The sequence below is a fragment of the Pan troglodytes genome, chromosome 6, assembly GCF_028858775.2.
Source record: "Pan troglodytes isolate AG18354 chromosome 6, NHGRI_mPanTro3-v2.0_pri, whole genome shotgun sequence".
Classification (NCBI taxonomy): Eukaryota; Metazoa; Chordata; class Mammalia; order Primates; family Hominidae; genus Pan; species Pan troglodytes.
The window spans coordinates 86,255,636-86,832,351 of record NC_072404.2 but is presented as its reverse complement, the minus strand read 5'-3'; the positions used below and the strand labels follow the sequence as shown (position 1 = coordinate 86,832,351).

Here is a 576,716-nt window from a genome sequence, read left to right as displayed (position 1 = left end):
TAATTCTTAAACATAGCTTCATGGTCACAGGAAGTAATTTCAACATATATACTTTTATTGTGATAATTAAGATAATTGATAAAAAGACTTTTAGGAATAAAAATATCATACTAGGATACAATTTTTTGGTGGAAGCAGAATAGAAATATGAGTTCAAGGAGAAAAAGGAAAAATACAAAATTTCTGATTATTAAAGAACAGCTTGTTCATGTATTTTTAAAAAAGGGATGATGTGGTATTTAGATTATATTAGATATATTTTTTAAAGTGCTATAATATTTTTATTTTAAAATGACAATATTTACAGAACATTGGAAGTTACATCCTTTGCAACTATTTTAACATGGGATGAAGAATTTTAGATGTCAGCTTAAAAATGTGCAAGACGACACAAGCTTTACAAAATTCTTTTAGAAGTGTTTGCAAGTAAAAAGTTGGAAGATCATGTTTTAGGAAACCCAGTCCAGAGATTGGTGTGTAGAATGGACTAGAATGGGGAAGAATGGGGATAAATTGGGCAAGGTACCAGTTAGGAGACAATTGATTTTTTCCAGACTTAAGGAATTTCAACTGTATTAAGTTCATCAGCATGGAAATGAAGAGAAACAGACTAAAAGCAAACACTACTAGGAAAGAAGAATTATTAGTGTCCATCCCTGCTTCATTTCATTTTAGGTTTTAAATACCATCAAAACTGAGTTTCCTGTTTTCTGCCTGTAGACTCTGCCCTGACCTAATCTTGAACTTCTTTCCTTCCTTGCTTCCTTCTTTCCTTCTTCACCCCCACAATACTCCAACTATTCATCAGACACTCTGTGAACTACTGGGGCCCCCAAAATGGTAAACAATAGGTCCCTGGCTTCTGATAACTTTCATTCTAGTGGAGAAACTTATAGCTGACTAGATGCCTAGAGAGATATCATATATGGCCTGTACAACTCTACCCCTCTTTCCTTTGTAGCGTGCTACAGGACAGAGAGTTGCAGCCTTCATTTCTCAGACTCTGTCAGATTCCATATGTGACCCAGCCTCTGCCAAACAAACGTATGAATATGATATTTGGACAAGAGAAGTGGTACAAGGGTGACATTGTCAGAGTTGTTTGAACCAGAGTGACTCCATCTTGAAGAGAGGCTGGGTAAAATAAGGCTGAGACCTACAGGGCTGCATTCCCAGGAGGTTAGGCATTCTTTTTTTTTTTTTTTTTTTTTGAAATGGAGTCTTGCTCTTGTCGCCAGGCTGAAGTGCTTTCTGATCAGTCCTCAGTTTTCTGAGGATGGCACAGGAAATAGCTACCTTGGTAGGCACTTCTGGCAATTATTCTTGGAAGCTCAGCCTGGAGCCTGTTTCCCCAGCCTTTCCAGTAATTTTGAAAACTCCTAGTTCATTATATTAAATCTCTATAAGTTTAACGTAGCTAAAATGGTTTATTTTATTGGCAACCAAATCCTGGCTGATACAGATGAAACCCTCAATGATTCCTTCTAGCCCTCTGCTTCCTGTATTGTTCCCTAAGTCTCTTTCTTGTCTAAGAGAGCTGGGATCCAACCAGCCAGTGATAACCCTGGAATGCCACATCGTTACCTGAGTTGCTACTATTCCTCCCCTGTGTGCTTTAATGCTCAGAACTAGGCTCTGGCATGACTTGTTCTGATTGGTCAACTTTTGGGGAACTAGAGTCTCTCCTGCCCTACCCTGGTGAAGGCTATTCACAAACAGATGTAAATGTGAGCTTAGAAGTACTGACCCCAGCTAGTCGTGGTGGCTCACACCTGTAATCCCAGCACTTAGGGAGGCTGAGGCGGGTGGGATCACCTAAGGTCAGGAGTTTGAGACCAGCCTGGCCAACATGATGAACCCCTGTCTCTACAAAAAATAAAAAATTAGCTGGGTGTGGTGACACGTGCCTGTAGTCCCAGCTACTTGGGAGGTTGAGGCAGGAGAATCACTTGAACCTGGGAGGCGAAGGTTGCAGTGAGCCGAGATCATGCCACTGCACTCCAGCCTGGGCGACAGAAAAAAAAAAAAAAGAAGAAGGGCTGACCCCTTAACTACCAATTTTCTGCTTCTATGTTTCATCCACCTGCTTGGGACATGAGGGCTTCCCCTCGAATCTTTATTGTGCCCTTTGGACAGGGTGCCTTACTGACCTTGCTGCTCCTCCACATGTGTCTCTCTATAACTGGGTCATTTCCTGTAGAGTACTGCTTCCCTTTAGTTGGCCTTAAAAGCTTCCTGGGAATCTAATTTAAAATGTCAGTTCCCCAACCCAACGCTGATTGAGTAGGTTTGAAGTGTGGTGGGAAGTCTGCATTTTTAACAAGAGCCACAAGGCATTCTGACCCACAAGGACCTTGGTCTACACCTTGACAACTCTCTGATGTCAGTGTCTAGCCCATGTTAGTGGGTAGAACAGACAGCAGGTCCTAATTCCTTCCCTCTTCTCTGTACTGTGAGAATGGGAAAAGAGAGAGGTTAAAGATAGCCGCTAGGTTGTAAGCTCGCCTGACGGGGATTATGACTTTAGCACTAGCTCACACAGGGAAATTAAGAAGTGAAACCAATCTGTGGAGTAAGATAACGAGTTCCATTTGAGACACGTTGGATTTGATATCCAAGTGAAGTTGTTACATTGTTGGTAGCTAGTAATAGATTTGATGACTCAGGTCTGGAAGTTGATTAGTAATGGATTCTCTGTTGAGACTTCAGAGAATCACTGCTGTAGCTAAATTATTTCATTAATGTGATTCGAACCACGGTCATCCTGAAGATGACATAAATACTAGTATCATGGCTGGATGTGGTGGCTCACGCTTGTAATCCCAGCACTTTGGGAGGCCAAGGCGGGCGGATCACGAGGTCAGGAGTTCCAGACCAGCCTGTGCAACATGGTAAAACCCTGTCTCTACTAAAAATACAAAAATTAGCAAGGCGTGGTGGCACGTGCCTGTAATCCCAGCTACTCGGGAGGCTGAGGCAGGAGAATTGCTTGAACCTGGGAGGCAGAGGTTGCAGCGACCCAAGATCACTCCAGCCTGGGTGACAGAGCGATACTCGGTAAAACAACAACAACAACAACAGAAAACAAACCTAGTATCATTTCCAGTATGACATGGAGTCTAATATACTTTATATTGCTTACTGGGTTGTAAAGCAGAAAAGTGAAAAGATTTGTGGCAGGGAAGTCCATGTTATAGGTTGCCTAGGAGATGCTTGAGGCCCAGCTCTTTCCCTTAGGGCTCTCCTTCCCCCTCCCTTAATCCTTCCTCTCCTTTTCTCCAGCCCATTGAGAAATGTATCTTGGTTGTGTAAATTGGAGAAGGAAAGATTATGTAGGATAAGGGTAATAGAGAAAAATAACAACTAAGACTAGGAGTATTATTGTAAATGTTTCAGGTGGCCACAAAACAGCTCAGATAAAAATAATGATGCTCCCGCAGATGTCTCACAGGTCTTTGTGTAAAGGAGAACTCTAGATTCTTCTTCCAACCTTACTGTAAAAGTCCTGTTTCTGCTTTCTCTAGGAGTTAAAGCCACTGTTTAAAGTAGCTTTCAAGCTCTCTTTTCAAGTGAAATCTTATGCAGAAATAGTATTTCATTACTGTACCTGTACTTGATCAAGTTCAAATATATACCATTTATTTATTCTAAAGTTGTTGCCTGAGTTCCATGAGAACAAGGAGACTATTTTGACGGAGATGAAAGTGTAAAACTACGGTATATGGGCAATGATTATATGTAAGCAAACAAGTTTATTCCCGATTTGTACTGGTTGCATAATATTGATAAAATTCTGATCCATTCAGGATACCTTGCATTTGCAACTTTTTTTTAACAACATATTTTGCAATCTTAGGATACTGCAGATAAACAGATGTGGTATGAGAACCCTAATTCTGAAATCTACACAAAAATAATTTAACCTTGGTGTCAGTCACAGATACTCACTGAACACTTAGTATGTTTTAGACACCGAGATTATTTTAGAGAACAAAACAGACACATGGAATTTATAGCTTAAGTTCCATTAGACATAGACAGATAGATATTAAACAAATAATTGTAAGTAATAATAAATATATAAATTACAGGTTGAAAGAAATTCTGAGTATGCTGGGAATGTTTGACAGGGAAACTAATCTTGTATAAATGTGGTCGAAGATGTTCTTCCTAAGGAAATGATATTTAGATGGAGACATGGAGAGTGAACAGGCAGAGGTAAGGGGAAAAAAAAGTATTCCAGGTAGATGGGTCAGTATGTGTGAAGGCCGAAAGGTGGGAGAGAGCACAGTCTATTCGAGGAACTAAAATTCCACATGGCTTTCCCCCAATAAAGCTGAAGAGAGTGGTGAGCTGTACATAGAGGCCAAATAGTATAGGGCATTTTAGCCAATGCATTAAGGTAATTTGTAGAGTACTAACTGATGGGTTTTTTTTAGAGACAGTCTCACTCTCTTGCCCAGGCTAAAGTGCAGTGGCTCATTGCATAGCTCATTGCGGCCTCAAACTTCTAGGCTCAAGCAAGCCTCTTACCTCAGCCTCTCGAGTAACTAGGACTGTGGGCTGCCACCATGGCCAGCTAATTTTTTTTAACTTTTTTTTTTTTTTTAACAACTTTTATTTTAAATTCAAGGGGTGCATGTGCAGGTTTGTTACAAGAGTATATGGCCTGATGCTGAAGTCTGGGGTATGATTGAACCCATCACCTAGGTAGTGAGCATAGTACCCAACAGGTAGTTTTTCAGCCCTTGCCACCCTCCCTCCCCACTCCTGTAGTCCCCAGTGTCTGTTGTTTCTGTCTTTATGTCCATATACATCCGATGTTTAGCTCTCACATATGAGTGAGAACATAGGGTATTTAGTTTTCTGTTTCTGCATTAATTTGCTTAGGATAATGGCCCTCCAACTGAATCCATGTTGTTGCAAAGAACATGATTTTTTTTTTTTTTTTTTCTTTTGAGACAGAGTCTCGCCCTGTCACCCAGGCTGAAGTGCAGTGGCACGATCTTGCTTCACTGCAACCTCTGCCTCCTGGGTTCAAGTGATTCTTCTGCCTCAGCCTCCCAAGTAGCTGAGATTACAGGCGTGTACCACCACACCAGGGTAATTTTTGTGTTTTTAGTAGAGATGGGGTTTCACCATGTTGACCAGGCTGGTCTTGAACTCGTGATCTCAAGTGATCCGCCTGCCTTGGCCTCCCAAAGTGCTGGGATTACAGGTGCAAGCCACCGTGCCCAGCCGATTTTGTGTGTGTGTGTGTGTGGTTTTTTTTTATATGGCTGTGTAGTACTCCATAGTATACATGTACCATATTTTTTATCCTCCAGTCCACTATGGATGGGTACCAAGGTTGATTCCCTGTCTTTGCTACTATGAATAGTTAATTTTTAAATTTTTTGTAGATATAGTGTCTTGTTATGTTGCTCAGGCTGGTCTTGAACTCCTGGCCTCAAGTGATCCTCCTGCCTCAGCCTCCCAAAGCACTGGTATTACAGGGTATTACAGGCATGGGTCACTGTGCCCAGCCCTAACTGATGTCTTTTTAATCCCAGAACTTTGTAAACCTTAAACCCTCCACCACTTGGGCTGTAAGCCAAGGGGTATTTTTCCCTAAGAGGCAAAGGAAGTATCCCAAAGAAAGCCAAGAACAGAAACTTAAATTTTTTGGCTGTTAAGTTTAAAACAAAAAATTAACAAGTAGACATTGGAAAAATTTGGACAGTATACTCACTGAGTAAGATTATAGTACAGGGCCTTCATGGGGTGCCTGAGAGTTGGACCCAAGCACAGTCTCACAGTTAAAGATGATCCCAAGTGGACTGGGGAGAGGAGCCATATATTTTCCAAGTTAGAGCAGGCTGACCAGGACCCTGCTGGTGAAATGATGCAAATACCAAGGGCAGCAAGTGTTTAGAGGAGGAGAGATAAGGGATCAGTGTAATAGAGTGGGGTTGGGGACACCACTTACTATTTCTTGTAGCATCCTGACATATCTATGTTAAGTATTTGGGCCGTATTTGAAAGACAATGGAAAGCCATTGGAGGATTTTAAACAGAAACCTGACTTGATGATATCCCTCTAGCTTGGTATAGAGAATGATTTGAAGAGTGTGAGACTGATCTAGAGGGAAACTGTGGAGTTTCCATCTATAGGATGGTAGCAGTGGAGGTGAACAGAAATGGACAGCTTATAGATATCTGTCTTAGTCTTCTTAAGTAGCCATAATAAATACCATAGACTGGTGGCAAAACTATAGACATTTATTTTCTCCCAGTTTGGAAGTCCCAGATTAACATCTGGCAGGGTAGGTCAAGCTCTCTTCTTGGCTTTCAGATATCTTCTTGCTGTGGCCCCATATGGCAGGGAGAAAGCAAAACAGAGAAATCTCTTTCTCTTCTTATAAGGTCACAGTCCCATGGGATTAGGGCCCCACCTTTTGCCTTATTATATAATCTCCTAAAGACCCCAGACAGAGTTATTTTAGGAGTTAGGGCTTCAATATATGAATTTTGGGAGAACACAATTCGATGCATAGTAATATCTTAACCTTTAGGAGACTGTGCTTGATTGGATATAGGGATGAGGTGGAAGAAAGTGAGAGGAGTCAAGGATAACACTGAGGTTTCTGACTTGAGCAGAATTGATAGTGCCATTTCTGGAGATTGGGATCATTGGAGGTAGAGAAGATTTTAAGGAGAAATGTCTGAACTTAATCTTGAAAATGTTTATTTTGAAGTATTTATGACATATAAAATGGAAATATCAAGTGGAAAGTTGGTTATTTGGGCCTGGAATTCAGAAAAAATATGTGGGGTACAGATGTTGATTTAGGATCCATCGGCCTAGAGATGGTATCTTAGTCTGTTCATGCTGCCATAAGAAAATATCATAGACTGGCTGGCTTATAATCAACAGAAATCTATTTCTTGCAGTTCTGGAGACTGGGAAGTCCAAGATCAAGGCACCAGCAGATTTGGTGTCTAGTGAGAGCCCGCCTCTTGGTTCGTAGACTGTGCCTTTTCACTGTAACCTCACATCATGGAAGGGGTAAAGGAGCTCTCTGAGGTTCCTTTTATAACAGATTAGTGCCATGAGTGCTCCACCATGATGACCTAATCACCTCCCTAAGTCCCCACATCTAAATAACATCACATTTGGGATTAGGTTTCAATATATAAATTCTGGGGGGACATAAACATTCAATCTAGCAGATAGCCATTAAGCCATGGGACTGGGTGAGAGTCCCTAGGGCAGTGGTTCTCAAACCTAAGTGTGCATCAAAATCACTTGGATAGTTTGTTAAAACACCGGTGGATTGGACCCGCCCCAGAGTTTCTAATACCGTTGTACTTTCAGAGGCAGTATGAACATTTTAAGGCTTTTGAAATATACTGGTAAATTTCTTTCTGGAGAGCTCATAGCAATTTATATTTTTACCAGCTGAATACAAGAAAGTCTATCCTCAGCGTACCCTTTCCTGCATTGAATACTGTAATTTTTTAAATATTAGAAGCAAAAAAAAAATGATCTCATTGCAATTTTGTTTTGCACATCTTTTTTCTTATCAGTGTGATGGTGAACATTTTTTTCCCCCATCTAAAAATGCTGTTTGCACGTCCTTTGGTTTTTGGTAAGACTTCTCAGTTTTTACATATTTATATTTTAACACATTCATTTGGAAGACCCTTTAATACACAACTGTATTTTATAATAGGCATATTTTGGAGATAATTCCCACTGAATGTATCTAATGTGTATGAATCTTCACAATTAGGCAGGTCTATAATATTTACCTTTGTGAATGTGATGAAAAAATACCCTACTACTATTATTCCAAGTTTAGTAACATAAAAATGTGGCCTATGGGCTGGGTGCGGTGGCTCACGCCTGTAATCCCAGCACTTTGAGAGGCAGAGGTGGGTGGATCACCTGAGGTCAGGAGTTCGAGACCAGCCTGGCCCACATGGTGTAGCCCCGTCTCTACTAAAAATACAAAAAATTAGCCGGGCATGGTGGTGGGTGCCTGTAATCCCAGCTACTCGGGAGGCTGAGGCAGGAGAATCGCTTGAACCTGGGAGGCAGAGGTTGCAGTGAGCCGAGTTCGCGCCATTGCACTCCAGCCTGGGCAACAAGAGCAAAACTCTGTCTCAAAAAAAAAAAAAAAAAATGTGGCCTATGTAGTGCCAGAGACGTTTCCTGGTGTATGTGGGGTAAACAAAAACAAGACATGGTCATTCTAATTGACCCTAGGCTGGCTGTTCTGTGGCCTAGTAAGGGGGTGGGGGCCCAGAGATTCTTCCTCTTTTTCTAAATGTAGAACACACTTGACTGGCTCTGGTAAACTGGACATGACCTAATGTTCCGTCTTACATGATCCCATTGCATGGGAAAGCCAGCCCAAACGCTTAGCCAGACAGCAGTGAAGCTACTGATGATAAAGCCAGATACTGCTGGGAGCTCAGCTGTCTTGTCTCTGTGGCTCTTTACTTTCTGACAGCCTTTTTTAGTCAACAAGGTTAGATGACTTGAACGTATGCCTCAAACACTTACAACTCTCCCCTGGCCTGCAGCATCCCTTGTTAATTTGTTGTAACATCTGCCTTGGCCCCTTGTCTTCACTACTTTTGGCATCTGACAATCTCAAAACAATGAAGCTGGGATTAGGTCTGGTTGGATAGCTGTGAAACAAATGTTCCCAGCATCATCAAATTGCAATTCTTTTCTTTCCTTTTTTTGAGACAGAGTCTCGCTGTGTTGCTCAGGCAGGAGTGCAGTGGCGTGATCTCGGCTCACTGCAGCCTCCTCCTCCCAGGTTCAAGTGATTCTCCTGCCTCAGCCTCCTGAGTAGCTGGGATTGCAGGCACGTGCCATCACACCCAGCTGATTTTTGTATTTTTAGTAGAGATGGGGTTTCACTATGTTGGTCAGGCTGGTCTCCAACTCATGGCCTCGTGATCTGCCTGCCTCAGCCTCCCAAAGTGCTGGGATTACAGGCGTGAGCCACCGCCCCTGGCAATCAAATTGCATTTCTTAGTTAAGCACCCACCCTAGAGTTAATCATAGCTGGAGATATTTTCTGGCCGTTTGGTATAGCCAGCAGATTTTGCAGATAAAATGCACAGGGCATAATATGGCATCATAGCAAGGCCAACTGTCTTCACACCCAAAGGATATGGGATTTTACAATATATTTTCACTCTGAATGGAGGTTTTCGGATCCTCTGGCTCTTCTTATATCAGGTAAAGAGCAGAGTATGGTGGAATGGACTTGAACTCTGAGTTCAGACAGCTCATCTGGAGTTCAGACAGATCAGTCTTCTGAAAGTGACCTGGAGTCACTTTCTTCCTTTCTTAGAATTTGTTCCTTCATTTGTGAAGTGCAGTAATACATGTCTGACAGAGCTATTGTGAAAATGAGGAAACATGCAAAACATATTGCAGGTGCACAAATGTCAGTTCCCTTCCCTTATTGACGAGGAGTTGCCACCACTTTAATGAAAGGGATTTTTAGTGTGACTAGGACTCAAAAGGTAAGTTTTTCTTTAATGAATAGCCTGATTCTTGGACAATAATGGCTCAGCCACAAGAGCTTGAGTAACTGTTTTATAGCTTAGACTTCCCTTGGCATGAGGACCCCACCCAGCCCATATGAAAATGAATACCATTAAGCAGCCAAATCTTTCTCCATTTTAATTGAATATTGTGTGTGGAGACCAAGACTCTCAATAAGTCCAAGGACTCTTGTATGTCATGTCCTTAGCATGATAATCTCCCCACTTCTTTTTACAGTCCATACTGATGGAAGAAGATGAGACAGGGAATGTTCCTATTTGGGGCTCCACTGAAAGCCTCTGGTGCAATTTCCTGTAAGGCCTCCACTTTCCCTTTGCTGGAAATTTTTAATAATTAAAGTAATATCATAATTAGAACTTCCAAAATCACAGATTAGAAGTGGCTGGGCTTTAGACTCCCTTGAGTCAAGGCAAGATAGAACAACTCAGCTTAGACATCTGATTGATTACCCATTACCCCCATTCAGTTATTAAAATGGGATCTCTAAGTCTATGAGCAACAAGACATGGTCAGCTTAGTCTCATTGCTATTTACAAAAAAAAAAAAAAATCTTCCAAATTATTTTTGGTTTAACTCTTTTGATCAATTCAGGTTACGTCCTCACACAACCTCCAAACTCTTTTAATTCAAACTTGATGGATGAATTGCTTGAATATATTTTCCCATGGGTATACTAAATAGAGGTATTATTGTCAAAATTCATAGAAAATACAGTATAATTTTTATATTTTTTATAGTACAATTTTATAAAGTTAGTATGATTACTAACTTTATATAAAAAAAGAATTCCTTCTCTAGGAGGAATTCTCTGCCTTAACTAAATTGGTTATAAGATCCTGGAAAAGAAGGCAGGGATGCTTGGGAAGACCTCTGTCCCAGATTCTAGGGCAGTTACCAATAAGTTTTGTCACACTGGTTGCATCAGAAAATTCTCTAGTCTTCACTTTCTCAATGTTAGGGAGTTGAGCAAAGTAATCTCCAGGAGTTCTCCTGTAAATGTAAATTACAGGAACTCATCTATTATATAAACCAAGGCCCAAATTTCTGTCTTGGAAATTCTGAATCTCTCCTTATGAAGTTGTTAGTGGAGTGAGGAATTTCCCAAACTCTATTTCTCATCATTTCTTAGTTTTACCATTAAGTGCCACTGGTAATAGACTTATAAATATTTATTATGACAACAGTAATTTAGCATTAAAGTCAAGGCATATGGAGAAAACAAAAGGTTCAAGTTAAAAGCATGCCTAAATATGTCTCATTTAATGAACTTAATAGACTTGCAGAAGTTTCCCACTAATGCAGTATTGTTTACAACTTATCTCCATAACGTCTATTGAGTTATGCCTTTCCCATTTGATTCAAACTTAGGCAAATTGACATTTGTGAGTACATTTTACTTCCAATCACACCTATCATAGTACATAACTCAAGTCCTAAATTTGAATTAATATTGCGTTAAAATTCCTTGCCTTCTTCTGATACGCTTAAGAAAGATGATGATACTACTCAACTACATTTTTGGACACTTAGGATAACTCTTACTATTTAAAAACAAAACTGAGAACTGAAATTCTACTAACCAGAAGAATTGACTGTAAAAGTGACTCACCCAATTTGGTGGTCACCCTAGTTTTTAAAAATGAGGTTTGAATGGAAAATTGTAAAAGCAAAAGACTATTAATAATGGCAGGAGGCGGGTGTATGAACAGGTGTAGTAGATTATGGTGCAGATATGTGAAATTGCTGTAATTTTAAAGAACCACATCCCCATTTTTTTGTTACCTTCTTAACAAATGGTGGTTTTATGATTCAGAAAAAGATATGCTAAATATTGAGACGAGACTATCAGAATATTTTGCTTTCAAGAGGGTGGGAAGAGTTCAACTTGAAATGTTAGGACTCAAAAATAAGAATGAGTATTATTTGTTTGAATCTGAATTTTACTGCAGTGAAGGAGATTAAACATTTTCACAAGCATTTATAATGACCATGACCAGAAAGACCTGGCCATTGTGATTTCTTACCTGAGTTTCTGCACCAGCTTGCTAACTGGTTTCCCTGTTTCCAATATTGATTCTCTATTCTGCCAACAAATTGACCTTCTAAAACACAAATCTGATCATGACCTTCTTCTGTTAAAACACCTTTAGTGAATTCACACTGCCTTCAGAACAAAATTCAAATCTTTAGCATGACATAAAAGGTTCTTCATCATCTGACATCTGCCCTTCTGTTTAGCCTTATCTGCCAGCATGCTTCCTCGCTTCAATATAACTTTTTTTTTTTTTGAGACGGAGTCTTACTCTGTTGCCCAGGCTGGAGGGCAATGGCGTGATCTCGGCTCACTGCAACCTCCTGGGTTCAAGCGAGTCTTGTGCCTTAGCCTCCCAAGTAGCTGAGACTACAGGCATTCACCACCATGCCTGGCTAATTTTTGTATTTTTTAGTAGAGACAAGGTTTCACTATGTTGTCCAGGCTGGTCTCAAACTTCTGACCTTAGGTGATCCGCCTGCCTTGGCCTCCCAAAGTGCTGGGATTACAGGCGTGAGTCATTGTGCCAGCCCAATATAAGTTCTTGGTCATGCTGAACCAATTTTACTTCCCCATACTCACCTCGCTTTGTCATCACACTTTCATAACTCTGCAGATGCTGCCCCTCTTTCTTGGACCGACTTTCCTCACTTCATGTGGGAAACTCTTATTCATCCTTTACTCAGCGACCATCTCCTTTCTTGATTTGTACCCACTCCTCCGGTTTGGTGTTAGGCCATTATGCCTGTTGCGTATTCTGAGGCATACACCATTGCATACTTCGTCTTACTCTAAATCTTAACTTCTTCACTGCTCTGTAATGCAATTGTCTGTCTTTCTCTAGACTGAGACCTTCTAGAGGAAAGATCTGCGTCTTCTTTATCTTTTTCCCTCAGCACTTATTATAATGCCTGGCACACAGTAGGCATTCTGTAAATGTATGCTAAAATAATCAATGCATAAATAGTCCAGAAAAGTTCAACATGGACTAACTTTAAAATGAGATTAATTATGACAATTGTTAGTTCAAATTTTTTTAATTAAAAAATTCTTTACTATTAAATCAAGCCAATTTTAAGCTTTCTGAGATGATATACAGAGACACACTACACAGCACAATGGTATAGCAGAAAAGAAATTATTTACAAGGATCGTTTAGAGTAAAATCAAATCTCTATTTTAACAAATATATGAGATAAACTATATCTTTATGATTATTTGTTGCTGTAAATGTATTCATACCAGGACAATTGTCACATTTAAAATTCTCTAAATAATTTTGGCACAGGTGAAATCTTCTAACGTTAAGTCCCTAAGCTCTTTTTCTTTCTTTTCTTTTCTTTTTTTTTGGAGACAGAGTTTTTGCTCTTGTTGCCCAGGCTGGAGTGCAATGGTGCAATCCTGGCTCACCACAACCTCCACCTCCTGGGTTCAAGCGATTCTCCTGCCTCAGCCTCCTGAGTAGCTGGGATTACAGGCATGCGCCTCCACGCCCGGCTAATTTTGTATTTTTTGTTGAGATGGGGTTTCTCCATGTTGGTCAGGCTGGTCTTGAACTCCCAAACTCAGGTGATCTGCCCACCTCAGCCTCCCAAAGTGGTAGGATTACAGGCGTGAGCCACTGCACCTGGCGTTTTCTTTTTTTAGACAGGGTCTCTGTCACCCAGGCTGGAGTGCCATGGCATGATTACTGCTCACTGGGGGCTCAACCTGCTGGTCTCAAGCAATCCTCCCATCTCAGCCTCCCGAGTAGCTGGGACTACAGGCACACATCACCATGCCCAGTTAATTTTTTACAATTTTTTTTGTAGACACAGGGTTTCCCTGTGTTGCCCAGGCTGGCAACTAGAACTCCTGGGCTCAAGCAATCCTCCTGCCTCAGCCTTCCAAAGTTCTGGGATTACCAGGGTGAGACACTGCATCCAGCCCCTGAGCTCTTTCGACAGGCTGATTGTTTTGTGTCAGCCTCTTCTCCAGCCGCCTCAGCCCATTCTCTTCAGAATGACTTGCTACCGGCCCTGGCTTCACAGCTACTTTTATTATACTTCCCCCTCACTTTAACTCTAGATGAAAGTTTAATGCTCCAACCTTTCTAGCCAACTGTGCTCTGCAGAAACCAGGCAGCTTCTCTGACACGAAGACTTAGAGTCCTTGCTCCAAAGAGGGCCCTGTACAATTTTCCTGGTGCTTATTGACAAATAAGAGGAACCAGATAGTGTCAATTTTGCGCATTCTTCTTCTTATTACTAAAATTGCCTATAGTGGCCAGTGTTTTAAAGTCTCCAAAGTATGTCTCAGATGCTCATCTAAACACTGGATGGCAAAGAGGTCACCGCCCGTGTCAGGCTTATTGGCAAACAAATGGTGCTTGCACAGCGTCCAGTTCAAGGTGCCAGCTCCGAAAAGGCACACTGAGCGCACATGGGCCCTACTGCAGGTGGGTAAAGAGTGCTTCAAAGTGCTGCCACCTGACAAACCTAGAAGCTGCATGCATGTCAGAAGAGTCATACTCATGGCTTAAGGAGAGTGAGCTGGGGACTTCAGGAATCCTTTGAACAGTGGCCTAGAGATACTTGCTGTATGTGTCTTGGGCCTACTCCATAAACTTTTAAATTTTTTTCATTCTCTAGCATATACCCCACGTCCTCCCTACTGACCACAAAATAGGCACTGCCTGAAAAAAGAGATGTTTCGAGTGGAGGACACATTTTGACAGTCCCCATGTTTGTCAGCTTTCCACTAATAACTGCATGCCCTCTTTTCCACCTTTCTTCCTTATTGACTAGCATCGTCTCAGTTTCCAGGTTGTTTCCACCCATTAGTGACTTGAGCTTCCTGAAAATTTCCAGGTTGGTTTGAATAGCAAGATCCATACCACAAAGATTTATCAAGTACCCTAGTCTGTACTCATTGTGTAGAGGTCCTTCATGCAGTTGAGGTCAGCCTGAACCACTCCACAGGAATGCAAAAACCACACCCTCAGCCCCTCAAGGCTTCTGTCAGGCAGAAGCAACACAGTAGGGCACCTTCTTGCACCTCCAGGGCCAGACTTTCACTCTAGCACTTTCTCTCCATGCAGAGTAAAGCACAGGTACCGTAATGGGTGCCAGATGTCACCTGGAATCAGAGCACTAAATGATCCAGACTTTCCTTAATTCTAAATGTGCTGTTCTTTATTTTAATATACCTTTGCACTTCTGATACATGCAAACTGACAACCTTCAAGGCCATGAAGGAGGAACATCTGTTGGTGCTTGAAGCCTAGAAGACTGCCCTTAACAACAACAACAACAAAAGTTCCTGATTGTTGTTTGAAATGCTGAGGAAGTTGCTGTGGAGGAGACTTTTTTTCTTTTTTCTTTTCTTTTTTTTTTTTTTTTTTGAGACGAAGTCTCACTCTGTCGTCCAGGCTGGAGTGCAGTGGTGCGATCTTGGCTCACTGCAACCTCTGCCTCTCTGGTTCAAGCGCCACGCTTGGCTAATTTTTGTGTTTTTAGTAGAGACGGGGTTTCACTATGTTGACCAGGCTGGTCTCGAACTTCTGACCTCAGGTGATCCACTTGCCTCAGCCTCCCCAAATGTTGGGATGACAGGTGTGAGCCACCATGCTCGGCCAGGATAGATTTTATTTTCTAAGCTCCGGAGCATTTGATATGCCTTTGGAGAAGTTCACACCAATTCCAAACAAGTTAAAAATGTTATACAAAGTTAGTGCATGTAATAAGTTCTAAATAAATTTAAATGTTATATAAGGTTCAATATATGTAATATTGTATTGAACAATACAATTAGAAGTAGATGATTTTTATTTATAGGAAATCATTTTACTGCATTGATTATTGTAGATTTATCTAGGAGAATGTTGGCAAAGGTCACACTAGTAACTGAAATCTAGAAAGACTCCAAAGCCTAAATTAAGATAATGACTTAAGTTTTCTTATTGCAACTTTTTGATCAAACCGGTTGCAATGCTTCTCTTCCTGTTCTTCCTGCCCTCTGGTGGAGGTGCTAACCAGCAGGCCAGGAGATAAGCAAGAGCCATAAAAGAGAATACTGAAAAAGATCAAGGGAAGCCTAAATGGCAAGCCACTCCTGAATAATTGAAGAGTCACCGTTTACCTAGAACAAACCTCTGTTCCTTGTTTTTTTCCAACGTTAAATAGGGACAACAATATTTACCATAATTCCCAATATTTACTATTATTCCCAAGCTGGTACCTTTCCATAGGTACTGCTTTCTACCTTTGGTCTTGCAGACCTGGCTAATTCCCACACAAAGGAAATCATTCTCCTACTGTGGCCTCTTCTATGCCTGGAAAAGAATGCAGGTTGGTACAGTATAAAAAGCAGTGGACTCCATTGTGTTGGGTGTTTAGGTCGCCATTCCATCACTTGACTCTTCAGAGTCCTTTCGATCCTATTCCTTAGATCAACAATGTACTTTTATTTTGTGACAAATCCTTCCTAAGCTGGAACTTGGCATAGGAAGCTTTGTTTCATTGAAGGAGATAATGAATTTGAAAGAATACTACAATTTTATTGGGTTTGTATATGATTTAATGCATTAATGACATTTGTTTTATTTATGTTGTTAATTGCTAAATAGTAGCAATCTTAAATATTTCTGAAATGCCTTTTATCTTGATCCTGAAAGATAGTTGCTATAGCATTAAAATACACTTACTTAAGAAAAAAAAAAAAAAAAGCAGTGGACTAGGAAGTGAGGGTTCTGTTTCCAGCTCTGGCTCTTGCTAGTGGCTTGGATGCCCTTGGGTAAGTCTCTTAACCTCCCTGAGACTGGGTTTCTTCATCTGTAAGTTAAGAATTATGATATTAATGGGTCTATTGTGAGGTTCAAATGAAGTAATGGTAGTTAAAGTGCTTTGTAAACAATAAAGCACCCTACAGAACTAGGTAATGTTAATGCAGTGTTGACAACTCTTCTCTGAATCAACATTTAACTTGACTTGGTTGTCTGTGTACTTTAAAATGAGAAATAATGGTTTATCCTTTTAATCTTTAGCGAATAAACGAAGCCTTTGGTCTCGGATCCATAGAAAAAGCAAATTCTATGTCCTGATGTGATCCAAGTCTGTGTGTGGACTCTCTAGATTCTGCTTCATTTTTGTTTTAATTATAGCATTGAAAGAGTGGAAGGTTTAAAATTACACCTTTCAGAACTACTCATTATTTAGTGACTCTACATTTCAAATATATCGCTCATGTCTTTAAAATACATGATCGGGTTCTTTTATTGTTACCTTGGCCTAACTATACGTTTATTGACGTAGTGATGATAATGGTTTTTAGTTTTTGTTTTTAGCATTTCCTTGAAGCTGTGATAATTTAGAAGATTTAAATATTTAGACGTATTAAATGTTTAAGTTGCTTACACATTTTATTCTGTGTGGCTGAGGATGATTGCGAAATACCTAGAATTATGTAACTAGAAGAGTTGAGAGTTCTGCACTTCTTTCTCTGCTACACACACAATCTCTCATCCCTCTTCCCATCCCACTTTCTTAGGATATACTAGAAGAAAAACAAAAAAGGTGCTTATCTGAAAAAGATAAAACTGTCAAAGGTACCTGGTCCAAGTCACCATTATTCTTGGCTAGGTATTTACAATAGCCTCCTATCTGGTTTTCCCACTTCAATCTGTTCTTAAAATAGCAACCAGTGGGCACGGTGGCTCACACCTGAAAGCCCAGCACTTTGGGAGGCTGAGGTGGGAGGATCACTTGAGTCCAGGAGTTTGAGACCAGTCTGGGCAACACAGCAAGACCAAGTCTCTACAAGAGAAAAAAAAATTAGCTGACTGTGATGGTATGTGCCTGTAATACCAGCTACTTGGGAGGCTGAGGTGGGAGGATTGCTTGAGCCTGGGAGGTTGAGGCTGCAGTGAGCCAAGACTACCCTACTGCACTCAGCCTGGGCAACAGAGTAAGACCCTGTCTCAAAAAAATACATCTATATCTATATAAATACAGGTATAGATATATCATTCATAGATAGATAGTTACGTAGATAGATAGATGAATAGATTCAGCCAGAATGATAAAATCCACATCAGATAATGTCACTTATCTGCTCGAAAACCTCCGAAGGCCTTTACTCCTCTGTCTTCTTTTCCTCCCCACTCCTGACTCCCTCAGCACAGCCATACTGGCCTCCTTGACCGCACCAGGGCCATGTCAGCCTCAGAGCCTTGCTGTGAAATGCGCTTTCCTCAGATACTTGAATAAGTGGCTTCTTCACCTCCTTCAGGTCTAATTATCTCCCCAGTGGTCTTCTCTGTCCCATCTTTTAAAACGGCAGCTCTCACCCCACCTTTTATCCCTTCCTCTATAGTGCTTATCACCATCTGACACACAATATGTTTACTTACTTCTTTTGTTTATTGCCTGTCTGCCTTTCTAGAATGTAAGGCCATGAGGGCAAGGGTCTTGTCTGTTTTGTTAACTGCTGTATCCTCAACACCCCGAAGAGTTCCTCGCTTGTAGCAAGTGCTCCATAAATGTTAGCTGAATGAATGAATGAAACAAAGATAAGTCATGGTCTTATTTGATTTGCAACACTATAAAAATTGTGAAATTTTCATCAAAACAAAAAAAAGCTATGAACTTTTTGATATCTTCCAATAATGAGACCTATTATAACATCCAAGACATTAGTGTCCTTCTCTTTCATATCCTCCCCCTCCCAAACATTTTGACCATTCTATGTTTCTAGAATTGAGATCTATTTTAATCCATTACTGTTCCTTTAAGTATAATTGTGTAAACCACTCACAATTTGTCACGAAAGGAGGAAAGAATTGAATAATAATGAAATACTTGTCGTTCGTTTTTCTTTGACACTTTAATCTCTTGATGATGTTAGTTTTGGCCATTCATTTTCTGACTTCTCTTTCTCCCCCATCTCCAAAATATACATATTACCAAAGGATCTTGCTTGGATTTCTTATCTTGCTTTGCATGTTCTCCGTTAGAAGTAGTATCAACTGTTATGGCTTCCGTTGTCTCCTTGTCTTAGATTATGCTCATATTTATAAGCCTAATTTTGACATTTCTTATTGGCCCTAATTTTATGTTTCCCTTGCTGGGCCATCTTTCAAGTTCTCAAACCTTTTGTGTCTAAACCAACCGGGCACAGTGGTTCACGCCTATAATCCCAGCGCTTTGGGAGAATCATTTGAGCTCAGGAGTTCGAGACCAGCCTGGGCAATAAAGGGAGACCCCCGTCTCTACAAAAAATTGAAAAATTAGCTGGGCGTGGTGGTGTGTGCCTGTGGTCTCAGCTACTTGGGAGGCTGAGGTGGGAGGGTCACTTGAGCCCAGGAGGTTGAGGCTGCAGTGAGCTGTGATCATGCCACGACACTCAAGACTGGGAGATAGACTGAGACCTTGTCTCAAAAACAACAACAAAAAACTGGCTCCTGTTCCAGTAATTCGTTTCTGTTAATGACCCTGCTTACTTCTAAATTTGGAAATGTTTTTAAGGCTTGTAATCTTTTATGAGTTTCTTCATATTGTCAAGCCTTGTTGCTTATACTTCTCGAATATCAGCTGATTCATTTCCTTTTTTGCTTTCATTAGATTTGGGACGGGGCCTGAGATTCTGTATTTCTAATATGTTTCTGTGTCAAGCTAATGTTTCTGGTCCATTGACTACACTTGGAGTAGCAAGGTCCTGCTCTAAGATAATGATGTCCATCTGAACCTAGTCTTCCACTTTCTATTCCATAGCTATATCTAAGAAAGACTCAATTCTTTCAAAAATAGAGATCTGATATTGCTCAGTCTTGTTTTTTTCTATGTCACAAAAGATTTGGAAAGTTATAGACAGAAGATGAAACACTCAAATCAGCCATAATGGTCAATTCAGAATCAATCATGAACAGTTTGATGTGTATCCTTTTACTCCTTTCTTTATTTGAGTGAAAATACACACTCATGTTGTATCTGTATTTTTAAAACCAAAAAGGATCCTTTATCTTCTTTAAATTACCTAATGTATAAATTTGCTTTCTAAGTTTGTTGACTCCCCCATCTTATAAAGTAAAATCTACCTTTTCTTTCTTTCTTTTTTTTTTTAAAGAGAGGGTCTCACTCTGTTTCCCAGGCTGGTGTGCAATGGTGCAATCATGATTCACTGCAGCCTCAACCTCCCAGGCTCAAGCAATTCCCCACCTCAGCCTCCTGAGTAGCTTGAGACTACATGTGTATATCAGCACGCCCAGCTAATATTTATTTATTTATTTATTTATTTATTTATTTTTTGAGACCAAGTCTCGCACTGTCATCTGCACCGGAGTGAAGTGGCCCGTGATCTTGGCTCACTGCAACCTCCGCCTCCTGGGTTCAAGCGATTCTCCTGCCTCAGCCTCCTGGGTAGCTGGGATTACAGGCACGCCCCACCACACCCTGCTAATTTTTGTATTTTTAGTAGAGACGAGGTTTCACCGTGTTGGCCAGGATGGTCTCAATCTCTTGACCTCATGATCTGCCCACTTTGGCCTCCCAAAGTGCTGGGATTACAGGCATGAGCCACCGCGCCCAGCCAATTTTTGTATTTTGTAAAATATATAATTTTTGTATATTTTAGAGTTTCGCCATGTTGCCCAGGCTGTCTTGAACTCCTGAGCTCAAGCCTGCCTCAGCCTCCCAATGTGCTAGGATTTCAGGCATGAACCACTATGTCCGGCCAAAATTTGCCTTTTCTATGGAATAAAAACACCCAATGCTGTTTTTTTCTCAACCTCTTTAGCTGCTTTTGGGGACTTGGTGCAGCCAAGCAGATGAATCCTCTGTTGACTTTGGTTCAGGGGCTGGTGACTCAAAGCAGCAGGGATGATGCAGAATCCGCTCTGGCCAGGGCCACAGCAGCAATAGCAGCTGCATCTGGTTTCCAGTGGCAGCAGACACAGCTGTTCTGAGGCAATATGCAGTGTCCAGCTCCCAAAGACTTGGCAGTGCAAGCCATGGGGTCAGTGCTTGGCAGCTGGAGTGGTGACTTCATGGACTAGCTCTGCAGAAGGCTTTGGGTATGGTTCTTGCCTGGATAGTTCTCTTCCCACCTTTGTTTCTTAAATTAGCCTCAAAGTTGACTTCATACACAGGTAACAAATACTAATGATATTAACAATAACTGACTCTTAGGTAGTGCTTACTATGTGCCGGGCAAATTTCTAAGGACTTTATGTGTATTAACTCATTTAATCTTTTACAAAACTCTAATGAGTTACGGACTGGTGTTATCCCCATTTTATAGATAAAACAGCTACAGGGAGATTAGGTTACTTGTCCAAGGTCCAATGACTATAAATGGTAGCTCTGAAACTCAAACCTAGTCAGTCTGATCTAGTTCTTAAGAGCCTTGACTGATACGCGTACTGTTTTGCAACCTAATTTTTTCATGTAACAAAATTTCATGAGCATTTCCATGTCATTAAATATTTATTTAAGCATTTAAAGTAGCTGTGTAATGTTCAATTATAAGGATGATTCATGTTTTATTTACACAACTCTCTACTGTAGAACATCAAGGAAATCCTGGTGGCTAAACTTTTTTTTTTTTTTTGAGATGGAGTCTTGCTCTGTCGCTCAGGCTGGAGTGCAATGGTGTGATTTCAGCTCACTGCAACCTCTGCTTCCCGGATTCAAGCAAGTCTTCTGCCACAGCCTCCCGAGTAGCTGAGACTACCGGTGCATGCCACCACACCCGGCTAACTTTTGTACTTTTAGTGGTGATAGGGTTTTGCCATTTTGGGCAGGCTGGTCTTGAACTCCTGGCCTCAAGCGATCCACCCACCTCGGCCTCCAAGTTGTTTTGTTTGTTTTTAATATCCATGAGTTTTTCCTTGGGATAAAGTCTTCAAAGTGGAATGCTAGGTCACGGTGTATTCAAATCGCCTTCCTGAAAGTTTATTCCAATTTACACACCCAGCCACGGAGGGAAACATCCTGTTTTCTTGAGTCCTTATTGACATTGAATGTTAACATTAAATTGTTTTCCTTTGTGGCACTGAAAATGATACATAGTTTTCTTTAAACTTGAAATTATTTAAACATTTAAACATACGTTTATTGGTTATTTGTTCAAAGTTATTTTATGAATTGCCTTTTCCATCACCTATAGAATAAAGCTGAAACTACTTCAGTTCAAAGCTCTTCCAACTCTGACTCAAACTACTTTTCTAACTAATTCTCCTACAGTTTCTAAACATTCATTTGGGACACTCAAGGGGATTATTTTGTTTTCGATTGGACCATATGAATATATATTTTTCTAGGCCAAAAAATTGTTGAGTATTGATAGTTTGATATGGTGAAAACGTATAAATCTCCAAAACCTTTGCTGTGACACTACAGTACTTTCCACAAATGCCTGTTGCCCGTCTCTGCTTGGTGGAATCCTGCTAGTTCTTTACAAGGTGGAGTTCATGAATCAGGTCCTCTCCCTCCAATTCCCTTGCCACCCCTCTCCAGGTTCTCCTCTCACCCCCAGCTTAGGCAACTGTAGATCATTTCTTTTCACAATTTCAACTCTCATTCTTTCCTCTCATAGCTGTAGAATGATCTCAGGGTATTGCAGCTGAATAACAAGTTTTCATTTGCCTAGCAGAGGGTGAGCCCTCTGTTCCTCTTCTCTGGCAGAGGCTGTCTTATTTATTTTGGCAGCCTCAGAGACAAGCAAAGTTCCCAGCTTATAGTGGGTGCACAAAAATATCTGTTGAATTGAAGAACTAGTAACTTTAGGGATGAGGAAGTGCCTTATTAGTGCAATACTACTTGCAGTTTCCTTCCATGTTAAATAGGAAGAGCATGTGTAACACCTTCTAATATCTTCTAATTTGGTTGCTTGGTATTTTGTTTGGAATTGGTCCTCCTTATTTTGAATCCTCCATCTTTCTAATTCATCTTTTCCTGTATTTTCAGATGTTGTAATTATATTGCAGTTCAACAAAATTATTTTATTCCATGGTACAATTCCCAAGATCAAAACAGCACAATTCTCTAACTGGCTAAATAACAAATCAGTATACTTTCCAAGGACTATATTCTGTGTTTTTTCCTTTTAATCAAATCCATCTTTTCTGTCAGTTGGACTTTCAGGAGCTTTTAGTGACTTCTGGGAAATACCAGTGCTATAGCCAGTGTAGCTTCAGGAAACATTAAAAGTAAAATTATTTTAAAAAATTCATTCAAAACATTTAAAAGGAATCTTACTGAGACAGTCTTCTGTTTATATAAGGGATACACTGTATAATTAACTTAAGGTATACTTACAGGAAGAAAATCATGAAATTATAGAACTTTAAAGGTAGAAGAGACCCCCAAGGCGTTTCAGTATGTGCTCTTTGGTGAAAAAATACCAAATAGGAGTTGGGGAGAGAATAGTTTGAGCTTAACTTTGGCTCCATATTCCCTCTCCAGTTAATTTGAGTGAAGTTCCAACTCTTGCTCATCTTTTCTTACCTGCATATCCTGCCCTAGTCATTCCTGGAATGAGTTCAGGTAGAAGCAGCTGCAATGCCAGGCCTCTTTTGTGTTTATATTCGGGGAGACTGGGCGTTGCTTTATGTATTCTTCATCCCCTCTTTTCCCCTAGACATTTTGCCAGCTCTGGCCTTTTCTTTCCTGCTTGCCCATTAGGCAAGAATGTGCTCAGTATTTTGCCTTTTCTAAGTGGGCTTCTCTAACTAGGAAACTAGTTCAATGAACAGGTCCAAAGAGCCAGAAGAACTGCGTAAGATTTTGTAAAATGTGAATGGGGTATTATAATTTAAAAGACAGATTATAACAAGTGTTGATGAGAATGTGGAGAAACTGGGACCCTCATACACTGCTGGTGGGTTGAAAAATGGTGCAGCCACTTTGGAAAACAGTCTGGCAGTTCTTCAAATAGTTAAGCATAGAGTTGCCATATGATCAAGCAATTCTACTCTTAGGTGTACTCAAGAGAAATTAAAACATATGTCCAGGCCGGGCATGGTGGCTTATGCCTGTAATCCCAGCACTTTGGGAGGCTGTGGCGGGCAGATCATGAGGTCAAGAGATCGAGACCATCCTGGCTAACATGGTGAAACCCTGTCTCTACTAAAAATACAAAAAAAATTAGCTAGGCATGGTGGCATACACCTGTAGTCCCAGCTACTTGGGAAGCTGAGTCAGGAGAATCACTTGAACCCAGGAGACAGAGGTTGCAGTGAGCCGAGATCGCACTACTGCACTCCAGCCTGGCGACAGAGCGAGACTCCGTCTCAAAACAAAACCAAAACCAAACAAACAAAAAATACGTCCATAGAAGAGTTTATACATGAATGCTCATAGTAGTGATATTCATAATAATCAAAGAGTAGAAGCAATCTAAATTTCCATCAACTGATGGATGGATGTTGTATGTCTATAAAATAGAATACTATTCATGAATTAAAAGAAATGAAATACTGATACATGCTGCAATATGGATGAACCTTGAAAACAAGTTAAGTAAAAGAAGCGAGTCACAAAGGACCATATGTTGTGTGATTCTGTTTATATGAAATGCCCAGATAGGTAACTCTATAAAGACAGAAAATAGATTAGCAGTTGCCTGCAATGATGGTGGGAGGAGTGGAGCTTCTTTTTCGGGTAATGAAAATGTTCTAAAATTGATTGTGGTGGTAGATGTGTAAATCTGTGAATATACTAAAAGCCATCAGATTGTACACTTGAAGTGGGTGCATTGTACAGTCTGTGAATTATATCGCAATAAAGCTGTAAACAAATTAAAAGAATGGGTATTTTTTTTTATATGTAATTTTGTCTGCTGGTACTTTTCTGGCTAGCTGGAGATTCCCATGCCAAATTTCAGACTTACTTTGTTCTTTGATTCTACTTGAAGTCCAGCCAATAGCTCATTAGCTATTAGCAGGGTGGGAATTTGACTCACAATGCAACTTAGACATGAAGATAAAATATAAGTTCTTTATTTAGTTTATAACCAATCTGGCTTTCCTCCTGAGTCCTTAACTGTGGATAGTGGGAAAAATAAATGACATATGTAATTCCCAGTGTCTGGGAAAACCACTATGATGGAAGGAATGGCTGGGACTAATTTATCTGCAGCTAACACACACTATTCCTGCTGCAGCTATATTCACTCAAATGACTAACGCACAGGACAGTCAGCGTGGGGCTTCATATGCATGGTTCTGAATTCTTGTCTTTTTTTTTTTTTTTGAAACAGAGTCTCTCACTGTCGCCTGGGCTGGAGTGCAGTGGCGCGATCTCGGCTCACTGCAACCTAGGCCTGTTCAAGCAATTCTCTTGCCTCAGCATCCTGAGCAGCTGGGATTACAGGTACCCGCCACCACATCCAGCTAATTTTTTGTATTTTTAGTAGAGACGGGGTTTCACCATTTTGGCCAGGCTGGCCTCGAACTCCTGACCTTGTGATTCACCCGTCTCGGCCTCCCAAAGTGCTGGGATTACAGGCTTGAGCCACCGCGCCCAGCCCTTCTTGTCTTGATTCTATGCTTTCTTTTGGCCTTCGTTATCCATGTGATTCAAGGCTTGCTTTGAACTCCTGGATGTGTGTGCTCCATAACTCATGAAAGCTCTTTTGACTTCTAACTATTGGCTCTGTCTTGACCACTGGTTTCCAGGCAATGTCAGTGTCTCTGGGTTTGCTGCAGTCCTGTAGCTGGTCACAAAGCTTCATTGTTTTGGTCTCTATCATGGCATCTGATCCCATGTCTGTGATCAGTAGCTAGCTAGGGTGATAAAATAACTGTTTTGTGGGTTCCTGAAGCATTAGATCTTAGCAGAATACATACGCTTATTTCCTTCTTCTGAAACAATATTTAAAAGCACTGTAAAATGTTTGAAATAAAATTTGCCCTGTTTTTATAATTTTTTATTGATGATGCTATGAGTATTTATTTTACTTTTTAAGCTGCATTTGTTTGTATGTTTGTTCTTTTGGAAAGAGGACTCTCTGGCTATTGGTGCTTTGAATGGAGGGAGGTACAAAATCATATTATATTGTTGGCTAAGGGATGAGATAAATTGAGATGTGTATTTGTTTCTCAAATTGTTTTATTCTTGGTCTAACTAAATCAGTGATGTGACACTTCAGAAAGGAATTCGGAGCACTTACTGGTGACTTATATTCTGAAGGACTGTGACTTCTACAGTGAAAAATACTTCAAAATTGGCATTCATTCAGGACTGAATCTTAGCTTTGATATAGTATCTGATATAGCCCCAATGTCTAGGAGGTAATTTTTATTACAAAAAATACTTTATTTTGGAAAAAATAGAAATTTTAAGAATATTTAACATAATCTGAATGCATATTGAGTCTACAAAGGAACCAACTTGATTTAAAAATATTTGACTATTAAATGTGTAAGAATGTGAGCCTGTATCTATTATATGAGTTTTTATTCAATAAAAATCATCTGTGTCTATTGTATACATATGTATACAAATATAAAATTTCAGGGAAACACACACGCATACACAAATATATTTATTTATTTATTCTTAGGTATGTTGGCCCAGGATTCTACTGGATATAATTTTTGCATTATTACCTTAATCAAATCACACCTGTTAATTCATAAATGTTAACCTTAGAAGTGAAAGGTTGATAATGAAAATCTTTCAAAAGTGTACGATTTTGGCCAGGCACAGTGGCTCATGCCTGTAATCCTAGCACTTTAGGAGGCCGAGGTGGATAGATCACAAGGTCAGGAGATCGAGACCATCCTGGCTAACATGGTTAAACCCCATCTCTACTAAAAATACAAAAAATTAACCAGGCGTGGTGGCCTGAAGCCCACGCGCCTGTAGTCCCAGCTACTTGGGAGGCTGAGGTGGGAGGATGGTGTGAACCCGGGAGGTGGAAGTTGCAGTAAGCCAAAATCGTGCCACTGCACTCCAGCCTGGGTGACAGAGCGAGACTCCGTTTCAAAAAAAAAAAGTGTAGTATTTTGATTATTTATTGACTTATTCCGACATTTCAAAGTATTAACAGCTGTAAAAAAATGTGTAAGTTGTTTGTAACAACTCTCAAGGCAGTTGTAGAAGAAATGCTACTAAAACATGAGGTAAAATTACACAGATCACTAGACCCGAGAAAATGCAATGATATAGACAAACAATAGTCAAGAAAGAAAAGGAAGAATAATTGGAAATGAGAAGAAAAGTGAAACATCAAAGGATTAATCTAGCCGAAGCCCTGGAGAGATCACTGACCATCAGTCAATAAGAGTATGACATAGGAAGGCCGGGTGCGGCAGTCACACCTGTAAATCCCAGTATCTTGGGAGGTCAAGGTGGGCAGATTACCTGAGGTCAGGAGTTCAAGACCAGCCTGGCCAACATGGTAAAACCCTGTCTCCACTAAAAATACAAAAATTAGCCAGGTGTGGTGGTGCATGCCTGTACTCCCAGCTACTCAGGAGGCTGAGGCAGGAGAATCGCTTCAACCCGGGAGGCAGAGGCTGCAGTGAGCTGAGCTGGTGCCACTGCACTCCAGCCTGCGTGACAGAGTGAGACTCCATCTCAAAAAAAAAAAAAAAAAAAAAAAAAAAAGAGTATAACATAGAAAAAGGATGTTATAATTGTAAGCACTGCAATGACTTCATATATTAGTCTCACATCACTTATGCCTCTCATTCCATTTGATCTGACTGAGATATAGATTAGACTGTTGTATCAAATGGGGCCAACATACAATGACAAACAAGTAAAAGTCCAAGGTCTGTAAGGTGGCTTGGCAGTGTCTAGACCCAAGGCTGCTTCCAATTTGTGGTGTTACCATTTGGAAGGTGTTGTCTTCATCATCCACACTACTGAAGATGGCTCACTGCCATGTCAACTGGGTTTGTCAGAGGCATTTGAACTGGAGCAACTCCATCTTGAGTAGGAACTGGGTAAAATAAGGCTGAAACCTACTGGGCTGCATTTCTAGATGGTCAGGCATTCTAAGTCATAGGATGAGATAGGAGGTTGGCACAAGATTCAGGTCATAAAGACCTTTCTGATAAAACAGGTTGCAGTAAAGAAGCCGGCTAAAACCCACCAAAACCAAGATGGCCATGAGAGTGATCTCTGGTTGTCCTCACTGCTACACTCCCATCAGCACCACGACAGTTTACAAATGCCATGGCAACATCAGGAAGTTACCCTATATGGTCTGAAAAGGGGAAGCATGAATAATCCACCCCTTGTTTAGCATATAATCAAGAAATAACCATAAAAATGGACAACCAGCAGCCTCGAGGAATAGCCATTCTTTTATTCCTTTACTTTCTGAATAAACTCGCTTTCCCTTTACTCTATGGACTTGCCCTGAATTATTTCTTGCGCAAGATCCAAGAACCCTCTCTTGGGGTCTGGATTCGGACCCTTTTCCTGTAACAGGTTCACATTGCAGTCTGTGAGAAAGAGAAGAGGGAATCAGAAGGCCTTATGAAACCTGACACAGGGAATGAAAGGGAAAGAAACTTGACCAGCTGTCCAATGTTTTAAGAGTCATTAGATTTTGGGACTGAAACAGTCTCCTAAGGAATGCTGTGTCTTTCTAGGAAAAAAATAATCAGTCTCTGAGATGCCCTCACCCATCCTGTTTCTGTCCCTAAGAAGATGCCCTGGTGTGAAGGGAAGAGGGTTGTGGTTTATGTACCCACTGATGTGGGATGAGTTGGGGAGATTTGGCTGCTCACCAGGTTTGATGATGTCTTTCCTGAGCACTACATGAAAATCAAGGAGGGAAAAAAAAGAAAAAATCAAGGACAAGAGACTCCTTTAACCTTGGCATTATTTGGATTTCTTCAACACAGTGGTTCTCAAAGCATAGTCCCTGGGTCAGCAGCATTAGCAACATCTGGGAACTTGTGAGATATGCAAGTCCTACTTCAGATTTAATGAATCAAGAATTCTGGAGGTGGGGTTCTGACAACTGTGTTTTAAAAGGCACTCTAGGTGATTTGAGGCCCATTAAAGTTTGAGAACCACAGATTTAATCCAATTCACAGAGAGGCGAAATCAGAATATATGTCTGACTAACTCTTCTTTTCTTTTGCTCTCTTGCTACTTCTCTTTCTTCTTTTCACAATTTCCTGGGATGTGAGAGAAGCAAACTTTTCTTTTGCTTCCCCTAACGTAGCATCCTACTTCCATAAAGCATGAACCCTTATATCAACACATGTAAAACAAGCCAACAAACAAAAAGGCAGTGAGAATGAGCCTTGTGGGTTTGGTCAGGGAGAGGGGAGGAAATAAGGTATTTGGAAGATAACCTAGATTGTTACATGATCCTATTTTGAATGCAAGAAGCTGAGTATTTCTTTTGTCTTTGTATTTCTTAAGATATGCTTATTTTCAGCCCTCTCCCCTGAAACGAATAGCATGAAATAACATGTCAAGGAACTTGTTCTCAGAGCGGTAAGAGAAGACCGTATTATTTTCAAAGTATTGGAGGCCAGGAGGTGGCTCATGCCTGTAATTCCAGCTTTTAGGGAGGCAGAAGTGGGAGGATAGCTTAAGCCCAGGAGTTCGAGACCTGCCTGGGCAATATAGGGTTACCCCGTTCTCCACAAAAAGGAAAAAAAAGTATTGTATTACCCAGTTACACACATACTCACTTTTGCCAGGAGCCTACCTTCAAATTTGATGAGAACGATGAAAAGGACTGGCTGCTGCTCTTATATGCTCCACAGGAAGAAACGGTACTAGGCAACAAAAACAGAATAAAGTCAAGAATGCAGAATATCTATTTCTGGCTGTTTCTGTCCCAGCAACTTCAATGAAATGCAGAGTTTCCTCTGATTATAAAATAGAGATAATATTCTGAATGCCATGTCACATAAAAAGACATTTATTTTTACCCCTTCCTCTGTCTTGAATGGTAATTTATCTTCATTCTCAATGAATATTGGAATTTATATTGCCCGAATAGAAAAGATTGCAGTTTTCACTCATTTAGTGGTAGTATATTTTCTTGGGAGAGAGTTGCCTAGTAAGCAAAAAATGTGTGGGATGTTAAACTTTTTTTTTTTTTTTCTGAGATGGAGTCTCACTGTGTCACCCAGGCTGGAGTGCAGTGGTGTTATCTCAGCTCACTGCAAGCTCTGCCTCCCGGGTTCATGCCATTCTCCTGCCTCAGCCTCCCAAGTAGCTGGGACTACAGGCACCCGTCACCACGCCCAGCTAACTTTTTGTATTTTTAGTAGAGATGGGGTTTCACATATTCGCCAGGATGGTCTCGATCTCCTGACCTCATGATCCGCCAGCCTCGGCCTCCCAAAGTGTTGGTATTACAGGCGTGAGCCACTGCGCCTGGCCGGGATGTTAAGTTTTTATAATTATTTAAAAGAAATAACTTTAAGTATGCTACATTAACATGGTTGTAAATTGGAAGTTGTCATTTTTCTGAATGGGGAGCTTACAGAGAAAGAGACATGACTCTTGCTTCCATTTAATCCATTCTCCACGTCCGGCCTTTTGAAAGATGGTTTTAAGAGTGTAAATGGCATCACTCCCTCTTTTTGGGCTCCCCATCGCATTTATTAGAACCTACAGTTTCCTTAACACGTTCTCCAAAGCTCTGTAGAGTCTGCTCCTGCCTTTTCCCCCAACATCATCTTGGGCTTCTCCCCTTTGCTCAGATTGGCTTTCTTTCAACTCTTTTTTTTTTTTTTTTTTTTGAGATGAAGTTTCGCTCTTGTTGCCCAGGCTGGAGTGCAATGGCGCGATCTCCGCTCAGTGCACCTCCACCTCCTGGGTTCAAGAGATTCTCCTGCCTCAGCCTCCCAAGTAGCTGGGATCACAGGCGTGCGCTACCACGCCCAGCTAATTTTTGTATTTTTAGTAGAGACAGGGTTTCTCCATGTTGGTCAGGCTGGTCTTGGACTCCCGACCTCAGGTGATCCGCCCGCCTTGGCCTCCTAAAGTGCTGGGATTACAGGCATGAGTCACCGTGCCGGGCCTTTCAACTCTTGAAGGAACGACATGCTTTCCCACTCCAAGGCTTTGGGAAACGTTCCTTTGTCAGGAACGTCTTTTCCCTAACCCTTCCTGAGGTTAATTCTCACTTACTCTTAATTTCTCAGCTAAATGTCTCCTCAGAAAAGCCTGCTATGATTTTAGGAGTCTCTCTTATTGACCCTTTCCCTTCATTATCAGTTGTCATAATTTCTAATTATGTATTAATTTGGTGCTTATTTTTATCTAGATTAGATAATAAATCCTATAACATTAGAGATCATGTCCATTTTGTTTACTTCCCTATACCTAGTGCCTAGCATAGTGCTTGACACATAGTAAATGCTCAACAAACATTTAATGATTAGATTATCAAATATCATACAGCAAAATGGACACTGGTTTGAAATATAAATGATAATCTATCCTGTAATTTTAACATTACAATTTATCGAATTAGAGTGTTCACAAATGAGTTGTATTCCAAAATTTGCAAACTGGTTATTTGACAGTCAGATTATATTTCTCCATAGAAAAAACTGTCATTGTTGGTTCAGGCCTGCACCTGCTAAATGTAACAATTTTTAGATCTTGTGCAAGCTCACCTCCATCCAAATATTGGCAACGTTGGACCTCAGTTTCCAGATCAGGATTCCTAGTTTTCAGCCTCCACATAATTTTTGAGGCTTTTGTTTTTGTGAGTTTAAGATAAAAAGGCGATTTTTAGTTTCTTCTCTTTCAATGTATTTTTGGTTATCGGACTTTTTGTATGAGGAGAGAGAAATACTGCTAGAAAGTTGTGCTCAGCGTAAGGGGTAGCCTTCAGTAGCTGGGAAAAGGGACAGCTTTCACTTGCAGTATGGAAGGAGATCTTTCAGCACACACTGAGATCTCAGCACACAGCAGGAGCTCCCAGTGTACAAATGTGTTTGTGTTTATGTGTACTTCAGATTGGCTGGGGGGGTGGGAATGGGAAAGATTCTGCTTGGAGGAGGGGGAGTGACCCTGAAATTGCTCCCTTGTACGTTGGAGTGTTCTCTGCTGTTTAGTCACAGTGGCAGCTGCACAGCCCTAACTCCATTGGAATGCTGCCTCTCAAAGACCTCAACAACAGGCACAGAAGTGGACACTCACAAATGCAGGCATATTTTTAAAGAGCCCAGTGTTAGTTGGACATCATAAGAACAATTATTCATTGCAGCTCTCTCTCCATGAGGTCACTTCAAATCAAATTAAATTTTGCTTTCAAGTCCCTCCCAGACCTAGAGAAGCCTATTAGGCTTGGAAAGGCTTACATGGCTAACAATTTCCTGATCAGAACAGGAGTTTTCTCCTGCCTCAGCCTCCCTGGTAGCTGGGATTACAGGTGCATGCCACCACTCCCGGCAAATTTCTGTATTTTAGTACAGACAAGTTTTCACCATGTGGCCAGGCTGGTCTTGAACTCCTGACCTCAAGCAATCTGCCCGCCTCAGCCTCCCAAAGTGCTGGGATTATAGGTGTGAGCCACCGTGCCTGGCCTTTAACTAGATTTTTGTATTGCTCTTTTTTCTCTTCAAGTAATATGATCTGTATAAATATTAAGCTTACCAGTCACAGAGCTGGTTGTTTTTTTTTTTTTGAGATGGGGTTTCACTCTGTCTCCCAGGCCGGAGTGCAGTGGCACGATCACAGCTCACTGCAGCCTCAACCTTCTGGGCTCAAGTGATCCTTCCCAGCTCAGCCTCCTGAGTAGCTGGGACTGAAGGCATGTGCCATCACCTCTGGCTAATTTTTTATTTTTTGTAGAGTAGAGGTCTCACTATGTTGCCCAGGCTGGTCTCAAACTCCTGGGCTCAAGTGATCCTCCCACCTCGGCCTCCCAAAGTGCTAAGATTATAGGCATGAGCTACTGTGCCTGGCCAAGTTTTGATAAATGTATACATCTGTGTATCCTAATGCCCTCTCAAGACAGAATGTTACTATCACCCCAGAAAGTTTCCCCTGACCCTTTGCAGTCAATCCTCTCTTACCTTCCCCTAGCCCCAGGCAAACAGTGTTCTAATTTTTTCCCATGATAGATTAGCTGTGCCTGTTCTAGAACTTATATAAATTGAGTCATAAAGTATGTGCTTTTATGGGTAAGACTGTTCATTCAGCATAATGTTTTTGCAATTCATCCATGTTTTTGTGTGCATCAATAGTTCCTTTTTGTTGTTGAGTAATATTCTGTTACCTGACTGCACCACAGTTGGTTTATCCACCTTCCTATTGGTGAACACCTGAATGGTTTCTGGATTTCGGCAATGATGAATAAAGCTTCTGAGAGCATTTCCATACAAGTGTTTTTGAGGACATTATGTTTTTATTTCTTTTGAATATTTAGGAGTGAAATTGCCAGGTCATAGAATATGTGTGTGCTTCATATTATAAGAAGCTACCAGGCCTGTCTCCAAAATGAGTATGCCACTTTATACTTCTGCCAGCAATGTCTGAATGTTCTGGTTGCTTCACATTCTTGCCAACATTTGGGGCTGTCAGTCTTTTGAATTTTCACTGTTTTGGTGGATGCATAATGGTGTCTCATTGTGGTATTAACTGGCATTTCCTGATGACTAATGATGTTCAGCACTTTTCACATGCTTATCGACCATTCTTTGTGAAGTGTCTGTTCAAAATATTTGCCCACTTTTTAGTGGATGCTTTATGTTTTTGTTATTGAGTTATAGAAGTTATTTATATACCCTAGATACCAGTCTCTTGTCCGATATATGTTTGTGAATCAATTTCTTCTTTGATTTCATCCATCTTGGTCTTCATTCTGTAGTATAATCGAACCCATGTCTAGCACTGTCTATATAGCTTGCCTAAAGATCCTTATAAGTTTGTGAAATACATACTGGCTAGGTGGTATCTTTCTTTGATACATAGCAAGGCAATGCTGGAGTACCAGAAAACTACTGAGTGTCAGAGACTGTACTTTCTATTTGCCCTTATTAGTTGTTATTTTCAGGATGGAAAGTAGTGCTCACTTTCTTAGTTTACTAACAGTTTCATCTAGGGGTCTGTTTATAAAGTAATACAAAATGAAACAAGCCTAAGAGTAATTGTAAAACAGAAAACTAAAGTTTTTTTTTTTTTTTTGAGACAGGGTCTTGCTGTCACCCAGGCTGAAGTGCAGTGGTGTGATCTCAGCCCACTGCAGCCTCAACCTCCTGGGGTCAAGCGATCCTCCCACTTCAGCCTTCTGAGTAGCTGGGACTACAGGTGCATGCCACCATGCTCGCCTAATTTGTGCTTTTTTTTTTTTTTTTTTTTTTCGGTGGAGACAGAGTTTTGGTATGTTGTACAGGCTGGTCTCAAACTCATGGGCTCAAGCGATCCACTTGCCTCGGCCTCCAAATGTGCTGGGATTATAGGAATGAGCCACTGTGCCCACCCCAAAACACATTTTAATGCTACTTTATACATAGTTATCTAGGGAAAAAAGTAGCCAGTGTTACCTGTGCTTGATGGTAATAACAAAGTTGATGTTAATACTTTATATTTGCAAAGTCTTCATTTTTCCCCCAAATACTTTCACATTTTTAAATCTTTATAATTAGGAAATAAACTTTAGTTATCTTCATCTCTAAGAGGGAATTAATACTGCATCTAGTGTAACTGTTGTGGCAAGTTATCATATTCGGGGTTTAGTTTTTAGTTTTAGTTTTAATTTTTGTTTTGAGACAGGGTCTCACTCTGTCACCCACAGATCACAGTTCACTGCAGCCTCGACTTCCCAGGGTCAGGTGATCCTTCCATCTCAGCCTGCCGGGTAGCTGGGGCTACAGGCACATGCCACAATGCCTGGCCAATTTTTTGTGTTTTTTGTAGAGATGGGGTCTCACTGTATTAACCAAGCTGGCCTCTTAACTCCTGGGCTCAAGCAATCTTCTTGCCTTGGTCTCCCAAAGTGCTAGGATTACACGTGTGAGCCACCTTGCACAGCCCAGGACTTAGTTCTTAAAACCAGGTGTAATTGAAAATCTAGGAAAGTTAAAGTACTTTCCCATCATTCATTGCTACATTGTTTGTAATACAAAAGATTAGTAACAATTCAAACATCCAGTATAGAGGACCAGTTCTAGTTCAAATAGAGTATGTTTCAGTCATACATTAGTATACTCCCCCTTCTTTGCCTCCTCCTACTGAATATGTCATTTACTTTTTTTTTTTTTTTTAACTCATGACTTTACAGCCATAGACTTTCACAGGTGAAAAGAACTTTTGGGTCATTTGGTTCTTTCCTCTCATTTGACAGAAGACACAAACTCAATGAGATTAAATAATACCCCAAATAATAGAACTCACAATTTTGAGTGTTAGAACTAGACATACTTCTGGTTTAATAAATGTTTGAGTTCATGTTTTTTTCTCTGCTGTCAATCCCTGTGGATTTGTTCTTTAAGATGATGATTACATTCACCCTTCCTTTCTACTGAGTTTGCCAATGTGGTCTCTAATTATATCAGAACTGGATTGTTGCGACATCCTCTTAGCTAGTCATGTAGCCTAATCTTTTTTCTCTCCGGTCCATCTCCTTTATTTTGTCTCACTGATTTTGCTAATACAGACCTTTCATAAATCATCCTTTTACTCCAGAAGCTTCATCCTTTTAATTCAGAAGTGGTCGTCATTGAATCAGATCCTGAATTATCAAGGATCTCCATGCTCTGATTCCATCCTGCCTCTTCATCCTTATTTCCCTTGTTCCCCAACTGCATCTACTCATCAAGATGGTCTCACTCTCCTCTAGCTGCATGTGAATTAGTGCTGTGGTTCTTATGTTGGTTCCTTATCCTGGTACCCACTCACTCCCCATCCTCTCCATTTAGTCACTTTCAACTCATTGTTCAAAATCCAGCTCAAGGCCAGGGGTGCCAGCTCATGCCTGTAATCCCAGCACTTTGGGAGGCTGAGGTGGGCAGATCACTTGAGGTCTGAAGTTTGAGACCGGCCTGGGCAACATGGCGAAACCCAGTCTCTACTAAAAATACAAAACTTAGCTGAGCATGGTGGTGCACGCCTGTAGTCCCAGCTACTCAGGAGGCTGAGGCATGAGAATCGCTTGAACCCGGAAGGCAGAGGCTGCAGTGAGCTGAGCCAAGTTTGCACCACTGCACTCCAGCCTGGGTGACAGAGCAAGACCCTGTCTCAAAAAAAAAAAAAAAAAATTCCGGCTCAAGCTCCACCTTCCCCCTGAAACATTTTGTGATTACAGTGATTTCTTAATCTCCAAATATACACTGTAACATCCCACTTAGCAATTGATACATGAACTAACCTCTATAAGAGATAAAACCCCAAAATTTCAGTGGCCTAACACCGTAGAAGTTATACTTGCTGATCACAGGTGAGAGTGTATAATTCATGATGCTTTGGGGGCAGGGATGGGGAAAAGGAGCGCTGTGCTTTTTGCAGCCGTTTAGAGACTCAGGGTGATGGAGGCTTTGCCATCTTCAACACAAAGCTCCCAGAGTTGCCTTAGGCATTGGTATTTGCTGAATGTTGGAAAGAAGGGACAGTCTATCTGCTTCTTTGCCACCTCCGTCCAGAAGTGGCATGTCATAACACTTCCGCTGGTGAGAACTAGGCACAGGGCTCCACCTTGTGCTGGGAAATGTACCCCTTGGCTGGGTGTCTATATCCCTGGAACTACTCTTCTCTATGGAAGAGAAGCACAAATCTGGGGAGTAGCTAGCTTTGTTACAATGTTGTCCTGTTCTGATTTCTAATTGCTTTGTGGGTGTTGTCTTGGCATCTCCAGCTGGATTTCACACTGTAACTAAAATTCCTCAAATATATACAGTAAGACAAGAGTCTGGCATTTAGTGTGTGCTCAGGAAATGTCTTTGTTAAATAGTAGATTTATGTAGACTTTTTAAAAAAATTCTTAATTCCTAAATTAAACACAGAAAGGGAAACAAAGTTGACAAATCCCTAATGGTTCTGTCTTTTTTAAAACAGTACTTTGCAATGCAATTTCTCACTTCACCTACAGAAAGTGAAATTTAGCTGGAGTATCTTCAATTTCAAAATAATAATATTATTTTCTGCTTCTATGGACTATTTTTAACCATTTCATCTTGTTTGTCTTTATATTCTTGTCTTTTTATTATAGAAAAATTAACATATATATGAAAATGGACAGGGTATTATAATGAAATCTCATGTACATATTACCTAGCTTTAACAATAATTGGCCCATGCCCAGTCTTTTAAAATCTATATACTCACTTCCCTCCCACACTAAATTTCTTGAAGCTTAACACAAATATATTATTTCATATGTAAATATGTCTGTAACACCAGACCTTTGGACAAGGTAAGGCCTTGTCCAAAAATACCCCACAATGCTATATCTCATTTTAAAATAACAATAATTCCTTAGTATCACTAAATAATCCAGTTAGCACTTAAATTTCCCATAGTTTTTAAAACAATTGGTTTGTTCAAATCAAGATCCAAACAAGGTCTACGTGTTTTTATCACACACACACACACTCACACACTCTAAATAAAAAAATAAAGAAGGCAGGAGGAAACTTTTGGAGGTGATGGATATATGTATGGCATAGGTTGTGGTGATGGTTTCACAGATGTGTACTTATCTCCAGGCTCATCAAGGTATATACGTTAATTATGTACAGCGTTTCATATGCCAGTCATACCCCCAATAAAGTGGCTTACAATACTCAGAAAACACCATTAAGAAACTTAAAAATGAAAAGATACAAACAAGGGATACACACAATACATTTTAGACATTCCTCTTAAATATTTTTAAAACAACAAGTCTTTTCTCTGCTCCTTTTTTCCCCCTTGGAATTTATCTGTTGAAGAAACAAGGACATTTGTCCTATAATGATTCTCATTCTCTGGATTTGGCTGATTCTTTTCTTCTGGTTTGTGCAACAGTTTCATGTACTTCTGTCCCCAGTATTTCCTGCAAACTAGAGATAGGTCTAGGATCTTGATCAGATTCAGGTTTTGGTTTTTCATCAAAGGGTGGGGTTGCGTATCTCCACCAGAAGGCATAATGTCTGGTTATCTCTCTTTTTGATGTTAACATTTATTAGTGGGTTTAAGAGTTTTTACCAGATGCATTCATTATAAAGTTTGCCTTTGGCTTTTCGCCTAGTTGCCTTGGCTGCCACTGATGATCATTGCCTAGTCTATTATTTCATTAGGCATGTCTTGTCTCTTTTTGCAATGAGATTTTCCAATGTTTTAAAAATATTTTATTTTTTCTTCTTACATTATTAAACATATTTAAAACATTTAATCTTCCCTCTAATTCTAATAATGCTAATTAACACGTTTGGCATTTAACACTTTACAAAGCATTTTTTTTTAAGGGACATGGTCTTGCTATGTTGCCTAGGCTGGACTGCAGTGGCCATTCACAGATTCGATCATAGCTCATGACGGCCTCAAACTCCTGGCCTCAAGTGATCCTCCTGCCTTAGCCTCCCAAGAAGCTGGGACTACAGGCACGTGCCACCATGTCCAGCTTACAAAGCATTTTCATATACACTATTTCACAAATATTATCTGATACTCACAGAACACCCTGCAGGTAAACCGACTCTATAACTTTGGGCAAGGGTCGTCACTTTAGAGATGAGGAAAATAATAATAACCACTCCTAAGATCGTTATGAAAATTAAACAAGTTGAATGTATGCAAACTGCTTAAAATAGTGCTTACTATATTACAGCAAGAGTGAAATAAAAATTTGCTACCACAATTATTAATATTGTTAATGCTGCTATCATCATTTCTTTCAGTTTTAACCATTATGTTGTTAGTTTATTTTAAAAAATGTTTCCTTGAACTTTTTCTAGTGTTTATGGATATTAATAAGAGTAATTTAATTTCTATGTTCCCATATAATTTCACAGTCTTGAAACCCTAGTCATAACCCTGATTAGCTTACAATGTGATATGAACTTAACTTTTATTGTCATTTGCTGTTAAATATTATTTATTCTGTTTTCTTTATTTATAGAAGACTAAGAATCACTTTCTACCAAAACAAAAACAAAAAAAGAATATATTTAACTTATGCTGTTCAGGCTATCTATCTATCTATATGTATATACCATGCTCTCCTTTATGAGCAAAAAAGCAATATATTTTATATGATAAGCTTTTATAATATTCTGTAATAAAATTTAATGAATCATGGAGTACTGGAGCCTAAAGCACCTTGGAGAGCAGGCTCAGCACTTTATTTACAGGTAAAGAAACTGAGAACTAACCAAGTTAAAGGAGCTGTCCAACTTGCACCTTCCCATGACCGACCAATGGCTGAGCCAGGACTAATAACAGATCTTGAACAAGCCCTAGTCCCTAACATCCTTCTATTATACTGCATAATGCTAAACTATTTTAAATGTTCCATCACCAGTTCTCCCAATACCACCCTAAAAGCAACAACGTCACCATTTGGAGTTCAAAGTGAGAAACATGAACTACATGCTTGAAGACACACAAATATGGAAGCAGCAAAGTGGAACCCAGGAACCTAGGTCCGTTGAATGACACTGGACTGATGACAGGCAGTAAGTGTATGTAAGACTAAATGCAAATGTGTGTATATATTAATACACAGTCATAAAGAAGAATGACAACTATTTTCCACTGACACACTGTGCCTGGTGGTACTTGTCTGTTCACATAGTCATGTATGAAGAGGAGAATTACAAGGCAGATTTTATTTTTGTTTCTTTCGTTTTTTAATTTTTAATTGTGGTGGATTTTAAATACACAGAAAAGTAGATAGAATAGCACAATTAATTCCTATGTAGCCACCACTCAGCCCCAATATCCATCAACCTGAGGCCAATCCTCTCCTGTCCATCCCCTCATCCACTCTGTCATTGGTATTATGTTGATGCAACTTACAGACATCATATCATTTCCTGTTTACATATTTGAAGCATATTCTCTCTCTCTCTCTCTTTTTTTTTTTTTTTTTTTTTTGAGACAGAGTCTTGCTCTGTCGCCCAGGCAGGAGTGCAGTGGTGTGATCTCGGCCGATCTCCGCTCAGGGCAACCTCCGCCTCCCAGGTTCAAGCGATTCTCTTGCTTCAGCCTGCTGAGTAGCTGGGATTACAGGCGCCCGCCACAGTGAAGGCTAATATTTGTAATTTTTTTTTTTTTTTTTTTTTTTTTTTTTTTTTTTGAGACGGAGTCTCGCTCTGTCGCCCAGGCTGCAGTGTAGTGGCATGATCTTGGCTCACTGCAACCTCCGTCTCCTGGTTTGAAGTGATTCTCCTGCCTCAGCCTCCCGAGTAGCTGGGACTCCAGGCGCACGCCGCCAGGCCTGGCTAATTTTTTGTATTTTAGGAGAGAGAGGGTTTCACCGTTGTTGCCCAGGCTGGTCTCAAACTCCTGTGCTCAGGCAATCCGCCCACCTTGGCCTCCCAAAGTGCTAGGATTACAGGCGTGAGCCACCGCACCCGGCCTAATATTTGTTTTTTTTGTTGTTGTTGTTTGTTTGTTTGTTTGTTTTGAGACAGAGTCTGGCTCTGTTGCCCGAGTGCAGTGGCGGGATCTCGGCTCACTGCAAGCTCCGCCTCCCGGGTTCACGCCATTCTCCTGCCTCAGCCTCCTGAGTAGCTGGGACTACAGGCGCCCGCCACCACACCCGGCTAATTTTGTATTTTTAGTAGAGACGGGGTTTCACCATGTTGGCCAGGCTGGTCTCGAACTCTGAGCTCAAGCGATCCGCCCACCTTAGCCTCTCAAAGTGCTAGGATTACAGGCGTGAGGCACCGTGCCTTGTCGTTGAAGCATATTTGTCTAGAAGATTTAAAAAACTTTCAGAAAAAACCACGAGATTAATTATCATACCCAAAATTGTAATGCAAATTCCATACAATCATCAAATAGGCCATCAGTATTCAATTTTCCCATTGTTTTAAAAACACCAACTTTTAAAGTTACTTTAAAGAAAATCAGCCTCCAGTGCCACACATTGTGATGATTTCTCCTTGATCTACATGTTACTTCTCTCTCTGTATTCTCCTTGTAATTTATTTGTTGAAGAAAACAGATTTTTGAGCTGTAGCTTTCTTTGCAGTCTGGATTTTGCTGCTTTCATGCCCATGGTGTAGTTACAAGCCAGCTTGAAACATTAAAGGAAATGTTCATGCATATTATTATCAGATTTCATTTAATTTTGCTGGTTAATTTTGGACACTAATGATAACAACTGGAAGTCAGAGAAACCAGCATTTCTGGTGGATCCCAGCTGCCTGTGGGCGCTGTGACTGGGTTAGCTGCTATCAGGCTGAGAAAGTTTGTCTCTCTTGCCCCAATCCCTTCCTGTTCTCTAATCTAAATTGGACCTCTTGCTGTATCTTTTCAGAATACCCGCTACTTTTCCTTCCCAGCAATTGTCAGGATGAAACTGTAGCAGACTTTGACATTTTTATAGTTAGAAAAGTCAGGAGTGCATGAATGTAACTTTGAGCACAAGGGAGTTCTGTATAAAACCACAAGCATGGTTTCCAGCTGGGAATAGGAAAATATACATTTGACAATTTGTGATATTCATTTCCAGATGGGAACTTTTTCTCTTGTGACTAAGCACCAAGTCAAATTCAATTCTTCCTTCCCCTTTTCTCCTCCCCTGGGAAGAAGAACTAGGTTCCTGGGCAAAGGTTATCCCATATGTATGCCGTTCTTTACTTGATTCTCACCCTTAACTGAGGTTTGGGCTATTTCTTCATTTCATAGGCTTGTTGTATTAACAGTGTGGTCAGTCCTCCAAATAGATAGGAAGAAGAGATTCAGAAAAGGTGAGAGTACAGATGCTAGTAGATACTGAAGAGAAGCCCCCAGCACCCTGTTTCCTGTTGGGGCAAAACCAAAGGAGGTAACTGTAATAACCGCACTTATTTAGGAACATCTCAAGTTTGAAATGCAGATGGGCCGAGGACAGCGTTACAGAACCCTGCACATTCCAGGATAGTGTGGGGAAATTGTTGAAAGGTTCTGAGTCCTGAGGGATTTGAGGGTAGTGGAAAAATGCCAAGGTGTCCATGGAACGAGGAAAGATGGCGTGTGTGGACTTTGGGGCTGGAAGCAATGGCAGGGACCATGAACACCAGCAGTGAATGCCAGATACCACTTGTGATAAACTGCACCTCAGCTGATGCACGTATGTGACCCAGCAAGGGCCATGTGGACAACCACACCATAGACGCCCCTTGTGCCCTGACGCTGGAGGATAGTTAAGGCTTTCTAGAGGAAATTGGGCCATCCTCCCGAAAAAGGGAAACAGAAGAAGGAAGAGGAGAACTTTGAATACTTACTCATTTTATACTGAAAGAGGCTAAGTTATCTTCAAATGACAAGACTGAGTTAATTTTCCTTTCATTAGCAGAAAGGGGATGCAAGAGTTAAGTTGAATGCCATCAGAAAAGTTAAAAGTATATTCCAGCACATCTGGGATATGGCTATACATTTTAAACCCACCACACCACTCACATTTATGTGTTTATGTTAGTTATTTTTATTTTTTATTGCCGCTTGAGATCTCATATATGTTTATTTTAAATGTCTGTCTTCCCTAGATTGTAAGTTTCATGAAGGCACAGACCATCCTTTTTTTGTTCTATATTCTTAGCTCCTAATCCAGTGCTTAGCACCCGACAGATCCTTGAGAAGAATTTGTGGAATGAATATCAGACCCACACATCAGAGTACCTTCCACAGTATTTAACATAGAACAAGTACATAATAAATAATACTTTCTTCCTTCCTAGGGGAATGTATATTTCTTTGGGCATAGTCCATCTTGCTGTTTTTACAGCCAATTATATCTTAGGTGACTTTAAAAATAAATCTTCTTTGGTTGTTTTTAGGGAAGGGACTTAAGAAACTGAAGACATGGTGTTTGTCTTCTCTAACCCTATTTTGTATCCAAAGGGTATACTGGATAAACGACAGTAGTCACAGCTTCAGAGTGTATATTCTGTGGAAGGTGGTGAATACCTAGTGGTGATTGCAGCACCACCAACACAGTCTTAGCCCCTTCCTTAATTTTGACATGTTTTATCCCTTTCCCTCTCAGATGTCTGGGATCCAATCTGTTTTTATTCTCCTTTCCTTTTTTCTGTGCCACCGTTTTGGCCTGCTCTTCCCCGTCACGCTCCCCGCCCCGCACCCCCTTGCTCAGGATTGACTGTCTCACCTACTAGTACCCAGCTCCCCTGGGGAGTTCTGAGCATTGATCCCCGCCACTTCAGAACTCCTGGCCAGAAAGGGGCTATACATTCAAGATGGTTCTCATTTCAGGTAAAGCCATCTTCTTCTTTTGGGAAAAAAAAGAAGTTTTATAAAATATGCCAAAATGCAATTTAATATCTATCATCTTTAAACCATTTATTTGTATTCCATCTTATTTATAAAAGTATTTGAGGTAAGTATATCTTAGGAGACTGTTTTGTAAATAAGTTCACTAACTAGTTTAAAAAAATACGCGAGCTCTGATTTTGACTCAGAAAATACGGACCCTATAGTACAGTATTGCCTGAACTCACTTAATAAGAATTACCTGTGCTGCTTGTTAAATATACAGATTCTCTAAGCTTTTCCCTTGGATATTCTGATTTAGCTAATTGAATGGCCCTGAAAGTTTTTTGTTTGTTTTTTCTTTACTTTTTTTTTTGAGACGGTGTCCCACTCTGTCGCCAGGCTGGAGTGCAGTGGCATGATCTCGGCTCACTGCAACCTCCACCTCCCAGATTCAAGTGATTCTCCTGCCTCAGCCTCCCGAGTGGCTGGGACTACAGGCGCATGCCACCACGCCCAGCTAATTTTTGTATTTTTAGTAGAGACGGGGTTTCACCATATTGGCCAGGCTGGTCTCAATCTCTTCACCTCGTGATCTGCCCGCCTGGGCCTCCCAAAGTGTTGGAATTACAGGCGTGAGCCACCGTGCCCAGCCTGTTTTTTCTTTAGATGATTTTTTTTGACCTGACAACTTTAAGAAAAATTGCTAATGTACATAGTGAGAGCTGGCAGAATGAAGACCCATGAGGTACATGGGCAGAAGTTGTGGGGGAGGAACAAGGAAATCTCTGGGTAAGAAGAAATTGGATTCAGCCCTGTTTTCTTCCCCCTCAATGTGAATATATCTGTGTGAATGATGATCATCAAAAAAATTTATGGTATTATGGAAAGCTGGTAATATTGATTGATGGACTAATAATATTGCTGGTGTAAAGATTCTCAACTATCAAGGTAACAACAACAACAAAACTCCTGAAAAAACCTAAGGCAGTGTAAAATAGCCCTAATTCCAGTCATTTCAGTGATCTCCTTACTGCTGTATCTTCTTACCATGTAACACAACAACTAAGTATAACATCAGATGTGTCTGATTAAGCTGTAAGTTTTATTTTATTAGAACTGTAACTCTCCCTTTAAATACCTATTTATATCTTTACATAATCAGTCTTCGTAGGTAGTTGTATATGTATTATGTTACCTTATCCACCTCAAAATATTAGAAGGAACTGTATAGATAAGACCCTTCCTTTATTTTTATTGTTTGAATTTTAAGGGTAATACTTTTGATTATTTTTTAATTTTTAATTTTTGAGACAGGGTCTCACTCTTTTGCCCAGGCTGGAGTGCAGTGGCATGATCTGGGCTCACTGCCACCTCTGTCTCCCAGGCTCAAGCGATCCTCCCACCTCAGCCTCCCGAGTAGCTGGGACTACGGGTGTGCACCACCCGGCTAGGCTCATTTATTGTAGTTTTATAGAGATGGGGTTTCACCATATTGCCCAGGCTGGTCTCAAACTCCTGGATTCAAGTGATCCACCCACCTCGGCCTCCCAAAGTGTTGGGATTACAGGCATGAGCCACCATGCCTGGACCCTAGTACCTTTTAGAATGGCAGTTTACCCATATTATAATCTCTGGCTCTCTCGAGAACTTTGTGTATTTCTGTTCTATCCTTGAATTGAATTCTGCACTTCAAAATGTACTCCACTTGGTAAAGAACAGTATTATAGAAAAGGAAAACCCCAAACCATTGTAGTTTGAGGCCTCTCCCTGCTGCAGCCTTTCATTTCCTGCAGTCTCACGACCTCTGGGATGGAGGCATCTGGGCAGGAGAGCTTTCATGGAGGTCGCTGGCCTTGAGGAGGTAACTGTGTCTGAGGGACAGGAATAATGAGGTCTCTGGTAAGCTGGGGATTTTGCTGCCAGATGACCTCAGATGCTGGGGTATGCGGAGGGGCCACGCGGAAGGCAGCAGTGTGGAGACTCTTCCAGGCCTTCTGGTTGATGATCCTGTCAATGTGTCCATTGCTTAAAAGGTGAGATCATTAAAATGTATAATTCCTAAACGACCCTGTTTTTGTAGTATGAATTTCTTCTTAACAAAACAGCATAATATGAAACAGGGTTAGTAGTGCCAGTTTTGGGGCTACTGTTATTCTCCTCTCCCTGGGGTCTGTGGCTCTGCTGTTTTGTGTCAGCAATCTGGCTTCTGGCCAGAGACAGTAGATTTCTAAGCCTGTTGCACTGAAAACTATTGTCATTGAAAAAATTTCCAGTTGCTTAGTACTTCCCAAATGTTGAATACTTTTAGAGGTTTGTAGCCATACGATAATGTCTATTAGTTTAATATTACCCCTTCTCTGTGTGCTTTTATGTAAATAGCAGCATGCTACTGGCTGATCAGATGCTGATGGAATCCAGCATTGAAGGGCCTTGATCATATTATCCAGCAAAATTAAATTTGATTTTTATAGACTTGCCCTGCTGCCACCCATATTTACCAGTCCCATCACTTCCTCTCTTTAGGTGTCTGTGTGGAGTTTTGTTTCTTACATCACTAAAGAATACAAAAACAATACCTTCAGAGTTTCCCACAATACAGATTTTCATGCATCGAAGGAAAGCAGCACTGACAAGACAGGCAGATTGTATTAGAATTATTTAGGTCCTTAGCTTGATTCCCTTCCTGGCTGATTCAGTCCATTCCTTTGTGTCTGCCTGTCCATCTGTGAAGAGAAGATAATTACACCTGCTCCTCATTTACCTCAGAGGGATGTTACAGGCATTCATTTTGAAAGCCTATAAAGCTTTTTGAGCAAGGAGAAGTATAGTTGCAAGAATATATATTGTCGTTGCAGTGGTCCTTGCAAATCTTAATTCCAGTTATCGATATATTGATGAATACGCATTATTCAGTTTCATTAAATAAAAGCTGGTTCTGCCGGGCGCGGTGGCTCAGGCCCGTAATCCCAGCATTTTGGGAGGCCGAGGCAGGCAGATCACTTGAAGCCAGGAGTTTGAGATCAGCCTGGCCAACATGGCAAAACCCCATCTCTACTAAAAATACAAAAATTAGCCGGGCCTGGTGGGGTGCGCCCGTAATCCCAGCTACTGGGGAGACTGAGGCACAAGAATCATTTGAACCTCAGAGGCAGATGTTGCCATGAGCTGAGATCCCGCCACTGCACTGCACTCCAGCCTGGGTGACAGAGCAAGACTGTTTTCAAAAACAAAACAAAACAAAACAAAAAGAGCTGGCTCTTCATGCTCTGTGAGGTTTTCCCAAAGTGTGTATGTCTAAGAGGAAGGAGGAGAGAGTTTGGTGAATGGAAAATGAGCCACAAATGTAGGTTTTAAGTAATCCATTTCCTTTTAACTCATTTGTGTTCAGCCTTGAAGCTAAAGGAGATGAGCTGAAGAAATGGCATGAAGTAAGCAGCAATCCTAAACCCCACATTGCCCCAATATTTTTCTGACTCAAGATCAAAATTGATCACTTGAGTTAGAAAAAAAAATTTTCAGGTGAGAAATGTTTGTTTATGACCAAAAAAAAGTTTTTGTGTAAAGCTTGGCAAGTCACTTAGACTTCTTTAATTGATAAGTCTTCCTAAAGATTTAAAAGAAAATGAAGTCAATTTACATAATCCCTACAAGGTCTACCGTTAATTATGTAAGAGGCGAGGCTGTCCCAGATATATAAGGTACATCAGTTTCTTCCAAAATGTCGTTTTACCTATTATTAAGTTTTCATTGTCTTTCAAGGTGGAAAGCAGCAGCTGTTTCCTGAAAATTGCTAAAATTGCATGAACAGTGTGGGAAGCAGGAAACATGCAACAAATACTTATAAACTCAGAGATCCAGAATGAGATGATTCCTATTTTCTTCAGTTCCACAGCACTCATCCTTGACTTCCCATTGTGAAATGAATGACAAATGTTGGTTAAATGCCTACTATGTGCTGGGCTAGTGGTTCTCAAGTGTGGTTCAGCATCGTCAACATCAGCATCACGTGGGAACTTGTTAGAGACGCAAATCAGAAGCTGTGGGGTGGAGCCTAGCAATCAGTGTTTTAACAAGCCCTCTATACAAGTGCCTCTTAGAATTGCCATTCCACAGGGTGATAGCAAGGTTGGGACGGGCGGGCCAGCCTGTGGGCAGTATGGGGAGTGGCTGATCACAAACAGCGCAAAGCTTATCCCACCAACTCATTAGAGGGTGCTTCTCTTTCTGAGCCAGTTCAGGACTTGTATCTTGGAGGAGAAACTCCTCCTCTGGGATTCAGAGCTCATCCCAGATAAATGCTCAAATAGGAGATATTCTAACTTGTGGTTCATATTTTGTGCCAGCCATGAAAGCAAAGCTTCTCTCTATTGCTCTTGTAGCCCTCAATTTCGGAGCTTGAGCCTATCTCCAAGATGGAAAAACAAGGGACAGGAGGCCTAAAAAGGATTTGCTCTCTATCATTACCATCTCTCATCTCACTTACCCTTCCCACTACTTTCCCCCATTTTCCTCTTGACCTCCCTGTGCCCAGAATGCTCACTCGAGAACTTGGGAGAGGTGAACAAGGGAGGGTGAGACGTGAGCTAGAGATGGCCGAGAGACAAGATGCTCCAGGGCAGTCCCCACATCCCCCGTTAACCTGCGTGCTTCCCATTCCAAGGGATGACATGCACCTTAGCTACCCTTAACTACACCCCAATCACTCCCTCTCCTCAGATAAAAAGCAATTCCAGGAAATAGAAGTTAGTTTTCACTTAAACAGGATGTGACTATGATGTATGTTTCAATTTCAGCTGGTGGTGACCTGGCTTCTAATAGGAACCCACATCCCCCAGTCTTTGGCGGAGAATGCCTGACAGTGTGGCCAGATTCCTGAGGTTGATGACCTTGTGACCCACAGAGCATTTCAGTCCTCTTCACTCAGTCTAGCAGGCAGATTTGGGGACTAATCATACTGGGAGTCACTATTTCCTGCAAGAAACCTTCCCTTAGGAAGCTTTGTAACATTTCTTTGCAATATCAAAGAGAGACTGAGAGACAGCAAGCTTTAATTTTCACCTGTGACTTAAAATTAACATGTAAATATAGGAAGGAGAAAGAGGAAACTGCGTGGATGGAATGACCTGAGACATCTGGGTCTTTATTCATTCCAATATTATTTTATGAGATTACTATTCAGCTACATACATGAAAGAGACTTCTGAATGGCAGACAGGGCAGAAGGCTTGGCTTACCTAGATTGCATATAATCAGTATGTAAGGAGTTAGGATTTTTCTAACAGTAAAAGCAATCTTGACTAAGGCATTTGAAGCAAAAGTTAACACTACCTGAATCTTAGATCAAATAGAAGAGTTTACCCCAGAGAACTGTCAAGCATTTTTTTCCAGAGATCTGTGGGGAAACCTACAATTTGATTTTTGAGGGTAAGTTGGGGAGTAGAAGAGAGTTTCTGAAAACTCTCCCTACTATTTCCTGTTTTATTTTTTGAGACGGAGTCTTGCTCTGTCACCAGGCTGGAGTGCAGTTGCACAATCTTGGCTCACTGTAACCTCCGTCTCCCGGGTTCAAGCAATTCTCCTGCCTCAGCCTCCCAAGTAGCTGGGACTACAGGCACGTGCCAAAACACCCAGCTAATTTTTGTATTTTTAGTAGAGACAGAGTTTCACCACGTTGGCCAGGATGGTCTCGATCTCTTGACCTTGTGAGCCACCTGTCTCAGCCTCCCAAAGCGCTGGGATTACAGGCGTGAGCCACCGCGCCCAGCCTATTTCTTCATCCTTAATTCTATTTTCCTGGTTCACTTTGTAGAATTTGCTACACAGGATGTCTTTCACTGTTAAAATTTTCATGTTTCCTTGGTTACTAGGTTGCAGTTTTCTCCTAAGCCCCTCTGTCTCTCTGCATATGAACTTGGTGACAGGGATTGGGAAGTGAATTTTTTTGATGATCTTATTGCTACTATAGTTAAGAATCAGCACTGTTGATAAGCAAATGGGGCCTTGGGGATCATAGTTCAACTTCTTTTATTTTACAAATGAGAAAACCAAGTTCAGAAAAGTTAAGCAACTTGCCTAAGGTCACAGAGCCTGTTCATGCCAGGGCTGCCTCAAGAATCCAGGCCTGTTAACTCTGAGTCAAGTACTAAATACATGACTCTATTGCTGGCCTTTTTCTTTTCTTTTTTTTAAAATGCCTGAAATTCTTTACCCTCTTGAGACTCAGCTGAGCATTTGGCCAACCTGGTGTAAATATCAGGCTTTTTCTTAAGTGACAAAGTTTTGGTACTATCAAGACACAGATTAGATGGACATTTGGAAAGCTGGAGGCCCTGAAGAGAAAGGTGACACATTACAGGGTTCAGTTTGCGATTAATACTAAGCATTCTGATGGCATGCTGCTTCCACGCAGGGGACAGAGATATCGCTTTCCCATGGACTCTAATTTGTCTCCATAGTCTCTCTTCTAGCAGATCCAGAGATGGATCTTGACTAAAAAGATAGACGTGCTGATTGTCTTCTTAAAGAAAAATTCTGTGGTGGAGGAGGTAGCCTCTTTTAAAATCTGGGAAAGATGTAGATTTTTGAGAATGAAGAGGGTTTAAATTAAACATAGTTCAAAAAATTAAACATAAGAGGGAAACTAATGGAATCCTTCATAAAATGTTTAAAATATTACCTACGAATCTCAATACTTCTACAGATTATTTTCAGAAAATAACGGGTTTTAAGAGAGCTGAGCTGTGGCCGTTTTGGTGATGAACTGCTTGGATCCCCTTTCGAACAGGCTGGGCTAGTTTCAATTTCTCTAAAGTCGTCTGTATTATTAGCATTCATGTAAAGAAAGGTTCAGAGGTTTGCTTTTTTTTCTTTTTTGCACAGTAAAATCTTTTTCAAAACAATTTTCTATGATATGGTAATTCTTTTATACCCCATGTTAAGTCAGGTTTCTTTTGTATATTGTGATTCATGCTAAGATAAATAAAAAATAAACCACGATTGAAATTTTAAAAAAGAAGCTGCTTAACGAAGATCTTTAAGTAGCTAATGAGTCAGTGTGTATTCACAGAAGTTTGATCAATGCTAGCAGGGACTATTTTGTGTTGAGAACAAAGACACCAAAGAGATAGCCACTGGGAGGAGACCGGAGGGAGGCAAGAGGCTCCTGTGGAGCACTGGAATCAGAAAAAATTTCCCAGCCCTCATTATCAAAACCGGCTGGAGGGAACAGCAGTGAAAAAAACAACATGCAAAGCCACAAACAGGTGAAAAATGCAGAAAAATGTAATGTTCTTAGCAAGGAGGCACATCCTTCATTTATGATCACCTACAACATATTTTCAAAGTAAAATCCTATCAAAGAAAATAAGCTCTTGTGATTCAACAGCCATAGGACAGCTGGCATTTCCCTCCTCCCCCCACAACTGACACTGTCCAGAGGGACACCAGAATCCCCTGAATTTGAGCATTACATCGTACAACAAAATATTTAATTTTAATCAAATTTATTTTCCTACGGGGCATTCAAAAGAGCACACTAACCCATCACTTTCGAGATGGTAATTTATTTACTTAGTTTTTGCTTATTCAGGACCTTCAATTGGCTGACTTGGTTCCTCCAGGAATTGCCCCTCCAGAGGTGGTGACAGTAGGTCTTCTGTGGAGGGAATTGCTGGGACAGCGTTCAGCTTCATTAAAGGGAGCTTTCAGGGAAAGTGGGAGCTGGGGTCTGGCTGCCAAGATTTTAATGAATTGCTTCAGATATTCTCTCTGGTGGCTTCCACTGTGTTTAGAAATTTGAGAAAAAAAAATCTATGTACAGAACACATGGCAGTTGGACATTAAAAATCTGCCACACACGCAAGTATCTGTCATACATTTCTTTTAAAATGGCTAAGTGCTACTCATGAAATTCACAAAGGATTTCAGGAAGTCAATGTGTATATTTTAATGAAAATATTTCTGTAATAGATATTATTTATTCCTTGTCATGAATTTGCCTGTGCAATTAAGTCATATGATTATTTTGCAAAAAAAGTTTGATTTTAGTAATTTTTTTCCTGAGACCAGTTAATGGAAGTTTCTTATTATAGAGGAAAGGACAGTCATTTAAAAGGTAAAAATAACACTTTTCATTAAGCTTCTTCTGTTATTTGACTATGGCTTATTTCAGCCAGTTTTGGAGAATTAAATTCATACAGCACAAGGCCAATAAATGCGGTTAATTTCATTAGGGGTTTGCAGTACAGTGGGGGGAAAATGCAATCTAATGTAAAGCCCTTGCATCTTTTAATTCAGTGTTTTAAATCAAACTTACCCATGTCACTCAAGTTTGCCTACAGCACAATAGGAGATGATAGTTCCTTACGTGGGGGAAAAAGAAAAAAACTTTATGAGACTTCAGAAATACCAGTCCTTCTGATAACATTTATGATTTTAAAAAATATTTTTCGGCTGGGCGCAGTGGCTCATGCCTATAATCCCAGCAATCTGGGAGGCCGAGGCAGGCAGATTGCGAGGTCAGGAGATCGAGACCATCCTGGCTAACACGGTGAAACCCTGTCTCTACTAAAAACACAAAAAATTAGCCAGGCACGATGGCATGTGCCTGTAGTCCCAGCTACTCAGGAGGCTGAGGCAGAAGAATTGCTTGAACCCGGGAGGCGGAGGTTGCAGTGAGCCGAGATTGCGCCACTGCACTCCAGCCTGGGCGACAGGGTGAGACTCCATCTCAAAAAAAAAAAAAAGTATATATGTTTATTTCAGGCCAGGCATGGTGGCTCTTGCCTGTAATTCCAACACTTTGGGAGGATCAGTTGAGCCCAGGAGTTTAAGACTAGCCTGTCAAGATAGTGAGACCCTGTCTCTACAAAAAAAATTAAAAAATTATCCGAGTATGGTGGTACACACTTGTAGTCCCAACTACTCTGGAGGCTGAGGTGGGAGAATTGCTTGAGCCCAGGAGGTGGAGGTTGCAGTTAGCTGTGATCATGTCACTGCACTCCAGCCTGGGTGACAGAGAGAGCCCCTGTCTCAAAAAAAAAATTTTTTTTTCCATTTTGAAACAATCACAAACTTACAGAAAAGTTGGGAGTTTAATACAGGAAACATGTTTTTTTGAGCTATTTGAGAATAACTGCTGATCTGATGTCCCATTACTCCCAGATACTTTAGGATGTATTTTGTACAAACAGGAATATTCTCTGATCCTTTCGTAGTTCATAAGCGTGATGATCGGGTGTTCACATGCTCATATGTGACATGTGCCACCCTCGAATCTTGGTACAATGTTGGGACATTACCCATCTGACATGAAAAAACTATTAAAAAAAAAAAAGAACATTCTCCTATATAACCACAGTACAAACATCAAAATCAGGGAACTAACCTTGATTCAGTACTACCACCTAATCCTCAGACCCCTTCCTTTGTAGGAAAAGAATCCAGGACAGGATTATGTGGAGCATTTGGCTGCCATGTCTCTCTAGTCTCCTTTCTGGAACAGTTCTCAGTCTTTCAGTGGCTTTCATGACCTTGACACTTCAAAAGATTACAGTTCAGTTATTATGTAGAATGTCCTTCCATTGGTTTTGTCTGCTGTTTCCTAGTGATTAGATTAAGGTTATTCATTTCTGGAAGAGGTTGTATCCTATGATTTCCATTTGTCCTATTACTGATGATGTTCACTTAATTAAAGTGATGTATAGCAGGCTTAATAAGTATTTTGTGGGATAGTATTTGGAAAGTAGATGTCCTGTTCCTCAAACTTTCAATGTATATATATATGTATTTTTAATACATATATTACATGTATTTTAATATATGTATATATTTTAATACATATATATCTGTATATATACAGATATCATATGCATATACATATATATGTATCTATATTCCTATGGACTTATGGTTTCTTGTTTTAATAAGTTATACTTCTTTACTGCCATTGTGTATTTTGATGTTCAAATTGTCCCAGATCTGGCCAGTTGGAAGCTCCTTCATGTAACTGCGCAATGGGTTCATTTTGCCCTGCCCAGATAGAGTCAATTTATCAAGACACAGGAATTGCAATAAAGAGTTCAACTCATGCAGAGCTGGCTGAACAGGAAACCAAAGTTTTATTATTACTCAAATCAGTCTCCCTGAAAATTCAGGGACTTGGGCTTTTAGGGATAATTTGGCGGGTTGGGGAACAGGGAGTGGGGAGTGCTGATTGGTCAGGTTGGATGAAATCATAAGGAGTCCTCTTGTGCAGAGTCAGTTCCTGGGTGGGGGCCGCAAGACCAGATGAGCCAGTTTATTGATCTGGGTGGGACCAGCTGATCCATGGAGTACAAGGTCTGAAAAAGACCTCAAACACCAATATTGGGTTTTACAATACTGAAGTTATTATAGGAGCAATTGGGGGGGTTAGTGATCTTGGGGTTTCTGGCTGCATGACTCTTAAACCATAATTTCTGATCTTGTATCTAACTTGTTAGTCCTACAAAGGCAGTCTGGTCCCCAGGCAAGAAGGGGGTATGTTTTGGGAAAAGGCTGTTATCATCTTTGTTTCAAAGTTAAAGTTAAGTTCCTCTCAAAGTTAGTTTGGCCTACATCCAGGAATGAACAAGGACAGCTTGGAGATTTGAAGCAAGTTGGAGTCAATTAGGTCAGATCTCTTTCACTGTCATAATTTTCTCACTGTTATAATTTTTGCGACAGGGGTTTCATTCACACTGGCTGCTGTGTCCTTCTGACATGTCCTCATGGTTCTTTGAGCATGTTCTTGCTTTCTGGCACTACAAGGTGTTCCAGGTTCATCTTTCTTTATGCCAGATGTGTTGATTGATATAGGGGCATTGCTGCTCCCCGATGTTCAGTGGACAGAACTAAAGAATATATGTGTGTATGTGCATACATGCATATGCATATTTATTATGATATCTACCCCTCTATCTCCCTATCATCATCTGTGTATTAAAAACTATGTTGGCTGGGCACGGTGGTTCACGCCTGTAATCCCAGCACTTTGGGAGGCGGAGGTGGGTGGATCATGAGGTCAAGAGATCGAGACCATCCTGGCCAACATGGTGAAACCCTGTCTCTACTAGAAATACAAAAATTAGCCAGGCATGGTGGCACGTACCTGTAGTCCTGGCTACTCGGGAGGCTGAGGCAGGAGAATCGCTTGAACTCAGGAGGTAGAAGTTGTAGTGAGCCGAGATCGCACCACTGCACTCTAGCCTGGAGACAGGGCAAGACACCATCTCAAAAATAAATAAATAAATAAGAATAAATAAATAAATAAAAACTATGTTTACCCCAATATTTATAATTCCAATCCAACACTACAGCTATTTTTTTTCTTTTTTGTGACTCTTTTGCCTGCCAGTGAGAGACATGGGTCACATTATTCTTAACACATTCACTTAAATAATTCAACCTCGTCTCAGCTCCCACTCCCATCCTTGGCAGATGCCCTCTCTAAGCCACGTGAAATCTGACACCCCAGGCTGGACAACCACTCCTTGCCCACTCATCCACCCACATGGCCCACATGGACACCCTTCTCACCCTACTTAGTTAGACTCTGACATCTCATGCTGGGTGACCATTCCCTAGTCCCCACACCATCCCCCAGGGATAACCTCTTCTCCCTGCTTGAGTTCTGACATCCAAATTTTGGTCAACACCTTGCTCCAAACCCCTGTGCAGAGGCTTGCTTTTCTTTGTCTAATCTGGTAGTTTTAGGATGGAATTGTTTAGAAGTGGAAGGGGAAGGAATAAAGCGTGAAAAGTAGGAAGGAAAAGGAGGAAAGGGGAAGAACATTTATGTGGAAGTCACGAGATTAAGTTTCTGTTTGAAAATGATACAGTTTTAATAAGAGAAGAATCAAGCCACTTAAAATGGAGTGTTTTCTGACTGATATAGAATATAACATCCTTTCTTTCTTGGTCATTACAAATGATACTAAAACCATACAGTTAATATTTGTTCATCAACAAAACTTTAAAAGGAACTTAGTGAAGCATTCTTGCTCTCAGAAATGTTTAGTACTCTATTTTCACCTCAGTTCTTCCTTGTTCCTTTGATTAAATCAGATATAGTTCCTTTAGAATATTTGAATTGTTGTCTAGCCCATCTTGTCAAATGGCAGTTCTTTATTTCCTGCCAAGTCATAGGGCTATCATTCCATAGAAAATTTCCGTAAAAAAGTCTGTGTCAGTCTTCTTTTCAACAAATTTCAGGATGAGTGCTTTCACTCTAACATCATAAATAATAACGAAGCAGATTTAAAGAGTTATTCTATTAATCATTGCTAAACTCAGTGTCAGCTTTCTAAGAAAACAAATAAAAACAATATGAGTTCGTGACCAGCCTGACCAACATGGCGAAACCCTGTCTCTACTAAAAATACAAAAATTAATTGGGTGTGGTGGCGCGTGCCTGTAATCCCAGCTACTCAGGTGGCTAAGGCAGGAGAATCGTTTGAACCCGGGAGGCGGAGGTTACAGTGAGCCGAGATCGCGCCACTATGCTCAAGCCTGGGCAACTGAGTGAGACCCTGTCTCAAAAAAAAAAAAAAAACCAAAAACAAAAAACAACAATATATGATGACCCTGAGCATGTAGCCATCTATGTAACTACACAGGACAAAAATTAGCAGAAGTTGTCAGGAAGATGGTCCCTTAAAGGCTGAACAATAATTTTATAGTCAAAATCTGAGTGAAGATACATTTTTAAAAATTAAGCTAGTTTTTAAAATTGAAAAGCTAACATGTGCCTAACGTTAAACAAAAACAAAAACAAAAAACAACCTTCACTGAGTTACGTTCCCCACAGAAAACTATTGTTAACAGTTAGGAGTTGGGAAAGTCCTTGGAATTCCACTTGTAACTGTTAAGAAATAGGACTATATCTTCTATTTTAAAACATATCTAAATAAAACTGTTAGATGAAGAAAATATGTAGGGTGTCAATGTGCTTCATTTTTAGGACAGAATAAAAAACTGCTATGAAATGACTGCAAAGACATCTTTATTATAACAGCACTTGGAATTGGCAATTCAGGAATTATTCATCTTGAACATCTTATGTAGTTTTAAAAATTCTCTAGAAAAACCACAACTGTTTTCATCTTCTCTTGTATAAATCTTTAATAGTATTCTTGAAATTATACTAAGAAGAACACTGAAAAGTTAGTGAACATATGTAAAGTAGATCACCTTGATTTAGGATGCCTATTTATTTTATTAGGATCACTGTGTTGTGCTGTGCACAGAGTGTGTGTTTCGGAGGACTCATGTTCCTCTCCCCTCTTGCCTACTGCATCTTGGTGAGGTCTCTGCTCTGCAACAAATCAACACAGGCTTGAAACTCAGTAATCCAGTCACGAAGAGAAGGAAAGAAAACCACCTCCATTTAAAGCACCAGATAGCTAGACCAGTGCTTCCCAAACTTCGGTGTGCACAAGAATCATAATTTTGAAGATTCTGATTCACTGCATTGCTTCATCTCTTTTCTTGCCTTGTGCTTGCATCTCTACTATAGTGTAAGCACCTTTATCTCCTCCCTTTAGCTGATTCTCTGTGGCTTGCTACTAAAACTTGTGACTCATGGCGTGGTTCAAACTTCTGGAATCAATATTTACCTCCATTTTAGATTTCTCCTCACATACCGACCTTTAGCTCTGGTATATCTTAAAAGCTAGCCATTTCATGCATTTCCTCACCTGGCCCTCTCTATGGTGGACAGTAAGGCAGCAATACAGAGGTGGAAAGCTCCTCACATTAAGTAGCAGAATGTTGCTATTCAAAATGTCATCTGTGGACCAGCAGCTTTGGCATGACCTGGAAACTCGTTAAAATGTAGACTCTTCAGCACCACCTCACCCTGCTGAATCAGAATCTGCCTTTTATCAAGATCCTTAGGTGATTTGAATGCTCATTAAAGTTTGAAAATCGCTGATTTAAGATGCTTTTGGCACAAGTAACAGAAAACCCAACTCAAACTGGCTTGCATGATACGTAGAATGACTTTCAGGTGATCTAATCTAGAGGCCCTTAGGTTTTCAGGGCTTTGCAACAAACTCTTTTTGCTTATCTGAGCTGTTTCCTGTAAGCCTACTCCCTCAACATAACTTCATTTTATGTTAACAATACAAAATATAGAATGTGTTCTAATAAGTGTTCAAACACAAACCTATTATTATAGTGCTCTTTGGCCTGTGCCCTAAATTTTGAAATGATCACTCCTTAAAATTGAAACCCTTGGTTGCAAGTAAAATAAAAGTCTGACTCAGTATCATTTAAACAATAGGAAATTCAACATCTCTAATATCAGAAAGGGCAGAGGATGGCTCCAAAAATAATTTACCAAGGTTTCTCTTCTCTGCAGTTCTCAGGACTCTCCTGACTCCAATGACTCCATTTTCAGTGTGCTAGATGGCTGAAATTCCAGCAATCATATCTAGATCCCGAAATAGTTAAAGACTGAAAGGGACCATCTTTTCCCATGTCTCTTGTTTTAAGAATAGAGAAATCTGTCATAGCAGAGGTTTCCTTACAACTCAGTGGCCAGAATTGGGTATCATACTCTGACAGAGATCTCTAATTGCTTCTGAATATCTACTTTCCCCACCTTCTTCAGTAATACCGTCCTGATTTTTATCTGGGCACAGCAATGGCCAGGTATATTTCCTTGCCTCCCTTGAAAGCTACATTTGGCCATGTGACTAAATTCTGGTGAGTGAAACATACGTAGAAATGTTGTGTCGAACTTCTGGGAAGTATCCTTAAAAGAGAGGTAGCATCCTCTTTTTATTCCTCTTCTTCCATTCTGATTTCTGGAATGCAGACGTGAAGGCTGAAGCTTCTGCAACCCTCTTTGATCATGAGGACAAGGGTACACTCAGGATCAGGTGGAGCAAAGAACTGGAAGGAGCCTGGGTCCCTGATAAATTCAGGAACCTGCCCTAAGAGCTTTATTCTGCCTACCTCCAGCTAGGTGACAGAATAAAACTTGTGTGTTTAATTTACTGTTAATCTGAGTTCTTATTAACTTCTGGAGAATCTAATCCTAACTGATACACATGCCTTCATATAGCACCCTCATGATTTTGGCCACATCTTTCTATCATTATCTTATTATTTCTCACCTTCTTTACATTGGCTTTTTCACTTAATTTGAAGAGATTTTTTTATATCATCACTGCTTGACTATAAAATCAGTCCTGCCTGGCAAAAATAGAAGTTAACTGCAAAAATAAAAACAATGGAAATGTACTGACTTTAAAAAATTGGCCAACAGTGTTTCTGTATGACAAAGGCAACAAGCTTATTTGATATGAAATAGTTGCATTAGCTCCTTGGGGGCTCCAGTGGCCTTCCTTTTATTCACTGATAATATTAGCAGCTTCATTAGGCATTTATCTTGAATTTGCATGCACTTCCCGGGTGGGAGGACTTTCCTCTGTATATGGTGGTGAGTAATGGAGTTCTACCTGAAATCATCCACTACCTCAGCTGGAGAAACATGTCTCTAGGAGGGAAAAAAATTCAAGACTTTCTTTTACATTTGGTTGGAGTAGTTTTCAAACTTAGTAAGCCTAAGAATCACCCGAGGCTCTGGGTAAAATGCACGTTTCTGGTCTTGTCCAGGTGTAGAGATCAGGAGTCTGCATTGTAAAATAGTGCCCCAGATGACGTCAATACAAGTAGTTTTCAGACCTTAATTTCGGAAACATGTGAAAAAGCATTCTTTATTACTGTATTCACTCATTCTTCAGAAATTGTCGAGCACCTTCCAGAGTGCTCTGTTAGACCCTGGTGGGAGGCAGAGGGTTTGCGTGGAGACTTAAGATTCAGTTTTCCTGTCTCAAGGCATCAAATGAGATGTACTAGAGTTAAAAGGCAAAAAGGACGCTGTTTGTATCAAGCGCATTAACCCCTTTTAGCGTTTCTCTTACAATGGGATCATCACCTTCGTCATACGCTCCCAGTTGCTACTCATTACCTTAATAACACTAATAAAGCACCACCACCTCGAAGCTGGGGCGAATAGGCCCAAGAGACGGCCTACTTCTGTGGTGACCCTGAACTGCTCCAGAGGACCCAGCTCTCTCAAGCCAAGTGGTTTCCACACTTTGCTGCACTGTGGAGGCACTTGTAGAATAAAGAAAATAGGCCGACCCTCCAGGTTTGGAAGCCACTGGGCTAGCGGCCTCGCCAAGGCCCTGAAGCGCCCACGTCCTTGCGCCCTCTATCTTCAGCCCCGAAGGTGCGCGCGGAGGCCTCCCGCCCCGGCGGGCCTGGTCCTGGCGCCTGGTCCTCCCCGCCCCACCGCTACCCGCCGTGCCCGGCTCCGGCTCCGGCTCCGGCTCAGGCTCAGGCTCAGGTGCGGGCCGCCGGCCGGGAGGAGGTGGTGCCGGAGCTTCTCAGGCCAGGGCGCTGCAGAACCGAAAGCAGCAGGGGGCGGGGGAGAGGAAAGAGGGGGCGGGAGCGGGGACGCGAGGGCGAGGCGGCCACGCGGGGCCGGGAATGCCCGCGGTGCGGGGCCCCAGAGCCGCCCGGTGGTCGTGTCCGGGCGATGGCTCTTCGCCTGGTCGCCGACTTCGACCTCGGGAAGGACGTGCTCCCGTGGTTGCGGGCGCAGCGGGCAGTGTCCGAGGCCAGCGGGGCCGGAAGCGGCGGCGCAGGTGCGGGAGGCGCGCTTCGGAGAGGGGTGGGGGCGGGGAGTGGGAGTCCCTCATATCCCCCGGACTCCGACCCGGTGGGGAGCAACCCGGGGCGTCGCCGCCCTGGGAAGGCTGGTGCGAGGGCGCCGCTCCCCTCCTCAGAGGGCTGTTTTGGCTTTGCCACCCTCACCCAGCCACGGCGGAAGGTCTGGGGGCAGAGCCCGGGCCAGGTCGCGGTGGGGCCTGAGGCGCCTGGCTCGCTGCCGGCCCGCGGAAATTCGCCCTTGGCAGAGGGGCCAGGCCGCTGGCAGTTCCCTCAGCATCACCTCACGGCGAGGGCAGAGGGTCGTGCTCAGCTCAGCGGCCGCATCCCACCTCCCGGGGGGTTCATCGGCAGCGCAGGGGCTTTGTCAAGACAGGAGTGCTCCTGGAAGCTTCACGTTTTGAGAAAGAATCCGTGACCACCAAGCGAACCACCCTATACCTAACGGTGGAACAGTTTGTCCCCACATTTGCGAGACGTGTTTATGTGTCTGTTGAACCGTGTCCGTGGCTCAGGGGACATGGGCCTCGGCGGTGAGGCGCAAGAGGGCAGGGGCCGCCTCCAGGCTGCGCGCGGCGGGGCGAGAGCCCCCAGCCGCCCCCGAGCTCCGCACCTGTGCAGGCTGGGGCTGCGCGCGAGATGCTCGGCTCCGGGCCCTGCCACTCCGGGCTTTTTGATGATTTGGTAAGGGAGTGAAAGTGACTTTTGAGCCTTCCCAGCACTGATCTGTTTTAAAGAAGGGGAACTTTGTGATTTCTTACAAAGTTTTAAAGGTCTTCTATAAATATTGGAGCTTCAGAGCTTAAATGCAGCTTCAAAGCAATGATGCCTGTAGGTCTCACCTTGTGTGTAGGGCGCTGTCCACTTCAGTGAATTTGGAAGTGGGTATTAAATGACCCACATCTACAACTCCTTTCCCTTAAACGCTGGTGAAAGTTTTCTTGATGTGAGTTATATATCAAGTTGCTATCTTGTATCTTCACACTCTCCTATGACTATAGCGAAATTATTTGTAGGTTTCCTTGGCTTGGAATATTATTAGCTCCAAATAAGGAGTTATATGTTTGTGTAGCGTATGCATTGAGTTTGCATTAGTGTCATGCTTAGTAAGGCTTTACTTTTTTTCGAGGTGGAGAGGGTGGTCAAGGAAGAATTTTATACAAAAATTAGCTGGGCGTGGTGACACGCGCCTGTAATCCCAGCTACTCGGGAGGCTGAGGCAGGAGAATCGCTTGAACCTGGGAGGCAGAGGTTGCAGTGAGCCGAGATCTCGCCACTGCACTCCAGCCTGGGCAACAGAGTAAGTCTCCATCTCAAAAAAAAAAAAAAAAAAAAAAAAAAAAAAAAATGTCGCCCAAATGTCTGAAAAGTTTTTGAAGGCTTAACTTTTTGAAATACAACAGGCAGCTCTGTCTTCTACTACCAAGTACTCCTTTTTCTGGACTCCCACTTTATTTTGCTAAATGGCAGGTGTCTACAAATGAGAAGTTAGATGAGTGTGAAATGCCACAGTCTTATGTTTCCGTAATGTGTGTCGTGCTTGAAAAGCTGTGTGTGACCCACTGGGACCTGGCTTCCTTGTATCTTTCGCTCATCTCTGAAGAAATATAAACTTGTGTATTGACCTTCCACTAAACAACAGATAGCCCTAGGTCCTCAGAAGGTACTTTCTGGAAATACTAGCTTTTCTGATACTGGTAGTATTTTGCTCTTTCAGAGCAAATATCTTGGTAAGATATTAGCCCTGTTATAGTAAGAGAATTATCACCTCTGATAATCACCAGTGGGTGGTAGCTCAAAAATACCCCCACACAAATTAATTCCTGTTCTGTAATTTATAGCAGTGGCAGGGAAATCTGGGATTCTGTCTCATTTCTAGCACAGCAGTTACTACACACATTTGTGGAAATCATTATCCTTTCAAAGTTCTGGCTTTTCAAATGTAAATTATGAATTACTATACCATTGTAATGCCTCCTCTATGCATACTTGCTTTCTAAATTTGAAGCCTTAATGTTTTTACATCAACAAATACAATTGAAGTTTTCTTAGAGGTGCTAAGTAATTCTCACGAGATATGTATGATATATTCCTGGCAAAACAGAGAGCTGGGCTCAGTCAGCCATGGAAATTCTGTGCCTGTAAGCATTTTGGTCAACAAGGGGTCAAGGAGGAAGGAGAACAGATTTGGTTACTGCATTTGCTCCTGGTTCTGGGTTGAACTTTTGAGAAAACAGTTTCTCCTGAAATAAAAGAAGATATTTGTTAAAAATCAAAACAACTACATAAAAGAATATTTTAACAGGTAGCTGTAAATGATAAAAGAAAAAAAAAAACCACCGAAGTAAAACCGTGTATCCACTACCCAGCTTAAAAATAGAGCAATGTCAAGACTCTTGAAGTCTCTTATGTGCTCCTTTCTGATTCTATTTCTTTCTCTCATCCTCACCTCCTAGGTTAGCAACCATTTACATTTTTATATTTTAACATTACTTTGACTTTATTTGTAGTTTTAGCCTATATGTATGGGCAAAATATTTCATTTTGCTTGCCTGTGAACTTTAAAGCATACTGTATGCATTCCTTTTGCTTATTTTCCGTCTCAATATTGTGAGATTTACCCATATTGACTGGCTAGCTGCAGGTTATTAATTTGTATTAATTAATGCTATATAGTGTTCCATAGTGTGAATTCAACACGATGGTGGACATGGAGATGCACCCCTTAGATTTTCCTTTCAAAGAACAGCTTGTCTCAGGTGCTGTGAGTATAGTCAGCAGGCAGTCTTCAGCTGTCAGCCCCTTCAGGGATTGCCTGCCAAGAGGGCTGCCCTACCCAACTTCACTTCCTTTTGGGTATGGACCACGTGAAACTGAGTGGGCTTTAAAGGCCTGGCCATTTTGACTGAACATGGGACAACTCCATTTCAGTTCCGAAGCTTCCTCTTTGGGGGACCCAAGGTCACCTGAGGATATTGGGCCTGCGTTGCTACTGGACTTCTCACCTACCAGGACTTGCTTCCTTCTCCTTCCTCTTAAGGGTGTTAATCCCACTTTCCTGAGCACTCCCTGATGAACATACTGGGTACTAAACTCTGTCTCAGAGTGCATCCTGGGGAACCCAACTTATTTTTCCAGTGGGTGGCTTTTGGGGGGTTTCTGGGGTTTGCTGTATGGTCAGTACTCTTACTAACCACCTGGTGCACACAGGCATATGTTTCTCTAGAATGTACGTCTAAAAGTAGAGTTGCTAAGTCATAGGCTGTGCACATCTTCGTCTTTCCTGGGCAGTGCCAAATTGTTTTCCAGAGTGTTGTACTTATTAACACTCTGATTTGTGGTGTGGAAATGTTTCTGATACTCACTATCCTCACAAGCCCGTGACAGCTCAAAATTTAATTTTTTTTTTTTTTTTTTTTTGTCAAACTGGTAGGATTAATTATTTCATTGTGCTCCAAGGTTGAGCATCTCTATGTATTTACTGGCCACTTGAATCTCCCTGCCTGTGAAATGTCTATTCATCCTTTTGTCCACTTTCCTATTTTTTTAATTGATTATTTTAGGGGTTATGTTTTTGGGATTACAGTTCTTTATCACGTGTTGCAAATATTTTTCTCTCAATCTGTCACTTCTGTTTCGGTTTGTGATGGTGCCTTTGATAAACAGGAGTTCTTAATTTTAATGTAGTCTAAATTAGGAGTTTTTCTTTATAGTTTGTTCCTTTTGGATCTCTTAAATCCTCCCTGTTTTGAAGTCGTGAAGACATTTTTAGTATTAACTTTTGGAAGCTTTATGACTTTTTCACCTTTTGATTTTAATCCACCTAGAATTTATTTTTATGTGATTTATAGGAGTCCAATTTTTTTTTAAAAAAATTAATAGCTAATTGATTCAATATTATCAATCAAACAGTCCTTTTAGTTCTCACAACAAAACCACTTCTGTCACATCAAGCTTCCTTATGTAGGTCTCCTTTTCTGAGTTCATTTTGTTTCATTATCTCAACTTGACAACTTTCTTTTGAGAGTCAAGCTCTGTCACCCAGCTGGAGTGCAGTGGCACAATCTCAGCTCACTGCAACCTCCACCTCCTGGGTTCAAGCGATTCTCCTGCCTCAGCCTCCCAAGTAGCTGGGATTACGGGCATATGCTGCCACGCCCAGCTAATTTTTATATTTTTAGTAGAGACAGAGTTTCACCATATTGGTCAGGCTGCTATTGAACTCCTGACCTCAGGTGATCCGCCTACCTCGGCCTCCCAAAGTGCTGGGATTACAGTTGTGAGCCACCATGCCCGGCCATGACAACATCTTAATAACTGTGCTTTATGGTAGGTATTGATAACTGGTAGGGTAAGTCCCCTCACCTTAGTATTCTTCACGAGTGTCTTAACTATTGTATGCCCTTTGCTTTTTCATATATATATTTTTGAATCTGCTTGTCAGATTTTACAAAAAAAGTTGATTTGGATTTCCTTTAGTTGTATTGCCTCTATAGATCAGCTTGGGGAGAATTGGCATCTTTACAATATTGGATCTTTCCAACTATGAACAAAATACAGCTCATTATTTATTTAGATCTTTTTAAATGACTCTTAATAAGTCTTAGAATTTTCTCCATGAAGGTTCTGCACATGTTTTGCTAGATTTCATCCTAGGTTATTTTTTTGTTGCTCTCATAACTAGCACACTTAAAAACATGACAAGTTGTAACTATTGCTGGTATATAGCACTATAATAGATAGATCTTATATGTTGACTTTTGTATCCCGTGCTTAATCCCTTGTTGGGATTGATCACATCTTCAAGAAAATAAGATCTGCAATATGTAAGTTTTCTAACATTTAAATGTCAATATTTAAGACTGGAAAGGATGTAGATTTTCTTGCCTGCTTTTATTAGTCTTGGATTTATGATACACCAGATTGACTTGTCTTTCAAATATTGTAATCTTTGCCAGGGAAGTGGTATATTTTACCAAGTGACTGATTCAAGAATAATACTTTTTTTGGTTGCCTCCTGTGTATTCCTAGATTGATTTGGGGGGCAGAGGGTTACCTTAATCACATTGTTTTCACTTTTTTTTTTTTTTTTTTTTACTATTTTCTTGCCACTATCTGTCCTTTTTACTTTTCTTTCCGCTAATTCTTTCCTAGTCTCCTTTTCTAATTCTCATCTCTCTCTTAACTTCATTTTACTCAGAATATGAAATATAAATCACATAATGTTTACTGCATAGGTTTAGGAATTATAATAACTGGTCATCTTGAGCCTGAGGATTTATATGAATTATTTACAGAATAGGAATGTTATAGGTGTAATCATATTTTGTCACCTCTTGATGTATGTATTAGGAACTAGTTCAAAATTTTATATGAGGCTGAATGACGTTTTTCTCCTTAAATATGGTCATTGGAAAGACAAATACTTTAATTTTTGTCTCATAGCAGTTTGGGATAAAATGTACACATTTGAGAACCCCTATTCCTGTAAAGTGAAATCACTTTTGTTTGACAAAGAATAGATTGAAACGAATGAGAATATCTGGCCAACCAGCTTTTGTTTTACAAGAGCTATGCCTTGCCAATATCTTTAATATCTAGGTACTCTCCTTTCTTTTATAGGTTTACCTATGCAAGTATCTGTCAAAATGCTACATTGTTTTATTCATGAGAACTGAATATACTAAACTGTGAAATTAAGCCACATTTCCTCATTTGAAATTGCAAAACTTCTTCCTCTGGACTTTCCAGTGATGAACTACTGGGAGAAGAGTCAGAATGAATAAGCAAAGAGGTTACTGAATACTTCTTTTAAAAGGGTGTGTTAAGACATGGGCAACTCGTCCAGGGAGGAAGAGCCGATGGCTTAATAGTATGTGGTGAGACATTGGTCTCTGGATTTGCAACATTACCAAATTTGTCTATTTCACATGTCCTTGAAATGTGAACTGTGTACTTAACTGCAGGGTATTCAGCCCTGCAGTTATTACCTAATGTTCCCATGAAAACATTATTTTTATTTCTTTCAACTCTCTGTCTACCATGGTTATATTATAAGATGGTCCAAGTTATGCCCTCTAACAAATATTGCTTAATATGTAATGTACATTTGTAGTTCAATGGTTCTTAACCCTGGCTGTACATTAGAATCACCCAGGGAATCTAAAACACATACATATACACCAGAGAGTGGGCTCCACACCAGCTCAATAAAATCAGAATATCCTGGGTATGGCTTGGGGCATCAGTGTTCTTTTAAAAGCTCCCTTAATGATTTTAAGACAGCCAGAGTTGAGAACCACTAGTTTAATGGGATAAAAATGTGCCATTTATTGTAATCTGCGTTTGTTGGAGAATTTTTTCTCTTAGTATTATAGTAATCTGAAAATAGATATGCTTTTGCAAGTAAATTGGATTTAACAAGATTTCTTGTGAAGGAGTTCTTATCTTAGCCGAAACCTTTTAACTGTACTTTTGCGACGATCTCTCCTCGCATACTTATAATCTTGAAAGAAAAAAAATACTTCTCAAAATATTGACACATTGCATTCCAGAAGTTTTGAGTCATGTACAGGATGAACAAACTCACTGAAATTCTCTTTAGATGTCTACAATATCTGCCTTTCAAAGGACTTTTGAGTAATTACCCATTTTCTCATTGTAAGCTTGATACAGAACACTCAGTCCATTGTTCTGTTTACCTTTTTCTAGGTTTGAGTTCAGTCTACGCCACCTTTTCACTGTATATTGGTCAAGTATCATTATCTCATTGAAAAGTATAGTAGGCCTGGAATACCTTATACAATGCAGATGAGATAGAAATGAGAACTCTCTAAATTGTGAAGGCCTACTTAGCCATAAGCTTATTATTATTATTAAGAGACAGGGTTTTGCTGTGTTGCCCAGGTTGGTCTTGAACTCCTGAGCTCAAGCCATCCTCCCACCTTGGCCTCCCAGAGTGCTGAGATTACAGGCATGAGTCATCATGCTTGGCCCATGAACTGATTATTTAAATCCTAGTCTCCTAAGAGACCAAATTATTATCCTTATTATCCTTCAGTGTGAAGTGAGTCTGACAGCTGCATATACATGTCAATATACTGACAAACGTTTATACCCATGTATAGAAAACACTTTGCCCTATCCCTTTGCCCTGCCCCTAGGAGACCCACGAAGCTGCTGCATGTGAGGGGTGGGGAAGAGAGATCTCAGGATGATGTCTAAGTTCTCAGTGAAACCTGGTCTTCCTCTCTCTAAATGTTTCCCACCTCCAGCTCCAGTGCAGGTGTCCAGCTCACCAATTATCCTTATTTTTTATCTTGTCTTTTCCTTTTAGGAATACAGATAGAAATTTGCTGAGTTACAGATAGTTTGCATATGTTTTGTCTGAATATTAGAATTTGTCATAATCAATGTAATTAACATGGAAAAACTATTCCTGTATGGGAAAAATGAGTCAAATTTAAGCAATTTATCTTTTCTTTTCTTTTTTTTTTTTTTTTTTTTGGAGACAGAGTCTTGGTCTGAAGTGCAATGGCTCAATCCCGGCTCATTGCAACCTCCACCTCCTGGGTTCAAGTGATTCTCCTGTCTCAGCCTCCTGAGTAGCTGGGATTACAGGTGTGCACCACCGTGCCCAGCTAATTTTCTGTATTTTTTAGTAGAGATTGGGTTTCACCATGTTGACCAGGCTGCTCTTGAATTCCTGGCCTCAAGTGATCCATCCACCTCAGCCTTCCAAAGTGCTGGGATTACAGGCGTGAGCCACTGTGCCGGCCATAATTTTGGATAACTTTTGAGGAAATTGGGAAAGTACACACTTCTGCCCAATTAGTGATAATTACAATGGTGAATCTACCAGTGTTTAAATCCTTTAACTGTAGAATTAGGAGAAATATCCTAAAATTTTAGAAGAAAGATGGTCAGTTAACTTATAGGTTAAATGTTTTGTGTAAAGAGTCTGTATATCCTTCAGCAAAATAGGGCTTTCATATAGACAAGGACACAAGTTATAAGTTCACAGCTTAGTTAATTTTCACCAAGTGAAACACACTTATGCAACTAAGACTCAGAACAGGAAGGAAAACATTAATGGAACCTCAGAAGTCCTTCATGCTCCTTTCTAACAGTCACTTATCTAACACTGTAGATTAGTTGTGCCCATTATTGAAAACTTGTGTATGAATTGAAACATACAATTTGTACCTTCTTTTGGTGGTGGGGAAGGTTCTTTTGCTCAGTTTCACATGTGTTATTGCAGTATATTAATTCATTGTTTTGTACTATTCCACTGTTTGGATATAACACAATTTATTCATTCTTCACTTAATGGATAGTTTGGATTTCTGGTTTGGGCAATAATGTACCACAGTACTATATACATTCTTATGTGTCCCTTGCTAAATATATGTATATATTTCTTTTGAAGATATATGTACAAGTGCAGTTGCTGAGTCATGTGTTCAGCTTCACTAGATACTGCCAGTTTTCCAATTTATACTCCCATTAACAATGTATGAGAATTTCAGTTGCTTCAGATTTTTTTTTGCATCACATGATACTAAAACATAAGTCAAGGATGCATGTTATAACTTTTAGTATAACTAATAAAAGAATAGCAAAAACATATAACTGACAAGTTAATAGGTAATAGAATGAAATAATAAACTTAGTCCAGAAGAGTAGTAAAACAGGTGAGACACATAGAAAACAAATAGTAATATGATAAATATCAACCCAATATGTTAGTAATTACATTGAATGCAAATGGACTACATATCCCAATTAAAAGATTAAGAATGTCAGATTGGAGGAAAAAATCTCAAGTGGATACTGCTTATAAAACATACCTTCAATATAAGGACACAGGAAGATTAATAACAGAAAGTTATGCAAGCACTAACCAAGCTGATGTAGTTATACTAATATCAGACAAAGTAGACCTTAAAGTAAAAATAATTATTAGAAATAAAGGACATTGTATAATGAATAAAGGGTTGCTAATCCAGCTCCTATTTTAAAAACTTATGTGTAATTTTTCAGACCCAACTATGTGCAGTTACAAAGACTTTATCTGACAGGCCTTAGGGGAGAAAGCTGCCCTCCCCAAATCCGACTTGGTGTGTGGTCAATGCCCTGTAGTCCCTGAAATGTGCCTGTGATTCAGGCCCCGCTGGCCAGCCATACTCTTATAGATAGCTGCATCCCTAGCCCGGGTTCTTCATTTAGAGGCCTCTTTATCAGAGGCCTTTAGCAGACATCTTTCTCAGGTGCCTCTAAACCACTAAAACCGCCTTAGCAGCGGGGAGAGGGGAGCTTCAAAGACTGTTTTTTCTCTACTCCAGTGAAATACTTTTCCATTCCTAGCTCTTCTCCCTCTCCCTACCCTCGGCTCCTGTATCCGTGATCCTGCAGAAACCTTTTTGGGAGGGTCCCTCGATAGTGAAGAGAGCTCCATATCTGTGCTGATTCACCTGACCCTTGTCTAACGGCACCATTCCATGGGGAGAAAATAGACCAGGGACATTAGCACTTTCTCTTGTTTAGCCTCTTGCTTTATAGCATCACTGTAAGTGATTAAAAGCTTGACTGTTAAAAAGTTAATATTAACTTTTTAATCTTGTTTTAATTGAGTACTCAGACACCTGGCAGCTCAGCTTAGAGCCTAACAGTGGTTAATCTACCAGGAGGCTATAATTCCAAATTCGTATGCCCTTAATGATATATCCTCAAAATGCATAAAGCAAAAACTAATAGGTACTTGAAATTTATTGTATAACATTCACACAGAAAAGAGTGTACAGCTCAGTGAGTTATTGCTGAGTATATCAGTATACCCAAAACATTTAACATTACCAACACGTAACAAGGCTCACTTGAGATACCTCTCAATGACTATGGCTTTCTCCTTCCTTAAAGGTCACTACTGTTTGTACTTCTAATAAAAGAGATTCGTTTTGCCTGTTTTTAAGTTTTATATAATAGAATTATTAGCATATATTTATATTTGGCTTCCTTCACTAATATATTGGTTAGATATGTTTCTAACCATCTTCTGCTGAGTATTAACCTCCTATTATCATTTCAGGTGTTTTAGAAAACGATTATGAGAGCTTACATGTATTAAATGTTGAAAGAAATGGAAATATTATTTATACCTATAAGGTATGTCTATATTCTTTTTTATTGTGGTAAGATGTAAAATTTACTGTTTTTAATCATTTATATTCTCTTTTTACAGAATTCTGTACTGTATCGTATTGAAGGGTAATGAATAAACTTGTTGGCATTTAATCTTAACATATGACTTTGTGTGTGTGAGACTGAATAAAGTGATTGAAATTTAGTAGTATTAGGCTGGGCATGGTGGCTCACAATTGTAATTCTAGCACTTTGGAAGGCTGCAACGGGCAGATCACTTGAGGTCACGAGATCGAGACCAGCCTTGCCAACATGGCAAAAACCCCGTTTGTACCAAAAAATACAAAAATGAGCTGGGTGTTGTGGCGCACACCTGTAGTTCCAGCTACTCAGGAGGCTGAGGCAGGAGAATCGCTTGAACCCAGGAGGAGGAGGTTGCAGTGAGCTGAGATTGTGCCACTGTACTCCAGCCTGGGTGACAGAGCGAAACCCTGTCTCAAAAAGAAAAAAAAATTTTTTTAAATATTAAATGTTTCTTCATTTTAAAATAAAACTAAACAGGCATATCTGACATAATACTCAAATTTTGAATCAATGAACAATTTCATTTTCTAGACAAAAAATGCCAAGTAAAAATGTTTAAACCTAATTAATATGTTAACATTTTATCATTGGAGAAAATATTAAATATAATTACTCTCTTCAGACGTAGATATGTTAGGACTTTTGAAGCATTATTATTATTTTGTTTTTAGAAACAGAGTCTTGCCCTGTCACCCAGGCTGGGGTGTGGTAGCACAATCATAGCTCACTGCAGCCTCAAACTCATGGGCTCAAGTAGGTTCCTTGAGCTCCTGCCTCAGCCTCCCCAGTAGCTAGGACTATAGGCATGTGAAGCATGTTATTTAACAATGTGTTTTCAATGTCAAGTGTTCTAAGGAAAATTTAACTTTACTATAATAAGCACACATGAATAATTCAAATGGCCAGTTTGCTTTGCACAGTTATATCACTGTACTTTTTAAAGTAAAAATAATTATTTTAAGTTGTGTCTTAGAATGGTACCTTTAAGGAATTGTGTGATTCACAATGTTTTACTTATAAGAATGTTATGGACTTGTCCTAGTCATCCCTATTATCTATCATATGTGTATATTTTCAAAGACATAAGTGGAAGTATAAAAAGATTTACGCCCACCATGCTCAGTCCTACTAGACAGTTCCCCAAACTCACCGAGCTCTACACTGTTGATCCATTTCATTCTTTGAGCCCAAATGACTAGCTGAACTGGATTCAGTCCCCCTCTGACAGGCATAGAAAGCTTCTTTTAGAGTGCTTACTGCTAAGATTGAGTTATTGCAGGTTGGTTTTAAAACTAGTAACATTCTAACTTCCTAAACAATGACATTTAATAAACATCTGGTTAATTTTTTTTAGGATGATAAGGGAAATGTCATCTTTGGATTATATGATTGTCAAACCAGACAAAATGAGGTAAAAATCATAGATTACTCATTGGTTACTTAACTGCCTTTAGAGTTTTCTTTGTCTCCTCCTTTTTCTAGATATAAATTCCAACTTTATTTTCTCTTTTTCTGTAAACATTTTATTTGAAAAAACAGAATTGCAATTTGAGGCATACACACAGACCAGGGTAGTCTTTGGTATGTCCAAAGAACTAAGAAAGGTTGGGGGTTTTATCAGAAAGAGAAATGTTACACATGGCTTTGAAAGAAAACTCATTGGCAATAGGAAAGTTTCCAGGAGCTGGCAGATCTCATCGGTGTGTGAAAGCAGTAGGTAAAACTAGTTTTAGAGCCATGGCAGTTTGTTTCAGCAGCTACTAGGTGAAACTGTTCTTAAGTTTATGGCATTTGGTCATTTTGGCAGCTGGCTTGCACAATACCTGGGCAGGCCCTTGTGCCCTGTGTGCTTCTCTTTTCCTCTCCTGATCTCTTGATTTAACCCAATTGAGTATGACAGAATAACTCTAGTTCTTGTAATCAGTTATCACAGTACATGCAACAGTTTTATTCATTTATTTGTTGATGGACACCTGTTTCTAATATTTGCCTATTATGAACACTATTGTATACATAGCTATTTTTAAATTCTTTTGTGTGTGTATCTAGGAGTGGGAATACCAACTTTATTTTCTAAAAAATTATATTTCTTTGCTTTCCTTCTCTTCTCCCTTAACGATCTCTTGGTCCTGTTATCTTAAACAAAAAATGCAAGGACTATTGGACCACAAAGTGAGGTGAAGTCTCTTAGACCTTTGAGATTTAAGTAAAATTGGCTCAAATTATTCAATATCCTCTAAGAAAGTAGGAGGTCCAATGTCCTCCTTGAGATTTGTGTACTCCCAGGTCATCTTATAATGACCTCTGACTCTTTCTGCTTCTGCTTAACCTTCACGTGTCTTGTTTCTCATTATTTCTTAGTGATCCAGACAAGGAACCCCTTTCCTTATTTTTTTCCCCAAATTACTCACATAAGGCATTGGTTGATGTGACAGGCTTTGTCTAATTCTGGGAGCAAATGGGAGGGAGTAATTTTGTACCTATGTAAAAACAATTTAGAATTGAATGTTAGACATCTTTGAACTTAAATGTCCTTTATCCATTACAAATTTTTTACAGGTCACCTTACTCTTCAGGGTTCCAATACGCTGCTTGGTTAATTCTCTCTTCCCTTCTTCCACCCCTTTCACCTTTATTCATTAATTCATTCACCCATTCACTGATCCAACAAATAATCATTGAGTGTTTTCCCTGTCAGGTGCTGGAGACACAGTGATGATCAACATAAACTCACAATACACAGTCTAGGGAAAGAGAATAAAATCTCAAGTTTTCAGTGCAATCGTTAGCTTAATTTCTGTGTGGCATGTATTCTAAAAAGGTGGGTTGAGAGGAGACATCATAGTCTGTCTTCTGTCAATCCAGTTGTGGTGACTGCTGCTATCTTTTGTGGTCATATTCCTCTCTCCCAAGACTGTGAGCACTTGATAGTAGGAGCGCTTTGCATACCAATGTGTTTTATCCCCGTTACCTTTAGCTTACTGCCTGTGAGTGGTAGGAGTACAGTGAATGTTTTTCAATGGATTGATAGTGATAGGTTCCCTCCAGAGTGGCTGTTTTTCAAAAATTTTCCAGTGACAAAGCTGCTTTGAATTCCAAAATGTGAAAGTTAGTCCAGAAAATAAATTGGCCAAAGGATAAATTAATAGGAAATTTAAACTAGCTTTGTAAATGGCAAATTTTTCTTCTGAACCGTAGTCGCTAAACAAACCCTCCCCTTCTCCCATCTCTTCTCCACGTAGGCACAACCCTTACAGCCCATATATATTTTTTTTTTTACAGACCTTTTGATGGTTTTATTGAAGGAATGGATTTGTATACCAAATCTAGATGGGCTTTAAAATTCTTTTTTTTTTTTTTTTTCCGAGACAGTCTCACTCTATTGCCAGGCTGGAGTGCAGTGGCGCCATCTCAGCTCACTGCAACCTCCGCCTCCTGGGTTCAAGCAAATCTCCTGCCTCAGCGTCCCAAGTAGCTGGAACTACAGGTGTGTGCCACCACGCCCAGCTAATCTTTTTGTGTGTGTGTGTATATATATATTTTTTTTGTTTTTTCTTTTTTTTTTTTTTTTTAGTAGAGATGGGGTTTCCCATGTTGGCCAGGATGGTCTCAATCTCTTGACCTCGTGATCTGCCTGCCTCAGCCCCAAAGTGCTGAGATTACAGGTGTGAGCCACCGTGCCCGGCCTAAGATTCTTTTCAAGTACTATATTTTTCCTTGGAAAGGTGCCACCCTGAGGAAAGATGGTGCCATCAAGAGAAAAAAAAAATCTTTCTCTTGGTAATTGAGCTTCAGGGTGGGATAACAGTGTCTGAGTCTTAATGCTTACCCATCCTTCTCTAAAAGTTTTTATTTTTAAAATTTGATAAAACTAGTACAGTAATGTCCTGTGTACTCTTCACTCAGTTTCTCTCAATTGTTAAATCTTGTGTAACTATAGGATAATATATTAAAACCAATAAATTAATGTCGGTAGAATGTGTGCATATGGTTCTATGCCATTTCATTACTTGTGTAGATTCTTGTAATTACCACTGCAATCGAGAGTTATTCCATTTCTACAAGATCTATTGGTGTTGAAATTTTACCAGTTCGAATGAAGTGTGGAACTATTATCTCCTTTTGAGTCTCTTTACCTTTCCGTGTTTTTGATTGTCTTCGATATTTCCTATACATTCTTTAAGATCCACATCAGGCAATGTTATACTTTTTGCCCTGATTGTCGAACATAATTTAGAAAACATAGGAGAAGGAAAGTCTATTGTGTTTACCTATGTATTTGCTCTTTCCATGGTTCTTTCTGATGTTCTAAGGTTCCTCTTTTATCATTTCCTTTCTCTTTCAAGAACTTTTTTTAACCATTTTTTTTAGGGTAGCTATGCTGATGACAAATTTTCATAGTTTTCTTCATCTGAGAATGTGTTTGTTTCCTTTCATTCCTGAAGGATAGTTTTGCCAAGTATAGAATTCAGGATTCATAGTTCTTTTTGTTCCTCTGTTGAAAAACATGCCACTTCCTTCTGGGTTCTCTGGTTTCTCATGAGAAATCTGCTGTCTTTTGAATTTTTCTCCCCCCCATATAGATGTCACTTTTTTCTTTACTGTTTTTGAAAAAATTTTTTCCTTTCTCCTTAGTTTTCTGAAGTTTGATTGTGCTGTGTCTTGGTGTGGATTTGTTTGGATTTTGCCTGTTTGGGGTTTACTCCGCTTATTGAATCTGTAGTCTCTTGCCAAATTTGGGACATTTTTAGTCATTAGCCAATATTTCTTCAAGTATTTTTTCTTAAAGTTCCAATCTGTTTCTCTTCTCTTTTTATGGACTCTGATTACAGGAATGGTAGATCTTTTGTTACAGTCACACGGATCTCTGAGGTTCTGTTTCTTTTATTTTTTGATTTTCTGTGTTTAAATTAGGTAACTTCTATTGTTTTCAAGTTCACTGATTGTTCTGTCCTCTCCACTATGTTGTTGAGCCTACCCATGGAGGTTTTGTTAAAAAAAAAAAAAAAATTGGTAATTGTATTTTTCAGTTGTGAAATTTCCATTTGTATTTTTCTTTATATATTCTATTTCTTGCTGAGACTTTTTTTCATTTGCTTCAAGCATGCTTGTAATTACTTATTGAAGCATTTTTATGACCGTTTTAAAATCTTTGTCAGAAAATTCCAATATCTTTGTTATCTCAGTGTTTGTGCCTATTGTTTCCTCATTCAGTTTGAGATCTTCCTGGTTTTTGGTATGACATGAGGTTTTCTATTGTATGTTAGACATTTCGAGTACTGCATTATGAAACTCTGGATGTTTTTTAAGTCTTCTCTTTAGCATACCTCCTGTGATAATTTACCTGTTGGGGAATTAGCGGGGTTGGTGGTACAACCTACTACTGCTAGGTTGTGCCAGGGGAAGGTCCAGGTTCCCCACTTGCCCTACTTGGACACCCCAGTGGAGAGAAGTGTCTTGTTATGGCTAGACAGAGGTGGGATTTCAGTCTCCCCACTTGGCCTCCACTGATACCACAGCAGAGGAGCAGGATAGGGGAAAGGTAGGTGAAGGCCTCATTATCATTAGATGGTAGCGAAAGTTTTGGTTTCCCATTCAGCCACCTTGGACACAATCCCAGTGAGGAGGTGGAAAGGGAACTCTTTACTACTGGGTCTGGGTGGGAGTCCAGGATCCACGTGGATTTGCTGGCACTCTTGGTGGGGGAAAGCTTGTTTACCACTGGGAATGGTTGAAAGTCCTGATTTCCTACTTGGTCTTCTTTGATACTCTTCTTGCAGAAGGGGGAAGGCTGCCTTGTTAACAGCTGGGCAAAGGTGGGAGTCTAAGCTCCCCATGCAGCCTTTGCTGGTAGAGATGGGAGTGGGGTTGCATTTTCTTTTGTGGTGTTTGGCTGGAGTTAGGGTGGTTATAGTAAAAAAGTTTCTCTCTTGCTATGTTTCCTCTTTCCAGTTCCTTTGGCTAGAGAGCATGGGTGTGTGTTTGTTTTTGTCCGCTCCCATCAGTATTTCTGTTGTTTTCACCTCTTTAGCTCTGAGTCTAGGCTATATGACACAAAAGGAAAACCCAGGGAACTCACCACTATGTCATTCATCAGGATCTGAGGTCCCTAAAGAGTCTGCTGCCTTCTCTCTGCATTTCAGAGTCGTCATTGAAACTTAAAAAATATATGTCCAGGGTTTTAAAACTGTACTTGGTGGGAGCAATAGGGACAAGTGGGTTGACTCCACTTTGCCCTGCCCCCCCACCACCTCAAGTTTTGAGTTAATGGTCTCACCCTGCAATATGCAAATGGGAAGCAGTGTATTACTTATGCTTCCCATTAGCATAAGTAATGGGATAAGCATAAGCACGGTCCCAATAGCTTTCCTTCCTCACCCTCTTCCACCTCTTTCTCCCACCTTCTGTCATGTAGGACTTCCCTGGTAGTGCATACAAGAGTGAACATGACCTAAACTGGTTGGATACAAGAGAATGCTTTGCTGGTAATTTGGGACATGGATTCTTCTCTTTTCCACTGGGTTTGGTGATAAGTGAATTCACCGGGTTGGAATTGCTGTGGCTTTGGGGAATAGAACTTGGTTCTACAGAAATATCTGCACAAATTCACACAGGTTTATGTAAAAGGTTCATTGGATTATTATATTACCTAAATGTAGGAGGCAAACTAAATGCCCATCAGTAAGTTTTTGGAAATTGATACAGCTATTAAAGGATTAAGAAGTCTATAAATGTACTGGTACAGAAGTCTCTCCAAAACATGTTGTTACATGAAAAAAGCAAGTTGTCAGAATAATACATTCCATTTATGTTTTTAAAAAACTTGCAATGTAACTGTGTAATATAAGTGCATAAATATAGAAAATTTATAAACATGCTTCCTTTTGGAAGAGAGTTGGGATTGGCTGAGTATAAAGGACTGTCATTTCTTTTGACCTTTTTTTTTTGTTTGAGACAGGGTGTCACTCTGTCACTTGGGCTGGAGTGCAGTGGCACAATCACGGCTCACAGCAGTCTTGACCTCCTGGGCTCAAGTAATCCTCCTATCTCAGCCTCCCAAGTAGCTAGGACTACAGGCATGCCACCATGCCTGGCATATTTTTTTAAAAACTTTTGTAGAGATAGCATTTTGTCGTGGTGTCCAGGCTGGCTTTGACTTTTTATTTGATAGTGTTTGAATCTTTTAAACATTGAGACTATACTTATGTTATCTTTGTAATTAAAAGATAACAAACTAAAAATTAAGTGTATATACCCATTCTTCTTAGTAATAATTTAGAATTAGTTTCTTCTTAGTAATAATTTAGAATCCCTCAGTTAGAGCAAGAGTCAAAGGAAACCGACAATTCTCACATGAATGCAGTATCTGATTAACTGAAAGTTCACTTTCTGTAATCAATTGTTCCCTAACTTTCCCAGCTTTTCCCATCAACTTCTAGCTATAGGGGTCTGGTGTGTTTTCGATACTTTTTTAGTGTGCAGATACTAGTAACCTTCTTAATACTTACACTATTTACTGTTTCTCTTAGTCGGTTCTCTTCTGAGGTGGAAGACTGTCTCTTTCCCTTATCCTCTGGGTGTTCTTTAAGAGAGCCTGCCTAATAGAACTGGTGTTCTCTAGTTCCTCAATCTCTACATCACATCCTCCTGCATGGGCATTTTTATTTTCTTTAATATTCAAGAAAATGGAATCTTGCAATATTTTGAACATTTTAAACAACAACAAGGAAAAAAAATTAAAGAAGTCTACCTTCCCAGTCCTCTAAATGAAAGGCCTATGGGAGATGCACTTGTGACAGTGGGTAAGAAAACTAATGATTACTGAGGTAATTAATTACCTCAGCAATTACAATAGCTAATATTTGAGTGCTTATTGCACTAAGTGCTTCATGTAGATTATCTCACTTGATCCTCCTAACAACCCCATGAGTAGATGTTATGATTCCTATTTTACCAATGAGGGGATAGAGAAGCTGAATAATTTATCCAAGGTCACGCAGCTAGCAAGTGACAGAGTCAGGATTTGAACCTGGATCTAGCTGGGCTCCAATGTCTATGCTGTTAACCACTATACTTGGTTGTCTCATGGCTAAATATCGGTGCCAACATGGCTTACAATAGCAAACTTTTTTTTGGTAAAGAGTAGTCTGGAATGTGTCAGCATAGCTAAACTAGTTTGATTCTTTACTGAAATATTTTGCCCCAGTAATACTTAGCACAGAGCTTAATGGGAATTTATGTTCATACAATTGTTATTTAATGTATGAAACTTCAAATTAAAAAATATTTTTGTTTTAATAGCTTCTATATACCTTTGAGAAAGACTTGCAAGTTTTCAGTTGCTCTGTCAACAGTGAAAGGACTTTGCTTGGTAAGTTGAGCTCTTATTGCTACATGTCAAGAACTGAACTACATCTTTCAAGAGTTTCAAAGTATTAGATTTTTGCAGTATTAAATTATTCTATAACAATAATTTCCTAGGAAAGAAATGTTCTTGAGAAGTTAAGTTTGAAATAAAGAATGTAGAGGGTATACCTACAAAAAAGAATGCTTTGTGTTCTGCCCTTATCTTCCGTTGACATATCCTTTGAGCCCTCATCTATTTCAGGTTTAAACTGGTAAACTTTAACAAGCTACCATATGGATCAATTGCTAATGGATTTTTTTTCTTTTTCCATTAGCTGCAAGTTTAGTTCAGTCTACTAAAGAAGGAAAAAGGAACGAACTTCAACCAGGTAATGAAATTACACTTTTTAGTACCTATGGGTAGATGAAGGTTATTGGTAGATGATTTATTATACTACCAAATCAAATTTCAAGCATCTTTAGAAATAGCCTTATCACATCTCAGAATAAAAGGCAAAGGTCATGTCAAGCATGAAAAAGACTTAAAAAAAATTTTTTTTCAAGCAAACAGAAAAGGACAGACAATGTTCTAACAGTGATTCAGCAGAAGTATTAAGATGGTAATTAGTACCTGCAGGCTAAATAAATGCTGAAGTAGAAACCTATGGTCAGATGTTGGTATAAAAGATAGGGAAAGTCAAGAATGCATCTTTTCTTATATCTGGTTAGGTATTGATTAGTACCTAACACATTGTAAGTACTACACCAATACTAAAGACTAATTCTGCTCATTTGCCAAGGCCCACTTTATAGTTTTGTAGCTATGTGATGCTCCCTGGCCCCTCCCCACCACCTTTTAAAAACTGCTGTAAGTCATCCCTCTGTCTATAACTCAACAGTATTGAGTGCCTCCTGGGGGTCAGGCATTATGCATGGTGCTGGGGATACAATGGTGTGTAAGAGAGGTATAGGCATCTACCCTCATGGGGCTTTCAGTCTAGTCTGGGGTTTCAATTGCAAATGCATACATTGGCCAGAGAGACCATGTAAATATGTGAAGCAGATTGAATGTAAGAAAAAAATCAAGTGACCAGCAGAATGTCTTTGTTTTTTTTTTTTTTTTTTTTTCCATTTTTAACATAGAAACCAAGAAATATTTTTTTTCTTTAATGAAAAAAAAAAAAGTTCAAGAGATATAGGGACTAGTAGTAGGGTGGGGATGCCCCATGGGGGACTTTCAAGAAGGGGAGCCACTACTCAGCTCTAGCTTTTTGTTGTCACTAGCAAGTCCAGTGGAACTGGCTTTTCAATTTATCAAGGGAAGTCTGGAGCTTCTTGTAAAGATCGAATTTGTAAATGTTGGCTTGAATCTATTTAAAAATCGTACTTGGGACAATAATAACCACCTGTGGGCTGGAGCCAGCCTGTGATTACCATTGGTCAACTTCTGGCCTAGTGGGTCTCCTATCAATCTCTTACTATTCTGCTCCCAGGTGCTTTCCATCTGTTCTGTTTATTTGACACTTAAATTCCTTCTTAAATTACTTCTTTTGTTAGCATAGTTCCCACTCAGATGTATTTTCCTGCCATTGCATGTGATGGAAAAACCCTTTGTACTTACTTTCCACATGAGGCTTGTGAGGCACTCCCAGGCTTCTCATGACACACATTTCCCCAGAGCCTAGTCTGCAAGGGACCTTCTTGGGGGCCTCAGTAAAATTGTTCATGGGAGATTTGGTGGGCAGGAGGCTCACCTGAAATCTCATCATTTGTATTGCTCATCCTTACCCTCCCCCTGCCATGATATACTGAGAACAACCCCTTCCGTCTTTGGTGCCATGTCCTCCTTTTCCCAGTACTGTCAGAACTCTCTGCTCCTTTTAGAATTAAGTGCAGGGCTTGCTTCAGAGGAGATAGAACTGGAATAGCTTAAGTGAAATACGATCTGGGACATTAGTGTTCTGACCCTTAAAACAAGGGTATGGGCAAAACCCCAGGATATGGCTGCGACCTTTGGGCTAATAGACCCATTTCTCCAAGAAGAGGAAAGGCCTAGCTGCTGTGTTCCTGGAGGTGGTGAGGGTGGGCATCTGTGTAGAAACTTGGGTTGGCTCCTGTGCCTCCCAGTTCTTCTTGAGCCTTATTTTTTTAGCCTTAAAAATTCTTTATTGTGTTGGGAAACTGAGTAGTAACTACATTTTTTACATCTGTCTATTGTTCACCATCTATGCCTGACTGTCACACAGAACAGTAGTAGTCCTTTATGATTATGTAGATTATAAAATTTACTTTTAGGCCAATTTTAAACTTTACCTGATTACAACATTAAAGTCTATTCAGGGATGCTTGCTCAGTCTTGTAAGTTTGATGCACTTATAGTGAGATGATCTGCTTGCATCTTTAAAAACAGTGCAATGAACGTTATTAGTTATTGTGTTGGATACCTCACAACTTTATCATGTTGGCCAGCTCTGCCTAGGTGTAGTGAGACAGTGCCTCGCCTCAGCTGCCCTACCTGTGTCTTGCTTTCTGCCAAGGGCGCTTGGGAAAATCTATTTACTGCCTACACATGTACAGCTTGGAAGTATGGTTGGGCATGATGCTCAGGAGAATAACCCATGACCAATGGTGGCAAGGAGCTGAAAGATAAATGGTCTTCCTTTCCATCTCTAAAGTGGGTAATTGTGAGGTGTACTCCAAGCAGCTTAAAATCCAAGGTGGTCACTAATTTGATAATGCCCCATTTACTGGTATACTTTTCTTCCCTGTTTCATTTTTCCCAGTCTCTTATGCCAATGCTGGCTAGAGTGATCCTAGAGTTATATTGCTCCCTGAGATAAGTTCTTATCTTAGTGTGAATTTCCCCATAACTGTGCCTGAAGCAGAGATTTGAGTCCAATTAATTTATCTGGGGAATGATACTAGGAAAGGCCATTAGGGGAATGTTTAAACAGAGACCTGAAGGTGGGGATGGAACAAGCACGAGGCTATGGAGAAAGCACATTTCTGGCAGATCAAACAGTCATCACAGGACTATACTTGGTAGACTCGCTGTTCAAGGATAGTGAGGAGGTCAGTGAGATGAGTGGAGTGAACAAGGGACAGAGTGGTAGGAACTGAGGGCAAAGGAAAAAAGAGGTGAGGTGCAGACGGATCACATAGACCCAAGGAGGCCATTGTAAAGGTGTGGCCCTCATTCCTAGTAAAATGGGAAGAGATACGCATACTGAGCAGGGACATGATCTGACTTGCTTCATAAAAGGATTGCTGTAGCTGCTGCGTGGAAGATGGACTGCAGCAGGGCAAGGAGAGAACTATTACAGTCTAATGGCTTGGACTGGTGAAGTGGAGCAAGGGCTAAGTGGCTGTGTTTGGATGTATTCAAAAGATCGACTTGTCAAGATTGGCTGCTTGGCCGGGCACAGTGGCTCACGCCTGTAATCCTAGCACTTTGGGAGGCTGAGGCAGGTGGATCACCTGAGGTCAGGAGTTTGAGACCAGCCTGGTCAATGTGGTGAAACCCTGTCTTTACTAAAAATAGAAAAATTAGCCGGGTGTGGTGGCACACGCCTGTAATCCCAGCTACTTGGGAAGCTGAGGCAGGAGAATTGCTTGATCCCAGGAAATAAAGGTTGCCGTGAGCAGAGATCGTGCCACTGTACTCCAGCCTGGGTGACACAGTGAGACTCTGTCTCCAAAAAAAAAAAAAAAAAAAAAGTGTTTATATATATATGCATGCATGCCACCAGATTTGATGGGAACATAAGAAAAAGAGACAAGTCAAGCGTGACTCACTTTAAGGTTTTTGGCTAGAACAGGTAGAAGGGCATGTGGGTGTGTATGTGTGTATGGGAGGGTCAGGAAGGAAGAGTTTCATTTTGGACTTGCTCAGTTTGACATGCCTAATAGACATCCCAGTGGAGATGTGAGGTGGAGTTTGGAGTTGAGTCAGAAGGCCAGGTAAGAGGTCACGGCTGGAGAGGCACATTTAGGAGTCATCAGTATATGAAAGGTATTGCTCATCATGGGAAGGTTTCATTTCGTTCAGTAAAGATTTCAGATGATGTAACCAGAAAGCACTATAGGATTTATTAGAATGTTTTATTTGAACGAATATTTTGGAAACGTTTATTTTGCCTGTCCATCAAATGGCCTTACAAGCCATTTGATTGTAAGATGTGGTTTGTCTCAGGTGGGGTTTAACACTGTTGCTTAAAATAAGATTTTTCCACTGTAGATGAGACAAATTGTACCATTTTTTTGTAAACAGGGTTCTTTGATCCACATACTTTACAATGCAGTTTTTTTTCTTTTTTTAATCAGTAATGCTCCTTTTCTTGGCTGTAGAGATGGCAGAGTGAATATTTTACCGAGAAAATGGACTTCCATAGGAAACCAGGCTCTGGCTGTCCCCTTCATCCTCCCCTGTGGAGTTGCATTTGCCACAAGTCACAGCAGATTCCCACTGGGCAGCAATTGGGGTGACCATATGGGTCAGGGGCCCCATTGCCACTGAAATTTTCCAGAACTCCCTCTCACCATTATAGACAGTCAAGTGTCACAGATGCTCTGTGAAACTGTGATTCGGTTCAAGAGCTTGAATAACCAGAGCTCCTTCAGAACCAGGCCATATTGAACTCTCCCATCCTTGTCACCATTTCACAGCATGTGCCTGGATCACACCACGGTCTTTTGCTCACCTCCGTTCTCCTCATGTCATGTCTATCCCTCTGCCTGATCCTGCTGTCTCTCCTTGTGGTATCCAGATATTGCCTGGTCTTGTCTTCCCCTTCAGTGATGGTCTCCCAGTCTCCACTGATAATCTTTTTTTTTTTTTTTTTGAGACAGTGCCTTGCTCTGTCACCCAGGCTGGAGTGCAGTGGTGTGATCTCAGCTCACTGCAACCTCCAACTTACGGGTTCAAGCGATACTCCTGCCTCAGTCTCCCGAGTAGCTGGGATTACAAGTGTGCGCCACCACACCTGGCTAATTTTTTGTGTTTTTAGCAGAGAGGGGATTAGTCATGTTGCCCAGGCTGGTCTTGAACTCCTGAGCTCAGGGAATCCGCCCACCTCAGCCACCCAATATGTTAGGATTACAGGCATGAGCCACTGTGTCCAGTCTCCACTGATATCTTGATTCTCAAAATTCTTTTTTTTTTTTTTTTTCCTGAGATGGAGTCTTGCTCTGTCACCCAGGCTGGAGTGCAATGGTGCGGTCTCGGCTCACTGTAACCTCTGCCTCCCAGGTTCAGATTCTCCTGCCTCAGCCTCCTGAGTAGCTAGCACCGCAGGCATCCACCACCACTTCCGGCTAATTTTTGTATTTTTAGTAGAGATGGGGTTTCCCCGTGTTGGCCAGGCTGGTCTCGAACTTCTGACCTCAGGTGATCCACCCGCCTTGGCTTCCCAAAGTGCTGGGATTACAGGTGTGAGCCACCACTCCCGGCCATCAAAATTCTCAATTTAGCACCTCATAGAATAATGGGATTTTATGGCTGAAAGGGATTGTAGAAGTAATCTGGTTCTTTGGTCTTTCATTTTATTCTGATTATTTTTGAGACAGGGTCTTGCTCTGTTGCCCAAGCTGGGGTGCACTGACATTCTTATGGCTCACTACAGCCTCGACCTCCCTGGCCCAGGTGATCTTCCCACCTCAACCTTCTGAGTAACTGGGACTATAGGCACACACCACCATGTCCAGCTTGTTATTAATATTTTTTTCATTTTTTTGTAGAGATGGGGTTTCACTATGTTGCCCAGGCTGGTCTCAAATTCCTGGCCTCAAGTGATCTTCCTGCCTTGGCCTCCAAAAGTGTTGGGATTACAGGTGTGAGCACCTTGCCCTGCATGTTTTATTATGTTTAATAATGAGGCATTGAGGCCTAGGAAAGCTTGGTGATTTGCTGTGAAGTAAATACCAGGATAATGGCAGAACTGAAACTAGAACTGATGTCTCTAGAATCTTAATTCACGATGCTTCCTTTTTCACTGTGAAAGCACATGTTATGTTATTGAGAGAAATTACTATTTGCAAAGGTTTACTCTTATTAAGCTAGTAATATTAGTCAAATGTCTGGGTTGTACTCCAGAAGGGAAAAATTAGTGTAGAAAGGTGTTTTCTGCCTTCAAAGATCTTCCCATTTTAAAGGTAAGAAAATCTTGCTGATAGCTGGCTATCTCCTTTGGGTACAAATTCCTGCTTAAAAAAAAAAAAAGCCAAATATATGGTGATTCTTTTTCTTTTTCTTTTTTTTTTTTTTTTTGAGACGGAGCCTCATCTGTTGCCCACGCTGGAGTGCAGTGGTGTGATCTCAGCTCACTGCAACCTCCGCTTCCTGGGTTCAAGTGATTGTCCTGCCTCAGCCTCCCGAGTAGCTACAGATGAGTGCCACCACACCCGGCTAATTTTTTTTTTTTTTTTAGACGGAGTCTCGCTCTGTCACCAGGCTGGAGTGCAGTGGCGCAACCTTGGCTCACTGCAACTTCTGCCTCCTGGTTTCAAGTGAGTCTCCTGCCTTAGCCTCCCGGGTAGCTGGGACTACAGGCGTGTGCTACCATGCCCAGCTATTTTTTTTTGTAATTGTATTTGTATTTGTATTTTTTTATTTTTTATTTTTATTATTATACTTTAAGTTTTAGGGTACATGTGCACAACGTGCAGGTTTGTTACATATGTATACATGTGCCATGATGGTGTGCTGCACCCATTAACTCGTCATTTAGCTTAGGTATATACCAATGGAACAGAACAGAGCCCTCAGATATAATGCCCCATATCTACAACTATCTGATCTTTGACAAACCTGACAAAAAGAAGAAATGGGTAAAGGATTCCCTATTTAATAAATGGTGCTGGGAAAACTGGCTAGCCATATGTAGAAAGCTGAAACTGGATCCCTTCCTTACACCTTATACAAAAATTAATTCAAGATGGATTAAAGAGTTAAATGTAAGACCTAAAACCATAAAAACCCTAGAAGAAAACCTAGGCAATACCATTCAGGACATAGGCATGGGCAAGGACTTCATGTCTAAAACACCAAAAGCAATGGCAACAAAAGCCAAAATTGACAAATGGGATCTAATTAAACTAAAGAGCTTCTGCACAGCAAAAGAAACCACCATCAGAGTGAACAGGCAGCCTATAGAATGGGAGAAAATTTTTGCAACCTACTCATCTGACAAAGGGCTAATATCCAGAATCTACAATGAACTCAAACAAATTTACAAGAAAAAACAAACAACCCCATCAAAAAGTGGGCAAAGGATATGAACAGACACTTCTCAAAAGAAGACATTTATGCAGCCAAAAAACGAAGAAATGCTCATGATCACTGGCCATCAGAGAAATGCAAATCAAAACCACAATGAGATACTATCTCACACCAGTTAGAATGGCAATCATTAAAAAGTCAGGAAACAACAGGTGCTGGAGAGGAGGTGGAGAAATAGGAACACTTTTACACTGTTGGTGGGACTGTAAACTAGTTCAACCATTGTGGAAAACAGTGTGGCGATTCCTCAGGGATCTAGAACTAGAAATACCATTTGACCCAGCCATCCCATTACTGGGTATATACCCAAAGGATTATAAATCATGCTGCTATAAAGACACATGCACACGTATATTTATTGCGGCACTATTCACAATAGCAAAGACTTGGAACCAACCCAAATGTCCAACAATGATAGACTGGATTAAGAAAATGTGGCACATACACACCATAGAATACTATGCAGCCATAAAAAAGGGTGAGTTCATGTCCTTCGTAGGGACATGGATGAAGCTGGAAACCATCATTCTCAGCAAACTATCGCAAGGACAAAAAACCAAACACCGCATATTCTCACTCATAGGTGGGAATCGAACAATGAGAACACATGGACACAGGAAGGGGAACATCACACATCGGGGACTGTCGTGGGGTGGGGAGAGGGGGGAGTGATAGCATTAGGAGATATACCTAATGCTAAATGATGTGTTTTTTTTGTATTTTTAGTAGAGACGGCATTTCACTATGTTAACCAGGATGGTCTCAATATTCTGAGCTCATGATCCGCCAGCCTCAGCCTCCCAAAGTGCTGGGATTACAGGTGTGAGCCACCATGCCTGGCTGTGATTATTTTTCTAATGAGAAAATTTCCTCTATCTCCCCCAAAAAGGCTTTTCTCCCCCCTCCAAGTTAAAATACATAAACTTTTGGCCTGGCACATGGTGAAACCCCATCTCTACTAAAAATGCAAAAAAAATTAGCCTAGTGTGGTGGCGGGTGCCTATAACCCCAGCTACTCAGGAGGCTGAAGCAGGAGAATTGCTTGAACCCAGGAGGCGGAGGTTACAGTGAGCCGAGATTGTGCCACTGCACTCTAGCCTGGGTGACATAGTGAGACTCAGTCTTGTAAAAAACAAAACAAAACAAAAAAAATATATACACACACACACATACTTTAAGGTCAAAAATATATATATATACACACACACATACACACATACTTTTAGGTCAAAAAAAGTCAGTTCGTGCTATTTAATATACTAATTTAGTCATACACATTTAAGATAACAATAAGAAAAATTCATTTTCCCCCCCACATACTCACCTCTCAACAGAGCATTTCTATTCTATTTTTCTTCACAAATATCTTTGACACCAATGTCTTTCGTATTCCTGGAGCCATTTTTTGAGTCATCAAGCAGATTCCCAAAGTAACTCATCCATACCCTTGGTTGTAAGATCCTGTCACTAAGATTTTCATCCTAAGCCACAAGCACCCATTTACCAAACATTGGATTTCCATTTGTTCTGTAGTATGTATATTATATGATTCAGTATAATAACTCACTTACTGTCTTTTTCAAGTAATATTTAAAAGGCATGTTTATAGATAGATCCAGACCTTCCAGTTGTTAGGACATAGCTCAGAAATTGTTTTACGTTCTTTGCTTTTTTTCAAAAAATAAAGCAGTGCTCTCAGGTTGCTTTCTTAAATATTGAAAACTAACACTGATTAAATTCCACGCTTCTGTGCCATCCCCAAATTTTGTATATTATTTTTCACAGTGAAGTCACTGAGAGACACTGGATCATATTAGAGTCTCAATAAAAGCTCAAATACAAGGCCAGTCCTTCTTTTCTACGGTGTAATCTTGGGGGAAGGGGAACCTTGACCTAAATTTAGATATCTTTGGTAACTCCATGCGAGGAAGCCCGTGTCCATGGACTTCCTCTTGATTGCTGTATTTTATGGCGTTTGCTCAGATATGACACTGAAGAAGTGGGTCATTATCAGTGCTATACCACTGTCCCCGAGGGAAACCCAGCCTGTGTCCTAATGATAGATACTGTCAGCCTTAACATGTTCATGTATCAGAAATCTTTTTATTTTCTTACACAAACAATATTTGCCATTGTGCTGCCGAATTGGAGTGACAGAGAATCGCACTGTGTTTGTTTAGACTTAAAAGCCTCGAGGGCTTGTGGAGCTATGCTAAAAATGGCATGGAGTGAGTACAAACAACTTCTTCACTCCGTGTACATTGATTTCTCCCTTGAGATCTTTTCTGTGTCTCTGTTGAATTTGTAGAAGTGTCAAAGTCAAACTTTAAAGTCAAACTTTAAGAAAATCACCTTTTTTTCCCCCGGTAGAATAGCTAATACAATAGTTAGCATATTTATATTTTCAGAAAGTTCAGACATGTCTGCTTTTGCAAATCATAGAATTGTGATAATTGGGAAAAATGATATCCATTAGAAACCTCTTATATGTTGCTGGTGAGAGTGCAAAGTAATATACAGTGATCTTTGAATTCAGAAGCCACTCGTGTTTTAAATGTGACGCTTTTCTGTAAATGCAGAATTCTTATAACCTGAAATTTGTCTCCCTTGTATCTACTGTTGTTTCCAGGGCTGTTCAAAGACTTCCCTTTTCACATTTGCATTTCTTGAGTATCCTGTGGTTTTCATAATAAAATGCAGCTTCTTCAGGGCTCCTGAGGGTGTGGAAGGCAGGTCCTTTGCTGGGCTGATTGCTCTTTTGGGGTCCTGGAGCCACCACACATCCTAGAGAGTAGAACTGGGAACAGATTTACAGTTTCAGTCTCCTCACAGGACTTTAGGATGGTGGTAGAATTGTTTTATTAGTTTATAGTCACTGTAGTAGGATTTACCGGAAATTGTTCTTACTCCTTGTTTTGGAAAAAATAATGTGTGATATTATAATCTTCGTTACTAAAAGCCTTCTTTTCTCTGTAGGATCAAAGTGCTTGACTTTGTTGGTTGAAATCCACCCTGTTAACAATGTGAAGGTTCTAAAGGCTGTGGATAGCTATATTTGGGTTCAGGTAAGTAAGCATGCCATTTATCACTTACCTCATTAATCAAAAGGTGTGCAGCCTAGAAGAATTGGGGTTTACAAAGTACTTTCACTCTATCATATTTAATCCTCAGAACAGTCTTGTAGACTACTATGGCTGGAAGTATCTACTCTTTCTTTGCAAGCATGGAAATTAACAACTCGAAGCTAGCTCCACCAACTCTGTTTGTTTCTTAGTAATGTAATATTTTCTCATGATAAAATATCAAATATTAAAACACATTTAAGGTAAGCTTTAAAATGGTCAATATAATGTATTTGCATGGTTGACAGATTAAGTATGTATGATTAAATGGCTTAATCCCTGAATTTATCAACTTCATGAGTTGATGCAGAAACTGCATGTATAATGTAGGTGGCATAGATACAGTCATTCCTCATTATTTGCAGATTCCATATTTGCATATTCTGCTACTCCTAAAATTTATTTGTAAACCCTAAATTAAACACTTATAGTACTTGGTCAGTTATTTGCAGATACATGCTGAGTGGTGAAAGAATTTGTCACCCAACATGGACATTCGCAATTGAGGTTGAACACGGCGATGCCCTGCCTTTTTTGCTTTAGCTCTCATACTAAAATGACAGTTGTTTTCATGGCCTAGTTCCATCTTTCAATTTTTGTGCTTTTTCCTGGCAATTTCACAGTTTAAACGGCTTCCAGGAATAGCGCTGAGGCACCGTCTAGTGTTCTAAGTGCAAGAAGGCTGTCAGATGCCTTAGGGAGAAAATATGTGTTTCAGATAAGCTTCATTCAGGCATGAGTTACTATGCTGTTGGCCGTGAGGTTAAGGAGTGTCTTTAAATAGAAACACACAAAACAAAGTTATATACTGATCTGTTGACAAACATGCTGTGACTAGAGGCTTCCAAGAATTTATCCTTGTTTGGGTTTGGATCATAATCCCAAAAGACAATCCTGAACACCATAATCCTGAATGTTGAAATCCTGAAAGGTCAAAAGTCTAAAGTCCCAAAAGCCATGATCACAGGATAGTTAGTATACACGAGTGTCTATACTTTCAAAACTGTGTATGTTATTATTGCCTATTTTATTGTATAAAGTGGACTATGAAGTGTTCTTTTGTGTTTTGCTTCTCAGATAAGTCTTCTTTTAAAAATGTCAATACATCTTTTAAATAACTTTTAAAATTATTTTCTTCCAGAATTATATTTTTGGGATTTTGATCTTTTGGGATTTCAATATTTAGGATTATGGCATTTGGGATTGTGTCTTTCAGGGGTTATGATCAACTCCCTTTGTATTTTCCCTAGAAACAATGGTTCAGTATTCAGTATACGACATATGTGGTGACTTTACAGAACATAACTACTGCAAATAATTTGAATCAACTGTGTGTGTTCACACAGTGCTACAGCATAATTTCCTTTCGCCTAATTTCACATTTTGTTACAGGGTCAAAATATCATTTCTTTTGGTCTAGCCAGAGTCAATTTGCACCACTCAAAGTATCTGCCTTTTTGTCCCCCAAGCTACTACCAGCCTCCACCCTATGGGCCTCCCTATTCCAGTGGGTTAGGGGAGAGGGTTGTCTCTCTCCTCCCAGGGTCCTCCCCTGTCAGCCAGTCCTTTCAGCTGCGCATTTCCCCGCCACTCCTGACAGCACTGTGGTCGCTCCTCAATTCCACATATGGCCTGGCCTGAAGCTCCCAAGCTGCATTCTCCTACCCTCAGGAAGCTACTCCGTCTACACTGTCATCAGTGTGGGGAGGCTGGGGACAGAGCACACTTCCCTTTTCTGGTCTGTTCTTTGGCTTCCTTAGCATCTTGTTAGGGCCATATAGATGGTAGAGACATGACTGAAGGATTGGGGTAACTAAAGGGAATTGGAGCATAGAAAGGGGAAAAGTTTTTAAAAGCAAGTGGTTGTATACATTGCGAATATATTAAAATCTACCAAAAATTGTATATATTAAAGTGGTTAAAATGGTAAATTTTATGTTATGTGAACTCAGTTTAAAAAAGTTAAAAGTGGCTGGGCGCAGTGGCTCATGCCTATAATCCTAGCACTTTAGGAGGCCAAGGAGGGCAGATTGCCTGAGCTCAGGAGTTTGAGACCAGCCTGGCCAACGTGGCAAAACCCCATCTCTACTAAAAATATAAAAATTAGCTGGGCGTGGTGGTGTGCTACTGTAATCCCATCTACTCGGGTGGCTGAGGTGGGAGAATTGCTTGAACCTGGGAGGCAGAGGTTGCAGTGAGCCAAGATCGTGCCATTGCACTCCAGCCTGGGCAACAGAGCGAAACTCCATCTCAAAAAAAAAAAAAAAAAAAAAAAGTTAGAAGTACGTGGAACAGGACAGCATCTATAGGCCAAAGGAAAAGTCCCAACCCAAATAAAGTAAAACTTGTACTAATTCTGTGGACCCCTCTCAGTCCCTAGCCCTGCCTTCTGCCCCCATGTCTCTGCCTCTGGAGAGAGAAACTCCTCCAAACCCCAGTGGCAAATCCCCGCCTTCTCCCTCCTGCCTCTAGAGAAATGACATCTACTGTCCATTGAGTTGGTCTTGCCCTGGGATCAATTTCCTTTTTCTTACAAAAACATCCATGGTGATCTCCAGCAGCACATTTCCCTAACTCTGCATGTGTAGTCTTGACAACCTACACAGAGGAGCTTCAGCAGGACAGTGGCAGGTGGGGCTTGGATCCCAATCCGGGACCCTTTGAGTGTTTCCTTCCAGCACAAGGTGTGTCTTCAAGATAGTTCCAGTGGGTAATTACACTCCCTCTACACACCGAGACTACAGACCTCCAAAGACCAATATTCATTCTAAGTCTAGCTCCATATTTGTGAAGATAAATTTTTCAAAGTAAATATAATCTGCATAGAATCCTACTTACAATACAAAAAAAATAACCTTGAGTGCTTTTGCAGAGCTGTGTCTGAATCCTGTCTACTTTTGGCTTCCAGGCCTTACTCTAGGACCACCTTATAATAGAAAGAAAAACAACACCTACCTGAACGGGACTTTTAAAATAACATTCTCCCTGATTGTCACAGGAAGACCAGGCAGAGGTTTAGAGGTTGGCAGTTATACCTCTTCAGCACCTCAGTCCATGTCACATTCCTAAGCAGGCATGCCCTGGCCACCTCTGTAGACCGGGAGGCCATACCATCTTCCATAGCAGCAGATATCTCCATATTTTGAGGCACTGAACATTTGTTCTCCCATCCTATATGTGGTGTCATTCATCTCTGCTTTTCCTCAACTCTGGTATACAAAGTATCTTGTTTGATGTGTGACATTTTACAAATTATGAGACAATTAGTTCTGTATTATTTTTGTAGCTGAATTCTGCATTGCTATTTTATAATTTTGACTTTATTGCTGTGAAGCATATGTTTTGCTTTTCATTTCTAAAAGGGAACTCAACTATAAATGTTCCAAAATTTGACTAGTACTATTTTTAATCTGATGTTATGCAAAGGTAGGACACTAGGAAATAATAAAAAATTGTCCTAAGTTTAGTGAGACTAATGACTCGGAGATTGGGACATAAAAGTTGTGCCCTTTTATATTACTTTCAAGTTTTGGGTGAGGAAAAGGACAAAATTCACGGGTCTTTCATGCTGCAAAATGAAATGGCTGGTTTACAATTGCCCTTTTGAGTCATCCTGTGACCAATTTTTCCTCATTATCACAGCTGACAGGGTCAGGACTTGTGTTGCTGGCAGCCTACTTTGTCCTGCAAACAGACACATAGTGGTGGGCTTATATGGGAGAGCACAGAGAAGGAGGAATGGGGTGGATTTAAGCCTTTTCTTCCTGGTGACAGTCGTTCTATGCTTTCAGACTTGTAAATCCTCAACTCATGTGACACCATGACTCACTGTTCTTTCTTGACAAGTTCTGGTTATGTTGTGCTTTGTCTCTTGGATGTGGAACTTTGGAAGTTGTCGTGGGGAATATATTTACTTGGCTCTCAAATTATATACTAGGTTTAGTTGCACGACTATATCGACCTCTGTGTGTGTGTGTGTGTGTGTGTGTGTGTGTGTGAAATAGAACATTTTGTATAAATGTTGTTTGCATTGTTTCTGATTGGTTTCAGAATCAAATATTCCAAATAGGAAGTACCATCCATAGAATTAGCTTCAACCTTAACATTTACTCTTTATTTTACTTTATTTTTAGACAGAGTCTTGCTCTATCACCCAGGCTAGAGTATTGTGGCATGATCTTGGCTCACTCCAACTTCAACCTCCTGGGTTCAAGTGATCCTCCCACTTCAACTTCCTGAGTAGCTGGGACTACAGGCACGTGCCACCACACTTGGCTAATCTTTTGTATTTTTTGTAGAGATGCGGTCTTGCCATGTTGCCCAGGCTGGTCTTGAACTCCTGAGGTCAAGTGATCTGCCTGTCTTGGCTTCCCAAAGTGCTGGGGATACAGGTGTGAGCCACTGTGCCCAGCCAGAAGCCTTACTGTTTAAATAAGTGAAGATAGTGTTGTATTTGAGATCAGTTCCCCTCTGGAAAACTGAGGTTCTGAAAGTGTTCTGTTTTCTTGCTTGTTTGACCTGCAATGTGTGTGTGCAGGTGATTCCCCTAAACTCTTCTGTGATTCCCAGTTTCTTCAATGGTATGTAATAGTACAGTCATCAAACACAACTTTGGAAATACTTGTTCAAGCAAGATAGTTGCTTACAATTATGATTAATTTCTTTTTTACAGTTTCTCTACCCACATATTGAAAGTCATCCTCTTCCAGAGAACCATCTGTTACTGATTTCAGAAGAGAAATGTAAGTGTATCTTTAGGTGGAATATGGGAATTTCATGAATGGCATATCGTCTCCTAGTGTGGTACATGATTGAATCTTCTAGATACCCACCTGCCATTGCCAAGGGTCTGCTAAGCTTTGATGTCCTTATGAGACCTGGAATTCCTTGGGAAGGGCTTTTCCTTTGGCCCCCAAGTGTTGTTCCCTTTGGCTCTGTTCAGCTTTCTCATCCTGGGAATGATGGGCTCTTGCATACATGGATCTGCAATTTTGTCCCATGGTAGAATGTTTGTAGAAAGTTGCATAGGTCATTTTTGTCATTTTTAGTTCATCTGTCTTTTGGATGTCTGTCATAGTGGATAACTATAATATGGAGATGCTTGGATGGAGAGAGGGGAAGATTTTATTAGCTAGAAGAATCCCATGGCAGAACTTGAGAAGACCTACTAACTTAGACAAGTTCAGGTAGAGGCAAATAAGTTTAGGACGTAAAAGGTTATGTCCTTCCATGATGATTTCAAGTTAGAGAGGGAGAGGAAGGACAGAATTTACTGGTGGAGCTTATCTAGGTAAGCTGTCTTTTGCATTACAAGATGAAACTGCTAGTTTATAGTTGGAAGGACAGGCTTGAGGGATAAGGCTTTGTTCAGTCTCTAAGCTCTTGCTCAGTTTTGTAACTAGGACCAGCAGAAGGTAAATATGGCTGAATTCAAATTGTTACTGATAGAAAGAGACCATCTACACAGATTGTCTTTAGTGTTCAGGGTTTTGTTCATGTGAAATTGACCTCTATTAAAATGCTTCCCCAAAATGTCTTGTATAATGAGTTTTTTATCTGGTATGTTCAAACAAACAAGTGTTTGGTATTTGGGAATTGAAGAATAAACTCTAAGTAAGCCCTTGTTAGCCCTATATAACGCTGATGGTATAGGGGAGTCAAGTACTTGCTGAGGGAACCCAGGGAAGCAGGAGGGCTAAATACTTCATGTATTGTTGATATTGAGGAGCAGAATAAATGCAGGACTTGAAATTAACTGTAAAGGGAGGATGGAGAAAAATGGGTTTTAAAAAGTTTTTGAACCTCTGTTGTGAGATTACAGTTTGTGATAGGGTTGTTTTTCTGGCCAGTTGTTCAATCTGCATTGCTTTTATAACAATGTTTTTACAAGAGTTAGGCAAAAATAGTACTCATATATTTCCTTAAGGTTAAATTATCTTTCTTTGTTTTTCTTTTAAAGATATTGAACAATTTCGTATCCATGTTGCCCAGGAAGATGGAAATAGAGTGGTAAAGATTTGAAATTCTTTTCGCTTCATAGTTTTTTTCCCAAAAAGAAGTACATTACTAGACTGCTAAAGATAAATTAATGTTATTGATATGTAATGTTTTCTTTATTTGATGACTTTTGAAGTATAGACTTGCTGTTTTAATGTGTGAAATGATACAAATATGTATGAAGTTAATTATCCCCTTTTTCTCTACCTCAACCCTTAACCTCAGTATCCTGAGGTAGCTAATAACAGCCTGTGTGTCTTTCCACAGCTTTTACCTTGCTCGTGCAAACCTATGCAAGGTTAGATGCACATATGTGGGGATTCAATTGTTTTTACCAAAGTAGAATCATGATACATATATTTACCTGCTGCTTTTGTGTTTACTTTTTGCTTAGCAGGTAAAAAGATCAGGAGTATCCCTATGGGTTACTAAAATAGAGATATAACTAATTGGTTATTTACTCTAATTTTTATATGTATCTATATGCATATCATGGGATCATACCATATATTTATACCATATATACAATCATACTATGTATCATGCCATATATGGGTTTCATAGAGTATAATTTTTTTTGCTTGTTTTCCACATGTACCTTTTTTTAAAATCTCTTTTGTTCACAACCTGGTATGTATCATACTTTTTTCCACACTAATACTAATCTCCTACCCCCACCTCTTACCCACCCAGGGGTTTATTATTCATTTTTTACTCATTCAGCTTTGTGGAATTACCTACAAGTAAACTAGAATAGCTCCAATTCAGTCTCTTTAGAAGTAGATAATAGTCCCTGGTGTGGATAGACATTCACTAAATTGCTAGTTTTTTGTTTTTGCTTTTGAATTATAAATCATCTTAAACCTTTTTTTCCTATAGCCTTATGTATTGGTACATATATTTCTTTGAGCTAAATCCTCAGGGATGGATTGTTTGATGGGTACATGCATTTAATAAATTCCAACAGATTTTTCCAGATTGCTTTCCAAAAAAACTTCTAACAATTGACAGTTTTAGAAGCAAAATGTAAGAGTACATGTTCCCTCAATTCATATCATGAAAAGGTATGTTTACCTTTTAAAAAATTTCCAATTGGATGAGTCTAAGTTGATAGCATATTATCTTAGTCTGTGTTTCCCTTAATATTAATGCATTTCAGCATCTTCTCCTAAGCCTACTGGCTATTTGATTTGCTTTTTTGAAAATTGTTTAGTTACATCCTTATCTGTTTTTCTACTGGCTTGTCTTTTTCTTGATAATTTGTATAGGATCTTAATATGTTATTGATATTAAAAATGATTTTCTTCAATATTTAGTCTGCATCAAAATTGTCTCTGAAGATTTTAACATTTCTCTGAAGATTTTAAAGTTAAATGAACAAATTGAAACAGAAAATGGAATTTATCAATTGTGTATCAGCTATTGAAAGCCTCAAATCAAGAAGCCTGGCTGGAAAATTGCCAGGAGAAAGTATGTCACTGGAGCTCTGGGCTACCATTGTCCCGCAGGGGCTAAGTGGATGGGAGCACAAGGACAGACGGATGGGAGCACAAGGACAGAGAGGGCCAGGAGTCAGAAGAGGGTCAAGCCCAAGAGGAAAGATCAAGGCTGAATCCCAAAGCCAGTGATGAGAATTTAGGAGAGAAATAAACAAGCAAGTTGGGGTCAGGAACTGGGAGTGAGCATAGACAGGGGACTGGCTGGTTAGAAGAGGGCTTGAGAGCAAAAAGAGAGAGAGAGGCAGACAGACACACACTGGGAAGAGTGATGGAGGGGACACCTGTCAGCAGCCCAGAAAAGATTCTGCCATTCAGGATGGTGCAGCTTCAGCATTCCTTAATTCACATGTGTTCTTCCAAGAAGTACTTCTGCCTTCATTCTTAAAGGCTTAGATGACAGCTTCACACAGCATAATACCATCTCTATCATGCAGGGATGTTGCAAAGAATATGCAATTCCACATATTCTTTGCAACATCCCTGCATGATAGAGATGGTATTAGGCTTATCCCTATTTTTACAGAGAAGACAGCAACCAAGACTCACAGAGGTGAGGTGACTCTAGAGAGGAACAAAACTGAGATTTGAACCTGGGTATGCCACAATCTGACATTCATTTTCTTGTTAGTACATACCTTTACCTGGAACGGTTCTCAGATCTACTCCAACTCAACAAATTTCAGAAAAATGATTGTCCAAGGTTTAGAGACAGACAGGTCCTCTTGGATCTTTTCTCTGGCATCACTTTCCTCTTGTCTAAATATAATGGACACGGTAAGCGGAAATAGTGGTTTACAACTCTTTATGCCACATGGCCCCCCTCAAGTTGCAAGTTACCATCGGTGGAGAAATCCCTATTAGGATTAGGGAGGGTTTAGGCATGAATATGGACCATTCTGGTGTTTCCTTTTTTCCTCATTTCTTCTACCCCAACCTGTCTTTATTCTTTACTCATCTATCTCAATGTAGATTACTTTTGCTTGATAAGCATTTTGAGGAAAGTTAATTCTTAACTGCTTCTGTTAAATTATTTCGAGGTCAGCTGATGCACTGAAAGGGCACTGGGAGGATTCCAGGACGTGGATTCCAGACCTTGCAGAACTAACTATGCAGCCTAATCTAACTGCTCAGGACCTCAGTTTTCTTACCTGTTAAGGGGTTGAATTGCATGGTTTCTAGAATCTCCTGATTTTAATGTTCCATAGTTCTGACTTTGTTACTTAGTAAACAAATATTTCAAATTTACTCTTGCACACCTTATTTCATTTTCTGCCTTTGTTTTTTTTTGTTGTTTTTTGTTTTGTTTTGTTTTTTATTTTTATTTTTTTTGAGATGGACTCTTGCTCTGTCACCCAGGCTGGAGTGCAGTGGTGGGATCTCGGCTCACTGTAACCTCCGCCTCTTGGATTCAAGCGATTCTCCTGCCTCAGCCTCCCGATTAGCTGGGATTACAGGCATGCACCACCATGCCTGGCTAATTTTTGTATTTTTTTAGTAGAGATGGGGTTTCACCATGTTAGCCAGGCTGGTCTTGAACTCCTGACCTCAGGTAATCCACCTACCTCGGCCTCCCAAAGTGCTGGGATTACAGGCATGAGCCACCGTGCCCGGCCCATTTTCCGCCTTCCAAACAAACATTCCTTGAGCACTGTTACATGCTATAAACAGTCAATGCATTGATAATAGAAACGTGTTGTAGAAGAGTGCGTACTCACTGGGGGAGGCTTATAGCATTAATTAAAATGTAGTTGTCAAAGCAGCATGCCAATGCACCATAGGAAAACAGGTGAGGATTATACTACATCTTGGGGATGTGAGGGAAGGCTTTGTGTAGAACACAATGTGTAAGTCAGGTCTTGAAGAATGAGTAGTTAAGTATTGCTGAGAGATGGGCAATATCATCATACTCATCATGGAAGACATAAAGGTGAGAGGCATGCCCAAAGCTGCATGGTTGGTTTATGGCCAAATTGGGGTCATTGCCTACTACTTTCCACTGTCAGGCCTGAGTTTTTCCTTGGCATCACAGCCTCTGTCTTTGGTAGTGGAGGGCTCTTGTCTGCAGAGGCTTGACTTAAGAGAGTTAGGTACAGAACAGTAAGTTCCGAATCTTCTATTAATGCAGCTATTGATTTGTGGGAGGTGTGGTGTTGTCTTCAACAGCCTCAGCCTGTCTGCTAAACTAAGAGCAAGAATAAAATCATATATTATACGTGGGAAGAAGAGGAGGCAATGAAATGATGTCTTAAAACATTTCTGGAAAGACTGTGTATACTAGGGGTGGGGAGCTTCTAACAGTGAACTGTGGAAATATTTACATGTATCATAAAGATAGACATGGAAAATAATTATGAATTCCAGATATGTTCTCCTTTAAAAGTTATTCATACTTTTTTTTTTTTTTTTTGCATTTTTAGGTGATTAAAAATTCTGGCCATCTCCCAAGAGACAGAATAGCTGAGGATTTCGTTTGGGCTCAGTGGGATATGTCAGAACAGAGATTATATTACATTGACCTGAAGGTAAAAAACTAGTTCATGGGCACTCCTTTTTTTTTTTTTTTTTTTTTTTTTACAAAAATATTAATTGTCTTGCTCTCTTGCTGAGGCTGGAGTGCAGTGGTGTGATCATAGCTCACTGCAGCCTTGAACTCCTGGGCTCAAGTGATGCACCTGCCTCAGGCTCTTAAAACATGGATTACAGGCATGAGCCATAGTGCTTGGCCCCAGCACTCTTTTTTATAAGAACAATTTGATTTTGACATTATTATTACTGCAGTTCACTAATCATTACATTTTCATTGATGGAAATAGTGAAGTTTTATTAAACATAATGAAAATATTTTCATTATTGTTTGCTTCTTGACTGCTTCCTTTTCTTTTTTTCCTGGTTTTTTAATATGCCATTCTGTTTTCTCTTTTAGAAATCAAGGAGTATCTTAAAATGTATCCAATTTTATGCTGATGAGAGGTATAACTTAATGGTAAGTCCAGAAAATGATCACACTACAGGAAAGTTTATGATACATTACTCTCTTTTTTCTTTTCTTTTTTTTTTTTTTTGAGATGGAGTCTCACTCTGTCGCACACGCTGGTGTGCAGTGGCGCGATCTCGGCTCACTGCAAGCTCTGCCTCCTGGGTTCACGCCATTCTCCTGCCTCAGCCTCCTGAGTAGCTAGGACTACAGGCACCCGCCACCACGACCAGCTAATTTTTTTTGTATTTTTTTGTAGAGACAGCGCTTCACTGTATTAGCCAGGATGGTCTTGATCTCCTTACCTCGTGATCCACCTGCCTCGGCCTCCCAAAGTGCTGGGATTACAGGCATGAGCCACTGCGCCCAGCCTATAGATTACTCTCTTTTAAGAGAATTGTTATCATAAGCAGCGCTTTAGCATTCCTGATGGTTGTGTTAGTTACTCGTATGAGCAAGTAAAATTAGTTCTTGCCACCTCCAGGCTTCCACTCTATAACAAATCCAGTTAATGTAGGTCATTAGAAGAACACACACCAGAAATGTCCAGTAACTGAATGCTTCACATCAAAGAAAAATGTGTAAGTGGGGATTAGTAGAAGGTGTCAGGTTGGCGCAAAAGTAATTGCGGTTTCTAATCATTTAAAAGTAATGGCAAGAACTGCAGTTACTTTTGCACCAACCTAATAATTGATGGGGTCTGTAAGAGATAGCTTTAAGGGGTTATAAGTTATTTGACCCAAAGGACTTGTGAGGATGGTGGATTTGAGAATAAAGAGACAAGTCAATGAGAGGGTATAGTTTAACCAAAATCTAGCGTTACCCCTGAAAAAGCTATTGGGAACGTTAGCATTGTGTTCTATCAGTGGAAAAAAAACTTCTAAAAATAGGAAAATTTCAATTTAAGAACTTGAATTTTTTAAAAAAAGATTAAAAAAATTAGAATTGTGGTGAAGGGTTCTTAATATCTTTGTGATGAACAATATGGTGTTTTTTTTGTTTGTTTGTTTTTTTGTTTTTTAAGACGGAGTGTCACTCTGTTGCCCTGGCTGGAGTGCAGTGGCATGTTGTCTATTCACTGCAACCTCTGCCTCCTGGATTCAAGCAATTCTCCTGCCTCAGCCTCCCTAGTAGCTGGGATTACAGGCACCTGTCACCATGACCAGCTAATTTTTATATTTTAGTAGAGATGGGATTTCACCATGTTGGCCAGGCTGGTCTTGAACTTCTGGCCTCAAGCAATCCACCTGCCTTGGCCTCCCAAAGTTCTGGAATTACAGGCGTGAGCCACCATGCCAGCCTATTCTTCTTGAGTAGGACTAATGTTGCTATCTAATACAGATTGTTATGCCATTGCAAGAATTGCACTTACCCCTCCTGCCCTCTGCTCTCCTTCTAAAGACACCCAGTCCTTCCTTCCTTCCTTACTCAGTCATCTATGTCTTGTAAAAGATGGTTGCTTCCAATTGGCCTATTGTACAACCTGTTTTTGATATTCAAATCTAAGACAAAGTTTGTCAAGCATTAGCCCTTTAAGAAATAAACAAACATCAAGCTCATGATTGTATGTAAATTCCAGAGTATTTTCAGTGGACTTTCTATGCAATGGATTTGGAGTATAATAACCTCTGAAGACAATGATGGCTAAATATCATTATTAGGCAAGCATAATATTTTTCTGGTTTACTTGGGCTTGCTCTGGTTTACAGAACTGTCATCACTTTCTGTCATTTTGGGTTCATTTTCTTTGATTTTTTTGACAGTTTGAAGTACCCTTGGACATATCATTAAGCAACTCAGGATTTAAGTAAGTTATTCATAGGTTGTTACTAATTTTTATAGATACTTGTGGGCAAAATGATTATATTTATTCATACATTATATTATGCAGATAAAAAGAGAGTTTGATATTCTGTGTGCATCTTTTTTTGTATTCCCATTCTCCATAGCAAATATAAACAACTTTATCAAACATGAACCCAGGATTTTACATATAAGGTCAATTGTATTGATTTTCTTAGCCATTTATTTCTGTAGTGCATCTCCATTTATTTTGGTATAAGGATATACCCTTCTCCCTGCGATTAAATAGAGGGATTCGATGGGTCAGAGAGCTACATTGAGAATCAAACATCAAAACCCTTTTTGTTGCCATCAAAGAGGATGTCACAGGTCAATCCACTTGTAGCTCAGCTGAATTAATTGTTTTTTTTTTTTCTGTTTTCCTTTTTACACAAAAGACAAGGTTTTTTTCCTTTTCCCACTCTATTTTACATGTAGCGGGAACATGAGATGCTTCTAAAAAAATAAGCATAAGGCCATCAATCTGTAGAAGACATGAAAATCTTCCTAAATTAGAGTAATGATAATCCTGAACCGTTAAGTATTTCACTAGCTTTATTTCATCATATATGAACATTTAGCTGTGCTTACTTTGAAACTAGTGTGTGCATTACTCTATATCAGAAAAGTTATAAAAATGTAAGATGAAAGTAATATTTTTTCCTTGTTATCAGGCTGATGCCATTTATATACCATGTATTTTGAAAAAACTACAGAATTTATTAACCAAAAAAAAGTTATCTACTTAAATTTCTCAGGAATGTGTTTCTACTTCTGTGGGTATATTATTTAGTGGTTACTCACATCCTTTATGAAGGGATGTATTTTTAAATGCATTCAATAATTTCTCATTCTTTATGTTCTTAGACTTGTCAACTTTGGATGTGATTATCATCAAGACCGAGATAAATTTTCCAAACACCTGACTCTGTGTGTTTTTACCAACCATACAGGTAAACTAGGGTTGTATCTATCAATTTATTCAACCGTATTTGAGTTCTAGACAAAATTTACTCATTGTTTAGCTATATGGAGTCTGAAAATAGAACAGAGCTACATTTTTATGTTGGTGATCATATGGATTGTCATATATCAAATCTTCATTAATTTTAAATATACACTGTCTGTATTGAGGAAGCCACAGTTATTCTTAACAGCAGAGTTATTCTTCTAGTAGTTATTATTTGTATGGTTCTAACAGAGAAAATGGATTGTATTTAACCAATCTACATTTTCTCACCTGCTTCATCTTTTAACAAATGACAAACAGCGATGGCTATGCTTTCTGTGTCAGGCTTACTGATGTGTTTGGTTCTAAACTTATGTACCTGGCTTTAAGAGCCATGCTGCAGCCCACCAATGTAACAATCAGAGCTTGACATAAAGTTATTAATGTGAAATATTTTGTTCCTTAATACCAGTTTTTATAGATAGAAAAAATGGAGAGGGTAAAGAAAATACCTAAAGATGAGAGAAGCTGAATATGATTACATTCAATAAATCTGGTGAAAAACTGCTCATTAACCTTAATAATCATCTAAACAATCAGCTCTGATAACTACATGTAATAGCCATTTTTAATATCCCAACTTTAATGGACATTTACTACTTGAGTTAAGTAGCATTTGGACTAAAATTGTATTCCTTTAAAGCCAAATTATTGTGGGATATTCACCCATTAGGCCAACATTTATTGAGGACTTACTGTTTGCTAGGTGTTGGGGATATGATAAGTAAAACTGCTCTGATCTTTATTAGCGTAAAGGTTACTATTTGGCACAGATTTTAGACATTACATAAGTGCACACTTAGTATTTAAATAGAATCATATTATGAATGAGCATTATAGGAATTCATGAAAACTTATGGAGGTTTAATAGAAGATATTAGTATCTTCAACCATGTTCTAGTTCAGCCAGTCTATCCTCATTTCTGCCTCCCTCCAAGATATCCCATCCCATTCCATTCTTAGTCCTGAAAATGGCCCCCTTTCCCACTTCACTCCTGCATAATCCATCCCCCTTTTTCCTGTCCATCCCAGGTATCCCTCAGCTGTACTCATCCCTTCATACACCAGTCCTAGGGAGCTCAAGGAGGTGGTATTTCAGTAGAGACTTGAAGGATATGTATGAACTAAGACCATGTCACTGAAGTAGAGTGAGTGAGAGAGAGAAAGCTGGAGAGGTAGGCAGGGGCCAGGCTGTGTGGGACCTTGTGGATCATGGGAGGATTTTAGACTTTATCCTAAGAGTGATGAGAAGTCATTGAAGGGTATTTTTTGTTACTATACAATTTATTTTGAGAATGCGCAAGCTCACTGTAAAGTTCAAAAATATAATGAACATCCATTTACCTTTTACTTATACAATTATATCATTTACAGTATTTGCTTTATCATTCTCACTATATATATATATAATTTTATTTTTTGACCAAGTCCATTCAAAAATAGGTTGCAGACATCATAACACCTAACCACTAGATAATTCAGTACACACCTCTTTTGATTAAGGACACTCTTCTACATAATCTGTTCCCTTATTACTGAAATAAATTAATCACATTAATCAATAAACTTTATTTTCTATTCAAATTTTCATAATTTCTTGAAAAATGTCATGTGTGTATATATAAATAAATATGTATGTATATAACTTTTAAAGTCAGGATTCCATCAAGATTCATGCATTACATTTGGCCGTTTAAATCTTCATAGTCTTGCATTAACATGTGCAACAATTCTCATGTCCTACTCCCTGCCTTTCTTTTCTTTTCATTGACATATTGAAAAGTCCAGGCCATTTGTCTTGTAGAATGATCCACATTCTGGATTTATCCAATTGTTTACTTACATAGGCATTTAACTTTTTCCTCTATACATTATTTGTAAATTGGAAGCTACACACAACTGAGTAAAGGCACAGTTAGACATAAGTTAAGCATTTTTAGTGAGAGTACTTCACAGGTGATGTTGTGAACCTCATTTGTATCAGATCAGGAGGCCTATAATGTCAGAATATCCTACTGTTAGTGATGCTAAGTCTGGTCATTTGGTTAAGTGGTAACCACTGTATGTCTCCCTTGTGAGGGCACATTTTAACCTCTGAATTAGTAATTTATAGGATGGTACTTTGTCACCACGTGACTATTCTATTCTCAGCTTTTCACCTGTCAGTTTTAGGATTCACTGATACTCCTTCACTGAAGCGTCTGTGCAGGCAGTAACATGATTAGATACATATTTTCAAAAGATCACTGTGGCTGCTGTATGGAGGATGGATTGGGCCGGGTACGGTGGCTCACGCCTGTAATCCCAGAACTTCGGGAGGCCGAGGCGGGCAGATCACCTGAAGTCAGGAGTTTGAGAGCAGCCTGGCCAACATGGCGAAACCCCGCCTCTAGTAAAAACACAAAAAAATTAGCTGGGTGTGGTGGCACGTGCCTGTAGTTGCAGCTACTCAGGAGGCTGAGGCAGGAGAATCGCTTGAACCCAAGAGGCAGAGGTTGCAGTGAGCTGAGGTCACACCACTGCACTCCAGCATGGGCAACAGAGCAAGACTCTGTCTTAAAAAAAAAAAAAAAAAAGATGGAGGATGGATTGGAGAAGGCAAGAGAAAAAGTGGGAAGATGAGCAGTTAAGTCTAGTCCTATGTTTGAAATAAGGGTGAACTAGGATGGGCAGTACAGGTGGAAGGAACTAGATGGGTTTGGGATGCATTTTGGAGATGAAATTAAGATAATTTGCTATAAATTAGAGGAATGGTTCTCAGGTTTCTGGCATCAGCAAATGAGTGAACAGTAGTGTCGTTTACTGAGGTTTTAGGGGTTTTGGTGGAGTTTAGGAAGATTATGAGTTTTGTTTTAGACATGTTGACTAAAAGATCTGGAGCTTAGAAGAGGGGTCAAGACTGGCAATGAATAAATGTGGAAGTTTTTAGAATATAGCTGGCATTTGAAGGCATAGGAGGGAGTATTTGGTCAGGAGGGAGGACACTTACGAATGAGATCTGGGAACATAAATATATAAAGGTTAGGTGGAACATCCAAACGAAAAGGAAAAAAGAATGTCTGGAGAGAGAGAAAGGGAAAACCAAAACAAGTATGGTATTGTAATAGCTGAAGGCACAGGGTAGTTTCACAAAGAAATGACTGAATAGGTAGTGAGAGGTGGAGTCCACTGTGTCTAGTAGCATGAAGATTACTGTTTGTGTTGTGGAATTGAGGTGAAATCTTGACTATGCTGGGTTAAGTGGCATATGGGAATTGAAAAAAGTCATAGCAGCATGTGTAGACATGACAGAGGCAGCAGCTGGAAAGGGAAATAGGATTTAGGGAATATTTTAAGACAGTACAGACTCTAGGATGTTTGAATGCTCACAGCATATATTGAGTGGAGAGGAAACAGGACAATACATAGCAGAGAGGATAACTGGTATAGTGAATTTGCTTAGAAGGTGGGATGGGATCCGGAGCTCACATGGAGGGAGCAGTGTGGGTTCTTCCCTGGTGCTTTGCTTTATTTATTTATTTATGAATGAGATGGAGTCCTGCTCTGCTCTGTTGCCTAGGCTGGAGTGCAATGGAACGATCTCAGCTCACTGCAACCTCCGCCTCCCGGGTTCAAGAGATTCTCTTGCCTCAGCCTTCCGAGTAGCTGGGATTACAGGCACACATCACCATGCCTGGCTAATTTTTTTTGTATTTTTAGTGGAGACGGGGTTTCGCCATGTTGACCACGCTGGTCTCGAACTCCTGACCTCAGATGATCCACACATCTTGGCTTCCCAAAGTGCTAGGATTACAGGCGTGAGCCACCGCGCCTGGCCCCTGGTACTTTGCTTTAAATCTATTGGATATGAACAATCATTTTGGCTTTAATCCAGTGCGGCTTTTTATTCCTTTTTCTATTTCCACAGGAATTTCTCGTGACCATTACTAGCTGTAAGTTATAAATGGGGCTAGTTATGACATATTTAATAAAATGTTAGGTTTATCTGACATAAATTGTGGAAGAGTCTGTTTTTCCCCTTCTCGGCAGTGTGTGGAAGGGTAGAAAATAAGCTTCACTCTTCACAATCAGCTTTGAAAAAATAAAAAAAAAAAACCTGTTTCAAATGAGATGCTTCCAGATTTAAGATGAAACAAGCCAGAAAAGCAACCTTTTGTTTTTTGACTACGAAATTGTTCATGTGTTTCCTATATTACTCTTCAAAAGTGTTTTTTTTTTTACCTTTGTTGTTAAACAAAATCTATTCCAGCAAAATAGGATAGGAGAAGGAAGCAAAGAGTCTAATCTAAATGTGACTCCCTCTATAGTAGAAAGCTGAATTCTTCACTGGCATAGAGGCCAGAAACTGTGGTTCACGAAAGGAATGCTGATGGACTTAGGCCCTTATACAAACTTATTTCAACTATTTACATTAATGATGATGATATAATAATATTTGACATTTTGCTATCACATTTTGGTCTTCAGAAGCTATTTTGTCCTTTCAGCATTACTTTTTATATTCTTGAAAACATTCGTCCTGAATTTCCCAGCACTAAGAAATAAAGACGGCTGTCTTCCAAGGAACTAGAGGTTACAATCTAGGTGATGGGCGTGCTCATGAGATTGGTGGTGGGCAAAAGTGCTGCTGCCACTGCTGCTGTCAGGCCACTTGTGTATTATTTAACATGAGTTTATATATTTTTCTAATAAAAAGGATAAATCAGACTTTCTAAGCATTGAAAGCATATCTTACTATTTCCCTACCTAATAGTCAACTCTGAAGCTGTAGTGCTCTTGTGTGTTCTAAGTCAGTGGCTGTAATTCTTTCTTGTGCACCACCTACTGGGAGGGTAGTGAGTAGGGAAGTGTGTAAATTCTCCTTCCTATTCATATAACTGCAAGAGTTGCTCTTCACAAGTTCCCGATTAGGCCTATGTTTTAGCACTTTATAGAGCCTTTTAATAATTGCTCCAATAACATAATTTCCCTTGGAAAACTGTCCACAGTAGTTTTCATTGTCCAAATGGTTTCCCCAAGGCTAGCCAACGTTGAGATACTATCTTCATCATTGATGAATTTCATTAAACATCTCGGGATACACCCTTAAGAACATGCTTCCCCAGCTTGTAAATAGCAGCAAGACTGTTACGGAATAACACCAGCTAACCTTTATAGCCAGATATAACTTCTTTGCAACTAACAATCTAACAATAACAATCTCTTTATACACACTATCTTATTTAATTATCTCACAAGAACCCTGTGAAATAAGTTCTATATTTTCTTTATTTACAGATGAGGAAACTGAGGCTTAGATAATTTAATTAACTCACCTGAGGCAATAGACTTAGTAAGCCAAAAGCAGGATTCACATCCAAATCTGCTGATTTCAAAAGTTGTTCTCAATCTGGGTTCACGTTAGAATCATTTAGTGAGCTTTAAAAAATACAAATGCCTGAGTCTCACCCCCCAGAGATTCTGACTTAATTCTTCTGATGTGGAACCTGGGCATCTGTGATCCCAAGTAAGTTTAATGTGCTGTCAGGGTTAAGAACCAGTGCTCTAGAGCTGTGTTGTCCAGTATGGTAGCCAATAGCCACATGTGGTTATTTGAATTTACATTAATTAAAATTAAAGAAAAAAATCCAGGGCTGACTAGAAGCAGCTAATGTGAGCCACTCTCACAGGGAAGCGTAAATGCCACTCTCACAGGGAAGGGGCGAGTAAATGCAGCACCTTCAACTGAATCATCCAGATGTTCACATTGGGACTAATCCAGGAAACAACTTGACCCATGGAGAATGGCGAAAAGCAAGGCAGGATGACAGCCCACCTAGGAGTGACACAGAGCCAGGGGAACTTCCACCACCCAGGGAAGTGGTGAGTAAATGTACAACTCCAGGAACCCATGCTGGACTAAGAAGACAAGAGAGAAGATCCAAATAAACACAATTAGAAATGACAAATGGGATGTTACCACTGACCTCACAGAAATAAAAATAATCATCAGAAACTACTAAGAACACCTCTAAGTACACAAACTAGAAAACCTAGAAGAGACAGATAAATTCTTGGACACATACAGCCTCCCAAGGCTGAACCAGGAAGATATTGATTCCCTGAACAGACCAATAATAAGCTCCCAAATTGAATCAGTAATACATAACCTACCAACCAAAAAAAGCTCAGGATCTGATGGATTCACAACTGAATTCTACCAGATGTACAAAGAAAAGCTGGTACCATTCCTACTGAAACCCTTTCAAAAAATTGAGGAGGATGGACTCTTCCCCAGTTCATTCTATGAGGCCAGCATCATCCTGATACTGAAAACCTGTCAGACATAAGAACAAAAGAAAACTTCAGGCCAATATCCTTGATGAACGCTGATGCAAAAATCATCAAAATACATGGAAACCAAATCCAATAACATGTCAAAAAGCTAATCTAACACAGTCAAGTAGGTTTCATCCCTGGGAGGCAAGGTTGGCTCAACATAGCAATTCAATAAATGTGATTCATCACATAAACAGAATTAAAGACAAAAACCACGTTTATCTCAATAGATGCAGAAAAGGCTTTCGATAAAACTCAATACCCCTTCATGTTAAAAACTCTCAATAAACTAGGTATTGAAGGAAAACCTCAAAATAATAGCCATCTATGACAAACCCATAGCCAACATCATACTGAATGGGCAAAAGCTGGTAGCATTTCCCTTGAAAACTGGCACAGGACAAGGATGTCCTCTCTCACCACTCCTATCCAACATGGTATTGGAAGTCATAGCTAGAGCAATCAGGCAAGAGAGCATCCCAAATAGGAAGAGAGGAAGTCAGGCTATCCCTGTTTGCATATGGCATGATTCTGTAGAAAACCCCATAGTCTCAGCCCAAAAGCTCCTTCAACTGATAAACAACTTCAGCAAACTTTCAGGATACAAAATCAATGTACAGAAATCTCTCACATTTCTTTATTCCAACAAGAGCAAAGTCAAGAGCCAAATCAGAAAGGCAATCCCATTCACAATTGCCACAGAAAGAATAAAATACCTAGGAATACAGCTAACCAGGGAGGGGAAGTTAAAGATGTCTACAATGAGAATTACAAAACACTGCTCAAAGAAATCAGAAGTTACAAAGAAATGGAAAAACATGCTCATGGATAGGAAGAATCAATATCATTAAAATGACCATACTGCCCAAAACAGTGTACAGATTCAATGCTATTCCTATCAAACTATCAATATTCTTCACAGAACTGGAAAAAACTGTCTTAAAATTCATATGGAACCAAAAAAGCCTGAGTAGCTAAGGTACACCTAAGCAAAAAGAACAAAGCTGGAGTTATCATGTTACCCAACTTCAAACTATACTACAGGGCTACAGTAACCAAAACAGTATGGTACTGTTACCAAAACAGGCACATAGACCAATAGAATGGAATAGCGAACCTAGAAATAAGGCTGCACACCTATGACTACCTGATCTTCAACAAAGCTGACAAAAGCAATGGGGAAAAGACTCCCTACTCAATAAATGGTGTTGGGATAACTGGCTAGCCATATATAGAAATTGAAACTGGAACCCTTCCTTACAACATACACAAAAATCAACTCAAGATGCATTAAAGACTTAAATGTAAAACCCAAAATTTATAAAAATTGTGAAAGAAAACGTAGGCAATACCATCCTAGTCATAGGAATGGGCAAATATTTCATAACAAAGACATCAAAAGTAATCACAAAAGAAGCAAAAATTGACAAATCGGATCTAATTAAACTTAAGAGCTTCTGCACAGCAAAAGAAACTAATAGAGTAAACCAAACGACCTACAGAATTGGGAGAAAATATTTGCAAACTATGCATCTGACAAAGGCCTAGTATCCACATCTACAAGGTACTTAAATTTATAAGACAAAAACAACTCCATTAAAAAGTGGGCAAAGGACATGAACAGATACTTTACAAAAGAAGACATGTGGCCAGCAAGCATATGAAAAACTCAGTATCACTGAGGATTAGAGAAATGCAGATAGAGGTTACAATGAGATACCATCTCATACCAGTCAGAATGGCTATTATTAAAAAGTAAAACAAAAACAAAAACAAAAAAACCCACAGTTGCTGGCAAGGTTGCAGAGAAAAGGGAAGACTTACACACTGTTGATGAGAGTGTAAATTAGTTCTACCATTGTGGAAAGCAGTATGGTGATTACTCAAAGGCTAACAGCAGAACTACCATTGGACCCAGCAATCTGATTACTGGGTATATACTTAGAGGAATAAAAATCATTCTACCATAAAGATATACGTCTGCAAATGTCAATTGCAGCGTGATTCATGATAGCAAAGACATGGAATCAACCTAAATGCCCATCAGTGACAGATTGGATAAAGAAAATGTGGTACATACATACCATGGAATACTGTGCAGCTATAAAAAAGAATGAGATCATGTCTTTTGTGGGAACATGGATGGAGATAGAGGCTATTATCCTTAGCAAACTAACGCAGGAACAGTAAAACGAAATACCTAATGTTCTCACTTATAGGTAGGAGCTAAATGATGAGAACTCCTGAACACAAGGGAACAACAGACACTGGGGTCTTCTTGAGGGTGGAGGGTGGGAGGAGGGAGCGGAGCAGAAAAAGTAACTATTGAGTACCAGGCTTAATAGCTGGGTGATGAAATTATCTGTAAAAATAAACCCCTGTGATATGAGTTTACCTATATAACAAACCTTCACATGTACCCCTGAACTGAAAATAGAAGTTAAAAATTCCTGTAGTCCCAGCTCTTTGGGAGGCCAAAGTAGGAAGATCACATGAGCCCAGGAGTTCAAGACCACCCTGGGTAACATAGACTCCATCTCTTAAAAAAGTAAAATAATTAGCCAGGCACACATGTAGTCCTAGCTATTTGGAAGGCTGAAGTGGGAGGATTGTTTGAGCCTGGGAGGTTAAGGCTACAGTGAGCCACGTTTGCGCCACTGCACTCCAGCCTGGGCAACAGAGTGAGACTTTGTCTCAAATAAATAGTGCTTCAGTCATATTATCCACATTTTGAGTGTTCAATGACTACATGTGGCTAGTTGCCACCATATTGGACTATACAGGTATATAACATTTCCATTGTCAAAGACAGTTCTGTTGGATAGCTTCACAGAGCCTGTGTACATACCATTTCAACTTGCTGTGTCTTTTTTTCCCTTTGGGATTGGGTGGGGCAACTAAGCATGACCTAACAATTTGGAAATATTTGCTTATAAGTTCTGGATATGGTTCTTAGAATATGTAATTAGGTACATTTATTCTACATCTCACTTATTTTATTTTATTATTATACTTTAAGTTTTAGGGTACATGTGCGCAATGTGCAGGTTAGTTACATATGTATAAATGTGCAATGCCGGTGTGCTGCACCCATTAACTCATCATTTAGCATTAGGTATATCTCCTAATGCTATCCCTCCCCCCTCCCCCCACCCCACAACAGTCCCCAGAGTGGAATGTTCCCCTTCCTGTGTCCATGTGTTCTCGTTGTTCAGTTCCCACCTATGAGTGAGAATATGCGGTGTTTGGTTTTTTGTTCTTGTGATAGTTTACTGAGAATGTACATCTTACTTGTTTTCAAAATGAGAAAAAAACTTTCATTCTCTAAAGGATGGAGTGCAGATAGTTTGCTAGAATGGAGGTTATGATCTATGTTGCCATCATGTTCATTTCCCAGGATAGAATCCTAAAAGAATTACTGGGTGAACAGGTATGAATATATTTAACCCTCTGTGAAAGAATTTTTCTGAGATATTGTGTTAGTTGACTCATTCACTACTATTTGAGAATTGTGTAAGAAGCACGTGCTCCCTTGACAGTATTTCATTATCATTTAAAAAACTACTTCTAAAGGAAAATTATGGTACCTTGTTTTAATTTTCATTTATTACTAGAGAATCTAAAGTCTGTCTTTTTTTTAAGCAATTTCATGTTCCTTGTGATTATAGTATATGAAAGAATGGATAAACAAGTAGTTTTTTGCTGATAATGTTTACTGTATGAAAGCAGTCCAAGTGGTATATGAGACTTTTGTAACTCTTATTATTTTGTTTATACTTTAGTGATAGATTACTTTTATTCTCAGTGAGTTGTGAGTCAGCTGTAATTGTAAAGAAAAGTTGTTATTGTGTGCTCAGTAACCGTAACAGTCATTTTACATCTAATAGAATTGTTACCATGTTATCTGATGAAGTTATTCTTTTTTGCTATTTTGTGTTTAAGATAATTGCAATAAAATGTACTGCTGACAATACTTTGCAGTGTTAAATGTCATTAAAAAGTCATAATTGATAAATATTATAACAGAATACTTATAAATGTCTTTGAATAGCCCTCTTAGGGGAAACTGACTTTTTTTCTACCATGATTCTTTGATGATGAAACTAATGAAGGAAAGTAGAGGAAACATTGAAATCCACTGAAGTAGAGTAGCGATTGAATTCACACAGCTAGTTAACATTAGCTCTGGGGCTAGAACTCAGGTTTCCTGACTCCTTGTCAAGTTACTTTCTACCTGTCAATCTCCTATTTCAGTTAATCACATAAATGATAGACATACCTGTTTAAGCATACTGTCCTCAATTGTATGTAGGTCACTGATGGACATTAGTCCATACAGCAGCAGCTGCTAGAGATAATGTACAGTTTCACGCATTGAGAGAGGTGGGGAAAGTTGAGGGTGTTCTGGAGTGATGGGGTAAGTGAAGGGGGTCAAGACTCACCTGGAAAGGCCACTCTATGCCAAGAGCTCTCCTTTGGCCTTGGGCCAATGCCTTCAGTGACTCAGTTATGGATGGATATGGACTCACATGCCACATTTGTTTTCACTGACCCATAAGATAGATCACACTTTGCCTTTCAATCAAGATAAACTAGAGACTGGTAACTTTCTGTGAAATGAACACATTTTTGATAAACTGGTGTTCATAGCTGTTAGTAATAATTGGAAGGTGACAAGCTAGATAAGGAAGGACAATGCATGCTTACTAGGAGAATCTCATGAAGCTTTGGAAACTGTCTAGAACCCCATTATTTCATATGCAGGAGTATGTCTGTGTTCATTTTCCTATCCTTCAATAGCCTGCCACAATATGTTGCTATATAGTGTGCACTAAAAAATTACTGCTTTGAAATTTCTTAGCAACTTGTTAATAGACCACTTCTAGGACTTGGGAATAATCTATGAGGTAAGATGAGACAGGACATCTAAAGGAATAGAAGTAAGTTTAAGTGGTTTAGGAAACTTTATTTATGACATAGATTCTGTTAAACTCTACTAAATATCCTTTTTCTTCTAGGAAGTTTGTGTGTATGTTACAGCCCAAAGTGTGCCTCTTGGGAACAAATCACATATTCAGTGTTTTACATTCATAAAGGTACTTTTCATGTCTTCTTTGTTACTTTTACATAATAACTTTTTCCAAATAGTAGCAAATTAGATAGCTCTTAACAGTGTTATTAGTAATTTTTTGGAGACAGGGTCTCCCTTTGTCACCCAGGCTGGAATGCGGTGGCATGAATACTGCTCACTGAAGCCTCAACCTTATGGTCTCAAGTGATCCTCCCTCCTCAGCCCACCAAGTAGCTGGGACTACAGGCGTGTGCCGTCATGCCTAGCTAATTTTTGTATTTTTTGTGGAGATGGGGTTTCACCATGTTGCCCAGGGTGGTCTTGAACTTCTGAGCTCAAGTGATCCACCCGCCTCAGCTTCCCAAAGTGTGGGGATTATAGGCATGAGCCACCATGCCCGGCTGAGAGTATTATGACCATGGAATCAATTTTTATCAGTTCATTCTATATCTGTATACTTACAGGATATATATTTCCTGAAGAAAGTTGTCAATGGTGAGTATCAAGTTAGCTAGTTATTTTTATATATCATATATTTTTATCCTGGTCTATATATTTTTCTAGGCTTGTGGACCAATCCTAAGGAAGGTATTTATCCAAAGTGTGTTTATTTGCTTTTTAGTTATCGCTATTTGGAAAGTATGTATAGATTTAACTTACAGAGTTAAATAGGGTTTCAGTTAAAAGCGTCCATGATCTCAGACCTCAACAGGTTTTAGATCTAAGATACATTTATTCCATTTCACACATCTATGGCCCAAGATATTGATAAAAAGTCTAGGGAGAAGCCGTCAAATGCCTAACTAATTTCTCCTGGTTCTGTAGTCAATCACAGTGTGCCCTGTAGTAGTTTTAGTTTGAACCATGCTAAGGAGTTATTGTTTTGCTTGTTTAATTCCTTAAAATGAGTATTTGTGCAGTATATACTATGGGTGTATTTAAATTTTTTTAAACATGAAAATTTTTCCAATATTTAAAAAAAATTATGCCAAGCCACACCAGAGCTGCTTATTCTATAGATGGACCTGATATTACCTCCTCAGGTTAGAGATTAAGGTAAAAAAGTTTAAGAACTTAATGGAGAAGCTAAAGTAACTTCAGAACTAGACATATATACTATTCATACTTAAGTTGTATAAGTTTGAGATTTTTGTGGAAAATTTTCACACATTTTTCTAATGGTTAATCTATTGATCAAAGGCAGTAAATAAAACTTTTCTGAAGATTAAGAGTTAGAAAGTAGACAGGAAAGGCCAATATACTGAGGTTATTAGCTCGACTAATTCCCTTCCTACCTAAAAGTGGGATTTGTAAGTGATTTGGAGAAGTCTCAGAGGGTCTTAATGACTGCACGTGTGTGGCGGTGAGCCTTGAGGAATGTGGGCCAATGAGCCATGTGGTCATCTCTATCTCTTGGATCTTTAAGTAAATTCCTTCAGATCCTCTCCTCCCTGAACAATCCACCTGTCATGGTCTAAGATTATAATAAGCCCAGAACAACTACTGGAGTGTGACTGCACTCAGATTATCTGCCTTCAATGCTGGTTTTTGGAGAATGGGGGGAACCGTGAAATCTAGAAGTCTGAAGATGCCTGCTTACCAGTTTCATGGTCACTGAAAATATAGTGTTACATAGTCACTGCCTTGGGTGGAGTTCCAGTTCTTTGTTTAACATTCTCTGGCTTCATGTTCTCTCTTTGCAGGACACAGCAAGACCTTCACCACTTCTCTTGAGAATGTTGGCTCACACGTGACAAAGGGCATTACTTTTCTCAACCTTGGTGAGTGATGGAGAGATCACACCCCTGCTCTGAACACTTGTTCCTAGGCATGGTATACCTCAGCCTTCTATACTATCCCATTTCTCATGTCTCTTTGAGACTCGGATTCTGATGACAATCAATGACCCACTTGAAATCTGATGAGAGAAGATTTTCTCTGGAACACACCCTTCCCTCTCAACTCCTTAGCCTTTGGCTTGAAAAGGGTTGGGGGTTGTATCTTCCCTTTTTAGAGAACCTAGGCTGTGAGCTTTCTTATGTTTTTTGGTAGCAGCCTAAAAAGCTATTTGTTAACATAAAAATGATAACTTGTATGAGATGTTCCCAAATAGCCCATGAGAAATAATACATCATGTTATCCCTTGATTATAGAGAGGACGGGGCCTCTGGGAAATTGTCTATTTCCTGTTGCTAATCTTGAAAAGCTTCCAAGTCCCATTAATGATTTATGGATCAGCTTGAGTTGTTTTGATTGAGTAAATATGGCGAAGGGAACCTGAGTATAATGAGGAAAATAAAGAAAGGGTTTGTTGTACCTCCCCCCTGAAAGCTGCTTTTCCATGCCAGTTAGGATGTGGTGCACAAAGTTTAGCACAAGACTAAGTAATGATTTACTTGCTTACATATGGAACATGGCATATGGAACATTTCCTTTAAAAAAGGAGTTTCAGGTTTAGAGCATGTAATTCTTTGATATCTTTTTCCATCCCTATTCCACAGTCCATCCACTGTCATGACGCATGTTTGGGAGAGTGCAATGTGAGGAAACTGAGCAAAGTTATTTTTATTTTGAATGATACCATTGATGAGGTTGGATACTTACGCTGAGTGGGCCAGTATGGGCAAATTTTAACATGATCTCTGAATTTGTGGGAAATTGCCTTAGGGAAGCCTGTTTCTACTGCTTCCTGTGATAAGAGAGAGAAATATTATAGAAGGTTTCCTGGGTCTGGGACTTGATTCTTATCAGCAATGCTTTATCAGCATCCCATCTCAAGAGTGATGTGGGAAACTTTCCACTAAGAAAACAGCACTTTGTGAGGGCAAAGGTATCCTTCCTTTTTTTACCCCTGGGAATGACTTGCAAAGGGCAGGCAAGATTTAATCTGTGGTCTTCAGCGTGTGGAGAGGCCAGAAATATAAGCTTTGTAAAAATAGGCTATCTTAAACATGTTGTCTTTCCTTCTTAAGCATATTTTATAGGCACAAAATCATAGCCCAGTTTAAAACTGCTGTACAGGTAATTTTTATGACAACAATATTGTTTTGAGTAATATATTTTTTGCTATTACGTGCAATTTCCCTGGACTGTCACCCTATTAAAATGGGCTTATATTGATTAAAATATTGAAGAATAATTTTTTGAAAATTTCCATGAACCCCAGACACTTCTATGTAAGAAAGATATGTTTATAAATAATGAGCTACTATTTATTTAATGAATAGTATATGTTAAGTATTTTACTTGTTATCTTGCTCCCTACAGCAATTCTGATTGGTGATGTTATCCCCATTTTACAGATAATGAAACTGAGGCTCAGAAAGAGTGAGCTCTGTGCTTAGGCTTACCTCAGTGTCTTTTATAAGGGACACTAGATTATTAATAGTTTCTTTTTTTTTTTTTGAGATGGAATCTTGTTCTGTCTCCCAGGCTGGAGTGCAGTGGTGCAATTTTAGCTCACTGTAACTTCCGCCTCCCGGGTTCAAGGTTCCCACTGCAACCTCCATCTCTGCCTCAGCCTCCCAAGTAGCTGGGATTACAGGCACGCGCCACCATGCCTAGCTAATTATTTTGTAGTTTCAGTAGAGACGATGTTTCACCATCTTGGCCAGGCTGGTCTTGAACTCCTGACCTCGTGATCCACCCGCCTCGGCCTTCCAAAGTGCTGGGATTACAGGCGTGAGCCACTGTGCCTAGCCTATTAATAGTTTCTTTAAACATTTTGTAATTTTTGTTTTTTAGCATTTTATTTCAACTAAAACTTTATCAAGTGTTTTGTTTAGAGGTTTTGTTCTAGTATTTTTCTGTAATGCAATCCAGAATAAACTGAGAGAAAATGAAGTGAAATGATCCCATCAGTCACCCAAACAGTATGCAACATAACTACCCAAACTAGAAAAGATAATTAGTGTTGTCAGTGTTACAATCCTAGAGTACTTAATTTAAAAAGATTTATTCATAGAATTTGATTTTTATCTTATAGCATTTTTGATATATTTTTAAAAATATAAAACTTCAGTCTAAATGTTTTCAAGCATTAAAGTTTTAACTAAATATAAGTGACTAAAGTATTTTCTTGAAATTATAAGAAGTATCCATTTTACATGTGGCATATGAATGTAGGTATAGCGTCTGCTTATGTGTAGTACCTTTTCTTCTCCATATAAGATCTTTATTAGAAAAGTCAGCAAATAAAATATAACAAATTTATACAGAGTTATTTCATCAAATCTTCCTAGCAAACTTTTTTGTTTGTTTGTTTGAGACAGGATCTTGCTCTGTTGCCTAGGCTGGAGTGCAGTGGTATGATCTTGGCTCACTGCAACCTCTGCCTCTGGGCTCAAACTATCCTCCCACCTCAGCCTCCTGAGTAGCTGGGATTACAGGCGCATGCCGCCATGCCCAGCTAATTTTTTGTATTTTTTGTAGAGATGGGGTTTTGTCATGCTGCCCAGGGTGGTCTTGAACTCCTGACCTCAAGTAATCCACCTGCCTCAGCCTCCCAAAGTGCTGGGATTACAGGCGTGAGCCACCGTGCCCAGCCAATAAAAATAATACCCTACCTTATTTTGTTTTTAACTGACAAATAGTAATTGTATATGTTTATGGAGTACAATGTGGTGTTTCGATACCTATATACATTGTGGAATGATCAAATCAGGCTAGTTAGCATATCCTGTATTAGTTTATTGTTGCTGTAACAAATTGTGGCAAACTTAGAACTTCAAACACCACAAATATTCTCTTAAAGTTCTGTAAAGTTGGAAGTTCGAAATGAGTCTTGAAGGGGCTAAACCAAAGTGTGGGCAGGACTAGTGCCTTCTGGAGGCTCCAGGGAAGAATTTGTTCCTTGCGTCCTCCCTCCAGCCTCTAGAGCAAGCTTGTCCAACCCTTGGCCCATGGGCTGCACACAGCCCAGGATGGCTTGAATGTGGCCCAAGACAAATCTGTAAAACTTCTTAAAACATTATTTTTTTGAGATTTTAATTTTTTTTAGCTATCAGCTGTTATTAGTGTATTTTATGTGTGGCCCAAGGCAATTCTTCTTCTTCCCAGTGTGGCCCAGGGAACCCAAAAGATTGGACACCCCTGACTAGAGGCTAGTATTTCTTGGCTTGTGGCCACTTCATTCCAACTACTTTCCTCATCGTATGGTCGTCTTCTCTTCTCTAGTCAAATCTCCCTCTCATAAGGACTTTTGTGCCTACCTGTGTCTACCTGGATATTCCAGGATAGTCTCCCCATCTCAAGATCCTAGTCACATCTGCAAGGTCTCTTTTACCCTATTCACAGGCTCTGGGGATTAGCACGTGCATATCTTCAGGAGCCATCATTCAGCCTACCACAGATACTACTGCCCCTTTTGGTGAGACAAAAATTCCCTGTTCATTGAGGGACTGAACATCCATCCCTAGAGCCCACTCACCAAATGCCAAATAGGAATCTCCCTCTCACTACCTCAATGATGTTAACAACCCAAATCACTGTCATATATTTTCAAATGCCACCACCCCACGGACATAGTGCCATCCTAATTAACTAGTTAAGTGGTACAGCTGGGAGGTAACTAGGTCATTTGATGCCGATACCCTTTCCATTATGTCCCACTGTATTGTTGTTTGTGTTTTTCTAGTAAAGTGTTGCTATAATAAGATGATTGCAACCATTTGTGCTAAGCACTTTAGCATCATTTAATCCACGTTGACTGAAAGGACACTTGTAAGTCAACTGGTTTGAGTTCTATATCCTCTTTCCTTTCCACAGAACGCCTTCTATGCAAATGATTAGCATGTGTTCCTTCACTTCTTAGGAAAAGGAGTCTAGCTGGCTCACTTATAATCTAAATGTTTCATCTATATAAAATTACTACTGTGTGAATTTCTGTTTTCTAAGATCCTAGAAAAAGTATTGGCAAGGGCTACTTCCACCCTTCCATTCTCCAGAAACCTATTTTTTATACCTTGTCTCCATCTGAGTACAAATGTTCTTGATACAAAAATATCTAGTGCAGGGACTGAAGGTGTGAATTCTAGTCAGCTTGATATGCAAGGAAATAAATTAGTACTTCACAAAGTGTCAATGTGTCTGCAGAGATTATTCTGATGAATATCGATTTAAAGGTTCTCTAAACAAAATGCTCCTGCTACTGATGATGATAATGATGATCACTGGACAAACATGGGCAACAAAATTTTAGAGCTTCCCGAAACTGGCAGAAATTATGAAGAAAATTCCCAATATAGGCTATTTCCAGCCTATCAGATTAAGGAATAATTCGTGTTGCTTGATATTTTTATTCTAATTTGCTCTGAGATCATTTAGATTCACATAAAACCACAAATCACTTAGAAACAAAACTGCAGGTATAAATTAAGATAACCATAGCTAAATATCTGAAGAAAATTAGCCAAAGATGGAAATAAATGAGGTTTACCTAGTAAGAGAAATGTGGCTGGGTGTGGTGGCTCATGCTTGTAATCCCAGCATTTGGGGAGGCTGAGGCAGGAGGATTGCTCAAGCCCAGGAGTTCAAGACCAGCCTGGGCAACATGCCTGTAATCCCAGCACTTTGGGAGGCCGAGGCAGGAGGATTGCTTGAGCCCAGGAGTTCAAGACCAGCCTGGGCAACATGGTGAGACTCCATCTCTATAAAAATAGAAAATATTAGTGGGGTGTTGTGGGCACAGTCCTGTAGTCCCAGCTACTTGGGAGGCGGAGGTGGGGAGGATCACTTGAGCCCAGGAGTTTGAGGCTGCAGTGGGCCGACATCACACCACCGCTACTCCAGCCTGGGTGACAGAGTCAGACCCTGTCTCAAAAAACAAACAAACAAACAAACAAACAAACAAACAAAAAAAACGGGCTGTCATTAAATAGCTTATTACATTGGTAAAACTTTTGCCTTTTGAGATATTCAGAGACAAGCAGGGATAATGTGACATTCTGTACCTGTGCAGCTCTTACCACATGTAGATGACATAAATGTTTCTCTTCTATAGACTATTATGTGGCTGTTTACTTACCTGGTCATTTCTTCCATCTACTTAATGTTCAACATCCAGACCTGATCTGCCACAATCTCTTTCTGACAGGTACGGCTATAGTTTTTCTCTTGTAGAGGTGGCCCATTTGAGTTTGTTTTGACTTTAATATCTATGTTTGGGTGAAAGGAGTTTCTTTTATTTGCTGATCTACTGTGTTTTTTTTTTTTGCCAGGAAATAATGAAATGATTGATATGCTACCTCATTGCCCTTTACAGTCATTGTCAGGGTCCCTGGTATTGGATTGTTGTTCTGGAAAGCTCTATAGAGCACTGCTCAGCCAGTCGTCTTTATTACAGCTTCTGCAGAACACTTGCTTAGACTGCGAGAAGATGGCTGCGTTGCACTGTGCGCTCTACTGCGGTCAAGGTGCGCAGTTCCTGGAAGGCCAGGTGAGAAGATAGCTCATGTTTTACAATGGGCAGATAGATGACACTGAACATATTTATTTTGTGCTTGAAAATGGTCAGGAGTTATTTTTATTTAGTAACAATTAATTGAGGTGTATGGCCTTGCTGCTGACATCGTCATCTTTTGCGCTGCTTTTTTATGGATCCCTACCAGGTCTCACACTCAGGGTGTTTCTGTTCTTTTGGGTACCCCCTTTTCCATATTGGGAATAAGAGTTTAGCTATGTCAGTAATATTTCAATGAAGAGCTCAGTAAATAATGCGTTTCTTAAATATCTGCTTTTTCTCCTGGTCTGTATTTGATCTATAATTATCAAAAGGACTAAAATCTGGTGGCAGATATTTATTACATTTGTAATAAAAATAGCTTACATTTGTATTTCACATTAGAGTTTATTAAGTACTTCCACGTGCATTCTGTGTTATTTTACAGCTATCCTGTGAAGTCAGAAAAATCTCTTTATCAGATGTGGTTAAGATCAAAGCGTGGCTGGTTAACTACAAAAAAAAAAAAAGACATTAGACGTTTTATTTTAACCTGAAACATAACAGTGTACATTATTCACCCATGTTTTGACTCAAGCCTTTCTTTGTGCATCTGCTAATTGAAGTTCAACATCATTTTTCATGCATAAAAGCACTAGTAATGAGTTACATCTAACTTCCTGTTACTTTTTAAAAATTTTTATTTCTAAGGATATAGTAATTTAAAGACCCTTACAAAGCAAGCTGTGTATACCAGGCATTTTTTACCCAGTCTTTTTTAGTTGTTTCCCCTAAACCTAATTTTCTAGTGTTTTAGAGACATGACTTTGACTCTTTACAAAGCATTCAACTTTTACTGACCCAATGACACTCTCTGCATCCACATTTTACTTGTTGATAGTAATATCATATTACCTAATTTTGAAAATAAGTACAATAACATAAATCGGTTTTGAATTAAACAGCTTACTGGTAGGAGCAGAAGTGCAAGTGTGCACCATGGTTAGGCATGCCTTATAATATCTGTCAGTGCTGAGATGGCAAACATTCCTCTAGCAGGTGAGGATGATTATGGAGATGAGCGAGTTGATGGTATAGCAGGGATTATCCCTCCCTCAGGAGGCAGTACAGTGATGCTCACAAAGGTTAACTGGTGTGTCCGTATTCACACCCAGGACCCAGCTGGAATTCACACCCAGCTCTGCTGCCCCCAAGCCTAGTGGTTTTGTTTTTCTTTTTTTCCTGTATCCCACGGCTCTTTCCACTGGTGCTTTGCTATAACATGACCTATTCTTGCACAAACGTTAGGTTGAGGAACGTTTATTTGGTTTCCAGCCAAGGAGATTTATTAAAAAGATGTATAAAAAGGATCTCACTTATAAAATACTGTTTTACCTACCCAGAATTGCATTATGTATCTTGAAGATAGTATAGAAGTGAGTATATTCTTAGGCAATTCTAAAATAGGTATAGAATGCAAAAGATTCATGTATATTTGTACTTCTTTGGTAGTGGAGGCAGAGAGCAGATTTAAATACCAACAGAGTTCTGTCTGACTTTTTAAAGATTATTCAATGGATTTCTGAGAATGTCTCTGCCTGCCATTCATTTGACCTCATTCAGGAATTTATAATTGGTAAGTGTTGCTGATGTTGCAGCTTAAGTTGAATACTTGACCTTTTTGCTTGAGGGAAAGCAGTAAATTGATAGTGAATGCCTCAACCTGTCCAAATGCTGCTTTGGAGCACATTAAAAAAAAAAAAAACTCTATCGGAGTCAGCAGCTAATTAAATTTCATTCTCTTGTGGTTTTCTAAGAAGCTATGGCTGTACAGAGATTGATGAGATACAAGATAGGATCTTGATTCTATAACCTTATTAGTGATTTTTTTTTTCCAGTAAGATGTAACTTTCTTAGCCCAGTTTTGTGTTGGCTGGTTTCGTATGAAATGATATAATGTCATTTGGGTAGATATGGTACTAAGTTATTGTTCTCATTGTAAAAAGCAGAACCTGAACATTTTAGTCAGTAGATAAAATCATAATGGTTACCGTTTTGAGGATGAGGGATAAGACAATGAAAACTTTGTTGGTTTGCTTGTTTTGGTTGAATTACAATGCTGTCATCATCTTATTAAACCACATCTTTTTTCCCCCTGTTTCAAAAAAAATCTACTCAGCTTCTTCATACTGGAGTGTATATTCAGAGACAAGTAACATGGACAAACTATTGCCACATTCCTCAGTGCTCACTTGGAATACAGTAAGTTAACACTGTGTATGCTGTATGCAAATAAAATCAATTCACAGTTGTGGGTCAGTTGTTGGACACCTCTCTTATAGCCATCAAGGTCATGATTTCACTACTGTTTTGACTGATAAAGAACTCAGTTGAATTTTTTTTGGCAGAAAAGTAATAGCAAATCCCTGCTATTGGCCAAAAGTATTTGTATAAAAACAGTAAAACCAAAGGAGCAGGTACACAGGGTATTTATTATTCTTCCTATTACCAGGCAGAACTAAACCTCTATCATGGTATTTTTATTTTCTAAGTGACTAGAGTGGATTAAAATATGTACTGAGTTTTTATAAGTGAGGAATGGGTGGATTGCTGCTATCATACTTGGTAGATAAGGACCTTCATGACCCCTTTTTCCAGCCCCATTAAAAAGTCTGTAATAACTCTAGAGCTTCAGGATCAGTAAAAGTCAGCAATCTTAGGCACATTCACCCCAAATGACTTTTTCTCCCTGTCGGTTCTGACTCCCTCCTTTTAAATTAGGATGTGCTGAGCTAAAACACTGCTCATTTTCTCTTGAATATGGTACAGTAGACAGAGCTTTGCTGGCCCAGCAAGTGAAAACCGTACATAGGCTGTGCCTGAAAAAGTTCTGCCTCATGTTTCTTATTTAGATATTAGAACTACATGCTTGCTTTTGAGGCAGAAGTTTATATCAAAAAGGTACTTAGAAAAATAAATTGAATTTAAATAAGACAGTCATAGGAAAATATGTACTAGAGTAAATGGTGACACTTTATGTTTAGACCCTGTCTAAATATAGTCCTTAAAAAAGATGTATCAAGTGTGTTTGATTAATTTCTAAATTTTTGGTATGCACAGTGGCAGTGCTTTCCTAAAGGCCTTTTCTTTGTCTTTTACTGTCGTGGTTATTAGATTTTTATGCCCCACCTTAGAATTTAAGGGAAAGAAAGGCCTGAACTTGTTCCCTCTCTAGGCGCCCACATTTTTCTTTTGGAACACATGTGAATAGACATGCAGACCCTGTGGTCATATGGCAGGAAGTCTGCAGGTTACACCACCCCAGAGTCAGGAAATGCACATCTCCGCTCCCTCCCTTACCAACCCCCTGCTGTTATGTCCTGTGTTCAAAGTGTCCAGGAGGCAGCTGGGACCACTGGTTCCCAGGGTTGTGTTAAAAGACTGAGCCACATGTTAATTGGATGTGGTGTGAGAATATCACCCTGAGGGTAACGCTTCCCTTTTGCACTTCTCAAGATTGTGCAGGGTGGAGCAGCTATTGTGGACACGCACAGGGTGACATCAGGAAGTCCAAGAAGAGCGATATAAAGAAACCTGTGGTTATAACCTCCCTGTACTGAACTAATCTTGGGGTTTGCCATGTTGCTTTAAACTTCTTGTGGTTGGACTAGGTTACCTTAAAGGTCTCTTCTAATCTTGAAAATCTATCAGTCTATGCTTATCATTAGCTGTGATGCAAATCATTTATTTTTCTCTTATCTGCAAATGTTCTTAATGCTACAACCTTAATAAAAAGTTTCCACAGGCGAAAACATGGATTTCACATTTTTGTAGGAGACAACTGACTTGGATTTTTTAAGATAATAGAAAATGTGATGCCCTTACACATAGATAATCCTGAATTATGTTTTGCAAACAACTATACCTCTTTTAAAATGCTATTTATAACCAAAACTGTAATGAAATTTTAATTTTTTTTGAGGTATCCTCTGTAGTGATAAATGAAGCACACAATAGATTCTTATCACGGCTTTCAACTGTCACATTGAAGAACTTAGTTGTTTGCATGTTCTGAAAACTTATTTCTCTGTCCCCATGATACCCTTTTTTACAGGAATATTCTATATCAGTAAAATCTCGGTCATTTAAATTATAGACAAATATCAATTTTTATTTCTACATTACATCTCCCAAAATATTTTCTTATACACTTATCTACTTTTTTTTAAGGAAACGAAAGCTGATTTGACCAGATGAGAGGCTAATTACATAATAACATACAGATACACTTTTCAAAATAATAGTGAATAAAAGGCAATCTTGAAAGTTTATCCTTTTATTAAATTTCTGTTTTAACACTCACTAGTTAGGAGAATGCTATCATTTGCCCTTCTTGAAATGAATTGTTCACCTTTCAGATTTGCCATGATGATAGCACTGCAGAAACTCTTTTTTTTCCTTTGGAGACGGAGTCTTGCTCTGTCGTCCAGTCTGGAGTGCAATGGTGCAGTCTCAGCTCACTGCAACCTCCATCTCCCAGGTTCAAGTGATTCTCCTGCCTCAGCCTCCTGAGTAGCTGGAAATACAGGCGCCCGCCACCATGGCTGGCTAATTTTTTTTTTTTTTTTTTTTTTTTTAAGTAGAGCGGGGTTTCACCATGTTGGCCAGGTCGGTCTCAAACTCTTGATCTAAAGTGATCTGCCAGCCTTGGCCTCCCAAAGTTCTGGGATTACAGGCGCGAGCCACTGCACCTGGCTGGTGCAGAAACTTTTTTTTTTTAAATTATTATACTTTAAGTTTTAGGGTACATGTGCACAATGTGCAGGTTAGTTACATATGTATACATGTGCCATGCTGGTGTGCTGCACCCATTAACTCGTCATTTAGCATTAGGTATATCTGCTAATGCTATCCCTCCCCCCTCCCCACAACAGTCCCCAGAGTGTGATGTTCCCCTTCCTGTGTCCGTGTGTTCTCATTGTTCAGTTCCCATCTATGAGTGAGAACATGCAGTGTTTGGTTTTTTGTCCTTGCGATAGTTTACTGAGAATGATGATTTCCAATTTCATCCATGTCCCTACAAAGGACATGAACTCATCATTTTTTATGGCTGCATAGTATTCCATGGTGTTGTATATGTGCCACATTTTCTTAATCCAGTCTATCATTGTTGGACATTTGGGTTGGTTCCAAGTCTTTGCTATTGTGAATAATGCCGCAATAAACATACGTGTGCATGTGTCTTTATAGCAGCATGATTTATAGTCCTTTGGGTATGGGGGGCTCCTACCTCTGAAATTACAGAGGACAATGAGGTACAGAAAAATTACCCAGTCAAGTCATGCAAGAATCCTGTTAGTCTTGATTCCTTCTAGTGAGGTAGGGGCCAACTATAATACATTTAAGTGAAAGAAGAGAGAGGAAGGAGTATTGATAATGAAACATTTCCCCTTTATCGTTACATTTGGTGCAAACATAATTTGCCTCATTTGTTCTTTAATAGAAATGTATAAAAATACCCTATTTGCTCTCTATTTCTTTGTAATAGTCTTTTCCTTTACTTTAGAGACCCTGTCACCTATTATAATTGTGACTTTAAAGAATGTGTCCCTTCCTGAGGCAAGAGATAGGCTATATTCACTGTTATTTATGCCCTCCAAGGTTTATTTAAAGTAGAGGTTAGAAGCTGGAAGCTGCCCTCAGCTTCTGTCTGTGCAGAAAACACTCCCTGAAAGCTTGAGCTAGTGGTAGTTCATACACTGAGCAGCTGTGTGTGTGTGTTTTTCCCCACTATAGGAAATTCCTGGAATAACTCTTGTGACAGAAGACATTGCATTGCCTCTTATGAAGGTAGGTCCCTTACAGCAAGAAACAAAAGTACAGATACATGACTAAAGCTCTGCTGCCTGAGTATTATGGTGGTTCCAAAAGGGATTGCAAATTGGCAGGGGAGGGGAGGGCAAGGCAGTAGGGTGGGTTTTCTGGAGAATCCTTCCTACATGGGTGAGTGATCACTGAGTATGGTATTATGGCAATTCTCAGGAATGCTCTTTGAAGGAAGTTTCCTGAAGATAGGAGAGAATTACGGTGCTCAACTTAAACCTTCCAGAACCAGCACTTGCCACTGTACCTCAGAACAGGCTTTACTGGGGGAGGTCTTGTAGATGATCTTTAGAGAGGCTGGTAGCTGCTTTTACTTTATTTGCACTATTACTCCCTCAAAATGAGCTTGCGCACGTGCACGTGCACACACACACACACAGAATTTCCAGTCTTAAAACCATTAAGTAATGTGGGCTAGGATTATCTAATTTCCTTCTGGTTGTAAAAACAGCTTTTTTGTTTCTCAGGAGTGATCTGTATTGGCCCACTATGTGGTCTTCATCAACCTCTGAACTTTAAGCTGTAGCTGTTAGTGTCTTTCTGCAACCTGGTGGCTTCGCAATAGTTTTGGAGTACCATAGGAGAATGGGGTGGAGTGAGTAGAAAAGGATATGTATGTAGTTAAAACCAGGGGGAGTGTTTTAGCACAGTTTCCTTGAAGCTCCTTTGTTGTTTTTGGCATTTAGCATTGCCTCCTGTTAATCATAGCTTGAGGTAGACTGGGAAATCTCAACTTCTGGCAGCAGGGAGCTCAGGGTGCTGACGCCTTTTATTTCCATTTGATTCTTTTGTATCTGTGAAGGGCAGGCCGGGCCTGGACAGCTGGGGGAAGGCTGTGGCATTTTAGGTCACAGTGATTCACTGGGGGCAAGAGAGGGTAGATCGGGGGCCAGGTTAGTGGTTCTAGGTTTTGGTCCTAAGAAGGATCCCTTAAAAATAGACTGATGATCTGTGTTTCCAGGCAAAAGCATGGGACTGCTGTGAAGTCCTACTAACATATGAAGATGAAGAGAAAAGAAAGGTTTTATTAATAGTTTAAAAGGTGTTTTAAAAGATTCCACCCATTCATTTTATTTATTGTTTATTGTTTCTGCCTTTTCTACTAGTCTTACCAAATCCATAATGTGTTTTTATTTATTTATTTTTAGAGATGGGGTCTCTCTTTGTTGCCCAGGCTGGAGTGCAGTGGCATGATCATAGCTCACTATAATCTCTAATTCCTGGGCTCAAGCAATCCTCCCGTCTCAGCCTCCTGAGTGGTTGGTACTACAGTCATGAGCCACCACACCCATCCAGTTTCTTATTTTTTCTTATTTTTTTTTTTTTTGTAGAGATGGGGTCTTGCTATGTTGCCAGGATGATCTCAATCTACTGGCCTCAAGTCATCCTCCTGCCTTAGCCTCTTAGAGTGCTAGGATTATAGGTGTGAACCACCATGCTGGACCATAATTTTTTAATGGACAACAAACCAGTGAAGAAAAATTTTGAAAGAAATATCATCCATAATTCTACAGTTCCTAATGTACCAACTGTCTCTTCTCCCCCATTTCCTCTTGGCCTTTGTTATAGGTATGCATATTTTACCCAGTAGTAATTGTGATCTACAGATATTAGATAAATTTTAGCAATTATGTTATTGTAAACATTTTTTCATGTTGCTATGTAAACTTGTAATTTCTAATGACTCCATAGGATTCCACTGGATGGCAGTGTCTTTTTCTTTTTATTATTTTAAATTAGTAAGTGTGTGAGGAAAAACTCTGTCCAAACTGTGTTTTCCCTCTCTCTCACACTGCAACAATAATCATCAACACAGAAAAACACTTCTGTTACCAAATGTGTGGGAATTCTTCATGTACCAAGCAGCGGACACCAGCTGGGTGTCCTTTAATTCAGTTCTGACACTATCTACCTAGAGACAGTGTCAGATCCCACAGGTTGGGGGACATAGTCCCCAAGACTACCCTCCACACCCCCAGATAACAGGTGCAAGTCCAGACCTCTGGAACTTCTGACCAACTGTCTTCAAGTTGGGGTTCCCACGGTACCTCTTTAGGTTTGATTAATTTGCTGGGGTGGCTCACAGAACTCAGGGAAACATGTTTACTGGCCTATTATAAAGGATATTGCAAAGGAAACAGATGAAGAGACGCATAGAGTGGGGTATGGGGGAAGGGACGTGGAGCTTCCATGCCCTCTTTCGATTCACCACCCTCCAGGAACCTCCACCTGTTCAGCTATGGGGAAACTTCCCCAACCCAGTCTTCTGGGATTTTTATGGAAGCATTCCTTCCCTCCAGGGTATGAGGCGGGACCCTCTTAGGGGAGGGTCTTAAGATCTGCAATCAGAAAGGCAAGGGGGTGGGGCGGGGGGTGGTGGTGGGGAGTGGTGGAGGGGAGAGTCATGCCTTAGGGCAGGTGAAAGGAAGGCAGGAGAGAGAGAGTTTCCTGAGACTAGTCCTGGTCCCGAAGCCTAAAATACCCGATATTATAACATCAGGCTGTAACAAAGACTATGGGCATTGTGAACCAGGAGTGGGTGGATGAAAATTAATACATACAAAACACCACGATAAGTATGTCATACTTTTTTTTTTCTTTTTTTGAGGTAGGGTCTCACTCTGTTGCCCAGGCTGGAGTGCAATGACATAGTCACAGCTCACTGCAACCTTGAACTCCTGGGCTCAAGCAGTCCTCTTGCTTCAGCCTCCTGAGTAGCTAGGACTACACGTACATGTCATCGTGTCTGGTTAATTAAAACTTTTTTTTTTTTTTTTTGGTAGAGACAGGGTCTTACTATGTTGCCCAAGCTAGTTTCAAACTCCTAAGCTAAAGCCATCCTCCTAACTCGGCCTCCCAAAGTGTTGGTATTACAGGTATGAGCCACCATGCCCTGCTGGGTTGCAGTGCCTTAACTCAGTTGTTCTTCTGTTTTTTGGACATTTACTTTGTCCCTAGCCCCCATTAAAAAAATTTCTTTTTGCTGTTAGAAATAATGTTGCAGTGAATTTTTTTTCTTTCTTTCTTTTTTTTTTTTTTTTTTTTTTGAGATGGAATCTCATTCTTGTTGCCCAGGCTGAAGTGCTTTGGTGTGATCTCGGCTCACTGCAGCCTCTGCCTCCTGGGTTCAAGCGATTCTCCTGCCTCAGTCTCCTGAGTAGCTGGGATTACAGGTGTGCACCACTATGCCGGGATACTTTTTGTATTTTTAGTAGAGGCGGGGTTTCACCATGTTGGTCAGGCTGGTCTCGAACTCCTGACCTCAGGTGATCTGCCCACCTCGGCCTCCCAAAGTGAACATTTTTATACATACAGTTTTTCTTTTGATCTATTCCCCTAAGGTTAAGAGCCCAGAAGTAACATTGGGTGAAAGGCTATGACGATTTTTATAGCATTTGATTCTTATTTTGTGATAAATTGATATTCAATGAAAGGGATGTCACGTGCGTCCACGTGAAGAGACCACCAAACAGGCTTTGTGTGAGCAATAGAGCTTTTTAATCACCTGGGTGCAGGTGGGCTGAGTCCGAAAAGAGTCAGCGAATGGAGATGGGGTGGGGCCGTTTTATAGGATTTGGGTGGGTAGTCAAAAATTACAGTTAAAGGGGGTTTTCTCTTATGGGCAGGGGCGTGTGTCACAAGTTGCTCAGTGGGGGAGCTTCTGAGCCAGGAGAAGGAATTTCCCAAGGTTAATCGCTCAGTTAAGATGGGGCAGAAACAAGTCGCAATGGTGGAATGTCATCAGTTAAGGCAGAAACCGGCCATTTTCACTTCTTTTGTGATTCTTCACTTCCTTCAGGCCATCTGGATGTATACGTGCAGGTCACAGGGGATATGATGGCTTAGCTTGGGCTCAGAGGCCTGATAGTCCTGTCTTCTTATATTAATAAGAAAAATAACATAAAATAGTATTGAAGTGTTGGGGCAGCAAAAATTTTTTGGGGGTGATATGGAGCAATAATGGGCAATGTTTCTCAGGGCTGCTTCGAGCAGGATTAGGGGCAGCATAGGAACCTAGAGTGGTATAGATTAAGCTGAAGGAAGATTTTGTGGTAAGGGGTGATATTGTGGGGTTGTTAGAAGGAGCATTTGTCATATAGAATGATTGGTGATGGCCTGGATGTGGTTTTGGATGAATTGAGAAACTAAATACAAGGTTCGAATAAGAGAATGAGAAAAACAGATATTAAAAGACTAAGAATTGGGAGGACATCCAATTAGAGAGTTCCCAAGGGGGTTCAGCATAATTACTTGCTTGGTTGGCAAGTTTAGGCTCTATCCTTTAGATTTTTATGTTGTCATATACCAGGCCAGATTGATTTAGGTAAAAACAACACTTTTCATTTAAAAATATACAGAGTCCTTTCTTTTTTTGTTGTTGTTGTTGCAGTGAGTAAGTTGAGGCCTCAGCAATTTTGGAGGAAAGAGAAATGCAAAGCCAGCAATTGTTTGTTAAAGAAGGATTAGAAACGGCTAGGTGAGAGTGAGATTGGCATTGTGGTGGAGATAGCTGGGGAGAGGTAGAGGGTGTTATAAGAATGGGAACAAGAATAAGACTGAGTATAAAAGTAAAGAATAGGACTTCGTCAGGGTGAAAGTATTGGAGTGTACCCCGTCAGCAAAGATCATCTATCCACTCTAAAAGGGAGTTAAGAGTGGCAGTTGGGGATAGCACCAGGAGATACTAGCTGTGATGGCTTGGAGCAACAGTGTAAACCAGCAGTGTAAACAAGAGCAGGACATTTATGAGTAGTTGAGAACAGTGAATAGGAGTATGACTAGACAGAAGATAGTACGGATGACAAGTTTTTGGGGTGCAGTCCAAGTTGGGCTGGTGTCTGGAATGAGCCTGGAGCCTAATAAAAAGGAGCGTCCATACAGAAGCTCAAATGGGCTGTACCCTGTAGCATCCCGAGGACAGGCCTGAATTCTGAGAAGGGCAAGTGGTAAAAGTATTGTCCAGTCCTTTTTAAGTTGGAGGCTGAACTTGGCGAGGTGTGTTTTTATAAGACCATTAGTCCATTTTACCTTTCCTGAAGATTGAGGATGGTAAGGGGTCTGAAGTTTCCACTGAATACCAAGAGCCTGAGAAACTGCTTGGGTGATTTGACTAGTAAAGGCCTGTGTGTTATTGGACTGTATAGAGGTGGGAAGGCCAAACCGAGGAATTATATCTGACAGAAGGGAAGAAATGACTACGGTGGCCTTCGCAGACCCTGTGGGAAAGTCCTCTACCCATCCAGTGAAAGTGTCTACCCAGACCAAGAGGTGTTTTAGTTTCCTGACTCCGGGCATGTGAGTAAAATTAATTTGCCAGTCCTGGGCAGGGGCAAATCCTCAAGCTTGATGTGTAGGGAAGGGAGGGGGCCTAAACAATCCCTGAAGAGTAGTAGAATAGCAGATGGAACACTGAGAAGTGATTTCCTTGAGGATAGATTTCCACGGTGGAAAGGAAACGAGAGGTTTTAAGAGATGGGCTAGCGGCTTATAACCTATATGGAAGAGGTTATGAAATGACGACAGAATAGAATGGGCCTGTGAGGCTGGAAGGAGATAATTTTCCTTGGCCTAAGAACCATTTGTCTTGTGTGGGAAGAGATTGATAGGTGGAAGTTAGTCAGTGGGGGAGTAGGTGGAAGTGACCGATGAGAAGGAGAAAAACTGGCAGTGAGGGACAGAAATTGGAATGCTAGCTGCTTCTTTAGCTACCTTATCAGCATAAGCATTGCCTTGAGCGATGGGATCTGACACCTTTTGATGGCCTTTGCAGTGAATGACTCCAGCTTCCTTTGGAAGTAAAGTGGCCTTGAGAAGAGTTTTTATTAAAGAGACATTAATGATGGAGGACCCTTGCATAGTGAGGAAACCTCTTTTTGCCTATTATATAACAGCATGGAGGTGCAGGATATGGAAGGCATATTTAGAGTCAGTATAAATATTGATGTATAGTCCTTTTGCAAGATTGAGGGCTTGAGTTAAGGCAATGAGTTCGGCTTGCTGAGAAGTAGTGGAGGGGGGCAGAAAGTATATGCGTCAGGTGTGAGGAAGAAAATAGATTTTGGAAGTTATGAGAACTGTAGAGAGTGAGTTGAGCATAGTTTGTGATTTTGAGGGCCTCTAAAAGTATTAAAGCAGCGGCAGCTGCCACACACAGACATGAAGGCTAGGCTAAAACAGTAAGATCAAGTTGTTTGGACAGAAAGGCTGCAGGACACGGTCCCGTCTCTTGTGTGAGAACTCCAACCATACAGCCCTGCACTTCGGCTGTGTGTAATGAAAAGGGAGTGATAAGTTAGGGAGAGCTAGTGTGGGAGCTGTTTTTTAAGGAATGGAAAGGGAGTGGGGAAAGGATTTAGGATCTATGGGGTCAAGTAGGTTTATCTAGAATAGAATAATGGGTTGTGGAGGGAGGTATTGAGGATAGGAGAGTATATAGGGTTGGCACCGTGGGGTGGATAGGCAAAACAATTTGGTTGATAAGTCGCAGATCCTGAGCTAACCTGTAAGGCTTGTCTGGTTTTTGGACAGGTAAAATGGGGGAATTGTAAGGAGAGTTTACAGGCTTTAAAAGGCCATGCTGTAATAGGCAAGTGATAACAGGCTTTAATCCTTTTAAAGTGTGCTGTGGGATGGAATATTGGCATTGAGCAGTGTAAGGGTGATTAGGTTTTAATGGGATGGTAAGGGGTGCATGATCGGTCGCCAAGGGGGGAGTAGAGATGTCCTATACTTGTGGATTAAGGTGGGGAGATACAAGGGGAGATGTGAAGGAGGCTTTGAACTAGGGAAAAGGGCAGAATGAGAGTGTGGCTGTAACCTAGGAATAGTCAGGCAAGCAGATAATTTAGTTAAAATGTCTTGACCTAATAAGGGAACTGGGCAGGTGGGGATAACTAAAAAGGAGTGCATAAAAGAATGTTGTCCAAGTTGGCACCAGAGTTGGGGGAGTTTTAAGGGGTTTTGAAGCCTGGCCTTCAATACCCACAACAGTTATGGAGGCAAGGGAAACAGGCCCTTGAAAAGAAGGTAATGTGGAGTGGGTATCCTCTGTATTGATTAAGAAGGGGGCAGACTTACCTTCCACTGTGAGAGTTGCCAAAAGCATCTGTGATGGTCCAGGAGGCTTCTGAGGTGATGGTGCAGCGTCAGTCTTCAGCCGCTAAGCCAAGAAGATCTGGGAAGGAGTCAGTCAGAGAGCCTTGGGCCAGAGTTCCAGGGGCTCTGGGAGTGGCTGCTGGGCGAGTTGGACAGTCTGATTTCCAGTGGGGTCCCGCATAGATGGGATGTGGCTTAGGAGGTATCCTGGGCTGTGGGCATTCCTTGGCCCAGTGGCCAGATTTCCGGCACTGAAGTAAGATCCTGGGGGAGGAGGTCCTGAAGGAATGCTTGACCACTGTGGCTTAGGCATTTTGAAGTTCTTGTGTGCTGGAGATGTGGCTGGGGTTTCTCTCATGGTGGAGGCAAGGAATTGCAACTCAGAAATATGTTGCTACTTGGCTGCCTCTACTCTATTATTGTACATCTTGAAGACGAGGTTAGTTAAGTCCTGTTATGGGGTTTGAGGGCCGGAATCTAATTTTTGGAGCTTTATTTAATGTCGGGAGTGGATTGGGTAAAAAAATGCATACTGAGAATAAGATGGCCTTCTGGCCCTTCTGGGTCTAGGGTGGTAAAGCATCTAAGGGTTGTTGCCAAATGGGCCATGAACTGGGTTGAGTTTTATATTTGATGAAAAAGAGCCTAAACACTAACTGATTTGGGAGAGGTCGGATAAAGAAAAAGGAGCATTAACCTTGACTGTGCCTTTAGCTCCAGCCACCTCTTTAAGAGGAAATTGTTGGGCAGGTAGGGGAGGGCTAGTCGTGGAATGAAACTGTAAGCCAGACCAGGTGTGAGGAGGCGAGGTGATAAAAGGATTATAGGGTGGGATAGTGGAGGCTGAAGAAGAATTGGGACCTGGCTTGGCCTGGTGAGGAGCAGCCTTGGGGAGGAGGGGAGAAGTCTGATGGGTCTGTAGAAAAGGAGGATTCAAAGGACTCAGAGCTTGGGGTGGAGACTGAAGGAACAGACAGGAGAGAAAGAAGACAGATTTGGGATGAGTCACATTGGGAGCAGAGACTAGGGAGGGACCAATGTGTAGAAGAATGCCTGGAAGTCAGGCACCTCAGACCCATTTGCCCATTTTTCAACAAAAATCATCCGGGTCTTGTAAAATGGAGAAATCAAAAGTGCTGTTTTCTGGCTATTTAGAACCATTATCGAGTTTGTATTGGGGCCAAGCGGTGTTACACAAGAAAATAAGACGCTTAGGTTTTAGGTCAGGTGAGAGGTGAAGAGGTTTTAAGTTTTTGAGAAGACAGGCTAAGGGAGCAGAAGGGGGAATGGAGGGTGGAAGGTTGCCCATAGTGAAGGAGGCAAGCCCAGAGAAAAGAGAGGGTAGAGACACGGAGAAGGGGTGGGGGTAGTGAGCAGCCAAAGCAGGCATCCCCGCAATTGACTTGCCACCAAGGGAATGTGGGTGAATGACCAAGGCAGGCATCCCCACGGTGATCAGACACAATGGAGTGTGGGTGAATAATCAGGCAGGCGTCCCCGCAGTGATTAAACACCAAGGGAAGACTATCTTCCCGAGTCTGTGACTGGCGTCGGAGTTTTGGGTCCACGGATAAAATGTGTCTTCTTTGTCTCTACTAGAGAGGAAAAATAACTGGAATTGGAAGGACAGGGAGATTGAAGGGTAGCAAGAGAGGCTGGAAAAGAGAGTGAAAAGACTGCCTACCCGATTTGAAATTGGTGAGATGTTCCTTGGGCTGGTTGGTCTGAGGACCCAAGGTTGTAGACGGATCTCCTCACGGAAGTGAGGGCGAGCACAGGGGACCGGTCACCTGAAGGAGTCCTCCTGTCCCGGGTCTTCGGCACCAAATGTCACGTGCGTCTGTGTGAAGAGACCACCAAACAGGGTTTGTGTGAGCAATAAAGCTTTTTAATCACCTGGGTGGGCTGAGTCCAAAAAGAGTCAGCGAAAGGAGATAGAGGGGTGGGACTGTTTCATAGGATTTGGGTGGGTAGTGGAAAATTACAGTCAAAAGGGGTTTTGTCTTATGGGCAGGGGCGTGTGTCACAAGGTGCTCAGTCGGGGAGCTTCTGAGCCAGGAGAAAGAATTTCACAAGGTTAATCGCTCAGTTAAGATGGGGCAGAAACAAATCACAATGGTGGAATGTCATCATTTAAGGCAGGAACTGGCCATTTTCACTTCTTTTGTGATTCTTCACTTCCTTCAGGCCAGCTGGATGTATACGTGTAGGTCACAGGGGATATGATAGCTTAGCTTGGGCTCAGAGGCCTGACAAGGGATAATTTATGTTTACAAGGGATTTATGAGTTTACCAGTTTTACTATACCCTTATCAACATTGTGTATTTTCATTTAAAAAGTTAAGTATAAAAGAGTGATGGAAAGGTCCTATTAACTTTTACCTATTAGGTTTTCTAAGAATATGATTTAGCTTTGCTTAGGAACAAAGTCGCTTCTTTTTTGCACTGGCTTGTTTGTTTTCTGTGTGTGGGTGTGTGTAAAATGGAGTATTTTATGTCCTCCATGTGTTTCTGTCCTCCTTTTACATTCCCTCTTTCTCCTCAGGTTTTTCTCCTCTACCCATAGCTTTTGTATTTGGCTCTGCAGACAGTTGTTTCCCATTCACCATTTCCACACATGCTTGGGGGCTCTTTTGGCTCCACATGTATTCATCTGCTAGTAGTTATTAATACTGAGGACAAGTATGAGGCACTGTAGATCTCTCTATGACCCTCTGCACACAGCCATGATCCATCAAGGAAGGCAGAGTTGTATTGCTGGGACTAGCCCTGGACTCAGGAGAAGATAGTACTGGGTTTTGTTTGACCAACTCCACCTACCCCAAATGCTCAGCATGGGAGACTCTAATCAGGAGATTCTCATTCCCAGGACACTTGATCCTGCTATTTCTCATTTGTTTCCTCATCTCTGCTTGCGTAATACCACCCATTCACTCCAAGCTGCTACCTTCACCTTTAACCTACTTCTTCTACCCCCAAGTCCCAACTTAATTATAGAGGGATGGAGCTGGTTGCATGAGCATGTCCCACCCTCAGCTCCTCTCTCCCTAGTCTCAGTTATGTGACTGTTCTTGCCATACTTACCCAACAGGAGGTGGCTCTGGACACTCATGACCTCAATCACAAATTACGTAAGAGTGTGTGCTTGCTTCCACATTCTTTCTTTGAGGACCAAGGTACCCCTATTTACTCTGACCAAAGTTATTTCTTTTCTCCTTAGTAGATAAGTGCCCTGATAAGGAGTTAAGGGAGGAGAGGGGCGGGGGTGTGTGTGTGGGGACTGGATAGGTACCTTCCTCCTGTTCTGTCTGCATTCTGAAGCACTTCCTTTTAGTATAAAGTGGAACACTATACAAATGTTTAATAAATTGCAATATTGCTATGGTCTGAATGTTTACATCCCTTCAGGATTCATATGTTGAAGTCCTGACCCCCAAGGTGATGGTTTTAGGTGGTGGTGCCTTTGGGAGGTGATTATTTCTGAGGGCAGAGCCCTGGTGATTGCAATTAGTGCCCTCATAGAAGAGACCCCACAGAGCCAACTTGCCCTCCCGCCACATGAGGTTACAGCGAACACATGGCAGTCTAGGAAGTGGGCCCTCATCAGACACCATAACTGACCACACCCTGATTTTGGGCACTCCAGTCTGAAGAACTGTGAGAAATAAATTTGTTGATAAGCCATCCAGTTTATGGTATTTTGGTGTACCTGCTGTAACAGACTAAGACCTATATGAACATCTTGGGCAGAATAAACCAGTTAAATCAGAAAATCTTCCTAGAGAGACAAAGGACTTCCTCATCTTATAAATAGTTCTCAAAGTCATTTTAAAAACACTAACAGGAAATATGTTGAAACAAGGTGCTTGCCTTAAAAGGAATGTCATTAAGAGTATCCTTCCTAAGAATGATTTTATCCCTTTGTAAACTGTGGATTGCTCTAGGGAAACGGCAACTTTCATAAAAGGCTAAAAATTGCCCTTGATTTTATGGTTATTTTTAAAAAAATTTGATTGATTGATTGAGATAGGGTCTCCCTCTGTCACCCAGGCTGGAGTGCAGTGGTGCCATAGTGGCTCACTGCAGCCTCGACCTCCTGGGCATAAGCAATCCTCCCACCTTAGACTCCCAAGTAGTTGGGACCACAGGCACATGCCACCATGCCTGACTAATTTTTGTTTGTTTGTTTGTTTGTTTCCTGTAGAGACAGGGTCTTGGTATGTTGCTGGGGCTGATCTCAAACTCCTGGCCTCGAGGGATCATCCCACCTCAGTCTCCCAAAGTGCTGGGATTACACACATGAGCCACCACACCTGGGCTGCCCTTGATTTTTTGAGAAGAAAAACCATTAAAACTATTCAACCACAGGAAGCATGTATGGATTTTTAAAAATGGAAAATAGCTTAAATATAAAGATAAAAGATGAGCATGCTACAAATGGAGAAATGGGATATTTTTACCACAGTCTTTAAGTTGGACATCTGTAGTGTATTTCATCACTTGTTAGAGATTGTTGATTACCTGACTCAGAGACTGGGAAGGACAAAAACTTACTGCTCCCTTCTACTTATGGCCACTCAGATGTGAGGGTGTTACTGCCAATGTCTATCAGTGGTCTGATGCCCCTGAGCAACTGGGAGAAGAGTAGTTTATACCTGGGCTGCTCTCCAGAGACTTGTTTATCTGCTTCTTCACTGGTGTTAAACTGTTGTAGGCTGGGTGCGGTGGCTCACACCTGTAATCCCAGCACTTTGGGAGGCCGAGGCGGGTGGATCACTTGGGGCCAGGAGTTCGAGACCAGCCTGGCCAACATGGTGAAACCTTGTCTCTACAGAAAATACAAAAATTAGCCAGGTGTGGTGGTGCACGCCTGTAACCCCCCCCCCACCCCCCCACCCCCGCCCCCGTTACTTGGGAGGCTGAGGCAAGAGAATCCCTTGAACCTGGGAGGTGGAGGTTGTAGTGAGCCAAGATAGTGCCACTGCACTCCAGCTTGGGCGACAGAGCAAGACTCCACCTCACAAACGAAACACAAAGTTTTAATTGGGCAGAGCATGAATGTAATTAATTGCTTAGTGAAACACAAAAGACTTGACCCCACAATACAGACAACCATGATCACTTAAATAAAAAGTTTTTTAGTGGTCTGAAGTAATGGTATAATTACAATATAATAGTTTACAATTTTAAAAAATTGTTGCTTTGACAAAGATGTAGCATTAATAGCAGTGTTAGTTGGTTATGTGGGAAATACTGATTTCCCAAAGTTCAGTTTGCACATATTTTCTGGAACAGTTAATTATAGTGAGGCCAGTGGATACCATAAACCTTAATTTTATGATGCAACAAAGAAATACTCATTAGAGGTAGATTAGCATAGATTAAAAAAAATAAGATGATACTGGCTGGGCACGGTGGCTCATGCCTATAATCCCGTCACTTTGGGAGGCCTAGGCGGGTGGATCACCTGAGGTCAGGAGTTTGAGACTAGCTTGGCCAACATGGTGAAACCCATCTCTACTAAAAATACAAAAATTAGCTGGGCATGGTGGCAGGCGCCTGTAGTCCCAGCTACTCGGGAGGCTGAGGCAGGAGAATTGCTTGAACCTGGGAGGTGGTGGAGGTTGCAGTGAGCCAAGATTGCGCCATTGCACTCCAGCCTGGGCGACAGAGGGAGACTCTGTCTCAAAAAACAAAAACAAAAAAAAGAGCTTGAGGCTAGTGATATCATTCCTGTTGTTTCTGTAGCAATGGAGGTGTCTTCAGCCTACTTCCTAGATGATGAAATTGAGGAACAGACCCAGGATGGAGGATTCTTGTTTCTGTTCCTCTTCTACCACCTACTACACTGTGCTGGTCTTATTCATAGTTTTGGTTGGGGACAGGTGTTTTTCATTCTCAAGACTGAGAGGAGGGAAAGAGCTTAGCATTGACTTTCTCAGGGCATAAGCTGATTGTGAGATGGAAGAGTTTAGAGCCATATTTAGTGATTTCATTTTTAGAAAAAAATCCAATCCATTAAAAATGGCTAATAGAACTACCCAGATGGGCAAGTAAGTGGAAATTTTTGCTAGATATTGGGGAAGAAGGAGCAAGTCCAATTATATTCAGGAGACCTTGAAATTGCAGCATGCGTTTCCCTAAGTGGGCAGCCTCAGGAGTTCTGGTCACTTGCCCTGTGTATGAGTGTTCCTGTTTAGAGCATCTTAGTTTAGTGCCTTCCTAGCTTTATGTACACACAAACATTTTCTATTTATTCTGTCAGTGCTTAGAGGTAGTGGGTCACTGTGTTTCTCTGGGTTGTTAAGTAAAAGCTGATACTCAGATGGAATCCACTGAAGAGCCAAATTGGATGATGCTTTAGCTGTGCTAGTTGAGTCCTGGCACACAGAGGAAAGGGTTCTCTTTGAGTTGGCTGCCTTCTCTGTAAGAAGATGCTGCTTAATCAGCAGAAGTAGGACCAAAGCCAGAGGGCCTTTTAGAAATGAAAGGCAGATTTTTTTTCTGGCAGTAATTTGCAGATGAGCCAGTACCACAGAGCTTTTTGTTTGTTTGTTTTTGGATCAATTGGCAATCCAAATCATAAATGGGAAACAATTCCTTAATGTAACCCACTGGTTCTTTTGTTCAGTGAATAGTTGTGATGGGCTGTGTTTGGCAATTATTTCAGGTCATCCTAAGAGAAAAAACTCCCCTTTATGTAGGAAAATGCTTCCAGGTCATTCCTTGAGGATCTGATTGCTTCTAACATTGTCTCTAATTCAGGGGTATTTTTCTTTGCTATGCTTTTTATGAGACAGTCTCATTCTGTCATCCAGGCTGGAATGCAGTGGCATGATCTTGGCTTACTGCAACCTCTGCCTCCCCAGGTTCAAGTGATCCATCTCAGCCTTCCAAGTAGCTGGGCCTACAGGCACACACCACCATGCCCGGCTAATTTTTTGCATTTTTAATAGAGCCGGGTTTTCACCATGTTGCCCAGGCTGGTTTCGAACTTCTGAGCTCAAGTGATCCACCCATCTTGGCCTCCCAAAGTGCTGGGATTGCAGGTGTGAGCCACTGCATCTGGCATGGGTATGTTTCTTTTTTTCTTTTTTTTAAATTGAGATGGAGTCTTGCTCTGTCGCCCAGGCTGGAGTGCAGTGGCGCAATCTCAGCTCACTGCAAGCTCTGCCTCCCGGGTTCATGCCATTCTCCTGCCTCAGCCTCCAGAGTAGCTGGGACTACAGGCGCCCGCCACCACACCCGGCTAATTTTTGTATTTTTAGTAGAGACGGGGTTTCAGTGTGTTAGCCAGGAAGGTCTCGATCTCCTGACCTTGTGATCCACCCACCTCGGCCTCCCAAAGTGCTGGGATTACAGGCATGAGCCACCATGCCTGGCCGGGTATGTTTCTTATACAGCATTTTTGTGTTTTATTTTTAAAGCTTTATTAGGTCTTTTCGAGTCGCTGGTGATGGGCTTCCTGGGCAGTTGTGGCTTTCATTTTGTGGTGCTGTTGTTCCTGATGAGTACAGTATTTGCTTTGTTGGATAACTGCTAGCTGATTGACAGTGATTTCCTGTGCTCCCAGGTTCATCTTTTTTTTTTTTTTTTTTTTTTTTTTAATTTTAAGTTCCAGGATACATGTGCAGGACATGCAGGTTTGTTACATAGGTAAACGCATGCCATGGTGGTTTGCTGCACCTCTCAACCCATCACCTAGGTATTAAGCCCAGCATGCATTAGCTATTTATTCTGATGCTCTCCTTCCCCCAACCCCCCAACAGGCCCCAGTGTGTGTTGTTCCCCTCCCTGTATCCATGTATTCTCATTGTTCAGCTCCTACTTATAAGTGAGAACATGTGCCATTTGGTTTTCTCTTCCTGTGTTAGTTTGCTGAGGATAATGGCTCCCAGCTCCATCTGTGTCCCTGCAAAGGACATGATCTTGTTCCTTTTTGTGGCTGTATAGTATTCCACGGTGTATATGTACCACATTTTCTTGATTCAGTCTATCATTAATGGGCATTTGGATTGATTCCATGTCTTTGCTATTGTGAATAGTGCTGCAGTGAACATACACATGCATGTAGCTTTATAATAGAAGGATTTGTATGCCTTTGGGTATACACCCAGCAATGAGATTGCTGGGTCAAATGGTATAATACTTCCAGTTCTAGGTCTTTGAGGAATCGCCATAGTGTCCTCCACAATGGTTGAACTAGTTTACATTCCCACCAACAGTGTGAAAGCATTTCTATTTCTCCACAGCCTCACCAGCATCTGTTGTTTCTTGACCAGTCTCATCCTAGAGCATAGTGGTGCGATGGTGTGTCTTGGCTCTTGGGATTGTGCAGATTCAACTCTCCCTTCCCCTCCCCTCCCCTCCATTCTGGGTTACAACATCTAAAACATTATGTGGGAGATCCTTTATTCTCTGGGATAATGAGCATGCTGGTATCACCTTGGCATTCAGAATCCCTCAAAGATTTGGCCCTAACTACCTCTTTAACTATATCTCCTATTTTAAAACCACACAATCAGAAGTCTTTAGACAGCTGGTGATTTATATAGCCTTTAAGCCAGAGGTGTATAGACTGAATAAAGTGTTTGAGGGTGGGGTGGGGTGCCCGGGATTACTTGAACATGCTCACTGTTCTCAGTCCTGGCTGAACATTAGGATGCCTTGGGGGAACTTGTAAAACTCATAAGGCTCAGGCACACCCCAAGCCAATTAAATCTAATTGGGGATGGGACCCAGGTGGTTCCAACGGGCAGCTGAGGCTGGGAGTTGCACATGCTGGAGGCTATTGTCTTCACCATAGAGAATGAAGTACTGTTGACTCTGATGCTCTGGCTCAGATCTGAGCCCCGAATCCATCTTCTAGTCTGTGTCTTTGCTCACACCCAAAGAGTCCCACCTGGAATATCCTTTCCTTGTCCTTCACTGATTCAAATCCATTTCCCTCCCCTGTTCCATCTCTGTTTTCCAAGTTTCCAAATAGACCTTCCAATTTAGAATAATCTCTGCATTTCTTTTTTTTTTGGAGACAGTCTCGCGCTGTCGCCAGGCTGGAGTGCAGTGGCGCCATCTCGGCTCACTGCAACCTCCGCCTCCCGGGTTCAAGTGATTCTCCTGCCTCAGCCTCCCAAGTAGCTGGGACTACAGGTGCATGCGACCACGCCCAGCTAATTTTTGTATTTTTAGTAGAGATGGGGTTTCATCATGTTGGCCAGGATGGTCTTGATCTCTTGACCTTGTGATCCGCCTGCCTCTGCCTTCCAAAATGCTGGGAGTACAGGCATGACCTGGCCGCATTTCTTAACTGAAAAAAGTTAGATCACTTCTCTAGTGGATACCAAATAGTGAAATATATAGATTTTTCTGTATCATCTTAATATCTGTAAGATATTATAGATATATCTAATATCTATATTAGGCCAGTGACCCCCCTCCTAAAAAACATGTAAGTTCATGTGAAAATATTTTTGGGATGTTTGGCTAACAGTATTTCTTACTTAAGTGTAAATTTTAATTTTTGTTTTATTTTAAATTCAGATCTTTTTCCTTCTAACTCTAGTCTATTTTAGGCCATGGATTTCTTTGAAAATCTGGTACAAGCTATAGACCATCTCCCCAGAAGAGCGCTCATACAAACACATGCTCTATTTTACATTCAGGCAGTGGGTGCTGGAGCCCCTGGAAAGCCTGTCCACTGACATGTGGCGAGCTCTGTTTGATCTGTTTCTTTTTAGCAGACAGATGGCTATGCTAATTAGCCTGATTTGATAATTCCACAATGTATGCATGTATTGAAACACCACATTGCAACCCATAAATATATACAATTATTTGTTAATTTAAAATAAAACAAAACTATGAAAAATGTGCCTACCTCCCCAAAAGGTTATGAGGAAAGGGATTTTTTAAATGGAGTAAGAAGGAAGGTAATTTGGGAGAGATCTTTTCTTAGGAGCTGCAGTGACTGGGGACTTCTAACAACAGGATAGCATTTGACTTGAGGGGATGGGGCCAGATGACAGTTAGAGGGCATCTGAGTTTCTTCCCTCCCATATCCTGTCCTGGGCAAGGTCTGGGTGAACTGCGTGGGTGGGACTCTTATGGCCAAGCAGGAGGAATTAATAGCTCAACTGAACACTAGATGTCACCACAACACCAATTAGTTTTCTGGCTTTTGGCACTCCTGTGCCTGAGCCCAGATTAGGACAGCAAGAAAGCTTTAGAGACTTCCAGTCAGGGACCTAATTCCGTCAGACGTCTGCAGGATTTGTCTTGTCTTTTTTTTTTTTTTTTTTTTTTCTTCTTAAATACAAAGAAGACCCAAAGGGTGGATAAGTGTACGTTCATTATAAATAAATGGAAAGGGAAAGAAAAGATGAGTGAGGTGAGTCAAGTGAGGAGTGGGATTTGATTCATGTTTTCCCCTGGACATGAGACTTTCTTGGGAAGAGTTTTTCTGTCTCTGGGAGAAGGGATGTTGGCTGGATGGGCATTTCAGGCTTCTGAAAGAGCAAGTTTTAATATTATGTTACTTACTTTACTGATACTCCAAAACACATTTCAAACCAATTATGACTGTCTTTTGAATAAAAATGGTAATAATGTGCTATAATTTAACATGAGGGCATTTTTCTTGATTGAGGTGTTTTTGTTTGTTTGTTTTTAAGTTTTCTTATTTTTCTTGCAGTTCAGCCAAGTCTTGTCACCTTGGCAGGCAATAGTTCACTTAGTTTTATGACCACACATTACATCTCTGGCCCCAGTCAAATCATTTGTAAATGCACATATTTTGGCAAAAAGTATCCTAAGTCTACCTTTATTGGTTTAAAACCAAGTTGTGTCAGAATATCCTTCAGCACTAAGAATGTATTTTTTTATTTTTATTTTTTTTGAGACGGAGTCTCGCTCTGTCACCCAGGCTGGAGTGCAGTGGCATGATCTCGGCTCACTGCTAGCTCCACCTCCTGGGTTCATGCCACTCTTCTGCCTCAGCCTCCTGAGTAGCTGGGACTACAAGCGCCCGCCACTGCACCTGGCTAATTTTTTGTATTTTTGGTAGAGACGGGGTTTCACCGTGGTCTCGATCTCCTGACCTCGTGATCCGCCCACCTCAGCCTCCCAAAGTGCTGGGATTACAGGCATGAGCCACTGCACCTGGTCAACACTAAGAATGTATTAACATTGCATTTTATTATTTAAAAATGAATATAATGGATACATTCTTGCTTCAGGGTAGTACAATTATATCAATAATTCAAAGATCTAGATAGAATGCTGACTAATTCTGTTTTGGTGTATGTGACAATGTAAAATTAGTTCATTTTATCTTTTTTTGATTCCTAGGTTTTGAAAAATGTCCTTGGCAGTAAATAAATTTAGCAGGAAAGTACGCCTACTCCATTTATCCAAATGTTAATGAACTTTCTCTTAGTGAACATGGCACTGTTGACACCACCTAAGTCATAAAAACGGGTCTCAAGGGAGGAAATGACTCAATGTGTTTAATACAGGTTTCCCTGCTAAGCCTCAATCTGGGGAAGTCCTGTTGGTTTTGGGAAGTGAGCAGCAGTTCTCTATGTGGTTTAAAAAAAAAAACGACAACAAAAAAAAAACAAAAGAGACAGAAAATGAAGTGGGTAAAGAAGATTCTTTAAGTCTATTTTAGAATCCCTATTGGGTCTAGAATGCCATCCTCTGTACAAAGTATTCACTCAGAAATGTGGGCCGTGAGAGCTCGGGAAATAAGGCTTGTGTAATACTCACTGGGTGGTTTGGGCCACTGGGCCTGCCTCTGAAGGCCACTGATGTTTTTGTCTCCTACAGGTGCTCAGCTTTAAGGGCTACTGGGAAAAACTGAACTCCAACCTAGAATATGTTAAGTACGCCAAGCCACACTTCCACTATAACAACAGTGTGGTCAGGAGAGAGTGGCACAACCTGATCTCTGAAGAGGTATGAGTGGGTCAGTGAGAACAAAGCCAGCAGCGAGGCATAGTGGACTGGATCCAGGTGATGCCTTTAAATCATAAGGCTGGCTTCCATGTGCAGCACTCTTCCCAATTGCCAGGGACTTGATCATTGTCATTACTGATCTCAATAGGCAGAGATGCTTCTATGATCTCTGTTCTCCTAGGGAGGAAACTGAAAAGCAGAAAGTTTAAGGGGACACACAGCACATTCATAGTAGAAGTATGATTAATATCCATGTCTCAGATGTGTTCTCAGGTTACTTATGTAGTTAAAAATTGATATTAAAAAATCTAGGTGTTCCCAACTTAGTGGTCATTAGGGGTTGGGGTAGTTGGAGGGAGAATAGTGGACGTGACTCACTGTCCAGGGGTGACCCAGGGAAATCTTTGGGGGTGATCGAAGACTTCTATGTGTTGATTGTGGTGGTACATTGTGGGACATGAATCTAAACATGATAAAATGACATAGAATGACACACACACACATTGTGCCAATGTCAATTTTTGATTTTGATATTGTGCTCTAGTTAGGTAAGATATAAGCACTGAGGAGACTGGGTGGAGGGTACATTGCATCTCTCTCTAGTATCGCTGCATGTAGATTAGTGTTGTTGTGTGTAGTATATAGTTGACTCGCAGTTTCCTGTGAATCTGTAATTGTTTCAGAATAAAATATTTCTTAAAACTTTAAAAAAAAATCTAGGTGTTCTGATTACCTGGAAAGTATATTTCTTCTCTCTGATGCTCTTAACTGTATTGCATTATATCCTTGATGTGAAAAGTCACCGATAAAACCTTTACCTTCCACATTCCTGACGTGTTCTCACTCCTAGAAAACAGGAAAAAGAAGGTCCGCGGCATACGTGAGGAATATTCTTGATAATGCAGTAAAGTAAGTGAAAGCAGAGGTTATCATATCTGTAAGATGGTTAACATTTACAATTACTTTGTTTTGTTGGCTACCTTTTATAGAAGTAGTTTACTTTTGTTGCATATCCCCAGCAAAATAATATTGTCAGCTTCACGAATGCAGCCACTTGGACCCTATTCTGGAATTTGGTGCTGGAATTTCTGGTGGGAAAAGCTTATATGTTGAACCTTAAAGACTTGTAACCTGCGGATAGATGTTTACAATGGATAATTGGTAAAGAAATTTCCTATTAGTGAGCATTTTAGGAGAGAAAGGCAAATAGTAGGTTGATTTTTTTTTTTTTTTAAGTGTCAGTGGGCTAGTGAGCTTGCTTTTATTTGGAAAGCCTGTTTTCTGGATATATGAGTCATCTCAGAGTACTAAAAGTATAGGCCTCATTCCAACCTCTGTTCTATTTTCTGTCCCCATTATTTTCAATAACTGAGAGCTACAGTTGTTCTAAATTATTGCCGTTGTTGGCACTAAAGGGTTTTGAGATTTTTTAATTGCCTAATGTGGCTTTCACTACATTGATCAAAGTTTTTGAGGTTTTCAGCAGCCTGAGAATAGTTTCTACAGTGGTTTTTATGAATTTTTAAAGGAGGATATCTTTGTATGATGTGGCTTTAAATTTTTTGAAAGCAATGCTGTCTGTGAATAACATGGCTAATTTCTTCGTAGGGTGATTTCTAACCTAGAAGCAAGAAATTTGGGTAAGAAAAGATCTGTAATAAAGCCTTCTGGGTTCCAGTCAGTGTTTTGTTTGTAGCACTGTTCTTCCTACCACTGTGGGTTGGCAAGAGAATCACTTCCAGTAGCGTGGTGCAGGCAGCATCTTTTAATATCTTGCTGTTAGAGTGGCTGCACGGCTCTTCCCATGTCTGTCTAGGCACCAGGACCTCCGGGGACAGCTGCTGAATGTGCTTTTGCGATGGGAGTCCCTGGGTGATGGCCTTGCGGTTCTCCTTATTTCCTGTCATACAGAGCTGCCCTCTGGCTGTGCCCACAGGATGCATTTTGGCATTTCCCTTGGCTTGGTGCTGCTTGCTTTCTAGCTGTCTGATCCTACCGGGTCTTGCCTTGTTTGTGCCTCTCATTTGGGTTAAAAATTGGGCACACAGGTCCTAGAGGCATAAAGATGAGGAGCTTCCAGGTAAGCAGTGTGGTTCTGGGGGAAAGAGCACAGGCTTGAGAGCTAGACAGAGCTGGACTTATATTCCAGCATGGCCTCTTGTGTGAACCATGTGCTCCTGGGCAAGTCACTTACCCATTTGTGCACTGTCCTTAGGGGAGTGAGGAGAAAATTAGACTAACTGGGGTAATGCAGATAGCACCTAACATAGTGCTTAGCACATGAGGGTACCTGAGGTGGCTGCTTTATTCCTTAGTGTGTAAAGAAGAAATGTTAACATGTGGCTTCTAAACCAAATGACAGGTATTATATAATCCATAGGTGCGGGGAGTGAGAGGATAGGTTAGGAGCGGGGATGGCTGGAGGAGGGAGGGAGGTTGGAAGAGGCTCCCCAGAGGGCTGACAGGTGAGTTAAGTCTTGATAAACAAAGGGGACTTGGCCAAGTGAAACCAGGGGAGGGGAATGCTGAGCATATTCAGGCACAGGCTTATTTGTAGTTGCCAGAAGAACACTTTCGTGCCTCATGAAGGTCAGCCTTCATTAAATAAGCTTTTGTTTTTATATCCCACTCCTGTTTTATGGGCTTAGATGTTGGGTGATTCTAATGGAAACTATTTTATACAGTGCATTGCTGCACCTCCTCCAGCTGTGCACACAGCACAGTGAACTGTGACAGTGCACTTGTCATCCAGCTTAGGCTGACAGAGCCTGGTCTCACTGACCAGCCCGGGAGGAACCAGCCTCTGCCTTACCAGGCCATCAATCCCTGAAGCCAGGGGATCTACCCTGCCAGACAGGGGCATGTGTGTGTGTGTTTCAGGCTTATCATCCTTGCATTGCTGGGGGTTTCGCAACACGGGGAATGTTGCTGGTCTGGTTGAGGTTTCTGTCGTGCCACCCCTCCTGCCCTGCTTATGGAGCTACTGTATGTGTCAGGGCCGTTTGCATCCTGTTACTAGTCAGTCTATCTTAATGCACTTTAGGAAACTCTTCCCTTTCCTTGCACGTGCTTTGCGTATACTAGTTCCCCATAAAGAATGTCACTGCCTGAAACAGAACATTCTGTGAAATGCAGGGCTGTTGGATTCACATGTTAAATTGTTTCATCTCAATCACGAGGATTGTGTAGGATCCAGGGAAGATTTATCCCGGGGGGTCAAGAGATATCGATGCCCTCCCAGAAGGAGTTGCCAGCCCACTGAGCAGGGTGGTTCTGCCCTCTTGCCTGGCACTGGATCTCAAGTATTTAAGAAGAAAAGAATGGAATACAAAGATGTTAGAAGCGCTTTGGGGCAGATTTTCCAGCAAGACTGGGTTTGTCTGCCCCTAGGGCCACTACACTGTAAGTGTGCATTGCAAATCATGGTGGAGAAAGTACCATTTGATTTAACATATCACTTTTCCACCTTTACCTAACTACCTTTGTAGTCTGATAACTTGTGCCAGTTAGTATTATTTGCTGCAGTAATTGACTGGCCCCCTCAGCTCAGTAACTCCCAAGGCTACTGAACTACAGGGTTCAGAAAGTAGAAGGGAGCCATGCAGTCCTTCCACCGAGCGCTGTTCCCTCAATTTATGACCCCAGAAGGGTTAAGAGAAGGCCCAAGTCCCTCTGTTTCCAGTGGAGCAGAGGTTCTTAGCAGTGAGTTTTAGTGTTGAACAAAAATCAAAGCTAGAGCCTACTGGCGCTGAGGAATGTGTTGGTTTCTTTCTTTCTCGGTCATTCCCTGTTTCACACAGCTCTGATAAGTTCACCTTGTAGGACTAGGTCACACTTAGGTGATGAAAAATTTTCATCCTGTGTTATGTTTTCTCAATGACTCAGAGAAGGGAAACCCAGGCTGATTCTTCTTCCTTCTAACCCATCTCCTGAAAACTGCTCAGAGCCTAACTATTGCTCTGTTTCATTTCAGGGCCAAGATTAACACCCCTCCTGCAGGAGGAAGACAGCCACCAGCGGCTGCTCATGGGGCTGGTAAGTGGTACGTGGGTTCTTTAGGGGCTGGCAAACAAGGGACCCTAAGACAAGGGGAAAGGATTACAGTGGGCTTCTCATTCTGATCTTATTCTTTATTCTTTGCACAAGTATGTTTTGCCAGCATTATGGACCTTGTATGCCCAGTGGTAAGAAACCCATATGATTTCTGCCCTCTTGGAATGTGTAGTCAAAGGGGGAAGACACACATGCATCACACCAATACATATGTAATTTACAAACCATGATAAAAGGAGTGTATAGTGTTGAGAGTGCTTTAAAAAAGGAAAGAGCTGCATCTTTGTGGCATTTGTATTTGGGGTTTCAAATACAACAGAACAGGCCGGGCACAGTGGCTCATGCCTGTAATCCCAGCACTTTGGGAGGCCAAGGTGGGCGAATCACCTGAAGTCAGGAGTTCGAGACCAGCCTGGCCAACATGGTGAAACCCTGTCTCTACTAAAAATGCAAAAATTAGCTGGGCATGATGGTGCACACCTGTAATCTCAGCTACTCAGGAGGCTGAGGCAGGAGAATCGCTTGAACCCAGGAAGTGGAGGTTGCAGTGAACCAAGATTGCGCCACTGCCCTCCATCCTGGGCGACAGAGGGAGACTCCGTCTCAAAAAACAACACAAAACAACAACATAAAAACAACAGAACAAAGTACTTTTTCTCAAGAAGTCATAATACTAGGATGACCAAAAAAATATGAATCAAAATAAATTAATTGAAAAGCAGAATTTGTAAATAAATCCAAAACCTTTAAAAAGCTGATTAAAGAGACATCTGGAAAGCCTAATAAGATATTTTTTAATACCATGTGGACTTAAGAATGGGATAATCTATTTATTAGTTTAGGTTTAATTTTCAAGTTTTCTGCCTTTATTGCAGTCATTAGTGTTGTTTCTACATAATATATTTGAATTTCTATGGTAAGGTTTGAGTTTCATAGTTTTTAATATATTAGGAGAGGTTAGTTTAGATATGCCAACAATAGTAAAAGAAAAATCTCACATATACAAGAAGGAAATAATTATAGTACTTTTATAAAATTAAATATTGCACAGCCATTAAAATAGTATGGCAAACATGGCTGGGCACTGTTGCTCACACCTGTTATCCCAGCACTTTGGGAGGCCGAGGTGGGTGGATCACCTGAGGTCAGGAGTTCGAGACCAGCCTGGTCAACATGGTGAAACCCCGTCTCTACTAAAAATACAAAAATTGGCTGGGCATGGTAGCACGTGCCTGTAATCTCGGCTACTGGGGGGCTGAGGCATGAGAATCGCTTGAACCCAGGAGGTGGAGGTTGCAGTGAGCTGAGATCGCATCACTGCACTCCAGCCTGAGTGACAGAGCAAAAAAAAAAAAAAAAGTATGGCAAACAATGTTTACACGACAAACATGCAACATTAGAATGGGTGTGCACACCAGGAAAAAAAAAAACGCAATTGTTAATATGGGTGGTAGGATTATGGGTGATTTTAATTTTTATCTTCATGGAAAAATTGAAAAGCACAAAGAAGTATGCACTATATATTACACAGAAAGCATCTTTTATTTAAAGCCAAATTAATTGGCACATGCATGAGACTGAATTGAATTAAGGTACCATTATGTCTTGGCCCTGAAGGTTGTGGACTTGGTTTTACTCGGGGTATTGTAATGTGAACCTGCTAAAATAGAAGATGTGTGCATGGGTGATATAAGCTGTACAACTCCCTTGGGCTGTTTATTGGCACAAACGTGGTCCTGGCATCCTGCTCTTGCTGAGCGTGTTGTCTGGGCAAAAGGGAGAGGAGGGAGGAGGAGAGAGAAAAGCAAAAGGTGGGGAGGGCTGGGAATGCTAATGGTTGGGGAAGTGGGGAGGCCCAAGGATGATCAAACAAAGCGAGTATAGAAACAAACCTATTTGGAGGCACCAGAATGAATATTTCATTACCTTTGCATGTCAAGGGGCTGTGTTGAGTGTCTGTGGCCACTGTGTAGAGGGAAGTACCTGGTTATTTCCCATTTACTCCTGCTTCTGTCCTTCCAAAACACCCAAAACTGTTGCCCCCATTGGCTCAGTCATTCTATATATAGAGTTGTTCCTGTTAATCCCCCAGGACTCTAGGAGAAGTAGACTTTAATCCTTTGGTAGATCCCAAAGCCCGTGACTTCTAAGTTGGTGACTTTCACTGTCTTCTTTGGAGGATTCTCGTCAGAGTTAGAGCCTTACTCGCAGTTGCTCATGGGGCTTTGGGTGAATCATAAGTAATTCCTTTTGAGGCAAATGTTGGGGACCCCTTATTTATGCTCACCAGAGAAATACTGAGAGTTATGCATTTCCATTGATGGGACCTTCAGATCCAGTATTTTTTATATTGATGAAGAATGTTAATAAGTGGATCTAATTCAAACCAGTTGCAGGTATGAGTGGGTAGGCTGTGACTTATCTAATGCATATCCTGTTTTCAGATGGTGTCTGAGCTAAAAGACCATTTTTTGAGACACCTACAGGGTGTAGAAAAGAAGAAAATTGAACAGATGGTTCTGGACTACATTTCAAAACTGGTTGGTCTTGCTTTTTATTCTCCTCATATGCCCCTTCACCCCACTCCCCATATAGTTCTGAAAATGTGGTTCAGGGAACCCATTTATGTGTTTTTCAAATTAGATTTTTGGAGATCTCCTGTTCTTAAATCAGTATTTGGTGCTGTAGATTGAGAAAAGGGAAATAAGGACCATAAACAAAGAGCATTTGGTTTGGAAAGTGGTTTATTGTCCTTCCTTCAAATACGGATTCTATACCCATGGATGCATAGGACAATGAATTTAGTATGCTTGCCAAATGTTAATATCTCATCTTGGCAACTTCCAGCTCCATGTAGATGATTTCTGTACATGGAGGTTTATGCAGACAGGAGAGAACTTGAACTTCAAATCTTAATTAGTTCCAGTAGCCTAAGTAGGCCAGATTCTAGCTCACTTGTATTAATACTACCATGTGAGGCTGAGATTGGCAGTTCCTTACCTGGTAGCCACTTACTGAAATTTTGTGATCCAGATTAGTAACACCACTGTATGTGTAAATAGTAGTGATATGACTAGATTGAATTTTAAGGTTGTCTTGAGTCTTTCAAAAAGCATAGAGAGTTGAGGCCTGATCTTGCTTAGAGTCTAGAAATAATGTTTGACAAATTCAAAAAAATGTTTGCACAGAAAGAGAAAGAACACTCCATTATTTCTCCAAATTTGTATAAGACCAGTATGCAAATAAGCCAGTGTGTGAACATATATTTTTCCATTGAACTCTGGAAGATTTGTTAAATTTATTAGCTATAATCCTGATTTAATCATTTCATGTTTAATTTTCAAGTTTTCTGCCTTTATTGCAGCCATTAGTGTTGTTTCTACATAATATATTTGAATTTCTATAGTAAGGTTTGAGTTTCATAGTATTTAATATATTAGGAGAGGTTAGTATTCTCATGTAGTGATATTTATAATCAGGGATTTGAATCTTTCTTAAGTCTCCTTCTCAATAGCACTGTACCAAGGAACTCACTTGATGAATGTGTTACTGATCCTCCCCATGTTGACATTAACTTGCTTTAAAAAAAAAAAAAAAAAAAAAAAACTCACAACACACAGTGATTTAACACATCCACCTATCACCTTTATTTCTGTTGACTCGAAATCTTACTTCCCAAAGTGCTAAGAAGGATTTCCATTCAAGCGTCATTTTTCTCCATTGTTAATAACATAAGTTTTAACACTAGTTTGTGTTAACAGCCTGTAGAACCAATAGGCCCAGAAACGATACGTATGAAGTCTCAGAAAACTCAAGGTCCCTGACATTGACTCAGCAGTCACTGATTGAGGCCACATCTCCCTGCCCCTGCCCAGCAGCCACTAGTCATGCCTTCTGCTCCCCTCTAAGGAGAGTGGCTGGCATCCTTTCTAAAACATATCCAAGGAAGTTGCTGCAGAACCTGATTATATTGGTTACATGTTAACTTACTTGATTTAAGCCAAAGAGAAACTGAGGATCTGTATCGAGGATAGCGTTTGCCTGTGAGTCTATGGAGATCCTTCTGCTTTGCCCCGTTTTTAGCCCACACAATGTGTGGATTCGTGGCTGAAAACAACTCCATAGGGATTGCTCTTCTGCTGGCAAACTCGTTGCAGCGTTAGAATGGGTTTCTGGATAAAGCTCTAAGACAAAGAAGGCTACCTACTTTGGTTGATTAGTTCCAATCAGTGTGCTAACCAATTCTTACAAAAACCCTATGAAATATTTCCCCTTACTTTACAGATGAGGACACTGCAATTTGGAGAGGGTGGGTAACTTGTGTAGGGTTACACAACTAGTAATGTATAGAATCTGGACTTGATACCAGTCTTACTTCACAGCTCATGATCATGACCTCCATTCTGTGTCTCTTTTCTTCTGACTGTCCACTGTTGGCTCTTGCGTTTTGACAGGCCTGGAGCAAACCCTGTAGCATTTTACCTTCACTGATGGATGGGGGTCTGTAAGTGTGAGTGGTGGGGCCAGTTAGCTGGGCTGGGGAGGCTGAGCTGGGGCACTGCCCACACAAACAGAGGATGCTTTGTTAGATTCTGGTGCACATTTTCAGTCTTTCTATTTTGGGTTCAGTGCTTCAGAATTGACCTCAGAAAGGCTAGTTGTGTGTCTGGATGCAGCCTGAATGCCAGCTGCCCTGAAATGCTTATCTGAGTTGTGGAGGCCTAGCTGTGGGGCCCTTGAGGGAAGGAATGGAGCAATGGTTAATGGACTGTCTTCACCCTCCAGCTGGATCTCATTTGCCACATCGTAGAAACCAGTTGGAGGAAACATAATCTTCATTCCTGGGTTCTCCACTTGTACGCAAGTATTTCTCACTTTTATCATGGTGTACAAAGAGTGGAAACAACTCTGTTGTAGCAAAACCCTTTTGAAATGCACTAGTTCAAATCAGTTCTCACCAGCTTCAACACCATCTAGCTTAATTCTATACTCAGCATTTAAAGTTATGCCCCCCTGCATATGTACCCTTTAATGTATAATACAAGCTAAAATTAAAACAAAGTTATGCCCGTTACTTTACCCATCCTCTTTCCCTGGCACATGGTTGGTGACAGGGGAGGGACAAATGAGCCCAGTACTGCCAAGAAGGGGAATTTCACTTAATACAATGTGTAACATATGTTCCTACTCTGATTAAATTCTAGGCATTAGGCCGATGGTCACAGTCATATTTATGGGGCTTTCTACAAGGCATAGCATTTCATGATTAGCATGAACCCTTGTGTAGTACTCAAAGCCACTGCTTAGGACAAATGGAGCATCACAGATGAGCTCCTTGGCTGACATGCTGCTTTGTTTTTTTTACCCAGCAATAGTCGTGGCAGTGCTGCTGAATTTGCAGTTTTTCACATCATGACCAGGATTCTGGAAGCTACAAACAGTTTGTTTTTACCTCTGCCTCCTGGTAAGTGTTGGCTCTTTTGTCCTTTGGTATAATAAATTTATTTCTTCTTCATATGGGCCCTTGCCTTTGGTACATTATAAGTTTGATGATGAGACTTGTGTATGAGAAATTGTGTATCTGGTGTTACTGTGAGTGATGGGCCCTTAGGTTGGTCTCTGCTGACCAGAGCTCCTCTGACTACTAAACTATGATGTAGCTTATTACTAACTTTAGGGAACCTAGGCTTACCCCATGCAGCTTTCTAGGATAATTTGAACTAGTAGAACTAATTCAGGGAGCTCTGTCTCTGATGTCTCCAGGCCTAGTTTATCTGATTGAGATGTCTGAAGATGAACACTGGGAAGTCGGTCTGGCTTGGTGCCAAGAATTGAACTGATTCTTATGCGCTTGGAGGCTAAAAATTTCCCTTGGAATTTTTAAATAGGATCAAGTCAGGCCACAAAACATCCTGGGGAGATGTATATGCAGTCATTCATTTAATTGGTCATTTGTTCATTTAGTCAACAAACATTTGTTGAGCAACTATGACATGACCGGTAACGTGCTAGAAATTAGAGCAATTACAAAGATTAGTAAGAGTCTAGTTGGGAAGATGTACATAGAAATCAGTATCCATTATGAGAAATAAGCCCCTGTTAGCTATAAACTGTCTTGTGCTCATTACATATCAGTTCATTTTTTTATTGTGTAAGAACACTTAACATGAGACCTACCCTCTTAACAAATTTTTAAATGCACAATACAGTATTGTTAAATATAGGTACAATGTTGGATAGCAGGTCTTTAGAACTTACTCATCTTTCATAGCTGAAACTTTATACCCATTGAACAGCAATTACTTATCCCCTACTCCCCAGTTCCTGGCAAGCACTGTTCTACCTTCTGTGTCTATGAGTTTGACTACTTTAGATACTGCATGTAAGTGGAATCATGCAGTATCTGTCCTGTGACTGGCTTGTTTCACTTAGTGTAATGACCTGAAGTTTCATCCATGTTGTCACATGGAGCAGGATTTCATTTTTTAAGGCTGAATAATACTCCATTGTAAATTCTACACTTTCTTCATCTGTCAGTGGACATTTAGGTTGTTTCCCTATCTTGGCTATTGTGAATATGTTGTGATAAACATGGGAGTATATACATATCTCTTCAAGATCCTGATTTCAATTCTTACAGATATTTATCCAGAAATGAGATTACTGGGTCATATATTGATTCTTTTTTTAAAATTTTTTGAGGAACCTCCATACTGTTCGCCACAGTGGCTGTACCACTTTACATTCCCACCAACAGTGTATAAGGGTTCCACTTTCTCCACATTCCTGATAACACTTAAATTGTGGTTTTTTGATAGTAGCCAACCTGAGAGATGTGAGGTGATATCTCATTGTGGTTTTGATGTGCATTTCCCTGATGATTAGTGATGTCGAGCATATTTTCACATAAGTGTTGGCCATTTGTCTGCAATCTTTGGAGAAATGTCTATTCAAGTCCCTTGCCCATTTTTTAATCTGGTTGTTTTCTTGCTATTGAGGTTTGAGTTCCTTATATGTTTTAGATATTAACTCTTTGTTAGATATATGGTTTGCAAACACTTTTTGTCATCCTGTAGGTTTTGCCTTTACTCTTTGGATCGTTTCCTTTTATACATATATATTTTTATTATTATACTTTAAGTTTTAGGGTACATGTGCACAACACACAGGTTTGTTACATATGTATACATGTGCCATGTTGGTATGCTGCATCCATTAACTCATCATTTACATTAGGTATATCTCCTAATGCTATCCCTTCCCCCTCCCCCCACCCCACAACAGGCCCAGGATCGTTTCCTTTGCTGTGCAGAAGCTTTTTTGTTTGGTGTAGTCCCTCTTACATATTTTTGTTTTCATTGTTTGTGCTTTGGATGTCATATTCAAGGAATCATTGCCAAGACCAATGTCAAGAAGCTTTCCCTCTATGTTTCTTCTAGGGGTTTTTCAGTTTCAGGTCTTATGTTTAACTTTCTAATGCATTTTGAGTTGAATTTTGTTTATGGTAAAGATAAGGGTCCCATTTCATTCTTTTGCCTACGGACAGTTTTTCCAACACCATTTATCAGAGATACACGATCCTTTCCCCATTGTGTGTTATTGGTGCTTTTGAAGATTAGTTGCCTATACATGAATGGGTTTATTATTGCATATAAAGTTCTAATGAGTGTTAAACTTTATGATAGCTGTAACTACATATCAGCTGATTTTTAGTTACTTCATTCATACATATTCATCCATTCATCATTTGTTCATTGCTTCATTTTAGGCCAACATATATATGATACTCATTTTGTGCCAGGTACTGTTGAAAGTACACACAAATTAGTACACTTAATTTTCGTAAAATTTGTAACTGGTAGAAACTTAAGTTGGGCCACATTAAATTGTCAGTGCCCAACCATTTTTTGGCCAACAAAAATGGCACTTTCATGTGGTTCCGCTTAATATTATTCCCATTTTATAGATGGTGAAACTGAGGCCAGAAAGGTTAAGTAATTTGCCTAAAGTCACATAGCTATTAAGTGACAGAGCTGATATTCAAATCCAGGCAGTTTGGCTCCAAAATCCATGCTGCTTCTTGAATTTTATATTCCAGTTGAATTAGTTGATGTTGAAACATGGGCTATTTATGGGCCTAAAGAATCCCTACAGCATATGCTGCTCTGCATTTATGACACATCTGATACGGTTTGGAATCCTTCATTCTTCATCCACCTTATTTAATGTCTGTCTGTATGGCAGTACAAAAGGAGTTGAAAGGGACCATTCGTGAGGGGAATGGATGGTTTAAAATTATCCCAATGGAATATGAGTTATGAGGTACACCCTAGAAAGATTGAAGGATTACAGGAAAACTACCTTTGTGGCTTAAATTCTTAATTGTTTGTTGTTAACACAAAAAATTTGGTAGGGAAATGGATTGACAGTTTTAGATTTGTTCATTACAGATATTCAAGCTTCTTTTGAAAATAAATGAAACTGACTTACTGGGGACATTGTTATGCCTGGAGATCATAAAAATCCACTTTCTACCCAACTCACATTCCTTCACAGTGATAAGGAGGGAAAACAAAGATGTTATCCATAGTGATCGAGAATTAGTATAAGTAGACTTATGGCTTGTGTCTGTGGGTCAGGTAAGGAAAAGGTGTTTCTCATTTTTTTAATTATACTTTAAGTTCTAGGGTACATGTGCACAACGTGCAGGTTTGTAACATAGGTATACATGTGCCATGTTGGTTTGCTGCACCTATTAACTCGTCATTTACATTAGGTATTTCTCCTAATGCTATCCGTCCCCCAGCCCCCAACCCCACGACAGGCCCCGGTGTGTGATGTTCGCCCCCACCCCTTGTCCAAGTGTTCTCATTGTTCAATTCCCACCTATGAGTGAGAACGTGTGGTGTTTGGTTTTCTGTCCTTGGGATAGTTTGCTGAGAATGATGGTTTCAAGCTTCATCCATGTCCCTGCAAAGGACATGAACTCATCCTTTTTTATGGCTGCATAGTATTCCATGCTCTCTCCTTTTCTCTTGAATGTTTATTTCCATCATGTGACATGGAAATAGAGGGGGGGAGGTGACACTGGATCATGTGTGTGTGTGCATGTGCATGCTTGTATGAATTCAGGGTGTTTCTATATGCACATGCGTAAGTGTGCTTACTTTCCAGGCCTATTGGACTAATGATGACTATTTGAGTTATGATTGTCAGAGACTTGTAACATGAATTGGTTAAAGTTAAGAAGAGAATGGGGAACACAAAAAGGAAGTCAGGGTTTAGAGCTAGGGCATTTGCTTTTAAAAAAAGGAACTGTATTGCACTTGCTGGCTAGAGGAGGCCAGGAGCCCTGGAAGATGAGGATTAAAGTTGGGTGGAGCTGATGACTAATTATAGCCAATTTGCTCTGTTGCTCAGAGCTGATGTATAGAGGCCAAGAACAGGTCCCTGAACTTGGGACTGTGCCCTGGGGATAGAGGATGAAGGGTCATCAGGGACCTTTAGCATATGAACACAGGGCTGGAGAGGGAAATTTGAATCCAGAAAATCAATATCATCAATAATCTAGTGTAAACTTTTCTTCAGAAATAATTTTGTAACTTTTTACTAATAGTTTTGTGAAGAATTTCCAAATCCATTTGAAAAACTTTGTTGTTAATTAACTAGTAAAATAGTGGAGTTTTTTTGGACTCAGGGAAGCTAGTGGACTCATCCTGTTAGCCCATTAACACATGCTTGTGGGCAGAGCCTGTACTTCATCTGACTCTTGATGTTACAGGGACTTAGGACTGTGCCCCATGGCTTGTGATTCATGTGTTTAGAGAGAGAAAATCCCATGATTTCTCTGAATCCAAGCCCTGCTCGTTGGGCATCATCCTTTTGTCAGGTACCTTCCCAAGAGTAGGCTGTGATTCTTCTGTCAGTCATTCCCACATTCAATCAGTTGCAAAGCCTGTACATGTTACCATGCCTCTCTGATTCAGTGCCTCCATTACCTCTTATCCACGTTCAGGCAATAGCTTCTCTACAGGTCTTCATACCTTCTGTAGCAAATTATTACTCCAACTCATTCTTTGCCTGTTGCCATATTAATATCCCAATGGTAAATCTTCTGTTCTGCTTAAAAACTTTCATTACCTCCTCAAAGTTTCTCAAATTAATAAATCTCTATCATTCAGCATTCAACCTCTGTCACCTGCACTCATAAGCACAGAACTGGTCACATTTTTAAAAATGTCTATTTTTTGTAATTGTCTGCCTCCCCCAGCAGACTGCAAGGTGTATGGGAGCAGCAGTTGTGCCTGTTTTGCTCATTTTTATACTCTTTAGCCCCTTGCCAGGTGTGTGGAAGGGATGTGCTGAATAAATTAGCTTTTCCAACCTTACCTCTTAATCTTTCTCTCCTCTAATATGATTCCAACCCAGCTGGATCATTTACTATTTTCTGAATATGCCCTGTGCTTTCTCATCTTCGGACCTCTGTTCATGTTCTATTAACACAGCTGCCAGTTATTAACAGTGATATTATGGTTGAAAGCCTACCCTACAATCACACAGTTGATGCAAATTTCAACTTACACATTATTATTTCTGTGATCCTGGGCAAGTTTCCTAGCTCCTGTGAATCTTGGCTTTTGGTTTTTCCATTTATGAAATGGGAATCTAGTAATTCCCACCCCATACTTTTGTATGAGGATCAGATGAGCCAGGACACAGGTTGAAAGCCTTGGTACATGTCCAGTATGGGTCGCTATTGTTATATTGCATGCTAGGCTCTTCACAGACCTGGCTCTAGTTCTCAAAGCAGCCCTGTGGGAAAGGTACTGGTGGTTCCAATTTAGAGATGAAGAAATGGAGGCTCAGAAAGGCTTAGTTGCCTGCAGCTGGTGAGTAATACAGCTGGATTCTGGCCTAGGGCTGCTCATGCCAAACCTGGCTTTTTCTACTGTCCCCACTCATTTCCACTGATAGGAATTGCATCTGTCCTTTGAAGCTCCCCGCAAATGCCATCACTTCCAAGAGAGCTGTTTTGATTCTCTCCTGGTCTGATACCTTCTCCCATGCATGATGTTTTTATCTGTTGTCAGTACTAGTATACTTAGAGATCTGGGTTTCTGTGGGTAGCTCTACCCGTGAGACAGGCTTGAGAATGCCTGCCTCTCAATTGAATTCCTATAAATTTACTATCTGGCCATATTGTCTTAATTCTTTCTTTTCTATACTTTAGTCCAAGTAGACTCTAAAAGCCTTTCTCTAGGGCATACCCAGAGATAAGCCATATAAACTATTGCCTTCTGGTCCAAATTTGTTTCCCTTCAGCAAAATGGTCCCCATCCCAACAACCTTTTAGTCTGGACATATGAAATCTGAAATGCTTCTGTACTCTTTTGCTATCTTACTGTAGAATCACAAACATATCAAACTGTAAAACCATTGAGCAGGCCCTTGCTCTGTTTTTGTGCAGGAAGAGACCCAAGGAGCAAGGAATGTATACTTACCGGAAACTTACTATAGACCCAGCATGATATTTAGTTATGAATAATACAGAGAAGGAAACTTGGACCTTGTTTTCAAGAAATTCAGTTGGTTCCAGGCACCAAGCACTGAACTAAGTGCTTTATTAACATGATCTAATCCATTCCCTGGGGGCTGCTGGAGATGTTGGCTGACTGTGTTTACCCTCCAGATCTCTCATCCTAGGTTTTCATACTCTGCACACCATCCTCGGGGTCCAGTGTCTCCCTTTGCATAACCTGCTGCATTGCATTGACAGTGGAGTGTTGCTTCTCACTGAAACAGCTGTCATAAGGCTCATGAAAGGTAAGAAGCCCTGAGTTTGCCAGAGTGCTAGTTCCAGCCTGAGCACCACCAAGGCTAGCTTCTTGGGTGTGCAACCTGTGCAGTCACCAAGAGCCTGGCTGCACTCAGAAGAGTGCCCTGCTCAGTTTAATGCTGCAATACATCTTGAAATTCTTAGTAATATTTGAACGAGGGCTTGCTCATGTTCATTTTGTGCTGAGCCCCACAAATTATACAGCTGGTCCTGTGAGCACAATCCATTCCCTGTAATCATCTTTTGGGCCAATTTAAGGTTTCTGAGCCCTTCACGAGGTCCTAAGGGACTTTTCAATCCACATACAACTATTAGATTCCTTTTCTGTGCAAGAGGGCACTTGAGGCTAGGAACCTCTGCAGGCTTGTTTCTCAAGAAAATGTCACGAAATGGCTTACTTTCAGCTGATTAACTCTGTCATCTCAAAGTTAGACTAGAAATGCAAGGAAAATTATTGAGAGGGGCAATTAAATGAATTTGAACTTTAAATTCTGTAGTATAATCACTCAAATTATTCAATTGTATTTTAAGATGATTTTTGTTTATATGAAAGCATTTGTCATTCCTCAAGGTACCTTCTGTTTTAAGTTAGTCAATAAAATTGCTTTGTACCTGGCAGCCTATTATAGAAAAATCCCTTTTTATTCAGAGAGTCAGAGTAAAATTTCCAAAATGCTGTTAGATTAGCTTGAGAATACACAGTTGGGATATGTCTTATCAAGATGAACCACTCAAGTATTAATATTAACTTGCTGAAGTATCAAAATGGGTATTTGTTTCATTTGCTAATCTCTAACTTTCTTGTAGATCTGGATAATACAGAGAAAAATGAAAAACTGAAATTCAGTATCATTGTGCGGCTTCCTCCGGTAATCCTGAGTTACATTTTATTTTCTCCCTAAGCTTTGGCATTACCCTCCTTCAATTTCTTCTTGCAAAAAGAGCATTTACTTGCTTTGGGTTAAAGTCAATTGAATTGTTTCACTTTTCAACACTTCCAAGAAATCCCACCCGTCCCCAGCCCTCTGTCAGCTGTTTCCCACTTGGCCTACAAAGCACTTGCTCTCTGGCTCTGCACTGCCTTGGCACAGTCCAGTGAGAACATTAAGCCATTTTTGCCTCTTAGGAAACCACACTAATATTTACATCTGAGTCTGAGAGGGAGGGAGAAGGGGAAACGTGCTTTTGGCATTTAAACAGATTTAACTTGGATACATTTGAATACAGGTGAGGACAGAAGGTTCTAGAACTGTATTTCCCCTTACTGCATTTCTACCATGGTAGGAAGACATTCCTAGGTCAAAGGAAGAATGAGAAACACGAGGGAATATCAACACTTAGAGTCAGAGATACTATGAAAATATGAAATTCCACAGCAAGGTCTTCCGAGCCTCTAACTCTGCAAACTTCCTGACCTGGAGAGCCTTAGCCAGCTCCATCTGCTGTGTACATGCCTTGCACACTTGCACCTCTGGCACTGTCCTCTCACGAACGGCTGTCTGTTACCTTTCTGGACCTAATCGCCCTGCTCTGTAGTGGCCCTTCCCCCTCACTCACAGGCTTACTGAAGCAAAGGCAAGAATAGAAAACAAAGCATATTTTCCATAGCTAGATCTCTCTGGGAAACATTGCTGAATATTTAATTTGGTCTCCAAATTTGTTTATTTCCCCAGTACTCTTAGGGAATTAAAATTTTCTAGGCAAGACAATGGCAGAGAAGTTGATATAAACATGCGTACCCCCCTTAGTTTCCTGTCAAAACATCAGAGTTGGCATGCCCATCTCTGGTTTTGAAGAGCAGCAGATAAACTCCATTTCAGTAAAAGGGTTTGGCAACATCAGTGTATAAACCACTTTCCTCAGTGTAGCATTTGAGAGAGTATTTACTCCCTCATAGAAACTTCATAGGAACATGGCATTTCTCCAAGGGTCCTTAATCATCAAGGGCCTGGAGACTAACCAGCTACTTTGGAATAATACTTTTAAAATTATGAATAGATATAAGGTGTGTTTACTTAATATAGTGTGTGGTATATTCTCTACATTTTTTCAATTTGCATAATAGCTTATTGGGCAGAAGATTTGTAGACTTTGGGATCATCCTATGAGTTCTAACATCATTTCACGGAACCACGTGACGCGACTGCTTCAGAACTATAAGAAACAGGTGAGTTTCTCTGAAAGCACAGCCAACTAAATGTTTTTAGGATCCTGTTTGCCCGTGACAACATATCTGTATGGACAGCAATTACAGTTCTTATCACTTTATTTTAAAATTGTGCTTATTGTGGAGAATCAGCTTACACCAGAAGTGGTTTCCCTTTTAGCCTCGGAATTCTATGATTAACAAGTCATCGTTCAGTGTAGAATTTCTGCCTCTGAACTACTTCATTGAAATTCTGACAGATATAGAGTCCTCCAATCAAGGTAATTTACTCCCCTGTTCTCAGGGTCTTACCACTTTTCCCTTGACACATCAGTCCTTCCCTATTCACTTCTTTGTTTTCTTTCCAAAATCCTTTTAACATACAAGTAGACCCTTATAGCAATTGGTTTACATTAGCAGTACCAAATTTACTACCTAGAGTAAATTACCAAATAATCACCTCTGAAGTTTTAAAAGAGTCAAGAGGTTTAAAGCCCATTTGGTTGATGCAAATGTTCTTGGTGCTGAAGTTTAAATTTAAGAACACATTCTTAAAAAATTCATTTTACTAAAATACAATTATGATTTTAATGAGCTGTGAGCACAAAGTTATAAATGTTTCACGGCCCCATGGTAACCCTTTTTCCCTGCCCCCTCCCCATTTTTTTCCAGCCCTGTATCCTTTCGAAGGACATGACAATGTGGATGCAGAATTTGTAGAGGAAGCAGCTCTGAAACACACCGCGATGCTTTTAGGCTTATGAAAAAGAAAACGCAATTGGATCTGCTGCTGCCATTTTAATCTTGCTTATTAACCTTACTCCTTTGAGAATTCTTTAACAATATTTAAAATTGGTAACAAAAATAGTCTAGCCATAATTGTTTAGCCATGTGAGTTTCAGGTTGGTACACGTTCAGACAGAACTGCTGTATCACATTCCAATTTTGAATAGCCAGCAAGCAATCAAGTGTAGAGAAATGATAAATGGCCTAAGAAGGCATACAGTGGCATAAACGATGCTCTTCCTAGTAGCTTAATAGGCCACAAGCTAGTTTCAGTTGCACTCTGAAATAAAATATGCTTTAAAAATGTAGGGAACAGTGCTTAGAAAAGCAAAAACTAGGTGTGTCATTGAAATAATAGGCATAACAATTAAATGTTACATAAGAACACTATTTGGAAAGAGGCTCCTTTTAAAAACTGAATTTGTACTAAATCAGATTTGCCATGTCCAGTACAGAATAATTTGTACTTAGTATTTGCAGCAGGGTTTGTCTTTGTGAATTCAGATGAAACGTATTTAATTTTTTTTATTTATAAAAGGTTGATCTAGGAATATTTTGTCAGTCATTAAAAAACCTGAAAACAAAGTTTGGGCCTGACTTTCCCTGTTTTTTGAACGTAGCCGCCTTATTGAAGCCAAGAATCATGCGTCTATGAACATTTTCTCCAAAGGCCCCCATGTGACACCTAACTCATTGTACCATTTCTTTTTTTCGCTTTTCCATAGTGATTTCATTCTAACCCATAAATACAGTTGCAGCCCAAGGTCAGCCTACAACCCTTTGCTTTTCTGTCTTCAGACTGAACTTGAGATTTTAATGATTATAAATATCATTAGCTGGTATGATCATTCAACTTCCTGTCTAAAATCATTTTGTTCTAAAAATTGTCCTCTCTTATAGAATTACCCTTTTTGGTCAAATACTTCATTGTTACCAATACTCAAAATCTTGGAGCCTAGTCAATGCAATGCTGATTCTTTCTCTTGATAAGGTCATTATCTTTCAATCCCTGCTTTCATTCATTTCTTTGCATACCTGGATTGTTTTAGTTGCTCCCTAAGGTCTAAATTTATCTGAAACATATTTGAGATAAACACTAGTTTGATCTGGTCACTCTGCTCATAATCCTTTAATAACTTGCTATTCATTATAGGATAAAATTCAAACTCCTTGACATTTAAGGTGCCCCAAATTCCTGCCTTGTATAATAGGAACATTTTCTTCCAGCCAGGTCAGTTCACTGGGCTTTGAACACAATTCTTGTCTTAGTTCCAAGCCTTTCTTTAGGTTATTATTTCCCACACCTGGATTCCCTCGTCTGTTAAAATCTTATTCATGCTTAAGGGTCAGATAAACAGTTCTGTGATCCAGGTCATTCTAGCACCTGGTGGCATCTTCCTTCTGAGTCAGTACCATGCATTGTAATATTTAACTATCCTTCCCTTTGTGATGTTAGTTAGTTTTCCATTCTTAGGTTGCTCAAACTTCCTTTGTGGGTATTTTTGAATCCCTAATGAGGTTACTAATTCCTACAATACAGGAACTATGTTTAAATATGCAGTATTTCTTATTTTCAAAGGCACTCCCAAGTAATTGCTTTATGACTCACCAAGCAGGTAAGATTTAGGCTGAGAGACATTAAATTTCTTTTAAATCTGGCAGGATTAGGACCTTGTACAGACGAATTTAGTAAAATAAAGGGATGGAATATTTCTCACTCCCAGAGTTGCAAAATAAAATTCATAACAGCTACCAGTATGAAATAAAGATACTTTCACCCCCTTCCCTCCAGAAACACCACTGGGCCAGCTAAACAGTCATGCAGCCATATCATGGGCTTGAGAAACAGCCCTGGGCCCACCCCTGGCAGACATACCCCCAAGCCAGCTGAGCAGCTCTGTGCCCACGAACTGGACCTGAGAAATGGCCCCATGGGCTACCCCTAACAGACATGATCCCAGGCCAGCTGAGCAGCCTTGCACCCACATACTGGGCTTGAGAAGCAGCTCCATGGGCTGCTCCCAGGCTGGCTGAGCAGCTATATGCCTGTGTCCTGAGCCAGAGAAACAGTCCCGTGGACCACCCTCAGCAGACACATACCCAGGCCAGCTGAGATGCTGTATGACCATGTCCCAGGTCTGAGAAACAGCCCTGTGAGGTGTCCCTACCAAACATGCCTCCAGGCCAGCTGAGGAGCTGTGCGTCTGCATACCAGGCCTGAAAAACAGCCCCATGGGCCACTCCTCATAGGCACGTCCTGGCCTGCCAAAGCAGACTTGCACCTGTGCCCTAGGCCTGATGATAAACAGCCCCGTAGGCCACTCTAAGCAAATGTGCCCCTAGGCCAGCCATGCAGCATTGTGCCTGCATTCAGGGTGTGAGAAACAGCCTGAAACAGTTGGCTGCCCCTGGCAGAAACGTCCCTAGGCTGACTGAGCAACCACATGCCCGTGTTCCCTAGCCAAAGTAAAAGCTCCGTGGCTCCAACTTCAGCAAGCCAGACTCCAAGTTGGCTGATCCACCATGTGCATGCATCTGCCCTCAACTTGAAAAATAGCCTGGTGAGCCCACCGCAGTTGCCACAAACTCTCTCAACCTAGGCCACTGAGAAACATCACTAGTGTGGATTGCAGCTGAAGAAACTTTAAAGATAGCACACTACTCCTTCCAGCTAGAATGAAGGCCAATGCACTCCATTGAACCGACACTCCACAACTCATTTATACAAATAAGTCTTTCCCTATGAAACCTCCATAAAATTGGAAGAGCTGACTTTTCCACCAGATGCATAGAAATCAATGTAAGGACATACCAAACATGAAAAAGTAAGGAAACATGACACCTTCAAAGGAAAACAATTCTCCAGTAGCAGACCCCAATTATAACAAAATATAGGAAATGCCAAAAAAATCAAAATAATCATCCTAAGGAAACTCAGATTCAAGACAATACAGATACATAATTCAACAAAATCAGGAAAACAATTCATGATTTGAATGAAAATCCAACAAAGAACCAAACAAATCCTATAGCTGAAGGATTCAATGAATGAAAAACACAATTGAAGACCGCAACAACAGACTAAACCAAGCAGAAGAAAGAATTTCTAAACTTCAAGTATTCTGAAATAATACAGGCAGACAAAGAAAAAAGAATAAAAAATAATGAAGAAAGCCTATAGGATTTATGGAAAACTATTAAGTGAACAAATAATCATATTATGGGCATTCCAAAAGGAGAAGAGAAGGGAAAAGGTGAGGGAAACATATGTAATGAATAGAAGATTTCACAAGTCATGAGAGAGAGGTGGACATCCAGGTCCAGGAAGCGAAAAGAACCACAAATAGATTCAACCCAAACAGGTAATCTCCAAGGCACATTGTAGTCAAATTGTCAAAAGGCAACAATAAAGAGTGCTAAAAGCAGCAAGAGAAAACTGTCAAGTCACATGTAAGGGAAACCCCATTAGATTAATAGCAGATTTCTCAGCATAAAACTTACAGGCTAGGAGAGAATAGGTTGATATCTTCAAAGTACTGAAAGGAAAAAAAAAAAGCCAACAATATTATATCCAGAAAAGCTATCCTTCAGAAATGAAGGAGAAATAAAATATTTCACAGACAAACTAAAACTAAGGACATCTATCACCACTAGACTGGCCTTACATGAAGTCCCATACGAAATATTCAAGGGAATCTTACATCCGGAAGTGAAAAGACAATCGCCATCGTCATGAAAATATGTGAAACTGGCTGGGCATGGTTGCTCACACGTGTAATCTTAGCACTTTGAAAGCCTGAGGTGGGGAGATCACTTGAAGCCACAAGTTCAAGGCCAGCCTGCACAACATAGTGAGACCCTGTCTCTACAGAAAAAAAAAAAAAATTTTTTAAACTTGCAAAACTGGCAAACTCATCAGTAGAGCCAATACACAAAAAGAAAGGAATCAAACCTTATTACTACAGAAAACCATCTACCCACAAAAGTAAATAAGAGGAAGGGACAAAGAATAAATAACCAGAAAACAATCAATAAAATGACAGGAGTAAGTCCTCACCTGTCAATAATAACCTAAAATGTAAGTGGATTAAATCCCCCATTTAAAATATGTAGACTCGGTGGATCATGGCAGACAGGATACAGAACTAGATTGCAGCTCTGGAAGAGCAGCATGCAGAGGCTTGCATTATGAATTTTAGCTCCAGATCAACTACAAGAACAGACCAGCAATGCTGAGAGGACCCACAGACCCTCTGAAGGAAGCAGACTGCTCCTGCAGGACCTGGGAGACACCCCAAATACTGTGAGTGCCCCAACCGCGGAAGTGGGAAACGGAGACCCTCCTCTCCTGGACACACACCCCCACTGGAGAAGCTGAAGGTCTGTTTGTGGGAGAAGTTCCCGACCTTACCTGGAGCTGAGCCAAGTTAGAGACTCGAGCTGAGCGAAATACAGGGGTAGAGAAAGTAGCAGAAAGGCACTGGGAGTTCACTGGATCCCCAAGCAGCCCATTCCTGCCTGGCACCACAGGGATCCATCAGGACGGCGGCCAGAGGAGCAGGAGGTAAGACCCTACAGGGAGAAGGACTTCTCTAGCTGAACTTTGTAACAGTTTGAACGGGGAAGAAGCCTCCTAGCCAGAACTCAGGGGAGGGCATGAAACCAGCTTGCAGACTTCACAGGCAGGGAAAGAACTAAAGCCCTTTTCTTTTGCAGCTGGGAGGTGGAAAGCCTTGGGCAGGTTTTCAAGCCCGACTTGCCCTCCGCCTGGAAACAAGACTTGGGGCTATAGTGGGTGGCACGGTGGGAGTGAGACTGGCCTTTCGGTTTGTATGGGAGCTGGGTGAGGCCTGTGACTGCCAGCTTTCCCTCACTTCCCTGACAACCTGCATGACTCAGCAGAGGCAGCCATAATCCTCCTGGGTACACAAATCCAGTGACCTGGGAATCTCACCCCCCTCCACCACAGCAGCTGCAGCCAGACCTGCCCAAGGAGAGTCTGAGCTCAGACACACCTAGCCCTGCCCCCATCTGATAGTCCTTCCCTACCCACCCTGGTAGTGGAAGACAAAGGACATATAATCTTGGGAGTTCTAGGGCCACGGCCACCTCTGGTTCCTCTCCACACTACTACAGCTAATGCTTTCTGGTGGGAGGCCAACCAGCACAAAAATAGAGCATTAAACCACCAAAGCTAAGGACCCCCACAGAGTCCACTGCACCCTCTGCCACCTCCACTGGAACAGGCACTGGTAACCAGGGTTGAGAGACCCATAGATTGTTCACATCACAGGACTCTGTGCAGACAACCCCCAGTACCAGACTGGAGCCAAGCAGATTCGCTGGGTGGCCCAAAAGAGAGACAACAATCACTGCAGTTTGGCTCACAGGAAGCCACATCCACAGGAAAAGGAGGACAGTACTACATCAAGGGAACACCTGGGACAAAAAAAATTTGAACGATAGCCTTCAGCCTTAGACCTTCCCTCTGACAGAGCCTACCCAAATGAGAAGGAACCAGAAAACCAATCCTGGTAATATGACAAAACAAGGCTGCTGAACACCCCACAAAAATCACATTAGTTCACCAGCAATGGATCCAAACCAAGAAGAAATCCCTGATTTCCCTGAAAAAGAATTCAGGAGGTTAGTTATTAAGCTAATCAGGGAGGGACCAGAGAAAGGTGAAGCCCAATGCAAGGAAATCCAAAAAATGATACAAGACGTGAAGGGAGAAATATTCAAAGAAATAGATAGCTTAAAGAAAAAACAAAAAATTCAGGAAACTTTGGACACACTTTTAGAAATGCAAAATGCTCTGGAAAGTCTCAGCAACAGAACTGAACAAGTAGAAGAAAGAAATTCGGAGCTCGAAGACAAGGTTTTCAAATTAACCCAATCCAATGAAGACAAAGAAAAAAAATAAAATACAAACAAGGCCTCCAAGAAGTTTGGAATTATGATAAATGACCAAACTTAAGCATAATCAGTGTTCCTGAGAAAGAAGACAATTCTAAAAGCTTGGAAAACATATTTAGGGGAACAATCGAGGAAAACTTCCCTGGCCTTGCTAGAGACCTAGACATGCAAATACAAGAAGCACAACGAACACCTGGGAAATTCGTCGCAAAAAGATCTTTGCCTAGGCACATTGTCATCAGGTTATCCAAAGTTAAGACAAAGGAAAGAATCTTAAGAGCTGTGATGAGGGAAGAGAGACACCCTCTCATATTGTTTTATATTGTTTTATACTCAGTACCTGTTTTAAGAAAAAACAACAAGGGAGTAAAACCAAAGACAGGCAGTCCGGTGCCAGGCCCAAAACCAGGCCCGGGCCTGCCTGGCCTAAACCCAGTAGTTAAAAATCAACTCATAACTTAGAAGCCGATGTTATTCATAGATTCCAGACATTGTATAGAAGAACATTGTGAAACTCCCTGCCCTGTTCTGTTTCTCTCTGACCACCGGTGCATGCAGCCCCTGTCACGTACCACCTGCTTGCTCAAATCAATCATGACCCTTTCATGTGAAATCTTTAGTGTTGTGAGCCCTTAAAAGGGACAGAAATTGTGCATTCGGGGAGCTCGGATTTTAAGGCAGTAGCTTGCCGATGCTCCCAGCTGAATAAAGCCCTTCTTTCTACAACTTGGTGTCTGAGAGGTTTTGTCTATGGCTCGTCATGCTACAGTGAGAAGCACCAGGTAATCTAGAAAGGAAAACCTATCAGATTTAACAGCAGACTTCTCAGCAGAAACCCCACAGGCTAGAGGGGATTGAGGGTCTTTATCTTCAACCTCCTCAAGCAAAACAAGTATCAGCCAAGAATTTGGTATCCAGCAAACCTAAGCCTCATATATGAAGGAAAGACATTTTCTGACAAACAAATGCTGATCAAATTCGCCATTACCAAGCCACCACTACAAGAACTGCTAAAAGGAGCTCTAAATCTTGAAAAAAATCCTGGAAACACATCAAAACAGAATCTCATTAAAGCATAAATCACACAAGAACTATAAAACAAAAATACAAGTTAAAAAACAAAACAAAAAAGTCCCAAAAGTACACAGGCAACAAAGAGTGTGATGAATGCAATGGTACCTCACATTTCAATACTAACATTGAATGTAAATGGCCTAAATGCTCCACTTCCTAAACATATATGCACCTAACACTGGAGCTCCCAAATTTATAAAACAATTACTAATAGGCCTAAGAAATGAGATAGACAAAAACACTGTAATAGTGGGGGACTTTGAGTACTCCACTGACAGCACTTATGTCATCAAGACAGAAAGTCAACAAAGAAACAATGGATTTTAACTATACCCTGGAACAAATGGACTTAACAGATATATACAGAACATTTCATCTAACAGCCACAGAATACACATTCTATTCAATAGTGCCTGGAACTTTCTCCAAGACAGACCATATGATAGGCCATAAAACGAGGCTCAACAAATGTAAGAAAATTGAAGTTATATCAAGCATTCTCTTAGACCACAGTGGAATAAAACTGGAAATCAATTCCAAAAGGATCCTTCAAAACCATGCAAATACATGGAAATTAAATAACCTGCTCCTGAATGAGCATTGGGTCAAAAACGAAATCAAGATGGAAAATAAAAAATTCTTCGAACTGAATGACAATAAATGACACAACCTATCAAAGCCTCTGGGATACACCTAACATGTAGTAAGAGGAAAGTTCATGGCCCTAAACGCCTACATCAAAAAGTCCGAAAGAGCACAGACAATCTAAGTTCACACCTCAAAGATCTAGAGAAACAAGAACAAGCCAAACCCAAACCCAGCAGAAGAAAGGAAATAACAAAGATCAGAGCAGAACTAAATAAAATTGAAACAAACAAAAATACAAAAGATAAATGAAACAAAAAGCTGTTTCTTTGAAAAGGTAAATAAAATTGATAGGCCATTAGCAAGATTAACCAAGAAAAGAAGAGAGAAAATCCAAATAACCTCACACAGAGAAACGAAACAGGAGATATTACAACTGACGCCACTGAAATACAAAAGATCATTCAAGGCTAATAAGAACACCTTTACGCACATAAACTAGAAAACATAGAAGAGATGGATAAATTCTTGGAAAAATACAACCTTCTTAGCTTAAATCAGGAAGAATTAGACACCCTGAACAGACCAATAACAACCAGCGAGATGGAAACGGTAATTAAAAAATTACCAACAAAAGGCTGGGCACGGTGGCTCATGCCTGTAATCCCAGCGCTTTGGGAGGCCGAGGCGGGTGGATCACTTGAGGTCAGGAGTTCGAGACCAGCCTGGCCAATGTGGCAAAACCCTGTCTCTACTAAACATACAAAAATTAACAGAGTGTGGTGGCACATGCCTGTAGTCCCAGCTACTCTGGAGGCTCAGGCAGGAGAACTGCTTGAACCCAGGAGGCGGAGGTTGCAGTGAGCTGAGATCACGCCACTGCACTCCAGCCTGGGCAACAGAGTGAAACTCTGTCAAAAAAAAAATTACCCACACAAAAAAGTCCAGTACCAGATGGATTCACAGCAGAATTCTACCAGACATTCAGAGAAGAATTGGTACCAATCCTTTTGACACTATTCCATACGATAGAGAAAGAAAGAACTCTCCCTAATTCATTCTATGAAGCCAGCATCACCCTAATACCAAAACCAGGAAAGGACACAACCAAAAAAAAAAAAAAAAAAAAAAAAAAAAACTACAGACCGATATCCTTGATGAACGTAGATGCTAAAATCCTTAACAAAATACTGGCTAACCAAATCCACAAGATATCAAAAAGAGAATCCACCATAATCAAGTAGGTTTCATACCAGGGTTGCAGGGATGGTTTAACATATGCAAGCCAGTAAATGTGATATACCACATAAACAATTAAAAAAAAATTACACGATCATCTCAACAGGTGCAGAAAAAGCATTTGACAAAATCCAGCATCGCTTTATGATTAAAATCCTTAGCAAAATCGGCATACAAGGGACGTACCTTAATGTAATAAAGGCCATCTATGACAAACCCACAGCCAACATAATACTGAATGGGGAAAAGTTGAAAGCATTCCCTCTGAGAACTGGAACAAGACAAGAATGCCCACTCTCACCACTCCTCTTCAACATAGTACTGGAAGTCCTAGCCAGAGCAATCAGACAAAAGAAATAAAGGGTATCCAAATTGGTAAAGAGGAAGTCATACTGTCAGTGTTTGCTAACCATATGATTGTTTACCTTGAAAACCCTAAAGACTCCTCCAGAAAGCTCCTAGAACTGATAAAATAATTCAGCAAAGTTTCCAGATACAAGATTAATGTCCACAAATCAGTAGCTCTTCTATACACCAACAGCAACCAAGCTGAGAATCAAATTGAGAACTCAATCCCTTTTATAATAGCTGCAAAAAAAAAAAAAAACTTAGGAATATACCTAACAGAGGAGTTGAAAGACCTCTACAAGGAAAACTACAAAACACTGCTGAAAGAAATCATAGACAATACAAATGGAAACAAATCCCATGCTCATGGATGGGTAGAATCAATATTGTGAAAATGACCATACTGCCAAAAGCAATCCACAAATTCAATGCAATCCCCATCAAAAAACCACCATCATTCTTCACAGAGTTAGAAAAAACAATTCTAAAATTCACATGGAACCAAAAAAGAGCCCGCATAGCCAAAGCAAGACTAAGCAAAAAGTGCAAATCTGAAGGCATCATATTACCTGATTTCAAACTATACTCTAAGGCCATAGTCACCAAAACACCATGGTACTGGCATAAAAATAGGCACATAGACCAATAGAACAGAACAGAGAACACAGAAATAAACCCAAATACTTACAGCCAACTGATCTTTGACAAAGCAAACAAAAACATAAAGTGAGGAAAGGGCACCCTTTTCAACAAATGGTGCTGGGATAATTGGCTAGCCACATGTAGGAGAATAAAAGTGGATCCTCATTTCTCACCTTTTACAAAAATCAACTCAAGGTGGGTTAAGGACTTAAACCTAAGACCTGAAACTATAAAAATTCTAAAACATAACATTGGAAAAACCCTTCTAGACGTTGGCTTAGGCAAGGATTTCATGACCAAAACCCCAAAAGAAAAATGCAATAAAAACAAAGATAAATAGCTGGGACCTAATTAAACTAAAGAGCTTTTGCATGCAAAAGGAACAGTCAGCAGAGTAAACAGACAACCCACAGAGTGGGAGAAAATCTTCACAATCTATACATCTGACAAAGGACTAATAACCAGAATCTACAACAAACTCAAACAAATCAGTAAGAAAAAAACAATCCCATCAAAAAGCGGGCTAAGGCCACAAACAGACAATTCTCAAAAGAAGATATACAAATGGCCAACAAACATATGAAAAAATGCTCAGCATCACTAATGATCAGGGAAATCCAAATCAAAACAACAATGTGATACCACCTTACTCCTGAAAGAATGGCCATAATCAAAAAAATAAAAAAGCAGTAGATGCTGGCATGCATTTGGCGATCAGGGAATCCCACCTACACTGCTGGTGGGAATGTAAACTAGTACAACCACTATGGAAAACAGTGTGGAGATTCCTTAAAGAACTAAAAGTAGAACTACCATTTGATCCAACAATCCCACTTCTGGGTATCTACATAGAGGAAACAAAGTCATTATTCGAAAAAGATACTTGCACATGCATGTTTATAGCAGCATAATTCACAATGGCAAAATCATGGAACCAACCCAAATGCCCATCAATCAATGAGTGGATAAAGAAACTGTGATCTATATCTATATATCTATCTATACACACACACACACACACACACACACACACACACACACACACACACACAAATGGAATACTACTCAGCCATAAAAGGGAATGAATTAATAGCATTTGCAATGACCTAGATGAGACTGGAGACTATTATTCTAAGTAAAGTAACTCAGGAATGGAAACCCAAACATCATATGTTCTCAATGATATGTGGGAACTAAGCTATGAGGACGCGAAGGCATAAGAATGATACAATGGACTTAGGTGACTTGGGGGGAAGAGTGGGAGGGGGCGAGGGATAAAAGAAAACATATATGGTGCAGTGTATACTGCTTGGATGATGGGTGCACCAGGATCTCACAAATCACCACTAAAGAACTTATTCCTGTAACCAAATACCATTTGTACCCCAATAACTTATGGAAAAATTAAATAAAATTATAATTAAAAAAATAAAATATATCAAGTGGCTAATTGGATTAAAGCAAACCAACACCTAACTATATGCTGCCTACAAGAAACTCACCTCACTTGTAAAGACACACATAGACTGAAAGTGAAGGAATAGAAAGAGATATTTCAAGCACATGAAAACCAAAAGTGAGCAGGAGTAGCTATACTTATATGAGACAAGACAAACTTCAAGTCAAAAGCTGTAAAAAGAGACAGAGAAGACCATTATATACTAATAAAGGGATCAATTCAGCAATAGAACAATTATAAATATATATGCACCCACCACCAGAGCACTCAGATATATAAAGAAAATATTAAGAGCTAAAAGGAGTGATAGACCCCAATACAATAATAGTTGGAGATTTCAACACCTCATTCTCAGTGCTGAACAGATAATCTATATAGAAAATCAACAAAGAAAAACTGGATTTAAACCATATCATGGACCAAATGGACCTAACAGACATTTACAGAACATTTCACCCAACAGGTGAAATACAGGATACACATTCTTTTCATCAGCACATGAAACATTCTTCAGGACTGACCATAGGTTAGAAATAAAACAAGTCTCAAAAAGAGACTTTTTTTGAGATGGAGACACTTTTTTGAGATGGAGTCTCACTCTGTTGCCCAGGCTGAAGTGCAACGGTGCGATCTTGGCTCACTGCAACCTCTGTCACCTGGGTTCAAGCCATTCTCCTGCCTCAACCTCCCAAGTAGCTGAAACTACAGGCATGCGCCACCATGGCCAGCTAATTTTCATATTTTTAGTAGAGACCAGGTTTCACCATGTTGGCCAGGCTTGTCTCAAACTCCTGACCTCAAGTGATCCGCCTGCCTCGGCCTCCCAAAGTGCTGGGATTATAGGTGTGAGCCACCTTGCCTGGCACCCAAATTTATTTTTTAAATCAAAATCATATCAAATATCTGACCATAATGGAATAAAACTAGACATAAATAATGAGAACATTTGAAACTATACAAATACATGGAAATTAAACAACATGCTCCTGAATGACCAAAATGAAGAAGAAAGAAATTAAGGAAGAAATTTAAAAATTCTTTGGAACAAATGAAAATGGAAACACAACATGCCAAAACGTATGGGACACAGCAAAAGCAGTAGTGAGAAGCAAGTTTATAGCAACAAATACTTAACATGAAAAAACTAGAAAGATTTCAAATAACCTAATGATATACCTCAAGCAACTAGAAAATCAAGAACAAATCAAAGTCAAAATTGTAGGAAGAGAGAAATAATAAAGATTAGAGCAGAAATAAATGAAATTGAGAGTAAAAAAATACAAAAGATCAACAAAACAAAAAGTTGGTTTTCTGAAAGAATAAACACATTCAACAAACCATTAGCTAGACTAACGAAAAAAGAGAGAAGACCCAAATAAATGAAATCAGAAGCAAAAAAGGGGATGTCACAACAGATACAAAAAATAATTCCAGGGTGCTTTGTACTATATGTCAAGTTAGAAAACCTAGAGGAAGTGAATAAACTTGACATATACAATCTACCAAGGTTGAATTGGGAAGAAATAGAAAACCTGAACAGATCAATACCAAGCAATTAGATTAAATGAGTAATAAAACGTCTTCTACACCTGTAATCCCAGCACCTTGGGAGGCCAAGGCAGGTGGATCACTCAGGGCCAGGAGTTTGAGACCAGCCTGGCAAAACCCCATCTCTACTAAAAATTCCAAAAATTAGCCAGGCATGGTAGTGCATGCTTATAATCCCAGCTACTTGGGAGGCTGAGGCAGGAGAATCACTTGAAACTGGGAGGCAGAGGTTACAGTAAGCCAAGATTTGGCCACTGCACTACAGTCTGGGTGACAGAGCGAGACTCTGTCTCAAAACAATAAAATAATAAAATAAAATATATAAAATAAAATAGTCTTCCAACAAAGAAAAATCCAGATGGCATCATTGCTGAATTCTACTGAACCTTTAAAGAAGATTTTTTCTTACATGGGTAAATCATGCAATGCTGAAGTTTGAGGTACAAATGATCCCATCATCCAGGTAGTGGGCATAGTACCCAACAGATAGTTTTTCAACTCTCCACCCCCACCTTCTCCCCAATAGTCTGTCGTTTCCATCTTTATATCCATGTGTACTCATTGTTTAGCTCCCACATTTAAGTGAGAACATGTAGTATTTGGTTTTCTGCTTCAGATTTGCTTAGGTCAGTGGCCTCCAACTGCATCCATGTTGCTGCAAAGAATGTGATTTTGTTCCTTTTTATGGCTGTATTCCATGGTGTATATGTATCACATTTTCTTTATCCAGTCCAGTGTTAATGGGTATCTAGGTTGATTCCATGTCTTTGCTATTGTGAATAGTGCTTTGATGAATGTACAAGTGCACATGTCCTTTTGGTAGAACAATTTATTTTCCTTGGGTATATACCCAGTAATGGGATTGCTGGGTTAAATGGTAGTTCTGTTTTCAGTTCTTTCCAAAGTGGTTGAACTAATTTTACATTCCCACCAGCAGTGTTAAGCATTCCCTTTTTCCTGCAACCTTACCAACATCTTTTTTGTGTGTGTGACTTTTTAATAATAGCCATTCTGGCTGGATGTGGTGGCTCGTACTTATAATCCTAGCACTTTTTGGAGGCTGAGGCAGGAGGATTGCGTGAGGCCAGGAGTTTGAGAGCAGCCTAGGTCATCTAGTGAGACTCCATCTCTACAAAAAATAAAAATATTAGCTGGGTGTGGTGGTGTGTACCTGTAGTCCCAGCTACTCAGGAGGCTGAGGTGGGAGGATCACTTGAGCCCTGGAGGTGGAGGCTGCAGTGAGCTGAGATCATGTCACTGCACTCCAGCCTGGGTGATAGAGTGAGACTCTGTCTCCCAAAATAAATAAAATAAAATAAAATAAAATAGATAAAACAAAACAAAATGACAATACTACCCAAAGCAATCAACAGATTGATTGTAGTCACTATCAAAATACTAATGGCATTCTTCAGAAAAATAGGAAAAACAATCTTAAAATTTGTATGTAACCACAAAAGACCCCAAATAGCCAAAGCAATCCTGAACAAAATGAACAAAGCTGGAGGTATCACACTACCACATCTTAAATATACTACAAAGCTCTAGTAACCAAAACAGCATGACACTGGGATAAAAACAGATACATAGACCAATGGAACAAAATAGAGAATCAAGAAATTCATCCATATATCTATAGACAACTGATTTTTGACAAAGGTTCCAAGAATACTTATTGGGAAAAGGACAGTCTCTACAATAAATGGTGTTGGGGAAACTGGAGGTCCATATGCAGAAGAATGAAACTAGTTCCCTACTACTCACCCTATTTAAAAATCAACTCAAAATGATCAAAGACCTAAATATAGCACCCCAAACCATACAACTACTGGAAGAAAACATAGGAGAAATGCTTCACGACATTGGCCTGAGAAAATATTTTATGAATAAGACCTCAAAACACAGGCAACAAAAGCAAAAATAAACAAATGAGATTACATCAAACTAAAAACCTTCTGCACAGCAAAGGAAACAACAGAGTGAAGACAACCTACAGAATCAAAGAAAATAGTTGCACACTACTCATCCAATAGGGGATTCATATTCAGAATAAATAAGGGACTCAAATATCTTAACATCAAAAAACACTACAAAAACAACAATCTGACTTAAAAATGGGCAAATGACCTGAACAGACATTTCTCAAAAGACATACAAATGGCCAACAGGTATATGAAGAAATGCTCAACATCACTAATCATCAGGGAAATAGCAATTAAAAAAACATGATGAGGTATCATCCCACCCCAATTACAATAGCTATTACCAAAAAGTTAAAAAATAACAAATGCTGGTAAGGATGCAGAGAAAAGGGAGCTCTTATATACACTGTTGGTGAGAATGTAAACTAGTGCAGTCACTATGAAGAATGAATATGGAAGTTCCTCAGAAAACTACAAATAGAACGAACATATGATCCAACAATCTCCCTACTGGAAATTTATCCAGAGGAAAGGAAATCAGAATATTGAAGAGACATCTGCACCCCCATGTTTACTGCAGTGCTATTCACAATAGGCAAGACATGAAATCAGCCTAGGTGTCTGTCCAACAACAGATAAATGGATAAAGAAAATGGGAGCTACACACACACACACACACACACACATATGCACATACATATGCACATACACAATGGAATATTATTCAGCCACAAAAAAGAACAAAATCCTGTCATTCATGGCAACATGAAAGGAACTGGAGGACGTTATGTTCATTGAAATAAGCCAGGTACAGAAAGTTAAACACCACATGTTCTCACTCATATGTGGAAGCTAAAAATTGTTCTCACTCATGTGGAAGCTAAAAGTAGAACAGTGGATATAAGAGGCTGGGAAGGTTAAGGGAAAGGATGAGGAAAGGAAGGAATAGGGGTAGATTTGTTAACAGGCACAAAATTACAGTGAAATAGGTGGAATAAGTCCTATGTCCTATACCACTGTAGGATGACTATAGGTAACAATATACAGTTTCAAATAGCTAGGAGGATATTGAATATTCCCAACACAATGAAATGATAAAGTTTGAATGTATATGCTAATTACCCTGATCTGATCACTATACATTATATGTATTGAAACTTCAGTATGTACCCCATGAGTAGGTACAATTATTATTTGTCAAAAAAATAAAATGAAAAAAATGCAAAAAGCCATGACAAGCTTCACTACTTTACGTAATTTAGATTTACCAAGATTAAGTGCTACTTCTTATTCAACAAAGTGAGTTATGCCTTTGCAATACTTGAGGTATTTTCCTTTTCAAATAGCCATTCTTTCTTTTTGAAGTGTGTATATTGAACAGTATTTGTTTTTTCTTTAATAAACAAAGACCACTCTGTCCATTTCCGTACTTCATTGAGAACAGATTTATTTTTAGTGCATTTTTATAGCACCTTGCCTACTACAAATTTCTGGAATGTACTCAATATAAAGAGTGAAAAAGAAAATATAAGCAATTCAAATATATACTTTGACATAAATGTAGGACAGTTCTATGTCCCATTCAACGTCATGAAAGGTATAGTAGTTGGTGGGTAAATAGAAACCCTGTTGTACTCTGTTGCTGACTAATTGTGGTTACCTTACTTATCAATAATATTAGAAGTATTATGCTCACATTTTTCACCTGTGGGTACAAGGAAGCCTGGTTGAAGTCCTTTCCTTGAGAGGCCTGGATTTGTTCACATATTCAGATTTCAACTGGCTTTATAACAGGTTTCCTTATGTGCCTCATATTGGCTCCAGGTTCACTGGGTTTAAAAGGAGCCAAAGCACCATAAGGTTTTGGCAAAGGAAGAGTGGCATCTGCTTCTGGGATGTAGGCATTCGGACGCTGCTCTGCAGTTGTGTAAACACCATTGGGCAGCTGGCGATTATCTGCTTCCAAGAACTCCTGCAAAGAGTGATTTTTCCTTTTCAGTTCTCTGAAAACTCTGGTGAAGTCACTTTATCCTTAGGTCCCAAAAGACACAGCTGGTCTGGACAGTCTTTGACCGTGCTAGCTGATACTCCCCAAAGGGATGGGAGGGGTAGGAGGGTAGAATCACACCACACACACACACACACACACACCTCTCATTGGCATGGGGTGTATTGCTTCAGCATCACATTATTCCTGGGGTTTAGGGTAGGAGGGTGGAATCACACCACACACACACACACACACACACCTCATTGGAATGGGCTGTATTGCTTAAGCATCACATTAATCCTGGAGTTTAGTGTTCTTCAAAGACTGCTTTGTGGGTCTTAACTATGTTTCCACCTCAATATCTGTCATCAAGCACTAATTATTTCCCTGTTTTTGACAAAGGCAGAGCAACATATTTCCTTTGGTAAGTCATTGGTGAGCAAATGTTACAATGGAAGAGATAGAGAAGTAAAGTGGAACCAGAGGAGGAAAATGGTCACCAGCTTTGCCCTGAGCCTCAACGTTTTCAAGATTTTGTCTGTGCCTCTGGAAAATAGAGTAATCACTTACTGCACTGAAAAGCCCTCTAATAAATGGCAGTGGGACACCACAGGTAAAATCTGAATGCCCTGAAAGGAACAGTCCCAGGTGGTGTAGAAATTATAAATCACGTAATTTACACTTGTGCTCAGGTATTCCTAGTGTGTTCTGAATGCAGTTTTGTCTTGAGTTCAGGAGCAAATAGGGACCCTTTCGGTGATATCCACTTGGCAATCTGAGTGAGTTGTACATCTGGAGGATGTAGACTCCTTGGAAAGAGATGGCTAATTCCAGTCTAAGAATATTGACAGGTCATGGGGGTAGACAGAAGATCTGCTATCTAACTTGCAGGGGGAGTCAGCAATAGACCTAGTCTTAGGCCAGAGGCCTAAGGTGGGAAAAGAAAGGGGTGGCGCTGAGGCCTATGATGTACATCAAGCATCTGCAGAAGGCATGGCAACTAAAATGTGGGTGGAGGCCTCACTGTATGCTGTGGAGGCCACAGGAGATGAACATAGAACAGTCAGATGTGGTCTGAGCAGAGGTGCCAAGACAGAGATTGGAGACTTACGGACAAGGCCAGTGCCAGCCTGGTCATCGCTATGCTGGTGGAAGGCCATGATGTTCAGCCTCGGCAGCCCAGGATGTAAGGCTATGGGGTGGGCCCTGTGCTTGCTAAGTGTTCTTCAGTGAGTATTGTGGCACTCTGGATTACTGCACTTTGACTTATCATAGAATATCTTAAATACACTTCTAATGACTGTTGGGACCGTGTGTGGTAGAGTGGGGAAATTTTTCTTATACTGTGGGATAACTGACAGCCTGAATGCAACCCCTGCTGGCACCCTTTAGAAATGCAATACAGGAGCCAAAGCCTACCTGAGACTTTTCAGCGATGGCCAAGGCATGCATTTCTTCATCTCGAAGGACTTTCAACCATTCTTTCTCAATTTCCTTATTGAGTGGCAGACCTTTTTCTATCCTGGAATTGCAAGTGAAGATGAAGTCTTCTTTCTCCCTGACTTCCTTTTGGAGTTCAATGGTTAGGGCTTGTTTCATGGACAGCTCAGCAACAAGAGCCATCATTTTCTCAGTTGCATTTTTGATCCTTCTTTGATAGCCATTCATCTAGAATTAAAGAGCCCAAAGCTTAGTCTATGTATACAGTCCACAAAGACTTAAAATGGCAGGCTGCTGGCTGTCTATAATGGCGGGGTGCATTTTTGTCTGAAGGAAGGAGGGTCTAACTTGGAATTCACAGAAATTAAGAACTGGAAGAGACTGCAGATATTGAGCCGAACACCCTGGCTGTGTAAGTAAGGACAAGGAGAGAACAAGAAAAGGATTTGTTTATCTAGTTACTGGATTTCAAGGTGAATAACATTGAGAACAGTTTCGTGCCCATTTTTAAGAGGTAAGAAGGGAGGTGAAGGGATGTTCTTTTTTTTTTTTTTTTGAGACGGAGTCTCGCTCTGTCGCCCTGGCTGGAGTGCAGTAGCGCAATCTCAGCTCATTGCAAGCTCCGCCTCCCAGGTTCACGCCATTCTCCTGCCTCAGCCTCCCGAGTAGCTGGGAGTACAAGTGCCCAACACCATACCCGGCTAATTTTTTTTGTATTTTTATTAGCGCTGGGGTTTCACCGTGTTAGCCAGGATGGTCTCGATCTCCTGACCTCGTGATCCGCCTGCCTCAGCCTCCCTAAGTGCTGGGATTACAGGCGTGAGCCACCACGCCTGGCCAGGGATGTTCTTTAAAATATATATATATATATTAAAATAAAGACAAGGTCTTGTTCTGTTGCTCACACTGGTATATAGTAGTGTGATCATAGCTTACTGCAGCCTGGAACTCCGGGGCTCAAGCAGTTCTCCTGCCTCAGCCTCCTAAGTAGATAGGACTATAGCCATGCACCACCATAGTTGGCTAATTTATTATTTTTGTAGCGATGGGGACTTGCTGTGTTGACAAGGCTAGTTTTGAACTCCTGGGCTCAAGCAGTCTTCCTGCCTCGGCCTCCCAAAGTGCTGGGATTACAGGCATGATCCACTGTGCCCAGCCAAGAGTGTTCTTGATGCCTAAATTCTAGTTTAATTTGACGTTATTAGTTTGTCACTTATCCAGGGGAAAAAATCTGGTAGAATTAACGTTACTCTTTGCTTATATAAGATAATCAGCAGAAGTTCTGCATCTGAAATGACTTTTTAAATGAAAACCATCACATTGACATGTTGGCATTATTGATCATAATTCCTGGTGTGCATCATTACTAGGTCAGAAACATGCATGAGCTGAGCTGGGGAATATTTAGTCAATAATTTAGAATGAGAGCTGTTCCTGGAATGTTTTGTTTTGTTCGTTTGTTTTGAGACAGGGTCTCACTCTGTCACTCAGGATGGAGCACAGTGGTGTGATCTCAGCTCACTGCAACCTCTGCCCCTGAGGCTCAAGTGATCCTCCCACCTCAGCCTCCCAAGTAGCTGGGACCACAGATGTGCACCATCACACCCGGCTATTTGTTTTTGCATTTTTTGTAGAGATGGAGTCTCACCATGTTGCCTAGGCAGGTCTTGAACTCCTGAGCTCATGCAATCTACCCGCCTTGGCCTCCCAAAGTGCTGGGATTACAGGCATGAGCCACTGTGACCAGACTTTTTTTTTTTTTTTTAACCTGTTAATATCAGCTATTCAGCATTAATACGGTTAAAAGATAAGACTAACTGGAAAAAAAAAGATCTCAAGAGTCAGGAAAGAAGTAAAACTGGAATTAGGGGTTCCTGTAAGCTCTCTGTCTTATAAATGGTAGACTCTTTTAGTCTGATAGCCATAGTGGGGCAGTTCAGTGGTGATACCTTCTACCTGGCAACACTCACTAGTTCCTCTTACCTTGCCTTATTTTTTCTTCACATCATGTCTCACTGCTGATATTATATATGTATTTCACTATTTTTGTCATCCCATAAGAATGTACTCTTCATGAGGACAAGGACTGTTTGTTTTATTCATCATCATAGTCCCAGTGCTCAGGACAGTGCTTGGAATATAAGAGGCACCCCCCCAAATTAAAGTTCAATATTTTCTGAATGAAGGAATGAATGAACTCTTAGTTTGTTTCACTCTTTGTTCTTGGACCAGGATAAATTGGGACATGCAAATGAGCTTCCAAATATTACACCTAATGCTGAATACCTTCCTCTCCTAATAGAGCATATCTGGTCACATCTGTACATCTGTTTAGAAAAATGTTGCTGCTAGTGATTTACCTGCCTCTGAAAATGTAATAACTGATTATTATACACAAATTTTGCCTCCTTAATGGTAGGTAATATACATTTTTATGACTCTTCTATACTGAACTAATTTTTAAGAAGCATGTGTCGAATAAAAATGACTACCACTAAAAACTTCAGTGAGTCATAAGTTTTGCCATTTTTATTTGACTTCTAGGCTTCTGCTTTGACAACTTCCACTAAGACTGAACAGTCCAGCAGCGTTGGTGCAATTCACAACTTTTAACTCATAAAATAAGAAATGCTAAGACTTAGATAAGCTAATGCACTTTGAGTAAATTAGCATGTCTGATGTTTCTTTAAATGTTGCTGCCTTTCCTTTTTTAAATGAATTTCCTTTTCTTTGGGGGGAGTCATTTTCCACTCAACCACGGCACACTTTTTTTTTCTTCTTTTTTCTCATCTGTTTTTTAAAATTATACCTTAAGTTCTAGGGTACATGTGCACAACGTGCAGATTTGTTACATATGTATACATATGCCATGTTGGTGTGCTGCACCCATTAACTCATCATTTACATTAGGTATATCTCCTAATGCTATCCCTCCCCCCACCCCATGACAGGCCCCGGTGTTCCCCTTCATGTGTCCATGTGTTCTCATTGTTCAGTTCCCATCTATGAGTGAGAACATGCAGTGTTTGGTTTTTGGTCCTTGCGATAGTTTGCTGAGAATGATGGTTTCCAGCTTCATCCATGTCCCTACAAAGGACATGAACTCATCCTTTTTTATGGCTGCATAGTATATGCATGGTGTATATGTACCACATTTGCTTAATCCAGTCTATCATTGATGGACATTTGGGTTGGTTCCAAGTCTTTGCTATTGTGAATAGTGTGGCAATAAACATACGTGTGCATGTGTCTTTATAGCAGCATGATTTATAATCCTTTGGGTATATACCCAGTAATGGGATGGCAACCACTGCACACTCGAGTGTGTGTGTCCATCTGTGTAACTGGCCAACTTCCCTTCTCTTCCATAAATTAGAAAACAAAGTTTCATATTATCCTGGGTTGCTCCAAGTCTTAACTGAGATTTCCCACTTTCTGCTCCCATTTCTGTTGGGAAATTTGCAGGAGGCGCCATAAGCTATCTAGGAGAAGTGAGACACTTGAGGAGATGTGCAATCTTTTTGAATGTGGCTAGGTCACTTATGTGTTCGACTATGTAATACTTGCAACAACTTCGGCTATCACACCCATTACACAGATGAGCAAACTGAGTTTTAAGATCATTTATCCATCTTTCTCAAGGTCATTTTCTACTTTTGATAAATCATAGATCTGGAATCTGAATGTCTTTCTACTTTCCAGTTCTGCCTACTATGAGATTATCATTTTAAATGGAGTGGGGACAGTGAAAGCTGGGGAGGAGGAAGAAGCCAATGGAGAGCATGGAAGGTAGGGAAAGGAAAGGGGAGAATAATTGTTAGACTAGGACTCGGCTGTGCTGGAGCTTTCCTGGCTATGGAAAGTGGCCGCTATGTACATTTCTTTAGCATTACTGTTGCCTTCCAGGCGACTCTGCCATCAGCTTTGATAAGTCAGGCCTCAGTGAAAAATGACTTCCCCCAAAGAAAGGGAAATTCATTTTGCAAAAGGAAGGAAGGCAACATTTATTTAAAGGAATATCAGACATGCTAATTCAGGCAAAGTGCATGAGCTTAACTAAGCCTTAGCATCAGTCCAGTGGCAGACGTGCGACTCACAACTTTATACCTTAGTTTGTGAGGCCAAGTTGTGATTTGCACACCTGCCACTGGCCTGATCAGTCTAGTCATGGAAGTCATCAGAGCAGAAGCATAATAGTCAAATAAAAATGGCAAAGATAGTCTAAGATTTACAATCATTTCTTGTTTAGTGTTCCACATGTGCTTCTAGAACAGAACTGATTATTACTCATCCTTGAAGTGTTTTTCTAGAGTCTGGCACATGCTAGGCATTGGAGAAATTAAGAACGAGGAACAGTTGCTGCCCTCAGGAGCCCACAGTCTCTGGTGTGGGTATTACCGTTATCTGTTTTCATCTGTCTCCCCCTACTAGACCCTATGAGCTTCCTATGGTGTAAACAATGTGTCCCTTCCTCTTTGTTTCTGAACTCATGCCTAGCATGAGAGTAGCACATAGCAGGTGTTCAGTAATTACTGTTGACTGGCTGAACTCTCTGCATTGACGGGATGCTCCAGGGAACCCCAGAGGCCAGGTGAGTGGCCAATCCTCTGATGGGTCTATGGTATGCATGAAAGGCCTCGCATGAATGGTCTTGTGTAGGGGTAGACTGAGGAAGGAGTGAGTCCCATGCCTGCACGGACATGACCCAGAAATGGGTGTACAGGCTGATGGGGCAATTCCCCAAATGAACCTTTGTTGGAAGCCAGGAGTCAGAGCCACAGGAAGCCTGGCAAGACCTGCAGGCACCATGCTTCCTGCACAGCCTGCAGAACCATGAGCCAAAATAAACCTCTTTTCTTTATAAGTTACCCAGCCTCAGGTATTCCTTTACAGCAATGCAAACAAACTAATACACAACCTTCACCTCTTCATTGCAGGTTGTTACAGAGACCAGGGTAACTAGCATACAACATGCTGGGAGTCCAGGGGGACTTCTAGGAGCTCTGCTGGCTGCTCCTTTCAGTGCAGCTTCTAGCAGTCCCACCCCGACCCTGAGGCTCTGGATCTGCCGTCCTGGTCTCTTACGCTTATTAAATTAGGGGGTTCTGTATTCCTGGCCTTTCCTCACTAGTGGTGCCTGGTGGGCACCTCCATGGTGCAGTTGGTCTGGGTGTTGTGTGACTGCATTTCTCTTTAACAGTCCCTTTCAATTTCTGTGTTCTGGCTGAGTTCTGGATTGGAGCAGTCCCTACTAAGATCACTGGATAAGTGAGGCGCTCCACTTAAAAGGAACTAAAAAGGATTTAACTTTGTGCATGAAATACAAAGATAATAACTGTCATATTTGGGTAGTTTCCTTGCTAAGTGAAACTTGTATACTGTCATTTAAAAGCCTAGGTTTTGCCACCGTGAAGTGAATTAATTCAGGGAATAAGATTGAAACATTTTGGACAATTCTCTGAGTCATCCTTTCATTTTTCTAAGTTCCCCCAGTCATAAAGCCTCATCTCTCCAGTGCTTCTCTCAATAAATCTATCGGTCTGTGGAAAATAAAAGGTAATAAAGGAGCAGGGGCAGAAGGGAAAAGGCAGGGTCTCAGGCCTACCTTCTTGGCTAAGAGCAGTGTGTCCTGCTTGCAGTCCTGAGTTTTGCTGCAGAGCCTGTCCGTGAGCCTGGAGACCTGTTCATAGATGAAATCCTTCTCCAGCAGCTTCTCCTCCTTCTTGGCCAGTTGTAGTTCCAGCTATGTTTGAAAATTGTTTCAAGAGGAATAAAAAAAGTCATCTAAGACAAAATCTTATTTCCTAATTAGAGCAGTATCTCCCCCTACCCCCCACAAAATACCTCTGGAAAGTGTTTAGAGCTGGGTTAAGACCTTCCCTGCCCCAGCCCCTGCAGCTACCTCTGGGAGTTTGAGTATGGCCCCCTCAGCTCTATCTAACATCCACATCACCATTCTTCTGATGTGTTCCCATCAGGAAGACAAATTAATCCATTTAAGATGCCAAAATTACTCCTTTGGGTCATGAGAGAAAGGTGCCTTTGGAATCTCGAAACCACTGGATTGGAACTTCTTTTGGCAAGTGTCTAAATCAAGCTTAGAATGTATGACTAGATTACAACAAAAGGACTATATTAGTGACTAGAATAATGAAGGATAGGTCTGTCAGCATAACATGAAACAGTACCATAGGTATCTGTGAAACTACATCAACGAGGGGCTAACAGATGCAATTTTAAGCAATAATGTTTACCTTGTCTAATTTTTGGATCATTTCTTTTTCGGTCAGATCTTTCCCTGGAAGGAAGCGAGCTCTATTCTCACCATCAGGCTTTACGAACTGTTTCTCCAGGTCTTTAATTCTGTCTGTACACTGTGAAAACTATTAAGAAAAAAACATTAACTTTAAAATGAATTCTCTAGCTCAGTAAATCTGAAAATCACATTGCCCAGGGTCTTGAGAGTTTTTTAGTAGGACCAACCCAGGCAAGGGTAGAAGAGAACTCTGTTTTCTTAACACCCCATCAGCTGGGACCTGGTTAAGTGACGTTTCTGCTCATTTATGGTACTGCGACGATGATGTCTATAATTGATCATATGAGGTGAGGCAGTGCCTTCTGGGTCATAGAAAAAGCTGGTTTCACAAGCGGCCCTTGATTGCTTCCCATTTTGTGTCATGTTCATGGGATGCTGTGTGGTTGCAGGGCTCCAAGTATACAGCCTGATATGGTTTCGATGTGTCCCCCTCCAAATCTCATGTTGAATGAATATAATCCCCAACGTTGGTGGTGGGGCTGGGTGAGAGGTGTTTGGGTCATGGGGGCAGGATGGGGCCTTCATGAATGGCTTGGTGCTGTCCTTGCACTAATGAGTGAGTTCTCACTCTATGAATTCAAGTGACATCTGGTTGTTTAAAAACAGCCTGGCTCCTCTGCTTCTTTCTCTTGCTTCCTCTCTCGCCATGCAATGTGCCTGCTCCCCCTTTGCTTTCCACCATGATTGGAAGCCTCCTGAGGCCCTCACCAGATGCAGATGCTGGCACATGCTTCCTACACAGCCTGCAGAACCATGAGCTAAAATAAACCTCTTTTCTTTATGTTATCCAGCCTCAGGTATTCCTTTACAGCAATGCAAATGAACTAACACACAGCCTTCACCTCTTCATTGCAGGTTGTTACAGAGACCAGGGTAACTCGCATACAACACACTGGACTTCATTTCAAAACACTTGGCTGGCAATAGGTTTAATGGCTTCCCAAAGACAGAGAAAAACATTCTTAATTATTGAATCTACCTAATGTACACTCTGTGAGGAACAGCTTGGGCTATTTGTATTTTTTCTGCTAAATCCCTAATATAGTGTCGTATGTATCAACTCTATTTGTTGAATCAATGAGATTTTGGTGGTAAATGAAGAAACATGGCTACTCCTAAATAGGAATGGTAGCCACACTTAGTTTTTGTTTTATAGGGAGAGAGATACGGAGCATGGTGACAACCAACAAGCATTATTTTCAGTTTTCCTACTGAATACCTGTGTAATCTCAGGTAAATCATTTATCTTCTCTAAACCTTAGTTTCCTCGCTTGTCAAATGGGAAGAAAAGGCTCAGTGCCATGGGGTTGATCCATCATATGACATAATATATTGATGGTATTTTACAACATGTCTAAGACTGATACAGGTAGAATTTTTAAAGTTTAATTTATGCTCCTCCTCCCTACAAAAATAATTATAAATGCTGACAAATAATTTAACATTTTTCTTTTTCCTGTATCTACATTCCTTAAATGTCCTTAATATAGAATTGAAGTGTACATACATATGTAATCAAGCATTTGTTGTATTTATTATTAACAATACTTAATGTTCCCTTTTCTTAATTAGGAAACTAAATAAGAAACAAAAATATAGTGCTTGCTTATAAAGGGGTGTCTCAATTTTAGTTTTCCCTTGGCATTTGAGGAAAAACTGTTTACTCTGTCTATGTAAAATAGTGTCCTTGTGTCCTAAAATAGTTCATGTGACTTCCTAAAATTGAGCTATCATTATAGGAACCAGGAGAACAGACTCATGATAATCCTTGGATTAGATTGTTGGACAATTAAAAACTGTTACGGACAACCGAAAAAAATGCAAACCTTAAGAGAATTGTGAAAATGATGCAAAAAAGGGAGAAGACTTAAAAAAAAAAAAAAAAACCCAAGACACTGTGGCTGTAAAAAATGACAGGATATGACCGGGATCTGACACTGCACAACAGGGCACAGAAATGGCTTGCCTGAAGCTAGAAATTTCGCATCATATCCTTCAAGGGTACACATGATTGATGCTGAGCAGATAATCAGAATTCACTCCGGTAGAGCAGATAACTGATAACACAGTCTGCATGTCTCAGTTCATGTGAAATCAAAATGATCAAAATTCACCATCAGGCAGGGAGTGTAGTGTTATGAAATGCATAATATTTCCTTCTTGGGTAAAAGTGAATTTACATTTCATACTAGATAAGAGGTTTTATATAACAAAACGACAATTTTTTTCCTAAGAACAATTTTATCCACTGAATGGAAGTATTGATTTGCAGTGAACACAAAGAATATTCTTATACAATAGAGAGGAAATTATTCTGTTGCAGATTTTATTGAATGTAAAGATCTTTTGTGTTGCTCTGCATCTTGATAGTTTAGGATGGGCAAAGATGGACCTAAAGCTTCATTTTGGGAAAAAGCTGGAGAGAGCCAAATTCTTCTGTAAAATGGAGTGGGGGCAAGCATGGAGTTCCTGGGGGCAATCTGGGATGAGGAGGCTGTGGAGGGAGAGGGGAGGTGAAAGAGAAGCCAGTGAAATCGAGCTAGGCAAGGGTGTGGTACAAGATATTAGTGCTCAGGGAAGCGTCTCCAGTGATAGAGTGCCCCCAAGAAGAGTATGGATATCTGATATCAAATTGAAGTGCTTTGCATTTCTGTAATGTAACCCCACATACCATTGCCCCACATCTTTAATAAAGTCTGTCCACAGAGTCCTCGCATGAATGGTCTTGTGTAGGTGTAGCCTGAGGAAGGGGTGAGTTCCGTGCCTTTGCGGACATGGCACAGAAGTGGCACAGGCACTGTGTGTGCAGGCTGATGGGTGATCCCTCAAATGAACCTTTGTTGGAAGCAGGAGTCAGAGCCACAGGAAGCCTGGGGAGGCCTGTGGGAGTTTAGGGGGACTTTCTAGCCAATCAATCTCAATCTGACTACACTTACTGAAGAAATGAGTGGAAGAACTCAAGGCTAAATTAAAAAAACAAACAAACTTGGAATCAGAACATTGGCATATTTGTGCAAACTGAAAGAGGCTATTATCTATACAGCATATACACATTCAAATGGCATAAAATATGAAAGCAGATCTATCATCTAGTCCCATGAAAGCCTATGAATCCCCTTCACATGATTAAAAAAAAGGGGGATCTAAAACTGTCTAGGGCATGAGCTAATGAAAAACATTTACTTGTATACCTAGAAAATAAATGACAAGATGTCTCCCAGATTTTTGATAATTTTAATAGCAATTATATCTTGGGAGTAGAATTTTATTTTCTTCTTTATAATTTTTATACTTTTACAAAATTTCATTCACCAAATGTCTTAACTTTTTATCAGGAAAAAAATCCATATGCAAACCTGACATTAAAAAATATATATTATAGGTTAGAATTTGTTCCTGCTACATTGGTCAATGGGAACAAGTTTAGGCTACACAGTTTTTATTTTAATTTTAAAAAAAATTCTATGAAGAATAAACCCCAAGTAACACATGTGAAGAAAGTAGCTTTATATTCACATTTTATTTATGTTGCTATTTCATGTTTTAGTTTTTTGGATCTATTCCACTTTAAAAAAGGCCATGTCAGAGGCCAAGTTACTAAGCTATCATAGAACTACAGTGGTTAATAAAGAGTCAAGTTATATGTAACTGACAACTACTAATAAGCAACAATCTCCAGACAATCTCTTGCTCTGGGGGCCAGAGTATCAAAAGTAAGAGTGCTGGTTCATCCTCAAGATCTGTCCAGCAAGCAGCAACAACATAATTATGCTGAGGGTAGTGAGAGTCTAGATCACTGAAGTTTGAGCTATGAGGAAGCTGAGCTAGAGATAAGTCCTGGGAGGCTTCAAATTCCAAGAAAAGCAGAAAATGCTTCATAAGAAAAAAAGACAATGTGTAGCCTGGATGCCTGAAGCACAGATTCCATCCTAGAGTAGCATTCAAGTGTATTTTTAAACAAGATGGATGGATTCTTATAGGTCCCAGAAATAGTATGGCTTGGTTTACATGCAAGAACTCACCCACAAACTAATAAAGGCAGAAAAAAATAAATGGTCTGAGGAAGTGTCCCGTGATCACTCACCCACCTGAATTTGGAGCACAGCTAGGTCAGCATCCAGGGACCTCTTGGCTGGCAGTAATTTCTGGGTCACACGAATTTGTCTTTGCTTCTCAGCAATCTTCATTTTCAGGAATTGGATCTTTTCTTCCAGTAGATGTATTTCAATTTCTCCATTTAGTTTCATCTTCTCTTGGATATTTATTTTTTCATAAAAAATGCATATTTCTTCTTCCCGCTCTATCAGCTGAACGCCACTATGGTCAAATTCAGAGGCAGAGGCTAAGTGGGCATTGAGACCACCGTTTTACTAGTCATTGTGGTTCCCTCTGGCTTTGGATGCAAGATATACACAACATAGCATACTTCCAGAGGATCACAGATAGTCACCAATGGCTTTCTAGTTAAATTACATCCACACTTTGGAATTCTCTAGGGATAGGAGGGTTACTGAGCCTCTCAACTTTGAGGCCGACCATGTGGTTGGCTAGCCACATGTCTCTGAAAGTCCCAAAGGTTTTCCTGGGGTGGGAAAGAATGTCATTCCCAATGCACAAACAAAGTGATCCCATAGTCTGATTTTCTGCAGATCCTTTTCTCGGGTCAGACTTGCCAACCAAGGCCTGGCCAGAAGCACACAGGCAGGGGCCCAGGGAATGTAGTTCTGGTGTGAGTCTGCTCTATATTAAGTTGCTAGGCCCATTAGTTTCTTCTCAAGTTGAATATTTCTGGTTGTGATTTCCCCATAAACAGGCAAAAATCTATCCTTTGTAATCATGCCAGGAGAAAGACCCCTCCTTGAACGGAGAATATGGGGAGGAAACAAAGTAAGAATGTTCTAACCCCAGCAGCTCTGGTCTGCATGACCGATCATGCACCACTGATCTGAGTGGCACCTGGGTGCACACTGTTTGTCCAAACGCTTTGGTTTGTGCCAGGAGCTGAATAGCATTTTTTTCTCCCCTGGAGAAAAACCTACCAGCCCTTTGAAAATGTGCTGTTCTTCAAAGGACCCTAAAGGTCTTCCCACACATTATGCATATACATTATTTCAGAGTTCCTCCTTTAATTGCTTCTATCTATGACTCCCCTTCCTCAAAACATGCATGCATGTGGTTGTACTCGGCTAATCCCAGCTCTATATTTTGTCTGTTTTCCTTTCAAAGGCTCAAGATCAAGTTCTCTTGACAACAGAAGCCAGGAACAATGTTTTACCACTTTTTTGTACTCTCAAGGTCTAGCACACTAATGCCTTATACAGAATAGCACACAATCAAAGTTTGCTTAAAAAAATCTGATACCAGATGTCATTATCACAGGGCTCTGCAAATTTCACATTCCAATTTCTCAGAGCACAAGTAACTTGGGAGAAACTGCTGAAGTAAACATTGATTAATGATATAACTGCAACCTGGAAGAAATAATGCTACTCCTAAAGGTCTTACTAACTTGCTGAGCAAATGAACTAGGAGAATGGCTAAATATAATAAAACCAAACTTACCACAACATTGGGTACAAGTTCCACACTTATTTATGTCAATTATGCTGAAAGAATCTGATGTTATAAGAGGCATCCCGAATGACCACTTAGGAAAGGACATTGATCTTCAAAAGCAAGCAACTTTCCCAAACCCCTCCTCTTTGCCTGTTTATGAGGACGGTATTTCTTTCTTTCTCTCTTTTTATTTTGTTTGTTTTTGGGGACGGAGTCTTGCTCTGTTGCCCAGGCTATAGTGCAGTGGCGCGATCTCAGCTCACTGCAACCTCTGCCTCCCGGGTTCAAGCGATTCTCGTGCTGCAGCCTCCCAAGTAGCTGGGATCACAGGCACCCACCACCACACCTGGCTAATTTCTTGTATTTTTAGTAGGGATGGGGTTTCACCCTATTGCCCAGGCTGGTCTCGAACTCCTGAGCTCAAGTGATCCACCCACCTTGGCCTCCCAAAGTGCTGGGATCATGCCACTGTGCCCAGCGTGAGGACAGTGTTTCTTATTTTCCAGGGAAGCAACACACAGTCCCTTCTCTCCAAAGGCTAATGCAACCTGAATATCACATTTCCCTCACTATTCACTGTCAAGTCTAGATAGAAAAAGAGGTGACATTCCTCAGTTGGATCCCTGGTACTCTGTTCTCACACCTGGTTTTTACCTTTCATTTCGATGCTGAACAGCTTTTTCGTATCTTTTGCGAAGCTGCACCATCTCCTCTTCGATCATTGTGATTGTGTTGGCAAGTCTGTCAATGTTATTTAACTGGGCTTCCTTCTTTTCTTTCATTTCCTGAAGTTTTGATACAATTTTGCGCACATCGTTTTGCATGCTCTCTCTGATGGTAACATTGTTGGCGTGTTTCAGCATGGAATTTTGTAGCTTTCTTTTAAAATAATAAGACAATGGGTAAGATTATAATTTTCTTTAGTTTATTTAAAAGGAATGAAGGCTTCTGAAACACAAGCACTATCAAAGCAGACAGACCTTGCTTTAGTGTAGCCCTTGAAATGATACTAGTAATAATGATATTCATCTTATGATACTCTTCAGGAATTTTCATAATCCTTCCAGGTCTCAGATTTTCTCTGCTCCAGATTAGAACATCTTTCCTTTCTCCCCCAATGTTCTGCTGACCCCCTTTATCAAAGCGAGAGACTGCAGTCATTCATTTATTGTCATTCTCAGGAGACTGCTGTCTTGAGGACAGAGATGGTTATATCCAATAATGTCCATTGGACATAAGGTGGTGCCTGACTCAGCCTGTGGCCACAATAAATGCTGAATGAATGCATGGCCTCTATAAATGTATTTTATTTTCAAGTTGGATGAGAACCTGATTAGGAAATCATATTTTTCTTTTCATCCACCCCCGACCCCTGAAATGAGGCCACTTTATAATTGCTTTGTTGAAGGAAACTGGGCAATAATGGCCATCAGAAAATTAGATTATACCCTGATCGTGTACTGTTTACTAACATAGGTGAAAGAGTCCAGAAGATCTTGGCACATGGTAAATAATAAATGAAGAAAACAACCATTTGCCAGACGCTTTTCTGAGTGTTTTTATATGAATTAGCTCATTTCACAGTAAAATGTCGCATGAAATATCGTATGGATAAGGAAAGTGAGCTCAGAGAGACAAAGCAGCTTGTCCAAGGTTACAGAGGTAATAAGTGGCAGGGGTGGTATTTGAGTCTGGACACCACCTCTTTCACCAATCTGCTATAATGTATTGCCTCCCACAACACATGAGATGCTTTACATCTACAATCAGGGGATGTTGGTTAACAAATGATTTGATTGTTTTCTAACTTCCCAATCCCCATTATTAGATTTGTGCTTTTCTTTCTAATTGGGCAGGTGAAAATCATCATAGTAAGCATGGTTATATGTTATGGTTTTTCATTCATTAAAAAAATGACTCCCAAAGAGTAGAAGCACGATATATTATCATCTATAAAACGAGATGTTTGAACAAGGGCTTTTTCTGGATTTCTAATTCTGGCTTTCTAAAATACTATTCTTTTTATTTTTTATTTTTATTATTTTTTTGAGACAGGGTCTCATTCTGTCACCCAGGCTGGAGGGCAGTGGCACCATCTTGGCTCATTGCAGCCTCTGCCTCTTTCCTATCTTCTTATCCCCAGGATTTTTAGAGTTCAAATGAATCAGAAAACAAGCCTTTGAAAGGCCAGTAGTTATTATAACACTTACCTTTCTTGACTAACGGCACTATTTCTCAGAATTTCAAGTTCATTTAATGACATTTTATGCCTTTCTTTTATTTCATTTACTTTCTGATGAGCTCTGTGGAGTAAGTTAACAAATTTGTTTCTTTCATTTCGAATGGTGTCATACAGTTTAGCAAACTCTCTCAGTCTGTAAAAATACAAAGTGTTTACTGAAACTTATGAAATAAACATCAGGTTTTTTTCCCCTCACCTACGTAGATAAAACACCACATAATTACTTTACCTCCGATAAATTTCACATTTTTTCTTCTTGTGTATCCTGATTTCAAGATCCTTTGCTTTCATTTCTTTAACAATGTTGGTGTATTTTTGCTGAAATGTACAAAAAAATGTGAAATAAATAACAACATATGAACACTCCCAGATTTATCCCACATCATTCCCTTCCATTAAAGACAATTCTCCAGCCTAGGCAACATAGTGAGACCTCATCTCTACAAAAATAAAATTATCTGGGTATGGTGGTGTGCACCTGTAGTCCCAGCTACTCAGGAGGCTGAGGTGGGAGGATCGCTTGAGCCTAAGAATTCGAGGCTGCAGTGAGCCATGATTGCATCACTCCGCTCCAGCCTGGGCGACAAAGTAAGATCCTGTCTCTCCAAAAAAAAAAAAAAAAAAAATTCTTTCTTGGCTTGCTGGGTTGTACAGATCAGGGTGAAGGGTAAAGGAGATCTGAAAATTCCCTGGCTAGCTGAACTGATTTACATTGGCTAAGACAAACTGTTAACTGTTACCTAAGGAAGAGAACAAACGAGAGAAGAGAAAACGCAAAGAGCCTGCATGGCTTGGGTTTGAGGAAAAGTTTGGACAACTTTCGAGAGAGAGGAAGAGTGATTTTGAACCACACAGCTGGACTGGGTGAGTGTAGTTTATGGAAAATAGATGAGAGAAGAGGATTCCTAGTAAGTTTTGGTGAGTGTTATAAACTGAACCCTCTGTGGTGTTTTGTCAGAGACTGAAGCAATGATTTTAAAGTGCTTTAAAGTGCTTTCCATTCTTTTGTATGTGGGGTGTTTTCCTACATAATAAGGCATCATATTGAGATCAGCTGTAAGGAGGTGTTACACATAAATATTTTAAAAGAAAGCAGTTATATTTCTAGAATTCTAAAAAATATATCAAGTGCTAAATACACTAGTTATGTTCTTCAAATCAAAAGATACTGGTTCTTGCATCTGGGATAAGAAACATATTCAAAAATGAAGGATTTGATGGTAGAAACCAGAGGAAAGAGTTTGTCGGCCTTCTCTCAAGGACTGAGAGCAAAGCCCTTTTGGTATGAGTGATTTGAAAGAAACTAGCCATAGAGCCAAGATTGATGTGTAGCATTTTTCTAATGCTGTTCTCCATGAGAATAGCGGTCAGGAAGAAACGAATATTTAAGTAACTGTACACGTGAATAATAAAACAGATGGGAAAATGTAGTGTCATCTATTCTGTCTTGGGGGTGATAGTGACATTGTTTTTTTTTCTTCACCTTTGTCTTTAGGGATGTAGATGCAATGTGAACATAAAAGATTGCCTTCTTATGGAAACTGCAGCTAAGTACAGGTAATGTTTAACACACTAATTCCTAATGCTAAAAATACTCAAGGGATAAACATTTGTCCTTTATCGATTTCTGTATCTCAAGAAGAATTGTCTATTTTGGTTTAATACAAATTCGCTCATTTAATAATGAGGTTTGCTTTACATAGATTAGTCACACATAGATATACATGTATATCAGTTTTTGAAATTAATTAAAAATTATCTAATTCATAAAACAGATCAGTGTTTCTTATAACAAATAAGTATACCTCTGGTGTTTCTGTAATTTCTAAAGAGAAAAGGGAGGAAGTTTCTAACTAGGAAAGACTCACTTGAGTGGGATCTTCCCAGCCAACACCAAGTTGTCCCAGACCCTGACTTGGTGAAGATGGCTTTCTTCTTCCTTCTTTTCCTTCCTTCCCTCCCTCCCTCCCTTCCTTCTTATTCTTTATTTTTCGTTTTTGAGACAGAGTCTCGCTCTGTCACCCAGGCTGGAGTGCAGTGGCGCAATCTCAGCTCACTGCAACCTCCGCCTCCTGGGTTCAAGCGATTCTCATGCCTCTGCCTCCTGAGTAGCCGGGATTACAGGTGCCCACCACCACGCCAGGCTAATTTTTTGTACTTTTAGTAGAGATGGGCTTTCACCATGTTGGGCAGGCTGGTCTTGAACTCCTGACCTCAGGTGATCCACCTGCCTTGGCCTCCCAACGTGTTGGGATTACAGGCGTGAGACACCGCTCCTGGCCCAAGATGACCTTCTCACATCTCTCCTCTCTCCTCTCCTTGTCCTGCTCCTGCATCTTACCCCCTTAGCCACCCTGTGCTTTGAAGCTGCCTTTCTTTCATCCAGTCCTCCCTGACCACTTCTTTACCTAGTGAAACCCAACTACTCCATGAACTTCACTCTTGCTGCAGCCTTCATTATGGAGTCTAACTCGTTTAACATGGATTAAGTGACTTTCATCATCTGACTTGTCCCGCTCTCTGGTCTCACTATTTGACATCCTTTCTCCCCATCTTCCCATGTGCCAGCCATCCTGAACTTCTTTTAGTTTCTTAAATATTAAAGTAGAAAAATAAACAGTGAAAGGGGGATGTGAAGTGCCTGCAGTGGGTTGTGCAATGTAGATCTTCTCTTTTTTGCAAAAATCTACTTCATACCTCATTGCTCACTAATGCTTTGGTGTGAGTGAGCTCTTTCTGCAGAATGAGAAGAAATACCATTCTATGTAAATACTTACTTAGACTGAGAACAAAGGATGTGCTTAGAAACAGACCAAACAGACCACATCTGGGTCATGTGATAAATTCTTTAATTTTTTTTTTTTTTTGAGAGGAAGTCTCGCTCTGTCACCCAGGCTGGAATGCAATGGTGCGATTTTGGCTCACTACAACCTCCACCTCCTAGGTTCAAACGATTCTCCTGCCTCAGTCTCCCAAGTAGCTGGGATTACAGGCACCTGCCACCATGCCTGGCTAATTTTTGTATTTTAGTAGAGATGGGGTTTCACCATGTTGGTCAGGCTGGTCTCAAACTCCTGACCTCAAGTGATCCGCCCGCCTCAGCCTCCCAAAGTGCTGAGATTACAGGCGTGAGTCACCATGCCTGGCCTGATAAATTCTTCTATTTTAGTAATATGTAATATCCTGTTTATTTTTAACAGGGAGCTCCTGGGCATGATCTGGACATAATCCTTATATGGAATAAATGATTCTAATGGTAGAATTTTAGCTTGCATGACAGGAGTGCTGCCTTACCATTTGTTTTATTGCTGATTTTAGGGGGGAATGTTGCACTGGCACTTTGTAGGAGGCCCAGGAAAATCATGGTGTGATGAAGCAACTAAGGGTATCTGGCATTCGATTAAATGATGCTGTCTTGATGAAGTTGGGAGGGACAGTTACCTAATGCTACCACTCTTGAGTCGTTCCTGGACAAATCACAGTGGAGTCTGAGATGGGAGTGAAAACTAAATGATATCTGCAGCCTATGCAGCTGCCAGCCCTGTCCACTGGAGGCACCCACTTTATTCTTACTGAAATTGCCATCTGTTCAAATCCTCCGATCATTATCAATGATCTCCTTTCCCATCTAAATTGTTGATTACTGTTAATTGAATCCTGACTATCTTTCAGTGCATGATTGAATCTCATTTAGGGAAGATTTATAGTCACTGGTACTTGAAGGAGAGGCACAGTTATAGTGGTTCCTTGGTATACATAGGGAACTGGTTCCAGGACCCTTTGAGAATACAAAAATCCAAGCATATTCAAGTCCCAAAGTGGCCCTGTGGAACTCACCTGTAAGAAAAGTGGGCCTTCCATATTTGCAGGTTTTGTATTCTGTGAGTACTCTACTTTTGATCTGCATTTGGTTGAAAAAAATCTGTGTATAAACGGACCCATGCAGTTCAAATCCATGTTGTTCAAGGGTCAATTGTATAGCTTTCTTTTCTTTTTTGAGTTTCCTTCCAGTTCTTTTTTTAATATTTATATATTTTTATTATACTTTAAGTTCTAGGGTACATGTGCACAATGTGCAAGTTAGTTACGTATGTATACATGTGCCATGTTGGTGTGCTGCACCCATTAACTCATCATTTACATTAGGTATATCTCCTAATGCTATCCCTCCCCCCTCCCCCCTCCCCCCACCCCACAACAGGCCCCGGTGTGTGATGTTCCCCTTCCTGTGTCCAAGTGTTCTCATTGTTCAATTCCCATCTATGAGTGAGAACATGCAATGTTTGGTTTTTTGTCCTTGCGATAGTTTGCTGACAATGATGGTTTCTAGCTTCATCCATGTCCTAATGCACGTTGCATTATAATGAGGCTACCCTGAACTCTTGTAGTTATCAATGAATGGTTTAAAAAAATGCAGTTACCTGAGCTTTCAGGAAATCCTTGGACTTTTGTTCCTTTTCATCAATTTTGATTTGAGTCATGCGGAGAAGGTTGACTACTAGCTCTTTCATGTTTTCTTGCTCCTTTAAAAGCTTGTTTTCTTCTGCAAGTTGTTGTTCTACTAACTTAGACTCCATTTCTGATATAATTTTCTTTTGAAAAAAACAGATAATATTATAAGTTATTTGTTTGAAGTAATACAGTAAGGCTAGTATCTTAGACTACCTTTTTATTTCCTATACAAAATGTATTTTTTTAAACAGGCCAGGTGTGGTGGCTCATGCCTGTAATTCAAGCCTTTGGGAGGCTGAGGCAGGATGATGACTTGAGGCCAGCAGTTCAAGACCAGCCTGAGCAACATAGCAAGATCCCTCTCTATAAAAAAAAAATAAAATAAAAAATAAAGTAATGGTGTTTTAGCTTCATTTTCTTCATTTTGTAAAATAATGTGAAAATCAATGGGTTAACATGATAGAACCTCTTTGTATTCAGACTGTATTTTCAAGTGACTAAGAAAAAGAAGAGATATAAAAACAAAAGAAAATTTGAAATTAGGCATTGGTGAAATAAAACATCTGTGGTTTACTTTTAATGTAATCAACAGCCCATAATTTAAAAATCTCATTCCTTTGAATACTTTTTGCGGTTCAAACATATTCTTTTTTCTCAAATTTAGTGTAGGATTGGAGTGGACTTTGAGATGAAGAAATATGCCCACATGAAGCAGGATCATACTCTCTTTGATGACTCTCTTATTGATAAGGTTTTGTGGAGCACAGTTAAAAGCACAACTTTGTATGAACCCTTCTTAGATAGAAGCTTAAATGAGCGTTGATATTAACCTGTTGGGCCAAATTCCTCTTAGCTACTTCAACTTCCTTGTGAAGCTCTCGCCTTCTCTCAGATAATGTAGAATCATCTTTGGGGATAGCTTCGATCTGGAAATCAAAATTTAAAAACATGCATTTATGTAAGAAATAAATCTTTGGGAGGCTGAGGCAGAGAATTGCTTGAACCCGGGAGGCAGAAGTTGCAGTGAGCTGAGATCGTGCCACTGCACTCCAGCCTGGGTGACAGAGTGAGACTCTGTCTGAAAATAAATAAATAAATAAATAAATAAATAAATAAATAAATAAATAAAATTCACTGCCGTGTAGTCAACCTCATCACACACTTTTTGAAAATGCTGAGCAAATCACGAATCTCAATCTTATAAGAACTTCCCTTTATGCCAAATATTCTTTATAAGCCATGGCAAATTAAAATATGAAGACCTGCCAAAAATCTATAATTTGCCAGCTGCAAATGTTTATTATTTAGAAATAAATCTTACTAATAGCTAACATTTATTGAACATAAACTAAGTGTCCAGCAAGGTTCTAAATGCCTGTATATATGATCTTATTTCATCATTACAATACCCCTCATGAGGTGGGGAATATTTTCTCCAATTGTACAGATGAAGAGAATGAGGCACAAACACATTTAAGCAACTTGCCTCAATGGTGCAGGTGTAAACCCAGGGAGGTAGACTTGGAACCCATGATCTGCCTAACTCATGACCCAGCACTTTGGAGACATGAATATACTATGACTATTCAAATTATAGTTATTATAAAATGTGAGTACATTTATGAAATCATATAGGATAAAGAAAAATATGTAATTTATTAATAATAGTGGGGATAGTTTGCTACTTATATATAGTCATTTGATTAGTAGCTGGAAATTTCTTACACAAAAGAAAAGCCTCAACTTTTTGGTTGATACCTAAAATTTCACCATTACATTTCTGTTGTAACAGCTTGCACTTTTCTCCTGTGTTGATGTACTTTAGGGAGAAGGCAAATCTCACTCTTTAAGACTTTGTTGCCCTATTAGGAATAAGCTTGTCAGATTCTTTGTGATGAAGACGAGAGTAGAGAGGAGGACATGTGGCAGCTGATGGGGAAAGGGTACCATTCAAGGCTACAGGGAGGGTCATCTTGGGGTGCTTCCAGCCTACTTGACTTAGAGCAAGTTTACAGTTGGCTATTTACACCAAAAGCACATGACTCCAATCTGATGTGGTTCAGTTCCTACTATGACAGCACACACTTGTAGGCCCTAAGGTTGAATAATGGCCAAAATTTAGACCCAAGAAAGGAATATCACACTGTCTAGTGATTTGAAGGTTACTTAACAGGATCTTTTTGAGGATCATGCTGCTATGTTAAAGTCACTAAAAGTGTGTCTTTGGATGCCCCATCATCCATGAATCAGGGTATCTTCAGTAGCACCTTCTGTACCCTCAGGTGTCCATGTCCTGCTTTTCCATTGGGTCTCCTACCCTGGAGCACTAGCTCTTGAGATGCACACACTGGACTTAGGAAAATGAGATGTGGTCTTGTGAAACACGTCTGACAATATACAGAATGTTGTGGGCTTAACAAACATAAAATTGCTATAGCAGATCAGAAAAGGGAGAACTCAGTATAGAATTGAATAATTGGGAAAGCCTTCCTGGAAGATGTGAATATTCATCAAGGAGGAGTTGATTTCTCCTTTAGGAAAGTCAAGTTAAGACCTCCTGGATAGAGGAGCAAACATCCTGGGTCCCTGTCTGATTCTCTGCTACAGGTGTGCCTGGAGTGGGCTGTCCTCATGCTCAGCTCCCGGGTGTCGGCAGATCTAAACGTGAATAACAGGGCCCAGGAACCCTTATGAGGTTTTGACAGAAAATATGATGAGAACACACTCACTAGCTACTATGTCAACTAAAGGCTCTCGACAGATTTTTCTGGCTTGAGGTCTAGACACTTTGGTTATTTCCAATATTTTGAAACACAAACAATACTGCAATAAATTGTATTCATTTTTGAACTCTGGCTACTGCTTCTCTGATACCATTTTAAATTCTCTGTAAAGCCCAGCTCTCTAGTTTCAGGCAGGAATTAGGTAGGCTTGGCTTGTGGAAGAGGTGACATGATAAGCCATTGGTAGCAGAGCCTCCTGGTTGCCTAGCCAATAGCTACCCTCCACCTTGATCTTAGCAACTCTATTAGTCAGGGTTCTTTGTATCTCTCTCTCTATATATATATCTCCTATTAGTGTGTGTGTGTGTATATATATAATAAAAAGGGGAGTTTATTAAGTATTAACTCACAGGATCACAGGGTCCCACAACAGGCCATCTGCAAGCTGAGGAGGAAGGAAAGCCAGTCTGAGTTCCAAAACTGAAGAAACTTGGAGTCCGATGTTCGAGAGCAGGAAGGGTCCAGCACGGGAGAAAGATGCAGGCTGGGAGGCTAGGCCGGTCTCTCATTCACATTTTTCTGCCTGTTTATATTCTAGCCATACCGGCAGCTGATTAGATGGTGCCCACCCAGATTAAGGGTAGGTCTGCTTTCCCCAGCCCACTGACTCAAAGGTTAATCTCCTTTGGCAACACCTTCACAGACACACCCAGGATCAATACTTTGTATCCTTCAATCCAATCAAATTGACATTTAGTATTAACCATGACAGCAACAGAATGCTGTTTTTTTTTTTTTTTTTTTTTTCCCAGAGCTGCAATGTATCCAGGAGTCCTCACACTTCTTTGCAGCTGGGGGTGCCCATATGAGCTAAGACAAGCCAATGAAATGTAAGTGGAAGTCTGTGAGGAGGGGTTCTGGGAAAGTGGCTGTTTTCCTGTTAAAAGGAGCTGGCCAAGCCAGTAATCATTTATGTCTTTTGCTCGTTGCCCTTCCTCCTCCTTTTGCCAGTTTATGCTTAAAGGTGGAATAGCCATTTTCTGACCATGGAGAAACAATGTACACACTAAGGTTGACTGAAAGGGGAGCTAAAAGGATCCTAGACTTTTCATTATGTGAAATAACCTGTTGTGCCTACCTGTGCTCTTTTTAAGTGAGTAAAACAACTCCCTATTTAGCAAAATCATTATAGTTGAGTTTCTATTACTCATTGAGGCCAAATTACAAACCTAACCTAATAGGTGTTTCTCTTGAAAGGAAACCTTCCCAAGGTAATCTGGAAAATAGGCTGGAGTTAGACTGAAGTCTCCATTAATGTGGGAGGAAAATAACTATCAAGTATCAAAGTTCTAATTACATGGTCTGGAGTTACTTGAGATATTTTCCATTTCTTTTGAGCCCCAAACTGCATATATCAGGTTTTGTAAGCTTATGATAGTTCTTTTAGTTTTTATAGTGTAGCATTTCACATTTAAAAATGTATTTATTGTGATTGGTGACCAAACAACAGAAATGTGTAAAGTAAAAAAAAAAAAAATCTGCTTCCTACCTCTGCTGCTTCAAGTACTACTCCCCAGGAGTCACTATTAATAGTTTTGGTGTCTGTTCTTCCAGGCAATTCCAATGCATGAATAATCATCGGTAACTTTCATAAAAGTTAAGAAATTAGACATTATTTGTTGCTGTAAATATCCCAATTATTTGGTATCAGTGAACCTCAGTTTAACACTTTGATATTTTTCTAAAGCATTCCAACCTTTCATGAGGCTTGTACCTTGAGTTTCTGGGAGAGTCTCTATGTACAAATCAAATGCCATAGGAGAATCAAACAACTGTCTCTGGGGGGAAATACATTCTGAAGAATAGCTAGAGCTCTTCATGTTTACCTTTTATCTCTTTTAGTTTTGGATTGCATGCAAGTCTGAAAAAATGTTCACTTGGGCTGGGAATGCCTGGCCTGACCCACTCCTGTTTTCAAGTACTGCCAGCTGTGGGCAGTGGCTGGGCTAATTATAAATCACAGGGTCAAAGAGGAAGTTAGTCTCTCACTGAAACTGTACTAGAACAAAAACAGATTTTTCTTAAAATCAACAAAGGAAAATGATTCTAATACACTTTAATTTCTGTTAGTTTTATATTCTATGGGTGCTTAGTTTTATATTCAATGGGTGCTATTTTGTGGACTTAATAGCTAGTAGTGTCATAATATAAATAGCTTTTATAATATTTGTTAAAATCTGAACAACTTGTGTGCATTCCACTGCAAATTCCTCTTCGGTCAAAGGCCATGCCTCACATATTTTGTGTCCAGTCAGATCAAACTACAGTGACAAGCCTCACCATCACAGACAGCTTCCAATTAGATTTATAGCAGCCTATGCTTAAATATAAGCAGATAGCCAAGAATTACCATATATTGGAGGAAAGTTTCTAAAAAGAAAGAGACAAAAACAAAAAAAGAAAAATACAGAAAAAACACGGAGAAAAAGTCTTATTTAGGAAAAGAAGAAGAAAAAGAAACTATCATTAATAGCCTCAATGAGATAAGAGATTAAAGATACTATGAAAAAGAAACATCCAGAGAACAAAGAGAGCACAAGGAAATATAAAGTATGATAGCATAATGAAAGAGTAGAAGGGTTGAAAGGAAAACTTGAGGAAATTTCTCTTTTAGCAAGTCAAATGACAAAAAAGAATGGAAAATAAAAGAAAAAAGAAAATTAGAGGACTGTTTTAGAAGGTCCAACATCTGCGTAAAAGGAATCCAAGACAGAATAGAGAAAATCAAAGGGACAAAATTAAATAATCCAAGACAAAGTATCAGAACTTTGGAAGGACATATATTTCCATAGACAGAGAACCCAATTCAGTGCCCCACACAATGGATACAATGGGAACATCATTGTAAAATGTAAAAATTCTGGAGGCAAGTAAGAGATCCTACAAATTTCCAGCATGGAAAAAAAAATGGCTTCAAATAAAGGATCAATATTTAGAATGACATCAAATCTTCTTCATAGTGAAGCTAGAAGACAGTTAATCTAATGCCTTTTTCCTGAGGGAAAATGATTTCCAACCTAAAATTCCATATCCAATTAAAGCACTAATTGTCTGTATGGCTAGTGTGAGGGTAAAATATTTTTTAGCATGAAAGGTCTTCTGACATACAATTTCCAACACACAAAGTCTTAAACAATTACTTTTTCACTAACATTTTTCTCATGAAGCTACTGGAAGGCATGTCCCCTCCTCCAAAAGGGGGTAAGCTGAGAGAATAAAATAGATGAGACCCATGAAATAGAGTCGGAAGAGAGGTGAAGGGCATCAGCAAGATGATGGAGTAAGGCTCCTAGAATGAGAGCAGTGCAGTAAGCACATAGAGAAATGGACTACTTTGGAACAAGTCAGAAGGCTGAGAAAGAAAAAGGCAGCCCCTGATATTGAGGAGCAGAACTGGTACTTATAGGTAGGCCTTGGTATTCCCCTGTTGAACATAAACAATTGCCCAGAACATCAACTTCAGACAAAGCCCCTCTGTAATCATGATGGATCAGGACAAAAACAAGGCCACTCCATAACTGTATTTGAACATAGACAAAAACATGAACATTGTCCAAGCCACAAAATACCATAAATTCCCCTTGTATAGCTTTGTTTAACAATCACAGTTTTGGTCTCCATCTAATCTTTCCTTTTTCTAGGTAAAATTTAAGATACTCTACCACAGAATTACTCTCATTTCCTGAGAACATCCAAATTCAGGGCAAAGTCCCATTTCTTTAAACCGTTCCTCAAGTCACATGACACAAATCCTGTAAGTCCTTTCTAATACCCTCTATTGAGACTCCCTACAATTCTCCATGGCGTGTGTTCTCCCTTGCTGCAATATGTAATAAACTCAGCTCATTCAACTGCTGATGTATTCCTGTTAGTCTTTGGCTAGAGGTCATTGATGAGGCTTAGAAGAGATTTCTTCAAGAAGAGTAAATGAATAGGCCATCAAATGTGTTTTAATATACTGAGAGGAGATTTATATAATTGGAGAAGAATTTGGGATTGAACTGATAAGCACACCGAAAACTATAAAAGTGTAAAAACAGGATGTTTATAAATTCCTGGGAACACAAAATTTTGTAAGGAAGGGTAATTATATAATATCACATGGCTCAGGCACGAATAGCCTTTATATGTTCATAATAATAACAAATTCTGAACTAATCAAAATTATGACATGAGAATACCGTGTATACAGAGGGACAAGAAATGTATTTGTGATGAACAGGGGTCTAAAGAGGGCTGAATCCTCATCTTTTATAGTGATTAAAAAAAAAAAAGATCAAGTCTACAACTGAAAACTCAAGTAGCAGCATCATAAGCATGTTACTTGGGGTATGAAGATATACCAAAAGAACTGGCTGAAGAAACAGCGCTTGATTAGGAAGATGACTTGATTAGGAATGGGAAATACATGGACAATCTTTCTATGCCTGGGGCAGACATCACGAATCAACTACAGAGCTTCTATCTGACAAGTCAGCACTGGGCCTCAGAATCCTTTGCAATATTGGGCCGGGCGCGGTGGCTCACGCCTGTAATCCCAGCACTTTGGGAGGCCGAGGCAGGTGGATCACCTGAGGTCAGGAGTTTGAGACTAGCCTGGCCAGCATGGTGAAACCCCATCTCTACTAAAAATATAAAAACTAGCTGGGCTTGGTGGTGGGTGCATGTAATCCCAGCTACTCAGGAGGCTGAGGGAAAGAGAATTGCTTGAACCAAGGAGACAGAGGTTGCAGTGAACCGACACGGTGCCACTGTACTCCAGCCTCAGCAACAGAGTGAGACTCTGTCTCAAAAAAAGAAAAAATTCCTTTGCATTATCATCACTACAGGGAGCTACCCCCAAATGGAGGGAGCTGGCATTTGAGATGAAACCTGTTTGCTTTTATAGTATGATCTTTAAGATTCCTCTTGGTTCCTTCATTCTGTGATTATGTGAATTAAGGATCCATTGAATGTCTTGAGCAGGTGAGTGACACATGAATGTGTCACTTAAGAATATAAATTTGTGCTTTGGGCTAAGATGGAGGAAAAATTGGACACGAAAGGAGCTGGACCTATGGAGAAAAGCTGGTGTACAGCTGCAGTCATTTAGGTAATGCAGAGTGGGTACTGAGAGGCATTTCCGGGGTTTATCAGTAGGGCCTGATGATGTCATCTTCTCCATATGAATAAAATAGCCATATTCACAGTCTCATTCTGACTACACCATTTACTTTATAGCCTTTCAAAGAGTTCATATGTATAAAGGAAGGAAGGCAATATTTACTGAGTATCTTCTCGGTACCACACACTTTCCCATTTGCAGTCACTCATTTTTTGCAATAATCCCAATTCAAAGGTTTGGAAACAAGTAACATAGGTAGAAATTCAATGGATCTAGAATCTGAACCTGACTGTGCCTGACTCAAAGGTGAAGCTCCTCTCAGTATAGTATGTTGTTATCATTGCCTTCAACACTGAAATGAGTCATGAAGAGAGAAAAATGCAGAACCACTTTTAAATCAGAGCAAAGGGAGATGAAATTGCTAGAAAACTATAATTAAAGAAAAATTACAGTATATAGAAAGCGTCATATTCACTTGGTAAAAGGATTTTGTCATTGTCACAATCTTGGACATGATCTTATGTTTAGAAAGCAAGTAACTTCACAGACTCATGATATTCTAACCCCTACAACATGATGGTGTCAGAGCAAAATCCTAGGAATCATGGTTTTCTTTCTTTTCAGTGCCAAGTGGAAGTCAATAAGAGCCATGTTTAAATGCAGAGGTATACCGTCATGTGTGATATTACATGACAGTATGATGTCTTTGGTTAAGTAATTCATTCCACTTTGTCATGCCAACACACATGGTCATTAAAAGCTCTGATGGTTTTGACTAACCCCAGCGAAGTCTTTCTGCCTATGGCAGGCAAATCTTCCACCTGCCCAAGTCTCGACTTGGCAAATGTCTCAGGGAGGCAAAAGGCCACCTGTTTCTGCTCACCAGGAAGTGAGGATGCGTTTGTGGAATTTACTTCCTACTTGCATATGTCTCTTAAAAATATGTGATTTTTAGTTTATTGATTTCTTTCTGGCTGGTATAGCAGAAACGATGGTCCATCACAATGTTTTCTATTTTAACTAGAAGTGGAAGTAGTAGGATTACATTGTGTATTAGGTTTATGTGTCCCTTCTATGGTACTTAATCTAGATTTTCTGGTAGAAGTGAACCTAAGTCTGTTTTTGTGTGTGTAGTCTTTTAGAACCAATCTTGTGATTTTTACCAATGTATAACCCTTCTTGAGGTAAGAAGTATTAATTTATGAGACAAATTATTGCTTCTATTTAGGTTACCTTACTCTTCAATATTAAGAATGCTTTGATGATTCAGCATTAGAAGCATATTGAATGGATTAACTTTACTTACTACCATAACTACCAAAATTGGTTATTAAAGGTAATTATACATTTTATCCCATTGTTTAAAGAAATCTTACTGAACAGTTATCTGATCAATAAACAGGAATTATTTTATTAGTACAAGCAACACTTGCTGGTTTTAAGAGTCTTACTCATTACACTGAGGTTTCCGTCAGTACTTTGAATGGACATTATACCTGCGGTCTACTATAAATCTTACTATGACTGAGGAGGGGTGGCCACAGGGTCTGTGTTTGCCCAAAGTTCCAATTTAACATCCTAACGTGCTGTGCTTCGGGCTAAGATGGAGTAGCTTATAGTAAACCAATGCTTCCAACAAGAATAACTTGGAAAGTTGGAGTGAAAATATGTTTGAGGGCATAAGAGTTGCAAAGGTTAGTAGAGTTAAAATCACCAAAGGTATTAGCACTGTCTTGGAAGTAGTAAAAATACAAATAATTTATATTTGACTCTAGTAAGTCAAAGATGACTGTTATAATCTTCAGGGTAACCACCCAAAGAATAGAAAGAGAATGTAAAACTAACTGATGCATATCTAAAACAAGGATAGCAGAACTATATGAAACGTTGATTAATCCCAAGGAAGGAAATGTGGGAGAGAAAATGGAACATGAAGCGGATGGGACACAGAGAAAGCAAAAGTAATATCACAGAATAAGGACAAATATATCCACAATTACATTAAGTATTAATTTTTAGACTAAATACAAGAATTTAAAAAGGCAGAACTTATCAGACTAGATTTTGAAAAGTATGTGCTGTGTATATGAGACACACCAAAATGAGGACACAGAAAGAGTGACGGTAAATAGGGCTGGGTGCGGTGGCTCGCACCTGTAATCCCAGCACTTTGGAGAGGCCGAGGCAGATGGATCACTTGAGGTCAGGAGTTTGAGACCAGCCTGGCGAACATAGTGAAAGCCTGTCTCTACTAAAAATACAAAAATTAGCTGTGTATTGGTGGCACATGCCTGTAATCCCAGCTTCTTGGGAGGCTGAAGTACGAGAATTGCTTAAACCCGGGAGGTGGAGATTGCAGTGAGCTGAGATGGTGCCTGCACTTCAGCCTGGGCAGCAAAGCAAGACTGTCTCCAAAAAGAAAAAGAAAAAAAAATCAAAGTAAATAATACCATGCAGAATCTAACACGCCAAAAGATAGTGTAACTGATGTTATTATTCTAAAATCAGACAAAATATTATTTTAGGGCAAAAAGTACTACTAGAGTTAAAGAGATTTCAGAGTGATACAAATAAATCTACCTGTTGGAATTGCAATAAAATGATTAAATAAGAAGTATATATATCATAAATATACTATATATAACAGTTATATAAAAGTTATTTGTGAAAACACATATATAGTAGAACATACATGTTTTATTGGCTTTGCAAAAGACTATAAAAGTACATTTTGCCTCACTGAGATAGAAAACTTCCTTTTTTTGTTTGACATGGAGTCTGGCTCTGTTGCCCAGGCTGGAGTGCAGTGGCACAACCTCAGCTCAATGCAACCTCCGCCTCCCGGGTTCAAGCGATTCTCCTGCCTCAGCCTCCCAAGTAGCTGGGATCATGGGTGTGCACCACCACACCCGACCAATTTTTGTATTTTTAGTAGAGACAGGGTTTCACCATGTTGGCCAGGCTGGTCTTGAACTTCTGACCTCAGGTGATCTGCCCACCTCGGCCTCCCAAAGTGCTGGGATTACAGGCAGCAGCCACTGTGCCCAACCAGAGAACTTCTTGAAAAGATTATAAGTGCCATCTGACAGCAAGACGAAGTCCAAGTCCTAGTTGTTCGTAACACTCATAACCCTAACCGATTTTTTCACACATGTTGCTTAAGGTTGGTCTTTCAGTCAGGACAGGCTAAGTTATGCTACAGAAATAAACGACCCCCAAATATCATGGCTTCGAACTACCAAAGCTGTTTCCTACAAAGCCGGTGGGCAATCAAGAGGACTCTGAGACCACTGTTGGCTCAGCATTCCTGGCAGCTCCCATTTTACAGCACCTCCATGGTGTCATGCACTTCCACAATTACCACAGGAGAGGGAAAAACAGCTAGAGGGTCTCACATTGGCAATTAGATGTTATAGGCTGGAAGTGACATGTGTCACTTTTGTCTACAATCCTCTGGCCAGAATGAGTTATATGACTCTGCTCAACTGCAAGGGGTGCAAGGAAGTATAAACTTTCTATGTGCCCAGGAGGAGAGGAGAACTAGGCATAGGTTAGGATCAGAGGTGTCTACCACAGCTGTAAACTCCTGTTCAAATTTCTTAGGTCGTGACCCTCCATAAGGTTCTGGAGCATGATAGTCCTGAAGAGAATGGGGAAGGTTTCTATACACCTAGCTGCTTCATCTCAGAGGTTGACCCCTTTTTTGCTCAAGGAAGGCTCTAGCACAGGGCTGCAGCCCTCTCAAGGATCCTCTGCCCTTTCAGTGGCACTTGGTCATTTACCACAGAGAGTGCCCTCTGAGAGAAAAGAGAGCCAGGGGCAACCGGACCCCTCACTTGGGAACACAGAGGCAGGTAACAGTTGTCTTGAGCATCTTCTGACTGGAGTACACCTCTGACCCTGCACAGAATTAGCCAGGCAGCCTGATATTGGGTTCTGGATTGCCCTTGGCTAGTCAGAAGTGCAGGCTGCTGATCATCTATATCTATGTAATTTGATCTAGTCCTTCACTGTTATAGTCTTCCATGACACCATGCCGGATCTGACTCTTTCAACTGGTGAAAATAATGATCCACTTGGCCCCATTCTGCAGTGAACCCTCTAGCTCTTCTAGAACTGGATAGTCCAGTCATTTCCCCAGGTCAGGCTGATGGATGACTGATCCAAACAAGACATTTCTCTAATCTTGGGTTAGCAAAATGAGATTACGAAACATTATAGGACTATAGATTTCATAATAGGCTTGACGCATTTGAAAATTACCTTTTCTCTGTTACTTGTATTTTCTTCTTCTCTATTGGCAGCAAAAACAACTTCCTAAAATATTTTTACTTCAAAAGTTAGCACCGAGCTTAAAAATCAGATGGTAGTTTACAGCCCTCACCTCTAATAGAAGCCTTTGATGCAGTGCTTGAGTTTGCCTAAGTGCATCCCAGGACACTTTCAAGAGCAGTTCCATCTTTCTTAAATTTCGAAAATCTCGTTCTTTCTCTCTTTGCTTACGAGAAAGTTCATCATGGTAGTTCTGCTTGTCAATGAGACTGTTGCGTAAATTGAGATCCAAGATCCCTCTGTTCCAGGTAAAGGAAGAAGATGAAAATGATTTTGTTATCAGCTGTCCTAAATGTTTTTCAAAACTTATCAAGACAGCATGCTGAATATTGGCTCCCAATCTCTTCTGGCAAAGACCTAAAAACAGAACTACCGTTTGACCCAGCAATCGTATTACTGGGTATATACTCAAAGGAATATAAACTGTTATATCCTAAAGACACATGCACACATTTGCTCATAACAGTGCTATTCACAATAGCAAAGACATAGAACCAACCTAAATGCCCATCAATGGTAGACCAGATAAAGAAAATGTGGTACATATGCCACAGACTATTATGCAGCCATAAAAAAGAATGAGATCATATCCTTTGCAGGAACGTGGATGGAGCTGGAGGTCATTATCCTTAGCAAACCAATGCAGGGACAGAAAACCAAATATCACATGTTCTCACTTATAAGTGGGAGTAAAATGATGAGGATACATGGACACATAGAGAAGAACAACACACACTGGAGCCTTTTGGAGGGTAGAGGATGGGAGGAGGGAGAGAATCAGGAAAAATAATAGGTACTGGGCTTAATACTTGGATAACAAAATAATCTGTACAACAACCCCCCATGACACAAGTTTACCTATAACAAACCTGTATGTGTAACCTTGAACTTAAAAGTTTAATAAAAGACAGCATGCTCAGTATATAAACACATAACTATTCTCATGTTGGAATCATAAATTGTAAATAATGCCAAAGGCAACTAGGTTTGTGAGTTGGTATCATTTAGAACTGCAGTCTTATAACCCCCACCCCCCCAAAAAATAACAGACTGGCAGAGATAGAAGCCTCCAGTTTCCTTGAAATGTTACTTAAAAGCAGGACATAGGCTGGGCGCGGTGGCTCATGCCTGTAATCCCAGCACTTTGGGAGGCCAAAGCGGGTGGATCACGAGGTCAAGAGATCGAGACCACCTGGCCAACATGGTGAAACCCTGTCTCTAATGAGAAGAAAAAAAAAATTAGCCGGGCGTGGTGGTGCACACATGTAGTCCCAACTACTCGGGAGGCTGAGGCAGGAGAATCACTTGAACCCAGGAGGCAGAGGTTGCAGTGAGCCAAGATCGTGCCACTGCACTCCAGCCTGGCGACAGAGCAAGACTCCATCTCAAAAAACAAACAAAAAAGCAGGACATAAAACTCTCCTAGGGAATTACACCACGAAATTGCTTCTGTTAGAAAAAAGTCAAGATGGCCTAAGAAGTATCATTCATTTGTTGGCAAAATCCCTGAACATAACATACTCCAGTGATAAATTTTCCAAAGGCACATTCAGAAACTTACAACATACAACAGATTATATCCTGAAAATCTGGTAACAGAAAATTGAGAAAAATTGAGTAAAGTATCAAAAAATACTTCAAAGTGCTTTATTTGATAATATATTAAGGGTAAAAGTTGATTTAAAATTATTTTAAAATATTTATTAACTCAACACCAAAGTGAGATTTTGAATTCTCAAATATAAATTGAAGAAAAATTTAGATGACAGAACATAACATACATAAATATAACTAACCTTTCAGTTAATGAAGTTGCTTCATTCTCTCTGGCTAATTCCAATAGCTTGACCAATTGGTTATGTTCTCGTTCTTTGATTTCAAGTAAGGCTCGTTTGCCTTCAACTTCCTTTATTACATTTTCCTTCTCTTCCACTATAGCACTAACCTTGTTTTCAACTTTCTTTAGGGAGTCATTTAGCGTTTTGACTTCTTGTTCCAAGACAATTTTTTTCTTTTCCATTTCTCTGTAGGGGATACACACACACACACACACACACACACACACACACACACACACACACACATTTGCCTTATTTTGAGGCCATGCTGGCTTTACCTATTCTTGCTTTCTAACCAGGCAGCAGAAGAGAGAGTCATAAATTCAATGATCTCAGCAGTGGGTAAAGACCACAGATGGGTGGGACTTGGAGCGTATCTCCACTGAGTGCCACGGAAGGCAGGAATTTGCCCAGCCTCCCTACTTTCTCTGCAGATCCCAATTTGCTACCATCTCCTGTGATTCAACCCTCGTCCTGACCAGCCTCCTGAAACTGACCTGAGTTTCTCAACTTTGATGTTGGTGAGCTTAGTTTTTAGAACAGTTACTAGTGCCTGCCTAATTTTTCCCTTTAAGATTAGTCACCAGAGTAATTATATGATTTTTCCAGAATTTTTGTATCTTCACTTAAAATCTTTATCTCTTTTGGTTCCTTAAACACTGAGAATTTCCTCAATGACCTCTGCCTCCCAATCTACTCTGAATATCTGAGGGGTGTTATACACATGAATGGGTGGCAAAGTGGGGAGTTACTATTATTTGGGCTTTGGGCTGCTGCCTGGCTGATATACTTCTAGACTATGAAATTCTAACCAGTTCGCATAATTTATCCCATGCACTGCTCTGTTAAAGTCAATTGAACTTCTCCATAAAAATATGATTTATAAATTGGCAACAGAATCTTGACCCATAATTAAGCCATAAATATTATGAATGATAGTAATTTGGTGCATTACTTTCTTTTAAAGAACTTGATATAAACAACCTAGACAGGGCCCAAAGCAGAAATTTCTAAAATTATCATAGTAATTTAATGTGTCCAGTGGTTAGTACTCTTGTTCTAGTGTGCACACATAACTTGGACTGGCAGGGATTCAAAGTAAAAATATTAAATCATACACTTTTTTGCGTGTTATTTTTTCTATCTCTTTTCCAATTTGTACTGGAATGGTTTGATGGTGGGCCACTTCATCCTAGTAAAGAAACGAAATCATGTTAAATTATGCGGTCTTCGGGTAGAAGCAATTAAGACAAGAAAATTAAATATGAGAGAGAAAGGAACTACAATATGTAGATACTTACCATCTGCCCTGTGTGCTTTAATTATCCCATTTAATACTCACGGTGACCTTGTAAGACAGCTATATTTGTTATCATTTTGAAGAGGAGGTAACTGAGTGTAGCAAATACTGTTGGTCCTCTGCCCAGATTCCCTTTATGGAGGTACAGATGCTCCTCCACATACAATGGAGTGACGTCCCAATAAACCCGTTGTAAGTTGAAACTATCTTAAGTTGAAAATGCATTTAATACACCTAACCTACTGAAATCATAGCTTAGCCTAGCCTACATTCTCAGGACACTTTTATTAGTCTACAGTTCACCAAATACAAAGCTTATTATATAATAAAGTGTTGAGTGCCACACAGTAAATAAACATAACATATTGATACTGTACAATAAATGTAATTTATTCAATACTGAAAATGAAAAACGGAATGGTTGCATGGGTACTTGAAGCGTGGTGTCTACTAAATGCATACTGCTTTCACACCACTGTAAAGTAGAAAAATCATAAGCTGAACCATCATAAGCCAGGGCCCATCTGCCCACCCATCCCTCAAATGCTGCAGGGGTGACTGCTAGTGGATCATGCTTAATCTCCTCTCCATCAGATTGTCACTGGCTGAGCAGAGCTGCCTTGTCAGGGAATGGGAGCCAGGGGGTGGAGGGAGGAGGGCAGCAAGCTGAGACCAATGACTAACCGATGTGGTGATCTAACAGACACCCCCCACCCCCACCTCTGGGTGCAACAGCCTCCGTGATGCAACTCATGACTTCTTGAGTTCTCCATGGGATCAGGCTGAGACTAGAGTTCTGAAGCAGCTGTATTCTGGCCCAGCTTCTTCCCCAGCTCTATCCTGCTTCCTTCCATCTCCTATAGGATTCTCCTTAGAGTTCTCCCTCCATTAGTAGTTGTCTTAGGGTCTGTTTCTGGGGAGCCCTGCCTAAGACTCATGCTACAAGAAGTTAAATAAGTTTCCCGAAGTCACACAGCTAGTAAGTGGCAAGGCCAAGCTCAGAAGCTAAGTTTGTCTAACACCGCACCTCCCACTATGCTCTGTGGATTCATGGGAGGTTCAGCTGAAGTCTCAAGAGTCTTACATACTCAGCAAGGGTTATAGAAAAGCCCCTTCCTGCCCGAGGTTGTCATTGGACTTTGGAGCCAGGGGTAACACACATGCAGGGAGGTTGAATCCGTCACTGCAGTGTGGTGGGCGAGACATTTCTCTGTGGGATCTTGCTCAGTCCTGGGGCAGATCAAATTTTGTGGGGCTGAAACTTGTACAATCTTGGGGGCCCTCGTTAACAGAAAGAGTAAACAATTACAAATGCTAACTTAGGTGCAGCATCTTGGAAGAGGTTCATGCAAGTGAGGGGCCTGAAGCTTAAGCTTCACTGGGTTCCAGTTAAATCCATCTCTGCTAGGGTCCTATGTTCTGGACAGTAGCTGGGCACATCTTGGCTGTCTGCTCTAGGACTGTTATAGAAAAATAGGTCAAAGTGTATCACCATTATCCCCTAAGCCAATGAGTTTCAGATGTTGTTTTTAAAACAACTCTAGGTTATTAAAACTGTTTTGAGAGTCATTTATACATTTTTCAAAGTAAAATGAATTTTAATTCATTATCTCCTAAAACATAAATACAGGCCTCTCATCCCTTTTCTACTGAGAGGAAGTGGAATGCACTCCGACAAGGATAAGGTAATACAAATATATGTGAGAGGTTAGGACATTTGGTTGTTTTGGTATGTGTGTAGGTGTGTGTGTGTGTGCGTTTTGTTGTTGTTGTTGTTTTTGAGAGGGAGTCTCACTCTGTCACCCAGGCTAGGGTGCAGTGGCGCGATCTCAGCTCACTGCAATCTCCACCTCCCCGGTTCAAGCAATTCTCCTGCCTCAGCCTCCCAAGTAGCTGGGATTAGAGGCATCCACCATCACACACCCGGCTAATTTTTGTATTTTTAGTAGAGACAGGGTTTCACCATGTTGGCCAGGCTGGTCTCGAACTCCTAACCTCAGGTGATCCACCGCCTTGGCCTCACAAAGTGCTGGGATTACAGGTGTAAGCCACTGTGCCTGGCCATGGTTGTTCTTCAAGGAAACAATTGTGTTTGTGACACTTGTTTCTAATGTCCAGAAATGTTTGGTGAGGTCAGGAGAGACCTTTTCCGCAGGGTGAGGGCTCCGAATTAGAGTGATACTCCCAAACACCCTAAGGTCTTTTGTGCATTCCCAGAGCCTAGATTTAGTTTGATAGGATCAATCGCAATGCAGATATTTCAGTTTGTGAGACAATACCCCTCTTTATCCAACCTGCTGGTTACTCTTGATACCCACACACTTTTATATCCATGCAAGGCACAATGTTTAAATATCAACGGTAAGTAGCACACCTTTAGGACGACCTGATGTCCCAACAATTCTTCTAGTTCCTTCTGCTCTTTTAGTAATTGCTTTTGTTTAGATGCCAAATCTTCTCGTAAATTTTTAATTTCTAATTTCTTCTGCATTATTTCTTTACGTAATTCTTCAGTGCTTTCTCTCAATATTTTCATCTTCTTCTCCATTTCCTTTAAAAGTCATGAAGATGATTAGGTTATATAGTCTGAGCAAACATTTATCTACCTAAAAACTGAACTAAAACTAATTTCACTCACCATTTTGATTATATTTGTTTTGAAGTTCATGAATGATTTCTCACAAGGTTAAATGATTTCTCATAAAGCTAAATGCAACTTATGATTTCTGAAATCTTTCACAAAGGCATGATAATGATACTGCATGTATAATTAAACACAACATTATATTTGAATTATTTTATTAGTGCTCTTTTCTATCCTCCTACATTTAAAAACGTTTCATTTTATGTGTCAATTTTTATTTCATACCAAGAAGCATGAAAAAAAATGTACAGTCTGTTTTCTAGTAGCTTTGTGAGCTGACAAAATCAGATGCCAATAATCTTTGAATATCTGACTTATGGTTAACCTGAGTCACATGGGAACTAAAGACAAAGGTGTTCATATTTGGATACCCAACACTTTGCACTCCTTAATCCCCCACTTTCTTATTGATATTACTTCTCTAGCTCATGCACATCCTCCCCAAATACCATCTACCCCAGAATCATCAAAGATCTTTGTCTCATGTCTGATTACCTGGGGAGGGTTTGACTTATGGGAGAGAAGGCTTCTTACACTCAGAAGGTCTACACGTTACTCTTACTAATGACTAAGTGCTGGGTCTATTTAGCCTGCCCTGGGCTTTCTGCATAGCTCCCTCCTCCCACCACTGCTGGGTGAGAGCATCATTGGTGATCCTAGGATCTGAATGAAAATTCAAAATGTTTCTCCCATAAAATCTGTATTGTAAATGATGGTTTGGCATACTTATTTGAATTAATAGTATTTTACTCTATGCTAAACAGGTTTTATTGTGAGCTGGCCTTGGAATTAAACCACCACCAACACACTTTTGGATTATCAGAAGGTGGAAGGAGTGCAAAGTATGGTGACCATTCTATTTACGTTCTATAATAGATTGTAAAAAGTGGCCACAAATTCCTCCTATCTGCAGGGTATGCATGTCCCTTTGCATTGTCTTGATCATTCTTCCCTTTAAGAGGTAGGGCCAGCTTGATTCTAGACTTGTCCATGTTATAATACTTGCATTGGCCAATGGAGTATTACCAAAAATGATTTTAGCAGAGGCCCAAAAAGGTCTTACATATTGGAGTTTGCTCTTTATTGAGTCTGGAAACCCTTCCACCATCATGTGACCAACTAGTGACATGTGACCAACTAGTGACATGTGACCTTAGACCAAGTAGCCTACCAAATGGCTGGTATATGAATGGAGCTATCCTAGATTACCCAGCCCCAATTCGGCCAGCTCAGACCAGAAGAATTCAGAACTGTAAAAAAATGAAATGGTTGTTGTTTTAAGCCACTAAGTTCTGGGATGATTTGTTAGGCAGGAATAGATAAGTGATACATTTTCTTTGTAAAAATTTATTGTAATAACTTGAGATGTTCAGAGAGCTATGAGGGTGATAGCTATAGCAAAATAATATTTTTAATGTCAACCACAGAATCTTTTTTTCTTCTGGAAACAAAGCAGATATTGTCCAACTAAATACAGCCTAAATTAGATGCCAAGTTGCTAAAGTCTATAATAGGCATCACTTATATTTACTCCAGAAGTTATGTAGCTAGTCTTTTCAGCATCATTCACAGTTAAGACTTTAGAATCTTTAAAATGTTTCAGGCTATGGTGGTTGTGATAAACCATTTATAAAAAAATATTTATAAAAAGGGATGATTGAATCCAGCTGTATTTAAGAAACTCTATATCATCTAAGACTTACTCCTGGCTTTGTTATCTTCTCAAATTCCTTTACTATGATGATTTTTTCTTCCTTTAAGCTGCAAAAGAAAAAAAAAATCAAGTTTGAAAAAGTACAAAGAAATAACCTCTTTCTGTAATAACAACTTTCTATCTTCTCATCCCAGAATGTCATTCCCATGCTTGTCTGCCAGGCAACCTGGTGTCCATTCTTTATGACGCCTTTCCTGAATCACAGGTGCATTGGGGTGCTTCCTCCTCCCCAGGACTCCCACCCAACTTTGTGAACACAACCCACTTAGAGGAGTTATCTCAGCACATTATAAATGTTGGGGACCATGGGCCTCGGGACACAGGGTCCTTCCCAGCAGGCTCTGGGCTTTTTCTCCTTTATGTTACTTGGAATGGGTGGGTGCCTGCCTGGATTCCTGCTACAGCCTCCCAATCGATCTCCTACTTTGCCTGCATCCACCTTTGCCCATTAAAGTCAATTCTCCACCCATACCACAGTGATTTTTTAACATGTAAATAAGATCACTTCACTTCCCTGCTTGATAAATTCCCATCACACCTGGACCAAAATTTGAACTCCTTTCCCAAACCTACATGGCCCTGCCTCATCAGCCTCTCTAGTCTCACAGCCTGCCACTCTCTGTCACCAGTCACACTGGCTTTCTTGCCAAGCTTGGTTCTACCTCAGGGCCTTTGCCCTATCTGATCCCTCCAGCTGGTATGCTCTCGCCACAGATCTTTGCATAGCTCACTTCTTGCTTCATGCAGACCTGTACCGATATCGTCTTCTCATAGAGGTGCCTGGCCATCTATCTAAAACAGTACCAATAGTCCTCAAAACTCTTTCCTTGTTTGGCTTTACTTTCTATACAGTATTCGTCATGACCTGACATTATATTACACATCTCCCCACTAGAAAACCTAGCTCCCAGTTTACCACTGCATCATCATTGTCTTAAAAAGTACCTGCATATAGTTGCCATCCAGTAAAAATTAATATGAATAAATGGAACTAAAATTAGTTTTGTCCCCATCCTCATTATTTAAAATAATGTATGTGCTGAATGAGATACGGGCATGCATATGGAAATAGATCGTCACTCAGAATGACCTATTGCACCACATTCTTCTACATCCGGATTGCAGAAAACCCTCACAGAAATCACAGAAGAGTCCACAGTTGTTCAAAGGTGTGAAGAAGGGTTATTCGAAGACCTCAGTTTCAGTTTTGTGTGACAATTGCATTCCTGAGGTATAACGAATGCTAGAGCCGGAGGAAACTTGTCAGAGATCCAGATGTGATAGGGACGTGGATACATAAGAGACTGAATGGATATTTCAGGTGAAGGCAGATTTAGACCAGGAGCCAAGTCTAAGTGGTTATCAGGTATGGGTATTTGAGGACAATTATTTTTACTTTTGTTTCCACTACAAGCTATTAAAATTGTGGCATGAACTCATAAGCAGTCCAGGTGGGCACACCTTGTCTACACTTCTATCCTGTCATTGGCTAAGTTTATAAGGATCTGCCTTTGGCCCTTGTGACAGACACATTGGCATTGTTTGCTCCACCATTTTCCCTTCCTGGACACACAGGGGGACTATATTTCACAGTCTCCCTTGCATTTGGATTGGGGCCATTGGACTAATTTGCCCAAGGAAGGTGAGTGGAAGTAAGTAACAAATGTCTTCCCCAGCCATGTCGAACTTGGAAGGCACGTGCTCCAGCTGGCAAAGCTAAGGATAGACGTGGCTGCGTGACTTGCACTGGACTGTGCTATGAGTGAGAAACAAAATTCCATTGAGTTCTTCTGCTGAGAGTTTAAGATTTGTTCTTATTGCATAGTCTAGCTGAAGCCTAACTTCTCCTTTTCTTATTCTGTATACCGTTTCCACAGTGCCAGTTACAGTGATGCGTTAAACATCCTTATTTCCAGTTCAGAATTTCCCTGGAGCTCCAAATTTTTATGTTTAATTTCTTACTGGGCAATTCCAGTTGTGTATATCAAAGGCCCATCAAATTAAAACTCATTATCTTCCCATTTGAAACCTACTGTTTTTCTATTCCTTCTTTTGGTAATGGCATTTCAATTCACTTAATTTTCAAAATTATAAACATGAGCGTCATTCTTGAAGCCCGTTTCTTGCTTCTTTCAAGATTTTTTCTTCATTTTTAATTTTCAAGTTTTACTGTAATGCATTTGGAACATATTTCTTTGAGTTTACCCTGTTTGGGGCTCATTGAGCTTTTTGAATCTGTGGGCTTTTCTTTCACCAAACATGGGGAGTTTTCAGCCATTACTTCTTCCAATTTTTTTCATAATCATATACCTTCTCTTCTCTTACTGCAGCTCCAGTGACATAAATTAGATATTTTGTTATTGTCTCATGGATGCCTATAGATCTGTTTTTGTTTGTTTGTTTTTGAGATGGAGTCTCGCTGTGTTCCCCAGGCTGGAGTGCAGTGGCATGATCTCGGCTCACTGCAACCTCTACCTTGTGGGTTCCAGCAATTCTCCTGCCTCAGCCTCCTGGATAGCTGGGACCATAGGCACGTGCCACCATGTCCAGCTAATATTTGTATTTTCAGTAAAGACGGGGTTTCACCATGTTAGCCAGCCTCGTTTTGAACTCCTGACCTCAGGTGATCTGCCTGCCTCGGCCTCCCAAAGTGCTGGGATTACAGGCGTGAGCCACTGCGCCCGGCCATGGATCTGTTCATTTTCATTCAAAATTTTTTTCTCTCTGTTCAGATTGGACAATTTTTATCTTCAAATTTACTGACATCTGTGTGAGAGAAAGAGCACAAGAGCGAGCGAGCAAAAGAGACTTTTTAATTCTCTTGAGAATCACAGCTCCAAAGGTTCCCTTCCCCCAGAATTTTGGCTCCTGTGGGCTCCCATTACATATGACCTCTGCTACTGAGACCTAATCACAACACTGTAGAATGCTCCCCTCCCTCCACACCTTACCACCATGTTCCTGAAGTCCTATTTAAAGCAATTCCTTTTACTCAGTACATCGTGTCTGGCTATCAAGAAAAAAACTGCAAGGCACACTGAAAGGCAAAAAACACAGTCTGAAGAAACAGAGCAACCATCAGAACCAGATATGGCAGGGATGTGTGAATTATCAGGAATTTAAAACAACTATGACTAATAGGCTAAGAACGCTAACAGATAAACTCAATCCCGAAATGGGCAGTTTAAGTAGAGAGAAGGAAATTCTAAGCAATAATAAAAAAGAAATACTCAGCCAGGCGTGGTGGTTCATGCCTGTAATCCCAGCACTTTGGGAGGCTGAGGCGGGCAGATAACTTGAGGTCAGGAGTTCAAGACCAGCCTGGCCAATATGGTGAAATCCCATCTCTACAAAAAAATACAAAAATTAGCTGGGCGTATTGGCGGCCACTTGTAATCCGAGCTACTCAGGAAGCTGAGGCAGGAGATTATCTTGAACCTGGGAGGCAGAGGTTGCAGTGAGCCGAGATTGTGCCACTGTACTCCAGCCTGGACAGAGTGAGACTCTGTCTCAAAAACAAACAACCAAACACACACACACACACACACACACAAATACCAGAGATCAAAATCACTGTATCAGAAATGAAGAATGCCTCTAATAGGCTTACTAACAGAACGAACTTGGCTGAGGAAGGAATCTCTGAGCTTGAGGATATCTTACTAGACACTACCCAAACTGGAAAAAAAAAAAAAGACTAGGAAAATACCAGAATATCCAAGAACTCTGGGACAACTACAAAAGGCATAAATACTCATAAGAGGAATACCAGGAGAAGAAAGAAAGGAACACAAGAAATTCCTGAAGCGATAATGTCTGAGAATTTCCTTCAAATTAATGCAGGAAAATAAACTACAGATCCAGGAAGCTCAAAGAACACTTAGACATATCATATGTAAATTACAGAAAGTCAAAGATAATGAAAATTCCTGAGAGAAGTTACAGGAAAAACACACTTACCTATGGAGGAACAAAGAATTACATCCGATTTCTCCTCAGAAGCCATACACGCAAGAAGAGAGTAGAGTGAAATATTTAAAGTGTTGAGAGAAAAAACCACCAAACTAAAGCTCTGTACCTTGTGAAATTATTCTCCAAAGTAAAGGAGAAATAAAGCCTTCCTCAGATAAAAATTGAGGACATTTGTTTGTCAATAGACCTGCTTTGCAAGAAATGTTAAAGGAAGCTCTTTAGAGGGAAGGAAAATTATATAGGTCAGAAACTCAGTTCTACACAAATGAAGAGCATTAGCTATGGAATCAGTGAAGGTAAAAGAAAAGCTTTTGTCTTATTCTTGAGATACTAGATAACACTGTTCAAATTTATAACAGCAGCAATGTATTCAATTACATATGCATATATATTTATGTATGCCCATGTGTAAGTGAAATGAATGACAGCAATGATACAAGGGATAGGAAGGAGGAATAGGACCATTTTGTTATTTAAAAAGTACTTGAAGTGGTATAGTGTCATTTGAAAATGGTCTTAAATTAGTTGTAAATGTATATTGCAAACTCCATGGCAACCACTTAAAGTAAAAAAAGATGTACAACTGATATACTAAGAAAGGAGAGAAAATGGAATTATATTAAATGCTTAGTTAAAACCACAAAAGGCATAAAAAGAGAGAACAAAAACAGGAATGAAGAACAAGCACAACAAATAGAGAACAGTGAAAATATGGCAGAAGATATTAACCCAACTACAACAGTAATCATTTTAAATGTCAGTTAAAAGATTGTCACAATGGATCCAAAAAGAAAAACAAACAAACAAACAAAAACAAGACTGAAATTATATGCTGTGTTTGCCAATAATCCAGTTTAAATATAAAGACACATATATATTAAAAGTAAATGGATAGAGAAAGATATGCCATGCTAACATTAAAAAAAGATGAGTCACTAAATTAATTTCAGACAGAACGAACTTCAGAGCAAGAAAAAGTTATCAGAGACAGAGGGGCATTATATAATGATAAAAGAGTCAATCCTCTGAGAAGACCTAATGAATTCTTTTTTTTTTTTTTTTTTTTTTTTTTGAGACAGAGTCTCAATCTGTCGCCAGGCTGGAGTGCAGTGGTGTGATCTCGGCTCACTGCAACCTCCGCCTCCTGGGTTCAAGCGAATCTCCTGCCTCAGCCTCCCGAGTAGCTGGGACTACAGGTGTGCACCACCACGCCCAGCTAATTTTTGTATTTTTAGTAGAGACAGGGTTTCACCATGTTGGCCAGGATGGTCTTGATCTCGACTTCGTGATCTGACTGCCTCAGCCTTTCAAAGTGCTGGGATTACAGGTGAGAGCCACAGCACCCGGCCAATGGATTCTTAATATATTTGCACCTAACAACAGAACATCAAAATACATGAGGCAAAACTGATAGAAGTGCAAGGAGAAGTAGATGAATCCACTCTCACAGCTGGAGACTTCAACATCCCTCTATCAAAAGTGCACAGATCCAGAAGTCAGAAGATCAGTTAAGGACATAGTCAAACTCAATAATCCCATCAATCAATTGGATATACTTGGCATCTATAGAAAGAAATGTTTTTCTAAAAGCCAGTCATCATTGTAAATTGAGATTAACAAACAAAAGAAATAAAAACATTAGAAAGTACAGACAGTGAATGGGAACATATGGTTTTGTTCACTTATTCATGAGAAAATACAAAAAAAGTTTATATTTTTATTTTAACTAATAAGATGAGAGGACACGATGCTAGAATGACATTTTGGAAATTGCTTCAAATAGCTTGAATGTTCTAAACAAAATGAGTTCGATATAATTGCATATTTCTTCCAATAACCATATTTTGAACTGTTTTATCAACCAGATTTCCTGAAGAAATCTAGATAAATATTTTTCATTTTTCTTGCTATTCTGCATTTAATGACTAACTATTAAGTGCCAAAGAAGTCATATGATTTCCCAATATGGAAAGATTTTAAAGTTTGTATTGATCACACTTGGAAAATCATATGAAATAAATGAATACACAGACAATTATGTCCACTGGTTATAACAAATAAGCAGATCCCACTAGCCCATAGATTTAGGAACATGAGCTAAAAGCACATGCACACCAGGTTTTCTCATTTGTATACATTTAAGGGATACAAGTGCAGTTTTGTTACATGGATATATTGCAGTGTGGTGACGTCAGGGCTTTTGGTACAACCATCACTCAAATTATATACATGTATACCCATTAAGTCATTTCTCATCCTTCACCCTCCTTCTGTCCTCCCACCCTTCTAAGTCTCCAGTATCTACTAGTCCACACTCTATGTCCACATGTACACATTACTTAGCTCCCACTTATGAGAATGTGTGGTATTTGGCTGTTTGTGAGTTTTTTTCACTTAAGATAATGGCCTTCAGTTCCATCCATGTTACTGCAAAAGACATGATTTCATTTTATGACTGAATAGTATTCCATTGTATATATATGTCACATTTTCTTTATCCAATCTCTTGACAGACACTTAGTTTGATTCCTTATCTTTGCTATTGTGAATAGTGCTGCAATAAACATATGAGTCAGGTATCTTTTGGATATGATTTCTTTTTCTTGGGTATATAGCCAATAGTAGGATTGCCAGATGGATTAGTAGTTCTATTTTTAGTTCTTTGAGAAATATCCATGCTGTTTTCCATAGAGCTTGTACCAATCACATTCCTAGCAACAATGTATAAGTGTTCCCTTTACTCAGCACTCCGCCAACATCTTATTTTTTATCTTTTTAGTAATAGCTATTCTGACTGGTATAAAATGATATATCATTGTGGTTTTAATTTGCATTTCTCTGATTAGTGATGAACTTTTTTCACTTGATTCTTAGCCATTTGTCTTCTTTTGAAAAATGTCTATTTATGTCCTTTGCCTACTTTTTAATGGGATTGTTATTTTTGACATTTTATTTGCAATAATGTAGATGAATTTTGTAATACATGTGTCACATTGGATTTAATATAGATTAGTTGTCTAGACCACAAATTGAAGCTGAGTTTAGATCTTTAAATAGTTATGCCTTTGCTTTTAGAGCTTGCGTATACATTAGTGGTATTTTACTTCCCAGGTATTGATCCTACACCTTGGGCATGCTGCCACCAGGGGGTGGTAGTGTGCTACTATCTTTCGGTTGTAAAGGCAACTTGAGTATTTCTGAGTTTCAAAATGGTGACAGCAAGCTCTTTCACAAGATGTGACTTATGGTCTTTCCTTTAAGTATATTTTTATGTTTAAACAAACATAAAATGACTAATTCTTTAGGACATTTAAAACTTACATTTCTATGATACATTTTTCTTTTTTTATTAAGAAATACTGACTTATTTCCTCTAAAAGGAATGTATTTTTCTATTTTTAAAGATTATAATCCTACTCCATCACACATGGTTGATCATTTTTATTTTCCCTGTTATCTTTTAATAAACTTATTTTAAATGTATATGTGTGGTTGAATCCATTTTTACCTAACATTTAATTAAAATATTTTCCTAAGTTGCTAAACAGACTTTATAATAATAGCTATTTTCAAGGTTTTCTACTGGGTAGATATACCATAATAAAATAATCTTAAGTATTATTTATCATATACTGAACATACTGTGTGCCAGGTGCTTTAAATTTATCATATCTAAAATTCACAACCTTGCTAAGTAGGAATTGTGATTTCTGTTGTACAAATGAAGAAACTGAGGAGTTAAGCAACTTTTCCAAAGTCACACAGTCAAAGCTAAACTGACACACAAATACCGCTCTGACTACAGAGGTTCAGTAACAAGGTATTTCTGGAATGCATTATTTAAATATTCCACATTTTTTGAGAATTCAGATTGCTTCCAATTTTTCACTTTCATAAATATCAATATCTTTATGCATTATATCTTTTTCTCTCCTTTTGGGTTATCACTTTTGCATGGGATTACTGGGGCAAAAACATGCTTCTGTGCCTCCTGGTATGTATTAACTCCTAACCTTTCAAACTTGCATTAAAACTTAAATCTGACATTTTTCAGCTTTCCTGACTAAGGTGTGCTTCAACATCAAAGCTCCTTAGGATTTACTTCCTTTCTAAAGCAACGTCAAAAGGCTTTTGGTTTTAAGGATCTATGGGTGAAGAGATAATGCAGGAAGCCCGATATGCTGACATGTGTGAGAGGCAACATTCACCACAGAAGTAGAAACAGCATGGATGGGTGAAAGTTGCAAGAAGGTAGGTTTATGAACAAATCCAACAACCATTTAAGTGTAGGAGCATTTCCAAAGTTGGCATGAGCCTCTGTGGGAGGCTGAGAGCTTCCTGTCACTGGAAGTGTTTATGCATAGACTGATCACTGAGAGGAGACTCAGGTGACTGACCAGTCAGGGCTGAGAACCACCTTTGGAACCCACGGTCCTCTAACTATAATGTGAGTCAGAGTCACATAAGCAAATGTCACTTTGGGTGGGGGCGGTGGGCTGGGGCAAAAATCATAATCATTACTTTTTGGATGGGATCTTCCTTTCAAACAAGTGTCTCAGGTGCTTCTTTTTGAGTAATGAGAAACACATTCAGAGAAACCTGTTCTAACTAAGTTAGTTCTTTTAAGATATTTGTTGCCACAGAAGAGCAAAGATTTTTTTTTTTTAAATTAAGGTAAAATCTGTTCTAGCTATGAGTTTTTCCTTGTGACTACTCCTGAGTACCTACATGCCTCTTCTGTCACATTCTAATTTTCTGGAATTCCAGATGTGTTGCTAAGATCATTCCTCCTTTCCTTTGTTACCAGATCTGTTGTTTCTTGGTTCCAACTTTGCTATCAGCACTGGACCAAGAATGGAAAACAACTAATAAACCCTGAATGTGCAACAAGGACCACAGGAACCAGCCACGGGAGAGTAAACAGTCACCAAGGTCAAGGTCACGTCAGGACAGCCCTGCACGTGTGCGGCCTGAGTGTTCCCACTCTCCGTGTTCACAGTGCAACAGGCAGTGCCAGCTCACCACAGCCTTGTTTCCCCCAACTGACCAAGACTGGTCAGAATGCGTCAGATTTTGCATGAAAGACGCAACGTATTTGCTGTAAAATTTTAGGAATTACTAGAAAACAGGGAAGCCCCAAAAGGTAACACAGTCAAGGCAAGGCAAAGGTTGAAGAGACTACTGAAAAATCTTTTCAAACTGTTCAGAGAGGTAAGTACTCCTGTTTTGTTTCAAAAAGTAAGTTCAACAGTATTTAATTACTTTATTATGGATTTACAATGTATTAATTTAACTTTAAATAGATTACATATTATTTCCTGAACTGCATACTTATCAAGTCATAAATATTAATCCAGAAACTACTGCAACATAGATTTAATTACTAACCAACCAACCAACCAGATAGATTTATTAACATTAAAAGATTTATGTTATGTGAACATACACAAAAAAATTGACAAAATTACACAGTAAAATCCTTTCTCTAGAGTATTTGAAAAATATGTTGTTCTTAGTAGTTGCCAATGATTCAGAAGTTCCTGAAGATATTGGGGTGGAGGAGTGCTAGTTATTTGGGCTTCTATTATCTAGAAACTCAATAAGAGTTTGTTGTGCTGGTCTGACAAATATCATCTGTATATGTGGATGAATAGTTTTCTCTCATTAGCTTCATCTCTTTATTTTTATGTGGGGATGGAAATATCTACTTTTTCCAGGGGGAAGGAGGGTCAGTGGGAGGGTGTGGAGGGAATTGGTTTCTGTGTCATGTGCAGTCATGTGCTGCTTAACAATGGGAATATATTCTGAGAGACGCGTCGTTAGGCAACTTCATCATTGTGTGAACATCACGGAGTGCACTTACACAAACCTACATGGTGTAGCCTACTACACATCTAGGCTATGTGGTAAAGCCTACTGCACCTAGGCTATAGACCTGCATAGCAGGTTACCGGACTGAGTACTGTAGGCAATTGTAACACAATAAGTGTTTGTGTATCTAAACAAAGAATACACACAGTAGAAATATGGCATAAAAGATAAAAAATGGTACACCTGTCTAGGGCACTTACCATGAACGGAGGTTGCAGGACTGGAAGTTGCTCAGGGTGAGTCAGTGGGTGAGTGAGTGAGTGGTGAGTGAATGTGAAGACCTAGGACATTACTTACACTACTGTAGACCTTATAAACACTGTACACTTAGGCTACATTTATAAAAAATATTTTTCTTTGATAATAAATTTACTGTAACTTTTTTACTTTACAAAATTTACTTTTTTCAGCTTTTGACTCCATAACACAGCTTAAAATACAAACACATTGTAGAGCTGTGTAAAAATATTTTCTTCCTTTGTATTCTTATTATGTAAGGTTTTTAATTAAATTTCTTTTTACTTTTACATTTTTGTTAAAAACAAAGACATACAGGAGTTCAATACCACCCTGGCCAAGATGGTGAAATCCCGTCTCTACTAAAAATACAAAAATTAGCTGGGCATGGTGGTGGGCACCTGTAATCCCAGCTACTCGGGAGGCTGAGGCAGAGAATTGCTTGAACCCAGGAAGTGGAGGTTGCAGTGAGCCAAAATTGCACCACTGCACTCCAGCCTGGGCGACAGAGCACGACTCTGTCTCAAAACGAACAACAACAATAACAATAACAAAAACAGACATAAACACACACATTAGCCTAGGCCTACAGAGGGTCAGCATCAAAGTCATTATTTTCTGCCTCCACATCTTGTCCCACTGGCAGGTATTTAGGAGCTGTTATCTCCTATAACAATGCCTTTTTCTGGAATACCTCCTGAAGGACCTGCCTGAGGCTGTTTTACAGTTAATATTTTTTTCATAAATAGAAAGAGTACACTCCAAAATAAAAATAAAATGTATCGAATAGTAAATACTAGGCAAAAGTAAATTTTCAGCTTCATTATAATGTTACGGGACCACCACCATATAGACAGTCCATTGTTGACTGAAACACCATTATGTGGTGCACGACTGTGATACTAAATATGTTAAGCCAATGAAATGCACAGCCCTTCATTCTTTACTGGTATTTCTTTTGGCATCACCATTACTTTTATGAAAATAAGCTTGTTCTTGAGCTGTTAATATTTGAGAATGCAAGGGAATCTTCTCAAGCTTAAGAATGATACATTATAAATTCAAAAAGAATACACACTAAACATTTCTGCAAATGTGCATTTTGAATGTTCTTATTCACTGCAGGTCAGTATGCATTGTCTCCTTCCCATCTCAGTGAATAATGTGCCTGTCTATACCTAAAGGGCAACAGTTCTGGTTTTTGTTTTTGTTTTTTTCTCTTGGCAGGAATAGTTGGAAATTTTAAACAATTTAAATATCAACTGACTTATGTTCTTCTTACTCTTTCATGGAAATGTCAAGCATTCATATTTTCAATGCTAATGAACAACCACCAATTGTTTTAATTTCATTATTTTCTCAACTGAAAGAGCACTTACAGAGCACAGAAATAACTGGGCTTTCTTTTTATATAGAGCTCACTGGTAAGCCTGAAACAAGTTTAGATTGAAAGACAAAAAAACCTCCAATTTTCCCCCCTGAATAGGATCTCTTGATTAAACTGACCTTCTTTATTCACACCCCACCCCCACCCACCGCCAGTGAAAAAATAGGCCCCAAAGAGAGGATTTTAAACCCAGGGCTTACAAGGTCTTTGAGAGGTTGCTCAAGTCACTTGCTTATCTCTAGGAAGGACTGAATTATATTTGCACTGTCAGAAGTCCACCTACTCTTAAAAATAGCCAGAGAAAGTTCTGCCACCTTAAATGGTAACAAACTCTAGGAGAAACGGTTTTGCTTTCTCTCTTGTACCCAGGCACAGCACACAGCACACCACAGCAGAAAACTTGAATTGCAATCATTTTCAAATTCAATCTAAATAGTATGACTTGCTGAACAAACTCCTCCAGTGACTTGCTACTCCATGGGGGGAATGTTAGAAGAGATTTTGAAGATAACATTTCCCCTTTTAGCACTTAATGTCTGCTTTAGTTCACTAAATGACGTCCTCTAAATTTGGATAAGTAAATGTGTCTTCCAAAAGGATATACCTTTTCTCCTTGATCCTGAGGAACAATCTAGTAGTAGGAGATGAAGTTTGCATATGTGGTCCCGTTGCTGCTCTCTTAGAAGAATAGAGTGAGCCAGATGACATGTGACCCTCAGCTCATGGAGGCTTGTTTGGAAAATGCATGTGGGGAGAAGTGCTCACCATGCAGATGCGTGCTCTGGTACTGCTATAGTCACAGGATGAGGGGGCCACTGCCAGGGCAGGGGAAGGGCAAGGGAATGCTAATAACTGGTTTGGTGGAGTGTGTTCTCTGACTGCAGCTCTCAATGAGATGGCTTTCCTGACATGAAAAACACAGCAGGCATCTCTGTCACCTGAGCTTTTATTCGAGAAGTGTAACTTTCTTGTTCAGGGAATTCCCATTCCATTCTAAGGAATCAAGAGAACTAGGTTTGCAATCATCATCGTACTGCTATCTCCTACTCCTTCAATTACCTCCAACTTAATCTGATTTTTTTCTATTTATGAGGAAAAGACTTTTCAGTGTGCTGGAGAGAACTGTGCACTTACCTATTTAATCTGTACTGATTATGGAACTCTCTTTCCTTCACTGCATTATATTCATTTTGATACTTGAGAAGTTGTTCTCTCATTTTGGAGACCTCCGTGGAGAATGCTTCTGGAAAATTATCAGCTTGCTGCAGGTGAAACTGCTGCTGTTGTATTTGCTCAGTGAAACGTTTGGCATTCTGTAGCAGTTGGACCTCTGACTCTTGTGTGCTGGGTTACATGAAAAACAGAGACTCACGTAATGAGACATGTACACCCTCGGTGGCTCCTGTAGGGGTCTAGTGAGGATAGCTGCTCCCCACTCCTCAGATCAACTCAACTCTGGGACATTTTTGTGCCAAGTCAGTTGACCCTTCATGTCCGTGAGTCCACATCTGTGGATTCAACCAACCACGAGGGAAAATTTTTGTTAAAAAATTGAGTCTGCTTCACCTTTGTGGTATTCTCCTCCAAAACACCTAACTCTGGCCTAAATATGAGAAAAATTCCAAACTGAGAAATGCTCTATAGAATACCTGACTGGCACTCTTAAAACTGTCAACGTGGCCGGGCGCGATGGCTCACGCCTGTAATCCCAGCACTTTGGGAGGCCGAGGCAGGCAGATCACAAGGTCAGGAGATCGAAACCGTTCTGGCTAACACAGTGAAACCCCGTCTCTACTAAAAATACAAAAAATTAGCTGGGCATGGTGGCGGGCACCTGTAGTCCCAGCTACTCGGGAGGCTGAGGCAGGAGAATGGCATGAACCCAGGAGGCGGAGCTTGCAGTGAGCCGAGATTGAGCCACTGCACTCCCGCCTGGGCGACAGAGTGAGACTCCATCCCAAAAAAAAAAAAACCCAAACAAACAAACAAAAAAAACAAAAAATGTCAACGTGATTTTAAAAAAACAAGGAAAGACTGAGAAATTGTCACAGAGATCAAGGAGAGATGAGGGCTAAATATAGTGGGGTATACTGCACTGGGTCCTGGAACAAAAAAAAGAACATTAGTGGAAAAACTGTTGAAAATCTGGAGTTTAATTAATAGTAATATACGAATGTTAACTTCCTAGTTTTGATGGACCATGGTTATGTAAGATGCTCCCATTAGAGGAAAATGGGTGAAGGATAGACGGGAACTTCGTATATTATTTTTGCAACTTTTCTATGAATCTAAAATTATTCCAAAATAAAATGTTTACTTAAAAATTGTTTATTTACTAAACATGTACAGACTTTTCTTGTCATGATTGCCTAAACAATACAGCATAACAACCATTTACATAGCATTTATATTGTATTAGGTATCACAAGTAATCTAGAAATGATTTAAAGTATACAGGAGGATGTGATTAAGTTACATGTGAATACTATACCATTTTATATCAGGGACTGGAGTCTCCATGGATTTTGGTATCTGCAGGAGGTCCCGGAATCAATCCCCCAAGGATACCAAGAGATGACTGTACTATGCTAGGTGCAAGAGGTGAATAAGGCTTAGCTCCTAGCTTCAAGAATCTTACAATCTGGCAGATGCGGAGGAATACCAGATGACAAGTACTACCGCTGGTGTCCAGATCAAGACAGCAGGAGACAACAGAGAAAGGATCACTCAATGGGAATGTGACATTTGAACTTGACTTTGAAGAATGATTATGACTTACTAGAAGGGGATAAATGATACAGAAAGAGGAGGTTTTCCCTTGAACTCCCCAAACAACCCTAGCTCTCTTGAATTCTTGTAACATTATTGTAGGAAAATCTCTCCCCACTTAGTGAACTATGAAAAAACAGAAACTTTTCTAATGGCACTTTATTAGGAAACTAGAAAGAGAAATTCCCATACGCAATTATGAATATAAATAAATTTACATATTTCTGATTCTAAATTGGACACTGGTTAGAGCTGGATGGACTTGAAGGTCACGGTAGAGGGAGATTCCTACAACCCCAGTTATATTCTATGACCTTGGCCCTATGTAGGGAAAAGGACTAAACATCTGTCAGAGGATGTAGAAAAAGGACATGGCGGAATCTCCAGTATCTTATAGAACTCCTCTATGCTGCAAGCTAGCATCAGCAAGCATCGGCTCCAACCTTACCAGTAGATATGATTCCTATTTCCCAGAAACCCTTATATTAGCTACCTCTCCTATTTGAAGTAAGCCCTCACCACTTCCTGTTTTAGAGCCAGAGCTCTCTTTTGATGTATGCTCCCCACCAACTGTCCTCACCAAGATAAATCTTCAAGTTCCAGCTCATTTGCAGAGACGCCCAATGACTTGATCAAGCCAATCTCAACTGAAGTTACCTTGCGTCTGCCTCACCTTTGTGATATTCTCAATTCAGTACAGATACATCCATTTTCCCAGGTTTTATAATGTCATTTGCTCAATAGCATCTAGCAAAACATTTACTGGGACATAACACGTTCCAGGCATGATGTTAGGTACCAAATAGCAACAACAATAGCTACAGTGATACCTCAAATAATTTTCATTAATGAAAGCTGGAATTATTCTCCTATAATTCAATTTCCATGTATGCTAATAAACTTTGTAAATCTAAAGTTATCTGGTCTCCTTAATAGGTCAGGCTTCAGCTATTGAAATTGTAAGCTGTTGGACCAGGCTACAGTGCCTGTTTTTGCATAGAAAGGACAGGGTGGTAGGGTTCCAGCCAGAACACAAATCGCAACTTACCCACATGTATTTAAAACATGATACCAGTAGAAGAGACTTTAACAACTCTTATAACATGGTTTCTATGGAAGACTCATTCAGTTTCAGTTCAATATTTCCAGGCTATATCTGCCCAGCTGTAGTCCTAGCAGCACGAATGAAGAGTCTACTTCATATCTTTCCCACCCATCAGGCATTGGGAGTAGGAGAGAATGGTGAGTATTTGCAATGGCATTAGAGGGAACTAAGTGGTCAAGATGTAAAATGTGGGTAGCAGAAGGGAAGTTAACTGTTTTGCAACACAACCTGGAAGAGGAAGAAATAGTGCCATAGCTGAGGTCCTGCATTGCTACTTGTCATTAGGGGCCAGGGAGCTGAGTTGTGGGCCAGGGGAGGAGGAAGTTAAGTCAAAGCACCCTGCAAATCTCCACTGGGCTCTAGATAAGAGCTATCCAGGCTGGGCACGGTGGCTCACGCCTGTAATCCCAGCACTTTGGGAGGCCGAGGCGTGAGGATCACAAGGTCAGGAGATTGAGACCATCCTGGCTAACCCAGTGAAACCCCGTCTCTACTAAAAATACAAAAAAATTAGCCGGGTGTGGTGGCGGGCTCCTGTAGTCCTAGCTACTCAAGAGGCTGAGGCAGGAGAATGGCGTGAACCTGGAAGGCGGAGCTTGCAGTGAGCCAAGACCAGGCCACTGCACTCCAGCCTGGGTGACAGAGGGAGACTCTGTCTAAAAAAAAAGAAGAGCTATCCAGAGGGCAGGAAACACTGATATTCCTTGTATCTGCAAAGAGGATTGGAGGGATGCCCAGAGAACTGCATGGCATTTCCTCTCAGTTAAGCAGTGTGAAGTATGTTGTAAAAGATTACTCCAGACTTTCCACTTAAAGTCTCAAAATTCCTGAGCCTTGAGAACTCTGAGAACACACTGGCAGGCGTGACCAGCTACGGGGGAATGGAACCTCCATTAGGTGTGGGGGTGAGGACTTGGCTTGGGCTTGAGGATGAGGAACCAAGGCTGGGGGCTTTGGAGGGGTGTGAGGAACCTGGGTGCACTTGAAGTTTGCATAGGAATGCAGCTCTGCTCTTTTCCAAGTTGTTCACTCTTCCCTCATGCTTTTACCTTCAAAGTAGCCAGATATCTCTGGGCAAGATAAGAAGGAGGGGAAGTGATTGGGAATTGTGGGGAGAGGATGGCTGGGGAGTGGCAGCATGGAGTTTCTATCTGTTGCTGTTGCTCCTTGGCTTTTGATGAAGATACAATGCAAGGCCCTGAGACAAGAGGTGGGGGAAGGAAAGAAAGAGGCTTGGGAGTGGTAAAGAATCACAGCACATTAGGGTTTTCCCTCTTTCTTCACTCCCCTGCCCTCTTAATTCCCAGTGGCTAATAGCCAGTGCTCAGGCAGGCTTGCTGGACTCTTCTGTGATAGCCTGTTCTTCTGACCTGTTGCTGATTGGGACTTGTAAGGTGTAAGTAGCTTGTGATATGGGGAGGAGGTGAGAAGTACAGACAGGGTCTCAGCAGACTCAGGCTGGGGTTGTTGGAGAATCTACACCTCTGAGTGATGAACAGACACGGGAGAAGAGTCCTGCAGGTGTGTCCTATGCAGAGACTGTCAGTGTCCCACCAGAATCCTTTTGCCCACCTGCAGCTTTAGTGGACAGTTACCATATGTATCAGCAGCACCTGTGTCCCTCCGCCTGAGAGCTGTCTCTGGCCATCAAAGTTTGCTTGGTTTGTCAAAGCGCAAGCTGGAAGTGCCAAGAGCTAATCTCCCTGGAAGTGATTTGTAATAAATGAGTGGTGGAAACTGGTGGGCAAATATTCCAGTTTCCTCACCCTTCAGTGGGAGAGTGCTGAGGTGAGCCACTCAGAGGCTCCTCTGTGAGGCTGAGCCCCAGTAGCCCATCATATAAACTCGCAGATGTACACGGCCTGATCAAGGCTAGATTCCTTCCTTCCCAGTCGCACTTCCCCACTCTCTCACGATGCTTTCTCGTACCACTTCTCAAACTCCCTGAACGCAAATCCTTGCCTCAGGGTCTGCTTATGGGGGAATGCAAATGAAGACAGGTCTCATCACCAGTAAGAAATTTAAAGGTGATTAATCATGTCTCCATATTGGTAAATTGCATACCTCATCACGGCGTCATGCAGCAAGGTATACTTGGCTTTTAACGCTGCCATTCTGGTTCCAGGAAGTTTTCCCATAGCATGTAACTAGCAAAGAGAACATAAGGTCACTGTTAATCACCATTCTCTTTAGGCTTAAGCAGGGGATGGAATGGATATATGGTTATCTTATAAAATCCTCCATTAAACATTAGAGGATACACGAGGCAATGTAGTGTACTGGAAACATGCCAGGTGTTTGGAGAAAATAGTGCTAGTTCTATTCTGCCCCCAGTACATTCTGTGTCCTCAGGCAAGTCTTTTCAACTCCCTAGGCTGTTATTTCTTTGTCTGGAAATTGAGAGGATTGAGTTAAATTCTTCTAACTCTAAAAAAAATTTCAAGGTTTAACAAACAATCTGAATAGTGTAGATTATAGGTTGGCTATTTGTAAGTTGAGAAAATGAATGGTTATTGAACAGCTATTAGAGTATGTGTTGCCCATCAGTTATTTCATTCTTAAAAATGTTGTGAAATAAAGATTATCATCTCCATTTGAAACTAAAGTTTAGAAAAATGATTTGTTCAAGGTTATAGAGCTAGTTAAAGGCAGGGTGAGAATTTAAACCCAAGTGGTTCAGCTCCAAAAACCCACGATCACTCCCCTGTACCGTGATGCCTTTGCCTCTGCTGTCAAAGAAGCATGGAAAGTTTTCCAATGCATAAAGAGGTACTATTTATTCCCATTTTATTTCTAGTTAAAATGACTTTTGATCTGTTTTCTGAGTTAGGTGATAATTAGTTAACAGACATCATAAAACATCGTCAAACACTAAAGTTTTACCATCCTAAAATCATAATGCAATGAGCATTTGTATTAGGTTTGACTTCAACTGCTAGTGACAGTATCAAAATAGAACTAAAGAGAATATTTGTGTTTTTCAGCCCTGTTGTTCTTACATTTATTTATTTATTTATTTATTTATTTATGACGGAGTCTCACTCTGTCGTCCAGGCTGGAATGCAGTGGTGCAATCTCGGCTCACTGCAACCTCTGCCTCCCGGGTTTAAGTGATTCTCGTACCTCAGCCTCCCAAGTAGCTGGGACCACAGGGGCGCACCACCACGCCCAGCTAATTTTTTGTATTTTTAGTAGGGATGGGGGTTCACCATGTTAGCCAGGCTGGTCTTGAACTCCTGACCTCAGGTGATCCACCCGCCTTGGCCTCGCAAAGTGCTGAAATTACAGGCGTGAAAGCCTGGCCCTTACCTCTAAAGTGCTTATTGAATTCATCCACTTTCCTCTTCCTTCCCTGATCCCACTGGCCCAAGTCTCATCATCTCTCAGTTGGACCATTACTAAACCTCCTAACTGCCCTTCTGCCAGGGAGATCTTTTTAAAAATCAGACGAGGTTATGTTATGCTGGGTGCTCAAAACACTTCAAGTGGAATAAAATTCAAGACCCTCGGTATTCAAGACCTTGAGGTCCTGCCTGACCCCAACACCCCCACAGCCTCCTTTCACAACACCCTCTTTAAGCTCCCAGTGCTTCAGTGCTTCTGCCACACTGGCTGCCTTTGATTTCCACAGATGTATGAGTCTCTCTTTTTCTCCAGGGCCTCTGATTAGTCATTCCTTACTCCCCCTACTTCACTCCAAGTCTTTCTTCATGTCTCAGCTTAAATATGAATTCATAAGAAGGCCTTTTCTGACTTCCAAATCTAAAGAAGATAACCACGTGTACTTGCTCCTACCTCTAAAGAACGCTGAGCTTCATAACATTACAATCTGGAAGAATAAATTTACTTACATTATTAAAAACATTTTTATACTTCCCCAGCTAGTATATAAGACCTATGAGGAAAGGGCCCAGATTACCTTGTCCTTCACTGTATCCTCAGCCAAAGTATTACTAGAATCCCAGGCACAGTATAATCCCAGGCACAGTATACCCAGGTGCTAGGTAAATTGCTTATATTTGTTAGCAAATGAATGAATGCAGCTATCAAAATGCAAAAGTCTGAGTCTATACAGTGGGGTTTCATGGTCTTTCTACCCGCATCAGGGTAGAAAAATGTTAAATGCATTATGAAACCATTTCTTCTTTGTGAAAGTGTTGGGGATCTTTCATGAGGGCCATACTATCTGGTGCCAGGCCTGGCTTCCAATCCCTACAACCCTCATTTTTTTTTTAATCTATGGGTGAAATATGGTGAACAAGATCTTTAAGACCTTTGAGGATACTCTACCTGTATCAAATATCTTAAAATCTATTCATATGCCACCTTAAATATAATTTATTTATAACTTTTTTTTTCCCCAGAGATGGATTATTGCTCTGTTGCCCAGGCTGGAGTACAGTGGCGCTATCTTGGCTCACTGCAACCTCTACCTCCCGGGTTCTAGCAATTCTCCTGCCTCAGCCTCCCAAGTAGGTGGGACTACAGGTGCATGCCACCACACCTGGCTAATTTTTTGTATTTTAGTAGAGATGGGGTTTCACCATGTTGCCCAGGCTGGTCTCGAACTCCTGAGCTCAGGCAACCCACCGCCTTGGCCTCCCAAAGTGTTAGGATTACAGGCGTGAGCCACTGCGCCCGGTCTATTTGTAACTTTTTAACTGTTGAGTTGCTGTTGGTAAGTCGACTTAATATTACATTTTACAGATACTTATTTTGGTTCTGCAGTATTTTTTAGCCAATATATAATTTATTTCATGTTTCAAACATTTTCATTGGTTTCCCAAAGTGTACAGACCATAGTTACTATGGCTTTAAAATCTAATAAGTTAAAAAAAAAAAAAGCCTTTACAAATGGACACACTTAAAGGAGAAAAGTTGCTGGGAAAAGATTATGAAAAGGTAAATATGTGAGTGTGTGTTTGTATGTATATGGGTACAATGAAGACCAACTAGGGGCTAGCCCAGTAACTAGCTAACCAGCCATTTTCTGAAGGTAAACTACTGGGTAAGGTAATTGTGGACTCAAATATTCAAAAAAACAGATAGTATTTAGTTTTGTTCTTAAGCTAAAAAGACCATTACTTCCTACTTAATGCTCCCTGCATAACAAAAACAGAAATGAATATAACATAGGCTCTGCCTTAAGGTAGGCCAAAGTTTGAAGAGACAGATACAAAAAAAAAAAAAATGACAGAATACTGAAACTACATTCTGCGGTTTTATTTTAAGTAAATGATTGTATTTGGCATTTTGCAATGTTTTAGTATTGCAAGTTAAAGCAGGAGTTCCCAGCCCCTGGGCTTTAGGAATTGGGCTGCACAGCAGGAGATGAGCAGCGGGCAAGTGAGCATTACCACCTGAGCTCTGCCTCCTGACAGATCAGCGGTGGCATTAGATTCTCATAGGAGCATAAACCCCATTGTGAAATGCGCATGTGAGGGATCTAGGTTGTGCACTCCTTATGAGAATGTAATGCCTGATGATCTACGGTGGAACAGTTTCATCCCAAAAGCATTCCTTCTGCCCCACGGAAAAATTGTCTTCCACGAAACTGGTCCCTGGTGTCAAAAAGGTTGGGGGCTGCTGATTTAAAGCAAATAAGTAAAATTATAAATTACAGACCAATCCAGGGGGTGGGTGGGACTTCCAAAATGGTGGGATGAAGAGTTTGATGAATTCTCTCCTTCAAAGAAACATTGATTTGGCCGGGCACTGTGGCTCACGTCTGTAATCCCAGCACTTTAGGAGGCTGAGGCGGGCAGATCACCTGAGGTCGGGAGTTTGAGACCAGCCTGGCCAACATGATGAAACCCCATCTCTACTAAAAATACAAAAAAAATTAGCTGGGCATGGTGGCACATGCCTGTAGTCCCAGCTACTGGGGAGGCTGAGGCAGGAGAATCGCTTGAACCCCAGAGGCAGAGGTTGCAGTGAGCTGAGATCACGCCACTGCACTCCAGCCTGGGTGACAGAGTGAGAGTCCGTCTAAAAAAAAAAAAACAAACAAAAGAAACAAAAGAAGCATTGATTTAACTGGTCAAAATAATCTGAGACAACCATTTAAAGTCTCTGGAAATTGACCTAAGGTTATATAATAAATTGAGAAACACTTATTCGATAAAATCTACTGAAGCTCAGCAAGAAACTGTGGCATTTGAACCATGGGCTGCATCCATCCCTCTAGCTTCAGGTTTCAGAACTATTCTGGGCAGGCTTGCAGCCAGTGAGGTGCCCATGTCCCCCACTTTCCTATTGCTGAGGATCAAGATCTATCCCAGGTGAAGATCTAAGAAACGGTAGCACTCAGCACTCATCCTCCCCTTCTTCCCCACAGGCAGCTGTAGCTGTTCGGTAGTGCCAGTACTAACTCCCTAATGTCCTGCTCTACAGGGAGACCCTGGGCAGGGCAAACAAAACAGATCAGAGTTCCCCATATCCCCAGCTCCTGCTCAGTAACACAGAGGCTCTAACCAGGTTGGGGGCTGAGCAAGCTGTGAGGACTTGCAGCTCTGTAGCCCTGCCTTTGACTTTATTTGGAACAGAGTGTAGGATATTCAAGTCCCAGAGCAATGTAAAAAATAACAGACATAGAGAAACAGATATAATAAGGGCTAACAGAATAGGCTAATAGTTTCGTGATGCTAATAGATGCAGACCAGCAGAAGTTTAACAGAGAAATTGGGACGAGGGACAGTAAAAAAATTCACACTTGATACTGGTGGTCCAGGAGACTGTGGAAAAGCCCATGGCTGTGACCACCCAAGATCAACCAGACAGGGTACTTCCAAGTCAGTCCCTGAGTTAAAAGTGGCAGATATATAAACTCCTCGAACTCCAAAAGTTGTTCCCAAGCCACACACAGACCCAATGGAAAAGGATGAAAACCTTACTGGCTCAGTGGGCTTAAGCGTGACCTCTGACCGATCAGTGACTGACCCAGGGCAACACCCAGGAATTGAAGTTTAAAAACAAAAAAACAAGGAACAACTATCTAAGCAGAGACATCAGAGGCTGCCTACTGCAGGGGAAAAATATACTTCACAGTATTAGTCCAGCCAAGTCACTAAACAAATAAATAGATGAACAACAATAACAAGAACAAAACAGCATCAATAAGCCTGGGAAGGATCAGAATCCAGAGTTGTTACAATATATGACCTAAAATGTCCAATTTACAATGAAAAATTATGAGACTTGCAAGGAAACAAGAAAATATGACCCCCATCCCACATAGTGAGATGCCCAGTTCCTTTCTGCAGAGGAAAAAAAAAAAAAAAAAAAAAAACAACAGGCAGAAACTTTCTTAGGGAGGATGCAGATGTTAGATTTAACAAAGACTTCAAAGAAAATATTATAAATATGTTTGAAGAATGAAAGAAACCATGTTTAAAAAATTAAAGGAGAGTATGATGACAATGCATCAAATAGAGATTGTCAGTAGGAAGAAATTTTTAAGGAGCTACACTGAAATTCCTAAGTAGAAAATCATAATTGAAAAATTCACTGGAGGAGTTCAACAGTAGATTTGAGCAAGCAGAAGAATCAATCGGTAAACTTGTAGATCAGTAGAGAAGGCAGTAGTGCCCACTTATTCATGGGGGATGTGCTCCAAGACCCCAGGAGGATCCCTGAATGGATAGTACCAAACCCACTTATGCTAGGCACAAATTTATTTTCCCTTCTTCACAATTCACAGATAGGATTTGTTCTTACTGTAGATCTTAGCAATCTCAGCGAACTTTTTTTTCTTTCCTTATTAAATTGAGAACTTTCACTTTTTCACTTAAAGAAAGCACTTTATGGCTTCTCTTTGGCGTGTCCAAATTGCCACTATCACTGGTCTTGTGCTTTGGGGCCATTATTAAGTAAAATAAGGGTAACTTGAACACAAGCACAGCAATCCTGCAACAGTGGACCTGGTAACTAAGACAGCCACTAAGTGATTAATGGGTGGGTAGCATACACAGTGTGTACATGCTGGACAAAGGGATGATTCACATTTCAGGTGGGATGGTGTGGGAACATGAGAGATTTTATCACACTACTCAGAATAGCATGCAATTTAAACTTATGGATTGTTTACTTCTGGAATTTTCCACTTAATATTTTTGGACCATAGTTGACCACAGATACCTGAAATCGCAGAACATAAAATTGCAGATGGTGGGGGGGACTACTGTATATAATTTGAATAACAGAGAGAAAAAGCATGAAGACACACAAACAGATTGTTACAGAAATGGAGGACATTAATCCCACTAAATTACAAGTAATGGGAGAACTAGAGAAAAAGAGAACAGAAAACATACTTAAAGAAATAAAAAAATTTGCAAATGGGATGAAAACATATTCAGGAGCTCAAAGAATCCCAAGTAGAATCAACAAAAAGATATTCACATTCAGATACATCACAAACTGCTGAAAGCCAAAGATAAAGATAAATCTCCAAAGCAGCAAAAAGCAAAACAAAAAACCCCAGCTTATTATGTACAAGGGAATCACATAAGAGTAACTTCTCATCTAAAATAATGGAAGGGAGAAGGCAGTGGCTGACACATTTAAAGTGAAGAAAAAACAGACACACACACACACACACACACACACACACACACACCTGTCAACCAAGAATCCTATATCCATCAAAAATATCTTTCAAATAGGAAGAGGAAATAAAGACATTCCAATATAAACCAAAATAGAGAAAATCATTGCTGGCACACCTGCCTTATAAGAAATAATAAAGTAAGCTCTTCATGCTGGAAAGAAGGAACAATAACTCAAATCCACGTGAAAAAGCAAAGAGTGTACTCAATTAAATTGAAGATATATGCTCATATAAAAGCTTGGACACAAATATGGCAGCATCATTCATAATAGTAAAAAAAAAGAGAAACAACCTACAAGTCCATCAATTGACAAATGGACAAACAAAAAATATATATCCATAGGATGGAATATTCAGCCATAAAAAAGAATGGAGTCTTGATACCTGCTGTAACATGGATGAACTTTGAAATCTATATACTAAGTGAAAGAGGCAAGACACCAAAGGCCACATATTGTGTTATTCATTTATATGAAATATCCAGAGTGGGCAGATCTTTGGAGACAGAAAGTTGATTTAGTGGTTTCCTACACATAAGACAACTAGTGGGAGGGGAATGACTTTTAATGGGCACAAGGTTTCTTTGGTGTCACGGAAATATTCCACAATTATGCCATGATTATACAACTCTGTATATATACTAAAAGCCATTAAAAACACTTTAAAAGAGTGATTTTTATGGTAAACTCAAGAAAACTTTAATGTCAATTACATTAGAAATCAATTTCCTGTGTAAAAGAGATACAATTGTAAAATCAAATTAGTGAAAACACTACAAAGTTAAAATTGAAGTGCAAATACAAGTATGAACTCATGCTTAAAATTTTTTCCCCTAGCTTTGTCCATTAAATAGCCTAGACCGCACACCTACAACTATCTGATCTTTGACAAACCTGACAAAAACAAGCAATGGGGAAAAGACTCCCTATTCAGTAAATGGTGCTGGAGTAACCGGATAGCCATATGCAGAAGATTGAAACTGGACCCTTTCCTTACACCATACATAAAAATTAACTCAAGATGGATTAAAGACTTAAATGTAAAACCTAAAACTATAATAAACCTGGAAGACAGCCTAGGCAATACCATTCAGGACATAGACACAGGCAAAGATTTACTGATGAGGACACCAAAAGCAATTGCAACAAAAACAAAAATTGGCAAACGGGATCTAATTAAACTAAAGAGTTTCTGCACAGCAAAAGAAACTATCAACAGAGTAAATGACCTACAGGATGGGAAAAATTTTTGCAAACTATGCATCCGACAAAGGTCTAATACCCAGCATCTATAAGGAATGTAAATTTACAAGAAAAAGCCAAATAACCCTACTAAAAAGTGAGCAAAGGAAATGAACACTTTTCAAAAGAAGACATACATGTGGCCAATGCCAACAATTTTATGAAAAAAAGCTCAACATCACTGACCATTAGAGAAATGCAAATCAAAACCACAATGAGACACGATCTCACACCAGTCAGAATGGCTACTGTTAGTTGGGGGAGGGAGAGCATTAGGAAAAATAGCTAATGCATGCTGGGCTTAATACCTAGGTGATGGGTTGATTGACAGGTGCAGCAAACCACCATGGCACACATTTACCTATGTAATAAACCTGCACATCCTGCATATGTACCCCAGAACTAAAGACAACAATTTTTAAAAAGTCAAAAAATAACAGATGTTGCTGAGGTTGTGGAGAAAAAGGAATGCTTATACACTGTTGGTGGAAGTGTAAGTATTTCAGCCATTGTAGAAGACAGTGGTGATTCCTCAAAGATCTAAAGACAGAAATACCATTTGATCCAGCAATCCCATTAATGGGTATATACCCAAAGGAGTACAAATTATTCTATTATAAAGACACATCCATGTGTATGTTCATTGCAGCACTATTCACAATAGCAAAGACATGGAATCAACCTAAATGTCCATCAGTGATAGACTGGATGAAGAAAATGTGGTACACATACACCATGGAACACTATGCAGCCATAAAAAAGAATGAGATCATGTCCTTTGCAGGGTCATGGATGGAGCTGGAGGCCATGATCCTTAGCAAACTAACACAGGGGCAGAGAACCAAATACCACATGTTCTCACTTATAAGTGGGAGCTAAATGATGAAAACACACGGACACATAGAGGGAAACAACACACACTGGGGCCTGTCAGAGGGTGGAAGGGAGGAGAAGGGAGAGGATCAAGAAAAACTACTAATAGGTACTAGGCTTAATACCTGGGTGATGAAATAATCTGTACAACAAACCTCCATGATACAAGTTTACCTACGTAACAAACCTGCACTTGTATCACTAAACTTAAAGGTTAAAAAATATATAATGGTCTAGAAACAATGCCACATTAACAACAATGAGCACCCCTAATACATTTTGGTCTTTAATCTTATTTCCCACTAAAAGGAAGCAGCAAGTGTTAGAAATGGTTGATTTCAGGTCTGGTACAGGGAAGACACAAAGTGAAGCTGAGACATCTTGTTAAGCCAGAAAGCAAGAACTGTCCATAGAAGATGACCTTATTTTACATATGAGTATGTGAATATATAGAGATCCAGAAGGATAAGAACTAAGATGTTAAAATGATGTGCTCTGGGTAGTAAGAATGTGCTGCTTTTATGTTTTTATTTTTGCTTGCCTGTGTTTTCTAATTTTTCCAATATGTATTACTTTTAATAACAAAAGGCTATTAAAAATGTGCTTGCAGACTATCACTGTAAACAAGAGGGAATTAGAGCAGAATTCAGAGAGAATTAGAATTTAGAGAGTACTGTGATCAGGTCCTAGTGGCAGATATAGGCAGATTCTAGCTCTGACTTACTGAATGCTCAGCTGTATTTCCCCTAAGTTGAGTCCCATCTTTAACAGCAATGGTGGCCAGGCGCCGTGGCTCACGCCTGTAATGCCAGCACTTTGGGAGGCTGAGGCAGGCGGATCATGAGGTCAGGAGATCGAGACCATGCTGGCTAACACAGTGAAACCCCGTCTCTATTAAAAATACAAAAAATTAGCCGGGCATGGTGGCGGGCGCCTGTAGTCCCAGCTACTCGGGAGGCTGAGGCAGGAGAATGGCATGAACTCAGGAGGTGGAGCTTGCAGTGAGCCGAGATTGCACCACTGCACTCCAGCCTAGGCGACAGAGCAAGACTCTGTCTCAGAAAACAAACAAAAAAACAGCAATGGTTTGAAGCCTAATTGTAGGTGGGCCAAGGATACATGTTGGCTAGTTTTATGGCCACAGAAAAGCAGGAAAACTACAGAGGTTTCCTTTCCTGTTTTCTGTCTCTATCATTCTGCTGGCCTTTGGTGCCTTACAAACCTGCAAAGAAAGCTGACAGGGTAAAACACCTGATATGTTCTTGCAGTTTCTACATAAATTGGAAAAGGTAAAGTCATAGATGTTCAGAATGTTAGTTGATAAACTTTGTTATTTCAGTCTCCTCTAAAAAAACAAATCTCTCTTAAAAAAACTAAACTGTGGAGAATAGATTTTAGCTGCCTTAAACATAAAAAATCATAATCTAGATGTCAACATTCATCAAAAAGTGACTTTTCTGTGAAATTATAAACTGTCTCTTTAAGCAGGTCGATCCCTGGTTAGAAACTTCACACTAAGTTCTAGCAGATAAAAATGTTTCACTCATAAACAGTATCATACATGGAAAATGGTTGCATTTTCACATCACATGATACAAGTGGGTACAGAACTCAAGTTTGTCATGTTTCAAAAATGCAGAATCTAAGAAATATAGCACAAAGTTCAATCTTAAATTGTCAAAGAGCATACACAATGAAAGGTTAGATATAATGTCATAAGTTCATAAATATGATTTCACAATAGATTCTGTGTTACTGAATTGCCCTGCTGGCAATTATGTGACTGGAAGGAAACATTTACTCTAGAGATAAAGTTTAAAAAGAGTTCATGATTCATGGATGACATGTAACAATATGGAAAAAATTTCAAAAATGGAAATTCTAGGACATTTCAAGGAAGTAATAGCTCAGTAGAGCTTTCACCAAGTGAGTTTATCTGGAAGGGGGTCAGCATGAGGAAACAATTAGGTGTTTGCGTGGGTGTGTGCAGGGAACCTGGATTTGTCCAAGGTAGTCATAGCTATTTGCCTACCCTGTTCTTGTGACTTCTTTGACATTACCTAGTGGGTTGGCTTCATTCTGGGGAATGGCTGGCATGCTTTGGAAGGTAATATAAATGTGAAAGCATAAATGGTTACCACTCTCATCTCCCTTTCGCCTGCTCCCCTCTCACTGCTGGAAATAAACAATACAGCCATTTCAAGTAGTTTCCAAAGGCATTGAGCTCTCAAAACTGCTTCCTTTGACTTTTCCCATAGGTTATCTCAAGCTTTAGCTTTCTCACACACCTAACTCATTCACAGAAAATATTAGGCCACATATTCCTTTCCTCCTCCACGTGTGCTTTCAAATATATGCTCTCCTATCTTTTCCTAGGCATTGAGTCATCAGTAATAGCTTCTCTCCTTTTAATCTCTACTCCTTCCTTTTTTTTTTTGAGATGAAGTTTCGCTCTTGTTGCCTAGGCTGGAGTGCAATGGCGCAATCTCAGCTCACTGCAACCTCCGCCTCCCGGGTTCAAGTGATTCTCCTGCCTCAGCCTCCTGAGTAGCTGGGATTACAGGTGCCCGCCACCATGCCAAGCTAATTTTTGTATATTTAGTAGAGACGGGGTTTCACCATGCTGACCAGGCTGGTCTTGAACTTCTGACGTCAGGTGATCCACCCACCTTGGCCTCCCAAAGTGTTGGGATTACAGGTGTGAGCCACCACGCATGGCCCTATTCTTCTTTTTTACTGGCTAGCATAGTCTAGTAGTCAAGTATATCACAAGTCAAGTGGATTTTGTTTTGAATTATAGCTCTGCTAGTTTTTTGTTTGTTTGTTTGTTTGTTTTTAAGGCAAAGTCTTGCTCTGTTGCCCAGGCTGGGGTACAGTGGTGTAATCATAACTCAATGCAGCCTCGAACTCCTGTGGCTCAAGCGATACTCCTGCCTCAGCCTCCCAAGTAGTTAGGACTACAAGTGTGCATCACCATGCCCCGCTAGGTATTCTTAAAATGTTTTGTAGAGATGGAGTCTCACTACGTCGCCCAGGCTGGTCTCAAACTTCTGGTCTCAGGCAATCCTTCTGCTTTGGTCTCCCCAAAAGTGATGGGATTACAGGTGTGAGCCACCATGCCTGGCCAGCTTTGCTATTTTTTAAAACTATGTAACTTGAAGTGATATTTAACTAGTCCTTGCCTCAGTCTCTTCAGTTGTAAGAGAGAAAAAAATGAATCAATGTACATATGTAGTATAGTATCTTAGTGTACAAATAAAGTCTTAATCAGTGTTAGCTATTTTATTATAATCATTATCATTATCTTCAAACTATAAATTTGCTCATCTCTCTCATTTCAAAAACAAGACAAAATCCACCTTGGGCATAGCGCTCCCATTTAATTACCTTCTTTCTCTCCTTGACTTTTCATTTCAATTCTTCTCAAAAGAGTAGTCTCTGCTCTGTCCCTTCATTCCCTCCCCTTTCATCACTCAGCAACCTGTAGTAACCAGACTGCCAGTACACTATAAATTAGTAAACTGACTGAGGACTTCCTTACTTGTCTTCCTTGAGTCTGTCCTGCATGCTGCCAGCAGAATGCTCCATTGAAACACAATTCTCACCTTGCTTTAGACCCTTCAAAGGACCTCATCACCTTCAGAATTAAGTCTAGGCTCCTCAACATGGTGTACAAGGGTCTTCATTATCTGGTAGCTGCCGCCTTCTCCAAACCTGTCTCCTCCCTCTCTTTATCTCCCATGATGCTTTTGGTTCTGTAATAGCAACTACAATTCCTATGGTAGGTAGAATAATCCCCCGCATCCCCCAGGATGTGCATGTCCTAATCCCTGGAACCTGTGGATGGCTTTCTTCACATGACAAAAGAGACTTTGCAAATGTGATTAAGAATGGCCCCTTGAGATGGGGAGATTATTGTGGATTAACCAGGTGAGCCCAATCCAATCATGTGAGTACTTCAAAGCAGAGAATTGTTCCTGGCTGGATTTGAGACATGAAATGAAAGGAGAAGGAGGAAAGATCTGAAATATGAGAAGGACTTGACCTACTGTTGCTGACTATGGAGGAAGGCGGTCATGAGTCAAGGAACGTAGGTGGCTTCCAGAAGCTGGAAAAGGCAAGCAACTAAATGCTCCCCTGGAGCCTCCAGAAAGGAATGTAGCCATGATTACACCTTGATTTTAGCCAACTGAGGCTCAGGTTGGACTTCTGACCTACAGAATTATTAGATGATAAATTTGTGTTTAAGCCACTAAGTTTGTGGTAATTTGTTATGGCAGCAACAGAAAACTAATACAGTTCCTAAACCATGCCATGTTTTTACATGTTATTTCTACCTATCTGCAATTTCTTTTCTCTCTTCTTATCTACTTGGAACACTCCTATTACTCCTATTCTTCCTTTAAAGCATCTCAGTGGCCACCACCTGTGGCTCCTTCAAGTGACACCTCCAGGTAGAATCAATTAGTTCTCCCTACTGCTGCTGTATTTTCAGATGCCTCTATTATTTCACACGTTGTACACTGTGGTCAACATGTTTAAACATTTACCCCCCATTAGACTGTGCATTCCTTGATGACAGGAACCCTGCTCTATTCATCTTTGAGTCCTCACACATAATTTGACATCCTATAAGTGTTTAATAATTTCCATTAACTGTTGTTGATCTAAGCTTATCTTAAAACCAATGATGCAGTTAAAAGAATTCATGTTTATTCACTCACTGCCACTGCAATTTATCTGTCACACAAGGCAAATGTAAGAGATGGAGCAGAGCAAGGTAATTTGGCCTGTCCATAGGCCTGGAAGAGCAAAGTGTGCCTTACAAAACTAGCTGCCTTACTCACAGCTCTTCTGCCTTCTGTGTGGTTGGCAAGGTTCACAGGATGAGCAGAGAACTCTGGGACTGTTCTCTCACAGCTGTTTGTTCCTTCTTTGGTGGCCACCACAGGAATGTGAGGGGGAGGTCAAAGGGGGCAAACGGGGCCTCCCAAGAGTTAAGAGAGCAAATGCGATGGGCAAGGTGGGTGAGTAATGCAGGTGCTTAGCAACATGTATGACTTCAAAGTTGCAATAATTTTAAGATAAATAAATAAAAATCATGCCTAAACACATCCATGCCAATAAGTGTCATTCCCTTTAAGTCACCCACATTTGTCCTAGTGAAACTGCAGTTGCTTAGACCTTTAACAATCATTTAACCCATGTTTAAAATTATTTCCTCTCTACCTCCAAGGATCCTGGGGGGAGATGGTAGCAGGTTGGAGTGGCTGTGAGCCCGAGAGGCAGGAAATAAGCCAGACTGAAACCCATATGCCTCTGTCAGAACTTCAAAGACTGAACCAATGGTAAGAGCAAAGAACCTAACAGGGCCAAAGCTGTGAAGCGTATTCACATAAGGATCAGAACACAGTCGGAGTCAGGAAACAGAGCCAGGATAAAACCGCTAGAATAAAGTCACAAAACATTAACCAGAAGAGGCAGGGAGTGGCCTGGGTACCAGAAGGAATTCTGTTGCAGGATGTGACGGACTAATCAGTGTTTAATCCTTCCTAGGCAGAGGCTCCACCACCAGTGCATCTGTAAAGGCCTGGAGTGGGCTCAGGCAGTGAGAAACTGGAAATGGAGCCTGGGCCCTTAGAGACCAGAGCATCTCTCATACAAGGGCTACACATGTATGAAGAAGATGTACATAGCTGGTCATTTGTTACCTCACTTTGTTGATCACAGACAAAAGCCACTTCCCTGACCTTGTCCTAAGGGGCTGTCATTATAAATGTGGGTGAGCCCAGAGAACAGTGGGCTGGATCCCTGGGTTTGGCTGCTTTCTATGCTGTCAAGTAGTGGACACCCACCTTTCAGGCCCCCTTTTATGTGCTGAGATCACCTCCCTTCTTAGCTGTCTGTCAGTATACCCCAGCTCTAGGCTGCAAGACTTCAGTGTGGGGACAGAGGTGCTCCCCACAACAAAGTCTGGGACCTCTGGTGCCCCACCTTCATGTTTTGAAGATGCTGTTTCACCCAGCGTTCTTTCCAGTATTCATCAGTAGTAGTGCATTTAGCATGGAGGCATCCCCGAGTGCCCTTCACTTCCCCTTCTGCCAGGCAGATTGTGATGAACAGTGAAGACTTTCACGGCTACTCACAGAAGTAGTCTTTAAAAAAGAACAAGAACTCAAAATTGCAACTTGAACTTCCCCATTGATACCATAAAATGGAATTTGGGAGCAGAATATAAGGATGTTTGAGTTCCACTCTTGCTAATTCACTGGTAAGGGGGCTTGAAATCCTGGCCGCATGTTTAGACAAGTCTACTCTGTTAAATTATTTCCCAAGTACTTTATTCTTTTTGATTCTGTTGCAAATGAAATCTTCCCCTCAATTTCATTTTTTGGCTCATTTTATTGCTAGTGTAGAGAAGCCATTCAGTTTTGTTCGCTGAAATTCTCATTTGTCATGTAAATACAGGGCAAACCTCAGAACTCAGGTATGAGCCCTTTTATGTTTTCTGCAAGTGTTTCGTTTTGGGCAAATATCTTTGGCTCTTTTGTTCACTTGATAGATCCTGAGCATCTAGAACACTGCCTGACACTCAGGTACTCGAAAATGTTGAATGAATCAGGCCACCATCTCTCATGCATTTCTCCATGAGAGCACTTATTTTTATGTGTTGAAATCATGCTCATATGTCTGTCCATCAGATGGGAAGTGCTCTGAAGCCAGGGATCATTCTAGTGTCCTAAGAACCCTGCACGGTACATGTCACACACCAGGTGCTCAGCACATGCCTGAGGACTCTATGGCTATGTATCAGGGTGGGGGTGCAGCATGAAGGGTTGAGCATATCACCAAAGGAAATCTCAATGTGTGGTGTTCCCTTTCCACATCCACATGTGATTTGGGCCACTCATAGAACTAACACCAGCAGATTAAACAGTGTGTATATGTGCATGCCTGTGTATGAAGGAAAAATAACATAAATTTGAAATTTATCATGGATCATATGGACTGGTTGACTGTATGTAGAATACACACTTGCTATACAGTTTGGAATGGATATTAAAAGCCTTTGAATTGAAAACTTGTCAAACATTTCCTCCTGACACTGCTATCCAGGCAAAGTCAATGATGTGGTCTGGATCTGTGTCCCTGTCAAAAATCTCATGTTGAATTGTAATACCCAGTGTTGGAGGTGGAGTCTGATGGGAGGTGACTGGATCATGGGGGTGGATCCTTTATGAATGGTATAGCACTATCCCCTTGGTGCTGTCTCGTGATAGAGTTCTCATGAGATCTGGTTGGTTTAAACTCTGTAGCACCTCCCTCTCCTCTCTCTTGCTTGTGTTCCTGCCTGGTAAGATGCCTGCTCCTGCTTTGCCTTCCGCCATGAGTAAAAGCTCCCTGAGGTCTTCCCAGAAGCAGATGCCTCCATGCTTCCTGTACAGCCTGTGGAACCATGAGCCAATTAAACCTCTTTTCTTTGTAAGTTACCCAGTCTCAGGTATTTCCTTACAGCAATGGAAACTGGACTAATACAGTCTGCAACTCAATGTGATCCACCTCCAACAACACACAACTCAGCCTATAGTTACTCAACAGAAATCACTTCAGTAGATTGGTGGGCCAAATTTAAGTATCAAAGAGATTCAAATCCCTGAGTAAAGCAGAAAATTCAACACCTGAGTATTTGAATCCTAACAAACACTTTTTGGTGAGCAAAAGAATAGAAGTTTAAAAATAACTAAATGGGTATTATAAAGTGTTGCAGGAAGTCAGGGACCCCAAACAGAGGGACTGACTGAAGCCACAGCAGAAGAATATAAATTGTGAAGATGTCATGGACATTTATCAATTCCCCAATCAATACTCTTATAATTTCCTATGCCTGTCTTTACTTTAATCTCTTAATCCCGTCATCTTCGTAAGCTGAGGATGTATGTCGCCTCAGGACCCTGTGATGATTGCATTATCTGTACAAATTGTTTGTAAAACGTGTGTTTGAACAATACGAAATCTGGGCATCCTAAAAGAATAGGATAACAGTGATTTTCAGGGAACAAGGAAGACAACCATAAGGCCTGACTGCCTGCAGGGCCAGGCAGAAGAGTCATATTCCTCTTCTTGCAAAAGGGAATAGGAGAATTATCACTGAATTCTTTTTCTCAGCGAGGAACAGCCCTGGGAAAATAAATGCATTCCCGGGGGAAGCCTCTAAAATGGCTGCTCTGGGAGTGTCTGTCTTATGCAGTTGTAGATACAGGATGAAATATGCCCTGGTCTCCTGCAGCGCCCCAGGCTTGCTAGGGTTAGGAAATTCCAGCCTGGTGAATTCTAGTCAGACCAGTTGTCTGCTCTTGAACCCTGTTTCCTGTTAAGATGTTTATCAATGACAATGTGTGCCCAGCAGGACATGGACCTTCATCAGTAATTCTAGTTTCACCCTGGACTTGTGATCTCTCTCTGCCTCTCTGCCCTTGTGATCTCACTCTGCCTCACTGCCCTTTGATATTTTATTACCTTTGAAGCATGTGATCTCTGTGACCCACACCCTATTCATACACTCCCTCCTCTTTTTGCTGGTTTTGCGGCTCAGGGGGCATCACGGAACTTGCCGACATGTGATGTCACCCCCGGAGACCCAACTGTAAAATTTCTTTCTTTTGTACTCTTTCTGTTTATTTCTCAGACCAGCTGACACTTAGGGAAAATAGAACAGAACCTACATTGAAATATTGGGGGCTGGTTCCCCCGATAATAAAGTGTTACATTTAAAAGTTCTAAAGTTAGAGCCTCAGAATCTTTTAGTTTATGTACTAATGTGAACCAGTTAGCAACCTTATAAATTTCTGTAAATGCTATAATTGACTTGTAACAGAAATAGCTATTACCCATCATAATTTCATAACAGATTATCCCGGAATTTCCTTGGAAAAGGGTGGGAATATTCAGAAATTAACAGTTTTCCAAGAAATCTGTTTTGTATGATATTTAGAGACACAGTTCTTCAGCTTATCTTGGTTTTTTAAAAAGCAGATAGAACCATACATAACAAAGTATAATTTAAAATTTTTCATTTGATACCAAACTCTGATACCTAAGCAAAGTAGAAAGAAAACTTTTTTAAGTTTAAAAAATAGATTCTAACAAACAGTTCACCAAACACAGCTGTTTCTAATTCACAAAATTGACCATTACAAAATATTTTAATGTGTTTTCTGGCAAACATAAATTGCCTCATTTCATGGAAATGTCACATTTCCAGTTGTTACTGATAGTTTATAACAGTTTAAGGATATATAAACAATTTCTATAGATTTCTATATCAGAAAAAGAAGGTAAGATAGTACTTAAATCTCTTAAAATATGTAAGATAGACCTTATTCATGTTGTAGTAGTATATTTCATGCCACAGATTGCAAATTAACAATCAACAGTATAAATACACTCTGCAGGTGCTTTTAGTGTGTGCAAGTTTTTTTAAAAAAATAGAGAATTCATTGGCAACACTCAAAAATTGGGGCCAGGCATGGTGGCTCATGTCTATAATCCCAGCTCATTGGGAGGCTGAGGAGGCAGGATCACTTGAGCCCAGGAGTTAGGGACCAGCCTAGGCAACATAGTGAGACCCCCATCTCTACAAAAAATTTTAAAAAATGGCAGTTATTTAGAAGACTGACATAGGAGGATCGCTTGAGCCTGGGAGATGGAGGCTGCAGTGAGTTGTGATTGTGCCACCTGGGTGACAGAGTGAGACCCTGCCAAAAAAAAAAAAAAAAAAGAGAATTGGTAGATTTTACCATAAAAATCTGAGTTTTCCACTTTTCTTCAAAAATTATTATGCTTGATGACACTGGATTCATATTCCACCGGATTCACTGTTGCAAATGCAGCATGACTTTCAGAGCTACCATAAGAGTACCCTTTTAAAAAGGGGCACAGTCTGCCCCATTCGTTCAATGTGTGCACACATACCAAGACAACTATTTGACTCACTCATGATATATTTATGGGCCTTGTGGGCATTTGAGATTGGGACCTTGCTTTATAATTTATATATACATACATATGTATCTATTGCATATAATATTTAATATATAAAATTTATATATAAATTATAACCTTGTAAATTACAAAGGTTATAATTCATATATAGGTATATAAATATACACACATACATACATACAGTCATGTGCTGCAAAATGACATTTCAGTCAATGATGGACCACATATGCAATGATGGTTCCATAAGATTATAATGGAGCTGAAAAATTCCTATTGCTTACTGACAGTGTAGTTGTCCTGACATTGTAGCACAACACATTGGTCATGTGGTTGTAGCGATGTTGGTGTAAACAAACTTATTATACTGACAGTTGCATAAAACTATAGCACAGTACAGTAATGTCCTAGGCCTTCACATTCACTCACCACTCACTGACTCACTCTGAGCAACTTCCAGTCCTGCAAGCTCCATTCACAGTAAGTGCTCTATATAGGTATGTCTTTTTCTTTTGTATTATATTTTTACTGTACCTTTTCTATGTTTAGATACATTTAGATACTTAAATACTTGCCATTGTATCACAATTGCATATAATATCAGCACAGTAACATGCTGTACAGACTTGTAGCCTAGGAGCTATAGGCTACACCATATAGCCTAAGTGTATATTAGGCTATACCATCTAGGTTTGTGTAAGTACACTCTATGATGTTTGCACAATGATTAAATAGTCTAACAATGTTTTTCTCAGAACATATCCTTCTTAAGTGACACATGACTACACCCATATAGAACTATATATTTATATAACTCTCTCTCTCTCTACATATATATATATATATATACGTATATATAGTTAACAGGGATATATATGTAGAAAATATTTTGAAGTTGTAGTTGACTGACATTTTCCACATACATGTATATATTTTCATATATATTTATAATGTCATGGCTCTATTTCTAAAACATAAATGAATATGTAGCTGAATTTCTATTTTATATATATGTATACATATATGCCTATACATACACACATATATATACATATGTGTGTGTGTGTGTGTGTGTGTGTGTGTGTGTAGAAAATGTCATTCACCTGGTTGAAAGAATGGCTCCCTGGTTCTAAAACTGTTGCACAAGCTTTTTGGAATGTCTTATTCCTTGGGATTGTGTCTGTCTCTCTTGCCCATCTCTGTACCTACCTGAGCATAACGTTATATGACTGTATCATTTGAGGTTTAGAACTTAATACTTTAAAATTCTAGAGATTTTCTTACTCTGTTTCCATATTAACCTTTGATAATTTAATGAAAAGATCATATAAACATGAATCTGATCCTTTGTTCACTAATCAAAATATTTTAAAATTATAGTAAAATATTTTGCTACTTGGATATTAATATGTACTTTCAATACAATAAAACATACACTGTAGAACCAAAAAAGTTAAAAAGATTATGAAGACACTGTGAGAAAATGTGTTGGTCAGCTAAATGTTGTTAGGGCTGCAAAACAGGAAACATTCAGTTAACATGAAAACCTTTCTCTTATCTGCATATGTTATCCTTGCAGTTAATGATCCCTTTGGCACTGTACTTTATGAGCTTTGACAAAAAAGCAAATTATAATTTGTAAGGGAAATGTAGACAAATTCTGAACAACTTTTCCCAGCAGTTATTTTAGCAAAGGTTTGAGCCAAATAGGAAGTAAACATCCAGTAATGTAGACAAATGAGAAAATTATTTCCAGGCAAGTTAAGCACCAGCAGACTAGGGATTCTAAGAGAGGAGTTATCCAGACAAAAATAAACTTGAGAAATTGCATAATTCTTCCTTCTGGTGAGACGGAAGACTGACAATTCCATTAAGAGGGGTCCATTTCCATCTTTTTTTCACCACTATATTCCCAAACTCAAGATGGTTGAGAAACTTGAGCAAGGTCACAAAGCTGGCCTAAGGCTTTGTAGGGACTTGATTCTGTTAGTGAATCAGTAACTATTTTTTATAAATGAATAACATAATCTTGCTGATGGCATAGAGGCAGTGTGAAGCGCATTTAGAAAACTTTAGGTAGTCCAGGTTGGCAGGAATAAAACACCATCTGGGGGTGGACACTATCCAAAGAAGAATACTATGTCGAATTAATGCTGTGAGGAATGGAGGGGGAAGAAGCTAATTTCACTATAACTTACTGTATAAAACTAAGAGATAATGGTCAAAATTACAAAAAAGAGGGGACAAAGGCATTATATAATGGTATGAATATAAAAATCACCATTATAACAAAAGCACAAATCTTCCTAAATTACAGAAGCTATACTATGAATTGAAAAAAGACTATTTATAAATATAAAGAAAGGATAAACCTTAAAATGAGTTGTTACAGGAAAAGGGAGGAAACAGGGTGGGGGGGTTAGGGATACAAGCTAGAATTCTTTAAATATACTTTAACAATGTAGTACTTTATTAAATTAAGAAGCAATTATTAGAATTTGAAAAACATAAACCAATTGAATATAACTATGTATCAAAGTATAACTTCATGGGAAGGAACCATTCCAATTTGAATAGGAATCCTGAGTAGATTTTGCCCTAAGGACAAAAAGACCTGCAACTATTTTTTTTATAATCACATTGTTGGTAGTAGTGTTATTCTGAAACAGTTATGTGTAAACTGTGGGATAAAGTCAATGAATAATTACATAATGTCATTGAAAATCAGGATTTTGATGTGGAGAAAAGAGACATCTATAAGACTGAAGAGGTTAAATAAATTCCCTGTGTAATTATTGACTTTGAATTGGCAATATTATGATGTATTTTATATATACATAATCTATCTTTCCTAGTTCTGTCCATTAAAAAGGCATAGAAACAAAGATTAACCTAGCAGCAATGAGTACCTCTTACTCCAAGATTCTAGTCTCTAAATACCATTTCCCACTTAAAGAAAAAGGGGAGGCTCCTTTGGAGAAATGACTGATTCCAAGTTTTGAGCATGGAAACAAATGAGCCTCCAATGCTTCTGTCATATCAGAGAAGCAAAAAATCTACCCAAGACTACTAGAATCATGTCAAAGGGATTTGGAGTCATGTCAAAAGGCTCCCACTACCCAAAAAATGGGCCAGGAGGACTGGCAATGAGCTAACAACTATAAAGGATGGGAATAACTATGTTTTCACAGTAATACTTCAAAAAAAAAAAACACCAAAAAAACAAAAACACCCCACAACACCTCTCACCTTTGAAGGATACTGGGGAATCAATTAATCATTTTGAAAACCTGAAAATCAAGTATTTATCATGCCTCTACAGCAGGGTAACCAAATAACTGAGTGGAAGCTTCTCTTTTTAGAAGGATTCTAATAAATAAATGCAGAGAAAATAATAGTATTATAATATTGTCATTTAAAATTCCTAATGAATTAATAGACCCAGGCAAGGATTATTAATAGTAGGTAACATCACTAAAAGGGAGACAACCAATATCATGTGCCTCCTGATGAAAGTTCATGCAACCAAGAGGCATCCCATTTTGTGAATTCAAACTATACTACAAGGCTGTAGTAACCAAAATAGCACGGTACTGGTGCAAAAATAGACACACAGATCGATGGAACAGAACAGAGAACTCAGAAATAAAGCCATATACTACAACCAACTGATCTCCAACAAAGCTGACAAAAAGAAACAATTGGGAAAGTACGTCCTACTCAAAAAAATGGTACTGGAAAAAGTGGCTAGCTATATGCAGAAGAATGAAACGGTACCCCTGGCTCTCACCACATATAAAAATTAACTCAAAGGGATTAAAGACTTGAATGTAAGACCTCAAACTATATAAATCCTAAAAGAAAACTTTTAAACATTAGACTAGAAAAAGAATTTATGACTAAGACCTCAAAAGCAAATGCAACAACAACAAAAATTGACAAATGAAATTTAATTAAAGAGATTCAGCACAGCAAAGAAACAATCAACGGAGCAAACAGACAATCTACAGAATGGGAGAAAATATTTGCTAACTATCAGGCTGACAAAGGACAAATATCCAGAATCTATAAGGAACTTAAATCAACAAGCAAAAAACAAATAACCTCATTAAAAGGTGGGCAAAGGACATGAACAGACACTTCCCAAAAGAAGACATATGAGTAAACAATCATATGAAAAAATGCTTGTCATCATCAGATAAATGCAAATGAAAACCACAATGGGATACCATCTCACACCAATCAGAATGGCTATTATTAAAAAGTCAAAATATAATATGTTGGCAAGGATGTGGAAAAAAAGGAATCCTTATACACTGCTGGTTGGAATGTAAATTAGTTCAGCCCCTGTGGAAAACAGCATGGAAATTTTTCAAAGAACTAAAAATAGAACCACCATTTGACCCAGCACTCCCACTACTGGGATTCTCAAAGGAAAAGAAATCATTCTATCAAAAAGACACCTGCACTCTTATATTTATTGCAGCACTATTCACCATAGCAGTCATGGAATCAACCTAAGTGTCCATCCATTAGGATTAAATAAAGAAAATGTGGTACATATACACCATGGAATACTATGCAGTCATGAAAAAGAATGAAATCATGTCCTTTGCAGCAACATGAATACAGCTGGAGGCCATTATCCTAGGTGAATGAATGCAGAAACAAAATCAAAGTCTTCATTTTCTAACTTATAAGTGGGAGCTAAACAATAGGTACACATGGACATAAAGATGGAAACGATAGACACTGGGGACTTCAGAATGGGAGGGAGGGCAGTGAGGGTTTAAAAACTGCCTACTGGGTACTATATTCACTATTTATGTGATGGGTTCAAGAGAAAGCCAAACCCAACATTATGCAGTATACCTGTGTAACAAACCTGTACATATAACCTCTGAATTTAAAATAATAATTAAAAAGAAATGATAAATGTTTGAAATGACAGCTATGCTAATTAACCTGATCTGATTACTATACATTATATGTATCAAAACATCACTATGGGTAGAGCAAGGTGGCTCATGTCTGTAATCCCAGTATTGTGGGAGGCTGAGGTGGGAGAATTGATTGAAACCAGGAATTTAAGACCAGCCTGGGAAATGTGGTGAGACCTTGATTCTACTAAAAGTTAAAAAAAATTAGTCAAGCATAGTGGTGCACACCTGTGGACTCAGCTACTTGGGAGGCTGAGGTGGGAGGATGCTTGAGCCCAGGAAGTCAAGGCTGCAGTGAGCTGTGACTGTGCCACTGCACTCCAGCCTGGGTGACCAAGTGAGATCTTGCCTCAAACCACCACCACCACCACCACACAAAAAGCCATCACTATGTAAACCATAAATATGTACATGTGACAATAAAAAATTTAATAAAAGCTTGAACAACAACAAAAAACAAAGTTGATGGCACCACCTAGAAAGTAGCCTTGGCAAAAAAAAAAAAAAAAAAAAATTAATGTGACCTGGATAAAACATTTATGCACTAAGGCTCTATGATTATAATGGAAATACAGGCTTACTATTAAGCAAAATCCAGATTATGGAAAAATTTATGGGACAAATGGCCCAGCTTCTTAAACAAAATTTTCTATTACATTACCACATTACCTTACCTCTTGCCATGTAGGCTAGAATCTGCTAATGACACTTACAGGCTTAGCCAATAACCATGAATAATTTACTCTTTTTTTCTTTTTTGTTTACTTATTTATTATTTGTTTATTTATTTGAGACATATCACTGTGAATGGGATTTTTTCTTCAATTTTTTTTTTTTTTTTTTTTTTTGAGACGGAGTCTTGCTCTGTCACCCAGGCTGGAGTGCAGTGGCATGATCTCGGCTCACTGCATGCTCCGCCTCCTGGGTTCATGCCGTTCTCTTGCCTCAGCCTCTGGAGTAGCTGGGACTACAGGTGCACGCCACCACACTCGGCTGTTTTTTTTGTATTTTTAGTAGAGACAGGGTTTCACCATGTTAGCTGGGATGGTCTCGATCTCCTGACCTCGCGATCCACCCACCTCGGCCTCCTAAAGTGCTGGGATTACAGGCGTGAGCCACCATGCCCAGGCTTCAATATGTTTTTGAACTTGTTATTCTTATTAAATAGGAAAGCTTATTCTTATCATAATAGGAAAGCTATATATTTTTCTTCAATATGTATTGAACTTATTATTAAATAGGAAATCTATGTATTTGTATATTTATTTTGAAAATAGTCAACTTACTGTACTATAATATTATTTTTTATTTTTTATGTAGGCATTTATGTCAGCTACAGATAATGGTCATTTGTTCTTTCCCATATGTATGCATCATTTTCTAAGTGCATTGCATATAATTCATTTTTTGAAAATGAATTATATGCAATGATCATGCTCATATCAGGCACCCTTTCCTTATTTCTGATTTTAATGGGAACACTCCTGGAGTTTCACAATTAAGCATGACGTTGGCTATTTGTTTGAAGTTAGTGTTTAAAAGAGTAAATAGGCTGCATGCGGCAGCTTACACCTGTAATCTCAGCACTTTGAGAGGCTGGGGCGGGCCGATCACTTGAGGTCAGGAGTTCAAGACCAGACTGGTCAACATGGTGAAACCCCATCTCTACTAAAGATAAAAAAATTAGCCAGGCATGGAAACGCACGCCTGTAATCCCAGCTACTCAGGAGGCTGAGGCAGGAGAATCATTTGAATCCGGGAGGTGGAGATTACAGTGAGCTGAGATCACGCCACTGCACTCCAGCCTGGGTGACAGAGTGAGACTCTGTCTCAAAATAAATAAATAAATAAATAAAAATAAAAAAATAGAGTAGAAGCAGCACAAACCCTGTAACAAAGCAATTCCATTTCTTGGTGAATAACCCTTCAAGGTGCATGTACAAGTACATGGAGAGACATGTACAAGAATGCTCAAGTAGCATTATATGTAATAGTTGAAAACTGGAAACAATCCTAATGTCAATTGGAAATACAACAGATAGAGGACTAAACATACAATAGAAAAATACATGCAATAATATCAGTGGTTCTTACAAATATAACACTGAGTTAAATAATCCAGACACAAAAAATACATTTTGTATGATTCTATTTACATCAAGTTTAAAAAACAGGCACAGCAAAAGGAGGGTGTTTAGAGATTCATGCTTAGGTGGTAAAACTATGAAGAACCGCAAGAAAAAAATCATAATAAAAGTTAGGATAGTCGCTATGTTAGAGTGGGTGAGGGGGTAAGAGGAATTACTGAGAGCTAATGTTTTATTTTTTGACCTGGGTGGTGGTTACTTGGGTATTTGATCTGAATTATACATTTATAGATACTTTAATATATATCTAATATACTTCACAATTTTAAAAGATTAAAAACTATTACAAGATTGATATAGTTTGGCTTTGTGTCCCTGACCAAATCTCATGCTGAATTGTAATCCCCACTGTTGGGAGAGGGACCTGGTGGGAGCTGGTTGCATTAGGGGGCAGATATCCCCCTTGCTGTTCTCATGATAGTGAGTTCTCATGAGATCTGGTTGTTTGGAAGTGTGTAGCACCTCCCCTTTCACACTCTCTCCCTCCTGCCCCAGCCATATAGGACATGCTGGCTTCCCCTTTGCCTTCTGTCATAATTGTAAGCTTACTGAGGCCTCCCTACCCATGTTTCCTGTACAGCCTGTGGAACTATGAGCCAATTAAATCTCTTTTCTTTATAAATTACCCAGTCTCAGGTAGTTCTTCATAGCAATGTGAGAATGGACTAATACAGAAAATTGGTACCAGAGAAGTGGGGCATTTCTATAAAGATAAGTGAAAATGTGGAAGCAGCTTTGGAACTGGGTAATGGGCAGAGGTTGGAACAGTTTGGAGGGTTTAGAAGAAGATAGGAAGATGAGGAAAAGTTTGGAACTTCCTATAGACTTGTTGAATGGTTGTGATCAAAATGCTGATAGTGATATGGACAGTGAAGTCCAGGCTGCGGAGATCTCAAATAGAGATGAAGAACTTATTGGGAACTGAAATAAAGGTCACTCTTGCTATGGTTTAGCAAAGAGACTGGTGGCATTGTGCCCCTGCTCTAGGGATCTGTGGAATTTTGAACTTGAGAGAGATGATTTAGGGTATCTGGTGGAAGAAACTTCTAAGCAGCAAAACATGTAAGATGTTCCCTGGCTGCTTCTAACAGCATACACTCATATGTGTACACAAAGAGATTATCTGAAACTGGAACTTATATTTAAAAGGGAAGAAGAGCATAAAGGTTTAGAAAATTTGCAGCCTATGTGGTAGAAAAGAAAAATCCAGTTTGTGGGGAGAAATTAAAGCCAGCTGTGAGAATTTGCATAAGAGGAGCTGAATGTTAACAGTCAGGACAATGAAGAAAATGTCTCCAAGGGCATTTTATAGATCTTCACGGCAGCCTCTCTCATCACAGGCCTGGAGGCCTAGGAGGGAAAAATGGTTTTGTGGACCAGGCCTAGGGCCCCACTGCTCTGTGCAGCCTTGAGACATGGCACCCTGTGTCCCAGCTGCTCCAGCTCCAGCCATGGCTAAAAGGGGCCAAGGTACAGAATGGGCTGTTGTTTCAGAGGGTACAAGCCCCAAGCCTTGATGGCTTCCATGTGGTGTTGAGCCTGTGGGTGTGCAGAGGGCAAGAGCTGAGGTTTTGGAGCCTCTGCCTAGCTTTCAAGGGATGTATGGAAATGCCCGGATGTCCAGGCAGAAGTCTGATGCAAGGGTAGAGCCCTCATGGAGAACCTCCACTAAGGCAGTTCAGGGCAAAAATGTAGGGTTGGAACCTCCACACAGAGTCCCCACTGGAGCACTGCCTAGTGGAGCTGTGAGAAGAGGGCCATCGTCCTCCAGGCCCCAGAATGGTATATCCACCAACAGCTTGCACCGTGCACCTGGAAACGCCGCAGGCAATCAATGCCAGCCCATGAAAGCAGGTGCAGGGGTTGTACTCTGCAGAGCCACAGGGGTGGAGCCGCCCAAGGCCTTGAGAGCCCACCCCTGTGTCAGTGTAGCTTGGATGTGAGACATGAAATCAAAGGAGATTCTTTTGGAGCTTTAAAATGTAATGACTGCCCTGCTGGGTTTTGGATTTGCGTGGGGCCTGTACCTACTTTGTTTTGGCTGATTTCTGCTTCTTGGAATGGGTGTATTTACTCAACGCCTGTGCTCCCATGTATCTTGGAAGTAACTAGCTTGTTCTTTATTTCATAGGCTCATAGGTGGAAGGAACTTGCCTTGTCTCAGATGGGTCTTTGAATTCGGACTTTTGAGTTAATGCTGGAATGAGTTAAGGACTTTGGGGAACTGTTGGGAAGGCAGAATTGTGTTTTGAAATGTGAGAAAGACATGAGATTTGGGAGGGGCTGGAGGTGAAATGATGTGGTTTGGCTTTGTGTCCCTGCCCAGATATCATGCCTGTAATCCCAGCACTTTGGGAGGTAAGGCAGGAGGATTCCTTCAGCCCAAGAGTTCTAGACTAGCCTGGGCAACATAATGAGACCCCATCTCTTAAAAAGATTAGCTGAGCATGGTAGCATATGCCTGCAGTACCAGCTACTTGGGAAGCTGAGGTGGGAGGATTGTTGGAGCCCAGGAAGTTAAGGCAACAGGGAGCTGCTGTGATCATGCTACTGCATTCCAGCCTGGGTGACAGAGTGAGACCCTTCATTTTTCTGGTTTGTATATGGGAGATTTTGGAGTGGCAGTATTAGGGAAGTAGGTTAAAAGACAAAGAGAAACAGAATGAAGGACAGAAACAGGAAGCTCTCTTCTCTGCCCAGGCAGCATATATCTAACATAGCAGTAGTTATAGTCATGTGCTGCAGAAAGATGTTTTGGTCAACAGTGAACCACATATAGGATGGTGGTGCCATAAGATTATAATATCATATTTTTACTGTACCTTTTTTTAGATACACAAATACCATTGTGTTACAGTTGTATACAGTATTCAGTACAGTAATATGCTAGCACACTGTACAGATTTGTAGCCTAGGAGCAATAGGCTATACCACATAGCCTACATGTGTAGTAGGCTATACCGTCTAGGTTTAAGTGTACTCTATGATATTAGCACAACACAGAAATTGCCTAATATTGCATCTCTCAGAACATATTCCTGTCATTAATAGACTCATGACTGTAGATACTGTGCCACCTTTGTGGTCTAATTTGGAATTAATGACTCTAAAAGTGTCCATTTTGGAGTTATCAAGAGGAGAACCTAATGATGTGGCAAAGTGAAAGGGAATTGAGGGGTTCAGAAAAGGTGTCCTTACTGAACCCTGCATAAGGCCAAACATGTTGCCTGTGCCCAAGGCTGGGTCTGGCTTGAAATGCATTCATCTACAGCTTAAAGCGCCACAAAGTCAAGGATGTGTCCGTTTTTCACCCTTGTTATTCCCAGGGCTAGTATACAGCCTAGTCCAATAAATGCAAAGTAAGTGTTTGTTGAATCAATGAATACCTAAAAAGAGGTAGATCTGTACATTTTCTAGTAGAATGATTTAAAGTACAGTCTGAATTTATGTTTATATCTTGATGATCTGCTTTGCTATTATATTGTTTCTAATTAATAACATTTAGAATCATAAAATGTTACACCTGAAAAGGACCTTACAGATCTCTAATCTGACCATCTCATATTAGAGATAAGAAACTTAAGGCCTAGCTTGTTAAGGCTTAGTTCAGTGGCAAGAAAGTTACTGGAAGGCTCTTCACTAAGAACATATATTCAATGACTACCACCCTAAGGCTCTTTTCATTCTATTATATCTTTCTATTTTTTGAGATGATCATAGTAATAAATGATTTATTTTAAATCTATATTTATATATGACTGACACAATTTGTGTCTATTTTGCTGTTTTCTTGTGCAATAGCAATTGTTGAAGCTGAAATTTGTATCAATTGTCAAAATACTGCCTACAAATAAACACTATCAAAATAATTTTGTGTTAAATACACAAGCAGAAAAAGCTGTGTCAAATAATGGTGGGTAGTTTAAAATAAACTAAGGGCCAAGCAATTTTACATCTGTTGATAATAATCATGAAGTAGTTTTTTCCACCCTGAAAAGTTTTCACTGCAAATAACAGAAAATGACTTAAATCATACAAAATATCAAACTAGAAGTAGAACAAGAAAAAATAAATAAGATAATGCTATACCTCAGAATGCTATACTTTCAATCATGTTTTAAAAGACTTCCTTAGAAGAACTTAGATGAGGAGATACCCACGTATTTCAATGTTAACTGCTAAAACTACAACATTTACTCCATTTAATAAATTTTTAGTTACCAGCACAGTGGAAATGGCCTTTCAATTAACATTTATTGCGAGTTCACATGACAACATCTATGTCTCATAAGATAAACTTAAGAATCTTTAAAAAAAAAGAATTTCAAAGAATGCAATGGCCAGCATTTAAAAGACATGCATTTGGCATGAAATTATTTAGTTAGTGGGGAATTAGTAGTTTAATATTTTCACTTTACCATAATAGTTTAATTGTTTAAACAACACTATTATTATGAATAAATTGAAATATTAAAACAAATTTTTAAGCTATACATTATGATTAAATTTATATTTAATGGATTACATATTTCACAATGTTCTATATGGCATGACATATAACATACAATATATAAATATGTAATAGGTTATATATTATATAAATTCATGTGTGTATATGTGTGTGGGTGTGTGTGTGTGTGTGTGTATATATGTTTCTTTTTTGGAGACGGAGTTTCGCTTTGTCACCCAGGCTGGAGTGCAGTGGTGCAATCTCAGCTCACTGCAACCTCCACCTCTTGGGTTCAAGCGATTTTCCTGCCTCAGCCTCCCATGTAGCTGAGGCACACACCATTACATGCATTACAGACACACACCACCACACCTGGCTAATTTTTGTATTTTTAGTAGAGATGGGGTTTCACCACGTTGGCCGGGCTGGTTGAACTCCTGACCTCAAGTGATCTGCCTGCCTTGGCCTCCCAAAGTGTTGGAATTATAGGTGTGAGCTACTGTGCCTGCCTATATATTATTTTAAAATGCCAAAGAAAGACAGATAAACAAAACCCCCAAAAAACACAAGTGATAAGCAGGTAAAATCAAATTATATATATTAGAATAAATACATAGGCAGTTTCAAGAATTTAAAGCCCTGGATTTTGTAACAATATATGGGCAATCCCCATTATTCATAGATCTTGTCTTTGTGATTTGCCTACTCTCTAAAATTTATTTGTAACCCCAAAATTAATACTTGTGGGACCTGTGGATCATCTATGGACATGTGTAGTGTGGTAAATATGTTGATTTGCCAAATACATATATACCCAGCTGAAGTCAAAGAAGGCAACTTTCTGCCTTCTTTTAGATCTCATACTGTAAACTGGTATCCACTTTGCAGTCTATTTAGTTAGTGCCATGTTTTTCACATTCTTGTGCTTTTTGTTGGTGATTTTACTGTTTAAAATGGCCTCTGACTCATCTGGAGAATGTGGCTGAAAGAAAAGACATTTTAAGAAATAATAAAATAAAATGGCCGCTGAGCATAGTGTTGAAGTGCTACCTAGAGGGTTTTTGTTGTTGTTGTGTTTGTCTGTTTTTGGGACAGGGTCTCACTGTATTGCCCAGGCTGGAGTGCAGTGGCATGATCTTAGCTCACGCAACCTCTGCCTCCTGGGCTCAAGTGATCTTCCTGCTTCAGCCTGCCGAGTAGCTGGGACCACAGGTGTGCACCATCATGCCTGGCTAATTTTTTGTATTTTTGGTAGAGATGGGGTTTCACCATGTTGCTCAGACAGGTCTCAAACTCCTGAGCTCAAATGATTCACCCACCTCAGCCTTCCAAAGTGTTGGGATTACAGGCCTGAGCCAGCATGCCCAAGTTCTTAAGCTCCAGATGGCTGTGATGTGTCTTATGGAGAAAACACATATATTAGACAAACTTCTTTCAGGTTTGAATTATAGTTCTGCTGGCCATGAGTTCTGCATTAATGAATAAATAATATATATTAAATAGGGTGTCTTTAAACAGAAACACACTTAAAATAAGGTTATATATTGATTGGTTAACAAAAATGATGTGACCAGAGGCTCTTAGAAACCTAACCTTAGGAGCAATGGTTCAGTATTTGCTGATTCAGTATTCGCAATGACTTTATAGGAAACAACTACCATGAATATGAGAAATGAAGGCAAGATATAGAAAGCCACAATTTGATTCTCCTAATTTCTTTACTTTGATTTTATTATTTGTTTTGTTTTGGGAATATAAGAAGAAGCTTAAGATCAATCTCAAATACAAGAAATAAAAATTCCTGGGCTCAAGCGATCTTTCTCCTTAGCCTCCTGAGCAGCTGGGACTATAGGCGCATGCCAGCATGCCCATCTAATTTTTAAATTTTTTGTAGAGACAGGGTCTCACTATGTTGCCCAAGCTGGTCTTGAATTTCTGGCCTCAAGTGGTCCTCCCACCTCAGTTTCCCAAAGTGCTAGGATTACAGGTGTGAGCTACCGCACCTGGCTGGCTATATGAAACTTCCTAAGTCTCTGGAAATTTAGGGAAATGACAGTAAATTAGATGTCATATCCATTAACCTTTTGGATCCTTCATGATCCCTGGCTTGGTGTGGAGTACATAAGAATTGATTTTGTTGATAGGTATTGACTGATGAACTTTCCGAGAATCTTGTGGAATATTCCAGTTCCATAAAGTTTCAATCTGAGAAGCCCTGGATACTCCCACTTAAGACCTGTGCCATTAGCATATTGGATAACTATGTTCTGTAGTTTCATTAATAGTGAATATCTGTATATTTCTGCCCTATTCTTCAGTTGATCCAGAAATCTTAAGGATTCCCGTAATAGATCTTTCATTGTAGGTCCATATTGGAAGATTTCTAGTCTGAATCTCTCATCTGTGCCAGAATGAAATACCTGCAAGTCATACCACAGAACCTACCAACTATTATTCTAGCTTTAACCAAAAGTCAGGCAATTCTTGTTCTGTGGGTTGTGGAAATCATTTTTTTTAAGTTCTTTTCATGAAATTTGTAATGAACAAGGACTAAGACCTCTAAGGAATATTAAAATAAATATTTACTGTTGATATTTCAAATTAAGTAGTTTAAAAAGTGAATGTTTTAATTTTCTTATCAGAAAAGCACATATTCTTTAAAGAACAATTAAAGGTTCCTGAGTTTAATAAATCAGAAACTACAAATGTTAATAAGCTTAATATCAATGAAAGGCTCTCAATACTATAAATATGACTATCATTAAATTTACTTTCTTCTTCTGGTACAAATAGAAACACAAAGGGTTTCCTTGAAAAAAAAAAAACTGTATTAGGGGAAACAAAAATTTACTTTAGGAATCTGATCCAGTTATAGAAAATGCAGATCTTCTCTTAAATATACTTTGTGTAAGCAAAAAGGAAGTCTGAACATGTGAATATAGACTAATGAAAGTAAAATTTCATATGTGGGTTATAGAAATAAATTTTGCTACTTTAAAATCCCACCATGTATTGGTGTTAAATAATTTGCTTAAATCTAAAAACAAGTCTGTAAGTGAGTGTAATGTGTCAGTGCTGGGTCAAGGACAGATTCAGGGTAGTAAGGAAGATTCTGACACCGCCATGAGGAATAAGCAGCCGATACTAGGAGTCAGGGTAGACTCAGCATGAGAGAATCCAGAAGGGCTTTCAGCAAGAGAGAAGAGGCAGAAGGTCAAGTCATGAGGTGGGAACTCCTAGTAGTGAAGGACAAGTCAGCTCTTCAGGTTTCGATTTTCTGATGGCCTAGTCCTGCTTGAAACCCTCCCTTTTCCTGGTATTCATGACGCTCCTGTACTCTCCTGGTTCTCATCCTATTTCTTTGACCATCCTTTTGATTCCCATGATTTCAAATTAACATCCACATCTATTATGTGTCAACATTCATACCTAGATGTGCCACTCTTTGCTTGATATTTGCATTTGGTGGCTTGTCAATGCTTAAAACCCAGTGTACTGAAAACAGAAATACTACTACACTCTCTCCAACCTACTGCTACCTCTGTCATTAGCATGCTATCATTTAACTGCAATCAGAGGCAAATTTCAGAGTTCTCCCTCTCTTTCCAGTTCTCACCACTTATCAGATCCCATGGCTTCTATCATGCCTTGGTAATAATGCCTCCATCTCCTTTCCTACCCCTCCTGCCTCCACACTGGTTCACCTCTTATCTAGTGCCTGCTACCACACTACTAGCTCTCACCTAAAATGCCATTTCCCACTGATTTGCAGCAGAAGATTCATTCCTAAAAGTAGTCCTAGGGGTGGGGGGAAGTATTTTATTTTCCTTGCTGAAAAACCTTTAGTGGCTCTCCATTGATCTAAGCATTGCTTTAAGCACAGGCTCTCCACATAGTTCTCACATACCCTCCCCATGTTATCTTTCCTCCTACATGGCAATGTGGCAAAGAGAAAAGATATGAACTTTGAATCAGATACAGGTTCAAATTCCAGCTGTCTCTTAAAAACTCTAAAACAAAAACTGAAAACTGTAAAATGACCAGGCAAGTCATTTATTGCTTTGAGCCCTTTCTTTGCTCATCTGCAAGTGCAGGTAGGAACTGTAGAGGCGGTACAACACTCTCTGCCCTCCATGAGTTATACACTCATTAGGGGAGTTGAGCCTCTTTTCATGCAGTAGTCACTTAGCATCTGCCTTCCAGTCAGTAGCCAAATGACTTTCTAAACCGAGAACCTAGCAGGTCACCTGTCAGTGTCAATGAAACTGGTCAACAGAGGAGTTCTCTACCCTTATGTCGGGGAATTTTTTATGCATTCTGAAGGGACAGAAGCCAGTTCTCAAAGCACATCCAAGCTTTTTAGGTGAAACTGTGCCATTGGCCCTTGGTTAACTGGGGTGTGACTAGCCAAAAATTAGCAGCAGTGCTTGACACGCAAATTTCTGATTCAAACAGATGAACCGAAAGCCCACTGCAAGAGTCCAAAAGCTGTACTTCTGTTAGGTTTAGAAACTTTAAAAAGTACTTAAGATTTCATTTCAAAGTCCAACGTGAAGAAAATACCAGGTCTTTAATGCCCCTTTCTAAGAAGGAAAAAGGGATTTTTGTCTGATTTGTTCACCAGTGTGGCCCAAGTGCCTAGAATAGCGGTTTTGCATGCAGAGGGTGCAGTTAATTTATGATGAATAAATATATAGTATATCAATATATGTATGAGGAATAAATGAATGAAAGTGCCTGCGGCACACATCTTATATATGCTCTAGCATAGTGCTGAGTATACAGAAGATCCTTAATAAATACTTTACTAACTAAATGTAGGGATTTATACTCTAGTCAGTCAAGGACATTTAACAATATCCTTAAGGACTAGGAACTAAATATCATTCCTATATATTTCTACTTTACAAAATTTTTTTTTGATCTATGTTGTCATCATTTCTCCTTTTTTAAATTATCTATTGTTTCATTTAGTTCTTACCTCCCAATAGGGAAGTGTCACAGCTTGAAAATAGGTGAGAAGAAATGAGGTTAGGAGTTAGGGGATTAAATAGATATTTTTAGCTAAAAAGTTTTTGTCTAAAATTGGATATATTGAATGGAATGAAGAGAAAAACAATTTTTGAAAGAGCCATATGAAGATGGAAGAAAAAAAGTCATAAGGTGTGTAGAACATGTTTGACAAATTTATTTGGGAAGAATGTTACATTTATACACTGTATTTTTTTTTCTTAAGTGCTCTAAGTATTTTTTTTTCTTTTTTCGTGAGGGGTGGGGCTGGGGGATGGAGTTTCACTCTTATTGCCCAGGCTGGAGTGCAGTGGTACAATCTAGGCTCACTGCAACCTCCACCTCCTGGGTTCAAGTGATTCTCCTGCCTCAGCCTCCCGAGTAGCTGGGATTACAGGCACACGCCACCATACCCGGCTAATTTTTTTTTTTTTTTGTATTTTTAGTAGAGATGGGGTTTCACCATGTTGGCCAGGTTGGTCTCAAACTCCTTATCTCAGGTGATCCACCTGCCTCGGCCTCCCAATGTGTTGGGATTACAGGCGTGAGCCACCACACCCAGCCAAGTGCTCCAAGTTTGCATGACTATCATTCCTGTATGAGGGAAGAAATAGCTAAATTCCTCCGCTACAGCTACAGGAACAAAGGCTCAGTAAAGTTGATGATCTGTTTACGTGATCAGAGGTAGATCTAGGGTTGGAAGCCAGGTCTCCTGAGTATGCGAGAATAAATACGGTTATGGAAGTGTAAAGAGTCTGCCAACATTTTGAGAACGTGAATAGGATTTGGCTAAAATTAAGGGGATATACAGAAAAGTCATAGGAAATCAGGTTAAAGACATAAATATGAGATAGGCTACAGAGTGTTTTAAGTAATACAATAAAACATTTAGATTTTTGCCCATGTCAGTCATTTTGAAATTATTTTTAAAGCAAAAAAACCCTTTTTAAACAAGAAATCTTATGAGATGTCAATATGCAAAACAAATTAAAAGGAGGTGGTTTCTCTAACTGAAGCTGTTCCTCTTTCCTGCCTTCAGCCTCTGAAGAGAAAGTTAGAAAATTATTATCATTAGTGCTACATGTTTTGAACAAGCTGATATACCAAGTGGCCCAGAGAGCAGGTGGAAGAACCAGCGTGGAGACAGAAAGCAAGAGGCCCGCCTGCCAGGGCTACCTGCAGAAAGAAAGGGCAAAGATGCTGTAGGCAAGAGAAGTTCAGGACAGACACTGGCATAGCTCAAAGATTCACATTTGAGTAGCTGTGGAAGATGACAGTACAATTACCAAAATGTCGAAGGGCAAAGGAGGCAGCTACTGGTTTTGATGAAAGACAATTATGTCCTTTTAAATGGGTCTTAGGCATTTAGACATTTATATATACTATGCTACGGACAAAGGAATAGAAAGTAGCACTTTTTTCTCCACTAGTTTTCTTCTCTTTTTCAAGTAGATGAAGCAAAAGTCAACTGCAATAGTCAGAAAGCTGTACTTTGTTACACTTAGAAACTTCTAAAAGTGCTTAAGATTTCACCTGAAAGTCCAACATGAAGAAAATACAGGCTCCCCAATGCCCCATTCTAAGAAGGAAAAAGGACCATTTTCATTTTAGTAACGTTTCTGTTCTATAGACAGTTTGGATAACTAGCTCTTACTTTTTATCTTTAAAAACTGTTTTTCCAGTGAAGTTACGTATAATTATTTACTTCAAGCGTAAGTATACCAAATTACTTTAGAAATGCAAGACTTTTCTTATACTTCATAAAATACATTATGAAAGTGAATCTTGTTGGCTGTGTACATTTGACTATAATAATTTCAATGCATATTATTTCTATTGAGAGTAAGTTACAGTTTTTGGCAAACTGCGTTTGATGAGGGCTATCTCCTCTTCCTGTGCGTTTCTAAAACTTGTGATGCAAACGCTCCCACCCTTTCCTGGGAACACAGAAAGCCTGACTCAGGCAGCTGCCGCTATTAAAGCAGCTCCAGCCCTGCGCACTCCCTGCTGGGGTGAGCAGCACTGTAAAGATGAAGCTGGCTAACTGGTACTGGCTGAGCTCAGCTGTTCTTGCCACTTACGGTTTTTTGGTTGTGGCAAACAATGAAACAGAGGAAATTAAAGATGAAAGAGCAAAGGACGTCTGCCCAGTGAGACTAGAAAGCAGAGGGAAATGTGAAGAGGCAGGGGAGTGCCCCTACCAGGTAAGCCTGCCCCCCTTGACTATTCAGCTCCCGAAGCAATTCAGCAGGATCGAGGAGGTGTTCAAAGAAGTCCAAAACCTCAAGGAAATCGTAAATAGTCTAAAGAAATCTTGCCAAGACTGCAAGCTGCAGGCTGATGACAACGGAGACCCAGGCAGAAACGGACTGTTGTTACCCAGTACAGGAGCCCCGGGAGAGGTTGGTGATAACAGAGTTAGAGAATTAGAGAGTGAGGTTAACAAGCTGTCCTCTGAGCTAAAGAATGCCAAAGAGGAGATCAATGTACTTCATGGTCGCCTGGAGAAGCTGAATCTTGTAAATATGAACAACATAGAAAATTATGTTGACAGCAAAGTGGCAAATCTAACATTTGTTGTCAATAGTTTGGATGGCAAATGTTCAAAGTGTCCCAGCCAAGAACAAATACAGTCACGTCCAGGTATGTATAATAATGTTTTCTTATCATATGTTCATAAATGTTACACAGCTAGAGAGTATCTATAAACATTAACCTGAGTCAGTAAGTTAAATAGATGACAGATTAAGTCTTTTATTTATCAAGGTGCACAGGAAAAAATAAATATCTTCTCAAATATGACCACATAAATATGACCTAATTACAAAAATCATAGTTAGTTCTGTATCCACTGGAAGTCACTTTCAATTTTAAGATCTTATTTGTTAATGCCAGACCTACTTGCAAGCAGAAGTAGAGAGAATTTCTTGATGTTTTAGTGCATTTAACTTGTCTCTTCAATGAGGTGTTTGAAAACAATAAAGATAAGGTGATGTTCACAATTGTGCCTTGTTTGTTGGAAATCAGTTTTTCTTGTGATTGGCTGACTGCCGCTTCTCATGGCTAAAGAGGTCTTTGAAAGATTTTAGCAAGTAATCTAGTTCTTAATCCCAAATATCTGGAGAAAATGGGAGAGTTTACAGATGGAATAAAAGCAGTTTCATATGTGTGCACAAATTTTTGCTTTGAGACCTAGTGGCACAAAAAATATTTTAAGGGGAGAGTTTTAGCATGCCACTAAGGGAAGGTATTCATATTTCTTTCTCTTTTACCTGAAGTTAGAATTCAAGCAGATAGAAGTAGAGCCCATCCTCACCATCCAAATTACTTGAATTAACTTTAATAAATACATGTGAAATTCCACAGACTTAATCGCCTACTCCACCCACGAACTAACAGTGGTATTGGCTCTCCAAACCTTGGCTTTTCACCTGAGTCACTGGGACCACTGTTGCTGACTGTCTCCTTATACTTTGGAAAGCCATCTCCGCATTTGGACCTCTACTTACCATGAACGTGAGGTTGAAAGGACAGGGCGGAGATCACTTTCATTTAGAGACAGTATCTCAGGCATGCTCCATCCCCAGGGCATCTGCCAGTGAAGGAGGGAAGGGTCATATTTTCAAGGACCTCTATTGATAATACTCCTGGCAACCTGCATCTGAATGTACCTGGCACACTGCGAATCCAAGGTTCACCGCTTAGGTGACATCAGTGGGTATACATTAGATTAGATGCTGCATGGCAACTTGTCATGATATGAAGACTATTGTCTATTTTTCTCCTAAACATTTTGGGTGAAATAACTGAATATTCTGAGCTCTAAATACACAGGAATAGATTTTTATGCGTTAGGGTATCTCATATTAAACTCACCTTATTTGTCACACATTTTAATAAAAACTATCTGGGAGTAAATATCTGTCTGATTCATACAGAACTTTGTTAACTGATTATTATGCTTATCCTAAATATAGTCACCTGTTGTTTCTTTCTAGAAACCCAACATGTGAAATAGTGGCTAAATACTTTCCTAGATAATAAATACAGAATAAGAATATTGGTGTATCATTGAAAAAGATACTTCTTTTTCACTTGAGCTTCTTTATATAGTTGTCAAGTGAAATAAATATGAATTTATGATCAATCCTATGCATTAGGATTTTAACACATCATTTGAAATATATGCTATAAAACCTTCTGACAGTAGAGGCTATCAGCCCCTTTAGGTGAAAGAAAATAGAAGCCTGTGCTTCCTCTGTATGCAAGGAATACAGTTCTAGGAGAGTTAGAATCATCTGATTTTTAGGACCAAGGGATGCAATGATTATGAGAACAAAGCTTTGCTGCCAGCCAGATCTGAGTTAGTGTCCTGGCTCTGCCACTTAAAGCTCAGGTGAAGTTGGGCAAGCCACTGATCTTTATGCCTAAATATCCTCACATGCAGACTGGCAGTAACACCTACATCATAAGGTCAATGTTCAGATTCAGTGTGAAAATGTTACCCAGTCTGGCAGCATGCCTAGAACGTATAGGTAGGCCTCACTACATAATACTAAATTATTAAAACTGTACTATTATTTTCTTATTGTTGTTTGCTGTTGATGCTGTCATTATTACTACCAACCAAGAGTATATTAGAGGTCCTTTCTGCTTTATAACATTAGGTTCTTCTTGTGAGGCCTTAAGCATTTGCTAAACAGGTTCAAGTAAGTTTAGTAAAGTTTCATTACTGCCATTGATTGAATTATCAAACTGCTTTTGTACATATAAAGAATTCTTCAGATGCATGGTTTCTATTAACAAGATCCAATGCCTTCCTTTTATTTCCCCTTCAGTTCAACATTTAATATATAAAGATTGCTCTGACTACTACGCAATAGGCAAAAGAAGCAGTGAGACCTACAGAGTTACACCTGATCCCAAAAATAGTAGCTTTGAAGTTTACTGTGACATGGAGACCATGGGGGGAGGCTGGACAGTGCTGCAGGCACGTCTCGATGGGAGCACCAACTTCACCAGAACATGGCAAGACTACAAAGCAGGCTTTGGAAACCTCAGAAGGGAATTTTGGCTGGGGAACGATAAAATTCATCTTCTGACCAAGAGTAAGGAAATGATTCTGAGAATAGATCTTGAAGACTTTAATGGTGTCAAACTATATGCCTTGTATGATCAGTTTTATGTGGCTAATGAGTTTCTCAAATATCGTTTACACGTTGGTAACTATAATGGCACAGCTGGAGATGCATTACGTTTCAACAAACATTACAACCACGATCTGAAGTTTTTCACCACCCCAGATAAAGACAATGATCGATATCCTTCCGGGAACTGTGGGCTGTACTACAGTTCAGGCTGGTGGTTTGATGCATGTCTTTCTGCAAACTTAAATGGCAAATATTATCACCAAAAATACAGAGGTGTCCGTAATGGGATTTTCTGGGGTACCTGGCCTGGTGTAAGTGAGGCACACCCTGGTGGCTACAAGTCCTCCTTCAAAGAGGCTAAGATGATGATCAGACCCAAGCACTTTAAGCCATAAATCACTCTGTTCATTCCTCCAGGTATTCGTTATCTAATAGGGCAATTAATTCCTTCAGCACTTTAGAATATGCCTTGTTTCATATTTTTCATAGCTAAAAAATGATGTCTGATGGCTAGGTTCTTATGCTACACAGCATTTGAAATAAAGCTGAAAAACAATGCATTTTAAAGGAGTCCTTTGTTGTTATGCTGTTATCCAATGAACACTTGCAAGCAATTAGCAATATTGAGAATTACACATTAAATTTACAATTCTTTTAATTTCTATTGAAACTTTTTCTATTGCTTGTATTACTTGCTATATTTAAAAAATAATTGTTGGTTGGGTGTGGCAGCTCACGCCTGTAATCCCAGCACTTTGGAATGTCAAGGCAGGCAGATCACTTGAGGTCAGGAGTTTGAGACCAGCCTGGCCAAACATGTGAAATGCTGTCTCTATTAAAAATACAAAAATTAGCCGGGCATGGTGGTACATGCCTGTAATCCTAGCTACTTGGGAGGCTGAGGCAGGAAAATAGCTTGAACCTGAGAGGAAGAGGTTGCAGTGAGCCAAGACTGAGCCACTGCACTCCAGCATGGGTGACAGAGAAAACTCTGTCTCAAACAAAAAAATAATAAATTTATTCAGTAGGCTGGATTCTACACAAAGTAATCTGTATTTGGGCCATGATTTAAGCACATCTGAAGGTATATCACTCTTTTCAGGCTATAATTATTTGGGTAATCTTCATTCTGAGACAAACTTAATCTATATCATTTACTTTGCAACAGAACAACCCTACAGCATTTTGGTTCCCAGACTAAGGGAACTAATATCCATATAATTAAACTTGTTCATTTATCATTCATGAAATATAAAATACTTGTCATTTAAACCGTTTAAAAATGTGGTAGCATAATGTCACCCCAAAAAGCATTCAGAAAGCAATGTAACTGTGAAGACCAGGGTTTAAAGGTAATTCATTTATAGTTTATAACTCCTTAGATGTTTGATGTTGAAAACTGCTTTAACATGAAAATTATCTTCCTCTGCTCTGTGTGAACAATAGCTTTTAATTTAAGATTGCTCACTACTGTACTAGCCTACTGGTAGGTTTTTTTGGGGGGGGTGGGTAGGGATACGTGGGTAATGAAGCATTTACTTACAGGCTATAATACTCTGAGGCCAATTTTATCTCCAGAGCAATAATATCATTAAGTGATTCACTTCATAGAAGGCTAAGTTTCTCTAGGACAGATAGAAAACATGAATTTTGAAATATATAGAACAGTAGTTAAAATACTATATATTTCAACCCTGGCTGGTAGATTGCTTATTTTACTCTCAGAAATTAAAAGATAGATTTTTACCCAAACAGAAGTATCTGTAATTTTTATAATTCATCAATTCTGGAATGCTATATATAATATTTAAAAGACTTTTAAAATGTGTTTAATTTCATCGTCGTTAAAAGGGATCATCTCAGAGAGAACAGCAGTATTCTGCGTATTTTTAAAAACGCTCTAGAGTAACATTTGAAGTAATTCACTGTAGTGTATGCCAATCCTAGAAATAATTTTTTTAATTTCTGGTGTCTGTTTCTAATACACTAACCAAGTTTTCAAAATATATTTACAAAGATGCATCTTTACCCATTATTTTAAAATGATTAAGGAGGATAGTTGCTTCAGGTAACAAGCTAATTTTTCAAATATTAGGCCCTTACAGAACTATTTAGTCAAAAAGTAAGATATTCCTTTAAAATATATAACCCAAAGCTTTCAGTTAAACATGATATATCACAAATACTATTAAAATGTTAAAGAGAAATGCAAATAGCATTAAATGATGACCAAAATGTAAAATATTGTAGATTTCAATAGCTGTGTCTCTATTAGGTGGGATACCAAATGTAAATGATGTAACTGACGTTGTTTTTTACTTTTTGCTTTTTAAAAAAGACTAAAAACGTTTTGATATTATACAATGTATTTGTTTCAGATAAGGTCATTTTCATTTAGTATATATAATTAATATATGTACAAGTTTAAGTAAATTCCTGTGAGTAAAAATGGACTTATCACAAAACATAGTTCTAAAGAAAGGTATATGCTCATATACACAGTGTCCATTAATTTAATGGGAACTAGGTATAACTTCAGGAGAATTTGGCAAATAATTCATTAATCCATGTAAATATTCAAAAGCTTGTTCTATCTTTCCATATTATTTCAAGGGATCACTTTATTTTTCATTATACTTTCACAGCACTTTTCTAGTAAATTCTGTAACACAGAAATTCCATTTTGGAATCATTTCATGTTACCAATAATTCTAGACTTTTATAACATTTAACATGTTGATGGAAATAGATTACATCTGCTAGAACCTTTTGCCTTAACTATTCACTAATATATGCTAATATTCATAAATATGGATTGACTGTTTACAAACATTAGAATCTTGTCTTGGTTTCATTTTGATGGCTAGTATTTGTTATCTTAATTAAGACTTTATTTCTGACATCATGATTACTTGAAAATATTGACTAAAACTGGGTCCTTAGAAATTCCAGGTGGAGCTGATTTACCTATGACTGAGGGGAAAAAAAAATCAAATTTTACTGATAATAGTAATGCTCCAAATGAATTAATGACACATCTGTTCAATAAATAAAGAGCTTAAATATACAAAACATAAGAAATCTGAGCAACAAAACTTGTGGTCTTTACTTTTGAATAGCTACCCAAGAAAAGGTTTTAAAGGTAAAAGTTATGAGTAATGTCATCACAATAAGCTCTTGTTTAAAATTCTTTTCTTTTATGTATAATTAGGTTTATGTTTCATGTCTTTTTAAAACCTTATAAAAGATTTAATTATCACATCTATTCTTCAATGTGGAAATATTAAATATTGTTGGTTGTAAAATAATATGTACTTACTTGTGTCTGAAAAGTTGTAAAATGCTTACCTCAGCTATACAATATCTGTGACTCTGAAGACTTTAACGAGTACTATTTCATTAACAAGAAGTCAGAGGCAAATAGAGGAACACCATTATCTTACTTCCCTCTAGAATACTGTTGAAACATTTGAAATACAAAAGTTTCAGTTTCATTTTGTGGCATTCAACTTCCTCTCCTCTTTTTCCGTTATTAGTGTTGCTGCTCTGGTTAGCCCTCTTCATCTCCTTAGGACAACACAAACGCATCTGAATAGTCTGTACCTCTGGTTTCAGTCTATTCCAGTCCAACTTTCATCCCTACCAGGGGGATTGTTCAAAAGTACAATTCTGATCATGTTATTGTCCTGCTTAAAAAACTTTCAACAACGCCTTCTTTTCTTTTTTTTTAATTATTTTATTTTATTATTTTTAGAGATGGAGTCTCCCTCTGTCGCCCAGGCTGGAGTGCAGTGGCAAGATCTCGGCTCACTGCAACCTCCGCCTCCTGGGTTCACGCCATTCTCCTGTCTCAGTCTCCTGAGTAGCTGGGACTACAGACGCCTGCCACCTCGCCCAGCTAATTTTTGTATTTTTAGTAGAGACGGGGTTTCCCCATGTTAGCCAGGATGGTCTCGATCTCCTGACCTCGTGATCCACCCGCCTAGGCCTCGCAAAGTGCTGGGATTACAGGCATTAGCCACCGTGCCCGGCCAACAATGCCTTATTTTCTACAAGATAAAATCTGGCAAATAAGTCTCTTCATGAAATGATTTTTACCACCACTTATACTTCTGCCACACTAAACGCCTTGTTGTACACAAACAAACTACGTTTTCTAATGTTTTCACTGCCTTTAGTATACTGTTTCCTTGGTCTAGATAGAATGCCATCCTCTTTCCTCACTGGGTTTTGTCTTATCACCCATGATTAACAGCAGGAACTCAGGAGCTGGCCTTCCTGGTTTGAATTTCAGCTCCACTATTTGCAAGCTGTATGATCCTGGGCAAGTCACTTAATGTTCTTTGGTTCCTTCAATTATAAAATAGGAATAGTAATAGAATCTGCCTGATAGAGTTATTGAGAGGATTAAATCACATATATAAAGCACCTAGAACATATATATTTAAAAGTCATCATTCCCAGCTGGGTGTGGTGGCACATGCCTGTAATCCCAGCACTTTGGGAGGCCGAGGTGGGTGGATCACGTGAGACCAGCCTGGCCAACATGGTGAAACCCCATCTCTACTAAAAATACAAAAATTAGCCAGGTGTGGTGGCTCACACCTGTAGTCCCAGCTACTCAGGAAGCTGAGGCAGGAGAATTGCTTGAACCTGGCAGACAGAGGTTTCAGTGAGCAGAGATGGCGCCACTGCACTCCAGCCTAGGTGACAGAGAAAAAAAATCATCATCATCCTAAATAGTTATTATTTTTTTTTTTTTTGAGATGGAGTCTTGCTCTGTCACCCAGGCTGGAGTGCAGTAGCACCATCTCGGCTCACTGCACGCTCCGCCTCCTGGGTTCACACCATTCTCCTGCCTCAGCCTCCCAAGTAGCTAGGACTACAGGTGCCCGCCACCACACCCAGCTAATTTGTTTTGTATTTTTAGTAGAGACTGGGTTTCACCGTGTTAGCCAGGATGGTCTCAATCTCCTGACCTCGTGATCCGCCCACCTTGGCCTCCCAAAGTGCTGGGATTACAGGCGTGAGCCACTGCTCCAGGCCCTAAATAGTTATCTCTTATAGGCAGAGTTCTCTGATGACAGTAGGTGGGGTCCTGGCACCTCTCCTAGATCTTATGCCATCCTACATATTCCTTATTATATATTATTCAATATTGTCTAAGTTCTATCCTGAAATCAATCTGTTTGAATAGGAGTAAAGGAAATTTGAGACATGAGTATTGTTATTCAAAGTGATTAATAATATGTTGCCACAGAGAAAGAGTTGTAGTCTAAAGAGGCCACAGTTATGATTGGGAAAGTAGTGGGTAGGGTCAAATCTGCAGATATGAGAGACTGTGAACATAGGTGAGAAGCAATTACAGCCAGGGAGAATATGGCAAGACAGGATCAAATACAGTAAGTCCTCACTTAACGCTGTTGATAGGTTCTCAGAAACAGCGACGTTAAAACAACATACCATGTAACAAAACCAATTTTACCATAAGCTAATTGACATAAACAAGAATGAAGTTACTATGGCATACAATATGTTGTTTTTGCTTAAAGTTGCTGTTTCCAAGAACCTATCCATGATGTTAAGTGAGGACTTACTGTATACTATAGGACTGGGAATGTAACAGTGGCAAACTTTTAGAAGGGGTCCTAGGAACATGCCTGTGGGGACGTGTCACACAGAGGCATATTGCTGTACCTGCCCAATAGTGATTGTTCCACCCTACTGAATTCCTGAAGAAAAAGGCAGGAATAATTTTGAAATTAATTTTAATATAAAATCCATGAATCCTTTAATTTTTTAAAAAGTTACAGATTAAAATAAAGATTCCTTCACAAATCACCTTCAATTTCAATCCTGTCCCTCTCCCCAGAGGTAACAAGCCGAGGTGGCCAATTCCCAACTTTAATTTCATTCTGTGCATTGCCAGATCACAATGTCTACTAAGTCATAAGCTTGCCAGATCTCCTTTGTTGATTGGCTGGAAAGAGGTGGAAATGAGAGGAAATGGGTACACTTTGAAAACCTGGAGTGTCCCGAATTCCCAAACATGAGTGGGCCCCCCCTTGCTTTTTGAAGTAGTCCCTCCCCTGACATTGATGAGGATGGCCTCTTGCTGGAGGGCACTGTTGCTTTCTTTCCTGGGGGAACACTCCAAATTCTTCCTTAGGCTCCTTCATCCCACTCATCAGCATCTCCAGATTCATCATCAGGGCATGCCCCAGTATCAGTTCTAAAGTCTAATGGAAAGAGAAGGCTTTGCACAACTTTGCTAACTTATATCAGCAGAAGGCTGGAGAAGACATGTAGAGAGAGACTGAGGTTGCCTGATTAAGGAAGAAACAGTTTTAGATGTGACTGAATTTACTGGTATAGGTATATTTACCAGAAATTATAGATTCAACAGGCTATCTTGAGAAGACATGTTTGAGTCTAATAGTTTGCTTGCTTAGTTAATACAAACTTACATTCAATAGCAGCTCATGGTAACTAAAGTTGAGAAGCCAGAAATGTCTTCGAACTCAGACTTATGGAGATAGAAATGCTGGGGTAAAGTTAGCCTTAATTCATTCATCGAGTATTCACTGAGTGCACACCATGTGTCAGTCTTCTAGGAGGCTGGAGATTTATCAGTGACCAACACGGATAAAAATCTTACACTCATGCAGCGGGTAGTAGAGACAAATATATGGTAAATATTTATCAGAGGAGACAAATACATGATAAATACCATTAAAAATTAAGGAGAGTAAGGGAGTAGTAGAAAAGGGGGTGCTGTTTCATATAGAGCAGTCAGAAGAGGCCTGTCTGTGGAGGTGAAATTTGAACAGAGACCTAAAGATATGAGAGCGCAAACCAGGCAGATGTCTGGGATAAGTGTGTTTCAAACAAAGGGAACATTAGGTGCAAAAGCCCCAAGCCTGGAAGAGTGGATAGCATGTTTGAAGGTCAGCAAAGAGGTCTGTGTGAAACAGCAGAGGGTCTGGGGTGGTGAGAAGATGAGATCAGAGACAGCTTGGGTGGTTGGGGATGAACAAGGGATAGGAGTGGTATACCGGATTACCTAGGCCTTTAAGCCATGGTAAGGACTGTGCCTTTTACACTGAGTAGATAAGAGCCGTAAGGGTTTTGAGCAGAGGAAAGACATGATCTCAACCAGTTTTAAAGGGGTCGCTTTTGTAGCTAAGTGGAAAACAGACTGTAGGGAAACAAGGATTGAAGCAAGGACATCAGTTTGATGTTTGCAATATTCTTGCTAAGTGATGAGGAAAGCATGATGAAAAGTTGCAGTGAGATACATCTATTTTGAAGGTAGAGGTGACAAAATTTGCTGATCAAAGGTCAGCCAGTGGTAGATAATAACAATTAGAGGCATTATAGAAAACCGCAAGATTTTAGTCTGAGCAACTGTGAAGGATGGAGCTGCCGGGAACAGAAATGCGGAAGTCTGCAGGGGAAGCCTGTCTGCAAAGTGTGTGAGGAGTGGAATGGAGTGGGGTGGGAGGCTGGAATCAGAAGTTTTGAACATTATAAGTTCAAAGATATCCAAGTGGATATAGGCATTTGAATATTAGTCTGAAGTTCAGGAAAGACATCTAGGGCTCAGAAATACATTTGAGAAATGTGGAATCCCATGGCAATGAATCCATGGGATTAGATAACCTAGTAAGTAAGTTTATGTGCAGCAGACTTTTACAGAAACAGCCCTGGCACAAGCTGGCCTTGCAGAAGTTGGAGATGAGGAGGAGCCAGCACAGTTGCATCCCACCCATCCACCCTGTAATGATGTCATTCAAGAGGTGCCAGTGACACTTTATGGTGAGGGCAGAGATTCATTCCCATTGCAATAGATACTTATTTTAGATTACGTTAGATGTAGATTTGCTTTTCCTTGCTTCTGTCAACAACGGTATTTTTGTTGAGTTACTGGATATCTTAAACTATCATCATGGTGTTACACAATGGTATTCTACAAAACTTTTAACTTAGGAAGACACCTGACAGCAAAATGAGGGGGTAATGACTGATTGAAGCCTCAAATACTGCATCTTCTTGGAGATACCACTTTAGGAGAGTGGGGTGTTGTGATGTAATTACAGTGCGTGTATGTGTACCTGTGCATAAGTAGATACACATATGCATATAGCAAAATAAAATGAACTAGGGCACAGATCGAAAAACCTTTTCATTTGTTAGCAGTGTGCTGCTCAAGTTTGAGGAATCATTTGTGGTCATTTAAATTCATTAGAGTACTAGTTTGCTATGATTATAAACCTTTAGTTGGGCAGAGACTAGTTTTACTCCCCTTTTCCTTAGAGACACTAATGATCTTTTTAAAAAATTGTGGGTACATAGTAGGTATACATATTTATGCGCTACATGAGATATTTTGATAGAGGATACAATGCATAATAATCACACCAGGGTAACTGGGGTGATAAAGGAAAAACTTCATCCGAATTAAATTTAAAGCAGTTTAAGTAAGCAACAAACAATTTGCGAATCAGGCAGCCCCCATAATCACAGCAGATTCACAGAGACTCCAGGGGTGCCTCGTGATCAGAACAAATTTATAGACAAAAAAGGTAAAGTGACGTACAGGAATCGGAAGTGAGGTACAGAAACTAGTACTAAAAGACTGGTTACAGCTTGGCATTTGCCTTATTTTGAACGCAGTTTGAACACTCAGCATCTGTGAGTGGTTGAAGTATGGCCGCTGGGATTGGCCAACACTCAGCTATTGTTGCGGGTCTATACTATTAAGTTAGGTATACATCAAATATAGATTATAAAAATTCAGTTGTAGAGGATTAATGAAGAAACCACTTAAGCAAGTAGATTCTTCTTCTAGCTCATTTTTTAATCTATTTAATTTTAGGTGGTTTGGTTTATGGGGACCCTGGGTAAGGAGCATACTCTAAACTCTTGGTATTATCCTCCCAATAGTCATAGTAATAGCCTCCCTGGTGCACTGTATTTTCTCAAAGGTTTTAAATGCTTGCATGCAGCCATCTCTAGAATATCAAATGCTCTCTCTTCGACTGGAATGACAGAAGCTGAAAGAAATGTGTGACCATGAGGACACCATAACCTATGAATGACATGCTGAGACCAGAAACCCAAAATGATGATAACTGAGAGTGGCGCTAAGGCCCTAAGTTTTGGTCACACTCTCACCTAAGTGAGAACCTGGCCAAAAAGGGGAAATTTTTTAAACAAAATTATGGAAGGCCATTATTTTGGACTGAGCTTATGTACTAGGCCCCAACAAACCAAACCAAACTAAAATGGAGTCACTTGTGCTAAATGTGACATAATCAAACTAAGGCTTTAAGAAAACACACAGCTCCTAGAACAGACCAGGTTTTGTTTTTTTTCTCCTGTAAACAGGATGTTCCAGCATAAGGAAGTAACCTCTACTCAGTCCTTATTCCCTCCTTGCAAAACCCACTGTTCTACTGCTTCCCAGTGGGTTTCAAAACTATGTAAGTTCATTTATATAGTGATGGTAACATCAATGAATAAGGTTTTGGTCAATCTCTCAAAATTGAGAAAATTACCAAAAGTGGAGAATTGTTAAAGCAAACTAAATATGGCCTGAGAAAGACTCCATACTTCTACATTTGAGTCCTTGTGGATGAACAGTAACCTAGCTTAATAGTCAGACAAATCTGAAAACCTAACTTAATTGTATGCACCTATAACAATGGCTGAGTGTTGGCCAATCCCAGCAGCATACTTCAACCACTCAGACTGCTGAGTGTTCAAATTGCATTCAAACAAGACAAACACCGAGCTATAACCAATCTCACTGTTTCTGTTACCTCACTTCCAATTCCTATACGTCACTTTATCTTTTTTGTCTATAAATTTGTTCTGACCACAAGGCACCCCTGGAGCCTCTGTGAGTCTGCTATGATTTTGGGGGCTGCCTGATTCGTGAATTGTTCATTGCTCAATTAAACTCCTTTAAATGTAATTCAGATGAAGTGTTTATAGGGGCAATAATCCCCTCAAGCATTTATCCTTTGTGTTACAAACAATCCAATTATACTTAGTTATTTTAAGGTGTACAATTAAATTATTTTTGACTGTAGTCCCCCATTGTAGGTCTCGTTCATTATTTTTATTTTGTACTCATTAACCATCCTCACTTACCCCCTGCCCTCCCCACTACCCTTTCCAGCCTCTTGTAACCATCCTTCTACTTGCTATTTCCATGATTTCAATTATTTTAATTTTTATCTCCCATAAATAAGTGAGAACATGCAGTTTGTCTTTCTGTGCCTGGCTTATTTCACTTAACATAATGACTTCCAGTTCCATCCATGTTGTTGCAAATGATGGGATCTCATTATTTTTTATGGCTGTATAGTACTCTATAGTGTGTATGTACTACATTTTCTTTATTCATTCATCTGTTGGACACTTAGATTGTATCCAAACCTGGGCTATTATGAATAGTGCTACAATAAACATGGGAGTGCAGAGGTATCTTTGATACACTGATTTCCTTTCTTTTGGGTATATACCCAGCAGTGGGATTGCTTGGTCATATGGTAGCTCTATTTTTAGTTTCTTGAGGAACCTGGAAACTGTTCTCCATAGTGGTTGTGCTAATTTACATTCCCACCAACAGTGTATGAGGCTTCCCTTTTCTTCATATCCTCACAGCATTTGTTATTGCCTGCCCTTTGGATAAAAGCCATTTAAACTGAGGTGAGATGATATCTCATTGGAGTTTTGATTTGCACTTCTCTCATGATCAATAGATTCTTAATTATTTCAATCTCTTTGTTAATCTGATAGAATTCCAAGTTCCATCTCTGTGTCATCTTGAATTTCCTTAAAACAACTATTTTGAATTGTCTGTCTGAAAGGTTACATATCTCTGTTTCTTTAGGATTGGTCCCTGGTACTTTATTTAGCTCATTTGGTGACGTCATGTTTTCCTGGATGGTCTTGACGCTTGTGCATGTTTGCCTGTAACTAGACATTGAAGAGTTAGGTATTTATTGTAGTCTTCGCAGTCTGGGCTTGTTTGTACCTATCCTTCTTGGGAAGGTTTTCCAGATATTTGAAAGAGAACTTGGGTATTGTCATCTAAGCCATATCTGCTTTAGGGGGCACCCCAAGAACAGAAACACTGTGGTTCTTGCAGACTCACTGAGATACTACCTTGATAGTCTTGGATAAGATCTGGAAGTTCTTATCTACAGTTCAAGATGAGATTTGGGTGGGGTCACAGCCAAACCATATCACTTTCCCATTTTCTGCAAGAGGCAAGCAACTTGTGTTTACGTTTAAAAGTTTATCAAACGGTCCACAAAATTATTTGCTTATATTTCTGTCCCATTCAGTAATGTAATATATTTTTTTCAGTGACTCTAACCTGTTTTAATTTTTGTTCAGAGATTCTTGTTTCTGCATACTGATAATGATAAACAGCTGTTACTTGCTGAGTGCCAACCATGGGCTGGACACTTCCCTAGGAGCATTTCCAATGTCATCTCTGTTTGCTATGATTAATGCTGGAATAAGGAGGCAATACTTTATACTCAGTAATAATCTTCCCTGGAAAAAAAAAAAGCCTCTGTTATCTACAAACTGTTTTTCACTTGTAGATAATTATCCATTTTCAGCTGTCCTGACATTCTTGGTCAGGAAGTGGACTAATCTTCCATGGGTAACAGATACACATAGTAAACCTCAGTCTCATCCCCCCATGACTTTCTGTGTGAATCCAGGAAGTGGAAAATCATTCCAGTTGTATCTCAGCTTAAGGTAAAACATCTCTTTCTGTATTTTATCAAAACAATTATATGATATTTTGCTAACAGGAGATACTTCAAAAATTAATATATTTTCAAGTGTGTTAATGTCCCTACTTAACCTAGTGGTTAAAAATTATTTTCTTCCTGCAGCTAAGTCAAAATTTACAACAACCATGACAGAAAGGGCAAACAAGTTCCTATGCTCTCCAAACACTATTTTACTCCCATGGTTACATGGCAGAATTTGCTGATGAACAAATTCTGCTTAAGCACAAAGACTTTGTAAGTTCTCTGGAAGCCAAAGACTTTTTGTGTAAACAGCAAAGTCCTTATTTTCATTTGTTAGATAAAATAATTCTTTCAGAATGTGTCATTTACAAGTAAATTGTGTTGGTGATGGTGACTTTTAAATTTCTATACTATATGGAATAAATTTATTCAACCTGATGAAGCCAACTATTAGAGACCTAGAAAGGCCGTGATATCATGGATAACTATGAAAGTTGGGTAGGAAAGACCAACACTTTCATGATGAAAGCAGGGTTGGTATTTAACATGCTGCGCTGCTAGAGTCGAGACCCTACTGTGTCTCCAGAGACCCTAAGCTCCTGCAGACATATTTTCAAAACACTGAAGGAAGCGGGGTTGGAAAAGAAGCCAGGAGAATATATAATGTGTGAAACACTATTTAGCTGGAATAGTTCTGCTTTTATTCTGTATCATGAGATTTCATTTCTAATTTCACTTGAAGCAAAGGATTTTTTATCTTTCAAAAAATATTTGAAAATCATTGCCTGCCTATCACATATCCCTTTGGGGGCTCAGCTGGCAAAATAAAACTGGAAGAGATGCACGACAGGTCTAAACCTCAAATCACTGAGAACTTATGTTGGCTTGATATAGGAAATACATTCAGTAATCCAGAAGAAATTTCTTAAGTTTCCTTTAAAATAGTGATGCAGTAATGTGATTATTTTAGCGAGAGACTTTACTAATTACTAGGTATATTTGCTCTTTTGAAAATCTTAGCATAACTATATGCAAAACAGTGAGCTAAGAGTTTACAAGGACCAAAAAGAATACTATGTGCTTCCTGTTCTCAATGTTCCTAAAGCTACTGTAAACTAGCTTGAAAAACAGGAAAGAAAATAAGTGACATGAGGTAAGTGCAAGCACTATGCGGAGAGGATGCAGAAGCAGAAGTGATCACATTTTGTCAGGAAGGGAGATGCTTCAGGAGAAAAGACGAGATCTCAGCTATCCTTGAAAGATGGGTAGAATTCTGAAGCACAGAAACAGGGAAGAAAGCACTCCTGGCCTGGGTGCAGGATGAGCAAAGACATCAGCAGGGTGGAAAACCAGGCACTAGTTAGGAAAACAATAATACGTCTAATTTGGCTGGAGCATGGGAGAAAGAAATGATGGATCAGATTGTAGAGGGATTTGACTGTGAGGTCAAGATGGTGACACTTAATCCTTATAATAAGGCAAAGAAAAAGTCAAAGTTAAGTATCTACAATCTCCCTCTGCCACCTATTAATTGCTCAGTTCTGTGTCTGCACCTATGAGGTGATGATGGGATACTGGGTGGGAAGGAAAAGTGGAAAAAACTCCGCAGACTGCTTTACAAAATAATGAAATGGCCAAAGAGATCAAGGAGAAGATGGACAAAGATACAGAGAAGAAATATATAGCCTGAGGGTGGGAAGCCCTGTTTCTGAGGAGATTTTAAAAGAGGGAAGAAAGAGGTGTGGGAGAGGCATCTGTTGTGATGAGGAATTTGGGGAAGTTTTGCCGCTTGATATGCTGTGAAAGTCATGCCTCCATTTCATGAAGGAGACTTCAGCACAGCCGTATTGCTTTCCAAGGCTTTCTGTTTCCTTTAGGCTGTGTTGAGATGGGTTTTTAGGTTGGAGGGAGAAGGCTCGGTTTTATTCAGTTCACAAATTATCTGTACAGAGCAGGGGTTTCTCCGGTGGTTCCTTGAGGTGGGAGGCCTGGGAGTGGTGGGGTTGGTGGTGATGAAGGGGAGAACAAGGAGCCTTCACTTTGCATCCCTCATCTCTATATCCACCACATCCAAATTTTTTCTTCTTTGAGACAGGGTCTGGCCTTTTCACCCAGGCTAGAGTACAGAGGTCTGATCTTGGCTCATGCAACCTCTGCCTCCCAGGCTCAAGTCATCCCACCTCAGCTTCCCTAGTATCTGGGACTACAGGCGTGCACCATCGTGCCACCTGTAGTCTTTTCTTTGTAGTTTTTTGTTTATTTGTTTTTTAGTAGAGATGGAGTCTCACTGTGCTGCCAGGCTGGTCTCAAACTCCTGAGCTCAAGCCATCTACCTGCCTGGGCCTTCCAAAGTGCTGGGATTACAAGCCTGAGCCACCACGCCTGGCCTCAAATCTATTTTATATACAGTAAGACTGCCACTGGGAAAAAGTGATAAAAGCAATTTTATAAGATGGTAAAACAATCATGGTAGGCAGTGAAGTATCCCTGAAGTATTATGAGCTGAAAAATGTTTTATTAGTATAAAGTGAGGTTCAGAGAACTTAAATGACTTGAAGTTTGCACAGCTAGAACATACAAAGCTAGACCTAAGACCCATTTTTACTCAATCACTCTCCCACCCAATGATCAGGGTTTTTTCTTTCCAAATCATTAAGATTTAAGATATTTTGAGCCTGTCCATTCTTTGTTGTAGCCTTTATAGACAGCAAAATTCCTTTCTTCCTAATCTGAGGTTTAATGTCAGGTAATTCTTGTGCCTCTTTATTTTGTATTTTGCTACTCAGATGTATCTGTTTGCCTCCACCTGGATTGTATAGGCTGAAAAGAGGTAAAGAAATTTTGCCTCAGAAGGTAATAACTTGGCATTAGGTTCTAACCTTGTTGCTTATATCTCCTTTTTGTTTCCCCTACATCAACGTACATACCAGATGGAACAAAGGTTAAAATATGATTACGCAAACCATCAAAGTACTAGGAAAAAACACAGGAGACGTATTTATAACCTCAGAAAAACAAGTCTTTGAGGTATGACACAAAATCCTGAAGCTGCAAAGGAAAAGGTCAATACATTCAAGCATATAAAAAAATTAATTTCCACATGGGGAAAAAAACTATCATAAGCAAACTCAAACAAAATACAATAAACTCACAAGAAGATTTTTGCAGTGCATGTTGTACACAAAGGCCTACTTTCTAAATGTATCAAGAGTTCCTATGAATGTACAAGAAAAAACTAAACTTCCCAGTGGAAAAAATGGGAAAAAAATGTGAGCAGAATTCACACAAAAAATAGTTACAAGTGGGTCTTTGTACTAAGACCGTACATGTACTAAGGCTCTACATTTGTAGCTTCTGCATAGTTACTGCTTTAACATTTGCCCTACATACGCGGCCTGCATACACCTTGTTCGGGAAAACCTGATAATATATTATGTCTGAGTCACCTGCCTTCTTCATCTCCTCCTCCCTCCTGAGGGCACACTTTTCAAATGCCAACTAACTATTCCAGAGTCTACACCCCCACTGACCTTTATCACCCCACTGCCAGGTTCCAGACAACTAGGGACAGACCTTATTAATGGGCCCAGAGCCCAGTGAAATTATTCAAACTAGCCAATCCTAAGCCTGCTTACCCCTACCTCATCTATTCCTTATCTTGAAAACCACAATAAAGGCTCTTGCCCACAGTTCAGCCCTCTCCCTCTGTCTTCTGACCAACCCCACTACTTTGCCATGTGACACCCTATTCACCACTATAACATGATGTGTCCCTTCCTTCAGGAACTGTGAGTAATAAACTATCATTTCAATGACAATTATCCCCTGATCTGTATACCTTCCTATATCTCAAATTTCCTATTCATATAAACTTTAAATGGTAAACATATGAAAAAGTCCATTTCACTTATTTTAAGAAAAATATTTTAAAAGACTATCATGAAATAACATTCTTTTTCCTTATCAGAGTGACAATGGTCAAAAAGTTAGATGGCACACAGTGTTGGTATGAGTACAGAGACACTCATTTATTACTGGTAAGAACACAAATTGCTACAACGTCTATAAAGAGTACGTTGGCAATAAAAACAATTTTTAAATACACAAACCCATAACCCATCATTCAGCCATTCCACTTCTGGTATATATCCAAAAATTTTTAAAGGAGGGATCTTTTTTTTGAGACGAGGTCTCACTCTCACCTAGACTGGAGTGCAGTAGAGTGATCTCAGCTCACTGCAACCTCTGCCTCCTAGAATCAAGCCATCTTCTGACCTCAGCCTCCCAAGTAGCTGAGACCACAGGCACACACCATTACATCCAGCTAATTTTTGTATTTTTGTAAAGGTGGGGTCTCACTTTGTTTCCCAGACTGGTCTTGAACTCCTGAGCTCAAGCAATCTGCCCGCCTCACCCTCCCAAAGTGTTGGATTACAGGTGTGAGCCACCATACCTGGTCTTAAAGCAAGATCTTGAAGACATATTTGCACGCCTATCATAATAGCAGCATTATTCACAATAGCCAAGAGGTAGAAGCAACCCAAGTGTCCATCAGTGGATGAATGGATAAACAAAATATGGGGTGTGTGTGTGTGTGTGTGTGTGTGTCTGTGTATGGTGGTGCATATATATGGTACATACATATGGGTGCATATATATGGTACATACATATGGGTGCATATATATGGTATATTGTATCTATATGGTGTGTATATATATGTATACACACACAACGAATTATTATTCCATCTTAGGAGAGGAATTCTGACACATGCTACAACATGAACCAACCTTGATGACATTATGCTAAGTGAAATAAGCCATTCATAAAAAGACAAATACTGTATGATTCTCCTTACAGGAGGTATATCTAAAGTAGACACATTCATGGAAACAAAGTAGGAGAAAAGGGGAATTGGGGAGTTGTTTAATGGGTGTAGAATTTCAGTTTTGCATATGAAAAAGTTCTAGAGATTAGTTGAACAATAATGTGAATATACTTAACACAAATGGTACACTTAAAAACAGTTAAAATAGTATAATTTTATCACAAAGGTTTTTTTTGAACGAGCAAATCCACTGACCCAGCAATCCCACTATTAGGAATTTGACCTTTTAAGATGACTACTCCAGTATTAAATGATGCATGTATAAAGTTAGTCACTCTATCATTATCTGCAAGAGCAGATGATTGGAAATGACCTAAATGTCTCATAATAAGGAACTAGTTTTAAAAAGCATGTTCCATTCATGCCTTGAAATACTATACAATGAAAAAATAAAAATTGTATAAATATGTGAAAAAAACAGTGTGTATATTATACTACGACTTACTTCTTTGTGCATAGATGTTCTACAAGGCTATATAAAAGATTGTTAATTATGGTTGTCTCTTGGGAGGGGGAGTTTAGATTGTATAATGGGGTAGAAGGCTGACTTTTCGTTGTTTACTATTCTGCACCTTCTGGATTTTGTACTATGTATATATTTTATATATTAAAATAGCTTTATATAAATAAAACTAGCCCCATGGCTGAATAAATTTTATTACAATTTTATTATGATTCCCTGATACTCTGTTCCTTAACTTCCCAGTCTGGCTTGCATCTCACTGCTTGACCATTGAGAACCTAATCTTGCTTGCCTAATGAAAACTTTAGTAATTATCTTGTCTTAGCTAACTTTTCTGGGTTGACTCCTGCTAACTCATTTAACTGATTTACCTGTAAGTCTGGTTACTAGATGGACAAATTCCCAATCCTACTCCCTTCTGTTTATTTGCCAAGGAATCTACCCAACAGACAACAGTACCCTCTCTCTACCTATATATTAATACATTTTTTGTTGAAAAAGGTCTTTTATTTTAATCCTTAAGCTTCCATCTTTAGTCCCCAATGTATTAAAATAGTGATTGCATTACTAAAGACACTGTTTTACAAGATGCACATTCACCTAAGAGCCACGAGCTTTCCAAAGCCAACCTTCTCTCAAAGGAGAAAATACTATTATTTCTCCTAGTACTTATTTTGAAGAGCAACATCCGTTCAGCGACTATTTAGAAAGCCAGTATCAAAGTTTAGATTATTATTTTTAATATTTAATCAAGTTGCTACAACAGTAGTAAACAATCAATGAAAAATAAAGAGGTGATTAAAACTGTATTAACTATGTAATTAAACACACATGCACATACACGTACAAACTAGGATCTCATTATGTCAGTAAAGAACTAGAAAAGGATAAAGGAGAAGAGAGGCAAATAAACCACACAAACAGAGGGACAGATGGGCCACTGAGGGTAGGGCCACTGCTGCGTTTTCCTCCCATTCCTAGCCTTGGGTTTGGCATATTGTAGATGCTCAGGAAAGAGTTTTCAGAATGAGTTAAGGAAGATAATCTCACAGATTGTATGTGAGGAGGTAAAGGACCAATTTTTCTTTCTTCTTCTCTGTCCCCTTTTCAACATCCTTCTGACTCCCTCTTACCACTAAGCACAGCTTGTTCAAATAGAGTTGTTCTGACAATACCCCAGATTCCTGGCCAAAATCAATCTCCATGTTTGTCATTTTAAAGGTGCCAAGAGGAGGGCATCCTAACACGGTGCCTTCTTTCCTCTTACCCTGACCTCTTCTGCAGTGTACCATTTAACTGAATTGAGGGGTATTAATCTACTTTGCAAAGTGGAATATGGCCTGCATTCTTATAATCTTAGCGTCAATATTCAATCTTTGTAAATGGATTTAGGTATGTTGATATCTCAAATATTTAAGTGCATTACAAGGTCTTCTTCCATACTGGAAAAGTTTTTAAATTTCCACCCCACTGTCAGAGTAAAAACAATAATAACAAAAATATGGGAACAATAGAACCTATGTGTACTGTTCAATAAACTATCCGTCTCTTTAAAGATTCTTGACAGCCAAGGAAAATCTTGAAAAATTATTCTTGCAAGGGTGCCTGGATGTCTGAAGGAAAAGCGAAAACATGCCAACAATAGCAAGATTTGCAGGAAGGTTTATAAAAGAAACTTAGTCATTTTTTAAAGCACAGCCTATAAGTACAGCTGTTAGTGAGGGGTGATAACTAAGGAGAGGATGGGGAAACATACTAGAAATATTTAAACAGAGTGTACATATTTATCTTTGTTTTAATACACAGTCTACTTTAAAAGTCAAATTGTAAAACCTAAAATAGCAGTGTTTAAATGTGTGAATGTCAAGTGAACAATGTCAAGTGAAATGCGCGCTGAAGCAGGAAACGGAAGATTGGGTTCCAAATTCCACCCCGATGTGTAACCCAGGGCGAGTCTCAATCTTCCAGAATCTTTAAGATGGAAATAGCAATATCTCAAAACTCCTACTACAGAATCGTTCTGAAAAGTAAGTTTACATACTTGAAACTACTTCGTAAGCTCCTTGAGGGTGGGGTTCTTATCTTTTCCCCTTTATAACCAGTTACTTAAGGTATAAAAAAATAGAAAATATTTAATTCCCGAAAAAAATTGAAATGTCATTAGGGATTATCTCAAGAAGCTCATTAGTAACTCTATAGAAGGTCCAACCTACAAAATAAATGAAGCTTTAGTAGCGTCAGCAAATCACCGATACTTTCAGTAATTAAAACTTTAGTTTAATTTTAGGCCAGGTGCAGGGGTTTACACCTGTAATCCCAGCATTTTGAGAGGCCGAGGTGGGTAGATCACTTGAGCCCAGGAGTTTGAGACCAGCCTGGACAACATGGTGAAACTCTATCTCTACATAAAATACAAAAATCAGCCAGGCCTGGTGTTATGTGTCGGTGGTCCCAGCTACTCCAGGGGCTGAGGTGGGAGGATTGCTTGAGCCCAGAAGGTAGAAGTTGCAGTGAGCTGAGATTGTGTCACTGCACTTCAGTCTGGGCAACAGAGACAGACCTTATATCAAAAAAATTTATTTAAAAAACCAACATTTATTTATCTGGTACCAGCCTTAAGAGAACAAAATACATAGAAAATAAAGCATCCTTTGAATATGTGAATATCCTCATAAAGAAAGATAATTTTACAAGTATGAAATTAGGTAAATAATGGCAGCATCTTTTTTTAAATACACAGTGGTAGACTGTGTTGTTAAATATACATAGGTATCAAGTTGCAATTCTTTCAGAAAGCATTCTGAATACTATATCAACAACCTACCGTGTCTACTACACCTCTAGCCAGAGACTTCCCCCATAGGCTCAGATCCACATACCGGACATTCCCTTCAGACCTGTTGCTTCTTCTGAACTCTCATGTATGGTGCCATAATTTGGCTGATTTCCTAAATCAGAATGCCAAGCATCAATTTAGAATCTTTTCCTCACCCACTCCATCCACTCAGACACTAAGTCTATAGAATTTTATACTTCCTTAACATCTCTCCTAAATGTATTCACTCCTTTTTTCCTCATTGCCAATGCCACTGTGCAGTCTCTCTTCACATCTTCATCACTGAAATGGCATTCTAACTGGTGAGATGGTAGGAATGGAAAACACAAATTCAAGAGATATTAACAAGAGAGAACCAACTGACAGAACCCAGGAGCAGAGTTGGGTTCCGGAGAAGGATAATGGATTTAGCTGTGAGTATGTTTAGTTTGAGGTACTTTGGGGTCATCTACGTTAAGATATTCCAAGTATGTGCATACATGGGTATGGGCGAAGAAACCAGATTCATAGTGGACCCTGTGTATATGGATGCAATATCCCCTTTCATGTCTTACTGCCTTAAAAGCCTTTCTAGACCGTCTTATCCCACAGCAGTCAAGCCTCCTTTTCCCTTCTGATAACACTGCTTGTATCCTCATATGCCTTTTGTTGACATTTAATATTTCAATCTTCTTGTTCACAAATAATGCTTCTAAAGAATAGGAACCTTTTTATGCTTTATGTCCATAAATTCTCATGGTATCTAGCATAATCCAGCACACAGGAGGTGCTCAAAACCAAGGAGGAGTTGAAGGGATGAATTTCAGTAGCTTTAGCAATAATAATTATAAACATCTAGCACAGTGCCTGGCACATAGTGAATGCTGTATCTTTTATCTTTTAAATAGATTAAGACTTAATGTCCAAAATTATTGTTCACAAGGTTCTTGACATCTTAATACTCATCAAATCTGACATGCAACTGAAACTTGGACACAAATGCTGCTATTACATATTTTGTAAGAAGTACAACCACTCAGTTTTATATATAACTTGTTTTCGTGAAAAGGTCATATAATAACAAACTTAATCCATCTTCATCATTGCCCATGATGATTGGTACACATCCACACTCTACTTTTAGTTTCATATTCGATTTTGATTCGTAGTTTTACTTCCTCGGTGTTTCCCTACAATGTTTGTTCTCCCTTTTATGCCTCCCAAATGCAATGCTCCTATGCCTCCTTTTTTCCACCCCTTGGCTAAGTCAGGTCAAAGACTTACTTAACAATGATTGGAACAATAATTATTTTCATGAAATAAAGAGAAGGGAGGAGATGCCTGGCTCTTGGTAAAAAGCAAAGAGCCAATTATTTCGCTTAGGCGAAATAATTTAATGTTTTGATTTTGGCTCACAGCATTAAGACAAAAATGATATTACAGCCTCCAAGTCTTGGAAAAGTTCAGCATCTGACACACTGACCCTTGACAAGTGGGGCCACATTTATAAATCAGTGCTGCTTTACATAAGCACATACAGATAGAAGTAGAAATCCTAACTAGGGAATACCGTGAAAGCTATCACTTGTATTAACCCTGGACATGTGACAGCATCTAACATAATACCCATTGGAGTGTATGCTGGTTCAACGTCTTTGGAAAACTGATTGAAGGTCTTTACTAAAGCTGAATATAAACCTAGACTATGACAGATTAACCCCACTCCTGTGTATATACCCAAGATAAGTTCATTCTTAAGTACAAGGCATGCATAATGATCACAGAACTTTATTCATTATCTTCAAAACAGGAAATAATCCATTTTTATAAACAAAATAGAATGGATCAACAAATTATGGTATATTTACACAGTAGTGAGGTAGGAGGCAGAACTCGACTTCGGAGATGGGGCTTGGACATCACACCAAATTGAGGACTAGCTAAAAGAGGTCTGAGACAGAAGCACCTCCCCCATTAGACACCAGTGTGCCATGTTAGTTTACTGTTGCCATGGTAACATCAGGAAGTTACTGCCCCTTTCCATGGCATCAACCCGACAACCTGCAAGTTACCAACCTCATTCTAGAAATTTCTGCATAAACCAGTCCTTAATTTGCATCTAATTAAAAGTGGATATAAATTTGAGTTCAGAACTGCCTCTGAGCTCCTATTCTGTGTACACTGCCTATGGGGTAGCCCTGCTCCACAAGGATCAGAACCTCTGCTGCTGCAGTTCACTGCCACTTCAATAAAAGTTGCTGTTTAACATCACAACCCTCTCAAGGGCAAGCCTCAATTTGGGGGCTTGACTGTCCTGTATCATCAGGATACTAAGAAGCAATAAAAAAAGAAATCAAACTACCGCCATGCATAATGGTGTTAATGAACCTCACAACTATAAAAGTGAGCAAAAGCAGCCAGACACAAAGAAAAACATACTGTATGACTCCATTTAAATGATGTTCAAGAAGAGACAAACTAATATATGATAAGCCAGTAGAGTGGTTATCTTGGGTGGGAGCAATGACTGGGAAGGTCTCAAGGGAGACCTCAGGTTCCTGGAAATAGATCCTGATCAGACTGAGAATATGGTGGGAGAAGAGATAAATCAATGAGATACATATTTAAAGGAGATATTTAACTGTCACACTGACAAAGAGAATAAAGACGATTGGGAGAAGAATGACAAATTCAGTTATGGACATGTTGGTTATAGGCATACATAAAAAACCTGATCTGTACACTTAATATTTGTGAGGTTTACTCTATATGTTATACCTTAAATAAAAATTAACAATATAAAGAAAATGGGACAGGATTAAATATCCAATAGGACAAAAAAAAGTCTGGAGTACCAGGCCTCATAGTTAGGCAGCAATGGCCAATTTGCGGAGCAGGTGTCCTACATTAACCCACACAGCCCATTGATGGGAGTTGTGTGGCTTGGTTTCCAAACATCACTTAATCACTTTTGTTTTTGAGACGCAGTTTCACTTGTTGCCCAGACTGGAGCGCAATGGTGTGATCTGGGCTCACTGCAACCTCTGCCTCCCAGGTTCAAGCAATTCTCCTGCCTCAGCCTCCTGAGTAGCTGGGATTACAGGCATGCACCACCACACCTGGCTAATTTTTGTATTTTTAATAGAGACGGGGTTTCGCCATGTTGGCCAGGCTGGTCTGGAACCCCCTGACCTCAGGTGATCCGCTCACCTCAGCCTCCCAAAATGCTGCAATTACAGGCATGAGCCACTGCGCCCAGCCCCAAGCATCACTTTGAACATTCATTCCAAGGAGTGAATTAACAGTGTAGTTCCTGCCCTGTTAGGTCTTATTGCGATCATAGGTCTTAATGTGATAATAATGTCAGTGGGGAACTCTAAATTTTCTTTTTCTTCTTAAAAAAAATAAAGGGATAAGTGTGCAGAATGTGCAGGTTTGTTCCATAGGTCTACATGTGCCATGGTGGTTTGCTGCACCTATTGACCTGTCCTCTAATTTCCCTCCCCTCGGCCCCCAACCCCCAAACAGGCCCTGGTGCGTGTTGTTCCCCTCTCTGTGTCCATGTGTTCTCAATGGAACTCTACATTTTCTATGCAATATATTTTATGCTGATTAGTCAAGTGATGTGGGAAGAGTTGAGAGGTTGGAGAAACCCCTGTGAGCTGGCTACTCAGGCAGTTCCCTGAAGGACAAGAGATTTGAGCCAGGATCTCAAAGGTTAGGAACAGACCCAGGGGTTGCAAAGTGCAGTCTATGCAAGCATTTTGTTTCGTTTTTTAGTATGAATGGCATAGCTTAAAAGCAATGGAGGCAATACGACTAGGCAGATTGGTGGATAGCCATGATCTTACATCATGTATTTTGAATTTATGCCAGTTTCCTTAGACATCTGACGTTATTCCTTCTAAATATGGGAGAGTCCCTGCTGAGCGGAACAACATAAAGAGTAGCTCCTGAGAATCTAAGTGAATGACTAGATTGTAAAAGTAGTTTGGGTATAAATTGCAGAGGCCTGTGAATGTCATACTGAACACACTCTTCAGGCAATATGAGACGAAAGCATGACACCCATGCATTGCAACTTGGCAGTGCTGGGACAACTGTGCAACTAGCATTAATAACAATGAATGATATAAGCAGTTTCTGTGTTTTCCAATGTTATGCCAAGCAACTGGACCCTTGGAAGTGGATTTCTGACTGCTTTCCTTCAGTTGTCATCTACACTTTTGCCATTTTTGCAGATACAGTTTCTGTTTAAACAACTGAAGGAAGACAAAGTAGGTTAAAAGACAAAGACAACTGAAGGAATATAAAGTAGGTTATACACAGTATGTTAAAAACTTGTGAGACCCATAAATTTTAGAGTAATCCTAAAAGAATTAGAAAATAAATTTACAGATGCCAATTAGGAACAATATCTTAGTGGTGGTGTTACGGAAATAAAGTTTTCTGAAGCCAATAATTCTGAATATTCCGAAAGTTTGCAATTTATCACTGTTTTGAGGAGGAGTTCTCAGGCAGTAAAATTGCTGATATTGATACTACTCAAAAGTGTACGTAGCACGGTTCTTTGAAACTATTATTGAAAGCTCTTGGATATAATTATCAGAGGCCTGTTATACCCAGCAATTAATAACTATAAATTATGCATCCATGTATATTGAGAGATTCTTGAAATATTTATTAAATTGTTAGATTGAGGATCAACTGCATGAGAAGTTGTCCTAAGTTCTTTAATTTTGCAAAACAAACCTTAATCTTTGGCTTAGAAAACCTTGAAGATAATCTTTACTATTAGCATAACTTTTGCTACAAATAAACTCAAGTTGTTGTGATTTTTACTGTTTTGGCTTCTTTACAAACTGGTCTTAAGGTCACTCTGTGAAGAGTGGCTACAAGCCAAGATAGCTGCTTTTTAGAAGAGCCCTGACGGGCAGGCCGTCAGGTTCCTGTGTGTCAGTCAGGTGAGATACAATGACAAAAATGAGAAGGTGAAACCAAACGCATGAAACAGAAGAAATTTATTACTTACAGATCTGACAGCTTAGGGGTGCTGATGGGGAGCGCAGATAAGTCTGGAGGTGGCAGGGAGCTCAGCAGTGGGTAGGGAGTGAGAGAGCAGCTATGGGAGCTCACCTTTATTAAGGTATATGGGTATTATCCCTCCGGTCTTCTCACAGGAGTTGTGGATTGGCTGGTTTAAGGAAAACACGCCAGAAGGGGGAAACTTATTTATATGACTCTGGTGTTGATCATTAAGTTTTATCACAGTTAGCAGCTGTGGGGTGTTTTGGGTTTGGGATTAGCAGGATGAGAAACAAGTGGGCTATATCTCAACCACATGGGGAGGACTTATTTTAACTAGCACAAAGATTGGGTATGATTGGGTTTCAAACAACTTATGTCAGACCTAAAAATGCAGGAGCTTACATCATAAGTGTATGTTGAGTCAACGTCTTTGGTAGCTACTATATCAAACAAATGTATGACACAAGTTTAGCCTTATTTTTAATTTGATTATTAAGGGTAGTGGTGGAGAAGTAGAAATTCTATTGCAAAGTTCGACATATGATGGATTTTGACAGAAATGTGAACTCTTCACTTAAAATATTAAGATTAGAGGAAGGAAATCATGGTTTTAAAAATACAAAGATAAGCATTTGTTTTTCTCCATACCTTTGCCAGCATCCATTGTTTTTGACTTTTTAATAATAGTCATTCTGACTGGTGGGAGATAATATCTCATTGTGGTTTTGACTTGTATTTCTCTGATAATTAGTGATGCTGAGCACTTTTTCCTACTTTTGTTGGCCACATGTATGTCTTCTTTTGAGAAACGTCTGTTCATGTCCTTTGCCTATTTTTAAAATGGGGTTATTTGTTTTTTGCTTGTTGATTTGTCTAAGTTCCTTATAGATTCCGGATATCAGACCTTTCTCAGATGCATAGTTTGCAATATTTTCTCCCATTCTGTAGATTGTCTGTTTACTCTGTTGATAGTTTCTTTTGCTGTGAAGAGGCTCTTTAGTTTAGTTCAGCCACTGTGGAAAGCAGTTTGGAGATTTCTCAAATAACTTAAAACAGAGCTACCATTCAGCCCAGCAATCCCATTACTGGGTATAAAACCAAAGGAAAATAGATCATTCTACCAAAAAGACACATGCACTCATACATTCATCACCACACTATTAATAACAAAGATGTGGAATCAATCTAGTGGCCCATCAGTGGGGGATTGGATAAAGAAAGTGTGTTATATATATACACCACAGAATACTATGCAACCATATAGGAGGATGAAATCATGTCCTTCACAGAGACATAGAAGAGCTGGAGACCATAATCCTGAGTGAATTAATGCAGGAAAAGAAAACCAGACACTGCATATTCTCATTTATAAGTGGGAGCTATACACTGAGCACACATGGACAAAAACATGAGAATAACAGACACTGCAGACTACTAGACAGTGGAGGGAGGAAGGGGAGTGTGGGTTGAAAAACTACCTACCGAGTACTAGGCTTACCACCTGGATGCAATATGCCCATGTACAAAACCTGTACATGTATGCCCTGTATCTAAAATAAAAGTTAGATTAAAAAATATATAAAGATAGATGTAGAAATAGATTTAAATTTGTGTGGATATAAATATTCATGAATCTGTTTCCCAGCTCTGTCCACTGAGAGGGGCTAGAAGCTATGACATTCTAGGATCAATGACCATGCTCAGCATTAATATCTTAGTTTCCAAATATCATTCTCCAGTAACAGGAACTAGGGATCCTCCAAGAAATGGCTGATTCTAGGGCTGGAGCAAAAAAAAATACAAGATGAGCCCAGAACACATTCTTGTGCCAGAAAGTAAGGAAGTGCAGAAGGAATCACAGGAGCATATCAGAAGGACAAGTGAGCCTACCTGAAGGGTGTACACTGGCCAAATGTGGGACAATGATAGCATGAAAAGGAATGACAGTGAGAAACCTAAGTCCACCCTGATAAAAAGATGAATAAATAAGGAAAGAAGAGAAAGTTCTTCCTTATAGTAGAAAGCCACCTAATAAATATAGAAGAAATGATGGAATTAGAAAATCACCATTTGACAACCATCATAACAAGAGTTGATCTGGGTAAGTATCACCAATAAATCCCAAACTTGTAGGTGAAAATTTTAAGAGGAGTAAGACAACCACATAGTCTCAGAGTATCTCTTCTTGAGGTGCTTATTAATTTCAAACAGAAAAATAAATAAAAGGTAAATCTGGAAGTCATCACCTTAACCAAGTGATCAGGATGAACAAGTCTAGCAATGGGAGAAGGCAACATCATGTGTTCCTAGTAGAAGATACCTGAGAAGGATACAAGATTGTGTCTTTATATCTTTACCAAAAATACATAGCATGAATCTAATAATAAGAAAATTGGAAAAATCCAAATTGAAAGAAAATCACAAAATAACCAGCCTCTTCTCTTCAAAGTGTCAATATCATGAAAACTAAAGAAATCCTGAATTTCCTTTAGATTAAAGGAGACTAAAGAGATGACTACTGAATGCAATACATAATCTAGAATTTTCTTTTGCTATAAAGAACATTATTGGGACAACTGGCAAGACCCGAATAAGGTATGCAGATTAGAAAATGGTATGATATCAATGTTAATTTCCTGATATAATTGTACTATGATTAAGAGAATGAATATATTTTTAGGAAATATAGTGATGCATTTAGGTATAAAGGGGCATCGTGTCTTCAGAGAGAGAGAAAGAGAGAGGTTGAGAGAACAAGAAGATAGAAAGAAAAGGATAAAGCAAATGTGGTAAGATGTTAGCATCTGAGAAATCTGGGTTAAAGATACATGCAAATTCTTTGCACTAATCTTGCAACTGTCCTGTATATCTGAAATTATGTCAAAATAAAAGAAAAAGTCAAAACTGTAGAAAAAGTGAACAATTTAGCAATTCAGATCCTGTATACACATATATAGCACTATTATTTTTAAAATTACTTTTTTATTGCATTCTGTTCCAATTTGGTTTTGCTTCTTGGTTTTTAATAAACTGTTTTTGCTTTAAGACTTTTTAAACTTATTTTTTACTATGACTATCAAATTTCTTAGAATGTTTTATTCAGTTATATAAAGTTTATCATCTGAAATTCAAATGTCCTCTAAATCATTTTCTAAAGTATAGCTCTCAGGCATGACAAGGTAACAGCTGAATACACAGTCAGCCATTACTTAAAAAAAAAACTCTCCTCATATATGGGTATTTCCTAAATGTTCATCTTGCTTTTTAAAATTCACATAATGAGAATATATAATTCATCATATTCCCCTTTTTGCTTATTTGCTGATAGAAAACAGCAGATTTCAGTGCTCCACTGCAGTAACTATAGTTAGCTAGGTAAATATATATTCTTTCTATCATTATATGACAAGATATTTTAATTTTATGGAAGTAAATGTAGTATATGCAATAATAAAAGAAATCTTCTTTATTTCATGTACCAACCCACGAAATGTATGTAACTGACCGAATATATGTGCAAATACTTATGCTACGAAAGTATCAGAACCTACACTACTGCACTGGTTCAGAATTACATGATAAATTTTTGGAAGAAAAGGCAGGGACCATTTTGTTTTAGTGTATCAAGTTGTAAATATCACCTACAGGATATATGTAATAAAGAATTTTGATAATGATATTGGCTTCATTTGAATTTTTAAGTACATGTTGAGTTGGGCTTTACTGTAGTAACATATAAAGAAAAATATACCTCATGCAGAAAAATGAAAGCTGGAGTTTCAGATAAATCAACAAACCGCTCATCTTGAATGTTAATTGTGGGCACTATGGCATAAATGGGCTCTTGATCCTTTTCATCTTTCTCCTCTTCCTCTTCTTTTTCTGTGTCTGTGCTACTGTCTTCCATTTTTCACGATTCTAAAATAAAATTAATCCATATGTGGCTATTTAGGAGTGTCTTCACTTATAAAGTAAAATTAATGGAAAATAATAAAAATAAGCAAAAAACTGGAATAAGCTATTGTTCAATGAAACTACAAATCAGGAAAGTTAGCTATAATCTCATTATAAAAGACTGTTTTTTGCAAAGATACTCTCTATTGTTGCATTCAAATCAATCATTCTTATTTTTAAAAGTATGCTACTGTTGCATTAATTAGAAAATAAAAAATATATATGAATTATATATGTAAAATATATATGAATTATAATGAGAATGCAAGTCAGTATCAGCCTAGACATTTATGAAACAAGAAGCCAGAGACCTCTCCAGCTATCCTATTATAAGCAAAGTGTGCTTTCTGATACCTCTATAATCTATACATTGTACATATTTCTGTAGAAAAGTGCTTAAAACAGTGTATTGTAATTTACTATTTTTCATATTGTCTACCTTATTGGACTTCTTAGAACAGAAACTATATTCTTATTTACCCATATACCTTCAACACCTAGCAAATAACATACTTAGAATGTGTGCTAAAAATAATTGCCAACGGGACAAACAAGTTCTGCTGTTCTTCTAATGTCCAAAGAATATTACAATTGCAAATAGTTTACTTGAATTTTCAGAAACGAAATGCTTAACACTAAATCAATGCAGTAACAATAATTCATTCACTCCTTATTGGAAAGTTAGTTTGTTCAAAACCAAATTCCCACAGGAGCAAAACTGAGGTTCTTCTGTAATTGCTGTGGGCAACTGCTAACACAAGCTTCGAAAATTTTTTTCCTCAAATCATATTGGCAGGGTGACCCACATAATTTGCAGGACCCAGTACAAAAAAACAAATCTGGGATTCCTTGTCAAAATGTCAGAAAAATGTTCTCTGAAGGTTACCAATATATAAAAAGTTTTCCCTTTAAAAAAATTTATTACTTATAAAATATAATAGGGGTAATAGTAATATGTGAATAGCAACAAAAACTAAGTGAATAGTAATGAATCCTAAGAAAATATTTTTGATGTCACAATTTTATATAATAAAATAACAATAATGTAATATCTTGATTGATCATAAGATTTTTCTGGCTCACTTTTCTGCAAATTAATTTACTAGATCATCAAAATTTATACTCATTGTAATTTCATTTTTAATTGATCAAACTGAAAGTGATGTGAGCTGCTCTTGGGAAATGCAAGATCATAAATAATTTTTGGCAATTTTTAATTTGAGAAGAATCTTCCTGCTCATGCACCTTTCACTGAAGTTTATAAGAATATTTATAGGCTGTGATAACATTTAGATAAATTTCTGATAAATCATTTCAAAATATAACCTTTTGAGCTAATGATTCTCATAGAACAATTTTCTAAAAAGATTTAACTCTTCGTAAAAATCAGCTTCCTCTGTGAATTTAATTTTAAATGTACATTTATTCAATATTCATTTTAATGTTTCCTCTGACAATTCCTGTAACTTCTGGAGGTTGTGCAATAATCCAAAAGTGGCTTTATATTTTGTATATACACCAGAACACTTGCTTATATGCATTCTATTGTTGTATGTTCAATTACAAAAAAAAAATAAAATTTAAAATGGTCTTTCTTGTTCATACTTCATTTATTCAAAGCTTCATAAGCTTTATTCAAGCTTGGAAAACTATTATTTTCTGTCACATGCAATCATCTTTAATTTCTATTCCTAAACTTATGGATATTTGATTTGCAATATTATAGCAATTTTCAAAACTGGAGATTTTAAACTCTTTGAAGAATTCTAATAACTCCTTGACATGTTTTATTGCAATGTCTGTGTGTTTGCTTTTATTTTGTAATATTTTACTAAAAAAGTTTTCTGCATTGAGTGCCAATAGTTTCTTTCCTTATTATATGTGCAGATACCACAGAGACAGGTGCTGGGGACCAGCCTCCCATGGTAGGTTCCAGAACTGTCCCCATGCAGGCCTCTTCTTTCTCCTGAGGCCATCACTGATGTAGCTGTCCCTATTACTTTTGCTGTCATGTTGCCTCTGCTGCTATTGCTGCCATTGCTTTTGCCAATCTGCAATCAAGTGCTGGCCTGGCTGCCTTGGGACTCTGTGATACCCCAAACTGCCCTGATGCATGCATTTGAGCACCAGGCCACAGGCCTATTTGCTTGGCACCCACACCCTCTGCCACAGCCATCGATTCAGGCCTGTGCATGTGCACACTGCTGCCTGGCCTATCTGTGCTGCTCATGTGAATGTTCAATTGTTCCAACAGACTTTATTTACAAAACTCAAGCTCAAAAATAAAATTTTAAGTATTTAAAAATGGTGACAGCAGGGCGTTAAACCAAGTGCAGGGCCCCTCTGAGAGCAGGTCCTTGTGTGACTGCGTAGGTCATACATCTATGAGGCTGAAGCTGGCCTTGCATATTAGCCATCGATTTGGTCATGTATTCAAGCAGATCCACAACAGTTTCTAAAAGGACTCTGTCTTAGTCAGCAAGGGCTCCATTGGTCCACTTTGGTGACATTGGGATGACTGCCCTTCTGGAGAGAGAGCAGGTAAAATGCCTCCATTGCATAAGAGAATGCCAATATCATCATCAGCTCTTTTTGATCTCTGAAATACATGAATCTTCACTGAATCAACAGAATATTATACTTACACTCTTCTCTTGCCAGAGAAGATAACCGCAATTGTCATGCTTTTAAGGTCTGATCTTCTGCTGAATATGTATCATTTCTCATGTCAATCTCATTGGATTGGCTGTTCCTTGATGACACTGAGCCTCACTCTATAACATGGAAAGCACGTTCCATCATAAGAAGCCAGAAGGCTTGGTAGGTTCTGGTTCTTGAATGTATTAGGTGGTCACAGACATATCATTTATTCATTAAATTTACTCCTCTCTAAAATGGGGTAAAATTAGTAAAACAAAACAACAACTAATTTTTATGTTTCAAAAAGATGTGCAGATTAAATGTGATAATGCCTCTGGGACTTGAGCTTCACTCTATCTCTAATTTTCTGCCAGCTGGAAATTATACATGTACTTGTTTTCCTCTTCCTGCTGCTACAACAATACTTCAGAGGTGGTAACATATACTTCCATCAGGAGGCTCCAAATATCTGATTGTCTGTTGTTATGTGATGTTAATAGCCAGTGGTATCATTTGACTTCCCTTTCTTTAACACATGTTTGCTTTTTTCAATGCCTAAAGTGTTTTTTTAAATAACCATTATTATTATGGCATTACAATACTTTATATTTGCTAGGTAATCACAGTTTACTGCTTAAATCTTCAAGCAGCTAAAAATGGTTTGGCTATATATTTAAATTTGTTTTGTGAATAAACTAAAATATGTACACTCAATCCTTTCATGGATATTAAATGTGAATGAATATCCCAGAAAAATATTTCCTTCAGAACATTAGGCTATATCTTATTTAACTTTTTTATTAAGAAGTTTTTCAAAGGCCAGGCATGGTGACTCACGCCTGTAATCTCAGCACTTTGGGAGGCGGAGGCAGGTGGATTACCTGAGATCAGGAGTTCAAGACTAGCCTGGCCAACATGGTGAAACCCCATCTCTACTAAAAATACAAAAAAAATTAGCCAGGCATGGTGGCATGTGCCTGTAATTCCAGCTACTTGGGAGGCTGAGGCAGGAGAATCACTTGAACCCCGCGGGTGGAGGTTGCAGTGAGCTGAGATTGCGCCATTGTACTCCAGCCTGGGAGAAAGAGCGAGACTCTGTCTCAAAAAAAAAAAAAAAGAAAGAAAGAAAAAGTGTTTCAAATATAAACAAAAGTAGCAGATTAGTACAATTATTCCTCAAGTACACATTAACAAGCTTCAACAAATATCAATTCATGAGCAATTTTATCTATAACCCTTCCACTTCCCCTCTGAACTCTCTAGATTATTTTGAAGCAAAACCTAGACAATTAGACTTAATAATATATCCTAAAGAACTTTATAGGAATATACAGAGATAGATCTCATCCCTTTTCATACCTGCATAGAACTCCTTTGCATAGATGCACCATAGGTTACTCAATTTCCTATTTATAAACGTATTGAATATTTCCAGTTTTCTGCTATTACAAAAGGGTTGCAAAGTATAGTGCATCTATTTATTTTAAAAATATGTATATATGTGTATTTTTTTTTTGAAACAGAGTCTCGCTCTGTCTCCCAGGCTGGAGTGCAGTGGTGCATTCTCTGCTCACTATAACCTCTGCCTCCCAGGTTCAAGTGATCCTCCTGCCTCAGCCTCCAGAGTAGCTGGGATTACAAGCGTGTGCCACCACACCCAGCTAATTTTTGTATTTTTAGTAGAGACAGGGTTTCACCATGTTGGCCATGCTGGTCTTGAACTCCTGACCTCAGGTGGTCCACCTGTCTTGGCCTCCCAAAGTGCTGGGATTACAGGCATGAGCCACCACGCCTGGCCTTGAAATCTTTATAATCAAGATGGTATTAACTTTGAAAACTTAGATTCAGACAATTTCTCAGAGCACTGCACCTTTAAATATGATGCAGCTTACCTAGGCAACAAATGATAAGTACCATGCTGAATCTGTACAAATTCTTCAGTTTGCTAAAGTTTTCAATCTCTATTATTCTGAAAACATTCTAAATATTTTAGAGCAAGTAAAGTATTTACACAGGGAAGCAACTAAAAGACACTACAACAGAGTTCTGATAGAGATCATCAGAAAAACTTTAACCTTTAGAATAAAAATACTTAGGCATACATTTAACCAAGGACATGAAAGATCTGTACACTGGAAACTATAAAACTATGGTGAAAGAAATTAGACATAAATAAATGGAAAGGTATCCCATGTTATGGATTAGAAGAATTAATATTGTTAAAATGGTTTACTATACAAAGCAATCTACAGGTTCAATGCAATCCCTATAAAATTCCAATGGCACTTTTTTCACAGGAATAGAAAAAAAAATCCTAAAATTTATATGGAACAATAAAAGACCCCAAATAGCCAAACCCACCTTGAGCAGGAACAACAATGCTAGAAAAAATCACATGTTCTGATTTCAAATTGTAGCACAAAGTTATAGTAATCAAAACAGTATGGTGCTGGCATTAAATAAAAATAAAAGACCAATGGAACAAAATAGAGAGCCCAGAAATGAACCAATGCATATACAGTCAAGTAATTTTTGGCATGGATGTCAAGAATGCACAACACAGTTTCTTCAATACAGGGTGTTAGGGAAATTGGATAGCCACATGCCAAAGAATGAAATCAGGCCCTTGTTTTACATCACACACAAAAGTTAACTCAAACTAGATTAAAGAATTAAACATGAGATCTGAAAGCATAAAACTCCTAGAAGAAAACATAGGAAAAAAGTCCTTGACATTGGTTTTAGTGATTATATTTTGGATATGACACCAAAAGCATGGGCAACAAAAGGAAAAATAAAGTGAGATGACATCCAACTAAAAAACTTCTGCACAGCAAAAGAAACAATCAACAAAATGAAAAGGCAACCTATGGAATAGGAGGAAATATTTGCAAACTATATATGTGACAAGGGGTTAACATCCAAAACATACAAGGAACTTATACAACTGAATAGCAACAACTCAAATAATCCCATTAAAAAATGGGTAATGGAGCTGAATAGACATTTTTCCCAAGAAAACATACAAATGGCCAACAAGTATGTAAAAAGGTCATCAACATTACCAACCATTGGGGAAATGCAAATCAAAACCACAATAAGATGTCGCCTCACACCTGCTAGGATGGCTATGATTGAAAAAACAAAAGATAGTAATTTTTTTTCTTTTATTATTATTATACTTTAAGTTTTAGGGTACATGTGCACAATGTGCAGGTTAGTTACATGTGTATACATGTGCCATGCTGGTGTGCTGCACCCATTAACTCGTCATTTAGAATTAGGTATATCTCCTAAAGCTATCCCTCCCCCCTCCCCCCACCCCACAACAGTCCCCAGAGTGTGATGTTCCCCTTCCTGTGTCCATGTGTTCTCATTTTTCAATTCCAACCTATGAGTGAGAATATGCAGTGTTTGGTTTTTTGTTCTTGTGATAGTTTACTGAGAATGATGATTTCCAATTTCATCCATGTCCCCACAAAGGACATGAACTCACCATTTTTTATGGCTGCATAGTATTCCATGGTGTATATGTGCCACATTTTCTTAATCCAGTCTATCATTGTTGGACATTTGGGTTGGTTCCAAGTCTTTGCTATTGTGAATAATGCCGCAATAAACATACGTGTGCATGTGTCTTTATAGCAGCATGATTTATAGTCCTTTGGGTATATATCCAGTAATGGGATGGCTGGGTCAAATGGTATTTCTAGTTCTAGATCCCTGAGGAATCGCCACACTGACTTCCACAATGGTTGAACTAGTTTACAGTCCCACCAACAATGTAAAAGTGTTCCTATTTCTCCACATCCTCTCCAGCACCTGTTGTTTCCCGACTTTTGAATGATTGCCATTCTAACTGGTGTGAGATGGTATCTCATTGTGGTTTTGATTTGCATTTCTCTGATAGCCAGTGATGGTGAGCATTTTTTCATGTGTTTTTTGGCTGCATAAATGTCTTCTTTTGCGAAGTGTCTGTTCATGTCCTTCGCTCACTTTTTGATGGGGTTGTTTGTTTTTTTCTTGTAAATTTGTTTGAGTTCATTGTAGATTCTGGATATTAGCCCTTTGTCAGATGAGTAGGTTGCAAAAATTTTCTCCCATTTTGTAGGTTGCCTGTTCACTCTGATGGTAGTTTCTTTTGCTGTGCAGAAGCTCTTTAGTTTAATTAGATCCCATTGGCAATTAGGCAGGAGAAGGAAATAAAGGGTATTCAATTAGGAAAAGAGGAAGTCAAATTGTCCCTGTTTGCAGATGACATGATTGTATATCTAGAAAACCCCATGGTCTCAGCCCAAAATCTCCTTAAGCTGATAAGCAACTTCAGCAAAGTCTCAGGATACAAAATCAATGTACAAAAATCACAAGCATTCTTATACAAAAATGACAGACAAACAGAGAGCCAAATCATGAGTGAACTCCCATTCACAATTGCTTCAAAGAGAATAAAATACCTAGGAATCCAACTTACAAGGGATGTGAAGGACCTCTTCAAGGAGAACTACAAACCACTGCTCAATGAAATAAAAGAGAATACAAACAAATGGAAGAACATTCCATGCTCATGGGTAGGAAGAATCAATATCATGAAAATGGCCATACTGCCCAAGGTAATTTATAGATTCAATGCCATCCCCATCAAGCTACCAATGACTTTCTTTACAGAATTGGAAAAAACTACTTTAAAGTTCATATGGAACCAAAAAAGAGCCTGCATCACCAAGTCAATCCTAAGCCAAAAGAACAAAGCTGGAGGCATGACGCTACCTGACTTCAAACTATACTACAAGGCTACAGTAACCAAAACAGCATGGTACTGGTACCAAAACAGAGATATAGAACAATGGAACAGAACAGAGCCCTCAGAAATAATGCCGTATCTACAGCTATCTGATCTTTGACAAACCTGAGAAAAACAAGCAATGGGGAAAGGATTCCCTATTTAATAAATGGTGCTGGGAAAACTGGCTAGCCATATGTAGAAAGCTGAAACTGGATCCCTTCCTTACACCTTATACAAAAATTAATTCAAGATGGATTAAAGACTTAAACGTTAGACCTAAAACCATAAAAACCCTAGAAGAAAACCTAGGCATTACCATTCAGGACATAGGCATGGGCAAGGACTTCATGTCTAAAACACCAAAAGCAATGGCAACAAAAGATAGTAATTGTTGATGAGAATGTGAAGAAAAAGGAACACTTGTACGCTGTTAGTGGGAAGGTAAGTTGGTAAACCATTATAGAAAACAGTATGAAGTTTCCTCAAAAAGTAAAAAATAAACCTTCCTTATTATCCAGCAATTCTTCTGGTTATATATCCAAATGAATCGAAATCAGGATCTTGAAGCGATATTGGCACTCCCACGTTCATTTCATCACTATTTACAAAAGCCAAGATATGGAAACAACATAAGTTTCCATGGACATATGAATGGACAAAGAAATTGCGATATATGTATACAATGGAACATTTTACAGCCATAGAAAAGGAAATTCTGCCATTTGCAACATCATGGATAGAAAATGAAATATTTAGGCAGACAGAGAAATACAAATACTATATGATCTCACTTATATATGGAACTTAAAGTAGTCAAACTCATAGAAGCAGAGTGGGATGGTGGTTGCCAGGGACTTGGGGTAGGAGAAACTGGGGAGTAATAGTTAAAGAGTACAAAATTTCAGCTATGCAAGATAAATAAGTTTTGAAGATCTACTAGACAGCATAGTGCCTGTAGCTAACAATACCCTATTGTATACTTAAAATTACTAAGAGATTAGATCTTATGATAAAGGAACAACAAAAATAATAATACAGGGGGTGGATAAAACTTTGGAAGGTGATAGATATGTTTATGAGATTGATGATGGTTGATGGTTTCATGGGTGTATACTTATCCCCAAACTCATTGAGATGTATACATTAAATATGTACAGTATTTTATACATCACCCATACCTCAATAACGTGTTTTTTAAAAAAGGAAAAGACAGGGAGAATGAGTAGTGAAAGAAAACCCAACAGAGGCAAATATAAAAAAGTCTGTGTGAATTAAAACAAAAAAACACTAATTAATCTAATTAAACAGGCAGGAAAGGACTTAACCAGATAACAAAGTTTAATGGATAAAACAAATATCTGGCTGGGCGCGGTGGTTTACGCCTGTAATCCCAGTACTTTGTGGTGCGGAGGTGAGCGGATCACGAGGTCAGAAGTTAGAGACCAGCCTGGCCAACATGGTGAAACCCCGTCTCTACTAAAAATACAAAAATTAGCCGGGCGTGGTGGGCGCCTGTAATCCCAGCTACTCAGGAGGCTGAGGCAGGAGAATCGTTTGAACCTGGAAGGCGGAGGTTGCAGTGAGCCGAGATAGCGCCACTGCACTCCAGCCTGGGCAACAGAGTGAAACTCTGTCTCAAAACAAAAAACAAAAAAAACCAATAAATATCCAAAGACAGTTAATATATAGGATTGCAAAGCCCATTGTATTAATAGTTCCATATTGCAGGCAATATGATTGACAGCTGTAAATAAAATAATAGAATAAAGTATATTCTCAGGCTATGGTGTTATAAACAGGGGATGTTTAATATAACACCTTAAATTCCTGGCATAGGAAGAACTACATAGCCATCAGGTATGGTAATTCTAGAGACTTATATCTCCAGAATGCCTAAATCAATTAAATAAATATTTATTGAGTTTTCCTATAAAGAATTTGCAAATATGCAAACAATGTATAATCTGAAGAGAAAGTAAGGCAGGGAAAGAACTAGTTCTCTGTCACATAAGCTGAGGTAAAATAAGCCCAAATAAAAAGCAACGTTCTTAGGAGAGTAGATAGGGCTGAAAAAGTAACTGGTAGCCTGGAATTTGGGACTTGAACTCTAGGCATTGGGAGCCATGGCAGAGTTGTAAAGATATTGCTGACAATGAGAAGAATGGCTTGGAAAAGGTGTGAATTTAGAGGCAAGGAAACAATCTGGAGGCTGGGACCCAGCCACTGTGCTATGGGTAGGAGATAGGTACCGTGGTGAGCAAGACCAGACAAGGTTCCTGACCTTAGGGGACGCAGAGACTGGCAGCAAGACAAGTTAATCAAAAAATCACAGACATAAAATTCTAAACGTTTTAACTGAAATTGGTGCTATGATAACTTGGACCACAGAAACAGGGTGGCCACACACTGCACACTTACAGGGAGCACCACTGGCATAGCAAGTTCTGCAGAGAAGCAGCCCCCACTGGAAGGAGGCAAGGCAGTACCGTGAGATGCTGTAGGAGTCTGAAGAGAAGAGGATGTGGTCTTAAGGGGATTTTAAGAAAGCAGAGGATATGAATAAGCCAAAATAGGAAGCTTCACAAAGAATAATTAAGCAATAAACATTGCAGGGTACCCCTTGTTTTGTAATACACATCAGTAATTCCTCTTCTTCAAACGAAACATAGGTGATCATCAATTTGTTTTGATTTTGAATTCTTAAGGAAACATTTTTAGATAGTTACAAGGAACATGTGTAAAAACCAAATACTGCATGCTCCAGAGAATGGGGCAGGATACACAAGCAATGTGACTTTTGGACAATAAAATGGCAATGCTTCAAGAAAGCTGTAGCAGAAAACCACACGGTCTTTCAATATTACTCATCATTGAACAAGCACAGGTTTTGCTCATTTTAGAAACAGCAGGGTGTAATGTAAAGTTGAACATGATTTATTTCTCTCCTAGTCCCACACAGAACCTGAGTGTTCTTTTTTGTGACTTGGCTCTTCTGACTGCCCTGAAGACAAGATTGGGTGCTCCTTGCCCCAGCAGCACATTGCTCTACAAGGTTAATTACAACATGTTTCTACAGGAACTCAGAGCTGACCCCTTGGAGGAAGGGAGAACTCTGGGACACTTCTATTTTTTTGTTTTGTTTTGTTTTAGTTTCCTAACATGTTAAAAAACATAGAAACTTCAAAACAGGGTTACAAAAATTGTGGTATAAAGTTGTATGACAAGTGCCTTCAATTCTGTCAGTGTATCTCTGGTAATTATATGTATATTATCTTTTGGAGATAACATTAAAAGTCTATAAAATTTAAGGCTCATCCTACGGGGCCTCCGGTCCACTATATGACAGGCTCAGAATATTGGGCAGCCAATCTGACATGAGGCATACCTCAGATCCATTTAATGGACAACAACAACAATAAAATCAGATGGAACTAACTTAATAGTCCTAAAAGCCACAGATAAAATGATTGCAGTTATTCCTGCCTAGATTTTATATTCTATGTACAATTATACAATGCTCATTTTTACCATGCAAAGACAATGTTAGACTTGAAACATTTTTTAAGATATAGATACATATTTTATTTTATTTATTTTTATTTTTGTGGGTACATAGTAGGTATATATATTTATGGAGATGCTTTTTTAAAAAAAGAAAGTAAAAATGTTATTCAAAGACCCAACAAATCAAATCACAACATTTTTTTTTCCTAAAAGGAATGATAAAGAGGACTTTCAAAAAAAGAATCCTGAAAAGAAAAGAATCCTACAGGAAAAACAAAAAGAATCTTAAAGGAAAAATGAAAACTCTTGCAGTAAATATGTACAGATAAAAATTGCCTCATAATTGCAGTGTTAAAGTAACAATGGGGTTTGAACTACCTTCAATTAAAACCACACAAACGCACAAATAGCGAAACTCTGAAAGAAAGCTTCAAGTGCATATCTGGCCTTTAAAGTTAATGTTCAGACATGTTAAACAGTTACCTCTTAGATTATATGCATGTGTAATCCATGAGGAATCTGTTAATTGCAACATGATGGTGGAGAACCCAAGTCTCTATTACAGAATCAGCACCCCTCCCGAGGATGGAAGGGTGCTGAGAGAGCTCTAGGCCTTCTCCTTCATTTCACCATCCCCTTGCTTTCCTTTGCCCATTCCTACCATAACCCAAGCACAGACCCAAGAAAAGATCCTCACTCTCTCTTTAAAGCATCTTATATATTTTTTCCCTTTTTTCTCGGAAACCTACATAATCAAAACAAACTCTGTATTACTCATTTCTGAGTAGGTATAACATGTGGGCTCATGATGGGGCAGCACCTTACATGAGGCAGAACTGCCATAGAAACAGACGTGATGTGTTTCCAACACACCCTCCAGGTTGCCCTTGTCAGCATGCAAGCACTCTTGTTCAGGGCGCCTAATAATAATATTTATATAACCCTTCACAATTTAAACAAAACTTTCCCTTGTATTACTTCACTTTGTCCTAACAACCACATACCATAAGAATTATCTCCATTTTGTACAGGAGGAAATTGACAATCAGAGAGTATAAATGATGTGCCCAAGATCACACAGCAAGGATTGGCAGTATTTATTTAAACCCATGTCACCTGGCTCCAAATCCCTCACTCTTTCCTATTATACCATATAAGACTCTCTGTGGTCTTAGCAAAGCCCTTTCCTCTTGGCCTTCAATAGCCAAAAGCAGGATCAACAATACAGGCAGGCTGACACAATTTGACTTCTGTCACTGCAACAGTGTTAAGGCTAGGACTCTTTTAGAAAAAGCAAGCCAACACAGTGTAAATCAGTTAGAGACAAATTATTGTTGAGCAGCAATTATTAGGCAGTCCATGAGGTGGCAAGGCTGAGCTGAGCAAAACAGTGGGCTATAGAACTTGTTGCTATAGTTACAAACAAAAGGACAACCTTCACATATACACAGTGTGGCGAGAAACACTGTTCTTATATCCACAATAATTTACAGTCATTCTGCAAGTTTAGGCAGGCTTCAGAAATTCAAAAGGTGCCTGAAAGGCGCTATCAGTTCCCTTAATTAGTTTCCAAATAATTTAGCAGTGAGCAGAGCCTAAGAGCTCCAAATCCTGTAAGAGATTTGGAATGCCTGGGTAGGTCTAAAGCTGACAGTCTTCCAGAAGGTCTGTAAAGTAGAAATTCTGCCTGTTTGGGTGCAATCTAGAATCCTCACACTGGAGGCCACTCCTCTTGCTTGCTATGAAAATGTGCACGTTAGAAAAGTCCCACTGTGGAAGACAGTGTGGCGATTCCTCAAGGATCTAGAACTAGAAATACCATTTGACCCAGCCATCCCATTACTGGGTATATACTGAAAGGATTATAAGTCATGCTGCTATAAAGACACATGCACGCACATGTTTATTGCGGCACTATTCACAATAGCAAAGACTTGCACCAACCCAAATGTCCATCAGTGATAGACTGGATTAAGAAAATGTGGCACATATACACCATGGAATACTATGCAGCCATAAAAAGGATGAGTTCATGTCCTTCGTAGGGACATGGATGAAACTGGAAACCATCACTCTCAGCAAACTATCACAAGGACAAAAAGCCAAACACCGCATGTTCTCACTCATAGGTGGGAATTGAACAATGAGAACACATGGACACAGGAAGGGGAACATCACACACCGGGGCCTGTCATGGGGTGGGGGAGGGGGGAGGGATAACATTAGGAGATATACCTAATGTAAATGATGAGTTAACGGGTGCAGCACACCAACATGGAACATGTATACATATGAAACAAACCTGCACGTTGTGCACATGTACCCTAGAACTTAAAGTATAATTAAAAAAAAAAAAACTTGAATGCAATAAAATTCAGTTTTGTGAGTTTAAAATTCAGTTTTGTGAGTTTTGACAAATGTAAAAAGTCAGATATCCTCTTCCATAGTACCGCATAGAACAATTCCATCACCCTAAAAATTATCTTGTACAGCACATTATAGTCAACCCCTCGGACCTCCCCCAACCCCTGGCAACTACTGACCTGTTCTCTGTTCCTATAATTTTGCCTTTTCCAGGATGTCATATAAATGGAATTATATCACATGTCACCTTTTGGATATGGCTTCTTTCTCTTAGCATAATGCATTTAAGATTCATCCTAGCTGTATGAATATCAACAGTTATCTTAATTGCCAAATGGTATTGTAGTTTATGATTGTACCACAATTTGTTTATCCATTCACCAACTGAAGAGCATCTTGGTTGTTTCCAGTTTTTAGTGATTTTTAGTAAGGCTCCATAAATATTCTCATATACATTTTTGTGTAAACTTGATTTTTCAATTCCCTTCCAAAGGTATCTATGAGTGAAAATGCTGGGCCATATGTCAAGTGTATGTTAAATTTTAAAAGTAACTGCCAAACTGTTTTTGAAAATGCCTGAACCATTTTGCATTTCCACTAGCAATGAGTGAGGGTTCCTTTTGTAATACATCCTTGCCAGCATTTCATATTGTCATGTAAATGTATATGTGTATTTAATTCTAGCCATTTCAATAGCTATATCTTGAAGTGTTTCTCATTACACATTTAATTTTAATTTTCTTAATGATTGATATTATCTTTTAATACACTTCTTTGCCATCTGTACATTTGGGTTGGTGCAATGTTTTTTCAGATGCTTTGCTAATTTTTAAAATTAAATGTTATCTTTTATTGTTAAAAAAAAAAAAGAAAGAAAAGTCCCACTGTCCTCCTTGCTGGAATTTTTAAAGGTGATACCAAAAAGCATGTGTATAACATTACAATACTAGTCTATATATCTTACCTAATTAGGTAATTGCCTTGCAAACCTGCTTTTTCATTTAACCCCTTCCTCTTTCTCACACCCTGGATAGTAGGAACTGTGGACCTAGATGGATCTGTTTGCTTAGGAAAGAATTCCATGAAATATGGACTATCACTGCTTCCCACCACTGATTTCTGTTAGCCAGGTTCCTCCCTTCTTCCACCTCCTCTTCCTCCTTGCTCCTTCTTTTATCTAAAACTGAGACTAGGGGTTTTGACTTAGTCTACCAGGATGGCAGCATGGGGTAACGGAAAGAACTACTTTGAAGTTCATCAATTTAGGCTTGAATCTCATTCCTCTCCTTCCTGGGTGACGTTGGGCAAAGTATGCTACCTCTTAGTAGCTGTTTCCTAAACTGCAAGATGATTTCAGTGTTATTGTGAGGATTAAATTGGACAATGCATGTCTCCCCAGATCTCAGCATATTGGCCTCAATAAATGTCAGCTTCCTCCCACCAGTGCCTTGTTCTTTTTATTTCATACATAATGTACCTTACATTATTTTCACAAGGAACAAATAAAGAGAGGTCATCCTGGAGCCGGACCAAATATTTCAGTTATCTATAGGCTGGAAAAGATGATCTGGGTCCTTTTCGGCATGAATTTGTCCCAGAGCACTCCTTTAGGCTTTGGTGTGAGAGCCTTAAAAGACCTTATCTTCAGTTCTCACCGTGAGACATTTAAATCTGGGATATGAAATGCTGTATAGGACATTGGCTATTGGATCAGGGGAAAGGGAGGAACACCATTAAAGAAAAGACTTTAAAAGAATACAAGTCAACTCTAAGTCAGGGGAAGAACCACTTTAGATAATAAGTGAAGTAGGCAAAGTTCCCTCTCCCATGTCTACAAATTTCATAGCCTCCTTTTTTTGTTGCATAAGTATTTCCTGTTCTCAGGCTTTCACTGGCCCTTGGCAGATCTCCACTTTAGTCTTTCTCTCTCCTGGGGCAGCATCCCTTACTCAATTTATTTTCTTCCTTTGAAGGTAATGGCTCTGACATTAATTATAGAGTTAGAATAATACTTACCAAGCCAATTTTCCTACCTTTTCATTGGAAGAAGAAATTAAAAGTAAAAATAAATAAATAAATATCTCTGATTTGGAGAACAAAGAGAGTTGGTGAGAAAAACAAATCAGTGTAAGCCTCTGAGGTACCTCATCTACATAGGACAAGTCTTAGGAGAGGAAATGGTGGAACCTGAACATTCAAGAATATCAAGGGGGTAATGTGCCTCCTTTCCCAGGTGGTACTTGGAAAAAGAGGCAAGGTTCCAGAACCATCACCACCTTCATTACTTTATGTGATGAAGCACAGATGACTAGGCAGAGAGGGCCCAAGGGAGGTCACAGAGTGGCACGGGAGAGGTGCAGAGGCTGGCTGGGAGCACTACACTACAAAAGTCCTTGAAACTGGGATGAAAGGACACTGCTCCAGAAAGCTTTGTGGACCAGACAACTGAGAGCCAGTGGGGAATGCAGAACTCTCAGAAGATGCCACCATTGAGACCTATGTCTAAGACCCATGTGGATGCACATCTCAGGAGGAACCTGCATGGTCAGACACCAACCGTCGGCCAGACAACCAGCCTGAAACCACGGTGCTACCTAATGACCCTGAATGCAGGTCTTATGTCCAGGAGGAGGAGAGGAAAGAGAATCATGAATTAAGAGTTTTTTTTAATTTAAATCAGCTTTATTGAGGTATAATTCATATGCAATAAAACTCACAAGTTTAAGTGTACAATTCAATGAGATTTTACAAACGTTGACAGTTGTGTGATCACTACCATAAACGTTTCCCTCACTCTTAAAAAGTTCTTTCTACCTGAGGCACTTTCTAAACACATAAATAAATAAATAAAGTTAAAAATTTCTTCGTGCCCCTTTACAATCAGTCCCTCACCCTATCCCCTCCCATTCCCATCCCCTTGCTCACTGGCACATGATAACCACCTGTAGTTTTGCCTTTTCTAGAATTTCATGTAAAGAGAATCTGTTGTGAACAGAATGTTTATGTCCCCCGCCCCAATATTCATATGCTAAAATTTAATCCCACTGTGAAGGTAGTTGGAGATGGGACCTGTGGAAGGCCATGTGGGTGGGACCCTCTTGAATGGGGTTAATGCCTTTGTAACAAGAGGCCACAGAGCTAGCTTGCTTTCTGCCATGTGACGCTACAATGAGAAGTTGGCAGTCTGCGACCTGGAAGAGGGCCTGCACCTGAAGGTGACTATGTTGGCACCCTGATCTCTGACTTCCAGTCTCCAGAACTGTGAGAAATAACATTTATGTTGTTTATAAGCCACACAGTCTACAGTACTTTTTCATAGAAAATCAAACTAAAACAATTATAGATGTGTCTGGCTTGTATCACCTAGTGTAAGGTTTTTGAGATTCATCTACATTGTTGTGGGTATCAGTATTTCACTCCTTTTATTGCTGAGTTCAATTCCATTGCATAAATAAACCACATTTTATTTGCCATTCACCAATTGATAGACATTTCATTTGTTCCCAGTTTGTTAGCTACTATGAATCGAGTTGCTATGAACATTTGAGTACAAGTCTTCATGTGACTACAAGTTTTCATTTCTCTTGGGTAATACCAAGAGTGGAATTTCTGGGTCATAATCTAAACATATATTTAATTTTATAGGAAACAGCCAAATTGGTTCCCAAAGTGGCTGTACCTTTTTATATTCCTACCAATAACGTACCAGGGTTCCCGCTGCTCCACATCCTTGTTAACACATGGCATTGTCAGTATCTCAAATTTTTGACATCCTAGTGAAATTGTACTAGTATCTCAAGGTTTTAATTTGCATTTCCAAAATGGCATTACTATGTTGAATATCTTTTCATACGCTTTTTTTTTGCCATTTATATATATTCTTAGGTAGAGTATCTGTTCAGATATTTTTCTCCATTAAACATAATTAGGTTGCCTTCCCATTATTAAGTTGTGAGAGTTCCTTGTATATGCTGGATATAAATCCTTTCCAGATATGTTTGGCAAATATTTTCTCTCAATGTCTCCCAGCCTTTTCATTTTCTTAGCAGTGTCTTTTGAATTTTGGTGAAATCCAATTTATTGTTTTTTTCTTTTGTGGGTCACACTTTTTATATTTTATAAAAGAATTCTTACAGATTATCCTGAATTAAAAAAAAAATCTTTGTCAAACCCAAGGTCACAAGATTTTCTCCTATATTTCCTTTTAGAAATTTTATAGTTTTAACTCTTATAGTTAGATCTTTAATCTATTCCAAATTAATTTTTTGTGTATGGTAAGGGTTGATGTTCATTTTTTTGCATATATATACAATTATTCCTGCCATTTGTTGAAAAAAAAATCTTCTTCCCATTGAATTCTCAAGACACCTTTAAAAATTACCAATTGACCAAATATATGTAGGTCTATTTTGGTACTCTATTCTGTTCCATATGTATCTATTCTTATACTAGTAAAATATAGTATTTATTATTGTAGCTTTATACTAAGTCTCTCTCTCTCTCTTTTTTTTTTTTCTTTTTCTTTGAGACAGAGTCTTGCTCTGTCACAGGCTGGAGTGCAGTGACACATTCTCGGGGCTCACTGCAACCTCTGCTTCCCAGGTGCAAGTGATCCTTGTCCTCAGCATCCAGAGTAGCTGGGATTACAGGTGCCCACCACCATGCCCAGCTAATTTTTGTATTTTTAGTAGAGATGGGGTTTCATGATGTTGAATAGGCTGATCTGGAACTTCTGACCTCAAGTTATCCACCCACCTCAGCTTCCCAAAGTGCGGGATTACAGACATGAGCCACTGCACCCAGCCTATAATAAGTCTTAAAATTAGGTATTATAAGTCCTCAAACTTAATTCTTTTTCAAAATTGTTTTGTCTGTACTAGATACTTTGCATTTCCAAATTGAGAAGCTAGCAGCTTGTCAATTTCTATTTTTAAAAAGCCGACGGTCTTTAATCCATCTTCAGTTAATTTTTGTATAAGGTGTAAGGAAGGGATCCAGTTTCAGTTTTCTGCATATGGCTAGCCAGTTTTCCTAATACCACGTCTTGAATAGGGAATCCTTTCCCCATTGCTTATTTTTGTCAGGTTGCTCAAAGATCAGATGGTTGTAGATGTGTGGTGTTATTTCTGAGGCCTCTGTTCTCTTCCATTGGTCTATATATCTGTTTTGGTGCCAGTACCATGCTGTTTTGGTTCCTGTAGCTTTGCAGTATAGTTTGAAGTCAGGTAGCATGATGCCTCCAGCTTTGTTCTTTTTGTTTAGGGTTGTCTTGGCTATATGGGCTCTTTTTTGGTTCCATATAAATTAAAGAAGTTTTTTCTAATTCTGTGAAGAAAGTCAATGGTAGCTTGATGGGGATAGCATTGAATCTATAAATTACTTTGAGCAGTGTGGCCATTTTCACAGTATTGATTCTTCTTATCCATGAGCATGGAATGTTTTTCCATTTGTTTGTGTCCTTTCTTATGTACTTGAGCAGTGGTTTGTAGTTCTCCATGAAGAGGTCCTTCACATCCCTTGTAAGTTGGATTCCTAGGTATTTTATTCTCTTTGAAGCAATTGTGAATGGGAGTTTACTCATGATTTGGTGCTCTGTTTGTCTATTATTGGTGTACAGAAATGCTTGTGATTTTTGCACATTGATTTTGTATCCTGAGGCGTTGCCAAAGTTGCTCATCAGCTTAAGGAGATTTTGGGCTGAGATGATGGGGTTTTCTAAATGTACAATCAGGGGACGGTTCCAAGATGGCTGAATAGGAACAGCTGCAGTCTACAGCTCCTAGTGTGAGCGACGCAGAAGACGGGTGATTTCTGCATTTCCAACTGAGGTACTGGGTTCATCTCACTGGGGCTTGTTGAACAGTGGGGGCAGGAGAGTGGGTGAAGCCCACCAACTGTGAGCTGAAGCAGGGTGAGGCATCGCCTCACCCAGGAAGCACAAGGGGTCAGGGTATTCCCTTTCCTAGCCAAGGGAAGGGGTGACAGACGGCACCTGGAAAATCAGGTCACTCCCACCCTAATACTGCGCTTTTCCAATGGTCTTAGCAAACAGCACACCAGGAGATTATATCCCACGCATGGCTCAGAGGGTCCCACGTCCACGGAGCCTCGCTCATTGCTAGCACAGCAGTCTGAGATCAAACTGCAAGGTGGCAGTGAGGCTGGGTGAGGGGCGCCTGCCATTGCTGAGGCTTGAGTAGGTAAACAAAGTGGCCTGGAAGCTCGAACTGGGTACAGCCCACCACAGCTCAAAGAGGCCTGCCTGCCTCTGTAGACTCCACCTCTAGGGGCAGGGCATAGCCGAACAAAAGGCAGCAGAAACCTCTGCAGACTTAAATGTCCCTGTCTGACAGCTTTGAAGAGAGTAGTGGTTCTCCCAGCATGGAGTTTGAGATCTGAGAACAGACAGACTGCCTCGTCAAGTGGGTCCCTGACCTCCGAGTAGCCTAATTGGGAGGCATCTCCCAGTAGAGGCAGACTGACACTTCACACGGCTGGGTACCCCTCTGAGACGAAGCTTCCAGAGGAATGATCAGGCAGAAACATTTGCCATTCAGCAATATTCGCTGTTCTGCAGCCTCCGCTGGTGATACCCAGGCAAACAGTGTCTGGAGTGGACCTCCAGCAAACTCCAACAGACCTGCAGCTGAGGGTCCTGACTGTTAGAAGGAAAACTAACAAACAGAAAGGACATCCACACAAAAACCCCATCTGTACGTCACCATCATCAAAGACCAAAGGTAGATAAAACCACAAAGATGGGGAAAAAACAGAGCAGAAAAGCTGAAAATTCTAAAAATCAGAGCACCTCTCCCCCTCCAAAGGAACACAGCTCCTCGCCAGGAACGGAACAAAGCTGGACGGAGAATGACTTTGACGAGTTGAGAGAAGAAGGCTTCAGATGATCAAACTTCTCCGAGCTAAAGGAGGAAGTTCGAACCCAGTGCAAAGAAGTTAAAAACCTTGAAAAAAGATTAGATGAATGGCTAAGTAGAAAAACCAATGAAGAGAAGTCCTTAAAGGACCTGATGAAGCTGAAAACCATGGCATGAGAACTACGTGACGAATGCACAAGCTTCAGTAGCTGATTTGATCAACTGGAAGAAAGGGTATCAGTGATTGAAGATCAAATGAACGAAATGAAGTAAGAACAGAAGTTTAGAGAAAAAAGAGTAAAAAGAAACGAACAAAGTACCCGAGAAATATGGGACTATGTGACAAGACCAAATCTACATCTGATCGGTGTAGCTTAAAGTGACGGGGAGAATGGAACCAAGTTGGAAAACACTCTGCAGGATATTTTCCAGGAGAACTTCCCCAACCTAGCAAGGCAGGCCAACATTCAAATTCAGGAAATACAGAGAATGCCACAAAGATACTCCTCGAGAGGAGCAACTCCAAGATACATAATTGTCAGATTCACCAAAGTTGAAATGAAGGAAAAAATGTTAAGGGCAGCCAGAGAGAAAGGTCGGGTTACCCACAAAGGGAAACCCATCAGACTAACAGTGGATCTCTTGGCAGAAACTCTACAAGCCAGAAGTGAGTGGGGGCCAATATTCAACATTCTTAAAGAAAATTATTTTCAACCCAGCATTTCATATCCAGCCAAACTAAGCTTCATAAGTGAAGGAGAAATAAAATACTTTACAGACAAGCAAATGCTGAGAGATTTTGTCACCACCAGGCCTTCCCTAAAAGAGCTCCTGAAGGAAGCACTAAACATGGAAAGGAACAACTGGTATGAGCCACTGCAAAAACATGCCAAATTGTAAAGACCATCAAGGCTAGGAAGAAACTGCATCAACTAACGAGCAAAGTAACCAGCCAACATCATAATGACAGGATCAAATTCACACATAACAATATTAAGCTTGTTATGGGCTAAGTGCTCCAATTAAAAGAAATAGACTGGCAAATTGGATAAAGAGTCAAGACTCATCGGTGTGCTGTATTCAGGAGACCCATCTCATGTGCAGAGACACACATAGGCTCAAAATAAAGAGATGGAGGAAGATCTACCAAGCAAATGGAAAACAAAAAAAGGCAGGGGTTGCAATCCTAGTCTCTGATAAAACAGACTTTAAACCAACAAAGATCAAAAGAGACAAAGAAGGCTATTACATAATGGTAAAGGGATCAATTCAACAAGAAGAGCTAACTTAAATATGTATGCACCCAATACAGGAGCACCCAGATTCATAAAGCAAGTCCTTAGAGACTTATAAAGAGACCTAGACTCCCCCACAATGATAATGGGAGACTTTAACACCCCACTGTCAATATTAGACAGATCAATGAGACAGAAAGTTAACAAGGATATCCAGGAATTGAACTCAGCTCTGCACCAAGTGGACCTAATAGACATCTACAGAACTCTCCACCCAGAATCAACAGAATATACATTCTTCTCAGCACCACATCACACTTATTCCAAAATTGACCACTTAGTTGGAAGTAAAGCACTCCTCAGCAAATGTAAAAGAACAGAAATTATAACAAACTGTCTCTCAGACCACAGTGCAATCAAACTAGAACTCAGGATTAAGAAACTCACTCAAAACCGCTCAACTACATGGAAACTGAACAACCTGCTCCTGAATGACTACTGGGTACATAACGAAGTGAAGGCAGAAATAAAGATGTTCTTTGAAACCAATGAGAACAAAGACACAACATATCAGAATCTCTGGGACACATTTAAAGCAGTGTGTAGAGGGAAATTTATAGCACTAAATGCCCACAAGAGAAAGCAGGAAAGATCTAAAATTGACACCCTAACATCACAATTAAAAGAACTAGAGAAGCAAGAGCAAACACATTCAAAAGCTAGCAGAAGGCAAGAAATAACTAAGATCAGAGAAGAACTGAAGGAGATAGAGACACAAAAAACCCTTCAAAAAATCAATGAATCCAGGAGCTGGTTTTTTGAAAAGATCAACAAAATTGATAGACCACTAGCAAGACTAATAAAGAAGAAAAGAGAGAAGAATCAAATGGACACAATAAAAAATGATAAAGGGGATATCACCACTGATCCCACAGAAATACAAACTTCCATCAGAGAATACTATAAACACCCTATGCAAATAAACTAGAAAATCTAGAAGAAATGGATAAATTCCTGGACACATACACCCTCCCAAGACTAAACCAGGAAGAAATTGAATCCCTGAATAGACCAATAATAGGCTCTGAAATTGAGGCAATAATTATTAGCCTACTAACCAAAAAAAGTCCAGGACCAGACGGATTCACAGCCGAATTCTACCAGAGGTACTAGGAGGAGCTGGTACCATTCCTTCTGAAACTATTCCAGTCAATAGAAAAAGAGGGAATCCTCCCTAATTCACTTTATGAGGCCAGCATCATCCTGATACCAAAGCCTGGCAGAGACACAGAAAAAAAAAGAGAATTTTAGACCAATATCCCTGATGAACATCGATGAAAAAATCCTCAATAAAATACGGGCAAACAGAATCCAGCAGCCCATCAAAAAGCTTATCCACCATGATCAAGTGGACTTCATCCCTGGAATGCAAGGCTGGTTCAACATATGCAAATCAATAAACGTAATCCAACATATAAACAGAACCAATGACAAAAACCACATGATTATCTCAATAGATGCAGAAAAGGCCTTTGACAAAATTCAACAGCCCTTCATGCTAAAAACTCTCAATAAATTAGGTATTGATGGGATGTATCTCAAAATAATAAGAGCTATTTATGACAAACCCACAACCAATATCATACTGAACAGGCAAAAACTGGAAGCATTTCCTTTGAAAACATTGATTCTCACGTTGGGATTAGTGGCCTTAAAAGAAGTTACAGAAGACAGTTTCCTTCCTCTCTAACTCCACCATGTGAGGAACAACAAGGAGACTGTTGTCTGCAAACCAGCAAGAAAGCCTCATCAGAACTGACCATGCCAGCATGATCAGTATCACCAGCAATACTGTGATCTCAGAATGCCCAGCTTCCAGAACTGTAAGAAATAAATTTCTGTTATTTAAGTCACCTGGTCTATAGTACTTTCGTTATAGCTACTTGAACTAAGACAACAGAACCTGAATATATTTGTTGTTTATCTCTAATTATTACATATTCTGTACATTATTGTAAGTGACTTTAAGATTTCAGTTTCCAAATGCTATTATTAGTTCTTAGAAATACAACTGATTGGCCGGGAACGGTGGCTCATGCCTTTAATCCCAGCACTTTGGGAGGCCGAGGCAGGCAGATCATCTGAGGTCAGGAGTTCCAGACCAGCCTGGCCAACATGGTGAAACCTCGTCTCTGCTAAAAATACAAAAATTAGCTGGGTGTGGTGGTGCACGCCTGTAATCCCAGCTACTGGGGAGGCTGAGGCAGGAGAATGGCTTGAACCCAGGAGGCGGAGGTTGCAGTGAGCTGAGATTGTGCCACTTCCAGCCTGGGTGACAAGCAAGACTCTGTCTCAAAAAAAAAAAAAAGAAAGAAAGAAAGGAAGGAAGGAAGGAAGGAAGGAAGGAAGGAAGGAAGGAAGGAAGGAAGGGGAGAGAATTGATTTTTGGTTTTGACCTTGTATCCTATAACTTTGTAAAATTTCATTTTAGTTCTAGTAGCTTTTTAATAGATTTCTTACAATTTTCTACTTAATCATGTTGTCTGTGAATAAAGACAATTTTACCTCTTTTCTAAAGTGAATTTTTTAAGACTTATTTTTTGGGAGGTGGGGGTAGTTTTAGATTCATAGCAACATTGAGAGAAATGTACAGAGATTTCCAGCATACTCCTTGTTCCCATATGTGCATAACTTCCCCTACCATCAACATCCTCCACCAGAGTGGCACATTTGTTACAACTGATGAAACTACATTGACACATCATAATCACCTAGAGTCCATCGTTTACGTTAGAGTTCACTCTTAGCGTTGTACATTCTAGGTATCTGAACAAATGTATAATGACAGGCATCCATCGTTATAGTATCATACACAACATTTTCACTGCCCTAAAAATCCTTTGTGCTCTGCCTATGCATCTCTCTCCACCCACTCCAAACTCCCTAGTGATCACTATCTTTTTTTAACTGTCTCCACAGTTTTGCCTTTTCCAGAATGTCATACAGCTGAAGTCATGCAGTATGTAGACTTTTCAGATGGGTTTCTTTCACTTAGTAATATGCACTTAAGTTTCCTCCATGTCTTTTTATGGCTTGACAGCTCATTTCTTTTTATTGCTGAATAATATTCCATCATCTGGATGTGTCAAAGTTTATTTATTCATTCACTTACTGAAGGACATCTGGGTTGCTTCCTAGTTTTGGCAATCATAAATAAAACTGCTTAAATATCTATGTGCAGATTTTTATATGGACATAAGTTTTCACCTCCTTTGGGTAAATATTAAGGAGCATGATTGCTGGATATATGTTAAGAGTATATTTAGTTTTGTAAGAAGCTGCCTATCTTCCAAAGTGACTATAGCATTTTGCACTTTCACAGCAATACATGAGAGTTCCTGTTGCTCCACATTCTTGTCAGCTTTTAGTGTTGTCAGTATTCTGGAGTTTGACCATTCTAATAGGTGTGTGATAGTATCTTACTATTGTTTTAACTTGCATTTGCCTGCAATGTGAAGCATGTATTCATGTGCTTATTTGCCATTTGTATATCTTCTTTGGTGAGATTTTTGTTAAGGTCTTTGGCCCATTTTTAAATCTTTTTGTTGTTGTTTTTGAATTTTAAGAGTTCTTTGTATTTTTAGATAATAGTCCTTTATTGATGTGCCTTTTGCAAATATTTTCTCCCAGCCTGTGGGTTTTCTCATTTTTTTGACATTGTCTTTCGCAGTGCAGAATTTTTAAATTTCAGTGAAGTTCAGCTTATCAATGATTTCTTTAATGGATCATGCTTTTGGAGTTGTATCTAAAAAGTATTCACCAAACCCAAGGTCATCTGTGTTTTCTATGTTATCTTCTAGAAGTTTCATAGTTTTGCATTTTACATTTAGGTCAAAATCCATTTGAGTTCATTTTTGTTAAGAGTGTAAGAACTGTGTTTAGGTTCTTTTTTTTGCATGTACATGTCCAGTTCTTCCAATACCTCTTTTTTTTTTTTTGCAACTGCCCCCTCCAGCACCATTTGTTGAAAATACTATCTTTTACTCCATTGTATTGCCTTTATTCCTTTGTCAAAATTCAGCAGACTATATTTATGTGGGTCTATTTCTGGACCCTTTATTCTGTTCTATTAACCTATTTGTCCACTCTTTTGCCAGTACCATACTGTCTTGATTACTATAGCTTTATAGCTCCCTTCCTCTCTATCTCCACCATATGAGGAATAACAGGAAGACTGTTGTCTGCAAACCAGGAAGAAGGCCTCATCAGAACTGACCATGCCAGCATGGTCAGTATCACCAGCAATACTGTGATCTGAGAATGCCCAGCCTCAGAACGGTGAGAAATAAATTTCTGTTATTTAAGCCCCCTAGTCTATTGCACTTTTGTTACAGCTGCCTGAACTAAGACAACAGAACCTGCATATATTTGAGTTATATGTAAGTATTGAAGTCGGGTAGTGTCAGTCCTCCAATTTTGTTCTTCTCCTTCAATATTAGGTTGGCTATCCTGGGTGTTTTGCCTCTTCAAATAAACTTTAGGATAAGTTTGTTGATATCCACAAATTAGTTCCTGAGATTTTGATTGGGATTGCATTGAATCTACAGATCAATTTGGGAAGAACTGCTAACATCTTGAAAATATTGTCTTTCTCTCCATGAACATGAAATATCTCTCCATTTCTTAGGTTCTTTGATTTCTTTCATCAGAATTTTGTAGTTTTCCTTATATATCTTTATTTTGTTAGATTTATACCTAAGTATTTCACTTTAAGGGGTTCTAATGGAAATGATGTTTTGTTTTTGATTTCACATTCCACTTGTCCATTGCTGCTGTGTAGGAAAGTGACTGACGTTTGCAAAATAAACTTACATCCTACAACTCTGCTATAAACACTTATTAGTGTCAGGAGTTTTTTGTTGTTGTTGATTCTTTTTCTACATGACAATCATGTTATACGAGAATAAAGCCAGTTTTATTTTTTTTCTTCCCAATCTATGTCTTTTACTTACTTTTCTTGTCTTACTGCATCAGCTATAACTTCCAGCACAGGGTTGAAAAGGAGTGGTGAGAGGGGACATCTTTGCCTTGTTCTTGATCTTAGTGGAAAAGCTTCTAGTTTCTCACCTTTAAGTATGATGTTAGCTACAGGTTTTATATAGATATTCTTTAGCAAGTTGAGGAAGCTCCTTTCTAGTCCTAGTTTACTCAGAGTTTTTGTTTTTTATCATGAATGGGTTTTGCATTTTGTCAAAAATTTTTCTGCATCTATTGATATGGTCACATGATTTTTCTTTTTTAGCCTGTTGATGTGATGGATTACATCTATTGATTTTTGAGTGTTGAACCAGCCTTGCATATTTGAAATAAATCCCATTTGGTAGTGGTATATAATTATTTTTATACATTGTTGATTCAATTTTGTTGAGGATTTTTGCACTTAGTGTTTATGGGAGACATTGGTCCATAATTTTGTTTTCTTTAAGGTCTTTGTCTAGATTTGGCATTAGAATAATGCTGGCCTCAGAGTGATTCAGAAGTATTCTTCTATCTACCAAAAGAAATTGTAGTGAATTAGTATAATTTTTTCCTTAAAGGCTTTGATAGAATTCACCAGTAAACCCATCTGAACTTTGTGCTTTCTATTTTGGAAGGTTATTATTTATTCAATTTATTTAATAGATATAGGCCTATTCAGAGAGTCTATTTCTTCTTATATGGATTTTGGCATGTTATATCTTTCAAATAATTGGTCCATTTTTTCTAAGTTATCAAATTTGTAGATACAGAGTTGTTCATAGTATTCCTTTTTAAAATATTTCTAATGTCCATGGGATCTGTAGTGATCAGTTTCATTCTGATGTCAGTAATTTGTGTCTTCTGTCTTTTTTCTTAATCAGCCTCACTAGAGGCTTATCAATTTTATTAATCTTTTCAAAGAACCAGCTTTTCATTTCATTTATTTTCTTTACTGATTCCCTGTTTTCAATTTCATTGATATCTGCTCTAATTCTTATTATTTATTTTCTTCAGCTTACTTTGGATTTAACTTGCTCTTCTTTTTCTAGTATTCTAAGGTGGAAACAATTCTAGATCTTTCTTCTTTTCTAAAATATGCATTCAATACTACATAATTTCTTTCTACACACTGCTTTCACTGCATTCCACAAATGTTGATATGTTGTTTTCACCTTCATTGAATTGAAAGGGTTTTAGTTGTTGTTGTTTTTGAGACATGTTGTTTTAAATATGTCTTCTTGCAGCTCTATCAGTTTTGTCTCACCTAGTTTGATGCTCTTGTTAGGTGCACATGTGTTAAGGATTATTACACCTTCTTGGACAATTAACTCCTTTATCATTATGTAATGCCTTTATCACTGATAACTTTCCTTTTTTGAAGTCAATTGTGTTTGAAATTAATATAGCTACTTCTGCTTTCTTTTGATTAGTGTTAACAGGGTATATTTTTCTCCACCCATTTACTTTTAATTTATATGTCTTATATTTAAAGTAGATTTCTTGTAGACATCCTATGGTTGGGTCTTGTTTTTTTCATCCACTCTGACAATCTCTGTCTTTTAATTGGTGCATTTATCGTTGCTGTTCAAAGTGATTACTGATATATAGTAAGTTCTCACTTAATGTTGTTGACAGGCTCTTAGAAACTGAGACTTTAAGCAAGACAATGCATAACAAAACCAGTATTACTATAGGCTAACTGATATAAACAAGTTCCTATGGAAAAACACTACCAACTTTCTTTTTTCTCTTTTCTCTTCCTCTTCCTCTCTCTTTCTTTCGCTCTCTCTCTCGCTCTTTCTTTCTTTCTCTCTTTTTTTTTTTCAGGGTCTCACTCTGTTGCTGCAGCCTGAATCTTCTGGCCTCAAACAGTCTTCCCATCTTAGCCTCCTGAATAGCTGGAACTACAGATGCACACCACCACATCTAGCTAATTTTTGTATTTTTTGTAGAGATGGGGTTTGGCCATGTTGCCCAGGCTGGTCTCAAACTCCTGGGCTTAAACGATCCACCCACGATGGCCTCCCAAAGTGCTGAGATTAAAGGTGTGAGCCACTGCACCTGGTCCAAACTTCTAAATAAAGACTCAAAACACTTCTAACATTACAAACTGAAATAAATGCGGGCTATACATATATTTAAGAAAGATTAAGAAAAACAAGATAATTATTTACTCAATTTTTGGTGAACCAGTGAGCAATGGTGGTTGTAGTTGTGATGAGTTAAATCAAGGAATAAATATTTGCAAAGGGAACATTGTGAGAAGCACCTTCTACCACTATGCAGTTCAAAAACAAACAATAACAAATATGGTGGGCTTGCTGAGTGCTTTCATACTGCATTTATTGTTGTGCATTTGTATAATTATCACATACTTTATGAATTTTTATTTTGCAATAATTTGTATCTGTTTATGTCTTCATTTTCCAATCCACTTACTGTAGTTCAGGGTCTCAGCTAGCTGGAACCTATCCCAGCAGCTCAGGTACCAACCCTGGACAGGATGCCATTCCATTGCAGGACACACATACACACCCCCAACCCACACTCACTCAGACAGGGACAATTTGGACTCTCCAATTAACCTAACATGCACGTCTTTGGGATGTGGTAGGAAACCAGAGTACCCAGAGAAAACCCAGGCAGACATAGGGAGAACATGCATACCCCATAGACACACACACACACACACACACACAGACACACACACACACACACAGAGTGACCTTAGCCAGAAATTTATTTTTTTCATCAATATTACTATAAAACAATGTTGAACAAAACAACATTATTTGAGGATCTGCTGTAGTTGGATTAATATCCATCATATTTGTTACTATTTTTTATTGATTGCCCTTGCTGTTCTTATTTTTGTCTTCCACTCTTTTTCTGTTTTGTGGTTCTAACTGAGCATTTTATATGATTCAATTTTCTCTCCTTTTTAGCATTTGATTTATAATTATTTCTTTTAGTGGTAGCCCTAAATTTGCAGTATTGATTTCCAACTAATCCTAGTCCACTTTCAAATGACACTACATTTGGCTCTAGCAATATATGTGTTTGAACAGCATGGGTCCACTTTTACAAGGATTTTTTTTTTCAATAAATCCAGTCAACCCTCCCTCTTGTAGAGTTCTGCATCCACAACCAAATGCAGATTGCAGGATGCAAAATCCCCCAGTAAAGAGGGCCAACTTTTCTCTTATGCAGGGTATGCAGAGGGACTTGAGTATGTGTGGATTTTGGTATCCACAGGGGTCTTAGAATGAATGCTCCACAGATACCAAGGGACGATTGTGTACTGCTTCACCTTATAATAACAAAATAATCATAATTACCCCGTCCTGCCAATTATATCATTGCTGTCATTAATTTTACTCATATAGAAGCATATATGTGTGTGTGAGTGTGTGTGTGTGAGTGTACCTAAGCATATGTAATTGATTTTTCAGTCTGTTCAGCTTTTTATTTGTTAGGATGGAGTAGCACCAAGTTCCTTACATGAAGAACCCCAAACCAGAAGCTATTTTATTGTTCAATTGCATTGTATGGGACCTCCAGTACAATGCTGAATAAAAGTGGTAAAAAAAAAAAAAAAAAAAAGGTGTTCCAGGCTGGGCGCGGTGGCTCACACCTGTAATCCCAGAACTTTGGGAGGCCGAGGCAAGTGGATCACCTGAGTTCGAGACCAGCCTGGCCAACATGGTGAAACCACGTCTCTACTAAAAATACAAATATTAGCCAGGTGTGGTGGTGCGCACCTGTAGTCCCAGCTACTAAGTGGGGATGAGGCAGGAGAATTGCTTGAACCCAGGAGGCAGAGGTTGCAGTGAGCCAAGATCACACCACTGCACCCCAGCCTGGGCAACAAAGTGAGACTCCGTCTCAAAACAACAACAACAACAACAAAAGTTGTTCCAAATCTTAAAGGGAAAGCATTCAGTCTTTCATTATCAAAGTGTAGCACTAAGTATAAATTTTTCACAGATGCCTGTTGTTGGAGGAGGTTCTCTTCTCTTTCAAGTTAGTGGAGAGTTTTTATCAGGAATCGCACTGAGTTTTGCCAAAAAAAAAATTTTTTTTTTTTTTGAGATGGAGTCTTGCTCTGTCACTCAGGCTGGAGTGCAGTGGCGTGATCTCGGTTCACTGCAACCTCTGCCTCCTGGGGTGAAGCAATTCTCCTGCCTCAGCCTCCCGAGTAGCAGGGATTGCAGGCGTGTACCACCATGCCCGGCTAATTTTATATTTTTAGTAGAGATGGGGTTTCACCATGTTGGCCAGACTGGTCTCGAACTCCTGACCTCAGGTGATCCACCCACCTTGGGCTCCCAAAGTGCTGGGATTACAGGCATGAGCCACCGTGCCCGGCCTACCAAACACTTTTTTAAAAAACTATTGAGATAATAAAAAAAATCTATAGAGACAATCACATTTTCCCTTTTTTTAGTTTGTGAGTGGTGAATTACACTGCTTAATTTTATTTGTTTGTTTGTTTATTTATTTATTTACTTACTTATTTTTTAAGACAGAGTCTCACTTTGTCACCCAGGTTGGAGTGTGATGGTACAATCACAGCTCACTGCAGCCTTGACATCCTGGACTCAACTGATTCTCCTGCCTCAGTGTCCTGGGTAGTTGGGACTACAGGTGTGTGCCACCATGACTGGCTGATTTTTTTCTTTCTTTCTTTCTTTTTTTTTTTTTTTTTGTAGAGACCGAGACTCACTATGTTGCCCAGGCTGATCTTGAACTCCTGGGTTCAAGCGATCCTCCCATCTCGGCTTCCCAAATTGCTGGGATTATAGGCATAAGCCCCCACACCTGGTCCACTGCTTGATTTTTGGTCATAAAATTAATCTTGCATTTGAGAGATAAACCCCACTTGGTCATGATGCATTATCCTTTTCCCATATTATTGATTTTGATTTGCTCATGTAATGTTAAGGATTTTGCTTTTGTGTTCATGAGGGATTGTTTTCTAGTTCTTTTTTGGCAATATTTTTGTCTAATTTTTTTATCAAGACAATACTGTCCTCATAAAGTGAGTTGGGAAGAGTTCTCTCCTTTCTAATTTTTGAGACAGTTTATGTAAAACTGGTATTATTATTTCTCTGAAAATGTCTGGTAGAATTCACCTGTAAGGTCATCTGCTTCACAGATGGTGTTTTCTTTTTATGCATGATTTTTTGAAATTCACTTTTAAATTTACATAGAGTAAAAATTACTTTTTGTTTACAGTTCTGTGCATTCTATCAAATGCTTGTATGCAAGTTACCATGACTACAATCAAGATGCAGAACAGTTCTTCCCCTTCCCTTGGCCCAAAGTAAATTCTTTCATGCAGTACCCCTTTGTAGTCAAACTTTATCTCCACATGTAATTCCTGGCAACAAGTGATCTGCTCCCTATCGTTTTTATTTAGCCTTTTCCAGAATATCATATAAGTGGAATCACAGAGTATGTAATCTTTCGAGTATAGCTTCTTTCACTTTGTAAAATGTTCTTGAGTTTTTTGTTTTTTGTTTTTTGTTTATGTTTTTGTTTTCTTTTAGACGGAGTCTCACTCTGTTGCCCAGGCTTAAGTGCAGTGGCACGATCTTGGTTCACTGCAACCTCTACCTCCCAGGTTCAAGGGATCCTCCTGCCTCAGCCATTCAAATAGCTGGGACTACAGGCACCCACCACCATGCCTGGGTAATCTTTGTATTTTTAGTAGAGACGTGGTTTCGCCACGTTGGCCAAGCTGGTCTCGAAATTCTGACCTCAAGTAATCAGCCCACCTCGGCCTCCCAAAGTGCTGAGATTACAGGTGTGAGCCACTGCACCCGGCCTGTTCTTGAGATTTTTATCTATTTTGTTGTGTGTACCAATTGTCACTTTTTATTACTGAGCAGCATTCCATTATGTGGATGTACTACAGTTTGCTTTTCCACTCACATTTGAGAGACCTTTGGGTTGTTTCAAGGTTTTTGGCGATTGTAAATAGTCTTTGATAATTTGGGGGTGGTAACTTTTCCTTTGAAAATTTTGGCCAGATTTTCCTGTTTCTGATATGTTGAGTAATTTGGGATTTTAAGATGGACAATTTGACTATTATGCTGTTCATGCCTGTAATCCCAGCCTTGGGAAGCCAAGGTGGGAGAATCACTTGAGGTCAGGAGTTTGAGACCAGCCTGGCCAACATGGTGAAACCCCGTCTTTATAAAAATTGGCCAGGTGTGGTGGCATGCGCCAGTACTCCCAGCTACTTGGGAACCTGAGGCGGGAGAATCGCTTGAACCTGGGAGGCAGAGGTTGCAGTGAGCCGAGATTGCGCCATTGCACTCCAGCCTGGATGACAGAGTGAGACTCCATTTAAAAAAAAAAAAAAGAAAGGGTATTACGCTGGCTATGAAGCTCTGGGTCCTGTTAAAATCTTCTAAAGATACTGATTTTTGTTTGTTTGTTTTAGTAAGTAATCAATCTGGTTAGGCTCAGATCACAAGTTCTGTCATGCCTTCAGGGACAGTAATTCCAATATTTAGTTTTCAAAGCCTTTGCTATGCTCTTTGGGTCTGTACATTACATGCAACATTTGCGAGTTGTTCTGAGACCTTTGTGGTATTTTTATCATAGTTCATTTCTCAAAGCCTTAACTATGCTTTCTTGAGTAGTCCTCCCCTTATCTGCATGGGATGCGTTTATAAGACCTCCAGTGGATGCCTCAAACTGTGGATAGTACCCTATATATCCTATACAGGCACTGTGGCTATAACTTTTGCAGTTTGAGATGTGACAGCAAAACTAGTACAAAATTGTCTTCTCCACAATTTCACAAATAGAAGATTTGTTCTTATCATAGATTTTAGCAACCTCAGCATGTGATTTTTTTATTTCCTTATTAAGTCAAAAACTTTCACCTTTTCACTTAAAGGAAGCACTTTATGGCCCCTCTTTGGTATATCCAAGTAGTCAGCATCACTACTCTTGTACTTTGGGGCCCTTATGAAGTAAAATAGGGTTAGGTGAATGCAAGCACTGAGATACATCAACAGTTGATCTGATAACTGAGATGCCTACGAAATGACTAGTGGGCAGGTGTCTGATTTAACAGTGACTTCAAAGCAGATATTATAAATATGTTTGAAGAATGAAAGGAAACCATATTTAAAGAATTAAAGAAGAGTATGATGTAATTCATCAGAGAATATCAATAAGTAGAAATTTTTAGGAAACCAAATTGAAATTCCTAAGTAGAAAATTATAATAATTGAAAAATTTGCTGGGGGGGTTCAATGGTAGATTTGACAAGGAGAAGATCAGTGAACTTGAAGACAGATCAGTAGAGATTACAGTAGTATCTCCTTATTCATGGGGGATATGTTCCAAGATCCCCAGTGGATGACTGAAACCAGGATTAGTACCAAACTCTATATACACTATGAATTAATTTATTTTTCATTCTTCACAATTTCACAGGCGGAAGATTCATTCTAACCTTAGATCTTAGCAATCTCAGCATATAGTTTTTTTCTTTCCTTATTAAATTGAGAATGTTTCACTTTTTCACTCACAGGAAATACTTTATGGCTTCTCTTTGGTATGTCCTAATTGCTGGCATTACTACTCTTGTGCGTTGGAGCCATTATTAAGTAAAATAAGGGTTACGTGAATACGAGCACTGAGATATCACAACAGCAAATCTGATAACCAAAACAGCTAAGCTACTGAGTGACAATTGGGTGGGTAGGGTAGACAGTGTGGATATGCTGCACAAAGGATGGAGTGAGACAGTGCAAGATTTCATCATGTTCTCAGAACTGTGTGCAATTTAAAATTTACAAGTTATTTCCAGAATTTTCCATTTAATATTTTCAGACTGCAGTTCATCATGGGAAACTGAAACCTCAGAAAGCAAAGCCAAAGATAAGAGGGGCCTACTGTACTCCATGTTTGTGCAGGAGTAGGGCTGACCCTGTTACTTACGTAGTTTCAAACACAGAATTAGGATCACCTTCTCTAGTTCTCTCCTACATGGGATTTCGGCTACACTTTACAGTTTTTGTGGGCCCCTTTTGTTATGGCCAAAAGGATCAGGCTGTCTTAAAGATTTTGCCTTATGCTGCCATTCACTTCTAAGTAGTTGGGGCTGCCCTCGAGGTAAAATATCAAGAAAAAAAGAGAAAGAGTATCGGGATTCCCCGACACACTCTCTTTCCAGTTCCTCTATTCAGAGAGACAGTGTTCTCTTTTATTCTTAGGAAACCTCACAGCCTGGCAGCGGCAGTGCAAATCTATGTTTGGAGCTGGCTTTGTGGCAGGGCCAGCAGACCAAAACGGAAAGAAAAAAATCGGGATTTCCCTACAATTTCTGTGTGGCAGGAGCCCCTTTTCTTCTACACAGTTCTCAATTCAGCCTGCTTTTAAGTGAAAGCCAGAAGATAAAGGAGGAAAAAAGAAACAAGGAAACTGAAACTTATTGGTATGTCTTATTTCTTAAACTGGGTGTTAGGCATAAAGATGTTGTTTTTACTATTATTCTTTAGACTTTATTCATACTTTATTCTTTTGTATGAATGAATTACTTTGCACAGAAGGAAATGAAGCAAAAATAAAAGAAAATAAAAATCGAAAACCTGGCCCATGACCATGGAAATTGGTCGAGTTCTGACTGAAGCAAATCCAAAATTGTTCTACAGGGAACAAGAAAAATTTTATTGTAATCTAGAATGTAAAGGATTTTCAGAAAAGAGAACTCCCGCTGAAGATGAGCTATAAATAAAAATTTATAAGCCATGACAAGAAATAAACCACCATGAGACAGAGTTTGTTTATGTAGCAAAAGAGAAACAGCAACCTCATAACAGAACAGACTAGAATAATTTTGCATCAGTATGTTTAAAATAATTAAAAAGGCAAGAGAAGGTAAAGAAACCACAGTAAAATAAACGGAGCAGTTTAAAATAAGAGAAAACAGATTTTTTAAAGAACAAAATAAATATTCTAGAAATGATAATATAGTCATTGGGATGAAAAATTCAATGCAGATATTAAACAATGGATTAGCAAAGATTGGGAAGGAATTAATGAATTAGAACATAGATTTGAGGAAATCATCCAGAATGAAATACAAAAAGATGAAGAGGCATAAATCATATAAACACAGTTAAGAGAGATGGATGACAGAATGAGAAATTAAAATACATGTCTAAATGAGAGCTCCAAAAGTAAAGAATAGAAAGAGCAAGGAAACGCTGAAGGTTTATAAATTGGAGACTTTAGACAAAGAAAGCATATTGACTTCTGAGCAGGACAAATAAAACTAAACCATATTAACAATTTTCTAACAATCTTCCATAAAATAAAAGAGGCAACATTTGCCCTTCTAATTTTACCCTAATATCAAAACCAGAAAAAGACATGAAAGAATACTTTGGACCAATATCCTTCATGAAAATAAAATGTAAAAATCCTCACAAATTTAGCAAGTTGAATCTAGCAATTTATAGAAAAGATAATGATGGCAGTGGCTGGTGCCATCACGCTGGCTGCAGTAGGGAGGAAAGGCTGGGACTGCAGACCCAGGCCTCCCACTCCATCGGGCAGTCAGGAGCCCCACCCTCCTGGACGGTGCTACAGCCGCCCAAACTGCAGCTGTAGATCTGAGCCTCCCTGCGCTCTTGAAGTGGGGCTGGGAACAGGCAGGATCTGCCCTTTTGGGTGCAGCTGCAGCCGCCTGACCAGCAGCTGCAGACCTGGGCCTCCCACAACATGGAGCAGGCAGGAGCTGGGGAATCCTGCCCCTGCTGAGTTGGCCTGCGGGAGCTTCCTGGGTGCAGCTGCCACTGCCCTCTCACCCACGGGACCCAGGCATCTCTGCAGCCTGTACCCTCTGGTGCTCCGGAATGCCCCCCATCCCTGCAGGCTTGGGGTGTCTGCTCCCGCAGCCTGACCTCTCTCCTCTCCTGGAGCTGGCTCATATCTTGGAGTGGGGTTGGGGTTGAGCCCTGGGGCCATGAATGGCAGCGGGAGGCAGACAGATTCTTGGGTGGAAGGGGGCAGGTCCCCAGTAAGGCTCTACCTTCAGTCCAGGGAGGGCCTGAAGGCTGGGGGCCAACTGCCAGTCCTGCATACCAGTCTGGGGACTCATGGGGCCTCTTCCAGCAGCCCATGGCTGCCCATGGACCAATCAGCATGCACTTCCTCCCCTCTGAGGTCCATAAAAGCCCTGGGCTCAGCCAGAGCAGGGCAGAGGATGGCCAAAGGACAAAGAGGGTAGACAGACTACACAAGGACCAGCTGCAGAAAGGAGCTACCGTCTCTGCCGAGAGCTTCAGAGACAACCTGCCAGCAGACAGGAGGCACCCTCTCCAGGGCCTCCTCTCCACTGAGAGCTGCAGACACTGGGACAACCAGTAGTAGAGAGGAGCTACCCTCTCCAGGGCCACCTCTCTAATGAGAACTGAATGCTGGACAGATGATCTTCCTACAGAGAGGAGCTACCCACTGTGGGTCTCCTCTGAGCTCTTGTAACACTTAATAAAGCTCATCTTCGTCTCGTTCACCCTTCACTTGTCTGCGTACCTCATTCTTCCTGGATGCAGGACAAGAATTCGGGCAAAGGTGCTGTGGCCACAGAGGTTTCTGGCCAGGAAACTGACAACCCAAAACTCCCTGACAATAACATGATGAAATGTAGCTTATTGAGGGAATGAAACACTTGAAAATCAATCACTGTAATACACCATATCAATAAATTAGAAGAAAAACAATATGATCATCTTCATAGATACAGAAAAAGCATTTGACAAAATGCAACATTCACTTATGATAAAAAGTCTAAGCAAATTAGAAAGTAAACTTCCTTAACTTGCTAAAGGGCATCTTTAAAAATCTACCGCTAACTTCCTAATTGTTGTTGAAATTTCCCTCATAAATAGGAAATAAATCAAGGATTTTTGCTTTTGCCACTCCAACTCAATATTGTAGTGGCGGTCTTAGCCAGTGCAATAACACTAGGAAAGAAAAGCCATACAGATGAGAAAGGAAGAAATAAAACTGTCTATTTGCAGTTTCACATAGAGATTTCAAATAGAATTAGTACCTATATATATTCATTAAATACTTCTCAATGTTGATAGTTATTAGTTAAGATTGTTGAGTTTATTAATATTTCATAAGAATAATAGAAGTCATAAGATATATCTCTTTTTAAATAGTTTATAATTCAGAAAGTTAAATTCTTATGGCTTTTCTCTTAAGCTAAATTGCTGAATTCTTTGTTTTGGTTACCTTTTCTTCCGAAAACTCTCTTATGACCTCTGCTGTCCATTTATTGAACATAAATCATTAAATAAAATATTCGTTGACATTTATATCTAGATGGTAAGAAATCTTCTGCCCATCTGATTATTTGAGTCAGTTTTAGGAAACAATATATGCTAAGAAATGCTTTAAAATTGTTTTCTTATAAATGTAATATATTTTCACTATTGATAACACACAAAAAATTGCAGTAACCACTCATCATATCACTGCTTAAAGATAACAACTGTTATCAAGTGGTATATATCCCTCTGGAATTGTTTCTGTAAAGTATAATTTTATGTTAAATTTATTATTATTATTACACAATTGAGATCATACTATACGTGCAATTTTGTATATATTCTTTTCACTTTATATATGGACTATTTCCCATATCAAGATATAATGTTTAAATTGTTGCATAATATATCAGCTATATACTAATTTATGTAACACTGTCTTATTTGGGAGCATTTAACATTTTTTTTTTGAGACAGAGTTTCACTCTTGCCGCCCAGGCTGGAGTGCAGTGGTGTGATCTCGGCTCACTGCAACCTCTACCTCCTGTGTTTAAGTGATTCTCCTGTCTCAGCCTCCTGAGTAGCTGGGATTACAGGCGTCCATCACTACGCCAAGCTAATTTTTTTAATTTTTAGTAGAGATGGAGTTTCACCATGTTGGCCAGGCTGGTCCTGAACTCCTGACCTCAGGTGATCCACCCGTCTCAGCCTCCCAAAGTGCTGAAATTACAGGCATGAGCCACTGCACCTGGCCAGGGAGCATTTAAATTGATGCAATTATTTTCTCTTACAAGTAACCCTATAAAACGTAATTCCTTGAGGATCCCTAATTTTATGCTTACATCCCCAAAAGCACAATTTCTGAGTCATAGAAAAAGCTTTTCATTCTTATTGCTGAATTGAACTCTAAAAATTTTGTGCTAACTTAACACTCCTACCAGAAGTATATGCTCATGACCATGGAAATAGCTTTTGAAACTAAGATGTGAAAATATCTTAGAAACAAACTCTAAATAAGGAGAAAAAAGTTGTATATAATTTTCTACTTATGAGGTGAATAATTTCATTTTTTCTTCAAAGGTGTCAGGAAAATGGACGTTTTGGTAGAGTGATAAAAGGGCCAGACCTTCTAATTGCTTAATCTTAATGTTTCTGAATCTGTTTCCTCATCTATAGTGTGAGGAGAATAATTTCCCTCCTAATTAGTGAGGATACAGTGAGATGACGCATGTGAACATGGTTTGACAATTATAATGTCATATGGATGGAAGATACAACTTTTATTAATCATTGTTGATATGTGGACAGATTTGATACTCATTATACTGTTTTTAAGTGTCTATAACTTTAACTATTTTATACCAATCTTAATATTAATAATTTTCTCCATTTTCAACCTTGTATGATCAGCAAAGTAAATTTTCAGTCAATTCTATTTGGTTTTTATTTGAAAAAGTAAGATAATGATTATGCAACATAGAAAATTATAGTTCAGTTGCCAATTCCATTAACTTAGTTTGTCTCAGAAACGGAAAAATTACCATAGACACAGAATTAACTATTAAGAATTAATATTTAATCTAAAAATGTCTAGTGTTTCTACAGAAAATTTGAGTACATTCTCAACTTCCTTAAACCAGTGCCTTTTTCAAATTTCTTTTCAAAGTTACACCTGTCAATTTTCATAAAAAATAGTTTGAAGATTATTCTGAATAATTATAACCAATGAGACACAAAGACAAGAAAAGAACTATTGCAGTGGGCCCTTGCTGAACCCGAGCTAGCACCTATAATGAGTGAGTCTTCACCGAAAGAAGAATAAGGAGGGAGCAAGGACTAGAAGGACAGAAAAGAGGCAATGATAACTTAAGAGAACACTGAATTTTTAAAAATTTTAAAAAGGTAGTGGCTAGCAGAGAACCTGAGACTTGTACCCATGAGAACTTTAGCCCAGTCTATCTATCACGATAGCCCCAAGAATTCTGGTCATTGTACTTGGGTAAGGGCTTCAACTTTTTAAGGCACTTGCATTTTATGAAATGTTAGTGTTTGCAGGTGTCTTGGCTAAATAATTTAGGGAATACATTTTAGGAGGAAGTAGGGGCACAGAGGGGGAGAGAGAAACCAGGCAGGAAAGAAGAAAAAAAGAAGAAAATAAATCTTTCTGTTCCCATTATTTTACTGCCCATAGAATTATAAAAGGTAAACACACACACACACACACACACACACACACACCTTATAGGGTCATTTAGAACCATCTTTCTTCATTTTAAAACTAAAGAAACAGGTCTAGGTGACACAGATGAAGCAGTGGCAGAGCCAGGAAAATAATCTGACCCTTGTCCCTGCTCTTTCCACCGCACCATGGTGACTCTCTTTTTTGTGTCTTTTTTTCTTTTTCACTCTAAAACTGATGATCATTTGTAGTCAAAGAGATCAATGCTATTCTCAAAACAAGTTCTGATCTCTCATAATTTTCTTGGTAACTCAGAATCAATGTTAAGTACGTTGAAATAAAAATACAGTACTTTACACGGTAATTTTGTAGACTGTGCACCACGGTCCCATCCATTTTCTTACTTGATCCTTACAAAAACCCTTTGAGACAAGGCAAGGAAGGTATTATTATCTACATTTTTAAAGTGAAAAAATTAAAACCCAAAGTAAGGTCACTTAGGGTCAGGACGGAGCAAGTACTCTATTCCTATATTTGGAATATAGGAGGGAATACACTTCCAAAGAGGCAATTCCCTCAAAAAGCACCAATCTTGCTCTTTACTCTCTTACCAAGGCATTCTCCATGCCCTGGAGATGCCCGCACTAGGTTAGTGAAGCTTGGATCTTGACATCCACAGAGGTTACTCCTAGTTTGCACCTAGTTGTCATCTTAAAAAGCGCAGTTTCTTACCCCTTCCCTTGGTCCTGATCCTTATTTAGGCTCCTATTTTTCTCTTTGGGATTTGGCCTCCTGGGTCTCACTCCAAAGCTCCACCCTCTCCAAACAAGAAGTCGCGTCCTTGGTATCCAAGGTGACCACGCAGCTTTACCCTCGGTGCCCCCTTCCGTGCTTCCCATTGGCCAGTGGCCTCCCATGTACCGCCCCTCCAATAGCCAATGGTCTTGAGACAAAGGGCGCCCGCCTTTCCAGCGATTCTAACACCTGCCCTCTTACCCGTGCTCCCCTGCGCATTGCCTCCTGGGATATGTGGTTTCTAAGAGGCAGAGCTCTGCGACTTTCCACCGCTTTAGAACTACGTATCCCGTCGGCCTTAGCGAAAGGGGGTGGACTTAGGCAAGGGGTCCAGGTCAGAGTTCAGAGCTTTCAAATCCCAACTTGCCCCTGGGGATTACGCAGCTGATGTTTACATCGCCTAGTCAAGCCAACCGGCTCGCTCTTGTTTCAGCAAACCCTGACTTACGTCTCCTATTTGACTTGAGGCGGCACAGTGGCCAAGTCGATTGGCCGTGGCAAGTGACCCTCCCTGTGGCTGAAGTGTTCTGAGGACTGGCGAGAGAGGCGCGCCATGCTTGCCCCCTGTTCAGGTTGGGAGCTTGGCTGCTTCCGTCTCTGTCTCCGTCAGGTCCGACTGTGGGCTGGCGCTGGGCGCTGGTCTTGCTGGGCTTGCCAAGCCAGGCCGTACAGCTCAGGTAGGGGCGAGCGCTGGCCCGGATCGGAGACTGAGGTCCCTCCACCTGGCCCGGCGCGCCGAACTCTGAAGGAGTGGACACTGCAGGTGAGCCCGTTCGGTCGGCTGCGGGCGCGGCTCCCATGCCACCTGGCCGTGAGGCCCCTGGACCCCCTCACCTACCCGGATGGCGACCGCGTGCTGGTCGCGGTGTGCGGCGTGGAGGGCGGCGTGCGGGGCCTGGACGGCCTGCAGGTGAAGTACGACGAGGATCTGGAGGAGATGGCCATTGTGTCTGATACTATCCACCCCCAGGCGTCCGTGGAGGTGAACGCGCCCCTGAAGTTTGGCAAGTGAAGTGACAACGGGTTTGGGTCCCAGGGAACGCACAGTGAACTTAATAAATTTGGTCGACGTGCACTTTTAATTGGTCCTGGCTTTCTAAACCTAATTTACAGTTGGCCCCTTCGGAAATGCAACTTTTCCTCTGTTCTATTCTTGAGTATCCGAGTAGTATTTAAAAAATTAGGTTCCCAATTATAGAAATTTTATACATCGAATGGAAACATGATTTGGTATAATCCAGGTCAAATTCTATTTCTGGAGCCGCTTGTGTTCTTCTTTATCCCATTGTCATTAGCAAACTGGCTTATTTTTCAAGGTTGAAGTTTCTTGACAATTCATTCAATGGTATGGCAGTCCATCTACATTTCCCCTTGCTCACAGCCTGGGGGTGTGTCCCAAAACAGCCCAGTCAATAGGATGTTCCAGGTATCACCTGGTTTGAGTATTTGGTTTTAGACGGGCGCCCAGCTTCTTACTGTTATGTTTCCATTCTTTTTGGCCTAAGTTTTCCATGAGTAGCAAGCTTTGAAGAAAAACACATGGTAAGCCTGCCTAGGAAGCTTCAATAATAATGCCTGCAAGATACCTTTCTTAGGTTTTCCTAAATGGCAAGCCACTGTGTACACACACACACTTTTCTAGGAAGGGCTCCCCAGACTGTCATTCTTCCTGGGACTGAAGGAAGATATTGATGATGATGATGATGATGATGGTAATAATAATAGCATTTAGCATTTTTAAGATCATCTTTTATAATGCTTACAGTTGCCCAAATAGTAGATGCCGTAGTCCTCCCTTATCCACCGTTTGGCTATCTGAGTTTGTTACCTGCCTCAACTGTTGTAGGAAAATATTAAGATATTTTGACAGATCACAGTAATATAACTTTTATTACAGTATATTGTTAATTGCTGTATTTATTATTATTGTTGTTCATCTCTTACTATGCCTAGTTTATAAATTAAACTTGATCATTGATATGTATACAGGAAAAAACAGAATATATAGGATTTGGTACTATTTGTGGTTTCAGGAATCAAGTCGGGGGGGCGGGTCTTGCCTACTTTAAGAGAAATCATCAATATTTATGTTAATTCCAAATTAAATATCAGTGTTTTTAATTTTTAAAATTTGTATACAGCGATGCCTGCAGTTACATATTAAATAGACAGCCAAGGATGGCATTTGTAATTCCTTATTTTCCAAACTTGCTTCATATACCACTGCCATTTGTCCACAATCTTGTGGGGTTTTTTGTTTGTTTGTTTTGGTTTTTTTTGAGACTGCATCTCACTCACTCTGCCATGCAGGCTGGAGTACAGGTGCACAATCATGGCCCACTGCAGTCTTGACTTCACGGTTTTAAGCAATCTTCTCGCCTCCGCCTCCTGAGTAGCTGGGACTACAGGTGCATGCTACCATGCCTGGCTAATGTTTTTGTTTTTTTGTAGAAAGGGAGTTTTGCCACGTCGTCCAGGCTGGTCTTGAACTCCTGGGCTTCAAGCAATCCTCCTTCCTCGGCCTCCCAAAGTGCTGGTATTACAGGCATGAGCCACGGCTCATGGCCTAATCTTGTAGTTTTAATAGTATATATTAGGTTTTTCAAAGTTGTTCCCATTTTTAAAAAATTACTTCAAATACCTTGTGATATAGTTGCATGGTAATATTTTCATTTTTTAAGTATGAAAGGTTAGACATAGGATTTGAAAACCTAAGTCATGATCATATATACTGGGGAAGAGGCTTCTACAGTCTTTCACAGGAGTACTTAACAGAATCGTAGTCTCCTTTACTTCCCATCTATGTTAGTTCTCTTTAGGTGATTTAGGCCAGTAGAAATAACTGCTCTGTTTCTAAAAACGGGCAGAAAGGCTATTGTATTTGGTCCCGTTGCCATGGTAGAAGACCCCTTACCTTTACAGTATGCACTTTCCAGGATTCAGCAATATTATGGACATAACTGAGGAGTTGGGTTTCTAGGTTAAAATGCTTTGGAGCTTATAAACTGCAGTACTAACTTGCTTTTTTCTTTTTTTACTTCTAGGTTTAGATATCAAGTCATCAGGGTCTGGCTGTGTAAAAGTTCAAAGTATTGAGGGTGATAACTGCAAAATTGAAACAGAGCATGGGACTAGCATCTTGCAGTCTGTTAAGGTATAGCATTTTTCTAATTTTATTTCACTATTATTTTTTTAAAAGCCTTAAGCTATGAATCGTACTATCAAACTCAAGAGATTCTTCTGTTTTTCAGAACATTGTCATTTATTCATCTCTCAGAAAGTCCTTGGCAAACATTTTGCCTTGAAATCAGTTCTAGTAAAGTACAGAGGTTATAGCAGTTTTGAGGTTTTGCCTCAAATTTCTTTTTGATTTAATTTCAAAGTGTACAGTGAAACTAATAGTATTTTCCTAGTATTCTGAAATCTTACTAAAGAAATTTTAGTTTCCACAAATGATTTTCTTCCATTTTATTAAAGAGTAAGGAAGAATCTTTATGCACTATAAATGTGCTTAAATATTAGATGACTTTAATCACATTTTTAATGTACCAGGTAGCTCATTACTTAAGGATTAAGTAGTTATTTGTGCAAAGTAACATATGATTCATCTTGTTTTGTAATTAAATTTTTTTTTTTTTTTGAGACGGAGTCTTACTCTGTCACCAGGCTGGAGTGCAGTGGTGCAATCTCAGCTCACTGCAACCTCTGACTCCCTGGTACAAGCAATTCTCCTGCCTCAGCCTCCCAAGTAGCTGGGATTACAGGCATGCACCACCACACTCAGTTAATTTTTGTATATTTAGTAGAGACAGGGTTTCACCATGTTGGCCAGGCTGGTCTCGATCTCCTGACCTCGTGATCCGCCTGCCTTGGCCTCCCAAAGTACTAGGATTACAGGCATGAGCCACTGTGCCCGGCTGTAATTAATTTTTTTTTTTTTTAGTGTTTTCTTTGTAGAGACAGGGTCTCACTGTATTGCCCAGGCTGGTCTTGAACTCATGGGCTCAAGTGATCCTCCTGCCTTGGGCTCATGAAGTGCTGGGATTACAGGTGTGAGTCACCATGACTGACCTATATTTAATTTTTTAAAGATTAGACTGGTGTTAGCTGTAAATAGTTTGAAATACCTCTCTGATAGGTGCTAGCTTATCGTTACTCTTAGTGCTTCTTGCATTTGCATAGTCAAAACTTGATACTTTTGTGAACTTTGAAAGCATGCAATTTTGTTGAAGTCAGTCATCTTTGCTTCATAATTGCAAAATATTTTCATTTCTAGATTTCTAAACACTAGTTAGAATAATTTGATGCATTTTTAATTTTTACATATTTTTTCTTTCATCCACCTTTATTTGCGTATCTGCCATCAGCATGTGTCCACATATGAATCATTTCAAATAAATTTTTGGCACAAATATCATAAAAGATTAACATTACCATCACAAGTCCTTCCAGCAAAATAAGTTGGTTCAGATTCTTGTTGTAAAAGATTGTATAATAAGGTCTTCATGTTGAATGACTAGGTGAGGATATCATAATTCTTTTTTGTCCTTAGAAATATTTTGTTCAGTCATTGATACTTAAGTTTCAGAAAACTAATCTAGACTTGTCCTCTGAAGACTCAAGAGTTTGAGATTTCCAATTTCACAATCAAAATTAGAATCTAGTATACTGCTGTCTCTGCATTTGTGTTTTGATTAATCTGATAGTTCTGAAAGATCTTTCTCTGTTGATTTTCTTCTTTTATGCCATTGTAGGCATAAAATTAAAAATGGTTTCTTAGCCTTGGCAATACAAACCTTTTCAGCCAGGTGATTTGTTGTGGGGGCCTGTCTTGTGCAGTATAGGATATTTAGCACCATCTTTGGCCTCTACCTTTTAGATGCCAGTAGCATGCTCCTCAGTTGTGACAAGGGAAAATGTCTCCAGACATTGCCAAATATCTTCTAGAGACAAAATCATCTCCAGTTGAGAATGATTGCTTTATGCAAGTCCATCATTCTTCTGTTTTCTTATTTAGTTTTTTTAAAAAACATAGTTGGGAATCATTTATGAACAATGATGAAATAACTCCTAGGATGATGAATTAGCAAAAAAAAATTAAAAATAAGAACACTATTATCCCATAATGTATTTCAGGTTTATAAAAGTCCAATGGACCAATTAATGGTAATTACAGGATAGAATGAGTTTTGTTCTATTTTTTTAAAAGTAAGTATGTTTTCTATTTATTCCTTGAAAGACCTCCCAAGAAATAACAGAAATCATGAAATATCAGTTCTTACAAATAAAATAACTCAAAACAAGAAATTCATGAAAAATTACGCCTGTGGATACTAATGGTATACCAAGGGTTAAGAGAATTATCCTTGAGATCATAGGATTTAACTAACTTCAATTCACAAATGAGAACACTTTGGTAAAATATCTGGTTTAAGTTTTAAGTATCGTACAATAATATCATTACCTTGAATTAGTGGTCACCTGTTGATATGTTTCTCTTTCATTAACTTAAGGACTTGAAATATAGTTGACCTACATATTAAAAAAAAATTTTTTTTTTTGAGGCGGAGTCTCACTCTGTTGCCCAGGCTGGAGTGCAATGACACAATCTTGGCTCACTGCAACCTCCGCCTCCTGGGTTCAAGTGATTCTCCCACCTCAGCCTCCCGAGTAGCTGGGATTACAGGCACCCGCCATCATGCTCGGCTAATTTTGGCCAGGCATGTTGGCCAGGCTTGTCTTGAACTCCTTTCCTCACATGATCCGCCCCACCTTGGCCTCCCAAAGTTCTGGGATTACAGGCATGAGCCACCATGCTCGGCCCTACATAATAAAATTTTTATAGCAATAATAATAACTACTGTTAATAAGTCCTTATTATGTACCAGGAATTTTAGCTAAACCTTCATTTAATCCTTGAATTTTCTCCATTTTATCAAGGAAGAAACTAGAAGGCACCAAGAGATTGAGGAACTCACTTGCGTTCACATAGCTAAAAAAAATTGAGCTGGGATTTGACCTTGGGTCTTTCTGATTTCCAAGCTCATGCTTTTTCCACCTTTATTTATTGTCCTGACAAAACATATGGTAAGACCACATTTGTACAGCATCCTTAGGGAATAAGATAAGTGAATTTTTTAGGCAACAGACCCTTAACTAATTGAATGTCACACATTTGCATTTTTTAAATGCAGTATAATTTATTTTCTAAATAATTTCTGATTTATTTAAACATTTAACTATTTGGTTTTATGTTTTTAAAAATTCTATAATCAACTTCACATTTTTTTGGGAATTAGATGAGCTTTAAATTATAACAGTAGCTCTTACTATTTTTGAACCTTAGACCTCTTAGAAAATCTAATTGTCTCCTTAAGAAGAAAAAAATGCATGTCTATGAAATTTTACTTATAATTTTGTAAGTTCATGTGAGCTTGGTTAAGAGTTCTTGACTTAAAACAACAAGTGTGCGCCTCCCGTCGCCCAAGATGCCGAAAGGAAAGGAGGCCAAGGGGAAGCAGTTGGCTCTGGCCCCTGCTTTTGTGAAGAAGCAGGAGGCCAAGAAAGTGGTGAATCCCCTGTTTGAGAAAAGGCCTAAGAATTTTGGCATTGGACAGGACATCCAGCCCAAAAGAGACCTCACCTGCTTTGTGAAATGGCCCCGCTATATCAGGTTGCAATGGCAGAGATCCATACTCTATAAGCAGCTGAAAGTGCCTCCTGCGATTAACCAGTTCACCCAGGCCCTGGAAGGCCAAACAGCTACTCAGCTGCTTAAGCTGGCCCACAAATACAGACCAGAGACAAAGCAAGAGAAGAAGCGGAGGCTGTTGGCCCAGGCAGAGTTGTGGGCAAAGGGGACCTCCCCATTAAGAGACCACCTGTCTTTCGAGCAGGAGTTAACACCATCACCACCTTTGTGGGTAACAAGAAAGCTCAGCTGGTGGTGACTGCACACGACATGGATCCCATTGAGCTGACTGTTTTCCTGCCTGTCTTGTGTCATAAAATGGGGGCCACTTGCTGCATTATCAAGGGGAAGGCAAGACTGGGATGTCTAGTTCACAGGAAGACCTACACCACTGTCGACTTCACACAGGTTAACTCAGAAGACAAAGGAGCTTTGGCTAAGCTGGTGGAAGCTATCGGGACCAATTACAATGCCAGATACGATGAGACCCCACTGTCACTGGGACGGCAATGTCCTGGGTCCCAAGTCTGTGGCTCACATTGCCAAGCTCGAAAAGGCAAAGGCTAAAGAACTTGCCACTAAACTGGGTTAAATGTACACTGTTGTGTTTTCTGTACATAAAAATAATTAAAATAATTAAAAAATAAAAAAAACAAATGCTTTGTGGATAGTCTTTTCAAAGGTTTATCACATATTTGATAAGGAGTATATTAAATATAATTTGACTTCAGACTCACGTCTCTGGGCATAACGTAGTTAACCATGCTATAGTACAGATTTTTTTTTCTTTAAGAGACAGGGTCTTGATGTGTTGCCCACGCCGGAGTACAGTAGCACGATCCTAGCTCACTGAATCCTCAAACATCTGGGCTCAAGTGATCCATATCTCTTTATGTAACAAAACTAAAGACATATATAATGATTAAGGGAACACATCTGGGCTCAAGTGATCCATATCTCTTTCTGTAATAAAACTAAAGACATATATAATGATGAAGGGAAAATAAATTACTCTAAAAAAAATCAGACTAGGCCGGGTGCAGTGGCTCATGCCTGTAATCCCAGCACTTTGGAAGGCTGAGGCGGGTGGATCACGAGGTCAAGAGATCGAGACTATCCTGGCCAACACGGTGAAACCCCATCTCTACTAAAAATACAAAAAATTAGCTTGGCGTGATGGCATACGCTTGTAGTCCCAGCTACGTGGGAGGCTGAGGCAGGAGAATCGCTTGAACCCAGGAGGCGGAGCTTGCAGTGAGCCGAGATCTCACCACTGCACTCCAGCCTGGGCGTCAGAGCGAGACTCTGTCTAAAAACAAAAACAAAAACAAAAAACAATAGACCAAACATCTAATGGCTCATATATAATATGAGTTTATTTCTTACTTGTGTCCAGGTGTATGGGTGGGTCTTTTTCATTCAGTGATTCTAGGTTCCTTCCGTCTTCCGGCTCTGCCATCTTTTAGAGCCTTGTTATATTCTGGACCCACTTGGTGGAATGAGAAGAGCACAGAGAAGGCACACTTGTTCTAAAAGCACCAACCTGGAAATGGCATATAGCATTTCCACTTACGTTATATTGGTAACAACACCACCTAAGAGGTAAAGGAAGCTGGAAAATGTGGTCTTGCCATGGGTCAAGCTATACTGCTTTTACTTTGGAAAAAAATGGATTTTGATGAGCCAATAGTAGTGTTTGCCATAGTTCCCAAGTCCAAAATCAAGTCACTCACACACACACACATACACATACTTTTGTTTTCTGTCTTGCAGAATAGGCTAACTGGCTTGTGACTGCTGTTTTGTGCTCGGAGGCATTTTTACTTAGTTTCTGGGATGTGTTGTGCTAGAAGGTTTAAGTGGGCTGTTAACCTAATGTGTATTCTGTCCTTCAGACCGGTCCAGCGTTAAGAGTGTGGGCTTTGGAATCATACAGAACTTGATTCTAATCGTTACTTTAGATTTTGGGGTTTTTTCTGTGTCACCCTGATAAAGTGATTTACCTTTCTGAATCTTGGCATTCTTCCTCTGTAAAATGGGAAAAATGTAATACTTACCTCTCTGGTTTGTCGTGAGGATTAAATGATAGTTCATGTGAAGTAGCTAACATGGTATCTGGTGCAGAGAAAATGCCAAATAAGTGATAACTATTATTGTTATTAATGATGAATAGTAACTGATTATTATTGTCATCTTCATCACTGTGGATATTTAGTTAGCTGGTCACAGTGATTTTTGATTCCCAAGTCCTTCATCAGTGAAGCTACCAGAATACCCAAGTATCTCTTGTTTTTCCCTTTGAGTCCAAGTGGCTTATTTAATCCCTTTAACAGCAGTTGACATTTTTTTCCAGTTGAGGTCATTATTCGAAGCAGTGAGTTTCTATTTCATTCCTTATTGTTCTTTTGTTGCTTTGTCAGTATTAATACAGAAATATTGAAAATGTTTCACTAGTATAAGTCACACTTACTCTCTTTTTCACTATATGTATTTTTAAATTTGTCTTTCAGGGTCAAAAATTGCATGTTCAAACAAAAGGAGGCAAAGTGATCTGTTTGGGAACAGTTTATGGAAATATAGATATTCATGCATCAGATAAAAGTGTAAGATTGAAACTTTCTTTTTTTTTAGTAATTGCAACTTTGCTTCCATTTGGCTCACCAAGTTGGTAGGTTCTACAAAGTTCGTAGCATAACATTCCCTTTTTAATGCATTTTAGTTCATAAGTAAATTCAAATTTGAAATTGAAGTGATGAAATAATATACAACTTAAGTTTTAGTTTGTGGTTTAATACTTTTGACAGTTACTTAGTTCCTAGTCTGGAATCAATAAAAACTTAAATGCTTACTATTTAACTCTAGTTCTGAAAAGATTTTTATTTTTATGATCATAGATTAAAATAGATGATTAAGTAATATCACCAGTAACCGGATTGGATTTTTCTTGTGTTAGGTTTATTTGAGTATTTTCTAAGACCTTTTTACTTCGCCCTTAGGCAAATTGAAGGATGTTTCAAAACTCAGCTTTCTTCAGTATTTTCCACAAGGTGGCACCATTAGATAGCTTTACTGCTCTCTCACAGCTTTTTTTTTTTTTTTTTTTTAGTAGCTATTGGAATTTTCGTTGTTATAGGAAGATAGTTTGTATTTTTTAATCAACTCCTTTTGTAGCTTTTGATTATTTAGCATAGTATTAAGAGTAAAGGTATAATTTTGGAATTATAAATTGTCATTTAAAAAATGTGATTGATAATGTCTCTTTGAGAAAAAGTTTCCTTTTATTTTACACTTATACAATTTGCAAGAGCTTTTTTGTTTCTTATAAATTTGCTAAATTCCATAGTCAGCTTTATTTTCAGATAATTGGTGGGGAGGAGTTGCAAGCATATTTTGTATGTAGATTATTGTTGGCATAATTAAACAAGATAGACTATAACAGTAATTGTTTCTGTTGTTTTATCTTCCATCACCTTCCTACAAATTTGCTATACTCCATGGTCAGCTTTATTTTCAGAGAGTTGGTGGGGAGGAGTTGTGAGCATATTTTATATGTAGATTATTGTTGGCATAATTAAACAAGGTAGGTTATAACAGTAATCGTTTCTGTTGTTTTATCTTCCATCACCTTTCTCTTAGACCCCGTGGGGGGTTGTTTAAACCTAAACATTTAAAAATACTCTGTAAATTAAACTAGGAAAGTGTTGAAAGACACTGTGTGGCCTTATGCTGCAGCTTTTTTGAGATGGCATTTAGTTTTACTTTTTAGATTGCTGTGGTCTTGGAGGTGCAAGAGGGAAATTAGACAAATTTACAGCCCCTTCAAACTCAGTAAATGATGGCTAATGTTATTGAAATAAGTTACTAGAATATTGTAACATTTGCAATCAAATATAAGTATCAAAGAATTTAATATCTTAATCATTTGCTACCTTGAATATCTTGGCCACTGTTTCCTCTCAGTTATTTATTTGTTCCAATGTTTATGGTTTACTGAATATTCATGTGTTTTACTTGCTATTATACAATTTTATTTCTTGATTGAGTTTTGTTATGTACTCAAGAATCAGTCTAGGTTTTTTTTCCTATTTTTATTACATATAGTATTGATTTTTAATGTATATTTCTAAGTTTGTAGTTTTTATAAAACAAAATAAATACTTGTGAAATCTATTAACTTTTAATACACAACTTTCATAGAAATGTGATTTGGATATTTGAGAGACAAATATAGTGAATTAGTTAAGAGCACAGACTATATTGAGAGCCAAACTACCTGTGTTTGAATTCTGGCTCCACCATTCACTAAGCTCTATAACTGGACAAATTACTTAACCTCTGTGTGTCTCAGTTTTTTGGAAAATTGGGTAATAGTAATAGAACAAACTCAAAAAATCCTCTATTAAGAGGATTAAATGAGTTAATACAGGTAAAATACTTAAAACAACGTCTGGCACATAGCTAAGTCTAATGTAATGCTTACCACGATGATGATGATAAAGGTAAAGGAATCACAGGAAAGATAACTGGATGGGTTCTAGACCTACCAGTTAGCTTCCCAGAGACTCAGTTTCATTATTCAGCAAACAGGATGGTGATATTTGCTTTGTCCACTTAACAAGATTGTGAGAATCAAATGAGCATTATAAATAATAGCATCATTATTCTACATGACTGTTTTTAAATTGTGTTAATTTCAGTATCTAAGTTTAGTTTTATAACTTAACAGAGAACACAGAAACCCATTTCGTCTATTTGGTGAATTGATGACATAGTTGTCAGTTTTCCTCTCAGTCTGGGCTACAAAGCCACAGTACTTCCTTAAAACTTGGCTTTCATTATTTGTAAGAACTATATATATGTATTTATATATATATTCATAATAACTAAGTGAAAAATTTTTCTTTTCATCTAGAAAAGAAAATTTATAGCAATACCTCTGTCAGGAAGATACTGATTTTTAAATCTACTTTTTGTTCTGTCATTAAATAGGTAAATTTAAATTCCTTCCATTTAGTTTGGTGGAAAGCTACTGCCTTATTAGATGTCAAGTGGAAAAGTTCTAGAAATAATAGTATATTCACTACATTAATGTACTAACAGAGAAAAATCATGATAAATCAATAGAATCAGATAAAGTATGTGCTAAAATTCAAAACCTATTCATGATTTAAATAGCAAAAGCAATAAAACAAAGTTGAAATAGAAGGGAATGTCCTTAATCTGATAAAAATTATTTTAAAAATATCTATAGCAAACATCATGCTTAATGGTGAAATGTTGTAAACTTTTCTTTTGAGAACAGGAATAAGACAAGGATGCCTGCTGTCCCATTGCTTCTGCTAGCTGCTATTCACTGTGGAACTAGGGGCCTGAGACAGATGTTAAGGCAAGAAAAAGAAAGAAAAAGCAGGAAAAAAAGTATTAATATAAGGATTGGAAGGGAGGAAATGAAGCCATCACTTGTAGACAGTATAATAACATATATAATTTTTAAAAGTACAGATAAATTATTAGGATTAGTGAGTTTAGTGAAGTTGTTGGATTAAGATTAAATACAAAGTCAATTAGGATAAAATGAAATTTCAAAAGATACCTTGTACAATAGCACTTAAAAATATCTAAAAGGAATAAATCTAATAAAAGATTAAGAATTTTATATAGAGCATATAAAACATTAAGAGAAATTAAAGGAGACCTAAGTCAATGGGGGAATGTATTGGATCTGTTCCATATTCTGCAGAGAATGCACTATTGCTCAGAATCTCGTAATTAAAGGTAGGGAATCAGAGTCAATAAAGTGATTGTGTACTAGGTAGTAACATTTTATGTAGTTATCCACTGATTCCACAGGTAGCATTTTGGCTTTTTACCAGTCTTTGTTTTATAATGAACTGATTAGTCTTTCTCTTACTAGGCTGTGACCATAGATAAACTGCAGGGAAGTTCTGTTACTGTATCTACCGAAGATGGTTTGCTGAAAGCCAAGTATCTTTATACAGAATCATCATTTCTGTCTTCTGCTGCTGGGGATATTACATTAGGAAGTGTTCATGGTAAGCTGACAAAGGCATAATACATCTGAGACTTTCCACATAGCATAAATTTTAAGAGATGACTCTGTAGTTGAAAAAAGGATCAGGAAACTGGCCTTTTAAATAATGAAATGCAGACTAACCATCTTTTTAAAAAAAAAACCATAAAAATAAAATGACTCATAAAGCTAATTTTATTTTATTTGTGCAAGAGATTAAAGATTATGCTGTTATATATGGAACTAATAGTAAGTCTAATTTTTAATGCATTTCTTTTTTCTTTTTTTTTTGAGACAGAGTCTTGCTCTGCTGCCTAGGCTGGAGTGCAGTGGCGTGATACTGGCTCACTGCACCCTCCACCTTTCACGTTCAGGTGATTCTCCCACCCCAACCTCCCGAGAAGCTGGGACTACAGGTGTGTGCTACCACGCTAGGCTAATTTTTGTATTTTTAGTGGAGATGGGGTTTCGCCATATTGCCCAGGCTGATCTCAAACTCCTGGGCCCAAGCGACCCACCCCCTTGGCCTCCCAAAGTGCTGGGATTACAGGTGTGAGCCACACTGCATCCAGCCTGTGTTTTCTTATAATAGGAAACAAATAGCAAGGAAATACATGCAGGAGATGAAGTAAAAGCAGTGTTAGGTAAAGATGGGTACTGAGTGATTGCTTTTATGTTAACATAAGAAAGCTGAGGGTTAAATTAATGAAACATTTGGTGGAAGGTAATTATAGCAACTCTGATACTAATTTTATTTTAAATGTTTTGTGTGCATTTGTACTAGCACCAGGTTTTCTCAGCACCCTGTTGTTTCCATTTTCTTTGATAAATATCCTCTTGTGGTTTCTAAATCCTGTCTCTGCAAGAAATATTACATAGTTAATGTTTGCATTATTGAAAGAAAATAAGAGTATAATGATGAGGTAATATGGCAAAGGGCATGCTGGTGTTCAGTGTCACTCAGCCTGCTTCTTGAATTTCCACAGAGCAGATGATTCAAATCCAGGTATGTTTTCTGAAATATATACAGATAGAATTAATAATCACTAATCCAGTATAAAACATCTGCTAAATGCCTTTTGAGCCATATTCCAGGAAGTACAGATTCGGACTTTTTCCATATATAGTCCACTCATTTCACCTCTATAGTAAAGCTGGATATTGGTATCTGTACACTCTGGCAAAACCCTCAGATTTTAGTTGTGAGCAAGAGTTATAGAGTGGCATTAGAAAGCATGGTTAGTGCTAATCATGCTATGTAGCAATTTGGCAAGTAGTCTTCTAAAAAAAAATTTTTTTAAAGCATACTTATATGCTTGAAATAGTTCTGGAGCCTCAATTTAATGGTTAAACCTCAAGCATTCTTGCAAGGTTAAAGTATTATTTGAGCCCAAAATAGCGTAAGTACATATGGAGCTGTATCCAGATGAAGCAAATGGTTTTGTTACTTATTCATTTATTTATTTTTTATTCAGTTGTACCTTAAGTAGATCTGGTAGTTTGTAACTCTTCATAATTTAAAAGTGACTTTTATATAAGCATTGCATTTCTAACTATCTTAATCATAATGAAAAATACTGTGCTTAATGTATTTAGTAGCTTTTAGTGGAGAAACAATTCCTTATCAAGTCAGATGTGGATTAACATCCACAGGAAAAGCAGTCTGTTCTCTGCAATGCTTTATACCATGTTTACACTAAATTCATAATGTTTCTTTTTTGCATTCTTTTAAGTTAGATAAATTGAATTTGGTACAGTTTATCATTAATTGCCTAGATGGTAGTAAAACAGGTGGTCTTTTTTGAAGCAGTCCTCAAAGTACTCTAGGTCTGTTAATTACTTAAAGTAGCTAAAATGGAAATACATTGCTGGAAAAGAAATTTAATTCCTTAGCCTTAATAAAACCTTTTTATATTTACTGACCTTTAATATGAAATCAGATACCTTTCCTTAGCTGGTTTAAATCTAGGTCCTCTTTTGGACTATTGTTTCAGGTTGAATTTCCCTGAAAGCAGACACTCTGAAATGGAAATTTGAGCACAGCGAATTTACTAGGGAGGCCTCTTGGGACCAATGCCATGTAAAGGAAGAAAGCCAGATTTCCATGGGAGAAGTTGGACTGTGATACAGTTTCAGTAACCCACACGGAGAGCTCTGAAGCTGGGATGGTCCCTCAGAGTTGTCTCAAGTTGGGGTGAGAGGAGCTGGACGTTTATATCCTCAATCATTAGATGCAAGCTGCCCCAGGAAGGAGTATGATCTTGGGCCGAAGTGACTCCTTTTTGCTAGGTAATTCCCAAAGAGGGCTGACAGCTGAGGGCTGTCTGCCAGCAGTACTCCAATAGCTAGGAAAATAAGCCCTTCAGTTATGATGTGGGATCTGGATGAGGAATATAGCATCTACTACAGTTATATTTATTCATTCATTTGACACATTTATTGACCACCTACTGTGTGCCAGATTTCCAGGCACCAAGGGTGCAAAGTTGGGCAGGAGGTGAAACCTGTCGTTAAAGAACTCAGAGTAGAGTAGAAGGATTAAATATACTTTCTTATTTTCTCAGTTATTACCATCCCCTTTGGGATGTTACTTCCCACCTCATTTCCAGTGGTCCATTATCACCCTGCCTCAATGCAAAGAACTCTTTAGATGTTTCTCACAGCTTCTTTTTGTAATACTAGTACAGCAATGAGAAGGAGAAGGGGAAGGGAAAATTTAATCCAGTTTCAAATTATAGTTACTTTCACAGACGTAACTGCAGAAAAGCTTCCATGTTCAGCCTTGCTTTCTCCACCTAGTCCTTGTTCCTCACTCTGCTTTGGTTTTTCAGCATATACAAGAGAGAACTAAGACAGGAAACCCCTCTTAATTCCATGGACACACCCCAGTGCCTCGACTTTTAAAAAATCACCCTTCAGACACTTCTAAGTTTCTTGCCTTCCTCTCCCCTGTCACCTCTATTTCCATCCTTGTCCTAAGGGATTGTATGAACATGCTTTTGGAGTTTGTAGTCTGGGGTTTGGGATGGGAGGGGTACAGGAGAGCGGGCAGTGTTTAGTCTCACATCCTGGTGGGTGAGAAGATTAGAGTCATGGCTGGTGAAAGTAAGTCCCAGTTTTCTAGTTCCTGGAATTTTGGTGGGAATTATTTCTCCCAAGATCTTCCCAACCTAGAACTCTGGATATATATTTCAATGAATTCTTTGTGCTAAATGCTGATGGTTATATAACACAAATTAGGTATATATTTTGGCTATATTTAAATAAACTGGCTTGAGAATCTTAAAACTTGTTTTTATGGGAAAATACATTGCTATTTCTAAACATTTGACTTACAGAAAACAAACTGAGAATATATGCGTTCTTGGTCAGGATTTATTTACTTTAGCTTCTTTTTTCTTAAGCAAGGCTTAAACTAATTTTTTTCCAGAGAGAGCAGAAAAAAAAAATCCAACATATAGATGTTGTAAAAACCATTTATACACAAATATAATGCAGTAACTTTCTTTTTGGTAGATTTTACAAGTAGAGTTTGGAGCCTTTGTGCCAGTAGGTGGGTGGTTGAAAGCAAACATGTATTGAGTACCTAAATTGGCCAGCCCCTTTTTCTTAATGAACAATTGGCTGTTCACAGATGAGGAAAACTAGACTTAGAAATGTCTAATTGTTTACTCTCAACTCCACAAGTTAATTAGTGGAATAGCAAGGATTTGATCCTAGTTTCTTGGCTTTCTAGGAGAGGTTTTTAAACAGTGAACTTGATTGCAACCGCAAATTCCATCATCACTTTGAGGGCTTCCTGGCTCACTCTAAAGATGTTTCCTCCAAGAAGACAGTACTATAACACAGATGCACTGCTTCAGCTATGTTCTACATTATAAGTTCCTTGAGTTTCAGGACATTTATCATGCTTTATGACTGAAAATGTAGATGTTCCATACAGTGTTTGGGCTTAGCTCCATGGTAGCATTCAGGAACTGGACTCCTTCCATAAAAGTGATGGTGCTATCTTAAGTGTGTGGCTTCTAAGTCTTCCATGAAAGGAAACAAGAGCATGAAATTTATTTTTTGTCTGCATTTTCAATTTTTTTATATACCCTGATGGCAAAGCAACATCTAACATACTAGTGCCGAGTACTTAGAGCATGCCCATTAATGAGGAAAAGAGTAATGAAAGGAGCAATATATCTTTCCTGGCCTTGCAAGTTGATTCCTATGTATAGAGAAGAAAATAATTTATCCTAAGTGTTTTTTCAAGTGAAATTTTTAAGTATAGCTAACTATATTTTATATGTAAGAAACTGAGTAAGCTAATTGACTAGTCATATTTCCTATTTGTATAGTTGGTTGAATCACATCTGTTAAGTGTGTATGCTTTCTACTACAAAAGAAACCAGTTTATTCATTGACTTATTAAATATTCACTTTCTGATGATGGGAATCTAGTGGGAGAATAGGTACTTGAATAGGTTGTGTTTAAATGTAAAATTTTATGAGTTTACTATCTTGATTTCCTTCTAAATAATCAAAAATTAAATTTGGTTTTATATGAATAATATTTTATTAAATTCTGATATTTGAATATTGATACTTTTTAAAGAATGCTGTGCATGTATAATACATGCATATATTTATATGTATTCTACAAAATACAGTTTTAAATATAAATATGGTTTTTCTGACTCTATTGGAGACAATGAAAAACTTCCTTGAAATGGTTTGCTAGGATTGGTTTTATATGTAACCCATGATTTAAACAAACTGATTCGATTAAGATGTAAGAGTGTTCATGTTACTTGTTTTTGTGTATTTTAAAAATTTATGTTATGATCCGGAACAGTGACTAATGAATAAAACTCTATTTTAAATATTTAGATTTCCTATGTAAATTAGGCTCTATTTTAAGTTCTTTGGAAACATATCTTGATAGATAAATTGCTGAGTATTAGTTCTCTCATTTTCTCTGCACTTCAAAAGTCCTTTGTTCTTCAAATATTTGGCATACATGCATAAACTTTTCCTTTAGTAACTACTTTTTTATTTTTGAAATTTTCAAGAAGTACAATTTACATGAACTGTACAAAACACAGGTGATAACTTTGATAGCACTCAAAATTTCAGAAGAAATGCCCCAATCTGCTTTAAGAAGGACTTGTAGTCACTGATAAATTTATAAATCTGGTTTGTAAACTTAGAAAGTCACAAATAATATACAATTTTAAAACACAGAATCTTTTATTGGATTAAATAGATCTTTTCATGACATTCGTGAAAATGTTTTATTGAAATTCTAGTATTTATTCCTAGCCTAGGTCATTATGAAGTTTTAATTTGATTATCATTTTGATGCTTAATTTCGAATCTGGACACATATAACTTTGTTTTGTTTCTTTTGTTTTGTTTTTGAGAGAAGTCTCACTCTTGTCCCCCAGGCTTGAGTGCGATGGCTTGATCTCGGCTCACTGCAACCTCCACCACCCAGGTTCAAACAATTCTCCTGCCTCTGCCTCCCAAGTAGCTGGGATTAAGGCGCCTGCTACCACGCCCGGCTAATTTTTATATTTTTTAGTACAGACAGGGTTTCACCATGTTGGCCAGGTTGGTCTCAAACTCCTGACCTCAGGTGATCCGCATGGCTCGGCCTCCCAAAGTGCTGGAATTACAGGCATGAGCCACCGCACCTGGCCACAACTTTTTTATATGAAATACTAGAAAGGAATTACAGCTTTTTTTTTTTGTGGTGCAAACCATGTAGGTTTTTCAGGGTTTAGACCTCTGACACAAAATATTGATATTTACTACAGTGTCTGTCCTAAGTGCAGCTCCTTAGAGACATTCAGAGACTTGGCTTCCTCAGTTTGTGGCTTCCAAGTCTTCCATGAAAAATGAGACAGCACAGAGGATCATGGAAGAAGTTTCAGAAACCAGGCCTAGAAGTGCATATATTACTTCTGCCCATAGATCTTTGGACAAAATATTTTCAAATGGCTTTACCTAACTGCAAAGGCTGAGATATGTAGTTTAGCAGTACTTTTATGGAAGAAGAGAGGCACACAAATATTAATGGACACTGGCAGTCTCTATCATATATTTATAATTGCTCTTTCACAAATGTCTCTATATTCCTTCTCTTTCCACCTCTGTGATAATTGGTATTCTCCAGGATTTCATCCTTGTCCTATTGTTCTTTCTCTACATATTTTCCTAGGGCATCTTATATACTTTTGAGTCTGAACTACCCTTACAAGGGTGTTTCAAATCTGATTATTCAAATCTATGTCTCTAGCCCTGACTAATTTATACATCCATCTGGCAGGTAGATATAGCCATTTGGATCTTCACAGACATCTTGAACTCAACATTTCTTGCTTTTTTCCCTTCTTCCCCAGTCCCTGAACGTCATCTGTAATGTGTCCTCTTTCCTTGTTTTTATTTGCTGCTTCTGATATTGCCATGTTCCCAATTCCCATGCTATAAATCTGGCAGCGGTCTTAACTTCCTGTTTCTCTCTCATCTCCTGCATCTAATCAACTACCAAGTTTAGGCAGGTTTTATCTCCTAAATATTTTTTCAATCTATCTCACCTTTTTCCTGCTAATTTCTACACTTCTGTTTTAGACCCTCTTGACCTCTTGCCTTGATACTAGCAATAACTTTGCCTCCAGCCTTGCCTTCTTCAGATCCATTTCTCCTCACTGCTGCTAAAGTAGTTTATTAGTAATGCACATTGAACATGTCATTCTCTTATTCGGACCGTTTTCTACTGCCTTAGTGACGTGCCCAACTTCCCTCTTCCCTCTTCTGACTGTATGCTTTGTCTTCCAGAATTAGTCTTTTTTCCTATATACATTTTTACCTGTTTTATACCTCTGAGTTCTTGATCAGAGCCTTTGATCATACTGATCATACTGTTTATATTCTGCCTGAAATGCTTTTCCTAGCTTTTTAAAAATCTTGTTGACTATTTTAATCTTTCAGTACTCAACTAAAGCATCTTGCCTCATCTCTGGTTTTCTATAAATCCTTGCCTAATTATAAACTCCTCAAGAACAAAGATTATGTTTTATTCATCTCTATATTCTTAGCATTTAGCACTGTGGCTTGCAAATACAAGTGTCTCCCTTTCCACCTCCCCACCCCTACCCACCAAAAACCACAAAATGACTTAATCTTTAAGGATACTTGATTACTCTGTTTGGATTTTAAGAGTTCTATGTGCTTGAACCATAATCACATTTCTTTTGGTGAAGAAAAATAAACCAATGTTTATCTTTAAATTGATTACATTTTTTTTTCCTCTGACCATGCTAGAATGAAAGGTTACAAGCTAAGAAAAACTATTTTCTCAAATACTGGGATTTGTGGAAAACTTATATAACTTGAGAGTAGGGTAAGCACACATAGTTATTACAGACCATCTGGTGTCTGCTTTATTGGAAAGAAGCTTTTACTAAGATTTACTCCTCTCAAATAATTAATTTATTATTTTCAGTGATTGGAGATGAAGTAGGTGAAATCAAAATATAGAAAATTTTGCTAATAATGCCCATTTTGTTGCTTGGTATACTTTTAAATATACTACTTTATTCCACTATGCATTTGAAGCAAGAAATCCATTTTGTGTTTTCTAATGACTTTAGAATATTTCTGTTTAAGGTAGAGATTTTCTAAATATTTTGATATGAGTTGAAAATAAGTTTTTGTTTACTGTTTTATTTAGAGTTGACAAAAATATTTTGAAGTGTTACTTACAACTAGACAGTATTTGAAACGATTCCTTAATTCCATGGGTTTTTGTTGTTGCTGCTCCATTATGGTTTTAGTATACAGTAGAACTCAAACATTCAAGAAGAATGTTATCTGAGACTCTATAGGTCCCACTATAATTAACTAATCCTCATTTTGTATAGATCTAAAACTTCTATTTTTCTGGTTCAAAGAATCATTGTTTTCTCAAGACCTCCTCACTTTCATGACAAGCACTAATGATTGGCTTTTTGAGAAAGACCATATTTTTATTTTAAAAAAATTGTAAATTTTTATTGCATTATTAAAGACTAGTGTAAAACTATAAAGCTCCATTGCCTTGATGAGTGGGTGACTGGATTCACTAGCTAAATGACTGTAAAACTTTATGATAGTTCTTTATTAATAAAGTTACGAATATCAGGGACCTGTCTATCTTTTATTGTTCAGGAGGTAGAGCAGTGTCTTAGTCTGTTTTCTGTTGCTACAACAGAATACCTGAGACTGAGTGATTTATAAAGCTTATATATTACAGTTCTGGAGGCTGAGAAGTCTGAGGTCTAGGAGCCGCATCTGGTGAGAGCCTTCTTGCGGATAGGGGCTCTGCAGAGTCATGAAGTGGCACAGGCCTCACATGGAGAGAGGCTGCATGAGAGACACCCACACTGGCTCTTATAACAGACTCACTCTTGTAATAGCTAACCCACTCCCTCTATGACCCATTAATCCATTGATTCATGAATGGGTTAATCCATTCATGAGGGTAGAGCCCTCATGACCCAATTACCTCCCAAAGGTCCCACCTCACAGTATTGCTGCACTGGGGACTAAGTTTCCAACACATGAACTTTTGTGGGAACGTTCAAACCACAACAAGCAGTAAAGAGAATGCTGAGTATGGAAACACCCACTGTCTCACACTAGGTGAATCTCCTTAAAGCATGGTTTTCTTGTATTTTTATCCATCTTGAAATTCTTCACTAACTTTTTTGGTGTAGGATAGTCAGTAGACTTAGCACTCTGTGGTTCTACCACAGGTTGCTCTTTACCTACTTTTCCAAACTTTTTATTTGTTCACAAAATAATTGTGTTTACTATGTACTATGCACTGTGCAAAGTTCCCAGGTATGAAGCTAAATAAGAAAGATGTGATTCCTGTCCTCCTAGACTTGCCTCATTGGGATCTAATTAAATGAAAGAGCTTCTGCACTGCAAAAGAAATTATGAACAGAGTAAATAGACAACCTACAGAATGGGAGAAAATATTTGCAAACCCTGTATCTGACAAAGGTTTAATATCCTTTGTTCCTTTGAATCTTCAAGGAAGTTAAACAAATCAATAAGCAAAAAACTAATAACCCTATTAAAAATGAGCAAAAGACAGGACATTTTGCTCATTTCTCAAGAGAAGATGTACAAGAAACCAACAAACATGAAAAACTGTTCCAAATCACTAGTCATTGGAGAAATGCAAATCAAAACCACAATGAGATATCATCTCACACCAGTCAGAATGGCTATTATTAAAAATAAGTAAAAAAACAGCAGACGCTGGCGAGGCTGTGGAGAAAGGGGAACACTCATACACTGTTGGTGGGAATGTAAATTAGTTCAGCCACTGTGGAAAGCAGTTTGAAGATTTCTCAAAGAACTTAAAACAGAACCACCATTCAACCCAGCAATTCCATTACTGGATATATACACAAAAGAAAATAAATCATTCTTCCAAAAAGACACATGCACTCAACATATTCACTGCAGCTCTATTCACAATAGCAAAGACATGGAATCAACCTATGTGCCCATCAGTGGTGGACTGGATAAAGAGAATGTGGTACATATACACCATGGAATACTATGCGGCCATAAAGAAGAATGAAATTATATCCTTTGCAGCAGCATGGATGCAGTTGGAAGCCATTATCCTAAGCGAATTAACACAGGAATAGAAAATCAAATACCACATGGTCTTACCTATAAGTGGGGGGTAAACATTGGATAATTATGGACATAAAGATGGCAACAATAGAAACTGGAGTCTACTAGATGGGGGATGGAGGGACGAGGCAAGGGTTGAAAAACTATTGGGTACTATGCTTAGTACCTGGGTGATGGGATCATTTGTACCCCAGACTTCAACATCACACAATATACCCAGGTAACAAACCTGCACATGTATCCCCTGAATCTAAAATATGAAAAAAAAATTAGTAATCTTATAAGCTTCAGTACACAAACCAAGTTTTTATTCATACACAAATATACTCCTTGTTCATATACTCACAGGAAATATGATGGTATATTAGACCTTCAGATGGATTTTTGCAATTAGGTGCATCTGGCTATTGAGTAAATGAATCCAGTGCCTTTTTTTGGTTTTTCCCAGATACTGATACAAGTCAGTATTCATAAGGTATATGAAATGAGATAAAATGAGTTTACTGAAGATTAATTCTGAGGCCAAAGTTATTCCTTTACTTTTTAGTGTAGTTTTGGAATTATTTTAGAAGAGATAACATTATTGCTTATATTTTCAGTAGAATAAATATGAGTTCCTGATTCTAGGAATACTTATACATACAAACACACATACGAAGAATAATCCTACTACTTTTGGTATTAGGGGAAAGGGGCTGGGAAGAATGGTTGCAATATTCCATACTTATCATGGAAAACATATTTTCACTAAGACGGAAATCTTTGAAGCTTCTTTGTTCTGTTTTGTTAGTCATACCTCCATGTATTCATTATTCCTATCTCAAATCACTTTAATTTTTGGCCCAGAAACTACTTTTAATTTAATAGACATGGCAAGTGGCCTGAAAAATAAAAGTAATTCTTTTTTTCCATACCATATTTCAGTGTTACTTGGTTGAAAACTTCGCTTTGTGTGGTCTGATAAATACATTGATATTTAGGTTGAAAATGTACAGTGACTACATTTCAGTAATTTTTTTCACTTACAGGTTTTAGAAGTATTGTTTTTCCTCTGTGCCAGCAGTTATGGTGATTTGTAGTTATGCTATAAAAGCTTAAGGTTTGGTAGTAGAGAAAGAAGGTTTGCAGAGATACCTAAGCCAGTTATTTCAGAACTACAGCTCAATCTTTGACTGGACTTGTGATATTGGGAAAAATTGCTGACAAAAATAACATTGTAGATATTCATCCATGTTTTAGCATTGCTATGTATCACAGTTCCTTTCTAGATTGTCTCTAGTACATAAAAGTATCTTTTTCTTTTTTGCAGGTAATATAACATTACAAAGCAAGATGGGTAACATCACAGTAGGTACGTGCTAAGCTACTAGTTCGTGTATTTTGTCCACTTTTAAAAATCGGTATATTTGTGATGACTTTATTAGAATAAATGAATTCTGCAGTTTAACTGATGAACTTGACAGGATCACAAGTCAAATATAGGCAGAACCAATGTACTAATTATGTCCACTCGAAGAAAATTGCCTGAGCTAGTATTAAGAAATGTCTTATATTTCTTGCTAAACTTCTCTGAAGAAAAAAAAAAGAAAAGAAAGAAAAAAAGATCTCACAAATTTCTTGAATTCTTCAAATATCTAAATTAAGTCCTTGAAAGAAAGATATAAATAATGTCACTGTTTATTGGGCTCCAAATGTGTTAACATTTGAAGACAACCTTGTGAATACCAATAACTAGTTAGTCAACATGTATTTATTGAGTACCTGCCATGTATTAAGAATTCTTTTAGGTACTAGGGAACATATTGGTCAACAGGACATAGTTTCTGTGCTCAGAGACTTCACCTTCTCTGAGCCCTGGGAAGAAAGACAACAAGCATATAAATAACAAAAGGTAATTTTAGTTTGTGGTAAGTACAATGAAGAAATAAGAAAGGGTAACTGAATAGAGATTGGGGAAAAAGAAAGCTACTTCAGTTAGGCAATTGGGGGTGGTCTGGAGAGAGTACATTTAAACCAAAGCCAGAAAAATGAGAAAGAGTTATATAAAATTCTGGATACAGGCTCCCTAGATAGAGGAACAGCAAGTGCAGGCCTTGAAAATGGAAGTTTACTATTTTCAAGGGAAAGAAGGCTGGCTTATGAGGAAAGTGGTAGGATATGAGGTAAGTAAGGCTAGATCTTAGGACCTTGTAGACAGGGTAAGAGTTCAGACTTTATTCCAACTACAACAGGATGTTAGGGAAGTGATATATAATTTATATTTTAAAAGAACAACCTAGCTGTTATTTCATAATGTACCAGAAGGGTTCAGAAGTGAAAGCAGGCTATTAGAAGGCTTAATTTGTTCATTCTACTGTTGATGGACACCTGGGCTTTTTCTAATTTTTTGGCAACTGTAAATAAAGCTGCTATGAATATATTAATGTAAGTTATTTTATGGATGTATATATATTTTTCCTCTTGGGTAAATACTTAGGTATGGCATTGCTGAGTTGACTAGGTAGGTTCTATGTTTAACTTTATGATAAACTACCAGACGTTTTCCCAAAGTTCCACTTTATACTCTCATCAACAATGTATGAGAATTTGAGTTGCTCCACATCCTCATCAACATTTATTATTGTCAGTTTTAAAATTTTTTTATATCATCATTTGTTGAAAAAACTTCCTTTCTCTGATGGATTACTTTAGCATCCTTGTCTAAAATCAAATGACTATATAAGTGTGGCTCAATGTCTGATCTCTTGTTCCTAATTCATTGATTTATTTGGTGAGCCTTATGCCAGTGCCACAATATCATGATTACTGTAACTTTGGTAAGTCTGTAAATCAGGTAGTTGAAGTCTTCCAAATTTGTTCCTTTTAAGGATTACTTTGGATATAATAGGTCCTTTGATTTTCCAGTCAGTTTCTACCAAAAAATACAGTTTTGATTATGTTTGGGATTACACTGAATCACATTGTATCTTCCAATTAATGAACATGGTAGGTAGCTCTCTCCATTTATTTAGGTCTTCTTTAATTTTTCTCAGCATTGCTTTGTAAGTTTCAATGTAGAGGTCTGGCACATTTTTTTGCTAAATTCATTTGTGTTTTTAACACTGTTATAAATGAGACAGTTTTTAAGACTTTGCTTCTAATTGTCTACTGCTGATATATGTAAATACAAATGATTTTTATAAATGGACCTTGTATCTTGTGACCTTGCTAAATTTATTCTAATAGCGGTTTTCTCAAATCTAGAATCCTTTTCTAGCTGAGCAGACATTTTCAACTGCAAATAGAGTTTTACCTCTTTCCCTCCTATCTTTATTACTTTTCTTTTTCTTGCCTTATCAGACTAGCTATGAACTTCAGTATAATGTTGAATGTAGTGATGAGAGTGTGATTCCTTGCACTTGATCCCTATCCTTGTCCCCAATATTAGGGGGAATGCATTAAGTGTGATGTTAGCTATAGATTTTTAACAGATGCCTTTTATCAGATTGGGAGAGTAATCTTTTTTTCCTTGTTTGCTTAAAAGTTTCTCTTTTTTTACTTTCTTTGATCGTGAATGAGTGTTGAATTTTGTCAAACACATTTCCTGAATTTATTGAAATGATCATTTTTCTTTTATTAATATGACCAACTATACTGACTGATTTTTCTTTTAACATTATTTACTTGTTTATTATTTTTAAAAATAGAGACAAGGTCTCACTTTGTTACCCATACTGGTCTCAAATGCCTGGCTTCAAGCAGTTCTCCTGCCTCAGCCTCCTAAAGTGCTGGAATTACAGGCATAAGCCACCACACCTGGCCCTTTCTTTAAAATATCTATCATTTACTCAGTGCCCATGTGCCAAGCACTGAGCTAATCACGTTACAATGTAGATTTATTTTGGTTTCTTTTGTGGTGTGTTTTTTTTTGTTTTTTTGTTTTGCTTTTGCTGACTTTATTGAGACATAATTGACAAAACCGTATATATTTAAGGTATACATGCAATATAATGATTTGATATACATATATACTGTGAAATGATTTCCACAGTCCGTTTAGTTAACATATCTGTCACTTCACCTCATTACCATTTTATGTGTATGATGAAAATGTTTAAGATTTACTCTCTTAGCAAATATCAAGTTTACAGTAGAGTATTGTTAATTACAGTCACTGTGCTATACATTAGATCTACAGGACTTTCTCCCAGATCCATAGAATTTCTCCATTATGTAAACTCCAAAAGAATGAAATTCTGTGGATGAAGCCTTAATTTTACTCTTGATAATTAATTTTAGTTCTGATAATTTGTGTTAAACAAAAAAAATAGGAGGGCTTGTTTTGCTGCACAGTTTTAAAATATCACCTTTGCCTTCTTTCTTGAAAACATCTTGCGTTTTCATTTTTTATTTTTTAACAGCCTCCAAGGGATGAGCCATCATTAGAGATCAATACAGATAACACGAGGATATAATTACTTTGTGGCCTAGGATATAATTATTTAGCTGTCATTTATTTCTCATTTGGAGGGAAAAATAAATGAAAGTATTATTTATGAGCCACATAAAAATTCTGTGTGCTTTTTTTCCCTCCTTGAGAAAGCGAGAAATCACACTAATGTTTCAGCTATTTTACTTTGTTCAAACTGGAATAATACACACCTTGTGTATTACACTTTTCTTTTTTTTAGCATAATGTAATTTTTACTTGGCTTCTTTTAGGATGCGGTAAGAGGTTTAAAAAGGAGTTTCTGTTGGTACGTAAGCAGTGAAATGTTCATTTTGTCCAGCTATTCTGTGTCATTTATCTCTAGTGGTTTCATTTCCCAACGTCAGTGTTAACTTTTGACACTTGAAAACTAAATAAATTGAGTCTGATAAAGGGCATTTTCCAGTATAGATTGGAAATAAATTATTATAAATGATCTTGGAGCCAGATTTTAAAGTTTATTCCAAATTTACTGTCTTTGTTTGAAGTCAGTTAACATTTTTTTAAAAGAAAAATGTTGGCTCCTATATACACACACACACACACACACACACACACACACACACACACACACAAATGTTTTCTCTCTCCGTTTTGTAAACAGTATAATTTTTGGCATAGTTTTCACCACACTCCCTACTTTGTTTCCACTTTGAAGTAATAAAACCTCCTGATAAAATATGCTTTTTAAGAGGCCTCTCTAAAAAGAATATGCTTTGGCTTTCTCCAGGCAGTCAGATAGAATATTAAATTAAAGATTCAATTGCCATAGGAGAAAGAGAAGAAGGAAAAACCACTTAGCACTAACTCTTCAAGTTCATTTCCTTACTTCCTTATTTTGACTGTTTTCCCTTGAACTTGAGATACTGGTTGATTCAAAAGTGGGGTCATCGACCACATAGGGAAATTTGAATGACAAATCAGGGTTACCTTAATTATTATTTTCTTATCCTCACTTAAAGATACCTGTTCAATTCCAGAAACTTGAAAAGAACTATTAGATATAAACAAGCTATTCTTCAAATTATTCCACCCTGCCCTTCTGCCCCTTAAAGAAATGCAGCAAGCCAGGAACAGTGGTTTGTGCCTGTAATCCCAGGAGTATCACTTGATCCCAGGAGTCAGAGACGAGCCTGGACAACATAGCAAGACCCTGTCTCTAAAAAAAAAAAAGAAAAAAAGAAAAAAAGAAATGCGACAACTTTATGTAGAGTAATCTTTTACTATTAGGAGCACTTCTTAGTATCAGCAAATTTGCTACAAGGAGAAATTATGAGAGGTTTTGATTTTTGTCAGCCTTGCTACTGCTTGTATGTGACTATACATGAGGTAGAATTCTTTGGTAATTATTGAAAGTTTACTAAATGTATCAACATGATAAAAAACTAAATATATCAATGATGCTTAGTGGTCAAAGGAACCATTACTTGCAGACTCTCCTTCCTACTCATAAAGTTTTAGAGTAAATGTTTAGAGATAAGTTATTCAGGTTAATATAGATAAAGATTTTTAAATTAGTTGTTTAATGGATTTCTAGGTTTCTGATACTGTTTACGTTTAAGTGCAAACAATGGCATTGCTATGAGGAAAATACTAAACCTTGCAAGATTCTTAGCCCCTTATCCTAATGCTAAAGCAGAGCCTTTTATTTCAAGTTTGTAATTCCATTTATCAAGTAAGAATTATTTTACTTATGGTTTTTTCTTCTTCCTAGATTCGTCTTCTGGATGTCTAAAAGCCTCAACTAATCAGGGTGCCATAGATGTTTATGTCAGCCAACTGGGGAAAGTGGAATTGAAATCCCATAAAGGTTAGTGAACTGGAATGTTTTATTTTGACATATGATGTAAGGAAGGTTTATGTGACACTCAGGAAACAGATGGTCAAATTATCTATACTGACATAGTGATTTCAAGAAAATATCTTCTGATAGAACCTAATTTAAAGGCACTGGTCTGCTGGCTTTCTAGACTAGTGATCTTTACAACTTTTGGGATAGATGGCCATGCAGACTATCTCTCCCTTTGTAGTACAAACAAAAATGTAATATTTTGACTGTTATTATGGAATTTTTAAATGTTACTCTGTGGATTTTTCAGTTTATTCTATTCTGAAATAGAATAATCTTTGAAGGAAAAACGCTGCCATACACTCTTTTGGAAGCTTCTCTGCCAGCCTGTAAAAGGAACTTCTCAGGCAATCAGTGTAGAGTAACAGTTTTCAAAGTGTGATCCTTAAATAAAGGTATCACACAGAAAGGTCCTCTAAAGTGATTACTTAGTCTCTTGAAGTATCAAGACTTATGATATGTCTCTATCATTTAACTTCTGACACAACTTATTCTGAGTCCAACTCTTTCATTTAAAATGGTATACTTTTCATCTGAAAGCTAAATATGAATTTGTCTGTTCTTCTGCACACATGGATGTACACATATGTGTTGACAAGTGGCTTGGGTGAAGTAGGTTGGCCATAGGGGCTGAAGTGGCTTGGCTGCAGAAAGTTAAGAACTGTAGCTCTGTATAAAAAAAATTTTTAAATAGTCTAGCAGCTCTTGCATGTTGGCCAGATGTTTAACAAGGAAAATATTTCCTCACAGAGACTGATTGTTCCGCTATTAGTAGTTGCTTTACCATATTGATGTAATAGTTTTTTTTAATCCATCTCTAGAATTTGTCAGTGTCAAAACTGCAAAACACAGAGGTCTGAAACCTCAGTTATTGCTGATACACCGGTGTGACTTCTCAATATCATATTTTCTCCCTTTAAAATAGGATAAACTTATGTCCTCACTAAATCTAAGAGCTTCAGGTAATACTCTTCAGGGAAAATTATAAATGGCATGTAAGTCATATAACTGTACTCCATTATTACAAAGATCCAAAGAGAAGAGGGATATATTGTTAATATAACTAGTAACAGAGTAAGAACAAAGTTTTGAATAAGCAGCTGTTACATACAAATAATTTAATGTTTTGCACAGTAGGCAAAATAAAACAAACAGAAAACTGTAAAACTTTTGAAGATTGTTAGTCTTTATTCATTTAAAATATTTCTTAGTATTATTTGGAATATTGCTGGAACAATATTGGAATAGTATTTGAAACTATTGAAATAGTATTTGATGTTGCAAAATTTGATTAGGATTACAGTTTTATGTTTTCTTCTACTGGGACCATGTTACTGGCAAAAGCTTAAAGACAACTGAAAACAAAGATTTCTGTCTTACTTCAGATCTCCGAATTCTCAATACACTTGGGAACAGTAACTTTTTAAGAGTAATGGAAAGTTATTCAGTAACTCTTTCTTAATGGTTAGCAAAGACATCCGGAATCCATTCCAACTCTGCCACTGTCTTGCTGTAGGGTTCAGAGCCAGCCACTGGAGTCTCTTAGGTCTTCAACATTTTCTGATGTGGAAAAATATATAATGCTTGTTTTCTTTCACCTTATGAAAATTAATATGGTGACCTTCTTAATTCATTCCAGGCTATGCTTGGGCCTGGGAGTCACAGCTGAATCTGAGTACTGACTTTTCCACTTAACATTTCGTCCTTGGGAAAATCACTAATTTTAACATAATATGCCTTCAATAAATGATGCTGTTAGTTCACATTTGAATTTTTAAGAGGATAGTACTGATGTCAACCATGAAGAAGTTAATGATGTGAAAAGAGGTTAAAGAACACAACAAGAGCCCTCCTTTCTAAAAAAGTTAGTGTTAAAGATGGGACATTAGGAAGGTTTTCAAGTCATGAAAATTCTTCATTCACAAACAGTAATGGAGTTTTGGTAGGTGGCTTTTGGCTTTTAAAGATGTGGAGGGAGATGGGGTAGAAATCTTTGCATTGCTTAACATTTCTAAAGATCTGAAAAATTTAAGATCATGTTATGCATTTAAGAACAGAGACAAGTGTTCATAAAGTTAGCACACTTGAAACTTGATACATTTAGACATATCAAGCCCTACAAAAAAGTTTTTTAAATCCATGATTTTCTACTTTTGAAAGTATGTTTGGTAGAAAAACGTGTCCTCTATTTATCCTGAAATCTTCCAGGGTTGTTTTTGTTTTGTTTTTTCCTAAAGCCCTCATATGTTGTTATGGGAATCTCCTGTCTGTAGTTTACATTTGAACCCTGGAAAGCAATTTGGTTTTTTGTTTTTGTTTTTGAGACAGGGTATCACTCTGTCACCCAGGCTGGAGTGCAGCAGCAAGGTCATGGCTCAGTGCAGCCTCATCAGGATCGCCTAAGCTTGGGAGGTCAGCCTTCCAGGTAGATGAGACTACAGTTGTGCACCACCACACCCAGCTTTTTTTTTTTCTTTTTTTTGAGCTGGGGGAGGTAGAAACAGGGTTTCACCATGTTGTCCAGGCTGGTCTCGAACCCTTGAGCTCAAGCAATCCACCTACCTTGGCCTCCCAAAGCGCTGGGATTACAGCCACAAGCCACTGTGCCTGGCTGCAATTTATTTCTTAATAAAATAAACTAGTTGTAGTAATATGCATTGTTCCCTAATTTTTTTTAGAATAGAACAGTTCATCATGCTTATCTCAAACTTCTAGCTCCAGTTAGGAAGACCAAGAAATTACTTAAGGAAGCTTAAGCTGATATTAGCCAGATTGGAAGGAAAACCACGACCCATAAGTAAATGCATTCTAAACCCCATCCTTACTATCTTTGTCCACAGAGGTGGGGTTAATGCTTTATGGCAGGGGCCTTTTACCTACTTTATTTAATGAAAAACAGGAAGGAAAACTTCTGAAATAGGAGTGTGTTGGTGAATTTACACTGCAACCCACATAATTCGAAAAATGATTCCATACCTAACAGAGTACTTTTCCTGATTTACTCCTTTAGAAGGTTGAATTACAGCCAGGTTGTATAGAAATACAGGTTGAGTGTCTTACCTTAGGTATCCAAAAGCCTGTAATCTACTCAAAAGAAACATTAGTGAGTTGGAATTCAAATAATCCTTTTCTATTGTTATTTTTTGTTACACACAAGGCACATCTGAAAGCACAAGAGCTCAGTGTTCTAGTTGTGTTATAATAATGAGGTCACAAGTCCTGTACTATGATGAGGTAGGAGTGTGTGAAATACCATGGTGGTTAAAAGCATGGGCTTTGGGGTGGAGCCAAGATGGCCAAATACGAACAGCTCCAGTCTACAGCTGCCAGCATGAGCGACGCAGAAGACAGGTGATTTCTGCATTTCCCACTGAGGTACCGGGTTCATCTCACTGGGGAGTGTCAGAAAGTGGGTGCAGGACAGTGGGCGCAGCGCACCGAGCGTGAGCTGAAGCAGGGCGAGGCATCGCCTCACCTGGGAAGCGCAAGGGGTCAGGGAGTACCCTTTCCTAGTCAAAGAAAGGGGGTGACAGACGGCACCTGGAAAATCGGGTCACTCCCACCCTAATACTGCTCATTTCCAATGGTCTTAGCAAACGGCACACCAGGAGATTATATCCCACGCATGACTCTGAGGGTCCTATGCCCACGGAGCCTCGCTCATTGCTAGCACAGCAGTCTGAGATCAAACTGCAAGGCAGCAGCGAGGCTAGGGGAGGGGCGCCCACCATTGCTGAGGTTTGATTAGGTAAACAAAGTGGCCATGAAGCTCGAACTGGGTGGAGCCCACCGCAGCTCAAGGAGGCCTGCCTGCCTCTGTAGACTCCACATCTGGGGGCAGGGCACAGCCAAACAAAAGGCAGCAGAAAGCTCTGCAAACTTAAATGTGCCTGTCTGACAGGCTTGAAGAGAGTAATGGTTCTCCCAGCACACAGCTGGACATCTGAGAATGGACAGACTGCCTCAAGTGGGTCCCTGACCCCCGAGTAGCCTAACTGGGAGTTATCCCCCAGTACGGGCAGACGGACACCTCACACGGCCAGGTACTCCTCTGAGACAAAACTTCCAGACTAATGATCAGGCAGCAACATCTGCTGTTCACCAATATCCGCTGTTCTGCAGCCTCCGCTGCTGATACCCAGGCAAACGGTCTGGAGTAGACCTCCAGCAAACTCCAACAGACCTGCAGCTGAGGGTCCTGACTGTTAGAAGGAAAACTAACAAACAGAAAGGACATCCACACAAAAACCCCATCTGTACGTCACCATCATCAAAGACCAAAGGTAGATAAAACCACAAAGATGGGGAAAAAAACAGAGCAGAAAAACTGGAAACTCTCAAAATCAGAGCGCCTCTCCTCCTCTAGAGGAACGTGGCTCCTCACCAGTAACGGAACAAAGCTGGATGGAGAATGACTTTGACGAGTTGAGAGAAGAAGGCTTCAGACAATCAAACTACTCTGAGCTAAAGGAGGAAGTTTGAACCCATGGCAAAGAAGTTAAAAACCTTGAAAAAAATTAGATGAATGGCTAACTAGAATAATCAATGCAGAGAAGTCCTTAAAGGACCTGATGGAGCTGAAAACCAAGGCATGAGAACTATGTGACGAATGCACAAGCCTCAGTAGCTGATTCAATCAACTGGAAGAAAGGGTATCAGTGATGGAAGATGACATGAATGAAATGAAGCGAGAAGTTTAGAGAAAAAAGAATAAAAAGAAATGAACAAAACCTCCAAGAAATATGGGACTATGTGAAAAGACCAAATCTACATCTGATTGGTGTACCTGAAAGTGATGGGGAGAATGGAACCAAGTTGGAAAACACTCTGCAGGATATTATCCAGGAGAACTTCCCCAGTATAGCAAGGCAGGCCAACATTCACATTCAGGAAATACAGAGAATGCCACAAAGATACTCCTCGAGAAGAGCAACTCCAAGACACATAATTGTCAGATTCACCAAAGTTGAAATGAAGGAAAAAATGTTAAGGGCAGCCAGAGAGAAAGGTCGGGTTACCCACAAAGGGAAGCCCATCAGACTAACAGTGGATCTCTTGGCAGAAACTCTACAAGCCAGAAGTGAGTGGGGGCCAATATTCAACGTTCTGAAAGAAAAGAATTTTCAACCCAGAATTTCATATCCAGCCAAACTAAGCTTCATAAGTGAAGGAGAAATAAAATACTTTACAGACAAGCAAATGCTGAGGGATTTTGTCACCAACAGGCCGCCCCTAAAACAGGTCCTGAAGGAAGCACTAAACATGGAAAGGAACAACCGGTACCAGCCACTGCAAAAACATGCCAAATTGTGAAGACCATCGAGGCTAGGAAGAAACTGCATCAACTAATGAGCAAAATAACCAGCTAACATCATAATGACAGGATCAAATTCACACATAATAATATTAACCTTAAATGTAAATGGGCTAAATGCTCCAATTAAAAGACACAGACTGGCAAATTGGATAAAGACTCAAGACCCATCAGTGTGCTGTATTCAGGAAACCCATCTCATGTGCAGAGACACACATAGGCTCAAAATAAAGGGATGGAGGAAGATCTACCAAGCAAATAGAAAACAAAAAAAGGCAGGGGTTGCAATCCTAGTCTCTGATAAAACAGACTTGAAACCAGCAAAGATCAAAAGAGACAAAGAAGGCCATTACATAATGGTAAAGGGATCAATTCAACAAGAAGAGATAACTATCGTAAATATATATGCACCCAATACAGGAGCACCCAGATTCATAAAGCAAGTCCTTAGAGACCTACAAAGAGACTTAGACTCCCACATAATAATAATGGGAGACTTTAACACCCTACTGTCAGCATTAGACAGATCAACGAGACAGAAAGTTAACAAGGATATCCAGGAATTGAACTCAGCTCTGCACCAAGCAGACCTAAGAGACATCTACAGAACTCTCCACCCCAAATCAACAGAATATACATTGTTCTCAGCACCACACCACACTTATTCCAAAATTGACCACTTAGTTGGAAGTAAAGCACTCCTCAGGAAATGTAAAAGAATAGAAATTATAACAAACTGTCTCTCAGACCACAGTGCAATCAAACTAGAACTCAGGATTAACAAACTCACTCAAAACCACTCAACTGCATGGAAACTGAACAACCTGCTCCTGAATGACTACTGGGTACATAACGAAATGAAGGCAGAAATAAAGATGTTCTTTGAAACCAATGAAAACAAAGACACAACATACCAGAATCTCTGGTATGTCAAAGATACCAGAATCTCTGATATGCTCTGGTATGTCAAAGCAGTGTGTAGAGGGAAATTTATAGCCCTAAATGCCCACAAGAGAAAGCAGGAAAGATCTAAAATTGACACCCTAACATCACAATTAAAAGAACTAGAGAAGCAAGAGCAAACACATTCAAAAGCTAGCAGAAGGCAAGAAATAACTAAGATCAGAGCAGAACTGAAGGAAATAGAGACACAAAAAACCCTTCAAAAAATCAATGAATGCAGGAGCTGGTTTTTTGAAAAGATCAACAAAATTGATAGACTGCTAGCAAGACTAAGAAGAAAAGAGAGAAGAATCAAATAGACGCAATAAAAAATGACAAGGGATATCATCACCGATCCCACAGAAATAAAAGCTACCATCAGAGAATACTATAAACACCTCTACAGAAATAAACTAGAAAATCTAGAAGAAATGGATAAATTCCTGGACACATACACCCTCCCAAGACTAAACCAGGAAGAAGTTGAATCTCTGAATAGACCAATAACAGGCTCTGAAATTGAGGCAATAATTAATAGCTTACCAACCAAAAAAAGTCCAGGACCAGATGGATTCACAGCCGAATTCTACCAGAGGTACAAGGAGGAGCTGGTACCATTCCTTCTGAAACTATTCCAATCAATAGAAAAAGAGGGAATCCTTCCTAACTCATTTTATGAGGCCAGCATCATCCTGATACCAAAGCCTGGCAGAGACACACACACAAAAAAAATTTTAGACCAATATTCCTGATGAACATCGATGCAAAAATCCTCAATAAAATACTGGCAAACCAAATCCAGCAGCACATCAAGAAGCTTATCCACCATGATCAAGTGGGCTTCATCCCTGGGATGCAAGGCTGGTTCAACATATGCAAATCAATAAACATAATCCAGCATATAAACAGAACCAACGACAAAAACCATATGATTATCTCAATAGATGCAGAAAAGGCCTTGACAAAATTCAACAATGCTTCATGCTAAAAACTCTCAATAAATTAGGTATTGATGGGACGTATCTCAAAATAATAAGAGCTATCTCCGACAAACCCACAGCCAATATCATACTGAACAGGCAAAAACTGGAAGCATTCCCCTTGAAAACTGGCACAAGACAGGGATGCCCTCTCTCACCACTCCTCTTCAACATAGTGTTGGAAGTTCTGGCCAGGGCAATCAGGCAGGAGAAGGAAATAAAGGGTATTCAATTAGGAATAGAGGAAGTCAAATTGTCCCTGTTTGCAGATAACATGATTGTATATCTAGAAAACCCCATCGTCTCAGCCCAAAATCTCCTTAAGCTGATAGGCAACTTCAGCAAAGTCTCAGGATACAAAATCAATGTGCAAAAATCACAAGCATTCTTATACACCAATAACAGACAGAGAGTGAAATCATGAGTGAACTCCCATTTACAATTGCTTCAAAGAGAATAAAATACCTAGGAATTCAACTTACAAGGGACGTGAAGGACCTTTTCAAGGAGAACTACAAACCACTGCTCAATGAAATAAAAGAGGATACAAACAAATGGAAGAACATTCCATGCTCATGGGTAGGAAGAATCAATATCATGAAAATGGCCATACTGCCCAAGGTAATTTATAGATTCAATGCCATCCCCATCAAGCTACCAATGACTTTCTTCACAGAATTGGAAAAAACTACTTTAAAGTTCATATGGAACCAAAAAAGAGCCCGCAGTGCCAAGTCAATCCTAAGCCAAAAGAACAAAGCTGGAGGCATCACGCTACCTGACTTCAAACTATACTACAAGGCTACAGTAACCAAAACAGCATGGTACTGGTACCAAAACAGAGATATAGACCAATGGAACAGAACAGAGCCCTCAGAAATAATGCCGCATATCTACAACCATCTGATCTTTGACAAACCTGACAAAAACAAGCAATGGGGAAAGGATTCCCTATTTAATAAATGGTGCTGGGAAAACTGGCTAGCCATATGTAGAAACCTGAAACTGGATCCCTTCTTTACACCTTATACAAAAATTAATTCAAGATGGATTAAAGACTTAAATGTTAGACCTAAAACCATAAAATCCCTGGAAGAAGACCTAGGCAATACCATTCAGGACATAGGCATGGGCAAGGACTTCATGTCTAAAACACCAAAAGCAATGGCAACAAAAGCCAAAATTGACAAATGGGATCTAATTAAACTAAAGAGCTTCTGCACAGCAAAAGAAACGACCATCAGAGTGAACAGGCAACCTACTGAATGGGAGAAATTTTTTGCAATCTACTCATCTGACAAAGGGCTCATATCCAGAATCTACAATGAACTCAAACAAATTTACAAGAAAAAAACAAACAGCCCCATCAAAAAGTGGACAAAGGATATGAACAGACACTTCTCAAAAGAAGACATTTATGCAGCCAAAAAACACATGAAAAAATGCTCATCATCAGTGGCCATCAGAGAAATGCAAATCAAAACCACAATGAGATACCATCTCACACCAGTTAGAATGGCAATCATTAAAAAGTCAGGAAACAACAGGTGCTGGAGAGGATGTGGAGAAATAGGAACACTTTTACACTGTTGGGTGGACTGTAAGCTAATTCAAACATTGTGGAAGTCAGTGTAGCGATTCCTCCGGGATCTTGAACTAGAAATACCATTTGACCCAGCAATCCCATTACTGGGTATATACCCAAAGGATTATAAATCATGCTGCTATAAAGACATGCACACGTATGTTTATCGTGGCACTATTCACAATAGCAAAGACTTGGAACCAACCCAAATGTCCAACAATGATAGACTGGATTAAGAAAATGTGGCATATATACACCATGGGATACTATGCAGCCATAAAAAAGGATGAGTTCATGTCCTTCGTAGGGACATGGATGAAGCTGGAAACCATCATTCTCAGCAAACTATCACAAGGACAAAAAACCAAACACCGCATGTTCTCACTCATAGGTGGGAATTGAACAATGAGAACACATGAACACAGGAAGGGGAACATCACACACCGGGGCCTGTTGTGGGGTCAGGGCAGTGGGGAGGGATAGCATTAGGAGATATACCTAATGTTAAATGACAAGTTAATGGGTGCAGCACACCAACATGGCACATGTATACATATGTAACTAACCTGCACGTTGTGCACATGTACCCTAAAACTTAAAGTATAATAATAAAAAAAAAAAAAGCATGGGCTTTGTAATTATTGAGCTGAGTCTAGGTTCCAGCACGAGCACTAGTGGGAACTTGAGCAAGTTCTTATCTATAAAATCGGGGCAATAATAATACCTCATAAAGTTAATATGGGGATTAAAACATAATGTAATTAGGGGTCTGGCTCATATTAAATGCTCAATGGCAAATCCTATCTATAAGCTACATGTGTAGTAAATTACTCACTTTCTGGTGTTGGATGAGCTGTGTAGGACTATTGGCAAAAGAAGAACTAGTAGTTAATAATGTGCTAATAACCCATATTCTTGACAGAAGTTACTGTGAATGCCTTGAGAGTAAGGAAACTTTGGGCACCTGGGAATAAGGAAAAGGTTTAAATAAATACTGTATGCTGAGGAGTAAAAACAGTGTCTCAGGAGCAATGCTACCCTGTCAGTCAAATTTATAATAGACTCTGGTACTTTTGATTTCTTTATATTACTAAGCTCTCCATTATATTTATTACAGGTTCTATTATTGTCAAGGTCCCATCTTCACTTCAAGCTCATTTACAGTTATCAGGGAAAGAGGTTGATGTGAACTCAGAAGTCCATGTTCAGGAAATGGCTGAAGCTCATAAAGATGATGTTGTAACAGTGACTGGTAAGGAGGCTGCATTTTGCTCTGTCAGATGAATAGCCATTCTCCATACATAAGTAGAAATGTGGTACACTTAACGGAAATTTTAGCTTTTTTATATTTTTCCATTATTACGTCCTCATGTTTGACATCTTTTTTTCTTCTAGTTGCTTATCATTAATATGATGCAGCCATTTTGTTTAAAAAGACCTCATTAAATCATTTAGGAACACTCATTAGTCCTGTCATTGGGTAAAATTGATTTTTAAATTTTCTAGAAGAGCTGTTTTCTAATTCTTGAACTTAAAAATAAACTGAATACATATATTATAATGCAAAATTTAAAACTAACTTCGTGTGACTGGAGTAAATCGGAATTTTGTTTGGTATGTACATTTTAAACTTGCTCTTTCAGAACAACAAATTCTCAGTCCCACAAATGTGAATCGTTTTTGTACATTTTTCATTATATCTGGCTACACTGGTGGCTGATACTATTTTTTTAAGGTTTGTTATTGGTTGGTTTTTTTGTTGTTTGAGACAGAGTCTTACTCTATTGCCCATACTGGAGTGCAGTGGCGTGACCTTGGCTCACTGCAACCTCCGCCTCCCGGGTTCAAACGATTCTGTTGCCTCACCCTCCTTTGTAGCTGGGACTACAGGCATGCACCACCATGCCCAGCTAAATTTTTTTGTATTTTTAATAGAGACAGGGTTTTACCGTGTTGGCCAGGCTGCTCTCAAATTCCTGACCTCAGGTGATCAGCCCACCTCAGCCTCCCAAAGTGCTGGGATTATAGGCATAAGCCACTGCGCCTGGCCAAGGTTTGTTGTTTTAATGAATAAAAAAATTAATGCTGGTGAAGTTTTCCTTTAAATTTTACCAGAATGGCATCAAGGAGGACATTGCAATTAGACCGTGTATAGGGATGAATGCTACAAGCTAAACCCATGAGATGCCAACTAGAAAAAGGAAGAATTGGGGAGTAGGCGAGGGTGGTCTTCAAAAGATCAAATTTCAGTTTTAGGTATTCATTTTATATGTCGTGAAAATTAAGAAAGTTGTCTGTTAAAATTCATAGAATATTAACAAAAAACATAACAGGAATAAAAATAATACCTATACACTCCCAGATATAACTGCATGCCACCTAATGGGCAGACTCATAGTTAAGTGGCAAAAATTTGATGAAAATCTAAGTACAGTCATGCATCACTTAATGACAGAGATACATTCTGAGAAATGTGTTATTAGGCAATTTTGTTGTCATGTGAACATTATAGAGTGAACTTATACAAACCTAGATGGTACAGCCTACTATACACTGAGGCTGTGTAGTAACCTATTATTCCTAGGCTACACCCTGTACAGCAGGCTACGGTACTGAAAACTGTAGGGAATTGTAACACAATGGTATTTGTATATCTATATATAGAAAAAGTACAGTAAAAATATGGTATAAAAGATAAAACATGGTACGCCTGTATAGGGCACTTACCATAAGTGGAGCTTGTAGGACTGGAAGTTGCTCTGAGTGAGTCAGTATGATGAGTGGTGAGTGTATGTGAAGGCCTAGGACATTACTACTATAGACTTTATAAACACTGTAGAGTTAGGCTACACTAAATTTATTTTTAAGTTTCTTCAATAATAAATTAGCCTTAGTTTACTGTAACTTTTTTACTTTATTTATTCTAGAGATAGCTGCTTTCTCTGTTGCATAGACCGGAGTGCAATTATAGCTCACTATAAACTCAAACTCTGGGCTCAAGTGATCCTTCTGCCTCAGCCTCCCTAGTAGCTAGGTTACAGGTGTGTACTACCATGCCCAGCTAATTTTTAAAAAGTTTTTAGCAGAGACAAGGCCTTGCTATGTTTCCCAGGCTTGTCTTCAGCTCCTGGCCTTAAGTGATCCTCCCGCCTCAACTTCCCAAAGAATATTTTTACTTTATAAACTTACATTTTAAAAAATTTTTTGAGGCTGGGCACGGTGGCTTACGCCTGTAATCCCAGCACTTTGGGAGGCCGAGGTGGGCAGATCGTTTGAGGTCAGGAGTTCGAGACCAGCGTGACCAACATGGTGAAACCCCCATTTCTACTAAAATACAAAAATTAGCCGGTCGTGGTGGCGGGCGCCTGTAATCTCAGCTACTCAGGAGGCTGAGGAAAAAGAATCCCTTGAACTCAGGAGGCAGAGGGTGCAATGAGACAAGATCGCGCCACTGCCCTCCAGTCTGAGCAAGAGCGAGACTCCCTCTCAGAAAAAAATAAAATAAAATAAAAAACTTTTTGACTCTTTTGTAATAATACTTAGCTTGAAACACAAACACACTTTACAGCTGTAGAGATATACTTGTCTATCTTTATTCTGTAAGCTTTTTTCTGTTTTTAAAATTGTTAATTTTTTTAAATTTTACTTTTTAAACTTTGTTAAAAATGAAGACACAAACACACACATTAGTCTAGGCTTTTACTGGGTAAAGAATGTCAGTATCACTTTCACCTCCACATCTTGTCCCACTGAAAGGCCTTCAGGGGCAATAACACACGTGGAGCTGTCATCTCCTGTGATGATAATGCCTTCTTCTGGAATACTTCCTGAAGGACTTGCCTGAGGCTGTTGTATCGTAACTTTTTTTTTTTTTAATAAGCGGAAGATATACACTCTAATGATAAAAAGTATAGTAAATACATAAATCAGTAACACGGTCATTTATTCTCATTATCAAGTATTATGAACTACACATAACATATGTGCTATACTTTTTTATGACAGTGGAGTGGGTTTGTTTACACCAGCATCACCACAAATGCAGGTAGTGCATTGCATTTAAACAACCATTAGGATGGCTACGAAGTCACTAGGTGATAGGAGTTTTTTTACCTCTATTATAATCTTATGGGACAACCATCATTTCTGTAGTTCATCATTGACTGAAACATAATTATGCAGTGTGTGACTGGATATCAAATATAGTGAGAATCAACTTGTAATCTAATGCTTGAATTTGATAAGGAGCCAAGAGAGTTACCTATTTTTGGTCCCAATAATCTAAAACAATAATACATGTTTGTTTAACTGTGCTCTGAATCATAGCATAACCAAAATTATTTGCATATGTAAGCCTGTTTGAATTATAAGCTAAAGCTATTTTGTCATATTTTTATTCATTTATTCATGGAATCATATGCCTTTCTAAAATTTAGATTGTTTTAAAACTATTCTCACGACTTCAGTCATTATTTCTATGTACATAACTTCCAAGTCAATACATGCAGACCTGATCTCTATTGTTCTTGTGCATTTCTATTCCACTAAACCAGTGCCACCTAAAACTTAATGTTTAAAAACAAAATTATCTTCCCCTAGCCTACCTCTTCCTTCTCCTGTCTTTTCTATTTTTCTTTATTTGCTCAGTTACTCAACAAATGTTTGAGTCAACACTGCCGGAAACTAGGAGTGCAAGGGTAATATAAAGCATGGTCTCACTGCCTTCTGAGGAGCTTACATTCTAGTGAGGAAAGGCAAACCAGAGAATACAGTACAGTGGGATCAATGTTATAAACGTATGTACATCGTACTGTGAGAACACAAGGGTGAGGAAGTGAGAGAAGTCAAATATGGCCAAACTATAGAGAGTAAAGGGGAAAGTGGCATAAAAGTAGGCTGGAGAGTTTGGGAGAGGTCAGATCATATGGGACAGTTTGGATTTTATATTAAGAGCATTGGGAAGCCCTTGGAAGGTTTTAACTTGGGGTTCACATAATCAGATTTTTGTGTTAGAAAGATCACTCTGAATGTTGAGTGGGGATAGATGAGAAAGAACAATGGTGGATGAAGGAGAAAAAAACAACTTTTGCTTTTTAGGAGGTTACTGCAGTAATTCAGCAGAAGGAGTACAGGGGCCTGGACTCCATAGTGAGCTATCTTAAACTCAGCAAATAAATAGGCCTTCAGTAACTTTTGCTTGAATATAAAGACGAATGAATGCTATGAGGAAGATGCATGCTTACCTCATTGGTTATTATGAAGCGCCTTAGCCTATTGAGTTCTTTTTGTGTGTTACTTGTTATTATGGCTTATACTCCGGCCCCACCTCCTGAAGCAGGAAGGGACAAATCGCAGAATGATGAGTTTATTTCCTGTTCACAGTGAAAGAATCTAGGTACTGATCAAGCATCATTTTGCAGAGTAGCACAGACTACCCTATGAGGTTGGTCCCCAGATGGATCTCTATGTTGTCTCTGATAGCAAATTAAATCCATTAAAGTAATAATGGACCTCAGGTGAAGAGAGCAGCAGTCTCTGGAGGGAGCTGTGAGTATGAACAGGTGATTGGGTTTAAGAGAAACTTCCATATTTCATTTTGGTTTTAAAACTGTTTGGTACCCAGTCAGCCACAGGCCTTATGTATCAACTGGATGAAATAATTTAAGAGGCCTAGAAAATCAGGGCAGATTGCTTTTTTCTATGGAGATTTCCAATCTGAAACCAAATTTTGGAAATAATAAGCAGCTTTATATGTGAGCTATTATTATAGGCAGCTGAGCTCAGCTCATCTTGGCCTTCCTCATAGAGCCCATGAGGGATAAAAATAGAAATACTCTTATTGCTAAGAGCCTGGATTGTATCTGCAGCATGACTTCTGGATAATCTCTGCAAGAAGCCATGCCAGTAAAATTATTCCCTTAGGTTCCAGCTTCCCACAGGGTTTTGATGTGTCAGCTCTATAATTTTATTTGATTTCCTGCTCCATGGTTTCCTTTGCTATTGCTGTCACTGATAAATAAACTCAGGTGTATAATTCCTACCATGATTTACACGTATTATGTGCTATTCTGAGGTCAAAAGGAAACCTGAGACTCTCAGGCTGAAACATTTACCTACTAAAAAGCTATGCACAAGTGTGTATTGGGGCTGCATTCTATAATCTTCATGAGAGTCTTGATTCTAAGTTTTGTCCTCTACCCATGTGTGGCAAATTTAACATGTTGTGAGTGGCTTAGGTAAGATGCTTCTAATAAGTTGGCTTCTCTATTAGGTTTTAGACTTGGTTCATCAACTTAGATATGAAACTTGACTGTGGTAAACATCAAGTCTCCAAGCCCAGGTATGCATGTTGTACAAAGTCCTTTGGTCTTTACAACTCCACAATTTAGATGTTTAAATGTTCAAAGAATATTAGAGGTAAAGTGCATTGCCAGTGAACGGATTGGTGTTTGTCATTGTCTGGATAGTAGGGAAGCTAGCACTACTGGGTTTACCTCATTTTAGTAAAACTGGAAATATAAAGCATATACAACATAAATTCATTTGGGATAAAAATAAACCACCAAGTCAGAAAAGAGTTCTTAGCTTGTCTAAAGGACAGAGGGTAATAACATACAATGGAATTGTTATTTATAGTGGAATACTCGTTCATGGGTTGGAAAAGAGGTTGAAATGGGACTAAGCTCATAAGATGCCACTTTAAAAATCTAGAAACACTGTTTTCTCTCCAAATCGGGAAAAATCCCCTCTTTTGATATGACTAACTCTTGGAAATAGCTCTGATTTTAGAACCCACTAAAGTTTTTGGTTTTTCAAAGCTTATAGCACACGAATTTCTCAGCAATGTATATATATTTCAGGACCAGATGAAAGAAATTCAATAACAGAATGAAGAATGCTCTAAGGCTTATAGCTATCTGCTTAAAAGTACTTTGACAGGGAGTTAATGTAGGAACTGTTTTCGCGTCATAGTGCTTTTATGGTTTTTTTTTTTTTTTTTTTTTTTTTTTTTTTTTTTGAGACGGAGTCTCTCTCTATCACCCAGGCTGGAGTGCAGTGGCGCCATCTCGGCTCACTGCAACCTCTGCCTCCCGGGTTCCAGGGGTTCTTCTGCCTCAGCCTCCTGAGTAGCTGGGACTACAGGCGCCCGCCACCACGCCCGGCTAATTTTTGTATTTTTAGTAGAGACAGGGTTTCACCATATTGGCCAGGCTGGTCTCACCTCCTGACCTCGTGATTCGCCCACCTTGGCCTCCCAAAGTGCTGGGATTTCAGGCGTGAGCCACTGCACCCAGCCGCTTTTATGGTGTTTTTATTTCCCCACCTTTTTGTTAAAGAATAAGATCTTGAGAGTATCATGGGTAATCAGATGTCAATGTTGTTAATGTTTGCCCCAAAAAAGAAGATCAGGTTTTCTTTCCATTCATCTGCAAACTTTATCTGTAAACACCATATAGTAAATATGTTAGACTTAGCAGATTACATATGGACTCTGTTGCATATATTTTTTTGTTTTTAAATAACCCTTTAAAAATGTAAAAGCCCGGCCGGGCACGGTCGCTCACGCCTGTAATCCCAGCACTTTGGGGGGCCGAGGTGGGTGGATCACCTAAGGTCAGGAGTTAGAGACCAGCCTGGCCAACATGGCGAAACCCTGTCTCTACTAAACATACAAAAATTAGCTGGGTGTGGTGGCGGGTGCCTGAAATCCCAGCTACTCGGGAGGCTAAGGCAGACAGAATTGCTTGAACCCAGGAGGCAGAGATTGCAGTGAGCCGAGATCGTGCCACTGGACTCCAGCCTGGGTGACAGAGACTCCATCTCAAAAAAAAAAAAAAAGTAAAAGCCCTTCTTAGCTTTCAGGGCATACAAAAACAGGCCCCTGGCCAGATTTGGCCCATGAGCTATAGTTTGCTGATCCCTAGACTAGAGTTCAAAGTGCAGGCCCCAATCTCAGAGCATTATGAGTTCTGTTTGTGATGCCTGTGGGGTTTTGTTTTATTATTGTCTTTGTATTTATTTTGGTCATTCAAGAAATATTAAACCATAGCCAAATCCTTATCCTAAGTGAACTATCCCCAGTAGTGAAGAAAACATGATTCGTGCACACAAAAGTTTAATCTTGTAACTTTTAAGAAACAGTGCAACCATAGAAGATATATGATGGCAAATAAATACACAAAAATATATTTACCATCACTAGCCATTAGGGAAATGCACATTAAAACCAGAATAAAATACTACATACTTACTAGAATGGCAAAAATTAAAAATACTGATTATTCAAATGCTGGCAAGTGTGCAGAGAAACTGGATCTCTTCTACATTACTCGTGGGAATGTAAAATGATACAGCTACTCTATAACTCAGTCTGGCAGTTTCTTAAAAAAATAGAAAAAAAGAGAAACTACCATTAATCACCTAGCATTTATATTCCTGGGCATTTATCCTGGGGAAATGTAACTTATGTTCACACAAAAACCTGTACACAAATGTTCACAGCTTTATTTGTAATAGCCAAAAAACTGGAAATGACTTAAATATCCTTCCATGACTGAATGTTCATATGACTCATGGTATGTCCACATAAGGTAATTCACCGACAAAGGGAACAATCTGTTGATGTAAACAACTTGAAGGGAATTTAAGGGCATTAATCTGAGTGAAAAAAGCCAATCTCAAAATGGTTCATACTCTATGATTCCATTTATATAACATTCTTGAAACGACAAAATTAAAGATGTAGAGAATAGACAAGTGGTTGCCATAGGTTAGGGAAGGAGAAGGAGAGTATGACTTTAAAGGGACATGACAAGGGACTTCCTTTGTAGTGACAGAACAGTTCCATATCTTGATTAAAATGATGGTTATATATGAATCTATATATGTGATATATAAAATGTCATGAGTATATACAAAGACATACCCGAAAAATGAATGCATGTAAAAACTGGTGAAATCTGAGTAAGGTCTATAGTCCAGTTAATTTGCCAGCTAATTTCCTGGTTTTGATAGTGCAGTATAGTTATAGAAGCTGTCACCATTAGGGGAACTGAGTGATGGGTATACAGAACCTCTCTCTACTGTTTTTGTAACTTGTCAGTATGAAATTATTTCAAAATAAGTTTAAAAAGAGGGTGAAAAGAAGGCAGGGAGTGGGAGAAAGAAAAATAATGAAGTCTTCTGGGCAGGATGGAGTTAAAGGGTCTGACTTACCTTCCCACCTGAAACAATGACAAAAAAATTTAAAAATTAAGCAGATACAGGAAACAAACAAGATGAGTCTTGCTTACTGCCTTGAGAGAGTCTCCAGGCTCCAGTACGGGAAAAGGGAACTGCTCTGGAGTCTAGAACACTCCCTGAGTTAGGGAGATCAAGATGAGAGTCAATAAAGATCAAGACAGGGTTCACAGGACAAAGTACCAGACGGAATAGAACCTGGTGCTCACACAGGTCCAGGAATAATGCCTGTTCTTCCCACCAGACTGGAAAGAAAATCATAACTCATGGGGCATTGGGTAGAGCATTTAGTAGTGGGAAACAATCAGTCTTAGGCTGAGCACCACTCTATAATTGCCTAACAAATTATAAAAGCAAGAGATGAAAGGCTTAAACTATTTCCAAGTAACTTAACTGCATCCTTGAGCAAAGCTCAAGATTTACAGGAATACAAAAATATCCAGCACCCAACAAAGTAAAATTCACAATGTTGTAACCCACCCAACAGGTTCACCTTGCCCACTGCCTAGAAAGAGCCAACTTATCAAGACGGGAATTGCAGTAGAGAAAGAGAAATTCACGCAGAGCTGGCTATGCAGGAGACCAGTTTTATTATTACTTAAATCAGTCTCCCTGAGAATCTGACGATCTGAGTTTTTAAGGATAATTTGATAGGGGGCCAGTGAGTTAGGAGTTTTGATTGGTCAGTCTGAGATGAAATCATAGGGAGTCAGAGCTGTCCTTTTGTGTTGAGTCAGTTCCTGACTGGGGGCCACAAGACCAGATGAGCCAGCTTATCAATCTGGGTTATGCCAGCCGATTGACTGAGTTTAGGGTCTGCAAAATATCTCAAGCACTGATCTTAGGTTTTACAATAGTGATGTTATCCGCAGGAGCAATTTGGGGAGGTTTAGCAATTTGGGCAGCTTCCAGCTGCATGACTCCTAAACCACAATTTCTAATCTTTTGGCTAATTTGTTGTCCTGAAAAGGGAGTCTAGTCCCCAGGCAGGAATGGAGTTTGTTTGGGAAATGGCTGTTATTGTCCTGGTTTCAAAGCTAAACTATAAACTAAATTCCTCCCAAAAGTTAGTTCAGCCTGTACCTAGAAATGAACAAGGACAGCTTGGTGATTAGAAGCAAGATGGAGCTGGTTACGTCAGATCTCTTTCACTGTAATAATTTTCTCAGTTATGATTTTTGCAGAGGTGGTTTCACTGTCTATCATTGAATCAAAGATTATCAGACATGCAAAGGGCAAAAAAACCCATGAGTTATAATGAAGAGAATAATTAAAACTAACCCAAAACTGATATAGATGACCGAATTAGCAGAGAAGGAAAATAAAAGTTATTATAACTGTATTGCACTTGTTCAAACACTTAAGACATGGAAGATATAAAAAGAAGACCAAAATTGAATTTCTATAAATGAAAACTACAGTGTCTGAGATGAAAAATACAATGGATGAGATTAGACATTGCAGAAGAAAAGATTTGAGGAAGAAACTATTACGATTATTTTTTGGGAAGAACTGATTAATTGTATACTTCCTCAGTATACTCTTGCCTAGAGTACTGTTGACTTTATTATTATTGCAAGTATTTGAGAGAAAATTTAGTGGATAGGCATCATTGAAACTAGCTCAAAAATATTTTTTTATCTGGAAGATTTCTTGTCAAGGTATCTTGGGTTACACTTTTGTTGAGAGAAGATTGTAAAAAGTTAAAGAACGTTGAGGCTGGGCACGGTGGCTCACGCCTGTAATCCCAGCACTTTGGGAGGCCGAGGCGGGCAGATCATGAGGTCAGGAGATAGAGACCATACTGGCTAACATGGTGAAACCCCATTTCTACTAAAAATACAAAAAAATTAGCTGGGTGTGGTGGCACACGGCTGTAGTCCCAGCTACTCGGGAGGCTGAGGCAGGAGGCTGAGGGAGGAGAATCATTTGAACTTGGGAGGCGGAGGTTGCAGTAAGCCGAGATCGCACCACTGCACTCCAGCCTGAGTGACACAGCGAGACTCCATCTCAAAAAACAAACAAAAAAGAACGTTGACAAAATTAAAATATTTTGTTATGGAATTGTGTGTGGTGTTAAAGGTATTGTTTGTGAAATGTATGTGTTAAAAATAATAAAATTTCAGAGTAATTACTTTCATGTTGTTTCATAGTGTATGATTTATTTTCCTAGTGAGTTGGTAAGCTTTGTGAGAGCACTGGTGTGTCTTTTCACATCTTTTGAACCTCCCTAATATACTTAGCATGGCACTTCCTATAGTGGGTGGCCCAAAGTGTTTGTAGTATAAAAGAGAATCCTCCAACCCTGAGGCACTGAAGTTTAATCTGCTATTATTAATAATAAGGCAGCAGCAGAAGTATCCCTCTGAACCAAATGTACATAAACAAAGAATGTTACAGAGTTAGAAGTGGGAGTGGGGAGGGAGGCAGGAAAAAGCTCACCTTACCAAGAAGCTTGTTAATCCTATTTTTAAACAAGACAATTCTGCAACTTACTTCCTGGAGCCCTGTCTTTGTTGTTGATATTTAGTGCAGAATAGATCAGGTATATTTTGGGTTAAATAAAAAGAACATAGAGATTCATATATTTGGGTACATTGGGGCAGGAGTTTTGAGAGCAAATTACAGAGTTAAACACATGTCCTAGGAAGCCTTTCCTCCCACTTAGTGGAAGCCACAGTGTATTGGGTTTGAGTAGTCATTTTCCCATTTCTTGGTCAAAGAAACAGTGTGTGATTTTAATTGGCAAAGAGAAGTAAATAAGGAGGAAGGCTTTTGAAACCCCAAATTCCAATATATGTTGAAAAACTTTTGTAGGAAGGAATTTATAAACTTTACAAATTATTAATAAAATAGAGTCTCCACAGATTCAGGTCAAAGTACAAAGAAGTTTCAGTAAATTACTTATTGGCAAGATAGAGGAAGCTATTTTCAAGCAGCCTAGATGGAATTTTATAAACTGTCCTCCCTTTTAAGTATTGTTTCTAAGCCGAAATTGCTTGTGTGTTCTTTTTCTTGAGAGCAGTAACACTGTGCTTGGCCTCTATTGCTGCAAAAGGAAATAGGTTGAAGGCTTTTCACTCCATAAGTAAGAAATATATTATTGGGGAGGTGATAAATAATATATTAAGGAAGAGATCTCAGATATGTAGAAAAGCCTTACTATTATTGATGCTTTATTATTGGTGCTAAATTGTATTAAAAAAGAAGAAAAAGTTGAAAAAACAAAAATTTCAGGATTTCCAGTTCTTTCCTCCACATTTATTTTATTTTATTTTAAAATTTTATTTATTTATTTTATTTTGAGACAGAGTTTCACTATTGTTGCCCAGGCTGGAGTGCAGTGGCACAATCTCGGCTCACTGCAACCTCTGCCTCCCAGGTTCAAGCAATTCTCCTGCCTCAGCCTCCCAAGTAGCTGGGATTACAGGCACCTGCCACCACGCCCAGCTAATTTTTGTATTTTTGGCAGAGATGGGGTTTCACCATGTTGGCCAGGCTGGTCTCAAACTCCTGACGTCAGGTGATCCGCCCGCCCTGACCTCCCAAAGTGCTGGGATTACAGACATGAGCCACCGCATCTGGCCCAACATTTATTTTAATTACTAGAAAAAGAAACTCTGTATTACAGAAAAGCAACTGGGTGCAAGGTACCTCAAAATCATGACCTACCAAATGCAGCATAGGCACAGAAAAAGAACAGTTTAAATAAGCTGAACCCCTTATTGATGAAGAGTTAGAGTTAACACAGGGATTTACCAATTGAACTCAGAGATTTTAACCAGCTTATCAAAGCTAATTAAAATGGGGTTGTGATATTGAAAATATAGCAAGAGAAGAAGAGGGAAAAAGCTTACAGGAGGTCCTTGAATACTCAACTGTGTTCTGGGAAAAACACAATGAGCTCCAGGACATAGACAAGATTATGGCTCAGAGTGAAAGGGAGAGATAAGAATTCAGAGAATAATTTGCATCAGAAAAGCACCTGACAAAAAGATCAGATGGTACAAAGCATCTAGCACCTTTTCTTCAGCTGAGGATATCATGGTACTATTATAACAGAGGGAAAAACTGTACTGAGGAAGAGGATCATTCTGTATTTTGTGTGCTTGGATTCAACAAGGAAAATATTTATGATGAAATGCAATAGTGTAATCACAACTCTCCTCAGTTCAGATTTTCTTATTGAACCAAACGGAGGTCCACTCGCCCAGCGTAATAAGACTACATATCTATACCATATCTAAACCAAGGCTTGTAGCAAGAGAAGGGAAAGCGTTTGTTTGTAGGGACCAAGCAAGGAGAATCAGGCAGATTATACTTAACACTTGAACTCTCAGATGGCTTATAGGTAAGGGTTTTTAAAGGTGGAGAGAGCCCGGTGGCCAGGAGTGGCAAGACTAGATTGCGGCTCTGACTCGGACGGACAGAGCAGCATGTAGAGGCTCGCGTCATGAATTTTAGCTCCAGAACACCCATAGGAATAAATCAGGAAACCTAAGAGGACCCACAGACCCTCTGAAGGAAGCAGATTGCTCCTACAGGACCCAAGAGACACCCGAAATACTATGCTGGTATCCATGGCTGAGAGACCCATAGATGGTTCACATCACAGGAATCTGTGCAGACAACCCCCGTAACAGCCCAGAGCCTGGTAGACTTGCTGGGTGGCTAGATCAGAAGAGAGATAACAATCACCACAGCTCGGCTCTCAGGAAGCCACATCCATAGAAAAAGGGGGATGGTATTACATCAAGAGAACACCCCATGGGACAAAATCTCAACAGCCTTCAGCCCTAGCCCTTCCCTCTGACAGAGCCTACCCAAATGAGAAGGAACCAGAAAATTGTGTTGGTTTTCTGACAAAACAATGCTCTTTAACAACCCCGCAAAAATCACACTAACTCACCAGCAATGGATCCAAACCAAGAAGAAATCCCTGATTTACCTGAAAAAGAATTCAGGAGGTTAGTTATTAAGCTAACCAGGGAGGGACCAGAGAAAGATGAAGCCCAATACAACGAAATCCAAAAAATGGTACAAGAAGTGAAGGGAGAAATATTCAATGAAATAGATAGCATAAATAAAAACAATAAAAACTTCAGGAAACAGACACACTTATAGAAATGCAAAATGCTCTGGAAAGTCTCAGCAATAGAATTGAATAAGTAGAAGAGAGAAATTAAGAGCTCGAAGACAAGGTCTTTGAATTAACCCAGTCCAACAAAGAAAAAAGAAGAAAATGTGAACAAAGCCTCCAAGACATCTGGGATTATGTTAAATGACCAAATCTAAGAATAATTGGTGTTCCTGAGGAAGAAGAGAAATCTAAAAGCTTGGAAAACATATTTGGGAGAATAACTGAGGAAAACTTCCCTGGCCTTGCTAGAGACCTAGACATCCAAATACAAGAAGCACAAAGAACACCTGGGAAATTCATCGGAAAAAGATCTTCTCCTAGGCACATTGACATCAGGTTATCCAAAGTTGAGACAAAAGAAAGAATCTAAACTGTGAGACAAAAGCACCAGGTAACTGATAAAGGAAAACCTATCAGATTAACAGCAGATTTTCAGCAGAAACCCTAGAAGCTAGAAGGGATTGGGGCCCATCTTCAGCCTTCTCAAACGAAACAATTATCAGCCGAGAATTTTGTATCCAGTGAAACTAGGCATTGTGTATGAAAGATACAGTCTTTTTCAGACAAAAAATTGCTGAGAGAATTCACCACTACCAAGCCACCACTACAAGAACTGCTAAAAGGAGCTCTAAATCTTAAATCCTGGAAACACATCAAAACAGAACCTCTTTAAGACATAAATCTCACAGGACCTATAAAACAAAAATACAATTTAAAAAACAAAAACAAAAAACCAAAGTACACAGGCAACAAATAAAATGACAAATGGAATGCTACCTCATATCTCAATACTAAAATCGAATGTAAATGGCCTAAATGCTCCACTTAAAAGATAAGAACCGCAGAATGGATAAGAATTCACCAACCAACTATCTGCTGCTTGAAGAGACTCACCTAACACATAAGGACTCACATAAACTTAAGGTAAAGGGGTGGAAAAAGGCATTTCATGCAAGTGGACACCAAAGGCGAGCAGGAGTAGCTATTATATCAGAAAAACTAACTTGAAAGCAACAGCAGTTAAAAAGGACTAGAAGGGGCCAGGTGCAGTGGCTCATGCCTGTAATCCCAGCACTTTGGGAGGCCGAGGCGGGTAGACTGCCTGAGGTCAAGAGTTCAAGACCACCCTGGCCAATGTGGTGAAACCCTGTCTCTACTAAAAATATAAAAATTAGCCAGGCATGGTGGCGGGCACCTGTAGTCCCAGCTACTCGGGAGGCTGAGTCAGAATTGCTTGAACCCGGGAGGCAGAGGTTGCAGTGAGCTGAGATCACACCATTGCACTCCAGCCTGGGCCACAGAGGGAGACTACGTCTCAAAAAAAAAAGAAGAAGAAGAAGAAAAAGACAAAGAAGGACATTATATAATGCTAAAAGACCTTGTCCAACAGGAAAATATCACAATCCTAAACATTTATGCACCTACCACTGGAGCTCCCAAATTTATAAAACAGTTACTAATAGACCTAAGAAATGAGACAGACAGCAACACAATAATAGTGAGGGACTTCATTACTCCACTGACAGCACTGGACAGGTCATCAAGACTGAAAGTCAATGAAGAAAAAATGGATTTAAACTATATCTTGGAACAAATGGACTTAACAGATATATACAGAACATTCCATCCAACAACTGCAGGATACACGTTCTATTCAACAGCACATGGAACTTTCTCCAAGATAGACCATACGATAGGCCACAAAATGAGCCTCAATAAATTTAAGAAAGTTGAAATTATATCAAGCACTCTCTCAGACCACAGTGGAATAAAACTGGAAATCAACTCCAAAAGGAACCTTCAAAACCATGCAAATACATGGAAATTAAGTAATCTGCACCTGAATGATCACTGGGTCAAAAACAAAATCCAGATGGAAATTTAAAAATTCTTTGAACTGAAGGACAACAGTGACACAGCCTATCAAAACTTCTGGGATACAGCAAAGGCCACCTTTCCTCCTAAGAGGAAAGTTCACAGCCCTAAATGCGTACATCAAAAAGACTGAAAGAGCACAAACTGACATTCTAAGGTCACACGTCAAGGAACTAGAGAAACAAGAACAAACCAAACCCAAACCCAGTAGAAGAAAGGAAATAACCAAGATCAGAGAAGAACTAAATGAAATTGAAACAAACAAAAAAATTCAGAAGATAAAAACAAAATGATGGTTCCTTGAAAAGATAAATAAAATTGATAGACCATTAGTAAGATTAACCAAGAAAAAAAGAGAGAAAATTCAAATAACCTCAATAAGAAACAAAATGGGGGCAGAAATACAAAAGATCATTCAAGGCTACTATGAACACCTTTACGCATATAAACTAGAAAACCTAGAAGAGATGGATAAATTCCTGGAAAGATACAAACTTCCTAGCTTAAATCAGGAAGAATTAGATACCCTGAACAGATCAATAACAAGCAGGAGATTGAAGTGGTAATTAAAAATTACCAACCAAAAAAGTCCAGGACCAGACTGATTCATAGCAGAAATCTACCAGACATTCAAAGAAGAATTCGTACCAATCCTATTGACACTATTCCACAAGACAGAGAAAGAAGGAACCCTCCCTAATTCATTCTATGAAGCCAGCATCACCCTAATACCAAAACCAGGAAAGGATACAACCAAAAAAGAAAACTACAGGCTGATATCCCTGATGAACACAGATGCTAAAATTCTTAACAAAATACTAGCTAACCGAATCCAACAACATATCAAAAAGACAATCCACCATGATCAAGTGGGTTTCATACCAGGGATGGAGGGATGGTTTAACATATGCAAGTCAATAAATGTGATACACCACATAAACAGAATTAAAAACAAAAATCACATGATCATCTCAATAGATGCAGAAAAAGCATTAGACAAAATCCAGCATCTCTTTATGATTAAAACTCTCAGCAAAATCGGCATACAAGGGACATACCTCAATGTAATAAAAGCCATCTATGACAAACCCACAGCTAACATAATACTGAATGGGGAAAAGTTGAAAGCATTCCCTCTGAGAAATGAAACAAGACAAGGATGCCCTCTCTCACCACTCCTCTTCAACACAGTACTGAAAGTCCTAGCCAGAGCAGTCAGGCAAGAGAAGGAAATAAAGGGTATCCAAATTGGTAAAGAGGAAGTCATACTGTCACTGTTTGCTGATGATGTGATTGTTTACCTCAAAAACCCTAAAGACTCCTCTAGAAAGCTCCTAGAACTGATAAAAGGATTCAGCAAAGTTTCCAGATACAAAATTAATGTACACAAATCAGTAGCTCTTCTAAACACCAACAGCAACCAAGCAGAGAATCAAATCAAGAACTCAACCCCTTTTACAATAGCTGCAAAAAAAAAATGAAGTACTTAGGAATATACCTAGCCAAGGAGGTGAAAGACCTCTACAAGGAAAACTACAAAACACTGCTGAAAGAAATCATAGAGGACACAAACAAATGGAAACACATCCCATACTCATGGATGGGTAGAATCAATATTGTGAAAATGACCATACTGCCAAAAGCAATCTACAAATTCAACACAATCCCCATCAAAAAACCACCATCATTCTTCACAGAGTTAGAGAAAACAATTCTAAAATTCATATGGAACCAAAAAAGAGTCCCATAGCCAAAGCAAGACTAAGCAAAAAGAACAAATCTGGAGGCATCATATTACCTGACTTCAAACTATACTTTAAGGCCATCATCACCAAAACAGCATGGTACTGGTATAATAATAGGCGCATAGACCAATGGAACAGAATAGAGAACCCAGAAATAAACCCAAAAACTTACAGCCAACTGATCTTCCAGAAAGCAAACAAAAACATAAAGTGGGGAAAGGACACCCTTTTCAACAAATAGTGCTTGGATAACTGGCTAGCCACATGTAAGAGAATGAAACTGGATCCTCATCTCTCACCTTATACAAAAATCAACTCAAGATGGATTAAAGACTTAAATCTAAGACCTGAAACTGTAAAAATTCTAGAAGATAACATTAGAAAAACCCTTCTAGACATTGGCTTAGGCAAGGATTTCATGACCAGTGTGTGTCTGTAGTTTGAGCTACTCAGAAAGCCGAGGCAGGAAGATTGCTTGAGCCTAGGAGGGGAGGCTGCAGTGAGGTATGATCGGACCACTGCACTCCAGCGTGGGTGACAGAGCAAAACTCAGTCTCCAAAAACAAAAACAAAAACAAGGCCACGCGTGGTGGCTCACACCTGTAATCCCAGCACTTTGGGAGGCCGAGGTGGGTGGATCACCTGCGGTCAGGAGTTGGAGACAAGCCTGGCCAACATGGTGAAACCCCATATCTACTAAAAATACAAAAATTAGCCGGGCATGGTGGCAGGCGCCTGTAATCCCAGCTACTCTGGAGGCTGAGGCAAGAGAATTGCTTGAGAACCCGGGAGGCAAGAGAACCCGGGAGGCAGAGGTTGCAGTGAGCCAAGTTCGCACCATTGCACTCTAGCCTGGGTGACAAGAGTGAAACTCAGTCTCAACAAACAAACAAACAAAGCAAGGAAGGAAATTCTTACACATGCTAAAAGATGGATGAAACTTGAAGACATAATGCTAAGTGAAATGAGCCAGTTACAAAGAAAGACAAATAGTGGTTGCTTCCACCTATGGGAGGTATCTGGAATAGTACAATTCACAGAAGCAGAAAGGAGAGTAGAAGTTTTCAGGGGCTGGAGCGGGGCAGGGAAAGCGAGTTGTTTGTTGAGTGTAGGGTTTCAGTATTGCAAGGTGAAAAAGTTCCAGAGATCTATTGCACAACGATGTGCATATAGTTAATACTACTGTGCTGTCCACTTAAAAATAGTGAAGATGGGCCAGGGGCGGTGGCTCAAGCCTGGAATCCCAGCACTTTGGGAGGCCAAGGTGCGTGGATCGCCTGAGGTCAGGAGTTTGAGACCAGCCTGGCCAACGTGGTAAAACTCTGTCTCTACTAAAAATATAAAAATTAGCTGGGCGTGGTGGTGCATGCCTGTAGTCCTAGCTATTCAGGAGGCTGAGGCGGGGAGAATCGCTTGAACCTGGGAGGTGGAGGTTGCGGTGAGCTGAGATGGCACCACTGTACTCCAGCCTGAGCGACAGAGAGAGACCTCGTCAAAAAAAAAAAAAAAGCTTAAGATGGGCTGGGTGCGGTGACTCATGCCTGTAATCCCAGCACTTTGGGAGGCTGAGGCGGGCGGATCACCTGAGGTCGGGAGTTCGAGACCAGCCTGGCCAACATGGTGAAACCCTGTCTCTACCAAAATACAAAAATCAGCCGGGCATGGTGGCGGGTGCCTGTAATCCCAGCTATTCAGGAGGGTGAGGCACAAGAATCGCTTGAACCCAGGAGGTGGAGGTTGCAATGAGTCAAGATCGCGCCACTGCACTCCAGCCTGGGTGACAGAGCCAGACTCTGTCTCAAAAACAAAAAAAAAAGAAAAAAGAGAGGCAGCTGAGGGGAGGGACAAGGGTCATTAGTTCACATGGGAGCTGGCTGAGGCTGGTGCCCAGGGATAGGGGAGCTGAGTGGGTGCAGGCCCAGGAAGTGAGCAATTGCCAGTGACACCGGGTGGAGGGACAGGTGGAGGAGGAGTTGTGAGCTCAGCTGCACAGGACATTACTCCAAATGGGGCTGAGGAGCAAGGGGGACCCCCACACTCCCCACCTCCCAATGCTGAGGCATGTGGGTAGGGGGCTATCCAGGAGGGCTTCAGGGAAAAAGTGTTCTGAAGGAAGAGGCAGGAGGGTGGTGAAGGGGACATTTGGGGGCCACCCCTTCTCCAGCTGGCAAAATTGTCCTGTCCCCGCTGGGTGCGGTGGCTCATGCCTGTAATCCCAGCACCTGGGGAGGCTGAAGCGGGAGGATCACTTGAGGTCAGGAGTTTGAGACCAGCTTGGGCCACACGGTGAAACCCACAACCCACCCCCCACCCCGCCCAATCTCTACTAAAAATACAAAAATTAGCTGGGCATGGTGGTGCACACCTGTAGTCCTAGTTACTCATGAGGCTGAGGGTTGAGGCATGAGAATTGCTTGAGCTCAGGGTGGTTGGGGGAGGTTGAGGGGATGGAGGGTAGAGCTGAGCTGGGATAGTGCACCACTGCATCCAGTCTGGGTGACAGAGTGAGACCCTGTCTCAAAAAAAAAAAAAAAAAAAATGCATCTTATACCTTGAGGGTCATGGAGTCTTTCACGCCTTCCTCTGTGTGTGTGTGTGTGTGTGTGTGTGTGTGTGTGTGTGTGTGTGTATGTGTGTATTCAGGTCAACTTCTGGAATTTCTGTTTCATTTCTTGGATCAATCTGTCTGTTCAGGTGTCAGTACTAGACTATTTTAATCCCTGTATGTATGTATGCATGTATGTATGTATGTATTTATTTTGAGACGGAGTTTTGCTCTTGTTGCCCCGGCTAGAGTGCAATGGTGCGGTCTCAGCTCACTGCAACCTCCACCTCCTGGGTTCAAGCGATTCACTCTCCTGCCTCAGCCTCCCAACTAGCTAGGATTACAGGTGCCCACCACCACGCCTGGCTAATTTTTGTGTTTTTAGTAGAGATGGGGTTTCACCATTTTGGCCAGGCTGGTTGAGAACTCCTGACCTCAAGTCATCCGCCTGCCTCTGCCTCCCAAAGTGCTGGGATTACAGGTGTGAGCCACTGCGCCCAGCCAATCGCTGTATTTTTATAGTCTGCTTTGGTCTGTAAATGATCCCTCTCGAGTGTAACTCACTAGTGGGCTGTGTCCTTCTTTGGTGAATGTCTCTTTTTCCCATTAAACTGTAACTCTCTGAGGGCGGGGACTGGATCTGTTTATCTGTTTAGTTCTCCCACTGAATCCTCACTGTTAACCTAGGGGTGTGGCACAATAATTGTGTCCAGTAATTTTTTTTTTTTTTTTTTGAAGCAGGGTCTTGCTGTGTCACTCAGGCTGGAGTGCAGTGGTGCGATCAGAGCTCACTGCAGCCTCGAATTCCCAGGCTCAAGTCATCCTCCTACCTCAGCTTCCTTAGTACCTGGGATTACAGGCACATGTCACCATGCCCATCTAATTTTTAAATTTTTTACTTTTTCTTTTTTTTTTTTGAGATGGAGTCTAGCTTTGCTGTCCAGGCTGGAGTGCAATGGCATGATCATAGCTCACTACAACCTCCGCCTCCTGGGTTCAAGCGATTCTCCTGCCTCAGCCTCCCAAGTAGCTAGGATTACAGGTGCCCACCACCATGCCCGGCTAATTTTTGTATTTTTAGTAGAGATGGGGTTTCACCATGTTGGCCAGGCTGGTCTCAAACTCCTGACCTCAAATGACCCATCCCCCTCGGCCTCCCAAAGTGCTGGGATTAGAGGCATGAGCCACTGCGCCCAGCCAATTTTTAAATTTTTTCTGGAGATGGGGTGCTCGCTATGTTGCCCAGGCTGGTCTCAAACTCTAGGCCTCAAGTCCTCCTGCCCCGACCTCCCAAAGTGCTGAGATTACAGGCATGAGCTACTGTGTTCAGCCCCAACAATTATTTTTGACAGATAATAGGGATGTCTCCTTGCTCTCTGTGTCTGGCCAAGTAGCCCCAGGTGACACTCGTTTTTTTTTGTTTGTTTTTGAAACGGAGTCGTGCTCTGTTGCCCAGCCTGGAGTCCAATGCCGTCGTCTCAGCTCACTGCAATCTCCGCCTCCTGGGTTTAAGTGATTCTCCTGCCTCAGCCTCCAGAGGAGCTGGGACTACAGGTATGTGCCACCACACCTGGCTAATGTTCTTATTTTTAGTAGAGACGGGATTTCGCCATGTTGGCCAGGCTGGTCTCGAACTCCAGACCTCATGATCCACCCGCCTTGGCCTCCTAAAGTGCTGGGATTACAGGTGTGAGCCACCATGCCCGGCCGTGACACTCGTTTTATAGCATCAGGCTGGTGACCAGAATGTCATGGCTTCTGGGCAGAGGCCAGCTTCCATGCCATGTCCTGTCTTCCTAGTGCAGATGTCCCCAGCTGTAGTGAGTACCAGTGTGAGGGAATGGGCTCCAGACTCCCAGAGGGGCCACAGGGATGGCCACGCCAAGCTCTGGGGAGTAGCTGATTCCCCAGGACCTGCCTGCCCATGCACCTTTTGGGTGACTCATGAGACAGGATGGGGCTCCCACCTGCCCTCTCCCAAAAGGCAATCAGCTATAAATAGGCTCTCAGAGGCCCACCCAGCCCCAGGTCATCAAACAAGCCCCAGTTCCATGGCAACCATTATACCCATTCATCAAGGAGATGTAGAGGGAGGTGCTTCCTGGTTCACCCCACCCTCAGCAGAGACAGACCCCAGATCTGGGCCCAGGACTTTGTGCAGGGAGGGGAAATGCATGTGACTCAGCCCCTATTCCTCCATCAAACCACGCTTGAAGATGGGTTAAATCAGAGCTTTTCATTCCACAAAAGAGAAATTTTAATGGGGTCAGAACATTGATCTTCTAATATTTGAAAGCCTGTTAACTAGGAGAGAGAGAGTAAACTATTTTGTTGTAGGAGGACCCACCCAGCTCTGATGGTTTAAAGCGTCACGAATGCGAATTTGAACTCCAGAAAAGCAGAGCTTCCTAACAATGGGACTTCCACAGCAATGGGATCTGCTTCCTCTTTCAGTGTGTGCCTTTTCTATGAGCGAGAGACTCCTAGGAAAGCAGCAGCCCATTAGGAAAACGTGTGGGAACTCACTCGCGGGTTATTTTTTTTGAGATGGAGTTTTGCTCTTGTTGCCCAGGCTGGAGCACAATGGTGCGATCTTGGCTCCCTGCAACCTGCGCACCATGAGTTCAAGTGATTCTCCAGCGCCCTCTCCTGAGTAGCTGCGATTACAGGCATCCACCACCATGCCTGGCTAATTTTTTGTATTTTTAGTAGAGATGGGGTTTCACCAGGTTGTCCAGGCTGGTCTCAAACTCCTGACCTCAAGTGATCCACCCACTTTGGCCTCCCAAAGTGCTGGGATTACAGGCATGAGCCACTGAGCCCAGCCGGGAACCCACAGGTTTTTTGGATGGTCTCTGAATGTCATGTAACTCTTTTATTTTTTATTAAAAAAAATTTTTTTTTGACACAATATCTTGCTGTGTTGCCCAGACTGGAGTGCAGTGGCAAGATCATGGCTCACTGCAGCTTCTAACTCCTGGGCTCAAGTGATCTTCCTGTCACATGAGTCTCCCAAGTAGTTGGAACACAGGTGCCAGCCACCACACCTGGCTAATTTGGTTTGGTTTTGTTTTTTTAGAGATGGGCTCTTGCTATGTTGCCTATACTGGTCTTGAACTGCTGGCCTCAGGCAATCTTCCTCCCTTGGCCACCGAAAGTGCTGGGATTAGAAGCATGAGCCACTGTGTACAGCTGAAATTTTTCGACTTAGTCTTTTTGTACATGTGATATTTTATTCATAGAATCCATAAATGGAAGGGAAATTTCTGAGTTCAGAGCAATACATATGATACAAAACTTGATATATAGACTAGAGTTTCTTAGCCGAACTGGAGGGGCTGGCTTAGGTAATCCATGGATTCCCTGAAATTGGGGACAACATTGGAAATATGTGTGAGCTCAGGGGCAGTTTCCTATGATTTTTAGGCCCCAAAATGTCTCTTGGACTCAAAATTGCCTCAGGGCAGAGGACGTGTGTACCCCCAGTATAGAATCTCGGACAGTGAATGTGAGTAAACATTCGGCAGAAAAGCTCTGCCAAACTGAGTGCTCTCATGTGACTTTTTCATCAAGTCAGTATTCCTGGGATCTCTTGTACATGATAATCTCACTCTTGTACATGATAATCTCACTCTTGTACATGATAATCTCACTCTTATAAGGTTTCATCATTTCTGCTTACCCTAGTTTTCTTTCCCACTCTGTTCCCTCTCCCACCAGACTGGACTCTGAAATGGGCATGTACAGAGATGAAGAGACCCCAACGTGCTTCAGGCTTTGAGTGGAGAGGACACAGCCTCTGCTGGGACAGGGAACAGAGGGATGTGGAGTCCCTGAAGATGCTTTTGGACAATGGTCTGAGGTTGGGACAGTGGCAGGAGATACCATTCACCCAGGATCTCCAGGACAAGAGATCAGAATGGCAGTTACATGTGTTTTTTTTCAAACTGGTTGCCAGGTTGGCATGAGCCATGACATCAGAGATTCCGACCTTCCTGATTGGAGGGACCGGACTCCGTGGTGCCTGGAGGTCAGTTGGACAACAGTATCTTCTCAGAGCTGTTCTCCACTCCTGACTTCTCCTAGGCTTGAGAATTGATAACATACTTTTCTGTATCCTAGCAGTGTCCAGAAGAAGGCCATGGACAGAACGGAGACTAGGTTCCGTAAGAGGGGACAGATTACGGGAAAGATCACGACCAGCCATCAACCGCACCCCCAGAATGAGCAGAGTCCCCAGCGGAGCACCTCGGGGTACCCCCTCCAGGAGGTGGTGGATGATGAAGTGTTGGGACCATCAGGTGAGGGGACTGGTGGAAGAAGAGGTGGGATAGGATTGACTAAGACGAAGGAAGGGGGCCGGGTGTGGTGGCTCACACCTGTAACCCCAGCACTTTGGGAGGCCGAGGCGGGCGGATCACCTGAGGTCAGGAGTTGAAGGCCAGCCTGGCCAATATGGTGAAACCCCATCTCTACTAAAAGTATAAAAATTAGCCAAGTGGTAGTGGTGCACACCTGTAATCCCAGCTACTCAGGAGGCTGAGACAGGAGAATCACTTGAGACTGGGAGGAAGAGGTTGCAGTGAGCTGAGATCACGCTACTGCACTCCAAAAAAAAAAAGAAAAGAAAAGAAAAGAAGGGTCAGCGGTCAGGAAGGAGAACCTGAGGAGGGTGTGTGGGAAGAATGGAGAAATTCAGGCTGGGTGCCGTGGCTCACACCTGTAATCCCAGAACTTTGGGAGGCCAAGGCAGGCGGATCACTTGAGGCCAGGAGTTTGAGACCAGCCTGGCCAACATGGTGAAACCCTGTCTCTACTAAAAGTACAAAATTGAGCTGGGCATTATGGCAGGCACCTGTAATCCCAGCTACCTGAGAGGCTGAGGCAGAAGAATAAATGGAATCCAGGAGATGGATGTTGCAGTGAGCTGAGATTGCACCACTACACTCCAGCCTGGGTGACAAAGCAAGATTCTGTGTCAAAACAAAACAACACAAAAAAGGAGGGACTCAGAGAGCCAGGGACCAGGGAAGGACATGAAGCAGTGTTCGGAGGACAGAGAGAGAAGAATGGGGAGGGGAATTAGTGGCACATGGGGTTGAGCAGAGGAGAAAATCAGAAAGATGGCTTAGAGAAGCCAGCAGTCTGCGAGTCTGGGGAGGATGGAGAGTGGTTTGGGGTTTGGGGTCGGGGTCTAAGGTGATCAGTTGCAGAAGCATTACACGGTGGCCTGGTTTCTTTACTCAGCCCCTGGGGTAGATCCCAGCCCCCCATGTAGGTCCCTTGGCTGGAAAAGGAAGAGGGAGTGGTCAGATGAATCTGCGGAGGAGCCAGAGAAGGAGCTCGCCCCTGAGCCTGAGGAGACCTGGGTAGTGGAGATGCTGTGTGGGCTCACGATGAAGCTGAAGCAACAGCGAGTGTCACCCATCCTCCCTGAGCACCACAAGGACTTCAACAGTCAGCTTGGTAGGAGGACACCCCAGAGAGCACCTCCAATCCTGTTCTTTCTAAAAAGAGGAAACTTCCAATAACCACACTTTTCCAATGGGAAAGATAGGCCCCCAGTGGGCGAGCTCTCCACGCAGGAGGACTCAGAAGTGATCACTCATGAGGGACACTTAGGAGACAATAGAGGACTAGGCTAGACTTGATAAAGTTTGGCGCTTGGGATGAGAAAGCTTGGTTTCGGGCCAGGTGCAGTGGCTCATGCCTGAGATCCTAGCACGTTGGGAGGCTGAGGCAAGAGGATTGCTTGAACTCAGGACTTTGAGGCTGCAGTGAGCTATGACTGCACCACTGCACTCCAGCCTGGGTGACAGAGCAAAACCCTGTGTCAAAAGAAAAATGAAGGCCGGGTGTGGTAGCTCATGCCTGTAATCCCATTACTTTGGGAGGCTGAGATGGGTGGATCACTTGAGGTCAGTTGTTCGAGACCAACCAGACCAATATAGCGAAACCTCATTTATACTAACAATACAAAAATTAGCCAGGCATGCCTGTTATTCCAGCTACTCGGGAGGCTGAGACAGGATAATCGCTTGAACCCAGGTGGAAGAGGCTGCTTTGAGCCAAGATAGCGCCACTGCATTCCATTCTGGGTGAGAGAGTGAGACTCTGTCTCAAAAAAAAAAAAAAAGGAAGGAAGGGCCCAGAAGTCAGGAAGGAGCACGTGAGGAGGGTGTGTGGGAAGAATGGAGGTACTGAGGCAGGGTGCAGTGGCTCACACCTGTAATCCCAGCATTTTGGGAGGCCAGGCAGGCAGATCACTTGAGGCCAGGAGTTGGAGACCAGCCTGGCCAACATGGTGAAACCCTGTCTCTTCTAGAAGCACAAAAATGAGCTGGGCATTCTGGTGGGCACCTGTAATCCCAGCTACTTGGGAGGCTTAGGCAGGAGAATCACTGGAACCCAGGAGGCAGAGGTTGCAGTGAGCCAAGATCGCACCACTACACTCCAGCCTAGGCCACAAAGGAAGACTGTTTCTCAACAAAAACAACAACAACAACAACAAAAAAGGGACTCAGAGAGCCAGGGACCAGGGAAGGATATGAGGAAGTGTTCTGAGGACAGAGAAACGGGAGAATGGGGAGGAGAAGGAGCGGCACATGGAGCTCAGCAGAGGAGACAGACAGAAGGAAAGATGGCTTGGAGAAGCCAGCAGTCTGCGAGGCTGGGGAGGATGGAGAGTGGTTTGGGGTTTTGGGTCGGGCTCTAGTGTGATCAACTGCAGAAGCATTACACCGTGGCCTGGTTTCTTTACTCAGCCCCTGGGGTAGATCCCAGCCCCCCGCATAGGTCCTTTTGCTGGAAAAGGAAGAGGGAGTGGTGGGACGAATCTGAGGAGTCGGAGGAGGAGCTACGGAAGGTGCTCGCCCCTGAGCCTGAGGAGATCTGGGTGGCGGAGATGCTGTGTGGCCTCAAGATGAAGCTGAAGCGACGGCGAGTGTCGCTCGTGCTCCCTGAGCACCACGAGGCCTTCAACAGGCTGCTTGGTAGGAGGACACCCCAGAGAGCACCTCCAATCCTGTTCTTTCCAAAAACAGGAAACTTCCAATAACCACACTTTTCCAATGGGAAAAATATGCCCCAGTGGGTGAGCTCTCCATGTGGGAGGAATGTGAAGTGATCACTCATGAGGGACACTTAGGAGATGATAAAGGATTAGGTCAACTTGATAAAGGTCAGCGCTTGGGATAAGAAAGCTTGGTTTCGGGCCAGGCGCAGTGGCTCCCGCCTGAGATCCCAGCACATTGGGAGGCTGAGGCAAGAGGATTGCTTGAACTCAGGACTTTGAGGCTGCAGTGAGCTATGACTACACCACTGCACTCCAGCCTGGGTGACAGAGCAAAACCCTGTCTCAAAAGAAAAACCAAGGCTGGGCACAGTAGCTCATGCATGTAATCCCAGCTACTCGGGAGGCTGAGACAGGAGAATCGCTTAAACCCGGGAGGCAGAGGTTGCAGTGAGCCAAGATCAGGCCACTGCATTCCAGCCTGGCCCACAGAGCAAGACTCTGTCTCAAAATAAATTAATAAATAAATAAAAATAAAAATCAAATAAAGAAAAACAAAATCAATAAACAAAGAAAGTGGTTTCAGCTGTGCCCTCTGAAACTTAATGTCTCTTACTGACTTTTCTAAACCTAAGTGTCTCCATCCATAGTGGGGGATACCAAGGCCATGGTCACACCCCGATGTGACTGTCTCATGAGGAAATGATGGGAATTCCTTTATGACTCTGCAGTGGTCCCTCCGTGTCTGCTGGAGGGGGTCCTGGCTGATTCCCAGCTCTACATCCTGTAGATTCTCACACCCAGGGCCTCCTTCGGCCTCTTCTCAGGGGAGTCTCAGAGCAGGAGCCTCTCTCCCTTGCCCAGTGAAAGTCATTCTCCCCTCTCCCATCCACCTCACCCGCGGCCACAATCCTGAGACTTCCCCCCGGGAGGCACACTTCTCCTCGCTGCCCTGCTGCTCCCACGGAAACCCTGTCCTGCTTCTCACACTGACATCTGCTCTCTAATCACAGAGGATCCTGTCATTAAAAGATTCCTGGCCTGGGACAAAGATCTGAGGGTGTCGGACAAGGTAAGGTTGTTCTCCATGTAACTGTTCCTGTTCCAACGCATGGCTGGGGGGAGGGCGCAGCTTCCAAACCCACAGTTCTCCCTCCACCACCTCCCACCAGATGCTCCTACAGTCTTTTTTTTTTTTTTTTTTTTTTGTGAGACAGAGTCTTGCTCTGTTGCCCAGGCTGGAGGGCAGTGTCTCGATCTTGACTCACTGCAGCCGATGCCTCCCGGGTTCAAGCGATTCTCCTGCCTCAGCCTCCAAGCAGCTGGGATTACAGACATGAACCACCACGCCTGGCTAATTTTTGTGTTTTTAGTAGAAACGGGGTTTTGCCATGTTGGCCAGGTTGGTCCTGAACACCTGACCTCAGGCGATCCACCCGCCTTGGCCTCCCAAAGTGCTGAGATTATAGACGTCAGCCACTGTGCCCGACCAGCTCCCATGGTCTTGAGTCTTGGCACCCAAAAAATTTTTTTTGTGAGACAGAGTCTAGCTCTGCTCCCCAGGATGGAGTGCAGTGGCATGATCATAGCTCATTGCAGCCTCTAATTCCTGGGCTCAAGCAATCTTCTTTCCTCAGCCTCCTGAGGAGCTGGGACTAGGCACATGCCACCATGCTCAACTAATTTTTGAAATGTTTGTAGAAACAGGGTCTCACTATGTTGCCCAGGTTGTTCTCGAACTGTTGGGCTCACATGATCCTCCTGTCTCCACCTCTCAAAGTACTGGGATCACAGGCTTGAGCCGCCACTCCCATCTATTCTTGGTCCTTTTATGATTTGTCAGCATCTCCCTCAGGATTCTGCTGGTCTCTTGCAGAGTGAATGAGTGGCCCCTGCCTCTCCTATGGGTCCTTTGGGATCTGAGCTCTGGGCCACAGTCTGGCCGCAGCCCTGAAGCTCCTGGCCCCTCTACTCTCAGCTCTTTGGGACAGTTCTCTGCCTGGCACACAAAAGACCCTCCTGACACCAGCCGACCTAGACACACCCCCTCCGAAGATCCCATCGGAGCCCACTATCCTGGGAGCATCACCCAAAACCCTTCCTCTGGCTTCTCGGATTTGCATCCGACCTTCGAATACCCCTCCATCCCGCAATTTCCAAATGAGTACAGTCACCCCAACACTGAGGTCCCTTCTCTGATGGGCAGCCCCTCCCCAGACCCTCATTCCCCCTCTCCACAATCTTCCTCTTCCGAGATGTGACCTCTCCCTGTGTTCCTTTCTCTCCATCAGTATCTCCTGGCTATGGTCATAGCGTATTTCAGCCGGGCCGGCTTCCCCTCCTGGCTATACCAACGCATTCATTTCTTCCTGGCTCTGTGAGTGGTTTGCTGCCTCCTATCCGTCAATATCCAATGCCCTGGGACAGCGGGGGAAGTGGGATTCCAGCCTTTCATTTATTCTTTCACCTATTTGTCCTCTTTACTCTGTGTACAAAAAAGAGAGGATTATACTATCATAGATTGTTGTTTCTAAACAGAAACTCAGGCTGGGCACAGTGGCATACGCCTGTAATCCCAGCGCTTTGGGAGGCCAAGGCAGGCGGATCACCTGAGGTCAGCAGTTCGAGACCAGCCTGGCCAACATGGCCAAACCCCGTCTCTACTAAAAATAGAAAAATTAGCTGGGCGTGGTGGAGTGCATCTGTAATCCCAGCTACTCGGGAGGCTGAGGCAAGAGAACCCTTTGAACCCAGGAGGTGGAGGTTGCAGTAAGCTAAGGTTGAGCCACCGCACTCCAGCCTGGGTGACAGAGTGGGACTTTTTCTCAAAAAAAAAAAAAAAAGCCAAAAAAACAAACTCCAATGCCAGTGTACAAATAAAAGAATAAAACAAAAGGAACCATAAACTGCTCCTAAGGGGAAAAGAAAAGGAGTGGAGGAGCGGACATGCCGCTTCCTCCAGCAAGCAGACGTTTCTGGTTCTTCTCTCTCTCTCCTTCCCACATCAACCACAAACGCCATCGACCTCCTCTGGGTTCCCATGACAGAGGCCACAGTTCAGGTCCCCCTCGCATCACTCGAATCCACTGTCAAATGCTCCCCGCTGGGGTCTCCTGCAGTCTCTCCCCAAGCCAGGGGGCTTCCTAGTGCAGCCTGAACATCTTTCCAAAGCACGACAACCTCACTGCCCACCTGAACAACTTCCTTAGCTGATGCCTTTCTCTATCGAGGCCAGGGTCCACAGTGTCAATTCTACCCTCTCTACAATCTCTACAAGCACACTGGCTCGCCATCTTGGTATTTCCTGGCTCGGCTTCACTGCTCCTTCCAAATGCCCTCCACTCGACTTTGTGTTTGTGTTTTCTGTCTGGGTGTCCCGCACACATGTGGCTCTGAAGGGAAGGATCCATTCCTTGAAGTCAGTTCACCCCACAGCCTCTGTGATGCCTTCCCTCATCTTCCAACTTCTGCATGCCCGTAGCTCTCTAGTTACATCCTGGACACTGGGATTAGGTCATCTGCCTTGATTACTCCCAGTCCCATTAGACTAGATGCCTGTAGAAGGCAGGGTCCTGGCAAAATATCAATGTATTCAATTTCTTTTATTTTTTTGAGACAGACTTGCCCTGTCCCCCAAGCTGGAGTGCAGTGGTGAGATCATAGCTCACTGCAGCCTCCATATCCTGGGCTCAAGCGACCCTCCCACCTCAGCTTCTTTATTAGCTCTGACTACAGGGCTGTGCCACCACACCTGGACAGTTTGTTTGTTTGTTTGTTTGTTTATTGAGACAGAGTCTTGCTCTGCCTCTCAGGCTGGAATGGAGTGGCCCAATCTCAACTCACTGCAACCTCCGCCTCCTGGGTTCACACAATTCTTATGCTTCAGCCTCTTGAGTAGCTAGGCCTAACGGGTGTGCCACCGCACCAGGCTGATTTTTGTATTTTTAGTAGAGATGGGGTTTCTCCGTGTTGACCAGGCTGGTCTCCAACTCCTGGTCTCAAGCAATCCACCTGCTTCAGCCTTCTAAAGTGCTGGGATTACAGGCATGAGCCACCGTGTCTGGCATATTTCTTCTATTTTTAATAGAGACGAGGGTCTTGCTATGTTGCCCAGGCCCGTCTCAAACTCCTGGCCTCAAGTGATCCTCCTGCTTTGGCCTCCCAATGTGCTGGGATTCCAGGTGTAAGCCACCACTCTCGGCCACCAGTTGGGTTTTTGTCTCCATCCTGAAGGAGTGGGAGACGCCCTTGATCAGGTCTCTGTCCAGCAGAGCCCTCCTGAGGAAGGCATGGCTCTCTGCAGGGTGGGTGCCAGTCCTGAGCTAGGGACGGTCCCTTACCTTCCTCTCTGGGAAGCTGACCTCAGCCGGAGGCCTCTCCTGGTGGTGCCCCTGAGCAGCAACCTGATTTCTGTCCTCAGCTACCTGGCCAATGACATGGAGGAGGACGACGAGGACTCCAAAGAAAACATCTTCCACTTCCTGTATGGGAAGAACCGCTCTCGCATACCCTTGCTCCGTAAGCGTTGGTTCCAGTTAGGCCGTTCCATGAACCCGAGGGCCAGGAAGACCCGCTCTCGCATACCCTTGCTCCGTAAGCGTTGGTTCCACTTACGCCGTTGCATGAACCCGAGGGCCAGGAAGAACCGCGCTCAGATAGTCCTGTTCCAGAAACGTCGGTTCCACTTCTTCTGTTCCATGAGCGGCAGGGCTTGGGTTTCCCCGGAGGAGTTGGAGGAGGTAAGTGGGGCCTGGGGAGGTGGAGGAGGTGGGGAAGTATCGGGTGGGCTGGAGGCTGGATGAGGGGAGAGAGGGGTATCCTGGCGAGTCCCTGTCTTCTCAAAGGGCGTTTGTTTTTCCAGATCCAGGCTTATGACCCAGAGCACTGGGTGTGGGCGCGAGATCGCGCTCGCCTTTCCTAGAGCTCCAGGGACCGTGGAGGCCTGAGGTCATCGGCCTGAGAGAAGGTACATCTGCATCCTCCGGGGTAAAGGCAGAATACTGGGGTCTATTTTGGAAATCTGAAGAACCCAATTGCTTGATCCGGCTTCAAGCCTGGGCAACGTGGCGAGATCCCCTCTCCACAAAAATACAAAAATTAGCCAGGCAATGTGGGACGCATCTCTACTCCCAACTACTCAGGAGGCTGAAGCGGGAGGATCGCTGGAGCCTGGAAGATCGGGGCCGCACGGAGCCCTGATCCTGCCACTGCACTCCAGTCTGGGCGACAGAGTGAGACCCTGCCTCAAAAATAATCATAAATACTGAGTTTGGGGAGGTTCATTATGATTGACGCACTTGAGTTACCGATTTGGGTTGAGGGTTCAGTGAAGCTTTGGTTTACATCTTGTGCAGCTAACCACGGTGAGCACAGAGCATGAGACTTCATCATGAGGAGGTAGGATTAAGGATTAGGCTTCTGGACTCGTGGTTCGTGATGTTGTCACATTAGAAACACATCTAGCATGGTTACAAGTCTGGATCTTAAGTGACACAAAAGGCCCCAGCTGTGATGAAGTCCAAAGCCACATTCTCTGAGGGTGCCCTACTCCCTGGGCAGACCCACCCAAAGTCCTTGCTATGAAGCAGATCACTGGGGCTGACCTTGGGTGTATTAAGTGAGTTTTGGAGTCGTGGTCACCAAAGTGTGAGTTTCACAGTTGAACACGATGGTTCAGAAGCAGGGTATAGAATGAAAGGCAGCAGATAAAATTGCATTTCTCAATTGCTCTGAACTCTAGACTTGACATGGGACGTGAATAACCTTCCTGTCTAGAGAGCTGCCTCCTTGAAGTGTGACATTGTCTCTCTCACTTCCAGAACACCGGACCCAGGGGAGATGTGGATTTTCAGCAGGAACTTTATTCCAATGCTAATGGCAGACACCAGGAAGGAGGAGAGGAACCATTTGTGCACATCATCTAGAAGAACCTGGACCATTCTTGATGGAGCTCAATACAGTCATCACGTTGTCCTCCTAGGAGCAGGGGTGGGGGGAGGGGGGTGGGGTCCTTCTAGGAGTCCTTGGAGAAAACTAAGAAACCAGGAGTGTTTCCAGTTCCACCCTTTCCTGCGGCACCACCACCCTTTTTATATTGCTGAATTCCAACCTCCCTGGGGCGGATCCTGGAGGTCCTGTTTCTTACGGACTTGGCTGCCACAGTCCAGGAGCATTTGAAGGCACAATGCAGGGGCTCAGATTGGCACAGAATTCTTTTGTGAAATATCAGTGCCACAGATTGTAACAGATAGCTTCATGCACATTCTGCATTTTATTGGTTTGTTTGGAAAATGTTGGCCATTGAATTCTTCATAGATTTATTTCAAATAGTTTGGAAATTGTTGTAGTTTTGAAAACATGTTCCTGTAGTTTTTTGATGAGAGTTATAGTTGTTATATATACATAAAGATAATTTTCTTTTCATTTTTAAGAGACGATTCTTTTTATCCTAAATATTTTATTATCTTTAAATTTGTTTCTGTATTATTATATGTGCTCCTGAAGCGAGCACTCTTTTTATCTATGATACTTCCATAATAATCTCTTCTATTTATAGCTACTGGTAGTTCCCCACCAGAAAAAAACATAATTCTGGTGATAGAAATTTTTATTTGCTGTTTAGGTTTGTGACTGAATTGTGAGAATTCAGTTGTGATTTTTAACATGTCTCAGATATATATACTAACACGTCTAATATATACTATCTATTTTATTGGTTTATTTTGAAAAACATGGGTATAGAATTATTTAAATATTATTTTATTTATTGAAATATTTATTAAATTTATTTATTTAAATATTATTATTACTTTAAATATTATTTTAAATATTTTGGAAATACTGGTATTTTTGAATAGATGCTGTTTCTATAAAGCTGTGTGATGGGTGTTATAACTGTTATATACACATACATATAATTTTGTTTTCCTTTTTAAGAGAGGATTCTTTTCATCCTAAATCTTTTACCTTTCAATCTTTGTATCTATTATTACACATGCTGCTGAAGGGAGCATGGTTTTTATCTATGATACTTAGTTAACATATATATTACATTTATAGCTATGTAGTAGTTCCCCTAAATTCTTGTAAAAATAAATTTTTATTTGATATTTCATATATGTTTGAAATGTGAGAATTCAGATGTAATTTTTTACCTTGTTTTGGCATGTTTGTATGTTACTTTAAAGAGGATGTGTGTTCTAAAGGAGGACACGAGCTGTGTGTTTTCAAGAGAACAATAGAGTGCGTCTCTTGGGGAAACATAATAAAAATGAACTTTTCTCACCTTCACAGCAATTGTGATCATATTGGTCTGGATTGATTATTTGCTGCCCAGTGATATTTTTCCTTAATGGGGTTGTGGTTATTTGAACATATTTATTAGCTCTGGAAGATAATCCTGTGCTGTTTTTTATGTAGAAAAAAACATAAGGCTGGGTGCAGTGCTCACACCTACAATCCCTGCAGTTTTGGAGGTCATGGCGGGAGGATCACCTGAGGCCAGGAGTTTGAGGCCAGCCTCAGCAACATAGCATCTACATCTATTTTTAATTTTTATTTTTTAAAGAAAAACAATAGAAGAGAAGGCTGATCCCAAGCTACAGGGTTTGTTTGTTTGTTTGTTTTGGAGACAGAGTCTTGCTCTGTCTCCCAGGCTGGAGTGCAGTGGCACAACCTCGGCTCCCTGCAACTTTCACCTCTGGGTTCAAACAAATTCTCCTGCCTCAGCCTCCCAAGCAGCTGGGACTACAGGCACCCGTCTGTACATCCGACTAACTTTTGTAAAAATAGTAGAGACAAGGTTTCACCATGTTGGCCAGGCTGGTCTCGAACTCCTGACTTCAAGTGATCCACCCACCTCGGCCTCCCAAAGTGCTGGGATTACAGGCATGAGCTACTGTGCCCAGTTGCCAAGCTAGAGTTTTAAGGCAGGAAATGAGAGAAAGATATTGAGAGAGGAAAACCACGTGGTAAGAAAACTCTAAAGGTGGCCGGGAGTGGTGGCTCACGCCCATGATCCCAGCAGGAGTTTGAGACCAGCCTGGCCAACATGGTGAAACCCTGTCTCTGCTAAAAATACAAAAATTAGGCAGGCGTGGTGGTGCATGCCTATAATCCCAGCTATTTGGGAGGCTGAGGCAGGAGAATCACTAGCAGAGATTGTGTCTCCTCACCCCCTCGCAAAAAAAAAAAAAAAAAAAAAGAAAGTTCCTTCAGCAGTTAAAGCTGTGAAAGACAGGCACTCTGCCATGCAATTCTTTGTGATTTTTCTTTTTTCTTTTTGGAGTTGGGGTCTTGCGCTGTCACCCGTACTGGGGTGCAGTGGTGTGGTCATAGCTCACTGCGGCCTCAGATTCAAGCTCAAGCGATCCTCTTACCTTGCCTTTCAAATTGCTGGGATTATAAGCATGAGCCACTGCATCTGGCCTGTGTGACACAATTCTGTTTTTTGTCTTTTTTTGGGGGGGGGGGGATGGAGTCTTGCTCTGTCACCCAGGCTGGAGTGCGGTGGCATGATCTTGGCTCAATGCAAGCTCCGCCTCCTGGGTTCACGCCATTCTCCTGTCTCAGCCTCCCGAGTAGCTGGGACTACAGGCGCCCGCCACCATGCCTGGCTAATTTTTTGTATTTTTAGTAGAGACGGGGTTTCACTGTGTTAGCCAGGATGGTCTCGATCTCCTGACCTCGTGATCTGCCCGCCTTGGCCTCCCAAAGTGCTAGGATTACAGGCATGAGCCACCGCGCCCAGCCTATGTGATGCAATTCTGATGTCAACTCCCTGATGTTACCTCAAATGCCACAGGTTAAGGCCACCAGCCCCCACTAGGCTGCCCTCACTTTAGACACACCTGCAGGCTTGGGTGTCCTCAGACCACATATACTTCTCACCAACTGGCTGCAAATTTGGAGGTTCCCACCATGCCCTCAAGTTCGATAACTCACTAAAACAATTCACAGAATGCAGAAAAGCATGATACTTTCTTTCTCTTTTTTTTTTTTTTTTTTTTTTGAGACAGAGTCTTGCTCTGTCGCCCAGGCTGGAGTACAGTGGCCACCATACTTGGCTAATTTTTGTATCTGTATTAGAAACGGGGTTTCACCATGTTGGCCAGGCTGGTCTTGAACTCCTGACCTCAGGTGATCCACCTGCCTTGGCATCCCAAAATGCTGGGATTATAGGCATAGCCACCATGCCCGGTCGACTTCTAGAGTTTCAATAACAGAGATGTGATTCAAGAAGGGAGACATGTTTTATAGATGGCAGGAGCTTCATGAAAAGAAGCCAATGAAGGGCAGGACGTGTAGCTGTCTACCTACAGGAAACCAGCCAGGAGCCTCCCCACAGGGACTTCAACACAGATGGCCGGGAAAATCTGCATTAACCTGAGCTCTGGACCTAAGAGAGGACAAGGCCTTGACCATTTCTACAGACTCACAAGATGCAATCTCTGTGGTCCATGCCCGTGGTGTGATCTGGGAAATGGGGGGCCTTCTAAATCCCAACAACAAGGAAATCAAATGTGCAACAAACAGAAATACAGGCATTGACGTGGGCCATGGAGAGGCCTAAACAGACGACTGCAGTTCACTGCTAAGGTCATCAAAGGGGTGACTCTGAAATAATAAATTTCAGATGCCACGGCCCAAATAGCTGCATGAGGTGGGGAAGTCCTCCACATGCCTCTGCTTCCTTCAGTACCTGTTTATGAAATAAGCCGAGGTACTTCCCTGGGGAATTTCCTTTCTCTTTCTTTCTTTCGAGACGGAGTCTTGCTCTGTCACCCAGGCTAGAGCGCAGTGGTGCAATCTCGGCTCAATGTAACCTCTCCCTCCTGGGTTTTAGCAATTCTCCTGCATCAGACTTCTGAGTAGCTGAGATTACAGGTGCATGCCACCATGCCCAGCTAATATTTGCATTTTTAGTAGAGACAGGGTTTCACCATCTAGGCCAGGCTGGCCTTGAACTCCTGACCTCGTGATCCACCCGTCTTGGCCTCCCAAAGTGCTGGGATTACAGGTGTGAGCCATCACGCCCGGACTTTTTTTTTATTTTTTGAGACGATGTTTCACTCTTGTTGCCCACGCTGGAGTGCAATGGCACGATCTCAGCTCACTGCCACCTCCTCCTCCCAGGTTCAAGCGATTATCCTGCCTCAGCCTCTCGAGTAGCTGGGATTACAGGCACCCAACACCAAACCCAGCTAACTTATTGTATTTTTAGTAGAGATGGGATGTCACCATGTTGGCCAGGATGGTCTTGAACTCCTGACCTCGTGATCACCCTTCCTTGGCTTTTCTTTTGCTGGAATTACAGGCGTGAGCCACTGCACCCGGCCAACAACTGAGATTTAGAAGGCAGTCGAGTCCACTATACCGCACCTCACCTGGTTTCTTCCTCTGTTGGGGCCCCTCGTGGCCACTGTTCTGTTACTTTTTGGTCCTATTTATTTAAATGGATGGTGAGCTGTTTGTCCTCCAGGCTCCAACACTTCCACCTTCAGCTTGTATTACAACAATACCAGCCTTTCAAGCTACTCCGGGTGACCCCAGAACTCATTTGAACTCAGAAGCCCAAGAGTTTCATTCTTTTCACTTTAGAGGACTCAGTGCCCTGCTCAGCATGAAGTCGAAGCAGAAGCGTGACCTCCATCCCTAATCCCTCAAGAATGAGGAGTGGAAGGTGTTGGCAGGAGGGTGGGGGTGAGGTTTGTAGATCTGTAACTGCATCAGACCAAATCTGGTTCAACTTTTTTTTTTTTTTTTGACGGAGTTTCACTCTTGTCACCCAGGCTGGAGTGCAATGGTATGAACTCAGCTCACTGCAACCTCCACCTCCTAGGTTCAAGTGATTCTGCTGCCTCAGCCTCCAGATAGCTGGGATTATAAGGGTGCATCACCACACCTGGCTAATATTTATATTTTTAGTAGAGACGGGGTGTTACCATTTTGGCCAGGCTGGTCTTGAAGTCCTGACCTCCACCTGCCTTGGCCTCCCAAAGTGCTGGGATTACAGGCGTGAGTCACTGCACCCGGCTCAGTTCAACTTTTATGTAATGAGTTGTCAGTTGTTTTTCAATTGCCATGGACCCACAGGTTGAAGGGCATGTACCCTGTGCATGCCCAGGTTAACCAAGCATGCAACCACGGAGTGGAAACTAAAAGCTCAGCCTGAAGAGCTGAGACTGATTTAAGAACTGGACACTCCATGGCAGGAGCCAGGATCCAATCAGATTGAGTTTTGCTGTCACCCCATGGCAGGATCCAGTCAGATCACACCTCCCAGCATTACTTTAATGCAAGATCCAATCAAATCACAACTCATTACCCTATGCTTATAAAACCTGACATAGCCCCCAGCTGGGTAAGGGAGATTTGAGTATTTCTTCCTGCGTTCTCGCTAGCTGACTTACAAAAAAGCTTTAAAAAAAAAGGCCATGCATGGTGGCTCATGCCTGTAATCCCAGCACTTTGGGAGGCTGAGGCAGGCAGATCACTTGCGGTCAGGGGTGCAAGACCAGCCTGGCCAACATGGTGAAACCCTATCTCTACTAAAAATACAAAAATTAGCTGGTCATGGTGACACATACCTATAATCCCAGCTACTTGGGAGACTGAGGCAGGAGAATCACTTGAACCCAGGAGGTAGAGGTTGCAGTGAGCCAAGATCACACCACTGCACTCCAGCCTGGGCGACAGAGTGAGAAGACTCTGTCTAAAAAAAGAACAGTTAAAATTAGCACCAAATGCTTTACGAGTAAAAAAAGTTTTTAGCTGCATATGTTTAAGTAACTTTTTACATTGTAAAAAATACACATACAAAATGGAAAGGCACAAAGAAGAGAGCAAAAAGTGCATGAGATCTCACATCCAAGGATAACCGCTGAGAACATGAAAGTGCTGACTCTTCCAGCCTTTATACTATACACATTTAGGCCGTTGTTTTGTTTTTATAAAACCGTAATCATATAATACAGATAGTTTTATAATCTGGTTTTTAAACACAACAATTACATAACAATTAGGTGTTTCTTTTGCATTCAGATTCATAAGGGTTCCAGTAACTCATTTATCAGAAAACCGAGAGAAATAGTCTCATTAAAATATAAGTACATAAGGCAGGCATGGTGGCTCACGCCTATAATCCCAGCACTTTGAGAGGCCGAGGTGGGCGGATCACCTGAGGTCAGGAATTCGAGACCAGCCTGGCCAGCCTGGACAACATGATGAAACCCCGTCTCTGCTAAACATACAAAAATGAGCCAGGTGTGGTGGTGTGCGCCTGTAATCCCAGCTATTCAGAAGGCTGAGGCAGGTGAATCGCTTAAACTCGGGAGGTGGAGGTTGCAGTGAATCGAGATCATGCCACTGCACTCCAGCCAGGGCGCTAAAGTGGGACTCCATCTCAAAAAAAGATAAAAATTAAAAATAAAAATAAAAAATATATATGTATATATATTTTTCCAGACAGGGTCTTACTCTGTCTCCCAGTCTGAAATACAGTGGCGTAATCATAGCTCACTGCAGCCTCAAGTTTCTGGGCTCAAGTGAATCTCCCACTTCAGCTTCCCAAGTAGCTGGATGCCAAGTAGTGGATGCCACCATGCCCAGTCAAATTTTTTTTAATTTTTCATAGAAACAGAGTCTCACTATGTTGCCCAGTCCTAATAAACACTATGTGATGAAAAGAAAAAAGTAAATCACCCTAAAGTTAAGTCTTTAATGTTAAGTCTTTAACGAGAAATGCAAATAAAGCATTTCTCAATAGATTATGGCAAGAGAATCAACTGAAGAATAAACATCTTTAGTAAATCTTTTGCTCATGTGCATTAACCAATACTCTTGAAAACCAGGATTAATTTACTGTACCTTCTTAATATTCCTTTGAAATTCCTTATGGCGCACAGGTAGTGTAGAAAATAACTGCTTCACGCTGACTGTGGTCCCTCTGGGGTGGGGGTAGGGGGTTTTCTGGATGATTTTCCCATCGTGATCAAACACCAGTCGAGTCCCAACCTTCACCGATGCGTGGCAGGTAGAAATGGTGACATCGCTGTGAGAGAATACCAGGCATGGTGTGTTCAGTGAGAGACCCGTGATGTTGAGCATTGACTATGCTTTTCTTCACTTGCTTTTCTCTCAAAACTTTCTTAAAAAGCTGATGATCCCTCTGAGATAGCCAAGATCTAAACGGTTGAGGAGTCATCATAAAATCTAAGGTTCGGCATCTAAAAGACAGTGAGACAGAGAGCACTAAACATGCTTTGTTCTGATAAAAGTTTTGATTTCATTTTTCAGGTTGAATTGCAAAACCATAAATGATATCAAGGTTTATTTATTCACAAATAGAGATTTGTTTTGTTATTACTCTTCAAATAAAATTGTAGCTGGGATTACAGGTGCCCTGCGGGGAGGCTCCTGGCTGGTTACCCGTAGGTAGACAGCTACACTTCCTTGCCCTTCATTGGCTTCTTTTCATGAAGCTCCTGCTGTCTACAAAACATGACCACCTGAGGTCAGGAGTTCGAGACCAGCCTGGCCAACATGTTGAAACCTCGTCTCTACTAAAAATACAAAAATCAGCCGGGTGTGTGGCAGGTGCCTGTAATCCCAGCCACTCGGGAGGCTGAGGCAGGAGAATCGTTTGAACCCTGGAGGCGGAGTTTGCCGTGAGCTGAGATCGAGCCATTGCACTCGAGCCTGGGCAACAAGAGTGAAACTGTGTCTCAAAAAAACAAAAATGTTATATATATATACACATATGAAAAATATATACACACATACGTATATATATACACGTATGTGTGTATATATATAATTATTTATTTATTTTATTTATTTATTTTTTTTTCCTGGTTGGGCGCAGTGGTTCACGCCTGGAATCTCAGCGCCTTGGGAGACTGAGGCGGGAGGATTGCTTGAGCCCTGAGAGTTTGAGACCAGCGTGAGCAACATAGTTAGATCCTTGTCTCTATTTTTTTTTTTTTTTTTTTGAGTCGGAGTCTAGCTCTGTCGCCCAGGCTGGAATGCAGTGGCCTGATCTCGGCTCACTGCAAGCTCCGCCTCCCAGGTTCACGCCATTCTCCTGCCTCAGCCTCCCGAGTAGCTGGGACTACAGGCGCCTGCCACCACGCCCGGCTAATTTTTTTGTGTGTGTTTTTAGTAGAGACAGGGTTTCACTGTGTTAGCCAGGATGGGCTCGATCTCCTGAACTTGTGATCCGCCCGCCTCGGCCTCCCAAAGTGCTGGGATTACAGGCCTGAGCCACCGCACCCGGCCGCCTTGTCTCTAATTTTTAAATATTTTAATTAGAATAAAAATTATCCATTTTTTTTTTGCATATGGCTGCTTAAACACGTTAGTTCAGAGATTCTGCCTTGTGAAAAGTGAATAGCACATAAATGCTCATTTTGAGGAATTACAAAGCGAACCCCAGGGTCACCACCTCCCAGGTTGACATACATTGTCACCGCGCCATTCTTTCCACTTAAATCTTCCCCCCCAACCCCCACCCCAGGTCCTGATTTTTATGGTAATTATGTCCTGTTTGTGTCTGTTATTTTGTCAACTAAGTATCCCTAAACAATATAGTCTGGGTTTTCGTTTGTTTTTTTTTTGTTTTTTTCAGACAGAATCTCACTCTGTCACCCAGGCTGGAGTGCAGTGGCATGATCTCGGCTCACTGCAACCTCTGACTCCCAGGTTCAAGCAGTTCTCCCGCCTCAGCCTCCTGAGTAGCTGAGATTACAGGCGCCGTCCACTGCACCCGGCTAATGTTGTATTTTTAGTAGAGTCGGGGTTTCACCATGTTGGCCAGGCTGGTCTCGAACTCCTGACCTCCAGCGATCTGCCTGCCTCGACCTCCCAAAGTGCTGGGATTACAGGCGTGAGCCACCATGCCTGGCCCCCTAAACAATATAGTCTTGATATTGTTGTAACCGAGCGAGTTATAGAGAAATGCCGCATCATGAGACTGATTTAGGAGTCCCTTATTGCCGGTGACTGAGAGATGGCTAGAGCTCAAAATTCTTTTGGCCCTGAAGAAGGGGCTAGATTTCTTTTTATACCATGGTCTAAATAGGGGAGGGGGAGTTTAGCTGAAACAATTTTTACAGAAGCAGAACAGGGAAAAATTAAAAAGATTAATTGGTTACATAAATAGTTACAGAAAAATAAACAGTTCCAGGTGCAGGGGCTCAAACTACCACAAAGAGATAAATGCAGGGTCTTTTGGTATCATCCACTGAGCGCGTCCCCAAGAGCTGCTGGTTCAGCTTGCCTCAATACCTTATCAGTAAGTGCATTCCTAGACGTGCATGGAGTCAGCTTAGACTAGTTATGCCTTTAAGGGAGGGGGCTGCAAGTGAAGGAACTAAAATGGAGCCTGTCCAGCTCTCTCAGCTAAGAGAGACAATCACGTTAAAATAAGGTAGGGTATCACAATATAGGTAAGCATACAGCGAATATTTAATATGTCTGGCTTTTTTTTTTTCCATGTAGAGATGGGGTCTCACCACATCTCTACATAAAAGGTGGTTAACGAGATCCAAGGTGGTCTCCATCTCGTGGCCTCAAGTGATCCTGTAACCCCAGCCCCCCAAAGTGCTGGGATTACAAACATGAGCCACTGGTGCCCAGCCCTGGCTTCTTTTTTGTAGATATTATTTTAGAAGTCATTTTATTGTGAGTAACAACGGAAGTATTCATTTTCTCTGTAGTATGCTGTTCTATTTCATGACTCCACCATATATTTATCCCTCCTTCTTGCTCAGGGACACTGGATTGTTTTCCATTTTAACCTGCTATGAACAATTCTGCAGGGAATATTCTTTTTTTTTGTTTTTTTGGAGACAGAGTCTCGCTCTGTTGCCCAGGTTGGAGTGCAGTGGCGTGATCTCGGCTCACTGCAACCTCCACCTCCTGGGTTCACGCCATTCTCCTGCCTCAGCCTCCAGAGTAGCTGGGACTACAGGTATCCGCCACCACGCCTGGCTAACTTTTTGTGTTTTTAGTAGAGACGGGGTTTCACTGTGTTAGCCAGGATGGTCTCTATCTCCTAACCTCATGATCCGCCCACCTCGGCCTCCCAAAGTGCTGGAATTACAGGCGTGAGCCACCGCGCCCGGTCTCTGCAGTGAATATTCTTATACAGAGGAACAGGCATGGGGTATGTACTAATGAATGGGACTGCTGGCTCAGTGGTCCACCTGGCTTTCCACCCTACTAAATTGTTTTCCAAAGTTGTTATACTGGTTTATGCGCTCTCTCACTGCTCACCAGCAGGGTAGAATTCCTGATGTTTGCATCCTGCCTAAAGCTGGTGGGTGTAGCATGGTATCCTAGGGTAGTTTTAGTTTGGATTTCTCCAGACTTCTCTAAGTTGAGGACCTTTTCATATTCACTGGCCGCTGTGACTGCTCTTTTGTAATGTACCTGCTCAAGTCTTTCACTCTTTTCTCATTGCAAACGTACATCCTAGGTTTCCAGCAGGAGCAACAGGCCTGTCAATTCTGACACAAGATGGGTGAATCGGTAACTTTTCTGGTTTGTTTTCCCACTGCTCGTTATCCTTCTGTTTTCTTTAATGGCTTTCTGCCTAGATCAGGAGGGATGGACTTTCTTTTGAAACCCAGTAACACAACTGTTATTTCAGTACAGAGCTAAGACAGGAATAGCAGACATGGTTCAATGGTCCCTGCACCTAGAGAGTGCCGTGGAAACAGGGCCCAGTCACCCTCTAACTGCACTGCACAGTCCCATGAAACCAGAAAGACAACCCAGGTTGGAGAATGTCACCTTTCATTTAAGACCAAGTTTTGCAGGGTCTTTTTAATTTGTTTTTAAGTCTGCTACCTAACTTCCTTTGGGCTTTTATTTGTGAACTTATAACTTAGAGGACATGTAATCTCACTCTTCTAGCAATTTCTCTAGGAGATGATAACAATGTGGGCAACATGGTGAAACCCCATCTTTACAAAAAGTACAAAACTTAGCCAGGTGTTGTAGCACGTGCCTGTAGTCCCAGCTATTCAGGAGGCTGAGGTGGTAGAATCACTTGAGCCCAGGAGGTCAGGGCTGCATTGAGCTGTGATCATGCCACTGCACTCCAGCATGGGCAACAGAGTGAAACCCTGTCTCAAAACAAAAACAAAAACAAAAAAAAAGCAATCAAGCATCTCCAGGGTAAATGAGAGCAACATGAAGAATAAGCTGCTTATAAATACTTATAAATTAAATTGATAAAAACAATATACCACATCATAATCTAGTCTCAGCAAGGAAAACAACAGGCCAACATTAGAAGGCACCAATGACATAAAACAGATCTTGAACATTTTGGTATTAGATCATGAAGGACTAGCTCAAGCTGCACTCAGGGCTTAAGAATCACAAGCCACGTTACACATACAGTACTTCAGACATTCTTCATTCCTGACTGAGTTTTTTTGTTTTTGAGACGGAGTCTCACTCTGTCATCCAGGCTGCAGTGCAGTGTCATGATCTCGGCTCACTGCAGCTGCCGTCTCCCAGGTTCAAGCAATTCTCCTGCCTCAGCCTCCCCAGTAGCTGGTATTACAGGTGCCCACCACCACAGCCAGCAATTTTTTGTATTTTTAGTAGAGAAGGGGTTTCACCATGTTGGCCAGGCTGGTCTCAAACTCCTGACCTCAAGTGATCTGCCCGCCTTGGCCTCCTAAAGTGCCAAGATTACAGGCATGAGCCACTGCACCTGGCCCTTAATGAGCTTTGAATCCAGTAGGTGCATTTTTGGCCCTATTGGAGCAGACAACCTACTGCCATTTGTGGAAATTAGCAAGCTTGTACACAAGCAATGTACAAATACAGGCTGGTTAAGAGAGATTGGAAATATGACTCAGGACTTATCATTAAGTAACAGAATATTACACAGGTAGTAGCCTTCCCTGTCACACACCTTGCTTTCAAATTTATTTTCAGTCAGCACGTAATTTTTTTTTTTTTTGAGATGGAGTCATCCTTTCGCATCCATCAGTAGAGATGGAGTTTCATCGTGTTGTCCTCTCGAACTCCTGACCTCAAGTGATCCACCTGCCTTGCCCTTCCAAAGTGCTGGGATTACAGATGTGAGCCACCATGCCCGGCCAGCACCCAATAATTTAATTGGCATACTTAACTCTGTTCCACCCGGAACAGACTTAAGGCTTCTTAGACTTCTAAAGATTTTTTAAAGTCTTCTTTTTCCTTTTGGTTTCTTTAGTTTGTAGTTAAGGCTTTGCAGACTTGCCTCCTATAATGTCTTCTTTTATTTTTTATTTTTTAATTTTTTTTTTTGAGACAGAGTCTCACTCTGTCACCCTGGCTGGAGTACAGTGGTGCGATCATAGCTCACTGCAGCTTTGAACTCCTGGACTCAAGCAGTCCTCCCACCTCAGCCTCCTGAATAGCTGAATACAGGCACGTGCTACCACACCTGGCTAATTAGTATTATTTTTTTTTTGTAGAAATGGGGTCTTGCTGTATTGCCCAGGCTGGTCTTGAACTCCTGGGCTCAAGCCATCCTCCTGCCCTGGCCTCCCAAAGTGCTGGGATTATAGGCATGAGCCACGGTGCCCAGCCTTTGTCTTAGTTTTTGGTCCCCCTCACCCGACCCCAGAGTTCTAGAACCATTCCCTTGCAAAGAAAGGGACTGGTCACGGCTGGGGATGGAGAAGTGCTGTGGTAGGAGCCCTTTCTTCTCTTTCTTCCCCAGCTGGATCGCCAAACCTACCCTGTGGTCCTCGCCTTCCTGGCCCCATAGCTCCTCCTCGCCAAGCATGTCTTCCCCACTGCAGAGAGCTGCGGGAGGTACCAAGAGGGCCTTGTCTGCATCTTCTAGTTCCTCTGCCAGTCTACCCTTCGATGACAGGGACTGAAACCATTCCTCAGAGGGGTAAGTAGATGTTGCATTGTGCGGCCACTTCCTGTGTCTGTGGCAGCCTTCCCCCTCTCGTTTTCCCACATTGATGATAATATGCGTGGGACTGTGTGAAAACACCAGAAGTGCTGTACTCGTTCAGCACAGTGACACCTTCCCTCCAGCTCCAGTTTTTTTTTTTTTTTTGGCGGTCCTAGATGTTGTAGACATCAAAATAGTAGTACATCCTGTTTTTTGTTTGTTTGTTTGTTTGTTTGTATGAGATGGAGTCTCGCCCTGTCGCCCAGGCTGGAGTGCAGTGGTGTGATCTTGGCTCACTGCAACCTCCGCCTTCCGGGTTCAAGCACATCCTGTTTTTAATCCATCATCCATCGTGTCTAAACCTCTCTTAAACACATTTCTGTGTTCAGCATGTACAACCCCTGGTGGGGGCTGGGAGGTGGCAGATGGGGGAGTAAAGAGTTCATTTGTTGCCTGGTAAATTGCATATACTTTTTAGCTGGTATCCGCTAGTTTTCCTACTTGGGGATTTTGTAAACAGGTCTGTGTATCCTTATTTATTACCACATATGAGTTTATTCTGTATAGGTTATAATAATATATCTTGGTTTTTTAACTTTCCAGAAGGAAGAAAGCTAATGTCATACAGATCTTCTTTGTCCCCTGGCTGTTTTAATTGGCTTTCTCTGAAACATTTCTGTTTCTGTCAGTGCTGCTGTGGTGTACCCGATTATATCAATGTTATAAACTTGAATTGATAAGACGTGGTTGATGTTTCACGGGGTGAAATTTAACTCTAGGTCCATATTACTCTCCCGTTTATGGATGAATGATGGATGACTTCCTGGGCCATGATTATTTTTCTCTACAAAGAGCAGTGATCTCTCTACCTGCTAAGTGAGTAGCATTTGATTCTCTTCTTCGGAGAGAATACTGGGAAGGGTTGTCCTTCCCCTGCCTCATTTCCTCATTCTTCATCTCCATTGCTTTCATGTGAAAGTTTTCCTTTAAGACTTTGTCCTGGCCGGGTGTGGTGGCTTACGCCTGTAATCCCAACACTTTGGGAGGCCGAGGCAGGTGGATCACCTGAGGTCAGGAGTTTGAGACCAGCCTGACCAACATGGTGAAACACCTGTAATCCCAGCTACTCGGGAGACTGATGCAGGAGAATCACTTGAACCTGGGAGGCAGAGGTTGTAGTGAGCCGAGATCACACCATTGCACTCCAGCCTGGGTGACGAGAGTGAAACTCTGTCTCAAAAAAAAAAAAGACTTTGTCCCAACTTCCTACTAACAATAAGCTCATTTTTTCTTAAAATCTGAACATGTTTTTCTCATGGAGATGGGGTGCGGTGAGAGAATAGGGAGGGAATTAGGGTGGTTATATTTAAAGAGAACGGTACTTTCTCACAGGAATACTGACTCTTTGTTAGCTGATGAAGGCAGTGACTTTGAAGATAGCTTCAATCGCAATGTGAAGAAGAAAGCAGCAAAACGACCACCGAAAACAACGCCGGTGAGTCAGCCAGTTTTCTTTTGTTTTTGAATCTTGTGGGGGAAGCAGCCCAGCTACTCGGGAGGCTGAGGCAGGAGAATGGCGTGAACCCCAGGGGCAGAGCTGGCAGTGAGCCGAGATTGCGCCACTGCACTCCAGCCTGGGTGACAGAGCGAGACTCTGTCTCAAAAAAAAAAAAAGAAAAAAACTTAAAAGAGGTTCAGGTGATATGGTTCAAAAAAGGACAAGATTTACAAAGTATTAAGGGACGGAAATAGGAAGAAGAGAAATTTCGAAGAGAAAAGAAGAGAAAAGGACGTTAGGATATAGAGATACAGCAAGGGGACTCAAGGACTTTTTTTTTTTTAAGGGAAAAAAGTTAATAAACTTCAAAACAGTATAAAAATCAATTATTTCAGGACTGAGTCTAACTCAGACTGTGCTGTGGAATGGGCAGCGTAAGCCTACTTGTGTGATAATGATGAGACCAAGTGTTAATGTCACTGTTACCTTTTTTTCATATTTCTGATCTTTTTATACATATTAGGTGGCAAACAACCAAAGAAAGGGTCCCGAGTGGTACATCATCATAGCCAGAAACAGTCAGAGCCACCAGCCAATGATCTTTTCAATGCTGTGAAAGCTGCCAAAAGTGACATGCAGGTAAAGCAGTGTCTTACCTCTGTTGATACCATCTCACTTTTTGTAAGGTGGTAAGGACAAGTGTCTATAAACTTGATTTGATGTGAACATTTCAGTGAATGTAACATATCAAGAAAGATAAGATTATGGGGTGAATCCTTGGAGTAATAGAAGGGTAACCTTGAATGAGAGAGCATTTTTTTTTTTTTTTTTGAGACAGAGTGGTGCAACTGACCTCCCAGGCTCCGGTGATACTCCCACCTCAGACTCCCAGGTGGCTGGGACTACAGGTGCATGCCATCGTGCCTGGCTAATTTTTTTGTATTTTTTTGCAGAGAAGACAAGTTTGTGCCATGTTGCCCAGGCTGGTCTCGACCTCCTGGGCTCAAAGAATCCTCCCGCCTCAGCCTCCCAAAGTGCTGGGATTATAGGTGTGAGCCACCGTGCCCGGCTGTTTTCTGTATTTTTTGCAGAGTGGGGTGTGTCTCGTTCTGTTGCCCAGGCTGTTCTTGAACTCCTGGCCTCAAGCGATCCTCCTACCTCAGTCTTCCGAAGTGCTGGATTACAGATGTGAGCCATTGAGCTTATTCAAATAAGGGATCTTTTCACAGCGCGTCTAGTTTGTTACAGAACCCCAAAGTATCATTCATGCTCATCATTGACTGAAATTACAGTAGTTATGAGGACTGCTATTAAAGCTTGCTATTTAAAGTGTTAATAAAGAAGCATGTATATTACCACATCACCAGTTTAAAAAATATTTTGATTACTTTTTAATTGTATTTAATATTTTGACTGAATTTCAGTGTAATTGGTTTTCCTTGCAAGTCCATGTATTTAATTCTGTGCACTTTAAACATTATGCTAAGCAGGCTATAATAGTCTTCCCCAGACTGTCAGGTGCCTGAGGCACAAAAGAGATTAGAAATCCCTGGCTGGCTTTTAGGGGAAGGGTGGGCACTGCAGAAAACTTTCTACCTAGCCAAATGCATGTTTTGGCCAAATACATGTTTTTTTCTTATTAAAGGATTTTGAGGCCCAGTGCGGTGGCTCATGCCTGTAACTGCAGCATTTTGGGAAGCCAAGGTGGGTGGATCACCTTAGGTCAGGAGTTCAAGACCAGCCTGGCCAATATGGTGAAACCCCATCTCTACTAAAAATACAAAAATTAGCCAGGTGTGGTGGTACGTGTCTGTAATCCCAGCTACTTGGGAGGCTGAGGCACAAGAATCGCTTGAACCCGGGAGGCGGAGGTTGCAATGAGCTGAGATTGCGATGTTGCAATCCAGCCTGGAGGATAGAGCGAGACTGTCTCAAAACAAAAACAAAAACAAAAACAAAGCATTTTAGGTCAATACAGCAAGGAATCCTGTTCCTTGAAAGCACACCGCCTGGGTGTACCATCATGCCTCTGATCCAGCTGGGTGCTGTCGGGATCGCCTTCCTGACAGTCTTCCCCTCCACAATTCTCCCTCCCCTGCAGGTCTCTGATCAGGCTGTCCCCTCCAATGCTGAACCCCACCCCCCAGACCCTGCACAGCTCTCCCACCCAGCCCAGCTCCTCCTCCCCTGCTGGGTCTCTAGGGTTTGCCCGTGTGTGTTCCTCAGGGGTTGGTGACCTAACCTGGGCAGGGAAGAGGGGCTGTCTGAGGTCGGTGGGGCAGAAGGTGGGGCTCTGAGGGCCTTGGTTGGCTCCCACCCCCCACTGGGCGATCTCTGGGTGGAGACCCTCCGAAGCTCCAGTGCTATGAGATCCCCCCCGCGTGCAGGAGCTGAAAGGATTTGCAAATTTGGGTTATTAGAAGGGCCCAGCCTCCTGAGGGCTCAGCCGCCAGTAGGTGGCCTCCCCTTCTGGAGAATGGAGAGGCTGAAATAGGGCTGACTGCAGTCCCTCAGTGATGTGTAGGAGGGACGCAGGTGGCTCACGGAGCATGGCTGGGGTGAGTGGGGCCCGTGGGAAGTCATGCCACACCTGTTCGCCTGCAGCTGCTTCCAGGGCACAGCCTCAGGACCGGGGTCACCATGACCCCTTTCCCTCAGGGCTGGCCACTGCACCCCCATGGCGCCCCCCACACACTTGCCTTGGCCTTGCCCTGGAAGTTGAAGGTCAGCACGTACTCCCCAGGCCGAGTCTCACTTTGGCGGATCACGAAGAGGCCGTGGTTCCGGGGCCCCCCTGCCAGAACCAGTTGAGCAGCCTTGACCCGGGACAGTGTCCCGTGGAACCATGGGTAGTCGGATAGCTCCAGCTCGGGTTCAGCCTCGGGATCCGTCTCTGCACCCTGTTCCCCTGAGGTGGGGATGACAGTGTGAGGAACATGGGGGGGAAGGAGAAAGGGGGACAAATAAATAAATGTGAGAAGAGAGGTGACATCTTGTTGGTTTTTTTACATGCAAAATGCTGTTGGAATAATTTTTTAAAAGTTTGTTGGGTTTTAGTTTTTTTTTTTTTTTTGAGACAAAGTTTCGCTCTTGTCGCCCAGGCTGGAGTGCGATGCTGCAATCCTGGTGGCTGACTGCAACCTCTGCCTTCCGGGTTCAAGCGATTCTCCTGCCTCAGCCTCCCAAGTAGCTGGGATTACAGGCGCCCGCCACCACACCCAGCTAATTTTTGTATTTTTAGTAGAGATGGGGTTTCACCGTGTTGGTCAGGCTGGTCTCAAACTCCTGACCTCAGATGATCCACCCACCTCGGCCTCCCAAAGTGCTGGGATTACAGGCGTGCACCACCACGCCCGGCCCTCCCCTGTATCTTTGAGTCTTCATTCTGAAGGCTCCTATGTATACACGTTAAATAAATTTACACGCTTTGTCTCCTATTAATCTGCCTTGTGCAGCTAAGCACTGTGGCTCATGCCTGTAATCCCAGTGCTTTGGGAGGCTGAGGCAGGCGGGTCTCTTGAACCCAGGAATTCAAGACCAGCCTGGGCAACATAGCACGATCCCGATCCTGTCTCTAAAAAAAAAAGAAAAAAAAAAAGGCCAGTTGCAGTGGCTCACGCCTGTAATCCCAGCACTTTGGGATGATGAGGTTGTCAGATCACCTGAGGTCAAGAGTTCGAGATGAGCCTGACCACCATGGGGAAACCCCGTCTCTGCTAAAAATACAAAAATTAGCTGGGCTTGTTGGCAGGTGCCTGTAATCTCAGCTACTTGGGAGGCTGAGGCAGGAGAATTGCTTGAACCTGGGAGGTGAAGGTTGCAGTGAGCTGAGATTGTGCCATTACATTCCAGCCGGATGATGGAGCGAGACTCCATCTCAAAAAAAAAAAAAAAAAATTAAGCCAGTCATCGTGGCATGTGCCTACAGTCCCAGTTACTTGGGGGGCTGAGGCAGGCAGATCAGTCGAGCCCAGGAGGTCGAGGCTGCAGTGAGCTTGATTGCACCACTGTACTCCAGCCTGGGCCACAGAGCAAGACCTTACCTCTAAAAAATAAAATAATAAAATAAAATAAAAATAAATAAATAAATTTGTATGCCTTTTCTCTCATTTATCTGCCATTTGCAAATTGATTTTCCACTGAAACTTCAGAAAGCCAAGGGGAAGGCTCTCTCTTGGCCCGGATACCACTGAGTGGACAGTCCCCACTGAGGGCCCATGATCCCTGCCCACTATCCCTGAGGGGCTGGGCTCCTCCTGGGATCCCGTGGAGACCCTCAGAGGGTGGGAAGGTTTCTCTCCCGATTTGTGACGTGAGGTGTCTGGGACCCTGCCAGCTCGAAAATTCCACTAAGTGAGGTTCACCTTCACAGCGGCTGGGGAAAGAGTTTGCAGAGCAGATGGTCCGGAGGGTGGTGGAGGAGGGATTACAATCACTTTGTGGATCAGGGCCTGGGAGGCGCCCAGGACCTTAATTGTGTTTCTTTAAATGAAGCTGTTAATTAGAAAGCAGCGGCCCTTCCCCCCGGGGCTTGGCTCACCCCATTAGCCAGCAGAGCTGCTGTCAATTGCTCAGCCTGTCGGGCTGCCTATCCCTCCTACTCCTGGCCTGGCATCTCTCCTGGATGGTGGAGCCAACCTTCTTGCTGCTCTTCCTGTTCACAGCTGACCGTAACTGCCCTCTGCCTATTACCTGCCATGGCTCCCATTGTCCCTGACCTAACCGTTTCCTGAGCTCTCATCAAAATCTCCTCCTCACTGGCTACCCCAAAGGCCTTGATGTTCCCTGCGAGTCCCAGGTGCTTGTACACTTGCACACCTTTTAAAATTATTATTATTATTTTGAGACAGAGTCTTGCTCTGTCGCTCAGACTGGAGTGCAATGGCACAGTCTCAGCTCACTGCAACCTCTGCCTCCCGGGTTCAAGCAATTCTCCTGCCTCAGCCTCTCGAGTAGCTGGGATTACAGATGCCCGCCACGATGCCTGGCTAATTTTTGTATTTTTAGTAGAGATGGGTTTTCACCATGTTGGCCAGGCTGGTCTCAAACTCTTGACCTCAGGTGATCCGCCTGCCTCGGCCTCCCAAAGTGCTGGGACTGCGGGCATGAGCCACTGTGCCTGGCCCCGGCCAAATTTTTATTATTATTTTTTAAGAGTTAGGGTCTTGCTCTGTTGCCCAGGCTGGAGTGCAGTGGCACAATCCTAGATCACTGCAGCCTCCAACTCCTGGGCTCAAGTGATCCTCCAGCCTCAGCCTCCTGAGTAGCTGGGATAACAGATGCATGCCACCGTGCCCAGTTCCATTTCCACTCTTTTTGCTGGGCTTTTCTCTCTGCCCTCTCCCATCCTCCTCTGCCTGGCATTGGTCCACTCTTTATTTAAGCCTCGGGTTAGGTGAGCACGCCTAACAGCAACTCTTCCCTGACCTGAGCCCAGGCCTGGGTTAGGAGCCTCTCTCCAGCTCTTTCTATTTTTTTTTTATTTTAAGAGACAGGGTTGGCTGGGCACAGTGGCTCATGCCGGTAATCCCAGCACTTCGGGAGGCTGAGTTGGGCGGATCACTTGAGGTCTGGAGTTCGAGACCAGCCTGGCCAACATGATGAAACCCCGTCTCTACTAAAAATATAAAAATTAGCTGGGCATGGTAGTGGGCGCCTGTAATCACAGCTACTTAGGAGGCTGAGGCAGGAAAATTGCTTGAACCTGGGAGGCGGAGATTGCAGTGAGCCAAGATCACACCACTGCACTCCAGCCTGGGCAACAGAGCAAAACCCTGTCTCAAAAAAAAAAAAGAGAGAGAGAGAGGGCCTGGCTATGTTGCCCAGGCTGGTCTTGAACTCCTGGCTCAAGCGGTTCTCCCAGCTGGGCCTCCCAAAGTGTTGGGGTCACAGATGTGAGCCACTGCACCAGGCCCCCAGCCCTTTGGGGACTCACTGCCATCTCTGCCCAACTCCCAGTGCTCTGAGGCTCTCTTGGGGTGAAGACAAGACCTGCTCCAACTTCCTTCCAGGTCCCCAGGCCCTGGCCCCATAGAGCAGGCCTCACAGAGTCTGCTGGCGATTGGAGGTAGGGGGTATTTTAAGGAGGGTGATCCTGGCTGGCACCAACCTGAATCGCATTGAATTGCTCATTTCTCAAGCTGAGCTCCCGCCCTGCTAGGAAGCTGCTCCTGGTGAAGGCTGGACCAAGGATATACCCAGCCTGTCCACCCATCCTCGGGCCACTTGGACACTCACCCGGGGTCCACGCAGCCCTGGATGTCAGCTACCCACGAGTGCTTCTGCAGAGAGTCGATGGTCTCCAAGATGTATTCGGCTCCATTCTCTACCTTGGGAGGAAGGTGGCCGGGAGTGCAGAACACGGTCAGCAGATGGGCTCCAGACCACAGGACATAGGGTCAGAGTGGCTCAAATGGCTGATCCCCCTCTCCCACAGCAGGGCTCAAGGGCATGAGCAGCAGGAAAGAAAGTGGGGTCATCGTCGGGCACCACCTGGAACTCAGGCCAGGGACCCAGCTCACACTCTGTGAGCCTGCAGCTCACACTCTGTATTCCCTCCCTTCTGGGCCTCCCCACTGGGGATATGTCCCACCCCACTGATCTCAGCTCCTCTGCCTTAGAGACGCAGCCTCTGAGGAGGCCATGCTGGCAGGGGGAGGGATGGGTGGCCCAGCATCCCCAACCCATGCCCTGGCACCCCAGGGGTGGGGTTCAAGTTGAGTGGAGAGACAGGCTGGCCAAGCACACTGAGTAGGGGGGCTTGCATGTCTTAGTGCCTGGAGTTCTACCAGCATGGCCATGCGCTTCAGATACGAAGCCTCTGAAGGGGAAGAGGGCAGGAGACATCCCTGCTGGGGCCAGGCCCAGAGCATAACCCTGCATTCTGCTCAACTCCTCCCAACGGCCCTGTGAGGGAGAGGAGCCATTTCCCCCATTTTATAGATGAGAAGACCAAGGTTCAGGGAGGCCAAGGAACTTGCTCAAAGTCACACAGCAGCCAGTGGCAGGGCCAGGGCCTGAACCCAGGTCTCTGGGACACCCAGGTCCCGTGCTGTTGGCTTCCGGTGGTGTGCCTCTTGTCAAAATGCAGTTGTTGGGCCGGGCGTGGTGGCTCACGCCTGTAATCCCAGCACTTTGAGAGGCTGAGGAGGGCAGATCTCCTGAGCTCAGGAGTTCGAGACCAGCCTGGGCAACATGGTGAAATGCTGTCTCTACCAAAAATACAGAAATTAGCCAAGCATGGTGGCGTGTGCCTTTGGTCCCAGCTACTCAAGAGGCTGAGATGGAAGGATCACCTGAGCCCGGGAGGAGGAGGTTGTAGTGAGCCGAGATCGCGCCATTGCGCTCCAACCTGGGTGACAGAGTGGGACTCATCTCCAAACAAAGAAAAAAAAAACAAAAAAAATGTAGTTGTTGGGCTCCCAGGATGACAGAGCTGGGAGGGTTCTCGGAGACTGCCTTTAATCCCGCTCTGAACAGATGGGGAAACTGAGGCAGGTGAGCCCCTCTGCCTCAAGGCTGTCATGCATGATCAGCAGTTTAGAGGGTACCAGGTGGGCAGGGGCTGTGTCCCCAGCCCCCAGCCTGGATGACTCAGGGTCCAGGGTTGGTAAACACTCGCTAAATGAATAAGTGAGTCTGTGACTAAACAAATGAGAACGGGCAGAAACACAAACACAACCAGAAGCTGGGAGAAGAGGGTGGGTGCTTCATGCAGGATGAGTGGGTGGGACCAGGCCTCCCCGGGGACATTGCTTCACCAACATCCTCTGATCCTTTGCGGAGGCCCAGGGACCACAGCTCTGGCAGCCTGGAGCCGTGTCCTCAGAAACCCCTGCAGGCCACCCTGGCAGCGGTGTGGGGCCTGGGAAAGGCTGGGCTGCCCCTAGACCCACCGGGGTGCCTCCCCGCCCACCCTTGATGCCTTTGTGCCCTCTGTGGGAGACCGCCCAGTTCCCACACTCCGGTGTCCTGGGACAGGAACATTTGCATAACTGCTGGCGGCTGGCCACCAGCGAGGTGGGTGTGTGCTAGCTCCAGTGGGGGAAGGGAGGGCAGGAAGTGAAACTGATGAGCTTCGCCCAGGCCCAGGGGTAAATGGGAGCAAGGGGCCCAGATGTTGGGCGACGCCCGAGGCACCTGGCTGTGGAGCCCAGACTCAAGTCTTAGCTATGTGCTAGGCATCTGTCATAGGGTCTGGGAACCCCCCACACCAGGGCTCCCTCCCACTACTGTCCTGCCTTAGGCTCCTTCCCCTCGCTCCCCTAGGGAGCTGTAGCACCTAAAGGGAAGGTGGCCTGGGGCAGCCGGAGGATCTCTGAGGTTAGGGGTGTGACCTCACCTTGAGGACGAATGTGTTATCCTTCTCTGGCATTTCCAGGGGCATTGTGATGCGGACCTCAATGATGGCTGACAGTGGGATGCTGACCTTGGGCCTGGAGGCCTGGGGGCCAGAAAAAGGACAGTGAGTGGCCCCAGCACTTCCCGACACCCTTTCCATCCCCTGCCCGCTGCCAGGCGTTAGAGTGGCCCTCATATAGACTGCCACAGCCGTCCTGGTACAGAGGTATCCCAATCCCCATTTCACAGAGGGGGAAGCTGAGGAAGGCATTTCTTTGAAACAAGAAAGAAATTTTTCCTGGCTAGGCATGGTGGCTCATGCCTGTAATCCTAGCACTTTGGGAGGCCGAGGCAGGAGGATGGCCTGAGTCCAGTAGTTCAAGGACAGCCTGGACAACATAGCAAGACCTTATCTTTACTCGAGACCAAAAAATGGGCTGGGTGCGGTGGCTCACGCCTGTAATCCCAGCACTTTGGGAGGCCGAGGCAGGCGGATCATCTGAAGTCAGGAGTTTGAGACCAGCCTGACCAACATGGAGAAACCCCATCTCTACTAAAAAATATACAAAATTAGCCAGGCGTGGTGGTGCATGCCTGTAGTCCCAGCTATCTGGGAGGCTGAGGCAGGAGAATCGCTTGAACCCAGGAGGCGGAGGTTGCGGTGAGCTGAGATTGCGCCATTGCACTCCAGCCTGGGTGACAAGAATGAAACTCCGTTTCACAGAAGAAAAAGGAAACAAAAAGAGACCAAAAAACTTAGCCGAGTGTGGTGGCATGCATGCCTGTAGTTCCAGCTATTTGGGAAGCTAAGGTGGAAGGATCACTTGATCAGGGGAGGTCGAGGCTGCAGTGAGCTATGATGGCACCACTATACCCCCACCTGGGTGATAGAGTGAGACGATGCCTCAAAAAAAGAAAAAGAAAAAAAAAAAAAGAACCTCCTCCTATAGTCACCTTGCAAGTCCAGGACAGAACCAGAATTGACATCTGAGCCTCCCACCTCCAAGCCCTGAGGAGAAAACCCCACCTGGGCTGCCCTCTGCCCAATGCACCCATGAGATCTGTGGTTTTCTTATTTTTGACCTTGACCCATTGTGAGAAATACATTTAACACTGGGGCCCAATACACACATACGCAGGTAAAAATATCTCTGAAACAAACATCTCACCAGACAATAGTTACCCTTCCTGTGTGTGACAGAGTGTGATATTTTCTATTCTATTCTAGTTCACGTTTTAAAAAATGCTGGTCTTGGCTGGGTGTGGTGGCTCACACCTGTAATTTCAGCACTTTGGGAGGCCGAGGAGGATGACTTGAGGTCAGGAATTCCAGACCAGCCTGGGCAACATGATGAAACCCCATCTCTACTAGAAATACAAAAATTAGCCAGGCGTGGTGGTGCGTGCCTGTAATCCCAGCTACTTGGGAGGCTGAGGCACGAGAATCACTTGAACCCGGGAGGCGGAGGTTGCAGTGAGCTGAGATTGCACCACTGCACTCCAGCCTGGGCGACAGAGTGACACCCTGTCTCAAAATATAAAATAAAGTAAAAAAATAAAAAATGATGGGTCTTAAAACTTGGTTGCTTAAAGAAAAAATGCTGGTCTCCTACTACAGACCCGACCTTCCAGAGCAGGGCCTGGAGCCCCCGACTCAGAACGGGGCTCACTGTTTCCTGGAGTGAGTAAAAGGGACCAGTGTTCCCAACAACGCTGCGGGCAGGGTTGATCCAAGGTGAGCTGGCAGGGCTCTGTGGGACCACCACTCTGTGCCTGGCCCCACTCGCTCTGCCTCAAAGCTCCCTGCCGTGAGCCTGAGGCCCCCTTGGGGCTGGCCTGAGTGAGATTCCCAGCAGGGCTGTCTCCAGGACAGGAACTTTCTTAGGAGGAAATGGAAAGGCCACACATTTGATGGGCAGGCAGATGGGAATTCCAGGAAGAACTGGCCCCTGTCCAGTGGGTGCAGGGCTAGGCTTGGAGCATGAACGGGGCCTGGCTAACCCTGGTGTGTGGCCATCGTGCCGGCCAGTGGGGCTGGGGACAGAGCAGACAGAGGCCTGCAGTGGAGGCCTGGACTGGAAGCTTCAGCAGGTATCCTGCTGGCCAGAGATGCTGTGGTTCCCCAGTTTGGAATCTGAGGTCCATCAGTCCTGGTCCAGCTTCCTCCCACCTGCTCCAGCCACAACTCACTGTGCCCACATGCCTGAATGGTCAACTTGTTTTACAACTCCAGGCCTTTGCCCACAGAGCTTGAACCTCCAAAAGTGCTGTTCCAGGGTGCTGGCCACCTGGTGAACACTTAGGTAGCCCAAGCTTTTCCTCCGGGGCTCACCCCAGTAAGATTTGCAAGCATCTTGAAAATACCAGGTTTCCCAGTGGTTTCCCTAATGGCGGGGGGCCGGCCTCATTGTTCCTTGGGTCCCCAGGGCTTGGCCTGGCATAGGGCAATGAGGGGACCTGGAGTTCAGGAGGCTCTTCCTGCAGGGGTGAGGAGGCAGGAAGCCAGAGACCTGACTCACCAGGGCTGGCACCTCAAAGGTTGTGTGAGAGGGAAATCTAAGGTGCCAGGCAATGGCTTCTGAGCCTGCAGGCCCCGAGCTCCTGACTGCTCCAAGGGTGCATCTAGGCCTCTTGGAGGCAAGAGATCTGGACCGTGGGTGGGTGCAGAGGCAGTGGGGGTATCATTCAGGGCATCCCAGGGGGCTCACTCACCCTGGGAGCCTGTCTCCTGGGACCAGACACATTTGGGAAACTCAACCAAGTTCTTAGCATGGTAGGAGCTGCCCTCCCATGGGAATGACTCCTGAATACCCACAAATGCCCCCACCTTTGCATGACACAAAGGAGGGGAAGGGCCCAGTGACCCTGCAGGAACGCTGCCCTCTGCCAGCAGCAAAATTAGTGGGCTCTGCTGGGACTAAGCGGTGGAGTGGGGCGGGGGCGGGCACCAGCTGCTCCTTCCCCTTCTCCGAGGGCAGCAGACACTGCTATTTACAGAAGGGCAGCTGTGACTGTCACTCAGGCCCAAGGCACTGGAGCCCTGGGCTTCTGTCCCTGCCCTCTGGGTGACCCCGGGTAAGCCCCACCCCACCCATCACTGGGCCTTGGTTTCCCTTTCTGACAAGGAGTGGAGTCGGGCTTAGGGGTCTAGGATTTCTCCCAGGGAATTAAAGGCAGGGGCCTGGGCAGGAAAAAAGCCCTAGGGAAGTGTAGGGGTGCTGGGACCTGGGGAAAAAGCTCTTCAGAGAGTAGCTGTGTCCCCGGGAAGTCACTTTTCCAGGGCCCATGTGGCTCATGGGCAATGAGCCTTGGGGAGCCCACACCCCTGCACCCCAGCAGACTGAGAGATGGAGAGAGAGCCAAGAAGCGGCGGGTGACTCAGAGAGCACCCAGGGACAGAGTGGGCCCTGATGCGGGAGGTGGGTGTGGGGTCCCCGGTGGTCCCTGGGGGTGCTGTCGGCTGCTGCCCCAGCAAAACCTCCCCCTGCCTAAACCTCTCAGTGCCCAAGGACCTCCACTTCCATGTTCCTTTTGTTCTTGGGACCACCAGGGTGGCAGGTATCATTAGATCAGATTTTTTTTTTTTTTGAGACGGAGTTTCACTCTTGCTGCCCAGGCTGGAGTGCAATGGCGTGATCTCGGCTTACCACAATCTCTGCCTCCTGGATTGAAGTGATTCTCCTGCCTCAGCCTCCCAAGTAGCTGGGATTACATTACAGGCATGTAATCCTGTATTTTTATTAGAGACGGGGTTTCTCCATGTTGGTCAGGCTGGTCACGAACCCCTGACCTCAGGTGATCCGCCTGCCTCGGCCTCCCAAAGTGCTGGGATTACAGGCATGAGCCACCGCGCTTGGCCCCCAGTTTTTTGTTTTGGTTTGGTTTGGTTTTTTGAGATAGGGTCTCACTCTGTCGCCTAGCTTAGAGGGCAGTGGTGCAGTCTTGGCTCACTGCAACCTCTGCCTCTTGGGTTCAAGCGATTCTCCTGCCTCAGCCTCCCAAGTAGCTTGGACTACAGGTGCGCGCCACCATGCCCTGCCATGTTAGACCAGCTCTGGCACCCGCCAGCTGGGTGACGTTGGGCAGGCCACACTTCCCTCTCTGAGCATCTGTCTGCGCTCTCTTCTGTAATCTGGGGACCATGTGCTCACCTCGCCGGGCTGGGGTACCCAGAGGATGACAGTGTGTCTGTGCAGATGCCCACCAGGCTGGGGTCTGGACACACTGTGGGCTCTCAGAGGGTGGGCACTATTGTTACAGCTATTCCCACTTTCCAAAGCAGGGGGGCCACCTTGGAGAAGACGTGACACTACTGCCAGGGACCTGATGGCCAGCCCCTAAGAGGCGAAGGGTCAGTGCATGCCAGTGAGCAACAATGTTGGTGACAGCCAGAAAGAAGCCTGGCGTCCCCCTGGCCAGAAAAGGACCCCCTGGGCAGGGGCTGGGCTGGAGTCTGGCAGCTGAGCTGGGGAAGAGCAGAGCCCCATGGAGTCAGACACAGACCTCCCAGGGAGCCCTCTGTGAATGTGCTCGGTCACTCCTGCCCTCATCCCTGCAGGCCTCGGCTCTGGGAGGTGCCAGGCACCCTTGGGCTGCAGGAGAGGAGGGCAGGTAGCCGGGCTCTTGAACAACATCAAGAACGGTGCCCTGGGCTGGGCACAGTGGCTCATGCTTGTAATCCCAGCACTTTGGGAGGCCAAGGTGGCGGAGGATCTCTTGAGCTCAGGAGTTCCAGACCACTTGAGCAACATAGTCAGATCCCGTCTTTACGAAAAATAAAAAACATTAGCTGGGAGTGGTGGTGTGTGTGGTCCCAGCTACTTGGGATGCTAAGAAAGGACTGCTTGAGCCTGGGAGGTGAAGGCTGCAGTGAGCCATGATTGTACCACTGCATTCCAGCCTGAGTGACGGCCCCTGTCTCAAAACAAAAAGGAAAGAAAGGCTGGACATGGTGGCTCACGACTGTAATCCCACCACTGGGAGGCTGAGGCAAGCAGATCACTTGAGGTAAGGAGTTCAGGATCAGCCTGGCCAACATGGCAAAACCCTGTCTCTCCTTAAAATACAAAAATTAGCCGGGCATCGTGGTGGGTGCCTGTAAATCCCAGCTACTTGGGAAGCTGAGGCAGGAGAATCCCTTGAGCCTGGGAGGCAGAGGTTGCAGTGAGCCGAGTTCGTAGCACTGCACTCCAGCCTGGGTGACAGAGGGACACACACACACACACACACACGGACACACACACACACACACGGACACACACACACACACGAAAAGAAAAAATTAGTGCTCCAGAACCCTTTGGTGTAGCCAGAGGACCCTTCCTCACAAAGGAAGAACCGGGGTTGAAGGGGTGACCTGTTCAAAAGGCATGACAGGCCCACCTCCCAGGGTCCTGGCACCAAATACTTCACCCTGTCAACCAGATTAGACCACGCGGTCCCCAAAGGCAGTCCCTGGCACCCTCAGCTGCTGCCCAGGCGCCTCCTCTGGTCCCCCCAGGAGGTGGGATTAGGGGGTAACTCACCTTGGGCGGCACGAAGAACTCCAGGCGGAAGCTTCCTCGGCCACAGCCCTGCGCAGGAGCAGGCGGCACTTCTGCCACTGAGCCGAGCCCCCGGAGCCCGCGGCCGCGTCGTCGGCCACCATGAAGCGCAGCGCCCCCTCGCGTTGAATGTCCACCAGCTCCACCTTGGCAGCCAGCGTCCACGACAGCCTCAGGCGCCGCATCCACTTGTCGCGGGGCTCGGCGGAGGCCTCGGCGGTGCGCGGGGCAGCTGCCCCGTCGGGCTCGGGCGAGGCGCGCAGGTGCCACATGTCGCGCAGGGCGAGGCGCGCAGGTGCCACATGTCGCGCAGGTGCCACATGTCGCGCACGCCGTCCACCACGCACAGGCTCATGTTGCGCAGCGAGAAGCCCTTGCGAACGCGGGCCTTGGTGGCCGCGTGCGTGGACACGTCCTCCGAGCTCCGCGAGTGGCCGTAGGGCGCCGCCTTGAGTGCAGAGGTGTCCGCGAGCTCCGGCTTCATGGCCTCCGCGCTCACGGCCGCGCCCCGAGTCGTCGGTCCAACCAGCAGCACGCGGCGCACCTCCTCGCCGAAGACGTCCAGGAAGTTGGCGGCGAAGTCGGGGGAGAAGGAGGCGCCGGCGTCGGGCGTGTCGTAAGCTGGGTTGTCCCGCAGGAAACGGCAGAACTTGTGCGCAAAGTCCACGGCGGCCGCCTGCGCATGCAGCTCGCAGAACTGCCGCCAGTCCGGGACCGGGACCGGGACCGGGACCGGGGCGGCTGCGGCGGGGCCAGGGCCGGCACCATTCATGGCTTCCGTCCCATCGCAGCCACCTGCGGCTGTGGGCGAGAAGAGCGCGCAGTGACTTTCAGGCCTGTGATCAATGCGCCCACCTGTCCCCTCCTTCCAGCTCCCCTAGGACTCTCTGGGGCTGTGTGGGTGTGTGTGTACATGCACACGTGTGTGTTGTGGGACTACAGCAGGCAGCCATTCCAAGCAGCATGGATGTGTGTAAAGAGAAAGACAACTGGGGCCGGGCGCGGTGGCCCACGCCTGTAATCCCAGCACTTTGGGAGGCCGAGGTGCGTGGATCACCTGAGGTTGGGAGTTCGAGATCAGCCTGGCCAACATGGTGAAACCCCGTTTCTACTAAAAATACAAAAATTAGCTGGTTAGCCGGGTGTGGTGGTGCACGCTGTAACCCTAGCCATCGAAAGGCTGAGGTAGGAGAACTGCTTGAGCCCAAGAGGCGGAGGTTGCAGTAAAAATACAAAAATTAGCCAGGAGTGGTGGCACACGCCTGTAGTCCTAGCCACTCCGGAGGCTAAGGCAGGAAAATCACTTGAACCCAGGAGGCAGAAGTTGCAGTGAGCCGAGATTGCGCCACTGCACTCCCACCTGGGCGACAGAGGGAGACTGCAAAAAATAAGAGAAAGACAACTGGGGAGGCAGGAGGTGGTGTCTGCAGAAGGGGCAGTCCTGCATTCATTCTCTCCCCAAATAGTAGTCTCAGGGACCTCAGGGTCATTCCTGGGGCTGACAGAAGAGGCTGGGATGATGGATGCTTTCAAGTGGGGTCCCCATGAGCCTCTGGTGACCTCACTTCCTCAGTGACCTCTTCTGATGTTCCCCAAAGCCCGGTAGAAAGGAAGAAATCACATGGAATCCTGCTGGCTGGACCTTTGAAATATACCGAGGACTCAGCTCCTTCCTCCAGGTCCAGGCTGCCGTCCTGGGATTCACATAACTATTTTTCCTGCATGCAGCACTCCAGCAGCTGCTTTATGGTCCCCGGGATCCTGATCTTACTTCCTCTAAAGTCTGTTCTCCTCCCAGGAGCCCAGTCATTTCCAAAACTCAAGACTGCCATGTGCGGTGGAGCATGCCTGTAATCTCAGCACTTTGGAGGCCGAGGTGGGTGGATCAGGAGGTCAAGAGATTGAGACCATCCTGGCCAACATGATGAAACCCCGTCTCTACTAAAAATACAAAAATTAGCCAGGCGTGGTGGTGCACACCTGTAACCCCAGCTACTCAGAAGGCTGAGGCATGAGAATTCCTTGAACCCCGGAGGTGGAGGTTGCAGGGAGCTGAGATTGCACGCCACTGCACTCCAGCCTGGTCGACAGAGCAAGACTCTGTCTCAAAAAAATAATTTAAAAAAAGGGGTATGGAGCCAAGTTCCAGGCTGGTCCCTTTCTGAGACCTGTTTCTGGGGAACTCCGCTTCCAAGGGCAGAGTGGGAAGACTGAATCCCTGTTTCACGAAAGGAAATGACCACCTTTAGAGGATGGGGCACTCTGAGCGGCTGGGTGGGGGGGCGGGGGAATCCACAGCTGGGCTCTGCAGGAAGTGCGGGTCAGATAAGCAGGGAGTGGGGGCCAGGACAACAAGCTAAGCCAGGGCCTGTGGGCTCAAGAGGCAGACTCAGCCTCCTTCAGGAGCACCCAGTGCTGGACAGTTCCTGGATGGGCTCTGCAGGTGGAGGGCAGGCTGGGCTGGTTCCAGCTGCACTGGCCCTGGTTACTCCCACCCCACCCTGCCTTTCTGGGGTTGCAGAGCAGAGGTTCCCCCCTCCCATCTCCAGCCTTGGCCTGAGACACTCAGCCCCTTCCACTCCCCCAGTGTCATAACTCTCACATGGGCCCTGGCCCAGCCCCCTAAACCTGCAGGATACCCCCTTAGTGTCCCTCACCAACTCATCCCACCCAGCTGCCTTCTGGCTTTTCCAGGACACTCATACCAGTGCCTCCTGAGACCTCTGGTGGCACCCCTAAGATCTGAGCATCCCCAAACTCTGGAGACTACAGGTGCTAATAAAGCTTCCCTGGGCCTTTCTCTGAGCTCAACTCCCAGCCTGGCTGATCTCCAGGTACCTCAAACTCACCACATCCAAGTTCAAATACATCCTCTTCCTCCAACTCCTGCCTGTCCTCTGCACAGAGCCTCAGCACCCAGCCGGGCACTGCCTACTTCCCCTGTTCTGCCCCAATAGCAGGCAGGCCCCCAAGCCCACAGAGGCCTCGGGAACGCCCCTTGATCCTCTTCCCACTTCCACCCTTGCCCCCTGCCCCTCCACCACACCACATGGCTGTGGCCTGTCTCTTCCACCGAACCGTGAGCTCCTGGCTGGCTGTCCTCCCCACCCCCCAGGTGGGCGCTACCCTCAGATGGCCCGGAAGTATGTGGAGAATGGGGCCCAAACCCTGCTTCACCCAGAGGAACCAAAAGATGCTGCACGCCCACACAGCGATGCCCTGCCTTGCTCTGCCCAAACAGGTGTGGGCTGTGACCTCGTGTTGAGGGGTCACACCTGCTATCCCCCTAGACAGAGCATAGCCATAAAACGGCACCCAGCCAGGTGAGCAGGGAAGAGAAACCTCCCCAGGCCCCAGGGCTCTGACCAGTCCCCTGGCCTCACTTGGACAGTAAGAATGAGCGTAGCCCCAGGAAGACAGCAGCCAGGAGGCCTGAAGCCCCTAAACCCCCAATTCCCTGCAACCCAGGCTGGGTAGGCAGGGCAAGAAGTGCCAGCCTCTTGTCAGAGAGGAGTGGTTGGGAGGCCTGGCTTGTTGACTGCGGGACTTTGGGCCAGTCACTTCCCCTCCCTAAGTGTGTGGGGATAATAATAGCACTAAACCCACAGGATTGTTGTAAAGAGGACACGAACGGCGACCCTGATGCCCTTAGCTTGGCACAAGTAAGTTTGAAACCAAAAGCTCAGCCCTGGGAGGCCCAGGATCACTTGGGTGGAGATCCCACTTCCAAGACCCCCAAGGGAAGCCCACCCCTGGGTACTTGTATAGAAGTCCTCCCTAGGAGATTCATGCTAAGTAGGGAAGAGGGATTTAGAAACTTTAGACAGATTTTTCACAACAAGGGTAAAAAGAAAAGCGTGTGCATTAACCCTTGATTACCTAGAAGCATTCAACCAAGCAGCATCAGAAGCCGGCCTGCCACGGGGTGGGGCTGTTCTTGTATGTTGGTGGGACAGACCTCTAAGGAAGTAGCTGGTGGGAAACTGTCTCCGAGACCCCCAAAAATGCCCTGATCCACACTAGCCTAAAAGAAGTGCCACCACCGCCACCACCAGACCTCTCCCAAAGCTCCTGGAGCTGAAAAGTTCTAGGTCACTCTCCCAACCTCTTCCTGCGTGGAGCGGGGAGGCCAGGAGGGAAGAGGTTGGGAGAGTTCAAGGTGGGACACAGTAGGGGGGGCTTCAGCTCAAGAGGAAGTCAAAACCTCTTGGGGAAACCACACCCCCTGCCCCCAGTCCTCCCAGAGGAGCTCCAGGGACCTGACTCTGGGACGCAATTCCTGCCGGGAGTTGCCGGTCCCTTAGCCAGGAGGCAGGCAGCACCATCCCATTTTACAGGGTAGGTGATGTTGGCTCGGGGGCATTGGTAGGGCTCCACCCAGGTCTGACAGCCTAGCCTGAGGCTCTCCCTTGCACTAGCTCGAAGTGCACGTAGATCCTGGCTTATTCGTGATCAGAGTCTCGCCTGGGGCTGCCCGGTCTGCCTTGCGTGGCTCCTGAGAGGCTCCAGTCACTGCAGACTTCCCTCCCTGAAGGCCCCCACTTCGGGGCTGCAGGGGGCCAGGATGCGTCCCTGCCTCTGCCCGGCCTCAGCCCGCTGGGCTGGCGCGGTTCCGGCCCGCGCTGCCCGCAGGTTCATCAATGGCCGAGGCCCAAGGGCCTGAATGGAGGGCACGAACCCGCCCCTTCTTAAAGGCGCCGGCCTCTTGGGCACCCTCCACGATCCTCCCGGCAATCGGGGGCTCCGGGGAGCTCCCCGGCTGGGCGGGTCGAGAAAGGGGGGCCTGGGCCAAAGGGAGGGCGTGCCTGTGGCCTGGAGGAGGTCCTCCCCGATCCCATCCCGTGGCCATCACCCTCATTCTAGGTTGACGCCCCCTCCCAGCGCTCCCAGCGTAGGGAAGAGACCTGGGCGCCCCCTCCCCCAACCAGAGACCCCTCCTCTAAGGGCCCGGCTGCTCTCGCCCCACTACCCGGCCGGGGCCCTAGCAGGGGGCGGGGGCGCAGCTGCTCCAGAGGCGGCTCAGCAGTCCAGCGGCTCCCCGCCCCGCCCGGGATGGGGATCGGGGAGCACATCCCAGCCGGGGGCGCCTCCCCTCCCTCGCGCGCCCTCCTCCCTCCCACCCGCGCACACAAAGACGACACGCGCGGACCGAGGCGCGTGCAGCCGCTCTCCTTCGGGCAGCGGTGCGCACACAGCGCACGTCCCCGGGGACAGACAGGGGTCCCGGGGGAAGGACCAGGGAGCGAGGAACTGGGTATAAGGAGGCCATACCTACAGGCGCGCAGCTGCGGCCGAGCGGGCTGGGGCGCCGGCTGAGCGCTGCCCGGACCGCGGCCGGGCTCCCCGGGCCCGGTGGCTCATGGCCCGCGGCGGACTGGGCTCCCTCCCTCGTTCACCGCCTCGAAGGGTCGTGCGCTCCTCGCGGTCCCGGCGCGTCCCCCGCGCGGCTCTCTGGCAGCCGAGCTCCGCGCGCTCCGAGCCCAGCCCCGCGCGGCGCGCCCCCCGCCCGCGAGGCGCGCGCCTCCCGGCCCCGGCCCCGCCCCCCTTCGCGCGTCCTGACCCCGCCCCCGCCCGCCCCCTCCCGCCCCTACTTGCGCCGCTCAGGCCCCGCCCCCGGCCATCCGCGGAGCGCGCCGCTGCTTGCTGGCTCCCCGCAGCTGCGGTGCCGAGACTGCCCGGTCCTGGGGCCCGGAGAGAGGGGTTAGGAGCCGGCTCCGAGTCGCCCCATCCTTGCGGGGGTCCCCATGTCGCCGAGCCGGCCCCAGGCCACGCGCGGGACTCCCACTCCTCCTCGCGGAGGCCACCCCTCGAGCCCGCGGTGGTGGTGGCCCCGGGAGCGCGGAGCGTGGGGCCGGGGGAATGTCCTGCGTGGCGGGTGTATGGGACGCGGACGCCCTCGAAGCGCCCCTCGCTGACGGGTGCTTCGCGGGAGCCGCCGCTGTGGCCAGACTCTCCGCAGCAGGGACAATGGGAGCCTGGAGGAGGCCTGGATGTCGCAACGGAGGAAGTCGACGCCTGGTTCTCATAAATCCCGAGGGCGCCACCACGCCCCCTCCCTGCAGCCCTCCGGTGCGGGAAATCGCCCCCGGGCCACAGGGCGGGACGGCCCCCCTGAGCGCAGTGCCCCCGCCACCCAGCCTTCGCTGTGATGGGGGCCTGATGCCACCCGGAGAGGTGTCAGAGATCATAGAGGGGCGATGAGGGGCCACAACCCTGGCACCTTGCTCACCCCTGCCTGGCTCCAGAACTCGCCTGCGTTAGGGCAGAGACCAGTGGGGCTGAGGAAACAGTCCCGCTGGGCTTTGCGGGGCACTTGTAGCCTGACCCCTGGTGCTGAGGGCACGGCGCGGGGGCTCTGGGAGGCTTCCTGAAAGAGGTGCAGGGGGCTCAGCAGGCCTGGAAGGGGTCTGAGAGGGGAGGGAGGGCTTCGGTGGGGGCAGAGGTGTGGAAAGGGCCGCTCAGAGAAGAGAGTAGTCTTGCTCCTGGAGATAGCAGGGGGGGACCCCTGGGTGTCTTCTCCCCTCATCTCCCTCCTTGTCCCCTGCCCCCACCTCTGGCAGTTCTGTCCTGGTCTCCTTGCCAGCCGGAGCTGCCTCCATCTGTCGCCCTCCCGGGCCCAAACTGACCTCTGACTTTTCCCAGAGCCATTTCCCATCTCTAATTTACAGACAAGGGTTTTTATCAAACCCTTCTTAAGGATGGAAAGGTGGGGCTTCCAGAGTTGAAGGTGGAGGGGACAGAGCCTTCACCTGCTGCCCAAAACCCCGGTGCTGCCCTCCACGGGGGCACAGAAGACAGGCAGACCCCTTCCCTGCCCCACATCTCGGCTCTGTTCCCTCCGCAGGACCAGGCCAGCAGACACTTTAATGAAAGCTTCGGCAGTGGGCCAGCCCTCAATCGGAGCTGCACACAGGCCTGCACGCCTGGTTGGGAACCAGGACACCTATGAATGAGGCCGGGAAGGGGGAGGAGGGGGTGCCCGAGCGTGGGAGAAAGGGAAGCTCCATACATGGCCTGGTTGTGGTCTCCACCCTCCCGGGAGAGGGGAGAGCCTGACCCCGCGGTGGACTAACCTGGTTCAGAGTAGTGGGCTGAACTCCACTGCTGGGATGATAGCGGCCAGAGAGGGTCCTGAGATGGGAAGCCATGGGCAGGACAATAGCTTGGATCCATCCCCAGGGAGGAAGAAGTGAGGAGGGGCCGGCAGCAGAGCGCCTCGGACCCACAAGGAGGAACTGATGGAGATGTAGAAGTGGCTGTGGGGGTGGAGGGGGCGTGGTTGGCCAAGAGCAGCTGTCACCTCGCTGGGGATAGGAATGAGGGTCAGGGAGGAAAGGTCCATCCTGGGTCCCTGAGGGCAGGAGGCTTGAGGGGCTTGGAAGAAGTCCTCATGGGGGAGATGAGGGGTGCTGGGACTGGGACCCCAAAGAAAGGCCCCTGGATACACACGCTTTAGACTGTTCAGAACTAAAATGGAGACAGAGGTAGCACAGGGGACCCTGGCCTGGTGGGCTGCAGTGGGGGACCTGGGTTTGCAGCCAGTCTTGTGACAGCTGGACTGGCTTAATGCACCCACTCCAGACCCAGAGAATGCGCTCCTCTATCTGAGGCTGGGCTGGAGGTGAGGTGGCCCAGAACCTGTGTCTCGGGGGGTTCCCATGCGAGGCTGGTGCACAGGGGGATTGATGGGCACGGGCTTTGCAGCCCCTGGCAGGCGGGGGCCCATGGGAAAGGGGAGCACAGAAAGGGAAGCAGAGATTCCCCAGGAACTGACGTGGACTAAGACACGTCATACACCCAACCACAGCCCGACAGGTGGTTTTTTTTTTTTTTTTTTGAGATGGAGTCTCACTCTGTTTCCCAGGCTGGAGTGCACTGGCACGATCTCAGCTCACTGCAACCTCCGCCTCCTGGGTTCAAACGATTCTCCTGCCTCACCCTCCTGAGTGGCTGGGATTACAGGCATGCGCCACCAAGCCCAGCTAATTTTTGTATTTTTTTGGTAGAGACGGGGTTTCACCATGTTGGCCAGGCTGGCCACGAACTCCTGACCTCAAGTGATCCACCTGCCTCGGCCTCCCAAAGCGCTGGGATTACAGGTGTGAGCCACCGCGCCTGGCCCCGGGTGGTTTTTGAATAAAGGAATGGGTTTCCCTTTTTGGTGGTGCTACTTGTCCTCTCAAAAGCACTCGGACACTGGATCTGGGTTTCAGCAGAGCTCTGAACGTACTCATGGAATTCCTGGAGATGAGAAGAGGGGGAGGAATGTTCTGTGTGCCCAGCTGTGAGGCCAGCCCCAGCTCCCAGGGGTGGCACCGCAGGCATCCCCACCAGCCTCCAGTCCCTCCAGCGTCCCAGAGCACAGGGCACCAGGGTGGCTGCAACCGTGGTTTATTTCAAATGTGCAAAGCTAAATATGCAACTACAAATCTAACTCAGGAAGGCCTGCCAGTGGCCCTGAGAGGTGGCCGTGCTAGGGTGGTCCACAGCCAGTTCTGATTGGCTAGGAGACGTTCAGACCCCTCAGACCAATCCATGAGTCTGAAGAGACTGGGGCTCGGGGGCTCATTAGAGACTCTTCCTTATCTAGAAACCAGAATATCTTGCTAAAGAAGAAAGCAGAAATCACATGGGTCTGGGGGCAGGGAGGGGGTAATAGAAACTGTTCCGCTGGCTAGGGCTCTCTCTCTTGGGGTGCAGTGGGGGAGGGGGCAGACTCTGTCAAGCCTCATATACTCTGCAGGGTGGGGCCGGTGGCAAAGGCAGGCTGGGGGTGCTGGACTCAAAGCCTGCTGTCCTGGAAGGAAGCGTCTTCCACCTCTTACGGGGCATGGGGGGATCCTAGGAGAGCCCAAGAGGATCGCAGTGCAGACAGGCCCAAGCTGGATTAACCGCAGCTGGAATCGGTGGTCACCCAATCAGCCTCGCAGCTGAGGGACCTCTGCCACCAGGGCTAGAGGTCAGGCTGCGGGCAGAGCCCTAACCTGAGGTGGGGGCTGAGAGGGTCTCTGCGGCTTAGCCTGGCCGGGCATTGGGGGCTCGCTGTCTGGACCTAGCGGGCCTGATGTGACCGAGACATTTTTTCAAGGGGACCCGAGGTGACCTGGGGCCTCTGGCAGCTGCTGGACAGCGGATAAGGGCAGTTTCCATGGGGGAATTCTTCAGGGGAGTCTGATTAGATGCACTGAGCAGTCGGGGTGGAGGCGCAGCCGTCACTGTCACGGGGGAGGCCCCGGGGTATCACTGCCACAAGTCACCAGCCGCAGCCCCGTTGTCATTCTCGTGGAACTTGTGCAGGTGGTCAGCGAACCTGGGGGACACGGGAAGCTTTGCTGAGGCCGAGTGTGTGTATTGGGGAAGGGGGGTGTGTACCATGTGATGGGGTGGGGCTAGGGGGTAGTGGATACCGGGAGTAGGGGTAGGGGGAGGGCCAGAATGGGGGGCTGTGATGGAGGGCTAAGGAGTGGGGGACATGAGGCAGGAACTCGGGGGTGTTGTGGGGGTGCTGGGAGCTCGCTGTGGGGCTGAGGGGGGGCCCAAGTGGGGGTCCTCACTTCTTGGCGCAGAAGGTGGCACAGTCCCTCTCCATGCTCTTGCTCCATGCCAGCTTGTAGAGCACCTGTCCAGGTGGAGACACGGTGAGCTGCCCGTTCGCCTCAAGGCCACCCCTGCAGCCCACCCATGGCCCCTGGGCCTGGCCTGGAACATAAAGGTTCTCGAGCCCCAGACTCCGGGGCGGGTGGGCCTTAGACATGTTCCTGCACCCACTGTTTCTGCAGATGATCAGATGGGCCCAGACACGGAGGCACCTCCTCTAATACTGTGGGCCAACCCTTGGAAGGGCCAGGAGCCGCTGGACCCTGGGGTCAGAACTTGAGCCCAGGTTAGCTCTGTAGGGGCCATCTTGACTGTGCTGGGGACAGGAGTCCCCAAGGCTGGATCCTTCCAGAGACACAGCCTTCCACCCCTCTTCTCCCCCAACTTGGCAGACATGGAGGCCCTTATCCGCTAACTAGAACGCCACCTCCACAGCTGGGGAGGTTAGTTCAAGACGCCCCTTCTCTGTGCAGTCTTCGTGACTGTCCCTTGGTGGAGTTCATTAGACCTGCTCCCTTCCCACTCCATCCCTTCTTCCTATGAAGTCCGTCCGGGACCAGTCCCAGATGTGATCAGCCAGGCCTCTTTCACGGAGTGGCCCGGCTGGTGCCCTGGCCAGAGGTCCCAATGGGGTGGGTCCTTCTCGTCCCTGGGGTGGGCCAAGGCTCTCGAAGGGGAGAGGCATGGCCGCAAGCTAGAGATGCAGCTTGGGGTAGGCCCAGGGGCCAGGCCACCGTAACAGGCCCCTGCTGCCCTGGAGGTCAGGGCTGGGGGTGGTGAATGTGCCTCTGGCCCGCCCGTGTGCACACTCACCAGGAAGACCAGGCAGTGCAGGAACAGTGTGTAGAAGAAGCCGATGGTGCACGCCATCTTGTTGGAGAGAACCAGACGCCCCTGGGAGCAAGGAGGGGGTGAGTGGGGATGGGGCCGGCCTCACCCACCCCTGCAGGGCTGCCTGGGCTTCACAGAAAGGGCCCTAGGGTGGCAAGGGGAGGGAAGGGACAGGAAGCTGGGGCCCCTATTCCATCATTATGGGCCAGGGACATGGGCTGCTGGAATTCTTTTTTTTTTGAGACGGAGTCTCCCTCTGTCGCCCAGGCTGGAGTGCAGTGGTGTGATCTTGGCTCACTGCAACCTCCACCTCCTGGGTTCAAGTGATTCTCCTGCCTCAGCCTCCTGAGTAGCTGGGATTACAGGCGTGCACCACCACGCCCAGCTAATTTTTGTATTTTTGCTAGAGATAGGGTTTCACTATGTTGGCCAGGCTGGTCTCGAACTCCAGACCTCAGGTGATCCGCCCAACTTGGCCTCCCAAAGTGCTGAGATTACAGGCGTGAGCTGCTGTGCCCGGCCACTGGAATTCTTTAAAAACGTTTTTTTTGAGACAAGGTTGCCCAGGCTGGAATGTAGTGGTCACAGCTCACTGTAGCATTGACTTTCTAGGCTCAAGTGATCCTCCTCCGTCAGCCTCCTGAGTAGCTGGGACTACAGGTGCACACCACTGCGCCTGGCTAATTTTATTTTTTGTAGAGACAGGATCTTACTGTGTTGCCCAGGCTGGTCTCGAACTCCTGGGCTCAAGCAATCCTCCCACCTCCCAAAGTGCTGGGATGACAGGTGTGAGCCACCATGTCTGACTCTAGGCTGCAGGAATTCTGAGGAATGCCCCCTCTATAGCCCAGTTCAGAACCATGCTGTGAACCATGCTCTCAGAGGATCTGCCCGGGAAGGGGAGAGACCCTGTCCCAGATCACACAGCCACTCTTGGCAGGGCAGGTGGCTCCTCCAGCCTGGGCTGCAGGGCAGGTGAAGAGGTGCCTGGAGACAGAGGCTCAGGCCTGTCCAGGGAGGGGGTGGGTAGGGGCAGGGACTCACCATGCTGAGGGTGGCCTTGTCCCAGGGACTCAAGCTCAGGTACTTCCTCTGCCACTCCTGCACAGGCAGGGACAATCAGGAAAGGACCCCAAAGGACCTCACAGGCCCTGGCTTGTGGCAGAGAGCAGGGCCTGGCCAGCCACAGGACACCCTGCCTGCTGTTCTTGCAGACCCCCAGGGGGCTGCCAGGGTGCTGCCAGGGGCTTCCCTGGGTGCACAGTCTACTCAGTGTGACATTCTGGACTCCCCTGACATCTGTGAGAGCTCCTCCCCGCCTCTGCAGCCGTCCATTCTGCCCATGGGAAAGTTCTCCATGGGCAGAACTTCTGCAGTCTGGGTGGGGGAGGGGAGTTGTGGGGTGGGGTCCCCACAATGGATCGCCTGACTCTGGGAGCTGTAACTGGTTTTTCCTTGTCTGCCTGTCCCGCAAATGCACTCCAGGTTAACCCAGTCACTGCCACACACCCTCAGGTAGCCATCGGCAGGTGTTCCTGAATGGGCCCTGGGCCTACATTGCACTGAAGCGGTGGGGAGGCTGTCTTGGGGGGGCTCCTGGCCTGAGGGGCCAGGGTGTGCAGGGCTGGCGTGGCAAGGCTGGCCGAGAGCACCCAGACGAGGGCAGGTGGAGGGGAGCCAGGGAAGGCCGAGTGCTCAGGGATGGGGGGCAGGTGATGGGGGGGACCCCTGGGCTTCCCTGGGCTGATGCCCCTCCCCTCCCCTGCCCAGGCTGGGCTCACAAACCCACTTGCTGAAGGAGGAGAAGGGGTCCAGGCGCTCCTCGTACTGGGACGAGTACCGCAGCTCCGTGTCATCACTGCCGCTGCCCTGCACAGACAGGGAGGGGAAGAGAACCAGTCAGTGCCTTGGGGCCCAGCGGGAAGGGCAGGAGCCCAGGGGAGCCTCAGTTTCCTCATCTGCAAAAAAGGGAAGTGGGGAAGGGAGCCCTAGATCCCAGAGGCGGGAGGAGAGGGTGCTGGGGTGACAACGTGAATATGGCTGGTGCCTCCTGCCACAGGGGCATGGAGTTACCCATGGGGTCAGGGCCACAGTGCCTCCAGGCACAGATGGGAAACTGAGGCCCAGGCAGGGCCGGGTGCAGCTGCAGGAAGGTGGGTTTGCTGGGAGTGTGGGGTGGTCATGCGGGCAGGCAGGCAGCTGGGAGAGGAGACGCCCCCCAGCTGGCCACCCAGAGCCAGGCTGGTTTGCAGAGTCTGAGTGCCCTCTGGTGGCCAAGGAGCAGCTCTGATGGGTGGGGACAGGGCTGGGGGCTGCTGGGCCCCAAAGGAAGAGGGAGAGGTGAATCCCTGCCCCACTATGCCCCACGCTCTTCTCTCACTCATAGAAAGGGTTTCCTGGCACGGGGTGGTCCCTGGGAGGCCTGGGGGCTGAGAGAAGCCACGCACAGGCCTCCCTAGCCCAGAAAAACTCGGCAAGTGAGTTTCTGATCCACTCTCTTGGTTGCTTTTTGGAGTGTGGACCAAATTCTGTTTACATTTTTTATTATTGCTTATTTATTTATTTGAGACAGAGTTTCGCTCTGTCGCCCAGGCTGGAGTGCAATGGTGTGACCTCGGCTCACTGCAACCTCCACCTCTCAGGTTCAAGCGATTCTCCTGCCTTAGCCGCCTGAGTAGCTGAGATTACAGGTGCATGACACCACGCCCAGCTAATTTTTATATTTTTAGTAGAGACGGGGTTTCACTATGTTGGCCAGGCTGGTCTGGAACTCCTGACCTCAAATGATCCGCCCGCCTCAGCCTCCCAAACCGCTGGGATTACAGGCCTGAGCCACCATGCCCAGCCTATTTATTTTTATTTTTTGGAGGCAGGGTCTTGCTCTGTCACCTGGGCTGGAGTGTAGTGGCTGGATCTCAGCTCACTGCAGCCTGTACCTCCTGGGCTCAAGTGATCCTCCCACCTCAGCCTCCTGAGTAGCTGGGACTACAGGCACGTGCCACGATGCCTGGCTAATTTTTGTATTTTCAGTAGAGATGGGGTTTCACTATGTTGGCCAGGCTGGTCTCAAACTCCACCCGCCTCGGCCTCTCACGGTGCTGGGATTACAGGCATGAGCCACTGTGCCTGGCCCTTCTGGCTAGTATTTTCTTTTCTATTTTATTTTATTTTATTTTATTTATTATTATTTTATTTTACTTTACTATTTTTTTATTTTATTTATTTTATTTTATATTTTATTTTATTTTATTTATTGTATTTATTTTATTTTTTTAGTTTTTAGTTTAGTAGTGTAGTGTAGTGCAGTGTAGTGTAGTGTAGTGTAGTGTAGTTTAGTTTAGTTTTTGAGACGGAGTTTCGCTCTTGTTGCCCAGGCTGGAGTGCAGTGGTGTGATCTTGGCTCACTGAAACCTCCGCCTCCTGGGTTCCAGCGATTCTCCTGCCTCAGCCTCCTGAGTAGCTGGGACTACAGGTGTGCACCACCATGCCCGGATACTTTTTTTGTATTTTTAGTAGAGACGGGGTTTCACCATGTTGGCCAGGCTGGTCTCGAACTTCTGAGCTCAGGCAATTCTCCTGCCTCGGCCTCCCACAGTGGTGGGATGACAGGCATGAGCCACCGTGCCTGGTCCTTCTGGCCAGTTTTTATGAATGAATCTGGACAGGGGCTCCACTCTGTGAGCTTCTCCCGGCTTAGGGAGGGCAGCTAGCAGGCAGGTGGGTGGGTGGGGAGATGTCGGAAGGCCTCAGGGGGCCTCTGGGGCCCAGTGCTGCCCAGCAGGTCTTGGTCCCCGACCCTCCCATCTCCAGAGCCCCGATCGGCCTCTCTCCCTGCCTGGTCCACCTGGAGCTGAGGCCAGGGGAGGGCCCTCACCCGGCCAGGGTAGCTCTGCAGGAACTTGATCTTCTCAAATAGCTTGATGTTGTCGGCGCGCAGGCTGTCCAGCTCACTCTGCAGGGCCTGGAGGGTGTGCTGGGCCAGGTGGTTCTCCTGTGGGGGGAGGGGCAAGGAAAGGGGTGGGGGAGAGGCCTCCGTGCTGGCACAGGTGCTGCTCCATCTACCTGGAGCCCCTTCTGTGCCCACAGCCTTCTCCTTGACCTGCCTGACTCTGTAAAGCTGCCCCTTCTCCCACTGTGGCCCCACCACAGGCAGAAGTCAGGGATCTTGGGTCAGGTTTCTTCATATGTATTACGTTGCTGCAAATGTAATCGTGGTTTTTGCCCTTAAAAGTAATGGCAAACACCATGATTACATTTGCATCAACCTTAATATATGACAGAGCAAGACCCTGTCTATATATTTTATTTTATTTTTTATTTTTATTTTTATTATTTTTTTGATATGGAGTTTCGTTCTTGTTGCCCAGGCTAGAGTGCAATGACGCAATCAATCTCGGCTCACTGCAACCTCTGCCTCCCAGGTTCAAGTGATTCTCCTGCCTCAGCCTCCCAAGTAGCTGGGATTACAGGCATGTGCCACCATGCCTGGCTAGTTTTTTTGTATTTAGTAAAGACAGGGTTTTACCATTTTGTTCAGGCTGGTCTCGAACTCCTGATCTCAGGTGATCCACCCATCTCTGCCTCCTAAAGTGTTGGGATTATAGGCATGAGCTGCTGCGCCTGGCCCCTGTCTATATATTTTAGAGACAGGGTCTTGCTCTATCACCCAGGCTAGAATAAAGTGGCATGACCAGAGCTCACTGCAGCCTCAGCCTCCCGACTCAAGCGATCCTCCCATCTCAGCCTCCCAGGTAGCTGGGACTATAGGCTCACACCACCATGCCCAGCTACTTTTTTATTTTTGCAGAGTCGGGGTCTCACTGCGTTGCCCAGGCTGGTCTCAAACTCCTGGGCTCAAGCAATCTTCCCACTTCGGCCTCCCAATGTGCTGGGATTACAGGCATGAGCCACAATGCCTGGTCAGATTTCTTTATACTTTTTTTTGTCATTGGTATTAGCCTTTTAAAAACTATTATTGAGATATAATACCCATAACATAAACATCAGCATTTCAAAGTGTACAGTTCGGTCATTTGTATTCACAATGTTATGCAACCATCCCCACTACCTAATTCCAGAACATTTAAAATCACCCCAATAAGAAACCCCAAACCTGCCAGCAGTCACTACCCATTCCCTCCTCCCCTACTGCCTGGTAACCGGCAGTCTCTTTTTTGTCTCTATGGATTTGCCTATACCGAATGTTCGTATTCATGGAATCACACGCTGTGGTTTTAATATTTGCCAATCTAAAGGCAACGTGAAATGGAATCTCAGTTTTCAATTTATTCAAATGCTTGAATAAGTGTTTCTTTCACACTATTCAAAATTCAAGCAGTGGCCAGCGCGGTGGCTCACGCCTGTAATCCCAGCACTTTAGGAGGCTGAGGTGGGCAGATCACCTGAGGTCAGGAGTTCGAGACCAGCCTGGCCAATATGGAGAAACCCTGTCTCTACTAAAAATACACAAATTAGCTGGGTGTGATGGCAGACGCCTGTAATCTCAGCTATCCGGGAGGCTGAGGCAGAAGAATCGCTTGAACCCAGGAGGTGGAGGTTGCAGTGAGCCAGGATTGTGCCACTGCACTCCAGCCTGGGCAAGACAGCGGGACTCCATCTCAAAAAACAAACACAACCAAAACTTGAGCAGTACAAAAAAGTATATGGCAGTATGACGCTTCCTCTAAAAACGTTAAACATAGAATTACCATAGGATCTAGTAATTCCACTTCTGGGTAGATACCCAAAAGAATTGAAGGCAGAGACTTGGAGAGATATTTATACACCCATGTTCACAGCAGAATTATTCGCCACAGCCAAAAGGTGGAAGCAATGTAAATGAATAGGTGAATGGATAAACAAAATGTGGTCTATATGCACAATAAAATATTATTCAGCCTTAAAAAGGAAGGATTTTTTTTTTTTTTTTTTTTTTTGAGATGGAGTCTTGCTCTGTCACACAGGCTGGAGTGCAGTGGCACGATCTCATCAGCTTACTGCAACCTCTACCTCCCAGGTTCAAGCGATCCTCCTGCCTCAGCCTCCCAAGTAGCTGGGACTACAGGTACCCGCCACCATGCCCGGCTAATTTTTGTATTTTTAGTAGAGACGGGGTTTCACCATGTTGGCCAGGCTGGTCTCAAACTCCCAACCTCAAGTGATCCACTTGCCTCAGCCTCCCAAAGTGTTGGGATTACAGGTGTGAGCCACCGCACCTGGCTCACCCTGCATTCTTGCAGTGCCACTGCCTGGCTTAAATCCTTCCTTGGTGCCCCTCCCTGCAGATTGAAGGCCACGCCCCCCAGCCTGGCAAGAGGGCACTTGCCTGACGACTTGTTTCGCCTGGAATGATCTATGCTCCCTTCTGGCTCACTGGCCCCCGTGTCTCCTCTACTGTGAGCATCTGAGTCTTCTTTCAAAGCCCAGTGTGGCATGACCTCCTCCAGGAAGCCCTCCCTGACTGCACAGAACAAATCTCTTCCCCCTGAGGTTTACGGTCTGTGCCGCATCTCTCTCCTGAAAGCCTGTGTGTTCCCCAACTGTGTCCTTGGGCCCAAGGAGCATCAGGGAGAGAAGGATGTGACTCACGGCCTCAAGCTCCTGGTTCCGGGCACGGAAGTGCTCCCTCTGGCTGGAGATGATGGAAAGCAGTGAATCCACCTGGCCCTCTGGGAGGGCACCGCTGGCTGGTGCTGCAGGTCCTAGCAGGTAGAGGAGGGTGGCTTGGGGGTGGCAGGAGGTGGAACCCAGCAGGCGGCCCTTTGGGGTGGGTCCCCCAGCCCTGGGGGATTTCTGCCAAATGCCATGGGGTAGAAGCCACATGGTGTCTGACTCCCTGGTGCTGGGCAGGTCGGGGAAGGGGAGGGGACAGCCAGGGGAACCGGGGAGCGTGAGAATGGATGGCAGGGGCTGACCTGACAATACGCACTCTGGGGAAGGGCCCAGCACCCCCATCTGCGCTGTCAGAGGGCCAGGCCCAGAACTCCCCTCCCAGTCACTCTGTCCTTGAATCTGAGACCCTTGCAGCTGTCAGACTAGGCCTATATCCCCTGGGGAAGCAAAGGGGCAGGAGGGGAACTGGGGAGGCATGGGCACACCCCCAGTATCCCAGTCCAGCAGCCTCAGGTTCTGTCCTCAATACCCAAGGAGGCTGCCTTCCCCTCACTGCATGGACCTCCGGCTGCACTTTGGCAGTGAGGCCTGGCTGACCACCACTCACCAGCCTTTCACAGGCCACCGGCAGGGCTGAAGGGTCAGGGCCCCAAGGTGGGGGGTGTCAGTCTAAGATCCAGAAAGGCAGGTTGAGGGCTCATTCACCTTTTTGTTTTTTAGAGACAGGGTCTCGGTCTGTGGCCCAGGCTGGAGTGCAGTGGCACCATCATAGCTCACTGCAGCCTCCAATTCCTGGGCTCAGGCGATCCTCCCACCTCGGCCTCCAAAGTAGCTGGGACTATAGGTGTGCACCACCACACCTAGCCTTACCCGACACTTTGAAGGTTGCTGCTGCATTGCAGGCGTGGGGGCCTGACCTTTTTAGAGGAAGGGACTACTCTTTGGGGATCTGTGTTCTCAGGCGGTATCACTTGTCTCCTCTTCCCTCCTCCTCCCTCCTCCCCCCTCCTCCCATGGGTCAGGCCTCTCCTTACCGTAGAATAGGGCAGTGGCCTCTTTGATGGGCTCTGGGATCTTCTCCAGGCGGTGCTCAGCGGCACCCTGCAGGTGACAGGAAGCGATGAGGAGGTGCCTCCGCACAATGGGCACGGAATATTCCCTTTCAGCATGGCCAAGGCAAATGGCAGGGTGGGTGTGGCAAGGAGTGGGTGGGGCCATCCGGGGTGCAGGCTGGCTGCAGGAGGGCCCGGACCTGGACACGTGGCATGAGCTACCAAAGAAGAGACGGCTGGGCCCTGAGTCACTCCTGAGGCCAGAGTTCAGCAGCAGTGCAGCTCTCCTCGCAGCCACTCAGCTTTGACATGCATCAGACACCTGGGCCTCCCTGGCCCTGCAACCAGCCTGCCACGTGACCTGGGACAGCCCAGACTTCTCTCCCGGAGTCCCACTGTGGACTCTATAGAATGGGAGGTGGGCGAGGAGATGCCCTCCCTGGGCTGTTTATGTCCCAGCCTGCTGTGATCTCTGGGCTCCAGGTCCTTTAGCTGGGAGATGGGTGCATGGTCCTGGCCTTGCCTCTGCCTCTGCTCTCAGGGCAGTGCCTGGAAAGACGGGCCTCTGTGCTACCGCTAGGAAGCCCTGTGGCCTCTGCCCCATGGCCTGTCACCCCAAATCGGAGGCAGGGTGGTATTCATGGGGTAAGCAGGGAGAACCCAGTGGTTTTAGGTGACAGCCCTTCTGGGTTGTCACCAGCTGCCTGATACACAGGCTAATCTGGGAAGTCAGTGTTTGCAGAGGCTAAGTCAGTTGGGCAGCTAGCGAGATGGGCATGGGGCAGGGGGGTGGGCTCACCTCAGCATCGGGCCGCTGGATGGACTGAATGATGCTCAGGTGCTGCTCCAGGCGGGTGATCATCTCTCTCTGCTCAGTGGCTGTGGCCACAGCCTCAGTGATACGGACTTGCAGCTCCGCACAGCGTCCTGTGGCCAAAGGAAGACATGGCCATCAGAGGGAGCCTGGTGGGACCCTTGGTGCCCTCCCCTGGTTCTGCCTCTCCAACCCACGGTCTGGAAGCAGGGCTGCCTGGATGCTGTGAGAGTGCTGGCTATTCCCTCCCAACTCACCACTGCCTAGAAGACCCCATTAGACCTAGGGCCTCCTCCAGGAAGCCCTCCCTGACTGTCAGAGGCACTCCTGGCCCCAAGCACTCTCTGGATTGATGAAATCCCCTGGGTAGGAGAAGGAGCTCAGGTCAGGGATTAGGAGAAACCGGTGCAACGTGGCTCTGCCCACGGCTGTTTGGGGGGCCCTGGCCAGCCCCTTTCCCTCTCCGGGCCTCACTTTGCTTGTCAGGCAGGGGCAAGGAGGCTCAAGTTGCTTCCTAGCTGATGTTCTGGGATAATGTCCAGTGGGAAGCCTGGGGGTAGGAGAGGCAGAGAAAGCTGCGGGGCTGCAGTGGGGCGCGTAGGGGTCCCACCTCTGGGCTGACAACAGAGGTGCTTGGTCCCGCCCCCAACAGAGGCTCCAGCTGCAGTGGTGGGGGCAGCGTGGTCCCCAAGGAGTCCCCCGACCCACAGCCCTGTCTGTCTCTCCCTCCTCCAGGTGCCAGGGTCATCTTTATAACAAAGCATCCAAACTGTGACTTTCCTGCCCTGCAGGAGGGTGAGAGACATTGGGGAAGGGACCCAGACCCAAGCACGCATTGCCAGGCAGGACTTCAGTGACCCAGGAGCCAGGCAGCCCTGAGGGTGAGGTTTGGCCCTGTTTCTGGTTGACTGTGCGGCTCAGGGCCACTGGATCCCCCTTTCTGGTCCCAAATGGTGACATGTAACATGGTGACAATAAACCTTGTTTAGGGTGAGCTGTTGGGGCCGCAGAGAGGGAGACTGAGGCCTGAGACCCAGGACGCTGTCCTTTGGGGTAGGCTGCACAGCCGCCAGGGGGCACTGTGGCCTCAGAAAGGCACAAAGGCCGCAGGCTGTGGGCAGTGCCAGGGAAATGGTATGTGCGGCCTCCTCCGTGGACTCATCCCTGACTGCGTGGCCTGCTGACCGGCTGTCATATCTGCCCTGGCTGGGCTCAGTGTCCTGGGCCAGGATGGGGCAGCCCAGCCTCACCCCCACATGCTCCTGGGTTCCCACTGCACACCAAGTCCTTAAAGATGAGTCAGAAAAGACGATTCACATTTTACAGTCAAAGAACGGAGGCTTCCCGACCTGGGACCAAACCCAAGGCATCCACCCCCAGCTCTGTCTAAGCCCTTGCCCACACCAGACTCTTGCCTCGTTCAGGCCCCGAATGGATTTATTTTATTTTATTTTATTGAGACAGAGTCTCACTCAGTCACCCAGGCTGGAGTGCAGTGGCTCCATCTCGGCTCACTGCAACCTCCGCCTCCAAGGTTCAAGCAATTTTCCTGCCTCAACCTCCTGAGTAGCTGGGATTACAGGCACCTGCCACCATGCCCAGTTAATTTTTGTATTTTCAGTAGAGACGGGGTTTAGCAATGTTGTCCAGGTTGGTCTCAACCTCAAGTGATCTGTCCGCCTCAACCTCCCAATGTGCTGGGATTAGAGGTGTGAGCCACCGCACTGGGCCCCTAAATGGATTTCTTCCTTCAGACATTCACTGAGCCCCTGGGTCCCTGGCAGGAAGGTGGTATCTGTGGAAGTGAGGAGGGGATGAGGGAAGAGGCAGGACCTGAAGGCAGGACCCGGCCTTGGAGGGAGGACTGTTGGAGGCAGGGTTGGGGCTGGCCCTGGGCCACCTGCAGGGACTTTAATGAGACCCCAAAGGGGAGAGGTCCAGAGAGACGATAAATACCATGCCCTCCTGGCCTGAGTACAGAGTCCTTGGGTCCTGGCCTGTGGGGTGGGATGGCAGAGACGGCCACTCATGCTTAGGATGGGAGGTGGACAGCGGTTGTGAGATGTAGGGAGAGGAAGCCACCAGAAAGCTAATGGGGCCTTGGGTCACATTAATAGAGGTGAAGGTCCTGGACCAAGGGAGGGGATGCTTCAGTTTGGCCACAAACAGGAGCACATCCAAGAACCGTGCTGGGACCATGGGGACAGACTCCTGGGATAAAAAGAGGGCGTTAAGCTCCAACAGGGCTCAGGGAAGCCACATTCCACCTCAGGGATGAGGGCCCGGGGGACAGAGAGACAGGGCTGAGATGGAGAACCTTTGCAGAGGTGACTTTTGCCCGGCCAGAGTGAGCCCTTTTCCCTGGAGGTGTGTGCCTGGCAAGAGGGGTGGATAAAAAGCTGCTGAGATGATTCCTTGCACTGCCTGTTTTATCTGCCCCCAGTCTGTGACCACCCCAGTGTGGTCTTGGTCAGGTTCCTGGGGTGGCAGCAACTTGCAGCTCCCAGCACCATCCGTGGGCACCAGGGAGATGATGGGGTGCGTGGGCCTGGTCCCCGTGCACTTGTTCCTGTGTCTGCTACTGCAGGGGTGGGCACACAGTCCTGCCGTGTATATAGGTGACATTCTGTGCAGGTGTGAGCACCCTGGCTGCAAACCCTCTATCCTAGGCTGCCCCAGTTCCCAGCTGGTGGCCTGCTATCCTGGAAAAGGCCCATGTGTTAAGCTGGCCTGGAGGCCTGGCCATTGGCACTGCTGCAGATGCTCTGGGCACTGGGTTAGCTCCTGAGGGGATCTGAGGGTGCAGGGCTGAGTGGTTGGGGGAGGCCATCCCTGAAGAGGTGGCTTGGGGTGATAGGAGCACAGGCCAGTTGCACGGGCAGCAGAATTGGGGGATGGCTGCTCGTGAGGCAGAGAGAACAGGCTGGGTAAGACAGGGCAGCAGAGGCTGGCAGACGGTGAGACTGGAGGGAAGGCTGTGGGTAGAGGGGGGTGGACAGAGAACTGGAGGCTGCAGGGGACAGGATCTGGACACTGTCCCAGAGCCCAGCTGGATCCCAGCAGCAACCAGAGCTGTGCTTTGAAACTGTCACTCCACGCTGGGAGGAAGCGAAGGCCAGGAGACTGGCTGTGCGGGCTTCCCCCAGAGAGGGGCCTCAGTTAGATGTACTTAGAGAAGGACAGGGCCTCACCGGCCATGGGAGGGTCCCCTATCCCCCACCGGCTGCCTCACCCTGCCTTCTCTGCTGGAGGCTGGAACACGCAGGTGGGGAAGCTGGGGTGACATCTCTGGTGGCCACTTGATGTCAAGTCCAGAACCGGGCTTGCATTCTGGCCCTGCCTTTTATGAATTTCACGACCTTCGGCAAGTTCTTCAACCTCAGGAGTACAGGGCTCTGGGGCGAGGCCACAGAAGGAGCTGGAGAGAGAGCTGTGGACCCCATTGCTGTACAGAACCCAGGTGGGGAGGCCCGGGCCTGGCCCCCTGTGGGGGAAGGGGTGGGCAGCTGGCTGGCTCGGTTCTGGTAAGCACGAAGGTGCTTGTGAACAGCTAAGGGCATGTGTGCGGTGGGGTTTGGACCTGTGGACCTGAGGCTGGATATGCTGGTTGAGGAGATCTAGGGCCCCAACGGTCAGAGCTTGGAAGCGTTTGGGGGGCTTGGAAGAAGACAGTAAGATGAGGGAAAGTTTGGAACTTCTTAGAGACTTGTTCGATGGTTGTGACCAAAATGCTGTAATGAGTTAAGACTTTGGGAGTGGGCGTGGTGGCTCATGCCTGTAATCCCAGCACTTTGGGAGGCCGAGGCGGGCAGATCACCTGAGGTCAGGAGTTTGAGACCAGCCTGGCCAACATGGCGAAAACTCGTCTCTACTAAAAATACAAAAAAAAAAAAAAAAAAAATTAGCCGGGCATGGTGGCGGGCGCCTGTAATCCCAGCTATTTGGGAGGCTGAAGCAGGAGAATGGCTTGAACCTGGGAGGTGGAGGTCACAGTGAGCTGAGATGGCACCATTGTACTCCAGCCTGAGCAACAAGAGTGAAACTCCATCTAAAAAAAAAAAAAAGACTTTGGGGTACTGTTGGAAAGGCATGATTGTATTTTGCAATGTGAGAAGGACATGAGATTTGCGTGAGGGGGCAGGGGTGGAATTATATAATTTGGATATTCATCCCTGTCCACATCTCATGTTGAAATGTAATCAAGCCAGGTGCAGTGGCTCTTGCCTATAATTCCAGCACTTTGGGAGGCTGAGGAGGGAGGATCACTGGAGCCCAGGAATTCGAGACCAGCCTGGGTAACATGGAAAAACCCTGTCTCTACACAAACAACCAACCAAACAAACAAAAAAACCCACACAAAAAATTAGCTGGGTGTGGTGGTGTAGCTGTAGTCCCAGCTACTAGGGAGGCTGAGATGGGAGGATCACCTGAGCCCAGGAGGCAGAGGTTGCAGTGAGCTGTGATCACACCACTGCACTCTTGCTTGGGTGACAGAGTGAGACCCTGTCTCAAAAAAAAAAAAAAAAGTAATTAATCCCCAGTGTTGGAAGTGGGGCCTGGTGGGAGGTGTTTGGGGAACAGGGCGGGTCCCTTGTGGCGCGGTGCTGTCTCTGAGATAGGGATCTGGTTGTTTAAGGAGCGTGGCACCTCCCCCACCCCCATTCTCTCTCTCTTCCTCCTGGCCTCGCCATGTCTCACACCTGCTCCCACTTCGCCTTCCACCATGAGTAAAGCCTCCAACGCCTCCCCAGAAGCCAAACCGACACCAGCGCCACGCTTCTGGTACAGCCTGCAGAACCATGAGCCAAAGAAACCCCTTTTCTTGATAAATTACACAGCCTCAGGTATTTCTCTATACAATGCAAGAACAGCTCATACAGAAAATCAGGGGTGGTGGACAGGTCCTGAGACAGTGCTGCTGTGAGGTGGCCAGAGCTTCAGGGGGTGATCCACAAAGGGGGTCCCGCAAAGACCCTGAGAAGAGGCGGCAGGAGGCAGGGGAGACACCAGGAGGATGCAGGTGAAGGCACCAAGATGAGGCAGAAGGGTCAATGAATACGGAGGGTCAGGGGGTCAGAAACTACAGAGAGGCTGAGCGAGGCGAAGGTGTTGTCGTCGAGGTGGTGGGGGCATGCAGGGCTGCAAGGCACAGCCCGATGGGCAGAAGTGGTGGAAGAGCAGTAACGTGTGCCCGAGAGGGGAGCTTGAGAAGCATAGAGTGTGTGGAATGGACCATCTGCAACCCAGAAACCCAGGAGAGAGGGACAGATTTTGTTTAGGGGAGAGAGGGATGACAGGCGACGGGTGGATAAGTGAGCATGAGACAGGGAAAGGGGCTCAGAAAAGGAGTCTGTGGGGTAAGGGCCCAAGACGGTCCCCTTCCCCTCAGGAAAGACTGGGACCTCATCCTCTGGGAGAACCCACAAAGACATCCTAGAGGGGGCACCTCACAGAGGGGAGGAGGGAATCAAAGCATCTTTAAGGTCAAGACTTCAGGAGGGCCCGGTGCGGTGGCTCACGGCTGGAATCCAGCACTTTGGGAGGCAGAGGTGGTAGCATCGCTGGAGCTCAGGTGTTTGAGACCAGCACGGGCAACATGGCAAAACGTCATCTCTACAGAAAAATACAAAACTTAGCCGGGCATCGTGGTGTGCACCTGTGGTCCCAGCTACTCAGGAGGCTAAGGCGGGAGGATCGCTTGAGTCCAGGAGTTCCAGGCTGCAGAGAGCTACGATTGCACCACTGCACTCCGGGCTGGGTGACAGAGCAAGACCCTGTCCCTCTCTGCACCACGCCCAAAAAAAGTCTAGGCATGATTTCTGACTGCAGAAGGATTAAATGCAGAGACTTATCATAGCGAGGCCAGCGGTGTTGTACCTATGGTTTTCCTGAAGGCGCGAGGGGCCCCTGTCTTTTTATTTTTTATTTCTTTTGAGACGGAGTTTCACTCGTCACCCAGGCTAGAGTGCAATGGTATGATCTCGGCTCTCTGCAACCTCTGTCTCCCAGGTTCAAGTGATTCTCCTGCCTCACTCTCTCAAGCAGCTGGGATTACAGGCATGCACCACCATGCCTGGCTTTTTTGTATTTTTAGTAGAGACAGAGTTTCATCACGTTGGCCAGGCTGGTCTCGAACTCCTGGCCTGAGTTGATCCACCCGCCTCAGCCTCCCAAAGTGCTGGGATTACAGGCATGAGCCACACGCCCGCCTGCCCCTGTCTTATTAAATCACTTGCAGGCCAGGTAGGAATGGTGGAGACGCTCGGTGCACATGGTATCTCTGCTAGGAGGACACTGAGGGGGCCAAGCTGCTGCCTCATCCACCCCTCCCTGCCTCTGCACCTGTAGATCCTGCAGGTAGCCTCAGGTGACCACTGAGCCCCCCCCGGCCGGCTCCCCATGCCTGCAGGTGCTGGCCCCCACCCCTACGCAATGGGGTCTCCAGCAATGCCACCCTCTCCTGCAGCACCGGCTCTTGCCTTCTACATGCATGCAAGCATGTTCTCCTAGCAGGCATGTACACATGCACACACGCCCCTTCCCTTGACCCCACTCTGGCAAAACTCCTTGAAGAAGCTGTCTCTTCTCAAGCATCTAATTCCGCTCCTCCAATTCCTCAAGCCCTTCCCATCAGACTCTGCCACCCCTCACGCTGACTGTCCTTGCCAAGGTCCCTAATGACCTCTGCACATTGCCACGTCCTTGTTTTTTGGCTCTCATCTGAGCTGCTGTGTTAGCAGCTAGTTTCCAGGTCACTGACCCTCCTGGGCCTCCTTCCCCGGCTGGCTGCTCTGCCCTGTTTCCTTGACTGGTCCTTGCCCTCCCTGCTAAGCTTCTTGCCGCTGCTGCACAGGGACCGTCCGCAGATGCCTCACTCTGCCCCCTCATCCGCTCTGGCCATGCGGGATGCCATTGACAAGCCGATGCCTCCCCAGTGTGGGACTCCAGTCCACGCCTCTCCTTGGATTTATCTTCTACTTGATCTTCTACTGGCATTTCAATCTTCACAGGTCTGAATTTCAGCCTGATCCCTTCCTCCCCAAGTCTGTACTCCCCAAGCCCAAGTGTGGACCCCTGTAGTCCAGCCTCGGGAGGTGACATCTGCAGGGATAGGCAGAGACCCCCTTCCCGGCCTGACCCAGCTCTCTGCGACCCTTCGGTGGCTCAGACCAAACCCCGGGAGGTAGCCTCACTCCTCTCCATCACTCCTGATGCTGAATCTGTCTTAAGTCTTTTTTTTTTTTTTTGAAACGGAGTCTCACTCTGTCACCCAGGCTAGAGTGCAGTGGCGTGATCTCAACTCACTGCAACCTCCACCTCTTCGGTTCAAGAGATTCTCCTGCCTCAGCCTCCTGAGCAGCTGGGACTACAAGCATGAACCACCACGCCTGGCTAATTTTTGTATTTTTAGTAGAGACAGGGTTTCACCATGTTGGTCAGGCTGGTCTTAAACTCCTGGCTTGAAGTGACCCACCCACCTCGGCCTCCCAAAGTGCTGGGATTACAGGCGTGAGCCACTGCCCCTGCCTTAAGTCTCATTTTTGGCTCTACTTTCAAAATATCTCCGGAATCCAGTCCCTTTTTACCACTGCTGCCACCTAGTCCGAGTCATGACCACCTCTCATTGCGATGATGGCATCAGCCTCCTCATTGGCCTCCCTCTGCAACCTATGATCTGGGCACCAAGCAGCAGCCAGAGAGAGCATTTTAAAAAGTTGGTCGGGTGCAACTGTCTCATGCCTGTAATCCCAGGACTTTGGGAGGCTGAGGCAGGAAGATTGCTTGAGTCCAGGAGTTTGAGACCAGCCTGGGAAACATAGCCAGACTGTCGCTACAAAAAATTAAAATATTAGCCGTGTGTGGTGGTGCACGCCTGTCCCTGCTACTTGGGAGGCTGAGGCAGGAGGATTGCTTGAGCCCAGGAGGTCAAGGCTGCAGTGAGCGATGATAATGCCACTGCCGTCTAGCCTGGGCAACAGAGTGAGACCCTGTCTCTTAAAAAAAATAGTGACCTTGTAGGGTGCAGTGGTTGCAAACAGCAGCCTCCTCAGTAAAGTACACAGTCTGTTTCTTTCTTTCTCTTTTTTTTTTTTTTTTGAGACAGATTTTTGCTCTTGTTGCCCAGGCTGGAGTATAGTGGTGTAATCTCGGCTCACTGCAACCTCTGCCTCCAGGGTTCAAGCAATTCTCCTGCCTCAGCCTCCCAAGTAGCTGGGATTACAGGCGCCCGCTACCATGCCCAGCTAATTTTTGTATTTTTAGTAGAGACAGGGTTTCTTCATGTTGGCCAGGCTGGTCTTGAACTCCTGACCTCAGGTGATCCACCCACCTTGGCCTCCCAAAGTGCTGGGATTATAGGCGTGAGCCACCACGGCCGGCCACACAGTCTGTTTCTTACATGGGTTGCCCTAAGGAACGTTGGAGACAATTCTTTCCACTGGACATTTGTGTCTCTGGCCTCGTGCTGTCTGTGGTCTAGGCACCAGGCAAGTATTCGGGGTGCCCTTGGAAAGCCCCAGGGTGTGACAGCCAGGGTTTATGTTGGCCAGGTCATTGTGTCTATCCGTACTAAGAGCAGAACCATGAGCGTGTGATTGAGGCCATATGCAGGGCCAAGTCTAAGTTCCCTGGCTGCCAGAAGATCCACAGCACAAAGCAGCGGGCCTTGACCAAGTTCAGTGTGGAAGAAATTGATCCCACATGGTGGCTGAGAAGCAGCTCATCTGGCATGGCTGGGGGGGTTAAACGCAGCCCCAGTTGTGGCCTCCTGGGTGAGCTTCTGAGGGCTTCCCCTGTGCTGACCCCTCCTTACTCACTCCTACCAATAAATCCTACTTCCTGTTTCCCCACCAGAGCCAGGACCCTCTGTTCAAACCCTCCAATGCCTCCCAGTTGACTCAGAGTAAAAACCAAAGCCTCAGCAATGGCCGACAAGGCCCCCATGCTCCGCCTCTCCTTGGTCTCTCTGACCTCATCACCTCCCACTCTTCCTCCTGGTCACGGTGCTGCGGCCATGCTGGTTTCCAGAGACATTTGCACCACGAGACCTTTGAACAGGCAGTTCCCACTGCCTAGAACGTCCTTCCTTCTCACATCTGCAGGGCTCGTTCCCTCAGCTCTGCCAGTACTGTTTAGAAGTTAACTTCTGGGCTGGGCGCGATGGCTCACGCCTGTTATCCCAGCACTTTGGGAGGCCGAGGCGGGTGGATCACCTGAGGTCAGGAGTTCGAGACCAGCCTGGCCAAGACGGTGAAACCCCGTCTCTACTAAAAATACAAAAATTAGCCAGGCGCGGTGGTGGGCGCCTGTAATCCCAGCTACTTGGGAGGCTGAGGCAGGAGAATCACTTGAACCTGGGAGGCGGAGGTTGCAGTGAGTTGACATCACGCCACTGCACTCTAGCCTGGGTGACAGAGCAAGACTCTGTCTCAAAAAAAAAAAAAAAAAAAGAAGTTAACTTCTGTCTGGGAATGGGGGCTCATGCCTGTAATCCCAGCACTTTGGGAGGCCGAGGCAGGCAGATCGCTTGAGGCCAGGAGTTCGAGACCAGCCCGGCCAATATGGTGAACCCCGTCTCTACTAAAAATACAAAAATTAGCCGGGCATGGTGATGCACGCCTGTAATTCCAGCTACTCGGAAGGCTGAGGCAGGAGAATCGCTTGAACCCCGGAGGTGGAGGTTGCAGTGAGCTGAGATCGCACCACTGCACTCCAGCCTGGGTGACAGAGTGAGACCCTGTCTCAAAAAAAAAAGAGAAAAAGATAATAAATTAAACAGAGAAGTGAACTTCTTAGGGAGGCCTACCCTGACCACCCGATTTAAAACTTTAACCCCCTTCGGCTGGGCCCAGTGGCTCACATCTGTAATCCCAGCACTATGGGAGGCTGAAGCGGGCAGATCACCTGAGGTCAGGAGTTCAAGACCAGAATGGACAACATGATGAAACTCCTGTCTCTACTAAAAATAACAAAAATTAGCTGGGCATGGCAGTGTGCACCTGTAGTCCCAGCTACTTGGGAGGCTGAGGCAGGAGAATTGCTTGAACCTGGGAGGAGGAGGTTGCAGTGAGCTGAAATTGTGTCACCGCACTCTAGCCTGGGCAACAGTGAGACTCCATCTCAAAAAAAAAAAAAAAAAAAAAAGCTAGGTGTGGTGGCTCGTACCTGTAATCCCAGTACTTTGGGATGCCAAGGCGGGTGGATCACTTGAGATCAGGAGTTTGAGACCAGCCTGGCCAATGTGGTGAAACCCCTGTCTCTACTAAAAATACAAAAATTAGCTGGACGTGGTGGCATGCACCTGTAATCCCAGCTACTTGGGAGGCTGAGGCAGGAGAATCGCCTGAACCTGGGAGGTGGAGGTTGCAGTGAGCCAAGATCACGCCACTGCACTCCAGCCTGAGCAACAGAGTAAGACTTCATCTCCAAAAGAAAAAAAAAAGTTTAACCCTTTTCACTTGCTCTTCCCATCCTCCTTATAACATTGATTACCTTCGAAGCAACTATCTCATTCACTTATTTATTACGTCTACTGTCTGTCCCTCCCACAAGAAGGTGAGCTCCTGGTTTGCCCTGTAATAACCCCAGCGTGTAAGGCAGCGGCCCACGGTCAGCCTTCGGTATGTATTAGCTCACGGGCGAGTGGATACTACCCCGCGGCAAGCATCTGTTTCCTCAGTTGGAAAGTTGCACCGGGATTCCCACAGCTGCAGGGTCTCCCAGGCTGGGGCACAGCTGGCCCTCTTTGCAATCCGTCTGATGTAAGCATCTACCACGGCTCAGTCCCACCCCATCACAGCCAAACCCAGAGGCCATGTGTGTTAGAGGAGACTAAAGACCCCAGGAGATGGGGCCTGGCCATGGGCAGCAAGACCCTGGCAGGGCCAGCCAGTCCTCTGCTGCTTCCACTGCCAGTAACTGCATAGGCCTCACTTGGATCCTTCCAGGCTCTGCCCTGCCACTGGGTGCTGGGTGAGTGGTTTTCCAGGTCTTCTCCCTGGGTCCTCTCAGTAACCCTGTGAGTTATCCGTCCATCCATCCATCCATGATGGAGTCTTGCTTTGTCGCCCAGGCTGGAGTGCAGTGGAGGTATCACAGCTCACTACAACCTCTGCCTCCTGGGTTCAAGCGATTCTCCTGCCTCAGCCTCCTGAGTGGCTACAGGTGCCTGCCACCATGCCTGGCTAATTTTTTTGTCTTTTTAGTACAGACAGGGTTTCACCATGTTAGCCAGGATGGTCTCAATCTCTTGAACTCGTGATCCACCCGCCTCGGCTCCCAAAGTGCTGGGATTACAGGCATGAGCCACCTACCTCTTATTTTTTCTATTGGAGACAGGGTCTCACTCTGTCACCCAGGCCGGAGTGCAGTGGTGCAATTATAGCTCACTGCAGCCTTGAGCTCCTGGGCTCAAGCGATCCTTCAGCCTCCCAAGTAGCTGGGACTACAGGCATGTGCCAGCACATCCGGTGAATTTTAAACATTTTCGTAGAGATGGGGGTCTTGCTATGTGTCCCAGGGTGGGTCTTGAACACCCGGCCTCAAGTGATCCTCCTGCCTTGGCTTCCCAAAGCCTTGGGATTACAGGTGTGAGCCATCGTGCCCGACCGAGTTTGGCTTTTTATATCCCCTTTACAGAGACAGAAACAGAAGCACTAGGAAGTTAAACTCATTTATTCTTTCAAAGATTTCCTGAGCATCGACTTAAGACTTGCTCACGGTCATCAGCCACTAAGAGACGCTGCTGGAATCCTGATACAGCCAGTGTCTCCTGACCACAGAGACACTGACGCCTCCCTGAACAATGGGAGGGTTGTCCTCAAATCCCGCTCCCTGGAGGCCACACCACTGCCCCAAATGGGAAGCTCTGCTATTACTTATCCATACTTGATTCTGCTTGAAAAAAAAAAAAAAGGGCTCTTCGTATGGGTATTATTTATTTTTCATTTTTTTGAGCCAGAGTCTCACTCTGTCGTCCAGGCTGGAGTGCAGTGGCGCAATCTTGGCTCGCTGCAACCTCTGCCTCCTGGGTTCAAGTGATTCTCCTGCCTCAGCCTCCTGAGTAGCTGGGATTACAGACATGCACCATCATGCCTGGCTAATTTTTGTATTTTTAGTAGAGATGGGGTTTCATCATGTTGGCCAGGCTGGTCTTAAACTCCTGACCTCAGGTGATCTGTCCACCTCAGCCTCCCAAAGTGCTGGGATTACAGGCGTGACCCACCATGCTCCACCAGGGCCCTTCCTGTTGGTATTCTAAGAGTCTGAATTTCTTGGAAAAGACAGGAACTTCAGCAATGCCTGCCTAAGGCTGGGCCCAGGCTGTGTCTCCCCTGTCTGTGGAGGCCGGTCACTCAACACTGTATGAGTCAGTTGCTAAGCAACGGCCCACTGGCCGGGAGCCCGGGCAACATCACGGTAGCTCTGTGGAGCCCTCCCAGTTCCCTGGTTGGGTCCGTACATGCAGGCCCAGGCCTCTGCCACCTCACAGGAATCAGTGATGAGCTGAAGTAGATACCAGCAAGCTGTGTGCCCCCAAAGCTGGCATGTTAGGACCGTGAGAGGAGCAGCATGCCCCCAGGCAGCCACTCAGAGGGGCTTTGTAACAGAAGCACACAGGACCATTGCAGACAATTCAAGTGCTCTAATATATCTCATCATCACGTCGCGCCACCCTGTCTACCTGCAATTGTGTTTCTTCAGAGCATCAAATAAGGTATGGTGGGTATGGTGGCTCACGCCTGTAATCCCAGCACTTTGGGAGGCTGAGGCAGGCAGATCACTTGAAGTCAGGAGTTCAAGATCAGCCTGGCCAACATGGTGAAACCCCATCTCTACTAAAAATACAAAAAAAAAAAAAAAAAAAAAAAAAGCCAGGTGTGGTGGCGGGCACCTATAATCCCAGCTACTTGGGAGGCTGAGGCAGGAGAATCGCCTGAACCCAGGCGGTGGAGGTTGCAGCGAGCCGAGATTGTACCATTGCACTCCAGCCTGGGTGACAGGGCCAGACTCCATCTTAAAAACAAAACGAAACGAAACAAATAACAAATAAGGGGCCGGGCGCGGTGGCTCACGCCTGTAATCCCAGCACTTTGGGAGGCCAAGGTGGGCAGATCACTTGAGGTCAGGAGTTTGAGACCAGCCTGGCCAACATGGTAAAACCCCGTCTCTACTGAAAATACTAAAAATTAGCTGGGCGTTGTGGCGCACACCTCTAAGCCCAGTTACTCGGGAGGCTGAGGCAGGAGAATTGCTTGAACTCAGGAGACAGAGGTTGCAGTGAGCCGAGATCACGCCACTAAACTCCAGCCTAGGCAAGAGAGACAGACTCTGTCTCAAACAAAAACAAAAGCAAGTAACAAGGTTCTGTTCAGACCCACTTAACTGCAGAGACGGGAGAAAGGTCAAGGCTGAACCATTTGCCTGGAATGGAGGCATCGCCCAATTGCAGTCAGAACATGAAATCTCACTCTTTTTCTGCCTCTGAAGCTGGCCCTGCAAAACCAGGTGCAACTGCAGTTTTGCTTAATTAAATCTCACTTTAGAAGCAGATGGGGAGGCCGGGCACAGTGGCTCACTCCTATAATCCGAGTACTTTGGGAGAACCAGGTGGGTGGATCTTCTGAGCTCAGGAGTTCAAGACCAGCCTGGGCAACATGGTGAAACCCCTTCTCTACAAAAAATTAGCCAGGCGTGGTGGTGCACACCTGTGGTCCCAGCTACTTGGGAGGCTGAGATGGGAGGGTTGCTTAAGCCTGGGAGGAGGAGGTGGTGACAGAGATCCTGTCTCAACTTTCTGAGGAAAAAGACTTTGAGCTAAGTGTTCCTTTTTTTTTTTTTTTTTCAAGATTTAGGGTCTTGCTGTGTTGCCCAGGCTGGAGTGCAGTGGTGCCATCATAGCTCACTGCAGCATTGAACTCCTGGGCAGAAGTGATCCTCCCACCTCAGCCTCCAGAGTAGCTAGGACTACAGGCACATGCCACCATGCCCAACTAATTTTTTATTTTTTGTAGAGATGGGGTCTCACTATGTTGCCCAGGCTGGTCTCAAACTCCTGGACTCAAGCAATCCTCCTGCCTTGACCTCCTCCCAAAGTGCTGGGCCTATAGGAGTTACAGGAATGAGCCACTGTGCCCAACTGTCCTTTCTTCCTTCCTTTCCTTCCTTCCTTTCTCTCTCTCTTTTTTTTTTTTTTAACATTTCTTATTTTAATTTAGTTAGCAGATCATGAAATACATAGGGGCATACCTAAACTAGCAAACAGAAAAATTAACCACATTAGACTTCAGTCTGTCAAATACCAAACTAGCAGAGTTCTTAGGGTTAATTTTTTGTTTGTTTGTTTTATTGAGACTGAGTTTCGCTCTATCGCCCAGGCCGGAGTGCAGTGGCGCAATCTCGGCTCACCGTAACTTCCGCCTCCCAGGTTCAAGCAATTCTCCTGCCTCAGCCTCCCAAGTAGCTGGGATTACAGGCACCCACCACCATGCCTGGTTAATTTTTGTATTTTCAGTAGAGACGGGGTTTCACCATGTTGGCCAGGCTGGTCTTGAACTCCTGACCTCAAGTGATCCACCCGCCTCGGCCTCCCAAAGTGCTGGGATTACAGGCGTGAGCCACTGCGCCGGGCCAGCTCTTAGGGTTTTATGCAGGCCTGTCCTATCTGAGGAGACCAGCATTTTGGGCAACTCTAGAGACACCCCCAGCCCTAAGTGACTGCATCAGACACGGGGCTGCCGAGGGCACCTGGCACTGGGGGGTGTCTCCATCCTATACTCTGGGTTCTCCCACTGGAGGAAGGATTGAATCCAGTTGAATTGGGAGAGGGGCTTACGATTCTGTATCACATGTGGACATTTCACAATCTGAAATCTCCAAATTAATACGCGACCAAGTCATCTCCCACTTCCACCAGACACACGTCGGCCTGGCAGACAGCTCTTTTCCAACCCAAGACGAGCAACAGCCTCTGAGTCACAACTGCGCGGAGAAGCCTAACAGCCACCTCTGCAGAGCTCTCCCCCCACGTCCAGCCCGAGCGCCATCTGGAAAGAGACTCTTCTCAGTAGCCCCATCATTCCAGAGACCTGCAAGCCACTGTCCCACTCGCAAGCATTAACTGGTGCCTTTCACTTGTCTTTCTGTTACATCAAGAGTCAGGGGCACAGTGAGATTCCCACACAGAAGGTTGAGGCCACGCCACTGACCAGCTGCAGGCCACACGGCAGAGGAGACTGGCCGTAGTCCTGGTCACCCGAGTGCCATCGATTGGGGCTGCCACCACCAGCCCAGTGCTGCACCAGCACTGGCCACCATTCCTGGTTCCCCACAGCAAGCCTATATGACAGGCGATGGTGTCTCCATTTTACAGACAAGGAAGCGGACGCCAGGGAGGGCAAGGGCTTGGTTCAAGGGTAGGCAAACAGTGCTGGTGACAACAGCAAGTAGGAACGCAGGCCCTGGTGAAGCCCTTCCTGTGAACCAGATGCAGACTGACAGAGCAGTGCCTGAGATCCCCATGTATCCTAGAACCACACGGTTTTCTGTGTGCCCGGAAGCCACACGCCCGAGGACCTGCGGACAGGTGCAAAGAGGACGACCTCGGGAACGGCGATTCTTGAGGTGCCCTTTGGACCCCGAATGACAGTGTTTGCTGCTCGTCCTCAGGCCAGAGCACTTTAAATAAAAAAAACCCTCACATTCTTGTGTTTGTATAAAAGATATTTACTTCAATTATCACACCTAGGGTGCTAGTGAATAATAATACATGGTGTGAGTCTCATACAGTGATATTGCTTCTCCGTATTATATAGGGACCGTTGTACAGTGCTGAGAACAAACATCGTATGGCTAACCAAAGACAGAGGGACAACACCAAGGGGCCGACGGGTGCCTCCCCCACCCCCACGCCAGCCAGGTCAACTTTGACTCTTAATGTAGACAAACAAATAGCAAGAAAATGTTACCAGAGAGATGTCACACAGCAACACACCAGAGGCATCTCAAAGCGATTTGTACAAAAAAAAAAAAAAAAAAAAAGACGCCTTTTTTTTTTTTCCTTTTTTCTTTTTTGGTCAATTGGGTCTCTGTGAGGATTGGAGAAAAAAATCTGTGATTGTGAGGATGAACAAACAAGCTCTAGAAAGATCTAAGACTTGGTGCGTTACAGAAAATATAAAATACTGCTAAAATGTAAGACGTGACAAAACGCTGGAGTGGGGGTGGGGTGGGGGGAGCTGAGCTTATAAAGAGTTTTCCGGAAGATTCCGCCACCCTGTGAGTGCGTCTTGTGCTGTTAGTAGTCTGGACAGGAGCGTGGTGCTACCCGCTCTCAAGGCAAGCAGCAAAGAGTTATTGCACAAACGCAAAGAACTAGGTCTCTTATTCAATGCAAAGGGATGTGGGGAAAACCACCTTCTTTTTACCCCCACTTTTATTTTATAACAAGCTATTCTCCAATGTTTTAAGAATTTTGGGTGAATTCTCACATCTCCAGAATACACGGGATTTTTTTTTCCAAGAGGTCTCAGATGGGGGTACGTGAGATGCCCGTTTTCTCAAGGGAAGAGGCAGAAGATGGTTTGAGAGAGAGAAATGCATAGACTAGAGAAAAATGAAAAAAAAAAAGGCTTCTGGGGAGATGGGGACCATTGTTTCGGTGGAGGGTTTCTTTCAAAGAGAGAACAAAATCAGGGACCCCGGCAATCTTGGAGAAGGGGAGGTGATGATATGGAAAGAGATGCTCTTCCCAGCCTACCTTGGGGTGAGCAGGGCCCTTGCCTTGGCCTGGGGTAAGTTTCCTTCTGCTGGGCCCATGGGATTGAGGCAGGGTACCTCACCTTCACACCCGATTGGCAACAACTGGGTATCCTGCTGGTGAGCTTGGGGCCACAGCAAGCAATCTCCACACCCAACCTTCCTCCACATTGAACCACCTATAGGGGAAAGGGGCCCTCTGCCTATGATCTCCTAGGCGAGCCCTCAAGCCACAGCCTGGTACTACAAAACACTGTTGCTTTGAAAGATGGTTTTGGCCAACTTTGTACGCAAGAAAAACAACAACAAAAAAAAACCAACCAAAACATATCAACCCGTGCGGGCCTTGCAAGAAATCACTCTCTCGCTTGGAGGTAAAGTCTTGGCCAGGCCACCGCGCCCTCTCTGACCACGGCTCGCCGAAACTTCATGAACCCAGAAGTCTTACCAGAGGCTCTAGGAGGCTTTGGGGAACTGAACTTGGCTTTGCTAAGATTCCTCTGAAGCTCCTCAAGCGAGCATTCTTCAACTCAGCAACTCCCTCACACGTTGGTAAATTTTTTTGTTCATAAACACTCTCATTTAAAAAGTTAGACACATAGAGACCACCAGTTTTTGAGTGGCTACTCTGGAGACAGGTGTTTGATTTTGCTGGGGACACCCCCTCTGCCCCCCAGTCAATCCCCCAGATGCCTTGGTTCTCTGGGGGAGTAGGAGAGGAGAGGAAGGCAGAGGATAGTAACCACTAGAGTGACAGCAAAAAGCATTTATGACAACAAAACACAAAATAACAATACACTCCTGATAAGTACTTAAATGATTAACCTAATAATAAATAGAAGAGGATAGAAATATATATTTTTTTTTCTCAAGGAAACATCCTTTTATAATCACCCTCACGCACGCCGGCAGGTCAGTAGCAGTCAGTCCATTTCAACAAGACAAGATTAAGTGCTGGAAGGGATGGCTGTGGCCTCAGACACTGGGGAAGGGTCTCATCTTCTGAATCACGGACACTCCCTATCCTGACTCGTCAGGCCAGTGGCTCCAGCCAGAGCCCGTGGGCCCTGCACGCCCAGCACAGTGGTCACCAAGAGGCAGGCTGGGAGACTGGAGGGAGTTGGGGAGGCCTGTTTTCCCTCCGGTTCATGAACAAACGGAACTACAGTGAACAAACTCATTCATAACCTGAATCATCCTGGTCTAAAGCCTACTTTGAGTTCATTTGGTGTGCAATACGTTATTTTTTTAAAATGAAGAAAAATGATTTCAATTGCACAGAGCTTTTACACATAGTCATCTATTTAAGTGCTTTCTGTTTAAAGCAAACTACAAAAAAAAATAATAATAAAAAAGAAGAAGGAAAAGGGGGGAAAAAAGAATTATAAAACAAAAGCAGCTCCGTGCCACTTCAATGTGTCTTGTTGAATGGTCTCTTGTTTCACCAGCAGAAGTCCCAATGCTTCCGTACACACTGTGCTTCTGATTAATTTCCATAGGGATGTAGCCGTGACATTGGGATATAAGGCACCTTTTCTTTCTGATTACAGAAAGCTTGATACATAGCATATAGCATATTTTGTGGTAGAAATTAAAGCGTAAACACTACAGAAATTACAGTAACGCAGACTAATGCTTTCTTAACATTATCGGGTAAACTAAAAGGATTCATGAAAAGCAACTCAAAGGCATCTTAAGAGTTTAAGAACGGGGGCATGGGGGAAGTGCACATTTATGCATAGCCAAATGTCTTTCTCTCGCCAGCCTTTTTTTTTTTTTTGTCTTTTTTTTTTTTTTCGGGATTTTTCGCCTACAATGCCCAACTTTTAAAGTTAGCATTTTGGAGGAGACTAGGCGCTTTGGAAATGTCTTGTTAAAGCTAAATGTCACTTCATCCAAAAATGAAAACTCGAGATGATGCCACGGATGGCATGGACACGGTTATCTTTGGAGGGAAGGTGGTGGTGGGAGAGGCCTGGGCAGGAGGAGGCAGTTTTTGGAAGTCGGGCAGACAGGCAGAAATTGCATTTCCTTCCATTCCCCTGACCAGGGTGGTGAGGAGCACAGGCTGCCGGGGCCTCTGGGATTGGGAAGACTGGGCTGGGGGGCCGGGAATAGGGCTGGGGCTTGTTTTACGCTCTGCCCCCCACACCCCCTCCTCTTCCGTCCTGATTAAGCCCAAGGGTTGTGGACTTAACTTTCAGCCCATCTCTAAGGGTTTCACAGACTGGATCTTTCTAAACTTTATTGGGTACCTGCTTCCCCTTTTCCCTGGTAGTTTTCATCTACAAAAAGTCAAAACCTGATCGAAATAGAAATAAGATCATCAAATTGGACCATTCTCTTAGCGTTCGAGTGTGTCGGCCAGACTGGCATTCAGTACACGCTGAGATCCAACCACATCACACTGGCCTCAGGTCACCACCTTGCCACTCAGGGCACAAGCCCTGCCCTTGTGGTCACAAAGGCTTCCCTAATGTCATCGATGCCCAGGTGAAACCACAGAAGCACTGAGAGATTTCTAAATGTGAGCTTTGGCTGGTCAATGCCCAAGCACAGGATGCTGTCCCCATCCTTAGGTTCTTACTTGCAAACTGTCTCCAGCAGGGGAACACTTTGGCCCCCACAGTGGACAGACCCACCTCCAACCAGCAGCCCCAGGAGCTGATTTTCTTCGGTGCTGGATGGGAACTGGCATATTCTTTTGGGATAAGAGGGTGATGCAACTGTGGACGGGGCGTGTAGGCTGGAGGAAGCCATCTATCCTTTTCCGTCTTTGAGATGTTTGATGTTTGCAAAGGAGTGTTCGCAGTGACGCTAAAACCATGCCAGAGACAAGAGACACCCAAGAGCTACAGCGTTCCCCAAAGCCAGCTGGGAATCTTAGGAAGTGTCCTCATGTGGCCACTTTGGGGCAGTCCGGGACAAGGATAATGGCCATGATGGATCTTAACAGCTGAGCAGGACTGGACAGAAAGGAAGGCAGACAAAAGACAAGACCCTCAGAGGCCCGAGACCACGCCCTGCCTGCAGAAGAAACAGCTGCTGGAGCTTTGGGAACAGGTGGAAGGGAAACATCCGTGTGCCTTGCAGAGCATAGCTGTTTGTCCGTGTTGCGCTCACAAAAGGAGAGACACACAAAGCCGGCCCACCAGGCAGAGGGATGTTCGTGTCTGCTGCGCTGGCAGCTTTTCTGCTCTCTCCAGCCCACGTGCCTCACAGTTCTGTGGGGTGTGGTTCTGGGTGACATCAGATGGAGAACACAAGTTAGTGAGGTAGAAGGGACAATGAGGAGTGTGAAGAAGAGGGAGGACATCTGGGGAGGGACAGGGCCCCCCACCGGCAGCACAGGAGCCAAACCTCCAGCCTAAAGTACCACAGCAAATAGCCCAGCACGCCCACCGCTCACGCCCCATGTTGCTACATCTCGCCCTGTACAGCTGGCTTGTCGGCGTGGGATGAGTAAGGTCTACGGGCTTTTGTTTTTACTGGTCTGCCAAGAAGCGCCTGTCATACTGCATTTAAGGCAAAGGCTGTCACCCCTCAGTTCAAAATCTCTCTGCTTTTGTGTGACTCCCAGAAGGACATGCATCTGTTCCCCTGGCTCTGCTATTTTTCAGTAAGATTTGCTTTGCTAAAATCAGAGGAATGAAAAACATTGCATAGAATGTCAACAGAGTTCATTGATCACCCTTGCATCAAAGGACATGCATGCAGGAGGAACAAAGTCATCCAGTCCAACCTTAGTCGGGAAGGCACCTGCCCATGAGAGAGCTCACCTGGGGACTCCTGTTCCCCTCTCTTTTTAGGGCCTGGCTCTGGCATAATCTTAAAGTAGTCAGCCAAGGCCCACAGCGATCTCTTTGCAGCCTGTGTAAACTGGTCATGAGCTGCACGCCTGATGCTGGCCCTGGCCAAGGAGGGAGATGGGGTATGAGAGCTGGCCACCTGGGCTTGGGCGGTGGCCAGAAAGGAATATTTAACCCAGAGCTCTGCTGCACTCTGGGCCCGGACCGCCAACCAGCAGACCTGAACGTCCACATCAGACAGGATGGTTTTTCAATGGGAAGAAAACAAAGATGGCGACAGGAAGGAAACTGAGCAGGGAGGTATTTGTACTTTGGAGGTACAAGGGATCTACCCCAGGGAGGCTGTCGACTGGTATCTTTTGCCTCAATTACCTGCACAAAGTAGCAGGTTTTGATGGTGGGCCCCTGTGAGCCACGATCCTGGCATTTCTCAGAGAGTTCTCCAACGCATGCATCCCTGGGCTGTCACCCCGATCCTGTCCCAGGAGATGCTTAGAAGCTGCCTCATGCCAAGATGCCTCCTAAGATCGTCTAGAAGAATCCAGTTGACCTAAGCTCCATGGCTCTGATAACCCTTTCTAAAGAGAGATCTGGTGAGCGGAGACCACAGATGTCTTCACTGATACAGAAATTCAAGAGGAGGTTACCAGGGAGCTCGGGGGTTGGGGAGGAGGACAGAAGACGCCTTTGGGGTGGAAGTGAGTTGGGCACAGGTCTAGGACAGAACTCACACACCTGCCATCTCGGCTATCACAAGGGAGCTTGGGCCGGAACTCCGGGTCAAGAGGCTAAATGCAAACACTGATTTTACGCCGAGCCTCTGCTTAGCCAGCTAAGTTAATGGCAAAAGCCTTAAGTTATGAACAATGCCTCCAATCAACAAAAAGAAGCCATTTAAAATGGCATAATGGAGCTTGTAATTAAGTGTTAGTGTTTTATATGGAACCGTTTCCCCCAGGGGAGAGGTACAAATCAGCTTTTTAAACTCATAGAGTGTGAAGAGGAAGGGGGTCGGCTGCCTGTGGGGGCCACTGCTTGGAATGCCAGCCTGCTAAAGGGGAGCCATGCCGAGGGGACACTGTTCAAGGCACTTGAATACTGCTTAGCAAGATGAGAGATTAACCCTTAGACTCCAACTGAGGGGCCCAACCAGGAGGGGGTGCTCCCCTGGCCACAGATTGCTGTATTATTTTAGTGGCAGCTCTTAGAAGTATTACAGACAGTGCTAGCTTCACATCAAAGATCTAACGTTAGGATCTCTATTTAAAAAAAAAATAATAATAATAGAGGAAAAAAATACACAGAACTGCAAGCAAAATTTAACCAACTGATTGTATCTGGCACCAGATGTAAGTCTGGCAAAAAAGACAGAATGGGAACCAACAGTAACCTAGTTAAAAATCTAAGAAGTAAAAACAGAAAAGAGAAAACAACACATATGACTAAATTGCTTGGGAGGGTCAAAATGACTGCATTTTAGACTGTTACTGTTTGGCCACTAGAATGGACAAATCTGTATTTGTGAATTTCCTCAGATTTAACACCTTTGTAAATAACAGTCATGCCTTTAAAACTAAACCCTAGCCTACTATTTCCTGTTAACTTCTTTTCATTCTTATGAAAATTAGATGATATTTAAAGATTCATCACACATGATGACAAAAGTCCCTTGAGGGTTTTGTGGAGAGGACACCACAGTCGTCAGGGCTCTGCCACTCACTGTCCTAAGGGTCACCAATGGGAACTCACTCTTCTCAATGCACCTGAATCGAGCTAGATGTTGACCTGTGTCCCCTTAAGCTCCTCTAATTTTGAATTCTCTTCTCCCTGAACTGGATTTCAAGTTCAGAAATGATACCCCCAACAAAAGACAAACGAACAGCCTGCCTCCCAGCCCCCTAGAGCCTTCTGAAAACTTCTTATTCATGAAAAGGCATTGTCTTTAGTGTAGTGACTCTCGAAATTTGTGAAAACGTGAACTAAGTGCTGCAGCTGCAGGTTAAAAGACTGTAAATGAAAGAATCTCTAAAACATCATGCAAGAAACGTGGTTTCACATCTTATAGTCGAAGTCCTACAAGTTAATTAACAAGCACACGGAGGTGGAACAGCCAGAGCATACCTTTAAAATTATAACTCCCTCCCACCCCCCAAATAAAAAAAAAAGTAATATTAATTAAACTTAAGAAATAATGAATGCACCATTAAAATGTCATCCAAAGATGCTGACCTAAGACAAAGGTTTCAATGATACACAATACGGTCAAAAAGTTTTCAATCAGTAATATACAGTATGACAACTACATCTTGTAAATTATACCCAATACTGCTGGCAGTCTATCCCTCTAAAGAATATTTGCCCCTTTCATCCCTTCCTAACAATCAGATAATAAAATACAGCACCTATAAATAAGCAAAAAAAAAATATATATATATACCGAAATCATCTATTGTTAGTTTAAAGATATGGCAATAAAGAAGTCTAAATTAGCAAACTTGTAGAAGCCGTAACTGATAAAACAGCTTATTGAAAAAGGTGGCAGTAATGCACTCTACGTGTGCACAGGTACTTAAGAAAATACACAGACGTATAAAATTGCACACACGCACACGCACGCACACTCTCACCCGCCTCTATTCTCACGCATATACACCTAGACAAGGGAGGAATCAGAGACAAGTTAGACTTTCAGTTTGTACTTAGACTGCCCTAAAACTGTGCATAAAAAGAACTAAGAGGCGAAATGAAAGAAGGGCAAATGGTAGGTTTGGAAGTTGAAGAGCATCCACGTTTTGGTGTGAGTTTGGGCCATTTCTACAGGGATGGGAGTGGGGAGCCCAGAATGCCACGTTCTCTCTCCTGCAGAGAAAGGAAGTTTCCCACGAGTTCAACAGGGTCATCAGTGCTTGCGGTGTGAAGAAAAAGGGAAAGAAGAGAGAGAGTGCGCATGTAAGCCCTGCCCAGGCCTGGGGAGTGTCTTCCCCTGGGAGGGCTCAGTTCGTCAGGTGTCCAGGAGAGTGGTATGAGGTGAGGTGCCTTCTGTGCCAGAGAGAGATCCGTAGACTGCTATCTACTTGGGGATGGGCCCGTCTGGCCCTGGAACTGCCTGCTGTGCTCGCCCGGACTACTCTCTCCTTTCTTTCAATGCTTGCACACGTGCAGACGCACAGACAGATTGAGACACCATAAATTAAACAAAATTAACAGGTACATGCTACAGTTCTAACTTGTCTCCTAAACCTCCAAGATATGAGGTCTGATCAGCGTGCTCTGCGGTTAGAGGTTAAAAAGCAGATTATAAAATACCTAGATTCGGATCTTTTCTTTTTTTTTTCTTTTCTTTTTTTTTTGTCCTGATTTGGCCTAGAATGGAGTGTATTAAACAAACCCTGGTCTGCAAAACCCAGGGTCAGTTAAAGCTATACATCAACGTGCACTACATGTCAGGATTCTATTCACGTACAAGAAAACACCATGTCAGCTACCACAAAATCAGAGTTTCCTGATGTGACGTTTTCTTTTTGTTAAAAAATATGTGGAGTAAATGTGTTTTATTTTAATTCAAAGCTCAGAGGTTTTGGGTCTGAGAGACCTGTTTTTGTTTTGATTTTTTGTGCACCTGCTTGGGAGCAGCGGCTTTCTCAATTGTCACCTCATTTACTCCTCCTGCGTCCCTCCACAGTGGACCTCGATGAGGTTCACAGTGGGAAGATTTCCTGTTGGAGGGTCAGGAGGTCACACAGGTAGCACCGGGGCGGGGCCAGGTTTGCCAGGGTTGGCCTCCCAAGTACTCCCTGATGGCAGGTCTTTCCACTGGGGCGAGAACCTTCTCACAGATTCTGTCCAGAGCGGAGTTTCTAGAATTATCCATCTTCATGGCTCAGTCTTGGGGCCCTGCACAGCAGTGACTGGCCCTGAGGAGCTGGCTCCCCTGAGGGCATTGTCGCAAGCATGACTGCAGAGTTGGGTCGGGACCCAGCTTCACCACTCACTCCCTTGCTGGGTGACCCTGGGCAGCTTCCTGAGCTTGTGAGCTGGTTCAGTTTCATCGACTGCAAAGAGGTCGTGAGAGCAGAAACACCTGCCCAAAGTACACAGGAGATATTGTGATGTGCTGGCTCACGCTTATAATCCCAGCACTTTGGGAGGCTGAGGTGGGCGGATCACCTGAGGTCACCTGGCCAACACGGCGAAACCCCATCTCAACTAAAAATACAAAAATTAGCCGGGCATGGTGGTGGGTGCTTGTAATCCCAGCTACTCGGGAGGCTGAGGCAGGATAATCGCTTGAATCTGGGAGTGGGAGGTTGCAGTGAGCTGAGATCCAGCCACTGTACTCCAGCCTGGGTAAAGGATTGAGACTCTGTCTCAAAAAACAAAGTACACAGGAGATATTGTGTGTGTGGGGCCGTCTAGCACAGATTCTAGTTTCTGTTATATTGTTTTCCTATTTTGTTATTTGTATGGTACATGCACATTTGATCAAATTCAAAAGATACTGAGAGTTTGCAATTATTACAATGAAAAGTAAGTCTCTAGCCGGGCGTGGTAGCTCATGCCCATAATCCCAGCACTTTGGGAAGCTGAGGCGGGTGGATCACCTGAGGTCAGGAGTTCGAGACCAGCCTGGCCAACATAGTGAAACCCTGTCTCTACTAAAAATACAAAAAATTAGCTGGATGTGGTAGTGGGCACCTGTGATCCCAGCTACTAGGGAGGCTGAGGCAGGAGAATCGCTTGAACCTGGGAGGTGGAGGTTGTAGCCAGCCAAGATCGCACCATTGTACTCCAGCCTGGGCGACAAGGGTGAAACTCTGTCTCAAAAAAAAAGAAAAGTAAGTCTTACAAGTCTCACCCAGCCACACAGATTCCCTCCTACAGGCATCTAGTGTTCTTAGTTCCTTGTGAGTTGTTCTGGCAGCAGTCTCTGCTTATAATGCATCAGCATATATATATACATATTTTTTCTTTTATACACAAATAGTAGCTTACAGTTTACACTTACAGTTTCACTTATTTTAACTTGGAGAGTCATACATATTTATACATAGGAAAACATCCGGCCAGGCACTCAGGCCTGTAATCCCAACACTTGGGAAGGCCAAGGCAAGAGGATTGCTTGAGCCCAGGAGTTTGGGGCTGCAGTGGGCTATGATTGCACCATTGCACTCCAGCCTGGGCAACGGAGGGAGAATGTGTCTTCTATTTTTATATTTATTTATTTATATATTTTTTGAGATGGAGTCTCACTCTGTCGTCCAGGCTGGAGTGCAGTGGTGCGATCTTAGCTCACTGCAACCTCTGCCTCCCCGGTTCAAGTGATTCTCCTGCCTCAGCCTCCTGAGTAGCTGGGATTAGAGGCACCCACCACCACACCTGGCTAGTTTTTGTATTTTTGGTAGAGACAGGGTTTCACCATATCAGCCAGGCTGGTCTCAAACTCCTGACCTCACATAATCCACCCACCTCAGCCTCCTAAAATGCTGGGATTACAGGTGTGAGCCACTGTGCCTGACTGAAAATGTGTCTTTTAAAAGAAAGAAAAAAAAAGAATTTTGAGAGACTTGAGGCGGGCAGATCACCTGAGGTCAGGAGTTTGAGAGCAACCTGGTCAACATGCTGAAGCCCCATCTCTACTAAGAATACAAAAATTAGCTGGCCGTGGTGGCACACGCCTGTAGTCCCAGCTACTCAGGAGGCTGAGGCAGGAGAATTGCTTGAATTTTGGGGGAGGCAGAGGTTGCAGTGAGCCAAGATCGCGCCACTGCAGTCCAGCCTGGGCAACAGAGCAAGACCCTGTCTCAAAAAAAAAAAAAAAAAAAAAAAGAGCAAGCAAGCAAGCATGCCCATTCTCTCTGTCACTGGGCAGACATACCATCTCTCTTCAACAGGTCTGGGTTCCCTGTTAGTGGACAGGCCAATTGTTGCCAACATTTGCTTTTACCTGACAACTGCATGGCTCACACATTTTGCATGGGAGCAAATGCAGCTGAGAATAAATTCCTAGAAAAGGAATCTCCAGGCCAGAAGACAGGGGCATGCAGAAAGTCCACTGGATTTGCCACGTTTCCCGAGGTGGTGGCTGTTTCCGAGTACAGGGCCACCAACATTCAGGAGAATGTCAGCTCCCCCGGTCCTAGTAGCCTACTCGTTATCAGTCTTGTAATCCTTTTTCTTTTTTTGAGACGGAGTCTCGCTTTTGTTACCCAGGCTGGAGTACAATGGTGCCATCTCGACTCACTGCAACCTCTGCCTCCCAGGTTCAACCAATTCTCCCGTCTCAGCCTCCCAAGTAGCTGGGATTACAGGCACCTGCCATCATGCTCAGCAAATTTTTGTATTTTTTTAGAGATGGGATTTCACCATGTTGGTCAGGCTAGTCTTGAACTCCTGACTTCAGGTGATCCACCCACCTCGGCCTCCCAAAGTGCTGGGATTACAGGCTTGAGTCACCATGCCCGGCCTCTTTTTTTTCTCTCTTTTTTTTTTTTTTAGAGAGAGACATGGTCTTGCTCTGTGGACCCTGCTGGAGTGCAGTGGTAGGATCATGGCTAACTGTAGCCTTGACCTTCTGGGTGCAAGTGATCCTTCCACCTCAGCCTCTGGAGTAGCTGGGACCATGGCATACACCACCATGCACCACTAACTTTGTATTTTTTTGTACAGATGGTGTCTCACTATGTTGCCTAGGCTAGTCTTGAACTCCTGGCCTCAAGCAATCCTCCTGCCTCAACCTCTCAAATACCTTTGACTGTAGGCACAAGCCAACACGTACAGCTAATGTAAAAAATTTTTTATGGAGATGAGGTCTTACTATGTTGCCCAGGCTGGTCTCGACCTCCTGGGCTCAGGCAATCCTCCTGCCTCAGCCTCTCAAGTAGCTTTGACTATAGGCACAAGCCAACATGTATGGCTACTTTTCAAATTTTTTTTGTAGAGATGAGGTCTTGCTATGTTGTTGCCCAGGCTGGTCTTGAACTCCTGGCCTCAAGAGATCCTCCCACCTCAGCCTTCCAAGAGAGGCCCTTGGGGCCTAAACCATGGCTGGTTTCCCTACAACAGTCCAGCCAGCACATCCCTCCCTCCCCCAGAGCCTTCAACCACCTCCGCCAAGAGTTCTAGATCCCACAGTGACCTGGTCACCAGCCCTTCTAGAGTATAGCTGCACAAAACAGATGTAAACAAATGAAATCCTCCCTTCTCCAGAGCAGTAGACCCTCAATAATGCCACCCACAAGCCCCTTAGCTTTGTTGTGCCACGCTTTCCCGGTTTCTGGTTCAAAGCAGCAAGAACCAGCTCCAACTAAACAAAAAAGCGTTCATTAGATGGATACCTAGTATGTCACAGACTCTCCCGAGAATCAGGCATGAAGGCCCCACATCACATTGTACAAGTGGCTTGGTGCAGACACCCCCATCGCTGGCCCTGGCCCCAGACCCCTCATCTCACACCAACATGGGACGCCCTGTGCTGCTGCTGCAACTGTTACACTCTGAATCCCTTTTCAAGACAAGGCTGGGAGAGCCAGCGGCAGATTGTTGGCATCTCTGCTGGGAGCCGGGAGAAGGAGGCCCCTGGACAGAGACAAAGGGGGTTCTTGTGCTTGGGAGCCCAAACAGTGGCTAGATTCACTGCAGTATCTTAAATTTCTCCATGTTAGTTTGAGACCAGCCGGGGCATCACAGCAAGAACCCGTCTCTACAAAAAAATTAAAAAATTAGCCGGGCATCGTGGTGCTCACCTGCAGTCCCAGCTACTCGGGAGGCTGAGGCAGGAGGACTGCTTGAGCCCAGGAGGTTGAGGCTGCAGGGAGCTATGATCATGCCACTCCACTCCAGCCTCAGCGACAAAGTGAGACCTTGTCTCTTAAAAAACATAAATACATAGGCCCAGCTTGGAGGCTCATGCCTGTAATCCCAGCACTTTGGGAAGCTGAGGTGGGCAGATCACCTGAGCCCGGGAGTTCGAGACTAGCCTGGGAAGCACTGTGAAACCCCGTCTCCACAAAAAAATACAAAAAAAAAAAAAAAAAAAAAAGGGAGCCATGAGTGGTGACATGAGCCTGTAGTCCCAGCTAGTTCGGAGGATCACCTGAGCCCAGGAGATGGAGGTTGCGGGGAGCTGTGATTGCACCACTGCACTCCAGCCTGGGTGATAGAGCGAGATCCTGTCTCAAAAAAAAAAAAAAGAACAAACAAAAATAAACAATGCCAGGCACAGCAGCTCACGCCTATAATCCCAGAACTTTGGGAGGCCGAGGCGGCTGGATCACTTGAGGTCAGGAGTTCAAGACCAGCCTGGCCAACATGGTGAAACCCTGTCTCTACCAAAAATACAAAAAAATTAACTGGGCATGATTAACTACTCAGGAGGCTGAGGCACGAGAATTGCTTGAACCCAGGACACAGAGGTTGCAGTGAGTTGAGATTGCGCTACTGTGCTCCAGCCTGGGTGATAGAGGGAGACCCTGTCTCAAAAATAAATAAATAAAAATTTAAAAATAAATTAATTCAAAAATGGAATTTCTCCATGTCACACCCCAGATGACAGCCTTTAGCACCCACTAGATGTCTCCTGGACTCCTGGCACCCACAGTTTTCTCATTTGATTCTCATGACACCCTGTTGGGTAGATAATCACCTCTATTTGCCTGAGATTCCCGTGACATGCCAAGAATCCTACAGCACACTCCATTTCAGAAGGAAACTGGGGCCCGGGCACAGTGGCTCACTCCTGTAATCCCAGCACTTTGGGAGGCCGAGGCAGATGGATCGCTTGGTGGTGGTCAGGAGATCGAGACCAGCCTAGCCAACATGGTGAAATCCCCATCTCTACTAAAAAAAAATACAAAAATTAGTTGGGTGAGGTGGTGGCGCATGCCTGTAACCCCAGCTACTCAGGAGGCTGAGGCAGGAGAATCGCTTGAACACAGGAGGTGGAGGTTGCCGTGAGCTGAGATTGGGCCACTGCACTCCAGCCTGGGCGACAGAGTGAAACTCTGTCTTAAAAGTCAAAAAAAAAAAAAAAAAAAAAAAAGAAGGCTCCCTGCCTGGGGGTTGCTGGACTGTTCTCAACACCTGCCATTCTGCTGTAGCTCCAGCCCCTAAGGGCACATGAAACCCTCCCCTTCTCATCCCCATCATCCCTCCCCATGGGAGCACAGCCTGTGAGCTCGGGGACTCCTAGGGCAGAACATCCTTAACACAGGATTCAGCTAGGGAAGCCAGCCAAGTTTTTAGCACATTCCCAGAAACTGCTCTCTGGGGAGGGGGTGAGTCAGAGGGTGGGGCCGGGAGGGGAGCCTAGTCCTGGCTCCACCATTTAGTCCAGACACACCAATCTCTGGCGGGCATAAAAACAGCCGGGCACGGTGGCTCACACCTGTATTCCCAGCACTTTGGGAGGCCAAGGCGGGCAGATCACCTGAGGTCAGGAATTCAAGACCAGCCTGGACAACATGGTGAAACCCTGTCTCTACTAAAAATACAGAAATTACCCAGGTGTGGTGGTGCATGCCTGTAGTCCCAGCTACTTGGGAGGCTGAGGCAGGAGAATTGCTTGAACCTGGGAGGCGAAGGTAGTGGTGAGCCAAGATTGTGCCACTGCACTCCAGCCTGGGCAATGTCCAAAAAAAAAAAAAATTAATATTTTTTTTAAGTAGAGCTGGGTTCTTGCCATGTTGCCTAGGATGGTCTCGAACTCATGGGATCAGGCAATCCTCCTGCCTCAGCCTCCCAAAGCACTGGGATTACAGTCACCATACCCTAGCCTCTGGCTATGTATTTTTAGAGACCCACAAAAATGTTTTTATTTATTTTATTTTGTTTATTTATTTTTTTGAGATGGAGTCTCGCTCTGTTGCCAGGCTGGAGTGCGGTGGCCCGATCTCAGCTCACTGCAACCTCCACCTCCCGGTTTCAAGCAATTCTTCTGTCTCAGCCTCCCAAGTAGCTGGGATTGCAGACACGCGCCACCACGCCCAGCTAATTTTTGTATTTTTGGTAGATATAGGGTTTCACCATGTTGGCCAGGCTGGTCTTGAACTCCTGACCTCAGGTAATCTGCCCACCTTGGCCTCCCAAAGTGCTGGGAATACAGGCATGAGCCATCGTGCCGGGTGTTTTTATGTTTTTTAGAATCAAGAAAAAAAAAAAACATATATATACATATATATATATTTTTCGAAACAGGGTCTTACTCTGTTGCCCAGGCCAGTCTAATTTCAAATTCATGACAGTGCACCCCAAGTGGGGTTGATTGGTTAGTTTGTGTGTGTATGTATGTATGTATGTATGTATGTATGCATGCATTTGAAACAGGGTCTTGCGCTCTGTTGGCTGAAGTGTGGTGGTGCAATCATAGCTCACTGCAGCCTCAATCTCCTGGGTTCAAGCAATCCTACCACCTCAGCCTCCCATGTAGCTGGGACTACAGATGCATACCACCACGACTGGCTAATTTTTTTTATTTTTAGTAGAAATGGGGGGGGGGTCTCATTATGTTGCCCAGGCTGGTCTAGAACTCCTGGCCTCAAGTTATCCTCCTGCCTTGGCCTCCCAAAGGGCTGGGACCACAGATGTGAGCCACCATGCCTAGTCAAACAGGAGTATAATAGTAATGAATATGTAATAATGAATCTGGCCTGACTGGTATCAGTCAGTCTTTATGCCAAAGCAGTTGTAAAATACACATTTGAATATCTTTTTTTTTTTTTTTTTTTTTTTTTTGAGGTGGAGTCTCGCTCTATCACCCACGCTGGAGTGCAGTAGCACAATCTCAGCTCACTGCAACCTCTGCCTCCCTGACTCAAGGCATTCTCCTGCCTCAGCCTCCTGAGTAGCCAGAGCTTCAGGGACCTGCCACCACGCCTGGGTAATTTCTATATTTTTAGTAGAGATGGAGTTTCACCAGGTTGGCCAGGCTGGCCTCAAACTCCTGACCTCAGGTGAGCTGCCCACTTCAGTCTCCCAGAGTGTTAGGATTACGGGCGTGAGCCACCGTGCCTAGCCGTATTTGAATATCTTAACCCATATAAGTCAAACATGCCTAGGGCTCACAAAAGTTACAGTGCATCCTGGCACAGGAGAGGAGGCAGCTCTTGAGTTTCAGTGCATGCTTTTGATATTCACTATAGGTCAATGTCGTTGAAAGAAAAAGTGTTTGAGGCTGGGCACAGCGGCTCATGCCTATAATCCCAGCACTTTGGGAGGCTTGAGATGGGAGGATCACTTGAGGCCAGGAGTTCAAGCCCAGCCAGGGCAACATAATGAGACCCCCCCTTTGCTACAAAAAATAAAAAAATTAGCCAGGCATGGTAGTGTGTGTCAGTAGTTCGAGCTACTCAGAAAGCCGAGGCAAGAAGATTGCTTGAGCCTAGGAGGGGAGGCTGCAGTGAGGTATGATCGCACCACTGCACTCCAGCGTGGGCGACAGAGCCAAACTCTGTCTCCAAAAACAAAAACAAAAACAAGGCCACGCGTGGTGGCTCACACCTGTAATCCCAGCACTTTGGGAGGCCGAGGTGGGTGGATCACCTGCAGTCAGGAGTTCGAGACCAGCCTGGCCAACATGGCGAAACCCCATATCTACTAAAAATACAAAAATTAGCCGGGTGTGGTGGCAGGCGCCTGTAATCCCAGCTACTCTGGAGGCCGAGGCAAGAGAATTGCTTGAGAACCCGGGAGGCAAGAGAACCCGGGAGGCAGAGGTTGCAGTGAGCCAAGTTCGCACCATTGCACTCTAGCCTGGGTGACAAGAGTAAAACTCAGTCTCAACAAAAAAACAAACAAACAAAAAAAGCAAGGAAGGAAATTCTTACACATGCTAAAACATGGATGAAACTTGAAGACATAATGCTAAGTGAAATGAGCCAGTTACAAAGAAAGACAAATAGTGGTTGCTTCCACCTATGGGAGGTATCTGGAATAGTACAATTCACAGAAGCAGAAAGGAGAGTAGAAGTTTTCAGGGGCTGGAGCGGGGCAGGGAAAGCGAGTTGTTTGTTGAGTGTAGGGTTTCAGTATTGCAAGGTGAAAAAGTTCCAGAGATCTATTGCACAACGATGTGCATATAGTTAATACTACTGTGCTGTCCACTTAAAAATAGTGAAGATGGGCCAGGGGCGGTGGCTCAAGCCTGGAATCCCAGCACTTTGGGAGGCCAAGGTGCGTGGATCGCCTGAGGTCAGGAGTTTGAGACCAGCCTGGCCAACGTGGTAAAACTCTGTCTCTACTAAAAATATAAAAATTAGCTGGGCGTGGTGGTGCATGCCTGTAGTCCTAGCTATTCAGGAGGCTGAGGCGGGGAGAATCGCTTGAACCTGGGAGGTGGAGGTTGCGGTGAGCTGAGATGGCACCACTGTACTCCAGCCTGAGCGACAGAGAGAGACCTCGTCAAAAAAAAAAAAAAAGCTTAAGATGGGCTGGGTGCGGTGACTCATGCCTGTAATCCCAGCACTTTGGGAGGCTGAGGCGGGCGGATCACCTGAGGTCGGGAGTTCGAGACCAGCCTGGCCAACATGGTGAAACCCTGTCTCTACCAAAATACAAAAATCAGCCGGGCATGGTGGCGGGTGCCTGTAATCCCAGCTATTCAGGAGGGTGAGGCACAAGAATCGCTTGAACCCAGGAGGTGGAGGTTGCAATGAGTCAAGATCGCGCCACTGCACTCCAGCCTGGGTGACAGAGCCAGACTCTGTCTCAAAAACAAAAAAAAAAGAAAAAAGAGAGGCAGCTGAGGGGAGGGACAAGGGTCATTAGTTCACATGGGAGCTGGCTGAGGCTGGTGCCCAGGGATAGGGGAGCTGAGTGGGTGCAGGCCCAGGAAGTGAGCAATTGCCAGTGACACCGGGTGGAGGGACAGGTGGAGGAGGAGTTGTGAGCTCAGCTGCACAGGACATTACTCCAAATGGGGCTGAGGAGCAAGGGGGACCCCCACACTCCCCACCTCCCAATGCTGAGGCATGTGGGTAGGGGGCTATCCAGGAGGGCTTCAGGGAAAAAGTGTTCTGAAGGAAGAGGCAGGAGGGTGGTGAAGGGGACATTTGGGGGCCACCCCTTCTCCAGCTGGCAAAATTGTCCTGTCCCCGCTGGGTGCGGTGGCTCATGCCTGTAATCCCAGCACCTGGGGAGGCTGAAGTGGGAGGATCACTTTAGGTCGGGAGTTTGAGACCAGCTTGGGCCACACGGTGAAACCCGCACCCCAACCCCCCCCCGCCCAATCTCTACTAAAAATACAAAAATTAGCTGGGCATGGTGATGCACGCCTGTAGTCCCAGTTACTCATGAGGCTGAGGGTTGAGGCATGAGAATTGCTTGAGCTCAGGGTGGTTGGGGGAGGTTGGGGGGATGGAGGGTAGAGCTGAGCTGGGATAGTGCACCACTGCATCCAGTCTGGGTGACAGAGTGAGACCCTGTCTCAAAAAAAAAAAAAAAAAAAATGCATCTTATACCTTGAGGGTCATGGAGTCTTTCACGCCTTCCTCTGTGTGTGTGTGTGTGTGTGTGTGTGTGTGTGTGTGTGTATTCAGGTCAACTTCTGGAATTATTGTTTCATTTCTTGGATCAATCTATCTGTTCAGGTGTCAGTACTAGACTATTTTAATCCCTGTATGTATGTATGCATGTATCTATGTATGTATTTATTTTGAGACGGAGTTTTGCTCTTGTTGCTCAGGCTAGAGTGCAATGGTGTGATCTCAGCTCACCGCAACCTCCACCTCCTGGGTTCAAGTGATTCATTCTCCTGCCTCAGCCTCCCAACTAGCTAGTATTACAGGTGCCCACCACCACGCCTGGCTAATTTTTGTGTTTTTAGTAGAGATGGGGTTTCACCATTTTGGCCAGGCTGGTTGAGAACTCCTGACCTCAAGTCATCCGCCCGCCTCTGCCTCCCAAAGTGCTGGGATTACAGGCGTGAGCCACTGCGCCCAGCCAATCGCTGTATTTTTATAGTCTGCTTTGGTCTGTAAATGATCCCTCTCGAGTGTAACTCACTAGTGGGCTGTGTCCTTCTTTGGTGAATGTCTCTTTTTCCCATAAACTGTAACTCTCTGAGGGCGGGGACTGGATCTGTTTATCTGTTTAGTTCTCCCACTGAATCCTCACTGTTAACCTAGGGGTGTGGCACAATAATTGTGTCCAGTAATTTTTTTTTTTTTTTTTTTTTTTGAAGCAGGGTCTTGCTGTGTCACTCAGGCTGGAGTGCAGTGGTGCGATCAGAGCTCACTGCAGCCTCGAACTCCCAGGCTCAAGTCATCCTCCTACCTCAGCTTCCTTAGTACCTGGGATTACAGGCACATGTCACCATGCCCATCTAATTTTTAAATTTTTTACTTTTTCTTTTTTTTTTTTTTTTGAGATGGAGTCTAGCTTTGCTGTCCAGGCTGGATGGAGTACAATGGCATGATCCTAGCTCACTACAACCTCTGCCTCCTGGGTTCAAGCGATTCTCCTGCCTCAGCCTCCCAAGTAGCTAGGATTACAGGTGCCCACCACCATGCCCAGCTAATTTTTGTATTTTTAGTAGAGATGGGGTTTCACCATGTTGGCCAGGCTGGTCTCAAACTCCTGACCTCAAATTATCCATCCCCCTCGGCCTCCCAAAGTGCTGGGATTACAGGCATGAGCCACTGCGCCCAGCCAATTTTTAAATTTTTTCTGGAGATGAAGTGCTTGCTATGTTGCCCAGGCTGGTCTCAAACTTTAGGCCTCAAGTCCTCCTGCCCCGACCTCCCAAAGTGCTGAGATTACAGGCATGAGCCACTGTGCTCAGCCCCAACAATTATTTTTGACAGATAATAGGGATGTCTCCTTGCTCTCTGTGTCTGGCCAAGTAGCCCCAGGTGACATTCGTTTTTTTTGTTTGTTTGTTTTTGAGACGGAGTCGTGCTCTGTTGCCCAGCCTGGAGTCCAATGCCGTCGTCTCGGCTCACTGCAATCTCCGCCTCCTGGGTTTAAGTGATTCTCCTGCCTCAGCCTCCAGAGGAGCTGGGACTACAGGTATGTGCCACCACACCTGGCTAATGTTCTTATTTTTAGTAGAGACGGGATTTCGCCATGTTGGCCAGGCTGGTCTCGAACTCCAGACCTCATGATCCACCCGCCTTGGCCTCCTAAAGTGCTGGGATTACAGGTGTGAGCCACCATGCCCGGCCGTGACACTCGTTTTATAGCATCAGGCTGGTGACCAGAATGTCATGGCTTCTGGGCAGAGACCAGCTTCCATGCCGTGTCCTGTCTTCCTAGTGCAGATGTCCCCGGCTGCAGTGAGTATCAGTGTGAGGGAATGGGCTCCAGACTCCCAGAGGGGCCACAGGGATGGCCACGCCAAGCTCTGGGGAGTAGCCGATTCCCCAGCACCTGCCTGCCCATGCACCTTTGGGGTGACTCATGAGACAGGGTGGGGCTCCCACCTGCCTTCTCCCAAAAGGCAATCAGCTATAAAGGCTCTCAGAGGCCCACCCAGCCCCAGGTCATCAAACAAGCCCCAGTTCCATGGCAATCATTATACCCATTCATCAAGGAGATGTAGAGGGAGGTGCTTCCTGGTTCACCCCACCCTCAGCAGAGACAGACCCCAGATCTGGGCCTAGGACTTTGTGCAGGGAGAGGAAATGCAGGTGACACAGCCCCTATTCCTCCATCAAACCAGGCTTGAAGATGGGTTAAATCAGAGCTTTTCATTCCACAAAAGAGAAATTTTAATGGGGTCAGAACATTGATCTTCTAATATTTGAAAGCCTGTTAACTAGGAGAGAGCGAGCGAACTGTTTTGTTGTAGGAGGACCCACCCAGCTCTGACGGTTTAAAGCGTCATGAATGCGAATTTGAACTCTAGAAAAGCAGAGCTTCCTAACAATGGGACTTCCACAGCAATGGGATCTGCTTCCTCTTTCAGTGTGTGCCTTTTCTATGAGCAAGAGACTCCTAGGAAAGCAGCAGCCCATTAGGAAAACGTGTGGGAACTCACTCGCGGGTTATTTTTTTTGAGATGGAGTTTTGCTCTTGTTGCCCAGGCTGGAGCACAATGGTGCGATATTGGCTCCCTGCAACCTGCGCACCATGAGTTCAAGTGATTCTCCAGCGCCCTCTCCTGAGTAGCTGCGATTACAGGCATCCACCACCATGCCTGGCTAATTTTTTGTATTTTTAGTAGAGATGGGGTTTCACCAGGTTGTCCAGGCTGGTCTCAAACTCCTGACCTCAAGTGATCCACCCACTTTGGCCTCCCAAAGTGCTGGGATTACAGGCATGAGCCACTGAGCCCAGCCAGGAACCCACAGGTTTTTTGGATGGTCTCTGAATGTCATGTAACTCTTTTATTTTTTATCAAAAAAAAAATTTTGACACAATATCTTGCTGTGTTGCCCAGACTGGAGTGCAGTGGCAAGATCATGGCTCACTGCAGCTTCTAACTCCTGGGCTCAAGTGATCTTCCTGTCACATGAGTCTCCCAAGTAGTTGGAACACAGGTGCCAGCCACCACACCTGGCTAATTTGGTTTGGTCTTGGTTTTTTAGACGTGGGCTCTTGCTATGTTGCCTATACTGGTCTTGAACTGCTGGCCTCAGGCAATCTTCCTCCCTTGGCCACCCAAAGTGCTGGGATTACAAGCATGAGCCACTGTGCACAGCTGAAATTTTTCGACTTAGTCTTTTTGTACACGTGATATTTTATTCATAGAATCCATAAATGGAAGGGAAATTTCTGAGTTCAGAGCAATACATATGATACAAAACTTGATATATAGACCAGAGTTTCTTAGCCGAACTGGAGGGGCTGGCTTAGGTAATCCATGGACTCCCTGAAATTGGGGACAACATTGGAAATATGTGTGAGCTCAGGGACAGTTTCCTATGATTTTTAGGCCTCAAAATGTCTCTTGGACTCAAAATTGCCTTAGGGCAGAGGACGTGTGTACCCCCGGTATAGAATCTCGGACAGTGAATGTGAGTAAACATTCGGCAGAAAAGCTCTGCCAAACTGAGAGCTCTCATGTAACTTTTTCATCAAGTCAGTATTCCTGGGATCTCTTGTACATGATAATCTCACTCTTGTACATGATAATCTCACTCTTGTACATGATAATCTCACTCTTATAAGGTTTCATCGTTTCTGCTTACCCTAGTTTTCTTTCCCACTCTGTTCCCTCTCCCACCAGACTGGACTCTGAAATGGGCATGTACAGAGACGAAGAGACCCCAACATGCTTCAGGCTTTGAGTGGAGAGGACACAGCCACTGCTGGGACAGGGAACAGAGGGATGTGGAGTCCCTGAAGATGCTTTTGGACAATGGTCTGAGGTTGGGACAGTGGCAGGAGATACCATTCACCCAGGATCTCCAGGACAAGAGATCAGAATGGCAGTTACATGTGTTTTTTTTCAAACTGGTTGCCAGGTTGGCATGAGCCATGACATCAGAGATTCCGACCTTCCTGATTGGAGGGACCGGACTCCGTGGTGCCTGGAGGTCAGTTGGACAACAGTATCTTCTCAGAGCTGTTCTCCACTCCTGACTTCTCCTAGGCTTGAGAATTGGTAACATACTCTTCTGGATTCTAGCAGTGTCCAGAAGAAGGCCATGGACAGAACGGAGACTAGGTTCCGTAAGAGGGGACAGATTACAGGAAAGATCACGACCAGCCGTCAACCGCACCCCCAGAATGAGCAGAGTCCCCAGCGGAGCACCTCGGGGTACCCCCTCCAGGAGGTGGTGGATGATGAAGTGTTGGGACCACCAGGTGAGGGGACTGGTGGAAGAAGAGGTGGGATAGGATTGACTAAGACGAAGGAAGGGGGCCGGGTGCGGTGGCTCACGCCTGTAACCCCAGCACTTTGGGAGGCCGAGGCGGGTGGATCACCTGAGGTCAGGAGTTGAAGGCCAGCCTGGCCAATATGGTGAAACCCCATCTCTACTAAAAGTATAAAAATTAGCCAAGTGGTAGTGGTGCACACCTGTAATCCCAGCTACTCAAGAGGCTGAGACAGGAGAATCACTTGAGACTGGGAGGAAGAGGTTGCAGTGAGCTGAGATCACGCTACTGCACTCCAAAAAAAAAAAAAAAGAAAAGAAAAGGGTCAGCGGTCAGGAAGGAGAACCTGAGGAGGCTGTGTGGGAAGAATGGAGAAATTCAGGCTGGGTGCAGTGGCTCACACCTGTAATCCCAGAACTTTGGGAGGCCAAGGCAGGCGGATCACTTGAGGCCAGGAGTTTGAGACCAGCCTGGCCAACATGGTGAAACCCTGTCTCTACTAAAAGTACAAAATTGAGCTGGGCATTATGGCAGGCACCTGTAATCCCAGCTACCTGAGAGGCTGAGGCAGAAGAATAAACGGAATCCAGGAGATGGATGTTGCAGTGAGCTGAGATTGCACCACTACACTCCAGCCTGGGTGACAAAGCAAGATTCTGTGTCAAAACAAAAAACAAAAAAGGAGGGACTCAGAGAGCCAGGGACCAGGGAAGGACATGAAGCAGTGTTCGGAGGACAGAGAGAGAGAGAATGGGGAGGGGAAGGAGCGGCACATGGGGTTCAGCAGAGGAGAAAATCAGAAAGATGGCTTAGAGAAGCCAGCAGTCTGCGAGTCTGGGGAGGATGGAGAGTGGTTTGGGGTTTTGGGTCGGGGTCTAAGGTGATCAGATGCAGAAGCATTACACGGTGGCCTGGTTTCTTTACTCAGCCCCTGGGGTAGATCCCAGCCCCCCATGTAGGTCCCTTGGCTGGAAAAGGAAGAGGGAGTGGTCAGATGAATCTGAGGAGGAGCCGGAGAAGGAGCTCGCCCCTGAGCCTGAGGAGACCTGGGTAGTGGAGACGCTGTGTGGGCTCAAGATGAAGCTGAAGCAACTGCGAGTGTCACCCATCCTCCCTGAGCACCACAAGGACTTCAACAGTCAGCTTGGTAGGAGGACACCCCAGAGAGCACCTCCAATCCTGTTCTTTCTAAAAAGAGGAAACTTCCAATAACCACACTTTTCCAATGGGAAAGATAGGCCCCCAGTGGGTGAGCTCTCCACGCAGGAGGACTCAGAAGTGATCACTCATGAGGGACACTTAGGAGACGATAGAGGACTAGGCTAGACTTGATAAAGGTTGGCGCTTGGGATGAGAAAGCTTGGTTTCGGGCCAGGTGCAGTGGCTCACGCCTGAGATCCTAGCACGTTGGGAGGCTGAGGCAAGAGGATTGCTTGAACTCAGGACTTTGAGGCTGCAGTGAGCTATGACTACACCACTGCACTCCAGCCTGGGTGACAGAGCAAAACCCTGTGTCAAAAGAAAAACGAAGGCCGGGTGTGGTAGCTCATGCCTGTAATCCCATTACTTTGGGAGGCTGAGATGGGTGGATCACTTGAGGTCAGTTGTTCGAGACCAACCAGACCAATATAGCGAAACCTCATTTATACTAACAATACAAAAATTAGCCAGGCATGCCTGTTATCCCAGCTACTCGGGAGGCTGAGACAGGATAATCGCTTGAACCCAAATGGAAGAGGGTGCTTTGAGCCAAGATAGCGCCACTGCATTCCATTCTGGGTGAGAGAGTGAGACGCTGTCTCAAAAAAAAAAAAAGAAGAAGGAAGGAAGGGCCCAGAAGTCAGGAAGGAGCACGTGAGGAGGGTGTGTGGGAAGAATGGAGGTACTGAGGCAGGGTGCAGTGGCTCACACCTGTAATCCCAGCACTTTGGGAGGCCAGGCAGGCAGATCACTTGAGGCCAGGAGTTGGCGACCAGCCTGGCCAACATGGTGAAACCCTGTCTCTTCTAGAAGCACAAAAATGAGCTGGGCGTTCTGGTGGGCACCTGTAATCCCAGCTACTTGGGAGGCTTAGGCAGGAGAATCACTGGAACCCAGGAGGCAGAGGTTGCAGTGAGCCAAGATCGCACCACTACACTCCAGCCTAGGCCACAAAGCAAGACTGTTTCTCAACAACAACAACAACAACAACAACAACAACAAAAAGGGACTCAGAGAGCCAGGGACCAGGGAAGGATATGAGGAAGTGTTCTGAGGACAGAGAAACGGGAGAATGGGGAGGAGAAGGAGCGGCACATGGAGCTCAGCAGAGGAGACAGACAGAAGGAAAGATGGCTTGGAGAAGCCAGCAGTCTGCGAGGCTGGGGAGGATGGAGAGTGGTTTGGGGTTTTGGGTCGGGCTCTAGTGTGATCAACTGCAGAAGCATTACACCGTGGCCTGGTTTCTTTACTCAGCCCCTGGGGTAGATCCCAGCCCCCTGCATAGGTCCTTTTGCTGGAAAAGGAAGAGGGAGTGGTGGGACGAATCTGAGGAGTCGGAGGAGGAGCTACGGAAGGTGCTCGCCCCTGAGCCTGAGGAGATCTGGGTGGCGGAGATGCTGTGTGGCCTCAAGATGAAGCTGAAGCGACGGCGAGTGTCGCTCGTGCTCCCTGAGCACCACGAGGCCTTCAACAGGCTGCTTGGTAGGAGGACACCCCAGAGAGCACCTCCAATCCTGTTCTTTCCAAAAACAGGAAACTTCCAATAACCACACTTTTCCAATGGGAAAAATATGCCCCAGTGGGTGAGCTCTCCATGTGGGAGGAATGTGAAGTGATCACTCATGAGGGACACTTAGGAGATGATAAAGGATTAGGTCAACTTGATAAAGGTCAGTGCTTGGGATAAGAAAGCTTGGTTTCGGGCCAGGCGCGGTGGCTCCCGCCTGAGATCCCAGCATGTTGGGAGGCTGAGGCAAGACGATTGCTTGAACTCAGGACTTTGAGGCTGCAGTGAGCTATGACTACACCACTGCACTCCAGCCTGGGTGACAGAGCAAAACCCTGTCTCAAAAGAAAAACCAAGGCTGGGCACAGTAGCTCATGCATGTAATCCCAGCTACTCGGGAGGCTGAGACAGGAGAATTGCTTAAACCCGGGAGGCAGAGGTTGCAGCGAGCCAAGATCAGGCCACTGCATTCCAGCCTGGCCCACAGAGCAAGACTCTGTCTCAAAATAAATTAATAAATAAATAAAAATAAAAATCAAATAAAGAAAAACAAAATCAATAAACAAAGAAAGTGGTTTCAGCTGTGCCCTCTGAAACTTAATGTCTCTTACTGACTTTTCTAAACCTAAGTGTCTCCATCCATAGTGGGGGATACCAAGGCCATGGTCACACCCCGATGTGACTGTCTCATGAGGAAATGATGGGAATTCCTTTATGACTCTGCAGTGGTCCCTCCGTGTCTGCTGGAGGGGGTCCTGGCTGATTCCCAGCTCTACATCCTGTAGATTCTCACACCCAGGGCCTCCTTCGGCCTCTTCTCAGGGGAGTCTCAGAGCAGGAGCCTCTCTCCCTTGCCCAGTGAAAGTCATTCTCCCCTCTCCCATCCACCTCACCCGCGGCCACAATCCTGAGACTTCCCCCCGGGAGGCACACTTCTCCTCGCTGCCCTGCTGCTCCCACGGAAACCCTGTCCTGCTTCTCACACTGACATCTGCTCTCTAATCACAGAGGATCCTGTCATTAAAAGATTCCTGGCCTGGGACAAAGATCTGAGGGTGTCGGACAAGGTAAGGTTGTTCTCCATGTAACTGTTCCTGTTCCAATGCATGGCTGGGGGGAGGGCGCAGCTTCCAAACCCACAGTTCTCCCTCCACCACCTCCCACCAGATGCTCCTACAGTCTTTTTTTTTTTTTTTTTTTGTGAGACAGAGTCTTGCTCTGTTGCCCAGGCTGGAGGGCAGTGTCTCGATCTTGACTCACTGCAGCCGATGCCTCCCGGGTTCAAGCGATTCTCCTGCCTCAGCCTCCAAGCAGCTGGGATTACAGACATGAACCACCACGCCTGGCTAATTTTTGTGTTTTTAGTAGAAACGGGGTTTTGCCATGTTGGCCAGGTTGGTCCTGAACACCTGACCTCAGGCGATCCACCCGCCTTGGCCTCCCAAAGTGCTGAGATTATAGACGTCAGCCACTGTGCCCGACCAGCTCCCACGGTCTTGAGTCTTGGCACCTACAAATTTTTTGTGTGTGAGACAGAGTCTAGCTCTGCTCCCCAGGATGGAGTGCAGTGGCATGATCATAGCTCATTGCAGCCTCTAATTCCTGGGCTCAAGCAATCTTCTTTCCTCAGCCTCCTGAGGAGCTGGGACTAGGCACATGCCACCATGCTCAACTAATTTTTGAAATGTTTGTAGAAACAGGGTCTCACTATGTTGCCCAGGTTGTTCTCCAACTGTTGGGCTCACATGATCCTCCTGTCTCCACCTCTCAAAAAGTACTGGGATCACAGGCTTGAGCCACCACTCCCGGCTATTCTTGGTCTTTTTATGATTTGTCAGCATCTCCCTCAGGATTCTGCTGGTCTCTTGCAGAGTGAATGAGTGGCCCCTGCCTCTCCTATGGGTCCTTTGGGATCTGAGCTCTGGGCCACAGTCTGGCCACAGCCCTGAAGCTCCTGGCCCCTCTACTCTCAGCTCTTCGGGACAGTTCTCTGCCTGGCACACAAAAGACCCTCCTGACACCAGCTGACCTAGACACACCCCCTCCAAAGATCCCAACGGAGCCCACCATCCTGGGAACATCACCCAAAACCCTTCCTCTGGCTTCTCGGATTTGCATCCGACCTTCGAATACCCCTCCATCCCGCAATTTCCAAATGAGTACAGTCACCCCAACACTGAGGTCCCTTCTCTGATGGGCAGCCCCTCCCCAGACCCTCATTCCCCCTCTCCACAATCTTCCTCTTCCGAGATGTGACCTCTCCCTGTGTTCCTTTCTCTCCATCAGTATCTCCTGGCTATGGTCATAGCGTATTTCAGCCGGGCCGGCCTCCCCTCCTGGCAATACCAACGCATTCATTTCTTCCTGGCTCTGTGAGTGGTTTGCTGCCTCCTATCCGTCAATATCCAATGCCCTGGGACAGCGGGGGAAGTGGGATTCCAGCCTTTCATTTATTCTTTCACCTATTTGTCCTCTTTACTCTGTGTACAAAACAGAGAGGATTATACTATCATAGACTGTTATTTCTAAACAGAAACTCAGGCTGGGCACAGTGGCATACGCCTGTAATCCCAGCACTTTGGGAGGCCGAGGCAGGCGGATCACCTGAGGTCAGCAGTTCGAGACCAGCCTGACCAACATGGTGAAACCCCGTCTCTACTAAAAATAGAAAAATTAGCTGGGCGTGGTGGTGTGCATCTGTATTCCCAGCTACTCGGGAGGCTGAGGCAAGAGAACCCTTTGAACCCAGGAGGTGGAGGTTGCAGTAAGCTAAGGTCGAGCCACTGCACTCCAGCCTGGGTGACACAGTGAGACTTTTTCTCAAAAAAAAAAAAAAAAAAAGCCAAAAAAACAAACTCCAATGCCAGTGTACAAATAAAAGAATAAAACAAAAGGAACCATAAACCGCTCCTAAGGGGAAAAGAAAAGGAGTGGAGGAGCGGACATGCCGCTTCCTCCAGCAAGCAGACGTTTCTGGTTCTTCTCTCTCTCTCCTTCCCACATCAACCACAAACGCCGTCGACCTCCTCTGGGTTCCCAGGACAGAGGCCACAGTTCAGGTCCCCCTCGTATCACTCAAATCCACTGTCAAATGCTCCCCGCTGGGGTCTCCTGGAGTCTCTCCCCAAGCCAGGGGGCTTCCTAGTGCAGCCTGAACATCTTTCCAAAGCACGACAACCTCACTGCCCACCTGAACAACTTCCTTAGCTGATGCCTTTCTCTATCGAGGCCAGGGTCCACAGTGTCAATTCTACCCTCTCTACAATCTCTACAAGCACACTGGCTTACCATCTTGGTATTTCCTGGCTCGGCTTCACTGCTCCTTCCAAATGCCCTCCACTCGACTTTGTGTTTGTGTTTTCTGTCTGGGTGTCCCGCACACATGTGGCTCTGAAGGGAAGGACCCATTCCTTGAAGTCAGTTCACCCCACAGCCTCTGTGATGCCTTCCCTCATCTTCCAACTTCTGCATGCCCGTAGCTCTCTAGTTACATCCAGGACACTGGGATTAGGTCATCTGCCTTGATTACTCCCAGTCCCATTAGACTAGATGCCTGTAGAAGGCAGGGTCCTGGCAAAATATCAATGTATTCAATTTCTTTTATTTTTTTGAGACAGACTTGCCCTGTCCCCCAAGCTGGAGTGCAGTGGTGAGATCATAGCTCACCGCAGCCTCCATATCCTGGGCTCAAGCGATCCTCCCACCTCAGCTTCTTTATTAGCTCCGACTACAGGGCTGTGCCACCACACCTGGACAGTTTGTTTGTTTGTCTGTTTATTGAGACAGAGTCTTGCTCTGCCTCTCAGGCTGGAATGGAGTGGCCCAATCTCGACTCACTGCAACCTCCGCCTCCTGGGTTCACACAATTCTTATGCTTCAGCCTCCTGAGTAGCTAGGCCTAACGGGTGTGCCACCGCACCAGGCTGATTTTTGTATTTTTAGTAGAGATGGGGTTTCTCCGTGTTGACCAGGCTGGTCTCCAACTCCTGGTCTGAAGCGATCCACCTGCTTCAGCCTTCTAAAGTGCTGGGATTACAAGCATGAGCCACCGCGTCTGGCATATTTCTTATATTTTTAATAGAGACGAGGGTCTTGCTATGTTGCCCAGGCCCGTCTCAAACTCCTGGCCTCAAGTGATCCTCCTGCTTTGGACTCCCAATATGCTGGGATTCCAGGCGTAAGCCACCACTCTCGGCCACCAGTTGGGTTTTTGTCTCCATCCTGAAGGAGTGGGAGACGCCCTTGATCAGGTCTCTGTCCAGCAGAGCCCTCCTGAGGAAGGCATGGCTCTCTGCAGGGTGGGTGCCAGTCCTGAGCTAGGGACGGTCCCTTACCTTCCTCTCTGGGAAGCTGACCTCAGCCGGAGGCCTCTCCTGGTGGTGCCCCTGAGCAGCAACCTGATTTCTGTCCTCAGCTACCTGGCCAATGACATGGAGGAGGACGATGAGGACTCCAAACAAAACATCTTCTACTTCCTGTATGGGAAGACCCGCTCTCGCATACCCTTGGTCCGTAAGCGTCGGTTCCAGTTATGCCGTTACATGAACCCGAGGGCCAGGAAGAACCGCTCTCAGATAGCCCTGTTCCAGAAACTTCGGTTCCAGTTCTTCTGTTCCATGAGCGGCAGGGCTTGGGTTTCCCCGGAGGAGTTGGAGGAGGTGAGTGGGGCCTGGGGAGGTGGAGGAGGTGGGGAGGAATCGGGTGGGCTGGAGGCTGGATGAGGGGAGAGAGGGGTATCCTGGCGAGTCCCTGTCTTCTCAAAGGGCGTTTGTTTTTCCAGATCCAGGCTTATGACCCAGAGCACTGGGTGTGGGCGCGAGATCGCGCTCGCCTTGCCTAGAGCTCCAGGGACCGTGGAGGCCTGAGGTCATCGGCCTGAGAGAAGGTACATCTGCATCCTCCGGGGTAAAGGCAGAATATTGGGGTCTATTTTGGAAATCTGAGGAACCCAATTGCTTGATCCGGCTTCAAGTCTGGGCAACGTGGCGAGATCCCCTCTCCACAAAAATACAAAAATTAGCCAGGCGATGTGGGACGCATCTCTACTCCCAACTACTCAGGAGGCTGAGGCGGGAGGATCACTGGAGCCTGGAAGGTCGGGGCTGCACGGAGCCCTGATCCTGCCACTGCACTCCAGTCTGGGCGACAGAGTGAGACCCTGCCTCAAAAATAATCATAAATACTGAGTTTGGGGAGGTTCATTATGATTGACGCACTTGAGTTACCGATTTGGGTCGAGGGTTCAGTGAAGCTTTGGTTTACATCTTGTGCAGCTAACCACGGTGAGCACAGAGCATGAGACTTCATCATGAGGAGGTAGGATTAAGGATTAGGCTTCTGGACTCGTGGTTCGTGATGTTGTCACATTAGAAACACATCTAGCATGGTTACAAGTTTAGATCTTAAGTGACACAAAAGGCCCCAGCTGTGATGAAGTCCAAAGCCACATTCTCTGAGGGTGCCCTACTCCCTGGGCAGACCCACCCAAAGTCCTTGCTATGAAGCAGATCACTGGGGCTGACCTTAGGTGTATTAAGTGAGTTTTGGAGTCACGGTCACCAAAGTGTGAGTTTCACAGTTGAACACGATGGTTCAGAAGCAGGGTGTAGAATGAAAGGCAGCAGATAAAATTGCATTTCTCAATTGCTCTGAACTCTAGACTTGACATGGGACGTGAATAACCTTCCTGTCTAGAGAGCTGCCTCCTTGAAGTGTGACATTGTCTCTCTCACTTCCAGAACACCGGACCCAGGGGAGATGTGGATTTTCAGCAGGAACTTTATTCCAATGCTAATGGCAGACACCAGGAAGGAGGAGAGGAACCATTTGTGCACATCATCTAGAAGAACCTGGACCATTCTTGATGGAGCTCAATACAGTCATCACGTTGTCCTCCTAGGAGCAGGGGTGGGGGGAGGGGGGTGGGGTCCTTCTAGGAGTCCTTGGAGAAAACTAAGAAACCAGGAGTGTTTCCAGTTCCACCCTTTCCTGCGGCACCACCACCCTTTTTATATTGCTGAATTCCAACCTCCCTGGGGCGGAACGTGGAGGTCCTGTTTCTTACGGACTTGGCTGCCACAGTCCAGGAGCATTTGAAGGCACAATGCAGGGGCTCAGATTGGCACAGAATTCTTTTGTGAAATATCAGTGCCACAGATTGTAACAGATAGCTTCATGCACACTCTGCATTTTATTGGTTTGTTTGGAAAATGTTGGCCATTGAATTATTCATAGATTTATTTCAAATAGTTTGGAAATTGTTGTACTTTTGAAAACATGCTGTTCCTGTAGTTTTTTGATGAGAGTTATAGTTGTTATATATACATAAAGATAATTTTCTTTTCATTTTTAAGAGACGATTCTTTTTATCCTAAATATTTTATTATCTTTAAATTTGTTTCTGTATTATTATATGTGCCCCTGAAGCGAGCACTCTTTTTATCTATGATACTTCCATAATAATCTCTTCTATTTATAGCTATTGGTAGTTCCCCACCAGAAAAAAACATAATTCTGGTGATAGAAATTTTTATTTGCTGTTTAGGTTTGTGACTGAATTGTGAGAATTCAGTTGTGATTTTTAACATGTCTCAGATATATATACTAACACGTCTAATATATACTATCTATTTTATTGGTTTATTTTGAAAAACATGGATATGGAATTATTTAAATATTATTTTATTTATTGAAATATTTATTAAATATATTTATTTATTTAAATATTATTATTACTTTAAATATTATTTTAAATATTTTGGAAATACTGGTATTTTTGAATAGATGCTGTTTCTATAAAGCTGTGTGATGGGTGTTATAACTGTTATATACACATACATATAATTTTGTTTTCCTTTTTAAGAGAGCATTCTTTTCATCCTAAATCTTTTACCTTTCAATCTTTGTATCTATTATTACACATGCTGCTGAAGGGAGCATGGTTTTTATCTATGATACTTAGCTAACATATATATTACATTTATGGCTATGTAGTAGTTCCCCTAAATTCTTGTAAAAATAAATTTTTATTTGATATTTCATATATGTTTGAAATGTGAGAATTCAGATGTAATTTTTTACCTTGTTTTGGCATGTTTGTATGTTACTTTAAAGAGGATGTGTGTTCTAAAGGAGGACATGAGCTGTGTGTTTTCAAGAGAACAATAGAGTGCATCTCTTGGGGAAACATAATAAAAATGAACTTTTCTCACCTTCACAGCAATTGTGATTATATTGGTCTGGATTGATTATTTGCTGCCCAGTGATATTTTTCCTTAATGGGGTTGTGGTTATTTGAACATATTTATTAGCTCTGGAAGATAATTCTGTGCTGTTTTTTATGTAGAAAAAAACATAAGGCTGGGTGCAGTGCTCACACCTACAATCCCTGCAGTTTTGCAGGTCATGGTGGGAGGTTCACCTGAGGCCAGGAGTTTGAGGCCAGCCTCAGCAACATAGCATCTACATCTATTTTTAATTTTTATTTTTTAAAGAAAAACAATAGAAGAGAAGGCTCAAGCTACAGGGTTTTTTTGTTTGTTTGTTTGTTTTGGAGACAGAGTCTTGCTCTGTCTCCCAGGCTGGAGTGCAGTGGCACAACCTCGGCTCCCTGCAACTTTCACCTCTGGGTTCAAACAAATTCTCCTGCCTCAGCCTCCCAAGCAGCTGGGACTACAGGCACCCGTCTGTACATCCGACTAACTTTTGTAAAAATAGTAGAGACAAGGTTTCACCATGTTGGCCAGGCTGGTCTCGAACTCCTGACTTCAAGTGATCCACCCACCTCGGCCTCCCAAAGTGCTGGGATTACAGGCATGAGCTACTGCGCCCAGATGCCAAGCTAGAGTTTTAAGGCAGGAAATGAGAGAAAGATATTGAGAGAGGAAAACCACGTGGTAAGAAAACTCTAAAGGTGGCCGGGCGTGGTGGCTCACGCCCATGATCCCAGCAGGAGTTTGAGACCAGCCTGGCCAACATGGCAAAACCCTGTCTCTACTAAAAATACAAAAATTAGGCAGGCGTGGTGGTGCACGCCTATAATCCCAGCTATTTGGGAGGCTGAGGCAAGAGAATCACTAGCAGAGATTGTGTCTCCTCACCCCCTCTCAAAAAAAAAAAAAAAAAGAAAGTTCCTTCAGCAGTTAAAGCTGTGAAAGACAGGCACTCTGCCATGCAATTCTTTGTGATTTTTCTTTTTTCTTTTTGGAGTTGGGGTCTTGCGCTGTCACCCAGACTGGGGTGCAGTGGTGTGGTCATAGCTCACTGCGGCCTCAGACTCAAGCTCAAGCGATCCTCTTACCTTGCCTTTCAAATTGCTGGGATTATAAGCATGAGCCACTGCATCTGGCCTGTGTGACACAATTCTGTTTTTTGTCTTTTTTGGGGGGGGGGATGGAGTCTCGCTCTGTTACCCAGGCTGGAGTGCGGTGGCATGATCTTGGCTCAATGCAAGCTCCGCCTCCTGGGTTCACGCCATTCTCCTGCCTCAGCCTCCCGAGTAGCTGGGACTACAGGCGCCCGCCACCATGCCTGGCTAATTTTTTGTATTTTTAGTAGAGACGGGGTTTCACTGTGTGAGCCAGGATGGTCTCGATCTCCTGACCTCGTGATCTGCCCGCCTTGGCCTCCCAAAGTGCTAGGATTACAGGCATGAGCCACCGCGCCCAGCCTATGTGATGCAATTCTGATGTCAACTCCCTGATGTTACCTCAAATGCCACAGGTTAAGGCCACCAGCCCCCACCAGGCTGCCCTCGCTTTAGACACACCTGCAGGCTTGGGTGTCCTCAGACCACATGTACTTCTCACCAACTGGCTGCAAATTTGGAGGTTCCCACCATACCCTCAAGTTCGATAACTCACTAAAACAATTCACAGAATGCAGAAAAGCATGACACTTTCTTTCTCTTTTTTTTTTTTTTTTTTTTTTTGAGACGGAGTCTTGCTCTGTCGCCCAGGCTGGAGTACAGTGGCCACCATGCTTGGCTAATTTTTGTATCTGTATTAGAGACGGGGTTTCGCCATGTTGGCCAGGCTGGTCTTGAACTCCTGACCTCAGGTGATCCACCCGCCTTGGCATCCCAAAATGCTGGGATTATAGGCATAGCCACCATGCCCGGTCGACTTCTAGAGTTTCAATAACAGAGATGTGATTCAAGAAGGGAGACATATTTTGTAGATGGCAGGAGCTTCATGAAAAGAAGCCAATGAAGGGCAGGACGTGTAGCTGTCTACCTACAGGAAACCAGCCAGGAGCCTCCCCACAGGGACTTCAGCACAGATGGCCAGGAAAATCTGCATTAACCTGACCTCTGGACCTAAGAGAGGACAAGGCCTTGACCATTTCTACAGACTCACAAGATGCAATCTCTGTGGTCCATGCCCGTGGTGTGATCTGGGAAACGGGGGGCCTTCTAAATGCCAACAACAAGGAAGTCAAATGTGCAACAAACAGAAATACCGGCATTGACGTGGGCCATGGAGAGGCCTAAACAGATGACTGCAGTTCACTGCTAAGGTCATCAAAGGGGTGACTCTGAAATAATAAATTTCAGATGCCATGGCCCAAATAGCTGCATGAGGTGGGGAAGTCCTCCACATGCCTCTGCTTCCTTCAGTACCTGTTTATGAAATAAGCCGAGGTACTTCCCTGGGGAATTTCCTTTCTCTTTCTTTCGAGACGGAGTCTTGCTCTGTCACCCAGGCTAGAGTGCAGTGGTGCAATCTCAGCTCAATGTAACCTCTCCCTCCTGGGTTTTAGCAATTCTCCTGCATCAGACTTCTGAGTAGCTGAGATTACAGGTGCATGCCACCATGCCCAGCTAATATTTGTATTTTTAGTAGAGACAGGGTTTCACCATCTAGGCCAGGCTGGTCTTGAACTCCTGACCTCGTGATCCACCCGTCTTGGCCTCCCAAAGTGCTGGGATTACAGGTGTGAGCCATCACGCCCGGACTTTTTTTTTATTTTTTGGGACGACGTTTCACTCTTGTTGCCCACGCTGGAGTGCAATGGCACGATCTCAGCTCACTGCCACCTCCTCCTCCCAGGTTCACGCGATTATCCTGCCTCAGCCTCTCGAGTAGCTGGGATTACAGGCACCCAACACCAAACCCAGCTAACTTATTATATTTTTAGTAGAGATGGGATGTCACCATGTTGGCCAGGATGGTCTTGAACCCCTGACCTCTAATGATCCACCTGAATTGGTTTCCCAAAATGTTGGGATTACAGGCACAAGCCACTGTGCCCAGCCCCTCCCATACCTCTTTTGGTCAAGGCAGCACAATTCAGAAGAATCTTGCCAGGGAAGACTGGTAAATGGACGTCGACGTGATGCCTATGGCTCCTGGTGGATTTAGATACCTCCTGGTGCTTATTGATATCTTTACCAGTTGCACGGGGGCTTTTCCATGCCAGACTGAAAACGCAGGAGATCAATGATCAACCTTCAACTATTTACTAGCAGAACACTGAGGGGACTGTGCGGTCACCAATACCTCCTATTGCACTTGGATAAACACCTCCCAGGAAATACAGATGAATAGAAAGGACATAGTCAAACAAGCAGAATGGCTGCATTCCTTCAACCAGAAGTGCCATTAGTCTGTTTTCACACTGCTATAAAGAACTATGAGAAACTGGGTAATTTATGAAGAAAAGAGGTTTAATTGACTCACAGTTCTGCTGGCTGTAAAGGAAGCATGGCTGGGGAGGCCTCAGGAAACTGACAATCACGGCAGAAGGCGAAGGGGAAGCAGGCACGTCTGGCCATGTTGGAGCAGGAGAGACAGAGAGAGTGAAGTGGGAGGGCTGCACGCTTTTAAACAACCAGATCCCACAAGCGCTCACTCAATATCACGAGAACAGCAAGGGGGAAGTCGGCCCCCATGAGCCAATCACCTCCCACCAGGTCCCTCCCACAACACTGGGAATTACAATTTGACATGAGATTTCGGTGTGGATACAGAGCTGAACCATGTCAAGGGTAGTTCAACCACTGAGATTGATTGATTGATTGATTGACTGAGATGGAGTCCTGCTCTGTTACCTAGGCTGGAGTGCAGTGGCACAATCTTGGCTCACTGCAACCTCTGCCTCCCGGGTTCAAGCGATTCTCCTGCCTCAGCCTCCCGAGTAGCTGGGACTACAGCACATGCCACCATGCCTAGCTAATTTTGTATTTTTAGTAGAGACAGGGCTTCACCATGTTTGCCAGGCTGGTCTTGAACACCTGACCTCGTGATCACCCTGCCTCGGCTTTTCTTTTGCTGGAATTACAGGCGTGAGCCACTGCACCCGGCCAACAACTGAGATTTAGAAGGCAGTCGAGTCCACTATACCGCACCTCACCTGGTTTCTTCCTCTGTTGGGGCCCCTCGTGGCCACTGTTCTGTTACTTTTTGGTCCTATTTATTTAAATGGATGGTGAGCTGTTTGTCCTCCAGGCTCCAACACTTCCACCTTCAGCTTGTATTACGACAATACCAGCCTTTCAAGCTACTCCGGGTGACCCCAGAACTCATTTGAACTCAGAAGCCCAAGAGTTTCATTCCTTTCACTTTAGGGGACTCAGTGCCCTGATCAGCATGAAGTCGAAGCAGAAGCACGACCTCCATCCCTAATCCCTCAAGAATGAGGAGTGGAAGGTGTTGGCAGGAGGGTGGCGGTGAAGTTTGTAGATCTGTAACTGCATCAGACCAAATCTGGTTCAACTTTTTTTTTTTTTTTTTTTTGACGGAGTTTCACTCTTGTCACCCAGGCTGGAGTGCAATGGTATGAACTCAGCTCACTGCAACCTCCACCTCCTAGGTTCAAGTGATTCTGCTGCCTCAGCCTCCAGATAGCTGGGATTATAAGGGTGCACCACCACACCTGGCTAATATTTATATTTTTAGTAGAGATGGGGTTTTATCATTTTGGCCAGGCTGGTCTTGAAGTCCTGACCTCCACCTGCCTTGGCCTCCCAAAGTGCTGGGATTACAGGCGTGAGTCACTACACCCGGCTCAGTTCAACTTTTATGTAATGAGGTTGTCAGTTGTTTTTCAATTGCCATGGACCCACAGGTTGAAGGGCATGTACCCTGTGCATGCCCAGGTTAACCAAGCATGCAACCACGGAGTGGAAACTAAAAGCTCGGCCTGAAGAGCTGAGACTGATTTAAGAACTGGACACTCCATGGCAGGAGCCAGGATCCAATCAGATTGAGTTTTGCTGTCACCCCATGGCAGGATCCAGTCAGATCACACCTCCCAGCATTACTTTATTGCAAGATCCAATCAAATCACAACTGATTACCCTATGTTTATAAAACCTGACATAGCCCCCAGCTGGGTAAGGGAGATTTGAGTATTTCTTCTTGTGTTCTTGCTAGCTGACTTACAAAAAAGCTTTAAAAAAAAAAGGCCACGTGTGGTGGCTCATGCCTGTAATCCTAGCACTTTGGGAGGCTGAGGCAGGCAGATCACTTGAGGTCAGGGGTGCAAGACCAGCCTGGCCAACATGGTGAAACCCTATCTCTACTAAAAATACAAAAATTAGCTGGTCATGGTGACACATACCTATAATCCCAGCTACTTGGGAGACTGAGGCAGGACAATCACTTGAACCCAGGAGGTAGAGGTTGCAGTGAGCCAAGATCACACCACTGCACTCCAGCCTGGGCGACAGAGTGAGAAGACTCTGTCTAAAAAAAGAAAAGTTAAAATTAGCACCAAATGCTTTAGGAGTAAAAAAAGTTTTTAGCTGCATATGTTTAAGTAACTTTTTAGATTGTAAAAAATACACATCCAAAATGGAAAGGCACAAAGAAGAGAGCAAAAAGTGCATGAGATCTCACATCCAAGGATAACCGCTGAGAACATGAAAGTGCTGACTCTTCCAGCCTTTATACTATACACATTTAGGCCGTTGTTTTGTTTTTATAAAACCGTAATCATATAATACAGATAGTTTTATAATCTGGTTTTTAAACACAACAATTACATAACATTTAGCTGTTTCTTTTGCATTCAGATTCATAAGGGTTCCAGTAACTCATTTATCAGAAAACCGAGAGAAATAGTCTCATTAAAATATAAGTACATAAGGCAGGCATGGTGGCTCACGCCTATAATCCCAGCACTTTGAGAGGCCGAGGTGGGCGGATCACCTGAGGTCAGGAATTCGAGACCAGCCTGGCCAGCCTGGACAACATGATGAAACCCCGTCTCTGCTAAACATACAAAAATGAGCCAGGTGTGGTGGTGTGCGCCTGTAATCCCAGCTATTCAGAAGGCTGAGGCAGGTGAATCGCTTAAACTCGGGAGGTGGAGGTTGCAGTGAATCGAGATCGTGCCACTGCACTCCAGCCAGGGCGCCAAAGTGAGACTCCATCTCAAAAAAAGATAAAAATTAAAAATAAAAATAAAAAATATATATGTATATATATTTTTCCAGACAGGGTCTTACTCTGTCTCCCAGTCTGAAATACAGTGGCGTAATCATAGCTCACTGCAGTCTCAAGTTTCTGGGCTCAAGTGAATCTCCCACTTCAGCTTCCCAAGTAGCTGGAACTACGGGTGGATGCCACCATGCCCAGTCAATTTTTTTTTTAATTTTTCATAGAAACAGAGTCTCACTATGTTGCCCAGTCCTAATAAACACTATGTGATGAAAAGAAAAAAGTAAATCACCCTAAAGTTAAGTCTTTAATGTTAAGTCTTTAACGAGAAATGCAAATAAAGCATTTCTCAATAGATTATGGCAAGAGAATCAACTGAAGAATAAACATCTTTAGTAAATCTTTTGCTCATGTGCATTAACCAATACTCTTGAAAACCAGGATTAATTTACTGTACCTTCTTAATATTCCTTTGAAATTCCTTATGGCGCACAGGTAGTGTAGAAAATAACTGCTTCACGCTGACTGTGGTCCCTCTGTGGGGGAAGGGGGTTTTCTGGATGATTTTCCTATCGTGATCAAACACCAGTCGAGTCCCAACCTTCGCCGATGCGTGGCAGGTAGAAATGGTGACATCGCTGTGAGAGAATACCAGGCGTGGTGTGTTCAGTGAGAGACCCGTGATGTTGAGCATTGACTATGCTTTTCTTCACTTGCTTTTCTCTCAAAACTTTCTTAAAAAGCTGATGATCCCTCTGAGATAACCAAGATCTAAACGGTTGAGGAGTCATCATAAAATCTAAGGTTTGGCATCTAAAAGACAGTGAGACAGAGAGCACTAAACATGCTTTGTTTTGATAAAAGCTTTGATTTCATTTTCCAGGTTGAATTGCAAAACCATAAATGATCTCAAGGTTTATTTATTCACAAATAGAGATTTGTTTTGTTATTACTCTTCAAATAAAATTGTTTTAAAGAATTTTTTAAAGAACTAAAAAAATTTTTTTAATTTTTAAAGAATCCAAAAGATATTATAATTAAAATGTATATGTAGGGCAGGGTGCGGTGGCTCATGCCTGGAATTCCAGCACTTTGGGAGGCCAAGGAGCGCAGATCACTTGAGGCCTGGAGTTCCAGACCAGCCTGGGCAACATGGCAAAACCCCATCTCTACTAAAAATACAAAAATTAGCCAGGAGTGGTGGTGCACGCTATAGTCCCAGCTCTTCAGGAGGCTGAGGCACGAGAATCACTTGAACCTGGGAGGCAGAGATTGCAGTGAGCTGAGACTGTGCCACTGCACTCCAGCCTGGGTGACACAGTGAGACTCTGTCTAAAAAAAAAAAAAAAAAAAAAAAAAAAAAAAATATATATATATATATATATATATATATATATATACACACACACACATATATATACACACACACATATACACACACACATATATATGTGTATATATGTATACACATATATATATGTGTATATATATTTAAATATAATTATAAAAATTTAGTATCTGGGCTATAATTAAATAGTGCTTTGGTGAAATGTTTCCCTAAAATTTGATGATGAAAAGCAATGATAACTATCATTTATTACCTATATGTTATGTTAAAATTGAGAAGTTACTGTTCTAACAAGGTTAACCTTTTTTTTTAACAATACTATTTGCTTCATTTCATTCATTTATTTCCCACATTTCAGAAGTACTAGGACTTAGATTGGCAGTGAGACAAAACAGAATTCAGAAGCTAGAAGCTGAGATACCGAGATAGAAAATTGTAAATAATAACGATTCCAATTAACTTTCTGAGAGGTTTTTCTAAGGGGTCAAGTGAATGGATAAAAACATTGTATCACCTCAGTGCACACAGTGAGCTCAGAGCTTCCCCCTGAAAGCCGAAAGTTTCAACCTCAGTTAGGTCGGCAAACTCTTGAATCTTACATGTGTGATGTTTCAGAGCTGAAAGAGACTGTAAAGTAAGGACTAAGATACCTCAAGTGCTAAAACAACGGATATACATGATATCTAGTAACTGGCTGAAAAAACTGTTTTTGCGTTTCCCAAGACAGTGTTACTCAAAATTCTGAGACATGTGGCCCAATTATTTTATAATAGGATTAGAAAAAGTCAACTTACTTAAGCCTTCCAAGTTTTCTTCTTCTACCCCACATCCACTGTCTGAAACTTCAATGAGATCCACTCCATAGTCCTTAAGCTTTAGATCTAGAAAGTTTAAATATTTATGTATTTATTAAAAATGGACCCATGCTAGAATGGCATGAACCCGGGGGTCGGAGCTTGCAGTGAGCCGAGATCGCGCCACTGCTCTCCAGCCTGGGAGACAGTGAGACTCCGTCTCAAAAAGAAAAAAAAAAAAAAAAAATGAACCCATGCTATAAGCTTTTATATTGATATTATTTATAATATATGCAAATTGAAGAGTCATAACTATACCTTTAGTTAAACGTACGAGTATCATTTTGTATATTTCATTTTTATAAAGCCCTTTCTGGCCATTACTAGCCCAGATTAAATAGTTTAGCTTTTTCTTTCCTCTTTTTTTTTTTTTTGTCCATAGGCTAGTCAAATGAAGCAGTTGGAGTGGAGAAGGAACAAAAAAATCTGTAACTGGTTGTGATCAATTAGTGGTTAACACCGTTGCACTTTGACCAGCCTTTTCTTTTTTTTTTTTTTTTTTTTTTTTGAGACGGAGTCTTGCTCTGTCTCCCAGGTTGGAGTGCAGTGGCGCGATCTCGGCTCACTGCAAGCTCCGCCTCCCGGGTTCACGCCATTCTCCTGCCTCAGCCTCCCAAGTAGCTGGGACTACAGGCGCCCGCCAACACGCCCGGCTAATTTTTTGTATTTTTAGTAGAAACGGGGTTTCACTGTGTTAGCCAAGATGGTCTCGATCTCCTGACCTCGTGATCTGCCCGTCTCGGCCTCCCAAAGTGCTAGGATTACAGGCGTGAGCCACCGCGCCCGGCCCAGCCTTTTCTTTTGAAAGAAATAATTTTAACATACCCAGTAAGGAGAAAGGGGGGCAGGCGCGGTTGTTCATGCCTGTAATTCCAGCACTTTGGGAGGCCAAAGTGAGCAGATCACCTGAGGTCAGGAGTTCCAGACTAGCCTGACCAACGTGGAGAAACCCTGTCTCTACTAAAAATACAAAATTAGCCAGGTGTGGTGGTGCATGCCTGTAATCCCAGCTGCTCGTAAGGCTGAGGCAGAATTGCTTGAACCCGGGAGGCGGAGGTTGCGGTGAGCCGAGATCGTGCCGTTGCACTATAGCCTGGGCAACAAGAGCGAAACTCCATCTCAAAAAAAAAAAAAAAAAAAGACAACTGGTTCTGGAATCAGACTTCCTGGATCCTATTTTATTAGCTTTATAATCTCAAAAAAAAGAAATTTCCTGTTCCTTAATTTCCTCATCTGTAAAATGAAGATAATAAGTTCTATCTCATAAAGTTACTCAGCTGATTAATAATTTTTTAGGTTTATTTTATTGTGTTATTTTCTTTTTTTTTCTTGTTTTTTTTTTTGTGATGGAGTTTTGCTCTTGTCACCCAGGCTGGAATGCAGTGGCATGATCTGATCTTGGCTCACTGCAACCTCCACCTCCGAAGTTCAAGCAATTCTCCTCCCTCAGCCTCCCGAGGAGCTGAGATTACAGCCATGCACCATCACATCTGGCTAATTTTTGTATTTTTAGTAGAGACAGGGTTTTACCATGTTGGTTAGGCTGGTCTTGAACTCCTGACCTCAAATGATCAGCCCTGCTCTGCCTCCCAAAGTGCTGGGATTATAGATGTGAGCCACTACTCCACGCCTATTTTATTTTATTGAGACGGAGTCTTGCTCTGTCCCAGGCTGGTGTGCAGTGGCACGATCTCGGCTCACTGCAACCTCTGCCTCCCGGGTTCAAGCAATTCTCATGCCTCAGCCTCCCAAGTAGCTGGGATTACAGGCTTCTGCCACCAGGTCCGGCTAATTTTTATATTTTTAGTAGAGACAGAGTTTCACCATTTTGGACAGGCTGGTCTCAAACTGCTGACCTCAGGTATCCACCCACCTTGGCCTCCCAAAGTGCTGGGATTACAGGTGTGAGCCACCACATCCGGCCTGCTTTATTTTTTTAATAGAGATGAGGTCTCACCATGTTGGCCAGGTTGGTCTTGAACTCTGGCTTCAAGCAATCCCCCCACCTTGGCCTCTCAAAGGGCTAGGATTACAGGTGTGAAACACCATGCCCAGCTATTCTGCAAATTAAATGAGATATTTCTGTGCAATTCTTAGCATAACACCTGCCTGGCACACCATAAGAACACAATAAAAGCTGTTGTTATTATTACTACCTAGCTAAGTACTAGGCACATAATAGGTGCTAACTTTAACTTAAAAATAATAATTTATTACTACATCAACACTTGATAGTCTTATTTCAATAACAAATGTTTCTTGACTACAACAACACACACTAATCATTTCTTGTGGCTTAAAACTCTCCCAAACTTACCAATATTAGTGGCACCAGCATCCAGACTGTTTTCTACTAACTCCTTCACTGCAGTGCTTAGACTCAGTACCACTGGCCCAGAGCAAATCTGATGGACTGACTTCCGATCAATAGGTTTGATGGCCTTAGCAGGTTCTGTACTAAAGAAATGTTACAAGAAACAAAGCAAGTATTCAGCTATATATTTTCATCCTGATTTTAACTGTGGGAAATGACTCAACACTGTAAATAGTTTATAGGTCTAATCTGTTCATTTATTATATTAACAAATACATTTATTATATCCAGAAATAGAAACACTGTTTTACAATCCTTAAACATGTACCCAAAATACTTCTGGATAGATACTTCAAATTCAACAGATCCTTACTATCTAGGATCCACTTGGAGAAAACATACATTGTATCTCTCAAATTACCAAAATCTTTGGCAACAATGGTGTCTTCTTTCTTGAAAACTGAAAGCATGGCCTGGTGGGGTGGCTCATGCCTGTAATCGGCTAATTTTTGTATTTTTTTTTAGTAGAGATGGGGTTTCACCACGTCGGGCAGGCTGGTCTTGAACTCCTGACCTCAAGTGATCCACCCGCCTCGGCCTCCCAAAGTGCTGGGATTACAGGCATGAGCCACTGCACCCGGCCCACCTGGATAACTTCTAAAAATATTTTATAGAGATTAGATGTTGGTATGTTTTATTTTGTTTTGCTTTTTTTGAGACAGAGCCTCGCTCTGTCGTCCAGGCTGGAGTGCAGTGGTGTGATCTCAGCTCACTGCAACCTCCGCCTCCCGGGTTCAAGCAATTCTCCTGCCTCAGCCTCCCAAGTAGCTGAAATTACAGGCGCCCACCACCATGCCTGGCTAATTTTTGTATTTTTAGTAGAGATGGCGTTTCACCATGCTGGCCAGGCTGGTCTCGAACTCCTGACCTCAAGTGATCCACCTGCCTTGGCCTCCCAAAGTGCTGGGATTACAGACGTGAGCTGCCACACCTGTCTGAACCTAGATTCTGTTCTTGCAGTGTGAAGTTCCTGAATGTTGGGAGCAGAGGTGCGATGTGATCAGGTTTAGAACCTGGTCCTGGCTGGGTGCAGTGGCTCACACCTGTAATCCCAGCACTTTGGGAGGCCAAGGTGGGTGGATCACCCGACGTCAGGAGTTGGAGACCAGCCTGGTCAACATGGTGAAACCCTGTCTACTAAAAATACAAAAAAATTAGCCAGGCACGGTGGCGCACGTTTATAGTCTCAGCTACCTGGGAGGCTGAGGCAGGAGAATCGTTTGAACCTGAAGCTGGAGGTTGCAGTGAGCCGAGATCACACCACTGCACTCCAGCCTAGGCAACAGAGTGAGACTCTATCTTAAAAAAAAAAAAAGAACAAAGAACCTGGTCCCTCTGGATACTGAGAGGGGAATGGGCGACGGGCAGGAGTGGACGTGGAGAGTTCAGCTAGAGAGGAGCCACGGACATCCCAGCGGGAGACCAAGGTGGCTCTTGCTTGGGGATTGCAGGGATGATGGAGAGAAATGGGTGGCTTAGACACTCCAGGGAGGTAAAGCGATCGCTGGAAGTGAGAGTGAGGGAGGGGTGCTTCCTGCCTGTGCCCACCTGCTGCCATCCGAATTCCTTTGATGTTTGGCCTGCTGAGTCATCTGCAAGTCATTACCCCGCAACAGTTGCTGTTTTTCCTTTTAACAATGCATTTGTTTCGAACCATTGAGCCATTATGTTCCTGGCCAATGGATTTTGTGGTGTTTCCCCAACTACACAGTCCTGGGGAATATTTTAAATGCCATTTAATAAAAAGTTCTGCACATTGCCGTTCCCGTGACATGTTCTGCTCAAAGCCGTCACGAGCTGGTATTCAAGGGGATGGGGTTCGGCTGAGGACCCTTTTAGGTGTGACTGTGCTGGGCAGAACGCCCTGGCATGGCTCCCCAGGGCCTGATGGGACTGTGCCTGTGCTGGGCAGTGCCCCCTCCCTTGGGTTCTTTTTTTTTTTTCTTCAGATGGAGTCTCGCTGTGTTGCCCAGGCTGGAGTGCAGTGGTGTGATCTCAGCTCACTACAACCTCTGCCTCCCAGATTCAAGCGATTCTCCTGCCTCAGCCTCCCGAGTAGCTGGGACTACAGGCACGAGCCACCGCATCTGGCTATTTTTTGTATTTTTAGTAGACACGGGGTTTTGCCATGGTGCCCAGGCTGGTCTCAAACTTCTGAGCTCAAGTGATCCACTTGCCTCAGCCACCCAAAGTGCTGGGATTACAGGTGTGAGCCACCATGCCCAGTCTTGTCTTTCAAAAATATTAACGATGTATTAATGTTCTTGTGGAACACACCTGCCGTTGAGATGACATCCCCAGAACCCCTTTTCCTGGGGCCTTGCCGTAAAGCAAACTGTGGTGGTGCACTCACTTGCAAAGCACAGAAGACCCCAATTTTTGCATTCACGCCCAGGCCACATCAGAAACTGGGCATGGCCTCTTCCCTCTGCCTTATCTCCCAATTCCTGCGGCCACCTCCTGCATATTTCTGGAATCCAACTCTTCCTCTCCAATCCTCTTTGTCTGCCCTGGTTCAGATCTGGTTCTTCCCAGCCCACAATCCCTGCTACCACCCCTTGGCCACCATGGGTGCCACTGCAGAACAGGACCGTATACACCCCTGGTCTCTCTGAGTAGCTCTCTCTCCTCCTCTCTCCTTCTTCCCTCTTTTTAAAAAAACTTTTTAGAGATGGGGTCTTGCTGTGTTGCCCAAGCTGGTCTTGAACTCTTAGGCTCAAGAGATCCTCCTGCCTTGGCCTCCTTCTTCCATTTGCCCTTCAAAATTCAGCTCAAGGCCGGGCATGGTGGCTGTCACCTGTAATCCCAGCACTTTGGGAGGCTGAGGTGGGAGGATCTGTTGAACTCAGGAATTTAAGACCAGCCTGGCCAACATGGTGAAATCCTGTCTCTACTAAAAATACAAAAAAATTAGCCAGGCATGATGGCAGGTGCCTGTAATCCCAGCTACTTGGGAGGCTCAGGCAGGAGAATCACTTGAACCCGGGAGGTGGAGGTTGCAGTGAGCCAAGATCATGCCACTGCACTCCAGCCTGGGCAACAGAGCAAGATTCCATCTCAAAAGAAAAGAAAAGAAAAGAAAAAAAGAGTCAGCTCAGAAATAATCCCAGGGACCAGGCGTGGTGGCTCATACCTGTAATCCCAGCACTTTGGGAGGCCAAGGCAGATGGATCACCTGAGGTCAGGAGTTCGAGACCAGCCTGGCTAACACGGTGAAATTTCATCTCTACTAAAAATACAAAAATTAGCCGGGTGTAGCGGCAGGCGCCTGTAATCCCAGCTACTCCAGAGGCTGAGACAGTAGAATTGCTTGAACCCAGGAGGCAGAGGTTGCAGTGACCTGAGATCGCACTGTTGCACTCCAGCCTGGGCAACAAGAGCAAAACTCGGTCTCAAAAAAAAAAAAAGAAAAAGAAAAGAAAGAAAGAACCCCTAGGAAGCCCCCTTGGCTCTCAGTGGGGGCCAGTAGCCTCCCCTGGGCTCCTGGACTATGATTCAGTCTTTACACCCTAGGTTCCAAGATCTGTTTAGAGGGTGTTTCCAAAGTCAAGTTCCAGGCGGCTCCTGAGGGTGACGGCAGCTCCTCAGTGGGCTCAGAGAGGCTGTGCAGAAGGGAGGGGCAGCTGCAGGCTCGCATGGGAAGTCCCTGGCACTGCGCCTGGCATCAGCACGGATTGTGACAGTAAGAACAAACACAGAAGGGCCCCAGGACATGCAAAAGCCTGTGGCCAACATGGCGAAACCCCATCTCTATTGAAAGTACAAAAATTAGCTGGGTGTGGTGGCAGGCACCTGTGATCCCAGCGACTCAGGAGACCAAGGCTCGAGAATCACTTTAACCTGGGAAGTGGAGGTTGCGGTGAGCAGAGATCGCGCCACAGCACTCCAGCCTGGGCAACAGAGTGAGACTCCACGTTAAAAAAAAAAAAAAGCCGTGGCAATCCTGCTCCTAGCTGGTCCTTGAACCCGGGGAGGATTAATTCATCTTTTCACACAGCAAACACCAATGGCCCCCTCCTTCTCCCTGTCATACCCCTCCGGGGCCGGGCCCCTAGCCAACTGTCTTGGGTCTGGATAGGACAGCGTGAGACAATCTCTGCTGAAGGGTCACTGACAGGGAGGTGGTCTTTTAACTCTTGTCTTTTTTTTTTTTTTTTTTTTGAGTTGGAGTCTCGCTGTGTCGTCCAAGCTGCAGTGCAGTGGCATGATCTCGGCTCACTGCAACCTCCGTTTCCCAGGTTCAAGTGATTCTCCTGCCTCAGCCTGCCAAGTAGCTGGGATTACAGGCACCCACCACCACACCAGGCTAATTTTTGTATTTTTAGCAGAGACAGGGTTTCACCATGTTGGCCAGGCTGCTCTCAAACCCCTGACCTCAAGTGATCCGCCTGCCCTGGCCTCCCAAAGTTGGGATTACAGGCATGAGACACCAAGCCCCTCTGTTAACTCTCTCTCAGTTCCAGGCAGAGGGACCTGGGCTCCACCGTGGTGGGGTTTTTTTGTTTGTTTGTGTGTTTTGTTTTGTTTTGGAGACGGAGTCTTGCTCTGTCACCCAAACTGGAGGGCAGTGGCAAGATCTCAGCTCACTGCAACCTCCACCTTCTGGGTTCAAGTGATTCTCCTGCTTCAGCCTCCCGAGTAGCTGGGATTACAGGCCCCCACCACCATGCCCTGCTAATTTTTGTATTTTTGGTAGAGACAGGGTTTTGCCACATTGGCCAGGCTGGTCTCTAACTCCTGACCTTAAGTGATCTGCCCACCTCAGCCTCCCAAAGTCCTGGGATTACAGGTGTGAGCCACTGCACCTGGCCTGTTCGTTCAAGACAGGGTCTCACTTCACCCTGGGGATGGGAGGTGGTGGGGGAGGAGGGGAGAGCTTCAGAGGCCGGGACCACCCTGGGCAGGGCCAAGCCCCAGGCAGCTCCTCTGGGGCCCTCCCATGGATGTGGAGTGGGGGTGCCCGTCAAGAGCAGCAGCCCATGGCCTGGCCCTGCTCTGAGAATCCCCTCAGATGTCTCCAGCCACTTGGCCTGTGCCACCACCCCTCATCCCCCTGAGCAATTGCTCTCCAGACACCAGACCTGGGCCGGGGATGCTGGTTTAGGGGCCCTGGTTCCTAAATGTCACAAGCCAAAAGAGCAGGAGAAGGTGGCTTAGCAGGGCACATGGGGCAGGGGTCACAGGCCTCCAGGAGGGGCAGCAGTAGCCGGGGGGCAGGGGGCTCAATCACCAGCAGCCTGAGGACCCAGGGCACCAGGAGCCCCGCAGAGGGGCTCAGTTTGTGTCTTTGCAGGGCTGGGAGCTCTGCAAGGCCTGGGAAGCGGGGAAGGACCTGGCAGGTTGGCATTGAAAAGAGTGGCTGCAGGGGATGGGGCGGGGCATGGAGCTGGAAGGCTGAGCCAGGGTGAGGCAGCGGGGAGGGCAGAGGGTGGACCTGGAGAGTGGGTGAGAGGGCAGAAGGGGGCTGGGCGGAGCGGGGTGCTGTTCCAGCCTCACCACGCCCTGCCTTCCCGGCTTCCCCTGGGCCTGGTCTTCCTGAGGTCACCCCGCCTCCTCCTGTGTCCGGACAGTCCTGACCTGGACACACTGCCTGCTTCCCCATCCCGGCTCCACCCCGATGTTGGCAGGCCACTTGACCTCCTGTGCCTCAGTTTCCTCATCTGTAAGAGCGGGTGGGAGCCACTTCTCCTGCTCCCTGCCTAATACTGACGAGACTGGGTCTGAACTCGGCCCCCGAGTTTCCTGCCAGATCTGCCCGTGGTGGGTGACAGGGGCCTAGACTTTGGGGAAGCTGCCCCCTCCCACCTTGACTAAGATCCCGCCTCCCCAAGGTGCCCACCTGCTCCTCCTGGGCCTTGCCCGGCCCCAGCGGGGGTGAGCACTGTTGCTGACTCTACAGTGGAAGGAGCCCGGGCTTGCAAAGGGGAGGACCGGGGCCGGGGGACCCCTCCCTGGAAAGATGCTAGAGAGAGCATCCCTGGTCCCAGCAATGCCTCCACCCCAAGCACAGCCCCAGTCCCAGGGCTCCGGTGGGGACCACCCACCGATAGGGTCCAGGGCCAGGGAGGGGTGCGTTGCAGAAGGGCTGCTGGTGGCAGCCGTGGTCATGGCCCACCTGCAGCACGGGGGCGCCTCCGCTGCCCGCCATGGGTCATCACAGGGCAGCTGGTCCAGAGACAGGGGCAGCGTCATGTAGTGGCCATCGGTCAGCAGCTGTGGGGAGGCCGGAATGTCAGCCAGTGTCTCCGGGTTCTGGAAGCCCCTGGAGGCTGCAGGATGAGAGAACAGATGGAGGTGGGAGGGGAGAAAGCAGCTTTGTCCTTATGAGTGGGGGTTCTGTGTTCGCCCAGTCTCCAGCCCTGACCCCCCATGCCACCTCCTCCCTCAGGGCCCCCAGAGATAGTCCAGACCCAGTCGACTTTGTTACCCCTGAAGGGGAGCTTCCCTCTGGCCTTTTGTCCCCACCCAGAGCCAGGAGTGGGCAGCAGCGGGCAGTCCCAACCTGCCCAGCCCCAGCCCCAGCCCCATCGCAGTGCACCAGCCCTGCCCCACAGGAGGCCACATCCTCCCAGGTCGCAGCCTCGGTTCCCTGTCCAAAGGAAGAACTACTTGGATTCAGAGAAAGGGTTGCAGAGCCCTTGACAGCTGACAAACCCACCACTTGCACTACTCCCGGGATTTGGTGTTCACTACGTGTGTATTTTTCAATACACATATTACCCCTTTAGATAAAGCCCAATTCATCCACACCTACTCTCCCAAAGGCCCCCACAGGGGCTCAATCATTGAAGGCGCTTGCTGGTGAGGGGCTCCTAGGGCCCACCACTCTCCTCAGCCGTCACCCTCACCCAGGACCCACAGCAGTCCCTGCACCATTGCTGAAGGCCACCACGAGCCAGACGGTATCGCTGGCGCTGGCAAGCCCATCGAAGACACAGCGCAGCTGCTCCAGGGAGAAGGTGGTGGCTGTGACCTTCCCTTCCAGGTCCCAAGCTGTTATCTGTGGTGTGCAGGGCACCAGCTCTGTGGCCACGGGGGACAAAAGGTGAGCCACGGAGACGGGCGTGGGGGTCCCTGGGGCTACCTCTCCCAATCGGAGGGGGGCGGGCGCCCAGGGTCCAATCACTCCAGCAGGGCCCCCAGCCCCTTGGGTCTGGCTGGACGCGTCCATCCGGGACCCCCACTCACCCAGGCTCAGGCTGGGCCAGAGACAGTTCAATGCCAGGAGGAGCATCTGCAGCCCTAGGTGAGGCTGCCCCCAGGGTAGCCCCATGACAGCCGCCAGCACCCGGGAGGCTCAGGGGCTGGTCTGGCTGCTTCGGGCTGTACCCCACCCCCCAACAGCTTGGCCCTGGAGAAGCTGGTTAATCAGGCTGCCCCAGGGGCTGGAAAGACCTGCAAATGTAAGTGCACCCCACCCCCTTCCTCCCAGGCCAGCCCACAACAGGGAGGAGCTGGGGGGACTCTGGTGGGAGGCAGGCCAGTATCCAGCCCCACTGCCAGGGCCAAGGGAGAGGGGCCAATGGAACCCCAGATGCCAGCCAGGCCATCCCAGAGCCTGGATTGGGGCCCCTCCCAGTCTCTCCGCCCTGGGGAGGAGGGTCTGGCTTTTGGAAACAGGCTCAGGACCACATGCCTGAGATTCCTGTGCCCCAGGTGCCAGGAGCCTCCCTCTGCCTTCTGTCCCCACCCAGAGTCAGGAGTGGGGAGTAGCAGGCAGCCCCAACCTGCCCAGCCCCATCCCCATCACAGCACGCTGGCCCTGCCCCCCACGAGGCCACATCCTCCCAGTTCGCAGCCTCGGTTCCCTGTCCACAGGAAGAAGAACTTGGATTCAGAGAAAGGGCTGCAGATCCCTTGACAGCTGACAAGCCCGCCACTTAAACACTACTCCCGGTATTTGGCACTCACTATGTGTGTATTTTTCAAGACATAACTCACATACCTTCACAACCTTCACAGCTCAGTGGCTTAAATATATATATGTCACCCAGGGAGGTCAGTTCACAGCTAACTGGAGCCTCAAACTCCCAGGTTCAGTTAATCCTCCCACCTCAGCCTTCCCAGTAGCTGGAACCACAGGCACACAACACCATGCTCCGGCTAATTTTTAAAATTTATTTAATTAATTTTTTTTTAAGATGGAGTCTCCTTTGTCGTCCAGGCTGGAGTGCAGTGGCGTGATCTGGGCTCACTGCAACCTCCGCCTCCTGGGTTCAAGCGATTCTCCTGCCTCAGCCTCCCAAGTAGCTGGGATTACAGGCACATGCCCCATGCCCAGCTAATTTTTGTATTTTTAGTAGGGACGGGGTTTCACCACGTTGGCTTGGCTGGTCTCAAATTCCTGATCTCAAGTGATCCACCCGCCTTGGCCTCCCAAAGTGCTGGGATTACAGGCGTGTGCCACCTTGCCTGGCACCCCCGCCAATTATTTTTTTTGTTTTTTTTGAAACGGAGTTTTCACTCTTGTTGCCCAGGCTGGAGTACAATGGCTCGATCTTGGCTCACTGCAACCTCCACCTCCTGGGTTCAAGTGATTCTCCTGCCTCAGCCTCCTGAGTAGCTGGGATTACAGGCATGTGCCACCACACCTGTCTAATTTTGTATTTTTAGTACAGACAGGGTTTCTCCACGTTGGTGAGGCTGGTCTCAAACTCCTGACCTCAGGTGATCCACCCACCTCAGCCTCCCAAAGCGCTGGGATTGCAGGTGTGAGCCACTGCGCCCGGCTGGCCGATTTTTAAAAATGTATTTTTTATAGAAACAGGATCTTGCTATGTTGCCCAGGCTGATCTCTAACTCCTGGGAGGATCAAGCAAATCTCCTGCCTTGGCCTCCTAAAGTATTGGGGTTACAGGCGTGAGCCACCGTGCCTGGCTATTTTTTTTTTTTTTTTTTTTTTTTTTTGAGACATGCAGTCTCACCCTGTCGCCCAGGCTGGAGTGCAATGGCGTGATCTCTGCTCACTGCAACCTCCACCTCCTGGGTTCAAGCAATTCTTCTGCCTCAGCCTCCCTAGTAGCTGGGACTACAGGCACCCACCACCATGCCCAGCTAATTTTTGTATTTTTAGTAGAGATGAGGTTTCACCATCTTGGCCAGGCTGGTCTCGAACGCCTGACCTCACCATCTACCTGCCTCGGCCTCCCAAAGTGCTGGGATTACAGGCATGAGCCACTGTGCCCAGCTGCTAATTTTTAAAAATATAGTTTTTGAGGCTGGGTGTAGTGACTTACGGCGGTAATCCCAGCATTTTGGGAGGCCGAGGTGGGCAGGTCACTTGAGGTCATGAGTTTGAGACCAGCCTGGCGAACACGGTGAAACCCCGTCTCGACTAAAATTACAAAAATTAGCCGGGTGTGGTGGAACGTGCTTGTAATCCCAAGTACTCGGGAGGCTGAGGCAGGAGAATGACTTGAACCCGGGAGGCGGAGGTTGCAGTGAGCTGAGATCGCACCACTGCACTACAGCGTGGATGACAGAGTGAGACTCTGTCTCAAAAAAATATAATAAAAATATATTTCTTGTAGAGACAGGGTCTCACTGTGTTGCCCAGCCTGGTCTTGAACTCCTGGCTCAAGGGATCCTCCTGCCTCAGCCTCCCAAAGTGCCCAGATTACAGGCATGAGCCACAGCGCCCAACAGCTTTTAGTATATCAACAAGGTTGTGCAACCATCACCAATTCCAGAACCTTCTTACTTCCCCAAAACGAAACACTACACCCATTAAACGGTAACTCTCCATTCTCCCCTGTCCCCAGTAACGACTAAGCTACTTCTTGTTTCCATGGTTTTGCCCGTAATGGACATTTCATAGGATGCAGTCACACAACATGTGACCTTTTGTGTCTGGCTTTTGTTACTTTTTCAAGGTTCCTCCTCGACTGTGATTGCTTCATTCCTTTTCACAGTTGAGTAATATTCCATCCTGTGAACGTATCACACTTTCATTCATCAGTGGATGCAGAATTTGGTTTTTTCCACTGTGGGGCTACTGTAAATAATGCTGCCATGAGCATCTGTGCGCAGGCTTCTGTGGGCACATTTTCAATTCTCTTGAGAATGTACCTAGGAGTGGAACTGTGGTCATATGCTAATGCTGCTTTTTGAGGTTCTGTTTGCCAAAGTGGCTGCATTTTACATTCCCAGTAGCAGTGGATGAGGGTCCCATTTCTCGACATCCTCTCCAACACTGCTTTTTGTTTTAGTATAGCCATCGTAATGGGTGTAGTGTGGCATCTCATGGTTTTGTTTTTATATATATTTTTTGAGATGGAGTCTTGCTCTGTCGCCAGGCTGGAGTACAGTGGCGTGATCTCAGCTCACTGCAACCTCTGCCTTCCGGGTTTAAGCAATTCTCCTGCCTCAGCCTCCCAAGTTAGCTGGAATTGTAGGTGCACACCACCACGCCCAGCTAATTTTTGTATTTTTAGTAGAGGGGGTTTCACCACGTTGGCCAGGCTGGTCTCGAACTCCTGACCTTAGGTGATCCACCCACCTCGGCCTCACAAAGTGCTGGGATTACAGGCATAAGCCACTCCACCCGGCCTATTGCTGAGTTCTATGGGTTCTTTATATATTCTGGATACTAGATCCTTATCAGGTATGCAATTTGAAAATATTTTCTCCTATCCTCATCCTTAGAATCCTTTCAAGGAGAAGCACCCAAGGCACCCCTGGTGCTGGCCTGGGGGGCAGCCCTGTCTTCACACCCACACCACGGGCTCCCACCCTCCTCGCCAGCTATCCTGCCTTCCTGGAAGGCTCGTCCCCAACCTTCTCTGCAGCCATCGAAGACACAGCGCAGCTGCTCCAGGGAGAAGGTGGTGGCTGTGACCTTCCCTTCCAGGTCCCAAGCTGTTATCTGTGGTGTGTAGGGCACCAGCTCTGTGGCCACGGGGGACAAAAGGTGAGCCACGGATACGGGCGTGGGGGTCCCTGGGGCTGCCTCTCCCAATCGGAGGGGGGCGGGCGCCAGGATCGAATCACTCCAGCAGGGCCCCCAGCCCCTTGGGTCTGGCTGCAGCCACAAAGTCCCTATTCATGTCTCAGTGCAGACACCACTGCTCCAGCCTTCCGTGGTCACCTGGTCTAACACAGCCCCCGGTCCCTGCCTGTCACACTCTGACTCTCAGGAGCTCCTGACCCCACCCGGCAGGGTGCTGGAAGGTGATGGCCTCTCCTCCTCCCTCGAGGCTATGTGAGCTCCAGGCTGCCCTCCCTGTACCTACAGCAGGTCCCCAGAAAAGAGCAGCAGACACTCGGCCCGGACTCAGCCTCTGCCCTCCGCTGCAGAAGCAGAGTCCAGTGTGGCGCCTGGCCTCCTGCCACCTGGTCAGGGCCCCATCCACCCCCGGGGCGCATGGTGGCACTCACCTTGCGGCCCTGGGCGTTGTCTGGAAGGTAGCACTGGCGGGGAAACCCTCTGGCAGTGAACGGCTTTCCGGGACTGGGGTGCTCAGGGCCCTGCGGGAGGAACAGACACCAGGATAGGGTGCTCCGAGAGCCCGCACAGGGACAGGCCCCTGCACAGCTCCAGCTCCTCCCCCGCTCCGAGATGCCAACCCCGAATGTTCCTGAATTTCCCTCTGAGCTGTGGAGAAGTGCAGGGAAACCAGGGGAAAGGCTCATGGTTCAACAAGACAAAAAGATGCCTCCATCCACCACAGGTGGACCTTGGCTGGCAGCCAGTGCCCGCTGCCTGCTGCCCCCTGTTATCTTCCCACCCTGCCCCAGGCCCTACGATCCACCTTGGCTCAAGACAGGAGACCGAAAGGGCTAGGGCCTGTCTGAGTCTCCTCTGGGACTCTGGGGCCTTGTGCGTGGGCTCCTGACACCCACACGCCTGGCCCTGCCACTCCCAACCCAAGGTTCCTCGACGCACACCCTGCTGTGGCCCCGCTTCTCCAGCCCCTCCGCAGGGTTTCTCCCACTGAACTGCCTGCCCTTCTGCCCAGAACAAGTCCAGCTAAGATGGCTCCTCCTCTAGGAAGGCTTCCTTGGTTCGGGAAAGAGTGGAGGGCCAGCCTTTTGCTGCCACAGCCCTAAGAGCTTACCCTAAGCCCCGGCACTGCCTCCCCATTCCTGGCCCTCCATGGCCCTGGCCTTAGGGGACCTGGGGGCCTGAGCTTGGCCACATGGGCATCCTCAGCCTTGATCCAGGGGCAGACTGCTGGGACGTGGGCGGGGTGGGAAGAGGAGTGGCCAGGAGTGGGAGACTCAAGAAGGCCCCTCGCCTGGATGCCATGGGGAATGCTGTAAACTATGAGGATGGTCCCGCAGTCCTCGTGGCTGGGGAGCGACATCTGGAACCGTAATACCTCCATCTTTCCCTGGGGCTGGGTCCCCATCTTCTCTCCATAGATGGTTTTGCAGGAGGGACACTGCAGACTTCCATCCTGAGAGAGGCAGACGCAACCCACTGAGCTGTCAGTCTGAGAACACCCAAGACCGTCACCTCCACCGTCAGATGGTAAAGGGCCCCGGGAATGGGCTGGCCACCATCCCAGGGAGTTGCTGGCAGCCTCCTGCCCGGAAACTGGCTTCCAACAGCTTCCCTGGAAAGCTTTGTTTTGCACCAGCAACTCATGCCATTTTTGTTAAGGGACATGCTATCAGGAGACAGGTGGCGAGTGGGAAAACTCGGATCCTGAGCAGAAATCTCCACGGGTGAATCGCATTTGCAGTCGGATAGACAGCCTTGCAGCGTCTGATCTGCGGAGCTGGGCCCTGGCTGCCCAGGACGGCAGACACTAGGGAAGGCCGAGCCAGGCTCCAATGCGCCACATGACTTGGTTCTCTAAGCCTCTAAACTCTGCCCATCCCGCCTGAAGGCCGATGCAGGGAGAGCAGCTGGGGGTCGGTCTGGGCGCGGCTCTTCATGTGTAGGCTACCGTGGGGCCCAGGATCAGCCCTGCCTCAAGGCCTGGCTCCCACCTCCCAGTGGGGTGACCGTGGGCACAGCCCCTGCTCTGAGCCTCTCCCTCATGAACACTGTGCTGACTGCACAGGGATGCTGTAAGGAAGAAGGGAGACAGTGTCTGCGGTGCTTACAAGTGGCCGAGGGGGAGGCGGTGCCCTGAGGCTCAGAGAAGCCCAGAATCTTCTCAGGCCTGGCTGGAGGGGTGGAGGGAAACAGCAGCACTGGTCCTCCTTTCTAAAGTGTGGGGCAGACCTAGAAGAGTAGGGCAGGCCAAGGAGAGCCGGCCAGGCCTTTAGAAAGGTCTTCAAGCTGGCCCCACGCCCAGCACCATCTTTTGCAGAGGCCCATTCCTACAGCTACCCCCGGAACCCTCCCGCCCCTGCAGGGGACAGCTCAGGACTGTGGGGGCGGGCCACCCGCCTCCGCCCCGGGCCAGTGGGGGCACCTTATTGCCGTTGCAGTACATGGCCAGGAGGCACAGCAGGTGGAAGGCGTGGCTGCACTTGGTGAGGCGGCCCACAGCCAGGGGCCCGATTGCCTTGCTGTCAGTCACATCGCTGTATCCAGATGCTGTGGACAGCTTCTCCATGCAGATGATGCAGTCCTGGAGGAGACCAAACACGGGTCATGCTTGCCAACAGTGGGCTGGGCTGACGTGGGCCAGTCTTGGAAAAAGAGGCTTTCATGTGCTGAAATGCTGGAAGTGCAGTCAAAGTCAATTCCGAGGCCAGGCGCAGTGGCTCAGGCCTGTTAATCCCAGCACTCTGGGAGGCCGATCACTTGAGGTCAGGAATTTGAGGCCAGCCTGGCCAACACGGGAAAACCCCATCTCTACTAAGAATACAAAAATTAGCTGGGCGTGTTGGCAGGCGCCTATAATCCCAGCTACTCGGGAGGCTGAGGCAAGAGAATCGCTTGAACTCAGGGGGCAGAGGTTGCAGAGCTGAGATTGTGCCACTGCACTCCAGCCTGGGTGAAGAGCGAGACTCCGTCTCAGAAAAAAAAAAAAAAAAGTCCATTCCACAGGCTGGAGACACAGGTGAGTCACCAGGACCTGTGCCCTTGAAGGGCTTACCAGCAGCACAGGCCCGACATGACAGCAGAAGCCACCAAATGGGGAGGATGGACAGGGCAGGATCCTGGGGGAGGCCCTCGGAGTGGGGTCTTACAAGGGAGACAGGAATTGCCAGATGGACAAGCACAGAGTGGGCACCCGGAAGAGGGAGGAGGACGTTCTGAACGAGGAGCCAGCGCATGGGCACTAAAGCTGGCAGGCGGTGGGCTGGGAGCAGGAGATGAGACAGGATCAGGGAGAGGCGCGCCCTCGGGGGTCTGGCTGCCACACTCAGGGGCTTGGGGTTGTGTGTGAGTTGGGGGTCCTGCTGGGGGTTCCAGGCAGGGAGTGCTCCCATGATCCAAGCTGCGTGCTGGCTGTGCAGACGGCAGCTTGGAGAGGAGGAGCCTGGGGTGAAACAGCCCAGTCACACCAGATGGACACCAGGGCCGAGACAGAGCTGAGCGCTAGGCAGGCGGGAATGTGGCAAGGGCTTGTGGAAGGGGTGGGACACATGAGGAGGACGTTCAGGCTCCTTTCCAAACCTTTACTTACCAGATTTTTCTCATGGACTCAACAGACTGGAGAAAGAGACAAGTGAAGAGTCCCTGGGTACTGGGGCTCCTGGCCTTCCACCCGCCCCCAAGTATCTGAAGATCTCTGGGTACTGGTACTCCCGGCCATTCACCCACCCCCTCCCCCAACAGTATCTCCCGGGCTCCCAGCTAAAATCAGGGGAAAGTGGTGCTGCAGCCCCCAAAACGTGGCTCAGCAGAGGTTCAGGTTCTATGGAAGCGCAACAGGAGTCTGATTGGTCCTGTTCATTACAGGAGGTCAGGAGGACAGGGCTGCAGTGAGCTGTGATCACGCCACTGCACTGAGCCTGGGCGACAGTGTGCACCCGTCTTTAAGAATAAAAAAATTATAAGAAACTTGACCAGCTCTCCCAATAGCCGGGGAGCAGGACAGCCACCTGGACGAGGCCACCTCACTTCTACACGAGCATCCGCAAGGTGGAGAGTGGGGCAGGCTGGCCCATCCCTTGTCTCTGGAATTCCTGCTCCCAGGATGGCCATCAGGCTATGGAGAGGCCAGGGCCAGGAGAGGAGGGGCTTTGCTCAGGACCACAGCTCCTTAAGTGCAAAGCTCAGATCATAACGATGTGGGTCTCGGGAGACTGGGAGATGAAACCAAAGTGGCTGGAGCAAGGCCCTGGCACCCAGAGGCACCTGGGAAGCACCCTTCAAGCAAGATGGGGCGGATGTCCTTTCCATGTGGAGTTGTTTCCAAACAGAAACAAAGGCAGCCAAGGTCCCAAGACACAAACCTCATCTGGGGGCACTTTCAGCTCTTCTGTGTAGTTTTTTATGACCTGCTCTGGCTCTGGCTCTGGCTTCGGGGTCGCTCCTAGAAGAGAGAAGTACATAAGCAGCATCCTGAGGAGCACAGGCTGGAGAGGAGGCCAGAGGGCGAGGAAGGCAAGGGAGAGGTCTAAGCTGCCAGGAGGAAATGCGAGAGGGGCCCAGACAGGGAGGCCAGTGTGCGGGACGGGAGAGCTCAGCGCCAGGCACAGAGCCCCGAGCTCCGTCGGGCAAAGCCTTCCCCAGTCCCACCGTCCGGGGACCCGGCTCAGCCCCAGGAGCCATGGAGGATGCAGAAGAGCAGAAACAGCAGCACAGTCTCCTGGGAGCCGCATCCCCGCGCACATTGAGTGAGGAAACCGACCCCGGCGCTTCTGAGGCTGCGTGGAAGAGTCAGACAGCCGCTTCGGGCACAAACTACTCCAGGGGGCGTTGTGGCAGCACGATTTGATTCAACTTGCATTACCCTGGCATGAACATCGCAGGGACAAGGGAGTCTGGGGTCCAGCATGTACAGGCAGCTGCACACACGCCGACCGCCACACAGACACTGTCCCGGGAAACGCCTGCCACTGACTGGGAAGGTCTGTCACGTGCAGACTAGCTCCTAAGTCCAGCGACTCTGGGGAGGGGCCAAGACGTGGCAGGAGCCCACCCTGACGGCCTCACTCGCTGTCTGTGCACACGTGCACGAAGCTGGAGGGAGAAGGGCTGCATCTCCATAAACACCGAACCCCACATCCAGTAAAGCCTCTCCTACGGACAAGCAGCTCCCCGAGCTGGTGAGGATCGGCGCGGCCCGGGGCGTTCTCTAGGTAGTGGGAGTAGCAGAACCACAGAAGCCAGCAGCCAAGCCCGTGCGGGGGTGAAAGAGGGACGGGGAGCCCAGTGCCACCCGTGGAGGCGCTCCTGACAGGGGCTCCACCCCAAGGTCATGGTGGGGCTGCGGTCGTCCCAGACTCCAGAACCAGAAGGGGCTCTGGTTTGAATCCAAGCTCACGGCCTTCAGGGGCTGCAGAGAATTCTAAGCCTGAGGGCGCACAGCTGCACCTGCTGAACTCCCTTTACACCAAAAAGGGCCAGGGAGGGGACAGTTTGGCAGGGAGGTGGCGTGGTGGGGCGGAGGCTGGAGTCGGCACGGTTTAATTCTAGTTCTCTTGCTGTGAACGAATCATGCCACCTCTGAGCCTCGGTTCCCTGATCTCAAACGGGAAAGACGAATATGTAACCAAGCTGGAATTGCTGTGATGGCATGGCTGCTGTGACCTGGAGGGAAACTGCTGGCAAGACCACACCCCCCAACCCCCATCCACACCCCCCACACCTCCACCCACACCCCCCACACCTACAGACACCACACCTATACACACACCACACGCCCACACCCCCCCACACCTCCACCCACACCCCCCACACCTACAGACACCACACCACACACACCACACACCCCACACCTCCACCCACACCCCCCACACCTACAGACACCACACCTACACCCACACCCCACACCCACACCCCACACACCCCACACACACCCAACTCCACCCACACCCCCCACACCTAGACACCACACCTACACACACACCACACACCCCAATCCACACCCACACCCCCCAAACACACACCCAACTCCACCCACACCCCCCATACCTACAGACACCACACCTACACACACACCACACACCCACACCCCACACACACACCCAACTCCACCCACACCCCCACCTAGACACACCTACACACACACCACACACCCACACCGCACACACCCCACACACCTCCACCCACAACCCCCACACCTACAGATACCACACCTACACACACACCACACACCCACACCCCACACACCCCACACACACACCCAACTCCACCCACACCCCCCACACCTAGACACCACACCTACACACACACCACACAACCCAATCCACACCCACACCCCCCCTACACACACCCAACGCCACCCACACCCCCACCTAGACACCACACCTACACACACACCACACACCCCAATCCACAAACACCCCACACACACACAACACCCACACCCCCACCTCCACACTCCACACACACACCAACTCCACCCACAGCCCCCACACCTACAGACACACCTACACACACACCACACCCCAATCCACACCCACACCCCCCCACACACACCTAACTCCACCTACACCCCCCACACCTCGACACACCCCCACATACCACACACCTCCACACACCAACCTCCACACACACACCCCACACACATCCCCACACAACTCCCACACCTCCACACACACCTCACACCTTCACAGACCCCACACTCCACACCTCCACACACCACACACCTCACACCTTCACAGACCCCACACTCCACACCTCCACACACCACACACTTCACACCTCCACACCCCACACACCCCACACTTCCACACACCCCACACATCCCACACCTCCACACACCCCACACCTCCACACACCCCACACCTCCACACACCCTACACCTCCATACACCCCACACAGCTCCACACACCCCACACCTCCACACACCCCACACCTCCACACACCACACACAGCTCCACACACCCCACACCTCCACACACCTCACACCCCCACACCTCACACACCCCCTCACACACCCCACACACTTCTACACACCCTACACACCTCACCCCTCCACACACCTCACACCTCCATACACCCCACACACCCACCTCCATACACCCCACACCTCCACACACCCCACACACCCTCACCTCCACACACCCCACACACCCTCACCTCTACACACCCCACACCCCCCCCACACCCCCACACCTCCACACACCCATACAGACTGCCCGAACCCAAATCCTGTCACGGTGGCGAGAACGCCAGACCAGAACGATGGCCCCCAGCTCAGGGTCACCCTCCGTGTGGCTGCAATGCCCTACTCAGGCTGAGGGGGGCCTTTTCCTTTGGAAAAGCCTGCCAACTCCAGAGCCATCTCCGGGTGAGCCTGGGCCTCGCCTCTGCCCAGCCCTGGTGAGGCCGGGCACAGCATCCCACCCCCGCCCACCCACCCCAGCCCTTGCAGCTTTTCAGAACAGAAGGGAGCTTTCCATTAGCCACGTGTCTCAGAAGGGGCCAGACACACGGGGAGTCCAATGGCTGACATCAGAACACTCGTCATGCCTGCACGGGTGTGAGAGCAGACACGCAGAGAGGGAGAGACATTAGAAGACTCATTCGGCATGTGACGCCAACAAACCCTGCTCAGGCCAAGGATGTGACACCATCAATGGCCACGGGGACGCACAGGTCTCCCTGGGGAATGTGGCCTCTGGGGGCTTCCAGGACTACCCAGGCCAGGAATCAGAGGGTGGGGCAGCCTGGCTCATGGTAGCCCTGGCCCCAGAGCCCACAGGTTTCTATAGGAGCAACAGACAAGCCCGTGCCCTCAGTGTGCAGGTGGGCACCGGGGCAGGACCCGTGACTTCAGGAGAGCAGAGGGCGGAGGACGCCACTCCAGGAAGCCGCCCAGGGCATGGGGTCTCCTGGGTGGGGCTGGCTCCAAGGGCTCAGCTTCCCCAGGAGGCCCTGGGCCCTCCTGGCTTGGAGTTACTAGGCCTCCAGCCTCCACTGGGCGCTGTGTGTGCTCCATGCCCCTCCTGGCTGATCTGGGTGCCACGGCCTTCAGCGACAGCGCTGGGGTAGGCGGGCAGGAACGTGGCCCCTGGGCCTGCTCCCACACTGCAGCATCCCCATACTGTGAGGGCTGGGCTGCAGCAAAGCCCCAGGCTGTGGCTCTGGCGCCCTCGGGCAAGGGTGGGCCTGTGGCCAGCAGCTATGCTGGGACAGACCGGCCACTCTTTCCAGAGCTCACCACTGCGGGATGCCTGCAGGGAACCCCACACTTGCCCTGGGGGACTCTCCTCTGACACTGCTTCCTTCGTGCTCCCTGATGACCCAGCGCTTCCTGGGACACAGCGTGTCCTGCTGGACGAACCCGTTCCTGCCACACCCTCGGCCTACCCCACTTTCCATAGTGCCAGCTCCCCGGTCCTCCCTGTCATCGGTCAGTTACGTCAAAAGCACCTCCTCTCCAGAGAAAGGGGAAGCCCAGAGCTTCTTAGCCATCCCTTAAGGTGGCTTCCAGGGTCTGCAGAACCTGGCTCAGGAGCTGGGCACAGCCGGCTGCCGGGGGAGTTGGTAGAGATCCCAGTCCTCCTGGACCCCACTCCCCATCCAGGAACAGATGGCGTGACTCAGGGGTGAAGGGCGGTCAGGCCAGCCACTGCGCCCCCACTAGAAGAACAAAGCTTCTCAACCCGGCACATGTGCCTGGCTGTGGGGACAGAAGCGGAGAACAGCCACCAGCCTGGGCAGCAGAGCCGAGGTGGGCAGGGTGAGTTGCAGTGGCCGCTCAGCAGGAGACACCAAAGCGTGCATCAGAGGACAGAGGTTTGATCCCAGGAGCTCAATGCCCCCAACATCCCAAGCTTGTTCCTGGGCTCAAATGCGGTTCCTGTGGGAACTGAATGTCGGGTGGAGAGAAGGACAAGCGGGCGCAGGTGGCAGAGAGATGTGAGAGGACAGGGACAGGTGCAGTCTTCCTCAAGAGAACCTGGTGCCTCTGCGCTGCCCACGTCGTCTGGGAAGACCAAAGGCCAGGACACGTCTCCCTACCCAGGGTTCTCCGGCAACACTGCCTCGGCGGGCAGGCCTTCCCTGAACACTGCCTGACGGGGCCTGTCCCTCCAAGCCTCCCGCCCCGCCCTGCTGGACTCCTGCTTTGCACTCCCCTCTGTTTCTATGGACTGTCTTCCCTCAGCACGAGTTCCACGAGGTCCCACCCGTAGCTGCATCTCCAGCACCCCGCTGGGGCAGTGCCTGATCCCTGGGAAGCCTGCAGCCCTCTGTGTTTGCTGAGGAATGAAGACATCCTTGGGCCACCACCAGCCCCCAGGAGGCCGCATGAGTGACACACATGTCCTTTTCAATGCAGGACCCACTCCCCTTAATTCGAGTCACAAACACACAAGTTTCAACCCAGAAGCCTGGAGAGGAGGAGGGCTAGGGACAACCCCCCAAACTCCTGACAGCCCTCAAATCACCTGAATAACTCGGAGGGCCACAGCCTTTTTCTCCACCCATCTGGGAGGATTCCCGCTGTCAGAGCCCTGAAGAGTGAAGCCCCCACTCACTGATTCTCACTTCCAATTTGCAGACACCCCTCCTTCTGACACCCAGGGCCAGGGCTGAGATCCAAGCCTCTCCTCTGTGCGCTCTGACCTCCCCAGCCTGGGTTCGAGCCCAGTGCCAGCCCTCACCAGCTGAGCAGTCCTGGGCAGGCTGCTGACACCCATCCCTGCCCCAGGCAGCAGTGTGAGCTGTGGATGGACCGCTGCTGTGACCAGGTGAGGGGTGGAGACCCTGGCCCCAGCCTCACAGTCCCTGCCCCCACCCGATAGAGGGACTGGGCTATGCCACAGCCAGGGGAGCTGTCACCTGGAGGCACTGTCACCTGGAAGCAGTGCCTCCAGCACTCAGTCCTTCCAAAGCATGACCTCCTGGTTATAAACCTCCCTGCAAAAACCCTGTGTGCAAACGCTCGTCTCCGCAGCCGGGCATGGTATAATTCCTCAACCCACAAGCACATCAGAGTGACAGGACACTGCTCTCCAGCTCTGGCTCCGGGGTGCTGGCCAGGCTCCTCTCATTCCCTGCTCCCCTAGACAATGCTCCCCCAGTAGGTACCAACACTGGGCCTTGAACTGGGGGAGGCAGGAGTCTACACAGCCTCCAGGCTCTCCTATTTCCTTAGGCCTGAACCAGCTTCCCGAATCTATTTCCCCACAAGTAAAATGGATGTTAAAATACCTGCTTTAGCTCCAGGATTGCTCTGAGAGCAACGGGGACAGACAACAGGATGGACAATTTGGGACACAGCCTGGACAGGACCTTCAGCCTCAAGAGCAGAGGAAGGGGGCAGGTGCTAACTCCACACCCACGGCACTCAGATCTGTGTCATGGCCTCAGAGGTCGCCCACTGTCAGGCCTGGCCACGAAGGCTTGCGAGAGCCCCAGAGCTGGAAGGAGCTGGGCCATGAGGAACCGTGTGGGGGCCCCGTCTGTTTACCCACAACCTGTCTCCAATGCCACCACGGCCGCACATGCACACACGGTACACTGTGATTTCCCTACGGCGCCGCACGGTGACTTCAGTGGGCAGGGACTTTCTGGCCAGTGTGTCTTGCTCATTCTGTCTCCCCTGCCCCACTCCAGCTCCTCTCCCTCCTGCCCCCACCTCTCTGGCTGCTCCTTCATTTTCTCTTCAGTCCCGCCCACGGTCTCTATGGCACACACACTCCCACGAGGGGTCAGGGGCACCCCATTCCACCCAAGACTGCTCTTCTGAGGCCCACAGCCAAATCCCACTGCCCCGGAACAGCTCCAACGGCCACTCCACAGCCATCAGCCCCTCCCAACCTCCCCCTAGACTCAGCAGCACTGAACCGTCATAGGCAAGAAGGCCTGGTGCTGTGTCTCAGCTCTGCCAAGCGCTGGCAGAGAATTTTTAAATTCTCCGAGCCTCAGTTTCCTCTAATGAAAATGGGAACAAAAGCCTCCACCTCAGTGATTTAAGGACGAAATGAATTCACACACGCCAAGCCCCAGGCTGCTCCTCAGTTGTGACTGGCTGCACTCCAGCAGGCCTCAGTCTACCCCCAATCCCCCCTCACAACCCCCCGCCTGACGGCTCATGCCTCTGAATGTTTCAAGCCAAACCTCCCCCTCCACTCCACTGCCTCGAAGCTGGTCAGGCCTTGGCTGGTGCCCCCAGGTCTGAGGTCAGGCTCTGCACCAGCCGCCCTGCCTCCAGGCCTGTCCCCTCTCAGCCACTACGACAGCGACTCCCCTAAAACACCAACTCATTATTGAATTCCGCCACATCACCCTGTGAACAACGATGGCGCCATCCACCTCCTTACATACCTTGCAATTTCCAGAAGTTAGAAAATAACCTCAGCTGGGCGTGGCAGCTCATGACTGGAATCCCAGCGCTTTGGGAGGCCAAGGCATGAAGACGGCTTGAGCCTGGGAGTTCAAGACCAGCCTGGGCAACATAGTGAGACCCTGTCTCTACAAAAAATAAAAAACTTCCCTGGCATGGTGGCATGTGTCTGTAATCCCAGCTACTCAGGAGGCTGAGGCAGAAGGATCGCTTCAGCCCAGGGGTTGGAGGCTGCAGTGAGCTATGACTACACCACTGCACACCAGCCTGGGGAACAGAGCAAGATCCTGTCTCTTATAACAAGAAAAAAAAAAATGGCCAGGCACGGTGGCTCATGCCTGTAATCCCAGCATTTTGGGAGGCCGAGGCGGATGGATCACTTGAGGTCAGGAGTTCAAGACCAGACTGGTCAACATGGCGAAACCCCATCTCTACTAAAAATACAAAAATTGCCCGGGCGTGGTGGCATGCACCTGTAATCCCAGCTACTCGGGAGGCTGAGGCAGGAGAATTGCTTGAACCTGGGAGGCAGAGGTTGCAGTGAGCCAAGATCCCACCCCTGCACTCCAGCCTGGGCGAGAGAGACTCCATCTCAAAAAAAGAAAAAAGAAAAAAAATCCTGCCACCTGTGGAGCTTCTGAAAACCCTGCTAGCCAGGCTGCTAAAACAGAATGGGTGTGGGGGCCAGCAGTAGGTATTTTTAAGGATCCTTAAGGTGAAAGGATTGCTTGAGCCCAGGAGTTCAAGACTTCAGTGAGCTGGGTTAGCGCCACTGCACTCCAGCCTGGGTGACAGAGCGAGACTCTTGTCTCACAAAAAACCAAACCAAACCCAAAACAGTTCCAAGATGTAAGATGTATGGTTAGTACAGCAAAAGATCTGCCTGGACCCAAAAGGTGCCTCTTATTCAAGATGTAAGAGTAACTACAGCCGAAATAGATCTATTAATTCCCCAGAGGGCCCCTTTAAGGAAATGTTTAAAGTATTTCAGGACAGGAAAGTGACTATTTAAATATAATGCAATTCAATGCAAAAGTGTTAAAGGATGTGAAAAGGTCTGCACCCGAGCGCCCACCGTCATCAGGCCCCACGTCCCCAGAGAGCAAAAGGAGGGGCACCTGGGCTCACTCTGGGGTGACACCATCACCAGAAAGAGGCACTGCTCCCCCAGGGAGCCCCTTTGGCTCTCCCTGAGGATCCAGAGGGTGACAAGGCCCCACATCACAATTTCTTCCCCACCAAGTCCCGCAGGGCACAGACTGCTCTACAGCCCGAGGGCAGGCACCTACCTGCGAGCGCCTGCTGGACTCTGCTGGGCTTTGGCATCTGCACGGGCACAGTGGCAGGGACGCTCCCCGGGCTGCTCGAGGGACCGCTGGGGAGGGAGGCACTGGGGGAGAAAAGAGCAGAGCTTACTGCACACCGCTGACTTATTGGAAACGAGAGCTGGAGAAACACTGCGTCATGGCCAAGTGGGAGTCACTGAGGCGCCTTCGCACTTTTACGCTCCTTGGGTGCCTGTGTGGAGGCCTTTGGTTTTGTTTTCCTGGGCAATTCAGAGAGACTCAGGAGGGGTGTGGTGGCTCACACCGGTAATCCCAGCACTTTGGGAGGATGAGGTGGGAGGATCACTTGAGGCCAGGAGTTTGAGACCAGCCTGGGCAACATAGTGAGACTCCATCTCCAAAAAAAATTTTAAAAGTCTGCCAAGTGTGGTGGTGTGCACCTGTACTTGGGAGGCTGAGGCAGGAGGATGGCTTGAACCTCGGGCAGCAGAGGTTGCAGTGAGCCATGACCACATCACTGCAGTCCAGCCTGGGCGACAGAGTGAGACCCTGTCTCAAAAAAAAAAAAAAAAAAAAAAAAGACTCTGAAAACAATCATTTCATACCTGTTGTGAATAAAGAAAATAAAAAGAAAAAAAGATATTTTACACTCACTAGTGTCATCAAAATGCAGGCTTTCAGGCCAGGCGTGGTGGCTCACGCCTGAAATCCCAGCACTTTGGGAGGCCAAGGCAGGTGGATCACAAGGTCAGGAGATTGATACCATCCTAACATGGTGAAACCCCATCTCTACTAAAAATACAAAAAATTAGCTGGGCATGCTGGCACACAGCTGTAGTCCCAGCTATTCAGTAGGCTGAGGCAGGAGAATCACTTGAACCCAGGAGGTGGAGGTTGCTGAGACCGTGCCACTGCACTCCAGCCTGGACAACAGAGCAAGACTCCGTCTCAAAAAAAAAAAAAAAAATGGCTGGGTGCAGTGGCTCACGCCTATAATCTCAGCACTTTGGGAGGCCAAGGTGGGTGGATCGCGAGGTCAGGAGTTCAAGACCAGCCTGGCCAAGATGGCAAAATCCCATCTCTACTAAAACTACAAAAATTAGCCAGGCGTGGTGGCAGCTGCCTGTAATCCCAGCTACTTGGGAGGCTGAGGCAGGAGAATCACTTGAACCTCGGGCAGCAGAGGTTGCAGTGAGCCGAGAACGCACCACTGCACTCCAGCCTGGGCAACAGAGAGAAACTCAGTCTCAAAAAAAAAAAAAAAAAAAAAAAAAAAAAAAAAAAAAAGCAGGTTCTCATAGCACCTGTTTAGAGGAGAAAAAACCTGGCAGACACCACTTTAGCAAATGATCATGACCTTCATCACCAGTAGAAGACAGGTCAGTATCATAAACCCCACGATAGGATGCTCTGGGAGGGATGCAACACCATTTTGGGGGGATTTAATGTCAAAAATGCATTATCTAGCCTGGGCAACAATCAAGACCCCATCTCTAAAAAATAAAAAACTAGCCAGGTGTGGTGGCATGCACCTGTGGTCCCAGCTACTTGAGAGGCTGAGGCAGGAGGATCACTTGAGCCTGGGAGTTCAAGGCTGCAGTGAGCTATGATCTCACCACTGTACTCCAGCCCAGGCTGGAGACTCTGTCAAAAAAGAAATAATAAAGGGCATTATCTTTGTCCAAACATGGGAAAACAAGACAAACTCAAATTAAGGGACATTCAACAAAGCACCTCTTTGAAAGTAACAAGGTTATGAAAGATAAAGACTGACAAACTGTTCCAGCGCAGAGGAGGACGGGGAGAATAAGAACTGGAAGCGAAGTGGGACCCTGGATTGGATCCTGGGACAGAAAGAGGACAGTAGTGGGAAACTGGTGAAAAATCAAGAAAGAAGGAAAAAAACCTTTAGTTAAGAGTATTATACCAGTGGTAATTTTCTTTTTTGGCGGGGGGGTGAGGGGACGGAGTCTCGCTCTATTACCAGGCTGGAGTGCAGTGGTGTGATCTTGGCTCACTGCAACCTCTGCCTCCCAGGTTCAAGCGATTCTCCTGCCTCAGCCTCCTGAGTAGCTGGGACTACAGGTGCGTGCCACCACACCCGGCTAATTTATGTATTTTTAGTAGAGACGGGGTTTCGCCACGTTGCCCAGGATGGTCTTGATCTCTCGACTTCGTAATCCGCCTGCCTTGGCCTCCCAAAGTGCTGGGATTGCAGGAGTGAGCCACCGCGCCCAGCCAACCAGTGGTAATTTTCTGGGTCTGACAACTGAACCATGGTTATGAAAGCTGTTAATGTCAGAAGCCAAATGAGGGAGATATGGAAACCCAACTACTTTTGTTAACTTTTCCGGAAACTTAATTACCATAAAATAAAGGTGGTTTTTTGGGGTTTTTTTTTTTAATATGAGGGTTTTGTTCCCTACAATGATTATGTTCAAGTCACTCATTTGGTCTTTGGATTTATTTTTTTTGAGACAGAGTCTCGTTCTGTGGCCCAGGTTGGAGTGCAGTGGCATGATCTTGGCTCGCTGCAACATCTGCCTCCTGGGTTCAAGCAATTCTCGTGCCTCAGCCTCCCAAGTAGCTGGGATTACAGGCATGAGCCACCACATCCTGCTAATTTTTGTATTTTTAGTAGAGACAGGGGTTTCACCGTGTTGGCCAGGCTGGTTTCAAACTCCTGACCTCAGGTGATCTGCCCACCTCAGCCTCCCAAAGTGCTGGGATTACAGGCATGAGACACCATACCTGGCCACTCATTTGGTCTTAAGTCATCATATTTCTTTTTTTTAAGAGGTAGGGTCATGCCGGTAGAGTGACACACTGGAAGCATGCTGGGCCCAGAGTTGGGGTCTTGCTCTGTTACCCAGGCTGGAGGGCAATGGTGCGATCATAGCTCACTGCAGCCTCCACCTCCCAGGTTCAAGTGATCCTCCTGCCTCACCCTCCTGAGTAGCTGGGACTACAAGTGAGCACCACCACACCTGGCTAATTTTATATATAGAGAGAGAGAGACAGAATCTTGCTATGTTGTCCAGGCTGGTCTGAAACTCCTGGCCTCAAGAGATCCTCCCACCTTGGCCTCTGAAAGCACTGGGATTATGGGCATGAGCCACTGTGCATGGCCTGTTTGAGTTTGTTTGTTGACTGTTCTCAAACAGGATTGCCTCTGTGGCCATGCTAAGCAAAGAACAGCTTCTTGCTCTCCTTGCCTACTCCCGATCCAAAGGCAAGGCTGGTAGTGGATCTGGGGGCCCTGATAATGCTAAGAAGGGCAGGGAGTCTGGACACCTGGGTCAAGGTCCTGACTCTACTGAACACTCAGTTTCATTCATTTGGAGCAAGCTCCTCCCCTTCCTCAGCTGGTTTCAACTCTTCCCCCCACTTTTTTTTTTTTTCTCGGAGTCTCACTCTGTCATCCAGGCTGGAGCGCAGTGGCGTGATCTCGGCTCACTGCAACCTCTCTGCCTCCCAGGCTCAGGTACAAGGGGTCAGGTAGGCTCTGGACGGCCACGGCACCTCGGCACCCATATGCCACATGCAAATGAGATGCCACAGCAGGACCACCTAGGGGGCAGGAGCCGCATCTGCAGGAATTGGGGTGAGTCTTCCCGGCTAAGAGCGGAAACACAGGGCAGACAAAACGAGCGGCCGTTGCCCACGATACCTGACTGCACCGGAGGTGGAGGATCCTGGGGGCAGATGCTGCGGTCCCAGGTGGGAGAGGCTGGAGCGGTAGAGGGGCTGGCTCCCCAGGGAAGGAGGAGCTGCGCCCCAGGGGTTGGTGGTGTTCAGCCTGGGCGCAGACCGGGCCCCGGAGAGTGAGGGTTTGTTGTACGGTGCAAAGGCCTGGTGAGTCCCAAACACAAAAGCGGTCCTGTGTGGGGGATACTGGGGGGCGAGGTATGCAGGGAGGTTGGTCATGGAGTGGCGGTAGCGGCCTGACACGGGGCCAGTTCTGCTGCCACTGAGGAACTGGTGGCAAGAGCAGGCAACGCCTGTGTGGCCCGGCGGAGCGATGATGGTGGTCACCGGGTAAGGCGGCCCTGCTTGGCGCCGCACGCTGCGGCAGAAGCTGGAAGTCTTGTTGGTCTGCGTGTGGGTGGTGTAGTTGACAGTGTAGTTGTACCCCAGGGGGGCCAAGTCCACGAGCTGGTTGCCCCTGGCCACCTGCTGCTCCAGATAGTCACCGACGCTGGCTTCATAGGCGGTCCAGGAGCCATCGTTGCTCAGCCACTCCCAGACGACACCTCGGCCAGGGGCTGAGTGCTGGGGGAACAGGTGTCTCCACACAGCCCACATGGTGCCTGTTTTCAAAGGAAAACAAAAGGTTAGTCTGCTAGCATCCCCAAGATACAGGGAACGTTCAAATTCTTTTTTCAACCACCAAAATAAACAAATAGGAACACAGTAGGTACACAGTCATGCTGCTATTTGTTTATTTATTTATTGTTAGAGGCAGGGTACCCCTTTGTCACCCAGGCTGCAGTGCAGTGATGTGATCATAGTTCACTGCCACCCTGACCTCCTGGGCTCAAGCGATCCTCCTGCCTTAGCCTCCTAAATAACTGGGACTACAGGCACGTGACACCACACCCAGCTAACTTCAAATTGACCTCTACAACACCTGCCACTTTCATTCCCCGATTAACACTTCCTGCTCTCTGCCACGATATGCAATTTCCATGTTATTATTTATCCTCTCTGCTATCTTTCTCAGTTGACTTCACACACTGTGAAGGCAACGACTTGGGAGCTGACTGACAGCCACAGTTTTCACAGACTCTACGACACTCCTGGAAACACATAGTTTCCAGGGCTGGGCATGACGGCTCAAGCCTGTAATCCCAACACTTCCGGAGGCCAAGGCAGGAGGATCACTTGAGCTCAGGAGTTGAAGACCAGCCTGGGCAACACAGGGCGATGGAGACCCAGTCTTTACAAAAAACAAACAAACAAACAAACACGAAAAAAAAACCCATACTTTTAAAAATAAAACAAATTAAAATTGAAAAAAAAAAAGGAAAAACCAGTTTCTCAAGTTTCCTCACTGGTGACACTGTGGGCCAATAATTCCTTATTGCAGGGCCAGCCCAGTGCACTGCCGGATGACGAGCAGCATCCCTGGCCTCCACCCACCAGATGCCAGGAGCACCCCCACCTCCCACCCACTCAGCTGTAACAACCAACAATGTCTCCAAACATTGTCAGATGGCCCTGGGGACAAAATCACCCCCAGTGACAACCACCAGATTAGAGTAAGGGATGGCTCCGAGAGGAAACTGGTGCCTCATTCTCAATAATACTGATCAAAACACACTGCAGGTCCAGGCGCGGTGGCTCATGCTTGTAATCCCAGCACTTTGGGAGGCCGAGGCAGACAGATCACCTGAGGTCAGGAGCTTGACACCAGCCTGGCCAACGTGGCAAAACCCCGTCTCTACTAAAAATACAAAAATTAGCCAGGTGTGATGGTGGATGCCTATAATCCCAGCTATTCGGGAGGCTGAGGCAGGAGAATCGCTTGAACCCAGGAGGCAGGGGTTGCAGTGAGCTGAGATTGCACCACTGCACTCCAGCTTAGGCAACAGAGCCAGACTCCGTCTCAGAAAAAAAAAAAAGATCAAAACACATCGCAGACCAAAAAGCAGAAACGCACACGTGCAGAGGGGCGCAGTTGCCTGCCCAGGGCACACAGCCACTGAGTGGTGGGACAGGGCCCTCTGAACTCCTATGACGCACCACCTCCATGCCGGCCTGCCGGCCAAAGGAACCCTTCAACCTCTGTGGTCGGGACAGGCATTTCTGCTTTGCAAGACAAGGGGAAGGGCCTCCCACAGTGCCTCTCCCACTGTGAGCTGCACTCAACCTATGTGGATGTTCCCACTCACTGCACCCACCCACCACCACGTGTGCTGCAGGGAGAGAGCAGAAGCTCTGTAAGTCACATCCATCACCCCAACACCTGGCGCAGAGCCTGTGGGAAAGCAGGTGCGGCGTCCAGATATGTGCGAGAGGCAGACAGCGTCTTACCGGTGTCCTGGCGGAACTGGGTCCAGCTGGGGAGGTCAATAATGTAAGGGGCCAGCGAGGGGTCTGCCTGGCCCAAGGGGATGCTGTGGGCCATGCTCCCAAGCCCAAAACGTTGGCCCTTCTGCTGGACAAACTGCTGCTCGATGAAGCTGCAGACGGTGGCACTGTAGGGGTGCCAGGTGCCCAGCCCGTCCTGCCATTCCCACATGGCCACAGCCACGGGGCTGGTGTACACCTGCACCAGGGAAGGGCTTGGGGCCATGGCCATCTTCCCAAGGAGTCCCGCTGCTTTCCCAAACAGCTTCAGACCCCTCTGGCCTGGAGTCCTGGGATCATTGCCCAGCACCTCCGGCAGATCTGTGAACAGGACAGACATGAGCAGTTACCAATGCACATCAGTAGCCCTGCAGAATCAGCCTCAGCGCAGGGGAAACACGTGATGCTTTTCCACAGCTGATTTTTTTTTTTTTTTTTTTTTTGGTTACAAGGTCTCACTCTCTCACCCAGGCTAGAGTGCAGCAGTGTGATCTTAGCTCACAGCAGCCTCAAACTCCTGGTCTCAAGCAATCCTCACAACTCAGCCTCCAGAGCAGCTGGGACAATAGGCATTCACCACCACACCCAGCTGATTTTTTTACTTTTTGTAGAGATGATGTCTGTGTTGCCCAGGCTGGTCTCAAACTCCTAGCCTCAAGGGATAGACTCGCCTCAGCCTTCCCAAGTGCTGGGATCACAGGTGTGAGCCACCGCACCTGGTCTCACGCTTGCTTTTCTTCCCCTAACACCTTAAGGGCATCATGAATCAAGAACCTGATCCTGTCTCTTTGCTGTGGCAGCCAGGAAGAATTCAAAGTCAATCCCGCAGCCTACGTACCGCCGCACAGGCCCATGAAGAAAGAGAGCATAAATTCCGGGTGCTAGTCACCAGCCTAGCTTCTTTCTTGCTACTGATAATTCCCCTCTGACCCAACTGCTTAGTGTGTTTCATCATGCATGTATTTTTTTTTCTTTGAGATGGAGTTTCACTCTTGTCACCCAGGCGTGTGATCTCGGCTCACTGCAACCTCCACCTCCCGGGTAGGTTCAACTGATTCTCCTGCCTCAGCCTCCCGAGTAGCTAGGACTACAGGCATGCACCACTGCGCCCAGCTAATTTTTTGTATTTTTAGTAGAGACGGGGTTTCACCATGTTGGCCAGGCTGGTCTCAAACTCCTGACCTCAGGTGATCCACCCACCTCAGCCTCCCTATTAGCACCCACCATCCTGAAGATGAGAACCCAACATTTCTTGGAAAGGAGCAGGGTTTGGGACACCCAGGGAGCAGGGGCAGAGCTGGGAACTGCAGCACAGGTTCTAGCTCCTCATGTCTCCCAGGTGCCCTAAAGCATCGCTAACCAAAAAGGAAGCCCTAGATGGGCACCGAATCACCCCTCTCTGGCCTCTCCAAGGCTCTCTGCACCCACTCCCCCACCTGGCCCCTGCTGACCGGCCACCAGGCCCAGGGAGCTCTTCCCCACATCCCGAGCTCCACCTCCCGAGACCTTCTCCTTGCAGTCACTCCAGCCCACCCTCTTCCCTTGCGAACACTCCACGTCCTCCAGGCCCAGCTTGCATCGCTCAGGATGACCCATCACACGCCCTCTGCACCCTCCACAGCACCGACCAGAACCCTAGTAACCGCGTCCACGTGTGGCTGTGACCACAGTCCTTCTGCTCCTCCCCAGGTGGCAGCAACCCCAAGCCTGCTTCATTCACAGCTGCATCACCGGGACCCAGCAGGGGCATGCCACGTGGTGAGTGTTCTAGAATGTTCTACACACCGCTTCAGAATGACAGAGTGAATGTGGACAATGATTCCGCTCAGCACCTGGAGCTGTCTGAATAAGAAGAGGCCTGCAAATGCCCCACCTGATGGCTGCCCCCCAGGGCACCGGCTGTTGGAGTGCCGGTCCAGGGTCCAACATTTAGTAACCAACATCAAATGTACTTGTCTCTCCTAAGCTGCACAGACTGCCAAGGTGACATTTCTCCCACTTACGGACAGGAAACCAAGGCTGAAAGAGGTCAAGGGGACTGGGTGTGGTGGCTCACACCTGTAATGCCAGTGTTTAGGGAGGCTGCGACAGGAGGGTGGTTTGAGCACAGGAGTTTGAGGCCAGCCTGGGCAACACAGTGAGATCCCATCTCTGCAGAAAATTTAAAAGTTAGCCAGGTGCGGAGGTGCATGCCAATAATCCCAGCTACTCAAGAGGCTGAGGCAGGAGGATGGCTTGAGCCCAGGAGTTAGAGGCTGCAGTGAGCTATAATCCCAAGGCACTCCAGCCTCGGTGACAAGAGGTCCCACCTCTACAAAAAAAAAAAAAAAAAAAAATCAGAGCTGATGCAGTGTGTGTGCACACTGATGCCAGAGCCCAGGCCTGCTTCTTTCCAGGTGCTGCTCCACATCTGTCTCCCTTCCAGGGAAGGTGGTCTTACCCTTCTCACTGAAACCTTGCTGGGGTAGTACAGTCTGGGACCACACCAGAAGCCAGGGTCCCCATCTTATCACAAGCCACGCGACTATGAGGACGTCACTGTAACTACCTGGGTCTCAGTTTCCTCACTGGCAAAATGGGGATAAAATATGATATGTATGCTTGGGAATCACCAGATTGTATCAGTGGGGGCCCTACTGGCCAGGGTCCTTCATGGGCGTGTTGTCACAATGAGGGTGTATAGTGCTTGAGAGACAAGGGTCGTTCTCTCCTTTTCCTTTCCCCCTCTTTAAGCAGGGCCTGTAAGTGAAGCCCAAGGTGAAGCTCAGACTGAGCCCTCCTAGCTAAGAAAATGGGCCTTAGAGCCAGACCCGACCTGGGTTTGTTCTCTGTGCTGCCTCTTAGTCGTGTATGTGTGACCTTGGTTGAATAACTCAAGGTCACACATACACTACTTAATAAAAGGTGACATTTATTTATTTATTTATTTAGAGTCCGAGTCTCACTCTGTCACCCAGGCTAGAGTGCAGTGGCCGCAATCACCACTCACTGCAGCCCCATGCCCTCCTGGGCTAAAGCCATCCACCTGCCTCCACCTCCCGAGCAGCTGGGACTACAGGCATGTGCCACCATACTCAACTGATCTCTTAATTTTTTGTAGAGACAGGGGTCTCCCTCTGTCACCCAGCTGAGACTACAGGCACGCGCCACCATGCCTGGCTATTGTATCATCTTGATGGAAGTATCTAAGCTCTCCAAGCTTGCTTTCTTTGGGAAAATGCAGTTATCAACATGTATCCTAAGTGTTTTTCATGAGGATAACACAGACGGGTGTGTATAAGGTGCCCACACAGCACTAGGCATACAGCAGAGAGTCAACCCATCTTGGCCTCCCTGCCTCTCCTGGCCCCTCAACCCTACCACTTGCCCACCCTTTCAGTCTCAAGGAGGAACGGCCACAAGGGCAGCCCTGAGTACACAGCATGAGAACATAGGTGAGTCAGGCCTGCAACAACTCCGAACACAGGAATTGGCAGCTCTGTGGGTGCCAGGCCTGCCACGGAGCTGCCAATTCCTCCGACAAAAGCCCACAACCCGCCCCGAAGATCAGACCTGGAGTGCCCTCGGGCGGGCGGGCGGGCGGGCGGAATGGTTCAGCTCAGTGTCTTCAATTAGAAGTTTCTGTAACCACAATGAGGTACAAATCAGAGGACTGCCTTCCAAGCCAATTACTCCTGGGTGTCACGCATCTCTCGGGCAGCCACGGCCGCCTCCATCATCGGCACACGGGGTATGTCCCAACATGTCCTCATGGCTCGATGAACCAACTCTCACAACTCTGCAAAACAGCCTGGGAAATACAGGCGAGGACTTCAGCTAAAACTTTCCACGAAGGCACGCAGCCTCCCCAATGGAGGGCGCGCCATGGCCCAGGCCCTAGGAGGGTACTGGAGACTCCAGAGGATGACAAGGCACACAAGCCCCTCCATGACCAGCCACTGTTCCTACTCACACCAAGCCCGCCACCTTTGATACCTACATCTAATTCTAGAAAGTTCCAGAACATTCCAAGCCACTTACCACCTTCTAGCAATTGATCCTCCCTCTATACCAGCCCCCAAGCAAACACGCCCATCCTTCCAGACCCAACCATGGTATCCCCTTCTCCTGGGCCCCCTGACCCACAGCTTGCCAGAGAGGGCTGGCTCCACCTACCCTTGTGTGCACGGCGCAGGGCACTTACGCAAACACAACTGCACTCCCTGGTTTCAGTGGCCTTCTCCCCACCAAAACAGAAACTCCCTGAGGGCAGAGCTGGGGCTGCAGCTCTTCAGGTGCCCAATATCCCAGAGGCTCTGAAACACCAAAAGAGGGGTGAGCCTTCTGCTCCGGGGGCACAGGCACCTTTGAGTCACTGCCCAGAAACGCCCACTGCGTTCCCCTTGAACCCAGCAATTATGCACAATACAGTGGCGTGTCGGTGCACCAGTCTCTGCAGCAGCCTCGGCTTAACCATCACTTAGCTGCAGCTTAAAAACCTAATTTGTTCCAGCTCCTAATGATGCGGGTTCTTCATTATGAAAATTATTAGTATTATAATTGGCCATGGGAAAAAGCCTCAATTTGGAGGCAGCCTAAACACTTTACAATAAAGGAATTCTTGCACCAATTATGGAACATTCTAATGATGGAATACAAATCAGTCTTAAAAAATGAAAGAAAGGGCCAGGCGCGGTGGCTCATGCTTGTAATCCCAGCACTTTGGGAGGCCAAGGCGGGCGGATCGCTTGAGTCCAGAAATACAAGACCAGCATGGGCAACACAGCAAAAGCCTGTCTTTACAAAAACTAGAAAAATTAGGCATTTGTGGTGGTGCGTGCCTGTAGTATCAGCTACTCAGGAGGCTGAGGTGGGAGGATTGCTTGAGCCCTGGAGGTTGAGGCAGCAGTGAACCATGACTGCACCACTGCACTCCAGCCTGGGTGACAGACAGAGACCCTGTCTCATAAAAATAAATTAATTAAAAATTAAAAGTCTGGAAAGAACAACACTAAAATGTCACTGGAATCAAAGAATTATGGGATGTTTTTTCTTTTTTTTATTTTTGAGAAGGAGTCTTGCTCTGTCGCCAGGCAGGAGTGCAGCAGTGCAATTTTGGCTCACTGCAACCTCTGCCTCCCGGGTTCAAGCAGTTCTCCTGCTGCAGCCTCCCAAGTAGTTGGGATTACAGGCACGCACCACTACGCCTGGCTAATTTTTGTATTTTCAGTAGAGATGTGGTTTTGCCACATTGGCCAGGTTGGTCTCAAACTCCTGACCTCAAGTGATCCACCTGCCTCAGCCTCCCAAAGTGCTGGGATTACAGGTGTGAGCCACTGCACCTGGGCTATTCTTTCTTTACCTCTTTCTGTACTTGCAAATGTTCTAAAATAGTCGTATAACTTTTTAATGATCAAAGGGTTTTTTTTGTTTTTGTTTTTGTTTTTGAGACAGTTTCATTCTTGTTGCCCAGGCTGGAATGCAATGGCGTGATCTCAGCTCACTGCAACCTCCGCCTCCCAGGTTCAAGTGATTCTTCTGCCTCAGCCTTCCAAGTAGCTGGGATTACAGGCACCCACCACCAAGCCCGGCTAATTTTTTTTTTTGTATTTAGTAGAGACGGGGCTTCACCATGTTGGCCAGGCTGGTCTCGAACTCCTGACCTCAGGTGATCCACCTGCCTTGGCCTTCCAAAGTGCTGGGATTACAGGCGTGAGCCACTGCACCTGGCCAAAGTTTTTTTTTCTTCTTTTTTTAGTATTAACAACTTTGACCAGGAAAAACAAACCCTGCTTTTCCTTTACAGTCTCTCGTCAGGTCTTCGCCGCAAATCTCTGTCCAGAGGATCGTGGCTGAGGCACCACGGAATGCTGCTGTTCTACTGGAGATGCAATTTCATCCAAAAGAAAAAGGGAAAAGTATCCAAAAGTCTTTCTAGTCTCCAGGCATTTAGAAAAGCTTTAGAACAAGATCTGCACTGGCACAAGAATTTGAGTGGAAATCACCCTGCCCAGCGGTGAGCCCCGGGGCCGGTGAGCCACACACTTGGATCTCACTGCAGTTGTGGCCTCTGGGAAGGCGGCTTTGAATGCAGATTTTAAACAGGTACTCAACTCAGACTGAGCCACGGCTACTTTCAACTTAACAATATGTGAGAAACCCATCTGATCACTGCAGACCTGCTGAAATCTGTTACAACTAATCCTTCAATCCTCACCAGAATGCTGGCTGTCCTGCCTCTGCGGTCGCGAGAGAAGATGAAAGCTACTGGGTGGCCACAGGGCAGTTATGTCCCCTTCTCTAGATTCTGTGATTCTGGCAGTTAGAATGGGTTTCCAGACTTTTACAAGCAGAAACCCTTATACATGTGATTATATGCTGTCCGTCAACACGTAAAACAGGCCAAGCGTGGTGGCTCACACCTGTAATCTCAGCGTTTTGGGAGGCCAAGGTGGGAGGACCACTTGAGGCCAGGCGTTTGAGACCAGTCTGGGCAACATAGCAAGACCCTCTTAAAAAAAAAAAAAAAAAAAGAAAGAAAGAAAGAAAAGAAAAAGAAAAAGAAAAAAAAAAGTAGGCCAGGCACGGATCACCTGAGGTCGGGAGTTCGAGACCAGCCTGACCAACATGGAGAAACCCCATCTCTACTAAAAATACAAAATTTGCCGGGCGTGGTGGCACATGCCTGTAATCTCAGCTACTAGGGAGGCTGAGGCAGGAGAATTGCTTGAACCCGGGAGGTGGAGGTTGCAGTGAGCCGAGATTGCGCCATTGCACTCCAGCCTGGGCAATAAGAGTGAAACTCAGTCTCAAAAAAAAAAAAAAAAAAGTTAAACACAGAAATGTGGGACGTTGTTTTTGACACAGAGGTGGCCTCCATTCCTATTTTTCTTCAAGAGAACCATGAAGCTCCTTTGCAAAATAGATGAGTTCTTTTCTTTGAGACAGAGTTTCCTTCCATCACACAGGCTGGAGTGCAGTGGTGCGATCTTGGCTTACTGCAACCTCCGCCTCCCAGGCTCAAGTGATTCTCATGCCTCAGCCTCCTGAGTAGCTGGAACTACAAGTGTGCACCACACCACACCTGGCTAATTTTTGTATTTTTAGTAGAAATGGGGTTTCACTATGTTGGCCAGGGCTGGTCTCAAACTCCTGGCCTCAAGTGATCTGCCCACCTCGGTCTCCTCAAGTGCTAGGATTACAGATGTGAGCCACTGCACCTGACTGCAAAATGGGAGAGTTCTGAGAAGTGTGGACTGGAAACCAGTGAGAGGAGGTAACTTCTAGAACCTCTTCCCAGCTCTGATTCCACTAACATGGTCTAAACTTTCCAAACTCAACCCACATCACCGTTAAAGTCCTTATTTTCTAAGCTGTTTCTCTTTCGGGCACTTTCCAGGAGGCCTGGGCCTGAAACTCCACACCCCACCAGCTGACACAGTGTGCGTGACCTGGAACTAGAAATGACCTTCTCACAGGGCAGATGGCCACCCACGGGGGATGCCTTGTTAGAAAGCCTCTCCAAAGACCTGGGAGAGTCAAATCCTGACACAAACATATCAAAGAAATGGTCTACTTTACTAGAAATTTTGTTTAAAACATACAAGTTAAAATCAGCGGCTGAGCATGGTGGCTCACACCTATAATCTTAGCTACTCGGGAGGTGGAGGGAAGAGGATCGCTTGAGGCCAGGAGGTCAAGACCAGCCTGGGCAACACAGAGAGACCCCCATCTCTATTTATTAAAAAAAAGGGAAAAGAAAACAATTTGGTAATATATATATCAAGAGGTTTAAAAATGTTCACTTCCTTTGATCCAATAATTAAGACTCTAACTTCAGAAAATTATAGAAAAATTTTGACGTGAAGCTATTCACTACAGCACTGTCTCTATTACATAAAACAGAAGCATAGGGCAAACTCCATAGAAGTCAATAAAATGTTAACAGCTGTCTTTGAGTGGAGAAACGATAGAAGACCTTTTTTTTTTCTTTTTTTTTAAACTTGCTTCTTTTCTTCTTCATATATAGGAGACGTTTTGTTTGACTTCCTTATATATCTGAACTTTTCACATTTTCTAAAGTGAGAAAGTATTACTTCTATTATCAGAAAAAAACTCTCCTGGCCAGGTGCAGTGGCTCATGCCTGTAATCCCCAGCACTTTGGAAGGCTGAGGGGGGCGGATCATCTGAGGTCAGGAGTATGAGACCAGCCTGGCCAACATGGTGAAATCCCGTCTCTACTAAAAATACAAAAATTAGCTGGGCATGGTGGCATGCACCTGTAATCCCAGCTACCTGGGAGGCTGAGGCAGGAGAATCCCCTGAACCCAGGAGGCGGAGGTTGCAGTGAGCCAAGAACTGCACCATTGCACTCCAGCCTGGGCAACATGAGCCTCAAAAAACAAAACAAAAAACAAACCTCCCTTAAAATGCCAAACACTTTTAAAAGGTCATAAATATAAACCAAACCACCACCACCGCTGTGTCTTACCATTATTACTTTAAATGGCTGCTGCTATCCCAGTGTAGTTTCACTAATATCAGGCCCTGTCAACTTACCATGGCACCTCCCTGACAACAGACACATCCCGCCATCCCCGAGCTCCACAAAAATGGAAGAACAAACCATCCATGTTCCTATGACAGTAGTCCTGTGAGCACGGCGAGATGGGGCTTTGCTTGAAAAGGGATCACTCAGGCCAGTGCCTCCCACATCTTACTGGAAGATGGCACGAAACTAGCATGTGATTTGTCTCTTGCACAGTGGGTGGCCGGAAGGGAAGTGACAACTCTTCTGGCTGGGGCCTCCAGGGATAGGTCAGAGCAGAACCTTCCAAAGGGCACCCATGGTGCCGGCCCCAGTAACCTACAATTCCCTTGTGGTCAACCAGCTTCTCCAGAACCAAGAACCCACTGGCTCCTGGGTGGCCAAGAGCAATCTGACCACCTGCAGCCAGTCAGAAGGTGGAGCCCTGGTTTACCCGCCTACCCAGAGGGCAAAGTAGGGGAGTAGTGGGGGCAGCAGTGGATGTGTAATGGTAACAGTAATAGCAGGCCTGGTGCAGTGGCTCACACCTTGTGATCCCAGCACTTTGACTGGCTAAGGCAGAAGGACTGCTTTGAGCCCAGGGGTTCAAAGTTGCAGTGAGCTATGATCGTGCCACTACACTCCAACCTGGGCAACAGAGCGAGACCCTGTCTCTTTAAAAAAAAAAAAAATAACAGCCAAGCAGGAACCCGCATCCAGGAACACAGCCCTTTGCTCCTCCCTCAGAATGAATGGAAACCAGGCTGGGCGCGGTGGCTCACACCGGTAATCCCAGCACTTTGGGAGGCCAAGGCGGGCGGATCACGAGGTCAGGAGATCGAGACCATCGTGGCTAACATGGTGAAACCCTGTCTCTACTAAAAATACAAAAAATTAGCCAGGCGCGGTGGCGGGTGCCTGTAGTCCCGGCTACTAGGGAGGCTGAGGCAGGAGAATGGCGTGAACCCAGGAAGTGGAGTTTGCAGTGAGCCAAGATCGCGCCACTGCACTCCAGCCTGGGCGACAGAGCAAGACTCTGTCTCAAAAAAAAAAAAAAAAAGAACGAATGGAAACCAGACATCAGATGTTTATGCCCAAGAAAAGCAGGATTTCGTTCAGCACTACTCCCAGATCGTTAGGGTGCTGACTGAGGATGAGATGGGGCACCCAGCGACAGGAGATGCTACTGCCCGGCTCAAGGAGGTCCTGGAGTACAATGCCATTGGAGGCAAGTATCACCGAGGTTTGATGGTGCTAGTAGCGTTCCGGGAGCTGGTGGAGCCGAGGAAACAGGATGCTGATAGTCTCCAGTGGGCACTGACTGTGGGCTGGTATGCGGAACTGCTGCAAGCTTTCTTCCTGGTGGCAGATGACATTATGGATTCATCCCTTACCTGCCAGGGACAGATCTCCTGGTATCAGAAGCTGGGCATGGGTTTGGATGCCATCAATGATGCTATCCTTCTGGAAGCATGTATCTACTGCCTGCCGAAGCTGTATTGCCGGGAGCAGCCCTATTACCTGAACCTGATGGAGCTCTTCCAGCAGAATTCTTATCAGACTGAGATAGGGCAGACCCTCGACCTCATCACAACCCCCCAGGGCAATATGGATCTTCACAGATGCACAGAAAAAAGGCACAAATCTGTTGTCAAGTACAAGACAGCTTTCTACTCCTTCTACCTTCCTGTAGCTGTAGCCATGTACATGTCAAGAATGGATGACAAGAAGGAGCACACCAGTGCCAAGAAGATCCTGCTGGAGATTCAAGAGTTCTTTCAGATTCAGGACGATTACCTTGACTTCTTTGGGGACCCCAGTGTGACTGGCAGAGTTGGCAATGACTTCCAGGACAACAAATGCAGCTGGCTGGTGGTTCAGTGTCTGCTACAGGCCACTCCAGAACAGTACCAGATCCTGAAGGAGAATTACAGGCAGAAGGAGGCCGAGAAGGTGGCCCGGGTGAAGGCACTATACGAGGAGCTGGATCTGCCAGCCGTGTTCTTGCAGTATGAGAAAGACAGTTACAGCCACGTTATGGGTCTCATCGAATAGTACGCAGAGCCCCTGCCCCCAGCCATCTTTCTGGGGCTTGTGCACAAAATCTACAAGTGGAAAAAGTGACCTAGAGACTGCAAGGGCGGGGAGAGAAGGCTCTCAATAAGTAAATTATTGTATAAAATAAATAAATAAATGAATAACAGCAATGGCTACCAGGTAAAGGTTTACCAGGCACCAGGCACCGTGCTAAGCCCCTCCACCTGACTAGTAATTCTCGTTGGTCCTCACAACTGGGGAAGCGGGATATTTCCATACCACAACTGAGAAAAGTGAGTCACCAGAAGACATGCAGCTTGCCCAAGGATATCCAGGGACTGAGAAAACCCAAATCTGTTTCCAGAGTTCCTGCCTTTCCCACCAAGACAGACTGACGACGGACAAACTGGCCTGTAGATGTGTTCTGCTTGGGTTACTAAGGTTTGGCTTTTAAAAACTGAGCTGATGTTTAAAAATTGGAATATTTGGCCGGGCTCAGTGGCTCACACCTGTAATCCCAGCACTTTGGGAGGCCGAGGCAGGCAGATCATGAGGTCAGGAGATCGAGACCATCCTGGCTAATGCAGTGAAACCCCATCTCTACTAAAAATACAAAAAATTAGCCAAGTGTGGTGGCGGGCGCCTGTAGTCCCAGTTACTCGGGAGGCTGAGGCAGGAGAATTGCTTGAACCTAAGAGGTAGAGGTTGCAGTGAGCCAAGATTATGCCACTGCACTCCAGCTTGGGCGACAGAGTGAGAATCTGTCTCAAAAAAAAAAAAAGGAATATTCACAGTAAAAAAAAAAAAAAAAAAATCTAGATTTCAAGCTTCCCTTGAAAATCAGAAAAGATGGCAATATTTGCAGGCTGGACCTAGATCCATGATCTACCTAGCAACACCAGCTAAACTGCAATGGTGGCTGGAACATCCTCTCTGGGTGGCCACAGCTACCACGACTCCCTATGGCTAGGGCCAGCATGCTTTTCCTGTAAAGGACAGAAAAAGTCTTTGCAGTGACTCTGCCACTAGACCACAAGAACAGCCATAAACAATGTGTAAACAGGAGGGGTTGCATACCAATATAACTTTATGAACAAAATCAGGCAGTGGGGCTGAATGCGGTGGCTCACGCCTGTAATCCCAGCACTTTGGGAGGCTGAGGTGGGTGCATCATTTGAGGCCAGGAGTTTGAGACCAGCCTGGCCAACACAGTGAAACCCCGTATCTACCAAAAAAATACAAAGATGAGCCAGGCGTAGTGGCATGCACCTGTAGTCCCAGCTACTTGGGAGGCTGGGGCAGGAGAATCACTTGAACCCAGGAGGTGGAGGCTGCAGTGAGCCGAGACTGTGCCACTGTACTCCAGCCTGGGCAACAGAGTTAGACCCTGCCTCAAAAAAAAAAAAAAAAAAAAAAAATGCTGGGCGTGGTGGCTCACGCCTATAATCCCAGCACTTTGGGAGGCCAAGCGGGGGTGGATCACCTGAGGTCAGGAGTTCCAGACCAGCCTGGCCAACATGGTGAAACCTTGTCTCTACTAAAAATACAAAAATTAGCCAGGCATGGTGGCTGGTGCCTGTAATCCCAGCTACTCAGGAGGCTGAGGCAGGAGAATTTCTTGAACCTGGGAGGCGGAGGCTACAGTGAGCTGAGATCGTGCCATTGCACTCCAGCCTGGCAACAGAGTGAGACTCCATCTCAAAAAAAAAAAAAAAAAAAAAAAATGGCAGTGGGCCAGATTTGGCTGAGGGTCCATCGTTTGCAGACCTCTGCCCTGTGGCCTCCCTCACATCTATTACTGTACTTTCACACTCCTACAGTTGAGCAATACTTCTCTGAACTCATGTCTCTATCAAAAAGTGAGAGAGTGCTCTGCCTCTGGCTAGCTTTGCCAACAACACGCCCTGCCCTCTGCAGACATGTCAGCCTTTGCCCAACACCTAAGGGTGAAATACAGCATCCAACAGCACAGCAGGCAGCATGCCAACAGCACCCGCCCCTGGGAAGCCCCAGGTGCTCCCCAGAGCCACACCGGGCGTTGATAACATTCTCTGCATCCGGGAATCAGGCCTTGGCCTCCCTCTCCCCTCCTCCCCTCCTCTCTCCATTCCCCCCGGATCCTCAGGATCTGTTCCCATGGCTTCAATATTCCCTTGCATACAGATCACCCAAAGCTGTCCTCGGGATGCCCTGCCCGAGCCCCCCAAACCGTCAGCTCCCGCCATCTGGACCTCCTGGCAGTGCCCAGGGCAGGTCAGGATGTTTCATGCCCTTCGTCCCCCACTGAGAATGCCCATCGCACTTGTCCACTTACTCATCTCTTAATTCCTAGCTCAAGACTCTGCCCTGTGAGATCTTTCCTAAGTTCGCTCCCGCTCCACAGGCAGAAGTGGCCACTTCTAACAATCAATGCCCACATGACGTCTGAGTGCCATTATCTGTCTCCTCCACTGGAGAATGCATACGCTCCTTAAAGGCAAGGGTTATGTTCAGGAAAAGACTTCAAACCAGACCCAGAAAACTGAGTACTAGGGAAAAAATACATTTCGCTATGTTAAAATGAAGAATGGCTGATCAACAGAAGACACCTTAAAGAAAGAGGAATAATAGGTTAAAAGCTGGGAGAAGATATTTGCAATAGACACGAAGGATTAAAATCAGCAATATATAAAGAGCCCTATAGATCAACAAAAAATAAAGCACCAAGAACCCTAATGAAAAACTGGCAAAAGACATGAATATTTCACAGGAAACACATATGCCAATAAACATAAGAGGAGATATTCAGCAGCAGGGCTCAGGGACCTAGAAACCAAGTTCCCAAAGATTCCATTTTCTACCCATTCACTTGGCCAACAGCAAATGTTGGTAAGACTGTGGAGCTGCAAGACACAGGACACTGCTGGTAAAGTGGATACTGGTATAAGCACTTCATTCAGGAAATGGTCTAGCAATAGCTACGAAAGATGAACACTGCCGAGCACGGTGGCTCATGTCTATAATCCCAGCACTTTGGGAGGCCAAGGCGGGTGAATTGCTTGAGCCCAGGAGTTCAAGACCAGCCTGGGCAACACAGTGAAGCTGCCTCTGCACAAACTTTAAAAATTAGCTAAGCATGGTAGCCTGTGCCTGTAGTCCCAGCTATTCAGGAGGCTGAAGGGGATGGATCCATTGAACCCAGGAATTTGGGGCGGCAGTGATCCGTGATCATGCCACTGCACTCCAGCTGCCTGGGTTACAAGGTGAGACACTGTCTCTAAAAAAAGAAAGAAATAGGCCAGGCGCGGTGCCTCACGCCTGTAATCCCAGCACTTTGGGAGGCCGAGGCGGGTGGATCACCTGAGGTCAGGAGTTTGAGACCAGTCTGACTAACATGGAGAAACTCCGTCTCTAATAAAATACAAAATTAGCCGGGCATGGTGGCGCACGCCTGTAATCCTAGCTACTCCGGAGTCTGAGGCAGGAGAATCGCTTGAACCCGGGAGGCGGAGGTTGCAGTGAGCCGAGATCGTGCCATTGCACTCCAGCCTAGGCAATAAGAGTGAAACTCTGCCTCAAAGAAAAAAAAAAAAGAGACAGAGAAACAAAGAAATACACATGTAAGATAAAACTAAGAAAAAAATGAAAGAAAGGAGATAATGATTACCTCAGGGTAAGAACAGAAAACAAGTTCAAATGAAATGATTAGATGTTCTAAGGGGACCTGATAAAGTAGAAAACTTTTTAAAGTTTTTTAAAATTAAAAAAAAAAGATTAGATATATACTTTTGTTTCATGATCCCAGCTTTTGTTTTGGGTGCCTAGATTTCCAGAGCTTACTACATTTATTAAAAATAACTTACCAAATAAGGAAAAGTAGGTCAGGCATGAACACTGAGGAGTGTGTACTAATCAATCTTGTTCTCAGCTTAGCTGATAAGGCAAACACCAAAGAGACTGCTGAATTCATCTTTGTACTCCAAGTGCCAAACACAAGCCTCGGCGCACAGAATTTCGGGAGGTATTTGGGGAATGAATCAGGGCTCTTCTCTCTAGCCCATGGCCTCATTTCCTGTTGGCCTCTTAATACCTTCAACACGTCTGAGGCCAAACGCATCTTCCTTCCTCATTCTCCTTTTCCCCCTGGATTTCCCCCAGGCAGCCAAGAGGAAAACCTCAGATTCTCAGTCCTCCGCAGCCCGCTCCCCCAGGCCTAGCAGCTGCCTGCCCTGCTCTCTCCTCACCTCTGAAGCCCCCTGCTAACACCTGGCCGGGACCCTTATGCCTCTCACTTTAATAAGTACCCCGTCCCTGCCGGGCGCAGTGGCTCACGCCTGTAATCCCAGCACTTTGGGAGGCCTCGGTGGGTGCATCACCTGAGGTCAGGAGTTCGACACCAGCCTGGCCAACAGAGGGAAACCCCGTCTCTACTAAAAATACAAAAATTAGTCAGGCATGGTGGCAGGTGCTTGTAGTCCTAGCTACTTGGGAAGCTGAGGCAGGAGAATCACTTGAACCCGGGAGGCAGAGGTTGCAGTGAGCCAGGATGGCGCCACTGCACTCCAGCCTGGGTAACAGAGCGAGACTCCATCTCAAAAAAACAAAACAAAACAAAAAAACAAATAAGTGCTCCCTCCCAAACAGCTTCTCCAACTCTGCTTTCTAACCCTCTTGTACATCTCAGATGGGGGGGGGGGGGGGGCAGAAAAGATTAAGCTTCCTGAACTAACGTTCCGATCCTGTCTTTTACACACCTCCCCTGGATCTCTAGAATGAAATTCAAATTCCTTAGGCTGACAGTCAAAGCCGATCACAATACGGCCCTTCCCTCGCTATCAACAATATTTGCCGGTGCCCTTCCCTTCCATCCCCTCATCTATACCTCCCTCTCCACAATTCCCTTCCAGAGTGTAAGTGAGGATCCACTACTCCCATGTGCATCAGCGTGTCTGTCCCCACCCCCATGACTCTGCTCCACCCTGAATCCCACCCACTTGGTCCCCTGTCCTCACCTTACCCAACCTTTTATGGCCCAATTTAAACAGCACTTCCCACGATGCCTGGACGGGCCCAGCAGAAAGCAAACACCCTCTAAATTAGCCAGGCGTGATGGTGTGCACCTGTAAGCCCAGCTACTCGGGAAGCTGAGGCACAAGAACGTCTTGAGCCTGGGAGGCGAAGTTGAGCAGTGAGCTGAGATTGCACCACCGCTCTCCAGCCTGGGTGACAGGGTAAGACCCTGTCTCAAAAAGTAAACAAAACAAAACAACAACAACAAAAAGAATGAAAGAAAACACCCTCTTAGCAAGTTCCTTTTCAGTTCTCTATGTTCACTTTATCTCTTCAACTAGACTATAAGCAACTGAGGGCAAAACCACTCACCTGCCTCTCCCCACGAAGAAGCTGGCATGATGTAAGAAGACCGCCACAAAGCGAATAATCCAGTCTAAACCCATTCCACATGTTCCAGTGTGCTCCTTTAAAATGTCCCTCACGAGGCCAGGCACGGTGGCTCAGGCCTGTAATCCTAGCACTTTGGGAGGCTGAGATGGGAGGATCCCTTGAGGCCAGGAGTTAGAGACCAGCCTGGACAACATAGAGCGGCACTGTCTCTAGATAAAATTATCAGTCGGGTATGGTGGTAGGCACCTCAGCTACCCCAGAGCCCAGGAATTTGAGGCTGTGGTGAACTATGATCACTCCACTGCACTCCAGCCTGGGCAGCAGAAGCAGACCCCAACTCAAAAAAATAATTAATAAAATGACCCTCATGGAAATCTCCTAAAATCCTTCCACTCCCGAGTCTTGGCATGGCCCACATAACCCTCCTCGCTCAGAGCCCTCTGCCTGCTTTTCCAGCCTCCTCTATTACATACTAAGCTACTTACAGTAGCCCAGCTGTGTCCCGGTAGCTTCATGACTTTGCAAACGCTGACTCCTCTCCCAGGCGACTGTGCCCCACTTTCTAAGTCCTACTCCTCCTTCACAACCCCCCTCAACTACCACCTTCCAGGAGCCTTCCTGACCTTCACTCTAACCGTTCCCTTTCTGGATGTGGGTAGGAGAGCCTTGTGATTTCTCCCAGCTCAGTATATATCACACTGACAACACCTTGTCACTGACTCTGCTTTGTCTTTTCCACCAAACAATGCACTCCCAAAAGACAGAGATCTTGTCTGGCACCCAGTAAGGGTTTATGCAACAAAAGAAATGAAAACTGCCAGTTCAAATGCAGAAATCGTGACTTGTGTCTTCTATCCCATAAAGCATGTCTTAAAGTGGAAAGCATCTTCTAAGACTAGTTAGTTAAACAGGAGAAGCAGTGGCAAGACGCCACTGCAATTTATTTGAGACAGGTGGCAATCAACAGTCAACTCCCAGGGCACACGTTTATCCTGCAGACCTCAAAATTCCACCCTCCCCAATCCCCACCTTCTCTGCACCAGATAGAGAAGGCAGCAAGGTCAAGTCCCCATGGCTCTCACCTTTTCTCTCTGGAGAGCTGGCACAAACTGTCCCTTCTGGATGAAGACACCAGCTCCTTAGGAGGAATGACTTGTTTGAGTTCCCATCTTGATACAAACCACAAACAACAAAAACCGGGCAAATCTGAAAGGCTTGCTGACTCAGCGACACAAATTCCAAGGCACCTTTGCCAACTAGGAAGAAGATAATCAGGTTTTAAATTAAGAAACAGCAGTTAGTAAAAACAAAGGTACAGATGTTGGATCCGTGTGCTGTGCCTGGGGACTGAAAATCACCAGATTTATTTTCCAATAGCCTGGGTGGAGCAGGAGGTACAACAGTCTTCCTCCACCCACTTAACAATCAAGGAGATGGTTGAAAAAACCACAAAAAGCAAACAAACAAAAAAACCCTGAGCTCTTTTTAAAATTTATTATTATTATTAGTTTTTGGAGACGGAGTCTTGCTCTGTCACCCAAGCTGGAGTGCAGTAGCGTGATCTCGGCTCACTGCAGCCTCCGCCTCCCAGGTTCAAGCTACTCTCCTGCCTCAGCTTCCCGAGTAGCTGGGATTATAGGCTCGAGTCACCACGCCTGGCTCTGAGCCCTTTTCTTAAAAAAAAAAAAAAGTTCGTTTTTTTAGTTTGTTTGTTTTTTGAGACGGGGTCTCCCTCTGTCACCCATGCTGCAGTGCAGTGGTGTGATCACAGCTCACTGCAGCCTCCAACTCCTGGGCTCAAGCGATCCTCCTGCCTCAGCCTCCCAAGTAGCTGGGACTACAGGCACCCACCAACACGCCCATCTGATTTTTTATAGAGACAGTGATCTCAGGAATCCTCTTCGTTTCCCAGGCTTGTCTCAAATTCCTGGACTCAAATGATCCTTCCACCTCGGCCTCCCAAAGGGCTGGGATTACAGGCATGAGCCACCGTGCCTGGCCTGAGCCCTTTTACAGAAAACTCTAAAAGGACTTCATAAGCCAGTCTGGCAGCTAAGCATCCAGGAAATCAACACACCAGAGAGGGTAAATATTTAAGGTCACAGAGCAACCGAATCAGAGGGTTTGCTATCCGGATGGCTTAAGCCCGGATGGTGGCTACCAGAAAGTCTACCTTCTAGAGCGCTAGAGGAGCTAGGAAGGCATGCAGAAATATTCTGAGTTTCTCAAGGGTCCAGGCGTCTGTACACATGCTATTTATTTCCATCGCTGTTGGCGCTTAGAGAAGTGGAGCCAGCTTGGAGGAGGAGGGCAGCTGGCTGAGACAGTCGCGATGAAAGCGCAGCTCCAGAAAAGGGAACCGAGTTCTAAATCTTTGTCGGCACCCCTTACGCACCCCAAAAAGTGACCCAGGGCCCCAGGAACTCCTGGGAAGACCCCCCACAGGAAAGCAGGGAAGCAGAGTTAGGAAGCAAACTCCTCCAAAGTACAACCCCCAGCCCAGTGAGTCCCTTCACCTGGGGGTAGACCCGAGCAGGACCAACCCCTCGTCAGGGAGCCGGTGGCAATCTCGTCACCGCCTCCTCCGGGTACTTTGGGAAGGGGTGCGCTCCTTCCGAGCGACCCGGAACCGCGCCCCTCCGCCTGCGAGCCCCTCAGCCTTCATCCGAACGCCCCCTTTCGCACCCGGCACCCTGTCCCGTCCAAAGCTGCCGGCGCCTCCCAAGTCCCCCAACTCTCGCCCTCAGGACCTTGATCCCGGAGACCGATCCCCCCGACACCCCCGATCTCCCGGGACCCCCGGGTGTCCCCGCCGCCCCGGCCGTCGGCCCCCCTCACACCCACGCCCGCCCCCTTCCGGTCCCAGCTAGGCTCCGGCTCCCCGCGCCACCCCGCGCCCCTGGGACCGCAGCCCTAGCGACGCGCAGGTGGCCTGCCCGCCCTCTCACCGAGGCTGAGGAGGACAAGAGGACGGGGCTGAGGGCACCACCGCGCTCGGGCTGCAGCTCCGGCTAGGCCTGGGCAGGGGTCTGGCTGTTGCTCCGTCTCTCAGGAGAAGGCAGCCGGAGTGAAACTGCGTCGCAGCTTCCGAGCGAGCCGCTGCGCATGCCCGGGGCATGCGGCCTTCTGGGAAATGTAGTCCCGGTAGGGCCCAGGGGCGGGCAGAAGGCGGGGCTCAGCGGGGAAGGGCTCAACCCAAGGCGCATCTGCTCCGGTCTATGTTTTCTTCCTTCGCCTGCTCTCTCATTAACTTATTCCTTCATTAATTACTGACTTAATTTTAACTAGTTTTTACTAGTACATACATGGTGCCAGTACATACATGTGCTACTGTTTCTCTTTTTTTGTTTTTAAAATTATTCTTTTTTGTACAGATGGGGGTTTTGCAATGCTGCAACGTTGCTCAGGCCGATCTCAAACTCCTGGCCTCAAGCGATCCTCTTGCTTCATTCAGCCTCCCAAAGCACTGGGGTTGCAAGTGTGAGCCATCGAGCACAACCTTTTTAAATTTAAATTTTTGTCTTTTTCTTTTCTTTTTTTCTTTCTTTCTTTCCTATTTATTTTTAATATTTATTTATTTATTTAGCTACTGTGTAGTGGGAGTGCGGGAGGGAATAGGTGAATCAGAAATGGTTTCTTGGCTGGGCGCAGTGGCTCATGCCTGTAATCCCTGCACTTTGAGAGGCAGAGGTGGGCGGATCACCTGAGGTCGGGAGTTCCAGACCAGCCTGGCCATCATGGCGAAACCCCGTCTCTACTAAAAATACCAAAAAAAACTAGCCAGGCGTGGTGGCTCGTGCCTGTAATCCCAGCTACTCGGGAGGCTGAGGCAAGAGAATCGCTTGAACCCGGGAGGCAGAGGCTGTAGTGAGCCAAGATCGCGCCATTGCACTCCAGCCTGGGCGACGGAACAGGAATCCTTCTCAAAAGAAAAAAAAAAAAAAAAAGAAGAAGAAGAAGAAAAAAGAAAAAGAAAAGGTTTCTCGCCGGGAGCGGTGGCTCACGCCTGTAATCCCAGCACTTTGGGAGGCCGAGGCAGCCAGATCACAAGGTCAAGAGATTGAGACCATCCTGGCCAACATGGTGAAACCCCGTCTCTACTAAAAATACAAAAATTAACTGGGTGTGGAGGCCGGTCGCAGTGGCTCACACCTGTAATCCCAGCACTCTGGGAGGCCGAGGCGGGCGGATCACGAGGGCAGGAGATCGAGACCACGGTGAAACCCCGTCTCTCTAAAAATACAAAAAAAAAAAAAAAAAAAAAAATTAGCCGGGCGTAGTGGCGGGCTCCTGTAGTCCCAGCTACTCGGGAGGCTGAGGCAGGAGAATGGCGTGAACCCGGGAGGCGGAGCTTGCAGTGAGCCGAGATTGTGCCACTGCACTCCAGCCTGGGTAACAGAGCGAGACTCTGTCTCAAAAAAAAAAAATAATAATAATAATAATAATAATAATTAACTGGGTGTGGTGGCGCGTGCCTGTAATCCCAGCTACTTGGAAGACTGAGGCAAGAGAATCACTTGAACCCTGGAGGTGGAGGTTGCACTGAGCCAAGATCGTGCCACTGCACTCCAGCCTGGACGACACAGTGGGAATCTGTCTCAAAAAAAAAAAAAAGAAAAGAAAAGAAAGAAAGAAGAAAAGAAAAGGATTTCTTTCCTGGGAAAGCTTTGTATCTAGTTGGAAAGCCCGGCACTTAAACACACAATTACGATATAGTGGGGAAAATGTTTGGAGGACCAAGTACCCCGTTAAAGATACTTACCTGGAATGACATTAACCTAAGGTCATTGATCCTTTATCAGGGATTTTTATTTTCCTTTTTTTTTTTTTTTTTTGAGATGAGTTTTGCTCTTGTTGTCCAGGCTGGAGTGAAATGGCACAATCTCGGCTCACTGCAACCTCTGCCTCCCAGGTTCAAATGATTCTCCTGCCTCACCTCCCGAGTAGCTGGGATTACAGGCATGCACCACCACACTCAGCTAATTTTTGTATATATATATATTTTTGAGACGGAGTCTTGCTCTGTCGCCCAGGCTGGAGTGCAATGGCACAATCTCAGCTCACTGCAAACTCCGCCTCCCAGGTTCCAGCAATTCTTCTTTCTCAGCCTCCCGAGTAACTGGGATTACAGGCGCATGCCACCATGCCCGGCTAATTTTTGTATTTTAGTAGAGACAGGGTTTCACCAAGTTGGCCAGGCTGGTCTTGAACTCCTGACCTCGTGATCTGCCCGCCTCGGTCTCCCAAAGTACTGGGATTACAGACGTGAGCCACCGCATCCGGACTAATTTTTGTATTTTTAGTAGAGACAGAGTTTCACCATGTCAGCCAGGCTGATCTCAAACTCCTGACCTCAGGTAATCTGCCCACTGCAGCCTTCCAAAGTGCTGGGATTACCGGTGAGGGCCACCGCATCCGGCCAGAGTTCCATTTTTAAAATCTGAAAAGACGGACTATTTTTATTTGGGAAAAATAAAGACTTCTGGTTGTGAAAAGAAGTAAAATAG

At 43.1% G+C, this 576,716-nt stretch overlaps 8 protein-coding genes, 3 long non-coding RNA genes, 1 other non-coding gene and 2 pseudogenes across 84 annotated transcripts; 10 read left to right on the top strand and 4 right to left on the bottom strand.

Moving 5' to 3' along the window:
- Window positions 1-13,862: 13,862 nt before the first annotated feature.
- LOC100613297 (beta-1,3-galactosyl-O-glycosyl-glycoprotein beta-1,6-N-acetylglucosaminyltransferase-like) lies at window positions 13,863-33,373 on the bottom strand (annotated as a pseudogene).
- A 17,031-nt stretch (window positions 33,374-50,404) lies between these two features.
- LOC134810461 (uncharacterized) lies at window positions 50,405-52,492 on the bottom strand. Its single transcript, XR_010158564.1, has 3 exons — window positions 52,305-52,492; window positions 51,234-51,279; window positions 50,405-50,699 (listed from the first exon to the last, which is right to left on the bottom strand). It is a non-coding gene; the product is annotated as an uncharacterized LOC134810461 (long non-coding RNA).
- On the top strand, window positions 52,123-52,228 carry LOC112209927 (small nucleolar RNA U13). Its single transcript, XR_002944913.1, has one exon. It is a non-coding gene; the product is annotated as a small nucleolar RNA U13 (small nucleolar RNA).
- Window positions 52,493-59,160: 6,668 nt separating the features above from the next.
- On the top strand, window positions 59,161-165,075 carry GSAP (gamma-secretase activating protein). Of its 22 annotated transcripts, none has more exons than XM_063814576.1 (31): window positions 59,161-59,297; window positions 69,708-69,784; window positions 71,199-71,255; window positions 78,146-78,215; window positions 78,526-78,579; window positions 88,443-88,531; window positions 93,261-93,330; window positions 94,548-94,597; window positions 98,502-98,606; window positions 99,008-99,067; window positions 100,822-100,865; window positions 101,768-101,853; window positions 113,246-113,323; window positions 115,002-115,079; window positions 120,299-120,391; window positions 120,516-120,733; window positions 122,303-122,372; window positions 122,916-122,998; window positions 126,533-126,586; window positions 145,541-145,669; window positions 146,520-146,578; window positions 147,278-147,309; window positions 149,643-149,704; window positions 152,167-152,262; window positions 154,508-154,578; window positions 155,092-155,186; window positions 161,426-161,545; window positions 162,366-162,427; window positions 163,624-163,725; window positions 163,886-163,985; window positions 164,377-165,075. In XM_063814576.1, exons 9-31 carry the CDS (start codon window positions 98,571-98,573, stop codon window positions 164,466-164,468), a joined length of 1,920 nt encoding a protein of 639 aa, XP_063670646.1. In that variant the 5' UTR covers window positions 59,161-59,297; window positions 69,708-69,784; window positions 71,199-71,255; window positions 78,146-78,215; window positions 78,526-78,579; window positions 88,443-88,531; window positions 93,261-93,330; window positions 94,548-94,597; window positions 98,502-98,570; the 3' UTR covers window positions 164,469-165,075. The 22 variants fall into 22 exon arrangements, 20 of the variants coding, with proteins under 20 accessions (XP_063670646.1, XP_063670648.1, XP_063670644.1 ...); XM_063814574.1 differs by having other exon boundaries at window positions 59,225-59,297; window positions 122,249-122,372; XM_016945993.3 differs by having other exon boundaries at window positions 59,239-59,598.
- Window positions 165,076-180,653: 15,578 nt separating this feature from the next.
- On the bottom strand, window positions 180,654-436,715 carry CCDC146 (coiled-coil domain containing 146). Of its 18 annotated transcripts, XM_054687080.2 has the most exons (20): window positions 436,540-436,715; window positions 426,297-426,480; window positions 307,426-307,592; window positions 238,343-238,425; window positions 233,539-233,748; window positions 220,927-220,984; window positions 218,954-219,130; window positions 216,398-216,471; window positions 215,238-215,465; window positions 213,494-213,680; window positions 202,053-202,148; window positions 201,192-201,362; window positions 197,000-197,088; window positions 196,739-196,903; window positions 195,183-195,407; window positions 193,061-193,289; window positions 188,911-189,039; window positions 188,262-188,399; window positions 182,636-182,884; window positions 180,657-181,198 (listed from the first exon to the last, which is right to left on the bottom strand). In XM_054687080.2, the coding sequence occupies exons 3-20, from the start codon at window positions 307,579-307,581 to the stop codon at window positions 180,995-180,997; spliced, it is 2,868 nt and encodes a 955-aa protein (XP_054543055.1). In that variant the 5' UTR covers window positions 307,582-307,592; window positions 426,297-426,480; window positions 436,540-436,715; the 3' UTR covers window positions 180,657-180,994.
- On the top strand, window positions 217,343-282,190 carry FGL2 (fibrinogen like 2). Of its 4 annotated transcripts, none has more exons than XM_063814632.1 (8): window positions 217,347-217,558; window positions 218,210-218,264; window positions 219,988-220,137; window positions 228,964-229,160; window positions 229,717-230,120; window positions 236,323-236,415; window positions 274,586-276,189; window positions 278,385-282,190. In XM_063814632.1, exons 7-8 carry the CDS (start codon window positions 275,577-275,579, stop codon window positions 279,089-279,091), a joined length of 1,320 nt encoding a protein of 439 aa, XP_063670702.1. In that variant the 5' UTR covers window positions 217,347-217,558; window positions 218,210-218,264; window positions 219,988-220,137; window positions 228,964-229,160; window positions 229,717-230,120; window positions 236,323-236,415; window positions 274,586-275,576; the 3' UTR covers window positions 279,092-282,190. The 4 variants fall into 4 exon arrangements, with proteins under 4 accessions (XP_054511869.1, XP_063670702.1, XP_054511868.1 ...); XM_063814631.1 differs by having other exon boundaries at window positions 217,376-217,558; window positions 219,988-220,065; XM_054655893.2 differs by lacking the exon at window positions 236,323-236,415 and having other exon boundaries at window positions 217,371-217,558; window positions 219,988-220,065.
- On the top strand, window positions 348,641-407,943 carry LOC107973219 (protein FAM185A). Of its 3 annotated transcripts, XM_054655896.2 has the most exons (8): window positions 348,647-349,332; window positions 351,373-351,482; window positions 357,530-357,622; window positions 360,934-361,072; window positions 372,044-372,085; window positions 376,917-377,012; window positions 386,990-387,124; window positions 407,856-407,943. In XM_054655896.2, exons 1-8 carry the CDS (start codon window positions 348,882-348,884, stop codon window positions 407,927-407,929), a joined length of 1,140 nt encoding a protein of 379 aa, XP_054511871.1. In that variant the 5' UTR covers window positions 348,647-348,881; the 3' UTR covers window positions 407,930-407,943. The 3 variants fall into 3 exon arrangements, with proteins under 3 accessions (XP_063670703.1, XP_054511871.1, XP_054511872.1); XM_063814633.1 differs by lacking the exon at window positions 407,856-407,943 and having other exon boundaries at window positions 348,641-349,332; window positions 386,990-387,447; XM_054655897.2 differs by lacking the exon at window positions 372,044-372,085.
- LOC134810460 (large ribosomal subunit protein eL8-like) lies at window positions 354,330-355,676 on the top strand (annotated as a pseudogene).
- On the top strand, window positions 410,357-420,729 carry LOC100608898 (speedy protein E1-like). Of its 3 annotated transcripts, none has more exons than XM_016958814.4 (9): window positions 410,357-410,447; window positions 410,543-410,718; window positions 411,665-411,883; window positions 413,182-413,409; window positions 414,443-414,501; window positions 415,721-415,806; window positions 417,850-418,168; window positions 418,291-418,395; window positions 419,249-420,729. In XM_016958814.4, the coding sequence occupies exons 1-8, from the start codon at window positions 410,389-410,391 to the stop codon at window positions 418,348-418,350; spliced, it is 1,206 nt and encodes a 401-aa protein (XP_016814303.1). In that variant the 5' UTR covers window positions 410,357-410,388; the 3' UTR covers window positions 418,351-418,395; window positions 419,249-420,729. The 3 variants fall into 3 exon arrangements, with proteins under 3 accessions (XP_016814303.1, XP_016814301.1, XP_054511870.1); XM_016958812.4 differs by having other exon boundaries at window positions 410,358-410,447; window positions 410,540-410,718; XM_054655895.1 differs by lacking the exon at window positions 413,182-413,409 and having other exon boundaries at window positions 410,358-410,447; window positions 410,540-410,718; window positions 419,249-419,336.
- Window positions 426,477-574,317, bottom strand: LOC747633 (probable E3 ubiquitin-protein ligase DTX2). Of its 25 annotated transcripts, XR_010158554.1 has the most exons (24): window positions 574,158-574,316; window positions 572,292-572,465; window positions 555,248-555,604; window positions 552,882-553,521; window positions 549,215-549,315; window positions 540,916-540,995; window positions 538,980-539,138; window positions 537,669-538,010; window positions 536,989-537,078; window positions 531,728-531,825; window positions 525,556-525,695; window positions 523,179-523,265; window positions 522,899-523,001; window positions 521,494-521,674; window positions 518,334-518,420; window positions 466,615-466,742; window positions 465,798-465,864; window positions 464,740-464,852; window positions 462,026-462,142; window positions 459,941-460,020; window positions 459,196-459,252; window positions 458,134-458,214; window positions 457,278-457,342; window positions 456,099-457,033 (listed from the first exon to the last, which is right to left on the bottom strand). XR_010158554.1 is itself a non-coding variant. In XM_063814582.1 (16 exons), exons 3-15 carry the CDS (start codon window positions 555,513-555,515, stop codon window positions 520,254-520,256), a joined length of 2,376 nt encoding a protein of 791 aa, XP_063670652.1. In that variant the 5' UTR covers window positions 555,516-555,604; window positions 572,292-572,465; window positions 574,158-574,317; the 3' UTR covers window positions 518,341-518,420; window positions 520,216-520,253. The 25 variants fall into 25 exon arrangements, 5 of the variants coding, with proteins under 5 accessions (XP_054511827.2, XP_063670652.1, XP_063670654.1 ...); XR_010158555.1 differs by lacking the exon at window positions 459,196-459,252; XR_010158553.1 differs by lacking the exons at window positions 459,196-459,252; window positions 518,334-518,420.
- Window positions 479,019-482,410, top strand: LOC129135523 (uncharacterized). Its single transcript, XR_008536454.1, has 2 exons — window positions 479,019-479,344; window positions 481,544-482,410. It is a non-coding gene; the product is annotated as an uncharacterized LOC129135523 (long non-coding RNA).
- LOC100609008 (speedy protein E18) lies at window positions 502,756-512,517 on the top strand. 4 transcript variants are annotated; one of them, XM_063814634.1, is made up of 9 exons: window positions 502,756-502,902; window positions 504,355-504,664; window positions 504,757-504,935; window positions 505,876-506,094; window positions 507,402-507,629; window positions 508,663-508,721; window positions 509,941-510,026; window positions 512,069-512,312; window positions 512,435-512,517. In XM_063814634.1, exons 2-9 carry the CDS (start codon window positions 504,606-504,608, stop codon window positions 512,492-512,494), a joined length of 1,134 nt encoding a protein of 377 aa, XP_063670704.1. In that variant the 5' UTR covers window positions 502,756-502,902; window positions 504,355-504,605; the 3' UTR covers window positions 512,495-512,517. The 4 variants fall into 4 exon arrangements, with proteins under 4 accessions (XP_063670704.1, XP_063670705.1, XP_054511874.1 ...); XM_063814635.1 differs by having other exon boundaries at window positions 502,762-502,902; window positions 504,760-504,935; XM_054655899.2 differs by lacking the exons at window positions 502,756-502,902; window positions 512,435-512,517 and having other exon boundaries at window positions 503,188-504,664; window positions 504,760-504,935; window positions 512,069-512,375.
- LOC129135521 (uncharacterized) lies at window positions 557,040-561,660 on the top strand. Its single transcript, XR_008536451.2, has 2 exons — window positions 557,040-557,266; window positions 561,069-561,660. It is a non-coding gene; the product is annotated as an uncharacterized LOC129135521 (long non-coding RNA).
- Window positions 561,785-567,215, top strand: LOC129135519 (farnesyl pyrophosphate synthase-like). The gene has a single exon (XM_054655901.2). The coding sequence runs from the start codon at window positions 564,949-564,951 to the stop codon at window positions 565,843-565,845; it is 897 nt and encodes a 298-aa protein (XP_054511876.1). The 5' UTR covers window positions 561,785-564,948; the 3' UTR covers window positions 565,846-567,215.
- Window positions 574,318-576,716: the final 2,399 nt, after the last annotated feature.

What these genes read in the sequence shown, in the direction of transcription:
- FGL2 (XM_054655894.2), top strand. Translation starts at nt 275,577, where the DNA reads ATGAAGCTGGCTAACTGGTACTGGCTGAGCTCAGCTGTTCTTGCCACT. An exon ending in ACAAATACAGTCACGTCCAG is followed by an intron (nt 276,190 to 278,384) that starts GTATGTATAATA and finishes TTTCCCCTTCAG; the next exon opens with TTCAACATTTAATATATAAA.
- LOC129135519 (XM_054655901.2), top strand. Translation starts at nt 564,949, where the DNA reads ATGGGGCACCCAGCGACAGGAGATGCTACTGCCCGGCTCAAGGAGGTC.
- LOC107973219 (XM_054655896.2), top strand. Translation starts at nt 348,882, where the DNA reads ATGCTTGCCCCCTGTTCAGGTTGGGAGCTTGGCTGCTTCCGTCTCTGT. An exon ending in GCATCTTGCAGTCTGTTAAG is followed by an intron (nt 351,483 to 357,529) that starts GTATAGCATTTT and finishes TTTGTCTTTCAG; the next exon opens with GGTCAAAAATTGCATGTTCA. An exon ending in TGATGTTGTAACAGTGACTG is followed by an intron (nt 387,125 to 407,855) that starts GTAAGGAGGCTG and finishes TTTGAAACGGAG; the next exon opens with TCGTGCTCTGTTGCCCAGCC.
- GSAP (XM_016945990.4), top strand. Translation starts at nt 59,490, where the DNA reads ATGGCTCTTCGCCTGGTCGCCGACTTCGACCTCGGGAAGGACGTGCTC. An exon ending in TGTTTTTACCAACCATACAG is followed by an intron (nt 101,854 to 113,245) that starts GTAAACTAGGGT and finishes TTTTTCTTCTAG; the next exon opens with GAAGTTTGTGTGTATGTTAC. An exon ending in CATTACTTTTCTCAACCTTG is followed by an intron (nt 115,080 to 120,298) that starts GTGAGTGATGGA and finishes TCTCTTCTATAG; the next exon opens with ACTATTATGTGGCTGTTTAC.
- LOC100608898 (XM_016958812.4), top strand. Translation starts at nt 410,389, where the DNA reads ATGACATCAGAGATTCCGACCTTCCTGATTGGAGGGACCGGACTCCGT. An exon ending in GGACTTCAACAGTCAGCTTG is followed by an intron (nt 411,884 to 413,181) that starts GTAGGAGGACAC and finishes TTCTTTACTCAG; the next exon opens with CCCCTGGGGTAGATCCCAGC. An exon ending in CCCCGGAGGAGTTGGAGGAG is followed by an intron (nt 418,169 to 418,290) that starts GTAAGTGGGGCC and finishes TTGTTTTTCCAG; the next exon opens with ATCCAGGCTTATGACCCAGA.
- LOC747633 (XM_063814582.1), bottom strand. Translation starts at nt 555,515, where the DNA reads ATGGCCATGGCCCCAAGCCCTTCCCTGGTGCAGGTGTACACCAGCCCC. An exon ending in AGGCAGTGCCGGGGCTTAGG is followed by an intron (nt 537,079 to 537,668) that starts GTAAGCTCTTAG and finishes TTCCTCCCGCAG; the next exon opens with GGCCCTGAGCACCCCAGTCC. An exon ending in ACAACGCCCAGGGCCGCAAG is followed by an intron (nt 531,826 to 536,988) that starts GTGAGTGCCACC and finishes GCCTCCCCACAG; the next exon opens with CTGCTGACCGATGGCCACTA.
- LOC100609008 (XM_054655898.2), top strand. Translation starts at nt 504,606, where the DNA reads ATGACATCAGAGATTCCGACCTTCCTGATTGGAGGGACCGGACTCCGT. An exon ending in GGACTTCAACAGTCAGCTTG is followed by an intron (nt 506,095 to 507,401) that starts GTAGGAGGACAC and finishes TTCTTTACTCAG; the next exon opens with CCCCTGGGGTAGATCCCAGC. An exon ending in ATCTGAGGGTGTCGGACAAG is followed by an intron (nt 508,722 to 509,940) that starts GTAAGGTTGTTC and finishes TCTCTCCATCAG; the next exon opens with TATCTCCTGGCTATGGTCAT.
- CCDC146 (XM_054687080.2), bottom strand. Translation starts at nt 307,581, where the DNA reads ATGGAAGACAGTAGCACAGACACAGAAAAAGAAGAGGAAGAGGAGAAA. An exon ending in AGTGCCGTTAGTCAAGAAAG is followed by an intron (nt 195,408 to 196,738) that starts GTAAGTGTTATA and finishes TTATTTTAAAAG; the next exon opens with AAAGCTACAAAATTCCATGC. An exon ending in TAGCTGTGCTCCAAATTCAG is followed by an intron (nt 189,040 to 193,060) that starts GTGGGTGAGTGA and finishes TTTTCTTAATAG; the next exon opens with TTTTCACAGTGTACAGACAG.